We start from the raw sequence: 569,429 nt of genomic DNA on the forward strand, positions 1-569,429 counted from the left end.
CAACTGAAAATTGGGGAGATGCAAATCAGCATGTTGCCTAGCGAAGATCAGTATGCTTAGGGAAGTTCTCTGTCTTTTGCCCATCTGCCCAAATTTTGAAACTATTGAATTTAACATGGAGGGGGGGGGGAAAGAACTTGGAACCCTAATGAGCAACATTTCCAAGAACAATAGGAGTCTAAGCAAATGTTTCCTTTTAATAGTAGCTATTCTTCCAAGCCAAGAAATAGAATAAGGAGCTCATACAGCAAGATTCTGCTAAACTTACTTTTGGGAGGGTGGCAGGTTTGCAAAATTCAGCGAGTATAATCTATCCAAATTACTTGGCCCACAAATCCCCAGATATTTAACAGAAACCTCTTAGTATTTTAAACAAAATGGAAATAGCCAACTTTAATTACCAAAATTGTCATCTTGGCCATATAATCTTATAACCCAAGACTGCCAAACCTCACAATTGTCTGCAATATAGTTTCTAAGGAATTAACTAGGTCCCTTACGTAAAGTAAGATGTCATCTGCAAAAAGCACCATCTTAGCTCAGATCTACCTTTAGTAACAATTTCCTTAATATTTGCATACACTGATTTTAGTAGCCGACGGCTCCAGTGGCAATACAAAATGCAAAGAAGAAAGAGGGTAACCTTGCCTTGTTCATCTCCCCAGTGTGAACAGCTCTGACAGCTGTCCAGCCTGACGAGCTTTTGGTACTCAATGTATGCATCTAAAATTAATACCCAAACCCACATTTTTCAAAGATTATTATTTATTTGACTTGATTAATTGCCATTTCTTACCATGGTAAATCAAGGTAATTTACAATAAAAATGAGAGAAAGCATAAAACTAAAATAACTAAAGGTAACAAAAAATATTAATCATAAAACCATGAAATATACAAAACATAGTAATGGTAGATATATAAATACATTATATAAACTAATTGACATAAAGCTAAAGAGAAATTATAAAAGAATGTAAAATGGTAAAGCAAAAAAAAACAAATTAAAATTTAATAGAGACCCTTTGAACAACTGTCCAAATAAAAAACTTTTGAATAATTTCCTACATTTTAAGAACTCATTCTTAAGCCATAGGCTTAAAGGATGAGTGTTCCAGATACTAGGAGCTAAATACATAAAATAACTTTCTCTAATTGATTCTAACTGGATTTCTTTGAGTGAAGGAACTAGAAGTAATTCTTGATAAATAGAGCGAAGAGTTTTGTTGGGGCGATATGTCTTAATGAGATTTGCAAGATAGGTGTGCCATGCCTATAGCCTTTATATGTTAGGCAGGCAATTGTAAAAGTAACGTGAGCAGAAATTTGCAACCAGTGAAGATCTATGAGGAGTGGCGTAAAATAATCCTATTTCTTTTTACTGAAAATAACTGTGTTTTGAACAACCTGAAGTTTGCGCAAAGCAGAATTGGTGAGACCGTGAAATAGTACAGGTCCGTAGTCATTTACTGAAGACTAAAGCATGTACAGTGGTTTTATGATCGTTAGAATCAAGAAAAGGACATAATTATGAATAAAATTAAGATAAAAATAGGAGGATTGAATCAAATAAGTGATGTGAATTTTAAATCTCTGTCCAGCAAAACACCTAAAATTGTGGAAGCTTCCTTGACCGGGATTTAAGTTCCATCCATAACTGGAGAAGGTGGTCGTTCTGATTGGCTTTTACCCAAAAATCACCCAGATTCAGACTTGCTCGGATTAACTTTGAGCTTGAGGTTTTTCAACCAGTGAGTAATTTCCGTGAGACAATTATTAAAGGCAGCTAATGGGGCGGGGGTTTTTACATCGATGGAGGCAGCCACCTGAATATCATCAGCATATGAATATATAAAAACCTAGGCTTTGAATTAAAGCACCAAGTGGAGCAAGAAAAAGATTGAAGATTGTAGGTGATAACTCTGCACTTAAGAGGTCTAGGACTAGAAGTATCATTGTTCCATACAGTCTGGTACGATCTTTTGTCTAGGAATGACTTAAACCAACTTAATGCTTGATCTCTGATTCCTATATCCGATAGCTAGGGACCTTCATTAAAAAAAATAAAATTCCTGGGAATTTATTGGTGTTTATTATGACGAGAACAGAAACAGGACAGAATCAGTGGAAAAATGACTCATTTTTCTGATAAAACATCGGCGTTTATTGTTGTTGAGCAAAGCTAGGACAATAAAACAATATTAAACAGATTCTGTCACTCACCCATTCAGCAGCATCTCCCCACCAACCATATGCCTCCCTTTCCCTCTCCCTCTTCCCCTAAGAATCTCCCTCCCCCACTGCAACAGCACATTCCCCATTCCTCCTTACTAGTGGTGGCCCCAGGCTTCTCTCACCTTCCGCCACAACACTGAGGCTCCCATGCTCTGCAACGCTGCACTTCTGCTTTTCTGAAGGGCCAGGGAGCCTGCTGGGAAGTGCTGCTGGTGGCGTGGCTCGCTTCAAATGCTGCATTGGCAGCCCCAAGCATCAGGCACTTTGGCTGCCTGGGGGGAAGAGGAGGCGGGACTTGAAATGCCACCTTATCGGCACTGGAGGGCGAATGCTTTTGCTGGTGAGGATGGGACTTGAAATGCTGCAGGTGCTTTGACCTATACTGGCTTCCAGTTGCTGGAGGCCTTGAGGCACTGCATCTGCAACTCCGGAGCTGCTCTCTTACAAACCTAAAATTAGGGTGCAAATCGGTTTAAATCGTGTCACTTTTGGAAAAATCCAGGAATTTATGGGTGAAAATCGATTTAAACTGAAAACAAAGGACTCTACATATAGCCAATTTAGAAGTAATTAATGGTCTACTTTGTCAAAAGCAACACTCGTGTCTAGAAAGGCTATGAGTACTGATTTCCCTTTAATTAAATTAAGAGTAATATCAGATTGCAAGGCAGTCGGTGCAGTTTCAGTACTGAAACCTTTATGGTATCCAGATTGTTTCGGGTGTAAAACAAAGGTTTTGTCCAAAAAAGTAGAGCGTTGACAATGGACGATTTTCTCAATAATTTTACTGAGTGTTGGGAGATTGGAAATTGGCCTATAATTAAATGGGAGGGCAGGGTTTAAGTTTATTTTTTAGCACAGGCTGGATTTTGACTGATGGAGGGAAGGTATCCAGTTTCAAGGCTCCTATTGATGATATTCAATAATGGTGGAAGAAGATTTAAGAATGGGATTGAGAATGAAACTGAGTAGAATTGGATTAAATGTAGTAGAAGAGACTTATATAAGAGTTTTGGAAAATTAACTACAAGCTTGCTTGTGTAATTAAAAGAAGATAGTTTGCTGGTAGGAATAAAGGAATCATCAGATTACGATAGAGTGACAAGAGTGGAAGATAAGTGAGAAGCAGTCAGTTACAAACTCTGATCCTATAGATGCGACTTTATTGTCAAGTGCTATAGCAAAATCTTTGGCTTTCAGGGAATGAGAATGGCGGTCTATTTTATACTGAGCTGAAATTTCAGAAATTAAATGGAACAATTTTCTTGGTCTATTTGCTGCTTTGTGAAGAATATTTGTATAGTGTTTGAACTTAGTAATTTTGATGGCATGTAGATAGTGTTTAATATTGCACTTAAGCTTGCTTTCAATGTCAGATGTTTTAAGCTTTCTCCATTTTCTTTCTAGATGTTGAATATGTGAAATAGATGAGCCCCTTTTCAACACGTTGCAACACTCTCTCTGCGTCCTGGCCTTATGTATTATGTCTATAGGTCTCTCCATTCTGAAGTCAGTCTGAGCCAGATAAATCAATTGAGGCCTATTTTCCAGAATCTTTGCAAGTATTTAAACATCACAATTCAACAATGATATTGGTCCATTGAAAGAACAATTCTTTCACTCTTTCCCTTCCTGCGATTTGTGCAAGTAATTTTTCACTGAAATTATGTGTATTTGTGTATCAGGCCCAGATTTAGGCTGAAGTAACTGCCTAGCATGCCAAAGTCCAGGCTGTAAAGGAATGCCATTATACCATGGAGGAGCCTGCTCCCACCATCCACTTCACAGGTGGGCTGCTATGGCCCTCTACGTCTTTGGACTCTTTCCCAACTCCAATTTTCTGAGCTCCAGGGTCTCCCACCCTCCACTCTTTCAACCCTGCCTAAGGGCATACAACAAATCTGGCCCTGACGTGTATGCATATGTATGGAAGTGCTACCCCCTTCCTGCTGATGGCCCCAAGAACGCCTCTCTCTGGTGTGTACTGGCCCTCCATCTGCTCCTTTACACACAGAGAGGCTGATGAGCCCAATCAGCCAGCTCGAACACTGAATTCAGAAATGCCCTCTGCACATTACCAAAAATGGGGGAAGATGGTGTTGAATTCCATAGAGCAGTGGTACAGCTCCATCAAGCTTCCAAAAGGAAGAGGTAAGGGTCAACCCCCATGAACCCTTAGCAAGGCTTCAACCATCCTTAGACTGGAAAATCAAGCAAACAAGGGGCAACATTTGCTGCATTATTTATTCATTATAATTTTAGTTCTTGCAGAACTGCTGTAACTGTCTCCAGGTACCCTGCCTGGTGGAGTCACTGAGCTGCCTGTGACTCTCATCAGGTCCCCCACTCATTGCAGTCTCTGAGTTGCCTTTGACTCTCACTAGAGCTCCTGCCTGTTACAGACTCACTGAGCTTCACCTCCTAAACTATCCCCTCCCCCTGCATCGCAGCTGCTGTGATCAGGCAGGGAACAAAGGTTTTCTATAGAAAGGAGCAGGATCATTGATGGGGAGGGGTGGAGTTATGGGTTGTGGAAGGGTATGGAAAGGTTTAGGATCGGGACAGAGATGGGCTTTATAGGGTGGATGTAGGTTGTGCAGGGGAATTTTGTGGTGCTGGATTGGGGAGGAGGCTTTTGTCAAAGTGGTAAGAAATTTGCCGTATGAAATCAGAAAAGGTTTTTGTGGAAAGGCTCCTACCAGAGCATGCACAGAGAGCAAAACTAGTAAAGAAGAGCAACGAAAGGGAACATACCCTGTGCTGTTCCTATGCTCCCAAGTTGTCATTTGGAGCAGAGTGTTTGCAAAGTACACTATGCTGTTCATATGCTCCTGATTTGTACATTGGAACAGGATTAATAGAGAGGTGAAATGTGCTGTTCATATACTCCCGATTAGCAGATTGAATTGTATGAATTTATCTTCCACTTTTTGTGACACATCAAGCCACATTACTTTCAGGTACCGTAGGTATTTCCCTGTCCCCAGAGGGCTCACAATCTAAGTTTGTACCTGAGGCAATGGAGGGGGAAGTGACTTGCCCAAGGCCACGAGGAGCAGCAGCAGGATTTGAACCCTGGTTTCCCTGGTTCTCAATCCACTGCTCCAACCATTAGGCCAGTCCTCCACATACTTGCCAGTCTCCCTACCCCCATCAGGCTAGTGTGCTCTAAAAGATAATGAACTAGAGCTCTACTGATCCCCTGAAGAAAGGCTGCATGCCCTTCGATAAGGATGTGCTGCTGTCTGTAATGACTAGATAGAGTAGAGTTGTCTTCAGTGTACAGTTCTGTAGTGGTGTACCTTTATCTTCTTCCTCATACAGTGCGCTTGCTGTGTAGACAAGAAGTACAATTTCTGGGACTGAGGAATTAGCTTGATCATTTTCCAGAAGATGTGCAAACGTCTTGATTACAGAAGTCTAGAATACCTTTAAAACATAGAACATAAACTGAGGAAAAGGTTGAACCTTTTCAAGAATTAAGTTGCATCCCTACCCAACATTTACAAGGGAAAGGGTTTGTGAGTGCTGAAATGGTCTAGCTAGAGGTAAGCTGTGGCCTTCCACTTGCCGTGGCCATTGATGAACTTAAGAATTCAGAAGCTGATGTCCTACTCCACTCAGGTACCAGTGACCTGGCGAGAAATGGAGTTGATATACTACAAGAGGAATGCAGACTTTTCAGAGGTGCTAGCAAAGTCCACAGCATTTTCAGAGGCACTATCTGTTCATGATAATGGGGTGGAAAGGCTACATCATATTACTTCAGTACATGGGTCAAAATGTAGTGTAAACAGGGTTTTTAGGCCTATTAGTAGAGGCTATACAAGGAGCAATAAAGAGCAGAGGCATACATCTGTCCATGGAGTACAGAGGAGGAAGACAAAAAAAAGATGATCTTGGATAATCTTTGGCTGGCAGCTGGGGTGTATCCTTAACAGTGGGGATAGACTAAATGGACAGACTGGATGGACCAGATCATCTTTTTCTGCTGTCATCCACTGTGTTAAGGTGCAGAGGGTAGGGTTAAGTTGTGATACAGGAGGCCAGTACGTGGGAGCTAATGCCTCACCCATGCAAAATGCCCTCTTCATAACTATCAGGGTAGGGACTGCTACAGCAGAAGACTGCTTTATTGATGGGTCCTGCTGCTTCTTCAGGTTACCTGCATGCGTGCAGTTAAACACAGACTCAGCTAGCTGATAAAATGGCTCCCCAAGAAGCATCCGGTAGCTCAAGTGATTGGTATGAACAAGACAGTTTGTGGCATCTTTAAATAGTAAATCTGCTTCTCCATCCATATGTGACTGAAACAACTGGAACTTTGAGTCTGGCTTCAAGCCAAATGTTTCCTGAAAAAAAAGAAGAAAGCAATACTGAGCTGAGAATAAAGAAGAAAGCACCGTGCTGTGTGAAGAAGAGAGCAGCACTGGGCTGTGTGGAGGGCGGTGTGCTGAGTGTGAAGAAGAGAGCAGCACCATGCTGAGTGGGAAGAAGAGAGCAGCACCGTACTGAGTGTGAAGAAGAGAGCAGCACTGGGCTGTGTGGAGAGCGATGTGCTGAGTGTGAAGAAGGGAGCAGCACCGTGCTGAGTGTGAAGAAGAGAGCAGCACTGGGCTGTGTGGAGAGCGATGTCCTGAGTGCGAAGAAGAGAGCAGCACCGTGCTGAGTGCGAAGAAGAGAGCAGCACTGGGCTGTGTGGAGAGTGCTGCGCTGAGTGTGAAGAAGAGAGCAGCACTGGGCTGTGTGGAGAGCGTGTGCTGAGTGTGAAGAAGAGAACATCACCGTGCTGAGTGTGATGAAGAGAGCAGCGCTGTGCTGAGTGTGAAGAAGAGAGCAGCACTGGGCTGTGTGAAGAGCGTGTGCTGAGTGAAGAAGAGAGCAGCACTGGGCTGTGTGGAGAGCGTGTGCTGAGTGAAAAAGAGAGCAGCACTGGGCTGTGTGCAGAGCGTGTGCTGAGTGAAAAAGAGAGCAGCACCGTGCTGAGTGTGAAGAAGAGAGCAGCACTGGGCTGTCTGCAGAGCGGTGTGCTGAGTGTGAAGAAGGGAGCAGCACCGTGCTGAGTGTGAAGAAGAGAGCAGCACTGGGCTGTGTGGAGAGCGGTGTTCTGAGTGACGAAGAGAGCAACTACGCGCTGAGTGTGAAGAAGAGAGCAGCACTGGGCTGTGTGAAGAAGGGAGCAGCACCGTGCTGAGTGTGAAGAAGAGAGCAGCACTGCGCTGAGTGTGAAGAGGAGAGCAGCACTGGGCTGTGTGGAGAGCATGTGCTGAGTGTGAAGAAGAGAGCATCACCGTGCTGAGTGTGATGAAGAGAGCAGCGCTGTGCTGAGTGTGAAGAAGAGAGCAGCACTGGGCTGTGTGGAGAGCGGTGCTGAGTGAAAGAGAGAGCAGCACCGTGCTGAGTGTGAAGAAGAGAGCAGCACTGTGCTGTGTGCAGAGCGTGTGCTGAGTGAAAAAGAGAGCAGCACCGTGCTGAGTGTGAAGAAGAGAGCAGCACTGGGCTGTGTGCAGAGCGGTGTGCTGAGTGCGAAGAAGGGAGCAGCACCGTGCTGAGTGTGAAGAAGAGAGCAGCACTGGGCTGTGTGGAGAGCGGTGTGCTGAGTGTGAAGAAGAGAGCAGCGCCGCGCTGATTGTGAAGAAGAGAGCAGCACTGGGCTGTGTGCAGAGCGGTGTGCTGAGTGTGAAGAAGGGAGCAGCACCGTGCTGAGTGTGAAGAGGAGAGCAGCACTGGGCTGTGTGGAGAGCATGTGCTGAGTGTGAAGAAGAGAGCCGCGCTGAGTGTGAAGAAGAGAGCAGCACTGGGCTGTGTGGAGAGCGGTGTGCTGAGTGTGAAGAAGAGAGCAGCACTGGGCTGTGTGGAGAGCGGTGTGCTGAGTGTGAAGAAGGGAGCAGCACCGTGCTGGGTGTGAAGAAAAAAGCACCATGCTGAGCATGAAGAAGAGAGCGATGCCATACTAAATATGAAGAAGAGAGCAGCGCCATGCAGTGTGAAGAAGAGAGCGATGCCATGCTAAATGTGAAGAAGAGAGCAGTGGCATGCTGCGTGTGAAGAAGAAAACGGTGCCGTGCTAAATGTGAAGAAGAGAGCAGCGCCGTGCAGTGTGAAGAAGAAAACGGTGCCGTGCTAAATATGAAGAAGAGAGCAGTGGCATGCTGCATGTGAATAAGAGAGCGGCACCGTGCTGAATGTGAATAAGAGAGCAGCGCCATGCAGCGTGAAGAAGAAAACGGTGCCGTGCTAAATGTTAAGAAAAGAGCAATGGCATGCTGCATGTGAATAAGAGAGCGGCACCGTGCTGAATGTGAATAAGAGAGCAACGCCATGCAGTGTGAAGAAGAAAACGATGCTGTGCTGAATGTGAAGAAGAGAGCAGTGGTATGCTGCATGTGAAGAAGAGAGCAACGCCGTGCTAAATGTGAAGAAGAAAACGGTGCCATGCTGTGTGAAGAAGAGAGCAGTGCCGTGCTGAATGTGAATAAGAGAGCGGCGCCGAGCTGAATGTGAATAAGAGAGCAGGGCTATGCTGAGTATGATTGCTGAGTATGATTGCGGTTACTACCCCAAACCAAATGTGCCTGATACTTCACTTTCGATGCATATCCAGCATGGCTCTCTGCTTCAACGGCAGGGGAGAAGAAAAACTGATACTTCAAGCATATCCAGCATAGCTCCCTGCTTCAACGGCAGGGGAGAAGAAAAACAACCAATAAGGGCTGTATAACATAGTCTGAGTAAAACAAATAAGCATGGGTGTAGCTTGCTTATTGCGGTGGTTACTACCCCTACTACCCCTAACTAATCAAGCTTGATATTTCACTTGGATGCAGCTCCATCACTGCTTTCTACATTAATGGTGGGGGTGGAAGGGAAATAGAACCAAGAGCTAAGAGAAACATAAGTATGAGAGAAAAAAGTGTGTGAAGCTTGCTGGGCAGAGTGGATGGGCCGTTTGGTCTTCTTCTGCCGTCATTTCTATGTTTCTATGTTTCTATGATTGTGCAAGGAAGGGGCTTTCACTTTGCCTCCTGCACTGTGCTCACCTGAGATTTACTGAGGAAGTCATATATTCTGGATGCGATAACTGGCCTCGTCATGACCACATTTGGGGGAATGGGCCCCAAATTACAGTTCAGCCAGTCTGTGACTTGAGCACGACTTCCATCTGGACACAGCAGCTCAAAATCAGAAGCACTGTACCCAATAGCCCAGTCCAGACTCTCTAGCTCTGCAAAAGAGAATGGAGTTTTGTGAATCCCTGAAGGAGAAGCATTAGAGCAGGGCGTGACTGGGAATCTCTGCAGGGGAATCATTAGAACAGGAGGTGACTGGGAGTCCCTGTGAGGGAAACAGAGCAAGGGGTGACTGGGAATCTCTGCGGAGTTGATGGAAATCCCTGTGATGGAAAAAGAGCAGGGGGTGACTGGAAATCCCTGTGAGGGAAACAGAGCAGGGGGTGACTGGGAATCACTGCAGAGAAACCATTAGGGCAGGGAGTGACAGGGAATCCCTGTGAGGGAAACAGAGCAGGGGGTGACTGGGAATCTGCAGGGGAACCATTAGAGCAGGGAGTGACAGGGAATCCCTGTGAGAGAAACAGAGCAGGGGGTGACTAGGAATCTCTGCAGAGGAACCATTAGAGCAGGGGGTGACTGGGAATTCCTGCAAAGGAATCATTAGAGGGGGGGAGGGTTGACTGAATTGCTGAGATGTACCATTGGAGCAGCTTGTGTTTGTGAATTGCTTTAGGGGGATTCATTAGAGCAGGGGGTGTATGATAATCCCAAATGGGATTAATAAGAAGCCCTGTAGGGATCCATTATAGCAGGGGTGACTGAGAATCTTGTGGGGATCAATTTTAGCAGGAGGTGACCAGGCATTCCTGTGGGGATCCATTAAAGCAGGAGGCATATGGGAATCTATAGGGATCCATTTGAGCAGGGGGTGTAGAGAATCCCAAGGATCCATTAAAGCAGGGGGTGAGCAGGAATCCCCATGGGGATCCTTTAAAGCAGGGGCCATATGGGGAATCCCTGTGGGGATCCATCAGAGCAGGGGTCATTTTATCCCAAATACAGCTTCTGCACAATCTCAACTTTCTTAAATCTGACTGATTTTTCTTCTTCCCTGTGTTTTTCTATTCCCAGAATGAGAAAACCACTCTAAGCTGTGTCTGTGGCTCTCCTTTACGGAGGGTTGGCACTGCTGGCACCTGGCAGATTGCCTTAACCAAGGGCCGAGAATGACTAAGGAATAAAGCTGCAGGGAGAGATCAGCAGAAGGACACAGTTCAGAGTTTCATCCTGCGGGTTGAGGGAAGGAAACCATTTTTGTGATGGTTGTCACTGGTGCTGGAACAGGAAAGCACTTTTCCTTTCGTTACTCTAAAAAAATGTTTTAGTGATAGGAGAGAACAGTGCAGAGAGATGCAGGAGGCCCAGACCCAATTGTCCAGTGCGACACAGAAAAGTTCTCAGCGGTTTGCTACTCTGCAGAAATTCAGAGAAACAGAATGAACAGGGACTGCTGGCAGGCTTCCCTACTCCTGATGTTGTCTAGCAGAGAAGAATGTTCCAGAAAGGCTACGTCTCCCACGCTCTTTCCATCAGAATCTCCAACCAAACACCTGCAAAAGGAAACAGAAGCTGTGACTGCCAGGGCTGCGACTGAGCTGCGCATCACAGGCTTACAGGAGCAGGTAAAGAGCAGTCAGCTAGCCACAGAGCCTGGAAGGCGAGCGCCTCCTACCCAAGTCACTTTCTCTGCTCTTCCTTTTTGGTTCTCTACCCTCCTGGGTTCATGAGGATATCGGGTTCCCCCTTTAATCCACCACCCAGCCCCATCCTACCAAACATCCAGCCCTCCTGGGTCTTGTGCTCCAATCAAATCCAGAGCCCTTTCAGCTAACTTGTGAAACAAGATGAAAAACGCCTTTAAACTGAGGAGAAGGTTTAAACATTTAGGACGCAAAAGTCTCAAAACTGTGGGGGCAGGAGCAAAGTCCGCAGGAAACCTGAGCTGCAGAGTTTGCCCAAGGCAGAAGCACTTACAGGAAGCTGCATGGCCAGAACTAGGAATGTGGCTGCCTCCCTCGGACTGGGAATGCCTCCACAGTGATGTGGGGAAAACACCTCTGCTTTTAGCCACTGACAGGATGGGCAGCTTGCAAAGAGCTACAAATGGATTTCTCAGTTCAGACTAACTCTGACATAGTGAGTACTTTGATCCCCCCCAAAAATATGTATAGGGTGATAATACATTAAATACAGTAGGTCAGATCAATAAAAAGGCATCACCTTATATTTATATGTATTATATTCGTTAACCTTTATTTCTGTGCATTCAAGTGGGCTAACATGGCAGTCATACTCCCCACTGAGAGTACTGCTGGTCTTTACACTCCTATCAGGAGTACTGCAGATTCTTACACAGACTACTGCTGGTCCTTACAGCCCCTTACACTCCTCTCCCCACCAGAAGTATTGCCAGTCCTTATACTCCCCTCTTAAATGGGGATGCTGCCAGTCCTTACACACGCCCCAATGGGTGTACTGTCGGTCCTTTATGCACCCCTCTCACCAGGAGTACTGCTGGTCCTTACACACGCCCCAGTGGGGATACTGCCAGTCCTTACACACGCCCCAATGGGTGTACTGTCGGTCCTTTATGCACCCCTCTCACCAGGAGTACTGCTGGTCCTTACACACCCCTCTCACCAGGAGTACTGCCAGTCCTTACACACGCCCCAGTGGGGATACTGCCAGTCCTCCTTACACACCCCTCTCACCAGGAGTACTGCTGGTCCTTACAGCCCCTTACACTCCTCTCCCCACCAGAAGTATTGCCAGTCCTTATACTCCCCTCTTAAATGGAGTACTGCCAGTCCTCCTTACACACCCCTCTCACCAGGAATACTGCTGGTCCTTATACAGCCTCCCCAATGGGTGTACTGTCGGTCCTTTATGCACCCCTCTCACCAGGGGTACTGCTGGTCCTTACACACCCCTCTCACCAGGAGTAGTACTGGTTCTTACACACCCTCCCAATGGAGGGTACTGCCAGTCCTTATATACCCCTCTCACCAGAAATACTGCTGTCCTCACACACCCTACCCAATGGGGGTACTGCCAGTCCTTACACAAGTCCCTCACAAGGAGTATTACCAATCCTTACACTTCTCTCCCTACTCGACGTACTGCTGGTCCTTATTCTCCCTTCTCACCTGGAGTATTGCCGTTCCTTACACTCCCTCCCCACCAAAAATGCTGTCTGTACTTCTACTCCTCTCCCACGTTGGTTCTTATCCTCCCCACTCACCAGGAGAACTGGCGGCCCCTTACATTCCCTTCCCACTGGAAACATTGCTGGTCCTTACTCTCCTCTCTCATCAGGAGTACTACTGGTCCTTACACTCCCTCCCCATCAGAAACACTGCCTGTCCTTATACTCCTCTCCCATCAGGAGTACCTCTGGCCCTTATACTCCCTCCCCATCAGAAACACTGCCGGTCCTTATACTCCTCTCCCATCAGGAGTACTTCTGGTCCTTATACTCCTCTCTCACCAGGAGTACTTCTGGTCCTTATACTCCCTCCCCATCAGAAACATTGCCTGTCCTTATACTCCTCTCTCACCAGCAGTACTTCTGGTCCTTATACACCCACCCCATCAGAAACATTGCTGGTCCTTACTTTCCTCTCTCACCAGGAGTACTTCTGGTCCTTATACACCCGCCCCATCAGAAACATTGCCTGTCCTTATACTCATCTCTCACCAGCAGTACTTCTGGTCCTTATACTCCCTTCCCATTGGAAACATTGCTGGTCCTTATACTCCTCTCCCACCTACTTCTGATCCTTATACACCCGCCCCATCAGAAACATTGCCTGTCCTTATACTCCTCTCTCACCAGCAGTACTTCTGGTCCTTATACACCCACCTCATCAGAAACATTGCTGGTCCTTACTCTCCTCTCTCACCAGGAGTACTTCTGGTCCTTATACACCCGCCCCATCAGAAACATTGCATGTCCTTATACTCCTCTCTCACCAGCAGTACTTCTGGTCCTTATACTCCCTTCCCATTGGAAACATTGCTGGTCCTTATACTCCTCTCCCACCTACTTCTGATCCTTATACTCCCTCCCCATCAGAAACATTGCCATGCCTTATACTCCTCTCTCACCAGCAGTACTTCTGGTCCTTATACTCCCTCCCCATTAGAAACATTAACGGTTCTTATACTCCTCTCTCACCAGGAGTACTTCTGGTCCTTATACACCCGCCCCATCAGAAACATTGCATGTCCTTATACTCCTCTCTCACCAGCAGTACTTCTGGTCCTTATACTCCCTTCCCATTGGAAACATTGCTGGTCCTTATACTCCTCTCTCACCAGCAGTACTTCTGGTCCTTATACACCCACCTCATCAGAAACATTGCTGGTCCTTACTCTCCTCTCTCACCAGGAGTACTTCTGGTCCTTATACACCCGCCCCATCAGAAACATTGCATGTCCTTATACTCCTCTCTCACCAGCAGTACTTCTGGTCCTTATACTCCCTTCCCATTGGAAACATTGCTGGTCCTTATACTCCTCTCCCACCTACTTCTGATCCTTATACTCCCTCCCCATCAGAAACATTGCCATGCCTTATACTCCTCTCTCACCAGGAGTACTTCTGGTCTTTATACTCCCTCCCCATTAGAAACATTAACGGTTCTTATACTCCTCTCTCATCAGGAGTACTTCTGGTCTTTATACTCCCTCCCCATTGGAAACATTGCCGGTCCTTATACTCCTCTCCCACCAGCAGTACGTCTGGTCCTTATACTCCCTCCCCATCAGAAACACTGCCGGTCCTTATACTCCTCTCTCACCAGCAGTACGCCTGGTCTTTATACTCCCTCCCCATTAGAAACATTAACGGTCCTTATACTCCTCTCCCACCAGCAGTACCTCTGGTCCTTATACTCCCTCCCCATCAGAAACATTGCCATGCCTTATACTCCTCTCTCACCAGCTGTACGTCTGGTCTTTATACTCCCTCCCCATTAGAAACATTAACGGTTCTTATACTCCTCTCTCATCAGGAGTACTTCTGGTCCTTATACTCCCTCCCCATTGGAAACATTGCTGGTCCTTATACTCCTCTCCCACCTACTTCTGATCCTTATACACCCGCCCCATCAGAAACATTGCCTGTCCTTATACTCCTCTCTCACCAGCAGTACTTCTGGTCCTTATACTCCCTTCCCATTGGAAACATTGCTGGTCCTTATACTCCTCTCCCACCTACTTCTGATCCTTATACACCCGCCCCATCAGAAACATTGCTGGTCCTTACTCTCCTCTCTCACCAGGAGTACTTCTGGTCCTTATACACCCGCCCCATCAGAAACATTGCCTGTCCTTATACTCCTCTCTCACCAGCAGTACTTCTGGTCTTTATACTCCCTCCCCATTGGAAACATTGCCGGTCCTTATACTCCTCTCCCACCAGCAGTACGTCTGGTCCTTATACTCCCTCCCCATCAGAAACACTGCCGGTCCTTATACTCCTCTCTCACCAGCAGTACTTCTGGTCCTTATACTCCCTCCCCATCAGAAACACTGCCGGTCCTTATACTCCTCTCCCACCAGCAGTACGTCTGGTCCTTATACTCCCTCCCCATCAGAAACACTGCCGGTCCTTATACTCCTCTCTCACCAGCAGTACGTCTGGTCTTTATACTCCCTCCCCATTAGAAACATTAACGGTCCTTATACTCCTCTCCCACCAGCAGTACCTCTGGTCCTTATACTCCCTCCCCATCAGAAACATTGCCATGCCTTATACTCCTCTCTCACCAGCAGTACTTCTGGTCTTTTTTACTCCCTCCCCATTGGAAACATTGCCATGCCTTATACTCCTCTCTCACCAGCAGTACGTCTGGTCTTTATACTCCCTCCCCATTAGAAACATTAACGGTTCTTATACTCCTCCCTCACCAGGAGTACTTCTGGTCTTTATACTCCCTCTCCATTGGAAACATTGCCGATCCTTATACTCCTCTCTCACCAGGAGTACTTCTGGTCCTTATACTCCCTCCCCATCTGAAACATTGCCGGTCCTTATACTCCTCTCTCACCAGGAGTACTTCTGGTCCTTATACTCCCTCCCCATTGGAAACATTGCCATGCCTTATACTCCTCTCTCACCAGCAGTACGTCTGGTCTTTATACTCCCTCCCCATTAGAAACATTAACGGTTCTTATACTCCTCCCTCACCAGGAGTACTTCTGGTCTTTATACTCCCTCTCCATTGGAAACATTGCCGATCCTTATACTCCTCTCTCACCAGGAGTACTTCTGGTCCTTATACTCCCTCCCCATCTGAAACATTGCCGGTCCTTATACTCCTCTCTCACCAGGAGTACTTCTGGCCCTTTCCTGCTTTTCCTGATCATAGCTCATACGCTCCAAATTTACAGTATTTAAAGGCCCGGCATTCTGCTCCAGTCTTACTTAACCCTAAACTGGAAGTCTGTGTAATGCAAACGTACTGATTGTCTGCAGCAGAGCCAAAAGTGTCCTTCAAGAAACTGAGCTACTTCGAAATAGCTCGTTTTGGATTTTTGGGATCACATAGCTCAGAGGATGCTGTAGGGGGCAAGTTCTGGTCTTTTAATTCTGTCTCATAATAGTGAGATATTTTATAAATCATTGGAGGATAAGTTTCTCTTATGATGTCATTCAGGAAAATGCTCTCCTATTCTACTGGTATTTAATGATAGTGAATTAAACATTCAGTTTTAAAATTACTGGAGTGTAAGCTCTGCATATCTATAATTTGCTGTTTGGTTTTGTTCAAATAAAAAGACAGAAACAGAGCTTGTCCCTTACAAAGGGAAGATTTCCTGCTGTGTTTCATAGCTAATAAGGCCCTGGTTATTCCGGGCACACCTGCCTTTATGGCACTGTGCTGCTTATGAATTTGTCGCTCTGAGAGATGTTTAGTGAGAAGTATAATCCTGCTGGAGACTCACCGAAGGGCACCCAGATTTCCATAGTAGCGCTCATCATGGTTAGCGACACAGCGGCTGCTACCTTTGCCTCCAGCTTCCTCTCTCCCTAGACACACCTTACACAGATTCCCTTCTGCTCCAGGCATGCATCCTTTCCAGAAGTAACGCTGGTAGACTGCAGGGCAAAAAGAGGGAATTGACGCGATCCTCAGGTGCACTCTGGCAGCACCAGCCTTACCCGGGCCCAGGGAAGGTGTCTCATAATAACCTTACCTGGGCATGCAAAAGGAAGCCCATGCCAACCGTATTCAGGACAAAGAGAGGAGAGCCTGTGGCTACCATTGTCCAGGAAAAAAAAAAAAGGGAACCCAAGCCATCCTTCTGTGAGCCAAGGGAAGGGAGCCCACTCCAGCCTTAGCTGGGCATAGAGATGTCAAACGTAGCCAGACAAAAAGGACACCTATGCCAGCAGTGATTAGCTGGGAAAGCTGGAATGTATAGCAGTAATTGGCTGGTGAAGAAAAGCAAAGAACAGTGATTGGCTGATGAGGTAGAATTGGACAAAAATAATTGGCTGTGAGGCAGTAATAGACAATGCTGACTGGCAGGGCAATCCTTAAAGGTATGTGGGGGGGGGGGGGGGGAGCAATAGGGATGACTACCCTGGACCCTGCACTTTGGCAACTTTGGGGGTGGCACCATGCACCTCAGCATTCTAGGGCCCTGCTGCAGTTGATTTGCTCCCGGCGCTGCACTTTCCTAAGGTCAGTCCTGCTGACTGGATGGCGCATGGACAGCATTGGGCCGGTGTCCTTACCTGCGTTAATATCACAGTTTAAACTGCCATTTTCCAGCTCCCCTCCGATGTACTTGGACAGCAGAAGCCAGCCTGCAGGGCTGTAGAGGTGGCCATGGCAGGAGCGCCGCCCCCCAAGGTTATGAATGTTCACATTCTTGGTTAGTTTTTTTGTCACAGCCACTGCATACATAGGTGGGAGCCCTGCATAACCAAAGTAACAAACCATTAAAAAGGGACATTCACACGCTCTGGAGACAGTTTCTGGTGACCCACTTGTTAGCCTAGAGCCAGGAAGTGACTGGGATTGAACAGGGAGTTCTGCGGTACAGGCACTCGGGGGACAGTTAAATCCATGCCTGCTTCTGTAGTGACAGATTGCAGGTGCAGGAGTAGCATTAGATGTGTCCGTGCTGTGCAGGCTAATGTACGTGAGAGGTAAAGTGACTGTCCACTTCTCCCAGCTCAACTCAAACAGGCCGACCCCACTGCAAGCATTGAAACTCTGGGAAATAAAAACTAGAACTCCATGAGCCTTTCTGGACTGACCTGTGTGAGGTGATGGGTGAGAGCAGGGCTGTGTGTGTGTGGGGGGGGGTCCTTGACAAGAGGCAAGTGCAAAGATATAAGATGAGGTCTTGCAGGAGAGCAGAGGTTTTTGTGCCAGTTTTTATAAAGGTTCTCCTACCCCTGCACTGTGGTATATTGGGGGTGCCCTCCAAGATTCTACTGTACCTTCCTCTGAGACATGGAGCAGCTTCCCCACTCCCGCTGCCGTTCCACTGTCAAGAGTGCAATCGCCACCTGTCAAACATGAGCAAAGCATCAAGTGCCTGAATGCTGTGTGCTCCTGTGCTTATTCATTGCTCACCAGAGCCTCTGTGTCCCGCACCATGAATCGTGCAGACTCGTGATTCAAAAAAGGAGGATTGTAGATGGATCCTGAACACTAATACAGTCATTCCCACCCCAGAGCTAGAGCAGCTCCCAACCAAGTCACCCAATGACATTGGAAGATCTCGCAGCTCCAGTGGCCATGTGCTGGAAATGCCTTCACCCACTTCCACCTCTTTTATGCCAAACAAGCCAACCCTTCATCAATCAGTACGTTTATTTATTTATTTATTTATTTAAAAACTTTTCTATACCGTCGTTCAGTGATGCACCATCACAACGGTTTACATTTAGGCACGAAATAGGTTTGATAGTTTTCTAAGTTATCCAAGTGGTGCCAATATTTTACGGTTACATTGTTCAATAATATACTCTAATTGAAAAGTGGGTTGGAGATGCTATTTACGATTGCCGTGCTAAACGTATATGTGCATACTGTTTTTAAATTAATATATAATTATGAGTAAAATAACAAAAAATAATAATAAAGACAAACAACTCTGCTTTTATAGGTGATTTTCAGCTGAATGTATTTGTTGTTTCTTCAGCGACCTTACTGTGGAATGCTTTTTTGAAGAGCCAAGTTTTTAAGCTTTTTTTGAAGAGTTTTAAATCTTTCATTAGTCTTAGCTCAAGTGGTAATGTGTTCCATAATAATGGTCCTGCCAATGATAGTGCTCTCTCTCTAACCTGGGTCAACTTTGCTGTTTTTACTGAGGGTATGGTTAGTAGTGCTTTATTGGCAGACCTGAGATTCCTTTGAGGGACATGTAATTGAAGTGCGGTGTTTAGCCAGTAGGCATTTTCGTCATTTATTAGTTTATGAATTGTACATAGCGTTTTGAATTGCACTCTTTGTTCTATTGGGAGCCAGTGTAAGTCGGCCAGTGTTTGGGTGATATGATCTCTTCTGCCTTTCCCAGTAAGTATTCTGGCAGCCGAGTTCTGTAGTATTTGCAGTGGTCTGATTGTGGTATATGGCAATCCAAGAAAAAGTGTGTTACAGTAGTCCGTGCTAGCAAATATTAGTGCTTGTAGTACTGTATGAAAGTGTTCTTGAGTTAATAAGGGTTTTAGCCTTCTAAGGACCATTAGTTTGGCGTAGCCTTCTCTTGTTTTTACCGCTATGTGTTGCTTAAGGCTGAGTTCTGTGTCTATAATCACTCCTAGGTTTCTAGCTTTATCAGTTAGCTCCACTGATTTATTATTATTAAGTTTAATGGGGTTTTGAATTCTTACAATGTTTTTTCGTTGAAGGTGTATGAATTCTGTTTTTTCTATGTTTATTACTAGTTCCATTTGGTTTAATAGTTGTTTTATTATGTCAAGGTTTCTACTGGTGTCTGCTTCTTTTGTCTATCAGTGCTGATTACATCAAGTAGCACTATAGAAGTGTTAAGTAGTAGTAGATGGTAGATACTTGTTGAAGTATCTACCATCTACAGTTCGTTTGGCTCTCCATCTAATCCCTTCCTGTTTCAGTTTTCCTCTCTTGTTCCCTGTACTAACTATGTCTCTGATCTGGCTGAGAATTATCTTTCTTTTTTTTTTTCATGTATTCAAATTTATTAACTGCTTCCCTAGTCTTTTCAGTAAAAACTACCCAAAGCAATATGCTGTATATATGCAAAACCATAAAAGTGCATAATATTGTACAGGTACACGCATGCAAAATCAATATTGTACAGGTACATGCATCAAAGACATACAACATTGGAAGTACCAGACCCACTTCTTACCATAGCCTCAAAACAGCTCCAATCACCATGCAAGCCACAGATAACAAACCAAAGAGCCATACCACTTCCACTCGTCCCATCCAAACTTTCCAACTCCCCAGACCCAGCTGAAAATAAAGAACGGGAGAGAGACATGCCAACATAGCACCCACTCATCCCCTATCCCAAACATGAAACTAACAATCAAGTCCAATATAAGGATGTGGTTAGTGCAGTTAGTGTAGCTGGGTTTAAAAAAGGTTTGGATAAGTTCTTGGAGGAGAAGTCCATTACCTGCTATTAATCAAGTTGTGTTAGGGAATAGCCACTGCTATTACTAGCATCAGTAGCGTGGGATAGACTTAGTTTTTGGGTTCTTGCCAGGTTCTTGTAGCCTGGATTGGCCACTGTTGGAGACAGGATGCTGGGCTTGATGGACCCTTGGTCTGACCCAATATGGCAATTTCTTATGTTCTTACTTTGTTAAGTTAGGGGGTGGGGAGATGGGCACTGCTTGGCCTGCTAGTTTCTTTATCTTGTGAATAAGCGAGGGATCAGTTGCTTCTTGGCTTGCTTCTTTTCTTTTTAATTGCAGGTTGGCAGGGAGGGGGGGATAGGAGTGTTATTGACCTGCTACATTTTTTGGGTAACTTTATCAAAGCTATTTGGATGAGCAGAGTTAAATGGATAACTTTGTGTAGGTAGCGCTGAATATCTGAACAAAGTGAAACTGCACCCTGAGAATGCTCCTAGCGCTGCCTCTAGGTAAGTGGCTACTTTTGGGCAGCCAACAACTTTTCTGGGAAGCAGGGGGAAATACTCAGATCTCTGGTTTTGTCCAGGTGCTATACACTTCAGACACCGAAGAACCTCTGCACTGCCTTAGTCATCTTCCTGCCTCTGGACTTTTGAGTCATTTCTCTATTTGTAGTGTTTCTCTGGTTACCCCATCAAGCTGATGCCACAAGATATAAAATGTGTCTGCATGTTACTGGGTTAGGTTTATTTACACATGGGGTGGGCAGATTTGAAAACTGATTTCTGGGAGTAAAATGCTTCTTACTGATATGAATTGGCTCTGTGAGAACGGCTTGGAATCGTCTTCCTGAACTGGTGCGTCATGCTCCCTCTCTTGCCGGGTTTAAAATCCATCTAAAGACCCACATTTTTCAAATTGCTTTTAAATCTTGGGCTTGATTGTTTGCTTTTAGCCTCATCAACTAATTTTCTTTTTATTTTCTTTTTTAACCAATGTCTTACTGTATGAAATGCCCCAAGTCTCTTGTCCTGTATGTTTGTCTTATTAGCTTGTAAGCTCTATTGAGCAAGGACTGACTTTTGTGTGTTTGTGCAGTGCTGCGTATGTCATGTAGTGCTATAGAAATGTTAAGTAGTAGTAGTAGTAATTCAGATAAAACAACAGGCAGTGCCAGTTTTACTTTCAGTGCCAGGAAGTATTCCCAATGCCTAGGCTGCATTTTCAAATTTCCCTTTGCATATTTCCTCATGCAAATATCATGGTGTGTATTGGTGCAAACCCAGTAAGTGAAAAGTATCCATAGCAGTGCACAAATGCAAGCAATTTTGATTATTGTCCCCGTGCTAACACTTTAATATTCACTGATGTTTAAAGAACTCACCCCAGTATTCAGCTGCCACAGGAACCAAGCCACAGAATCCTGCAATGTAGACATGTGTAGCATCCAGGGACACAACATCAGCCTCATTACGCTGTAAAGCAACAACATTCCTCACTTCAGAAAGCAGATGCCACCACTGGAGAGTCTACACACACTTTCATATTGCTTAAGACATTGTTTTTCACTAGCTTCTCAACTATTTTTAAGGTCATGAACATCTCCCTTCCACTGGTGTCTTCCATATTCCACTCCTCAACTCAACAAAATCTAACAGCAGACCCTGTTGACTACTCTGGAAGAAAATAACAGAAAAAAAGGAAGCAAATCTGCCACTGAACCCTTCTTAAGGATTACCTTGATCATCTCAATGCAGTCAGACTGTGAAGCCGCCTGGACACAGACCAAGGGATCTGACTTGATATTCAGGGCCCACTCTTCACACTTGTGCACTTCTGCAACACTGATGCAGCACCAGCGCACGATGCTGTTATCCAGTGAGCTCCCTGTGACCCCAGACATGAAAAAAAATATTCAATCCTTGAAACACAAAACGTCTCTAAAGCAGGAGGAAGAAGGGCCAGGGTTCAAAGCATTTCAAGTTTAATTAATTCCTCATCTTCCTCCTCTCCCTCTCTCTCCTACTCATGCACTTAAGAAACAGAGGAAGGTGACAGCAGAAAAAGACCATATGGTCCATCCCCCCCAAATAATTCAGCTTACAGTTCCAATCATTCCTTAGAGATCCCCTGTGTTTATCCCAGGCTTTCTGGAGTTCAGATACTGGTTTTGTCTCCACCACCTCCACTGGGAGGCCATTGCATGCATCCACCACCCTCTCTGTAAAGAAATATTTCTTAAGATTACTCCTGAGTCTACCCACTTTCATCCTCATCCCATGACCCCGCATTCTAGAGACTCCTTTCCTTCTAAAGAGGCTCCCCTCCTGTGCATGGAAACCTTTGAGATATATGAATGGCTCTATCATATCTCCCCATCCTACATTTTCTCTAGGGTATACAAGCAGGGACTTTTACAGTGGTTCTCGGCTAGTAATGGGCTATGAAGAGGAAGAGGGAATGTTGGAGGCTTATAGTAAAACAATCTTCCTGTTTGCTATATGACTTTATAAACAGTGTTTTCTGTGGTCCTCTCCATTCCCTGTAGAGGGGTATGGCCACCACTGTCTCTAGCCTCACAGGGTACTTCCTCCCTTATGCTTTGAGTTATTCCTAGGATGTGTTCTGTCCTTCATCATCATCCTTGGCTTATTCCAGGATATGCTCAGTCCCTCCCCTTCACACCTTGGGTTATTCATAGGATGTGATTTGTCCCTCCTCCTCATTCTTGGGTTCTCCTAGGATGTTTACTGTCCCTCCTCCTCCATTGGGTTACTCCTAGGATGTGCACTGTCCCTCCTCCTCACACCTTGGATTCTCCCTAGGATGTACCCTGTCCCTCCTCCTTACACCTTGGGTTACTTCTAGGATGTGAACTGTCCCTCCTCCTCTCGCCTTGGGTTATTCCTAGGATGTGCACTGTCCCTTCTCCATTGAGTTATTCCTAGGATATGCCTTCTCTCTCCTCCTCTCATCTTGGATTATTCCTAGGATGTGCCTTGTCCCTCCTCCTCACGCCTTGGGTTTTTCCTAGGATGTGCTCTGTCCCTCACCCTCACACCTTGGATTCTCCCTAGAAAGTGCTCTGTCCCTCCTCCTCTCGCCTTCGATTATTCCTAGGATGTGCCTTGTCCCTCCTCCTCACACCTTGGGTTAATCCTAAGATGTGCATTATCCCTTCTCCTCTTGCCTTAGGTTATTCCTAGGATGTGCATTATCCCTTCTCCTCTTGCCTTAGGTTATTCCTAGGATGTGCTCTGTCCCTCACCCTCACACCTTGGATTCTCCCTAGGATGTGCACTATTCCTCCTCCTATCATCTTGGGTTATTCCTTTGATGTGCACTGTCCCGCTTCCATTGGGTTATTCCTTTGATCCTTTGATGTGCACTGTCCCTCCTCCTCACGCCTTGGGTTATTCCTAGGATGTGCTCTGTCCCTCACCGTCACACCTTGGATTCTCCCTAGGATGTGCTTTGTCCCTCCTCCTCTCGCCTTGGGTTATTCCTAGGATGTGCACTGTCCTTCCTCCATTGGGTTATTCCTAGGATGTGCCTTGTCCCTCCTCCTCACGCCTTGGGTTATTCCTATGATTTGCACTATCCCTCCTCCTCTCGCCTTGGGTTATTCCTAGGATGTGCTCTGTCCTTCCTCCTCTCGCCTTGGGTTATTCCTCCTACATTGGGTTATTCCTTGGATATGCCTTGTCCCTCCTCTCACCTTGGATTATGCCTAGGATGTGCCTTCTTCCTCCTCCTCACACCTTGGGTTACTCCTAGGATGTGCACTGTCCCTCCTCCTCCATTGGGTTACTCCTAGGATGTGCACTGTCCCTTCTCCATTGAGTTATTCCTAGGATATGCCTTCTCTCTCCTCCTCTCATCTTGGATTATTCCTAGGATGTGCCTTGTCCCTCCTCCTCACACCTTGGGTTATTTCCAGGATGTGCTCTGTCCCTCACCCTCACACCTTGGATTCTCCCTAGAAAGTGCTCTGTCCCTCCTCCTCTCGCCTTCGATTATTCCTAGGATGTGCCTTGTCCCTCCTCCTCACACCTTGGGTTAATCCTAAGATGTGCATTATCCCTTCTCCTCTTGCCTTAGGTTATTCCTAGGATGTGCTCTGTCCCTCACCCTCACACCTTGGATTCTCCCTAGGATGTGCACTATTCCTCCTCCTATCATCTTGGGTTATTCCTTTGATGTGCACTGTCCCTCTTCCATTGGGTTATTCCTTTGATCCTTTGATGTGCACTGTCCCTCCTCCTCACACCTTGGGTTATTCCTAGGATGTGCACTGTACCTCCTCCTCACGCCTTGGGTTATTCCTAGGATGTGCTCTGTCCCTCACCGTCACACCTTGGATTCTCCCTAGGATGTGCTTTGTCCCTCCTCCTCTCGCCTTGGGTTATTCCTAGGATGTGCACTGTCCTTCCTCCATTGGGTTATTCCTAGGATGTGCCTTGTCCCTCCTCCTCACGCCTTGGGTTATTCCTATGATTTGCACTATCCCTCCTCCTCTCGCCTTGGGTTATTCCTAGGATGTGCTCTGTCCTTCCTCCTCTCGCCTTGGGTTATTCCTCCTCCATTGGGTTATTCCTTGGATATGCCTTGTCCCTCCTCTTACCTTGGATTATGCCTAGGATGTGCCTTCTTCCTCCTCCTCACACCTTGGGTTATTCCTAGGATGTGCACTGTACCTCCTCCTCACGCCTTGGGTTATTCCTAGGATGTGCTCTGTCCCTCACCGTCACACCTTGGATTCTCCCTAGGATGTGCTTTGTCCCTCCTCCTCTCGCTTTGGGTTATTCCTAGGATGTGCTCTGTCCTTCCTCCATTGGGTTATTCCTAGGATGTGCCTTGTCCCTCCTCCTCATGCCTTGGGTTATTTCTAGGATGTGCACTATCCCTACTCCTTACGCCTTGGGTTATTCCTAGGACGTGCTCTGTCCCTCACTCTTACACCCTGGATTCTCCATAGGATGTGCCCTATCCCTCCTCCTCATGCTTTGGGTTATTCCTAGGATATGCACTGTCCCTCACCCTCACAACTTGGATTCTCCCTAGGATGTGCACCATCCCTCCTCCTCTCGCCTTGGATTATTCCTTTGATGTGCATTGTCCCTCTTCCATTGGGTTATTCCTAGGATGTTCCTTGTCCCTCCTCTTCTCGCCTTGGGTTATTCCTTTGATGTGCACTGTCCTCCTCCACTGGGTTATTCCTAGGATGTGCACAGTCCCTCCTCCATTGGGTTATTCCTAGGATATGCCTTGTCCCTCCAACTCTCGCCTTGTATTATTCCTAGGATGTGCCTTGTCCCTCCTCCTCACACCTTGGGTTATTCCTAGGATGTTCACTGTACCTCCTCCTCACACCTTGGATTCTCCCTAGGATGTGCTCTGTCCCTCACCCTCACACCTTGGATTCTCCCTAGGATGTGCTTTGTCCCTCCTCCTCATGCCTTGGGTTATTCCTAGGATGTGCTCTATCCCTCCTCCTCACACCTTGGATTCTCCCTAGGATGTGCTCTGTCCCTCACCCTCACACCTTGGATTCTCCCTAGGATGTGCTTTGTCCCTCCTCCTCTCGCCTTGGGTTATTCCTTTGATCTGCACTGTCCCTCCTCCATTGGGTTATTCCTAGGATATGCCTTGTCCCTCCTCTCACCTTGGGTTATTCCTTTGATCCTCACCCTCACAACTTGGATTCTTCCTAGGATGTGCTCTGTCCCTCCTTCTCACGCCTTGGGTTATTCCTAGGATGTGCTCTGTCCCTCACCGTCACACCTTGGATTCTCCCTAGGATGTGCCTTGTCCCTCTTTCTCATGCCTTTGGTTATTCCTAGGATGTGCTCTATCCCTCCTCCTCACACCTTGGATTCTCCCTAGGATGTTCTCTGTCCCTCACCCTTACACCTTGGATTCTCTCTAGGATGTGCACTATCCCTCCTCCTCTCGCCTTGGGGTTATTCCTTTGATGTGCACTGTCCCTCCTCCTCACATCTTGGGTTATTCCTAGGATAGCCCTCACACCTTGGATTCTCCCTAGGATGTGCCTTGTCCCTCCTCCTCACGCCTTGGGTTATTCCTAGGATGTGCTCTGTCCCTCACCATCACACCTTGGATTCTCCCTAGGATGTGCCTTGTCCCTCTTTCTCATGCCTTTGGTTATTCCTAGGATGTGCTCTATCCCTCCTCCTCACACCTTGGATTCTCCCTAGGATGTGCTCTGTCCCTCACCCTTACACCTTGGATTCTCTCTAGGATGTGCACTATCCCTCTTCCTCTCGCCTTGGGGTTATTCCTTTGATGTTCACTGTCCCTCCTCCTCACATCTTGGGTTATTCCTAGGATAGCCCTCACACCTTGGATTCTCCCTAGGATGTGCCTTGTCCCTCCTCCTCACGCCTTGGGTTATTCCTAGGATGTGCACTGTCTCCTCCTCACACCTTGGATTCTCCCTAGGATGTCCCCTGTCCTTCCTCCTCATGCTTTGGGTTATTCCTAGGATTGTGTTCTTGACTTTACCCTCATGCCCAAGTCCCTTTATGAGGGCAACATAATCCCGGCCCAGGATTTCTGTGATGTCAGCTTCTTCCTCCACAAACTGCAGGCTCTGGGTGGCATCCCGGAACAGCAAGTTCTGCCCTCTGAATGGTGCCGAGCTGAAGAGGCTGAAACGGACTCTGGCTTTCCCTTTGTGGCCAAACAGGTTCTGGAAATGGCACAGATGGTTTCACAGTAATATTCAATGTCCTCTTCTATAATTATATGACAAACCAGTCTTCAAAATACAGCTTATGTACATGCCCTTCTTTTGCGAGGTTATCACACACTGAAAGAGTATCCAATGACAGCACTGCTTTCTTCCTATGGATACGCAGCAGGGGACCAACCTCACTTTCCCAGATACAAATTCATACAAGTTTTCCCATTGTAACCCTGGGTCATACACAGAATATCTCCCCAATGCCCACTCCTTCTCTGGCTTCTCACCCAAACCGAATGCACAGGAGATGAAGCCAAATCATAAGGAGACAAGAGCTCCAAAGTGCTGGGGCCACCCCTGGTCAAACCTGGCAGATTGAAGGAATGTCCTTTTAAGACAAACGAAGTGCCCCGATAGGATTATAAACCCTTACAATGGAAGCATTGAGGACTTATCTGTGGCCAGGAGCCAGAACCAGGAATTTGTTTTGCTGTCAGAAAATATCCTGCCGATCTAAGTTAAAGAACAAGGAATTTAGGATTTGAAACTTCATGTAACAAAAGGAGAGAGAATATTTGTTCCTCTGACCCTGCGAGACAGGACTTGCTGTTGATTGTCATAAGTCTGAGCTGGTATCTGTGTCTGTGCAGTGCTCTTTGCTTGGGAATGTATTCTCAAAGGACTCAGTTTTCAAAGTAATAGCTGAAGGGGTTTTATGGGCTGGGGTTGTTGATTAATTGATTTAATTTGTAATCTGAAATAGAAGATGATTTATTTGTAAATTGTAAGCTGCTTTGATATAAACTGCAAAGCATCATATATAGATGCTGTTAAGTAAATAACTAGAGCCCTGATGAATGCGTGAAACAGCATATGAAAGTCAGGGACCCGAGCACGTAAAACATGTGGGTAACTCACACACTGAGGAGAGACTTCCTGGGGGCGAAGTTGAGACCTGCGCCCAGGGGTTTTCATTTTAAAAAGTCTGCGTGTAATTGCCCTGCACAGGTTGCACCCTGCTTGGAACAGATGTGACTATATGTGAGGAAATTTGTGTGCCGTGGTACCCAGACGACTGGATTACTATAATGCACTGTACAAAGGTCTAACAAATAATACAAAACTCGGCAGCATGACTGACAGATACAAACCACCAGACCAGTCCCCTACAGAACCAAAAGGAAAACCTGTACATTGATTTCCAAGGCTCTACTTGCGAAAAGAGGCTGTCTTGTGTCTTCTATATGCCCTCCAGACTAGGTTCCTCACTGGAACCTCTGTAACAACTCCATAATCAAAAGAACAGATACAGCATCCCATGCTTCTCAGGAACAGCCCTTGATTTATTTAATAGTTACCTGAAAAATATTTTAAATTACTCAGAAAATTCATTGCCTGTTATCTCTAAGATTTATTACATCCAGCAATTCCAGGAGGGAAAAAATTTGGAAGATAAAGATAATTTAAATCTAACAGATTTTCTAGAGAAATCGTTTGAATCAAAAATTGATACTAGGGCTACATTGCTAGTTCAATTTCTCTCTATTATAGAAAGAGATACTGTTTTGAAAAAGCATTTTAAATATCAGAAAAGTGAATTTTATGGATACCCCTTAAGAATTTTTCCTGACGTGGTACGCACTACGCAGATGAGACGGAAAACGTTTATCGATATGCGAAAGGAAGTGTTGGAAAAAGGTGCACAATTTAATTTAAAGTATCCCTGCAGATGTTTCATTAAACATAGAGAGGCTAGATATGTCTTCAACTTTCCAGAACAGCTTCGAACGTATTTAGATACTCATTCATGATTATTCATGAAAGGTTCAAAGTGGGGGAATATATTTAAAGTGTGGGAACAACAATGGTGTTAAGTGACTTCACTTTTAATAGTTTCTATATAGTGCTCCATATGTATACTTAACTTTAAATTGTTCTCTAATTTCAAATATAAATTTCCTGTATAGGATAATATTTAATACCTTTTAGTATAAGGAAGTAATTCCTTATATGGATTAGACGATTGTGAGATTATTCTATTGTTTCTTTTTCTGTTTGTAAAAATTGAAATGCAATTAAAAATAAAATTAAAAAAAAAAAAAGTTTAGTCCTTACCGTGCACTTTCTTTTGAGCAGAATTGTTAACCTGCTACTGATCTCTGATTGTACGCTGCCATTCTAATATGTTGTACCCTGGCCTTGGCTGAGTTTCTTATTCAAAAAGGCCGGTAATAAATCCAGATGAAGGAATGACTACTCGAGAATTGTCAAAGCAAACGTCTGCACATAAATTTGCCCTGAACTTGCTCAGTAAAGTATGCATGCACGATGTGGGCAGACTTTACTGCTATGCAGGAGTTATAACATGAGCCTTCCCTGGGTTTTGTGAAGAGCTTGTGATACCAAAGAACAAATTACCTGAGTCACAGTGAGGAATTTCCTGGCAATCTTGTAGAAGCTGTGTCTACTAATGACTGCCTTGCCAGGTCCACGGCCCAGGTTACAGCTGCTGTAGGCCGTCAAATTCGCTGTAGAGCCATCGGGACACAGTAACTCATACTGCGCTCGTTCTGCATCTAAAGCCAAAAAGATCAAAAGCTGCATGTGTAGGAGAAGGCAGAGGGTATGCTCCAGCTCTGATCTACATTCCTTTTACAACAGAAAGAATTTCCCATTCTGTGCCTATGGAAGTAATCTTCATTGAATAAGGCTTCCAGTTTGGGGGTCTTCCTCAGTAGAGACTCCTTGGGCTGCAAGTGCATGATATTCACTTCATCAGTGCACTGGGTGGAGAGAAGCCCACAAACCATACGGAAATCGGAGCTGCTCCACCAAGGAGTGTTGGCAAGGGAAGTCACAAGTCTATCATCAGGCTGGGACAAGCAAACGAGGAGCTGGAGGACCTTCTGATTTATAAATCACATTGGCCATAGTTGTGACAGTTTAACAGTATATTCTTGGGCGTTACGCTTATTGAACTAACTCTGGGCTCAGATACTGCAGATTTTATTGCCTCTGCTTATCTCAGGTTTCAGAATTTTATAATTCTTGGTGACCTCAATGCCCATTTAGGTAACACTTCAAATTGTAAATTCAGTGAGGTCCGTATTCAAATACCATTTAGACGGATAACTCAAACGTTATCCGTCTAAATGACAAAATTGGCATATTCAGCCATATATCTGGCTAAATTATAGCTGGATAAGTAGTTACAGGGGCATTCCAGGGAGGTTATCTGAATATCACATATATCTGGCTCTATGGTGAAACTGCACCTTGAATACTGTGTACAATTCTGCTCGCAGCATCTCAAAGATGATATAGTTGCGATGGAGAAGGTTCAGAGAAAGGTGATGAAAATGATAAAGGGGATGGAACAGCTCCTCTATGAGGAAAGGCTGAAGAGGTTAAGGCTGTTCAGCTTGGAGAAGAGACGACTGAGGGGGGATATGATAGAGGTCTTTAAGATCATGAGAGGTCTAGAATGGGTAGATGTGAATCAGTTATTTACCCTTTCGGATAATAGAAGGACTAGGGGGCACTCCATGAAGTTAGCATGTTGCACATTTAAAACTAATCAGATAAAATTATTTTTCACTCAATGCACAATTGAGCTCTGGAATTTGTTGCCAGAGGATGTGGTTAGTGCAGTTAGTGTAGCTGGGTTCAAAAAAGGTTTGGATAAGTTCTTGAAGTCCATTAACGGCTATTAATCAAGCTGACTTAGGGAATAGCAACTGCTATTACTGGCATCAGTAGCATGGGATCTTCTTAGTGTTTGGATAATTGCCAGGTTCTTGTGACCTGGTTTGGCCTCTGTTGGAAACAGGATGCTGGGCTTGATGGACCCTTGGTCTGACCCAGTATGGCAATTTCTTATGTTCTTAAGGGCCTGATTTATTAAGGTTTTTCTCCCACTCTGTGTCTATGGGAAAAATGCTTAGTAAATGAGGCCATAAGTTAGTTGATTAACTTTAGACTTGTTTCCAAGCAGATCTAAAGTTATCCAGCCTTTTCTGGCCAGATAATTTGCCTCTTATCTGGATATTTTTAAAAGATATAGCACTTTTGATTAAAAAAAAAAAAAAGAACTGAAAGAACATTTGGCCCAGTTTGCTCTCTCCCCTTACCTAATATTAAAGTTGCCGTATTGGGCCTTGCATCCCCCACCCCTTATCTCAGAAATACAAAAATGTCCTGGGATCGCTGCCCTCCCTGCCCTTCCCAGACTACAATCTATCACTGAGGCCAGGCTCTTCCCCCACCCCCATGTAGCCGGATAACTTTAAGCAAGTATATTCAGCAGGATGTTTATCCTGCTGAATATACAGGACGGGTTAGTCAGCGAACCTTAGTCGAATAACTTGACCACTGAATAGCCTACTGAATATTGGCCTCAATTCATTTTTTGCTGTCCTTACTGCTTTACGGTTTTCTCAGCTATTAACTGTTCCCACCCACTGTGCAGGACACATTTTGAATTTTGGATTTGTTACTGACTCTTGAGTTACAACAGGGCAGGTCTTTGACACTAAGGTTGAACCAGTCCTATGGTCTGATCATTCTTTAGCAAGGCCGGTGGAAGCACTAAGGAGAACTGGGCAGCCGCCTAGGGTGCCACAGGTTTGGGGGCGGCCCAGCAGCCACCTACTGCTTCCATCAGACCTGCTCAGAATTGTGAAAAAACTTTATCCTGATTCCTGACACTGGTGGCAGCTGCAGGACCTAGGCGACTGGACCTCCTTCTTCTAGCCCTGGAGGACCAGAAGAGGAAATGTGTTGTGGGCCCATGCGGGCAGGAAGAAGGATGCCCAATCATTGCAGCTGGAAGAAGCGGCCGGAAGAAAAAACTGAGCAGGTCAATTGCAGCATAGGCCAAGTCACGCAGCTGAAGAGAGGCAGGATCAGCCTTACCACACGGCAGAAGAAAGGCAGGATTGGCCAGGCCACACAGCAGAAGAGAGGCAGCATCAGTTGGGCTGCGTGGCAGAAGAGAAACAGGATTGCTGGACCATGCGACGGAAGAAAGACCGGATTGTCCAGGCTGTGCAGCAGAAGAAAGTCAGGATCGGCCGGGCCATGCAGCAGAAGAAAGGCAGGATCAGCCGGGCCGCGTGGCTGAAGAGAGTCAAGCTTATTCAGGCTGTGCGGCAGAAGAAAGGCCGGATTGCCCAGGCCGTGCGGCTGAAGAAAAGCAGGATTGGCCAGGCCACGTGGCAGAAGAAAGGCAGGATTGGCCAGGCTGCGCGGCTGAAGAGAGGCAGAATCTTTGCTCAACAAGGAAGTCAGTGGAGACCTCCTGATGCCATGGAAGTCCAAGAAGAAAGCTGCTGCTACTGCCTACACCTAGGAGGGAAAGTAAAAAAAACAGTGTATGTGTGTGTGAGAGCATATGAAAAGAGAGAGCATGTGTGAGAGCATGTGGGAGAAAAAGAGTAAGTGTTTGTGTAACAGAGCATGTGAGGAAGAGAGAGCATGTAGGGAGAGAGAGCATTTGTGTGGGGTGAAAGCCTGTGGGGGAGAGAGAGCATTTATGTGTGTGAGCATGAGGGAGAGAAAGAACATGTGTGTGTGAGAGCATCGAGAGCAAGTATATGTGTGTGAGAGAACATATGGGGGAGAGATAGCATGTGTATGTGAAATCATAGAGAGAAGAGAGCATGTGTGTATATATGTTTGTGTGTCTGAGAGAGAGAGAGAGTATGTGGGGGAGAGAATGTGTGTATGAATGTGTGTGAGTAAGCGAGTATGCATGTGTTGGAGCGAGTGTATGTGAGAGAGAGGAGAAAGTCTGTGCATTGTAGCCTCTACCTCCTCCTTCTAATCAATGACAAGCTCAGACTGAAAATCAAAATTTCCCAGGTATGGAGAGCAGGAGACTTTTCATCTTTATTTTTAATTATTGGGTGGTGTTTGGTGTGTCTGCTGCTTTGAAATATTTTATTGGTGTTTGGAAAAACTTTTAAAATGTGCATGAGTCTTTCATTATTGGATAATCTATTCATCAGTTGTTTTGAAATTATTTTATTAGTATGATTTTACAATTATGATTAATGATTTATATATCTTGATTTTATTGTTTGATGTTTCATGAAGAATGGTGACATTTTTGTTTTTCCATTCTTGCACTGTATAGAGTCTGGCATGTTATGTTTTACAGTTCAGTTTTTGTCTGCACATTTCTATTTATACTTTATGGTGGCTTTATTCTGTATTTGGTGAGAGTCTGTGCTCTGCATGCGAGAGTGAGGTGAAGAAACATTCTGTTAGCATGTGGTTTCTCTGCAGGGATCTATAGGAGCTTTGCCTGTTCTGTTTTCCTGATAGGAGGTGTATTGATATTTTAGAATCTGGTGTAATATGTGCAGTATTCCTTTTCATAAGTAGGGTTGTTACTGTTTGAGTGTTGATACGGAAGGACCACGCCCACATGAAACATGTTACAATAGGTCTAATGCCATATGAATTCCAAGTGCACTGTTTTCTTGTTGGCATCACAACAGTGCATGTAACTATCACAACATTGTGTATTTTACTGAATATGTTAAGCCACGGGTGCCAAATCCAGTCCTGGAGGGCCGAAAACTGTCTGGTTCTCTGGATTTCCACGATTAAGAATCAATCTGTTTGCTTTCAACAGAGGCAGTCCATGCAAACAGATCGCATGCATATTCACTATGGAAATCCTAAACACCATGTCATTTTTCATGTAAAATCTGTTATTATAAATGCATAATTTAAAATTGTGTGGAGAGGGGGTGCCAGGCTGTTAGGATTGCCTAGGGCGCCAAATACCCTTGCACCGGCCCTGTTCTTTAGAAAACTTTTAGCTATCATCTTTTTTCACTAACTGTCCAGCTCACCATATTGATGGGTCCAGTTAGTGTCTCTGGGGCTCTGTTAATTTGGTTACATTTGAGGCTGATTTGGTTGTTGGCAGAAACTTTGCTGACCTTCCATTCTGTGGACGCATTTGTCAAATCATTCACTAATACGCTCACTTAGCCAGTGGCACCCATGCGTGAAGAGAAATCTTGCTGTCATCTCACTAGAGTTTAATGGTTTGCTCAAGACTTGTGTTATAAGAAAAGGTGAAGCAGAGAGTGGGATGCAAATGGTGCAAATTCAGATCTCTGATTTATAAGGATGAGTTCCATCAAGCCTGCAATGCATGCAGATCTGCCTTTGGGAAATCTAAAATAAATTACAATCTTCTTTTCAACATCCCTGGGGGTTATATGAAATCGTTAGAAGCCTTGTGCAGTGTGCGAAAAGTCAAGGGCAAGTTTTAAATATTGATTGTGAACAAAGCAATTTGCAACATTTTGCTCTAAGAAGGTGGACCAAGCTTCACAACGCTCACTCCAATATGGATATGTCTATAGCTATGATCCCCACATTGGGAACATTTATTTATTTTTATTTATTTAACTTTTTTATATACCAACATTCAAGACGGTGGTCCCATCATGCTGGTTCACAAGAAACAGGGGTGTAATTATAATAAACTTTACCATTTAAACAATAGTGCAGAAAAGCAGTTACAAATAACAAGGAAAACAATAACTTGGAATGAGAAGGGAAATGAAGATCAGATAGTTATATATAAGTATAAATAACATTGTAAGAGGTGGCTATTAACGCTAATGCTAGCGGAGCGTGTTGAAAGAAGGAAGTTAGATGGAATTGGAGTTAGGAAAGGCTAACTTCCAACTTTGGAAATGTTCCAACACTTTTGGAACATTTCCAAAAGTGTTGCTTACATTGAAATAGAAGGAATTTTGAGAAAGCTTACATTGTCTTTTTCTTCCCTTGATGCTTGCCCATTTTGGGTTCTTTGTGGATTGAAATCTCACTTTTTGGATATTTTTACAAGGTTTGTGAACCTTTCCTTATTAGTAGGGTCCGTTCTCTTAAACGGTCTTTTGCATGTGGTCTAGCTACCGACCAATCTATGCTCTCCCCACATTAGCAAAATTGCTTGAAAAAATTTGTCTTGTTGCAATTTACTGGAAGATAATAACATTGTAAATACAAGAGAACTGTTTACATGAGCTCCTTCCTTGAAACAAGTCTCTACCATCATAGTGGCAACACACAAGGGAAGTGCAAACCCTGTAGACAGCCGTACCTGTGGCATTCACTATCGTTATGTGATCGAGAAATGCAACTTCTCCAACACCACTTTTCAAACACCTGTAAAGAAATGATTAGACTGTCAGCCTACACAGGACACACAGTCCTTCCTCTCTACTGCACACTCCTCCCCAACCTCAATCCCCCATTTTTCCACACTCCCCCAACCTTATCTCTTCCATCATCACCACATTCCCATCCCCCCATCATCACCACACACCCAACCCCTTCCCTTCCATCATTACCATTCTCCCCAACCCTATCCCTTTCATCATCACCACACTCCTCCAAACCTATCCCTCCATCATCCCCACTTTCTCCCAACAATTCTGCCCCATCCCATCATCTTCGCATGCACAACACCCTAACATTGTCCATAATGTCAGAGTTAAGTTTGATTGGGAGCTCATTGTGAGGGTAATTTTTAGCAGTCCACAGAGGGCTGGCTACTATGCACCCACAGACTTTAGCCCAAATTTTCAAAGCTGACTTATAAGCGTAAGTCAGCTTTGCGAATTAGCGAGTATATGTGGAACCCAGCACTATATACACGCACACATTTACACCTGATTACTCCGGATACTCCGGTAAGTGTAAATGTGTGTGTAAAAATTTCTGTGCATAAATACTATTCCTACCCCAGTTCCACCCACCCAGAATGCCTCTTTCTAGTGCATGTAAAAGTATGCGTGGAATAGCTTCCACGCGTACTTTTACATATGCAAAAAAATCCTCTCCCTCCCGGGCTCATTTATGTGCATAAAACCGTGTTTTCTGAGTGCAAATGCCTTAGAAAATCAGGTCCTGTCTATTTATCTTACTATAGAATCAGGCTTGACGTGGAGTTTTGTGTGGGCTCAGGACAAGCATTACCTGAATGCTCCCTCGGAGTCTGAGAAGGGCTCATTGTAGTTGCTCTCACAGAAGTAATTTTTGTCCCTGACGTAGGACTTCTGCCCTTGGCAGAGGGCACAGAGTTGTGGAGCTGTCACACCAACTCCTGGGATACAGCTTGCATTGAAAAACTCGCTGAGAGCTGTGAACAGGCAAAAGTATCAGGAGCACCAGCATTTGGGTTAGCAAGAGCACTGCATAAGATTCAGCGGCAGAAACCCGAGGGAAAGCAGTCTGATATCTGAGAAAGGAGTACAGCACAGAGAAGCCTTCGGGAGTGACGGGGTCTGAAAAGAAAGGAACAGCAGAGAAAAGCTGTCCCATGTCAGAACATCTGCCTCCATCTATGAGCAACAAACAGAGCCGGTGCAAGAATATTTGGCAGCCTAGGCAAACCTTCAATTATTCACCCCCCAACTTAATTACTGGCAGCAGTGGCTCCGGCACAGCACTTCCTTCTCTGGTAGTATTGGCTCTGGTACAGCGCCCCTCTGCTGTCAGGATTTTACTGCCCCCAAAATCTTGGTGCTCTAGGTGACCGCCTGGTTTGCCTAATGGAAGCACCAGCCCTGGCAACAAAGAATGAGTAAAACAACTGCAGCTCTTTACTCATCGGTTTTAAAAGCCTTCACTTAAACCACAACAAAATGCAAACGCAAGAGAAATGGGAAGCCCGGATCCCTGACAGGACCGAGCATCATGTCATTCTCTCACTTCCTGCTCAGATTCAGGCCAGACAATGCCAACTGTTCAGTACTGTCAGCACTTCAGCTCCTGAAAAAGATGCCAGGTGGCCTCAGGTTGCACTCTGTAGCCTTGCATTACCTTTGGTCAGAGACTGCTCCTCATTCCAGTAGATGTAGTTCTTGGACAGCAAGAAACCCAGGGGAATATTCCAGCCTGATGTCCACTTGGCACCACTGTGACAGCTCCGCACTCCTCTCAGCCTCTGGATATTGAGGCTTCCTCGCTTAACCACTGCCACGGAAAACACACAGCTGCCTGCAAAGACAGCAAGACAGCCACAGTTTCCTTTTCTGTTGCAGAGTCAGAACCTCTCTTCTTCAGGACATAGGAAGCAACTGATCCAGGAGCCGTAATAGCAGAGGGATCATCGTGGAACATAATGAAAACAAAGAGAAGGTGTAGAACGTTTATAGTGGTGTATTCAGGCTCTGGGAAAATGGTTTCCTATTATTTTCCCACTGTAATCTTTTTTTTTGCTGAAATGTTGCAACAATCCTCTCCAGCTCTCTCTTTCCATGAAAGACTGGGGCGGAGTGAGGAAGGGGCCTGATGGAGGAAGATTCAGCTCCTGCTCCTCTGTCTTCCTAGGTGTAAAGAAATGAAACCTGATTCCCCTGAACACTGATGGGGCCAAAAAGACTACCCAAGTTGATTCTGTGCTTTCAGGCCCGTCTCTGAGGCTTCTACCTGGGCCTGCTTCCATTTGTCTGCAGAACTTCAGTTTGGCCTTGGATGCAGGGGACAGTGAGTGAGCTGGCAGGGATAAAGACCCAAGAACATGAGACACTGATTGAGCTCATTATTATGAAGCCACAGGAATAAGTCTGGAGTGCAGCAACTAAAAATAAATAAATAAATAAATCTTTGTTTTATGTTATCACTAGACTTTGGTGAAAGATATGGAAAAATACTCTAATACTTCTGCGAGCTTGTAAGTGCTAGGTGGCACAGCAAACAAGATAATTTTTCCAATCAATTTCAGATCAATGCAGTAATGGCACTGGACATGGGTGCAGCCAACATGCTAATGTGTAAGCATGTATAGGAACTTAGAATAATGAGCAGATAATATGTAAATCTGTGATCCAGCTCCTTCACGGAAAAGATTTTCGGTTTGCGTTACCTGCTTGTTCTCTCTTGCTGCATTTTACAATTACAACTCCTTATCACATTTCCTGTAACATATTGCCATAATTGACAAGTTCCTGATAATACAGAACACTAATATGAGAAAAAAGGGCAATATTTGAAAAGCTATGTACACTAATGCTCATAGTATGGGGAATAAAGTCCCAGATCTAGAAGCAGTCAGGGAAGAAGCTGATTAGATATAGTAGTAGCTGGCACAGAGACCTGGTACATAGAAAACCATGACTGGGTTATAGTTATACCTGGCTACAATCAATTCAGGAAGGTCCACATAGGAAGGAAAGGAGGAAGTGTGGCATTACATATAAAGAACAGTATTAAAGCAACAGCATTGCTGGGCTTATGAGGTAAGGAGGAGGCACTGTGAGTTAATCTGGAAAAAGGGAATGGAACATCTATTTATATTGGTGCAATATACAGACAGACCTCATCGCAGCTAGAGGAGATAGATAGAGATTTAATGGAGGATATTCACAGCATTGCTGTAAAAGGGGAGGTGCTGCTGCTAAGGGATTTCAATCTTCCAGATGTTTATTGGGCCTTCCCAACTGCAGTATCTTCTAGGAACAGGGAGATCCTGTTCTGTCAACTGGTAATGGAATCCGCACGGGAGAGGACATTACTGGACCTGGTTATTCTGTAAGCATATATGATGTGCAAAGGTCTCCCTAAGGATATTTATTTTGGTACTAGATAGGATCTTGTAACATGGGAAATAGAAAAAGTGAATTTTCAAGCACTGAATATGTTAAGCCACAGGTGCCAAATCCAGTCCTGGAGGGCCGAAAACTGTCTGGTTCTCTGGATTTCCACGATTAAGAATCAATCTGTTTGCTTTCAACAGAGGCAGTCCATGCAAACAGATCGCATGCATATTCACTATGGAAATCCTAAACACCAGTCTGGTTTGTGGCCCTTGAGGACCAGAAATGGGGACTCCTGTGCTAAGCATTAGGGAGAAGAGAATTGGATCTGTGGTCAAAGGCAAAGCAGTCTGGTGTATGGGACATATGGGGATTAGACCTCCAGTCATGGAATATACTATCCCTGGGACAGATGGATTTGAACTCCATTGGGAGATCATAAGACTTCAAGTACAACTAGGGCCATCCTTAGATTGGGTGTGAATGGGGTAACTGACCCTCTTTGTGACTCATTCTCCGTTGCCTCAGGTCAGTCCTCTGGAGACATGGAAACACCTCCTGTTCCTGAATGTAAGTTGCCTTGAGCTGCCAATGAAAAGGTGTGAGCTATAATAAAATATGCCTTGCTCTTTACTTGTTCTTCCTCTCTTCATGCCAGTCTGTCACTCTGTGACAGGGTGAAACAATAAAAGAGGTGGCTGAAGTAGAAAGGAGCTCAGCTACGAGAGGTGCTTCTATTGCCCAGCAGTAGAGTCCTTGGGTCGTAGTTTCACTGCAGAGCACAATAAGGTGTGGAAACTTGAGCAACCCAAGAAAGAAGCTAAGGAGTAGTGAGAAGACTGCCGCCTACCTTCATGGGAGATCTCCTTTGCCACCACGGCCAGGCCGTACAACTTTACAGCTGTATAAACATCACCAGCATCCAAGGACACGATGTCTGCTTTGTTTGCCTGAAAACATCACAAGAGGTAGCAGAGTTATGCCAACTTCCAAATCTATAGATGGCCCACAGAAGGCTGGCGCTGCAGGCACCTCATGACCTCGTTTCCAAGATGCTGCTCTAGAATGTGCCTGTGGCATGAACAGGGCTTGTAGAGGAGGGTCCTGGGGTGTCTAGTGGAGACCTGATTAGCATCAATTAGAGACAGTTAGCAGATGCTTAGAATTGTTTTGAAGAGGGTGTTAAGGTATAAACATCTCACCACAACTGAAAATGAATACCAGCACATCTTTTATTCATTAATTATTTTATTTACTTATATTCTGCCTATCAGGTTCTCCAAAGCGAATTATATTCAGGCACTAGAGGTTTTGGGAGAACCCTTCTTCCCAGCAGGACACTTACCGGGCTAGTCTTTAAAGATTGTTTAGCTATAATTACTCAAGGTCAGGTACTGTGGTTATTAATGAGACCTTGTTAATGGAGTAACTTAATATGTCTTTGGAGAGTTCTCCTCTCTTCCTGGGGTCAGTGAAGAAGCAGTGCGGTTACACCAGGTCAGCTCAGCCTAAGGCTGCCCTCATGTGTCATTACAGCTTAGTAAAGAGAGGAGGGGATGAGACTTTGCAACTGAAAGGGCCTATATAGGATGATGAGGTAGAAAGCCGATGTCCATATTAAGCTCTTTTGTATTTGTTTCATCATCCTGATTTCAAATGTTTTCCAGTCTTGTGTACTCAAAGTTCCCTTTCAATTCCCTGCTGAAAGGCCATTAAGGGAAAGGGAAGTGCCCACACAAGACGGGATAAGAGAGGAGGGCGCCCTCTCCCCCTCCACTCCTACAGCTCTTCTTCTCCTTGGGTTTGCTTCCCCCCCATAACTTTGCCCCCTTGGGGGAGGGGCTGTGGGATGGAAAAAGTGGAATGGGAGACAGAGAGAGGGTGTAGTTTGGGGAGGTTCTAGTGGGGCATAAGAAACAGGGGTGGAGAGGAGGCCCCCTCTTTGTCTCTTCTCTGCTGTGAAAACTCACCCACCCATTAGGATGGAAGCATGTCGGTGTAATGTGGAGCGTGCTGTATCAGTTTGTTGCAGCTTGGGTGGAGGAAGTGTAGTAACTGAGCCAATAGTGCAGTGGGGTATTGAGAGGAAGCAGTGGAACTCACCATGTGGGACCACTAGAGCTGCTTGTGGGCCAGGTGGATTCCTATTGTGGGCTGGCGGTGAGGGGAAGAAGGAGAAGCAGTAAGAGGTGTTCAGAAATGCTAGCTGGCCTATGGGGGTATGGTGGACAACACCCTGGAAGCCATGGGAGTTGGCTAGTGAGCTAATGAGCCACAGCCTGAAGCAGATGTCCCAACTGGCTCCATGACTGGCTACGGTGGTATGCCCTAGCTGATCCATGGCTGGCCAGGAGGAATAGTTCATGTTTAACATTAGATTATCTCGGGTTCAACTCAGTTGTCACATTGTAAACATTGTACTAAAGCTGCAGCCCTGTCTTTTCCACTTAAAATTGTGTCAGTTCAATAAAGTGTTGTATTGTAATTCTGGGGTTTGGGTAGGGGAATCATGGGGAGGGAGAATTCCCGATTGCTTCTGTTATGGTCTTCTTTTGAGATGTTCTCTCTTACTGAGCTGTCATTCTGTTTTTTGATGTAAAGCTTTATGTTATGGCTATGAAAATTGCTTCTTGTCCTTAATTTTCTACTTGTTTTGCCAATGTAGCATCCTTCCTAACAAGTTTTTGCATAGGATCACATACACAACATTCAGAGAGAAGAAGTCCAAGGTCCTAGGGGTCTTTTACTACAACTGATATCACTTTAGCTGCACAATGTTGAAAGTAGCTAAAACACAAAATTACAGTGGAAGAGGGTTATTTAAGAAGAGGCACACTGGGTCACATCAATGGTGCATGGAGCCCAGCATCCTGTGCATAAGAACATAAGAAGTGCTGTGCTGGGTCAGACCAATGGTGCATGGAGCCCTGCATCCTATACATAAGAACATAAGAAGTGCCGCGCTGGGTCAGACCAATGGTGCCTCGAGCCCTGCATCCTGTACCTAAGAACATAAGAAGTGCCGCGCTGGGTCAGACCAATGGTGCATGGAGCCCAGCATCCTGTGCATAAGAACATAAGAAATACCACGCTGGGTCAGACCAGTGGTGCATGGAGCCCAGCATCCTGTACATAAGAACATAAGAAGTGCCGTGCTGGATCAAACCAATGGTGGATGGAGCCCAGCATCCTGTACATAAGAACATAAGAAATACCACGCTGGGTCAGACCAATGGTGCATGGAGCCCAGCATCCTGTGCATAAGAACATAAGAAATACCACGCTGGGTCAGACCAGTGGTGCATGGAGCCCAGCATCCTGTGCATAAGAACATAAGAAGTGCCGTGCTGGGTCAGACCAATGGTGCATGGAGCCCAGCATCCTGAACATAAGATGTGCCGTGCTAGATCAAACCAATGGTGGATGGAGCCCAGCATCCTGTGCATGAGAACATAAGAAATACCACGCTGGGTCAGACCAGTGGTGCATGGAGCCCAGCATCCTGTGCATAAGAACATAAGAAGTGCCATGCTGGGTCAGATCAATGGTGCATGGAGCCCAGTATCCTGTACATAAGAACATAAGCAGTTCCGTGCTGGGTCAGATCAAAGGTGCATGGAGCCCAGCATCCTGTACATAAGAACATAAGCAGTGCCGTGCTGGGTTACACCAATGGTGCATGAAGCTCAGCATCCTGTGCAAAGAACATAAGAAGGGCCATACTGGGTCAGAACAATGGTGCATGGTGTTGCGACCATCGGTCTTCGACAGCTTTGCCCCGCCTACCTCTCACTACTTGCAGCTCCTCCCGCTCACCTCGGACTACTGGCTGCCATGGTGTCTGTTTGCTGTCCTCTCCAGCGTCCCCGGACCGGCTTTGGTGCTGCCTCCCACCATGCTCCTCCAAGGAACCTTAGGGCGCACGCGTGCATGCCGCCCTCATTTTTATTTCCACGTTGGCGCGAACCTCAGGGGCGTCCCCCTGAGATGACGTCACGCTGCCCGGATATTTAAGTCTACGGTATTTGCTAGCTCATTGAGTTAGCAACGGAAGCCTTATGGATGGGATTCGCTCTCCGTACCGAAGCTGCTCTGCCACTCCAGTGTTATCTGGAACTCTTACACCCTTCGGGGTTACTAACGGGGTACCCGCTCCTCGGGGGCCTCTTCTGCTTCTTTCAGGTGCTATCAGGAAACCGGTACTCACTCCTCGAGGGCCCATGTTCCCTGAGTCACTGCCTGCATCTTTAAATTCTTCTACTTGGAAGACTTCACTAACAGTTTCCATCTGTGAGTACAACTACCATCTATTCCACAGTACTGCTTCATTGGAACCAGGTACTCGCTCCTCGAGGGCCTGCCCTCTGTTCCGGTGCCAGACCTCTCATCTAGTGGAATCTTTGTTACTGCTACGTGAGTACAATACAACTGAGTCTCTCTGTTCTAAGGGATCAGGTACTCGTTCCTCGAGGGACTGCTCTCCCTGCTTCGGAGCTTCTCCTAATTCTACCTGGGACTCTGAATGCTTCTTATCGTGTACTCATAACTCTCAGTCTCTTTCCACTACAGCACTGCCTAGCAGAGGATTTGCTGTTCCAGCGTTCTGTGAGAGACCTGCCCAGCAGGGCTCAACATTTACTACTCACTACTGCCACCTCTGGTGGTATCCAAAACTGTTTAATAAAAGATTCAAATCTGTGTTTGTGTTTTCAGAGTCTAGCCTGACACTGTGGTCCTTCACGAGACTGCCCCCCGTGGGCGTGATCCGCATGCCACAGTGTCCAAGGATCCACCCAAACATCAATAACCATATCACATGGATCCCAGCATCCTGTACATAAGAACATAAAAAGTGTCACACTGGGTCAGACCAATGGTGCATCGAGCCTAGCATCCGGTACATAAGAACATAAGAAGTGCCGTGCTGGGTCAGACCAATGGTGCATGGAGCCCAGCATCCTGTACATAAGAACATAAGAAGTGCCGCGCTGGATCAGATCAATGGTGCATGGAGCCTTGCATCCTGTTCATAAGAACATAAGAAGTGCCGTGCTGGGTCAGACCAATGGTGCATGGAGCCCAGCATCCTGTGCATAAGAACATAAGAAGTGCCGTGCTGGGTCAGATCAATGGTGCATGGAGCCCAGCATCCAGTACATAAGGACATAAGAAGTGCCGTGCTGGGTCAGACCAATGGTGCATGGAGCCCTGCATCCTGTACATAAGAACATAAGAAGTGCCGTGCTGGGTCAGACCAATGATGCATTGAGCCCAGCATCCTGTACATAAGAACATAAGAAGTGCCGTGCTGGGTCAGACCAATGGTGCATGGAGCCCAGCATCCTGTACATAAGAACATAAGAAGTGCCGCGCTGGGTCAGACCAATGGTGCATGGAGCCCTGCATCCTGTCCATAAGAACATAAGAAGTGCCGTGCTGGGTCAGACCAATGGTGCATGGAGCCCTGCATCCTGTGCATGAGAACATAAGAAGTGCCGTGCTGGGTCAGACCAATGGTGCACGGAGCCCAGCATCCTGTACATAGAACATAAGAAGTGCCACGCTGGGTCAGATCAATGGTGCACGGAGCCCAGCATCCTGTACATAAGAACATAAGAAGTGCCGTGATGGGTCAGATCAATGGTGCATGGAGCCCTGCATCCTGTACATAAGAACATAAGAAGTGCTGTGCTAGGTCAGACCAATGGTGCATGGAGCCCTGCATCCTGTACATAAGAACATAAGAAGTGCTGTGCTAGGTCAGACCAATGGTGCATGGAGCCCTGCATCCTGTACATAAAAACATAAGAAATGCTGCGCTGGGTCAGATCAATGGTGCAATGAGCCCAGCATCCTGTGCATAAGAACATAAGAAGTGCCGTGCTGGGTCAGACCAATGGTGCATGGAGCCCTGCATCCTGTGCATAAGAACATAAGAAGTGCAGTGCTGGGTCAGACCAATGGTTAGAGTAACACACTCATCAGTTTTCTTTCTTCAGAACAAACTCTGTTTACCCCCAAACTCTGCCGTCTATCTGTTATGATGTAAATGTATTCTTCAACTGAATAATATTAAATATATTTTCTTTGAGCCTTCTCAGTTACGCTTCTTTTTGGATTCCAAGAAATCTCCTTAGAGCTTTTACTTGTTACTGTTGTGGTGCTGCTGATCTTCCCTTTTTGAGATTTATTTTTTCTTTTTTCAGTGTTTTATTCAAGCTTGGAACTTTTTTTGGATCTCATTTTTAGGGGACTTTAAAGCTGTATATTGTAGTTATTTTTTTCTTGTGATTTACTTTTATTAGTTTCTGTGATACATCTTTTTTTTCTGTAACAAGATATTCTTTCTTTTGCAGTAATCAAAATAAAAAAAAACCAAAAAAAAACACGAGGGAAGAAAACAATCATGCAGGCTATCTAGGTTGGCCATCTGCTGAACTGCTCAGCTCTACAATCCCTACCATTCTCTGAGAGATCCCCTGTGCTTATCCCATGCTTTCTTGAATTCAGAATCTGTTCTTGTCGCCACCACCTCCACTGGGAGGTCGTTCTATGCATAAACCACGCGCTCTCTAAAGAATCTAACCACTCATTCCAGAGCCTCCTTTCCATTGAAAGAGACCCACCTCCTGTGCAATGATACCTCCCTTATCTTGCCTTTCCTATAGGGTGAACGTGTTTTCACTTTTAAGTCTATCCCCATATGCTTTACAACAAAGACCACTCATCATTTTAGAAGCCACCCTCTGGACTGACTTCATCCAGTTTATATCCTTTTGAAGGTGCAGTCTCCAGAATTGTACACAATATTCCAACCAGAGACTTATTCAGCGCAATATCACTTCCTTTTTTCTGCTGACCATTCCTTTCCCTAAGCACCAAATCATCTTTCTGGCATTTCCCGTCACCTTAGCCACTAGTTTGAGCACCTTGAGATCATCAGATATGATCTCCCATGCTACATTTTATGGTTATAGGAAACCATTTTACTATAGAAGTCTGATGTAAGCAGTCTAATATAGGTGGAATATAGAAATCTTCCTGGTACAGGAACTAGCAGGCTAAGGTTGTCTGCACCATCCCTTAAGCACACACAGCTATTTGGAATCCAATAACTTGAATGCTCCAGTCCTTAATAAAAAAAAATGCAGATAGTGAATCAGTAATGCGGAGTGCTTACAAGCTCAGGACTGTGCACCCAGAAAGGATGCCATGGGCCAGAGCTATGGGAGTGATGATGCCTTCCTCGCACCCCAGAGACTGCAGGGGCTCACCTTAATCTTACTGATGCAGTCCTGGGTGCTGTGAGCACGAACACAGGATACCCTGGAGAAGGACCCAAGGGCCGAAAGGAGAGCCCTGGACAGATCCGAACATTTCCTTTGTTCCAGCTCAGACAGGGTGCACCACCGGACCTTCTTCCCTTTAAGAAGCAAATTGTTCAGAGTTTTACAGGCTACCGTTCAGATGGGGGCATAAAAGGACACTTAGCAACACTGTTTACTTCTTTTAAACCCTATGCCCCTCAAAGACTCTGCCCACTTCTCATGTGCAGACACAGCCATTTCTGACTAAATGCGAGCCTGAATATGACTTGGGCCCACTCGCTCCCATGCACAGCTGGGGCGTGAGATCAAATTCAGTGGTGTGTGTCAGCCCTGCGAAGCTGCACAGTCAGGCAAAGCAAGCAGCTCCCACACTGAATCCTGCCCACAGAGCCTTACCTGAAGCAAGCAGGGGAAAGCAGATAAAGAGGAGCAGGGAGGTGAAGAGGTCCATGGAACCGAGGTCCAGAAAACATCCCAGAAGGACTGCGAGCTCTGCTTGCTGCTGAGCACTGCTGCAGTGGGTGGAACGGGGACCAGTTAGAAGGCAAGTCTGGACAGAGGATGCCCCCTGGCCCTTTCATGAGAAGCCCCAGCACTTGTTGGGAAGCTGTGAAGTCATGGAAAAGGCGAGTCAGGCAAATCATTTCCCGAGTTCCAGGCTGCACTGCCAAGCTGCTGCAACTTGGAGCCAAGTTTTCTTTTTTCCTTTACTTTCTGACTGCAAGGTGCCACCTGGCTCAGGATAAAAACCAGGCTCCTGCATAGGTTGGAAGGGGGAAGCTGCTGAGCAGAAAGGCTCCAGACTGCCTCCTGCAGAACCCTGTCCGTTTAGAAATCCTCTGAATAATTGCCTTCATCACAAATTAGGGGTGGCTGTTCAGTCCATCAGCAGTCGGAGTGCATGGCACTATTCTAGCTTATTCCTGCCCTGCTGGTTGCCTGAATTTTAAATTATTACAATTTAAAAAATTGGAGTGTTTTGTGTGTGTAAAGTTCCCTGAGTACCTCTATAACTGAACGTAGAGCTTTCACCACTGGGAATGGTACGGCATGACTTGGCTTCGATTTACTATTTCCCCCACCCTGCAAACACCTAAGTGGCTCTTGAGGCCCTGAGGAATGCAGCCAGACTTGTTCAGTGTGGATACTTCCACCGCAAGACAGGGTCCCCAAACTTTTAAAGAAAAGGGCCACATAGGGCACTTCAAATCAGAGAGGGGGGCATCCTCCTCAGAGTTTGCTAAGCAAAGGGTGGGGAGGGAGAGAAGTCCTTGAGGTTTTTTGCTGAGAACTGTTTGGAGGGGGGATTCCCAGGGATGTAGAACTGTGGCAGATGGAGTGTCAGTAATAATATTTCTAGATGTCTCCAAAGTTGGCATGAAAGGGTGGAGGGTGGATGGATGTCAGGATAGGCTGTTGGTGTACGGTTGCGCTCTTTCTCATTCATTTCCTCCCACCCCCACCACATGCACTCTTGCTCCATTTCTGCTTCCTTCTCCTTTGGCATCATTTTCCTTCGTCCTTCCTCCCTTTTTCTCTCTCTTGCCACATGCCAGATTTCTGTTATGAGCAAAACAATCCCCTCTGGAGATTCCAGTCCAGGGAGAGACACTGAGGCTTGGTATCTGGATTATAATAAGGAGCATTTCTGTGCTCTGCGCCTCCAAAGCCTGTATCCTTAGGGGATGATGTCCATGCCCCTCTCTCACAGCTCCAAAGACACAGTAGCATGGTTGGAAGCTCCAGCAACAAATATTCTTACTTGACTTTTCCTGGCAGCCCCATAGAACCCATGGCTCAATATTACCACTGCCTTCCTCCACAGCAGCACCTTCCTCCACAGCAGCAGCCGAGAACCTTGCAAGACTGGAAGATTGGGCATCCAAATGGCAGATGAAATTTAATGTGGACAAGTGCAAGGTGTTGCACATAGGGAAAAATAACCCTTGCTGTAGTTACACGATGTTAGGTTCCATGTTAGGAGCTACCACCCAGGAAAAAGATCTAGGCATCATAGTGGATAATACTTTAAAATCGTCGGCTCAGTGTGCTGCAGCAGTCAAAAAAGCAAATAGAATGTTGGGAATTATTAGGAAGGGAATGGTTAATAGAACGGAAAATGTCATAATGCCTCTGTATCGCTCCATGGTGAGACCGCACCTTGAATACTGTGTACAATTCTGGTCGCCGCATCTCAAAAAAGATATAGTTGCGATGGAGAAGGTACAGAGAAGGGCAACCAAAATGATAAAGGGGATGGAACAGCTCCCCTATGAGGAAAGGCTGAAGAGGTTAGGGCTGTTCAGCTTGGAGAAGAGACGGCTGAGGGGAGATATGATAGAGGTCTTTAAGATCATGAGAGGTCTTGAATGAGTAGATGTGACTCGGTTATTTACACTTTCGAATAATAGAAGGACTAGGGGGCATTCCATGAAGTTAGCAAGTAACACATTTAAGACTAATCGGAGAAAATTCTTTTTCACTCAATGCACAATAAAGCTCTGGAATTTGTTGCCAGAGGATGTGGTTAGTGCAGTTAGTGTAGCTGGGTTCAAAAAAGGTTTGGATAAGTTCTTGGAGGAGAAGTCCATTAATGGCTATTAATCAATTATACTTAGGGAATAGGCACTGCTATTAATTGCATCAGTTCATCAACCAACCTCTTCCCTTCAATAATAATTCTATAACATATACCAATACAAGGGATGCTTGTGTCCTGGTATTACTTATGTACGGTGGCTATTGTTCAAGGACAGCCAATTTTATGGGTGTCCTTCTTTTTAGCCCCGTCTATTAATCTTTATTATCCAAAATTCAATGTAGATTTTCTATTTTGTCTTTTACTTTTTTATCTAAAAAGATCCCCTTATCTCCCCGTTTTATGAGGCGACCCGCTACTTGTTTGTCAATACTTATCAGGACATCCGTCTCAATTGCTTCTCGCGGGGATCACGTCTGCCTGCCCGACATGGGCCATGTTTCGGCACTCTTGTGCCTGCTTCAGGGGCTACGGGGGGGGTTGTGCTGCGTCCTAGACAGGTACTCGATATCTGTTAGTTCTCCAGTGTCATGTTGATAATGTTCCTACTCGTGGACGGCAGCACAACCCCCCCCGTAGCCCCTGAAGCAGGCACAAGAGTGCCGAAACATGGCCCATGTCGGGCAGGCAGACGCGATCCCCGCGAGAAGCAATTGAGACGGATGTCCTGATAAGTATTGACAAACAAGTAGCGGGTCGCCTCATAAAACGGGGAGATAAGGGGATCTTTTTAGATAAAAAAGTAAAAGACAAAATAGAAAATCTACATTGAATTTTGGATAATAAAGATTAATAGACGGGGCTAAAAAGAAGGACACCCATAAAATTGGCTGTCCTTGAACAATAGCCACCGTACATAAGTAATACCAGGACACAAGCATCCCTTGTATTGGTATATGTTATAGAATTAATTGCATCAGTAGCATGGGTAATTGCCAGGTTCTTGTGGCCTGGTTTTTGGCCTCTGTTGGAAACAGGATGCTGGGCTTGATGGACCCTTGGTCTGTCCCAGCATGGCAATTTCTTATGTTCTTATGGCTGTGCTGAGCATGTCTCCCTGTCTGTGGCGCTAACACCAGCAATGCCTAACACAGAAATCAGAAGAAGCCTTGCAGTGTCATGCTCCGCACATGCCACTGTGAGATGTTGCTACTTGAAGTCAGATCAGAGCTGGCAGGAATGGTAGAATGTATTCCCACCATTGTCAATGCAGCGCCAGTGCTAGAAGAGACGGTAGATAGCTGATAACTCCAGCTATTAGAATTCAGCTTTAGAGAAGCCTGGGGCGGGGCTTTGTGAACATAATGTGCTGCAAATTAACAGGCTCTTGGACGCGTGTTTTCCCTTACCCCTTATTCAGTAAAGGGAGGAAAACGCGCGTCCAACCCGTGGCACCTAATAGCGCCCTCAACATGCCCTATTAGGTATGCCCTATTAGGTATGCGTGCCGGGTACAGAAAGTAAAATATTCAGCCAAGCCGCACATTTTACTTTCAGAAATTAGCGCTGACCCAAAGGTCGGCACTAATTTCTTCTGGCGCCGGGAAAGTGCAAAGAAAAGCAGTAAAAACTGCTTTTCTGTGCACCCTCCGACTTAATATCATGGTGATATTAAGTCGGAGGTCCAGAAAAGTAAAAAAATAAATAAATTTGAATTCGGCCCGCGGCTGTCGGGCCGAAAACCGGACGCTCAATTTTGCCGGCGTCCGGTTTCCGAGCCCGTGGCTGTCAGCGGGCTCGAGAACCGACGCCGGCAAAATTGAGCGTCGGCTGTCAAACCCGCTGACAGCCGCCGCTCCTGTCAAAAAGGAGGTGCTAAGGACGCGCTAGTGTCCCTAGCGCCTCCTTTCCCTTGTTTTTACCGCGTCACCTAATTTAAATACAGAATCGCGCGCACCGGGAGAGCGGGCATTCGTCCGCTCTCCCGCGGACTTTACTGCAGATTTTTTTTTACTTTTTTTTTTTTTTTTAAAAGGTTTGGTTCCTCCGAATTAATATCACTAGGATATTAAGACGGAGAGTGTACAGAAAAGTTTCAGTATCCCGGGGTCTAACTAATAGCCTCATCAACATGTATTCGCATGTAATAAGCGCTATTAGTTTTCAGAGGGGGGGGGCTTGGCCGCATGTTTTTGACGCGCTAAACCCTTTACTGTATAAAGGTAATAGACACACGTTGAAATTGTGCGGCCAACTGCAGGTTTATTTATTTATTTAAAAACTTTTCTATACCGTCATTAAGTTAAGTACCATCATAATGGTTTACAGGAAGGCACCAATATTAATATTGGAAAACAGATAAGATCTATCACTAAACAAGTGCCAAGACTATAGGGTAACATACCTCGTTTATAATTACTCATAATTGTGAGTGTTATGTTCTATCATATCCATTCTTTATTGTCTCATATTTTAAATTGTGAGCAAACATATTTAAAAATTTTAAAAATAAAGGTGGAATATATACCCGTGTAGGTTGGGGTAGAGTGCATGAGTGTTCTGCAGATCGTTTTTTGTTTTCTCTCTTTGTCACTGTATACTACTCTCCTTTCTCATTGTTGTAGGCTTGTTTAAATAACCATGTTTTCAAGTGTTTTCTGAAGGCTTTGATGTCTGTTTGTAAGCGGATCTCGACCGGCATGGTATTCCATAGCATAGGACCTGCTAAGGAAATGGTTAAATGGTGCGCTCGGCCAAGCGCGCCTTACTGTATCGGCTTGACAGTTTGCAGTATTCTAGCAGTGGCATCATTAAAGCTCCTACAACAAAAATAATATCCACATTAGATAACAGATACTTGAGACCCCGCATTGTTCGCACTTTAAAAAGCCGGTACGGGTCATTTGTCTGATCTGCTTCTTAAATGAAATTCCAATGCACTCATTCTATTGTGATGTAATTATGTTTGAGTCCTAATGATGTAGTACTGATCATCGTATAACTGTAAAGGAGGTATATTTTATCACGATCACTCGCCTCAAGACTTGCCACCAATCAGTAACCAGATCTGCAGCAGAATTCACAGATTAGGAGGAAGTGACAGAAACCAGGATATAAGGATTTTTTAGAATGGCTTGGAACTTGACTGAGAACAAAACAGTAAATAAAACGAGAAAGCAGTGTGTAGCAATAATCTCTAGGACTGTCCTTTCAAAAACGTTCAAGGTCCAAGACAACGACTCATTCTACAGCAATTTAAGCGAAACTTTGGCTCAAAGCCACAACTTCCAAGGCTCCTCTGAAATTGCAGTGCAATGAGTCGTTGCCTTGGCCCTTGTATACTGAAGGGAGGCGGCTGGGGACGCCTAGGCCCGGGAGTAAGGGACGAGATGCAAACCTTTCTCCAGCCGGGATTTTCATCGCCCCGCCCCCTCCCTCCTCTTCCGGAAGTCGCCGGCACAGTCCTATGAGGTCAATGTATGGCGCATGAGGGAGGGAGGATGGCGGCGCTCGGGCGGTGAGTGAGGGCTGTGCACAAGGGGAAGTTCCTGTGAGCGCTATGTTAAAGTGAGACATGGACGGGGCGGGGGGTGTGCGAGTGTGAGAGACACGGACAGGGTGGGAGGTTGCGAGTGGGAGAGACTTGGACGGGGTGGGAGGTTGCGAGTGGGAGAGACTTGGACGGGGTGGGAGGTTGCGAGTGTGGGGGACAGGGTTAAAGGGGGTGTGAGGGACACGGACAGTGTTAAGGGGTGCGAGTGTGGGGGACAGGGTTAAAGGGGGTGTGAGGGACACGGACAGGGTTAAGGGGTGCGAGTGTGGGGGCAGGGTTAAGGGGAGTGTGAGGGACACGGACAGGGTTAAGGGGTGCGAGTGTGGGGGACACTGCAGGGTTAAGGGGGGGTGTCTATGTGTGAGGGACACGGACAGGGTTAAGGGGGTGTGAGGGTGGGGACAGGGTTAAGGGGGTGCGAGTGTGGGGACATGGACAGGGTTAAGGGGGGGTCTATGTGTGAGAGACAGGGTTAAGAGGGGGGGTCCATGTGTGAGGGACAGGGTTAAGAGGGGGGGGTCCATGTGTGAGAGACAGGGTTAAGAGGGGGGGGTCCATGTGTGAGGGACAGGGTTAAGAGGGGGGGTCCATGTGTGAGGGACAGGGTTAAGAGGGGGGGGTCTATGTGTGAGAGACAGGGTTAAGAGGGGGGGGGTCCATGTGTGAGGGACAGGGTTAAGAGGGGGGGGGTCCATGTGTGAGGGGCAGGGTTGGGGGGGGCCATGTGTGAGGGACATGGACGGCGCTAAGGGGATGCGGGTGCGAGAAGCACGGACGTGGCCAAGGGGGTCTTTGTGAGAGACACAGACGGGGCAAAGGGGGGAGGGTGCGAGACATGGACGGGGTAAGGGTGTATGTGAATGAGAGACAGATAGGGGTGAGGAAGTGGGTGTGGGTTGGATGGGATGAGGTGGGTGTGAGACAGAAATATAGATGTCTGTGTGATATAGACAGGATACATATTAGTGTGTGGTTTTTTTTTTTTTTCTAGTTCATGTGCCAATGAGTGAGAGATGCAGAAGTGGGGAGGGGGAAAAGGTATATATTTATTTTGACAGATGGGTGTGTGTGCCAGTTTACATGGGCTGAGTTTTATGCACATTTTTACATATTTTTTTTGTTACGATTATTACAGTTTTGTCTATTATCAGAGAATTTCTCTGCGACAGATCCATCTATCTTTCAAGTATCAGCCTAGCAGGAGGTGTCATGCCAGTAAGTATATGTGTACCTTGTATTTCAAATGCTTGACTTCTGGTCTGATTCTACTTTCTAATGAACAAAAAAGAAAGTGAGAAATAGACAAAATTACTCTCTCTTATATCTTGGAACACATAGCCTTCCCTCTTTACAAAATAAAGCTTTGCATACAAATCACATCTCTTGGGGGGCAATTTGCTAAGCCGCGGTAAAGGTATAATGCGTGAAAAACAGTAAAACGGCCACAGTATCTTACCAGGGAGGGGAAAAATATGGCTTGATAAATGACTCCTTTTGACTGTTGTTGATGCACAGTTGGGTCTCTCAATGGAAAGGGGACTTTAGAATGAGGGGTCATTGGTAGACCAAGGAGACATTTTAAGGAAGTATTTCTTTATAGAGAGAGTGGTGGATGCATGGAACAGCCTTTCAGTGGAAATGGTGGAGACAAGGACAGGATTTGAATTAAAAAATGTATTAAACAAGCACAGGGGATGTGTGAGGGATTGGTTGGGATTGTAAAGCTGAGTAGTTGTGTGCTTGGGCAGACTAGATAGGCCATATGGTCATGTTTCTATGTATGTGTGACAATGCTATCATTCTGCAAAAGCGCACACACAAAAAATTGATTTGTTTTTGTATTGATGTGGCTTTTATGAGTGTTTTTATTTGTATACAGCTTCGATCTGGGGAGTATGTGGTATGGTATATAAGCTATCTTTAAATAAATAAAACATGATTATACTATCATCTGTGTTATTCAACATAATAATTACAACCATTTAAAAAAAATATTAAAGAAATGGGAGACATTTGCTGTACAATCCAAATTCAGATGCCATTGGTGTTATGGCAAAAGCAGAGCCGGTGCTTCCATTAGGAAAACTAGGCAGTTGTCTATCTAGAGCACCAAAATTTTGGGGTTGGCAAAATCTCACTAGCATGAAGCCAAGAAGGGTGATGTGCCATAACTAATACCATCAAAGAAGGGAGAGATGTGCTGGATCCACTGCTGCTGGTAGAAGGGACTGTACTGGAGGGATGTTGGGGTATGTGTGTGTGTGCATGACCAAAGGTTTGCCTAAGGTATCAAATACTCTGGATAAAAAAATGCCTGCTTGCGGGGACTCCTTAACTGTCTATCTCTGCTAATGCTGCTCTGTCCGGATCAAATATCTCAGGATACAGGGGCTTAATATGTTTGTTTACTTTTGGATGGTTTCTGACACTACTTCCTACTGGCCTTCTGGAAACATATTTGTTGGACCCTCTCCTTGTCCTGGCTTCTGATTTTCTTTTCTTTGTCCTGGCTAGGGAGGTGACGGGAAGAAGCTTCCTTTCAGGCTAAACCCTGAATTGCCACCTCTGAGTCAACAGGAGATGATATTCAAAGAGAGAAGTTCTGCAAACAGAATGTTAGAAATTATTAGGAGGGGAATGGCAAATAAAATGGTGGATGTCATAATGCCTCAGTATCGCGCCATGGTGAGACCGCACTTTGAATACTGTGTGCAATTCTGGTGCAGAGAAAGGTGACCAAAATGAAAAGGGGCACGGAACTACTGTCCTGTGAGGAAAGGCTAAAGAAATTAGGCTGTTCAGTTTGGAGAAGAGACTGAGATGGGATATGATAGAATTCTACAAAATCATGAAAGGACTTGAACAGGATAATGTAAATCGGTTATTTACTCTCTGATAATAGAATGACTGGGGGTATTCCATGAAGTTAGTAAGTAGCTCATTTAAAACAAATTGAAAAAAATTATTTTTCACTCAGCGCATAGTTAATTCATTGCCAGAGGATTTGGTTATGGTAGTTAGTGTAACTGGGTTTAAAAAAAGTTTGGATAAGTTCCTAGAGGAAAAATCCATAAACTGCTATTAATCAATAAGGCGAAGTAGCTTGAGATCTATTTAATATTTGGGTACATGCCAGATACTTGTGACTTGGATTGGCCACTATTAGAAACGGGATGCTGGGTTTGATGGGCTCTTGGTCTGACCCAGTATGGCATGTTCTTATGTTAGCGTTCGGTCAGGTCAGTCCCAACGAGTGGGTTATGCACCTCTGCCTCTGTCTCCAGCAGTTGGTGGACATGTGTTTTCCTTTGGGGGATTGCCTGTGAGTGTAAAAAAAAAAAAAAGTTAAAAATGAGGTACTGGAAAGACAAGATGTCTTTGTAGCACCGCTTACCTCCTGAAGTGATACCGTGCAGTCCCTCTCTCAATAGAGTGCCTTTAGTCTAGAAGCCTTGACTGGCATGGACCTATATTCGAAAAACGGTTGCAGGCTTGAGAGAGAGGCTCGGTGGTGAAGGCTCTAGCCCTCTTCCCCTCCCCTGTAGCTGGGACCCACTCCTGCTCTCAGCCAGGAAGAGTTGAACTCAGGTAAACATTTTTTATTTATAAAAAGGAAGAAAGCAGGAGAAGGGTCCGTTTCCTTGGCATTTGGCTGTCCCACTCACGTCTCTGGGGAGTTCTGTGAGATGAGGAAATAGTGCAGGCCTTGCAGGTTGAGCAGCTGTATGGCTAGGTCCCGCTCCCAGGCTTCTCCCATTTTGGTGCACGGTAGGCCGCGGGATAGTTTTGCATGTTTTTTGTTGCAGTTTGTTGGTGCGCGCTTGCCGGTCCGGTGTGTGCCTATTCTCGTTTGTGCGTCTACTTTGGGCATTCTTGCTTCTGGACACATGTCTTGTGCATCTAGCTTAGGCATCAGTACTGGGCCCCAGTTGGACGAGCGCCTAGGTGTGTGTGCTTGGGCACATTTTTGTGCGTCCATTTTGGATGTGGCTTATACGAGCGGGTAATCTGGGCGCGAGCCTTGTTGGTCTACACGCTTATAGCATGGCACCTGTGGCGAAGAAACCTAAGCGCCTATCTATTTGTGCTGCATGCCATATCAGAGCCATTCAACTGCAGCTTTCTTTCAGCCTATGTTAGCGCTGCCTGGATGCTTGGGGAGATTTAGCTCCTTTTTCTGATTTTGCCGGTGATGGTCCATCCTCAGCCCGAGGGGAGTTGGGACTGAGGGAGACAAGGCAGGGGTGTCACCTCCCTTGATTGATCCAAGGGTCGATTTCCCAGAGGACACTGGCACTTGGGATGTCAAATTCTGGCCTGTGATCTTTGAGGAGGACCATGTATTCCAACTGCTCCCCCCATCTGTCTCCATGATCAAGCGCCATGGAACAGTGCGGTCTGACAGAGCTCGCATGCAGGTGGATCATGATGATACCGATGATAATGGGGGTGGCTCTCCTGGTGAGGAAGGGGACTTTCTTCCATATTTGGAGCCATATAGAACTCTTCTCTGTTTCACAGAGAAGAGTTGGGTTTGATCTCTGACCTTGAAGATGTAGCTGGATCTGACTCCTTGGGGATGCAGAAGAGGAGTCGTATTTTGTTCAGCCTGCAAAAGGCTTCTTGTTTCTTTCCTCTCCTGGATGCATTTCAGGAGTTGATTGGTCTGGAATGGTGTTGCGACCGTCGCTGCTTGACGTCCTCACTCCGCCCTCTTTACCTCTGTGGCGACTCCCTCCGGGTCTGATGGACGGCTGGCTGCCGCGCATCTCCATGCCGTCTCCCTCTGGTGTCCCCGGACCGGCTTGACGTTGCAGAGCCGCCATGTTGCCTGATGACCTAGGAGGCGCGCCCGCGCTCTGATTGAAGTACCCGCAAGGACGCGAACCTCAGGGGCGTCCCTCTGAGATGACGTCATCTGCTTCCAATATTTAAAGGTCTCTAATTCACTATCTAACTGAGTTAGCAAGGGGATTGCTTTGGCTTTACTCCCAAGCTACTCTGCCTCCTCGGACTTACCAGAGGTACCCGCTCCTCGGGGGCCCATGTTCCTGGACACTCTGAAGATTCTCTACTGCCTGGAAGCTATCACTGCTACAAACAATTGTGAGTTACCATCACTCTCTCAGAGCTTTCCCTGGAACCAGGTACTCGCTCCTCGAGGGCCTAAACCTTTCCAGCTCCTGAGCTTCCTTGAGACCTTATGTGAGTTTTGTCATCTAATTCAGTTCATGAACCTTGTCTACTCTGCCTACTCACTTTCTACAGTTTCTCAACAGCTCAGCCATCCTGGATTGCGGTTCCAGTGCCTGAGGGACTACAGCCCTGTCTGGCATATTAGCTCACTACTGCCACCTCTGGTGGTTTCCAAAACCTGTTTAATAAAAGAACTAATGTGTGACTGTCTCCATACTCAAGCCTAGCCGGTGGTCCCTCTCTGGATATCCTCCCGGGGGCGTGGTCATCTTCCACCGGCCCAGGGATTCACCACTACTATCTCAGATTCATAACAGATTGCTAACTCCCAGCATAGCGGAATATTACAGAATCTGAGACTCTACAAGATAGCTGACTCCTACTTCTTAGGAGCCATTCATTCAGATTGCTCCTCCCATCTAATGCCCAGCTTTCTTAACAGATATAACAGATTGCTAACTCCTCATGGAGAACCCTAGCAGATTCATAACAGATTGCTAAGTACATTGTGAGAAAACCGGGTCCCTCGATTTGCCAGAGGATAAGAAACCCAATGCCCGATCTTTTCGTGTGATTGGCTGCTCTCGAGACTACCGGTGTTTTGGGCCTTATAGGGGAGGTTCTTCCCAAAGATCCCATCTCTTCCGCAGGTCTCAGTCTTTTTGCCCCTGAGGACCTCTAAAGAATGCAAGCTCCAGAGGTGGAGCCCCTCAGTTTTCCTCTGAAGGTCACCTAGGACCTTATCCCATACTCTATCATAATTCGTGGTAGAAAGACTATCCAGATTAGTACCAATCTTCACCCCATATATATTTTACCTCCATAGTTACAATTTTAGAGGGGAATTTCTTCTTGATTACAGCAACTTGCTCTGGCGGAAGAGTGATACTCAGAAATTCAGATTTATCCGCATTTAGCTGATATCCAGAGACCCTGCCAAATCTCACCAACTCTTCCATAGGGAAAGACAGGGATGTATCAGGGAATGGACCCTTAAACAGGACATCATCTGCAAACATGAAAAGTTTGTATTCATGATCCCCTGCCTATAAACCTTGTATTTCCTTAACACTGCGTATTTTAGTAGCTAAAGGCTCCAAGTATAAAGCAAAAAGTAGCGGAGAAAGTGGACATCCCTGCTTCATACCTCTGCCTATCGGAAATACCTCTGAATATCCCCCATTAACCTTTATACTAGCACTAGGGTTACTATACAACTTCCGGACCCAAGTAGAAAAGTTCCCCCCAAACCAAATTTCTCTAGTACAGAAAACAAGTAATCCCAATGAACTATATCAAACACCTTTTCAGCATCTGCCACAAAGCCAGCGGGGTCTGTGACTCCCGAGCCCACCATATAAGTCTCACCACCCTCCTCATGTTATCGGCTGCGAGACTACCCGGAATAAATCTGGTTTGATCTGGATGTATCAGGAAACCCGCTATTCCACCTAGATGTTTAGCCAAAATTTTTGCCAAAATGTTTAGGTCAAGATTTATAAGAGAAATAGGCCTATAGGATCCGCACAGAGTCTCATCCCTTCCCAGCTTTGCCAACACCATAATGCCAGCTCTATTGGCATCAGCTGCAATGCTTCCACTTGTTAATAGGTCACTAAAAGCCGTCAACAGCCTAACTACTACCAGAGCCAATTGCTTATAAAACCCTGCCGAAAACCCGTCCAACCCTTAAGATCTGCCCATTTTCAACTCCTTAATCGCCTGAGCAACTTCCAATTCAGATATTTCCCTATTTAATCTTTCCTGTTGTATGGGATCTGCTTTAGGCACAACTATATCTCCTAAGAGATTCATCTATAGTGGACTTGCTAATATCTGTACCGGAAAGGTATAACTCCTTATAAAATTGGGAAAACCGGGCCCTAATACATCAGATACCATCTTTCCCTCCCTATTTTTGATTTTTAAAATCTGGTTTTGTGTTGCCCTAACCTTAAGCTTCCTTGCTAATAATCGATTGGCTTTATTATCTCCTTCAAAATACTCTTGCTTCACCCTATCTAATTGAAATGCAATCTTCCGCACATCTAGATCCCATAGTTCAGCTCTCAGCTGCCCCAGCTTCTTCCCCAACGTATCATCCACACATCTTTTATGACGCAACTCCATTTTACCTATCTGAGTTAACAACTATACTCGTTTCTTTTTACCCTTTCTTTTAGAAATGAAGCCCTAGCAATCAATTTACCTCTGGAAACTGCCTTAAAACAGTCCCACAGAGTCCCTGTGGACACTTCCCCATTTTCAGAGAGAATCATGCTCATCTCATCCCTCAAAGACTTAACTAAAATCATTATCATCAAATAAACTCTCATTTAGCCGCCAGCATCCGTCCCCTGACAGGCCCCCCTGCCCCTGCAAGGTCGTCTACACAGCCACGTCAGACCACATTATGGGATCAGTCTCAGATTTCCTTACCCTATTCACCAGGGATTTATCCACCAAGAAAAAGTCAATCCAAGAATAAACCTTATGGGCCATCGCGAAAAAAGTATAATTCCATTCAGAGGGATGGAAGAGGCGCCAAATATCCACCAACTCCCAATCAGCCATTAATACCTTCAAACCTTTCCAATTCACTCTTGAAGCCCCCCCCCCACTCCCCCCATTATTATTTAAAACTGGGTACATAGTAATATTAAAATTCCCTCCTATAAGAATACGACCTTCTGCCCATTGCTGCAAAATGTTTGAGAATCCCTCAAAAACTTCCCCTGACCAGAATTAGGGCCATACACATTCCCTACGGTATAAATGACATTCCCCAACCTAAATTTAATTATAAGATACCTCCCTTCCACATCCCTCAGAACTGAGAGCACATCTACCATCACATTCTGGAGAGCAGAATACCCACCCCATACTACTTATTTAGTTTTGTAGCCAAAGCAAAACATTGGAGTGGAAAATGATGCGAAACCATCAGCATTTTGTGCCTCTTCCATAAGTGAGTTTCCTGGCATAGCAATGCATCTACTTTCATATTAATAGCATCATTTAAAAGCCGCTTCCTCTTGATGTAAGTATTTAACCCTTTAACGTTCCATGACAAAATTTTTAATTCCCCCACTAACAATTATATATATAACTCTCCAAACCCGGTCACAACCCTTGGACATTATGGTAAGTCACCCCACCCCCAAAATCCACTGAATATTTTATACTCCAAGCTATTCTGCCTCCCAGATTGCCATCCCAGTGCCACCCATATCCCCTTTCCTCCTCCCTACACCTTCCTCCCTCCCTCCCTCCCTCCCTCCCTCCCTCCCCCTCCAAAGCACTCGCACCTCCTACTTGAGGAATGACAACATTGAACCTCCCCTGACCACTCTTTAACCCTCCCTACTGACCCAGCTCATAAGGTAACTTAAATACTCTCTTCCCCTATGAAAACCTTGCATAAGGAAACCAATAAAACCATTAAGTAAAGAACCTGAATAAAATCGAACAGCAGGTCCTAAAGTCCAAAAACACAGGCTTCACTAAGTCTGCCAGGATAGCTGACTTGCTCTACAATATCCCAGCACTGCACTCAAGTTGCTGCCTCTCTCTCGAAGAAGACGATCCACCGGAATGTACTTCTCAGGTGCTTTCCCCTAGATTGGGCCCTCTGCCAGTCAAGGTGGAAGAAGTACTCTCACTAGGATCCACAGACCTCACTAATCTAGCTGCTTTAAGTATTTTCTTCGCTTCATCCACTGATTTAACCCGGGAGGTTACCCCATTGATGGAAAATTGTAGTCCAAAAGGGTACAACCACTAGTATCGATGATTCCCAGTCCTGCTATTTCCTAATCGTGAGAGGCGAGAGATCTTGGAAAACTTCTACTTTGTGTCCATGCCACTGAATATCTTTCATCTTCCTCGCTTGGGCCATCACCTTCTCTTTCACAACATAGTCATGGAAGCACACCACGATATCCCGGGGCATATTCCCTCGGGGTGAGCCAAAGTCTTGTGTGCTCTATCAAGCACCAGTTTAGGGATCTCCTCCCTCCCCTTGATGTTGTGTAGAATCAGGTCACAAATATCAGAAATCACCTTAACACAGTCCGAATAAGCAGCTTCCTCAGGGATACCCCTGAACCTCAGGTTCCCTGTTCTTGACCTATTTTCTAGAACTTCCACCCAGTCTTTTAAGAAGGTGTTGTCTTTCTGTAATTGCTTCACTTCCTGCTGAATGTGCTCACAAGCTCCCTCTTGATCCTCAATCTGATTCTCATCGACATCTACTCTATTTCCCAGCTCTGCACATTCACGCCGCAGCTCTCCCATGATCGATTTTAATTTCCTGCTTCAGGGAGCTCATGTCTGCTCTCAACTCTCCAAACCACAGCTGAAAATCATCTCTGGAGAGAGGCAGGTCGACTTTCCGTTGATTAATATCCGAAGCAGCACTCCCCTCCATAGGGCCTGATTCACAGCCGCCATGTTCCCCGTCCTCCTCCATGGCTGGGTCCTCTGATTTGTTCGCTGCCACTCCTTCGAAGGAGAAGTGTTTTAAGTCAACCAAAATTTTTTTTTTTTCCTCCCAGACATCACTGCCCCTGCCCAATACTCACAATATGTTCCCAGCTGGAATCTGCACCCCAATGCTAACATTGCGGGGAAGATTATAAAATCAGGGTCTGGAGCACGGTCTCTAAGTGGCCATTTGGCAGCGTGATGTCACTTTCTGCCCCTGTGAAACTGTGTTTGTCTGACTGTGTGGTTTTATCTACAAGTCCTTGGGTTGATTGCTGTTCTCTTAGAAGTGGTTTCCTGGGTGAGGGCATATATGCGCACTCTTCAGCGAGTGTTGCTTTCCTGATGGAGTCCACAGTTGTGGAACTATGTGGTGAGGCTGCTCCTTCTGTTAGAGGTGAGATCCTAGTTGGTTTGGTAGTTACATCTCAATAAGAGAATTTCCCTGACAACGCCAGATTGGTTGGTACTCATGACATATGCGAGCCTCAGGAATTGGTGGTGCAAGGGTGCTGGAATGTAGCAGAGTGGCAGTGGAAATCAACAGACTGGACGCATGAGCAGTTCAGTTAGTGTGCCTGCGGTTCGCTGAGCGGCTACAGGCTCTGGCGATTTGAATGATGTCTGACAGTGCGATGACAGTGGCTTATATCAATCATCGGGGTGGAACCACAGGTGTCTGAGGATATAGATGTGCTCATGGTATGGGTGGAGCAGCATCTCCTAAGCATATCCGCCTCTTACATAGCTGGTAAGAACGATATTGGATCCCATTTCCTTAGTAGGAGAAACTTGGACCCAGGAGAATGGGAGCTGACGGATGAGGCCTTTCAGCTCCTGGTGAAACACTGGGGCCTACTGGATCTAGACCTGTTGGCAACCTTCAATAATGCAAAGATTCCATGCTTCTTCAGTCACAGATGAGACCCAAAAGCAATGGACATCAATGCTCTTGTTCAGGAGTGGCTACACAGCACTCTTCGGTATGCGTTTCTGCCCTGGCCTCTGATAAGCAGGCTGGTCCAGAAGATTGCAAGACAAACCAACTCCGTCCTTCTAATGACTTTGGATTGGGCTTGAAGGCCATGGTGTACTGATCTCCAGATTCTGGTGGGCACTTCTTTCAAGCTATCATCTCGGATAGATCAGGGGCCCATTCTGCACAAAGATCTGGGTCGATTCTCTCATGGTTTGGCCATCAAAAGGGCTCAGTTGTTAAAGTGGGGTTTTTATGCCTGCAGTAATTTCCACTCTTCTTTGGGCCGGAAATTTTCTACTTCTCTAGCCTATGTGAAGAGTTTGGAGAATCTGAGATGTGTGCCTAAGTCTGAGACTAACATGGCGACTATGACTGACCCAGAATCCTCTGCTGCCTTGGCCTGCTTGCAGTTCTGGCCATGGGAACCTTAAATGCCCTATTGACCCTAATTTGGAGAAATTCCAGGAGACATCTGGACAGCAGCCAGAGCTGTCCAAAACTTGTGATGGAGAGTCATGGGCTCACAAAAAAGCAGAAGGAAAAGATTAGAATCTCACAGGCTAATGTTTTAATTATGGTGGCGCCAGTGAAACCAGAGTCTTGGAAACCTCCCTGAGCGTGAAAACCTGACAGGAAAAAGGACTAACAGAAGATTAATGTAAACATCAGGCAAGTGAGCCCCGATTTGGGAGGAGGGTCAGGAGAACTTAGGTTTAAGTCATCTTGTTTTGAGATAAGAACTGTGTACGTGATACTCCCATAGGTTCATGCAACTTAGGTATTATTGTATGTTTTGCCTGTAAAAAGCAGCACTCACTGACATACAGAGAGAGACAAGAGTAGTGCTTCTCCTGAGCATCTAGACGGAGAGAACTGCTGTGACTCTGTACCTCCCAAGGGTACCTGCATTGCTTACTGATATGCAATAAAAAATTGATATTTGTTTCTACTAAATTTGGTTTAGTATCCTTGTGTCCTTGGAGAAGAGCCTTAAGCGTGTTTGGCGCTTGACAAGTCTTTGTTGCCTGGTGTTCTGAACGATGTACTCAACCACTCAAGGTCGCTACTCCTATGATTTTGGAATTTTTACATGATGGCTTGCTTAAGGTTTGGCCCATAACACCTTGAAGGTTCAAGTTATAGCCCTGGCTCATTATAGGGGGAGAATCAATGGAGAGCCTTTGTCTTCCCATCCGGACATTTCCCATTTCCTGCAGGGAGTTAAGCGTCTTCGCCCCCTGTTCTGGCTTCTGGTGCCTCTGTGGGACCTTATCTTGGTCCTTAGGTTTTTGGCAGGTCCGATTTTTCGACTGCTGCATACTCTTTCCTTGCGGCTGCTTACCTTGAAGACAGTTTTTCTCGTAACAATCTGTTTGGCACATTGGGTCTTTGAGCTGCAGGCTTCTTCCTGCCATGAGCCTTTTCCTTGTATGACTCAGGGTGTGATTCAACTTCGGACTGTGCCCTCCATTTTTGCCCACACTGGTTTCATAGTTTCATCTGAATCAGTCCGTTTCTCTACCTGCCTTGGACAGGGACAGAGATGAAGCTTGAGTACCACCTTTTGCATTCCTTGGACATCAAGTGTCATTTACTGCAGTACCTGGAGATGAGTAAGGCTGTTAGGAAGTCCATGGCAGAGGTAAGCAGGGAGCACCAGCGACATAGGCAACGATTGCCCGCTGGATTACGGAAGTCAATTCGGTAGTCTATGTGGCTGCTAAGGTTGCCTTACCAAAAAAAGATTACACCCGTGTTCCATGAGGGCTCACTTGGTATTGTGAGCGGAAATTCATTTGTTGTCCCTGCTGAAATTGTCAGAGTGCTGACATGATCATTTTTGTACACTTTTCTAAGCACTGCGGCTTGGATGTTAGAGCTAGGGAGGATGCCGCTTTTGCATAGGACCGCTGGCAGCCTCCTGCCCTCTTCAAGATTAGCTTTGGTACATCCCACTCGTTAGGATTGACCTGTCCAAATTCTAAGGAAGGAGAAATTACTACTTACCTGTTAATTTCCTTTCCTTTAGTAAAGGCAGGTTAATCCCAGATACGCACTAGGCTGCTGATGTTTAAATTTGTGGTTAGCCTTTCTTCGGACAGTCTGTGCATAGTATGATTCCTGCTCTTTGTTGAAAACTGGTAAGTGGCTTCTCTATCCCTTAGTTTGCTAGATATGTTTCTTCTTTTGGCTGAGCTCAGTGTTCCTGTTGATTGAGAAACATGAATGGTTGGCTGTTGATGATAATATTAAAGTATAATCAGGTTTGTCCACAGTTTGGCTTTTCCAGAGAATAATGGCAGACTGATGTTGGGACAGGTCTATATAGCCGTGACATCAGCTTTTGCTCCTTCTCCATCTGCTGGTAGAGGTGTATAACCCACTCGTTGAAATTGACCTGCCCTCACTAAAGGAAATTACAGGTAAGTAGTAATTTCTCCTTTCCTGAACCGTGAGGGTCAGGTGGCATGGTGTTGGGGAGGAGGGGGCCACCCATATTATACAGATTCTCAGCTGACAGCCAAGAGGAATCCATTTCCATTCACAGCTTAGCCAGAAAGACTGCAGTGCCCTGGAGATTCTCAGTGCCCTGGAGCCCCTGCCTGACCCCGGGACACTACTGACTCTTCTTGAGAGGGTTGGGCTAAACTCTAGAACTACCTTGAGGGAACACTTTGTTTAAAGAAGAAAGTGTGTCCAGAGGGCAGATTTGAAACTGCCCTTGATTACTTTTCACCTGCAGACTTTGCACCAGTTTTCATAGGGAAAGTCACATCATGGCTCTGTACCTGCTATTTCTGTGGGTAAAGGGACCCGTGCACCTGCAAACCCCTCCTCCAGAATAAAGCATGCTGGTACCCAAGAAATCTGCTGAAAAATAAATGTAAATATTTAAAGTAAACCAGAATTGTTATTTACAGGAGGATACTAATTAGATGAAATGCTTCTGAGGAATTTAGGGGGGCATATCAGGAAATAGGTGTGAATTTCAGATTTGTAGATTGCTTATAATTGATTGAAAAGTTCAGGGGGTTTATTTTGGTGTCACATGATAGAATATATCTGCCTTGTGTGAGGAAACATTTTATGATAAGAGGCTGGTAGAGGAGGAGTGGGGTGTGTCAGTCAGCCTGGTAGTCTGATTGGTTGAGCATCCTTGCTAGTTCTGGTGTTGCCTATACAGCTGTACCTCCCCACAACAGGGGAATTTCCACACTCTTTGTTTTTGTGTCCTGGGGTCAATAAAAGAGACAGGACTTTCAGCATGTTTATACAGCCTGTGATGAAGAGGGTTTTTTTTTTCCCTTACATTCGCTTTTGTTAACATCTGTGTAGGCAGGAGCTGGCCAGTTGCCACTCAGGTTATTCTCATTCAGTACAGTGTTTAAAGGATACAGTGTGTGAAACTTCACTCTTCTCATGTTACAGATATAGTTTTCTTGGCTTCTATTACTGTATAAAGAGTCTTTTTAATTTTGTAAACTGAAAAAGTCAGCAAAGCTGCAATACTTCATCTCAGCTTTTAGCCAGAGGATGCCATCTTTACCCTGCCTCATGTTTAGGGTCATGCGCCTGCTGTCATCTCATCTATGAGTACTGACCAGAAACTGAATGTGACCACCGGCCAGGGGACAGGTCCCGAATCATGTGGACAATCTCTCTCAATGTTAGTTTGTTCTCAAGTGGCAGGTTCATAGCTCTGTTTTATTGCCGTACACCCTTAGGAACCTTTTTCCAAAAGATCAATGGATATAGGGTCTGTTTAAGAACAAACCTGTAGTAATTGAGACATGGGCTCTCTTAAAGAAACATACAGCAGATAAGCATTGCAAAGCCCATCTAGACTGCTCAACTTACCTCCTTTTGTATGGAGCAGTAAAAGGTTATACTGTAAGGATGGTCTACATTTGTCCTTGGCCTGAAGGAAGATGCTAAGTGAGAAATTGAGCATACATTATTAGGAATTTAAACTAGAGGGCGAGGCTGGCAGGAGGTGGCCAAAGAATTTGCATGTCACCCCCAAGCAATACAAGAATTGGGAGGAGAAAACAACAAGATCAATAAAATCAATCAGATCAAAATAGCAGAAATTTCTGAAGAGGGAATTTCTGAAGATATGTAATGATATTTAACAAGGAATGTGATGATATGTATGTTCAAATTAATATATGAAATTGTGAATGGTAATATAAATATATTGATGGTAGTATATGTTGTATCAATAATATAGAACAAATTGCAATTGGGGGAGGGAGTATATTTTAAGGTATCCCATACAGGGATGTGTTGTATGAATGAATGAATGAGATAGTTTTAGGGGGATAATTTAATGGGTAATGTATTAGTGTGATTATGTACATATAACAAGTGTCCAGATTGTGTTATGATTAAATGTTGGAAAGGGGTACATTTTTGGTGAAGTTTTATAAACATGATATGATATTAAACTATTTATAAGCAGTAAATATTTGTAAGAAGTGAAAGTCATATTATTTAATAATTATAACAAAAAGGATCCCTTATTTTGTGATTGCTAGGATTAAGTGTAAGGGTGATTGAGAGCCTCCATAGTTGTTACCATAAACGGCTAAACCCTGAGGTGCCACCTACAGTCCATCAGTATTTTTCTGTCTCCAGCAGATGGTGGAGGTGCAAAACCTACAATCTAGACTTACTTAGTTCTGTAAAAAAAAAAAAAAAAAAAAAAGACAGGATTTTAGATTGTTCTTTTTTTTTTTTTTTTTTTTAAATCTATCTACTGATCTTTATTTAGTGCTGAAGAGGACAGATCTAAATTCTCCACAGCCTTCTGAGCCTCCCAGAGGGTTGGCAGGTCCGAAGGGGACTATCCCCCCTGGTATTTGAGGCACTCGGAGCGAGGGGTTGAGAACCCTCTTGTCCCCTCCGCCCCCCCCCCCCCAAGGTTCTGGGGTGATACCGGGGAGCCCGGCTCACTCACCCTTGGAGACAGAGGACCCAGGAAGACGTTATCGGGCTGCGCTGGGGGCAGGCTTTTTCACTCAGTCAGCGTGCCTGATAATTTGGTGCGGCCGTTTCGTTTTTTCTCATGCTGTGGCAAAGCGTGTGGAGACAGCCTCTGTTCCGCCTGCCTTCCCGGGGGGAGGGGGAGGGAACATTGGTTGCCGCCGGCAGCAGCGTTTCTAAGCCACACCGCGAGCCAGGAAAGCTCGGGTGGCTGCAGCAGGGCTCCTCAGACCTGTTCTCGCTCAGTGCGGGAACGGAGGCCATCTTGCAGACGTTTCATGTGGCTGAGCTAGCTGCCCTGGGGGAGGGGAATTTCCCCCTCCGTTGTCACCGCATTTTCAGGCTCCTGAGGGAGGCAAGCGAGCACAAGAGATCGCTGACGAGGAGGGACAGAGCTCTGAGGGGGATTCTGACTCCTCCTCTTCCTCATTTTCTATGATTTTATTATGCTCCTACATAAGGTCTTTAAAGCCCACAAAGCTGCTAAGAGGGAGGCAGGAGCTGCCTCACTGGTCTCTGGGGCGCGAGATCCTAAACGGCCTCTGTTTTCAGAGAAAGGGGGTTCCTCGGTCCCTCCGTGGTTCCGCCCGTCCGGCAGGCGACGAGTCATCAACGGATTCTGACGTGGACAACACGAATTTGGGCGACAGGCCCCCACTGGGGGCTGATCCTGATGACGACTTGGATCACATCAAGCTTCCAGGCATGGAGGGAGATGACCCTAAGGTGGTCCGTCTCTTTAGAAGAGATGAGTTGGACCCGCTCATTCCAGCTGTTTTGGAAGAATTAGGTATTGAAGTACCTAAGGAAGATTCCCGTTTTGGCAGTATTGACCCAGTCATGGTGGGTCTCCGGGGGCTGACAAAATCTTTTCCCTTTCATTTGTCCACCAATTTACTGTTCCGTGAACGGGGACACTCCAGAATTGGGACTCAAGATCAGCAAGGCAATGGATAGGCTGTATCCCCACCCGGAGGAGGCATTGGACCTGTTGAAAGTGCCTAAGGTGGACGCGGTGGTGTCTGCAGTAACCAAAAAGACCACCATTCCAGTGACAGGAGTAACGGCACTTTGAGATCTTCAGGACCATAAGCTTGAGGTGCAACTTTAGCGCATTTTTTAAGTTTCTGCGCTGGGGGTCTGGGCTGCTATGTGCAGCAGCTTTTCTTTGCATGCAGGGCTTCATTGGGTCCAACATCTGCAGAATATTACCTCTCTTTCTCAGGAGCAGGCTGCTCAGGCAGGTCACCTGGAAGCCGCGGTCTATGGTGGCAGCTGTCTCAGCCCGCCGCTTACTCTGGTTGAGGAACTGGTCGGCCGACGTATCCTCTAAAGCTCAGTTGGGTTCCTTACCCTTTAAGGACAAGTTACTGTTCGGAAAGGAGTTGGAAGATATGATCCAATCCTTGGGTGAAAACAAGGTCCACTGCTTGCCAGAGGATAAGCCTAGACCGAGGGGTGCCTTCCCTTCCCAGTCTCGTTTCTGAGGGAATCGTAGGTTCCGAGCATTTCGTTAGTTGGGTTCCTCCTCCAGACAGTCTACAGGCTGGCAGAAATCTTGGTCTCAGTCCTTTTGTGGCCATAGATTCAGAAGATCCGGGGCCCCTCAATCTGCAGGAGGAGTTAAATCCTCTCAGTGAAATGCGGCTGGTCCATTCCTCTGTTCCGCTTGTGGGAGGCAGACTGTCTCAGTTTTACGAGGAATGGGCCAAGTTAACGTCAGATCAGTGGATCCTCACAGTGATAAGACAAGGCTATGCTTTAGATTTTGCTCGGCGCCTTCGGGATCGCTTCCTAATCTCCCCTTGCTCGTACGAGGAGAAACGTCAGGTGATCAGGGACACTGTAAGTCACCTTATCGATCTGGGAGCGATAGTGCCAGTTCCCCCCTGAGGGATGGCGAAAGGGCCGTTACTCCATTTACTTTGTGGTTCAAAAAAAAGACTGTACCTACTGGCCTATCCTAGACCTGAAGCGGGTCAACAGATGCCTTTGCGTCCCACGCTTTCGCATGGAGACTCTGTGGTCGGTCATCGCCTCGGTTCACAAGGGTGAGTTCCTAGCGTCCCTCGATCTCACCAAAGCGTACTTACACATCAGCATCCACCCGGACCACCAGAAGTTCCTGCGGTTCTTCGTGCTGGGTGATCATTTTCAATATTGCGCTCTTCCCTCATGCCTGGCTACGGCAGGCCAAAATCATGATTGTAGTGGCGGCGCACCTGAGACGAGAAGGGCTTCTTGTGCATCCTGCAAAACCGCAAATAAATAAATAAATATCCCTATCTGGACGACTGACTGATTCGGGCAAAGTCGGAGGATCTCTGTCACTCGGCGGTGAGCAAGGTGCTTCAGCTACTACAGTCTCTCGGTTGGGTAGTCAACCCTACCAAGAGCCACCTGACTCCTCGCAGTCTTTGGAATTCGTGGGAGCTTTGTTCGACACACGGTGGGGAAGAGTCTTTCTCACTGAGGACCGCATTGTCAAACTGCAAGGACAGATTTGAGATTTGTTGTCCAAAAATCCTCCATGAGAATGGGATTACTTGAGGGTCCTTAGTTCCATGGCCTCCACTCTAGAGTTAGTGCCATGGGCTTTTGCGCATATGAGACCTCTGCAGTCAGCGTTGTTTTCCCATTGGAGTCCCGTTTCCAAATAGTTTCACCTTCTTCCTCTTACGGATTCTGCTCGGTCCAGTCTCGACTGGTGGCTCCTCTCTGACAACTTGAACCGGGGTATGCCCCTGGAAATGCCCGTTTGGACAGTAGTGACCACGGATGCCAGCCTCTCCGGCTGGGGGGGGGGGAGTTTAAGACAAATCGGTGCAGGGCCTCTGGTCCATGGAAGAATCCACTGGTCAATCAATCGTCTGGAGACCAGAGCAGTGAGGTTGGCGTTGCAAGCCTTTCTGCCGCTTCTGCGGTGGAAATCGGTCAGAGTCTTATCGGACAATGCAACAACGGTGGCTTATATCAATCGCCAAGGAGAACCCAAGAGCCAACCGGTGGTGCTGGAAGCTCAGCTCCTGATTCATTGGGCAGAACAGCATCTCATCAGCATTGCAGCCTTTCACATTGCAGGGGTCGACAACGTTCAAGCAGACTTTCTCAGTAGCCACCGTCTTGATCCCAGAGAGTGGGAACTCTCCGCAGAAGCTTTCCAGACGATATGTGACGTGTGGTCCAGACCGAGCATGGATCTCATGGCCACGTTCTGAAATGCCAAGGCTCCTCGTTTCTTCAGTCAACGCCGAGAGACGGGGGCGGAAGGAGTGGATGCCCTGGTTCTTCCTTGGCCGATGGAAGTCCTGCTGTACATGTTTCTGCCCTGGCCACTGATCGGAAGAATGCTTCGAAGAATAGAGATGCATCCGGGGGAAGTGATACTAATTGCACCAGAGTGGCCGAGGCGTCCCTGGTTTTCGGATCTAGTCAACCTAGTGGTGGATGGTCCACTGCGGTTCAGAGAGTTGCCGAATCTTCTGCATCAGGGGCCCGTTTGTTTGGATGAGGCGGATCGCTTATGTCTCACGGCATGGCTTTTAAGAGGCAACACTTGAAGAGCAAAGGTTATTCAGATGCGGTGATAACCACTCTTTTGCAGTCGCGAAAGGCTTCTACCTCGCTAGCTTATGTTAGTTTGGGGAATATTTGAGGCTTGGTGCATTCAACACAGCATAGATCTCACTCAGGCGGTGGTGTTGGATATTCTGTCCTTACAGGCGAGCCTCGCTAAGGGATTGTCCTGCAACTCGCTACAGGTGCAGGTAGCGGCTCTTGGATGTTTCCATGGCAAGTTACGAGGAGTTTCCTTGGCTGCTTATCCTGACATGGCGTGTTTTCTTAAAGGGGCGTATCATCTGCATCCTCCGATTAAAAGGTCTTTTCCATCGTGGAATTTGAACTTGGTTCTTAAAGCTCTGTGTAATGTGCCGTTCGAGCCCATGAAAAGGGCTACTTTGAAGGATCTTACTTTAAAGGTGTCATTTCTCGTGGCCATTTCTTCAACTCACAGAGTGTCGGAGCTTCAGGCATTATTTTGCAGGGAGCCCTTTTTGAGGATTACAGAATCGGGAGTTTCCTTATGTACAGCTCCTTCCTTTCTTCCAAAAGTGGTATCTTCTTTCCACTTGAATCAGTCTGTGGAACTTCCATCCTTCTCTGGTTTGGATCCTTCTGATCCCCACTCCACTGATTTACGGAGATTAGACGTCCGGGCCCTGTTGCGTTATTTGGAGGTCACAAATAGTTTTCGCATGTCAGACCACTTATTTGTGCTCTGGAGTGGTCCCAAGAGAGATCATGAAGCATCTAAGGCTACTATAGCCCGTTGGTTAAAAGAGGCCATTGGATTGGCATACCTCCTTCGGGGTTGTCCCCTCCCAGAGGGTCTCCGAGCACATTCTACATGTTCACAGGCAGCCTCGTGGGCTGAGTGCCATCAGATTTCACCGCAGGAAATTTGTAGAGTGGCCACTTGGAAATCTCTGCACACCTTTGCTCGTCATTACCTGTTGGATGTGCGAGCTCCAGACTCTGGGAGCTTTGGTGAAGGAGTGATCCGAATGGGACTCTCAAGGTCCCACCCTGGGTAGGAGAGTTCTGGTACATCTCAGGAGTCTGGACTGATCCGGGTATGTACAGGGAAAGGAAAATTAGTTCTTACCTGATAATTTTCGTTCCTGTAGTACCACGGATCAGTCCACAGTCCCGCCCTTCTCAGCATAGGGATAATGGAGAGTCCGCTCGGTCAGCTCTTGGTTACTTTGCTCTGCAGATAAGTGATTAGATTAACTGAACTTATTGATGTTTTCCAATCTTATTACGGGCTCTGCTACAGTTTGGGTTAGCCTGGTTTCTATGGGTTTCAACCCCAGTTATAGCAGATAGTTAAGTAGGGTTTTGAATCATTCTGCTTGGATACATTAAAATACTGACGGACTGTAGGTGGCACCTCAGGGTTTAGGACAGAGTCTGCCAAAACGTCTCTGTCTCCATCTGCTGGAGGGAAGGCAAAACCCAGGAGTCTGGACTGATCCGTGGTACTACAGGAACGAAAAAGATCAGGTAAGAACTAATTTTCCTATCTGCAGGCCTTAATGGTGGAAGCGGACTTGGACATAGTTGCTGTTACAGGGACTTGGTTCACGGAGTCTCGTGATTGGGATATGGCCATCTCTGGCTATAACTTGATAAGGAAGGACAGAGAGAACAGAAAAGGGGGCGGAGTAGTTCTTTATGTAAAAAACAAAATCCAAGCAACAGTATTACAAGGGAAGTAGGGTAGGGAAGAAGCATTATGGATAGTCCTAAAAAATAAAAAATAGTGCTTCCATTTTTACTGGTGTAGTCTACATGCCTCCAACTCAAACAGAAGAACTAGACAGAGATCTGGTCAAAGACATCCAAAAGGTGGGGAAAAGGGAGAAGTGTTGCTTGTTGGAGATTTAAATCTGCCAGATGTAGACTGGAGAATCCCTTCTGTGGAATCTCGTGGACCACATCCCAGCTTTTACTGGGTTATTTTAGTTCTTCCTTCATATCCACTATTTTTGTGTTATACGGTTTTTAATATGGTGCTTTCCTTTTCCTTTTTTCTATTCCAGATACAAGGAAGCTTCATGCTGCATCGGCCGGTGTTATGGTTCGCTGGCGTCCCCTCTACGTTCTGGTGGCATCTGGTGGGGGATACACTGGATACAAGCAGTATGAGAACTATAAAGGCCAGCAAAATGAAAGGCTGGGCATAGAAATGCCCCCCAAGCTTGCAAAACCTCTGGAGGTAGGACTTCAGTGAGGCCAGTGAAGGACATGTAAGAAACTGCTGTAATAAAGTAACAGAAGTGCTGGAAGCTCTCTCTCCCACCAACCTAATAGGAAATGGAGTAAGATCTCCTGAGCTTGCTGAATTCCTGGAGATTTAGAGAAGTTTTTCTGTAAATTATTTTCATTAGAATCCATTTTGATTGCCTAACCTATGCTCTTGTTTTTTTTTTTTTTTCCTCAAGAAGCGGCTGACTGGCTGGCTGGAGCGCGGGGGTCAGGAGGGGGCTGGCTTACTGGGTGGAGTATAGAGATCAGGAGAGACTGGGTAGAGCACAGGGGACAGGAGGTGACTGCTGGGTGGCGTGCGGGCGTCAGGAGGTGACTGCTGGGTGGCTTGCGGGGGTCAGGAGGTGGCCTGGCTGGAGCGCGGGGGTCAGGAGGTGGCCTGCTGGCTGGAGCGTGGGGGTCAGGAGGGGGATGGCTTACTGGGTGGAGTATAGAGATCAGGAGGAGACTGGGTAGAGCACAGGGAACAGGAGGTGACTGCTGGGTGGCGTGCGGGGGTCAGGAGGAGACTGGCTACCTGGAGTGTGGGGTCAGGAGGTGGCTAGGCAGAGTGTGGGGGTCATGAGGAGAATGGGTGGAGCACAGGGGATAGGAGGTGGCTGCTGGGTGGAGCACAGGGGACAGGAGGTGGCTGCTGGGTGGAGCACAGGGGACAGGAGAGGGCTGACTTACTGGGTGGAGTATAGAGATCAGGAGGAGACTGGGTAGAGCACAGGGAACAGGAGGTGACTGCAGGGTGGCGTGCGGGGGTCAGGAGGAGACTGCTGGGTGGCGTGCGGGCGTCAGGAGGAGACTGGCTGCCTGGAGTGTGGGGTCAGGAGGTGGCTATGCAGAGTGTGGGGGTCATGAGGAGAATGGATGGAGCACGGGGGACAGGAGGTGGCTGCTGGGTGGAGCACAAGGGTCAGGAGGAGACTGGCTGGAGCATGGGGGATAGGAAGTGGCTGCTGGATGGAGCACAAGGGTCAGGAGGATGCTGGCTGGGTGGAGCATGGGGTCAGGAACTGGCTGGCTGGCTGGACTGTAGGGGTCAGGAGGTGGCTAGGCGGAGCATAGTGGTCATGAGGAGAATGGGTAGAGCAGGCGGGACTGGAGGTGGTTGCTGGCTGGCTGGGTAGGATGCAGGGGTCAGGAGGAGGCAAGCTGTCCTGTCCTTCCTGCTCAGTGAAGTACATAAGCTTGCACAAGTATAAGAACAACTTTATTTACTATTGATTTTTTATGTATGTGGAATTTTTTACTCAATTAAGAGGGGATAAAGTGGGTCTGCTGCCAGTTTGAAGCAGATAAAAGCTGAAAAGGCTCAGAGTTTACAGACAAGTGTTGCTTCATCAGAAGTGAGCGAGGGTTGTCCAGTTGCAATACCAATGAGAGGGTAAGCGGTCTCTACAGGAGAGCCTGCCTGGCATCACCATGAAGAAATAGCTTTTTCTTTGTGTTTTTATTTAAAACAATGGTATAGAATTGCCTCTCTTTCTGGTAGTGTGTGAATGCTTTTCAGGATGGAGGGTGTTTCCTTGTCTCCAGGATGTGAGTTTCTGGGAATCACCCGTAGTGCTTAAGGACCTTGATTAGCAGCATAAAGTGTAATGTAATTTTCTTCTTATTAAAGCCTGCTCATTTCTGGGCTTTCAGTCTCTGCTCATGTGGGGCTCAGGTAATCATCAGCCTTCTTGTGACACTTGTAGGTTTTTTCCAGGCTTTTTCCATTCCTTGTGCAGTTATCAGTCCCAGTGAAGGTCTTTGGCTGGGAGACATTGACCAGCACTCGTGAGAGCTGGTAGAAATGGGCTCTAGGGCTGACCTACTGATGTACAATGGCTAGGTCTCCCTAGTTTAAGCACAAGAGTTGGTAATGGAGCTCTTATGTACTTGCTAAAAGCTGTGCTGCTGTCCTGTCTGATTTCTTTCTTCTCTCACCTCTAAGAGGATGACGAGCCGAAGAATACAAATCTGGAAGACGAGGTGCTTTTGTTTGTCTCAGACTTGCAGGCAAAGTTGTTTCAGAAGGAAGTCTGAGAGGTGATACTAAATGAGGCTGGAAGATTTGGAGGGCAATAGTTGAATTTCATTATTTGTACGCTGGCTTTCCATGTTGTTCAATACAAAAAGCAGTTGTTATAAGACAATACAAACCATAAACCCAACTAAAACTGATGACAGCCAACTGGTTTGATAGCCCAGGCTCTGTGTCTGCTGGGGATATGGAAGCAGCATTCAAAGGCCCTGGGGAGTAGAAATTCTGGTGATCTTTCAAGTCTGACACCCAGTGGCCAGATTTGTTGGGTTATGGAAGGAGCCCTGGTGCAGGGCCCCTGGTCCAGGACTTTCGCTACAATTCCTGGACTGGGCACGTTATTAATGTAGGTGTGCCTTGGGCTTGAATAAGTTGGGAAATAGTGAGAGTGTTTGGGGCTGATTTTGTTGCAGGTTGTTACTGACATCTGTAGTACTGCATCCTTACTCCTTCAGCCTCTGCTGAAAGATTTGAGTTGTTTTGGATCCTGCTCTTGGCTGTGTTGTGTGACTATCTAGACATCCTCTAGTTCACCATAAGAACATCATACCATACTAGGTCAGGCCAAAGGTTCATCAAGCCCAATATCCTGTTTCCAACAGTGGCCAATCCACGTGCAAGTACCTGGCAGGATTCCCAAGTTCAATAGATTCCTTGCTATTCATCTCTGGGATAAGCAGTGGATTTCTCCAAGTCCATCTTAATAATGATTTATGGACTTTTCTTCCAAGAACTCGTCTAAACCTTTTTTAAATGCAGCTTCACTAACAGCTTTCACCACATCCTTTGACAATGAATTCCAGAGTTTAATTATGTGTTGAGTAAAAACATATTTCCTCCTATTTGTATTAAATGTATTACCTAGAAACTTCATTGAATGTACTTTTTGAAAGAGTAAACAACCAATTCACATTTACCATTCCACTTCACTCCTTATTTTATAGGCCTCCCTCTATATCTCCCCTCAGCTGTCTCTTCTCCAAGCTGAAGGGTCCTAACTTCTTTAGGCTCCTCATAGGAGAATAGTTTCATCCCCTTTATCATTTTGGTTGTCCTTTTCTAATTCTGCTATATATTTGTTGAGATGCAGTGACCAGAATTGCACACAATACTCAAGAGGCGGTTACAATCATGGAGAGATACAGAGGCATTATATTCTCTGTTTTATTCTCCATTATTTTCCTAATAATCCCTAGCATTCTATTTGCTTTCTTGGCCACTGAAATATACTGAGTAGAGGATTTAACCGTATTATCCACGATGACACCTAGATCCTTTTTCTGAATGACTCCGAATGTGGAACCTTGCATGGTGTAGCTATAATTTGGGTTACTCTTCCCTAAGTGCATCACTTTGCCCTTGTCCATATTAAATGTCATCTGCCATTTGGATGCCCAGTCTCCTAGTCTTGCAAGGTCCTCTTACACTATCCTCTTGTGATTTATTAATTTTGTATCATCAGCAAATGTGATGACCTCATTCCCATCTCTAGGTCAATTATGAATGTTAAAAATCAGCAGTCCTAGTATAGATCCCTGGGGCACTCCACTTTTCACCTTTCTCAATTGAGAAAATTAAATATTTAGCTCTGCTCTCTTAACCAGTTCTCAATCCACAATAGAACATTGCCTCTTATCCCATGACTTTTTAATTTCCGGAAGAGTTTCTCATGAGTTACTTTGTCAAACACTTTCTGAAAATCCAGATAACCCTTATCTACATGTTTATTCATGCCTTCAAAATAATGTAGCAGATGGGTGAGGCAATACTACCCTTGGCTAAATCTATGCTGACTTTGTCCCATTAAACTATGTCTGTCTATGTGTTCAGTAATTTAGAATACTTTCAAACATTTTTCCTGGGATTGAGGTCAGGCTTACTGGCCTGTAGTTTCCTGGATCATCCCAGGAACCCTTTTTAAAAACTGGAGAGTGGGCAATGTAATGCCAATCTTCAGGTACTATAGCTGATTTTAATGAGTTTATAAATTACTAATAGGTCTCCAATTTAATTTCTCATTTTTTTAGCACTCTAGGGATTATACCCTCTGGTCCAGGTGATTTGCTATTCTTTTGTTTGTCAATTTCCCCTATTACACCTTCCAGTACACTGAGATTTATGTGTTCTACAGAATAATCACCTTTGAATATCATTTCTGGCATGGGTATATCTCTTACATCTTCCTCAGTAAAGACCAAAGCAAAAGAATTTATATAAGCTCTCTGCTATGGCTTTGACCTCCTTTAATGCCCCTTTTACTCCTTGATTTTTTAATGGTCCAACTGACTCCCTTGCAGGTTTTTTTTGCCTTTGAAAGTACTTGTTGGTCAGTCTTATCGTATCCTCACACTACACACAGGCCGATACAGAAAAACGTGCGGGAGAGCGGGCAAGTGCAGGCCACTCTCCTGAGCGCGCGATTCAGGAGGGTGGCCTATGCAAATTAGGGCCCGCGGTAAAAGGAGGTGCTAGGGACACTAGTGCGTCCCTACCGCCTCCTTTTTGACAGGAGCGGTGGCTGTCAGCGGGTTTGACAGCTGATGCTCAATTTTGCCGGCGTCTGTATTCAAACCTGCTGACAGCCACGGGTTCGGAAAATGGATGCCGGCATAATTGAGCGTCCGTCTTCCAACCCGCGGGCCACGGGCCGATTTTTTTAATTTTAACTTTTTTTTTACTTTTGGAGCCTCCGACTTAATATCGATATGATATTAAGTCAGATGGTGCACAGAAAAGCAGTTTTTACTGCTTTTCTGTACACTTCCCCGGTGCTGGCCGAAATTAATGCCAGCCTTTGGGCAGGCGTTAAATTCTGAAAGTAAAATGTGCGACTTGGCTGCACATTTTACTTTCTGTATCCCGCGGGAATAACTAATAGGGCCATCAACATGCATTTACATGTTGCGGGCACTATTAGTGTCCGGGGGGTTGGATGCACATTTTTGACGCGCTATTACCCCTTACTGAATAAGGTGTAAAGCTAGCGCGTCAAACGTGCATCCAAACTTGGGCTAACAGTGCGCTCCAGTGCAGCGCACTGTTAGCCTGACAGTTTGGATACAGTGCCAGTGCCAGTGATCAGTGTGATTTTTAGGGGCATTGGTAAAAGTGAAATATCCTTTTGCTAGTTTATAAAAAGATATAATTAATTCTGCCAGAATCAACTGATAGAATATCAGCATTGTTTTATTTAAATGATGATGTCCATGGTACCTTGCTGGACACAGGTGGTGTGTGTGTTTGTTTGATTAATGGTGTTTGTGAGCTGTATTCCTGATGTGGGCGGCTGCTTGCTGTTTTCCAGCCTTTCTGGCCTTTTAAGATGAAAAAAATCAATGATGCTAGATTCAACGCTATAGCTTGTCTCAGTAATCGCCTGAAATCCAACTTCCTGCCTGATTCTTTCCTCTCGCAAAGATCTCTTTATACCACAACCTTCCAGAATGTAGTAAAATCTAATGCAGAAAGGGATTGAATTAGCTTGAGCAGGGTAGCTTCTAGCCACAATTGTCAAGGACAGTTTAGCTCCTTTGTAATTGCATTGATGGTTGGTGTTAGGTTCGTACGTTTTTAACTACCGATAATTTAGCCCCTATGTATGTTGTGGCCAATGCCCTTGCACAAAATTTCCATTAAAAAAAATCTTAGGGAGTTTCATCACCCAAATGCGGCTGCTTTAGGTGGATGAGGCGGAACGAGGGGAAGTCAAGAGGCTGAGGAGGATTTGCGGTAGAGAGGAACCGAGAGACGGCTTTGCAGAATGGAGGGAGGAGGAGCCCGGCTGGGACGGATTTGCAGCAGGTAGAGGAGGCGGGGTGGGTCGTGTCCTGGGCTGGGGCCGGATCTGCGGGTTGGAGAGGAGGAGGCGTGGCCGGGATTGCAGCAGGGGAAAGGAGGCGTGTCCCAGGCTGGAGGCGGGTTTGCAGCAGGGAAAGGAGGCGTGGCCCAGGCTGAAGGCGGGTTTGCAGCAGAACGGAGGCGTGGCCCAGGCGGGTTTGCAGCAGGGATAGAAGGCGTGACCGGGCAGGGGGCGGGTTTGCGGCAGAGCGAGAGGCGGCTCCGGAGCCGGATGACGTTGGGCCCGGCCGGGCTGGAGTGGACTATTCGCGGGGACATGGTGCGGTACCGCAGTCCGCTTCTGCCCCCGCCACATACGAGCACCCGCTTCAGTCTCCGCGGTGTGAGGTTGCGAGTTCGCCGGAGTCGCGGCCGGCCCGAGGATGCTGCCGAGCCGGCTCGATCTGTGCCGAAAGCCCGCTTCAGGTATCCGACTGTGAGCTCGTCTGTTGCCCGCCTCCGTGCTGCAAAGCTCCGGGGCTCGTGCAGTCAGTCTCCGGTGGAAGGTGTGAGCGGCCTGCGGTGCGGGGAAGGGGGAGGTGCCTGGGTTGCACAGATCTACAGCACGGGAAGGGAGTGCTATAAAGATTGTCAGCTGTCATTGAGTCACCCATGAAAAGGAAGTGCCCAGGCTGGCAAGGTCTGGGCTAAGTAAAACGGGCCACGCATTTTCCGGTAAAGAATAAATTGAGCAAGAGTCTAATATGGGTTTTTAAAGAGGAGACTGAAAAAGTGGAGAGAAATGGGTAAATGCAATCGTTGTTCTTTCAAAAAGTGCAGACTAGGAGACATTCAATAGGAAAAAATATATTTTTTTACTCATTGCATAATTAAGGTCTGGAATTCATTGCTGAAGGATGTGATGAATGCTGTTCATGTCCTGGGTTTAAAAAAGATATGGATAAGTTCTTGGAAGAAAAAAAACAAAACCATTAAGGTAGACATGGGGAAATTCACTACTTGTCCCTAGGATAAGCAGCATGAATTATATCGATCTTTTGAGATCCTGCCAGGTACTTGTGACCTGGATTGGCCACTGTTGGAAACGGGATACTGTGCAGGACTGGGGTGTCTGTGGGATGCAGAGAAGGCTGATACCATTGTGTGTGATTCTGCAGGTTGCAGTTTCCACAGCTGGCATTGCGACGGAGGTTGGGCCAGCTGAACTGTATGTCTAGGCCCACCCTGAAACTCCGTTCTTGGCCTTTGACAATCCTCTATTACCTTCTGCCCTTCGCTGCTCTTAAACCATTGGCTAGAGTAGGATGGAGGCCAACAAGCAGGGTAAGTATTTTTCTGGGCTTTGTATGTTATTTTTGTGCTGATAGTGTAAATGCACCACTGCTACTGAGAATGGTAATTCATCATTCAGGTACTGCAACAGAAAATCAGGCATAATGGTAAAGGAGAAAAACACAAGAACAGCATTACTACTACAAATGATAGTACCAAATGATTATTCTGTGCTACATATGAAGAGACAAAAGATACAGAAATAGTCCAAATTGGCTTGGATGCCACAGACCTGGTTAAAAAGAACTTGCAAATGCTCCTTGATATGTTGGCTGTAATTATTACACCCTATGAACCGCAGAAAGAAGCTCTCTTTGGCACAATGCAAGTATAAAGACAAGCATTAGCAGTAGATCTGATTGATGGAGATTTTTATCAAAAGTTTATGAGCGATGTTTGTTCCTATCATGGTGTGTGCAAAACCCATTTGGAGAGATTGTACAAGTGGTTCAGTATTGAGGTATGGGAGGAAGAAAGAACCTGGGGGAAGGGAGTTTTTTTTATTGTGGTGTGGGAGCTCTGGATTCTGGAGAAGAGGATGGTGCAGGGGATTTTGAAATGAAGTGGGAGAGGAGAGCGGAGGTGGGTGTTAGGCTCCATTTTACTGGTATACCTGAAGACTAGCAGAGAACTTTGGATATTATCATTGCAGTCATTAGGCTCCATATTGCCTTTCTTGTCTTATTTTCAAAGCTAAAATGTGATTTTACAGAGAAGATCAGTCAGGAAATCATCTGAAGAAAGTTGCAGCTAGTGCTTCACCTTGAATGGTTTGCTGAGCTATAAGTGCACAATCACGTTGACATACTTTTTTTTTTTTTCTCAACCACTGTATAAATACAGTAGTTATAAACTAGAAAAACCTGCAACTTTGTGGTGGGAGAGAAGGCTACAAGTTGAGATACAGGTGTCATCTGTCTTTTTGTCTTTTCAAGGTTTCCTTATACAAATCTGTCCCGACACGACTCCTGTCACGGGCCTGGGGCCGACTCAACCAAGTGGAGCTGCCAACATGGCTCCGGAAGCCAGTCTACAGTCTGTACATCTGGACATTTGGTGTCAATATGAAGGAAGCTGCTGTTGAAGATCTTCACCAGTATCGAAACTTGAGCGAGTTCTTCCGGAGAAAACTGAAACCGCAGGCACGGCCAGTCTGTGATTCACACAACATGGTTAGCACAGGGAGGTGGGAGTGGGGGTGGCAATGCACTGTGTGAGGAAGGAGGACTTGTCCGTGCATCATATGGCGTGGGGCATGGACCGGACAGCTGAGAGGAGGTGCCCTTCGTGGTGGGATTGGTGATCTGTTTATGCTCTGTGCTTCAGATTAGCCCCTCCGATGGAAAGATCCTGCATTTTGGCCGAGTGAGAAACTGTGAGGTGGAGCAGGTGAAAGGTGTGACATACTCGCTGGAGAGCTTCCTGGGACCACAGAGGACTGACAGCAAGTGTAAGCCATTCAGGACTCTCCAGCTTTCTTGAACGTTTGGTGGTTGGAATGGAATGAGTGCTGAATTTGTCCTGTATCCCCAGTGCTGCTCTGGTTTTGTAGGGGCGTGCTGGACCAGAAACAGCTGCAGTTGGATGCAGAAAGAGTGCAAAGTTTGGGGAGGGAGTGGTGAGAGAATGGGGTGGGAGGGGAGAGGAATCTGGCCACTATGGGCAGCAGCCTTCCCCCAACAGCTCCCAAGAGTGAGATAATGATGCAACAAAAAACAGATTTATTTCTACCAAGTGCTTATGACTTGAACTGGCCATATTGGAGACAGGATGCTAGGCTTGATGGATTTTGGTCTGACCCAGCATGGCACTTGATTTATCCAAATTTGATTACTCGGGAGACCATCAAGGCAAGGTACAGTCTTAAAAATCACAACTTACTGACTGATGAGAGGGGATTTGGGGATAAAAAAAATATTTTTTTTTTCGTATGTACCATATATGTAGCCTACATGGGCTAATTAAGTTGTAAAAACCTTCAATAAAACCTTTAAATTAAAAAACAAAATCACAACTTACAATATCCTTATGCTAAATCAGTAAAAAAAAAAACTAGTTGTTCTTAAGTGTATGGTGGCTGGGATCATAGGTTGAGGGAGGACGGAGAGTCCGGACCATGTGCACAAGAATGGGGACTGGGAGTGGGGGGAAGACCAGAATTCTGCCATTTATGTGGTATTTTTGTGTCAAAGTTGTTAACTATTTCCATCTTTTTATTTGCAGGCTCATTGAGAAATTCCTTCCAAGAGCAATTGGTCAGCCAGGAGGGGAATGAGCTCTATCACTGTGTCATCTACCTGGCACCAGGGGACTACCACTGCTTCCACTCGCCCACCGACTGGAGCGTGCACCACAGGCGTCACTTCCCAGGTAATCCACTGCTGCAAATTTACCTTTTCTCGAACGCCCTCAGAGGAGTCGAAGCTCTTACTAAAGGCGTTTCCCCCATGGGTTGAAATTGTGAGCTGAAATGTGAGTCACGGTTTCTTAATGTACAGGCTAAAAAAATGTTTAACTCGCGATGCAGTAAGCTAATGTTGTGGTGATGCGTCGGGAGTTCAAACAGTGCTCTGACTGGAGAACGTGCACACAGACCCGAGCTCGGCACAGGCTGAATGCATATTTTAAACTCATAGGGAGGGGTGGGAGGAAGTCTCAGCTGTGTTTTATGTGCACATACAATTTGATTCCAGCACAGAAAGCATGTTTATGTGCAGATTTGTCTGTGCAAAGCAGGTTTTCTGCACATAAATCCTGTTTACAGGTCCTGGTGTCAGAACTTCAGCTTCTGCCCATAGACTGACACAACAACTGGAAACCTTGCTCCACCTCTGACCAGGAGTAAAATTTCCAGCGCTAAGAAAACTGAATTAAGCCAGTTCACCTCTGTGCATTGGGGGGGCGGGGTAATAGTTAATGCCTTCATGCAAGGGCACTAAGCAAGATGCATAGTACATTCATAAGATCATAGAAAAATATGTTCCCTGTACGTACCTGGATCAGTCCAGACCGTGGGTTATGTCCCCAATCCAGCAGATGGAGTCAGACCAAGCTTTGAGGGGGCGTCACCATATATACCACTACCCCCTCTGCAGGAGTTCAGTATCTTCTGACTCCAGCAGATGCGAGTAGGGTAACCTGGGGTTCCCCCATTGGAATAGGTTTTCTCTGTGCCTTTTTACCCTGTTTAATTTCTCTTTGGCCTCTGCCTATTGTTTTTCTTTGGATCAAGTTTTGTAGTTAAAAAAAAAAAAAAAAGTTGTCGATTTGTGGGGAGGTGTTTTTTTTTGCATCTTTGCTTACCCTCTGTGTCTTTCCTCTTATCTGGACTTCGATTTGGCCGGGGTAAGTTTGTTTTTTGGTCTGTGCCTTTCCTTTGCAGCTCCCCAACCTCCGGTGCATCGCGGATGCCCGTGGAGCCGGCCTCTCCGCGCTGATTTCTCTGCCGGCGGCCATCTTGCAGCTCCTCGGGGGCTGCTGTGGCAGGCAGGGAGGACTTCTTTGGCGGGTTGTGAGGCCAGGAGGGCCCCCCCGCGGCATTTTGGTTTTCCTCCGGCGGGTAGTGCAGGCCGACCTCGGCCCCCCCGCGGCGCCGTCTCTCTCCCTCTCTCCCGCGGCCCCCCCGAGGCTTAATTAATTAATTAATTATTATTCTCTTCGCTGCCGTTTCTCCCTGCCACGCGATCCCGATGCCGCGGCCGTCTCGCTGCTCGGCCTGCGGCGAGCCGGGGTCTCGCATTTCTCGGGAGGGCATCTGCGCTCGGTGCCTTCCCGGGGGGGAAGGCACCTCGCAGTCCCTCGCCGATTTTGCCTTCCTTCCTAGTTTGCCCGGGCAGCGTGGGCCGGCCCCTCCCCCATTCCTGGCGGGAATGGCGGCCATCTTACACACCCAGCGCCCTGAGGGGACTCAGGGAGCGCTGGAGGATAGGGAGGCTGTTGCGGTTTCTCCCCCGACCCTGGTACCGGAACCGGGTCTGCAGGGACAGGGTACCACGGCCTCTCCTCCGTCCGGAGCCCCCTCGGGCAGACCGGGCTTTTCTCCAGAATTTATTCTGCTTATGCACACGGCATATTTGCAGGGGCTGGACACGCCGGCGGAACCTCCCCCGGCTAAGGTACCCCGCACGTCGACTTCTGCGCCGGCCCCCCCCGTCTTGACGGGAGTGGGGGCCCCCAACCCCCCCGTTCGGGTCCGGCCTCCCCCAGGACCGGTGGGAGTGGCAACCGGACCAGCGGCTCCTGACCCTGATGTTACGGACTTGGGCCTAGCGGACTCCACGCCGGAGGGGGAAGATCCGCGCACGCTGCGTCTCTTCCAGAGGGAAGAACTGGATGACCTGATCCCGCTGATTATTCAGGAGTTGGACCTGGACCCTCCACCGGACCCGCCCGCGCCGGTGGTAGCGCCCCGCGGTTGTCACCTCGTCGAAGAAGGGGGGATCCGGTCCTGGCGGCTCTTCGTCCGAGGGCCCGGGCTTTTCCCAACCACGAATCTTTCCTCCAGCTTCTCACTAGGGAGTGGGACACCCCGGAGGCTTCCCTGAAGGTCGGACGTACCATGGAAAAGCTGTATTCTCTGCCTGAAGATTTCCTGGATCTCATAAAGGTGCCAAAGGTGGACTCCGCGGTGTCGGCAGTCACGAAGAGGACGACGATCCCAGTGACGGGAGGAGCGGCCCTGAGGGACACGCAGGATCGCAAGTTGGAAGTTTTCCTTAAAAGGGTCTCTGAGGTCTCCGCGCTGGGGATGCGAGCAGCGATGTGCAGTTCCCTTGCCCAGTGGGCAAGCCTTCTCTGGGTACAACAACTTCTCACGTCCCAGGCCCTGCCTCCCGAGGAGGCCGCCCAGGCGGATAGGCTGGAGGCGGCGGTGGCGTACGGGGCGGATGCCTCGTACGACCTGTTCAGGGTGCTGGCACGATCCATGGCTTCGGTTGTGGCGGCCAGATGTTTGCTGTGGCTTCGCAATTGGGCGGCGGATACGTCCTCCAAGTCGAGTCTGGGTTCCCTGCCTTTCAGGGGTAAGTTCCTCTTCGGGGAGGATTTGGATCAGATCATCAAGTCCCTGGGGGAAAATGCGGTGCATCGGCTGCCAGAGGACAGATATCGATCTTCTAGGGCGTTTTCGTCATCTCGGACCAGAGCCAGGGCACAACGCCGCTACAGGTACTACAGACCGACGGCCTCCAGATCCTCCGCCCCCAGGTCTCAGCCCTGGTCGCGCTCCTTTCGCGGGCGCCGGCCCGCGCGCCCCACCCCCGGGGCGGGTCACCCCTCTCAAGTCCTCGCAGTGATGTCAGGCTCGCCCACTCCGCCGTCCCCAGGATTGGGGGCTGGCTGGCGTGGTTCTACCAGGAGTGGGCGCAAATTACATCAGACCAGTGGGTCTTGGACACCATAGAACGCGGCTACGCATTGGAGTTTGTCCGCGCTCCGCAGGGAAGGTTCATCTTCTCCCCCTGCGGATCGGGACCCAAGCGCAGGGCGGTGCAGCGGACGCTGGACAGGCTTCAGGAGATCGGCGCTATTGCGCCCGTGCCCTCAGGAGAGGTGGGCTCGGGCCATTATTCCATTTACTTCGTGGTGCCGAAGAAGGACGGCTCCTACCGGCCCATCCTGGACTTAAAGGAGGTCAACAGGTCCCTCCGGGTGGTCCGGTTCCGCATGGAAACGCGGCGGTCGGTGATCGCGGCGGTACATCGGGGGGAGTTTCTCGCCTCCCTGGATCTGACGGAAGCCTACCTGCACATCCCCATCCGCCAGGAGCATCATCGTCTTCTCCGGTTCAAGATCCTGGACCAGCATTTCCAATTCATAGCCCTCCCGTTCGGGTTGGCGATGGCTCCGCGCACTTTCACCAAGATCATGGTGGTGGTGGCGGCTGCCCTGCGGAAGGAGGGCGTCCTAGTTCATCCTTATCTGGACGATTGGCTCGTTCGAGCAAAATCTTTCCACCACGGGCAGGCAGCGGTAGCCCGGGTGGTACAGTTCCTGCAGTCCCTGGGATGGGTGGTGAATTTCTCCAAGAGCTCCCTCATGCCCTCGCAGCGTTTGGATTTTTTGGGGGCGACCTTCGACACCCGTCTGGGCAAGGTTTTTCTATGTCCGGACAAGGCGCACTCCTTGCGGGATCACATACGGCGGTTCTCTGCGTTACCAGATCCCACCTCCTGGGACTACCTGCAGCTCCTGGGGGTGATGGGCTCCACCATCGACATGGTCCCTTGGGCGTTTGCGCACCTCCGGCCCCTACAGAGGGCTCTCCTCTCTCGTTGGAAACCGCTCTCGCAGGACTACCAGGTGATTCTCCCGCTGCCGCAGTCGGCCAGGAACAGCCTGAGCTGGTGGATGGATCCAGCGAGTCTGGCTCGCGGCGTGTCCCTCGATCTGCCGGATTGGGTGGTGGTCACCACCGATGCCAGTCTCGTCAGCTGGGGAGCAGTGTGCGACCACAGCGCCACGCAGGGGACATGGTCCGAGGAGGAGTCGAAGTGGTCCATCAATCGCCTGGAGACCAGAGCGTTCAGACTAGCTCAGCGACACTTCCTGCCCCTTCTTCGGAACCGGGAGGTCAGGGTCTTGTCGGACAACGCGACCACCGTGGCCTATATCAACCGACAAGGCGGCACTCGCAGCCCGCAGGTCGCGCTCGAAGCAGCGATGTTAATGCAGTGGGCAGAGCAACATCTGGTCCGCCTAGCGGCCTCGCACATCGCAGGAGTAGACAACGTCCAGGCAGATTTCCTCAGTCGCCAACTACTGGATCCCGGAGAATGGGCCCTATCCGACGAGGCGATGCAGCTGCTTGTCCATCGGTGGGGGACCCCCCACCTGGATCTGATGGCGTCCGCGCAAAACACCAAGGCTCCCCAGTTCTTCAGTCGCCGCAGGGAGCGAGGCGCGGAGGGAGTCTATACCCTAGTGCTCCCGTGGCCGTCCCACTGGTGGGCACAATACTCCGCCGTATAGAGGCTCATCAGGGGACTGTGATCTTCGTCGCGCCAGAATGGCCCAGGCGTCCCTGGTTTGCAGACCTGCTACAGCTGGTTATCGACGGACCCATCCGGCTGAGACATCTTCCCCACCTCTTGCACCAAGGTCCGGTACTTTTCGATCAGGCAGAACTCTTCTGTCTTGCGGCCTGGCTTTTGAAAGGCGCCGCCTCCGGCGCCGGGGCTACCAGGAGGCGGTAGTGTCAACGCTGTTGCGCTCATGGAAGACGTCAACGTCGGTGGCCTACGTTCGAGTCTGGAAGGTGTTCGAGTCCTGGTGTTCCAGCCAAAACACGGGACCCACCACGGCTTCTGTTCCTCAGATCCTGCAGTTTCTACAAGCGGGGGTGGACAAGGGGCTCGCCTATAATTCCCTGCGGGTTCAGGTGGCCGCCCTTGGCTCGCTCTTGCGCGACGGGGGCTCTCTGCTACAGCACCCGGACATTGTGCGTTTTCTCAAGGGTGTTAAACATTTGCGGCCTCCGTTGCGACATCCTTGTCCCTCCTGGAGTCTCAACCTCGTCCTTCGCTCCCTGTCGGGACCTCCGTTCGAGCCCCTGCGGAGTGCAACGCTTAAGGATCTCACCCTTAAGACAGTGTTTCTGGTGGCAATCTGTTCCGCTCGCCGCATATCGGAACTGCAGGCTCTTTCGTGTAGAGAGCCTTATCTACGTTTCTCCGACTCTGGAGTTTCCATCCGAACCGTTCCATCATTTCTCCCGAAGGTTGTGTCTGCGTTTTATGTGAATCAAACGGTGGAACTGCCGTCCTTTTCTTCGTCTGAGCCGAAGTCTCTCCGTCTCTTGGACGTCAAGCGCACTCTGCGTCTCTATCTGGAGGCTACGAATGATTTCCGGACGTCTGACCATCTCTTCGTGCTTTGGTCCGGCCCTAAGAAGGGGGCCCAGGCCTCGAAGACGACCATTGCCAGATGGCTGAAGGCTGGCATTGCAGCTTCCTATATTGGGATGGGGCGGACTCCCCCACCCGGCATTGTCGCGCACTCTACATGTTCTCAGGCGGCCTCCTGGGCGCGGAGGCTCGCTCGGTTTCTTCTCAGGAAATCTGTAGAGCAGCCACTTGGAAATCGTTACATACGTTCTCGAGGCACTATCGCCTACATCTCGCCTCTCCAGTCTCTGGGCATTTTGGCGAGCAGGTTCTCCGAGCAGGCCTCGCAGGACCCCACCCGATTTAGGGAAGCTTGGGTACATCCCACGGTCTGGACTGATCCAGGTACGTACAGGGAAAAGAAAATTATTACTTACCTGCTAATTTTCGTTCCTGTAGTACCATGGATCAGTCCAGACGCCCACCGCGTCTGGGTTTTCTCATCCTGCTCGGATCTTCTCTGGGTCTGTCCTTCATGACTCTTTCAGGTTCTACTGTTTTTCGCAGCTCCCTACAGGTTGTCTAGCTGCGTTCAATGTTCCCTACCCGTTGGTAGGGTACTTGCAGTTGGCGTTCGTTATTATAGTTGCATGGCTTCTTGTTGCCGGTTATTTGTAAACTTGATCCAAGAAGGGGTTCTGTTTTCTACTCGGGCTTTGATATACTCGATACTGAACTCCTGCAGAGGGGGTAGTGGTATATATGGTGACGCCCCCTCAAAGCTTGGTCTGACTCCATCTGCTGGATTGGGGACATAACCCACGGTCTGGACTGATCCATGGTACTACAGGAACGAAAATTAGCAGGTAAGTAATAATTTTCTTTTCTAGTACACATACATGCCTGCCAGCAGTCTATAGAAGTTAAAAACCTTCTTGATGTTATAATCACGAAACATACCGTACCGGTATTCCTCCTTGCCTCCCTACATCCCCCTATGAGAAAATTGTAAGATTCATAAGAGACTTCTGTAAAAAAAAATAGCCAAAAAATAATAAGGTGGCACAGATTATGATAGAATGAAGAGCAGCTCACATATGCCAGCTAGGATTACATAAATTAACTTAACACTTCAGTGTGCAGCTGTTCTCCATATCACTCTTCCCTGTACGTACCTGGATCAGTCCAGACTCCTGGGTTTTGCCTCCCCTCCAGCAGATGGAGACAGAGAAGTTTTAACAGACTCTGCCCTAATCCCCAAGGTGCCACCTATAGTCTGTCAGTATTTCTGTCTTCAGATCATTTGGAGTCCACCATAGCGTACGGGGCAGATGCCTTGTATGACCTGTTCAGGGTATTGGCAAGGACAATGGTTTCCGTAGTCGCGGCAAGACGTCTCCTGTGGCTCCGTAACTGGGCGGCAGATGCCTCTTCCAAGTCAAGCCTGGGCTCTCTCCCCTTCAAGGGCAAGTTCCTCTTCAGCGAGGATCTAGACCAGATCATCAAGTCCCTGGGGGAGAACGCGGTCCACCGCTTGCCTGAGGACAGACAGCGTACCTCCCGGTCTTTTACCGCTTCTCGGACACGGGCCAGAGCCCAGCGTCGCTACCGGAGTTACAGGCAGACGGGACCACGGACACCCTCTTCCAGATCCCAGTCCTGGCCCTGGTCCTTTTGTGGGCGAGACCCGCTCGTGAGGGGTCGGGGCAGGGGAACCCCCCCAAGTCCACTCAATGATGCCAGGTTCGCCCATGCCTCCACCCCCAGGATCGGGGGTCGACTCTCGCACTTCTACGAGGAGTGGGTTCGCATCACCTCAGACCAGTGGGTCCTGGATACCCTAAGGAATGGCTACGCCTTGGAGTTTGTCCGCCCCCCGAGGGACAGGTTCCTCTTTTTCCCCTGTGGGTCGGACCTCAAGAGATGGGTGGTACAGCAGACTCTGGACCGGTTGCAGAATATAGGGGCCATTTCTCCCGTCCCCTTCAGCGAGCTGGGCTCGGGCCATTATTCCATCTACTTCGTCGTGCTCAAAAAGGACGGCTCCTACCGCCCCATTCTGAACCTGAAGGAGGTCAACAAGTCTCTACGGGTCCTCCGGTTCCACATGGAGACACTACGTTCAGTCATCGCGGCAGTGCATCATGGGGAGTTCCTGGCCTCTCTGGATTTGACTGAGGCCTATCTCCACATACCCATTCTCCCAGCTCACCAGCGGTTCCTCCGTTTCAAGATCCTGGGTCAACACTCAGTTCCAGGCTCTCCCCTTCGGGTTGGCGACCGCTCCTCGAACATTCACGAAGATCATGGTGGTAGTGGCGGCAGCCCTGAGGAGAGAGGGCATCCTCGTCCACCCCTATTTAGACGACTGGCTGATACTGGCGAAGTAGTTTGTCCACGGACATCAGCAGTCGCCAGGGTGGTTCACCTGCTTTGCTCCCTGGGCTGGGTCGTGAATTTCGCAAAGAGCTCCCTCGTTCCTTCCTAGCACTTGGACTTCTTGGGAGCATGCTTAGATACGCGTCAGGGCAAGGTCTTCTTGCGCCCGGACAAGGCCCAATCCTTACGGGAACACATACGACGGTTTACTGCATTACCAGCACCCACCTCCTGGGACTATCTCCAGCTTCTGGGCATGATGGCCTCCACCATCAACCTCGTACCCTGGGCTTTCGCGCATCTCCGTCCCCTTCAGGCGGCTCTCCTTTCCCGCTGGAAACCAGTCTCGCAGGATTATCAGCTGGTGCTCCCTCTCCCGATGGTTGCCAAGGACAGTCTGCGTTGGTGGTTGGATCCGAGGCATCTAGCCCGAGGCGTCTCCCTCAAGGTCCCCAATTGGGTGGTGGTCACTACCGATGCCAGTCTCTCCGGGTGGGGGGCCGTATGTGAACGAAGCTCGGCGCAGGGGGACGTGGACGAAGTTTCAAGCGTCATGGCTGATCAATCGCCTGGAAACCAGAGCAGTGCGTCTGGCGCTACTACATTTCCTTCCGTTGGTGCGGAATCGAGAGGTAAGGATACTCTCGGACAACGCACCACCGTTGCGTATATCAATTGCCAGGGAGGCATGAGGAGTCGGCACGTATCACTCGAGACGGCGCGTCTGATGGAGTGGGCAGAGATTCATATAGCACGCCTCGCGGCTTCTCACATTGCGGGGGTAGACAACATTCAGGCGGACTACTTGAGTCGACAACAACTAGATCCAGGAGAATGGTCCCTCTTCGGAGCGGGGCGGATTCCCCCTCGCGGCTTCATAGCTCATTCTATTTGTTCACAAGCAGCCTCCTGGGCAGAGGCTGCTTCCTCTCAGGAAATCTGTCGTGCGGCAACCTGGAAATCGCTGCACACTTTCACGAGACATTATCGTCTACACCTGGCGTAGACAGCCTCTGGACACTTTGGCGACCAGGTTCTCCGAGCAGGACTTTCAGGGACCCACCCGGAGTAGGGAAGCTTGGGTACATCCCACCGTCTGGACTGATCCTGGTACGTACAGGGAAAAGAAAATTTATTCCTTACCCTGCTAATTTTCGTTCCTGTAGTACCAAGGATCAGTCCAGACGCCCACCTCTATTGGGTTCTTGGCTTTTCTGTGCTCAGATTGCTACTTTCTCTCTGAAGAATGCTGTGTCTCTTTCGTCTTTCACGTCTGTGTTCACAGCTCCCTACAAGTTGGCAGTTCTTGCCGTGAGTTGACTTACATGTTGAACTTTTGTTTAATACCTGTTACGGTTAAATATACTTGATCCAGGCTGCTTCTTCAGTGTTCTGTTGTTGGGCTTTGATATACTTTATACTGAGCTCCTGCAGAGGGTGCACTGGTTTATATGCCAACACCCTTCGAAGTCTGTTCTGACTCCATCTGCTGGACGGGGGACATAACCCACCGTCTGGACTGATCCTTGGTACTACAGGAACGAAAATTAGCAGGTAAGGAATAATTTTCTTTTCCTCTGGTAAATCCATGGGGCTCTGTGTAGGCAGTCTGCATTCAGAGTTACTGTCACTATGCACAGGAGATGAGACCTTTGTATCTGTCATTGGCTTGCGGAGGAATCATTCTATCAGATTGGAATTAACTACACTGCTGCCTATGAAGATATGCAGCCGGGCATTTACTCAGTTCTCCTCCTGAGGTCCAAAATCTCTGACAGGTTTCCGCATATTGGTGACTTCTCCTTTTGTCTCCTCCAGGTTCCCTGATGTCTGTGAATCCTGGTGTTGCTCGATGGATTAAGGAACTTTTCTGTTACAATGAGCGTGTAGTGCTGACAGGAGGGTGGAAGCATGGCTTTTTTTCTCTGACAGCAGTAGGAGCTACAAACGTTGGCTCTATCCGCATTTACTTTGACAGAGTGAGTATAGTATTGTAGTAATGACAGTACATGGGTTGCTGCACTTTAACATTAGGACCTTATCTTTTGCCCTTGGACAGATACCAGTGAGAGAAAGTAAGACCCGGCTTTCTGTCTTCTACTGACACATCAGGGGGTCTGAAACTTGGGAGCAGCAGTGCCACTTATCAAGGCTTGAATCCTTGTTTCTGCCCATTCACACGTCTTTCACATACATTCATAATTCAGTCAACTTAAAAATATTTCAGGTGGGGAACGTATCTTGCATCTATTTACCTCCTGCTTGGATCAGAAATGGATGCAGCTCTTAAAGAGTGTCTGTTTATTTATTATTTATTTAACAGCTTTTCTATACCGACATTAAAGTACATATCATATCGGTTTACATAAAACAAAAGGTGGAAAGTACAATTAACAGGGGGTGGGGGGGGAGGACAACTGATAGAGGTCCGAAACAGCGGAGCCTGAACAAAATAAATGAGAGAAGAGGATAGAGATAACAAGATTAACAAATTATAATTAAATTTACAAGGGGCTGAAAAGGATTACAAGGTCTACAAGAGGTTTTATACTGCATTACAAAGAATTGGGCAGGGTTGAGGAAGTTATTGATTTAAGTGGGCTAGAGGAGGGCAGGAGGGGAAAAAGAGGTGACTGAAAAGTTAATCCGGAAAGGCTTTTGGCTTGGTGGAAAAGCCAGGTTTTTAACAGTTTGCGGAATTTAAACGGGCATTGCTCCTGACGGATGTCGGGAGGAAGGGAGTTCCACAGAGTGGGGCCCGCAATGGATAGGGCTCGGGTCCTGGTTGCTGAGTGACGGGCTTTCTTAAGTGAGGGGACTTGTAGGGTGCATTTGAGGTGTGTTCTAGTGGGACGGGCAGATAGGGCTGGTTGAAGTGGTTCAGTGAGCCAGAGGGAGTTATGCGTGTGGATAGCTTTATGTATAATGGGGAGGGTCTTGAACATGATATGGGAGGAGATGGGGAGCCAGTGTAGGTCTCTGTGTAAGGGGGATATGTGGTCTGATTTGCGTGCATTACTGATTATCCTTGCAGTAGCATTTTGGAGTATCTGGAGAGGTCCGATGGTGGAGAAGGGGGGAGGCCAAGGTACAGTGAATTGCAGTAGTCTAACTTAGATGTACGGGTAGCTTGGATAACAGTTTTTAGATCATGGGTGTGGAGTAGGGGCTTGAGCTTTTAAATAGCAATAGGTGAGCAAGCTCGAAGGGCCTGGGATAGAAGCACGTTTTCTTTTAAAGTAGTTGATGCTGTCCTGGGATCACACAAAATATAGCAGATATCATACATTGACACTGATCCTTATCCTCTTATGTACATTTCCAAGCTTATTTTTTTTTTTTCTTTTATTTTTATTCAACTTTACAAGCTTATTTAATTGAGTTTAGGATGTTAAAACTGTCCATTTTCATTAAAGATACTCCTGGGGTACAGCTAAGTGCTGATATCAGCCACAAAGGGGATGCATTGCCTTGGATTTGTAGAGTATTCTTCCTAACTGTAATTGCAGAGAAATCTGGGCACATATATTGGACAGACAGTAACACACAGAAGGAGGGTGAATTAGCAGTTCTCTTCTGTTGAAGTTGCTTTTAAATGAGGTCCTCGTAACTGAACTTGGCAGGAGGGCCTTTCTGAGGGTCAGAAGGTTAAAGTGTTTGGGAATTCAGTTGCTGATGTCTCTCTTTCTTATATGCACATTTCAGGATCTGCAGACAAACAGTCCCCGATACCGGAAAGGCTCTCACAATGATGTCAGCTACGTCACTAGCAGTAATCAAGAAGGAATCGTGCTGAGGAAGGGGGAGCAGCTGGGGGAGTTTAACTTGGGCTCAACCATTGTTCTCATCTTTGAGGCACCAAAGGACTTTGCCTTTAACGTGAAGGCGGGACAGAAAATCCACTTTGGGGAAGCAATGGGCTCCCTATAACAAGCAACTGCTGTCGGAATCTGATACTAAAATATTATAACTGCACCAAGGAAGGGAAATCTATTTGCCTCAGGATCTTCCTGATGACACACGTGGCATCCATGCTTTGTGGAAGGTGTGGGGCATCATCTGGACGAAGCTTGGGTGCAGCAGATCTGAGAGATGCAGTCTGCAGCCGTCAGTCCTTTACTACGCAGCTGACTGGAAAACTCTGTTTAGCATGTTGGCCTAACACACTTGTTTTATTACTGTCTCACCTTGGCCCCTGCGTTTATTATAGTGACTGAGGTTTCCAGCTCCCTGGTGGAACTGATATTTTGGTACCAGCACGTTCACGGTGTAGGACATGCCATGCAGCTAGCCCTGACCTATTAGCTTTATTTAAAACAAGTCTACTGTGCAGCTGTTTAAATAGACCGATATTTATATATTCCTTATTTTCATTGGTAAGAAGACAACATACAAGCAAAATGTTGCACTTGGATAATTTAGTGCAGCTGGAGCTCTAACTATGAAGCAGAAGATTTGTGTATGTGAGCAGGTCATAACTACTACAGGGTTTCCCAAACATGTCCTGGGGACCCCCACACCAAGTCTATTTGCAGGATCTCCCAAGCAAATATGCAGGAGATAAATTAGCATATTCTGAGTTTCAAGTGTATGCAGACTTCTCATGTATATTCATTTTCCTAGTGTGTCACCAGATGGACTCAGGACCAATGGGTTATGCTCCCTTGCTAGCAGATAGAGACAGTCAGATTTCAAAGCTGATGCCATACTAGATACACCCTTGCAGTGACCTCAGCCCTTCAGTATTTCTCCGACTCCAACAGATGTGGATGTGCTTTCCTTTTGGGGATTGCTGTAGCTTTTGGAAGAAGAAATTTTACTTTTAAATTGGAGAGTGTCCCTTGCCCATGAGGGGTCAATCCAAGGGCTCCCAATGCTTTCAATCCTACAGAAACTCGACATTTCAGAGGTCTCTGTCCTTTGGGAGGTTTAAGTCCTTTTGGAGCCGACAGCCCAAGAGAGGGGCAGGTTCTGGTTTGTCCCAAACCCCCCAATGAAATCTTGCCAGCCCACCCTCAGAACGAGGAGATAGGAGTCAACTGTCCCTCTTCTACCAACAGTGGGTCAAGATCACTTTAGAGATATGGGTACTGGAGGTCATACGAGAAGGGTATGTGCTGGAATTTCACAGTACTCCTCAAGACATATTCATGATATCTCTTTGCCACTCCCAGCACAAGAAGCAGGCAGTGGAGACTACCCTGATAAGGCTCCTCAGGATGAGGACTATAACCCCAATACCTGTGCCCCAGGAAAGTACAGGGTGGTGTTCCATCTATTTCATCGTACCCAAGAAGGAAGGTTCATCCCTTCCTGGATCTCAAGAGTGACAACAGACATCTGTGAGTGATTTATTTCCATATGGAAACCCTATGCTCCATGATAATGGGAAAATACATATGATATCAGCCTCCCACCTCGCAGGAAAAGACAATATAACAGCAGACTTTCTAAGCAGAGAGAGTCTGGATTCAGGAGAGTGGCGTTGTTGGCCAAAGCCTTTCAGCTGGGGTCTCCCATCCATCGACCTGCTGGCCGCATCTCACAACACGAAGGTTCTCTGATTCTTCAGTTGCAGAAGAAATCAGTGGTCCCTGGGGATCGACGCTCCCATTCAGACCTGGCTGGAAGAGGAGTTGCTATATGCCTTCCCTCCATGGCCCTTGTTGGGCAGAGTCATTCGCAGAATCAAGCACCACAGGGGATTAGTCCTACTAGTAGCTCCAGATTGGCCCAGGCGTCTGTGGTATGTGGACATGTGGAGACTCCTGGTGGAGACCCCCTGTACTTCCCACTGCACAGGGACCTGCTACAGCAGGGACCGGTCCTTCACAAGGATCTGACTTGATTCTGTCTTATGGTCTGGCCCTTGAGAGGGCTCGCCTGCTGAAACGAGGAAATTTTGCGGCAGTAATTTCTACCCTACTCCGCGCATGGAAGTTGTCTACATTTCTAGCGAGTGTGCGGGTCTGGAGAATATTTGAAGCCTGGTGCGAGGATTGCAGGGTTTCCTCTTGGACTGTCAAATTCCCACTAATTCTGGAATTTTTGCAGGATGGCTTGAATAAAGGTTTGACCCTAAACCCCTTGAAAGGGTCCAGGTAGCGGCGCTCTCCTGTTTCAGGGGCGAGGTGCGCAGAACCTGCCTGTCAGCTCATCTGGACGTGGCCTGTTTTTCTAAAAGGGGTGAAGCACCACCAGCCATCCCTATGGTGGCAGGTTCCCTTGTGGAAATTTAACCTAGTATTGGAGTTTTTTTGCAGGGCCCTCCTTTCAGCTGCTGCGCAGTCTTTCCTTGCATTTTATTAACTTTGAAAATGGTATTCCTTGTGGCTATATACGCGGCACGTTGAACTGTAGGCCTTGTCGTGTCAGGAACTGTTCCTCAGGATGACTCCAGGAGTGTTACAACTTCATACTGTTCCATCCTTCTTGCCCAAGGTAGTCTTGGAGTTTCATTTGAATCAGTCCATTTCTTTACTATCCCTAGATAAGCACAAGGACATGGAAGAATACCGCCACCTCTGTCATTTGAATGCAGTAGGCTTTTGGTGCAGTATCTGGAAGTTTCAGAACAGGTCTGAAAGACAGACCGCCTGTTTGTTCTTCACAGTGGAAGGAAGCAGGGCAAATCAGCTTCACGGGCTACAATAGCTTGCTGGATTAAGGAGGTAGTCACGGGAGCCTATGTGGAGGCAGGAAAGCCACTACCTTTTCAGGTTAAAGCGCATTCCACTAGGGCTCAGGTGGTCTCATGGGCGGAAGCTAGACTGCTGTCTCCTGTCAACATCTGCTGAGCGGTGACGAGGTCCTCCTTGTACACCTTCTCCAGGTTCCTTCGCCTGGGTGTTCAGACCCGAGAAGACGCGGCCTTTGTAAGGGCAGTGTTATCTGGACCGCAGCCAGCTTCCCACCTCGATCAGGAATAGCTTTTGTACATCCCTTTGGTCCTGAGTCCATCTGGCTACATGCTAGGAAATGGAAGCATTATTTACCAGATAATTTTGTTTTCCTTATTGTAGACAGATGGACTCAGCATCCCGCCCATGGCTGCCAAGGATTCGCCTGTGAAGCGAATATCTATTCCAAGAGATTACGGGTAAGCTGTGATTATAGATCATGGCATCTATAATCTTACGGGGGGGTTCATTGGTTGGTTGAGTACTGTTACGGTTATCTGTTTTTAATCAAGTTTTTTCAATAGAATGTCCGCTGTGGCTTTTGAAGAGAATACTGTAGGGGGTGTATGTAGGGTGATGTCAGCTTTGAAATCTGACTCTGTCTCCATCTGCTGGCAGGGGAGCATAACCCATTGGTCCTGAGTCCATCTGTCTACACTAAAGAAAACGAAATTATCAGGTAAGTAATTTCTCCAAAATGGATCTCCTGAAAATGTGACTGGCTGTGGGGTCCCCAGGCCAGATAGTGGAAATCCACTTCTCCATCTCTGATCATCCTTAGCTACCTTTTTCTGTGCACCCACCCAGTCTCCCAATTCATGCTGCCACAGATTTTTTTTTTATATTTAGTCTTATAAGAAAAACCTGTAAGATTCTCTGTGGTTGGCTCCTACCAGTAAGGTTTTTGTTCTATGATCTGCTCTGCTGAAAGTCTGTGCCATGTATCCATAAGTGAAAGTGTAATTTTCCTACATTCCTTTTGGGCTTCATCAGATGACCCCTTGCACGTGAGCTTTTCGTGCTATGGAAAATGCTTCCTTCTAGTAGATAGCTGAAGATTAGTATCGTACATCCTTTCTGCTAGCCAAGTACACCTTTAGCTCCTTTACATATTGCATCTGGCTCACAGTCCAGTCCCTAGCCCACCTCTGAATTGCTTCCAGCTTCCTTTACTGATTGAGAATCATATTCAATTCTAGAAGCCACAATGTGGGGCCCTACTAGAGAGTGGTATAGAGGTAACATTACTTCCACCTATTTGATTTCCAACTGCTTTGTCATAATGCCTGGCACCCCTAAGGTTCTCCTGGGGCAATTCAACACCAAAAAAATTAAAAATCCTGCAAAAATCTGCATAATCTATTTGTTAAAATAACATTAGTCTTTTGAGTAGTAAATTTTTTCTATATCAATTTTAAATTTATTTTGCAAAGATGCAGTATTTTTAATTGTTAGTGTAGAATTTTCCTAGTAGCATAAGTAGAGCTGCAGGTTTTGGGGGATTTTATATTGCCAATTCAGGAGGAGGTCTGACCTGCAGCCTGTACCAGTCCTTGTGGCAACCCAGTGCTGTTTGTTGCTATAATTAGCAGCAGTTGCAAGAAGTTGGGCTCTGTGGCTTGCCAGATTAATTTAATTTCATTTAACAAATTGCTTAACTGCCTTTAGCACATGAGCCCAAGATGGAGTACATGCAAATCAATCATAAAATCAAAACTCAGTATCCTCTATAAAAAAAAATAAAATTACATACAACAGATATAAAGACCAAATCAACACAACTTTGCTCTTTATAATTTTTTTTTTTTTTTTAGTTATCAAAACAATACCACATTAGAATAATTCAATCAGAATATGACTGTGTGGGCTGTTGCGAGCCACATCCCTGCCTTTAAATCATATCAGGTCAGTCAGATCCACTACAATCAATCCCTCTCAGAAGTTGAACATTCAGCCCTCACAGTATTAAAATTAATTGAGCTACCAGTATGACTTGGCTCTCTCATCCCATGAAGGTGGTTCTGGTGCAAATTAAATTGAAATCTCCAAGTATCAGAATCTCCAAGAAATCTCCTAAATCATAAAGCAGTAGGCCATGCCCCTCCCCACTGAGCCTGTCCCCTGCAGCCAGCCTTTCTTACACACCCACCCAGCTCGCTGATTTCCTCCACATTCTATAAGAAAATGTCAGATTTGTCAAGGGAGGGAAACTGCACCACTCTCCAACAAAGAATTTGCATTGAATTCTCCTACGCTGGTTCTTCTGTTGGTAACGGTTACTGCTGCCTCCTTCCTGAAGTATTTGGCTCTTGAATTTGGTCCTAGTTTCCTTATAAAACTGAAGGAAGTGAAGCTTATGCAATCACACTGTCTCCCCAGTAATAACTTTACCATTTCATACCCCATTCTCATGGCAGCTGGGAGGGGGTGTAATGAGGATGCTTGATAGAGGTTTATTTATGTATTTCATAGCTTGTCCCATAGTAAGTTTTTGGGTTTTGCATCTGAGCCACACTAAATTTTTACATAATCCCAGTTGGGATTTACAAATATCATGAAGGGGAAATCTGTATTTCACAAATATGTGCACACAATTATGCCTCCTAATAACTTTTGGTTTTCTCTGTGATCAATATCAACTTTTCAGGACATGGGGGAGTAGCCATGAGGATTCTAATGATATATTTTGGATCTGTGTATTCCACAAATACACATGCAATAGTTACTCCACTACCTTTTTTGTGTTTACATGCAATCCATAACAATGAGGAGTGTTTCACTGATCACTATATTCCATGAATATATGTACACTGTGACCATACTTCCTGAGATTTGGCACTTAGATAGGATCCATACACATTTTCAGGAACTGTGAGGGGAGGGGGGGGGGTCTGTGAGAATCATGACAACAGATTCTTTTGTGTTGGGGGGGAGATGGGGACGTATGTATTCTGTGAATACATTCATGTGATTATGCCACCTTATAACTTTCTTGTTTTCTGTCTAAACCACACCAAATTTTTGGGATATGGTAAGGAGTCTGAGAATCATGAGTTTTGTGGTTTTTGAGGAGAATCTATGAATACAATTGCTCAGTTATGCTACTTGGTTTTGGGTTTTGCATCTGATCCATGGGGAAATGTATTCTTATCTGATAATTTCCTTTCATCAAAGCCAGCTAGACTAGTCCATATGCATGGGTTTGTGACCAGCAGCTGGAGCCAGAGGCTGACTTCACTCCTTATAGAGTCCAGTGTTGACCTCAGCCTGTCGTCATATCCTGTCAAAGCAAAGAAATTCACTAACTCTCCCTCACCAATGCAGGGGCCTTCCACAATAATAGTTTGATTAACTAGAGCTGTAGCACACAAACTTCATAATAGAAATAGGGTAATTTCATTGCTTTTTTTTTTTATCCTTTCTAGAGGGGTAACTTTACCAATATTCCTTGAAATCTACAATAGTGGAAAATACCATTTTTGGTAGAAGAGGGAGGGTCCTGGACTGGGCTGGCTAGACTCAAGGAAAGGAAATTATTAGATAAGAAATTTCTTTTCTTTCTTCCAAACCATTCTAGATGTATGGGATGTACCAAAGCCACTTCTGAACGGGGTGGGATCCTACCAAACCTACACTCAAGATCTCTGATCCCATTCAGTTAACCTGTAATGTCTTGAAAAAAAAAAAAAAAAGTAAGGGAGACCAGGTTGCTGCTTTACAAATTTCCACCATTGAAACCTCTGCCTATAAAGTTGCTTGAGCTCTCAAGGAATGGGCCTTCAGAGGAAGCCCCTTCTGTATGTAAGCAGCTCCAGATACCATCTTTATCAATAGGCTGATACCGTAGAAGTAGCTTCACCTCCCCTTATCCCTCCATACAGAACACGCTCTATTCCTGTTATGTACAATGGCAAAATGTGTTTTTTTTTAATAAACTTTTTTTTATTTCTGTGAGTGCACAAGTCAAACAATCAAAATCCATACAATCAAATAGATTGACATCTTCTGTAACAAAACTAGATATAACAAATATGACTACCTCACCATTTTTCACATTTTGTTAATTTTCTAACTCTTCTCTAACTCTCACTGCATATTTTATCACTCAACTCAATCATACTCAAATACCCATACTCATACATACACCACTCGTAGCTGCAACCTTACTGTGACTCCTTACAAAATCTTCTTCATATGATTCCACAAATTAAAATATGCTGTTTCAATGGTGTTTGACAACCTTGTAAATCTTTGTTTGTATAATTGGAGCATAACATGATAGCATTCCAAGCTTCATATACTGGTGGCTCCTCTGTATTCCAGCCATACAGAATAATTTTTTTTGCAACACAAGGGCCACACTTAGAAATGTTGTGCTTCCTGCAGATAATTGTTTGTCTGTATCAAAACCATGCAAATAGATCATATAACCTGTCCAAAATATTTCTTTTCTCAATACTTGTTCTCATGTAAAGGAAAATTGGTTCTTACCAGCTAATTTTCATTCCTGTAATACCACAGATCAGTCCAGACAAGTGGGTTTTGCATCCCTACCAGCAGATGGAGGGCGAGAACTAAAAACTTTGAGACACTGCTACATAACAGAGTGCCACCTGCAGTCCCCTCAGTATTAACCTGTATCCAAGCCACCTATACAGTAACAACTACTTAATACCTCCATAAATGAGTGCAAATGCTGGAGCCTCCAATCAGAAAAACCACAAAGCAACCCAAGGGGCTACCCACACAAGCTAGCAAACTTCTTTAGGTTCTGTATATATATATATACACACATTCTGACAGTTCTTTCCAGTAAGCATGCCAGAACACAGACTTGCTGTATGTAATGGTCTTGAGAACATTTAAGGGGCTGGGTGTCTGGCCTGATCTGAGGTACTTCAGGAACAAAAATTATCAGGTAACAACAGATTTTTCCTTTCCTGTTTTTACCCCAGATCAGTCTAGAGAAGTGGGATGTACCAAAGCACCCCTATACTGGGTGGGCCTGCAAAAGACCCCCTCTCAGCACACTTTTGCCAAAAGTTGGCTCCCCTGGAGCCTGAACATCTAAAAGGTAATGGCAAGAGAAAGTGTGAAGAGAAGACCGCTCTATAAATCTCCTGTGGCAACACTAACTGACGCATGGCCCATGACGCTGTTTGTGCTCTAGTAGAGTGCGCATGAAACGCCTCTGGAATTCTTCTCCCCTTGCAAAGCTAAGCCGAAACAAGCGCTTCCTTCAGCCCACACACTATTGTGCCCTTGCATCCATTTCTAGCACCTCTAAGCAATCCCAACAAATGATCCGACTGCCAAAAACTGTGTCCTTTGCCTCCGGTGACTTAGGGAAGGCAGGAGCTCCACAGTCTGATTCAGGTGAAACAAAGATACCACCTTAGATAGGAATGAGGGTACTGTGCGCATAGACATCTTTTTGTCCGAAATCTTCAGAAATAGTTCGCTACAGGACAAAGAATGCAGCTCTGAGATCCTTTTGAACGAACAAATCATCTCCAAAAATACCACCTTCAACTTGAGGTCCTTTAATGTCTCCTTCCTCAATGGATCAAAGCGGAGGCCCACAAAGCACCCACAAGACCAAGTTTAAACTCCACGCTGAACCCAATCTATGTACCAGTGGCTGCAGATGCTTGATGCACTTAAAAAAAAAAGCTCACAACAGCCGGCTGTGTGGTCAGCGACTCTATCCCTGGAGTATACCTCTGAGACACCCCAAGGCCAGCACCTGAACCCACAATGAATTGTAAACTAAGCCCTTGAAAATAACGGGCTTTTCCCTGTATGGACCCGGATCAATCCAGACTCCTGGGTTTTTCCTCCCCTCCAGCAGATGGAGACAGATACATTTTAACGGACTCTGTCCTATACTCCTGAGGTGCTATCTAGAGTCTGTCAGTATTTCTCTGTCTCCAGCAGATGGTGGAGGTGCAAATCCCTTAAGTCTGGTTTAACTAGTAATCGCTGTAGAATTAATTTGGTTATTAGGTCTTGGTTGGAATTAGGGGCTTATTTTTGATTGGCTTAACATTTAAAAAAAAAAAAAAAGCAAGAACAGGACAAAAGGCTCAGAAGCCTTTAAACCTCCCAGGTGGTTGTCAGATCCTGGTGGGACCATCTCCCCTGATAATAGAGGCTACAGAGCAGAGGGTTGAGGACCCAATTACCTGCAGCAGTTGAGAGTGATACCGGGGAGCCCGGTTCACATCCTCAGTGGGGGAGATACATAGCTTCAGATTAAAAAAAAAATGTTTTATTCTGTCAGCTGGCCCAGTGTCCTCTCTTTGTCTCCCCCCCCCCCCCTAATTCGCTGATGTTGCGCAGCAGTCCACTTCTCTCCTGCTGTGCTCCCGGGTTATTTTTAGGCTCTTCACAATGCTGCATGGTGCGGCCTGCTCTCTCGTGTGGAAGTGAGTGCGCCTCTCCAGAGCCGGGTTATGCTCTGACTGCCTCTCGGTAGGGGAGGGATCATCAGGGTAGGCAGCGACAAAAACTTGCTCTCAAAAGTCAAGTCACGAGACAAATGTGATCTGCCCAATCCAAGAAAATAGGACCTTGCCTTAATAGCCCCTGCAAATTAGCCAATTTCAGGGACCCATTAATTGTGTGCTGAATCAGATCCATGAACTATGGACAATGCAGCTCTCTGGCACCCCAGTACCGCCTGGTCCGCATGCCTCTCGATCTGCCTAAACACTCAACCTATTAATGGTCACGGAGGGAATACATACAGCAGTATCCTTGTCAGGCATGGAAAAACCCAAACATCTATGCCCTTGGCAGCAACTTATTGTCTGTGGCTGAAGAAACTTGCTGTCTTGGCATTGCTAATTGACTCCATCAGATCCAAACAGGGACTGCCCAACAAGACTGAATAAGGCCAAAGGCCTCCTTTGACAGCTCTCATTCCCTGTACGTACCAGGATCAGTCCAGGACACCTGGGTTGTGACTCCGCACCAGTAGATGGTTGTGACTCCGCACCAGTAGATGGAGACAGACTAAAACTTGTGGGCGGAGCATATATGCCCCTGTGCCAGTCACAGCCCCTCAGTCTTACTCTGTCTCCAGTAGGTGGTGCAGGTCAGGTCACAGCTCCTTCCTTCCTGCCCTGGTTCTGGTACTTTTTCTTGGTTTTAGGCCAGTTTAGTGTTGTTAATTGGGATTTTGATTTGGCTAAATTTGATTTTGCTAAATTGTCCCTGAGGTCCCGTCCGCCCTGTCTCCCAGGGGGGTTGTGAGGTCCTGAGGGGACTACCCCCCCCTGGTTGAGGCCGCTGCTAGGGTCGAGGACCCGGCTTTCCCAGTAGCAGCGTCAGGGGTGACACCGGGGAGCCCGGTTCACTCACCCCTGCTGGACTAGGGCTCCAGGACCGTGGACAGCGACAAGCGTTGTTTTGTAAAAAAAAAAAAAAAAAAAAAAAAAATTGTTTTACTTTTGTTTTCGGTTCTCTCTGGCTTCAGCTCTCTGCTGCTTTGCGTCGCCGCTCCGTGGGGTCTCCGGGGGGGGCGCCGCTGGCAGGGGGGAGGCCGGGGGGGCCGCCAGGGGGGCCCGTTTCGCTAAATTTAATTTTTTCCTCCCGGTGCGCTCTTCGCCGCGGCTCGTCGGCATGCCTCGTGGCTCGGCCTGTCGGGCCTGCGGCTCGGCGCGCGCGCGGCTTTGCCGCGGTGCTCTGTGTGCGGCCTGCTTCCCGGGTGGAGAGCGGTCATCCGGGGCGCCTCGGGGGGCTCGATCCCGCAGCGCACGATCGCCGCCGCGCAGGGGGGGGCTCGGCAGAGCGGCCCCAAGACTTTTTCCCGCTGAGCGCGGGAGTGGCGGCCATTTTGGCCTCGGACCGTGAATGGCGCGGGAAACGGCAGGAGCCTCGGGCCTGCCTCCCGCGCTTTCTCCTCAGCGGGTTGATACAGGGGGGTCCCCTCGGGGGTCCCTTGGTCCCCGGGGGTTTTCAGAGGAGGATTCTTCAGCCTCGGGGTCCCTTTCGGAGGATTTTGCGCTGTCGTTGCGCAAAGTCCTAAAGTGTACGTGCAGTAAGCGCGGCCGGGGGGGACCCCGCAAGGCCCCCCCCCAGGGAAGACATCATGCAATCCTAAGGGCGCTGCGGAGGGGTCCCGGGGCCCTTCCCGAAGTACGCGGCTTCCTCGTGGCGTCCCACAGGAAGCCGATTCCGATTCCCCCCTGCGGTGGACTCTGATTCCCCTGAGAAGCCCCTGAAAGGGGCCGACGGAGTGGGGACGCACGAGTCCGCTCAGCCAGGCGCCGGAAAGGGATCCCAAGCAGTGGAAAATGATGATCCCAAGGTGGTCCGGCTCTTCCGCAGGGAGGACCTGCCACCCTTAATTCCGGCCATTCTCCAGGAGCGGGGAATAGAAGCTCCTCCGGTGGTAGTCCGTCAGGAGGCAAACATGGATCCGGTCCTGTTAGGTCTCTCGGCTCCGGCAGTGGTTTTTTTTTTTTTTTCTCCTCGACGAATATTCTGTTCCGGGAATGGGACACCCCGGAGTTAGGTTTGAAGGTCAGTCAGGCCATGGACAAGCTTTACCCGCTTCCGGAGGATGCGCTGGACCTGCTCATATTCCCCAAGGTGGACTCAGCGGTCTCCGCGGTAACAAAGAGATCTACCAATTCCGGTCACGGACGCGGCAGCTCTCAGGGACCTTCCGGACAGGAAGCTGGAAGTGCAGCTCAAGAGGATTTCGAGGTTTCCGCGCTGGGAGTGCAGGCCATCTGCACGAATTCGCCATGCGGGCCAGTCTGCGCTGGGCCCAGGTTCTTCAAGCCAATGCGGATTTTCCGCAGACGAGGCAGCGCAGGCAGATCGTTTGGAAGCTGCAATAGCATATGGCGTGGATGCGCTGCACGATTGGCTGCTCACGTCGGTTAGGTCCATGGTAGCGGCTGTCTCGGCACGCCGACTTTTGTGGTTGCGCAACTGGGCGGCGGATGGTTCTTCCAAGGCTCATTTCGGGGCACTACCATTCAAGGGACTTTGCTATTTGGCAAGGAATTGGACGAGTTCACGAGTTCCCTGGGGGGGGAAAAACAGGGCCTTCTAGCTTCCCGAGGATAGATCCTGGGCGAGGTCCTCGTTTTCGGCCAGTTCTCTTTAGCGGGGTCCCAGGAGGTCGCGTCCTCAAAGGTCGTCCGGGCGCTCGTATAGGTCTTCCTCCTCCCGTACTCCGCAGTGGCAGCAACAGTCCTTTCGAGGTAGGCGCTTCGGTAGACAAGGAGGTGCCTGGCAATCACGGCGCCCAAGTCTTCGCAATGAAAGGGGGTCGGCCCATCTCTCGCCGCAGCCTCGGCACGCCGTTTCCAACGGCGGGGTACGGTTGATGTCATTTCCGAGAGATGGCCCGGTGTAACGGCAGACCAGTGAGTCCTCACGGTCATAGGACGCGGCTACGCGTTGGATGTTGCTCACACCCCAGCGGACAAGTTCGCCTTGCAAGGCTCCCGAGAAGAAGGCGGCGGTGCTCGACACCATCCAATGCTTAGCAGGCTTGGGAGCTATTTCTTCAGTCCCGGTCAGCCAACACGACAAGGGCCGTTGCTCCATCTACTTCATCGTCCCAAGGAAGGACGGCACGTCCAGACCCATTCTGGATCTCAAGGGGTGAACCGATGCCTTCGGATTCCTCACTTCACAATGGAGGCGATTCGTTTAGTCATCGCCGCGGTAAGGCCCGGCGAGTTTCTAGCCTCCCTGGAGGTCGGAGCTACATCTTCTCACGGAGGCATATCTTCACATAGGCATTCATCCATCGTTCCAACGCTTCCTCAGGTCTGCGTTCTAGGGCGGCATTACCAGTTCCGGGCTCGCGATGGCCCCACGTACAGTCTCGAAGATGATGGTCGTGGTGGCGGCGCAGCTGCGCCGAGAAGGTCTCTGCGCCGAGAAGGTCTCCTGGTCCACTCTTACCTGGACGATTGGTTGATTCGGGCAAAGTCCGAGGATCAGTGTCGGATGGCGGTAGCCAGGGCCCTCCACCTTCTGCAGTCCCTAGGATGGGTGGTCAACTATAGCAAGAGTCATCTGACACCCACGCGGACCTTGGAATATCTGGGAGCTATTTTCGACACGAAGAAGGGCAAGGTGTTCCTGTCACACGAATGGAGATGCAAACTGCAAGCTCAAGTACGTCGCTTATTGTCTCTCCGCTAACCGCGGGTCTGCGACTACCTTACGGTCCTAGGGTCTATGGCTTCAACGCTGGCACTGGTTCCCTGGGCATTCGCTCATCTGCGTCCATTACAGTCATCCTTACTATCCCGCTGGAAGCCGGTCTCTGAGGAGTTCCATCTACCGCTTCCACTCAAGGGACACGCGAGCTCCAGCCTGCTCTGCCTGGGGAGCTCGGTCCAAGGCCTATGGTCCGTGTCGCAAGCCCAGTGGTCTATCAATCGCCTAGAGACCAGAGCGGTCCGTCTGGCCCTGCAAGCTTTTCTGCCATTGCTGCGGGGGAAGGCAGTTCGAGTGTTGTCGGACAATGCGACCATAGTGGCATACGTCAAACGCCAGGGCGGACCAAGGAGCCCCCAGGTGGTGGAGGAGGCTCAGCGCTTGATGGCCTGGTCGTAGCTACATCTCAGCAACATAGCAGCAACTCACATTGCGGCAGTCGACAACGTGCAGGCGGATTTTCTCAGCCGTCATCGTCTGGATCCCGGAGTGTGGGAGTTGGGGGACGAAGCTTTCTGCTCATTTGCAAAACGTGGGGGGTGCCCCACATAGATCTGATGGCCACGTGGCACAACGCGAAGGCCCCGCGATTTTACAATCGATGTCGAGAACGGGGGGCAGAAGGCGTCGATGAGTTGGTGCCTCCCTGGCCGACGGATGTGCTGCTCTACGTGTTTCCCCCGTGGCCGATGATCGGCATGATTCTACGGCGCATAGAATTGCACCCGGCCGAGGTAGTCTTGGTGGCACCGGAGTGGCCGCGCCGGCCGTGGTTTGCAGACCTCGTCCAGCTGGCGGTAACGGCGCCCCTTCGGTTTCACGGTATGGCGGGCCTGCTCCATCAGGGCCCCGTCTGGCATATGTCCGTGTCTGGGTGGTCTTTGAGGACTGGTGCGTGCAGCGTGGGGTGGTCCCCACTTCGGCTTCCGTCTCCGACATTCTGGCGTTCCTCCAGGCTGGTCTGGCCAAAGGGCCTGGCGTGCAGTTCCCTTCGGGTTCAAGTGGCAGCGCTCGGTTGTTTGCAGGGTGCAAGTGGCAGCGCTCGGTTGTTTGCGGGGTATGGTCCGTGGTACGTCCCTAGCGCTCCACCCGGACTTTGCTCGCTTCCTCCGGGGTGCCAAACGCCTTCGTCCTCCCTTGCGTCTTCCTTGTCCGGCTTGGGACCTCAACTGGGTTCTTGTCCGGCTTGGAACCTCATCTGGGTTCTCTCCTCCCTATGCACGGCGCATATTGAGTTTTGAAACGCGCGACTCTTAAGGATCTCACTCTTCAGACGGCGTTCTTGGTAGCGATCGCCTCGGCGCGGCGGGTTTCCGAGTTGCAGGCCCGGTCCTGTAGTGAACCCCTTTTTGCGTATTTCCGATTCCGGAGTTTCTTTGCGCACAGTTCCTTCCTTCCTACCGAAAGTGGTGTCGTCTTGTCGTATGATTCAATCGGTGAACCTGCCCGCTTTGGCGGCCGGGGAGTTCTCTGTTCCAGAAGCGAGAGAATTGCGGACGCTTGACGTGCGGAGGTCCCTCCTCCGATATCTGGAGGTCAGTAATCCGTTTCGGGTCACAGATCATCTGTTTGTCCTGTTCTCTGGTCCTAAGTAAGGGGCCGCAGCGTCTCGCACAACGATCGCCCGGTGGCTTAAGGAGGCCATTGCTTCAGCGGTGGCTTAAGGAGGCCATTGCTTCGGCGTACTGGGTGCGGGGAAAACCGCTTCCCGTGGGCCGGAGGCGCAGGCGGCACCTTGAGCGGAGGCTTCTCCGGTATTGCCTCAAGAGATTTGCAGGGCGGCTACCTGGAAGTCGTTGTATACCTTTATCAGGCAGTTCGGGGGATGTCCGGGCTACCGATCCCGGAGGAGTTGGAGAGAGGGTACTCCGAGCGGGACTCTCTGCTTCCCACCCTCGGTAATTTAGCTCTGGTACATCCCAGGTGTCCTGGACTGATCCTGGTACGTACAGGGAAAGGAAAATTAGTTTCTTACCTGATAATTTTCGTTCCTGTAGTACCAAGGATCAGTCCAGGATCCCGCCCGCAGTGCTGCGCTGAAGTAATGGAGAGTCCGCTCTTTGTTTTGAATTCTTCTGTTCCGCTTGTTTAACTCTCTTGGTTGGAGAGTCTGTTTCCAGGAGGGGTGTTTTCCCCGTTCTATTAGCGGTTTCTAGCTAGTTTAGTTCTCTGGTTGTGTTCTACTTTGACATTACGTATGACTGAGGGGCTGTGACTGGCACAGGGGCATATATGCTCCGCCCACAAGTTTTAGTCTGTCTCCATCTACTGGTGCGGAGTCACAACCATCTACTGGTGCGGAGTCACAACCCAGGTGTCCTGGACTGATCCTTGGTACTACAGGAACGAAAATTATCAGGTAAGAAACTAATTTTCCTTTCTGGGTCCAATTGTTGCCTGCTGAAATAGTCCACTTGCACACTGTCCACTCCTGCAACATGTGAAGTGGCTATACCCGGCAAATGTTGCTCGGTCCAGGCAAAAAGGTCCTGGGTTCCTTGGCAACTGCATAACTCTTTGTTCCCCCTTGCCAAGTAATACAAGCCACTGTTGTTGCATTGTCTTAAAATAATGACCATGTGGCTTCGGACTTGTGGAAGGAATTCCACCACTGCCCTGCACACTCCTCTTATTTCCAAGCATTTGATAGAACAGGATGCTTTCACTGGTGATCACAGTCCCTACCATCTGCTGGAGACCGAGAAGTACTGAGGGACTGCAGATGGCACTTTGTTATGTAGCAGTGCCTCAAAGTTTTTAATTCTCTGTCTCCATCTGCTGGTAGGGATGCAAAACCCACTTGTCTGGACTGATCTGGGGTACAAACAGGAATGGTTGATTTAATGCAGTTGTTTATTTCAATGCTGTTTTACTGGGCTTTCTGGGAACAAGTTTTCATTTTTGTTTGCAATGTTACCTTCCTGCTTGCTTGTTGTGGGAATTTTGATTCAAGGTTCTTAGTGTTGATACAATTGATATCTTGGCTTGAGTCTAGGTCAATATTGAGGGGACTGCAGCTGGCACACTGGCTTAGCAGTGTTAGTGCTGTCTCCATCTGCTGGCAGGGAGACAAAACCCAGGAGTCTGGACTGATCTGTGGTATTCCAGGAACAAAAATTAGCAGGTAAGAACCAATTTTCTTCTCCTATACTTCCTTCTGAAAGGGTAACATAGAATCCTAGCTCTGAGAGGATTTTCTGTACCTACTGTTCTTTTGGTGGACTATTATTTCTCAGCACTTGAGCTGTATCCGCTAAGTAAAGGAGGCTCGGATTTCAATCCCAGTCAAGTTAATTTTACAGAAGAGAATTATTTTTGCATTGTTTTCTCATTTAATTTTGGATCACAAGTAATTGCACAGCAGCTGTGAGGCAATTATGTACTTTAAGCAAACCGCTTTACTGTTATCCAAATTTAACATTTTAAAAATACAAAATGGCTTTAATTATCCTTTCCCTTTGCTCATTTTAACATCTAGCTGGGCTCTGAGCTGACTGCAGTTCTGGAAATGTAGACTGTTTTCAGATATTTTCACATTTACTCCAAGCAAACATCTGAAAATAACTCTCAACATTTCTTCCAGAGAAAAATGCAGGACTCAAGACTGCCTCAGGCAGATTTACCATTGCTGTAAATTCAATGCGCAGGTCGACTAACCATGGTCACTTTAATAAGACACAAAAACAGAACTGCTATTATTTTACAATTCAATATAGTAACTATGGCTGGGAAAATATTAGCTTTGAGGTCACCCTCCTTAAGCACCTGAGGCTCACTAAGCATTTCATACCCTGGGAATGGATCAGTACAGTTTTCTTCTCAGCCATGTATAGGAGGATCTTAGCAGACTATGCCAGAAAGAAGATACCCACATCTACTTGTGCAGTAAGGGAACAGAGAAGAGCTCCTCAGAATTCAGGGCCATTCTGGCTTTGGCAGCTGGTTTGCATGGTAGGGTATTTTGCTCTGCAACAGTAAGTGCTCATTTGTATTTACCCACTATAAGTACAGAACTCTAATCAGAGCAGACTCTGCTTTTTCACTGGTGCCTGAAAGAGCATTCCATGCAGGACAAACCCTGTTGCCCTTCTCTGGGTGCTGAATGGACTTTTGTATGCTTCTTGAACCTTTCCACTGGAAACATGGCACATTCTCAGCAGAAATGCTTATGAGAGTATGATTCCTGCCGCATACCTAATCTGTTTGGAGAAGCCAATGAAAAATTTCCACTGTATCAGTCACACAGTATTTTTGTATATTAAAGAATGCCTAGACCTGGTGAAATATTCATTTAATTGCTGAAAATTTGAAATAAAATCTCACAAAATACTATCATATTAGCTACTGTTTTCTCTTTGAAATAAAGATTCAAATGCAGACAAGAGAACAGGGGAAACCATGAAGAAAGGAAGTGCTGGAGTAGACCAGACAAGCCATGACCCAGTTAAAGGAGCAGTTGCTTAGGGAGTTGTCCAAGGTGTAGTTTTGTAAAGTGACAGAGGGCGCTGGCTAGTACCTGCACTGCAGTAGCATCCAGATTCTGAATGAGGAGCTTTTGAAAGTACATTTCTAAGACCCAGTTCATTCTGGCAACTAGTGGTGTAGGAGAGACTACTGGAAATTACAGATCTAGGACAGCACGGATCTCCTGGACACGATTAAGGCCATATTGCACTTGGAGCCTCTCTTCTGCCATCCTTTCGGTTGCTTGCTCAATTTGCAACTCCAGCTGTAAGATGCAGGTAGAAGTATAGAATGAGTGCAAAGAGAGACTACACCACTACCATACACACACAAAACAGCAAACGATCAAGGCTCTTCCTTTTTCCAGGCAGCCCCTACTCCAGCCTCTTTACCTGCTGTAAGTACTCCTCCACGTGTTGAACGTCTGCCGAGTCCTTTAGGCTGAAGGCTCCAGTACTGACCTCCAACCACCTGTGTAGAACTCCCGCCTGCCTGCGCCATGTCCTGCAATAACAGAAGGGATCCGAAAATGACTTGTTTCTCTGTCCTCCCTGGCCCTTGGAAGATAGAGGATGTACAGAGAAAGCAGTAGATTGATAATAGATAAAACAAAACCCTTTTCATCTCTTTTTATGGATTTCTTTAGCAAACCTTTGTTAGACTTGCTGAAAACTGCGGTCATCTGTATCTGCACTTGTGTACGCTTGTAAAGGAACACAAGACATGTCTTTGGAAATCATCCCATCCCCATAGCTCTAGAACAGTCGATTGTGCCTCAAGGTCAATTCCCTCTCTTGACCAGTGGTTTCTGAAATCAATGTCCTCTGCTATGACTGCAGATGCCAGATAAGCAGGTTTGCATCTGAAAGCCTTGCTTGTGACTGCTATGGATGGGGCTAAGAACATGCCATACTGGGTCAGACCAAGGGTCCATCAAGCCCAGCATCCTGTTTCCAAAAGTGGCCAATCCAGGCCATAAGAACCTGGCAAGGTCCCAAAAACTAAGTCTATTCCATGTTACCGTTGCTAGTAATAGCAGTGGCTATTTTCTAAGTCAACTCAATTAATAGCAAGAACTTATCCAATCCTTTTTTAAACATAGCTATACTAACTGAACTAACCACATCCTCTAGCAACAAATTCCAGAGTTTAATTGTGCGTTGAGTGAAACTTTCTCCGATAAGTTTTAAATGTGCCACAAGCTAACTTCATGGAGTGCCCCCTAGTCCTTCTATTATCTGAAAGAGTAAAGAACCGATTCACATCTACCCGTTCTAGACCTCTCATGATTTTAAACACCTCTATCATATCCCCCCTCAGCCGTCTCTGAAAAGTCCTGACCTCTTTAGTCTTTCCTCATAGGCAGCATAACTACACCTCCCACTCAGGGCTCTAAAATGGGTCCAGAGTAGGATAAAAGTCAGTGACAGAGCACCAAGAGAATGGCTTAAAATTCCCCCACCTGAGATACCAGGTGAGCCCCTACTCTGGAACAGGCATGTCTGTGTTCCCTGCTGGTCAGGGCTGGGTGGGTCCTGGGGATAATAAATCAGGAACTCTTCAATTTCTTTTGTGCAGGTGCTGATGACATGAAGGATGGGGTAACAATGTCTGTGCTCCTTCCCTGTACGTACCCAGATCAGTCCATACCTGAGGCTTTGTTTATTGTCCTGATAATGTTGCATTTTATAGCGGATTTGTTCCAACTCCAGATGTAATTCTTTCTGCAGCCCTAATTCTTCCTGAAAATCGTTTTTGCTTTCTTCACATTTATCTGAAAGGCAAATGCAAGAAAAGAAAAAAATCACCTGCTGTCTACACAATTTGAGACAAAGCCTAATTCTGCTAAGGTAATAGTGAAAATGCTGAGCAGGAGTAAAAACAAGCACAAAACTGCAGATAATGCTCACTCCGAGGATGAATACATCCAAGCCCCACGGTAGAGATATCAGCATGAGAGCACCAAGAAAGAAAAGGTGACAAGAACGCCCCCTTCCTTTTATGTACCCAGATCAGTCCAGACTCTTGGGTTTTGCCTCCCAGCCAGTAGATGGAGACAGAGAAATTGTCACTGACACTATACATAACCCAGTGTGCCATCTGCAGTCTCTCAGTATTCCTCTATCTCCAGCAGATGGTACATGGTGTAAAACCTGCAGTCTAGAGAGAAGAAAAAAAAAAAAGAGAGAACAAGGAACTAGTTAGAGGAATTTGTGCAGCAGCAGGGTTCTGTGGGAGGCTGCTACCTTAGCAGCTCGGGGAGCTCAGTGATGGGGTTTTTCAGCAACTTTTCTACCTGTGGTAGAGACCAGGCGTTGGCTCCTTGGCGCTGAGGGAGTGGTGGTGCTGTGGGTGTGGGGAGGAACATAGTTTGTGTGTGGCAAAAGTGGCACGGTGTTTGGGAGGGGTCTGCGTTGAGCATGACTGCTCTGATAGAACAAGCCTCACGGGTTGATGGGGTCTAGCTCTGAGGTTTTCCCTATCAGTGAGGAAACAGCCATTTTCGATTGAGGTGGCAAGAGAATCCCCTCCTCAACTAATCGCTGGCGGTTCCCTGACCCGTGGAATTGCAGAGAGGCACTTAAACAGAGGAGCCATCTCTGGTTCTGGAAGAGATCTTCAGCTGGTTTTAATTTGCTTATGTGCAAAGCTTGTTTAGCAGAAAAAGCAGCAGGGAATACTGGCTCTCAGTCCCAATATCCATGGATTATTGGCCAGGCAAGGGGTCTGAGCTGTTGAGAAGCTCTTCAGTCCTTTGATGATTTCCAGTGACAGATGTTAACGGATCCAGGCCTAAATGCATTGCAGGCAGGCTTTGCTTAGCAGTGCGGTAGGCCGCAGCAGCAGTTCTTTTCCCGCATGCATAGGTGTGTGTGCATTTTTGTTGCGTGGTGGTTGCATGCACAGGGACCTGTGTGCATAAGGCTGCAGCCTACATTTCAGTGCATACGTCTGCGACTCAATCTTGAGGATGTATTTGCTCAGGTACTTGTGTACGTAAGGCCGCAACCTAGACTGAAGCATATATTTGCACGGGTACTTGTGTGCTTAAGACTGGAACCTAAACTTGAGCATGTAATTTGTGCATGTACTTGTGTGCACATGACCAAGACTTAATCCTGAGTGTGTATTTGCGCGAGGTTGTGCATATATGCCAGGGTGGCATTGGTGTACGTGCAGGAGGCCGTCTAGAGCTGAAGTTCAGGAGAGCTAGGCGCCAGGGACGAACAGTTCCAAGCAACTTGCTATCTGTGAGGCTTGCCGTCTGATATCAAAGTGATTTGATACTACAGCTTTTGCCCATGTTGGGACATTCCCTCGGCATATGGTGTCTCTGGAGGGGAGTGGAGTGGGAGGCGAGGCACCTGTCAGTTCTCCTCCTCCCTTGTTCCCAAGGGCAGAAGCTTCCCCGAGAGAGACAGGTTGGAGAGACCGAATTTGGACCTATAGGCTCCAGTATAGATCCATCCTCCTCCTGGGTGGAATGTTTCCAGGTCCTGAGGACCTTTCTGCAGGGGTGCCTAGCGAAGGTGAAGCAACCTACTATTTAGGGATCATGTGCTCGGGCCTCCCATTTGTCAGTCATGGTGGGCAAATGCCGAAGGGAGGCTGTCCCTGGTAATGTTTAAGAAGATATGGATCATGAGACACTGGAGGATTCCAATTGAGAATTGGCTCTCTCACCTCTAAAAGAAGAAATTGCATATGATTGAGAGCCACTTTGGACTCTGTTCAGATTTTTTTCTTTTTTCGCAGAGATGTCTTGCTGAGTTTGTTTGCTCAGACCCTGAACATGTCGGCGTGGCCCAAATCTGTTGGTTCAGAGCCTGAACACACTTAGTGGGGCCGGAGTTAAATTTTAAATTAAGCGTCATGTTTCTCCCCCCCCCCCCCCCCCATATCTAATTCAAGAGATACTGGATTTAAAGAAGGTAAATGTGGCTCTCAAGGTTACCCATTTCCGCATGGAAGTTCCAAGGTCCAACTCTGAAGTTCATCATAGTGGTGGAACACAAGGGAGATTTCTTGGCATTTCTGCACATAGCCATCAGACCAGAACACCAGAGATTTCTAAAGTTCATGGTCTTAAGGAAATATTTTCAGTTTTGAGCCCTTCCCTTCTGCTGGCGATGGCTCCACGGACCTTCACCAAGGTGGTGATGGTGGCGGCGGCCACACTGTAAAAAGAGGGTGTGTTGGTGTATCCGTATCTGGACAACCGGTTCATTCATGCAAAATCAGTACAAAAGGTACCAATGCGCTTGAAGTCTCTAGGATGGGTGGTGAATCTAGCAATGAGCCATTTCATCCTCTTTCAAACCTGAGTATCTGGGAGCTCAGTTCAACACGCTGGCGGAGAGAGATTGCTGAAATTGTAGAGTCAGATTAGGCTTCTGCTAGAGCTTTTGGTGCCCAGGGTCTGGGACTATTTACAGGTCCTGGGCATTGGGCATTCGTGCATATGCGGCCTCTGCAGGGAGCTCTTCTCTTCTGCTGGAATCTGTTATTGGAAGAGTTTCATCATCTTCTATTAGAGGGGGAAGCCAAGGACAGTCTTTTGTGATGGGTTACTCACACCAATCTAGAGTGTATTGCAGAACTGGAGGTTCTGAATTGTGTAATAGTCACCACCGATGCAAGCCTCTCCGGATGGAGGGCAGTGTGGCAAGATCAGTCAGCACATGGCCAGTGGTCAAAACAGGAGGCCTGATGTTCTATCAATCAGTTAGAGACAAGAGTAGTGCATTTCGCGTTGCTTGCCTATCTTCCAAGGTTACGTGGACATCCAGTAAGTACTAATCCTATCAGACAATTCAATGATGTTGGCCTACATCAACCGTCATGGCGGAACCAGGAATCAGGCAATGGCTTGAGAGGCCCGGGAGTTGATTCTCTGGGCAGGGCAGCACTTGGAGTGGCTGGCAGCATCTCACGTTGCCAGAGTGAACAATGTTAAGGCAGATTTTCTCAGTCGGAGAAAGTTATACCCCGGAGAATGGGAGCTGTTGGAGGCAACTATGTGTCTCATTCATGGAAGATGGGGTATCCCAACTAGAGAGAACACCAAAACATTGCGGTTTTACAGCTGCTGAACAGAACACAGTACGGAAGGTGCTGGTGTGGATTCGAGAGATTCTTCTTTGTCTTCCCTCCAAGGCTTCTGCTGGACAAGGGATTATGATGGATAGAGAAATATCAAGGCAACATGATCTTGGTAGTTCCAGAGTGGCCACCTTAACCTTGCATCCCAGATCTGATCAACATGGCCATAGACGGACCCCTGAGGTTTGGACATCGGTAGACTCTTTTGCACCAGGGCCCAATATTTTTGGGTTAGGCAGCGCACTTCTGTCTCGCAGTTTCGCTTCTGAGAGACGACTGAGATAGAAAGGATATTCCAAAGCAGTTATTTCAACCTTATTGCAGGGCTAGGCGACCTTCTACATCCTTAAAGTATGTGTGAATTTCGAGGATCTTCGAGTCCTGGTCTGCTGTTGACGAAGTGCAGCCTCAGCCTGTTCAGGCTATGGTATCGCATATTTTGACTTTTCTCTTGTAAGCTTCTGGTCAAGGGACTGGCCTTTAACTCTGAGAGTCCAGATAGCAATATTGGGTTGTTTACAGGGTAAGCTGCAAGGGTATCCACACATCTGGATTTATATGGTTCCTTCAAGGAGCTAAGAACTTGTGTCCTTGGGTGCAGAACATATCTTGGAATCTGAATCTAGTCCTTAGAGGAATATGGGAGGCTCGATTTGAACTACTAGAGACTGCTACGTTAAGGAATTGACTCTTAAAGTGGCTTTCTTGGTGGCTATTTCTTCAGCCAGGAGAATTTTGGAGCTTGAGGTATTGTCGTGTAGAGATCCCTTCCTACTAGTGTCTGATTAGGGGGTATCTTTATGCATGGTACCTTCTTTTCTGCCTGAGGTAGTCTCTGCTTTACATAAGAACATAAGAAATTGCCATGCTGGATCAGACCAAGGGTCCATCAAGCCCAGCATCCTGTTTCCAACAGAGGCCAAACCAGGCCACAAGAACCCGGCAATTACCCAAACACTAAGAAGATCCCATGCTACTGATGCAATTAATAGTAGTGGCTATTCCCTAAGTAAACTTGATTAATAGCCATTAATGGACTTCTCCTCCAAGAACTTATCCAATCCTTTTTTAAACACAGCTATACTAACTGCACTAACCACAAATTCCAGAGCTTTATTGTGCTTTGAGTGAAAAAGAATTTTATCTGATTAGTCTTAAATGTGCTACTTGCTAACTTCATGGAATGCCCCCTAGTCCCCTAATTGAACTACACTGGCTACCCATTGAACAGAGAATACAATACAAATCACTATGTACCATACATAAATTAATCCATGTCGAAAAGACAGAATGGCTAAACACTGCACTGAAAGTACACATCCCCAACAGGAACCTGAGATCCGCAAACAAGGCATTACTAACTATTCCCTCCGTTAAAACTGCAAGACTAACTCAAGTAAGGGATAGAGCACTATCATTAGCAGGGCCTACATTATGGAACACCATGCCATCAGAAATCAGACTGCAAAAAGACATCAAACTATTCAAAAAGAGCCTAAAAAGATGGCTATTTAAACAAGCATACCACAAAGAGAAGGGAGAATAGAATCCAAAGAATTGCAGAAAGCAATGAGTCTGTGCTTTGACACAACAACACCTACTCATTATGAGTGTTTTTTACTTTTAAGCAGTTACAGATAACATGTAGATTATTAATAATTTTGAACCGACCTGATAAACCTAAACACACAACCTCACCTAGCATCTTATAGCTATTATGAAACTTTGTACCGTACCTTTCAGGCACCTGTCTAGATGTTAAAATAAAGCTACATTTTTAAGTGCCTTATTGTTAACTGTTGTGACGGCTTCTAGCTTAACGACGGTATAGAAAAGAGTTTAAATAAATAAAAAATAAATACCCAAGTTCTGACTGCAAGTTTCACAGAATGGAAGGAGAAATTCCTTCACAAATCCTCTAAGTTAGAATTTTTTTTTTTTTTTAAATAATCCCTCCCAAGATAGAAAATTAGTAAGAAAATCTATGAAGAAAAAGGGAAATCGCAGGTGTGACCTTCCTCTGCTGGAGTCAGAGTAATAATACTGAAGGGATGCAGAGGGCGCTCTAACCTATAAGGGGCCGTCCTTACAATTTTGCTCTGACTCCATCTGCTGGAAGGGGGAACACAACCCACTGTCTGGACTGATCCGGGTACGTACAGGGAAAATGAAATTATCAGTTAAGTAATTTCTTCATTTCCTAGCGTGTAGCCAGATGGACTCAGGACCAATGGGATGTACAAAAGCTACTCCTGAATGGGGTGGGAGACTGCCCGCGGTTCAGTTAGCACTGCCTTCACAAAGGCTGCGTCCTCTCGGGTCTGGACGTCCAGGCAATAAGGTATGCAAGGAAGACGACGTCACTGCTCAGCAGATGTTGATAGGAGACAGTAGCTTAGCTTCCGCCCAGGATACGGCCTGGGCCCTAGTGGAATGAGCTTTAACCTGAAGGGGTAAATGCTTCCCTGCCTCTACGTAAGCTCCCTTGATTACTTCCTTGATCTGGCGAGCTAAAGTAGATCGCAAAGCTGCCTCGCCTTGTTTCCTTCCACCATGAAGAACAAACAAGCAGTCCGTCTTGTGCACCGGTTCTGAAAGTTCCAAATACTGTACTGAAAACCTAGTGATGTTTAAGTGACGTAGGAGGTGGTAGTCTTCCATGTCTTTGCGTCTATCTAGGACGGTAAGGAAATGGACTGATTCAGGTGAAACTCCAAGACTTCCTTTGACAAGAAGGAAGGATCGATGCAAAGCTGTAATGTTCCTGGAGTCAAGTGGAGGAACAGCGCCCGACACGACAGCTGCTGTAGTTCAGAGATGCAACGAGCTGAACACATTGCCACCAAGAATACAGTCTTCAGCGTTAACAAGCGTAGAGACAGACTGCGCAGCGGCCGGAAGAAAGGCCCTGCTAAAATGTCCAATACTAGATTGAGGTTATATAGGGGAACCGGCTGCTTTAAGGGTGGTGGGAGGTGTTTAACCCCTTTTAGGAAACGGGCCAAGTCTGGAGGTGTCGACAGGCGGGCTCTGTTCACCTCGCCTCTGAAACAGGAGAGAGCTGGTACCTGCACCTTCAAGGAGTTGAGGGACAGGCCGTCCTGTAAAAATTCCAGAATCATAGGGATCTCAGTCATCCAAAGGGGCACCTACATTCCTCGCACCAGGCCTCAAATATTCTCCAGATCCGCACCTACGCCGAGAACTTCCGCGTGCGAAGCAAGGTGGCAATTACTGCCGCTGAATATCCACACGTCGTCAGACAGGCCCTCTCAAGGGCCAGACCGTAGGACGCAGTCTTACGAGTTGGGTCCTCATGAAGTATCAGACCTTGTTGGAGAAGGTCCCTGTCCGGAGGGAGGCATAGGGGACTCTCTGCCAGAAGCCTCTGCATGTCTGCATACCATGGGTGTCTGGGCCAATCCAGGGCCACCAGAAGGACTAATCCTCTGTGGCGATTGATCCTGCGAATGACCTTGCCTAGCAGAGGCCACAGAGGGAAGGTGTACAGTAAATCCTCCTCTGGCCAGGTCTGGATAAGGGCATCGATCCCTTGAGAGTGCTGATCTCTTCTGCGACTGAAGAATCGGGGGACCTTCGCATTGTGAGATGTGGCCAGTAGGTTGATGGATGGGAGGCCCCAGCGATCTACCAGGAGCTGGAAGACTCTAGTCGACAATGCCCATTCTCCGATGAGGATACCAAGATCCAAGTCATATGCTCCTGAACAACTGTTGGCTTTCCCCAACAATCTAATTTAAAAGCCACTGTGGCAGACATGATGCTGTGCTCGATGGATATATAAGGGTAGCTGTTGGGTTAGTTTGTGGATCTGTTTAATTGAATGTCTGAATGTCCTCTGAACTCTCTAAAAGAAAGGATAGCTCTATGCTTGCCTACAGCCGGGTAATAACTTGCTTTTTCTAGGGATTCAGTTGCATTTTTCTACCCAACCAATAATAGAAGTTGGATAGATCAATCTATTGATTTGATTATCCAAACTCGGAATGGACAAGCTTAGGAGGCACTTGCAGTATTCTGCATATCATGCCCAGAGCAGGTGATATCAAAGCCTGCAGCCGCCAGAGCGGCCTTGTGAAGGGGAGGGATCTGGACCACCAGATTTACACCCCACAGGCGCACAGGTCAAACACACAAAGATCCCAGACCCCCGGCTCGCCTATCTCAACCGGTCAGGGTAGGACCCCTTAGGATTCCAAAAATCAAAAAAGACCCCCGGAGGAAGGCTCAAAAACAACTGCCCAAACCATAGAACTGCAGGTATAGCACCATCTACCATCGGCTGGAGACAAGAGAAATATTGAGGAACTGCTGGTGGCACTAGGGATCATGAAGCAGTGTCAGTGAAACTTTGTCCATCTCCATTTGCTGGAAGGGATGCATAAACCCAGGAGTCTGGACTGATCCGGGTACGTACAGGAAACATAGGTTTTTCAACCCGTGTCCCAGTACTGCACATCAAGATGTATGCCGGGTCCCAGTACTGCACATCAAGATGTATGCCTTTCTCTAGGAAACAGAACTTTGTGGCTAATTGTTCAGCTAATTGCTCTCACATTCCAAGTCCCCGCTATAGCAAAATGGGGAAAATATTATTGATCTCATCCCATGCCGACAACGTCTGTTGAGGCAAGCTGGATGGAAACTCTGCTAGATGACTTGATTTTTATCATCCCTAGAGGAAGGTGAATCAGCCCTATGCTTCATTCCTCTTATTTACCCTCTCCTTCTGGCAGAAGAGCAGCATAAGAGCAGCATTTCCACTGAGGACTTCACTCTGAAAACGCAGGGCTCCCAGGGCTAGCACAACTTGTCAACACCACACATTCAGACTTCAGAGCGAAGCCCGCAGAAGTAAGAAGTGCTGCTCTCCTGCCAGCAGGAAGGTGGGGAGAAAGGCTTATGCCGGAATGGAAGGGGTGTCCGCATAGCTCACCTCCTAACATGTCAGCTCTATTTATAATCTAAGAGGATTTACTGTTTGGTGCACTGAGATTTCTCAAAGCTTACTCAGCTTCTGCTAGATCCAGGTGAATGTTTCAAAGCTTTAACTGAACTTGCAGATGGTTAAATGCTTCTGCCCGGCTTCACTACAGGTTAGCAAAGATTTTTCCATGCTTTAGTAATGTCCTGGGAGTTGCATGAAACCAAAAGGTGTTATGTCACAGTAATATGGTGGCTTGCTGTTCTGATCAGGAATTTTTAATGGTAAACTAAGGTTAGAAGGAACTGCTGCTGCCAGCTTTAACACACACACACACACACACACACACACACACACACAGCTGTAGCTTTCTGAATAGAATCACAGGAGCAATCATAGGTCTCTTTACCTTGGAACCTTTTTTCCTTGTCTTGAGAGTCTGTAAGACAGACTGAGCACAAACCCTCCTGGGATTTGACTGTACCCTACAAGAGCAACAGAATAAGTCATAGAAGAACTATAGTCTAGATTAACATATTAATGCCCCACTGTGGGTCCTAAGGTACTTTCCACCACAATAAATCCATGGGTAGCCATGGTAACCTGCTAGAATATATGGAAACCCCAACATACAGTAGTGCATATAAAGCAGCAACACCTTCTAAACACATCCAACATATTTGTAAACATGGGTCTGGTCATCTCCTATATTTTTCTCACGCATACATTTTTTAAATTTTGATGGATTTTTATTCTCTTATTCAGTCTACCAGGGTTTATATTATATTTTTGGAGGAATTTTGAGACACCTTGGCTGAGTTGTAGGGATAAGGTGATACTTCCTGTACAAGGGATTACCACCATCGCCCTTAAGGCCAAATGACACATTCAGATGAAACAGCAAAACAAATCCGCTATTAGTAGAAGAGGATCTGAAGGAGGAGAGAACACAATAGAGGCAATTAATGAAGGACAAAATTAGAGGTTGCTGTAAGCTTTGTCACTGTAGCATCTTACTGTGTCTGAAGCCCTTCCCTGCAGCATCATGAAAGATGATGAAGATAGGAGCTCTAAGCACGGCCCTGGCTGACCACTGGCCTGGGGCACAGCACCAAGAATGCTTCCATCCTCTCCCGGTGTGCAGAAAGGAAATCCGTGAGTCTGTGCATGGATTGGGTCTTCAGCACAGGGCTTCTCAGAAGCCAGTCCTGGACAGTTTGTTGCTGAGGTCTGTGTTTGAGAAGTTTCCATAACAGCTGTTTGCAGAAGATTGTCAGCTTTTCTGGGTACCACTGGAACTTTCAATCTGAATAAATGAGAAACATGAAGAGAAGCTTTGAAAATCAGATACTCGTTATCCTAAAAGCTACTAAAAAATGTATTCATCTGAATCCCTCAAAAGAAGGGCACTTTCTCCCCTCTCTCCCTCTCTAAGACTGGAACCCTGCCTGATTACCTTCCGAAAAAAACTCAAGACTTGGCTTTTCCTCCAAGCCTTCCCTTAAGCCTAACATTGCAACAGTACTTTCATTTAGCCCAATAGACTAAATGATCGACCCAGCCACTGTATATTCATACGTTCTCTTTCTCCAGTTTCTTTCCTGTCTTTTATTTCCTGGCTACTCTAGCCCCCAAGTTCATTCTCCCTGTTATTTGTAACTGCGCTTCGGCCTTCCTGTTATATGGTAATGTTTTTCAGTTCAGTTAATCCCTAAGTTTGATGTAAACCGGCCTGATATGAAGCTTGTCATGAAGTTCGGTATAGAAAAATGATTGATAAATAAATAAGTAAGTAAGTAAGGGCAACTGCTTCAGTAAAAGACAATTACTACAAAACTTGGCTCATGTTTTCACAGACCACTGCAAAAATAAAAGCTTGCCACAGTTCTATGGATCCTGTTAAACAGAAAAGATAAGACTAAGGAGAAAACCTCTGGATAATTCCTGTCACCAGAGATTTTCTTACTTCACTGCACTTTCACATGCTCTTCCCATCATTCGGCACTTTCTCCCCTCTCTCCAAAATCATAAGGCCTTACACTTCAATCTAGCAAGAAGGGTGATGTCTGGGTCCTATTGGGAAAGAATGCTGCATTTATTCCTGACAAATCAGAGCAAGTAATGCAGCACGTTGATTGCAATAAGAAAGAAGCTGCCAAGCTCTACCAAAAGGAATCTTGGAGCTTGTGGTCTTGGTTTGGTACAAAACCTCCTCGGAATGGATGTGCTTGTACTAAAAGGGGTCTGAGTTTCTGCAGTAAAGATACGATTTTTCTGACTGACATGTTGTTTCCAACTTGCCACCTCTCACCTCCCAAACGTGTTACTGCTTCATCCACCCCAGTGTGAAGCCCTATGCCCCCATATTTGCTCTGCTCTCCCCTGGAGATTTGCTCTGCCCTTCCACCCAGGCTAATGTCTTTTCCTTTCTTCAGGAGAGGGTTAGACCTACCCACTAACAGCTGTGTTCAGAAGATCCTCTCTTTCTAGAGACTCCATCAAGAATTTGGGTCTTCGTGGCTGGAGTTTCATATGGCGTACTGCAAGCCTGGAAAGGAGAAATGAGAATCCACAGTTTCTGACTGGTGCAACATTTCATATGAGTTCCTGTCTGTTATGGTTAGGATTAAATCACACTGATTTATGTAAATTAGTTTGTCTTGCAGGCAGTACTGCTTACTGTCTAGGACAGCAAGATGAGCAGCTGAAGCAAACTTCTGTCAACAATACTCTACTTCTCTACAAATAAAGCTAATATAAAGTGCCTGCAAACTTTACATTTGTTATATTACTATTTTACATTGGCAGTGCATTACATGTTCTATAAGGAAACTGTATAAATTACAACACATGGGTAATTTACAGGTATTGTTCATACATAATTAATTATACAATATATACCTGTTTCTATTTTCAACCGTGTTTATTCTTTTATTACAAACATATAATTAAAAAACATTTATATGATTTATATTCACACATACCACATTCATCCAACAGTAACAATACAATACAAAAATGCTTATTGCACATATCCCTATAATCTTAAAATACAATGTTCATTACATTTTTATTTACTACTCTGATGGTAGTTTTTTTTTTCTTCAAAGAAACGAGCAGAGGAATGGGAGCCTTTCTGCTAAAACACCTGAGGCAGGCGCGAAAAGGGGGAGTGACTGGTCCACCAGTATCACCCCTTTAAGCCAGGCAAGTGGTCACTGGGAAGAGGGGTCCCAGGCTGAGTACTCAAGGGGAAAATCCCCCCTGGGACCCTGTAAGAGCTGTGAGATAGAGCTGTCTCACATAGTTTGATTTCCTTCAAATTCTTTTTTTTTTTTACATATAGAAATTAATCAATACTTACTGGATCCTGGAAACAATCAGAAAGAGAAAGAAAGAAATCACCACAGTGTGGAAAACAGAGAAAGCTAGGGAACCGCAGGTTCAACTGCCTGCCTCTGCTGGGAGACAGAGAAATACTAAAGGGACGCAGGGTGAGCACTATCCTGATATAGGATACCTTTTCAGTTTTTCTCTGTCTCCCTCTGCTGGACAGGAGGCTCAACCCACTGTCTGGACTGATCCGGGTATGTACAGGGAAATCTTTTTTTTTTTTTTTTCTACACTTACCTGGGCTCATTGCTTACTGGCTAAGTACAGAGAGTTTCTCCAGCTGTAGAAGGAGAGGGTTTTGGCTGTCACTGCCTCGCTCGGCTTCCTGCATCCGCTGCCTTTCAGCTGCTTCAGCAGCAAAGTCCATGCCGGAAACTGGCTACTGGACCAAAGCACACCTCTGAGGGATCTCGGAAATTGCCTCAGGAATTTTCAACTGGGAAGGAACCTTTAGGTATCACTGCAGGAGAGCGGCGCTCAATTTTTTTCTCCAATTTAAATGTCAAATTTCTCCTTCCAAAAAGTACAGCAATCCCCATAGGGAAAGGTATGTCCACCATCTACTGGAGATGAAGAATATTGGAGGGCTGAGGTCAGGGCAGGGAAATATGTACTGTGACTACAGCTTTACTCCATCTCCATCTGCTGGCAGGGGAACATAACCCATTGGTCCCGAGTCCAACTGGCTACACGCTAGGAAAGCTTGGAAATTTCCTTTAAGTATTAGCTCAAACATAAAATGCCTGCATGCTGCTATTCTAAATAGAGAGATGGGAGAGAAGAGAAAAGCAGCATACATACAGATCAGATAGCAGAGAGTCCTCAGCATCCAGTCGCTCCGCAGCCCTCTCCTCTACTGGCATCTGGAAAGTCACTCGTTTCCTCAGGAGGGACCGTGGCTCCCTTTCTTGTTTCCTGCAGAGAGCTTTCTCTTTCCAGAGCATAGCGCAACGATTCACAGTTTGATGAAGACTGCATGCCACCTGCCAGTCACAAAACAGGGGATTATTCAGTGAGAAAGAGGAAAGAGTATTAACAAATCTCCCAAAAAAGCAAGCGGCATTCCCTCGCCCTGCTGCAGCAGCACCTGCCTTCCCAGGACTCACATACACAGTGTAGATTATGTTTGTATATAGTGCCAATCTCGTGGCTTCCCAGGACTTTTGCATACACAGTATGGATTACGTCTGTACACAGAGCCACACTTGTACCTTTCAAGACTCTCCCATTCACAGTGTAGATTACATCTGTATACAGTGCCACTCTTGTGCATTCCCAGGACTCTCACATACACAGTGTGGATTACGTCTGTATATAGTGCTACTCTCATGCCCTCCCAGGACTCACATACACAGTAGGGATTACATCTGTATATAGTGCAACTCTCGTGCCTTCCCACAATTCTCACATACAGATCAGATAGCAGAGAGTCCCCAGCATCCAGTTGCTCCGCAGCCTGGAGTGGAGGAGTAGCTAGTGGTTAGAGCAGCGGGCTATGAACCAGGAGACCAGGGCTCACTGTTGCTCCTTGTGACCTTGGGCAAGTCACTTTACCCTCCATTGCCTCAGGTACAAACTTAGATTGTAAGCCCTCTGGGGATAGGGAAATACCTTTCAATACCTGAATGTAATCCACTTTGAAGCGCTGAAAAAAGTGAGAAAAGCGGAATATAAATCTAAATAAATTAAAAAATTAAAATTAAAAATAAAATCCTCTCCCGATAAATCTCTAGCTTACAGTCCTGCGCATCCTTTATAGCTGCCAAACCTGCAACTAGAATGGTCGACTTGTTAGTGACCGCCGAGACCGAAGCATGCACCTTCAGCAATACCAGTAGCTGCAGGATATCCTCCTTGAGGGGATAAAATTTTGCTTTGGCTCTAGCCACCTTTGGGCTCGCCTCAGGGAAGTCCCCTTTTCTGGTTCACCAGCTTCTTGATCCTTTTAGGGAGAGGAAAGGCTTTCAGTGGGCCCCAAAGTCCAGTCAACACCTGATCCACCCCTTCATCGCCAGACTGCTCCTGGACCACCTTAATATCCAGTCTCTTTCGAACATGGGAAATAAGGGGCCTCAACTCCTCCTTATGGAACAGATGAACCACTCGCAGGTCATCTCCCTCAGTTATTGGGACCTCTTTGGGATCAGCCCTGATTGACATCCACCATGAGATCTGCTGGGTCATCCTGATCCACCCCGGACCAACCCCAAGACCATTTTCCAGGTCATCCAGGTCCAAATCAGCTGAGCTGCCAGGCCCCTCAGGATGGTCCAAGCCCAGCTGGCGAAGGAGGTCCCCTGACCCCCAGCCTCTTTGCAGCAGGACGAGATGGCTTACAGCAATGCCCTTTTCCAGCCAGTGCTTTTCCTGGTTAAAAAGGCCTTATGCAGAAGCAAGACAAATTCTGAGGAAAACTCCACATCATCTTCTCCCCTGTTCGACCCAAAACTCACATCTCCTCCCCCCCCTCCACGCCCAACAGGATCACTGGAGACAAGGGGAGGGGAGTCCCTGGGCTCCAGGAAGTCCTTCATCTTCTAAGCTGTAGCCCTTCTCCTGCATGATAGTTGTTTAGGCCCACAGTAGTGACCCTGACAGGGCCTTGGGAACCTGTGGCTCTCCTACCAGCCTCGTTCCCGTCCCTGGAGGGCCTGTCCCCTCCAGATACGAATCATGGCATAGCGCCGCTGCATTCAGCTGTCCCCGAGGCAGGCTGCCGGCCCGACAAGCTTTTCTGCACTGGGAAACCGCCGTCGGTGCCATCTTCTCTCCACGCAGACAGGCCAGCTGCAGAGGAACAGAAGCCGCCTGATCATGGCATGCAGGAGAAGAGGGGAACACTGCTCAACGCAGCCTCTAGCTCCCAGAGCAGCCCAAAGCTTTCCGACGCTGGGAAATCGCTGTCAGAGCCATCTTGTCTCCATGTGGCCGGGCCTGCTGTAGAAGAACAGAAGCCATGTGATCGCAGCTTGCAGGAGAGGAGGGGAACCCGGCCCAATGCAGCCTCCGGCTCCTCTGAGCAGCCTGAAGCTGCGAACAGAGGAGCTACACTGATCCCTTCCCCAGCCTGGGCCTGCCCTGATGATCAAATCAGAAACAGCTCAAACAGTTGCTGCTGAAAGAAAAATTAACACTTTTTTTTTTTCTTTAAAGAAATAGCAGCCACAGCAAAGTAAGAAATTCAAGCAAAAAAAAAAAAAAGGAATAGTTCCCTGCTGCTGGCAACACCTCTGGGAAGGAGCCTTCAGGGGTAAAAGGGAACCAGGACCCCTGGATCAGCTGCCGGCTAAAGCGGATCTGGGATTACCAACCCCCCTGCTCCTCCGGCTCAACCTGAAGGATGGCCCATGAAGGAACCTAACACCTCAGGGAGCGAATTCTAACTTCTCTTCTTCTGCCCTTCTTTCTTTCTTTTTTCTTAACTGCAGGTTTGCACCTCTACCATCTACTGGAGACAGAGAAATACTGAGAGACTGCAGGTAGCACTCTTGGTTATGTAGCAGTACCTCAAAGTTTTTAGTTCTCTGTCTCCATCTGCTGGTAGGGATGCAAAACCCACGTGGCTGGACTGATCTGGGATACAAACAGGAATATACAGATACAGACCTGCAGCTGCATCACAGATTCCAGCCAAGAGCAAAATTACCTTCATCTGGTGCTGAGCTGTAAGCTGCTTCCGAAAATGTTTCATGCCAGTCGCATATCTCAGGATTCGTGTCACTCCGTCTCTCTGCAAATCTGTCCGATATGCATCCAAGGCATGGGTAAGCCGTGCTTTCTTCCTCCTGTGTTCCAGTACATACCCAACCCATGAATCAAACACCTACGGTAAAGCAAGAGAGAGGACAAGTACAGCAGAGAGGAGAGAACCAATTCAAGCAAGAGACTCTGTCAGGGAGCCACAATGTATGTAGGCTGCTACTTCAAAGTAAACCATACTTAAGAGAAGATGTGGAGAGCTTTTCTACTTTGACCTTGTGGAAATGACCTCACCTGTATCAGACTGAGGCGCCTTCCCCAGATATGGGCCTGATCAGTTTGTGTGTGGGTGTTAACATGTCCACGGACAGATTTAATCAGCACACAAGTGCTTTTTTACACTAAAATTGAAAAATGCTTAACACAGCAGTGATTCAGAGAACAGGGGTTGGAAGCGCATGAAAGATGTCGATCTTCAAACAGCTTTAAGCAGGGCAGAATGTAGCAAATCTCAGGCAGGCAGTGCATGGGACAGGCCGCAAACACCCAAATGCATCCACATACACAGCTTCCTGCCAGCAGACTCATTTCATGGGAAGCTATGTGACACGCATGGGACTTTAAAGAAACAAAGAAATCCTTTATAAAGCTTCTTGGTGTAATCCAGGATTATTCGATTCTCTATTTTTTCCCATTTCTCCTTTTCTGTTTTATTTTACTTTTCATTCATTTCTTCTACCTCACTATTACCTGTCTGTCACCTATTTCCCCTCTAATTCTCTTCTTCTGTTTAGTAAGAGCCAGGTAGCTGGGTTAGAGTGGGCTAGGCAGGATTAGCAGTGGTTGAAACGGAGGCCAGAGAGAAAGGAAAATTAGTTCTTACCTGTTAATTTTCGTTCCTGTAGTACCACGGATCAGTCCAGACCGTGGATTGAGCCTCCTGTCCAGCAGATGGAGACAGACCAAAACTGAAAGGATATCCTATATTAGGACAGAGCCTACTCTGCAGCCCTTCAGTATAACCATTGTCAAAGCAAAAAAAAACAACAATAACAGGATCAAGCAAGTAACTATAAAACTCAATTGAGCAACGCAACAACTTTTCAAGGAACTCTGTAGAGAGAAACGCTCTTGCATATACTTGGTCCCCAACAACCAAAGCTTCAGTGTAAACGTCTGGTGTTCTGGAGAAGAATAAAGTACAGACTTCTGAAAATCTGCAATAAAAGAAGCTTCAAGTGGACAACATGAAAGAATAAACAGGGAAGGACATCTGGACTGATCCGTGGTACGGTGAACACAAAGGAATAGATGCCTGAATCTTTTTTCAACGCTTTATTGGTGCAGAGACGTGTCAAACAAAATTCACCCGACTCAGGCCGAGTTTCACAGCTTTACAGCCGCTGCCTCAGGGGCTCCACTACTTCAATCAATGATGTGTTTCCTCCAATCAATTGTGCCAGTATGCCAGCAGTGAGCAGAGACTGCGGTTTACTATGCTGGAATGCGGTTTGAATCTTCATACATAAGTTGTTTTTGCACTGCTGGCATACTGGCACAATTGATTGGAGGAAACACATCATTGATTGAAGTAGTGGAGCCCCTGAGGCAGCAGCTGTAAAGCTGCGAAACTCGGCCTGAGTCGGGCAAATTTTGTTTGACACGTCTCTGCACCAATAAAGCGTTGAAAAAAGATTCAGGCATCTATTCCTTTGTGTTCACCTGACGGTATCATAGATCGCCTACCTCTTTGTTTTCCTGATCTGTGGTGCTACAGGAACAAAAATTAACAGGTAAGAACTAATTTTCCTTTCCCTGTATGTACCTGGATCAGTCCAGACTGTGGGTTGTACCAAAGCTTCCCTAAACCGGGTGGGACCGAGACAGCCCCGCTCGAAGCACTTGCCTACCAAAAGAACCAAAGACTGGTGCCTGCACATCCAGGCGGTAGTGTCGAGCAAATGTATGCAGGGACGTCCAGGTAGCAGCCCTGCAGATTTTCTTGTGGAGAAACTGATTGATTCTCCGCCCAGGAAGTAGCTTGAGAACGCAGCGAATGAGCCTTGAGGCCCTCAGTAACCGCCCGACCTTGACAAAGATAGGCCGAGGAAATTGCCTCTTTTAACCACAGAGCAATGGTAGCCTTAGAGGCCGGTTTGCCCTGATTCGGACCACTCCAGAGGACAAAGAGATGATCAGATACCCGAAAGTCGTTGGTAATCTGGAGGTACCGGAGTAAGACACGTTTAACATCAAGTCAGCGAAGGTCACCCCCAGCGGTCCCCGCAACCTCTTCTGGAGAGAACGCTGGGAGCTCCACCGACTGGTTGACATGGAAGATGGAAACGACCTTCGGCAAGAAAGAAGGCACCGTTTTGAGAGAGACTCCGGAATCGGAAAACCGCAAAAAGGGTTCCTGATAGGACAACGCTTGGATCTCCGAAACTCGTCGAGCGGAACAGATAGATATGAGAAAAAACGCCTTGAGCGTAAGATCTTTCACTGTAGCCCAGCGGAGGGGCTCGAATGGAGCAGTACAGAGAGCCCGAAGGATGAGATTAAGACTCCACGACGGACAAGTGGAGCAAATGGGCGGCCTCAGGTGCTTGACGCCTTTCAAGAACCGAATCACATCCGGGTGAGCCGCCAAGGGATGACCGTCGACTCTATCGAGAAGGACTCCGAGAGCGGACACTTGTACGCGCAACGAACTGAAGGAGAGACCTTTGGAGAGACCCTTCTGGAGGAAAGAAAGTACCACTGAAATCGGAGCGGAGCGCACCGAAACACCCAATTCTGCACAGACGGACTCAAAAACTTTCCAAATGCGTACATAAGTCAGTGAAGTGGACTGCTTGCGAGCCCACGTAAGAGTGGAGATAACTTCCTCCTTATGGCCCTTATGCCTCAGATGTCGCCGTTCAAAAGCCAGGCCGCTAGACAAAAGCGATCAGCCTGGTCGAAAAATACGGGCCCCTGCCAAAGCAGGCGAGGAAGATGGCCGAGCCGAAGAGGCCCGTCCGTTGCCAGGTTGATGAGGTCTGCGAACCGCGGTCTGCGAGGCCATTTGGGTGCTACCAGAACCACTGGCCCTTGATGGAGTTCTATTCTTTGGAGAACTTTTCCCACCAGAGGCCACGGAGGGAACACAGAGAGAAGGACGCCTGCGGGCCAGGGGAGAGCTAGAGCATCCAAGCCCTTCGAACAGCGGCTGAAGAACCTGTTCGCCTTGGCATTGCGCAAGGTCGCCATGAGGTCCAGGTGAGGGGGACCCCCACCTGTCGACGATCAGATCCATGGCTTTGTCCGAGAGTTCCCACTCTCCTGGGTCGAGAGACTGGCGACTGAGGAAAATCGGCCTGTACATTCTCCTTGCCCGCTATATGGGAGGCCGCCAGGCAATCCAGATGGCGCTCCGCCCAGGCAAAGAGACAGCTGGCTTCTAGAGCCACCAGGTGACTGCGAGTGCCCCCCTGGCGGTTGATATAAACCACCGTGGTGGAGTTGTCGGATAGTACCCTCACTGCTTTGCCGCAGATTAAGGGTAAAAACACTTAAAGCGCCAGACACACCGCCCGGGCCTCCAGCCGATTGATGTGTCACTCAGCCTGAACCGGCGACCAAATCCCCTGCATGGTCTGGGACTGGCAGACTGCTCCCCAGCCGGAGAGACTGGCATCCGTGGCCACTACCAGCCACCGTGGAGTCTGAAGAGGCATTCCCCGGAGAAGATGAGGGAGCGAAAGCCACCACTGCAAGGCGGCGATGGTAGAGACCGAAAGCGGGAGAACCGTGTGAAACTGCTCTGACACCAGCTGTCAACGGGATAGCAAAGCTCTCTGTAACGGACGCATATGCGCAAAAGCCCAGGGGACTAGGTCGATGGTGGAGGCCACTGAGCCCAGAACTTGGAGGTAGTCCCACGCTGTTGGGAGAGGGAGCGAGAGAAGGTTCCGCACCTGATCGATTAGTTTGAGGGCTCGAGCACGAAGCAGGGACACCTTGCCGATCCGAGTATTGAAGCGGGCCCCCAAAAATTCCAACACTTGGGAAGGCTGGAGATTGCTTTTGGGAAAATTGACTATCCATCCCAGGGAGGAGAGGAGAGCTAGAACCAGATCCACCGCCTGTCGGCAATGACTCTCCGACTTGGCCCTCATGAGCCAGTCATCCAGATAGGGGTGGACTAGGACTCCTTCGCGGCGGAGGGCAGCCACCACCATGACCTTGGGGAAGGTGCGTGGTGCGGTGGCGAGGCCGAAGGGCAACGCCCGAAACTGAAAGTCCCGGTTGAGGATGTGGAAGCGAAGATACTTCTGGTAATCGCAATGAATTGGAATGTGGAAGTAGGCCTCTGTCAGATCGAGAGAGGCGAGGAACTTGCCGGGATGAACCGCCACAATGACTGCTCTCAGGGTCTCCATGCGAAAATGTGGGATCCTGAGGGCCCGATTGACCCTCTTGAGGTCCAAGATCGGACGAAAAGCACCGTCCCTTTTTGGGTACCACGAAGTAAATAGAATACTGAATGGCGCCGAGTTCCTGCGGCGAAACTGGGACAATGGCGCCCAGACTCTGGAGTTTGGAAAGTGTCTGGTCCACCACCTCCCGTTTGAGACGGCTGCAAGGAGAGACAACGAAGAGGTCCAGCAGGACTTGAGCAAATTCTAAGGCGTAACTGTCTCAGACAGACAATCTCGAGAAACCACTGATCCAACGTGATTTTGACCCACTCCTCGAAGAATAGGGAGACGAACCCCCAGATAGAGGACCAAGGAATGGGTCGACCGAATTTGATTGTGAAGCGGGCTTGGAGGTGGCACGCTGAGAGGCTCCCTCGCGGAAGGGCCTGCGCCCGTGAAAAGGCTTGGACCAAAATTGAGACCGGGAAGAATAACCTCTAGAGGAGCCACCACGTCCACGAGGCGTACATCTCCGTTGACCCCGGAAACAAGGACGGGAGGCGTAAACGACCTAGATTGTTTCGGACGGTCCTCAGGCAGCTTATGAACCTTGTTTTCCCCCAAAGAGTTAATAAGCTGTTCAAGGTCCTCTCCAAAAAGCAACTTGCCTTTGAAAGGCAGCGTGCCCAAGCGCGCCTTAGATGACGGGTCCGCTGACCAATTGCGCAACCAGAGGAGCCTTCTGGCAGATACCGCCGAGACCATCGCTTTTGCCTGGACATGGAGGAGGTCGTACAGCGCATCTGCCCTGTATGCGATGACGCCTTCCAACCGTTCAGCCTGCTCTGCCTCTGCAGACTGGAGGTCCTGGGTGCCGAGCAGTTGTTGAACCCACCTAAGACCTGCCCGCTGCATGAGACTGCTGCAGATCGTCGCCCGGACCCCCAAAGCTAGAACCTCGAAGATACGTTTTAAATGAGCTTCGAGCTTACGATCTTGTACATCCTTTAGGGCCGTGGCCCCCACTACTGGAATAGTAGTGTGTTTGGTGACCACAGAGAAGGGCTGCAGGGTAGGCTCTGTCCTGTTATAGGATATCCTTTCAGTTTTGGTCTGTCTCCATCTGCTGGACAGGAGGCTCAACCCACGGTCTGGGCTGATCCAGGTACGTACAGGGAAAGTATGTTGGCAGTAGTGGCTGAATAAGGGGAAAGGGCAGGGAGAGTTGCAGATGCAACAAACAGCATGAGAAGGGATGCAACAATAGGGGTTGTCTGCTGCAAGTCCTCAGCAAAGATGTAATCCTCTCTTCTATGTATGTCATGCTACCTGATGTATCTTCTCTGCCTCAGGACTCAAGTACCCTAGCAGAAGAACAAGCAATAAATAAATACATTCTATGAATGGCAGCAACCTGGAGGCCTGCTTCTAGTTTCTCTTTTCATATCGCAGGGTGGGCTCCCACGTTTAATGAGCCTAACTTTCTCTCTGTACCTTTCCCTGCAGGGAGAGGGACCAATGCCACAGTGCTCGCACAGTCTGTTCCTCTTCACGCTTCTTCTCAATCAGCTGGCAATAAAATAAGAGATCTAGAGTTACACGATATAAGACTCCCAGCCTAGCATGAAACCCAATGCTTCTCCCCATCAAGGCACTCATACACTACACGTTAAAGAATTTAATCACAATGACTGGTTGTACTATTGCATCACTCATTATTATGTTGTAAACGTGCCTTGGGCACAGCCAAAATGGAAAGGCAGTTTTAAATAAAAGATGATGATATCATCAGTACTGAGAACTGACATACCTACCCCCACCCACCTCTGCCAAAGGAAAATTAGTTCTTATCTGTTAATTTTTGTTCCTGGAATACCACAGATCAATCCAGACTCCTGGTTTTTGCCTCCCTTCCAGCAGATGGAGACAAATTTCATTAACACTGGCATATAACCTGGTGTGCCACCTGCAGTCCCTCAATATTGACCTGTACCCAAGCCAAGATTCATTCCATAAGAATCCTAATGAAATAGAAAACAACCTCCCACAGTGAACAGGAGAAAAGGCGGAACCCCTCGCTGGAATTTTCTTAGCAACTCCAAACCAGGAAAACAAACCTGAAATCCTGAGCAGCTCTGCAGCCTATACACAATAGATATACGACAGAAATACGAGCGGACTCTCCCACTCAAGCAGGATGGGACGACTCTGGACCCATCCATGGTATTCCAGGAACGAAAATTAGCAGGTAAGAACCAATTTTCGTTTCCAGTTCATACCCAGATCAGTCCAGACTCCTGAGATGTATGTACCCAAGCTTCCCTAATTAGGGTGGGATTGCGAGAGTCCTGCTCGAAGAACACTCTCACTGAAGACCATGGCTTCTAGGGCCTGGACATCCAAACAATGTGAAAGTGTGCAACGATTTTCAAGTAGATGTGGTGACACCTGCTGGCACTCCACCCAAGAAGGCGCCTGAGCCTGAACTGAGTCCTCAATCCCACTGGGATAGGACGCCCCTTAGGTGAGCTTATTGACTCCTTCAACCACCTAGCTATCATGGGCTTTGAGGCCTGTTCCTACTTAGGTCCACTCCAGAGCACAAAGAGATGGGTCAGACACCCTAAAGCTATTAGTAAACTTGAGGTAACGCAAAAAAGTTCGCTTCACATCCAGATATTTCAGTTCCCTAGTGAGCGGAGTTGACGTGTCCAAATCTGGGAACGCCGGAAGCTCTACTGACTGACTCAGATGGAACGCTGACGCAACCTTAGGGAGAAAGGAGGGCACCATCCGTAAGGAGATCCCGGAATCCTAGATTTTCAAAAAAAGGCTCCCTTCACGACTAAGTTGGAGCTCCAAAATTCTTCTGGCTGAACAAATCGCTACCAGAAAAACCACCTTCAAATTAAGGTCCTTCACAGTTGTCCTCCTTAGAGGCTCAAAAGAAGCTACACACATTCCTTTCAGAACTATGTTAAGATTCCATGAGGAACATATTTTCCGCACTGGAGGACGCAAATGTTTTGCCCCCCTACTCCCCCGAAGGAAGCGAACCACATCCAGGTGCACAGCCAAAGTCATTCCATGTATCTTGTCATGAAGGCAGCCCAAAGCTGCAACCTGCACTTGGAGAGAGTTAAAAGCCAAGCCCTTCACCAAACATTAAGCATAAAAGCCAAGATGTGAGCTACCGAGGCCTGAGTAGGTCTTACTCCCTGACCCGTACACCAGGACTCGGACTCTCCAGATCCTCACATAGACAAGGAAGTGGAAGTTTTCCTAGCTTGCAATAAAGTGGAAATGACATCCTCCAGATATCCTGTCTCCCTTAAACACCTCCTCTCAAAAGCCAAGCCGTGAGACAAAAGCGACCTGTCCGATCTAAAAATATTGGACTCTGCCGAATAAGGCTCAGCAAGTGAGCAAGCCACAATGGACAGTCTACCACCAGGTTGATTAGGTCGACAAACCACGGCCACTGTGGCCTCTCTGGTGTTACCAGGATCACCTCTCCGGGGTGACTTTCTATCCATCTTATTAACTTTTCCCACCAGCGGCCAAGGGGGAACACGTAAAGAAGAATCCACCGGGGCCAAGGCAGGACTGAGGCATTGACTCCTTCTGCCCTGTGATCTTTTCTGCGACTGAAGAAGAGAGGTGCCTTGGCGTTCTTTTGAGACGCCATCAAGACCAGTTGGGGAACATCCCACCTGCGACACAGCAGAGTCATCGCCTCCTCTGACAACTTCAGGGTCCAGCTTCTGGCGACTGAGAAAATCCGCTTGTCCACCCCGGCTATGTGAAACACTGCTAACAATGCTAGGTGCTGCTCTGCCCAAAGAAACCGCTTCTGAGCCTCCTGGGCCACCACCCGACTCCTGGTTCCCCCTCATTGGTTGATATAAGTCACAGTGGTTGCATTGTTCAGCAAGATGCATACCGGGTGACCCTGCAACAGAGGCAGAAAGGCAAGCAATGCAAAATGCACCACCTTCATCTCCAAATGATTGATAGACCAGGACACCTCTTCCTTGGACCATTGCCCCGGGCTGACTGACTCTGGTACACTACCTCCCAGCCAGAAAGACTGGCATTGGTGGTAACTACTACCCTGTTTGGAACCTCTAAGTCCACTCCACGTTGTAGATGATCCCAACCAAGCCACCATGAAAGACTGGACCTGGCAGCGGAAGATGAAACTGTTCCGACAAAGGATCCCAGTGGGAAAGAAGAGACCTCTTGAGAAGTCTCATGTGCGCAAAGGCCCAAGGAACCAGATCCAACATTGAGGCCATAGATCTCAATAACTGAGGAAGTCCCAGACCCTGGGCACCCCCATATCCAACAGCCTGTGCACTTGCTTCTGCAACTTCAGAATGTGACCTTCGGTAAGAAAACATTTTCCTTACCTGGTGTCGAAGCACACTCCCAGAAACTCCAGAACATGGGACGGAGTGAAATGACTTTTCACCAGATTCACCACCCAGCCTAGGGACCTCAACTGCTGCAAGGGGAATGGAACAACTCCCCTATGAGGAAAGACTAAAGAGGTTAGGACTTTTCAGCTTGGAGAAGAGACGACTGAGGGGGGATATGATAGAGGTGTTTAAAATCATGAGAGGTCTAGAACGGGTAGATGTAAATTGGTTATTTACTCTTTCGGATAGTAGAAAGACTAGGGGGCACTCCATGAAGTTAGCATGTGGCACATTTAAAACTAAATCGGAGAAAGTTCTTTTTACTCAACGCACAATTAAACTCTGGAATTTGTTGCCAGAGGATGTGGTTAGTGCAGTTAGTATAGCTGTGTTTAAAAAAGGATTGGATAAGTTCTTGGAGAAGTCCATTACCTGCTATTAAGTTCACTTAGAGAATAGCCACTGCCATTAGCAATGGTTACATGGAATAGACTTAGTTTTTGGGTACTTGCCAGGTTCTTATGGCCTGGATTGGCCACTGTTGGAAACAGGATGCTGGGCTTGATGGACCCTTGGTCTGACCCAGTATGGCATTTTCTTATGTTCTTAAGTCTTGAGACACCCCTTGACTGCACAGGGCTTCCAACTTCGCCCAAATGAGCCAGTCCAGATATGAACTAAAATTCCCTTTTTCCTGAATGCTGCTACCACAACCACCATCACCTTGGTAAACGTACGTGCCAGACTGAAAGGCAGGGCACAAAACTGAAAATGCCTTCCAAAGATCATGAACCGCAGGAACCGTTGGTGATCTGGGCAGATTGCTATGTGCAAGTACAGTTTGGTCAAGTCCAGTGAAGCCAAAAACTCTTTTTTCGCACTGCTGCAGTGAGCAAATGCAGAGTTTCCATGCAAAAACGTGGAATCCTGAGGGCCACATTCACCTTCTTCAAATCCAAAATTGGATGGAGTATCCTTCCTTTTTACCATGACGAAATATATGGAATACCTCCCCGTTCATTGTTCTCCCATAGGCATGAGAACTATGGCCCCCAACTTTTGTAACTGATCTAGGGTGTCCTGGACCACCTTCCTCTTGCTGAGTGATGTGCAAGGGGAAATCATGAACAAGTCTTGCAGAGGAAGAGAGAATTCTAACGAGTAACCGTGTCTTATCACGCTGAGGACCCACTGATTTGTTATGACCTTGGCCCACACCTCGTAAAACAGTCAGACATCCTTCAATGGGAGGAATAGAGGAGTGGACCTACCTCACTTCATGGTAAGGACTTAGCTATGCCAGAACCCTGGCTGAGACCCTCTCTGCCTGATTTTCTGCCCCCTCGAAAGGAGTGGTTCCAGGATTGTTGCCTGCCGGCTCCTTGTCTCTGGGTTTTTGCCAAGGGCCTACTCTGACGAAACCTTCTATTCGGCCGGAAACAAGACCACCTGGCAAAGGAACTCTTGCTCCCTTTTGGCTTATCTTCTGGGAGCCTATGTCCTTTGGTCGCACCGAGACGCTTCACAAGCTCCTCCAAGTTCTCTCCAAACAGAAGCTTTCCCTTGAAAGGTAACGCTCCTAAGCGTGACTTAGACCAAATATCCGCTGACCAATTCCTCAACTAATGGAGAAGCCTGGCCGAGACCGCAGATATCATAATTCTGAAAGAAGCTAACTTAAGAACATGCCATGCTGGGTCAGACCAAGGGTCCATCAAGCACAGCATCCTATTTCCAACAGTGGCTAATCCAGGCCATAAGAATCTGGCAAGTACCCAAAGACTAAGTCTATTCCATGCTACTGTTGCTAGTAATAGCAGTGGCTATTTTCTAAGTTAACTTAATTAATAGTAGGTAATGGACTTCTCTTCCAAGAACTTATCCAATCCTTTTTTAAACACAGCTACACTAACTGCACTAACCACATCCTCTGGCAACAAATTCCAGAGTTTAATTGGGTGTTGAGTGAAAAAGAACTTTCTCCGATTAGTTTTAAATGTGCCACATGCTAACTTCGTTCTGATGAGCTTATACAAGGCATCCGAAACATAAGCTGCTGCCGCCTCCAGGCAGTCTGCCTGCTTAGCCTTAGATGCCGATAGTGTTTTTGTAGCTTGCAATTACTGAACCCATCGTAAGCTGGCCCTCTGCATAAAGCTACTGCACATAGCAGCACGTATGCCAAGCGCAGAATGGAGAAATTACATACCTGATAATTTAGTTTTCCTTAATGTAGACAAATGGACTCAAGACCAATGGGTTTATGCTCCCCTGCCAGCAGATGAAGATGGAGTCTGGTTTCAAAGCTGATGTCACCCTAGATACACCCCTGCAGTGATCTCAGCCCTTCAGTATTCTCTTCAAAAGCCACCGTGGACATACTATCGAAAAAAGCTTGATTAAAAACGAATAATCATAACTGTACTTAACCAAACCCCAGTAAGATTATAGATGCCCTGGATCTAGGGACTGGATGACAGCTTACCCGTAATCTCTTGGAATTGATATCCACTCCATGGACAAATCCTTGGCACCGTTCTTGGGGGAGGGTCCTTTAGGTATCACCGCAGGAAAGCGGGGCTCAATCTTTTCTCCAATTTAAAGGTAGAATTTCTTCTTCCAAAAAGTACCATGATCCCTATAGGGAAAGCATGTCCACATCTGCTGGAGACGGAGACTGCAGGGGTATATCTAAGGTGACATCAGCTTTGAAACCTGACTCAGTCTCTATCTGCTGGCAGGGGAGCATAAACCCATTGGTCCTGAGTCCATCTGGCAACACGCTAGGAAAACCTCAAATATCTTCTTGAAATGAATTTCCATCTTCCTGTCCTGCATATTCTTCAGCACCGCTGAACCAGCCACAGGGATGGTCTTCTTAGTGACCGCAGACACTGACGCATCCACCTTTGGAAGCGCCAATAGCTCAAGCGTAACCGCAGGCAAATGATACAACTTCGCCATCTCCTAGCCTACCTTCAGGCCCGTCTCTGGAGTGTCCCCACTCCCTGACCACCAGCTTTTTCACTGATTTGTGAAAAGGGAAGGCTTTCGTTGGGCCTTTCAGGCCATCCATGACCGGGTCCACTCCTTGATCAGACTCTTCCTAAGGAACCTTGATTCCCAGTTCTTCCAGAATATGAGTGATTAAGGGCAACAACCCTTACGGAAAAGACGTACCACTTTTGGGTCATCTCTTTCAGCAACTGGCAGCTGGTTCAGCCCGCCATCTGTATCTGGTACATCTGGGCTATTATCAGGAGCAACTGGATCAGGAGAGCAGTTACCTGTGGAATCCCATCCACTGAATACTCAGAGCCTACATCTGGACTGCCAAGACCTGCCCTCAGTCCGAGGACCCTGTGAGCCCGCCGAGGAACCTGACCCTTAGAGCTTCTAGGTCTTTTGCCAGCATGTGGACCAAGGAGCCCCTGAGCACAGTCAGACTGCTAACCAGCTGCCTTTCTTGCTAAATATGCCTCATGCATAAGCAACACAAACTCTGAAGAAAACATTGCGGGATCCTCCGAGCTATCCCTGGAAGAATCGGGCTCCCTCCTATTAGCAGAGCCTTGCACTACCAGAGACAATGGGGTAGGAAGATCCTCAAACCGTGGAAACAGCCCTGAAATGCCTTCAGCCCCATCAAACATGGCTGCCTTTCCTGCACCCAGCGGGGGAGGGTGTGCTGATTTCAAAGGCGCTCCTGTGCCTGCCTTTTGCTTAGGCTGCCGCTCTGGTGCGGCTTCTGTTGGCCTCGCCCTCTCCACCAGAGAGGCAGCGGGAGCAAAGCCCGAAGCAAGAAAGCCTTGCACGCACATCATCGCATGAGCAGCAAGCACTGCTGTGTACCATCTCAGGAAAACAAAAGTGCCATGCTGCACCAGCAAAAGGAGACCTGACCGCATGGCAAACAAGCACTGCCGCGCCTCAAGGCTGACAAGCTCTGCTGCCCGAGAACGCCTGTTCCAGCAGCTACTGAGCAGTTCAAGATCCACCCCGCAGCCTCCCTGGCTGCTATAACACTGTCTGCTCTACATTTTTTTTAAAAATAAATTTGAATAAAATACTAAGCAGGTAAAACACAAAGGGTTCTTCCCTGTGGCAGAAGACTCCAACTGCTCTCCTGGGGGGTGGGGGAAACTGGCTCCACCGGATATACACCCCTGGCGGTTAAAGATCAAGCAAGGCAAGGGTTCCTGACCCCCTGCTCGTCCTCCTCAGCACCAGGAGGGATAGCCCCACCAGGGACTAGCAACCTCCTGAGAGGAATACCTTAAAGTATCTTCTGAATCCCTTTTTCCTTTTTATTTATTTATTTTTTGGACTGCAGGGATTGCACCTCTACCATCTGCTGGATACAGAGAAATACTGAGGGACTGCAGGTGGCACACAAGGTTATGTGGCAGTGTCAGTGAAACTTTCTCTGTCTCCTTCTGCTGGAAGGGAGGCAAAAACCAGGAGTCTGCACTGATCCGGGTATGAACAGGAATGCCCCTTACTCCTGCCCAGGAGTATCCTCTGCTATTCCAATACAAACCCACCCCTACCCATACACAATGCTCCTTACACTCTTGCCTTGCGACACCCCCAGCTATTCCAAAAATGTTAGTCGCACAATACCTGTGCCCTCCACCAGGAGAAACAAGAATGCCAAAGTCTGACAGTCCTCAGCCAGTCTCCCTGATGTTGCAGTAACTGGGACAAAAATAGTAAAACATCTTTTAGAAACCTGGGAACTAGAAAAAGACTCAAGCACACAAGGGAATCACACAGCATGGGTAATGCATCATGGACAAGGATTAAGGTTCCTGTGGAGTCCAGGGTACAGCTCTGATCACCTCTGTATTGGAATCGGTGTAAAGAAATCAGCAGACCCGGGAAAGGCTGGGGACATTCAGTACAAAATGAAAGGGGGGATGAAGGTGCGATATAGCGGCAGAACATAAGCAGGGGACATACACTGATGCATGCCAGGAGTGCTGTGCATAAACAGAGCTCTTACAACAAAAGGATCAAGCACAAGGATCTTTGCAGATGGGGCTCTGGAACAGTTTACCATTCAATTTAAAGTTAATTACACTTAAAAACAGTAAGTTTCCTGCTACAGGAATGTTTAAGTGGCAGTATGGTTAGAAACCCCTTGAGATATTGAAACAGTGGAGTAGCATCAATGTTCCCCAAGCACTGTAACTGATGGATAGTTCAGATTTTCCCCCCTTTCAAACATCGGGCCAAGCTTACTAAATTCCAAGTTCTTCTATTTAATAGACAAACTTGGAAAGTCTGGGTTATCCCACAAAGGTGATAATGGGGAAGAGACTGACAAGACCTAATCTTAGTAAGTTCACAAACAATATACCCGTGTTTACAATTAAATATTTTCAATTTTATTCCTTAACAATTTGTTAAAATACATAAAACATACCCTATTACATCCAAACCATTCATACCTCATTCATTCATTCATCTAAACATCATACAATGTTAAAATTCAATAATACAGACTTGTTACACTTTAACTTCCAACATACAAAAATATTGCAACAAACCCTAATTACAATGTAAACATTCTCTTCATTTACTAAGTATCCCTACTCCAATCACATTTAACAAAGATTCCCTTTCATCTAATGGACCTTATTAAATGTTATTAATGAATTCCCTTTAAGCTGCCTTTAAATTAATATTTCATGTTAAATTAAACAATATTCCACTGCCTTTAAGTTAATTCTTGTTAAATTTAAACAGTGTCCCTTCTTGTTAAATTTAAACAATGGGACATTGTATTAAATTTAATAAGGGTCATTGTTTAAATTTAACAAGAAGGGACACTGTTTAAATTTAACAAGAATTAACTTAAAGGCAGTGGAATATTGTTTAATTTAACATGAAATATTGATTTAAAGGCAGCTTAAAGGGAATTCATTAATAACATTTAATAAGGTCCATTAGATGAAAGGGAATCTTTGTTAAATGTGATTGGAGTAGGGATACTTAGTAAATGAAGAGAATGTTTACATTGTAATTAGGGTTTGTTGCAATATTTTTGTATGTTGGAAGTTAAAGTGTAACAAGTTTGTATTGTTGAATTTTAACATTGTATGATGTTTAGATGAATGAATGAATGAGGTATGAATGGTTTGGATGTAATAGGGTATGTTTTATGTATTTTAACAAATTGTTAAGGAATAAAATTGAAAATATTTAATTGTAAACACGGGTATATTGTTTGTGAACTTACTAGTGATAATACCTGTGGTAAACCCAGGATAGCTTTAACAGTATATATAAGACCTAATCTTAGTCAATATCTTATTCCAAGGGCCTAAAATAGGGCACCAGACTACAAGCAACAAATGAATGGTATCCCCATATCCCCTACACCTCACAGGGTCATGCGCTCCCCCTTCCCCATGCTGAAAGCTGTTCTACCATTCAGTTATGCAAGGATTGAACTTACAGCTCACTGCTTTCATATTTCAGACACAGCTGCACCATGGGCTTCCTTCACTAGATAAAACAGGGGATGAGGCCTGTCATTTTCTCCCCTACTCACATAAATGCCGCTCTGGGTCAGACCAATGGTCCATCAAGCCCAGCATCCTGTCTCCAACAGGCAATCTAGGCTATTTGGAAGTACCCAGCAGAAAGCAAATGTTGCTTACCTGATGTAACAGGTGTTCTCACAGGACAGCAGGATGTTAGTCCTCACAAATGGGTGACATCGAGGATGGAGCCCCACCACGGAAAACTTCTGTCAAAGTTTAAACAGAACTTTGACTGGCCCCTACTGGGCATGCCCAGCAAGGCACTGACCCTGCAGCCAGCAGGGGTCTCCCTTCAGTCTGATTTGCAAAGCTACAGGCAGTGCCTAGAAAGTAAGAATAAAACGAACCCAACACCGCGGGGAGGCGGGCGGGTTTCGTGAGGACTAACATCCTGCTGTCCTGTGAGAACACCTGTTACATCAGGTAAGCAACATTTGCTTTCTCACAGGACAAGCAGGATGGTTGTCCTCACAAATGGGTGAGTACCGAGCTGAGGATGTCCCGACTTGCACCAAATGTACCCAACGGTGTGCAGCAGGCACAATAAGTGAGGAGAAATTTGGGAAAGGGCATCCGCACCCAACCGGGTAGGTGGAAGGGTGTTGGTACATCAGGTTGGAAAAAGGTTACGCAAGACAGACTGGCCGAAGATGGAGTCCTGTCTTCCAGCCTTGTCCAAACAATAATGGGCTGCAAAGGTATGGAGAGAACTCCAGGTTGCAGCTTTGCAGATGTCAGGAAGCGGCACCGATCGAAGGTGTGCCACTGACGTCGCCATGGCCCTCACAGAGTGTGCTTTAACACGGTCTTGAAAAGGAATGCCAGCTTGCTCATAGCAAAAAGAAATGCAGTCCGCCAACCAGGAAGAAAGAGCCTGCTTACCCACAGGTTGTCCCAACTTATTAGGATGGAAAGAGACGAATAATTGAGTGCTCTTCCTATGGGAAACTGTACGGTCTAGGTAAAAAGCTAGAGCTCGTTTACAGTCTAGGGTATGCAGGGTCTGCTCTCCAGAGTTGGAGTGGGGCCTGGGAAAAAAGATAGGTAGTATGATGGATTGATTGATATGAAACTCAGAAACTACCTTAGGTAAAAATTTAGGGTGAGTGCGGAGTACCGCGCGGTCCTGCAGGAGCTTAGTGTAAGGCGGATAGGTAACTAGGGCCTGTAATTCACTAACCCTGCGAGCTGAAGTAATAGCCAAAAGGAATAACACTTTCCAAGTGAGATATTTAAAGTCACAGGAGTGCAGAGGTTCGAAAGGAGGTTTCATAAGACGACCAAGAACCAGGTTAAGGTCCCAGGATGGGGCCGGAGGACACAAGGGCGGCTTTAGATGGAGCAAGCCCTTAAGAAAGCGTGTTACTAGGGGTTGTACTGAAATAGGATTACCCCCAATACCCTTATGGAAGGCGGCTACCGCACTGACATGCATTCTGATAGAAGAGGTTTTAAGACCTGATTCAGAGAGATGCCATAAATAGTCCAAGAATTTGGAGATTGGACAGGAAAGGGGATCAAGGGACTGAGAAGTGCACCATGATGTGTACCTTTTCCATTTGTATGAGTAAGACTTTCTTGTGGAAGGCTTTCGTGAAGCTATCAGGACCCGAGAAACGGAATCTGAAAGGTTGAAGGACTAACCTTTCAACATCCATGCCGTCAGGGACAAGACTTGGAGGTTGGGATGGAGGAGGCATCCGTCGTTTTGAGTGAGCAGATGCGGGTCCTTTCCCAGAGGAATGTGCCTGCGGATGGAGAGATCCTGGAGTATTGGAAACCATACTTGGCGTGGCCAGTAAGGTGCTATCAGGATCATGGTTCCTCCGTCCTGGCGTAGCTTCACGAGAGTCTTTGACACAAGAGGGAGTGGAGGGAATGCATAGAGCAGACCGGTTGTCCACTTGAGGGAGATTGCATCCCTCGGCCGAGAGTGCTGGCTCCGAATGAGAGAGCAGTAATCGTCCACTTTGTGGTTCTGAGGGGACGCAAAGAGGTCTATGCGGGGAGAACCCCACTTGTGAAACAGAGAGGTCGCTACCAGAGGATCGAGTGACCACTCGTGTGGTTGGAAGACACGGCTCAGCTGGTCTGCCAATACATTGTCTACTCCCGGCAGGTAAGTGGCCCTGAGGTACATGGAGTGGGAGAGGGCTTCCGCCCAGATCTGCGCAGCTTCCTGACACAGAAGGAAGGAGCCTGTGCCTCCCTGCTTGTTTATGTACCACATGGCCACTTGGTTGTCCATCTGGATTAAGATTATCTGATGAAAGAGATGATCTTTGAAAGTGCGGAGCGCATAGCGGATTGCTCGAAGTTCCAGGAAATTGATCTGGTGTTCGGCTTCCTCTTTGGACCATAACCCTTGGGTTTGGAAGTCGTCCACATGGGCTCCCCAACCGATGTGAGAAGCGTCGGTGGTTAGGATTACTTGCGGATCCGGTGGAAGAAAGGGTAAGCCCTGAAGGAGGTTGACCTGAGTCGTCCACCAGGTTAAGGATAGGCGCAGCGCTTGTGTGACTGTGACTATGGAGGACAGAGGCTGAAAAGCTTGAATCCATTGGTGTCGTAGAGTCCATTGTGTTACTCTCATGGCTAGTCGGGTCATGGGAGTGACTTGAACCAAGGATGCCATGTGCCCTAGGAGAATGAGGAACTGGCGAGCCGTGGCAGTGTTCTGAGACTGGAGCTGGCGAGCCAGGGACATTAGGGTGTGGACCCTCTGAAGAGGAAGGTAAGCCTTTGCCTGTAAGGTGTCCAAGTCTGCCCCAATGAAGGATAAGGTTTGAGACGGGACTAAGCAAGATTTCTCGTAATTGACAAGAAACCCTAAGGAAAGGAGTGTTTGAATTGTCAATTTTAGGGAGGATTGAGCTATCTGTTGGGTGGAGGCCCTGATTAGCCAATCGTCCAGGTAGGGGTAGACATGGACACCTTCCTTCCTTAGGAATGCTGCTACCACTACGAGACATTTGGTAAAGACTCGTGGGGCAGAAGCCAGACCGAAAGGTAGGACACGGTATTGATAATGGTCGTGGCCTACTAGAAACCGCAGATATTTGCGATGGGATTGTGTGATCGCAATGTGGGTATAAGCGTCCTTGAGGTCGAGAGAGCACAGCCAATCCCCTCTTTGTAGCAGAGGGAGCAGCGCGCCTAGGGTTACCATTTTGAACTTCTCTTTTTGAAGGTATTTGTTGAGGGCTCGAAGGTCCAAAATGGGACGTAGTCCCCCTGATTTCTTTGGTATTAGGAAGTATCTGGAATAGAATCCCTTGCCTCGTTGAGAGGGAGGAACGAGTTCTATAGCATTTGATTGCAGAAGAAGGGATACTTCCTGTTGTAATTGAGCCAAATGGGTGGATAGACTCCACGCTTGAAGAGGCGGGGAGTCTGCCGGAAGAGTTATGAAGTTGAGGTGGTAACCCTGTGCGATAATTGTTAGCACCCACTGATCTGAGGTGATCTGCAACCAAGGTTGTAGAAAATGGTACAGTCGACCTCCTACAGGGATGTCCGGAAGAGGGGTTTGGCATGTGTTCCCTACAGGGGAGTCAAAGGCCAGCCGCAGGCCCAGGAGGAGGGGCTACAGTAGGCCTTTGTTTCCTAGGCTGACGCGGCTGAGGCCTAGTAGAGGATCGAGCTGGACGAGGCCTGGCCGATGGAGGGTAATAACGGCGTGGTCGAAAGAATGACTTCTTAGAGTCTTTCTTTTGCGGTTGCTTGGAGGTCAGCTCAGGTGGGACAGATGAGAGTTGTTTCAACGTCTCATGGTGGTCTTTTAACTCCGCCACAATCTGCTGAATTTGCTCTCCAAACAAATTATCGCCTAAGCAGGGTAAATCAGCAAGACGATCCTGAACCTCTGGGCGAAGGTTGGATGATTTTAACCAAGCCCAACGTCTGGCTGAGATGGCTGTGGCTGAAACTTTTGTGGAAGCATCGAATATGTCGTAGGCAGTCCTAATCTCGTGCTTCCCTGCCTCAAATCCCTTGTGAAGAAGGGCTTGAAGCTGCGGTTGGTATTGGTCTGGCAACGTGTCAGCATAGTCTTGCATCTGCTTAAGGATGGCTCTGTTGTACTGAGTCATGTAAAGTTGATATGAAGCTATGCGTGAAATCAACATAGCTCCATGATAGACTTTCCGTCCAACACTATCTAGGAACTTGTTGTCCCTGGTAGGTGGGGTAGAAGAGTGTGGCTTAAGACGCTTGGCCTTCTTCTGCGCGGACTCAACCACAACAGAGCGATGATCCAGTTGAGGTTTTTGGAAACCTGGTGCTGACTGGACAAGGTAGGTGGAGTCAGCTTTTTTGTTAACTGGGGACACTGATGAAGGAGATTCCCAGTTTTTCTTGAGCAGATCCAAAAACACCTGGTGTATAGGGATGGAAGCGATGATTTTTGGAGCATCCAGAAATTGAAGGAGTTCCATCATCTGGTGTCTGTCATCAGCTTCAGATTGTAGTTGAAAAGGTACAACTTCTGACATCTCTTTCACAAAATTAATGAAAGATAGATCCTCAGGAGGAGATCTTTTTCTACTCTCTGTAGGAGATGGTGGCGAAGGCAAATCTGTGTCAGAAGATGTATCATCATCATCACCCCAGGTATCGTAGGGATCAAGTGGGGCTTGTAGCCCTGATGGACCTGGCTGAGGCTCTGAAGGCATCGATGGAAACCGAGGTGGAATCGGTGCCGTAGGTGGAACCAGAAATGGCATCGATGGCTTCGGTGCTGCCGATGGAATCGGTGCCTGGCGTGGAATGGATGGAACCGAAGGATATATCGGTGGAGATATACCAGAAGGCACCGATGGAACCACCCCGGAAGGGGGAATCCGGAACGGTGTTTCTCCTGCCAATGAAAATCCAGTCGGAGACGGTGGTGTTGTCGATGGTACTGGAATCACCGATGGAAGGGCCGTCATGAGTGCCTCCATGCGGCTCAGTAGCGGTGCTAGCGCTTGTATCAACGGCTCGGTGGTCGGTTCCCTCCTCGGTGGCGAAGCCGGTGCCGGTGTCGGTGTCGGGGGCGGCACTGGTACCGGTGCCGGAGACGGTGCCGATGGAGGTTGCAAATTCTTCATCGCTTTCTCGATGGCCTCCTGGACCAGCCGGTCCAGTTCTGCCCGGAGACCAGGGGTAACCATACCCGGCTCGACGGGAGAGGGAGGCTGAGGCAGGGCCGGAGGGACCACCGTAACCGGTGGGATCACGGCCCCCGCACCCCGGGAGGGTGAGGGTTTCCTCGATGCCGGCGAACGAGACGTGGAGGGTGTCCGGTCTGTTCGCGGCTTCTTTGTCGGTGGCTCGGCTTGAGCAGAGGTCGATGGCTGTGGATCCTCGACAGGCCGAGACTTGTGCCGTCGATGGCGGTGCTTTTCCTTCCGATCCCCTCGCCCATCCGGGGAAGGGACGGGAGTCGACGGCCGAGAAGCGATCGATGGCGGACGGTCACCGGAGGGTTGACGATGATGGTACAACTTCGACGGTGCCGGTTCCGATGACGTCGATGCTATCAATGGCGTTGGGGTGGGTGCATGGAAGAGGAGCCCCATCTTCTCCATCCTGGCTTTGCGACCCTTGGGTGTCATTAAGGCACATTTGCTGCAAGTCAGGACATCATGCTCACTACCCAAACACATTACACAAACCCTGTGGGGGTCTGTGATGGACATAGTCCGGGTACAATCCGGACAACGGCGGAACCCCGTTGCCATGGCCTGAAGCCAAAATTTAGGCTGGGGATCGGTAAGTGCCAACAGGCCTCAAGGGCCAAAATCGACGGTAGTCGATGGAAAAAGGCAAAAAACTTACCGGGTTCCGTAAGATGACTAAAAAATTTGTCGAAGGGAGACCCCTGAGGGGCAAATTTTCTTAGGAAATTAACTTCCAAATTCCTGTCAGGAACGTGGTTAGAGAGCTCCTTTCACCGCGTGGCAACTGCTGCGCGGAAAAAAGAAGACTGAAGGGAGACCCCTGCTGGCTGCAGGGTCAGTGCCTTGCTGGGCATGCCCAGTAGGGGCCAGTCAAAGTTCTGTTTAAACTTTGACAGAAGTTTTCCGTGGTGGGGCTCCATCCTCGATGTCACCCATTTGTGAGGACAACCATCCTGCTTGTCCTGTGAGAACCTAATAGATGGATCCATTCCCTGTTGTTCACTCCCAGAAGTCTACTTGATTAATAATCGTTAATGGACCTAGCTTGCAGAAAGTTGCCCCTCCTACCAGTTTCCTCAGGTGCTTCAGATGATATGCTTTCCACTTTATGAGACACTTCCTGACCAGCATCTTCCCATGATGCTGTGCAGCAGTTTCCAGCTTGATTTTCTCCAGTTTGGATCTCCTGCTGGATTCTCTCCATTGGAGAAAGGCAGCTTGCAAATGCCCTGAACAGGAAAAATTTAAAGCAAAGAACAAAAAAGAAGTTATCAGCATGGCTCTCAAAGACTGGCCATATAGGGTTAGACCCCTTCAAAGCAGGAATCATCTGCCAATGTAACAAGAGAGATACTTGTAAAAACATATCATGTGCACCTGATACAGGTCAAGTTTTCAACTGCTGAAGCTCTGTAAGGAAAGCTGTTTGGGGTTGCCATCCCACCCCCATGTCAGCCTAATATGCTGATCTGGTCCAGGATTTCTGCCATTGTACGCATGGATTTGTTCTTCTAATTTTCCCCATTCTTTTCATAAGAAAGATAAGACCTGCAACTCCATGTATGCGATGGAGCAAAACCACAACTGGAAAAGCCAATTAGGCTGACCTGGCAACTGAGGCTGCAAGCAGAACCAGATCTGCCACCTGCTCTCAGCTAATGAAGTGAAAGCGAGAGCTGCTACCTGCCCTTCTCCTTTAAACTCCTGTTTCCCAGAAAGGAGAAAAGCCTTTCTATTTTATGTTGCTGTAAATTACTTCTCTGCTGAGAAAAGCTATGTTCTGTTTGTTTTTTCAAGTATCTGCTGTCAGTAAGCCTCTTTTGTTTGCTTGGTGACTAAACTGAAAAAAAAAAAGATTGCATATGCTTGAGAGCCTGAGGGAGGGGGGGGGGGGGCTGCTGATTCTTCACAGCACTACTCACAGCACTAGGGTTCTGTATGTACCTACCAGGGGAGTTGTACAATTCACCACATTTTGTACGCCATAGTCTTCCATCTCACCTCTGGCCAGATGCTGCTTGGCTTCTCTCACAGCTGCTGCCTCCTGCTGTCGGCAATGAACGAGCACAGCTACTGTCTGACTCCACTGCAGCAAAACCTAGTGAGATCCATTACACAAAAACCTAGTGAGATCCATTACACAAAAAAAACCACGCACAAAACCTAGTGAGATCCATTACACAAAAAAAAAATCAACAGTGCTGGAAACCATAGTGAAAGCAGAAGCAAGCATGTGCTCATAACTGCTACCGGTCCAAACAAATTCAAAAGGAGCATCTCTACAATAACTGTGTCCCACTACAGCCAGCACTCCTTCACCACTCCCTGCTGGGAGAGGATGGAACTTCCCCACAGCCAATGCTCTTGTACAATTCCCAATAGCACCTCCTGCTGAGAGACTGGGACTACAGGAGCTGGGAGCTCCCCCACAGACAGTGCTCCTGAATCATGCCTCATCAACATCTGTTGGAAGAGGCTGGGAGCATAACATTTTGCTTTTTTACACCATTTCTTGCAGGAATCCTACTAGAAATATTTAAGAAAGAGATTCTGTCCTCCATATAGGTATTGCTGTTTTTGACCGTTACATGTTACACAATATCCCATACAATGACATATATGCGCTACCTTTGAGAGAATTACATTCCTGTAGTGATGTGCTGCTTGTGCTTCTTTCATAGCTGCTTCTGCCATGACAGCTGCATTTTCCCTCCAGGTGCAGAACACACCTCTGAACACAAAGAAGCATACAGGCTTAATAACTATTCACTGCCACAATAGTGGAATGAGTATGTGGGAGGCAGAATAGTGGATAGCAACAACAGCAGTATATATGAACGGCGAACTTACCGCAGAATCATTTCTTTCTGCTGCTTCTCCTTTCGGGCAATGCAGTCCAGAATTGACTGTATATTACTCTGGTATTGCTAGAAAGAATGCCGGGTGAGAAGACTGCGTCAAACAAAGGAAAATTGGGTTCTTACCTGCTAATTTTCATTCCTGTAGTACCAAGGATCAGTCCAGACCGCTGGGTTGTGTCTCCCCTCCAGCAGATGGAGTCAGAGAAAAAACTGAAAAGGCACCCCCTCTTACCCTGGTGTGCCACCTGCGATCCTTCAGTATAATCCATACCATAGCAGAATGAAACATATCATAACCTCAAAATAAGAACCAATGGCTATATCAAACTACCTAATGAAAGAAACTGCATAACTTCTGGAACTTATGTACATGGAGGGAGTACTTCCATATGCAACGTAAATGCTGTCCACTTGAGAATAGTCTGCAGAATAAAAAACGATAGCGAACGGACTCTCCAGATTCCATGGGTGGGTGTTTGGACTGATTCTTGGTACTACAGGAACGAAAATTAGCAGGTAAGAACCCAATTTTCCTTTCCCTGTACGTACCAGGATCAGTCCAGACCGCTGGGATGCACCCAAGCTACCCTAAATGGGTGGGACCTGGAGAGTCCCGCTCGAAGAACACTACTGCCAAAACAGTCGCCATCCGGAGCACGGACGTCCAAACGGTAATGCTTAGCAAAAGTGTATAAAGATTTCCAAGTAGCCGCTCTGCAAATTTCCTGTGGTGAAACAAACTGACTCTCCGCCCAAGACGCCGCCTGAGATCGAATTAAATGCGCTTTTAAACCTTCCGGTACTGCGCGCCCAAGACATATATATGTCAAAGTTATGGCTTTAGTTGCCTTATGTCCTTTCTTAGGACCACTCCATAAGATGAACAGATGATCAGAAACGAAAAGCATTGGTTACCTCCAGATAGCGAAGCAGAATCCACCACACATCTAATCTTCACAAGTCGCAAGTCTGAGGCGAATTCTGATTCAAATCCGTGAAGGTAGACAACTCCACTGACTGATTGAAATGAAATTCCGACATGATCTTCGGTAGAAAGGAGGGCACCGTCCTAAGGGATACCCCTGAATCCGAAATCTGGAGAAAAGGTTCCCTACATGACAACGCTTGAAGCTCAGAGATGCGCTGTGCCGAAGTGATAGCCACCAGGAAAATCGTCTTAAGTGTCAAGTCTTTCAAGGTGACCCATTTCAAAGGCTCAAATGGAAGACCGCACAAGCCACAGAGAACCAGATTCAAACTCCAAGAACTGGACGAACCGGAGGGTTCAAATGTTTAGCACCTCTCAGGAAACGTGTTACATCTGGATGAGCCGCCAGGGATGTCCCGTCAATCTTCCCCCGCAAACATCCCAGGGCCGCTACTTGAACCCTGAGATTACTGCATGCCAAGCCTTTCTTCAGACCTTCTTGTAAGAACGCCAGAATATAGAAAATTGAGGCGTGCCGCGGGGACACATTCAACCCACTACACCAGGAATCGAAAACCTTCCAGACTAACATAGGTGAGCGAGGTAGACATTTTTTCCCACTTGCAGGAATGTGGAAATAACGGAATCCATATAACCTTTCTTCCTCAACTGCCGCCTCTCATAAGCCAAGCCGCTAGACAAAAGCGATCCACACGATCGAAAAATACTGGACCTTGCCAAAGAAGATTCGGTAGATGACTGAGCCGAAGAGGACCGTCCACCGCTAAGTTGATCAGATTTGCAAACCTCGGCCGCTGTGGCCACTCCAGAGCCACGAGAACGACTGAGCCTCTATCCTTCGCAAGACCTTGCCCACCAATGGCCAGGGAGGAAAGGCGTACAGCAGAATGTCACGAGGCCATGGCAGGACCAAAGCGTCGACACCTTCCGCCCATGTTCCCTCCTGCGACTGAAGAACCGAGCCACCTTCGCATTTCTCTGAGTCGCCATCAAGTCCAGCCGAGGAACACTCCACCGACGAGTCATAAGATGTATCGCCTCCTTGGAAAGTTACCACTCTCCGGAATCGAGATACTGGTGGCTGAGAAAATCCACCTGAACGTTGTTGACCCCGGCTATGTGGGAAACTGCCAGCCGGACCAGATGGCGCTCCGCCCAGAGCATTTGCAGATCGGCTTCCAATGCCACTGGATGACTTCTGGTTCCCCTCTGACGACTGATGTAAGCCACCGTTGTCGCATTGTCAGACAATACTTGCACTGATCGACGGCTCACCAGGGGAAGGAAACTGCGCAACGCCAGACGTACTGCCCTGGTTTTCAAGCAATTTATGGACCATTTCGCCTGCTGCCCTATCCAATGGCCCTGTGCTGCCCTCGATTGGCAAACCGCACCCCAGCCAGAAAGGCTGGCGTCTGTTGTCACGACCACCCACTGGGGCTCCTCCAGGTCCATCCTGCGCTGCACGTGGGCCGGAATCAACCACAAACGGAGAATGGACCTGGCAGATTCCAAGAGCGGCAATCGGATTTGGAACTCTTCCGAATTTGGGTCCCAACAAGAAAGTAATGCCCTCTGCCAGGGTCTCATATGAGCAAAGGCCCAAGGGACTAATTCTAGAGTAGACACCATAGAACCAAGCACCTGCAAGTAATCCCAAACCCGGGGTAGCGGTAGAGACAACAGCCACCGGATCTGCGCCGTTAACTTGTCGATTCGCTCCTATGTGAGAAAGGCCTTACCAACCGATGTGTCAAACTGAGCACCCAAGAAGTTCAGCACCTGGGACGGGACTAATTGGCGCTTGGCAAAATTGATAACCCAACCAAGGGATTGGAGCTGGGCCACTACTGATTGAACGGCTGCCCTGCAAAGCTCCTCCGACTTTGTGTGGATGAGCCAATCATGAAGATAGGGATGAACCTAAATCCCCTCCTGCCTGAGGGCCGCAGCTACTACCACCAGTACTTTGGTGAAGAAGCGGGGAGCTCTCGCCAATCCGAACGGGAGTGCCTGAAACTGATAACGCTTGCCCAGAATCATGAACCGGAGAAACCACCGATACTGTTCGCAGATCCCTATGTGAAGATAAGCTTCCGTCAGGTCTAAAGAAGCCAAATATTCGCCGGAGTGGACGGCCGCAATGACTGAGCGGAGAGTTTCCATGCGAAAACGGGATACCCGAAGCACTTTGTTCACCTTCTTCAGATCCAAGATCGGGTGGAAGGAGCCTTACTTCTTGGGAACCACGAAATATATGGAGTATCTGCCGGTCTTGCATTCCTCCAGCGGAACCGGGACAATGGTTCCCAGTGCTTTCAACCGGCCCAGGGTTTGAAGCACCGCTGCCCGTTTTGCGCGGACCCCGCAGGTCGACATCAAGAACAGATCCCGAAACGGGCGTGCAAAATCCAAAGCATAGCCGTGTTCGATGATGCTTAGAACCCACTGGTCCGACGTAATCTTGACCCACTCCTTGAAGAACAGAGACAGGCGTCCGCCTATCACCAGAAGATCCCTGAGGACCACTGTCATGGAGAGGCGAAAGGAATGAGACCAAGCCTGACACCTCCTCGTCGGCTGATGTGGAGTGAAGGCTGGAGCCCTGGTCTGCCGAAATTTGCGCTGTCCCCGGTACCGAGGGCATGCTGACCCAAAGGACCTGGAGGCTTTAGGCTTGTCCTCCGGTAACTTGTACACCTTATTGTCCCCAAGGGATTTGATAAGGGTTTCCAGATCATCTCTGAACAAGAATTTCCCTTTAAAGGGGAGATTGCCTAGCTGGGCCTTGGAGGAAACATCGGCCGACCAGTTGCGGAGCCACAGAAGCCTTCTAAGAACATAAGAACATAAGAAAATGCCATACTGGGTCAGACCAAGGGTCCATCAAGCCCAGCATCCTGTCTCCAACAGTGGCCAATCCAGGCCATAAGAACCTGGCAAGTACCCAAAAACTAAGTCCATTCCATGTAACCACTGCTAGCAGAGACCACCGAAGCCATAGTGTGCAAAGACGCCCAAAGATCATACAAGGCATCCGCGGTGTAAGCCACAGCTGCCTCCATGCGACCTGCCTGCTCCGCTTCCTCTGGAGGCAACTCCTGTATGGTGAGCAACTGCTGCACCCAATGAAGAGTTGCCCTTTCATGAAGCTACTGCAGACCACCGCCCTAAATCAAAGCGCCGAGACCTCAAAAATCTGCTTGAGAAGGACCTCCAGCTTCCTATCCTGAAGATCTTTAAGAGTGGCAGCCCCTGCTACCGGAATGGTCGTCCGCTTAGTGATGGATGAAACAGCCACGTCCACTTTAGGGATCTTAAAGACAGCCAAGGACTCGTCTGGCAGTGGGCAGAACTTCTCCATGGCTCGCCCCACCCAAAAGCTGGCCTCGGGAGCCTCCCATTCTCGGGTCACTAGTTCCAGTAGCATCGGATGAAAAGGAAAAGCTTTAGGAGGGGCCCGAAGCCCTGAGAGAACAGGGTCCCCTTAGTAGCCTCCAAGCTCGGCTGCGGCGCCTCAATACTGAGCTCTGTCAGAACATGAGGGATTAAATGATCAAGCTCCTCCCTCCAAAACAACCTGAGGACCCTCGGGTCATCCCCCTCAACTGAGGTGAGCTCATCAACATCCCCGCCAATATCCACGAGGAGAGGGTCCAGCGAAGGGGGATCCAGTGGATCAGAAGCCAAGGTCCCAGAGGGATCCAAAACCGCACGGTCTGTCCTCCCTCTGGAAGAATCGGAACCCCCAGAAAGCCTTGCCACCTTCACAGGCGGAGGCTCCTCAGCCTGCAACTTAGCCTCAGCCTCCAAAAAGGCCTTGTGCATAAAAAGCACAAATTTGGATGAAAAGGAACGCTGCCCCTTTAAGGCCCCTCCCCCCCCCCCCCATGGGAGGGTCAGAGCTTGGAGGGGAGGCAGGCACTAGGAGCAGCTGTCTAACAGGGCTCAAATTCAGCGGGGAGAGAGGAGGAGGGATCTCCCCTCCCCCTGCATCCAGCCCTCCACTGGAGCGTGGTGGAGGCAAAATGGCTGCCGTTCCAGCGCTAGACGGGGCTGATGCAGGCAGAGGCTGGCAGAGGCGCAAATTCCTCCTTGTGCCCCGGGAGCGCGCCGAAAACGACCTGCTGCTGCTCCCCGACGGTCCCTCCCCCTCCCGGGAGGCACTGTGTACAAAGCCATCGTGGGAGAGCTGCGCCACCGGCTCCCCACATGCTGAACATGGCGAACCCAAGCACAAGGCCAAAAAAAGAGGCAAAAATCGCCCTTCCGGAGCCCCGGAAAACCTGTGCACATGGTAGCAAACAAGTTTTTTTGGGGGTTTACCAAGGCAGCAGCCTCGGGAGGACTGACCTTTCACCTCCAGAAAGAAAACTAACTACTTTTGTTCTTTTTTTTGTTTTTTTAAATAGCTTGATTTAGCCACTGGTAGAAAGCAAACTCCTCCAGGTCTTACTATTTCTGGCTTGCTTTGCTTTCCTTAGGTTTTTTTGTTGTTTTTTTTTAAATGGTTCAGAACCACAGGTTCTGTCACCCTCATCTGCTGGAGTCAGAGAAATACTGAAGGATCGCAGGTTGCACACCAGGTTAGAGGGGGTGCCTTTCAGTTTTTTCTCTGACTCCATCTGCTGGAAGGGAGACACAACCCAGCGGTCTGGACTAATCCTGGTACATACAGGGAATAAGTAAGTATATAATTCTAACCCCATTCTCATTGCAAGCACTACATTTTCACCATGCTTTCAGTACAAATACATACATACACCAAGCACTGCACTTTTACCCCACTCTCAGCACAGTAAGCACTGCACTTTTACCCCACTCTCAACATGCATGCACACACAGTAAGTACTGTACTTTTACCCTGCTCTCAGCATGAGCACATAGTGCAAGCACTGCACTTTCACCCTACTTTCCATGCGTGTGTGAGTATGTATACCCACACACTAAAAGCACAGTACACCCGCTCATTGTGAAGCATGGTAGGGTGGGGGAGGTCTAACTAAGTTAATCAGCAAAACTTTAAGTGAAAGGACACCTACCTTCCAAGCAGCCAGCACCTTGCATAGTAACCAGTGCCGATAGTGCATGTCAGCTAGCAATACTCTCTTCCTTTTCTCACGTCGACGCTCTATTAACTGCAACACAAAGGGAAGACAAGCATCAATGAAAAAAAGGATAAGATGGGAGAGAAGCGAGAGAGGCACAAGAAAGATAAAGAGTGCAATGACTGGATAGCTCTTCAGAGGAGGAGGAGGTGGTTTGCCAGCATTGGAGAAATTACTTACCTGATAATTTCGTTTTCCTTAGTGTAGACAGATGGACTCAGGACCAATGGGTATAGGGTACTCCTGAACTGCTAGCAGGAGTACACTATACCCATTGGTCCTGAGTCCATCTGCTACACGCTAGGAAACCTCAGTTAAGGGCTGTGTACACTGTGTGATCAGGAAACTGCTTTGTTCTGCTGGGCAAGTGAGAAACCTGGGCAACTCACCTCTCTCCAACTGATCCAGGCATGTTGCAAGCAATGGAAATCCTGAAAGTGCAGCGCGCTCACTTCCTGGGCCCTTCTACAACAGAAGAGAAGACATTTGGCATGCTGCAGCAGATTCCCTTCCACTACACAGTCATTCAAAGGCTGAAAGGAAGGCAGGCATGGCTTACTTAATGAACATTTATCATGGAAAACTGGGATTTTAGAAACAATGGAGTCTGTACTGAGCCAGTAAGCAGCCAGCAAAGTTAGCCAGATAAAATTATTCGGCTAACATTTCTGCTAACTGCGCTCTCATATAACTTGCCTAATCGACTCCACTGTGTAAATTGTATACAATTCTTACCATGTAAGCAATTACTCTCTGCTTACATGCACTGCTCTCCAGTTAGAAACTGTTAATCTATCCCTTTTTTCTAACAACCTTGTTCCACACTCCCTGTTGTAATATAACTTTCGCTTATCTGGTTTACCCCCTAGTTTATTGTAAACCGGTACGATAAGACCTGGTCTTGAGCATCGGTATATTAAAAGAATTTAAATAAATATATAAATAAATAACATGGTTGTGATATTCAGCAGTTTTTTCAAAGTTAGCTGAATAAGTTTATCGTATAAGTTTATCTGGTTAACTATAGGACTATTCTCATGCAGTCCTAAAGTTGGTCAGTTAATCCGGACAATGCTGAAAATTAAGAGATACCTGGATAATTTAACTCTACCTGAAATACCCCATAATGCCTCAGATTTATCTGGGTATGCTTTACCTGGATAGGTCCTCAGTGGAATATACTCTGTTCCTGCTCATACCCCAGATCAGTCCAGACAATGGAAAAATTACTTACCTGATAATTTTCTTTTCCTTAGTGTAAACAGATGGACTCAGGACCAGTGGGTTATGTTCCCCTGCCAGGAGACGGAGACAGAGTCAGGTTTCAAAGCTGATGTCACCCTAGATACACCCCTGCAGTGACCTCAGCTCTTCAGGATTCTCTTCAAAAGCCACTGTGGTCAAACTATTGAAAAAACTTGATTAAAAACAGATAACGGTAACTGTTCTCAACCAAACATATACACTGAATCCCAATAAGATTATAGATGCCCTGATCTAGGGACTGGATGACGGCTTACCTATAATCTCTTTGAATCGATATTTACTCCACGGGCGAATCCTTGGCACTGTTTTTGGGCAGCTGTGGGCGGGATGCTGAGTCCATCTGTTTTCACTAAGGAAAACAAAATTATCAGGTAATTTCTCCATTTCCTAGCGTGTAGCAGACAGACTCAGGACCAATGGTTAACACCACCTTTGCAAAGGCTGCATCTTCTCAAGCCTGAATGTCCAAGTGACAGAATCTTGAGAAGGCGTGCAAGGAGGACCACATCACCACTTGGCAGATCGACAGAAGACAGCAGTCTAGCTTCCGCCTATGAGACCGCCTAAGCCTTAGTGGAATGAGCTTTAACCTGAAAGGTAATGTCTTTCCTGCCTCCACATAGGCTCCCGTGACCCACCTCCTTAATCCAGTGAGCTATGGTAGTCCGCGAATCTGGTTCGCCCTGTTTCCTTCCACCGTGAAGGACAAACAGGCGATCCTTCTTTCGTACCGGTTCTGAAATTTCCAGATACCGCACCAAAAGCCTGCTGACATTCAAATGACGGAGGAGGCAGTATTCTTCCACGTCCTTGTGCTTATCTAGGGATGGTAATGAAATGGAATGATTCAAATGAAACTCTGAGACTAACTTGGGCAAGAAGAATGGAATGGTATGAAGATGTATTGCTCCTGGAATCATCTGGAGGAACAGTTCCCGACATGACAAGGCCTGTAGTTCAGAGATGCGATGTGCCGAGCATATGGCCACCAGAATTAGTGGTATTTTGACCACCCGAGGGGAAACAACGCATTCCTCGCACCAGGCCTCAAATACTCTCCAGAGCCGCACATAGGCTAGGGACGTACAGAACTTCCACGCATGGAATAGGTGGCAACTACTTCTGCCGAATATCCTCGCTTCATCAGGCAAGACCTCTCAAAGTTTAGAATCGAGTCGAATCTTTGTGAAGGATCGGTCCCTACTGCAGCAGGTTCCCGTGCAGTGGGAGGCACAGAGGGGTCTCCATCAGGAGCCTCCGCATACCACGGACACCTGGGTCACGGACCCCTGGGCCAATCTGGAGCTCAATTCAGCGAATGACCCTGCCCAGCATGGGCCACGGAGGGAAGGCGTTTAGAAACTCTTCTTTCAGCCAGGTCTGAAAGAGAGTGTCTATCCCCAGGGACCACTGATCTCTTCTGCAACTGAAGAATCATGGAACCTTGTGAGATGCGGACAGCAGGTCGATGGAAAGGAGACCCCAGCAATCTACTACCAGCTGAAAGACTTTGGCCGACAACGCCCATTCTCCTGGATCCAGACTCTCCCTGCTTAGAAAGTCTGATCTGACGTTGTCTTTTCCTGCGATGTGGGAGGCTGAGATCATCTGTAAATGTATTTCCACCCATTTCATAATTAGGTCTATCTCTTGTGACATTTGCTAGTGGTTGATGGAGAGTACCATTGTTGCATTGTCCAACACTATGCGGACCGCTTGACCCTGGAGTATGTGGCTGAATTGTACACACACCAATCTGACTGCCTGGGCTTCCAGGTGGTTTATGTTCCAGAGGGCATCTTCACTGGTTCAATGTCCCTGGGCCGTCAGTTCCTTACAGTGAGCTTCCCAGCCTTGGAGGCTCGCGCCTGTCGTGAGGACCAGCCAGTTTGGAGAGGACAGGGGTACACCCCTGCCCAGATGAACCTCCTGCAGTCACCACTCGAGCCGAGAGCATATTTTCCATCATTAAGTGGAAGCGAATCAAATAGTCTTGAGACTGCGAGTTCCAATGTGACAGCAGAGAGCGTTGAAGCAGTCGCATGTATGCCCGTGCCCATAGCACTACTTCCAGGATTCCGCCATCAAACCAAGAACTTGAAGATAGCTCCACATGTTGGGCATATCGAGCTCATCAAACCGACGCACTTGGATCATCAACTTCCTTCTCCGCATAGTCAGAAGGAAGACCTTGCTCTGCTTGGTGTCAAATCGGCTTCCTAGATATTCCATAGACTGGGAGGATTTGAGACTGCTTTTGTCCAGGTTTACGACTCAACGGAGTTCCTGAAGCAAGGTCACCCTGTTGGTCACCTGGAGACTCTCTTTCATGGACTTTGCCCAGATCAACCAGTCATCCAAGTATAGGTGCACCAGGATTCCCTCTTTTCTCAATACAGCCGTTTCGAGCACCATAATCTTGGAAAATGTTCTGGGGTGGTGGCCAGGCCAAAGGGCAGCACCCAAAACTGATAATGGCAACCCAGTACTGCAAAGCGTGGGAGAAGTTAATGTTCTTGACGGAATGGAATATGTAGGTAGGCCACGTATAGGTCCAGGGAGGTTAAGAACTCTCCTGATTGTACGGCCATTATCACGGAGTGTCGGATTTCCATGCAGAAATGAATTACTCGCAGTTGTCTGTTGACACTCTAGAGGTCCAGGATGAGGCAAAAAGAACCTTGCTTCTTGGGTACAATGAAATAGATGGTATAACACCCCATATTTTCCTGGGGTGCAGGTACTGGGATTATAGCCCTCATTCTGAGGAGTCTTAACAGGGTAGTCTCCACTGCCTGTTTCTTGTGCTCTGAGTGGCAAGGAGATATCATGAATATGTCTCGGAGTGCTGCGAAATTCCACACTTACCCTTCTTGTATGACCTCCAGCACCCATTTGTCCAAAGTGATCTCGACCCACATTTTGTAGAAGAGGGACAGTCGACCCCCTATTTTCTCATTCCGAGGGTGGGTCAGCAAAATTTCATCAGGAGGTTCGGGACAAACCTGAACCCGAACCTGTCCATCTCTTGGGCTGTTGGCTCCAAAGGGACTGAGACCTCCTAAATGACCGAGACCTCTGAAATGTTGTGTTTCTGTAGGGGCGAAAGCGTTGGGAGTCCTTGGATCAACCCTTCATGGGCGAGGGGAGCTGTAACTGCTTTCTCTTATCTTCTGGTAGCCGGGGAACTGGAGATTTGCCCCATTTATTGGCCAGCTTTTCCAATTCACTTCAGAAGAGAAGTAATCTTTTAAAGGGCATCTTTGTGAGATTTGCCTTGGAAGTTGTGTCTGCTGATCAATTCCGCAGCCATAACTGTCTTCTTGCCGCCACCACTGAAGCCACTCCTCTGGCCAAGGTACGGACTAGGACTGAGCCTGTGTCAGCTCAAAAGGTGGTGGCGGGTTCCATAACCACTCTGGAATTCGCCCCCAAGTCATCCACCTCCCAAGAGAGGAGCGGGCACAAACGAGCTACCAGTGCACAAGAAGCAGCAATCTGTAAGGTTATTGCTATTGCGTCAAAGGCCTGTTTAAGGATGGATTCCATCCGTCTATCGTATGCATCCTTTAAGGCCACTCCTTCTGTCTCCACTGGGATAGTTGTTTTCTTAGCGACGGCACACACCAGTGCATCTACTTTAGGGAAACACAAATATTCTCTCGCTGCCGGATCTAGTGGGTAGAGCTTCTAATGCTCGTCCACCTTTAAAACTTGCTTCTGGGGCATCCCATTCCAGGTCAATTAACTCTTGGATGGCTTCCAGTACTGGAAAGTAACAAGAGGCTTTCCATAGAGAAATCAGAATGGGATTGTTCTTTGGTTCCGTCAGAGTCCACCCTAGGAACTCCCAGCATCTTCAGGTCTGGGAAACTAGGGCCAGCAATTCGTCTCTATGGAAAAAACCAGGGGGAATTTCCCCCATCTTCCACGGAATCTGTATCCTCCTCTTCATCCGTGGCATCCGGGTCCCTGCCAGATACACCCTTTATGAGGTGAGGCATGCCTCGAGGTCTGCCGAGAGGACTGGGAGAGGGAGGGTTTATCGGCTGAGGTTCTGTCTGGAAAGGGGTAAGTGAGGTAGCAGACTTTAGGAAGGCTTGAAGACCTTGAAAAAATTCCACCCAAGAGAAGGCAGACAGATCCATGCCGAGTCCAGGAGGTACTGGGTTAGGTACCGCCGAATTGCTCTTCCCATGGATGACCCAGTCCCAGGCATACTCAGGTCTGGGATACTTCCAGATAAGGCTGTGACTGACCCATCCTCTGAATAGGAGGAGACGGGCTTAGCAAAGTCTGGGGAGGCCAAATCTTCCTGGGCTTCGTCACAGTGCGGACATAAGCAAGAATCCAGGTCAGACTGTGCAGCCCTAATATAACAAGCAGTGCAAAGAGAAATGCGCTTATGTTTCTTTGCTGCTGGAGCCATTGGCTACGGTAACTGCGTGTTCAGTCGGCTCATGTTTAAAATTTTATGTACACGTATTTCGGGCGCCTATGCAGGCTGAGGCGAGGCACCCGGACAGCCCATGCACCTGGCTTTACTTGTATTCTGTGCCTAAGTTGTGCGCGTATCTATGCGTGCGCAGGGCCGACACGCACTGCGCTCACCGACGCTCTATAGTGGGCAATACAACATGCACAAAGATGCGCACAAGATGGCGCAGCCATGGTCTACCATGCGGTGTACCGACCAAGCCTAAAGTGGGGCTTAGCCCACGGGAGGCTGCTCAACCTGCTCGGAAGCCCACTTCCTCTTACCCCCAATGGGATCGGGAACGACATCGGTTTGGCGCACCAAGCAAGAAGACCAAGGGAAGTCTTACTGAAACTCCTCCAAAACGTCTCTGAATCAGGCTTACCAGCTGAGTACAGAGATGGTCTCCAGCTGCGGGGGGAGAGGGCTTTGGCCCTCACTGCTGCACTCAGCTTCCTGCACCTGCTGCCTTTCAGCTGCTTAAGCAGCAAAGTCCATGCCGGGAACTGGCTACAGGACCAAGGCCACCTCTGAGGGATCTCGGAAATCACCTCAGGAATTCTCAACTGGGGGGAGGGACCTTTAGGTATCACCGCAGGAGAGCGGGGCTCAATCTTTTCTCCAATTTAAAAGTAGAGTTTTTTTCTTCCAAAAAGTACAGCAATCCCCATACGGAAAGCATGTCCACTCTCTGCTGGAGACAGAGAAATACTGAAGGGCTGAGGTCACTGCAGGGGTGTAAGTAGGGTGACATCTGCTTTGAAACTTGACCCCGTCTCAGTCTGCTGGCAGGGGAGCATAACCCATTGGTCCTGAGTCCATCTGGCTACATGCTAGGAAATAATACTGAAAATTAGAGATACCTGGTTAGTTTAACTCTACCCGAAATGCCCCCTTAATGTCTCAGATTTATCTGAGTATGCTTTACCTGGCTAAGTCCTCAGTGGAATATACTCTGTTCCTGCTCATACCCCAGATCAGTCCAGAAAAGTGGGTTTTGCATCTCTACCAGCAAATGGAGGCAGAGAATAAAAACATTTCAGGCACTGCTATATAACAGAGAGTACTACCTGCAGTCCCTCAGTATTTATCTGTCTCCAGCAGATGGTAGAGGTGCAAACCTGCATCTGAAATAAAAAAAAAAAAAAAGAAGAAGAAGAAATAAAGTCAGCTTTAGAAGAGGTGCTCCCTGAGGTGTTGGGCACCTTAGTGGGCCATCCCTCAGGTAGAGCCGGGCGGGCGGGAGATTGGTAATCCTTGTCTGGCCTCTGCCTGCAGCATACAGAGGGAATGACAGCCAGTAGTCTGGCTCCCTCTCTCCTTCCATGGTCTCCTCTCCAGTGCCTTCATCCAGATTCAGGGAAGTATGCCTCTTTAGTGAGGGTTATCTCCTGAAAGGGAGCTGTGCCTTTAAATTGTTTAAAAAAAAAAAATTCTAGGTAGGCTTATCAGCTTGCAAGGACTGACAGGTGGTATGTGTTTGGCTTCAGTGGGAACGGATAGCGTTCTGGGGAGAAAGAGTGACAGGCCCTCGTCAGCCCCGGGATCCAAGGCAGTTCAAGGAAGGTGGTTCGCGCTGGTGGCAAAACTCCAGTAATCACACATCTCTGCGGGCCTGTTTAACCGTGCGGCACTGCAATCAGGCCACGTGCACAGGGATAATGGCACCGGCTTCTCTCCACAGGGGATCCTCCAGGGCACGTGGCTTGTGGCGCGGCCAGCTTAATTCCGCCACAATTTGAACAGACTGTGCCTTGGGATGGGGGAATCTCCGCCAAGGCGAACAGCAAGAGAAGAGTCACCAGGTTGGCAGGGCCCGCTGCAGAGTCCCTAGGGGGATCGGAGATGCAGCTAATTCAGTTGAGGCACATAGTAAGAAGCAGGAGGCTTCTGGAGGGCCCAGAGACTCCTCCCTCATCTATCTCTGATGGTGCAATCTGTAGCAGAGGACCAGGAACCGAGGGGGGTGAAGGGTGGGAAGTCTGATGGCAGCGTTCAGGCAGAGGATTCTGTGGAGATGGAAAATTTCTCAGCGGATTTTGTTCTGCTCCTTCACAAAGCCTATTTGGCAATGAAGGGGGAAGGAGGAAGCGGTCCCAGGACCAGCAGCCGCAATACCCCTCTACAAGAGTGAAGAAAGCCTCAGAAGGGGGGATCTTGGGCGTTCGACAGTGCAGGACAAGGACAATTCCATTGATCTGCAGGAGAATCCAGCAGATGATCTGGGGGATCATGGTCCCGTGGATGGTAGTCCACCTGGGGATCTGGATGTGGACAAGGATGCCCAGGATCCAGATGAAGTGCTGGTGGCGGAAGGAAATGATCTGAGGGATGTCCAATTGTTCATGAAGAAGTAGTTGCGGCCCTCTTATTCCGCAGGTCCTGGAGGAATTGGGAATTAAGGTCACTCTAGAGGAGTTGGATAATAAAAGGGTGCACCCAGTTCTAGATGGACTGCGTGGTCCTTCTAGGGCTTTTTCAGTGCCCAAAAAGGTGAAGAAGTTAGTAAATCAGGAGTGGGATTAGGTCGGTAGGGAGATGCAAAGATATACCCATTTATGAAAGAGACCATGGATCTGTTGATTCTTAAGTGGATGCTTCGGTCTTGGCAATGACCAAGATGATGACTATTCCAGTGGCGGGGGGTGGGCCGCACTGAGGGATGCACGGGACCATGAACTAGAGATCAGTTAAAAGGGATATCTGAGGTCTACCCCTTGAGTCTGCGAGTGGCTATCTGTGGTAGCCTGATTCAAAGGGCCTGTTTATGCTCTGTAGAGAAGGCGCAGAGGAAGGATTCCTCCCAGACAGCCAATTCCACACAAGCAGCCCAGTTGGAGGACGGGGTAGCCTACATGGCGGACATGCTATATGATCTGGTTCACACGTCAGCCAGAAGTATGGTCTCAGCGGTTATGGATCGCTAGCTATTGTGGTTGTGAAACTGGTCAGCAGTCCAAGATCCAACTTTGTAATCTTCCCTTTAAGGGGAAGCTCTTGGGTGAAAATCTCAACCAGCTGATGAAGCAGCTGGGGGAGTTGATGGATAAGAGGTTGCCGGAAGACAAGAAGAGCAGCAAGAAGAATGTTCCTCCCCATCCCTGTTTTTGGAATACGAGGAGGTTTAGCTCCGGCAAGAGTTCTTCAGTCTCTGGACAAAAGCAAACCTCGGGAAGGCAGCAGTCCTTTCAGGGTGCCCGCAGACCCTCCAAGGACTCTTCCAGTCAGGGGACCAGGGAGGAAAGTCCTCACAATGAGGCCAGAGGGTCCACTCTTCCATAGAGGCTGTAGGGAGAAGATTATCCCACTTTTACTGGGAGTGGACCAAGATCACTTTGGATCAATGGGTCCTGGAGGTGATAAAGCATGGTTATGCTTTAGAATATTTGCGCCCAAACAGAGAAGCGTTCCTGGAGTTTCATTGCTCGTCTCGGTTGCAAAGGATGGATGCTATTGTTCCAGTTCCGCCAACAGAGTAGGGACTGGGGAGGTACTCTATTTTGTGGTTCCCAAGAAGGAAGGCACCTTTCGCCCTATTCTGGATCTTCAGAAGGTCAATTTTTCGTTGCAGGTTCCGTGTTTCGCATGAAAACATTGCGGATGGTGATAGCAGTGGGCCACAGGGGAGGGAGTTTCTGGCATCACTGGACCTGACAGAAGCCTACCTGCATATTCCCATATGAGTGGAACATCAGACGTTTCTGAGGTTCATGGTGTTAGGGCAGCACTTCCAGTTCTGAGCTCTCCCTTTCAGGCTGGTGACAGTGCCACAGGCATTCACGAAGGTGATGGTGGTGGTGGTGGCGGCGGCCCTCAGAAGGGAGGGGATTCTAGTTCATCCTTACCTGGATGACTGCCTCATTTGGGCAAATTCGGAGGAGGAATGCTGTCAGCTGATTTGATGAGTCATGGAAAGGTTGCAATTGCTGGGTTAGGTGATAAATCTGGCTAAGTATCATGTAGTGCCCACCCAGTCTTTGGAATACCTGGGTGTGCGATTCAACACCCGGATTGGCCAGGTGTTCCTGACTTAAGACAAGATTGTCTTAAGTCACCTCCAACTCCCAGTTATTTATTTCCCTGTTTTATTGTAACTGTCACTCTCCTTACAATACTCTTGTTACAATTGTTTGAGTTATCTCTTATCTTGCACACTTTGTTAAATGTAAACCGGTTTGATGTGATCCATGTCATGAAAGCCGGTATAGTAAAAATAATAAATAAATAAAATAAATAAATAAAGATTGTGAAGTTGCAGGCGCAAGTGACTTGCATATTACACCTTGCAGTGCCCAGGGTCTGGGATTATTTGCAGGTGCTGGGTTCCATGGCATCCAAGCTAGATTTGGTGCTGTGGACGTTTGTTCACATGCATCCGCTGCAGAGGGTGCTTTTATCCTGTTGGGATTAGTTGTTGGATATCATTTTCCCTTACCTCTGCAGAAGGAAACCAGATCCAGTCTCTTGTGGTGGCTCTCACACCATAACTTGGAAAAGGGAGTGGATCTGGGTGGTGGTATCCATTGAAGCCAGCTTCAAACGATGGGAGGAAGGTCTGTCAGGGACGGATGGCACAAGGTCTGTGGGCGCCAGCGGAAATGTCCTGGCCTATCAATTGCCTGGAAACGAGAGCAGTGCGCAGAGCATTATTGTCGCTCCTTCCTCAGATTTTTAGGAAGATGGTAAGGATTTTCTTGGACAATGCGACAACAGTGGTGTACATGAATTGTCAGGAAGGGATGAAGAGTTGTGCTATAGTGCTGGAGTCTCGGAAGCTGTTTGCCTGAGCAGGGCAGAATCTGGAAGGAATTGCAGCATTGCATGGTGCAGGAGACGACAATATACAGGGATATTTCCTCAGCAGGAAGCAGTTAGACCTGGGGAAATGGGAGTACTCCTCAGAGGCCTTCGACCTCATTTGCGCCAGGAGGAGCAATCTGCAGCTGGATCTGATGGCGTAGCAAGGCAAAGTCAAGGCGGCTCGGTTCTTCAGTCGCAGGTGAGAGGTTGGGTCCGAGGGGATGGATGCTCTGGTTCTTCCTTGGCCAAAAGGGATCCTGCTCTACGTGTTTCCTCCCTGTCCTTGCATTGCATAGAAGGTCACATAGGGAAGGTGTTTCTGGTGGCTCTGCAGTGGCCACACCATCCGTGGCTCACAGATTTCGTACACCTCACAATAGATGGCTCTCTCAAGTTGGCTCATCTACAAGGGTTGATTCAGCAAGGACCCATCTTTTCGTATCAGGCGGATCACTTTTTTTGTGGCTTGGCTTTTGAGAAGCAACGCTTGCAGCTGAAAGGGTATTCTGAGCCGGTTATTGCCACCTTGCTGCAGGCTAAGAGGCCTGCTACTTCACTAGCATATTCCAGGGTGTGGAAAGTATTTGAGTCCTGGTGTTTGGAGGAGGGTCTGGATCTGTTACGAGTAGACCTTCCTCACATCTTGGTCTTTTTGCAACTGGGTTTGTCAAAGGGGCTGGCCTATAATTCGCTTCGGGTTCAGGTGGCAGCCTTGGGATGTCTTAAAGGCAGGTTGCAAGTGAGGTCTTTGGCCTCTCATCCAGATGTTGCTCCCTTTCTGAAGGGATTCAAGTATTTGCGGCCTCCACTTCTGAAGTTGTGTCCAGAATGGAACCTTAACTTGGTTCTACTGGTGCTGTGTGGTCCTCTGTTTGAGCCTTTATGGGGTACATCAGTGAAGGATCGCACCTTGAAGATTGTTTTTCTGGTGGCAATTTGTTCAGCCACATGGCTTTTGAAGTTTCAGGCTGTGTCATGTAGAGATCCTTTCGTGAGGATTGCAGACGATAGTATGATGAGGCGTACGGTTCTCTTCTTTTTACCGAAGGTAGTTTCCTCTTTCCATGTGAACCAGATGGTGGAGCTTCCTATTTTTCCAAATTGGTCATGGGAGACGCTGCCAGTAAAAGAGTTTTGTTTATTGGATGTTCATCGGATTCTATTGCAGTATCTTAAGATCATGAACAGTTTTCCTCACTTGGATCATCTCTTTGCTCTGTTCAATGGAGAAAAGAAAGGATGTTGGGCGTCTAAAGCCACGATTTCTTGCTGACTAAAGGAGACAATTTTTTTTTGCCTATCTTTGTAAAGGACATGTAGTCCCAGTAGCGTTACAAGCACATTCTACTAGGATGCAAGCAGGCTCCTGAGCGGAGTGTCAGTTGGTGTCGCCTCAGGAGATCTGTAGAACTGCAACATGGTCTATGCTCCACACTTTCACCAGACATTACTGACTGGATGTTCGGGTGGGGGAGGACGCGATGTTTGGCAAAAGTGTCTTGCGAGTGGGTCTTTCGGGGTCCCAACCGGTGTACAAAAGAATATAAGGCTTGCATACTGGGTCAGACCAAAGGTCCATCTACTCAGTATCCTGTTTCTAACAGCGGCCAAGCCAAGTCACAAGTACCTGGCAGGATCCCAAGGGGTAGACAGATTCCGAGCTGCTTATCCTAAGAATAAGCAGTGAATAGTTAATGGATTAATGGACTTTTCCTCCAGGAACTTGTCCAAATGTTTTTTAAACAAAGCTATACAATTAGCTTTCACCACAACCTCTGGCAATGAATTCCAGAGCTTCATTATGCATTGAGTAAAAAAATATTTTCTCTTAGCTTTAAACATATTACCCATTAACTTCATTGTGTGTCCCCTGGTCTTTGTATTTTTTGAAAGCATAAACAACTGATTAACGTTTACTCATTCCATTCCATTCAATTTATAGACCTCTATCATATCTCCCCTCAGCCATCTCTTCCCCAAGCTGAAGAGTCCTAACCTCTTTAGCCTTTCTTCACAGGGGAACTGTTCTATCCCCTTTATCATCTTAGTCGTCCTTCTTTGTACCTTTTCTAATTCTGCTATTCCTTTCTTGAGATGTGGTGACCAGAACTAAACAATACTCAAGATGAGGTTGCACCATGAAGCAATACAGAGGTATTATGATATTCTCCATTCCTTTCCTAATAATCCCTAGCATTCTATTTGCTTTCTTGGCTGCTGCTGCACTGAGCAGAAGATTTCACGTATTTTCAATGATGACACCTAGATCCTTTTCCCGAATGGTGATTCCTAATGTGGAATCTTGCATTTTGTAGCTATAATTTGGGTTACTCTTTCCTAAATGCATCACTTTGCACTTGTCAACATTAAATTTCATTTGCCATTTGATGCCCAGTTTCCCAGTTTTGCAATGTCCTCTTGCAATTTCTCATAATCCTCTTGTGATTTGACAATTTTGAATAATTTTGTGTCACTGGCAAATTTGATCAGCTCACTTGTTGTTTCTATTTCCAGGTCATTTATAAATATATTAAAAAGCAGCGGTCCCAGAACAGATCCTTGAGGCACTGCACTATTCACCTTTTTCCATTGGGAAAATTTACCATTTAGCCCTGCTCTCTGTTTTCTATCTTTTACCCACTTGGCAGTCCACATAGGACACTATGCCCTCAAAAACATGTAGCAAATTTGTAAGGCTAAATCCATGTTGGCTTTGTCCCATTAAAGTATGCTTATCAGTCTTCAAGTACCATGGATAATATTGATAGTTTACAAATTTCCAAAAGCAGGTCTGCAATTCATTTCTCAGTTCTTTCAGCACTCTGGGATGTATACCATCTGGTTCAGGCGATTTGCTACTCTTTAGTTTATCAATTTGCCCTAGTAGGGGAGCTTGGGTATATCCAGCTTGTCTTGACTGATCTGGAGTGTGAACAGGAAAGGAAAATTGGTTCTTACCTGCTAATTTTTGTTCCTGGAATATCACAGACCAGTCTAGAGGCCTGTCCCTTTAGTTCCGAAAGACTGTTGTAGCTGCGATTAGAAACTAATTCAGAGCTTTCTGCATGTATATATGTTGAGCCAATGGAGCTAGTCTGTTCAGGTGTGAAGGCTTCAGTTCAAGGTGCTCCAACACTGTTTGCTCTAGAAAGGAAAGTCTGATTGAGTTGGAGACTTTTTATCCTCTACATTGGCTTGGGTACAGATCAATACTGAGGGACTGCAGGTGGCTCTCTCTGTTATGTACTAGTTCCTGAAAAGTTTTTATTCTCTGCCTCCATTTTCTGGTAGGGATGCGAAACTCACTTGTCTGGACTGATCTGTGGTATTCCAAGACTGAAAATTAGCAAGTAAGAACTAATTTTCCTATAAGTCAGACATGTTGAGAGAGGCGGGAAATTCAAAAACAAAGTTAGCCAGAAAAAGCCCTTTGAATATGGCCCGAAATGTAATCTTTGTAAAGATTTTTTAATATGGTGCTGATAGTGTTACTGCAGGCACATTTCAGCAGCACATCCCACAACTAATCATATGAGAAGAGCTGGCAGGAAGGAGAGTGCTTGTACATGGGAGTCACTCCTGATTCTATTGACACCTCAGCCCATGACACCACCAGAACTGTGGAAAAATGCATCACTTGTGTTTCTCCTTCACCTCAGGAGCTAATGGCCAATGCAATGTTGGGACTGAAGACTGCAGAAACTAAGTTTTGATGAAAGAAGTTTTAAGAAAAATATACATATTTTAGATATGTTCTCAAGGGTTGGTGATGTCAGCCATAGTGATTGTGATCCTGCTTCCACACCAAAAGCAGAAGAGACAGTGGTCTTGGAAATGAATCCACCAACATGGGATTTCTCCTATCACCAGACAGTTCCCAGCTCATTGCCGTGACCCTTACTCTTTCTTTGTCTCCTGAACGTTCTTCCTCCATAGGCAAAGCGCCTTGTGCAGTCTTTGGTGGCAGCTGTGTGCTTTTGCCAAGGCTTCTTTTGCTTGTTCTTCTAGCCGCCTTGCCATTTGCTCTCGCCAGATATGCCAGAAACCTTCCAACAGTCGCCAGTCATGGTGAAGAACAGCCTATGTGAGGAAAGCAGGACACAGTCACCTGACAGCGAGAGAAGCCCCCCCAACAGCAAGAGAGACAGCCTTACCATTCTATGTGCCAAGCAGATCTCTCGCCGCTTCTCCATCCTCTGCCTCCAAGTGCAGAACAACCATCTCTGTGCTACGTCCCTGAGAGGAGCAGATTAATCAATTGTTAAAATAAGCAAGAACCACTGCACACAGGGAAGAAATGAGACATATGGCTCCCACCTCAGGAGAAATTTTAGCCAAGCCATCCCTCCTTTCTAGGAGAAAGCTCAAGTATTCACTGTCCCCACAGTACAGATCCTCCAAGTCACTTGCCCCAGCCCTCAGTTTACTAAACTCTGAGAAAGTTGGTAGTACCTGAAGAAATTCAATGCTGTTCTAGCCATCGCCTTTCTCTGCTGCTGCTCCACACAAAACTGCTTCCAGGCCAAGAACCTTCGAGGGACTGTAATTTTCTCGTAGTGACTATCAGCTTTCTGATACTCCGCCTAAAACCCACAGGCAACAGATTATCCTCCTCACCACATCAGTTCTTCTAGTGCATCTCAAGACGAGTCACTGTATCTTCTCAAATTAATTCCTGAGACACAGAGAATGTACTCAGAACCTGGTGCTAGACAGAACTGTTTACCATGGAGGAGCCTAATTCTTCCATTAAAAACAAATTAAGTAGCACACCTACCCTCACACTCAGCATGCACAAAGGAAAATTGGTTGTTACCTGCTAATTTTCGCTCCTGGCATACCACAGATCAGTCCAGACTCCTGGGTTTTGCCTCCCCGCCAGCAGATAAAGATAGAGAAGTTTCACTGACACTGCCATATAACCCAGTGTGCCACCTGCAGTCCCTCAGTATTGACCTGTACCCAAGCCAAGGAGAAATTACTACTCACCTGATAATTTCCTTTCCCTTAGTGAAGGGCAGGTAAATCCCAATGAGTGGGTTATTCACCTTTGCCAGCAGATGGAGACGGCGCAAAAGCTCACATCATGGCCATATAGTCCTGCCCTGACAGCCTGCCATTATTCTCTGGAAAAGTCAAACTGTTGACAAAACTGATTATACTTGAACATTATTAGCAACAGGTAACCAATCATGTTTCTCAACCAACAGGAACACCGAGCTCAATCAAAAGAAGGAACATATCTAGCAAACTAAGGGCTAGAGAAGCCACTTGCCGGTTATCAAAGAAGAGCAGGAATCATATTCTTCTTAGCTCACCCTAAGGCAGCTAACCACAAATTTAAACTCTGGCAGTTGACGACAGGTCTGAGATTGACCTACCCTTCACTAAAAGAAAGGAAATCATCAGCTAACTAGTAATTTCTCCTTCCTTAGCATTCAGGTAGGTCAGTCCCAACGAGTGGGATGTACCAAAGCTAATCTCAAAAAGGGCAGAAGGCTGCCAGCAGTCCAGTCAAAACCACCCATGCAAAAGCGGTATCCTCCCTAGCCCTAACATCCAAGCAGTAATCCTTGGAGAAGGTGTGCAAAGATGGATCATGTCAACGCTCAGCAAATTTCAGCAAACGAAGTTCCGCCTACAATACCACCTGAGCCCTCGTGGAATGCGGCCTAATCTGTTTTGGTAAGGCCACCTCAGCAGCCACATAGGCTGCCGTAATGACCTCCTTAACCCAACAGGCTATTGTTGCCCGTGTTGCTGATGCTTCCTGCTTACCTCCACCATGGAGCACAAACAGGCGATCAGACTTCCGAACAGTCTTAGACATCTCCATGTACCACAATAAATGACACTTCCAAGTCCAAGGAATGCAAAAGGCAGTGCTCAGCTTCATCTCTGTCCATGTCCAAGTCAGACAGAGAAATGGAATGATTTAAATGAAAGTCTGAAACCACTTTGGACAAAAAAAGAGGGCACACTCTGAAGTTGAACTGCACCCAGAGTCATACGAAGAAAAGGCTCACAGCAGGAAAGAGCCTGCAGTTCAGAGAGCCAACGTGCCAAACATAGTTTTTCTGGTAACAATCTTCAAGGTAAGCAGCCTCAAGGAAAGAGAACACAGTAGTCGAAAGGTTGTACCAGCCAAAAACTCAAGGACCAAGTTAAGGACCCACAAAGGCACCGGAATCTGCAATGGTGGCAAAGATGCTTAATCCTCTGCAGAAAACAGGACACATCCAGATGGGAAGACAAAGGTTCCTCCATTGACTCTTCCTCTATAATAAGCCAGGGCTGCAGCTTGAACAGCAAGCTGTTAAGGCCAAACCCTTAAGCAAGCAGTCTTGAAAAAATTCCAAAATCAAAGGAATATCCACCTTAAGTGGTTGAGTACCTCGCTCAGAGCTTCAGGCCTCAAAGACCCTCCAAACCATAACATAGACTAGAGATGTAGAAAATTTCCAGGCCCAAAGAAGAGTGGAAATTACTGCAGGCGAAAAACATCGCTTCAAAACTAAGCCCTCTCAATGGCCAAACCGTAAGACAGAATCAACCCAGATCCTTGTGTAGAATGGAGCCCTGACGTAATATATGTGGTTAGTGCAGTTAGTATAGCTGGGTTTAAAAAAGGTTTGGATAAGTTCTTGGAGAAGTCCATTAACTGCTTTTAATCAAGCTGACATAGGGAATAGTCACTGCTATTACTGGCATCAGTAGTATGGGATCTACTTAGTGTTTGGGTACTTGCCAGGTACTTGTATCATGGATTGGCCACTGTTAGAAACAGAATGCTAGGTTTGATGGACCCTTGGTCTGATCCAGTATGGCAATTTCTTATGTTCTTATATCCATTCGAGATGGTAGCCTGAGGGGACTGCCCACCAGAAGTCTCTGGAGATCTGTCTTCAAGCCCAATCTAGAGCCACTAAAAGGATGATGTTGGTTTGACTTGCAATCTTCTTGATCAGACTGCCTATCAGAGGCCAGGGCGGAAACACATACAGAAGGGTGCCACGTGGCCACTCCAGAACAAAAATGTTTATGCCCATCACTTCTGGGTCCTGCCTGCGACAGAAGAAGATTGGACCTTAGCGTTGATGAAGGACGCCACCAGGTCTAGATCCGGTAGGCCCCAGTGGTCCACTAGGAGCAGAAAGGCATCTTCCGCCAGCTCCCATTCTCCTGGGTCCAAGTTTCTGCTGCTGAGGAAATCGGCTCTGATATTGTCCTCTCTTACAATGTAAAAGAAAATTATTACTTACCTGCTAATTTTCGTTCCTGTAGTACCATGGATCAGTCCAGACCGTGGGTTATGTCCCCATTCCAGCAGATGGAGTCAGCCAAAGCTTTGAGGGGGCGTCACCATAAGTACTACTACCCCCTCTGCAGGAGTTCAGTATCTTCTGACTCCAGCAGATGCGAGTAGGGGAATCTGGGCTTGCTCCCGATTACCTGTAACCATTGTTCCCTTGATTGGGTTTTTTTTTTTTTTCTTCTCTGTCTATTATATTTAGTTGTTTTGGATCAAGTTTGTTCTTTACGCATCTGCTGGAGTCAGAAGATACTGAACTCCTGCAGAGGGGGTAGTAGTACTTATGGTGACGCCCCCTCAAAGCTTTGGCTGACTCCATCTGCTGGAATGGGGACATAACCCACGGTCTGGACTGATCCAGGTACGTACAGGGAAGAGGCGGATATGCTTAGGAGATGCTGCTCTATCCATACCATGTGTGCATCTATCTCCTCCGACACCCGTCGACTCTTGGTTCCACCATGATGATTGATGTAAGCCACCGTTGTGGTACTGTAGACATTATCCAGACTGCCCGAGCTGCTTGGAGAACCGAAAGCACGCCAACTGAACCGCTCATGCCTCTAATCTGTTGATGTTCCACTGCCATTCTGTTGCATTCCAGCATCTTTGCACCACCAACTCCTAAGTATCAGCCTCCCAGCCCTGGAGGCTCGCATCTGTCCTGAGTACCAACCAATCCAGCGTTATCAGGGAAATTCCCTTCCTGAGATGGTCCACGTGTAACCACCAGTTCAACTAGGATCTCACCTCTAACGCAAGGAGCAGCTTCACCGTATAGTTCTACAACTGCGGACTCCAATGGGAGAATAAGGCACACTGAAGAGGGTGCATGTGTACCCTCGCCCAGGGAACCACTTCTAAAGCGGCAGCCATCAACCCCAGGACCTGTAGATAAGACCACATAGTCAGACGAACAGAGATCTGCAGGGATCGAACTTGTAGCATCAACATACGGATCTGAGAATCCGGCAGAAACACTTCCTGCCTTGTATCAAAATGAACCCAGAGATACTCCAGGATCTGAAGTGGCTGCAAATTGCTCTTGGCCAGATTCACCATCCAGCCTAGTTCCTGAGCAAGGAAACCACCCTGCAGGAAGCGAGAATTTTCTCTTCCAATGTCCTGGTTCGAATCAACAGTCGACCAGACAGGGGTGAACTAGAATGCCCTCCTTGTGAAGGGCCACCACTACCACTACCATGACCTTGGGAAAAGGTCCAGGTGCTGTGGCTAGTCCAAAAGACAAGGCCCGATACTGGTAATGATGATCCAGGATGGCAAATCGGAGGAACTGCTGATGTTCCTGTCGGATGGGAATATGCAGATACGCCTCCATCAGATCCAGAGACGTGAGGTGCTCCCCTGCTTGAACTGCCATTATGATAGAGTGAACAGTTTTCATCCTGAAACGCATGACTTGTAGATGTTGGTTGACGCCCCTGAGATCCAGTATGGGTCGAAACAACCCTTCCTTCTTGGGCACGACAAAATAAATGGAATACTGGCCCATATTTTGCTGCGATTCGGGAAAGGGAATCACGGCTTTCTGATTCAACAGCCGTTGTAATGTCGCTTCCACTTCTACCCTTTTCTGAGTGGAGGTGCATGGAGAGACCATGAAGGCATTTGAAGGAATGTGAAGAAATTCTACAGCATACCCATCCTGAATCACTTTGAGAACCCACTGAAGTAATCTGGACCTATCTGTGATAAAACCAGGATAGACTACCACCTATCTCCTGCACCACCAGGTGAACCCGCAAAGTTTCACTGGGAAGACAGAAGGGCATCCACCTCTGGACCCTGCACCCTTCCAATGACTTTAGGGGCGAAAGGACAGAGACCAGCAGAAGGCTGAAAACGCCGGTAGTCTCGAGAGCTGCCACTTGCCTGAAAAGTCCAGGAAACTGGCTTCTTATCCTCTGGCAAACGAGGGACCTTGGCCTCTCCCTGTTTACTTGCATTTTTTACAATTCACTGCCAAACAAAAAAGCGAGCCTTTGAAGGGCAGCTTAGTCAGATTAGACTTTGAAATAATATCTACAGACCTCAGCTGCCTCCTGGCCTCAATAACTGAAGCAGCTCCTCTGGCGGCTGTGCATACACGCCCGCATCAGCCAAGGTGGCAGCCCCTGGTTCTACCATAAGTCCCAGATCGGACTCAGTTCCACCAGATTCTTGACAAAGATGCAACATAGCCCGAGCTACCAAGGCTCAACATGCTGGCCTCCGGCCTATGCACCCAAAGAGGACGCACCCCGGCCTGTGCATCCAAGTCAAACGTACTACCCGGCCGCAGAGAGATTCCTTCTCGCCAAGATAAGCTCCGACCCCAACCTGTGTGTCCAAGCTATCTGGGCTGAGTGAGGTTTTCCCCAAAATGGTTCACAGTAGCAAGAACCAGACCGCGACCTTTATCACAGCCAATGCCTCAAGTCTACCCACAGCCCTAGCCACGTCCTGCCTGTGCGTCCATGCTTCCCAGACTGAGCAGGATTTCCCAGAAACAGCTTGCGGTGGTAAGAACCGGAGCCCAGTTTTCCCACCAGCCGATGACTGAAGCCTCAAGTTTCTCCCTCTGATCCTAGCTGTGTTGTTCTCCTCCTCAGCTGCCTTCTTTCTTCTTTTTTTAAACAAGAAGAAATAAAGCAGGACTACTTCCCTGATCTGTCATCGGTTGTTGGAGGAGGAGAGCGTGCGGTCTCCATGGGAAAAACAAGGGACCCAGACCACTGGCTTTCAGTCTTCTCACTGTCCACGGGCCAGAACAAAAACAGGGTCACCAACCCCTCTGCTCATCCTCCTCTACTGAGGGGATGGTCCTCCAAGGCAAATGTCTCCTTTGATTTCTTGGTTTTTTTTCTTTTATAAATCTCCAGACTGCAGGTTTTGCACCTCTACCATCTGGTGGCGACAGAGAAATATTGAGGGTCTGCAAGTGGCACACTATCTTATGTAGTTCAGGGTCAGTAAAGCTTTTCTTCTCTGTCTCCATCTGCTGGTTGTGAGGCAAAACCCATGGAGTGATCTGGGGTATGAACAGGACAGATGGCCTTATTCTACTATGGCAGTCGCAGAGCAAGGTATAAATTATAGGGGCATACCTGCCGGTATCTCCTCCACTGAACATACAAACACCAGGTCCTGAGAGATTTATGCAGCAACACTGCCCTGAAAACCAAGTAACCAACAAGCATTAGTCCATAACACAGACCCTACACCTACACCCCCAGTATTTAGAGCAGCTCAAAGCAAGATTTACCCCCTTCCCATAGGGCTCTAGATTTGTATGCAATACCTATGGTGAGTCCGTGCCAGAAGAGTCACTGTCTGTTGCTTCTCTTCCTCCCGCTGCTCCATGCGGCTCTTCCAGCAATACCAGAATCTCTTCAGTAGCTGCAGGAGTAGGCAGAGGGATCTCAGGAATGGGTGGATGTGCACAGCAAGAGAGGAGGTGCCACCTCTCCCCCAAAACTCAGCCAGAAGAGGGCCCTAAGCACAAGGGGCTCTCGGTCATCTTCCTGACCTTCATACAAGCAGCTTGATACCTGTCCATACCCCAAATAATGTTGGCTCTAATTTTCTCCTGGTGCGCAGTATTGTGTATGGTGACATGAATCCTGTTCTGAATCTTTAATAGAACAGTTTTTACACAGCAGTATAAAAGCTAACTAAATATTTTGCCAATCTCTGCTTTCTTCTGGTGCTTCCCCCTGCATTTTCTGCAATATGCTCAGGCTGTAAATCGGCATGTGCACGTACCTCTATGGGATCAATATGTTGAACTTACTGCACAGATTTCCACACGGACAGCTTGGACTTAATGCTGATTCTAGAAGACTATCAGATACATCCCAAACTAAAACCCTTTGGGGGACATTAATGGGGGTTTGTCTAACTGCTGGCCACAATTAGCCAACCTCAGTTACTAAAAGAACTGTCAGGTAAAAGGCCGCAGAGAAGGAAGATGTCTATGACACCTGCTGCAAATGCTGTTATGATTAGAGAGTCCTCTCTAGATGTCTTTGGGAACTATGATTATTATTGCTTCTAAGGACTATGCAGATGTTTATACTCAAAAAATGCTTACAGCCGATCCTATGAGAACTGTTAGTTAAGATCAGATGAGAAACTGGGAGTTGCAGGTCATGGGAGACAAATACCAAATAGCACCAAGGTTTGAGAAGCAGATGTGCTGAACTGTGATGAGAACAATGAGAGGGAGGGGGACTCACTCCTGCTCGAAGCAGTGTTAGAAAAGTCATATAAAAATGAGCACAGCTGTAAGAATATCAGCATCATTGTTACTTGTCAGACTTTTGGAGCTGAGAGCGCAGACAGATTTCTTAGGCCCAATTCAACTTTCATTAGGAACGTAATATTTGCTATCTTTATATGTATCTTTTAATACTTTTCTAGTAGTTATTGTTTGCAATCAACTCTCTAATGCTTACTGTTATTTATCTTTTGGTATTATCATTTTGCTTAGCAAGTGCTTAGATAAACTTACACCAATACCTGGATCCTGGTGTACTGACTCACTGTATGTGTGCATTGGAGAAGCCCCGAGATCTAGAAGCCCCTCAGTATCGCCCTCTTTCCTGAGAATTAGCCCTGAGGTAGGCCTGTGAGCGTACAAGCCACACCCCTCGGTGTGCGCGTGTGTTTGTGTAAGGGGGTGTGTGCGCGTGTGCGTGTCCTCAACCTAGAACAGATATTCAGTAACAAAATCCAAGAGTAAAAACCAAAAAGGGCAAATTTTACACGCACATCAACCTTACAGTTTTAGAGTTGTAAAAAAAAAAAATCACAAAATTTGAGAGCCAATGTAAAAGGGTTTGCTTTTAGTATTAAACGATTTCAATGATTATGATAGTAAAAACAAGAGGTGGTAAAGATGGCGAAATTTGATGATAACCTCTCATACATTAATATTCCCTTAAATAGGCAATGCAAAAGCAGGGGGTACCCACCATAACCTCATGCTGCCGATAAGCCAAATTTCTTCTCATCTGCTTGACATGGACACCTCTAACATTCTTCTGGAAGGCGCTGAGCCCACGGTTCTGTGAACACAGATACAGACAGTATAGGACCCAGCACTGCCAATATAAAGGAGGAGAGAGGAATCCATACAACATTCATACTGGGATTCAGCCAGACATCCACAAGGCACATTAAGTCCAGCCAGCTGGGCTCACCAAAGCACTGCAGTGAGACTGATGCAGAAGAGATGGGTGAAAGGAGAAATCTGTTAGGAAATGCACTTACCAGAAGGTGGCACCTATAGTACCCATCGGCCAGCCGCTGCAGTCTCACCTCTTCGGTGTGCATCACCATGTCTATCACCCATTAAAGAAAACATCAGTAAACCACCTCACACTGTTCCCATCACTGAGTCTGTATCCCCTGCAAGTGTCTCTCAAAGCTTCCTGCCAGATTTTCCATGCTGCTCATCAATAGAAGACAAAGGATACACTGCTTCCAGTGAAGGAATGCTCTCCGCTGGGCAGACCTTGCTGCCAGTGTCTTCATGTGTTGCTGGTGAGCATGTATGCTTCTTCCACGTTCCCAAGCCAAATGCCAGTCTGAGAAATATCGCCGGATAAGAGAGCGGTGGAGTGCAAGCTGTGCTAGCTCTACAGAGACACACAGGAGACAAAAAGCAGCAGGTTTCTTTCCTTCCCTCGCATAGCGTCACACTAAGCCTGCCAACCTAACATGGAAGGCTACAGACAGTACATGTCAGCAGAGGAAGAGTGCACAGGAAAGCCCAGCACAATTCTGTGCCACAGAACTTACTCTTCTGATGTTGTTTTGCCCTGCGATGCTCCATGTACTGCTGCCAGCACTGCAATGCAAGCCGCAGCTTCCAGTGCTGCTCACACTGTATTGCCAAGAATAGCTTCCGCTGCTCCTCCTGCCTTTGCAGGTACTGTCTATTCCACTGCAACCAGGCCTGGAAACAGAGCACGAGAGAAAGGGAGAAACGTGAGGCTGGAGACACTGTGCCACATGCTACAGAAGCCCCACACATCTCTCCATGCCCAGAAACTAACCCTGTGTTGCAAGCTCACAGCCCAGTGCTGTAAAGCCAAGACATCCATCTGACGAAAAGCCAAACAATGCTGGAGTAGACACATCCACGCTCTCCATGAACCTCTGCAAAATAAAAACCACAGACACCGCATGCTTCAAAGCTTGCAGCAGGAGGCACTCATATCCACAGTGCATCTGGGAAGGAAAAGGAGTTTATCGGTCATAAAAGAAGTCAAGTCAGAACCGTTTTCATCTGGAAAACAAGGAATGAACTGAATTGCAGGTTCTGGGATGGGCTCCAGCTCCACGCCATCCTGGCCCACCAAAAGAGCCATGAGTAAAAAGAAGAGCCCCCATCTCTGAGCTATTCTGTTGCAGATACAAAAAAGATTCTTAGTTCTGAACAATCCTATAGCCACCAACAGCTGTAGGATCCATGAAGGGCCGAAGCTCTGAGCCATCCTGATCCACCATAAGCTATAGGTATGAGGAATGTCCCTATCACCAAGCTATCTGACCAACCAGAGCTGCAGACAGACCCTAGCTCCAAGTAATCCTACCCCTTCCCAAAAGCTTCAGGAGCCAGTTGGGCCCTAGCTTTGAACCTGCTACACCCACCAAGAGTTGACAGTGCAAGGAAGGGCCTTATCTCCATGCCAAAATGTCCTATACAAGGAGAAGAGAACAAATGTAGTAATTACTTACCTGATAATTTTGTTTTCCTTAGTGTAGACAGATGGACCTAGGACCAGTGGGTTTATGATCCCCTTCCAGCAAACGGAGACAAAGAAAGCTGATGTCACAGTATATATAACCCTGCAGTGACCCCAGCCTGCCAGTATTCTCTTCAAAAGCAACTGTGGACAGACTAGCAAAAAACTTGATTAAAAACAGATAAGCAGAACTGTACTCAACCAACCATAAACACTGAACTCACATAAGATTCAAGGTTCCCCAAGCTAGGGTTTGGATGAACACTTACCAGTAATCCCTTTGGGATCCATAGCCTTGCAGGACTGTTGACACAAGCATTCGGCAGCTGAGGGCGGGAAGCTGAGTCCATCTGTCTAGACTCTACACTAAGGAAAACGAAATTAACAGGTAAGTAATTGAAGACAAATGGACTCAAGACCAGTGGGATGTACCAAAGCTACTCCCCAACAGGGTGGGAGGCTGCCCACTGTCCAGTCAACACTGCATGTGCAAAGGCTGCATCCTCTCGGACATGCACATCCAAATGATAAAACCCGGAAAAAGTATGTAAGGAAGACCACGTCGCAGCTTGGCAGATATTGACGGGAGACAACAGACTAACCTCTACCCATGACACTGCCTGAGCCCTAGTGGAATGAGCCATAACCTGAGTAGGCAACAACTTTCCAGCATCCACATACGCGACCGTGACCGCCTCCTTAATCCAATGAGCTATGGTAGCCCGCGAAGCCAGAGCGACCTACTTCCTCCTGCCATGGGGAACAAACAGGTGATCTAGATACGGCACAACAAGACTCTTAACATTCGAAGAGCACAAAAGGCGAAACTCCTCCACATCCCTGAACTTATCCAGGGATGGCAAGGAGATGGACTTAATCAAATGAAAGCCTGAGAATACCTTGGGCATGAAGGATAGAACAATACACAGCTGTAATGCCCCCGGAGTCACCTGAAGGAATGGCTCTTGGCAAGACAAGGCCTGCAACTCAGAAATCCGACGCACAAAACATATAGCCACCAGGAACAGTGTCTTCAAAGTCAACAACCATAAGGAAAGGCTATGCAGTGGTCAGAACGTAGGACCCGCCAAAAAGTCCAGCACCAAATTAAAACGCCACAACAGAATCAGTAACCTCAAGGGAGGCCTAATGTGCTTCACTCCCTTCAAAAAATGGGCCACATCAGGATGCGACGACAAGGAAACAACATTCATCAGGTCTCTGAAACAGGCAAGAGCTACAACCTGCACCTTCAAGGAATTAAGGATAAGGCTTTATTCAAATCATCCTGTAAAAAATCCAAAATCAGAGGGATCATAACTGAACAAGGAAAAACATCCTGCTCATCACACTAGAACTCAAAAAGCCTCTAAACCTGCACATAAGTCAAGGAAGTGGAGAACTTGCGAGCACAGAGTAAAGTAGCAATTCATCATAGAAAAATAAACCATGCTTTAACAGGCAAGCCCTCTCAAGGGCCAAACCGTAAGACAGAATAGAGTCGGATCCTCAAGAAGAACCGGTCCCTGCTGAAGCAGATCCATGTGCGGTGGAAGTCAAAGGGGGGCTTCCACCAGGAGTCATCGCAAATCCACATCCCATGGATGCCTGGGCCAGTCTGGTGCCACCAGGAGTGTTAGCCCCCTATGGCCTTCAATCTTGCAAAATATCCTGCCCAGCAGGATATTTTGTCTTCTGGCCAGACCTGTTCAACAATGTTTATTCCCAGGGACCACAGATCTCTCCTGTGACTGTAGAAGTGAGGAACCTTCACAATTCGAGAAGTCGCCAACAGGTCTAGGAACGGAAGGCCCCAGCGATCCACAATCAGCTGAAAAGCCTCGGCTGACAGCACCCACTCTCCTGGGTCCAGACTCTCCCTGCTGAAGAAGTCTGCTCTTACATTGTTTTTTCCTGCAATATGAGAGACCGAGATCATCTGCAAATGACCTTCCATCCATTCCATCAGCTGGTCTATTTCAAGTGACACTTGCTGGCTCTTGGTTCCTCCCTGGTGATTGATATAGGCCACCATCAAGCGAACCGCTTTATTCTGCATCCTGTGGATGAACTGAAAGCATGCCAGCTGTACCGCCTGGGCCTACAGGGGATTGATGTTCCAGCGGGACTCTTCAGCATTCCAGCACCCCTGAGCCATTAACTCCAGGCAGTAGGCCCCCCAACCATGGAGACACGCATCAGTCTTGAGTACCAACCAGGCCAGAGAGGACAAGGGAACTCCCTTTCTCAAATGATCCTCCTGCAACCACCACTTGTGGTAAGAGATTTCCATTGGCAAGTGGAGCTGAACAGCATAATCCCGAGACTGCTGGTTCCAACGAAATAGCAGAAAGCCCTGAAGAGGACGCATATGCACCCTTGCCCACGGCACCACTTCCAGGGTAGCTGTCATCAAGCCAAGTACCTGCAGATAGGATCACACCGTCGGGATGTGGGATGGTTAAAGATTGCTCTTGGTCAAGTTCACCACCCAACTGAGTTACTGCAATAAGGAGATCATCTTGTGTGTCACCAGGCAGCTCTCTTTCTGAGACTTGGCTCGAATCAGCCAGTCGTCCAAATATGGGTGCACCAGAATGCCTTCTTTTCGCAAAGCCGCTGCTACCACCCCCATAATCTTGGAAAATGTTCTGGAAGCGGTGGCTAGACCAAAAGGCAGTGCTCGAAACTGATAATGGCCCCCCAACACCGCAAAGCGTAGAAGCGTTGGTGTTCCAATCGGATGGGAATATGAAGGTAAGCCTCTGACAGATCCAAGGTCGTCAGAAATTCCCCTGACTGCTCCGCCATTATTCCAGAGCGTAAGGTTTCCATTCGGAAATGAGTCATCTTCAAGTGACGTTGACCCTCTTGAGATCCAAGATGGGACAAAAGGAGCCCTCCTTCTTGGGCACAACAAAATTAATTGAATATCGCCCCACACTTTGAGACATGGGCACTGGAACCACAGCCCTCAGTCTGAGTAGCCTTTGAAGTGAGAACTCCACTGCTTGCTTCTTCTGCAGGGAGTGGCAAGAGGACACCATGAACATGCCCCAAGCAATGCTGCAAAATTCCAGTGCATGCCCTTTGCCTATCACCTCCAGGACCCACTGGTTCAACGTGATCTTGACCCACCTCCGATAAAAGAGAAATACGTTCCCCAATTTTCTGTTCCGGAAGGTGGGTCAGCAAACCTTTATTGGGCAGCTCGGGAAGGTCCACCACCAGAGTCTACTCCTCTCTTGGGCTGTCGGGGACGAAAGGATTGAGACCTACCAAAACGCAGAGTTGGTTGAAAGGTCATCCCTCTGAAGGGACGAAAATCCCTGGAACCCCGGAAATGACTCCTCTTACCAAAGGGGCGCTGCAACTGTTTCTTACTCTCCAGCAACCATGGCACCGAGAAGCGACCCACTTACTAGCCAGTTTTTCCCCCAAACAAGAGCGAGCTTTTAAAGGGCATCTTGGTAAGACTGGCTTTGGAAGTTGTGTCAGCCGATCAATTTTGCAACCAGAGTTGATGCCTGGCAGCTATCACCGAAGCCACTCCTCTGGCCGAGGTCCGGATCAAATCACAGCCGGTGTCTGCTAAAAAGGCGGCAGCAGGCTCCATAACTGCTCTGGAATTCCCTCTAGACTCAACAACCTCCTGAGAGAGAAGCATACAAGATCTTGTCACTAGGGTGCAACAGGATGCAATAAGAAAATTATTATTTACCTGCTAATTTTCGTTCCTGTAGTACCATGGATCAGTCCAGACAGTGGGTTATGTCCCCAATCCAGCAGATGGAGTCAGCACAAGCTTTGAGGGGGCGTATCCATATATACTACTACCCCCTCTGCAGGAGTTCAGTATCGAGTATATCAAAGCCCGAGTAGAAACCCCCGAAGGATCAAGTTTGTGGAAACAGATAATGAAAACAATTGTAACCGCAACAAGTAACTGCAAACATCCTACCAACTTGTAGGGAGCTGTGAAAAACAGTGAAAAGAAACGACTGTGAAGACACAGAACACTGCGAGCAAGAAGCAGCGCAGAGCTGAGCAGGATCAAGAACCCAAACGCGGTGGGCGTCTGGACTGATCCATGGTACTACAGGAACGAAAATTAGCAGGTAAATAATAATTTTCTTTTCCCTGTACGTACCTGGATCAGTCCAGACAGTGGGATGTACCCAAGCATCCCTAAATCGGGTGGGGTCCTGCGAGGCCTGCTCGGAGAACCTGCTCGCCAAAGTGTCCAGAGACCGAAGAGGCGAGGTGCAGACGATAGTGCCTCGAGAACGTGTGTAACGATTTCCAGGTGGCTGCCCTACAAATTTCCTGCGAGGATACCGAGCGAACCTCCGCCCAGGAAGCCGCCTGAGAACGTGTAGAATGCGCTACGATTCCGGGTGGGGGAGTCCGACCCGCCCCAATGTAGGAAGCAGCAATGCCGGCCTTCAGCCATCTGGCAATGGTAGTCTTCGAGGCCTGAGACCCCTTCTTAGGACCGGCCCAGAGTACGAAGAGATGGTCAGAGGTCCGGAACTCATTTGTAGCCTCCAGATAGAGGCGCAGAGTGCGCTTGACATTCAAGAGACGGAGAGACTTCGGCTCTGAGGAAGAGAAGGACGGCAACTCCACCGTCTGGTTCACATGGAATGCAGAAACCACCTTCGGAAGGAAGGAGGGAACGGTGCGAAGTGAAACTCCAGAGTCGGAGAAACGGAGATAGGACTCTCTACACGACAGAGCCTGCAGCTCTGAGATGCGTCGAGCGGAACAGATGGCCACAAGAAAAACAGTCTTGAGAGTGAGATCCTTTATCGCTGCGCAGCGGCTCGAACGGTGGTCCCGACAGGGAGCGAAGCACAAGGTTAAGACTCCAGGAGGGACAAGGGTCCCGTAACGGAGGACGCATATGCTTGACACCCTTGAGAAAACGAGCAACGTCAGGATACTGTAGAAGAGAGCCCCCATCGCTCAACAGCGAACCAAGGGCGGCCACCTGAACCCGTAGTGAATTATAGGCGAGCCCTTTTTCCACCCCCGCCTGTAGAAACTGAAGGATCTGAGGTACAGAAGCCTTAGCGGGTCTCGTGGCCTGGCTGGTACACCACAGCTCGAACACCTTCCAGACTCGAACATAGGCCGCTGATGTCGATGTCTTTCGTGCCCGCAATAGCGTGGATACTACCGCCTCCAGGTAGCCCCGACGCCGGAGGCGGCGCCTCTCAAAAGCCAGGCTGCAAGACAGAAGAATTCTGCCTGCTCGAAAAATACCGGGCCCTGATGTAGGAGCTGGGGGAGGTGCCCCAGCCTGATTGGCCCGTCGATCACCAGCTGTAGCAGGTCCGCAAACCAGGGTCGCCTGGGCCATTCTGGGGTGACGAAAACCACGGTCCCCTGATGGCTTTCTATTCTGCGGAGCATCCTGCCCACCAGGGGCCATGGTGGAAAAGAAAGATATGGCGGCCACGGGAGGACCAGGGCATCCACTCCCTCCGCGCTCTCTCCGGCGACTGAAGAAGCGTGGAGCCTTGGCGTTGAGAGCGGACGCCATCAGATCCAAGTGGGGGGCCCCCCACCGATGGACGAGAAGTTGCATTGCTTTGTCGGAGAGAGACCACTCTCCGGGTCCAGCAGTTGACGACTGAGGAAGTCCGCCTGGACGTTGTCCACACCGGCGACGTGCGAGGCCGCTAGCCGGACGAGATGACGCTCCGCCCATTGCATCAGCAGCGCCGCCTCGAGCGCGACCTGCGGGCTGCGCGTGCCTCCTTGTCGGTTGATGTAGACCACGGTGGTAGCGTTGTCCGATAGGATTCTGACTTCTCGGTTCCGAAGAAGCGGGAGGAAATGTCGCAGAGCTAGCCGGACCGCTCTGGTTTCCAGACGGTTGATTGACCACTTCGCCTCCACCGTGGACCACGTCCCCTGCGTGGCGCTTCGATCGCAGACTGCACCCCAGCCTGCTAGACTGGCATAGGTGGTCACCACCACCCAATTTGGCAGATCGAGGGACATGCCACGGGCCAGGTTCGGCGGATCCAACCACCAGCCCAGACTGTCCCTGGCATTCTGTGGGAGCGGGAGAATCATCTGATAGTCCTGCAATACTGGTTTCCAACGGGAGAAGAGCGCCCACTGTAAGGTCCTGAGGTGCGCGAAAGCCCAAGGTACTAGGTCGATGGTGGACCCCATCACTCCCAGGAGTTGCAGGTAGTCCCAGGAGGTGGGCTCTGGTAACGCAGAGAACCGTCGTGTGTGATCCCGCAAGGATTGAGCTTTGTCCTGGCGCAGAAAAACTTTGCCCAGTAGGGTGTCGAAAGTTGCCCCCAAAAAAAACCCAAGCGTTGCGAGGGCATGAGGGAGCTCTTGGAGAAGTTCACTACCCATCCCAGGGAATGTAGAAACCGTACTACTCGAGTCACCGCTGAGCGTCCATGATCGAATGACTTCGCCCGGAGGAGCCAATCGTCCAGATAAGGATGAACCAGGATGCCCTTCTTCCGGAGAGCTGCCGCCACGACTACCATGATCTTGGTGAAGGTGTGCAGCGCCGGCGCCAATCCAAACGCGAGAGCCGTGAACTGAAAATGCTGGTCCAGAATTTTGAAACGAAGGAAACTGTGGTGGTCCGGGCGGATGGGAATGTGCAGGTAGGCCTCCGTTAAGTCCAGGGAGGCGAGGAACTCCCCCCGATGCACCGCCGCAATCACTGACCGGAGCGTTTCCATGCGGAACCGAACGACTCGAAGGGATTTGTTGACTTCCTTGAGGACTAGGATAGGCCGGAAGGAACCGTCCTTCTTTGGTACGACGAAATAGATGGAATAGTGGCCCGAGCCCACCTCTCCGAAGGGCACGGGCGCAGTAGCGCCTATCTCCCGGAGTCTGTCCAGAGTCAGCTGCACCGCTCCTCTCTTGAGGTCCGAGCCACAGGGGGAAAAGATGAACCTTCCCTGCGGGGGGCGGACAAATTCCAATGCGTAGCCGTGTTTTATGGTATCCAGGACCCACTGGTCCGAGGTGATCCGTGCCCACTCCGCTTAGAAATACGTTAGTCGGTCCCCAATCCTGGGGACAGGGGAGTGGGCGAGACTGGCATCATTGTGAAGACTTGGTATAGGGGTTCCCGGTTCCGGGAGTAGTGCGTGCGGGCCGATGCCCGCGGAAGGCGCGCAACCAGGGCTGAGACCTGGGGGCGGATGGCCGGGAGCCCGTCTGTCTGTAGCCCCTGTAGCGCCGTTGCGCTCTGGCTCTGGTCCGAGAAGAAGAAAACGCTCTGGATGGTCGAAACCTATCCTCCGGCAGCCGATGAACAGCGTTCTCCCCCAGGGACTTGATGATCTGGTCCAAATCCTCCCCGAAGAGGAACTTGCCCCTGAAGGGAAGAGAGCCCAGACTGGACTTAGAGGACGTATCAGACGCCCAATTGCGTAGCCACAGTAGTCGTCGTGCTGCCACTACCGAAACCATGGATCTTGTGAGGACCCGAAAAAGGTCGTACGAGGCGTCCGCCCCATACGCCACTGCGGCTTCTAGCCAATCTGCCTGGGCAGCCTCATCGGACGGCAGGTTCTGAGACGTGAGGAGTTGTTGCACCCAAAGGAGACTAGCCCGCTGGGCAAGCGAACTGCACATCACCGCCCGCATACCCAGAGCGGAGACCTCGAATACCCGCTTAAGGAAAACTTCCAACTTACGATCCTGTGTGTCCCGCAACGCCGCACCTCCCGTCACTGGGATAGTCGTCCTCTTCGTGACCGCCGACACTGCGGAGTCCACCTTTGGGACCTTGATGAGGTCCAGAAAATCTTCGGGGAGCGGGTACAGCTTTTCCATAGCCCGGCTGCTCTTCAGGGAGGCCTCCGGGGTGTCCCATTCCCTGGTGAGAAGTTGTAAAAACGAGTCATGAATGGGAAAAGCCCGAGCCCTCGGCCGGAGTGCCGCCAGGACAGGATCTCCCTTCCTTGAAGAAGTGATGACAGCGGGAGCTACTGGGGCAGGCGGGTCTGGTGGCGGATCCAAATCTAATTCTTGGATGATCTGCGGGATGAGGTCGTCCAGCTCTTCCCTCTGGAAGAGGCGTAGGGTACGCGGATCATCCCCCTCCTGTGTGCCGTCCCCTTGTCCCCCGTCCGGGAGGTCAAGTCCATGTCCCGCTGGGTCTGGCACCGCCCCCACTGCCGCGGGCGTGGATCGGACCCGGGTAGGAAGGCGGGAGGCCCCCACTCCCGGAGGGTCGGGGGGGGCCGGCGTCGAGGGCGACATCCGAGGGATCTTAGGAGGGGGGGGGGGTCCCACAGGTGCTTCCAGCCCCTGCAGATAAGCGGTATGCATGAGCAAGATAAACTCCGGAGAGAACCCCGGCCTGCTCGGGTGCGCTTCGGGGGCGGCGTGGTTCCTGCTCCCTGGCTCTGGGTGCTTGGTTCCTGCACCAAAATCGGGGGAACACCCCCGCTGGTAGAGTCCTCCAGGGATCCGTTCTCCCTCGTGGCCTCCAGGGATCCGTTCCCCCTCGTGGCCTGCGCCTCAGGGCGCTCAGAATGTAAAATGGCCGCCGTTCCCGCCAAAAATGGCGGAGTGGCCGGCCCGCACTGCCCGGGCAAAAAAGAGAAATCAGTCAGGGACTGTGAGGTACCTTCCCCCCCGGGAAGGCATCGTGCACAGATGCCCTCCCGGGAAATCCGGGACCCCGGGTCTCCGCAGGCCGCACAGCGGGACGGCCGCGGCATCGGGATCGCTGCAGGAGAAAAGAAAAAGCCACGGGGGGGGGGGGGGCCACGCGCACAAAGGCGCCGCTGCGGGGGGGCCCAGTCGGCCCGCACTGCCCGCTGTCTGAAAATAGAGGAGGGTGCCGCGGGGGGGCCTTCCTGGCCACACGACCCGCCCCAGACATCTTTCCCTAAATGGCTCAGCAGCCCATGAGGAGCTGTAAAATGGCCGCGGGTGAGGGAGTAAAGAGCGAAGAGGCCGGCTCCACCGGCTTTCGCGGGCACCGGGGGCTGAGCTGTAAAGGAAAAAACTACAAAGGAAAAACAAACTTACCCCTGGCTGCAACGAGAAATAAACAGCAAGGCCGCAGAGAAGAGACAAGGAAGAGAAGCCACTCCCCAGAAGTTGAAAGAACTCTGCCTTTTTTTTTTTTTTTTTAAACTTAATACAAACTTGATACAAACTTGATCCACAGAAAAAGACAACAACAAGCCATAATCAAGCAAGAAAGTGAAGGAAAAGGAGGGGAAGCCTGATTCCCCTACTCGCATCTGCTGGAGTCAGAAGATACTGAACTCCTGCAGAGGGGGTAGTAGTATATATGGATACGCCCCCTCAAAGCTTGTGCTGACTCCATCTGCTGGATTGGGGACATAACCCACTGTCTGGACTGATCCAGGTACGTACAGGGAACTGTAAATTCATCACCACTGCCTCAAAGGCTTGTTTAAGGATAACCTCAATCTTTCTATCATGTACATCCTTCAAGGCCGCTCCTCCTCTACGAGGATAGTCGTCCACTTAGACACGGCATATACCAGAGCATCCACTTTGGGAAAACACAAATGCTCTCTCAAGCTGGATCCAGGGGGTACAGGCCTTCCAATGTCTGACCCCCTTTAAAATTTGCCTCTGGGGCATCCCATTCCAGATCAATCAATTCCTCGATGGCATCCATCACCGGGAAAAAACCAAGATGCTTTACATAAGGAAACCAAAATGAGATTCTTTGGCTGCTCTATCATAGCATCCAAACCAGGAACACCCAGCTGTTTCAAGGTCTGGAAAATCAGGGCCAGCAGTTCATCTCCATGACATAACCGCAACATGGTTCGATACGGTTCCAGGCCTGGAGGAATTTCTCCATCTTCCAGGGAATCAGGATCACCCTCATCATCAGTGCCATCCGGATTCCTGTCGGGAACACCCACAGGGAGCTGAGGCAAGCCCTGATACTTAAGCATAGGACTGGAAGAGGAAGGAGCCACCAGTTCTGGGTCCGATCAGACAGAAATGGGGGACGCGGAGGACTGCGCCTGAAGAAAGGCTTGTAAGCCTTGAAAGAATTCCACCCAAGAAAAAGCAGCCGGGTCCAGACCAAGCCCAGAAGGAACTAAAGCTGGTCCCACAAAACTGCCCTCGCCAGTGGAGGAGCCAGTCAAGGGAGAACCAAAATCTGGCATCTCCCCAGTCAAGGCTGTGACCAACCCATCATCAGAATGGGAAGAGCCAAGCTTAGCAAAATCCAAGGAAGACAACTCTCCCTGAGCGTCTGAGCAGTGCTGACACAGATTAGAAGCCAGGACAGGCTGAAAAGCCCTAATACGACAAGCAACACAAATAGAGAGACGCTTAGTCTTTTTGCTTACCAGCGCCATCGTTGTGGTAAACATGCGTCGGAATGGCTCGCGCTCAAAAATGAAATGCGCCCAAAAAATAAGTGCCTAGAAGAAAGTGCGGCAAGGCACAAGCACAACTCATGAGCCAAGTTAAGCGCGTAAAAATGTTTGTGTGCATAAAAAGCGCAACCAAAAACAGAGTACAGAATGCGCCTGCAGAGCAGACACACTGACGGCCTATAGAGGACAGCAGAACATGCACAAAAGCACACAAAAACGGCTGTCGCAGCGTGCAAGAAAAAATCCTAAGTGCAAGGCCTAGCCCACCGAGGGCTGCTCAACCCACCAGGCTGCCCAGTTCTCCAACCCCAACGGAAGTGGGAACAAATGCCGGCATGGTGTGCCGAGAACAGAGACTGGACAAAGTCCTGAAACCCCTCTTCTTTGATTCAGGTAAAACATCTTCTTTTTTTTTTAAAAACCTTACCTGAGCTCAGCGCTTACCGGGTGAGTACAGAGACTGTCTCCAGCTGCAGGGGGAGAGGACATCTTCCGTCACTGCCACGCTCGGCCTCCTGCATCTGCTGCCTTTCAGCTGAACTAGCAGGTACGTCCATGCCGGGAAACCCAGCTACTGGACCAATGCACACCTCTAAGGGACCATGGAAATCACCTCAGGAATTCTCAACTGGAGAAGGGACCTTTAGGTATCACCACAGGAGAGCAGGGCTTTTGTTTCCTGAATTTAGAATGTCAAATTTCTCCTTTTAAAAAGCTCAAAGCAATCCCCATAGGGAGATGAACATCCATCATCTGCTGGAGATGGAGAATACTGGCAGGCTGGGGTCATTGCAGGGTTATATATACCTCGACATCAGCTTGCTCCGTCGCCATCTGCTGGCAGGGGAGCATAAACCCACTGGTCCCGAGTCCATCTGTCTACATGCTAAGAAACACCATTTAATTTCTTGACTACAATGAATTTAAATGTACCTTAAGAACAAGAAAAGAAAGTTTCAATACTTATGCTTACCGCAAAACTCTCTGCTCTCTGAACTCTAGTGCTCGAGATTGCATCCGGAGTTTGGTTCTGCGAACATCAATGTAAATCAGCCAGCGTCGCCATGCCAACCTCATCAGCTGCTTCTCCACTAAGAGCACCACCATTAAAGAAAAAAGGAAAATTGGTTCTTACCTACTAGTTTTCATTCCTGTAGTACCACAGATCAGTCCAGACTCCTGGGTTTTGCCTGCCTGCCAGCAAATGGAAACAGAGAAAGTTTTACTGACACTGCTACTTAACCATGTGTGCCACCTGCAGTTCCTCAGTATTAATCTATACCCAAGCAAATCTAAAAAATTTCATATTTCTCCAAAAACTATCAAAATGTCCAAAACTTTCAAAACTCTCAAAATATGAAAATATCCTCTGCTATAAAAAAAGCAGAATGAGCGGACAACTCTCCCCCTCAACAGAATGGGCGGGTTCTGGACTGATCTGTGGTTCTACAGGAACGGAAATTAGCAGGTAAGAACCAATTTTAATTTCCCTGTACATACCCAGATCAGTCCAGACTCCTGGGATGTACCAAAGCTCAATACTCAGGGTGGGACCTGAAGAGTCTCGCTCGCAAAACTCTTTCGCCAAAGGATGGGGAACACGTATCTCGCACATCTAGACGATTGTGCCTTGCAAAAGTATGTACTGACTTCCAAGTCACTACCCTGCAAATCTCCTGTGGAGAAACAAGCTGAGCCTCCGCCCATGAGGCCACCTGAGAACACGTAGAACGAGAACGCAATCCCTCTGGAACCGGACGACCACGAATAATGCAAATGGAACCAATAGCCTCCTTAAGCCAACTAGCAATAGTAGCCGCAGCAGCTTTGAAGCCTCTCTTCAGACCACTTCACAGAACAAAGAGGTGATCGGACCTCCTGAAGTCATTTGTTACCTTGAGATATCTCAACAAAGCTCTTCGCACATCTAACAACTGGAGCTCCCTCGCATAAGAAGCGGATGTGTCCACTGTAGGAAAGGCTGGAAGCTCCACTGACTGATTCACGTGAAATGCAGATACCACTTTCGGCAAAAAAAGAAGATACTGTCCTCAATGAGACCCCCAAATTCAAAATCTGAATGAATGGGTCACAAGACAGAGCCTGCAACTCAGAAATCCTCCTAGCCAAATATATGGCCACCAGAAAAACAACCCTAAGAGTCAAGCCCTTCAGCATTGCCCTCTGGAGTGGTTAAAAGGAGCCTCACACAAACCTCTGAACACAAGATTAAGATTCCAGGATGGACAAAACCGCCAAAGCGGAGGACGCAATTCCTTTGTCCTTCTAAGGAACCAAATAACGTCCGGATGTGCAGAAACAGAGGAACCATCTATCTTGCCATGAAGACAACCCAGAGCTGCCACCTGAACTTTAAGCAAGCTGAGAGACAAGCCTTTGGCGAAACCTGCTTGCAGAAAAGACAAAATGTCAGGGACTGAAGACCTAAGAGGGCGAACGCTTTTAGTGAAGCACCAGGACTCAAAAACCTTCCAAACCCGTATGTAGGAAATATTCGTAGACTTTCTTCTGGCCTGCAACAGCAAAGTAATGACAGCCTCTGGATAACCCCTACATCTCAAACATTACCTCTCAAAAGCCATGCCTCTAGACAAAAGTGAGCAGCCTGGTCTGAAAATATGGGTTCCTGACAAAGAAGACCCACCAGATGACCGAAGCGAAGTGGCTCGTCCACAGCCAAGTTGATCAGATCTGCGAACCACAGAGACTGTGGCCATTCCGGTGCCACCAAGACCGCTTCTCTCTGATGCTTTTCTATATGATGCAACACCTTGCCCAAAAGCAGCCAGGGAGGAAAGACAAAGTAGAACCCCGTGGCCAAGGTAGTACTAGACCATAGATGCCCTCGGCCCTGTGCTCTCGTCTCTGACTGAAAAATCAAAAGGCCTTGGCATTCAGACGCGTCGCCATTTAGTCCAGTGGGGGAAGCCCCACCACTCATGAATGAGCTGCATTGCAGACTCCGGCAACTTCCACTTGCCTGGATCTAACACCGTCCGACTCAAGTAATCTGCTTGAACATTTTCGACCCCAGCTAAGTGGGATGCCATTATTCTCTCCAGGTGCTGCTCTGCCCAAATAAGTAACTCTTGTGCCTCACGGGCTACTGCTCAGCTCTTGGTTCCGCCTTATCGATTGATATAAGCCACCGTTCGTTGCATTATCCGAGAGAACCCTCACTGATAGTCCTCTCACTAACAGCAGAAATTCCTGCAAGGCTAAGCAGACCAATCTGGTATTTAGTCGGTTGATAGACCATGCAGACTCTTTTGCAGACCAGCCACCCTGAGCTGACTGATGCTGATAAACTGCTCCCCAACCAGACATCGGTAGTAACTGCCACCCAATCTGAGACTTTGAGGTCCACACCCCGAATGAGATTGGAAGTTAGAAGCCACCAGGAAAGGCTCTCCCATGCAACGTCCTCGAGTGGCAACGGAAGTTGAAACTCCTCCGAGACCAGGTTCCACAGAGCCAAAAGCACTCTCTACAACAGACTCATATGAGCAAACGCCCACGGCACTAAATCCAGGGTCGAAGCCATAGAGCCCAGAACTTGCAAATAATCCCATACCTTGGGTATTCGTAACTGCAACTACTGCCGAATCTGCCCCTGCAACTTCAGCACAGGCTTCTCTGAGAGATTCACTTTGCTGACTAGGGTGTTGAACTGAGCCCCCAGATACTCCAAGAACTGCGTCGGCAACAGGCGACTCTTCGCCACATTCACCACCCATGCAAGCAATTGCAGGACACCGAGAACCTTATGAACATTCTGGCGACAAAGAATCTCCGGCTTCGCCCTTATAAGCCAGCTGTCCAGATACAGACGCACCAAAATCCCTTCCTTCCGGAGAGCCACTGCCACTACCACTATCACCTTGTTGAAGATGTGTGGTGCTGTGGCCAATCTGAAAGGAAAGGCCTGAAACTGAAAATGTTGCCCCAGAATCATGAAGCACAGAAAATGCTGTGAGTTGATGAATGGGGATGTGCAGATAGGCCTCCGTTAGATCCAGAGATACCCAGAAACTCTCCTTTGCAAACCGCCGCTATCACTGACCTTAGGGTTTCCATTCGGAAACGCGGAACCTTGAGTGATGCATTTACTTTCTTTAAATCTAAAATTGGCCGAAAAGTCCCCTCCTTCTTTGGGACCACAAAGTAAATGGAATTATCTTCCCCTGCAAACTTCTTCGTGGGGAAATGGAATCACCGCCCCCAGGCGTCACAGATGGTCCACCTCTCTCAAACCGTTACTTATTTGTCCAAGGAGCTGCTCGGGGAAACTAGAAACAATCATGGATGGGACAAGCAAAATCTAAAGTGTAGCCATCCTTTACCATGCTGAGAATCCACTAGTCCTGAGTAATTCTGGCCCACTCCTCGTAAAACCACGTCGGGAGACCTCCCATAACAGGAACAAAAGAGTAGACCAACCTTGCCTCATTGTGAGGACTTAAACCCGGATGCACTCCCCCTGGCGGCACCTCGGAATGGCCTTCAGGCACCCTGAAAGGATTGACCCCAGGACTGCCCCCAAAGAGAAATCTGCCTTTGGGGGCCTGGCGTAGCTCTTGACGGACGAGTCCTAGCTACCCAAAAACAGGAATGCACCTGAAAAAAACTCTTGCCCTTAGGCTTATCCTCTGGCAACCTGAGCACCTTATTATCAACTGCTCAAGGTCCTCACCAAATAAGAGTCAACCCTGGAAAGGCAGCGAGCCTAACTGAGCCTTGGAGGAGACATCCGCTGTCCAGTTACGCAGCTAGAGAAACCTTCTGGTGGAAACCGCAAACACCATAATCCAAGATGAGGTATGAACCAAATCATACAGAGCATCCGCTCCATAAGCAACTGCCGCCTCAACCCGCTCAGCCCGGTCTGCATCCCCGCTTTCTTGCATCTGCTGCACGTCCTTCAACGCCGTGGACCCTACCACAGGGATAGTTGACCTCTTAGTAACTGCCGAAACAGCAGCATAGACTTTAGGGAGAGCAAAACGTTCCATCGTCTGTTCAGGCAATGGATAAAGCTTCACCATGGCCCTTCCCACTTTTAACTCTGAATCGGGAGTTCCCCATTGTGCTTCCACCATCTTCTTTACCGACTTGTGATACGGGAAGGCCATTGGGGGACCCCACATCCCAAGCAGGACCGGATCCGCCCCCTCCAAATCAGAGTCCTCCTGGGGGATTTTAACTCCTAGAACCTGAAAAGCCAGAGGCAGCAAGGCATCAAGCTCTTCCTTTCTAAAAAGGTATGCTACCTTTGGGTCATTCTCCGTCAGGGACCGGGACTACTGGATCATTCCCTTGACCCGCACCTCTGGCCACCGGATTTACCAGAACATCCTGGTCAGGAGCCTCTCCCCTACCTCCATGGAAGCCTCACCAGACTCATCGGGCTCATCCCCCCCGGGCCAGAACCTGAGGGGGGGACCCTAGCAACCTCTGGACAGGGGAAATCCGATTTCTTCCAGAACGACCCTGTTTTGAACCAACCATTAGCCCCTCCATTGGCTGGACTGGCAGGGACTGCGAATCCCTAGCTGCACAAGCTGCCTGCTGCTTGGCCAAGTAAGCATCATGCAGCAGCAGCAGCACAAAGTCTGTTGAGAATGGCCTTAATGTTCCAGACCCCGCAGGAAAGGAGCTAGAGACTGGCAGCATGGGGCTCCCTTCCTCCTCAAAGTTCCCCTGATCGCGTCCAGAGACAGAACGCGCTGGAGACAAGCATGGGGGAGCATCCCCCTCCCCCCTGATGGCGCGGAAATGTCCGAAAGTGAATCCAAGATAGCCACCGTTCCCATGCTGATCAGGAAAGGATCAGTACCCCAACCAGAGCCCTGGAGCAGAGCCGAAACGTAAGCAGAGGACCTCCGACGCTGTTTTGCAGCTGTAGGGCGATTGGACGAGCCCTCCCCGCCATCTGAACACCCAGTGCAAAGCGCAAGCCAACTAAGCCCCAACCGCATCGAACCATATGTGTGGCATGCAGAGCTGTGACCTATCATGAACAGGGAGAAGCTGCCTGAAACACAAGTGGGAGAAAATAAACCTACTTTAGCCACCAAACACTGAGCAGAGCCATGCTACTGCCTTCAGTTCTTTTTATAATTCACTTTTATTTTTTCAAAATTCTCTATCTGAAACACAAAGCCTACAAAAAAAGAATAGACTGCCTCAGACTAAAAGCATACCTGGAACCTGCAGCCGCCTGAGAGGCCTTGAGAAGGGGAGGGATCTGGACCCCCAGATTTACGGCGCATGGGCCGAGCAGACATAAGGATCACCAACCCCCGACTTGCCTGCCTCAACTAGACAGGGAAGGATCCACCAAGATTCAAAAATCCCTGGGAGGAAGGCTCAAAAAGAAAGAAATTGCCCATATCTACCATCTGCTGGAGACAGAGAAATACTGAGGAACTGCAGGTGGCACATGTGGTTAAGAGGCATTGTCAATAAAACTTTCTCTGTCTCCATCTGTTGGCAGGGAGGCAAAACCCAGGAATCTGAACTGATCAGGGTACGTACAGAGAGTAAGAGTTTGGTTGACACTTCTTAATCCTGTGCCAAGTTTGTTTGTGTTGAGTTGTATCTGGTGGGAAGGACTCAGATTGCAACAGCCCTAATACATGGAGTCTCAGGCTGCTGCTGCTAAAAGCAAGGTAGTAGCATCAAATGACTGCATAAGAGTCAACATCACAAAAAAATCCCAAATGCCAGGAAAGATTCACCCTCACAGCTACAGGCATAAGATGCCAGCCTCTCTCTCTCTCTGGTACCCTGCAGGGCACTCACCCCTCACAGATACAAGCATAAGACGGGCAGCCTCTCTTTCTCTGGTACCCTGCAGGGCACTCACCCCTCACAGAGACAAGCATAAGACAGGCAGCCTCTCTCTCTTTCTCTGCTACACTGCAGGGCACTCACCCCTCATAGATACAAGCATAAGACAGGCAGCCTCTCTCTGGTACACTCACACAGAAACAGTATTGCTAATTGAAATGTCAGTTCTCAGCAACTGTTCCATATAATGTATGGTGAGAGAGAGAGAAGATCCTAAAGTAGCAAGTGATGCAAACAGAGACCAAGAAAACATGGCAGAAATACAGAAATAGTCCCAATTGTACTGCGTTGCCACAGGCCTGATTTAAAAAAAGGTCCAAGCTCACATCAATATATTGCCTCTACATATGACACTCTCTGAACTCCAAACGAAAGCTCTCTCTGGCACAGTGCAAATATAGTGACAAGCGCTAGTAGTAAACAGAGACAAAGATCGCATCCAACATGCCCTGGCTTATAATTGAGCTTCATTCTTGTCATGGTAGGAACAAAAACAAACCCATTCGGAGGCCCTGCCCCAATTCATTCACACAGAGATTGAAAGATCTTTCCTTCTAGTTCTGTTCTTGCCCTCACCATAACATGCTGCTGCCTGGTAGGCGATTCTCTTCTGGCACTTCCATGACATGTAAGTCCTCCATGCCTTGAATGTTAAGTTGTACAGAAAATATCTGAGTAACAAAAGAAAAATTGTAGTCATTCATGTTACATGGAAATGCTAGCATGCTCAGCTGATACTTCACTGCTTCTCCACAGTGGTAGTATCATATAAAGGAAGGAGTGGAAGCTCCCTTGGGAGTGTGAAGTCCGTATCATATAAAGGAAGGGGCGGAAGCTCCCATGGGACAGTGAAGTCCGTATCACATAAAGGAAGGGGCGGAAGCTCCCTTGAGAATGTGAAGTCCGTATCATATAAAGGAAGGGGCGGAAGCTCCCATGGGACAGTGAAGTCCGTATCATATAAAGGATGGGGCGGAAGCTCCCATGGGTCAGTGAAGTCCGTATCACATAAAGGAAGGGGCGGAAGCTCCCATAGGACAGTGAAGTCCGTATCACATAAAGGAAGGGGCGGAAGCTCCCGTGGGACAGTGAAGTCCGTATCACATAAAGGAAGGGGCGGAAGCTCCCGTGGGACAGTGAAGTCCGTATCACATAAAGGAAGGGGCGGAAGCTCCCGTGGGACAGTGAAGTCCGTATCACATAAAGGAAGGGGCGGAAGCTCCCGTGGGACAGTGAAGTCCGTATCACATAAAGGAAGGGGCGGAAGCTCCCGTGGGACAGTGAAGTCCGTATCACATAAAAGAAGGGGCGGAAGCTCCCGTGGGACAGTGAAGTCCGTATCACATAAAGGAAGGGGCGGAAGCTCCCGTGGGACAGTGAAGTCCGTATCACATAAAGGAAGGGGCGGAAGCTCCCGTGGGACAGTGAAGTCCGTATCACATAAAGGAAGGGGCGGAAGCTCCCGTGGGACAGTGAAGTCCGTATCGTATAAAGGAAAGGGCGGAAGCTCCCGTGGGACAGTGAAGTCCGTATCGTATAAAGGAAAGGGCGGAAGCTCCCGTGGGACAGTGAAGTCCGTATCGTATAAAGGAAAGGGCGGAAGCTCCCATGGGACAGTGAAGTCCGTATCACATAAAGGAAGGGGCGGAAGCTCCCATGGGACAGTGAAGTCCGTATCACATAAAGGAAGGGGCGGAAGCTCCCATGGGACAGTGAAGTCCGTATCACATAAAGGAAGGGGCGGAAGCTCCCATGGGACAGTGAAGTCCGTATCATATAAAGGATGGGGCGGAAGCTCCCATGGGACAGTGAGGTTTGTGTACCATCTAAAGGAAGGATGGGATATAATATGGTCCATACCGTCTATGAAAGGATATTTTCTTGTGGAGCAGTGAAGTCTGCATTACCCAAAAGATCAGAGAGGGCTTTTGCTTGCAGGACAATGAGTTGTGCAGTGTATTGCTGAGATTCTTACTGTTGAGTCACAGATCCCAACAGAGTGAAGAACTGCTAGAGATCCTGTCAATAGCTGCCTTTCCTTTCCTGCCTAGAACCCCACCAAAGACAAAACAACTGACCTGTAATGACAATCTGCACGGATGCTGAGTTTCCATTCTTTATGCAAGATCCACCATTGCTCCTTCCACTCACCAAATGTTAGGCGGAGAAGTTTTTGTTGGTAGTAATTTCTGGAGAAAGGAGGAGGAGTTTTGATTTGGATGTGTTTTTGAAAAGATATTTTCTATATAATAATATTTGTTTTTTTGAAAATGACACAAGAACAAAGTCAAGGTGACTGATTTTAAAAAGGGTTTGGATAAGTCCCTGGACAAAAAGTCCATAAACGTTAGTAGCCAGGAAGATTCAGGAAAGCCACCGCTTATCTCTGGGAGTCAGCAACAATGCTGAATAGCCCAGATGAATTTAAATAACGAGCACATAGATTTGAATGACTTCAAACAGCTTGTATCATCTGCTAATAAGCAGGTTGGAAATGCAAAATTTCAATTATAAATACAAAAAATACATACTTTAAAATGTCTATATGCAAATGCAAGAAGTCTGAAAATAAGATTGAAAAGTTTGTGTTCTTGTATAATGTCATACATTCTAAGATAATAAGCATCAGTGGAAGGAGGATAACCAATGGATACTGTGATACAAGGGTATAAATTATATCAACACTAACAGCAGATCGAATAGGTGGAGAGCAGGCATTATGTAAAAGATGGCAAAGAGTCAAGCATGATAAAAAAAAAAATGCACTGCTGAATCCTTAAGACAGAAATTCCATGCATGAGAAGTAAGAGTATAGCAGTGGGTGTATACTATCATCCACCAAGCCAAGATTAAAGAAACAGTGAAATACTAGCAGAAATTATTAGGCTAATAAAATTGGCAACAATAGGAAATTTCAATTACACTATTATTGAATGGGTCAGTGCCACATCAGGACATGCTAGACAGATGTAAGTTTCTGGATGCCATAAATCACTGCTTCATGGAGCAGCTGGTCCAAGAACTGACACGAGAGGGAGCTAATTTAGATTTAGTCCTGAGTGGAATGCATAATTCTGGTACAAGGAGTTACTCAGCAATAGTGATCATAATGCAGTCATGTTTGACAATCACTGGAGGGAGGACATTAAGTAAAATTACTGCACAAGCACATAACTTCAAAAAGGGAGTATATAATATAATGAGAAAACTAATTAGAAAAAAACTAAACAGCTATTCCCAAAAGTAAAAGTTGTATAAGGCATGGACATTATTTAAAATACCAGTTTCATAGCCCAAATAAAATGTATTCCACGATTTAAAAAAAAAAGATGAAAGGAAGATGAAACAACTGTCAGCATGGTTTAATACTGAGGTGGAGGAGTCAGTGAAAGCCAAAAAGCCATCTTTTAAAAAAACAGAAAAGAAATTAAAATGAGTAAAACAGACAAGAGCATAAGCAGTGGCAAGTGAGATGTATAAGAGGAGCAAGACAAGCCAAGAGAATTTGATCAGAAGCTTGCCAAAGAGGCAAAAACAAATAAAAACATTTCTATATATAAATTATTGGATAGTGAAGAAGTGTATACAGCTGCCCATATCCATGCATGGGAAGCAGACCTGGGAATTCCCTGGGATAAGGAACGGTGGGGATAGATGCTTCCAAGGCTTGGGGAGGCATACAATGTCCACCACGATGATTGAGAATGAGAATAAATTGCTATTCCGGTGGTATTTATGCCCTGAAAAATTGGTGAAATGGTATCCTACGCTCTCTAATACATGCTGGAGATGTGGCTGTTGCATAGGTACTTTCTTCGATATATGGTGGTCCTGCCCGAAGATACATACATACTGGGTACAAATCCAGGGGCTGGCTAAGGAAATTTTGGGGGAGGAGCTACCCTTTATCCCAGACATATGGCTTTTAGGGACATGGGATGATGATCTCCAAGCTTCTTATAAGAGACTGGTGCAGAATATGGCTATAGCGGCTAGGATGGTAGTGGCTATCTGGTGGAAAAGATGGGATGTCCCTGCCAGACATCTCGTGGTGAACAAATTATTAGGCATCAAGGCCATGGAAAAAATTACGGCACATCGCCGGGATTCATTGGCTATGTTTGGCAAGGTATGGGATCCTTTCGAAAAGTGGGTACAGGTCCGTTTAAAATAAACTGTCATACAGGTTTGGGGGAAGTCAGGGATTAAGGGAACCAACATTTGTGAATGCAAGATGTTCAGCAGATAATCATACAAAATCTGCACAGATAACAGTTGGTTAAGGTTCTTTGTTATGTTTATTATCTCTTGTACTCTTTCAGATTCTTTCTGATGTCTACAATATATAGTTTGTATACTGTGGGGGGAGGGAAGGGGGGATAAGGGGCGGGGGAAGGATAAACAGGAAAGCATTGGATAGTGTGGATGTCTCCAGGGAGAATCGGCTGTATGAAGAAATTCATGGCTTGTATTATATCATGCATCATCCAAATAAAAATGTTAAATACAAAAAAACCCCAAACATTTCTAAATACATTGGAAGCAAAATGTCTTTACTGGAGTCAGTAAGGTCACTGAATGATGGAGGGGGAGAACAAGACAATGGCAGAAAAACTGAATGAATGAACTCTTTACCGAGGATGTGGGGAAGATTTTTTGATGATGATGATGATGCTGAGCAAGTCAAGAAAATCTCTGTGACAACTAAAGATGTAATAGATCAAACTGACAAACTAAAGAGTAAACATGTCACCAAGACCAGATGATATCTATCCCAGACTTGAAAGAACTCAAACATAAAACTGCAAACAGATTACAGATTATTAGTAACAGATCATTTCAACAGCCTCAGTTCCTGAAGACTGGAGGGTGATCAATGTAGCACCAATTTTCAAAAAGGGCTCCAGGAATAATCTAGGAAATTATAAACTGGTCAGCCTAATGTCAGTGCTGGGCAAAATGGTAGAAGTTATTTGTAAAAACAAAATAACTGACCATATAAACAGACATGGCATGGGGAACAGTCAACATGGTTTTTTGCCAATCTATTATATATTTTGGAAGGTGTAAACAAATGAAAAATGTGAGCCAGTTGATATAGTTATAGGAAAATTAGTTCTTATTGTATTAATTTGTTGTGGGTTTATGTAAGTCTAAAAAAAAAAAAAACCAAACAAAAACCCAATCTCTATATTTAATTAGATACTGCTTGTCACTAAAATTTCTCTCTTTATTTGGAAATAGCTGCCACTAAAATCTCTCTCTTTTGTCTAGATATTGATATTGGTGCATAAATTTGCTGTGGGGTTCATTTAAAGCAAAAGAAAAAGATTCCAGAAAGTGTCTTGCTGTAATTTGTTTGCAGGCGGGAAACTCTGAGCCTAGCAGGGGTCTAATCAAGTCCTTAGTCTGCTGTGATCAGCCAGGAGACAGGAAGAACTAAAGCTTCTTGTGACCAGCTAAGTAAAAAGTTTAACTTAGCAAACCAATCTGGGGAAGGGTCTTTTGAAACTCAACTGCAGATACAGGGTCCTGAGAACAACCTTGACCAAGTGTTAACTATCTCTCTTTTACCAACGGTGGGTCAAGATCACTTCGGACAAATGGGTACTGGAAGTCATACAAGAAGGATATGCGCTGGAATTCCACAGCACTCCTCGTCTCCTTGCCATTCCGAGCACAAGAAGCAGGCAGTGGAGATTACACTTCTAAGTTTCCTCAGGATGAGGGCTGTGATCCCAGTACCTACGTCCCAGAAAAATACGAGGCATTATTCCATTTATTTTGTCATACGCAAGAAGGACGGTTCTTTTTGCCCCATCCTGAATCTTGAGGATCAACTGTCACCTGTGAGTGACTCAGTTTTGCATGGAGACCTTATGCATCCAGATAATGGCCGTACAATCAGGAGAGTTCCTACCTCCATGGACCTATCCAAGGCCTACCTACATATTCCACTCCGACAAGAACACCATGTCCTACATTTTGCAATACTGGATTGACATCATCAGTTTCAGGGGCTACCCTTCGGACTAGCCACCGCCCCCAAAACATTTTCCAAGATTATGGTGATTGTGGTGGCAGCATTGAGGAAAGATGGGAACTGATGCACCCATACTTGGACAATTGGCTGATCCGGGCCAAGTCCGTAGAAGAGAGCCTCCTGGTGACCAACAGGGTGTTCTCCTTGTTTCAGGAACTCTGTTGGTAGTAATCCTGGCCAAGAGCAGCCTCAAGCCTTCCAAGTCCTTGGAGTATATGGGAGTCCAATTTGACACCAGGCACAGGGCAAGGTCTTTCTTCTGACCGCGTGGATACAGAAGTTGATGTACCAGGTACATCATTTCATGAACATGGTTCGCCCAACGGTGTGAAGCTATCTCCAAGTCCTCGGTTTGATGATGGCAACCCTGGAAGAAGTGCCATAGTCGAGGGCACACATGCATCCACTTCAATGCTCTCTGCTATCACATTGGAACCCATAGTCTCAAGACCTTGTGGTTCATCTCCACTTACCGATGAAAGTCTGTTCTCACCTCCAGTGGTGGTTGCAGAAATCTCATCTGAGCAGGGGCGTGTCCCTGTCCTCCCCAAACTAGCTGGTTCTCACGACAGATGCAAGTCTCCGAGGCTGGAGAGCTCAGTGTCGGGAGCTGACGGCCCAGGGACGATGGACGGAAGAAGAGACCTTCTGGAAAATCAATCACCTGGAAGCCCGGGCAGTCAGACTGGCGTGTTTACAGTTCAGCCATAGCCTCCAGGGTCAGGCGGTCCGCGTGATGTCGGTCATCACAACGACGGTAGTCTACATCAACCGCCAGGTAGGAACCAAGAGCCAGCAGGTGTCACAGGAGATAGACCACCTGATGGAGTGGGCTGAAGTACATCTACAGATGATCTCAGCCTCCCACATTGCAGGAAAAGACAATGTCAGAGCAGACTTTCTAAGCAGGGAGAGTCTGGATCCAGGAGAGTGGGGGTTGTCTACCAAAGCGTTTCAACTGATAGTAGATCGCTGGGGCCTCCCGTCAATCGACCTGCTGGCCGCATCTCAATTCTATTGCTGGACCCCAACTATTGGGAGCAGATTGGAAGCAGACATTAAAAACTATTTAAAAAGGGCATTAAAACATAGCTATTCAAACAAGCCTTCCAAGAGTTGTTAACTTAATGATTTTAGACTACTGATTTTATACCAAGTTAATGTATATTTTGATTTTATTATCTCTGCTCTTACTATACTGCCTCTCTAACTGTTTAAATGTTATAATTATTTAATTTATTATTTTAGTTTACTATTTTATTTATATTATGAAACTATGTATTTACTTCCTTTTTTCTTTTTGGAAATGCAAGTATTTTTAAATATTTGTTAGCTACTGTAAACTGATTTGATAGGCTCGCATGAAAAATCGGTTTATAATAAATAAATAAATAAATAGATAAATAAATAAATTCTTCAGATGCAGAAGAGATCTGTTGTCCCTAGGAATTGACACTTTCGTCCAGATCTGGCCAGAAGATGAGCTGCTACCTCCATGGCCCCTACTGGGCAGGGTCATCCGCAAAACTGAACACCACAGGGGACTAATCCTACTAGTAGCTCCAGATTGGCCCAGGCATCTATGGTATGTGGTCATGTGGAGTGTTGCGTCCATCGGTGCTAGACAGTGCCTCTGTCCGAGTGGACAGTTCGGCGCTTCGGTGCTACGTCGATGTCTGAGCACGCCGGCAGCCGCGTCTATGCGTCGGCGCCCCCTGAATGCGTCGGCGCCAGCATCAATGGCTCGGCGCTCCGGGGCCTGTGTCGACACTTCAGCACTGCATCGATGTCCTGGCTCACTGTTGCCTGCATGGATTCATTGGTGCTTCGGTACCCGCATCGACACCGTGGTGCGCCGGCACCCATGTCGGTGCATCCGTGCCTATCGGCGCCCGTGTCCACGGGCGGGATTTTGGCCCTTGTTCTGCGGCATGGGCGTGGAAGTCAGCATGCTGGATTTTGAAGTCAGGATGCCGGCATAGATATGCCCTAGCTTCTGTTAGTCAGCCGACTATGATTTTCCTATGCCCCTCCCCCGGCCTCTACTCGGAGCCAGCCCTATGAATGGGGGGGGGGGGGTTAACCAAGGAGGTTTGCTGAGGTATGCATCGTCTGAGAGGGGGGAGGAGGTGCCCTGAGATGTTAGAAACTATCTCGTAAGGGCAGACTGATGAGAAATTTTTTTTTTTAATTTCTTGCCTGTGGTGATTTGGCGCTCTTTTCTGCCGGTGAGTTGATCGGCTATAAGCGCGCCCCTCCCCCTTCTCTACTCGGTATCCGCCCGGTGGAATGATGGGGTTAACCGAGGAGACGAAGTAAGAGCAGCAAGTCGGCTGGGAGGGGAGGGGGTGCCCCAAGATGTTAAACAGTCTCGTGAGGGCAGGTCTTCTTTTTTTTTTTTTCTCCTGTTAAAGTCCTTATATATATATATCTATATCTATATAGATATAGATATATATATATATATATATATATAGATAGATTTTCTTTTGTTTTTTTGTTAAGTATAGTGAGGAGAAGTAGAGAGCTCCACGCACAGTGTTGCGCGGAAAAAATTAGACTGAGGAGCCTGAGGTGATCCTGTCAGGATACAGGTCGGAGGGAGTGCCTGGCTAAAAGTCTTTGCCAGATTTTGAGAGCTCCGCCACCTAGTGGCACGGAGGACGTACCCATACAGCATGGCTAATTCAGCTGCTTATCTACATGAAAAAATATATTCTTCTTTTGAGAATATTTCTCTGACCGAGTGTATGTATGAGCGATTCTGGTTTCAACTGAGCTCAATAAATGCATTAACTCTTAGGAGCTCTACTATGTTAAGTTATGTGACATGATGTTTCTAATGCCAGGAGAATAACGTTTAATGGGTAATCCGTTAATGATGTCTCTCCCCTTAGAAATATCTATCGGATCCAAGACTGAGACAAGTGGGGCTCAATTTTCTCCAATTTAGAATGTAGAATTTCCCCTTCCAAAAAGTACAACAATCACCATAGGGAGAGGTACGTCAACCATCTGCTGGAGACGGAGAATACTGAAGGGCTGAGATCACGGAAGAGGTAGTTACAGTATATATACCCCTTCCCTGATCTCAGCCCTTCAGTATTCTCCAATGTTACATTAGCTTTAAAGCCTTACGCCGTCTCCATCTGCTGACAGGGGAGCATAACCCATTGGTCCTGAGTCCATCTGGCTACACGCGAGGAAAATAGCTTTACCCAAAAAAACAACAGTGTAATACTTCCCTGGGTAGGCTGGAATACAGAGCTGCATAAAGGAAAGTGATCTGGACCACCAGATTTACACCCCTCTGAAGTAAGGACCGAGCCTACTAAAGGGTCACCAACTCCCAGCTCGTCCGCCTCAACCAAAGGGGATGGTCCCACTCAGACCTAACAATCCCCTGGGAGCAAGGTGCTCTCTCAATCTAAATAATTTTTCTCTGACTGGTGAACTGCATGTTTTGCACCATCTACCTTATGCTGGAGACAGAGAAGCACTGAGGAACTGCAGGTGACATCCAGGGTTATGAAGCAGTGTCAGTAAAACGTTATCTGTCTCCATCTGCTGGCAGGGATGCAAAACCCAGGAGTCTGGACTGAACTGGGTACGTACAGGGAATTGAAATTTCAGAAGGCATTTAAAGACCCTCATGAGTGTCCTATTACAGACTGGTAACTGGATAAAAGACTGGTAACTGGATAAAAGACAGGAAACAGAGGATAGAATTAATGGTCAGTTTTCCAAATGGAGAAAGGTCATTCGTAGATTACCACAGGGATCTCTACTGTGACCTATGCCATTTAATCATTCATAAATGATCTGGAAAAGGAGCAACAAGTGAAGTAATCAAATTTGCAGATGACAAAGTTGTTCAAAGTTGTTAAAACAGCAGCAGATAGTGGGGAACTGCAGAAGGAGCATGCTAGCAAAGAGATTAGACAACTGAAATTTAATGTGAAAAAGTGCACAGTGATGCACATCAGGAAAAATAATCCCAACTCCAGGTGCACAATGTGGGGTTCAGTACAGGGAGTCTCTACATCCGTTTACTATTGTTTGAACTCATCAGTACCTTACTGTCCTTCACTTCAGCTCATCTAATGTGTTTGGATGTTTTTAAAGTTTTTGAGTGCTGGTGGGTTTCTGATTTCAGTCTCCTGCTCCAAAAGCAATTTCTGTATACCACCATAAAGCAGTACAAAGCCTTTCATTTCATAGAAGGAATGGAAAGCCAATAATCTGAGTCAAAATGTAAATAATAAAGTGAGGGGGCCCACAAAGAAATCTAACACCTTTAGGAGCACCAGTCTTCACAAACTGTATAAAATCTTTTTTTTTGTAATAAACTCCAGATTGCAGGTGTGCACCTCTATCATCTGCTGGAGACAGAGAAATACTGAGGCACTGCAGGTGGCGCTCTCGGTTATGTAGCAGTGCCTGAGAAGTTTTTGTTCTGTGCCTCCATCTGCTGGTTGGGATGCAAAAAGGAAAATTAGTTTCTTACCTGATAATTTTCGTTCCTGTAGTACCAAGGATCAGTCCAGGACACCTGGGTTGTGACTCCGCACCAGTAGATGGAGACAGACTAAAACTTGTGGGCGGAGCATATATGCCCCTGTGCCAGTCACAGCCCCTCAGTCATACGTAATGTCAAAGTAGAACACAACCAGAGAACTAAACTAGCTAGAAACCGCTAATAGAACGGGGAAAACACCCCTCCAGGAAACAGACTCTCCAACCGAGAGAGTTAAACAAGCGGAACAAAATAATTCAGAACAAAGAGCTGACTCGCCATTACTTCAGCGTAGCACTGCGGGCGGGATCCTGGACTGATCCTTGGTACTACAGGAACGAAAATTATCAGGTAAGAAACTAATTTTCCTTTCCCTGTACGTACCAGGATCAGTCCAGGACACCTGGGATGTACCAGAGCTAAATTACCGAGGGTGGGAAGCAGAGAGTCCCGCTCGGAGTACCCTCTCTCCAAATCCCCCGGGATCGGTAGCCCGGACATCCAACCGGTACTGCCTGATAAAGGTATGCAACGACTTCCAGGTAGCCGCCCTGCAAATCTCTTGAGGCGATACCGGAGAAGCCTCCGCTCAAGATGCCGCCTGCGCACGAGTCGAGTGAGCCCTCAGGCCCACGGGAAGCGGTTTTCCCCGCACCCAGTACGCCGAACCAATGGCCTCCTTAAGCCACCGGGCGATCGTTGTGCGAGACGCTGCGGCCCCTTTCTTAGGACCAGAGAACAGGACAAACAGATGATCTGTGACCCGAAAGGAGTACTGACCTCCAGATATCGGAGGAGGGACCTCCGCACGTCAAGCTTCCGCAATTCTCTCGCTTCCGGAACAGAGAACTCCCCGCCCGCCAAAGCGGGCAGTTCCACCGATTGATTCATATGAAAAGACGACACCACTTTCAGTAGGAAGGAAGGAACTGTGCGCAAAGAAACTCCGGAATCGGAAATACGCAACAGGGGTTCACTACAGGACCGGGCCTGCAACTTGGAAACACGCCGTGCTGAGGCGATCGCTACCAAGAACACCGTCTTAAGAGTGAGATCCTTAAGAGTCGCGCGTTTCAAAAGCTCAATAGGCGCCGTGCATAGGGAGGAGAGAACCCAGTTGAGGTTCCAAGCCGGACAAGGAAGACGCAAGGGAGGACGAAGGCGTTTGGCACCCCGGAGGAAGCGAGCAATGTCCGGGTGGAGCGCTAGGGACGTACCACGGACCGTACCCCGCAAACAACCGAGCGCTGCCACTTGAACCCGAAGGGAACTGCACGCCAGGCCTTTGGCCAGACCAGCCTGGAGGAACGCCAGAATGTCGGAGACGGAAGCCGAAGTGGAGACCACCCCACGCTGCACGCACCAGTCCTCAAAGACCACCCAGACACGGACATATGCCAGACGGGGCCCTGAAGGAGCAGGCCCGCCATTCCGTGAAACCGAAGGGGCGCCGTTACCGCCAGCTGGGCGAGGTCTGCGAACCACGGCCGGCACGGCCACTCCGGTGCCACCAAGACTACCTTGGCCGGGTGCAATTCTATGCGCCGTAGAATCATGCCGATCATCGGCCACGGGGGAAACACGTAGAGCAGCACATCCGTCGGCCAGGGAAGCACCAACGCATCGACGCCTTCTGCCCCCCGTTCTCGACATTGACTGTAAAATCGCGGGCCTTCGCGTTGTGCCACGTGGCCATCAGATCCATGTGGGGCACCCCCCACGTTTTGCAAATGAGCAGAAAAGCTTCGTCCCCCAACTCCCACTCTCCGGGATCCAGACGATGAAGGCTGAGAAAATCCGCCTGCACGTTGTCGACTCCCGCAATGTGAGACGCTGCTATGTTGCTGAGATGTAGCTCCGACCAGGCCATCAAGCGCTGAGCCTCCTCCGCCACCTGGGGGCTCCTTGTCCCGCCCTGGCGGTTGATGTATGCCACTGTGATCGCATTGTCCGACAACACTCGAACTGCCTTCCCCCGCCGCAACGGCAGGAAGGCTTGCAGGGCCAGACGGACCGCTCTGGTCTCTAGGCGATTGATAGACCACTGGGCCTTGGACCGAGCTCCCCAGGCAGACCGCTCCCCAACTGAAGAGGCTGGCATCTGTGGTCACCACTGTCCAGTTGGGCACCTGAAGAGAGACCCCAGATGACAGATGCTTGGGATCCAGCCACCAGGACACCTGGGATGTACCAGCAGGCTGGACCTCGCGTGTCCCTTGAGTGGAAGCGGTAGATGGAATTCCTCCGAGACCGGCTTCCAGCGGGATAGTAAGGATGACTGTAATGGACGCAGATGAGCGAATGCCCAGGGAACCAGTGCCAGCGTTGAAGCCATAGACCCTAGGACCGTAAGGTAGTCGCAGACCCGCGGTTGGCGGAGAGACAATAAGCGACGTACTTGAGCTTGCAGTTTGCACCTCCGTTCGTGTGACAGGAACACCTTGCCCTGCTTCGTGTCGAAAAGAGCTCCCAGATATTCCAAGGTCCGCGTGGGTGTCAGATGACTCTTGCTGTAGTTGACCACCCATCCTAGGGACTGCAGAAGGTGGAGGGCCCTGGCTACCGCCATCCGACACTGATCCTCGGACTTTGCCCGAATCAACCAATCGTCCAGGTAAGGATGGACCAGGAGACCTTCTCGGCGCAGCTGCGCCGCCACCACGACCATCACCTTCGAGAATGTACGTGGGGCCGTCGCGAGCCCGAACGGGAGCGCTCGGAACTGGTAATGCCGCCCTAGGACGCAGAACCTGAGGAAGCGTTGGAACGATGGATGAATGCCTATGTGAAGATATGCCTCCGTGAGATCCAGGGAGGCTAGGAACTCGCCGGGCCTTACCGCAGCGATGACTGAACGAATCGCCTCCATTTTGAAGTGAGGAATCCGAAGGCATCGGTTCACCCCTTGAGATCCAGAATGGGTCTGGACGTGCCGTCTTTCCTTGGGACGATGAAGTAGATGGAATAACGGCCCTTGCCGTGTTGGCTGACCGGGACTGGGGAAATAGCTCCCAAGCCTTCTAAGCGTTGGATGGTGTCGAGCACCGCCGCCTTCTTCTCGGGAGCTTTGCAAGGCGAGACAAGGAACTTGTCCGCTGGGGTGTGAGCAAAATCTAACGCGTAGCCGAGTCCTATGACCGTGAGGACCCACTGGTCCGACGTTACACCGGCCCATCTCTCGTAAAACGACATCAACCGTGCCCCGCCGTTGGGAACGGCGTGCCGAGGCTGCGGCGAGAGATGGGCCGACCCCCTTTCATTGCGAAGACTTGGGCGCCGTGATTGCCAGAGCACCTCCTTGTCTACCGAAGCGCCTACCTCGAAAGGACTGTTGCTGCCACTGCGGAGTACGGGAGGAGGAAGACCTATACGAGCACCCGGACGACCTTTGAGGACGCGACCTCCTGGGACCCCGAAAACGAGATCTGGCCGAAAACGAGGACCTCGCCCAGGATCTATCCTCGGGAAGCTAGAAGGCCCTGTTTTCCCCCAGGGAAATCATTAACTCGTCCAATTCCTCGCCAAACAGCAAATTCCCTTGAATGGTAGTGCCCCGAAATGAGCCTTGGAAGAACCATCCGCCGCCCAGTTGCGCAACCACAAAAGTCGGCGTGCCGAGACAGCCGCTTCCATGGACCTAGCCGACGTGAGCAGCCAATCGTGCAGCGCATCCGCGCCATATGCTATTGCAGCTTCCAAACGATCTGCCTGCGCTACCTCGTCTGCGGATAAATCCGCATTGGCTTGAAGAACCTGGGCCCAGCGCAGACTGGCCCGCATAGCGAAATTCGTGCAGATGGCGGCCTGCACTCCCAGCGCGGAAACCTCGAAGTCTTCTTGAGCTGCACTTCCAGCTTCCTGTCCTGAAGGTCCTTGAGAGCTGCCGCGTCCATGACCGGAATGGTAGATCTCTTTGTTACCGCGGAGACCGCTGAGTCCACCTTGGGGAATATGAGAAGGTCCAGCGCATCCTCCGGAAGCGGGTAAAGCTTGTCCATGGCCTTACTGACCTTCAAACCTAACTCCGGGGTGTCCCATTCCCGGGACAGAATATTCGTCGAGGAGAAATGAAACGGGAAAGCCACTGCCGGACCCGAGAGACCTAACAGGACCGGATCCATGTTTGCTTCCTGACGGACTACCACCGGAGGAGCTTCTATTCCCAGCTCCTGGAGAATGGCCGGAATTAAGGGTGGCAGTTCCTCCCTGCGGAAGAGCCGGACCACCTTGGGATCATCACCTTCCACTGCTTGGGATCCCTTTCCGGCGCCTGGCTGAGCGGATTCGTCCGTCCCATCTCCGTCGGCCCCTTTCAGGGGCTTCTCAGGGGAATCAGAGTCCACCCCAGGGGGGGAAGCGGAATCGGCTTCCTGTGGGACGCCACGAGGAAGCCGCATACTTCGGGAAGGGCCCTGGGACCCCTCCGCAGCGCCCTTAGGATTGCATGACGTCTTCCCTGGGGGGGGCCTTGCAGGGTCCCCCCCCGGTCGCGCTTACTGCGCTTACACTCTAGGACTTTGCGCAACAACAGCGCCAAATCCTCCGAAAAGGACCCCGAGGCTGAAGAATCATTCTCTGAAACCCCCGGGGAACAAGGGTCCCCCGAGGGGACCCCCCCTGTGTCAACCCGCTGAGGAGAAAACGCGGGAGGCAGGCCCGAGGTTCCTGCCGTTTCCCGCGCCATTTCACGGTCCGAGGCCAAAATGGCCGCCACTCCTGCGCTCAGCGGGAAAAAAGTCTTGGGGCCGCTCTGCCGAGCCCCGCCCCTGCGCGGCAGCGATCGTGCGCTGCGGGATCGAGCCCCCTGAGGCGCCCCGGATGACCCCTCTCCGCCCGGGAAGCAGGCCGCACACAGACCACCGCGGGAAAGCCGCGCGCGCGCCGAGCCGCAGGCCCTACAGGCCGAGCCACGAGGCATGCCGACGAGCCGCGGCGAAGAGCGCAACGGGAGAAAAATTAAATTTAGCGAAACCGGCCCCCCTGGCCTCCCCCCTGCCAGCGGCGCCCCCCCCGGAGACCCCACGGAGCGGCGACACAAAGCAGCAGAGAGCTGAAGCCAGAGAGAACCGAAAACAAAAGTAAAACTTTTTTTTTTTTTTTTTTTTTTTAAACAAACAACGCTTGTCGCTGTCCACGGTCCTGGAGCCCTAGTCCAGCAGGGGTGAGTGAACCGGGCTCCCCGGTGTCACCCCTGACGCTGCTACTGGGAAAGCCGGGTCCTCGACCCTAGCAGCGGCCTCAACCAGGGGGGGGTAGTCCCCTCAGGACCTCACAACCCCCCTGGGAGACAGGGCGGACGGGACCTCAGGGACAATTTAACAAAAATCAACAATCCCAATTAAAAACACTAAACTGGCCTAAAACCAAGAAAAAGAAAAGAACCGACCCTGACGGAGTACCAGAACCAGGGCAGGAAGGAGCTGTGACCGGACCTGCACCATCTACTGGAGACAGAGTAAGACTGAGGGGCTGTGACTGGCACAGGGGCATATATGCTCCGCCCACAAGTTTTAGTCTGTCTCCATCTACTGGTGCGGAGTCACAACCCAGGTGTCCTGGACTGATCCTGGTACGTACAGGGAAAGTGAGATTTTCTAATATTTAATGAGTCCTAGTTACTTGTAAATAAACAGCATGGAGAGAAGTGAAGAGCTAAGGCCCTCTCACCTCACGGTACAAGGGGAGGATGCCAAAAGCCAGAGCTCTCCTATCTCACAGTGCAAGAGAGGGAGAGGAAGGAGTTGGGGGTATTAATTACCTTGCTTTGTGTGGAAGGATGTGGCCAAAGGTCCTGTTTATCCACAGATAGAGGAACTTCCTTGCTAGGTGTCTGTAAGATAAAAAGGAGGTTACTTTCCTGTTCTGCACTTCACAAACTAACAACTGCTTGTCTCCATTGCTAAAGTCAAGCTGAGAGACACAATTTTGATACTCCTGACCAGTCCATTCCCCAAAGATGTGTAGTCTCAGCAGCAGGTATCTGCTGATACATTTTTACAAACCTTGGGGAAACAGGTTCTGTAAGAGCACTGGGAAAATAGCTGACGGACATCAAAGGCTAAGACAGCACCTCACACTGCCTTCATTAACAAGTCTCATTTTGGCAACCAGAAGCCCCTGTGGGGTACAGTGCTAGAGACATTGCCAACTAGCTTAAATATAAGGGAGTTAAACACAAATGTTTTCAAGAAAAATGAAATTGATAATTATATATACGAATGCACTTCTAATAGAGCTCTAGGAACTTCCTGAAAGTAACATAGTAGAGGAGGACAGAAAAATACCATCGTTTGTCCAGTCTGCTCAGTTATTCCTGCCCATCCTCCAAGGATATATCCCAGCTGATAGGGAAACATATGATGGTCTTAGAAAAGGAATGATATCCTACAGGCAATTTTTGTCAGCTTCTGCCATTGTACTCTACTCCTGAGGTAGCTGAGCACGCAAGATCCCTTTTAGATTACAGGATCATTCCCCAATGGGGAACTAGATCTATATTTGCTGGGTCTCACCTGATACGCAGCTCTTTCAACCTTCCTCCTCTGTTCCATGTGTAGTTCACCCCATAGTACCGAGTTGGATGATGGTGCGCTGAGTGCAAAACTCCTGAAGTTTGGGCTTTAAAGGTATGCAGCTTCTGAACTGCTCCTGTCCTAAGTAGCTTTAACCTTTAAAAATAATCAAATGCACACAAAATGTTACTTGAATATTTCTAAGTGTTGTAGAACATTATCTAGCAGCACAGTCACTTATATACACACACACATAGTTTGTGAAGTTCAAAGACAACCAGAGGTCCATGCAGTCCAACTATCTTCTAATTACTAGTTAGTTATTGCTCTATGGCCCAAATTTATTAAAGGCTTTTCTCCCATAGAGTCTATGAAAAAAATCCTTAGTAAATAGGACATCTAGCACAATCCAGGGGAAGGGGACATACACTGTGCATTTGTAGCTGGTGCGGAAGCACAATTTGAAAAAAAAAAAAATTTGCTTTCTGACTGAAAGATGGGAGATTTATTTAAATCCCTGTATCAGCACTTTTTCATAGAGTCTATTTTCATCACCTACAACAAAAGAACCTAAGATTTGCCATACTAGGTTAAATCAAAGGTCCATCAAGCCCAGTATAGGAAAATTGGTTCTTACCTGCTAATTTTCTTTCCTGTAATATCACAGATCAGTCCAGACAAGTGCATAGTTTGCCTTTGCACTTGTTAACCCTGAAAATGATGTTCCTAGCGGCGATATGCTTGGCTCGTCGCATCTCTCAACTACAGGCATTGTCGAGTCGGGAACCGTTCCTCCAGGAGGGTTACAACTTCATACCGTTCCATCCTTCTTGCCCAAGGTAGTCTCAGATTTTCATCTGAATCAGTCCATTTCGTTGCCATCCCTAGATAGACACAAGGACACGGAAGAATACCGCCTCCCTCGCCATTTAAACGTCAGTAAGCTTTTGGTGCGATATCTGGAAGTTTCAGAACCGGTCCGCAAGACGGACCGCTTGTTTATTCTTCAAGGTGGAAGGAGACAGGGCGAACCAGCTTTGCAGGCTATCATAGCTTGCTGGATCAAGAAGGTGGTCACGGGAGCCTATGAGGAGGCAGGAAAGCCATTACCCTTTCAGGAAAGCCATTATCCTTTCAGGTTAAAGCTCATTCCACCAGGATGAAGCTAAACTGCTGTCTCCCATCGACATCTGCCGAGCCGCGATGTGGTCCTCTTTACACACTTTCTCCAGGTTCTATCGCCTGGACGTTCAGGGCCGAGAGGACACAACCTTTGCAAGGGTGGCGCTAACTGGATCATGGGCAGCCTCTTGCCCCGATTGGGAGTAGCTTTTGTACATCCCATTGGTCCTGAGTTCTGAGTCCATCTGGCTACAAGCTAGGAAATGGAGAAATTACTTACCTGATAATTTTGTTTTCCTTAGTGAAGACAGATGCACTCAGCATCCCACCCACGGCTGCTCAAGAATAGCGCCAAGTATCGCCCATGAAATGAATATCGATTCCAAGAGATTACGGGTAAATCATCGCCTAATCCCTAGATCAAGACATCTATAATCTTGCTGGGATTCAGCGTTTATGTTTGGTAGAGTACAGTTACAGTTATCCATCTTTAATCAAGTTTTTCAACAGTATGTCCACAATGGCTTTTGAAGAGAGGTCACTGCAGGGGTGTATCTAGGGTGACATCAGCTTTGAAACCTGAGACTGTCTCCATCGGCTGGTAGGGGAGCACATAACCCATTGGTCCTGAGTCCATCTGTCTACACTAAGGAAAACAAAATTATCAGGTAAGTAATTTCTCCACTATCTTTCTTGAGATGTGGTGACCAAAATTGCACAAAAAGCAGTGATCCCAGAACAGATCCCTGGGGCACTCCACAACTGACCTTTCTCCATTGAGAAAATGTACCATTTAGCCCTACTCTCTCTTTTCTCAATCCACACTGTCCCCTATCTCATGACTTTTTAATTTCCTGAGAAGTCTCTCATGAGGGACTTTGTCAAATGCTTTCGGGCAATCTAGATACACTATAATCCAGAGTGGCCAGTCCTCAAGAGCCACAAAGAGGATATCCTGAAAACCTGGCCTGTTTGTGGCTCTCAAGGACCAGAATCAGTCACCCCTGCACTATAATCAACAGGCTCACCTTTATTCACTTATTTATTTACACCCTCGAAAAAATGATTGATTCCTTGCAGGCAAAAGGGTAGAAACTAAAATTTACTAATCTGTACTTTCCTGAATCACCCTTTGATCCCTTTTTAAAAACTGGTGTTACATTGGCAAGCAAAGCCAAAATCTACAGACAATTTATAGAGATCAATGAATGAAAAACAGTGTGAAATTACTACTTACCTGATAATTTCCTTTTCTTTAGGACAGTTAGATGAATCTAGAACAAATGGATTATGCACCTCTACCAGCAGATAGAGATGGAACAAACTGACATCACAGAATTGAAATAATAAAATGTATTAAAGGAATCTCTTTAATACAAAAAACAAATGGTGGTTTCAATCATGAGGCCCTAGGAAGCAACACTGCCTGTTACACGATAACAAACAAATTGTATTTCTTTGTCACACTAGTGATCAAAGGAGGGATTGTAAACTAGGTCTTCAAAATTAAATAAGAATTCTCAGCTGAGAATGCAAATGTCTGCAAATGCTTTCACCTTGTAATCTTAAACCCAAAGGTGTTTATAGTAACATCCTGGAAAGAAACCGTATTAAGCACAGCAAGTTATATGTGTAGTTAAGTCAGAACTCTCTGAATAGCATATGACTTTCTTATGCACATAAGAAAGTAAAATAAAGCTTTTAATTAAGGGGAACATACTGTTTCTGTTGGTTGTTGTTATGTCCTCGGTATAACTTTTTCACAACAGTATATATACCCCTGCAGTGACATCAGTCTGCCAGTATTCTCTTCAAAAGCAACTGTGGACAAACTAGCAAAACTTGATTAAAAACAGATAAACATTTCAATACTCGGCCAACAGGCAACACTGAGCTCAGACAAGAATGTATTAACACTAGTCTAGGGACTAGACTAATACTTACCAGTAACCCCTGTAACACATGGTCACACAGGAGGACCACATTGCAATCATTCAGCAGCCAAGGGAGGGAAGCTGGAGTCATCTGACTGTCCTAAAGAAAAGGAAATTGTTAGATAAGTAGTAATTTCTCATTTCTTAGCATCCAGTCAGATGAATCCAGGACAAGTGGGATGTATCCAAGCTACTCCCGAATAGGGCGAAAGGCTGCCCGCAGTCCAGTCAAAACTGCCCGTGCAAAGGCTGCATCCTCCCGGGCCTGCACATCCAGATGACAATACCTGGAAAAAGTGTGTAACGAGGACCATGTTGCAGCTCGGCAAATGTCGATGGAAGACAACAATATCACTTCTGCCCATGACACTGCCTGAGCCCTAGTGGAAGGTGCCCTGAACTGACTAGGTAACTGCTTCCCAGCATCAACATATGCAGCCGTGAATACCTCCTTAATCCAGCGAGTTATGATAGCCTGCAAGGCCGGCTTTCCATGCCTAGTACTGCCGTGAAGGACAAACAGGTTATCAGTCTTCTGTAAAGGCTTAGTGACCTCCAAATACCTGACAATATGTCTCTTGACATCCAAGGATCACAACAGACGATACACCTCTACATCTTTCTCTCTGTCCAGACGGCAGGGAGATGGACTGATTCAAGTGAAAGTCAGTGACCACCTTTGGTTAAAAAGAAGTAACAGTATGCAGCTGTATCGCCCCTGGATTCATCCAGGACGAGGCCTGCAGTTCAGAAACCCTACTAGCAGAACAAATTGCCACAAGAAAAACTGTTTTCAAGGTTAGAAACCGCAAGGACAGGTTGCACAGCAGTCTAAACATGGGGCCGCCAAGAAATCCAACACCAAATTAAGACTTCATAAGTGCACCGGAAACTGCAAAGGAGGACAAAGATGTTTCACTCCATTCAGGAAACGGGCCACATCAGGATGAGCCGACAAGGAACCTCCATTCACCTGCGAAAGATGCTAATTTTACCTTTAAGAAATTGAGAGCCAAGCCTTTAATCAAGCTATCCTGCAAAGATTCCAAAATGAGCGGGGATTTGGCCGAACAAGGAAGAGTACCTGAATCTTCACACCAGGCCGCAAACACTCGCTAAACCCACAAACAGGCCAAGAAGGTTGAGAACTTTCTAGTTCTAAGCAAGGTGGAAAACACTGCTGCCGAGTATCCATGTTTTAGCAAGCGAGCCCCTTCAAGGGCCATACTGGAAGACAAAATCGAGTCGGATATTCGTGAAGTGCCGGTCCTTGCCACAACAGGTTCTCCGTCGAAGAGGCATGTCCACTAGGAATTGCCCCAGATCTGCATACCACACAGTGTCCTAGGTCAATCTGGAGCAACCAAGAGCACCATCTCTCTGTGGTGTTTTGTTTTTTAATCAATCTGCCCAACATAAGCCATGGAGGAAAGGCATACAGCAACTTTCTTCAGGCCATTTCTGCACTAGGCCTTCGATCCCCAATGACTTAGGATCTCTCCTGCGACTGAAGAATTGTGGAACTTTTGCATTTTGAGAAGTCACCAACAGGACTAGGAACGGGAGACCCCAGCGATCCAGAATAAGCTGAAATGCCTTGTCCAACAATACCCATTCTCCAGACTCTCCCTGATGAGAAAGTCTGCTCTTACTTTTCCTGCTCTGTGTGAGGCTGAGATCACCTGGAGATGCACTTCTGCCACACTCGTTGGCTCCTCCCTGCTGATTGATGTAAGCCACAGTTGTTGCATTGTCAGACATTATCCGGACCGATTGACCTTGGAGCCTGTCGCTGAACTGTGCATTCCAGCGTCATTAGCTCCCGACAGTGAGTTTCCCAACCAAGGAGGCTCACATCTGTTGTCATTACTAGCTAGTCCGGTTGTGCTAGGGAAACTCTCCTCCTTAGATAATCCGCCAGCCACCACCACTGCAGTTGGGAGGTGGCAACTGAGACAGCAGGGAGCGCTGAAGAGGATGCATATGCACTCTCGCCCATGGCATCACTTCCAGGGTTGCCACCATTAGACCAAGTACTTGCGAGTAGGACTATATGGTCAGACGCAGAGTGTTCATCAACAGATGAAGCTGTGCCAGCAATTTCTGAATGTATGCTTCCGGCAGGAGAACTTTGCCCTGCTTCATGTTGAACCGAACCCCAAGGTATTCCAAAGACTGAGCGAACTGAAGATTGCTCTTGGCTAGGTTCACAATCCAGCTGAGCTCCAGCATCAGGGAAATCACCTTGCGAGTCACCAGGCAGTTCTCTTCCTGCGACCAGGCTTACATCAGTCAGACATCCAATTATTGGTATACTAGGATCCCATCCTCTCTCAACTTTGCTGCAACTACTACCTTAGAAAAGGTCTTGGGAGCAGTGGCCAGACCAAAGGGAAGTGCTTGAAATTGAAAATGGCATCCCAGAACTGTGAACTGCAGGAAGCGTTGATGTTCTAGTCAGATGAGAATGTGGAGATACGCCTCTGACAGGTCCAAAGATGTCAGAAATTCCCCCAACTGCCCAGCCATTATCACCGAGCGTAAGGTTTCCATGCGAAAATGCTTCACTCACAGGTGACGGTTGACATCTTTGAGATCCAGGATGGGACAAAAGGAGTCCTCTTTCTTGGGCACGACGAAGTAAATGGAATATCACCCCGTATTTTCTTGTGACGTGGGCACAGGAACCATAGCCCTCAGTCTGAGGATCTTTGCCAATACACCCTCCCCACTGCCATTGTCTTTTGCGGGGAGTGGTAGGAAGACTCCATGAACACATCCCGAGGAACACTGAGAAACTCCATCATATAGCCTCTTGTATCACCTCCAGGACCCATTGAGACAATGTGATTTCGATCCACCTCTGATTAAAGAGAGAGAGACATCCCCTAACTCCTGTGCCCAGGGGGGGTGGGGGGGTGGGAAGTTTGGCAAACCCTCAATGGGAGGCTCAGGAGGTTCCATTACCCAAGCCTGCGTCCTTTCTAGGTTGTCTGGGATGAAAGGACTGAGACTTATCGAAGGGTTGAGTCCTCTGAAAGGTCGCTCCTCCATAGGGTCAAAAACACTCAGATCCTCTAGCACAACCTCTCATGGTAAGCAGCGTGGCGTCTGTTTCTTATCCTCTAGCAAATGAGGAACTGGTGATTCACCCCACTTACTGGACAGTTTCTCCAACTCGCTCCCAAATAAAAGTGAGCCTTTAAAAGGCAATTTGGTGAGGTTAGTCTTGGAGGTCACATTGGCCAACCAATCTCTCGGCCATAACTGACGCCTGGCAGCTACTACCACAGTCTGGCTGAAGTATGGACCAAATCACAGCCTGCATGTGCTGAGAAGGCAGCAGCTGGTTCCATAAATGCCATGGAATTCACCCCAGAGTCGACCTCCTGGGAGAGAAGCAATCAAGACTGAGCCACCAAGGAACAACAAGCAGCAGGAATCTGCATGGTCATTGCTACTGCGTCAACTGCTTGCTTAAGGATAATTTCAATCCTTCTATCATGATCATCCTTCAAGGCTACTGCTCATTCCATGGGAATAATGTTCCACTTGGAGACTGCACACAGAAGTGCATCTACTTTCGGAAAATGCTCTCTTACCACTGGACCCAGGGGTACAGGCCTTCCAAAATATGACCCCTTTAAAACTAGCCTCTGGGGTGCCTCACTCAAGATCAATCAATTCTTGAATGGCCTCCATCACTGCTTTATGCAAGGAAACCAAAATGGGATTTCTGTTTGGCTCAGTCACAGAATATGCCCCAGGAATCCCAAGCATTTTTAAGGACTGGGAAAACAGAGCTGGAAGTTCTTCTCTATTAAAGAACAGTCACATACTCCTATATGGTTCTAGTCCAGGAGGAATTTAACCATCCTCAAAAGAGTCGGGATTGGCATCTGGATCTCTATTGGACAGCACCGCCGCCACTCTGGGGTACTCTAGCGCTTAAGAACAGGTCCAGGCAAGGTTCCTACTTGCGACTTTACCCTGGGAGCATTAGACAGGGCTGAGGACTGAGCCTGAAGAAAAGACTGTAATCCCTGGAAAATTCTACCAGGACATAGATGAAGCGCACTCACTGAGCCACCGTCCCCTGCTGACGAATCAGTTAGGGGAGTTCCAAAATCAGGCACCCACCAGAATCGTCTTTACCCAGACCTACATCCGGTTGGGAAGGACCAGGCTTAGTGAAATCAGAGGAAGATAAATCTCCCTGAGCCTTGAAACAGAGCTGGCACAAGTCAGCAGGCACTCCTGCTGAGATGCCCAAATATGACATGCAGTACTAAGAGAAAGGGGCTTAGGTTTCTTAGATATAGGTGCTATTAGGCCGGTAGTGTGCTGATCGGCAAGCGGAGGCATGCATCTAGCTTTCTTTTTTTTTTTTTATAGACATCCAAAAATTCTAGGCATCCACCTTAGACATCCTAATACCTAGGCATCCCAATACCTAGGCATCCCTAGGATAGGTGCCGTAAAAACATAAGCGCACAGCAATGCTTAACTTGTGCGCACAGGTAAGCGGACAGCCAATTAAGGCGCCACTTAACTTGGACGCACAGACTACTAGGCCCGCCTAAACATCCAAAAACTGGACGCACAACTTGGATGCATAACTAGACGCGCACACCGAGCTGACAAACCTGTAGATGGCAGCCTAAAGAAAGCGCACAAAATGCCACTGAGACCTACCACGTGTCACGCAGTGAAGAAACCCAAGAGAGGGGCTAGCCTACAGAGGCTGCTCGATCCGCCAGCCTGCCCATGTCCTGTGACCTCCCATGCAGAGGGATGAACATTGCAACATCGCACAGAGACCGGGGGAAGGAGAAAGCCCTACACAAAAAAAACCCTCCTTCTAAGTACAGAGACTGTCTCCGGCTGCGGAGGGAGAGGACATGTGATGTCACTGCCGCGCTTGACTTCATGCACCCACTGCCTTTCAGCTGTTTAAACAGCTACGTCCACGCCAGTTGAAAACCAGCTACCAGACCAAGGCACTCATCTGAGGGACCATGGAAATCACCTCAGGAATTCTCAACTGGGGGAGGGACCATTTAGTATCACCGCAAGAGAGTGGGGCAAATTAATTTTCCTTATTTCTCCTTTTCAAATTGAAGCAATCCCCAGTGGGGAGATGCACGTCCACCATCTGCTGGAAACAGAGAATACTGGAAGGCTGATGTCATTGCAGGGGTATATATGCTGTCAGTTTGCGCCGTCTCCATCTGCTGGTAGAGGTGCATAACCCACTTGTTCTGGATTCATTTGACTGGATGCTAAGAAACTCTAAATATCTGCCCCAATATTATCCTTTCCATAGTAAGAGATTACTGTGTTGGGAGAGAAATCCAGCAGCACAAGGACAGCGCCCTTAAGAGTGATTCCAGCACCACATTTCCAAGGCCACTCCATGAACAGGAGAGCATAGAACATACCTGTCATACTTATCTGAAAGACAAGGGGGACGGTGTTTGCTGTGAGGGCGCTCTTTAATATCTAACAGCTCCTCCTAAAGAGAAAGGAAACAGTGAAATATTAGTATTCTGAACCTAATTCTGAGAGCTGGTGCAGCCACATTTTAATAAAAATCACAGACAGTGCAGCCAAGTTAACAACCTGATTTCACTCTCAGTTAGAAAACAGGATGAGCATACACTCACTACCAGTGACATCCCGACTCCTCACTCCAGGCTTCCTGTGTGATCGCATGTGCATTAGCAACCCAGATACTTACTCCAGAATATTCTGGCAATAGTAGTTCCCTGTACGTACCCAGATCAGTCCAGACTCCTGGGTTTTGCCTCCCTGCTAGCAGATGGAGACAGAGAAAGTTTTGCTGATGCTGCCATCTAACCTCGTGTGCCACCTGCAGCTCCTCGGTATTTCTCTGTCTCCATCAGATGGTGGATGGGGCAAACCTGCAGCTCTGCTGTGGAGTTAGGAGGTTTTTCCTTTTGAGCCTTCCTCCCAGGGGTATTTTGGATCATGGTGGGTCCTTGCCTGTCTGGTAGAGGTGGACAAGTGGGAGATTGGTAACACCTTTTGTAGGCTCGGTCCTTGCGCCCGTGGGATGTAAATCTGGTGGTCCAGATCCCTCCCCCTTCACAAGGCTGCTACAGCAGCTGCAGGCTCGGGGACTAGCCAATTCGGAGGAGACAGGCTTACATCCTTGCTCAGGTGAACTTCATGTACCCACCACTGGAGCCGAGAAAATACTTCCATTGGTAGGTGGAAGCAAATCGAGTAGTTTTGAGACAAACTCATCTAGCAATTTTTGCTCTCTACCTGGGAGAACTGATGTATGTAATCTGGGCTTTTTGGCCCGTTGCATAGCTGATTCCACGACTATTGACGAGTGTAGCAGTTGTGGTACTGAGTAAAAAGGAGACTGCCGCATTCGGAATTTCAAATCAGTTTTCCTAGCCACGGGAGTGATGGAAAATGGAATCTCCCACAACTTCTCAAGAACGGAGTCTAAGACCTTGTGCGGAGGCAAGGAAGTAGGCTCAGCTGGAGCATCGAAAATCTTGAGCAGATCTAACGTAGCCGCTCGGGAGTCAGAGGTCCTTTGTATTTCGAGATTTAACACAGATCCCACTTTCTCTAGAAATTTGGGGTACAAGAGATCCTCCGGTGGGGAGTATGGTTCGGAAGGATCCTCTGGAGGATCAGATGGGTATCCCGTTGAAGTATGAGGAGAGGATTGTGGCGAATCCGGGTCTCCCAGAGAAGATGGGTTTTGTGGGGCTGGTGTTGGGTCCACATGCAGCGGTGACCGGTGACCTGTAGGTGTTGGGGTAACCTTCTCCGGGGAAGCTGGAGAGGATTCTTGTGGAAAGTCACTACCATTGTCCGATGGGGAATGTGGTAATTGAAAAGTTGATTGCATCACTTCAAAAAAAACCCCGATAGTGCCAAGGACAGGTGAGAGAATGCTTCCTTCGTTTGAGGTGGCACCTGTGGTTTCCCTTTTTTCTCCAACCCTTGAGGAGGCAAAGCTGCCTTCAGGATAAGTGCATCTGCACCTTGCGATGGATGTTCCTGCGGATGTAAGTCTTGGGTATCTTCTCTTAACCAGTGGTTCTTGCAAAATGTCTTCAGAACATCTGCAACGTGATACCGAAGAAAGATCTGAGAACACCCCCAATGCGAACGATGATTCAGAAGAAGTGTGTGAATAAATTTTAATATAGTCATCCTCCAAATGATGTGTATTAGTAAAGGGGGATTGACCGTAACTGGAAGGGTCTGGAGACGTATCTCGTCCCGTTGCACTGGAAGCACGAGAGAATTTGTGGGAGCTGTGTCAATCCTGACTAGGAAAATGAGATTCGTGCCGCCGAGAATCCGGTCGTTGTCCTTCCCAGACCTTTTGCGGCACTTCCAACGGTCTGTGTGTCGCTTTGTGTGTTTTGTGAGTCGACTGCAGTGGGTCCTGCACTGATATAGCCCCGCTATGTGATCTGGGCCCCTCTTTAGACGCCCAACGCACCTTGCATCGATCAGGACAACTCATGCGTCGATTTTGATGTTCCATGCGTCATCTTTGATGCTTCGTGCACCTTTTTTGACGGCCCATGCGTCTCTGTTGACGCTTTTTGCTTCTCTGCCGACGATCCATGCGACACTTTCGATGTCAACGCCCCCGAGGTGGACTTCGGCACTCTATGAGGCTTCCTCGACGCCTCTCGCGCCCTTTTTTCCACCGCCTGCGTCATTCCCGACGCAGTACTCGGCCTCTCTGTGGTATCCTGTGTCCTGGCAGCGTGATTTGTGCGTCCTCCAATGACTGCTGCATCGCCCCAGGCGCTTCTTGTACTCCCCATGCGTCTTACACCTCATCCAGTGCTTTTTCTGGCGCTTTATTTGCTCCAGCCGACATCAAATTCGGCGGAGGCTGGGGGAACTCTGCTCGGGAGGTAGATGACGCAGGTTTTCGGCGATGCATCCCTTCTACCATGCCCCGTGCCAGGATTGTGATGGCTCCATTGAGGCTGCCCGTCTTACCTTCAGGGCCTTGATCTTCCTAGGCCCCGGCGAAGAATGGGCTTCCAAGGGGGGAGCACACTGTCCTCCTGCTGCGATCTGGAGCTGCTGGATCTTTGCCGCTCTCTGCCTTCTAGACCGAGGGGAGATACGGCCGCAGTGGGGACAAGAGGCCTGGGCATGCTCGGCACCTAGGCACAGATAACAAAAAATCATGTCCATTGGTTATGGACATGATTGTACCCCATGAACAGGGCTTGAAGCCCAACGGCCTTGGACCTAACTTTTTTGACATTTTGAGAAAAAATATTTGTTCACTGAGAACTCCTAAGCCCCACGTGCGATCCCACGTGCGAAAAGAACAGATTGAGAAAAACCTGTTCTGCTGCGCGGGAAGGCACGCGCAGGCACACAGAGCAAAGCTCTGTATTCTACTACATAAGCTCCGCCTACCGGGCCTGATGGACAGATCCCATGACAGCATGGCTAATTCAGCCCTGCTATCAATGGGAAAACTAAATGGGGAATGCACTCAGTTCATTTCCTTCTGATGTTTCTCTTTCCCATTTGTGTGAAAAGTGGTTCAGTAATAATAAAATTAGGTGATCAAGGATTTTAAAAAGATGTGAAGCAAAGGCATCCACAAAACTGTCATGTTCAAGGTGCAGCTGCACTAGAACACATGCATGGATGTCAAGAAGGATGATGCTGGAAAACAACTGAATGCAAACAGCTATCAATGCAAAAAGGTAATGAAAATCATGCATAGCAGCATTAATTTTTGGCACTTAATTAATTTTGTTACATTAGCGCCAGTGATCCAATACAACCCCTTTACAAAAGGGTAAGCCATAGGAGCAGTGTTGACCTTTAAAGTTGATCTTTTACGAACTATATTGTGCCCTCTGACACACAATTACTACATCATCACTCAAAAGCTCTCACGATCAGTAGGCAACTAGTGCAACTCCTGAAATTTAACAATCCTGCTCCTTGAGTGGCAACAATTAAAATGAAGGCACTCTCTGACCCAACACCATGCATCTTAAGGTATAGTTTCATCATAAGCAAGTGATGCCCAGTTCAGAGATAAAACGTATACCTACTTTTGAGTAGCGACGAGGGACTTTGGCCGCTGACGTCCTTCTGCAGCGCAAGTTCAGATCCTTGGACGCCTTCGCAGGTCTTTTCTGCTCCATCGCTAATGGAGCTTTAGTATACTTTATCACCTGCAAAAGAGGGTGTTGAGAAGAAGAGGGGCTGTCAGCAAGGGTCAAGGAGTGGGGTAGAGGAGGCACCAGAGCAAAAGGCAAAAAACCAGGCCTCCTGGGGGGGGGGGGGGGGGGGGGGGAGAAATCAGGCCCAGAGCCAGAAATTAAAGATTGGGTCAGTAGGACCGAGGGGAGGTGGACAAGAGAGTGGAGCACAGGAGGAGACAAGGGAGGAAAGAAGTAGAGACACTGGAGCATGAGAAGGAGGAGCAAGGGAGAGAGCCCAGGCCATCAGTGCAGGGGAAGGGGTGACAGACAAAAATCCCAGAGCATGGGGAGAAAACAAGGCCAGGCCGCTCCGGGACTCCTGCAGCGCAACTCAACGGCCCCAGTTCACCTCCCGCTTAATCCCTGTCCCGCCTGCCTCCACATACTGTAAGTGTTATTAGTTGTAGTGGCAAAGGTTACGGAAATACATCCCTGCGTCACCGGTCACGTGCCAGCTTGGGACACGGGGGAGGGCAGGGCATAGAAAGCATGGAGCGTTTTTTATGGTTTTTCAGTCACTCCTCATGGCTCTTTTGTTGAGTTATTTCTGTTGAGATTTGTGCAATCCTCTAGGTTTTCCCATCCAGCTAATGACTCCAAAGTACTCCCCCATTTTAAAAAAGTTATTTTTTCTGAAATGTCGACCCTTGTCTTGGAATGAACTTTCAGCTCCTGTGCTCTAATTATATCAGCACTTAGCTGGTTTGTTAAAATATTTTGTTGGAATTAGGTTGGGCGGTTATTGATGACCATCTTTGGCTCAGTTTGTACAAGCTATGGGTTTGGAAATTAATATTTTAGGGTGTTTAGGAGGGGATTCCTTAATGATTTTGTTTACATATTCTGTTTATTATCCTTAGGATGGAAATGGTTTGATTATGTTAATTTTGATGTTTATGATATTTATACAGCTAATATAGTGTTCTTTTGTTGTTAAACACTAATACAGTGAGCTAAGTGCTGATATAAATAGAGCACAGGAGATGAAGTTTCATTCAAAGGGAAGTATTTCAAGGAGTCATTAGCTGGATGGGAAAATCTAGAGGACCACACAAATTCCAACAGAAATAACTTATCAAAAGAGCCATGAGTACCCACTGCTCGAAGAGATAACTAAATATAAAGTGAAATCGTTTGAGGTGAGAACTGAGTAGCACATGCCATCCAGTGTCCATTGGTCCACAAACTCTTCTACTGAACCAGTAGGCATTATGAGGTAGTGCTCTTTTCAAAGATAGGAGAATATCATTGCCATGAACAGGACCTGCAGTGCAGCAGGTTTTCCCAGCCAACTTCTGCCTGGTTGATGATGGCCTTTTTAGAGCTAGGAGGATACTGACTCCATGATCCTGGAACTGTTCAGTCAGGGCCGTTGGAAGAGGTAGGCAACCATCTGGGGTGCTAACATGCCATACTGCCACTGTGGCTGCAGCAGCTCTCCTGAGTCTTATTAAGTACATCATCAGAGGGGCCAACCCACTGCATCATCCGATGAGGCCTTGGCACCCATCCTGGACTGTCCAACAAGTCAGTAGGCCCGGGAATGAGTCTGTATGCAGGACCCTTGGCCAAGGTGCATCCAAAAATAAAGGGAAGGGCGAAAGGCAATCAGAAAAAAAAAGGGTCTTCAATACAGAAAATAAGGAATTTAGGACCACATTTACTAAACATTTTTCTCAGACACAGAATGCGAGAAGAACCTTAGTAAATCAGGCCCTTAGATCTGTACAGACCTGAAAAACACAAAGAACACCTTGAGAAATGAATAGGAGAGTGAGGAGTCTGTAAGGAGAGCTACTACCTCACTATGCCTGAAAAGCATGGCTGTTTACCCAACAGACTGACACCCTCAGTAATCTGAGTTTATATGTTTATTTATTTTATTTAGTGTTTTTTTATACCAGCATTCATGATAGGAATCACATCATGCCGGTTTACAATAAACAGGGTGTGCAATATACAGCGAACAAAGAATTATAACGAGTGCATGGTTAGAAAATCGCAGTTACATTAAAACAGGGAGGTGCACAACTGGGAGTAGAGAGGAGAGAAGAAGAAGGAGATTAACTGAAATCAAAAAATATTTACAATGATGCAAAATTAATTACAGTGAAGTGGACTTGATGTAGTGAAGGAGATTGTTACTAAAGAGTTTGTAATGTCTTATGGTAAGTGGCTGTAATGTGAGGATCAGTCTGTGTCTGGATTGGCTTTTTTGAAGAGCCATGTTTTCAGCCTTTTCCTGAACGTCGGAAGGCATGGTTCCTGTCGCAGGTCAGATGGGATGGAGTTCCATAGAGGAGGTCCTGCTTTTGAGAATGCTCTGACTTTGAGGGATTTGTGTTGGAAGATTTTGGCGTGTGGAACATGAAGTGACTCTTTGTAAGACTCTCTGATGGGTCTGGAGGAGGTATGTTTTTTGAAAGGTATTTGTAGATTGAGTAGATTGCTGCCTCTCTCGCTATGTTTAAATACTTTCTAAAGACCTACTTTTTTGAAGCTGCTTTTAAATCTTAGGCCTGATTGTCTCCTTTTAGCCTCATTAGCTAACTTTCTTTGTTTTTTTAACCAGAAATGCCTCAAGTCCCTTGTACTGTATAATTGTCTATTACAGTGCTTCTCAACATTTTTTCTGTCAGGACACATCTGACAGATGATGCTCACATGCAAGACACAATGTAAGCATATATTCTGCAAACCCCCAAACCCCAACAATGGGTGCAGAGCAGAACTATGATAGTTCCCTGTGCAACTCACCATATAAAAAAGATACTCCGAATCTGGTGTCATTTTAGTAACAGCAACTCAAACTCCCTCTACTACCAGGTGCAACAGCCCTACCTATCAAAAAGCAGTAGTGCATCACCAATACATGTCCTATGGAGAAAATACAACAAATAAGACTGATGCAAATGCCTACATGCTAGTAAAATACCTCACCTCTGTCACAACACAGAATCAACAGTTAGTATGCAGTAAATGTGGTCACACCAGAAAGCATATGCATAAACCAAGAGGTGTGAAGCCAGAGAACTTAAGCTGCTCCAAATGACCATAAATACAGTTTTTACCTTCAAAGTGTAGTATTTATTTCAGGTGTGAGAACAAATTTACAAGAAGATACAGTCCCACGACATGGCCCTGCTGCCCCTTACATAGAATATTTTCAGGATATTATAAAGTCCTTTGATGCCACTGTTTCCTGAAATTTACCAAGATAGTGTTCGTCTTCATTTTAAATTCACTACCATGCTTCTGGATGCTTCACTGTATACCTTACATTGTATATTTTGAACTTAAATACCTCTTGCACCTCTAATTGATATCAACACGTTTGGAAATTTCTCCCTCCTGGGCCCCTCGCGACACAGCCCCTATGGTGAAACACAGCCAAGAAGTGGGGTCTGCATCTTCTTGTAAATGTGTTCTGATGTCTGATATAAACACCAAGCTTTGAAGATTAAAATTGGATTTATTTATGGTTATTTGGAGGTCTTCAACCACCTTTTCCCCATCCCCATAGGGCAAAGACAGCACCAGAAGCATCATTTCCAGGCCCAGCAGAGGAAAGATAAAAGTTTGTGTCTCATCAGGTCTAGAAGCTGGCAATGTCTCACTCTGATCTAGGTGAAGGAGGAAAGAGACTCCCACTGGGCCAGAAAGAGAAGGAAGTGAGAGTAGCCTCCTGTCAGGCCTAATAAACGAGATGTCAACCAGCTCTCACCAGGGTTGATGAGAGTGCAGCCTCCTGCTGGCCCTGCGACACATCTTCCAGAATCTCAGGACACACCGGTTGAGAACCACTGGTCATTAGATTATAAACCTATTGAACAGGGTCTGTCTTTTTTATGTATTTGTACAGCGATGCATATGTCATGTAGCGCTATGGAAATGGTAAATAGTAGTAGTATCTATTTCCCTGATGGGCACTGGCTAATCACAAAAATATTAGAAAAAGAACTATGTAAAGACCTTAATGCAATGCCTTTAATGATATCCCTCATTTTTTACCTAATCTACTTCTGGATAATGCACCTCACTGTAACCCACCTCGATAATGTAATGCCTCTAATGTAGTACTCCTAATTTTGACCTAATCTTCTTTACTCTACTGTGCATCACTATAAAGTGCTCCTCTCCCTTTTTAAAATCTAATCCACCACACTGAAAAGCTTGACCAGCCACAAAAGATGGAACAGAAGTAAATTAAAGTGCAGGGCATTATCTTCCTCTGAATCAGCTTAGCCTCTCCAGATATCATTTGCTTACTTGAATTCTGACCTAGAGAAGACAATAAGATAGGCAAAAAATGCATAATGTTTGTTCAATCCCACTGCCGCTTCCTGTGACTTTGGGCAAGGAAATCCCTTCCCCCTCCATAGCCTCAGGTACGAACAGACTGTGAGCCCTCTGGGGACAGGGAAATACCCGCGTTGCCTAACTGCAACCCGCTTTGAAATTCCTGAAAAGCAGACCATAAAATAAATAAATGTATAAGTCTAGCTTTTGGTTAACCTTCATTTCTGTACCTTTACTACCAGTATCAGGCGAGGAACACAAAGACTTGATGATGGGAGCCGAACTTTTGGAATCTCGTATCGGTTGCCCTTTATTTACACGTAACCAAGAAGAGTAAGACGACAACCAAATACGATTGCGCACGTAAACGACCTGATGAGCTCACGCCCGTGTCTCGGTCCGGCACGTGATCAGTGACGCAGGGACGCGCTTTCATAACTTTTGACCCTACAGCTGCGAGCGCTTCCGGTGCGTGGAGGCGGGAGTGGCAGGGGTTATTAGAGGGGAGGGGGCAGGAAGGGCCCGGAGACGGTGGCTGGAGAGAAAGGGAGGGACGCGCTCACAGGCGGGCCGCGAGCCGTGGCCTGACGTGAGAGCCGGAAGCGAGCCGGGGCCGGTGAGTTGTGCTGCCCCGGCTTCTCGTCCCTTGCCTCTTTCCCGCCTTGGTGGCCTGTTCTATCGGCCTTGCAATCTCCCCTTATGCCGGGGGTCTTGTCTGTCACCTCCGCCTTCTTCTCCTCTCCCCGCTGCGACGCCCGGTTTCTCGCCCCTGCCCTCGTGGTCTGGTGTGTCTACTTTTTTCCTCGTTTGTCTCTCCCCTGTGCTCCACTTTCTCTTCCTCCTTCTCACCCCCCCCCCCCCTTTTACGGTCCTACTGACCCAATCTTTGGTTTCTGGTTCGGAGACCGAATTCTCCCTTCCTCAGGAGGCCTGTTTTTTTTTTTCCTTTTGCTCTGGTGTTTCCCACCCCCACCCCTTGTCCCTTGTTGACAGCCCCCTTTCCCCTCCACTGACCTCTTTTGCAGGTGATAATCTAAAGCCCCGTTAGCGATGGAGCGGAAAGGGCCTGTGGAGGCGTCCAAGGATCTGAGCTTGCTCTGTAGAAGGACGCTAGCGGCCAAGGTCCCTCGTCGTTACTCTAAAGTAAGTGTAGATTTTAACTCTGAACCGGGCATCTCTTAGTTATTTTGAAACTGTACCTAAAGATGCATGGTGTTGGGTGAGAGAGTCTTCATTTTAACTGTTACTTAAGTAGGATTGTTAAATTCCAGGAGTTGCACTAGTTTCCTAGTGATTTTGAGAGCTTTGCCATGGTTTAAAGTGATGTAGTAATTGTATGTCAGAGGGCACAATAAAGTTTGAAAAAGATAATCAGCTTTAAAGGTCAACACTGCTCCTATGGCTTACACCATTGTAGAGGGGTCGTATTGGATCACTGGTACTTAAGTAACAAAATGAATTAAGTGCCAAAAATTAATGCAATATGTGATTTTCATTACCTTTTTGCTTTAATAACTGTTTGCATTCAGTTGATTTCCAGCATCATCCTTCCTGACATCCATGTATGTATTCTAGTGTAGTGGCACCTGGAATATGACAGTTCTGTGGATTCTCTTACTCTGCATCTCTGTAAACTCCTTGTTCACCTAGTTTTATTATTACTGAAATACTTTTCACACAAATGGAAAGGAGAAACATGAAATGGATTGAGTGAATTTCCCATCTAGTTTATTTACTAAAAACTATATTTAATCTCATCACTGTCATATGGGGGGTGATATACTTACTGTCCTGGAGAAACCTGTGGATAGCTTCTGATGAGGGGTAAAACTCATTAGCATAATAGTTCTCACTATCTGCTTATGTTAAGTTCATTAAGGTGACCCCCTCCATTGCTACAAAACCATGGTCATTTTTGGGTCAATAATAACACAGCTAAATGTATGTATGCAGGAGGATAGAGATGTAATGTTGAAATTCCTGCACTTGCTGTTGGTGTGAATGTTTACACCTTTTTTTTTTTTTTTTTTTTTAAAAGCAGGTGTACATGTTTGTGGGTATGAAATAACTGAGCTGAGCACGCAGCCTGCATTTTCAAAGGGAAACTCCCTGAGATGTTTCCCTTTAAAAATCTGCATGTAGTTCCAAGGGTATAAAATATCTATGGGACTGCAATCACCATAGCAAGTTTTGAAATTGACTTTTAGACTTGCAGCTCTGGGGCACCCTGATTCTTACTGATGTAAGTTCAGATGCATTTTTGTTTGGGTCATCTGATGTGATATCCACCATTGTTGCAACCATGCTTTGCCTTTGGATTAAGCCTTCCTTATGAAGGGCTTAATCTATAAGGAGGGCTTCTTGTTCTGACTTCTTGCTTTCATTTTTCTTTGTATTTTCTGGGAATATTACATGTGGGTACCAATGAAACAGGAAAATGCAGGAGGGAGGTTCTGCAGACTTAAATTCCTAGGTAGGAAATTGAAATTCAAGATCTCCCAGTTTGCATTCTCAGAATTGCTCCTTGTTCCACATGCAGGATCCCAGAGGCAGGCTGAGTTCTGGAGTAGTGATGAATGGATGACATAATGGTGCAAAGAAGAGAGCTTTAGACTTATTAGGAACTGGGAGACATTTGGGGAAAGGGGGAAGCCTGTTCCAACGGGATGGGCTTCTCCCTAACCAAAGTGGAACCAGGTTGCTGAAGCCATATTTTTTAGAGCAGCTTTTAAATTAGACTATGGGAGAAAGCAGACAACCCAAGGATACTTGCAAAATTGGGAAGTTAGAATATCTCTGTAAAGAGGCTGCTGTTAAGACCAAAATAGCCCAGACAGATGTAGGTAAAAAGCCCACAGAAGTTAACATTATACTACCGTTCTCATTTGCTAATAATTAGGTTGTAAATAGAAATACAAACACAAACATACTTTAAAATGTCTGTATGTGAATACTAGAAATCTGAATAGTAAGATTGGTGAGTTATAATGTATGGCATTAAACGAAGATATAGATTTTATAGGCATTTCAGGGATGTGGAAGGAGGATAACCAAAGGAATGCTGTGTTAACAATGTATAAATTTAAATCAACATGATGGTGCAGATTGAATTGGAGGGATGGTACTATATGTAAAAGCAGTGTCATATATTCTGAAAGTCCTGCAGAAAACAAAATTCACTATGGAATCATTATGGATAAAAATTCCCTGTGTGACAGGAGAGAGTATAGCAGTGGGTGTATACTACGAGCACCTGTGAAATGAAAAAAAGCAAACACATTTGGCAACAAGTAACAGGAGATTTCAATTGGTCAATGTCCCATTGGAATATGCTAGAGAGGTTAAGTTTCTAGATGTCATAAATAACTGCTTCATAGAGCAGCTGATCCGAGAACCAACAAGAGGGGCAGCTATTTTAGATTTAATCCTCTTTGGAATGCATGTCCTGGTGTAAGGGGCACTGTGGTGGGGCTGCTAAACAGAAATAATGCATTCAAATTTGATATAATTGCTAGAGGGAGGTCTTTAAGTAAAACTACTTCAGTAGCATACTATTTGAAAAAGGGAAACTGATAGAGGAAAGTTAGGAAAAAAACCTAAAAGGAGCAGTTACAAAGGTTAACAATTTGCATAAGGCATGGATATTTAAAAATATTATTTTGGAGGACCTGATAAAATGTATTCCATGCATTTAAAAAGGTTGAAGGAAGACCAAATCATTGCTGGCATGTTTTAATGGTTAGGTGAAGGACGTAGTTAACGCTAAAAAAGGGCATTGTTCAAAAAAGGGAAAGTAAACCCATTTAATTGGTAGAGCATAAGCACTGGCAAGTTAGATGTAAAACAATATAGTATGGTGGTTCTTAAATTCTCTATTGACCTTTGCCAGTGAGGTGAAACATTTTTTAAATACACTTGAAGCAAAAAGCCTGTGAGTTGGATTGCCAGATGACTGAGGAGCAACAGGAATGCTCAGGGAAGACAAGGAAATAGCAGAAAAAATGAATTAATTCTTTGCCTCGCTCTTTACTGAGGAAGAAGTTGGCAACGTACTCGCATCTGAAATATTCTTTACAGATGGTAGATAAAAGTCCAGTAAAATATATGGTGTAGATAGAGAAACCAAAACAATTTATTTAGAAAATCTTCTAGCCCACACTTACAGCAAGCTGACAAAGGTGGTTTCCAACACAGCACAATTTGTTAAAACAAAAATAACCTTTTCTAATTAAGTTGTTCAAATAACCATGCCTTACTTTTCTTTCTAAAAGTAGGTTGGGGCAAACTATCTATTGGTGCTGAGTTCCAATACTCTGGCCCAAATACCGAAAACATCCTCTTTCTGGACTTTTTTTTAAATTCATCTTTATTAGGTCAAGGAATACAGAGAAATACAGCAAGTAAAGAAGTCCAACAACTGAACAACGTTAAGACATTGATCTGATTTTTCAACATAATCCCCAGTCCATTAAAATTGGACTAAATTGGTCACCCTCATTCACTCATACTTAACACACACAACCAAAAACCTTTAGAGTTTCACTCCCACGGAGTAGCGCATGCAATATGATGAAACACCAAGTGCACCAAATAAACCCAGGCCCAGATTTCGAGTCAGGATTTCAAAAGCACTTTATCCTAAAGGGCAAAATAACCCTTAAAGACTCTATATGACACATGATCAACTACCTCCCTTTTTTAGCAAGGAGAATGGCAACAGTGAGAGAGAACCTCCCCCCCCCCCCCCCCCCCCGAGGTATTTGGCATCCCTTGTCCCAAAAACAAAAAGACTGAAAGTCCCGATTAAGTTATTGAGCATCCCAATAGCTTGACTAGGTAATCCATAACCTGGCCTCAAAAAGACTGAAGTTTAAAACAACTTGTAAACATATGGCAAAAATCCCCAGGGGCTGTTTTGCACTTCAGAGAAATAGAATCCCATAATGTCATCTCGACACCCTGCACGTGAGTGAGATAAGTCTTATGTAGGACTTTAAACTGGAATTCTCTCATAGTGACAGCAAGCTAGTGTCCAGAAATCACCAGGAAGGAGCCAGGATAGATCTGAATCAACAGCAGTGCCTAAATCCCTACTCCATTTTCCAGCTAATCTGAGCATATGGGGAGTAGGTAAAACAGCAGAAAGATGTCTCGACCATATGGCAATTTTGTTAAATTTAGGCAAGGTCTCAAACTCTCCTCCTAATCTGTGGGTATAATAGAGGAGATATTGCTCTTAGAAATACTAAGGGAATAATGTCAAGCTTGCAGATAAGCAAAAAAAATGTTGCTTTGGCAAATCCCAGTCCTCCCGCAACTGCACGAAAGAGTACAAATAAGAGGAATCTGAGTCAACCAAGTAGGCTAAACTACGAATCCCTTATGAAGCCTATCCTCGAAATATAGGGCTGCTTAGTCCAAGTGTAAAATCTGGGTTATCAGTTAGTCAGGGTGAGACAGACCCACTACGAGTTGTCATCCCTCACCACCAGAACCAGTCTTTGTATAGGGTTGTGAGCCAAAAAGCAGAAAATCATAAAGATGCAAATTACTCTGTTTTAGATGGACTAGATTGGGCAGCTCCCTATTCTCTAATCTATCATTAATCCCTCCACATCAAATTTAGGTCCCTGGGGTGCCCACTCCTGCAGATGACACAGGAGACAGGCCACGTTATAAAGGTGTAGATTTGGAAGGGCCACCCCACCAAACTTCTGGTCTAATCGCAAAACATCAAAACTCAACCAAACTCCCTTGTTACATCAAACAAAAGAGCTCACTGTAGAGCGGAAAGACTGGATAGTTGAGGCCTTAAGCCATTGGGGAGCATTTGCATAGGATAAAGAACCATGGGATGAACAGCCATCTTAAGCAGGGCACATCGACCCATTAAAGAAAGAGGCAGAGCTTTCCACCATGCCAACAAGGCCTGAACAGACTGCAGAGTGGACTCAATATTCAGAGCATAAATCTTCTACAGTACATGCCACATAACTACCCAAGTATCTAAAGTGGGGACCTGCCCAGGTAAATGGGAAAAGGGCCCTGCCTACCCAATTGCTAAGTGGGAGATAGCGGAAATGCCACTGATTTCCCATAATTAATCCGGAACCTCGATTAATAACCTTGATTAGTCCCTAGGCTTTCATTTGGATTCCCCACAAAAAGAAGCATGTCATTTGCAAAAAGACTAAGCTTAACTATTTTGCTCTTAATCCATATTTCCTGAAAAGTGTCGAGGGTGCGAAGCTTAGCCACTAATGGTTCTAAAGCAAGGACAAATAGTAAAAGGCAGCCTTACCTAGTACCCATGCCCAGCAAGAAGGTCTCCAATAGCGTCCCATTTACCACTAGCTGGGCCTGTGGTGACTGGTATAACAACTTAACCCAAGATTTCATCATTTCCCCAAAGTTGAACAGACTTAAAATCTGAAACAAGTAAGGCCACTCTACATGGACGAAAGCTTTTTCTGCATGTAAGCTAATGAGAAGGCCTTTGAGATTACTGGGTGATGAGGGAAGCAAGACCATTAAGGTTTTAAAAGAGTGGAGTTAGAAAGCTGCCCCTTCTCTTTTTTTTTTCTTTTTTTTTTAACCTTCCTCACTCAAGTGACCATGAACAATTGTCCTGACAAGTGCAAAATTCCATCTGATCACGGAGGATGTAATAGACCAAATTGACAAAAGAGTAACAAATCACTGGGTCCAGATGGTATCCACCCTAGAGTTCTATAAGAACTCAAATATGAAATTGCAAACCTGTTACTAGTAATCTGTAACCTATCACTTAAAACACCCATGATATCTGAGGACTAGGTGTACAAGGTTGTCAATATTTAAAAAGGGCTCTGGGGTGATCTAGGAAATGATAAACCAGTGAGCCTGATGTCTATGCTAGGCAAAATCATAAGACATTCTTAAAAACAAAATAAATTGCTATAGACACATGGCTTAATGGGGTGGAGTCTACATGGTTTTAGGAAAGAGAAGTCTCTTTACCAATCTTAGATTTGATTTTATTTTATTGTAAGGGTTAAATAAACATTTAAATGAAGCTGAGCCAGTTGATACTACCTTAGTTTTGAGAAGGTATTTGATTAAAGTCCCTCATGAGAGCCTCCATAGGCAATTACAAAGTCATGGGATAGGAGGCAATGTCCTACTGTGGCTTGGGAACCAGTTAAAACAGGAAATAGAGGGTAGAAGTAAATGGTCAATTTTCCTAATGGAGAAATGTCATCAGTGGATTATCACAGGACTACTACTAGGACCTGTGCTACTTAACCTTCATAAATGATCTGGAAAAGGGAATGACAAGTGATAACATTTGCAGATGACACGAATTAATTCAAAGTTGTTAAAACAGCAGTGTCTTGTGAGGAACTGCAGAAGGATCTTGTGAGACAGAGAATTTGAATGGCAGATAAAATTTATTGTGGAAAAGTGCAAAGTGATGCAGATAGGGAAAAAGAATGCAAACTACAGGTACTCAGTGTTGGGTTCTGTATTAAGAAAAGTCTGTCATTGTGAACAATAAATTAAAATCCTCAAATCAGTGTGGTGGTGGTGGTCAAAAAAAGCAAACAGAATGCTAGGAATGACCTGAAAAAGAATGAGGAATAAAATGGGAAAATATCATATCCTTTAGGTTCATAGCGAGACTGCGCCTTGTACTGTGTGCAATTTTGGTCGCCCCATATCAAAAAAGCTAAAGGGCAATTAGAAAAGATGCAGCGGAAGGAGACAAAAATGATAAAGGGGGAAAGAACATCCTATGATGAGGCTACACAGGTTAGGGATCTTCAGCTTGGATAAGAGATGACTGAGAGGGTACATGAGAGAAGTTTATAAAACCATGAGTGGGGTGGAACAGGTAAATGGGAGATGGTTTTAAATAATAAAGATACACTTCATGAAATTAACAACCAGCAGATTTAAAACAACTCCTGGAAAGCACTTTTACATTAGTGCACAGTCAAGCTGTGGAATCTGTTGCCAGAGAACATGGTCAAGGTGAATGGCAAAGCAGGGTTTAAGAAATTTTTTAGATAAGTTCTTGGAGGAAAAGTCCACAATTCATTTTTAGGCAGGGAGATTAAGGAAAGCTGTTGCTATCCCTGGGAAAGAGTGACAGGAAATAGATCTCCCCCATGTGATCTGCCAGATACTTCCAACCTGAAGTGGCCATTGTAAGAGACTAGATGCTGGGCTCAATGGACCTTGCTGTGTTCCAGCAAGGGTTTGAATTGGTGTATTTTGTGCAATTGAATTTTGGGCTTCAGTTGCTGAAAGATTTCCTAATTGGAGAAGAGAAATGAAGTATAGTCAAGTCATGTGTGAAGAACTTCTCTTACAGTTGTTCATTCTGTCTCAGAATGAGACATCTTAAGATGGGAGTACCTCATAGTCTCTGCTCTTAGTGGTAAGCCTTGGAAAGCTCTGCTATGGACACTTTCTTTTGCTATTTTATAGTAAGAACAGTGCTTTCCGAGAACCTAAGCCTTACTCATTTGAAGTGAGCCCTAAACATTTTATGCACGAGTCTATACAGTCTTTCCAGAAACAAATAGGTGAAGAATTTGAGAGATGATCTTTGCTCTGTTCACAACTTCATCTTGTTTCTCTTTAAACTAAAGTCTCCAGCAAAGCAGGACCAATGTTGATAGCTATGACTCGGGCATGTTCTACATTAAGAACATAGCATGCCATACTGAGACAGACCAAGGGTCCATCAAGCCTTGCATCCTGTTTCCAACAGTGGCCAATCCAGGCCATAAGAACATTTACAAGATGTTGAGTGGAATCTCTCCCTGATGGGTTCAGGCTATCTGCCTTAGTTGCATTTTGGTTCTATGGCTGCTTGTTCATGTATAATCTGCAGATAGATGAAAAGATGTTCATATCTTATTGGAATACTTACCTACTTATGTAGCACAACTCTTAGAAATGTGGATTAAAGTTTTATAGTGTACCACTGTTTCCAGGCCCCACTTTGTAAAAACAGTACTCCTGTAGTACATGGATGTCTGTACTGATACTCTAAACATCAGAATTACTTTTCAGATTACTTCCCTGCCATAACAGCTTGTATCATAGCTTAAAACCACCTTTGCATCAAAATGAGTACATCGATCTGTAGATGTTGATCCAAAACCCTGTAGGTAACTGGTACTGTCTGCAGCAATGCTGTAGCCTGGCTCTAGTATTAAATGAATTCTTGTTACTGTTTTTGGCCAGCATGCTATGTACATATAGCAGGGCTCATGAAAATGTGCATGCCTAGTGCTGACCTGGGCAGATGGGGAAGAGAGGGGGGACGCTGGCCCAAAAATCCACTGCTGTCACTTTGCAGCAGAGCCCAGGCCAATGTGCTGCAGGCCAGAGCTTCTGAACTAGTGTATTGGGGTGGAAATTGTGGGGATATTACCTGGGAAAGAGGGGAGAGAAGCAAAATAGAGAAGGAAAGGAAGGAGTAAAAGAAACGAGCAAAAAGATAAAGGAAGACCACCTCTGGCTCCTAAATGTGGTGTCTGGCACTGAAGTATTGGTTATCCTGATTTCCACACCCCCCCCCCCCCCCAAATCCCTGCATATAGAATTGCTGGTGGGAAATAAGCAAACCATGTAAAATGCTCAGGGTTTGAACACTTTAACCTGCAGAAATGAAGTGGCAGAATGTGAACATTTGTGTTTGCCCTATTCATTTTCAGCTTCCTGGTAAGTCATCTAAGGCAGAGGTTCCCTGTCCTGGAGGACCCCCAGGCAGTCAGGTTTTCAGGATATCCACAGAGTATGCATGGGAAGTTAGCATGCTCTGCCTCCATAGCATGCACATTTCATCTCATGCATATTCATTGTGGATATCCTGAAAACTCAACTGGCTGGGGGTCCTCCAGGACAGGTTTGGGAACCTCTGATCTAAGGGATGCTTAGTTCTCCTTTCTGAATGGAATACAATTGGAATCTGTAATATGTACATGCAACCTGCATCTTTCCTAGTCGGTGTTCTGAATGTTGCATTTGTGTGTTGCTGACATCTGCTATTGCTAGAATATTCTGGAGAAAGCATCTGGATTGCTAATGCACATGTGTTCATACAGGAAGTCTGAAGTGAGAGGAGTCTGGCTCTCACTGGTAGTGAGTGTGTGCTCATCCTATTATCCAAGAGTGAAATCAGGTTGTTAACTTGGCTGCACTGTCCATGATTTTTATAAAAATGTGGCTGCACCAGCTCTCAGAATTAGGTTCAGAATACTAATGCTTCACTGTTTCCTTTCTCTTTAGGAGGAGCTGTTAGATATTAAAGAGCGCCCTCATTGCAAACACCGTCCCCCTTGTCTTTCAGATAAGTATGACAGGTATGTTCTATTCTCTCCTGTTCATGGAGTGGCCTTGGAAATGTGGGGCTGGAATCACTCTTATGGGCGCTGTCCTTGTGCTGCTGGATTTCTCTCCCAGCACGGTAATCTTACTATGCATAAGAAACTATTGGGGCAGGTAACTTAGAGAGATCAATGTAGATCTCTATATATCTGTAAGTTTTGGTCTTGTTTGCAGTGAAAGATTCTTGGCCTGTACTAGCAGAAACTATTTTACTTTACTGCTCTGTCACAGTATGGTGCTGTTTGGGCACTTCATTTCTACATCTGAATTGATTTATTGCCCCCCCGCCCCCTTTTCAATCTTGTCCTAAATTATTTGACTTTTTAAACAGCTTGCAGTGAAGAGTAAAAGTTAGCTTGAATATATTTGCATGGAGCCAAATATGACCCATGCTCACTCTCCTGGCAGGTTAAAATGCTAAGTTGTGCAAGTGAGGAGTGTGGTGTAACAAGATATTGAATGGGCTGGGGGATGAAGGCTTGCTTTTTAAGTCACTAATCACAGTAAAGCTGTCTGCATTGACTTGGTAACCCTTCTACATTATTACATAGTTAACGACAGAAAAATGCCCATCCGGTCTGCTCAGTTATTCTATCCACATAGCTAAGGGTTGTAGCTAGCTAGTGACTGCTTGCAAGATCTCTCTATGCAGGGCAGTCTTTTATTTTATTTTCTTTGTCTTGGATAAAAGAGCTTACAAAATTGTTACAGGGAACGAAGGGGCACTCACCTTTTTCTATACTTAACAAAGAAGCTCTAATCTAAATAAGTCCCCCTAGATTGTTTCCTGTTCTTACCCCAGATCAGTCCAGAGAAGTGGGTTTTGCATCCCTGCCAGCAGATGGAGGCAGAGAACTATAAAAACTTTGTGAGCCTGCCAGGGGAGAGGATGGTGTGGAGTTTTCCTCGGAATTTGTCTTGCTTATGGACAAGGCCTTTTTAACCAGGAAAAGCACTGTCTATAAAAGGGCATTTGTCAGCCATCTCATCCTGCTGCAAAGAGGCTGGGGGGGACCTCCTTCACTGGCTGGGCCTGGCAGCTCAGATGATTCGGACCTGGATGACTCAGAAGATGGTCTTGAGGCTGGTGTGGGGGTGGATCAGGATGACCCAGCAGATCTCACGGTGTATGTTGATTAGGACGTGGATAAGGACATGGCTGATCCAAAAAGAGGTCCTGATTACGGAGGGAGATAACCTGCAGGTGGTTCGTCTGTTTTGTAAAGAAGAGTTGAGGCCCCTTATTTCTCAAGTTCAGAAGGAACTACGTATTAAGGTGATCCAGGAGGAGTCTGACAATGAAAGGGATGGATCCAGTATTGGTTGGACTCCAGGGTCCACAGAAAGCCTTTCCTCTTCCTAAAAGGATCAAGAAATTGGTGAATCAAGAATGGGACTTCCCAGAGACGAGCCACAGGAAAGTTGTATCCCCTCACGGAGGATATTCTGCAGCTGCTCATGGTGCATGCTTCGGTCTCAGCAGTCACTAACAAGATAACCATTCTGGTTGCGTGTTTGGCAGCATTAAAGCAGGAGAGGATGTTTGAAGTCTCGGCATGATGTCTGTGAACAACGATCTGTGGAAGTCTGATGCAGAGGGCCTGTTTATACTGGGTCCAGAAGTCTCAGGATAAGACTTCAGCAGATGCTGGTGTTAATAGCCAGGCAACTCAGGTAGAGGCTGGGATTACATATGAGGCTAACGCACTTTGCCTTGAGCAGAACTTCGGCCAGGAATATGGTTGCGGCGGTCTCCATGTGACATCTGCTGTGGTTACAGAATTGTTCAGCTATGTGGTCAAAGTCTCAGCTCTGCAGTCTTCCCTGTAAAGGAAGGAAAATTGTTGTTTGAAGAGGACCTGAAACAATTGATGAAGGCTTTGGGGGAGTCTAAAGGGAATAAGCTGCTGGAGGATAAGATGAGTCAGGAATTCTTTTCCGCCTCGCTCTAGGTTTCGGGAGGTACGGCAGGTTTTGTCCCATTAAGGATTCTGCACTGTCTTTTGGGGCAGAACCAGGGATCTGGTAGGCAGCAGTCCTTTTGAGGCACCCATAGACTTCCCTGAGAGGGCTCCAACCAGGAGGCCGGCAGTGGTGACTTCTTCCCTCCCCCCCCCCCCCCCCCCCCCCCCCCCCCCAAATGAAGCCAGGCTGGTCCACTCTTGAGATGGCAGTGGAAGGCAGTCTTATCACAGTTTTACAAAGAGGAGACCAGGATTACCTCAGACCAATAGGTCTTAGAGGTAATAAGGGACAGCTATGGTTTTAGAATTTTTTTTTTTTGCCCCATCACGGAAACTTTCATGATATCTCTTTGCAGTGCCCGAGGCAAGCAAGTGGTAACTCAGGACATGTCACCTTCGGTTGCTGGCATAGTACCAGTGGCGGCCAGGGAGCGCAGTTGCAGGAGGTACTCCATTTACTGCATCTTGCCAAAAAAAGAAAGAAGCTTTTCATCCCATCCTCCATCTGCAAAAGATGAAATTTGATACTGCTAGTTCCCCATTTTTTCCCATATGGAAATGTTGTGGACAGTGAAAGAAGCAGTTCGGCATGTGGGCCTCGCTGGACTTAATGGAAGCCTATCTGCACTTTCCCGTTCAGGAAGAACATCAAAGTTTCTTTGTGTTATGGTGCTGAGGTAACTTTTCCAGTTTTGGGTTCTCCCGTTTGGTTTGGTGACTGCATCTCTCACGTGCACAAAGGAGGTGATGGTGGTGGCAGTGGCTCTCTGCAGGAAGGGGATCCTAGTTCATACTTATCTGGACATCTGGCTTATCTGAGGGAAATCGAAGGCAGTATGCCAGCAGTCAGTGCGCACGGTGATGTATAGGTTGCGGTCCTTGAGCTGGGTGGTGAAATTGGCGAAGTCACCTGAACTACCCAGATGCGGGAATACTTGGTGGGCGGAGTTCAACACTCAGCTCGGCAGAGTGTTCCTCACCTCTGAGAGGATTTGGAAGTTCAATCCCACCTGATACCAGTGCCCAGGTCTTGGGATTATCTTCAGGTTCTGGGTTCAATGGCATCTGTTGAATTTGGTGCCATGTGCTTCTGTCCACATACACCCTCTACAGGGGGCTTTGCTGTCATGCTGGAATCAGTTGTCAGAGGAGTTTTATTGGCCTTTACTGCTGCATGGTACTTCAGGTCCTGTTTCTTGTGGTGGCTGTGTTGGCCCAGTTTGGAGAAAGGGATGGGCCTGGAGGTTCTAGACTGGATTATAGAGATCACAGATGCCAACATCGAGGGTTTGGGGGGGGGGCGGCGGCGGCGGCAATCTGTCAAGAACGGATGGCCAGTGGAAGCATCCTGGTCTATCAATTGCTTGGAAACAAGAGCAGAGTGCAGGACATTGGAATTCCTTCCACAAGTCCAAAACCAATTGGCCATTTTTGGACAATGCAACAACGGTGGCTTATATCAATCAGCAAGAGGGAACAAGGAGTTGTGCGGTTGCCCAAAGAGCCCAGGACACTTTTGCTTGAGTGGAGTGACATTTGCAGGGGATAGCTGCTTCACATGTTGTGGGAGTGGACAATGTGCAAGCGGAGTATCTCAGCAGTCAATAGTTGGACCCGGGAGAATGGGAGCTGTTGCAGGAGGCTTTCAGCTTTATCCAGTCTTGTTGGAGCAGTCCCTGTCTAGATCTGATGGTGTCGAACAACGCCAAGGCAGCAAGTTTCTTCAGCTGTAGATGATAGGTCGCAGCCGAGGGCAAAGATGCTCAGGGTCTTCTATGACCGCCAAGGATCCTGCTGTATGTGTTCCCTCTGTGTTTAGGCGCATCAAGCGGCATCTGGGTCAGGTGGTACTGGTGATGCTAGAGAGGCTGCATCATTTGTGGTTTGTGGATCTGGTCCCTGAGTGGCTCATTTGCAGGCATTGTTAAGGCAAGGTCCTATCTTCTTGGATCGAACGGATCACTTTTGTCTTGCAACTTGATTTTTGAGAGCAGGTGCTTGCGACAAGATACTGAGCCCATGATTTTCAAGGGTTTAGTTTACAATTCCTTGAAGGTTCAGGTGGCAGCCTTGGGGTGTCTCCAGAGGTATACTCCAGGAAAAGGTCATTGGCCTCATATCTAGATATGATTTGAAGGGGGTTGAGCAGCTGCCAGTGCATAGATTGGGTCTGGTGTGGAATTTAAACTTGATTTTGCGGATGCTTTTTGGGCCTCCATTTTGAGCAATTGAAGGCGTCCAAGGACCTCACGCTGAAGGTGGTATTTTTGGTGGAGATTCCTTCATTCAAAAGGATCTAGGAGCTGCAGGCTTTGTCATGTAGGGAATCATTTCTGAAGGTTTTGATCTATGGGGTGACTTTGTGCACGTTACTATCTAAGGTGCTATCTTTGTTTCACCTGAATCAGACTGTGGAGCTCCTGCCCTCCTGAATTGGTCTGCTGAGTCGCCAGCGGCAAAGGTCACAAACAGTTTTCAGTGGTCTGTTCATTTGCTTGTATTTTATTTTTATTTAAGAGTTTTTATATACCGTCATTAAGTTATTCACCAGCATAACGGTTTACAATAGGGCACCTATATAAAAAAATGGGTCGTACGTTACATAGGTGGTGCCATTAGTATTCTGTAACAAAAAGGCATTTATTTGTGGGGATTGAGTGTTTCATAGCAATGTGACCTGAAGGTTGCCTACAGTTAAAGGTTGAACTAATTCAGTAAGGAGCATTAAATTAGGCATTCGGTGCTTTATGCAGCATATCCTTGCTTAATTGCCTGCATCAATTTTCTATCTTGAAGGCTTGTATGAAAAGCCAGGTTTTGAGTTGTGTTTTGAAAAGTTTGATTGCTCTGGAGTCTGAGATCAAGGGGCATGGAGTTCCGTAATATGGGACCGGCTAGGGACAAAGCTCGCTCCCTCACTTGGGTAAGTCTTGCTGTTTTCACAGAAGGAATGGGAAGGAGTGCTCTGTTTGCTGACCTTAAATTTCTGTGTGGGACATGTACTCTAAGTGCTGTGTTCAGCCATTCTGCTTTATCGTCATGGATAAGTTTGTGTATTAAGCACAGTGCTTTGAACTGTATTCTTTGTTCTATGGGAAGCCAATGTAGGGTGGCGAGTGTGCCTGTTATGTGATCTTTTGTTTTTTCCAGTGAGAACTCTAGCAGCAGCATTTTGTAAAATCTGTAGAGGTCTTACTGTAGTGTTGGGTAGGCCTAGTAGCAAGGCATTACAATAGTCTGTGCTGGTGAAAATCAGAGATTGCAGTACAGTACGAAAGTTTGGTAAGGATAGTAATGGTTTCAGTTTTCATAGTATCATGAGTTTAGCATATCCTTCCTTAACCTTTAATGATATGTGTTTGAGGTTTAGTTCATTGTCAATTATTACTCCGAGATTGCGAACTTTCTTTGCTAAGTCAATTTGTTGGTGGTTCTTGAGAAATATTGGGGTTTGTGTAATATTCATGCTTTTCCTTTCTAAGTATATAAATTCAGTTTTATCAATGTTAATTATGAGCTCCATTTGGTTTAACAGTTTTATTATGTCCAGATACATCATGGCTAGGCCTATTGTTTTTTCAATAGTTTCATCAATTGGTAGGATTAACTGGATGTCGTCAGCATAGATGTAATGTATGATTCCAAGTCCAGCGAGGAGATGGCATAGGGGCAGAAGATATATGTTAAACAGAGTAGCAGATAGTGCTGACCCTTGTGGGACTCCTGTTTTCAATGTAATCTTGTCGGATAGTGTGTTTTTTAATTTGAACTTGAAAAGTTCTGTTATCTAGATATGATCTGAACCATTTGTTTTGTCTTGTAGACCTATTTCTTCAAGCCTTTTGATTAGTATTATGTGATTCACTGTCAAAAGCTGCTGATAAATCTAGTAATATCAGAATATATTGTTTTCCGTTATCGAACCCTCTTAGTATATTATCTGTTAGGGCGAGTAGGAGTGTTTCAGTACTATACTGCTTACGGAAACCGTGCTGGGACGAGTAAAGGATATTATCTAAGTGCTCAGATAACTGTGTTTGTACTGTTTTTTTTCGATTAATTTGGGCATTAGAGGTAAGTTTGACACTGGTCTGTAGTTTGCTAGTATTTGGGGGTCCATGTTTTTCTCTTTGATTATTGGTTTGATGATTGCTCCTTTCAGTGTGTCTGGTACGTATCCTTCTTCTAGGGAGTAGTTTATAATTTTTGTAAAGGTTGGAGCGGTGATTTCAGTAAGCTTTTTGATTTCCACTATGGGTAATGAATCTATTTGGTGTGGGGCGAGATTTAGTTTTTTGATCATGTTTTCAACCTGGTTGTTGGTTATTTCGTTAAATTCGGACCATGGTGTCACGTCTTTTTTACACATTTTAATCTCTTGTTTGGGTGTCTTAGGTATTTTGTTTCTCAGTCTCAATTTTATCATTGAAGAATCTAGCTATTTCATTGCATCTGTATTGTTGGGAGGTGCCAGGAATTGGATGCAAGGCCTCCATGGGCATGGTAGTGCGTTGGCTGAAGGATGCTATTGTTTCGACCTACCTTTTTGTAAGGGGAGAAGAATTCCAGAGGGGCTGCATCCGCACACTAGTAAGAGTGCAGGCAGCGTTGTGGGCCAAGTGTCAGCGTCTCCACAGGAGATTTGTAGAGCTGTGACACTTTATCTTACCATTACAGTTTAGATGTTCAAGCTCCAAGAGAGCCTGCCTTTGGCGACAGTGTGTTAAAAGGGGATCTTTCGTGGGCCTGCCCAGTGTAGAGGTGCTTTGATATATCCCACTTGTCTGAACTGATCTGGGTACGAACAAGAGAGGAAACTTTGGTTCTTACCTGCTAATTTCTGTTCTTGAAGTAACAAAGATCAGTCCAGAAATCCAGCCCCTTAATGTTCTCAAGTCTGTGTTCTGGCATGCTTACTGGAAAGAGCTGTCAATGTATATATACGGAACCTAAAGAAGTTTGCTAGCTTGTGTGGTTATCCCCTTGGGTTGATTTGTGGTTTTTCTGTTTGGGGGTGCTCCAACCTTTGGGTTTGGTGTTCACCCTCATTTGGGGAATTGAATTGTTACTCCATAGTTGGTTTGGGTACAGGTCAATACTAAGAGACTGCTGGTGGCGCACTCATATATGAAGCAGTGCCTCAGTTTTGTTCTCTGCCTCTATCTGCTGGTAAGGATGCAAACCCTACTTGTTTGGACTGATCTCTGTGGTACTTCAGGAACAGAAATTAGCAGGTAAGTACCAATTTTTTTTTTCATATTTATTGCCTGAATGTGTTTGCATTTTTGTTTCACTTGTAAAGGAGAACATTTAAAATGTCCTTTTTCTGGAAGAGAGGTCTTGTGACTTGTGAACCTTACATTGGTGAAACTTGTTAGGTGGCTTGGTCATGCTTCAGATTGTCTGAAGTGTTAGGCCAGAAGTTTTCATAAGATTTTAATACTTATTCTCCTGCAGATTTTTTTATTTTTTTGCCATTTGTGGTACCTTTTTATGGAACCAATATAAGAATCATCAAAAGATGTAGATAAGCCTCCCTCCTGCAGTCTACGGCAGCTCTTCATTCCAGGGATAGAGGAGTTGGGACTGTGTGTATAGCAGAGCAGGGAACTCTGTTGCTGAAGTTCTGCTTCTACCAGCTGGTGGTGTCTCAGACTTGTTGCTTTGGATTTATTTAGCTCTCTAATCCTTTCTGATAACTGACTTTAATGAATCTTGTGGTACTGAAGCCAAATGTCTTGTGACTGTTGCACAGTGATGGTGTCTGGGATCCTGAGAAGTGGCATGCATCCTTGTACCCCACCTCTGGGAGAAGTTCTCCAATAGAAGGACTAAAAAAAGATTCAGATTCAGACCGTACTTCTCTGAAGCGCAGGATAGCAGGCAAGTAATTTAGTGTGCTGGCCGCTCTTTATTCACAGGCCATGCTCCTTGGGTGGCAGTGTCTGTGCTGAGAGCTTGTGCTGTTGAAATAGGAAAGCTTCTAGAATTGGTGCCATCTGTTTCTTAAATTTTGCACTATTATTCCTTGATAACTGAAAGATGTGTGTGAAGTGTATTTCAGAAATAGATCTGTGCATGGATTGTTCATGATCTGTCCATGATCTTTTCATGCAGTCTCCTTATTGTGCCAGCATATTTTATTCCCTCGATGCAGTTCAGTCACACACGATTGATATTCTGCAGGTACCACCATGGAGTGCAATTCCTAGAGCTTTCTAGGAAATTAGCTCTCTACTGAGCATCCATGGCAGCTCCCATGCATCTGTGTTGTGGATTTTGGATGCATTTTTCTGAATGACTGCTGCTTTGCTGTTTAAAACAAAGCATTTTTAACTTTTTCCATAGGTCAGTTTTTGTTTTGCTTGTAGTTTTCAATTAAGCATATTGATGTCATCTTTAACTTTTTTTTTTTTCATTGCTCCTCAGTCTTTCCACAGCTTTTAGCAGGCTCCTGGTCAACCCACTTCTGTTCAGTTCTCTTGTTTTTGGAGGGGAAAGCAGAATTCTTTCTTTTTTTTTCTTTTTTTTTTTTTGCATCTGGCTTTCCAGTGATGGCAGAAAAGATAGCCAATCACTTCAAAATTGTTCTATACTGCAAAAAGTCATTGCCGATCTTGGTAGAATCTGCTGTAAATGGCTGCCAGACACAGCATCTGCTTGAGATGCCAGTAAAAAGACTTAACTCTGATACTCATGCCACAAGCAGATCAACGTTTTAGGATATCGACAATGAATATGCATGAGAGACTTGAATACAGTGGAGGCAGTGCATTTTCTGTGTGGATATCTGAAAAGCTGACCTGCTTGTGGGTACCAAAGGACTGCAATTGCCTCCCCCTGGTTTTTGCCATGACCAAATAGTCTAATTCCATAGAACCATAAGCTGTGGCATTTGAGTGAGGCAAGGAGTTGCCAAAGGAAACATGGATTCCTTTTGAAGATGAAGATTGCTGCAGATCCTAATCTCGCAGCTTATGCTGAGCTGCAGACTGAGTGCTTCTGACCCCTGAAGTAGCTTCACTTGGAAGAATGCTCTGCCTTGCTTCTTGAAAAGTTGCCTGTCTCCAGAGTTCCAGCTCAACACCCTTCAAGATATCTTTCAGATGGTCAGCCCTCCTGCTAAGGTTTATAAACTTACACTCAGCTGTCATTGAGGATCTTCAGAAGCAGGTAGCAAAGGCAGTAGCTCTGTATAGGAAGCATGCCAAGCAGCCAACTGCGATCAGCTCAACTCTACTTAGTGTCAAGTCTTTCACCTACTGTACTTCCCCCTACTGTGTCAAACATCTAGGTTGTGTTTTTTATACCAAGTCGAAGCAAAACGATTTTAAAGGGAAGCTTCTCTAGCCATTCAGCAGTGATCAGCTTGGACGCATTTAGCACCAAAACGTGGATTCATGCATTAGCACATTCACACGTCCCCATACCCTGAATGTGCCTGGGGATCTCCATATGGATTAATGTTTTCCCGATAAGGAACCCTTCTGTAAGCTCCCCCTTGGACCCTTCTCCACTAGAAGATTGTATTGTACAAATAATGGCTAAGGCCATTCAGACTGAGATGCAGGTTGAAACAATCCAGGATGGTACTTTTTGGCCAGCTCAAGCACCTGGATGTCCCACAGGTGTTGGTGTTGTACTCACTTTTCAGGGCTTACAGAAGATGCGGGGAATTCCGTGCACTGTAGTCATAGTTGGCAAGAAGGTGAACATCAAATATTGGGCTCAGGCAGATAAGATTCAGCAAGTCCCAGTTGCTGCACCAGTCAGCAGGGTCAGGTCCTAGACTGTTTCAGGAAAAGGTATTATCACAATGCCATGTCCCTGTCTTATAGTGAATTACATGGTCCATTTCTTACGCACAATTTTGGAGAATATGCTAGGGGGTTCACTTACCACCTCTCTCAAGAGACTTGGTGACTTCCATTTGCTCAAGATGTGTGTGAGAGAAGCAATCCATCTGCTTGGTATATAATGCTAGTGAAGACTACATTGAGCGACTCTGCTATAGTTATAGATGGATGCATACTCTCAGGGCAGTGGGCCTACAGGACAGACAGATATTCTTTGCACAGAAGGGAATCATTTTGGAGAGCTACACAATGCAAGGTTCCACGCTGGGAGTTATCCCTGGGAAAAGGATGAAGGCATCATTGTAGATATGTTGAAATCCTCTGCTCAGTGTGTGGCAGTGGCCAAGAAAGCAAATAGAATGCTAGGAATTATTAGGAAAGGAGTGGAGAATAAAACGGAGAATATGTCTCTCACTCCATGGTGCCTTTGCAGTGTGAGTTGTGTGCAGTTCTTTTCACCATATCTCATAAAAGACATAGCAGAATGAGAAGTTACTTAGGGTGACCAAAATGATAAAGGGGATGGAGCAATTTCCCTATTGAGAAAAGGTTAAAGAAGTTAGGACTTATCAGCTTGGAGAAGTCTGCTGAGGGGAGATATGATAGAGTTCTAAAATGAGTGTAAATGTTAATCAGTTTTACTCTTTCAAAAAGTACAAAGACTAGGGACCACAAAATGAAGTTACTAGGTGATACATGTAAAACATTTTTTTACTCAGTTCAGTACTCAAATTCATTGCTGGGGCTGTGGTAAAAGCTGTTAGTGTAGCTGGGTTTAAGTTTGGACAAGCTTCTGGAAGATAAGTCTATAAACCATTATTAAGGTGGGCTTGGGGAAATCCACTGCTTATCCCTAGAATGAGCAACATGGAATCTGACAGTTTGGGTTCCTGCCAGGTAGTTGTGACCTAGATTGGCCACGGAAACAGGATACTGGGCTTGATGGACCTTTTGTTCTGACCCAATATGGAAATCTTATGTTATCATACCACACTTTAGATCCTTTTCTCTCCTCTATCCAAGTTGCTGAGCAAGCTGCCTCTTTTAGGAGGTATCTGTCAAGAATCTAAGAAGCACGTTTACTAAGTGAAAGTACTTAGAGTTTTGACCCCTCCCAGTGCTGAGGCTTCAGGCCTAGTTACCACAAAGGTAGAAACTTTAAGCCCTATTATGCTACCTAGTCAAATCAGGGATTTGTTTTTTTTAAATGGAATATATTCAGTCCAAGTTTCCTAAAGATGTCCTTTTGGGAGAGAAATTAAGATTTCCTGTACATACCCGGATCAGTCCAAACCATGGGTTATGCCTCCCTTCCAGCAGGTGGTGAAAGAGAAAAACTTGAAAGGTTACCCTCACTTCCTGCATCCCTTCAGTATTTCTCTGTCTCCAGCAGATGAAGGTGGTGCAAACCCTGCAGTCTTGCCCTGTGTCTGGGGTTAGGCTATCCCTTAAAGTTAACTAAAATTGAACTAGCTATTAAGTAGTGAATCAAGCAAGTTTAAAAAAAAAAAAAAAAAGGAAGAAGTTCTTGTGCAGCAGGGAGTATTTCCCTATCCTCCCAGAAGGTTGTGAGATCCTGTGGATTCATCCTCTCTGGGTAGCAGGTATTGGAGCAGGGCTTAGTGACCCCACAGGGCTCCAGCAAGGGTAAGCAGCCCGGGAAGAGATTACTGGTGGTCCAGACCCTTTCTTACCGTGTGGTGTTCTGAGCACTTGTGTAAAAAAACAAAAAAAAAATCGAAACTTTTCAAAAATTATTTTTAGTCTGCTGCAATCCAGGACCAAAGGCCGAATTTCATCATGTTTTTCACATTTTTTGAGCCGTTCCTCCCCACCACCACAATGCCACAGCCATCTTAGTGTGTAGCATGTGGAGAATATCGGCTCTGTGAGTTCAGTGCTGATCCTTTTTCCCTCGGTGTAGGTCGGCAGCCGTTTTAAACACTTTTGCTACAGCTCAGAAAAGTGCTGGGGAGAGGGGGAGTTTCCTCCTGTGTTATCTACAGTCCCTGCAGGTCCTTATATTTTGGATCAGGACCAGTATGATTTACAGGAGGATCCTGTTTTCCCTGGAGGACAGGATGTTTATTTTGGTTCTTTTTCTTTAGATTTTTGTCCTTCTTATGCATAAAGCCTTTTTGGCTTCCAGATCTCTGCAAGGTGCTCCCTTGCCGATGAGACCTGTGAAGAGCTCCCCCCACCCCCCTCCCCAAGATAGCCAAGCACATGGATGTTCCTGCGTCTCTATGGGTCGCGAAGTTGAAATGTGTTGTGGCTTCAGGTGTCATGGCTGCTCCAGGCAGTGCGGCAACAGGTGCAGGAATTTCTCCTTTCCCTCCCACTGGTGGGGGATTGGATGAGGAGCAAGGAAAACAAAACCCCTTAGAGGGGGATGAACCTAAGGTGGCCCGGCTGTTTCGGAGGGAGGAATTAGAGCCCCTCATTCCGGCAGTTCTATCTGAGCTGGGGGTCGAGCTTCCCCTACAAGCTCTGCTGCAGGATTTGGTGGATCCAGTTATAGCGGGATTGTGTACTCTGGCCCAGGTTTTTCCTGTTCATGCCATGATTCAGCAGCTGGTGACCAGGGAGTGGGAGGCTCCAGATGCTGGTCTGTGTCGTGTTATAGATAATCTGTATCCATTATCAGATGACTGTGGTGCTCCTCCGATCCCCTAAAGTTGACGCGGTTTCGGCTGTGGTCAAACGACCACCATTCCTGTGGCAGGCTCGATGGCCCTCAAGGATCTCCAGGATTGCAAGCTGGAAGTCCTGCTTAAGCGTTTTTTTTTTTATGTCTCTGCCCTGGGTGTCCAAGCAGCAGTGTGTAGCAGTTACATGCTGCGAGTGAGCCTGCACTGGGTTCAGCAGCTGCTGATGTCTAGAGATCTTCCTCCAGGAGAGTCTGAACAGGCACAACATTTGGAAGCTGCAGTGGCATATGGGGCAGATGCTCTATATGACCTCATCTCGCACCATGTCGTCTGCAGTGTCGGCAAGGCGTTTTTGGTTGGTTTTTTTTGTTTCATCCAAGGCTCAGCTGGGAGCTATCCCGTCTAAAGATGTTTTTTGTTTTGGTTTTTTTTATTCGGGGATGATTTGGAGCAGTTGATCAAGTCCCTGGGGGAGAACAATGTTCACAAGTTGCCTGAGGACAGACCGAAGCCCTCTAAAGGTTTTCAGTCATCCCATTCTCATTTTCAGGGGCAGCAGATTTCAGCAAAACAAGCAGCAAGCGGCCGGACAGCAACAGCCGTTTGCCAGAAGCCAAGCCTGGTCCTCGTCCTTCCATGGATGCAGAGGTGGTTCCTCCCCCACTCCCACCTCCAAGCCTACACAATGAAATGCGGTCGGCCCATCCCACGGGTTGGGGGTCGCCTGTCACGGTTTTACGAGGCATGAGCCACAATTACTTCGGATCAGTGGTTGCCAAGCATAATAGAACGAGGCTACACTTTGGAATTTGCTCGCCCTCTCAGAGTTCTTCTTCATCATATCTCCATGTGGTCCCCAGGCCAAACAGATTTTTTGACAAACTCTAGAAAGTCTACTGGCCCTCGGAGCTGTGAAGCCCATGACTCCAGATGACAGGGTGGTACTCCATTTACTTTGTAGTTCCAAAGAAAGAGGGCTCCTTCCGGCCAATTTTGGACCTCAAGGGGGTTAACAAGTCTCTCAAGGTGTCCCACTTTCACATGGAATCTCTGCGTTCATTCATCACTGTGGTGTGCAAGGGCAAATTTCTAGCCTCTAGATCTGTTGGAGGCCTATTTGCACATTCCCATACACGAGGATCACCAAAAGTTCCTTTGCTTCATGGAGCTGGGAATGCATTACCAATTCTGTGCTCTACCCTTTGACGTCGCAACCACTCCTTGCACATTCACCAAAGTCATGGTGGTGGTGGCAGCCTTTCTCCGGAGGCAAGGCCTGCTCATTCATCCCTACCTGGACGATTGGCTGATCAGAGCAAAATCAAGAGTTTGCTGTGGAAGTGATACACCAGTTGACAACTCTCTTGGAATCCTTCGGATGGGTGATCAATGAGTCCAAGAGCAACCTCGTCCCCTCCCAGACGTTGGAATTTCTGGGAGCCCGGTTCGACACTGCAGTCGGGAAGGTCTTTCTCCCAACAGATCGACTGAACAAACTGATGGGGCAAGTTCGTTGATTGTTGGCTCTTCCACTGCCCCAGGCGTGGGACTACCTTCAAGTTCTCAGCTCTGTGGCATCCACTCTTGAGGTGGTACCTTGGGCTTTTGCTCATGAGACCATTACAAAGCTACCATTCGCAGATCATGCCAGATCCAGTCTTGGGTGGTGGTGCTGCCCACACAACCTGTCACAAGGGGTAAATCTGGAAGTTCCGAACTAGATAGTGGTGACCATGGATGCCAGTATCTCTGGCTGGGGAGCTGTTTGCCAGTCTGTCAGTACAGGGTGGATGGTCCCCCGGAGGAGTCCAGATGGTCATTCAACCGCTTGGAGACCAGAGCGGTTCGCTTAGCCCTACAACACTTCCACATTTATGCCATCAGGCGGTTCGTGTCCTCTCTCAATGCGACAACGGTGGCCTATATCATTCATCAAGGAGGCACCAGAGCTCAAGCTGTAGCCGAGGAAGCAGAATTGCTTATGGCTCGGGCGGAGCAAAATCTTGCAACAATAGTGGCCTGTCACATAGCTGGGAAGGACAACACTCAAGTGGACTTTCTAAATCGCAGACGCATAGATCCTGGAAAGTGGGAACTCCCGGATCGGGCAATGGATCTCATTTCTTGCCGACGGGGGACTCCTCATATGGACTTTATGGCAACACGGGACAATGCCAAGGTTCCTCGCTTCTTCAGTCGCAGGAGAGATCACTGCGCCAGAGGGGGGGTTGACGCACTAGTGCTTCCCTGGCCAACCTCAATTCTCCTGTACGTGTTCCCTCCTTGGCCACTGGGCAAGGTGATTCGCAGGATAGAGGCTCACCCAGGGAGGGTAATCCTAGTAGCTCTGGAGTGGCCCCGATCTCCATGGTTCACAGATCTCATCAATCTAACCGTGGATGGACCTCTGCGACTTGGACATCTTCAGCATATTCTCCATCAAGGTCCTATATATTTTGACCAGGTAGCTTGCTTTTGTCTAGCGGCCTGGCTTTTGAGAGGAAGAGATTGAGAAAGAGAGGGTATTCTGAGGCAGTTATCACTACATTGCTATAAGCCAGAAAGATGTCTACCTCTTTCTTATAGTAGAGTGTGGAGAGTTTTTGAGACCTGGTGTTGGGGGCAAGGAATCCTTCCCAGACACACTACAATTGCTCAGATGTTGAGTTTTTGCAAGATGGTTTGGCCAAGGGCTTGTCGTTTAATTCCCTTCGGGTACAGGTGGCGGCCCTTGGCAATCTGGTTGGTAGCTCGGTGGCGTCCCATCCTGATGTAAGTTTCCTCAGAGGAGTAAGATTTGAAACCCCCTGTCCAGCCAATATGTCAGTTGTGGAATCTTAATTTGGTTCTTCGCAGATTGTGTGACTGCCATTTGAGCCCCTTAAGTCAGTAACATTGAAGGACCTCACTCTGAAGACAGTGTTTTTGGTGGCCATATGCTCAGCTCGCAGAATTTGAGTTGCAAGTGCTTTCCTGTAGGGAACCCTTTTTTGAGAATCTCTGAATCAGGGGTTTCTCTTAGAATGGTGCCATCGTTCTTGCCCAAGGTAGTGTCTTTTTTTTCATTTAAGCCAGAGAGTTGAGCTTCCAGCCTTTTCCAGATTTAGCAAACGATGCCCAGCACGCACGTGAGCTTCGTAGGCTGAGCTTTGTAGGCTGGATGTTAAGACGTGCTTTGCTATGTTATTTGGAAGTCACATTCTTTCAGACTCTCAGATCATTTGTTTGTCCTTTGGAGTGGTCCCAGAAGAGGTCAGAAAGCTTCTAAGACAACAATTGCTCGATGAGAAACTATTTCGTATGCATACATTTGTAAAGGAAGGCTTGAAGGCCCATTTTATTCGTTCTCAAGCAGCTTCTTGGGCCAAATGCCAGTTGGTATCGCTTCAGATCTGCAGAGCCACTACTTGGACAACGCTCCATACATTTGCTCACCATTACCACTTGGGCGTTCAAGCACCCGGAGATTTTGGCAGGGGCGTGCTGCACGCGGGACTCGCGAGATCCCACCTGGTTTAAGGAAGCTTTGGTACATCCCATGGTTTGGACTGATCCGGGTACCTATAGGGAAAAGAAAGTTTGGTTCTTACCCGATTTTCATTCCTAGAGTACCACAGATCAGTCCAAACGCCCGGCCCATAGACTAGGAGTGGGTAGCAGGGGAAATTTTGCAGTCTGCGCGCATGTTACGGTTGTTATTGCAGCATAATAAACATGAAAACTATCTTCCTTATGTCATGTTTACAGTTCTGTTCTTGCTTGATTCATTGCTAGTCCTTTTCTGCTTTGATATTCTAAATACTGAAGGGATGCAGGAGGTACACCGGGTTAAGTGAGGATGCCTTAAGTTTTTCTCTGTCTCCACCTGCTGGAAGGGAGGCATAACCCATGGTTTGGACTGCTCCGTGGTACTACAGGAACGAAAATTATCAGGTAAGAACCAATTTTCTTTCCTTCATGAGCTGTTGGCCCACTAATCTCTGCCTGGGCCCTTAGCATATTCTACAACTCTCTAATTATTCAATTAAATTGCTTGCCAAGGAGAATATTGACTCTACAAACTTGCTGAGGTTAGAAATTTCCTCCTTAGTGGCCATACTGTTCATCCTTTACCAGGAGACTAGTGTTGAATGCCTTCTCCATTAAATGGGGAAAGGGACTTCTCTATGCATATCCTCAGATATCTCTAGTACAGGGCTTCACAAACCTTTCCTGGGGACCCCACAATCAGTCAGGCTTTCAGGATATCCACAATGAATATGCATGAGATACATTTGCATATCTTGGAGACTCAGTATATGCAAATATATCTCATGCATATTCATTGTGGATATCCTGAAAGCCTGACTGGCTGTGGAGTCCCCAGGGCAGGTTTGGGAAGCCCTGCTCTAGTGGCAAAAACATGATTCCTGTTCGTACCCTGGATCAGTCCAGGCAAGCAGGTTTATGCATTTCTACCAGCAGATGGAGGTAGAGTGAATTTTTGAGGTACTGCTACTTAGAGATGTGAAACGGAATTGGTTCCAATTCTGGTTCCGATTCACATCGTGGGGTTTTTTTTGTCCGGCCCGATCGCGGTTTTGTTTATCGGCTGCGCCCGAGCCGATAAACAAAAAACCCACCCCGACCCTTTAAAACTAATCCCTTAGCTCCCCCCTCCCCTAAAAACTTTTTAAAGGTACCTGGTGGTCCAGTGGGGGTCCCGGGAGCGATCTCCCTCTCCCGGGCCGTAGGCTGCCACTAATCAAAATGGCGCCGATGGCCCTTTGCCCTTACCATGTGACAGGGTATCTGTGCCATTGGTATCCGTTGCTATTTTTTGCTTATTTTTTCTTTTACTCTTATTTTCATTTTCTGAATTGTAGGCACCTGAGTGACCTGGCTGCCTCCCAGAATTATTCCTGCCCTGTTTGAGTCTCTATGACGTGATCTGTAGCTCTGGTTCCATCTCCATAAATTTTTTTTTTTTTTAATCTAGATCCAAGGGAACGAGTGAAGGAGGATGAACTGGATGTGGTTCTAAGTCCCCAGAGGCGCAGCTTTGGAGGAGGCTGCCATGTGACAGCAGCTGTCAGCTCGCGCAGTGCAGGGAGCCCACTGGAGAACAAAGAGAATGAGAGCCTCAGAGGAACTGGGCGTAGAATTGGTAGCGGGAGAATCATCTCAGCCAGGGGCTTTGAGCGGGATGTTCGTGGCGGTGAGAAGGACTCCAGAGACCATAAAGAAGGCAGAGAGCGCGAGAGAGACTATAAAGACAAGCGTTTCAGAGTAAGTGCGGTATAGGACTGGAACAGATGAGATGAAGTGAGTGGCTTTGGACTCTAGTCCTTTGAGGCAAGCAGCTTCAGATTTTAGCTATAGGGGGCAAGGGAGGAAACTATTGGTATAGTGATGGTTATGCACATTGTGTAGGTGTGAAATCTTTTGGGCTGGAGATGGATAGACAGATGAGCAGACTGTTAAGCTGTTGAGGGAGGAGGTGGGATGAAGTGGTCATGATGTAATTTGATAATTTAGGGAACACAGATGTTTTGATGTGTTGCTGCAGTAAGGAAGATTTTAATGTGAACAAATGACCTGTAGGCCTCTGCTGTGAAATAAGAAATGAAGTCCAGCAATTTCTGAGTTCTTTGCCTGAATCTTAACCCACTTGTTTTCCCATTCATTGTAAACCGATGTGATATGCAAATGAATGTCAGTATATAAAAGTTCTAAATAAAATTAAAATAAACCTCTGTTTTTCCAGAAAACATTGTAGACTAACACATCTCCTCTGCATCTTCCTTTTTACCAGAGGGAGTATGGGGATAGCAAGCGTGTGTTTGGTGAGCGTCGGCGCAACGATTCCTATACAGAAGAAGAGCCAGAGTGGTTCTCTGCTGGTCCTACGAGCCAGTCGGAAACCATTGAGCTCACTGGCTTTGATGATAAATACTTGAGGAGGATCAGAAAGGCCGGAAACGGACAAGACGCCGCACTACCTCGCTTAAAGAAGGTGAGGGGGGGGGGGTTTATGGGTCTTCTCTGGAGAACGCTTGCATTGTGCTGGTACTGCTCCATTTATACAGCATAGGTTGAATCCACTTGACCCTTGACTACACATGGTCAGTATATAGTACTACTAAGAGGTAGCATATGAATGCTGGATTATGTGCAGTTGGCTTTAATTGTACCTGTATAGAGAACCAAGAAGCCCCATCTTTGTGGTGGAGTTGGGAGTTCTTTGATGCTGCTTGTCAACTTAGGAAGCTTGATGTCTTCTGATCAGCAGAAGACTTTTACTCCTGGGGGAATTCTGCATACTTTACATTGGTCAAAATAACACAATATACATGACAGTCTTTAATTTAAAATGCAATGCAGAATTTCCTTAGAAGTTCATAAAGTCTCTCTTCCACCCTCTCTCCCTGACTTCACTTTAACTTCTCAGGCCCCAACTCCTCCGCCTGCCACACTCTTCCATCCCCTTCTAGGCTCAACTCCTTTCACTCTTATCTCCACTCCAAGAGTTTGACCCCTCTTTCTGAACTGTCCCTCACAAGGGATCCTTTCTTGTCCTTCCCTCTCACGCATGCACATACCCCACCCTCATAAGGCTCCCTTTCTCTCACCCCCTCCCTTCACACAGGCTCTTTTTTTACACACATTCTCAGGTAGGCTCTCTCACACAAACACCTTCACATACACACACCAGCTCCCAATCTCTCACACATACACACTCCTTCATAATCTCCTCACATGGGCTCTCTTTCTCTCACCAGGGCCTCTTCCATCCTCTTTGTGAGTGGGATGGCCTGCCATATTCTGTGCAGGAGGGGAATTCTGCACTCTGCAGTAGTGCAGAAGTCCCTTGGGATTAAACTGAGCGTTGTCTGTGCCCTGAAAAGAAGGGAAGGGTTTAGGCTTGTGACAAGTTACCCTTGTATAGTACATATTGCCTAATATGGATGCTTGGTGTCATAATACATCTGTAGTGAGCTGCTCTAAGCCTCTGCTTTTTCCAGAGGGAAGAGGTCCTGGGCCCCTTTCAGTGCAGTGACCATGGCCAATCATTAAGGGTCTGAAAGACAAGTGGAAGAAGGGAAAGTAGTGATGTAAATGAGTTAATTTAATCATAAGTGCAAAGAGAGAGCAATCTCTTGCAGGGCCCAAGCTATGGAACACACTCCCGGCAGAATTAAGGCTTGAAACCAAACTCAGACTTTAGAAAAATGCTCAAAACATGGCTTTTTTTTTTTTTTTTATCAAGCCTTTAATGAAGGCATAGGCTAAGCAAACTTGGCATTATAGGTTTTATGCTTTCTAGATACACCTAAACTGTGATATTCCATTGTAGATAATTTTTAATTTTTTCTGTTTTATATGTATTTTAATCTGTTTATCTTAACATTGTAATAATGATAGAAGTTAATGTTAGCATACTGAGTCTTATGTTTAATTCTTATTTGTATTGAATTTTATTATGTTTATATACTTTTTTTTGTTTAAATGTAAATGCTGTAAACCGATGTGACTTGTTTTCCAAACACCAGTATAGAAAAATCTAAAATTAAAATCCAGGCAGTGGCTTGCTGTCAACTAGGTTGGAGGCCACGGATTTGGGGCAATAGATCTGCTGTCTGAACACACTTGTTTTCAGACTTGGCAACTGTTGCTTTAGTTCTGCCCTAAGTATTCTAGGAAAATGTGAATAGAAACATAGAAATGATGGTAGAAAAGGATCAAATGATCCACCCAGTCTGCCCAGCAAGCTTATGCCAGTATCTGCTGCACTGTGCAGGTTACCCTCGGGCTCATCAGTTTCCCAGACCAAAAGTCAGGGCACTCTGATACTGTTGGAATTCAATTTCCATTAACCATTGCCATGGAAGCCGAGAACAATGATGGAGCTGCACCAAAAGTATCAGGCCTAGTGATTTAAGGGTAGTAAAAGTAGCAGCTGCAAGTTACCCATGTTTGTTCCCCAAACCATAAGTCGGGGCCCTTGTTGGATTCATATGGCAACAAATTCCCTTTTTCCCTCTGCCATTGAAGGAGAGAGCAATGATGGAGTTGCATTAACAGTATCAAGATTTAAGGATAGCAACTGCCACACCAGCAAGTTACCCCCATGCACATTTTTTTCTTTATTTCCATCCTCTAGCCTTTAGGGATCCACAGTGTTTATCCCATGCCCCTTTGAATTCCTTCACTGTTCATCTTCTCTACCTCCTCCGGAAGAGCATTCCAGGCATCCATCCACCCCCTCTGTGAAGAAATATTTCCTGACGTTGGTTCTGAGTCATTGTCCCTGGAGTTTCATTTCATGACCTCCAGTTCTATTGATTTCTTTCCAACGGAAAAGGTTTGTGCATCATTCAAACCTTTCAGGTATCTAAAGCTACTTTATTTTATATCTTATGTTCTAAAGGGTATTATGCATCATGAATATTCATTTTTATGGAAATCCATGCTGAACTAGCTCATGGAAGATGCAGAATGGATACAAAATTCTGTATGAGTTCTCTGCTGGCTGCAAATTAAAAAAAAACAAAAAACCAAAAACCTTAAGAATTGTCTGGAGAAAGCGATTAGCAAAGCAATACTAGGTGAATGAGAACATTTGAACTCTTGGAGTGATAAATTGCTCTTTTCCTAGCGTTTAGCCAGATGGACTCAGGACCAATGGGTTATGCTCCCCTGCCAGCAGATGGAGACTGAGTCAGATTTCAAAGCTGATTTTGCCCTCTCAACTTGACAGAGGTGTATCTGCACATAGCCATCAGGCCAGAGCATCAGATATTGCTGAGGTTCATGGTCCTAGGGGAAAATTTTCAGTTTCAAGTCATTCCCTTCTGTTGGCAACAGCTCCACATAACTTCACCAAGGTAGTGGTGGGAGCCACATTGCAAAAGGACGGTGTGTTGGTGCATCTGTACAACTGGCTCATTCGTGTGAAATCAGAGGACCTCTATCGACAATTGGTACAAAAGGTACCGATTTTGTGCTTGAAGTCTCTAGGATGGAAACATCAAGCAACAAGCCATTTAGTCCTCTTTCAAACTCTAGAGTATCTGAGAGCTCAGTTCGGCACACTGGCGGAGAGTGTTTCACATGCAGAGAGTACATAAACTCTAGAGTCAGACTAGGCTTCTGCTAGAGCTTTCGGTGCCCAGGGTATGGGACTATTTACAGGTCCTATGGCAGCAAAATTGGAATTAATGCATTGGGCATTCTTGCAAATGCAGCCTCTGTAAGGGGGCTCTCCTCTCCCACTGGATTCTGTTACTGGAAGTTTCATCTTCCTCCTCCATTAGAGGGGAAAACCAGGGACAGTCTTTCGTGGTGGCTTACTTGCACCAGTCTAGAGCATAGTGTAGAATTGGAAGTTTCAGATTGAGGGGGGGTAATCTTCACTGAAGTAAGCCTCTCCGGATGGAGGGTGTTGTATCAAGATCAGTCTGCGCAGGGCCAGTGGTCGGAACAGGAGGCTTCAGAAAAGAGCAGTGCGTTTAGTATTGCTTGCTTGTCTGCCACAGTTACACTGCCATCCAGTATGGATCCTATTGGACAATGAGTTGATGGTGGCCTACATCAACTGTTAAGGCAGAATCAAGAAATCAGGCAATAGCTCAAGAAGCCTAGGGGTTGATTCTCTGAGCAGAACAGCACTTGGAGCAGCTAGCGATGTCTCATTTGCCAGGGTGGACAAGGTTCAGGGGGATTTTCTCAGTCTGAGAAAGTTAGACCCTGGAGAATGGAAGCTGTCTGAGGCAGCAATGTGCCTCATTCACAGAAGATAGGGGTATCACCATATGGACTTAAAGGTGACCAAAGAACACCAAGGTGTCATAGTTTTACAGCTGCTGAAAAGAACACTACAGAAAGAATCAATGATCTGATTCTGCCGTGGACTCGGGATTCTCCTTTGTCTTCCTCCTTTGGCCTCTGGTGGACAAGGGGTTATGGAGGATAGAGAAACATCTGGGTGATGTGATCCTGATAGCACCTAAGTGTTCACATCAACTATGGTTCCCAGATCTGATCAAAATGGCAATAGACAGGCCACTGAGGTTTGAGACATCTGTCAACTTTTTTCCACTAAAGCCCAATATTTTTTGGGTCGGGCGGCTCACTTTTCTCACAGCTTTGCTTCTGAGAGATGACTGAAATGGAGGGGATATTCCAAAGCAATTATTTCCATCTTATTGCAGGCTTGGCGACCTTCTACATCCTTGGTGTATGTGCGAATTTGGAGGTTCTTCAGGTCCTTGTCTGCTCTTCACTGAGTACATCCTCAGCCATTTCAGGCTATGTTGCATATTTTGGCTCTTCCACAGGAACATTCTGGTCAACTGACTGGCCCTTAACCTTGAAAGTCAAGGTAGCGACATTGGGTTGTCTCCAGGTTAAGGTGCAATATCTGTACATCTGGATGTTATACAATTCCTGTGGGGAGCTAAGAACTTGCATACCTGGGTGCAGAACACTTGTCAGTCTTAGCATCTGAATCTAGTCCTTAGAGGATTGTGAGGCTCAGTTTAAACCACTAAAGAGGGTTACGGTTAAGGACTTGACTCTTAAAGTGGTTTTCTTGGTGGATGTTTGTTCAGCCAGGAGAATTTCGGAGATACAGGCACTGTTGATATCCCTTCCTACAGGTGTTGGATTTGGGGATATCTTTATGCACAATGCCTTCACTTCTGCCTAAGGTAGTCTCTGCATTCCACCTTAGTCACAGTGGAACTTCAGCTTGTCCAGATTTGGATTCCTCTATGCCTCATGTGGGGGAGCTTAGACTCTTAGATGGGAGGTGTGCATTATTGAAGTATCTAAAGGTCACTAATGACTTCCATAGATTGGATCACTTATTTGTACTGTGGACTAATCCAGTGAACAGAGGTAAAGCATCTAAGGCTACAACAGCGTGGTGGCTGAAGGAAGCGATAGGGTCATCTTATATTTCTAAAGGGTGCACTCCATGTGACTCAGCCCAGGAGGTCGCCTGAGAGCACAACAGGTGTCTCCACATGAAATGTGCACAGCGGTTATTTGGAAATCGTTGTATACTTTTTGTTAGGCATTATCGCTTGGATGACAGGCTTCCAGCTTCCATGTGCTTTGAGTGTGTTCTACAATCGGAACTCTCCAGGTCCCACCCAAGTTAAGGGGAGAGTAGGTACAGGGAAAGGAAAACTGGTTCTTACTACTAATTTTCATTCTTGTAGTACCACAGATCAGTCTAGAGACCTGCCCATTTGCATGAGGGTGGGGGTTGGAGAGTCAGCCACTCATACTGCTGCTTTGTATATAGTGTGGCTGAGTTGGAGGTTTTCAATGCAGATTGCTTATGTTAAATGTGGGAAATGAGTTTCCATTGTCTTTTTGGGCAACTTCACTTCCCTTTGGCTCATTGTAGGGAAGAATTTGCTTAAAAGTTTATGGTTTGCTGTCATCTTGGCTTGGGTATAGGTCAACACTGAGGAATTGCAGATGGCACACTGGGTTTATTTAAACATTTTATATATACTTCTTTCATATAATATGGAATTAATCAACAGGTCTTGCCGATTTTTAAGTAGCTAGTGTTTATGTAAGTGATTATCTAGATTTAAAATATATTCCTATACATATTAACTTACTAAAGATCTAATATTTAAGATGGGTAAAACATGATGATCCCACTCACATGATATTCTGAACATTAAGATTTTATGTTCATTCATTGTTTTATTCCTCCTACTTCCATTAATATTTCTAGTCTATCTTTTTATTCTTTACATTCTGATGTGTTTAATTTAGGCTATATAGATTTTTGAATAGCCATGTTTTTAGTTCACATTTAAATCTCTTCCTGTTTGGTGGTATTGTAACATCTCTGGTACAGAATTCCAGAGTTTTGGGCCTGCTATGGAAAACACTATCTCTTGAGTTAGATGTGTATTCCGTGTGGTGGTGACAGTCAGTCCTTTATTTTTGTATCTTAGTGATCCCAGAGGTGTATATGGTTGTAATGTCATGCCAGTCATACTGTTACTAGAATGAATGAATGGTTTTGAATATTATCGTTAATACTTCATAATATATTTGTGAATGTACAGGCAACCAGTGTAGTGAGATCATGATGGTGTAATGTGATCAGATTTTCTGGTACATAAGAAATTGCCATGCTGGGTCAGACCAAGGGTCCACCAAGCCCAGCATTCTGTTGCCAACAGAGACCAAACAAGGCCACAAGAACCTGGCAATTACCCAAACACTAAGAAGATCCCATGCTACTGATGCAGTTAATAGCAGTAGCTATTCCCTAAGTAAACTTGATTAATAGCAGTTAATGGACTTCTCCTCCTCCGAGAATTTATCCAAACCTTTTTTGAACCCAGCTACACTAACTGCACTAACCACATCCTCTGGCAACAAATTTCAGAGCTTTATTGTGCGTTGAGTGAGAGAATTTTCTCAGATTATATACTTTATATAACTGTTTTTTGTTCAGCACATGATACTTACTTTGTTCTCTATACCTTTCATCACTCCCCTGTTTATTGTAAACCGGCATGATGTGACACTCTCACGAATGCCGGTATAGAAAAAACTAAAATAAATAAATAGATTAGTCTTAAATGTGCTACTTGCTAACTTCATGGAATGCCCCCTAGTCCTCCTCTTATTCGAAAGTGTAAATAACAGATTCACATCTACTCGTTCAAGACCTCTATTATATCCCCCCTCGGCAGTCTCTTCTCCAAGCTGAAAAGCCCTAACCTCTTCAGCCTTTCTTCATAGGAGAACTGTTCAATCCCCTTTATCATTTTGGTTGCCCTACTCTGTACCTTTTCCATCGCAATTATATTTTTTTTGAGATGCGATGACCAGAATTGTACACGGTATTCAAGGTGCAGTCTCACCATGAGCAATAGAGGCATTATGACATTTTCTGTTTTAACCATTCCCTTCCTAATAATTCCTAATATTGCTTGCTTTTTTGACTGCTGCAGCACACTGAGCTGACTATTTTAAAGTATCATCCACCCATGCCTAGATCTTTTTCCTGGGTGGTAGCTCCTAATATGGAACCTAACATGTAACTACAGCAAGGGTTATTTTTCCCTATATGCAACACCTTGCACTTGTCCACATTACATTTCATCTGCTATTTGGATGCCCAATCTTCCAGTCGTGCAAGGTCCTCCTGTAATGTATCACAGTCTGCTTGTGATATAACTACTCTGAATAATTTTGTATCATCTGCAAATTTAATAACCTCACTTGTCATATTCCTTTCTAGATCATTTATTATATATATATATATAGAATAAATCATGCATGCATACATACGCACCGGTCCTAGTACAGATCCCTGAGGTACTCCACTGTTTACCCTTTTCCACTGAGAAAATTGACCATTTAATCCTACTGTTTCCTGTCTTTTAACCAGTTTGTAATCCATGAAAGGACATTGCCTCCTATCCCATGACTTTTTTTTAGTTTTTAGAAGCCTCTCGTGAGGGACTTTGTCAAACGCCTTCTGAAAATCCAAATATACCACATCTACCAGTTCACCTTTATCCACATGTTTATTAACCCCTTCAAAAAAATGAAGCAGATTTGTTAGGCAAGATTTCCCTTGGGTAAATCTGTTGACTGTGTTCCATTAAACCAAGTCTTTCTATATGCTCTACAATTTTGATCTTTTGAATAGTTTCCACTATTTTTCCTGGCACTGAAGTCAGGCTCACTGGTCTGTAGTTACCCAAATCACCCCTGGAGCCCCTTTTAAATATTGGGGTTACATTGGCCACCCTTCAGTCTTCAGGTGCAATGGATGATTTTAATGATAGGTATCAAACTTTAACTAATGGATCAGAAATTTCATTTTTGAGTTCCTTCAGTACCCTAGGATGCATACCATCTGTTCCAGGTGATTTGCTACTCTTGTAGTAGGCCAGATTGACAAACTAACCTTCCATGTTCACAGTGATTTGGTTCAGTTCATCTGACTCATCACCCCCTGAAAACATCACCAGAACTGGTATCGCCCCCAACATCCTCATTAGTAAACACAGAAGCAAAGAATTCATTTAATCTTTCTGTTAAACATTGACATAAAACATCAACTTGTTTTGCACTTTCTAATGGCTGCATCTTTGGCCATGGCTTCATGGGACATGCCTTACTGCAAGGGCGCTTAAGTAACTGGAGGAGTTAGGGAGAAAGCAGTAGCAAAGAGATGTTTAATGCTATTTTAAAATCTTTTATTTGTCTGGAGCCATATGTGTTGTGGTAAAGAATTCCAGTGTGTAGGTCCAGCAAGTGAAAATGTCGTCCAACGGGAGAAAACAGTCTAGCTGAATGTAGGGAAGGAATTTCCAGTAGGAATTTGGAGACTGATCGAGAGCTAGTTGGTATATAGATTTTGAGTACTGTATATCCATGACAAGCTGACTTGGTATAATAAATTATGGACTAGCAGTACCTGTTTCATATTGAATGCAATATTCAGTTGGAAGCCAATGTAAGGCTGGAAGAGTTGGAGTAATGTTTGTGTCTGTGTTAGTAAGTAGCCGTGCAGCAGAATTTTGTATCGGTTGGCGAGGTTTAATGGTAGCATAACGGAAGCCGGTATATAAAGCATCGTAATAATCGTGAGGTTAAGATTAGACAAGTATGGTTTAAATTTTTTTGTGCATCTAGTAGTGGTTTTAGATGAAGCAATAGATGTAGTTTGTAAAATGAAGACTGGATGACATCCATGTAGACCTATGTAAAGCTAACATGGAGTAAAGATAAACCCAAAGATAACTAACAGTATTAGTAACAGGAATACCCTCCTCAAATTGTGAGGAGGGAATGAGAGAAGGGTAGAACATCCCAGGGTCATAATCTGTTTTGCTGAACTTGAATTTATTATAGTTGAGACAGACTCTGACAGAGGAAAGACAGAAATGAACTAAGTTGTTGACCAGGATGATGTGATTGGGAAGAGGATCGGGAATTGTCAGCATAGATATGGTAAGATAGATCAAAGAAGAGATGAGAGGAGCCAGGTATTGAACTGTATAGCAGATAGAGCCAAACCATGAGAAATACCTATTCAGATGGAAAACCATGAAGTATCATTTGCTATTCTCACCTGCTGAATTCTGCCCGCGAGGTAGGATGTGATCCATGATTAGTAATTTCAGGAACCGTCCTATGTCAGATGAGTGAAATATGTTGTGATTCAGTGTGTTAAAGCTGAGCTGATATCCAGAAGAATCATTAAGGAGGAAGTCCCAGAATCAAAGCCCCTATAAATGTCAGTAGTAGTTAGTAATAAGGTATGTTTCATTCCTCTTCCTACCCAGATCAGTCCAGACTCATGGGTTTTGCCTCCCTTCCAGCAGATGAAGTTTTGCTAACACTGCCACATAACCTAGTGTGCCACCTGCAGACTCTCTCTATATTTGTCTTCAGCAGATGTTAGAGGTGCAAAACCTGCAGTCTGGAAATTTAGGTTTTAGCTTTAAAAAAAGATTGTTTGGAGGCTTCCTCCCAGGAGGTTGGCAGGTCCTGGTGGGACCATCCTCTTTGGCAGCTAATTGCACTCAGTCAGGGCAGACTGGAATCATGGTTTGTGGCAGGAAGTGTAACACGTGCAGTGATGTGCATGGCTGTCCTGTGCCAACCTCTGTTCCCACTGCCTTTCTGGGGGAGAAGGCAGCTCGGTAACGACTGAGACTGTATTGGGAAAGCCTCAAGGACCTAGAGGGCTATCCTGTGCATCAGGTGAGACCACGGGCCCCTTCCTGGTTAGTGCAGGAACAGCGGTCAATTTGTCTTCACTCATGGCTGCTTCAGAAACTGTGAGGAGGGAGGGAATTCCATCGGCCACTGTCCCTGGCTGATCGCACCCCCATGGAGAGCTGGGGAGCTCGGGGGGGGGGGGGGGGGCCACAGTTGGATGAGGATGAAGACATCCTGGGGGAGGATTCGGATGATTCTGCAGCTTTCTCATTGGAGTTTGTGCTTTTGATGCATAAAGCATATCTAGCCAGGGGGGGAGGGGGTGGCGTGTTTCTAGGTAGGAGAGGCCCTTGGATCCACAGCTCAGGAAAAGGTCCAGGGTTTCGTGGGCTAACAGTGCCACAAGGGTGTTCAGTGAGTCCTTGGTTTGTCCAAATGGTCAAACACTGCAGACGAGGTCTCAGAGGGTTTGGAGGAGGAGGATCCTTCGCTGGAAGGATAGGCTCTGGAAGAGGAGCTAGGACGAGCCCTGACTTAGAAGAGGGAGCGATCTGAAGATGGTGGTTTATGGTGGGTGGGGGGGGGGGTTTCCCCCCCACAGGGAAGAGCTGGGGATAAAGGTTCTGCAAGAAGAATCTGGTCATGGATGGTTCAAGAGGTCCAGTGAAATCTTTCCCTTTCCATAAATCAGTTAAGCTAGTGGTCAGGGTGTGGGATACCCCAGAGACCAGTCTGAAGGTTTGGTAGGGCAATGGGTAAGTTCTATATCATTGCCAGAGGGGATACTTGAGCTCTTGAGACTTCTAAAAGTGGATGCCTCACTGTCTGCAGTCACTAAGACAATCATTCCAGTGGCTGGTTCTGCAGGACGGGAAGCTGAAAGTTCATCCCAAACATTTTTGAGGTGTCTGCTTTAGGCATATGTGCCTTGGTGTGCAGCAGTTTTGTTGCAGGCTGAAAAAGCGATATCTGCATTAGATGTGAAGCAGGCAGAGTGGATAGAGGCTGTTATGGCCTATGGGGTGGATGCATTATATGACCTCATCTGAACAACTTTTCAGAACTGTCAACAGTCTCAGCTAGACTCCTTTTGGTTGTGAAACTGGTTGGCAGATGTTTGGTTTAAGCCTCAGAAATGTTGCCTTTTAAAAGGAAATTGCTCTTTGGGAGAACGTAGAGTAGCTAATGAAACATCTGGGAGAATATAAAGGGCATAGATTGACTGAGGATAAGCCAAAAGGGGGAAACGGATCTTTTCCTATGCATTCTCAGTTTCGGGTTAATGGGCACTTTCAGCAGGAGCCCAGAGACTAGGCACCGGGAGACAGTAGTCCTGGAAACCAGTCCTTTTGCGGTTGAAAGCCGAAAAGAGATGGTTCCAGCCAGGGTGCTGGTAGAGCCAAATCCATCCAATGAATGGAGGCTGGTCCGCCCCTCTTTTCTGGCTATACGGGGTCCTTTTGAATCTTTTTTGAGAAGTGGGCCAAGATTATGACAAACCAGTGGGTCTTAAGCATAAGACATTTATATGTTAGAATTTATTCATCTGCTAAAGGATTTGTTCATGGTCTCCCTTTGTGCTTCTGTGGCCAAAAGGTCCAGGAGACCCCTAACAGTTTGTAGATGCTGGGGGCCATTGTTCCCTTCCCTGTAAGGGAGTGAGGGACAGGAAGGAATTCAATTTGTTCTGCTCAATTTTGGACTTAGAGGAAAAGATGGCTGTCAAAAGTTCCTCATTTTCAGATGGAGACCCTGCACTCTGTCATTGCTATGGTGCACAAAGGAGAGTTCTTGACTTCCCTGAATTTGGCCAAAGTGTACTTACACATAGCAATCCGACTGGATCACCAGAGGTTCCTGCAGTTCATGATCCTCGGACACTTTTTCCAATTTTGTGCCCTTCCATTCAGGTTGGCAACTGCTTTGAGGAACTTCACTAAGGTGATGGTCGTGGTGGTGGCAGCGGCTCTCAGGAAGGATGACATTCTAGTTTGCCCATATCTGGTCGATTGTCTCATTTGAATGAAGTCAGAGGACCTTTGCAGGCAGGCAGTGGCTTTGGTGCGACAGTGGTTGAGATCCTTGGGTTGGATGGTAAATCTGTCAGTCATGTTACCCCTACTCGAGTGTTGGAGTTCCTGGGGGCATGCTTTGGGATTAGGAAAGCGTTTCTCACTGCAGAGTCGCAGTTTATTAGAGTAATGCCCAGGGTCTGGGATTACCTGCAGGTTCTCTGTTGTATGGTTTCCACTTTGGAGCTGGTTCCTTGGGTATTTGCTCATATGCTGCCTCTGCAGAGGCCTTTGCTGCCTGGTGGAATCTGTTGTCAGAGCAACTTCAATCTTCCACTACCTCTTATGGAGCTAGCCAGGTCCAGTCTGTCATGGTGGCTTGGTCGGGACCAGTTAAGTCGCATAGTGGACTTGGAGGTTCCAAATTGGATAGTAAGAACATAAGAAATTGCCATGCTGAGTCAGACCAAGGGTCTAACAAGCCCATCATCCTGTTTCCAACAGAAGCCAGGCCAGAAGAACCTGGCAAGTAACCAAACTCCAAGAAGATCCCATGCTATTGATGCCAGTAAAGCAGAGACCATTCCCTAAGTCAATTTGATTAATAGCAGCTAATGGACTTCTCCTCCAAGAACTTATCCAAACCTTCTTTTTTTTAAACGCAACTGCACCAACCACATCCTCTGGTAACAAATTCCAGAGCCTGATTGTTCATTGAGTGAGAGAATTTTCTCCAATTAATCTTAAATGCGCTACTTGCCAACTTCATGGGGTGCCCTCTAGTCCTTCTATTATCTAAAAGTGTACATAACATAAGAAATTACCATGCTGGGTCAGACCAAGGGTCCATCAAGTCCAGCATCCTGTTTCCAACAGAGGCCAAAAACCAGGCCACAAGAACCTGGCAATTACCCAAACACTAAGAAGAACCCATGCTACTGATGCAATTAATAGCAGTGGCTATTCCCTAAGTATAATTGATTAATAGCCATTAATGGACTTCTCCTCCAAGAACTTATCCAAACCTTTTTTGAACCCAGCTACACTAACTGCACTAACTACCTTCTCTGGCAACAAATTCCAGAGCTTTATTGTGCGTTGAGTGAAAGAATTTTCTCCGATTAGTCTTAAATGTGTTACTTGCTAACTTCATGGAATGCCCCCTAGTCCTTCTATTATTCGAAAGTGTAAATAAGTCACATCTACTCGTTCAAGACCTCTCATGATCTTAAAGACCTCTATCATATCCCCCCTCAGCCGTCTCTTCTCCAAGCTGAACAGCCCTAACCTCTTCAGATTCACATCTGCTCGTTCAAGACCTCTATCATATCCCCCCTCAGCAGTCTCTTCTCCAAGCTGAACAGTTACCACTGATGGCAGTCTCTCCGGATGGGGAGCTATTTGCCAGACTATCAGCACAAGGCCAGTAGTCGACGGAAGAGGCATTGTGGTCTCTTGATCGGTTACACAAGTGTGGTGTGGTTCATTTTGTGGGCCTTTCTGCCTCTCTTGCGCAATTGTCTGTCTGATAAGATACTTAACTGGCCAATGCGACTGTGGCTTACATCAACCGGCAGGGTGGTACCAGAAGTCGGGTGGTGACTCAAGCAGCCCAGGAGCTGCTACTTTGGGCAGAGTAGTATCTGGCATCATTGGTGGCATTTCACATAGCCAGGATAGACAATATGAAGGTGGATTTTTCTCAGCTGGCAAAATCTGGATCCCAGAGTGGGAGCAGTCGGAGGAAGCAAAGCATCTTATCCGTTGGAGATGGGGCATGCCCTACATGGACTTGATAGTGTCTCAGCAAAATGCCAAGACATTATGCTTCAGTCACAGAAGGTAGCATGGAGCAGAAGGGGTTGATGTCTTGTTGCTTCCATGGTCTTGGGATATTCTCCTGTATGTGTTTACACCCTGGCTGCTGGTGGCAAAGTGTTGTGGTGAGTAGAGATTCATCTGGGAGAGGTGATTCTAGTGGTGCTGGAGTGGCCGCAGCAACCATGGTTTGCAGATCTGGTCAATCTAGTGGTGGACAGCCCATTGTGGCTTGACAATCTACCAAAACTTCTCAAAGTGCTAACCTTTGTGCTCCTTTGTAACATAATTTTGTTTATGATTTATTTGTAAAGGTAATCTTTATCAATGTTTTAGCTTTATACATTTTTTAAGTAATTCATTATAGATGTTCTATGTATTAGACTAAGGAATTCCATTTCCTGCTTATACTGTTTCACTGTAAACCGGTTTGATTTGCATTTGATGCAAGAAAATCAGTATATAAAAATAAATAAATAAATTTTCAGATCCAGGCAGCTTGCTTCGATCTTGTGGCTTGGTTTTTGAGAGGAAGCGTTTAAAGTGGAAAGAGTATTTTGAGGATGACATTTCTACTCTGCTGCTGGCTAGGAAGCCTTCCACGTCCTTAGCATATGTGAGGATCTGGAGTTTTTGAATCTCTGCGCTCAGAGCAGCATTGGTAAATCTACTCGAGTGTCTGTGGCACACATTTTAACCTTCTTGCAGCAAGGATTAGTGAAGGGTTTGGCCTTTTAACTCCCTCAGAATACAGGTGGTGGCATTGGGCTGTCTTCGAGGCAAGGTGCAGAGAGCAGCCTTAGCTGCACATCCTGATGTAGTGCATTTTTCTCTGGGAGGTGAGGCATTTGCATCCTATGGTGCAGAAGTTGTCGTCCTGCAGCCTTAACTTGGTTCTTAAAGGAATGTGTACTGTTCGTTTCAGCCTCTTAGAAGGGAAACTATGAAACATTTCACCTTTAAAGGTTTTTCTGGTGGTAATCTGTTCCACCTGAAGGATTTCAGAGCTTAAGGCTTTGTCATGTAGGGATCCTGTTTTGAGGATTTCAGATTCCGGCATCTTTTGTGTACGTTTCCTTCTTTCCTTCTGAAGTTGGTGTCTGCATTCCACTTGAGTCAATCGGCAGAACTTCCGGCCTTTTCAAACCTGGATGCAGCATCACCACACGTGAGAGTTGAGGCTCTTGGATGTAAAGCAGGCATTGCGGTATCTTAAGATCACTAATAGTTTCTAGGTGTCTGATCATCTCTTTGTGCTATGGAGAGGTGAAAGGATATAAAGCTTCAAAATCCACCATAATGCGGTGGTTGAAGGAAGCAATAGGTTCAGCAGACATCTGTCAAGGATGTTGTATTCCTGAGGCTTTAAGGGCTTACTCTACTCTGTCACAAGTGGAGTCTTGGGCCGAATGTCAGCAGGAATCACCATGAAATTTTTAGGATGGCTACTTGGAAGTCATTGCACACTTTGACCAGGCATTATCATTCGGATGTCAGGCTCTGGAGGCCCTGGGCAAAGTGTGCTTCGAGCAGAACTCTCGCAGTCCCACCCTGTTTAGGGAAGCTTGGGTACATCCCAGGAGTCTGGACTGATCTGGGTATGAACAGGAAAGGAAATTTTGGTTTTTACCTGCTAATTTTCCTGGATCAGTCCAGAGTCCTGCCCATTTGTTGTGGGGAAAATAGTGGATTCTTATTGTAAGTTGGCTGAAGAACTGCACAGGTTTAGTTTACATTTGTCCTGTTATTAATGTTGGAAAACGTTTATTTCTCCCCCCCCCCCCCCCCCCCAATTGCAATATTCCACTTTCTTCTACTAGTTCAGGGGTGTGTGATTATGTAGTTTGGTATCTTGGCTTGGATGCAGTTCAATGCTGAGGGATTGAAGGTGGCACTGTCAGCAAAACTGTCTCCATCTGCTGGAAGGGAGGCAAAACCCAGGAATCTGGACTGATCTGTGATACTAAATAAAAATTAGCAGGTAAGAACCAATTTTCCTATCTTTTGTGAAATAGCTACATTTTGCTATATTTGAGAGTCTATGAATCTAGTATAGATAATTGCAGAGATCTTCAGTTCAGATGGCTTTCTGCTATTGAGTCTCAGCTCACAGTAAGGATTGTTTTTGTCAGCTAGTGACTGTGAAGCATGGTGCATTTGTCAGGCCTTTAATATTTCTGAGACGGAGTGAGGCTAATTGCTTGAGGGCAGTATTGATGTTATAGTTCCAGACATCTATAGCATTGTCTGGTATCTGCTGGGAGAGCTGACATGGTTGGAGTTGGTGCTTGCATTTCAAAGTGGGGAGGAGAGGGGAGGTTTAATTTTTTTTTTTTTTTTTCTCTCCAAGGATGCAGTGGAATTCTCTTGCCCTCAAGGGAATGCCATTATGAAATGCATTTCAAAGTACGGTCTTCTGAAAGCCTTGCATTCTTCAGGCAGTGGATGAGAAGAACCAGAAGAATTGTACAGACCAGACCCTACTGCCCGGTAGCTGTCTAGGAGCACCAAAGTGAAAGGGGTGGCACTTTCTTCTAAGTGACTCTCACCCTGAGCAGCATCATATCTGCCCCTTTAAAGTTGCAGGAGTAGGCCACTGTTTGGTGCATTATAGAATTCCTACCAACCCCCTGACCCTCTTTAAGGCTGAGGTGGCACTTAAGAGGGCTAGTCTGTGGAGGGGAAGGCACCCATTTCACAGTGGCATTCCCTTGAGGGAAAATTCCTCTGCATTCTTGGAGAGACTACCCCTCTCCCCTCCCCCGGGCACAGAAGAGGTAAATCTGGCTTGGTCCTTGATGGTTTTCTTTTTTGTGCTCCCCAGGGTTTGAATGCAATGGTGGAGTAGCAGAAGAAGCAGAGGTTGATGTGACTCATGAGACTACAGCAGATCAGGAAGTTCCCCGGGATGTGGAACTGCCACAGCCAGCTCCAGGGGAGTTTGACTTCAACGAGTTCTTTAACCTTGATAAGAGCGTACCAGGCTTAGCATTGGTGAGTAATGGGGTCGCACAGGGGTGTGGCAGGAGTCAGGGAAACAGCAGCAGGGGTTGGGGAGCCCAAGCAGGTCTCCAAATCTAGTAAATCAAATTAAACAGCCTGCGCAAGCAAACAATTACAAGGACTTGCTGGGGGAGTTTACATTTCCTCTTTAAGTCTCTGGGAAATGATTGGCATCTGCTGCTAAAGATCAGTGGCGTGTTGAGCTGTTTCCCTGCTTCTCATTGGGTTAATGTGGTGTTTGTATGTGGGGCTATATGGTCCTAATGAGAGGACTGCCACTATTTCTGCTTTCGGTGCCTTGCTCTTTAGGCTGCTGTGTAACTATTTCACAATTCACTGTAATGGTGCAGCTATCCACACCTTTGCTCTCCTCTCATCTTCCTTTTTTCAGTAGTCACCTATGCAGGAGATATTTCATGTTGTGGTGGTTGATACAACTACCACTTGTAGCATCTGAGTTTGTACCTTGTGGTTCTATGATACAAGTGTGCGTGTGTTGCAAAGATCCTTCTGATGATGTCCTGGCTCATCTTGTGACCAATTTCCAGCCTGCTGATCTGCCAACTTCTCCCCCACCATAATGAAGTGAACATTTAAATTCAAGTGCAGCTAAAAGTACTATTTCTGCTTACAACATATTATATATTCTTGAGTGGTAAAGTTGTAAATTGAGGTTGTGCAATGCTGGCAAGGTCTGACTTATCTGGCTTCTCTTCATGGTTATTGTAGAGCAGTTGGTCTGTTTTGGGTACACTGTAGTTCTGGCATCTTGATGAAAGAAATGGGGAAGTGAGGCCTAACTGGGGCAGTAGAGACCATAGTTCATGTCCTTCTACTTCTGGGAATAAAAGATCAATGGCCACTGCATGACTGTGCCTATGCTGGTGTCTTCTGCTGTTGCTAGTGAGATGTCTCTTCTTTGTCATGAACTGCTGAACTGGTTGAGCCCTCCCTCGTGCTGTGGTGCTTTGCAAGGCCACTTACGCTTTTAGTGTCTTAAGTGTTGCGTATTCAAACAAGTATTCTAACGCCAATAGGAAAATTGATCTAAAACCAGAGTACCTTCTGTTGCATATTCACCAGCATAAAAATTAGCTTGGCTGAAATATCACAGTGTAATTGGTATAGTAGACCGACTCTTTTTTTTTTTTTTTTTTTTTTTTTTTTTTTTTTTTTTTAAATCTTCTCTGCATTTATAGATTTCTTGTTGCTAATGCTAACACACTTCCCATTAGAGGAGCTCACCAGTAGACTGGAGTATCTGCAGCAAGGGGCCCAGAGTTCTAGGGCACTAAGATTGTCAACCTAACTTGTGGCTTAGCCAGTTAAAATAAAATACTGCTTTAAAGAGTTGGTGCCACTTTATTCTCCTGGACAGTAAGAGCTCTCCTCAAACATATAAATCTTATTTTGACTTTGTGGCAAATTTTAATATTAAAGCATCTTTGTGGGAGCAAGAACTTTTCTTGCGAGTGGGAAAATTTTGTAAACAGCAGAGCAGCATGGGAATCCATTGTAGATTAAAATGCATAAAATCATTAGACTGCAGTAGTCAAAGTGAAACCTGTGATCCCTACTGCAAAGTTAGAAACATTCACAGATGAACTGAAATTCATCAAATAGCTGTAGTCTATTTGCTGTTGAATGATTGCATAGAGTCTGAAGGAGAGGTTGTGGTGCAGTTTCTAGTGAAGATAACTATGTAGCTACCCTGCACCCTGAGGTCTGAATCCTTCATGTCAGATTTGCAGCATCCAAGGAATGTTTACACATCAGACAGGTAAGGGTCCTGGTTTTTTTTGTTTTTGTCTTTGTATTGACCTCATGTGCACATGCCATACTGCTGTTGGCCTGCAATTTGACTTACCCACTTCCTGCCCCCCTCTCTCTGGTTTAGATGATAGAAGATGTGCTTGGGGAGGGGTCTGTCTCTGCTAGCAGATTCAGCAGATGGTTCTCCAATCCTAGTCGGTCGGGGAGTCGCAGCAGCAGTCTGAGGTCCACGCCACATGAAGAATTGGAGAGACTGGCAGGTGAGACTACTGGGATACACTCCTCTTGCTGTTACTTATTTCTTTTTTGGGTGTTTTGGACTGCATTCCCTCTATTGAATGTAAGAAGGGAAGAGGACTGGCCACTAGGACTGGGCAACGGTGCTCTAGAGCATGGGCATTCCTGCTTGGAATTGATGAAAACATGGTTGTCAGATAATGAATTGGTATTGAATTCCCAGGAAATGGAAATTTGTTTCTGGGAAATTAGATCTCCTGTTGAAATGGATGGGGTGGAGTTTTTTTTTTTCCCCAAAGGTGAGTCCAATTGGATTCAGCATAGAATTTAGAAAAACATGTCTCTGAGGAAATGTTTGAGAATTAAATTGCTTAAACAATTCAGGCCATTTCTGGATGTGATAATTGAGATCTGTAGTCTTCACCTTAGTTGATTCTTATATCACTTATTGCAGTGCTTTATTTTTGGGACTGCCTGATGAAACTAGCTGAAAACTGCAGATTATCTAGAATATGGTGGCTCGTGTAATAACCAGATGTACCAGGAAAACCCCTGCAGAACCACTATTGGATTTGCATTGGTTACCAGTGAGATCTAGGTGTAAGTTTAAGAACTTGATCCTGGCTTTTAAAACTTTGAAAGGAATAGGGTCACAGCAGCTGAAGAATTCTTAGTTGGTATATAGACCTAGTAGATGTCTAAGGTCCCTGAAAGGTTAGATTCATGAGGTTAAAATGTTTCAACATTCTTGTTTAAAGGCAAGATCATTTTCTGGAACAATCCCCCCATCTTTGGAACAACTTCTCACTTGAGTATGAGAGAAGGTAGATCTTTTAAAACTTAGGAAAGCTTTAAAAACTAGTTTGAGTGAAATTGTTCAGTAATTAGGTGTTTAGCAGAGGAACTGAAGGAAAAATTGTCCAGAAGGTCTGATATTGTATTTTGTTGTGAAATTTTTTATTCTTATGTTTTGAATTTGTTGAAAATCGCTTAGGAAGATATTTTCTGTTGGGCGATTTAAATGATTTTTAAATAAATTCCTTGGTAGGAATTGCCATTTACCTTTAAGTTGCTGTGATAGGAGCAAAGTAATACTATTCTGCCCTTTCCTTGGAGAATTGTACGGGGACATGAGGCAGTAGTAGAATGTAATGGGAGAGCATGTTTGTGGCATCACTTTCAGTACTAATGAAGTTGTCACTTTTCTTGTTACAGGTCTGGAGCCACGAATTCCATCCCCAGCCCATAATGCTGCAAATTACTTTGCTCCCATTCAGTTTGAAGATGGTGCAGAAAACAAAGTGGATATCTTAGAGATGCTCCATAAAGCCAAAGTTGATCTGAAACCTCTTCTTTCAAGTCTGACAGCCAACAAAGAAAAGCTTCGGGAGAGCAGTAAGGGCTGTGTAGGGAGAGTAATGCTGGTAATTGAGGTGGGGAGAAGGGAATACCAAGCTGTAGTCCCATCAGAGGCAAATTACTCTATCTTGGACCCTTGGCATTTGTACTGTGCCTTAAAAGGAGAGGGGAGCAGCCCAGTGGTACAGTGATTGGCGCTTCCGTACAAAGAAGCAGGGTTCACTTCCCAGGACAGGCTGGCTAGGAATGTTGTGTAGAGAGCATTCACAGCTCCTGAGGGAGGTGGAGGAGTCCTGTTATCACACAATGCTGACAGAGTGGCTGCACTTGAGTCTAAGTTCCTGAAGGAATCCTGGTGTGGCTCCTGGCTGAGAATTTGTTGTATTGGCTGAACTGAGCAAATTAGATGAGGTGAAGAAGGCAGGTGAAACCGTTTCTTGCTAAAGCAGGTGGTAGCAATGTTACTGGGGCTGCTGTGTGGGTTGCTATCCTGAGGTTACCTAGCTGCAAAAAGGGTAGAATGTAATCGGCACTTCCTATTCAGACAAAAAGCCGCAAACACCTCCATATTCTTCTCCCCAGCTTGTAAGCAAGGACAGAGATAATTCAGAGCATTTTTCAGAAAAGTCAGATTGATTTAACTATACTCCTCAGCCTATCCTCTACAGCACTGGAATCAGTCTATAAGTCGTCTTGCAGACTAGTCCCTCTCTGTCCTTCAGCTGCAGTGCAGGCACTGCATAAGACCTGATATGAAACTCATAGGGTCTACCTCTCAAAACTGAATTCAAAAAGATAACTGGAGAAAATGCAAAGTGCCTGGAGTTTTTGTTGTGTAGTGTAGTGTAGTACCTCTGACCTAAAGACAAACTTACAAATCTTGTATCACTTTGGCCATGCAATCTAGGAAGCTTTCTTTTATTTGCCAGGCAGAGTACCTAGAACTGGCCACATCTGGCAAGCCCCCACCCTCAATCCTGTATGATTAGCAATGGCTATATATGTGGATGCTAGTTGTAACTGTGCTTCACACTTTACAGCGCACACAGGTGTGGTCCTTTCAGTGGAAGAAGTTGAGGCTGGACTTAAAGGCCTGAAAGTGGAACAAGAAGGGAAAATTGCCACCCCTTTCATGGTAGATCAGCTGGAGGAGGCTTTGACTATGGTTGATACCAGGCTGCCCAAGAAAGATGGCGATATGTCTGCCTTCAACAAGCTAGTCAGCAGTATGAAGGCAAGTGGGACACTGCCTTGCCAACCTAAGGCCAATGTAAGTACTACATGGCTGGTGCTTCCAGAGAGAAATGTATCCTGACCTCTGAACCCTGCCATGGCACTAGATGTATATACCTACACTTAAATCTGCTCCTGGTACTGAATAAATAAGGTCTGTGTGTCGGAAAATGGCGCAAAACAGGGAAGCCAGGGTTCAAATCCTGCTTCTCGCTGAAGCTCCTTGTGACCTTGGGTAAGTCATGTCACCTCAGTTGTCTCAAGTACAGACTTATTATAAGCCCTCTTGGGCAGGGACCTGCCTACTGAGTCTCAATGTATCTTGCTTTGAGCACAGGTTTGGGAAAATGAAAAGTTAATTCAGATCAACTCCAAACCATTTGGGTTGCAGGATATTATCCCAGGACAAGCAGGATAATAGTCCTCACATATGGGTGAAGACATCAATGGAGCCCTATCACGAGAAAACTAAGTTTCTAGAAACTTTTGACTGGCATCCTGAGCCCACTGAGCATGCCATGATATTCTCAGCCACAGGGGTCTCCCTTCAGTCTTTGTTTTTCATGCTGTTTTCAGCATCGCAGAGCAGGAACCCTGTGTGAAATTCTTCACACAATTTCTGACTAAAAATCAGATTAAAATTTCATTTTTTCTATCCCACATCGGGGTCTCTCTTTACCACTGGCCAGCGAGTACAACATCCCTTCCGACTCTTTTCGAGTTTCCACAACTTTTAGTCACATATCCATTGGCTGTCGTTGTGATCATGGCTACAGGCTTTAAAAAATGCCCCAAATGTAATTGCACGATGTCAATTATGGATCCACACCTTGAGTGTGTTCTCTGTTTGGGTCAGTCCCATGATGTTTCATCCTGCCCAAAATGTACAGAAATGACCGCCAAAGGTCGGAAAGCACGGCAAGAAAAAATGGAACATTTGTTCCACAACGTCCACTCAGTCATCTCCGGCCGGAGCTTCGAAAAGGATAATCCTTTAAAAAAAAAAAAAAAAAAAAAGTCTGGAGGGTTCAGGGGACCAGTCGTCACTGACCCCCATCCGCAGCATCGATAAAGTCTGCATCGGGCCTTGAAAAAGCCACGGAGCACCGATCTAAACATGGCCATCGACATGCTTCGATTCCGGAATCTCTACTATCCCCAGAGAAGTCGACAGCCAAGCGGCTTAGACTACAAGATACACAGGGGCATTCTCCATCCATCGAGGTGCTGGACATCGAGCCTCCACAGGGCCCTGTGGTAAGGCCGATGACACACCACATATAGCTGCTCTGCCTGCATCAGCTATTACGGAGGAACTGAGAGGGTTCATCTGCCAGGCAGTACGTGAAGCACTTCAGGAACATTGACCATCAATGCCGATGCTCTCGCCGAAGCAATGTCGATGCTGGTGCCTCCACCGATGCTGGGGCAATCCCCGAGGATAAGATAAGCACCAATGCCCATCCCATCTGCATTTCCAATGCCAGTACCCACGCCTGGGGCTCCAGGACAACCAGAATTCTCAATATTTCAAATGCTAATGGATAGACTCGATGCTCTAGTCGGTGCCATCCCACCGCACCCTCTTCCTACTAAGCCTGTAGGACTAGGAGACATTTCTGGACAAGGCCCTCTGTCAGAAAGCTCTGTTAAGCTGATATTTAGCAATCTGTAGTTATTTAGAATAGTTGTGGGTGGATCCTTGGACCAGTGGCAGGTGACCACGCCCTCGGGGGAAATCCCAAGAGGATCAGGCTTAGTGTAGGAGACACACACACTAGTTTATTTTATTAGACAATATAGTAAACCACCAGAGGTGGCAGTAGTGAGCTGGAAGCGCCCGGCTCGGCTGTAGTCCCTCAAGTATTGGAACAGCGATCCCAGGGTGGCTGAGCTGTAGAGAAACTAAGACAATGAGTAGGCAGTATATGCAGAGTTCTGGAACAAGTTCTTGATGGTAACACTCACACAATAGTCTCTTAAGGCAGCCCAGGAGTTGGTATGCATTAGGCCCTCGAGGAGCAAATACCTGTACCCAGGGAAAGCTCTGAGAGAGACTGAAACTCAGTTATAAGCAGCAATGACTTCTTAGCAGAAGTGGTATTCGGGAGCAAGTCCAGGACGTGGGCCCTCGAGGAGAGAGTACAGTTTCCGGACTGTGACCTGCAAAGAAAGAGAAAGCGAGACCCCCGAGGAACGGGTACCTCTAGTGAAGTCCGATGAGGCAGACTAGCTAGGGTTGTGGAGAGCAAATCCCATCCGCAGCGACCAGGAGGAAGCTAGGTATCCAATTCCTTGCTAACTCGCCTTGTTAGCGAAAACTGAGACCTTAAATATCTGGAGCTGGTGACATCATCTCAGGGGGACGCCCCTGAGGTTCACGCCAACGCTGGTACATCAGTCGGGCCATGCGCACACGCCCTTAGGTATCTGGTCAACATGGCAGTTTGCAGCGTCGAGCTGGTCTGGGAATGCCAGAGGAGGACAGCATGGAGACACTGCAGCAGCTAGCCTTCCATCAACCTCTAAGGGAGTCGCCAATGAGGTAAGGTGAGCGGAGCAGAGACATCTGGCAGCGACACACAACAACCTCAACCAGGACCTTCAGGACTCTTCAGACCAGTGGTTCCATCACTTCCACTGGGGTCTTCCCCCTACTTCTCCTTCCAAACAAGTGCCATGCGACTCATGGGAGGAGAAAAATAGATTCTTCATCAGAAAGCTTCATGTCTGAGCAATCTCCTCCTGAAGGAAGGAAAAAGTCTCCACCAGAAGACTTGTCCTTCATGACTTTCATTAAAGATATGACAGACACAATCCCTTTCAAATTAGTGTCAAGGAAAATACAAGGCAGCAGACTTTGGAAGTCCTACAATTCGTGGATCCACCCAAAGAAGTCTTGGCCATTCCTATCCATGAAGTACTCATGGAATTACAACACAGACTTTGGGAACATCCATGTTCTGTTCCACCAATTAATAAGAGTGGACACTACATATCTTGTCCAACATGTTCCTGGTTACCAAATGTCAGTTACCACATCAATCTGTAGTAATTGTCGGCTCAGAAAAAATCTAAGAGAGTACAACCTCATTCCTCTGCTCTACCAGGGAAGGATCGATTCCTCGACTCTCTAGGGAGAAAGGTATTCCAAGGAGCTATGCTTAACTCCAGGATAGCATCTTACCAACTCTATATGACGCAATACCAGAGGAATCTATGGAAGCAAATGCAGGAACTCAAGGATTCCCTACCTCGACAGTACCAGGATGCAGCTCAAACAATTTTTCATAAAGGACTAGAACCTGGAAATCATGAAGTCCATGCAGCTTATGATAGCTTTGAAACATCCTCAAGAGTTGCTGCTTCAGGAGTCAGTGCACGCCACTGGGCCTGGCTAAAAGCCTCTGACCTCAGGCCTGAGGTCCAGGATAAGCTGGTGGACTTGCCATGCATGGGCAACAACCTGTTTGGGTCAAAGGTACAGGATGCAGTGGCCCAACTTAAACACACAGACATTGTGCCAACTATCGGACCCACAAGGCTCTTCCTTGTCAGCGCCCCGCCATCCACCAAGAAAAGCCAGAAAACCATTCAGCAGGCCGAGACGGTATTATCCACCAGCATCCAGGGGTAGATCTTCTTGTCCACAGCAAAGATCTCAACCCAGACAGCCTAGAACCACATCCCACCCCAAGCTTGCCAGTAGGAGGTAGTTTCCTTCTTTTACAATCATTGGTTCCAGTTAACAGACCAATGGGTACTCTCAATATCATGAGGTTACCAACTCAATTTCTTCTCTCTTCCAAGAGACTCTCCTGCAAGGCCTATCTCGCTAAACGAAAATCACATCATTCATCTGCAAGCAGAATTATCCACCCTTCTGAGAGCCAGAGCCATAGAACTGGTGCCCCGGACTTAGCAGAGTAGAAGATTCTACTCCTGTTATTTCCTCATTCCAAAGAAAACAGGAGGCCTACGTCCCATCCTAGACCTCAGAAATCTCAACAAATTTCTAAGGAAAGAAAAGTTCAGGATGGTTTCTCTAGGCACCATTCTTCCCCTTCTTCAAACAGGAGATTGGCTTTGTTCTCTGGATCTACAAGACGCTTATGCTCACATTTCAATATTCCCTCCTCGCAAGTATCTGCGTTTCCTGGTGGGTCGACGGCATTTCCAATGCAGGGTACTACCATTCAGGCTTGCCTCAGCACCCAGAGTGTTCACAAAATGCCTTGCAGTAGTAGCAGCACACTTACACAAAAAGTGTACACGTTTTTCCCATACCTGGACAACGGCTCATCAGCAACAAGGAGCTCTTGTTTCTCTCATACGGACAATCACTCTGCTGCACTCAATGGGGTTTCTCATCAATTACCAAAAGTTCCATCTTATACAGTCTCACCTGCTACAATTCATTGTACCTGAATTGAACACCATCCTATCAAGAGCTTTCCTACCCGATAATCGGGCAGAAACTCTCCTTGTTAGCAAACTCGCTACATTTGCAGAAACAAGCGACAGCTCATCAGTTTCTCACTTTACTAGGTCACATGGCCTCCACAGTTCGTCATTCCTATGGCCAGACTAGCCATGAGAATAACCCAATGGACATTAAAGTCACAATGGATACAAGCCATTCAACCACTATCCGCTCCAATTCAAGTAACCCACCAGCTACGTTCATTTCTCCTTTGGGCAAACAGGGACAACTTGCACAAGGGCCTACCCTTCCAACAACCAGTCCCACAGATAACTAACTACAGATGCATCCACCTTAGGTTGGGGAGCTCACATAGACAATCTCCAAACCCAGGGTACCTGGACAAAACTCAAAGCAACATTTCAAATCATTTTCCTGGAACTTCGAGCTATATGTTATGCTCTACATGCGTTCGAGGACTGCCTTTCACACAAGACTGTTCTAATTCAAACAGACAATACAGTAGCCATGTGGTACCTGAACAAACAGGGAGGTAGGGCCTCGTATCTCCTTTGTCAAGAAGCAGCACAGATTTGGGACTGAGCCCTGACACATTCCATGTTTCTCTGGGCCCCTTATCTAGCAGGCATCCACAACATAGTTGCAGATCGCCTCAGTCGTCAGTTCCAGCCTCACGAATGGTCCCTGGATCCCTTAGTAGCGACCAGGATATTTCAACATTGGGGACAACCAACAATAGACCTCTTTGCATCACACCTGAATCACAAAGTGGACAGGTTCTGCTCTCTACACAAACACCAGCCAGCCAAGGACACCTTTGCTTGCCCTTGGAACTCAGGCCTTCTATACACGTATCCTCCGATACCGCTAATAACCAAAACTCTAGTGAAGCTACAGCAGGACAAGGGGGTCCATGGTACTCATAGCCCCACATTGGCCTTGACAAATATGGTTTCCCATACTTCTCAACCTCTCGATCGCAGAGCCAATTCGCCTGGGTGTAGCTCCCACTCTCATAACTCAAGACCAGGGCAGGTTGCACCATCCCAACCTTCAATCCCTATCTGACAGCCTGGATGTTGAAAGCTTGATCTTACAACTCCTCAATCTTTCAACTAATGTCTCTCAAGTGCTTATAGCTTCACGAAAACCTTCCACACAAAGGAACTATTCTTCGAAATGGAAAAGATTTACTTTGTGGTGCACGCCAAAGGACATTGACCCGTTCTCCTGCCCCACACCTTTTGCTAGACTATTTGTCATCTTTCAGACTCTGGTCTCCAGACCTCATCTGTAAGAGTACATTTAAGTGCAATCTCTGCTTACCATAAGATGGGAGATGCACCAATATCCATACAACCTCTTGTCAGTAGATATATGAGAAGTTTAACTCGCCTTAAACCACCAATACGGCCATCGGTCACAGAATGGGACCTCAATCTGGTGTTAACAAGGCTCATGCATTCTCCTTTTGAACCCATGAATTCCTGCGATGTTAAATTTCTCACATGGAAGACTAGCTTCTTCATAGCCATTACATCTGCTAGAAGGGTTAGTGAGTTACAAGCACTTGTCATGTACTCACCCTATACAAAATTCCTACATGAGTGATTCTCCGTACATATCCAAAATTCCTCCCTAAGGTAGTTACGGAATTCCACTTGAACCAATCCATAGTTTTGCCCACGTTCTTCCCAAGGCCTCACTCACCAAGGTGAAAGGACTTTACATACCTTGGACTGTAAACGTGCGCTAGCATACTACTTAGACCACACTGCAGTCCACAGGAAATCCACTCAACTCTGTTTCTTTTGATCCAAACAAACCAGGTAATCCAGTGGGCAAACACACTCTCTCCAACTGGCTAGCAGATTATATAGAGTTCTGTTATGAAAAAGCAGGCCTTCCTCTCCAAGGGTGAGTAAAGGCACATTCAGTAAGAGAAATGTCAACCTCAGTAGCACACTATCGTTCAGTGCCAGTTATCGACATATGTAAAGCTGCAACATGGAGTTCTCTTCACACCTTTGCAGCTCATTACTGTTTGGACAAAGGACGACAAGATTCAGTCTACAGACAATCTGTCTTAAAGAACTTGTTTCCAGTATAATCCCAACTCCTTCTACATCCAACCTGCTTCACTACAAAATGACTCTGCCTCTAGCTTGCTAATCACCCATATGTGAGGACTATCATCCTGCTTGTCTGGGGATAAAACAAAATTGCTTACCTTGTAATAGGTGTTATCCCAGGACAGCAGGATGTAGTCCTCATGAAACCCGCCCACCACCCCGCGAAGTTGGGTCCAATACAGTTTGTTTTTGCTAACGCTTATTGCTACATACGAGACTGAAGGGAGACCCTGTGGCTGAGAATATCATGGCATGCTGGGCAATGCTCAGGCTGCCAATCAAGTTTCTAGAAACTTTGACAGTTTTCAGTGATAGGGCTCCATTGATGTCACCCATATGTGAGGACTACATCCTGCTGTCCTGGGATAACATCTATTACAAGGTAAGCAATTTCACTTTCACCCACATCTTCAGAAGAGCAGTTGGAAAGGCCTGGTATCTACCTGTAATGGTGGGACCTTGGTTACAATGAGCAGCTATTCTCCTATGCGGATTTGTTGCATGGCTGGAACAGATTTTATAAAGTAGGGGAGTGACTGTTTTGTTTGTGATTTGATTTGGGCAGTGGTGGATTATGAAAAGTTAATGTAGTGCTTCAGATGCCACTGGGTGAAGAATAAACAAATCATAGCAATAGTCAGAAGATGAAGTACCTGAGAACTTTTTCCTTGTGTGTACATAAGTTTTCAAATAGATGGCCACATTGGTCCTGTGTGTAGTGGTCCCTTTATTGTGCGATTTGCAATGATATATTCCTATGTTAGCTTACAAATAGATTTTATACCATCCTTCTAGAATGATCAGGGTGGCTTACCTAGGTAGAAAACAGTGTGAATAACTAAAAACAACTCAATAAAACAATAACAGACAATAGATATGTCTACAGATATTTCTCACAGGACAAGCAGGATGATAGTCTTCACATATGGGTGACATCACAGGATGGAGCCCAATCACGGAACACTTTTGTCAAAGTTTCTAGAACTTTCACTGGCACCTACTGGACATGTGCACACACAAACACGAAACAATCGTATCACTGGTCAATAATTCATATAAATCAATCTAGCCAAGTATATGTTGGCCCCTCACTCTAAGGGTCTGTCAAAACATACAGACTCCTAAATAGGTATGGGGCCACCTTGCTTTAATTATAAATCATTTTTTAAAAATTTTTTGAAATTTTTTGCCTTTTTTCTAAAATGTCAAGCAGACTAAACAAAGCTCAGCATTCAATCACCGCTTTTTATAGCACGAGGGTTTCAAAAGATACGAGAGGAACCGTCAATACTCATCTGTTCCCATATTTTGGTTGGTCTCCCTCTCCCCTTGACAGACCCTTAGAGTGAGGGGCCTACATATACTTGGCTAGATTGATTTATATGAATTATTGACCAGTGATACGATTGTTTCATGTTTGTGTGTGCACAAGTAAGGTACACTGGAATACAGTGGTGAACGGGTGGAAGTTTGTGATGATAACCTACTGGACATGCCCAGCATGGCCACTAAACCTGCAGCCAGCAGGGGTCCCCCTTCAGTCCTCTTTTCTGCACAGCAGTAGCCATGCAGGTTAAGGAGCTCCACAGAGATTCCTGACAATTTTCCTCACGGAATTACTAAAAACTTTCATACCCCACAGGGGTCCCTCCTTCAAATTTTTGACTCTGTGGTACTCAGGTAAGTTTCAACCTGTTTTTGGTTGATTCCCATTGAGTTTGGCCCTCGCGGCCTACTGGCCGTCGACCGTACAACGGCTAAATTTTTCAAAGGCCATGGCGTCAGGGTTCCATTGGTGCCCGGACTGTACTCGCACCATGTCTATAACAGACCCGCATAAAGTCTGTGTAATGTGTCTTGGGTGCGAGCATGATGTCCTGACTTGCACCAAATGTGCCTTAATGACACCAAAAGGTCTCAAGGCCAAAATGAGAAAATGGAACTTCTCTTCCGTTCCCAAACTCCGACACAGTCTTTTGCATTGACATCATCTGAACCGGCACTGTTCACTTCGCGCCAGTATTGATCACCAGCCGGTGACCATCCAGCATCGACGACTTCTCGGCCTACAACTACCTCTACTTCCCCTCAGGACCGAGGGGATCGTAGAGAAAAACATCAGCATCAACACCGGAAGTCTCGGATCATCCGACCTCACCCTCATCTGAGCCGCCATCGAAGAAAGAAACCCGTTCTAAGAAAGGGCACAGACCCTTTCCGCGACAGGTCACCGAGGACAACTTTCACCCAGACGGGTATCGGGAGCCGCAACTAAGCCTTTAACGGTGGTCACTACCAGCTATGCCTCTGCCTCCTTCTTCCCTTCCGAAACCGGGGCTGCTTGTCTCCAGGTCTCCATGAAGAACTGGACCGGATGGTTTCAGGAGGCCATCGATAAGGCGATGCAGATTCCAAGGATCCCCCAGTACCAAATCGTGCCGGTCGCAGAAACAGACCATCGATCCATTCCGGCAGCATGGCACCACTGCTCGAAGATGGAAGCGCTCATAGCCCACTTTTCTACTGATGGCTCCAGTGCCTTCCCTGCTACCCTGTCATCGGGAGGGGAAAACACCATTCCGCATTACCCCATCGAGAGTCCTTCCGATGCCCTCAACCATCGATGCCCCTCGATGCCTTCCATTGGTGGCCTCCAGGACCTTCCTGTCTGCCTTCAGATCCTAGACCAGGACATTCAGGAATACAATGCTTCCATCCTTCTCGGGTTCCTACAGGGACAGGTGCTGATCCCTATAACACCTGGACTGACGATTCATCTCAAGACACTGATTTACCATCGCTACATTCTCCTACTGAAAGTAGGAAGCATTCTCCAGAGGACTTGTCCTTCATAAATTTTGTGAAGGAAATGTGCTGAATTGGTTTCCCTTCCAATTAGAGTGAGCAAGATGATGGAGCTGTTACAATTCCTGGATGCTCCCAAGGAAATAACCTCCATCCCTATTCACCAGGTTCTTTTGGATCTCCTCAAAAAAACTGGGAACACCCTGGTTCTGTTGCTCAGTCCAACAGAAAAGCTGATACCACTTATTGGTCCAGTCAGCCCAAGGATACCAGAAACCTCAGCTGGATCACCAATCTGTGGTTGTTAGAATCTGCCCAAAAGAGGGCAAAAAGATCAAACCCCACTCTTAGTTTCCCCCCAGGTAAGGAACAGAAATTCCTGGATTGCCATTGGCTGGCGTGTCTTCCAGGTATCAATGCTTATCTCTACCAGCTGTTATATAACCAGTACAACAGGGTCTTATTCAAGCAGGTATAGGACTTTGGCAGAGTCCTGCCTCAGCAATTCCAGGACAACGCTTCAAACCCTGGTACACCAGGGTTTTGAGGCAGGGAAGCATTTATTTTTATTATTTTATTATTTTCTATACCGGCTTTCACGACCAGAGGTTGCATCAAGTCTGTTACATTTAACAAGTCGTGCATTGAACATAGGAACTAGAGGTATTGAACTGGTGCGGAAAGTAATAGTTACAGTGAACAAGGGAGTTAACAACTAGGATAGGAGAAAAAGAGAATAGGGACAGGAATATTTACATAGTAAAACGCATGAAATAAGATCCTCATATCTTCGACACTGCTTCCAGGGTATCTGCAACTTCTATTTCGGCAAGAGATGGGCCTGCTTAAGTCTTAGGACTTGCGCCCTGAAGTACAGGACAGATTGTCTCCTATGCAGGGCAGATCAGATATCTGTTTGGCGAACAGATACAGTGGCAGAACTCAAGGACCAATTATGAGAACCCTTCGCCAAGCTCTCTGATGCCCTCTGAGTATTCTTTCCCTTCAAACAGCCTTTCAGGAAGAATACTAAAGTCATTCTTCCCAGCCAAAGAAGTCCTATCCACCACTGTCTAGAACTCGTTCTATGAGACTTTTCCAAAAGGTCCAGTCTAGTGAACCGCGCAGGAAACAAAAGCCGCAGGCAGCTCCTCAGCCAGGCCCTGCTTCTGGCTTTTGACTCCTGCATAGAGCAGCAGCCAGTTTCCACTGCCCTCAGATACCAGTGGGAGGTCGATTGTGCCATTTCAACAGGTGGCACACAATCATTTCAGACCAGTGGGTCCTTGCCATAATCTCTCAAGGTTATCCCCTGAACTTTCTCTCCATCCCACCAGACTCTCCCCACCTCTACCCGACATTGAACATCCGACCACTCACTTCTCCTGGAGCAGGAGGTCTCCCTCCTCCTCCAGTCAGAGCAATAGAGCCAGTGCCCTGCTGCCACACGGCCTAGGATTCTAGTCCTGGTACTTTCTAATCCCCAAAAAAACAGGCAGCATTTGTCCAATTCCTGGACCTACGTGCCCTCAACAAGTACACCTCCACCAAGAAAAGTTCAAGATGGTAACCTTGGGTTCCCTCCTTCCTTCGCTGCAAAAAGGAGACTGGCTCTGCTCTCTCGATATCAAAGACACGTACACACCATTGCGATAACTCCATCTCAATCGCAGGTTCCTGAGATTTCTGGTAGAACCCCAAGCACTATAGTACAGAGTGGCTACCATTCGGCCTGGCATCTGCACCACAAGTCTTCACCCAAGTGCCTCATAGTAGTAGCAGCCTTCCTCAGGACTCAAGGTGTTCACGTCTACCCCTATCTAGACCACTTTGGTTGATCAGGGCTACCACTCAGAAGATGCTCTGTCATCCCTACATCTTACTTTACACACTGATTTCGCTAGGATTTCTCGGTCAACTACATGAAATCCTGCCTAGTCCCATCTCAAACTTTATCATTCATAGGAGTAGACTTGGACACCTTGCAGGCAAAAGGCATTTCTGCCTTGACAGCCGAGCTCTCACTCGCATTCTCCCTCGCACACCAGCTACCAGTCTCAGCACCAGACGACTGCACGCCGCGTCCTCAGTACAGGTTACCCCAAAGGCCCGCTTGGCCATGAGTCATGCAGTGGACTCTAAGGTCACAATGGACTCAATCCGTCAAACTCTATCTAATCACTGTCCACATCACCGACTCACTTCGTCAGTCTCTAGCCTGGTGGCAAAATCAGATCAATCTCCTCCTTCCAGGCTCCAGATCCTCAAATAATTCTCACCACCGATGCTTCCAACCTCGGCTGGGGAGCCCATGTTGCCGACTTGCTGACACAAGGAGCTTGGTCTCCAGAGGAAGCCAAACACCAAATCCAATTTCCTGGAACTGCAAGCAATCAGATATGCTCTCAAGGTATTTCAGGATCACCTTTCAACGAGGGTCATCCTGATTCAGACTGACAACCAGGTGGCCATGTGGTACATCAACACACAGGGAGGGATGGGCTCCTATCTAGTGTTTCAGGAGGCTGTGCAGATATGGGCGGAGGCCCTCTCCCATTCTATGTACCTCAGGGCCACCTACTTGCCGGGAATGGACAATGTGTTGGCGGACAAGCTGAGTCGTGCCTTTCAACCACACGTGTGGTCCCTCAACCCTACTGTAGCGGACTCAGTATTCCAACGTTGGGGGTTACCCTCACATAGACCTCTTTGCATCACCTCAGAACCGCAAAGTAGTGAACTTTTGTGCTCTCACTCACAGCCAACACTCAGCCAAGAGATGCAGTCTCCCTCTCAAGGGCAACTGGTCTCTATATGCATTCCTCCACTTCCAATTCTCTCGAAGACTCTCATGAAGTTACGTCAGGACAAGGGACACACGATCCTGATAGCACCTCAATGGCCTCGCCAAGTGCGGTTTCCAATTCTTCAGGACCTCTCCATTCGCAGGCACATTCCCTTGGGAAAGGACCTGCTTCTGATCACTCAGAACGACTGGTGCGTACGCCACCCAATCTTCAGCTTGTCTCTGACGGCCTGGATGTTGAAAAGTTAATTCTTCAGCCACTTAACCTTTCGGAGCCAGTTTCCCGTGTCCTGATTGCTTCATGGAAGCCTTCCATGAGAAAATCTTATCTTTACAAATGGAAACGGTTTAAATCATGGTGGTGTTCTCAATCCCTTGATCCCTTTACCTGTTCCACCACGAAGTTTCTAGACTATCTCTGGCACTTGTCAGAATCAGGTCTAAAAACCTCCTCCATCAGAATGCATGTCAGTGCGGTAGCTGCCTTCCATAGAGGTGTTGGATGTTCCTATTTCAGTACAACCCCTCGTAACATGTTTTCTGAAGGGCTTGCTTCACCTCAAGCCTCCACTGCGCCCTCTGGCCCCTTCTTGGGACCTCAATCTGGTTTTGGATTGGCTCATGAAACCACCATTCGAGCCTCTCAAATCCTGTGATCTTCGCTATCTCACATGGAAAGTGATTTTTCTTCTGGCAATCACATCTGTTCAGTTAGTGAGTTACAGGCCCTAGTTACCTATCCGCCTTACACTAAACTTCTGCAGGACCGGGCAGTACTCCGCACTCACCCTACGTTCTTACTTAAGCAAGTATTGGAGTTTCACATTAATCAATCCATTATACTACCTACCTACCTTTCCCAGGCCCCACTCCAATCCAGGAGAACAGGCTCTGCATACCCTTGACTGTAAACGTGCTCTAGCATTCTATCTAGACCGTACAGCTGCTCACAGGAAAAGCAATCAATTGTTTCTCTTTCCATTCCATCAAACTGGGGCAGCCTGTGGGTAAGCAGACTCTCTCCTCCTGGTTAGCGGACTGCATATCCTTTTGCTATCAGCAAGCAGGCATTCCATTTCAAGAGCGTATTAAAGCGCACTCTGTGAGGGCCATGGCAACTTCAGTAGCACACCTGTGCTCGGTGCCGCTTCCTGACATATGCAGGGCTGCTACCTGGAGTTCTCTCCATACCTTTACAGCCCATTATTGCTTAGACAAGGCCAGAAGATAAGATTCCATCTTCGGCCAGTCTGTCTTGCGCAACCTTTTTACAACTTGATGTACCAACACCCTTCCGCCTGCCCGTTAAGGTTCAGGATGCCCTCTACCAAATTCCACCCCAGTCCTTGTGCCTGTTGCACATCTTGGGTACATTTGGTGCATTTCTCTGACATCCTTAGCTCAGTACTCTCTCATATGTGAGGACTACCATCCTGCTGTCCTGTGAGAAAGCCAAATGTTGCTTACCTGTAATAGGTGTTCTCACAGGACAGCAGGATATTAGTCCTCACGAAACCCACCCGCCACCCCGCGATGTTGGTATCATAACGTTTTCTTTTATTTTTCGGCACTTCCTGTAGCTTTAAATAAGACTGAAGGGGACTCCTGCTGGCTGCAGGTTTTAGTGCCATGCTGGGCCATGCCCAGTAGGCTGCCAGTCAAAGTTCTAGAAACTTTGACAAGTGTTCCGTGATTGGGCTCCATCCTTTGTCACCCATATGTGAGGACTAACATCCTGCTGTCCTGTGTGAACACCTGTTACAGGTAAGCAACATTTGCTATTTCAGTACTTCCCATCTTGAAACTGAGATCATAGCAGGTCTTCTGAGATGTTTGCTTCAAGTCTTTTCACATATACTTCGTAGGCTGATTAAAAAACAAAACAGGTTTTTAGATCTTTTAACTGTTTTAATGTCTGATGATAGAGATTCAGGCATAAAGTTCCATATTCTGGGCCCAGCAATAGAGAAGGCACGTTCACACTTCGCCTGTGTGATCATTATATAGCAAGGGTATGTCCAGCAATTGTTATTGCTGGATCTGTGGACTCTGGGGGACATAAAAATGTAGGTTTGCTCCTATCCAGTCTGGGATAGTGCTATAAACAAACTTACGAATTAAAATTTTATGAGTACAGAATTTTACAGGCAGCCAATGTAAAGACATTAAAGCTGGAGTAATGTGATCAGATGAGTTACTCCTGTTTCGAATTCATGCTGCCTGCATTTTTTATATCTGAGGTGATCTTATCGGTCTACAAGCCAGTACCTAGGCAGAGTGAATTACAATAGTCCGTGTTTCAGAGTTTTTATAATACTGTGTGGAAATCATGATCTAAAGTTTTTTCAATTCATCTTTATTGGGTCAAAAAACAAAACAGACACGAGTAAACTGGTAACAGCTATGAGATGAATACAAGAAAAGTGCCACAACATTTGTGGTAATCAGAATACAATGACCCAAAGTTTTCAAAATAACCCCTTCCAAAACAGAGGTATCAACCTATGAAAACAAACAATCCCAACTCATTCACTCCTATATTCACAAGCCCATTGAGAACAGCACACATTGACAACCAAACAAGTCTAGCAAGAAAAGAGGAGAAAAAAAAGGCAATTAGAAAATTATATAGTCCTGAAGCACTTTGTGCCAAAAGAGAATCTTTCAAGGTTCTAAATGACTTGAAAGATGCTAGCTCCCTTCTCCGAAAAGATTCCATATATGCAGTATGGGACATCAGTACTTTCCATTGTGTAAAAGAGGGTGCCTCATCCGACTTCCAGTTAGCAAGGATGGCCAAGAGGATAGCTACTGTAAGAAATTTTCTACCCCACTGCGGAATGAGGTCCTGCTTATCCCACAAGCATAAGAAAAAGGACTTCCCCGACCAAGTGATGGGGCAACAGAGTAACTTGTCCTGATAGATGGTAACACTGCTCCAAAAGGGCTGTAATTTGGAACAACCAGTAAACATGTGAGAGACCCTGGGGCCATTTTGCATTTTAAACAGGTATCTGAATCCCACAGTTTCATTAGAACACACCAGACCCTGGTAATACAGGCTCTATGTAAAAGCTTGAACTGAATTTCCTGCATGGAAGCGGCAGGATAGTGCTGATATATCAATTTAAAGTCACAGGACAATAAGTGCAATGAAATCTGTGTCCAAATCCACACTCCATTTAGCAGTGAGGTGGGCCAAATGTGGAGCAGGCAGATCAGAAAGGAGCTGTCTACCCCAGACTGTGAATTTATTGAAAAAAAAAATGCCTCAATCTCCCACTCCTTCCGTAAATTATAATTGTTCGCAGGAATAAAGGCAGTTAAATTCAGATTTCGTCAAGTGAGCCAAACAGTGTATCCCTTTGCACACTCACTCCAGAAATAGGAGTGCAAACCAAATAGTCTGAATTACCCACAAGATGCAAAAAAGGTGAGACAGCTACATTCCGACCCATTATCCCCCCCTCATCCATCTCCAAACTTTGCACATTGCAGTGAGCCAGAATCCGGAAACCCTCAAGGAGCACATTCTGCCAAAGCTGTGATGAACCAAGTTGATCAGAGAATATGGTACAGTCCAATCAGCCAATAGGCCCTCTAGATCAAACTTTGGCCGATATGATACCCATTCTTGTATATAGCAGAGCAAGCGTGCTACATTGTAAATTCGTAAGTCAGGGAGGGCAACTCCACCCCGCTCTTATATTTACTGCAGAATATCGTAGCTCACTCGAGCTGGGTGATTGCACCATATAAAGGACCCCACCATAGATCTAAAAGCTTGTATGGTAGAGGGTTTTAGCCAGAGGGATAACGTTTGTAGTGGGTATAAAAGTTTGGGAAGAATAACCATTTTAACTAAAGCAAAGACAGAGGGAGAGAGGGCTCTCCACTTCTGTAATAAAGCCTTGATATTCAGAGCAGAGTCTATTTTAAAATAGTTTCCTAGCGTGTAGCCAGATGGACTCAGGACCAATGGGTATTGTGCTCTCCTGATAGCAAATGGGAGACTGAGTCAGATTTCAAAGCTGACGTCAGCCTACATATACCTGTGCAGCATGCTTAGCTCTTCAGTATTTCTCAGTCTCCCATAGCAGATGCGGACACTATCCAAAAGAGAATAGTGTAATGCTTACAAAAAAGAAAAGAAAATTTACCTTTAAGAAGAGAGCCCCGCTTCTCCTGCAGTGAAACCTAACTGTCCCTCCCCTAGTCAACTTTCCTGAGGTCAATTCGATATCCCTCAGCGGTGAGCCTTAGTCTGCCGGCCGATTCCTGGCATGGACTTTGCCCCAGGGTGACTGAAAGGCAGCGGGTGCAGATTCGAGTGTGGCAGTGAAGGTATTTCCCTCTCCCCCTGCAGCTGGAGACCACCCGGCATGTGACCAGTAAGCACAGAGACCAGGTAAGGTAGAAACCTTTTCTTCTAAGTCTCCGGTTTCCAATGCTAGAATAGCCATACCAACATTCCTCAGAGGTTTAAATCAGGTTGAGCAGCCTTCCTCTGGCTAGGCCCCAATCTGGTCAAGGGTCCACACATGTGGAGACGCTCCGGAGGTTGCCATCTTGTTGCCGGGGTCGTCTGCACCATCTTCCCCCCTCGCTGTCGGTACACGCAGAGCAGGCCCAAGGCACCTAACTTGAGCGCGTCCGTAGGGATTCATGCTTAACTGCGCGCATATCTGGGTTGTGTGTACAGCGGCATGCACAACCGCGCGCATAACTGTGCCATGTGCACAAAATCCGCCACCTGCAAGCATAACTTGTGCGTACGTACTGCGCATAACTTCTGCACTCCCGACACTCACAACTAAGAATATCCGCGCGCATAACTCTCGCACGGACAAATTTTTAAGCCCTACACGCGCACAAACAATGGCACCTCCACCAAGAAGGCCAAGGGGATCCTTCCTTTGCCCAGCCTGCCACTTGAGAGCTGCACAGCCTGAATTAGAATCCTTGCTGTGCCAGCAGTCCAAACAGAACCAGGGAGAGCCCAATCAAGACCTCCCATAGCCAGGAGTGGGATCTGGAACCACTGATGGCACCCCAGACCTAACTATGTCCAACTCTGCGCTCCCACAGGGAAGTTCCTCCAGGGTTACCACTACAATCCTTCCTGGCATCAACATGGACCCAGGAACCTTCTCCTGGGTAGAATATTTTTTCAAAGGGCTGCAAACCTTTGTCCAGGCGCAACCAGCCCCAGCTGTCCACTTGCCTCAAACTCTGCCAGAAGCACTTCCCAGCACCTCCCGAGGATCTAGAGACATGCCTCTCCTATCCAAGATCATCCCGGATGGGGAGCCAGACCTCTCTGAGGAGGAAACAGACTCCCTGGAAGAAGGGAAATCTCCCCCCCCCCCCCCCCCCCCCCCCCCAGGGATGGAGCCATACCAGCCCATGCTCAGATTCTTCCACAAAGATGAATTACCAGCCCTCGTGTCCCAAGCTATGAAGACACTGGGTCTCCCAGGCACAGACCCTACATTGGAACCTAAAAAGAATTCCATGTTGTGGTGTACCTCCGTAAAGCCTCATGCTATTTTCCTATGTTGGAGCCCATCAAGGAACTGATTGACCTGGAATGGAATGCTTCAGAGGCCAGTTTTAAAGGGGGATGGGCACTATACCCTATACCTGCTGGAACCCACGGCCAAGGAACTTCTACACTTCCCTAAAGTGGATGCTATGATCTGTGGTGTCTCAAAACGCACCACAATCCCTGTGGAGGGAGGAGCAGCACTGAAGGACGCCCAAGACAGAAGGCTGGAAGCCATCCTTAAGCAGTCCTTTGTCTCAGCAATGACACTACAAATTGCCTGCAGTCGTCTTCCTCACAGATGTTACCGCTGACCTCATTGCACACATCATCCAGGGGTGTCGCCCCACAGTGGCGTCCAGAAGACAATTATGGTTCCAAAACTGGTTGGCTGACGTGACTTCAAAGGCGTATCTCACAAAAATGCCTTTTTAAAGGATCTCTCCTGTTCAGAAGCAAACTGGAAAAGTTAGCCAACAAATGGGGTGAATCCCCAGTACCCTGATTACCTGAAGACAGGAACAAAAGAACATATCAGCACTGCTCTACCCTTGGTTCTTTGGGGGGGGGGGGGGGGAGGATTGCAGCGTTTTAAACCTTACAGGAACACAGTCCCAAGCACCTCGTACTTCAGAAAGGTTTCAGTCCTTTCGGAACAAGCACATTTAAAAGATGTGCAAGCTCAGGGGTAGGCTCCAGCCATGCCCCACAATGAGAAAATGCAGCCCCATCCACAGGAAGAAGACAGGGCAGACTTACCCTCTTCTACCAAAGATGGTTTGAAGTAACATCGGACAAGTGGGTCCTAACTATCATTCAAGAGGGGTACACTCTGAAATTCCAAAGTATCCCCCCAGACAAATTTATGAGATCACCGTGCCACTCCCACTCCGAGACTGGCAGTGGAAACCACGCTAGCAAGACTACTCAGCCTGAAGGCAATAACTCCAGTACCTACGTCTCACAAAATACTGGTCACTATTCCATCTATTTTATTGTTCCCAAAAAAGAAGGAACATTCCGACCCATCCTAGACCTCAAGGCCATCAACAGTTACCTGGAAACACATGGAAACCCTACGTTCTGTTATAATGGCAGTGCAACCGGGAGAATTCTTAACCTCCCTGGACCTAGTTGAAGCCTACTTTCACATCCTGGTCCATCAGGACCATCAGTGCTTCCTGCACTTTGTGATACTGGGCAATCATTACCAATTTCAAACACTGCCCTTCGGACTAGCCACTGCTCCCAGAACCTTCACCAAAATTATGGTGGTAGTAGCGGCTGCACTGAGGAAAAGAGTTTTGGTACATCTTACTTGGACGATTGGCTGATCAGAGCAAAGTCTCCTGAGGAGTCTCCACGCAACCACGAGTCAAGAACTTACTATAAGAACTCGGGTGGGTTGTGAACACAGCCTTCCCAGTCACTAGTATACCTGGGAGTCCGGTTAGATACCAAGCTGGAAAAGGTCTACCTTCCCATCCAAGGAGAACGAAACTGGGTCAATTGCGAAACCTGTTAACTCTGTTTGCCCCAAGGTATGGGACTACCTTAAAGTCCTCGGCCTCATGACCTCAACTCTGGAAGTTGACTGGGTAATCAAGGAAGAGCACTCTGTCATCTACTTGGACTTCCATAAAGTTTTTGATACGGTTCCACACAGGAGACTGGTGGGTGCCAAGGTGGTGACCTGGGTTGCAAACTGGTTGACGGACAGAAGACAAGGTGAGATGGTAAATGGAACTCTCTGACGAGAGTGGTGTTGAGCGGAGTGCTGCAAGGGTCTGTGTTGGGACCAGTCCTGTTCAATATCTTTGTGAGCGACATTGCAGACTGGATAGAAGGTCAGGTTTGTCTTTTTGCGGATGACACTAAGATCTGCAACAGAGTGGACACGCCGGAAGGAGTGGAGAGAATGAGACTGGATTTAAGGAAACTGGATGAGTGGTCTAAGATATGGCAGCTGAGATTCAATGCTAAGAAGTGCAGAGTCATGCATGAGGGGTGTGGAAATCCAAAAACTGTATTCAATGGGGGGGAGAAGGGCTGATGTGCACGGGGCAGGAGCGAAAGACCTTGGGGTGATTGTTTCGCCAACTTTAGATCATTAGACACTATGTGACAAGGCAATAGCTAAAGCCAGAAGAATGCTGAGCTGCATAGAGAGAGGAATATAGAGTAAGAAAAGGGAAGTGATTATCCCCTTGTACAGGTCCTTGGTGAGGCCACACCTAGAGTACTGTGTTCAGTTCTGGAGACCCTATCTCGGAAGGGACAGACAGGATGGAGGCGGTCCAGAGAAGGGTGACCAAAAAAGTGGAGGGTCTTCATCAAATGACTTATGAGGAGAGATTGAAGAATCTAAATATGTACACCCTGGAGGAAAGGAGGAGCAGGGGTGATATGATACAGACTTTCAGATACTTGAAAGGTTTTAATGATCCAAAGACAACAACAAACCTTTTCTGTTGCAAAAATAAAAATCAGCAGAACCAGGGATCACAATTTAAAACTCCAGGGAGGAAGACTCAGAACCAATGTCAGGAAGTATTTTTTCACAGAGAGGGGTGGTGGATGCCTGGAACGCCCTTCCGGAGGAAGTGGTGAAGACCAAAACTGAAGGATTTCAAAGGGGCGTGGGATAAATACTATAGATCCATAAAGTCTAGAGGATGTGAATGAAGAGGCATGAGGGTGGCTTGTGGGAATGACTGCTACTACCTGGAGATAAATATCCTTATTTAATAAACATACACATGGTTAATGAGACTCCAACATTGCTCTATGCTTCAACAGCAAGAGGAAATGTGGAAAAAAGGATTTGCATCCACATAACAGCAGGGGAGTAGCTTGCTTGTTACGGTGGTTTCTACCCCAAGCCAAAAATGCCTGGTACTTCACTTTCAATGCATATCCAGCATAGCTCTAGGCTTCAATGGCAGGGGTGATGAAGAAAAGAGGATTTATATTCAGACATCTACCAACAAGGACTGAATTGCACAGGCTGGGTAAACAAGCGTGGGAGTAGTTTGCTTATTACGGCAGTTACTACCCCAAACCAATTAGCTGGATACTTCACTTAGATGCAGCTCCAGCACTTCAATCTACAATGGCGGGGGTGGAAGGGAAATAGAACCAAAAAAATTATTTAAAGGGACAAGCATAACAGAAAAGTATGAAAACAAAAAAGGGTGAAAGCTTGCTGGGCAGACTGGATGGACTGTTTTGGTCATCTTCTGCCGTCATTTCTATGTTCCGTAGGCAAGGGCCCATATGTGACCACTACAACACTCCCTATTGTCACGATGGAACCCAGTGTCTCAGAACTACTCAATTCGCCTCCAGCTACAGACATAGTTTCTGCATCAGCTTCAATGGTGGCTACAAGAAGAATACCGAAGCAGAGGCGTAAACCTATCCGCACCGAAGTGGATCTTGCTTACCACCGACGCGAGTCTGAGGGTGGGGAGCCCACTGTCAGGAACTAACAGCCCAGGGACAATGGATCATAAACTGCCTGGAAGCTTGAGCAGTCAGACTAGCCTGCCTGCGATTCAGCCACAGACTCGGAGGCGAGTCTGTCAGTCAAGTCGGACAATGCCACAACCGTGGCCTACAGGAGCCAGCAGGTGTCTCTGGAAATAGAACCTCTCCTGGAGTGGGCAGAAACAAACCTGCGAGGGATTGTGGGAAAAGACAACATCTCAGCGGATTATCTCAGCATAGAGAGCTTAGACCCGGGGGAATGGTCGCTGGCGGACACAGCCTTCCAGATGATAGTGAATCGGTGGGGTCCCCCAGCCATGGATCTCCTAGCAACTCATCACAATGCCCAAGTCCCCAGCTTCTTCAGCCACAGACGAGAACCACAGTCTCAAGGAATCAATGCTCTTGTCCAGAACTGGCCAGAGGAAAACATCCTGTAAACCTTCCCACCTTGGCTGCTACTGGGCAGGGTCATTCACAAGTGTGTACCACAGAGGACTAGTCCTACTAGTTGCCCCGGATTGGCCAAGAAGGTCATGGTACGCGGACATGCAAAGACAATTGGCGGGAAATCCTCTGCGTATACCGCCATGCAAGGACCGATCTCCCACGAAGACCCGGCTCAATTCTCTTACAATATGGCCCTTGAGAGGATTAATCTAAAGAAGCGTGGCTACTCAAAAGCCGTGATTGACACCCTGCTCAGAGCACACAAGTTCTCCACATCTGTCTTGCATACGGATCTGGAGAGTACTTGAAGCCTGGTGTGAAGACCGCACCCTCCTTCTGAGGACAGCCAAGATTCCCATGATCCTAGAATTCCTACAGGACGGCGTGCAGAAGGGGTTGTCTCTCAACTCCCTCAAGGTTCAAGTCGCTGCACTGGCCTGTTTCAGGTTCGAAGCGGACGGCATCAGACCATCAACTCATCCTGATGTGTCTCGCTTCCTGAAAGGAGTTAAACAACTCCAGCCACCTCTAAAGTGGCCGGTGCCTCTATGGAACCTCAACCTAGTACTAGATTTCCTAGCAGGGGGGAGTCCTTCAGACCAACAAGCAGCCTGTCCCTATGCCTCTTGACCTTAGACTGCCTTCTTGATCGCAATATGCTCAGCTCTGCGTATCTCCGAACTTCAAGCATTATCCTGTCGAACCGTTCCTCAGGTTCACACCAGGCACCATACAGCTGCGTACGGTACCAACCTTCCTTCCAAAAGTGGTTTCCAAGTTCCATATGAACCAGACCATATCCTTACCAACACCAGATGAACACAGATTCAGAAGACTCACACCGCCTCCGCCACCTGAATGTCGGCAGAATCCTAGTCCTAAACCTCGATCGGAATCCTTGCGCAAAACTGATCACCTGTTCATTCTTCACAGCGGAAAGAAACAAGGGGAAGTGGCATCGCAGGCAACCATAGCCCGCTGGATCAAAGAAGTCATTAATGCTGCCTACATAGAGGCAGGAAAACCACTCTACAGGTCGAGGCACATTTTACAAGGGCCCAGGCAATCTCCTAAGCTGAAACCTGGCTACTTTCGCAAGCCGAGATCTGTCGGGCGGCGACATGGTCCTCCCTACACACCACCTTCAGATTCTACCACCTGGATGTCCAAGTCAGTAAGGATACAGCTTTCACAAGGGCAGCACTAAGTGGGCCATGGGCAGCCTCTCACCCGGTAGAGTAGCTTTTGTACATCCCATTGGTCCTGAGTCCATCTGGCTACACGCTAGGAAATGAAGAAATTACTTGCCTGATAATTTCGTTTTCCTTAGTGTAAACAGATGGACTCGGCATCCCGCCCACGGCTGCTCCAGAAATAGAGAACCTCTGATATCAATCTAGAGACTACTGGTAAGCCTTGGCCTACCTTTATGTTAAGACACCCGCAGTTACCTAGGTGTCTGTGTTTATTGTTTCAGTGCAATGGCGGTCTCCAGTGCCAAAATGTTTTTATATATAACCAAGAGCTGTTTGTGGCTGGTTATACAGCAGTTTAACTCAAGATAAAAATGAATCACCGAAATTAAAGCCCTCTAAGATCCAACAAGTTAGGGCATTTCCACGCGATCAAAAGCCTTCTCGGCATTGAGACTAACCAGGAGGTTGTTATAGTCTGCAGTGTTAGGAAAAAGGGCTGCCAGCAGAGATTTTCCCTTGATAAACCCAGTTTGGTCCGAAACTACAATTTCATGGATGATAGAATTAATCTGTGCTAAAATAGCTGCTAAAAGTTTAATATCTTGGTTGAGAAGAGAAATGGGTCTGTAAGATGAAGTAAGAGTGATATCCTTTCCAGGCTTTTGGGGAGGAGTACGATTTGTTACAAGATTTTGGCTGGTCTCAAATTCACCCCAGTCCTGTGCTGCATGAAATCTCTCAGGTGTAAGGGTAAGATCATCCAGTAATTTATAAAACTCTGGCCCAAGGCCTTCCAGCCCAGGCGTTTTTAAAAGTTTGTGGTTAGTACTGCGAATTTTTGACTTTTTTTTTTTTAATAGGCATCATGAGAAATATTCTCCATTTTATCGCGGATTTCGTCCACAGAGGACTGGATCTGCTGAAGCAGATCCGAGAAGGCAGCAGAGAACATGGGTCAGCTCCTTGATCGCAGTTTCAGAAAGGCCCTCTTCTCCAGGGCCTTCCATCATCTGCCGAAACGCTCGGGCCCGGCTCTCTTCGCGCGGCTTGTCATCCTGGCCAAGCGAGAAGGAGTAAATAAGAAAAAGCACACGCACTGGGCAGCACCCTGTTGTAATAAGTTAAAAGGATCGCGGGTAGACTTAAACGGGGGAACCTGGCCGGGCCCTAGGGAGCTTGAGAGAAGAGTGTACTCACGCTGCTGCTACCATGGATACACCCCTCACTGCAAAGTTTCTTAAAGCTTTTTTTTGTGTTTTGTTTTGAACAAAATGTGTCATCACTGTCAAGTTTGACCCCCTTCTCTCCCCCCCCCTCCCCCAAGTCATGAACCAGATTTTCCATGGAGATTCAGTTTGAATTGAATTCAGATAGCGGCATTTGGTTTTGTGCTTCTGCTTAGCATCATTTCTATCTTGTTTAAATGCAATACTGGTCATAAGAAATTAATTTTTGAATGGAAAGCATATATATTAAGCAATTTCAGTGTGTTCTATGGAACAGATAGTTGGTATGAAAAACTGTACATTGGTGTACATGTGGCAGTTTAGCCCTGGTCCTGATAGCAATTTGCATAACGGTGATAGTTAAATAGTGTGGATGATTGCCATCCTATTTAAAAAGCATAAGAAAGCTAATGTATCTAGTCCTTCAGCATTGTGAAGGGACATTGAAGACCAGGTAAGAGTTGTACACCTCTGATAGGTCTGGTACTCTCCCTGCCCAGTAGTGATTAGTAGGAGATGCTGTAGATTCCTGTGGCACCAAGTGTGTGTGTTTTTGGGATCCTGATGATCTGAGAGTAGAAGTGGGATCTTGGCTTTCTTTTGCAGTCTAGTATTTTCTGCCTTTCAGGAAGATAGGAGAAATTAGCTGGCTTATCGTTGTGACTTCCTGCTCATGTGGGTGGTTGGCCTCTGCTTTTGCCTCAAGTGCTTATAAATGCTGTTCCTGGCTTGGGTACAGGTCAATACTGAGGGGGACTGCAGGTGGCACTCTCAATTATGTAGCAGTGCCTGAAAAGGTTTTTATTTTCTGCCTCAAACTGCTGGCAGGGATGCAAAACCCACTTGTCTGGACTGATCTGTGGTATTCCAAGAACGAAAATTAGCAGGTAAGAACCGGTTTTCCTATAGCTGCGCACATTGCATCAATATAGTGTTTTGATACAGGTGAAGACGATAGCTAAGGCCGGTAGAATGCTGGGCTGCACAGAGGGAATAACCAATGAGGAAAAGGTGGCAATGCCCTTGTACAGGTCCTTGGTGAGACCCAACCTAGAATATTGTGTTCCATTTTTGGAGCTTGTACCTCAAAAAGATAGTGACAGGATGGAACTGGTCCAGAGAAAGGCAACCAAAATAGAGTAGTCTTCATATTGGAAGACTTTATAAGAAGAGGCTTAAAGATCTGAATACGTACACCTTGGAGAAGAGGAGGTGCAGGATGAGATAATACAGCCCTTCAGAAATTTCAAAGGTTTTAATGATGCACAAACTTCAAACCTTTTTTTGTTGGAAAGGAAACTAGAACTAGGGGTCACAAAATGAAACTCTGGGTGGACAACTCAGAACCAGTATCAGGAAATATTTCTTCATAGAGAGGGTGGTGGATGCCTAGATTACCCTCCCAGAAGAGGAGCAAGGATGAAAACAGTAAATGAAATCAAAAGAATGTGCTAAGCACTGCAGATTTCTAGAGGCTAGATTTGGAAATGAAGAAAGGGATGCATGGGGGTAACCTGCACAGAGCTGTAATTGCTACCATAAGAAACTTGCTGGGCAGACTGGATGGACCATTTGGTCATTATCTGCTGTCATTACTATAATAGGTGGTTTTATATTTTGTGACAGATAAGATTTACATCACAGCAGTAGTTGTACTTGTATTTGTAAGTTGGTAAACTCAAGTTCCTCTTCCTAATTGTCTTGACCAGACCAGTCCAGATGCATGGGGGTTTTTCTCCCCTACCAGCAGATGGAGACTGAGAATTAAAGCTTTGCAGCGACAGCCTAATAAGAATCTGTGCCACCTGCAGGTCTTCAATATTTCTGTCTCCAGCAGTTAGTGGAGTGCCAAACCTGCGGTCCTGGTTTTGGTGGATGTTGAGGTGGTATGGTGATTTGGATCCCTCCTCCCTCTCGGATTGTGAGAGGGCAAGCATGCTAACAATTGCTATAACTTGGTATGAAAAGGTATCATTTGTAGAAAAATGGTAGTGGTGATACCTCTACAGATTTCCAGGACCTTGAAAACTGTTCAGGTCTGGAGACCTCATATCTACAAAAGAACACTGAAATGGAAGCAGTTCAGAGGAGGGCCATCAAAATAGTGTAGGGACTGCCAAAGAAGAAACGGGTGGCAGAGGAGCTACAGTACAAATATTTAGCAGGTTTTTAGTAACATTCCAGAAGGAAGTTCAAGGACCAGGGTTCAACTTATGAATCTGATGAGAGAGAAGCTCAAAAAGAATGAATACTTTTCACTACCAGTTGAGGCTTCTGTCACAGGTTATAGGAGTCTGTGTAGAGGCAGAATGCAGGCATGCATGAGATACACTCAAGGGACCTTAGCAGCAATAGGTGAAGACCACAGGTCAAGTAATACCTGTGTCAGCACAGTAGGCTGGAACAAATAGACTGAGTCAACCAAATTGTCTTCTCTGCCAACCTCTTCTGTGCTGCTTTCCTTTTAGATGACTTCTCATGCCTGTATATATTGCTTTCTCTTGTAATGGCAGTCTGTTGCACTTACATAATTATGAAATGCCCTTTAGGTGTCAAGACAACCCACAGCAATGCAGCTGCTGCTAGCACATTTTGTATCTCAGTGGCTGTTTTGTCTTGAAAATAAAGCTGCTACTTGCCCTTTTTTCACCTGTCCTGTCTTTTCTTAAGAGTATATTTACCTATGTGGTCATCTCACAGTTATGGTTATTGTTGAGCTGTGATTTAGCAATAATCTGAACTGCAGTCTTCAATGTTCTCACCCACCCTGGTGTCTTCTAGGTCAATGATTTTGTTAAACTATGATCATTTCCTCGCATAACATTCCAATTTGTTCTGTTTCCCTCTACCGAACAAGGAATTGCACCAATTTTCCACCATCACTGCCTGACCATTCCTTTTGCTATTTCCAATCCCGTCTTTTTTCCTTGCCATTTTTAATGAACCTAGTTTAAAATACTCACTAGACTGAGCCTGGGTCAAAATACTGGTGGTATTCTTGAAATGTTTGTTCCAACTCTACTTGGACTACACTAATATCTCTCCATGATCCAAGAAGCTAAAATGCGCTCATCAGCACAATCCATTCATCTCTAGGATGGATGTCCTTTTCCTATGCCTTTACCTTGACTGGAAGGATAGATAATTCCACCTGTTTCTCTGCTCCTTTTACCATGGTGGTTCTTGATTCTTTTCTCCTTGTTAACATAGCTGACTTTGATTTTGCTGCGGCTTCATTGCTTCTTTTTTGTCCATAGTTTTTCTATTACAGATCTCCCCCCACTCCTGACAACACTACTTTATCACTCCCAGGCCATGTAAATCCCCTTTCCTGTTCATACCCAGATCAGTCCAGACAAGTGGGATTCACATCCCTACCTGCAGATGCTACATATCTTAGTGCCACCTGCAATCCCTCAATATTTCTCTGTCTCCAGCAGGTAATAAAGGTGCAAACCTACAGTCTGTCAAGGGAAAGCTGTCTTTACATCTTTTATTCTTGTATACATGTGCAGTGAAACACAATCAGCTTTAAGACTACTCCCCATTTTACTTTGATCCTGGCACCTTTAAAGTTTGTGTTTGATTTTTGGTTGTCTAAAGATTCTGGGTCACATGAATCCCAAGGAGGTCTTGGATGGTTTACTGTAGGCAGCAGCTATTTCTCTTGATGAAATAGAGGAGAGTTGTTAGACATTTAGTAGGTCTTTTCCCCTCCCTTAGTCATTTCACGGATAACATAACACGGCTTGTTTTGGATCTGCTTTTTGTATATTCATTTTTTTTTTTTCTGTTCATGATCAGATTTTTTTTCCTATGTTTTCTCTACACTTATTTCAAATAAGTGGCTAGACAACCAGGAACAAGGGCTGGTAGTTAAAGGGCACATGAATATCCCTACAGTACTGGAATATAATCTGCTTTGAAGTGTCAAAAGGTGGATTATGAACAGACTCCTATGCCACTGCCATCTGAGACCAGCCAGGTGTGCTGCACATTTAAGTCCACGATGGCCCACTCACAATGCTTATTGTCCATTTCTGTTCCCCCCCCCCCCCCCCCCCCCCCCCCCCCCCCCAACGCTGTTTCTAAAATGTTTCATTTCATTAGTAACCAGGAATGGATGTCTATGCAAGATTAGGCAAGCTTTTAATTGCTTTCAGTACAACTTAAGCCTCCTTAAGTGGCTCTACCCCCCCCCCCCCCCCCCCTCCAATCAAATATTGCAGTTCAAACTATTTGGTTTGACACTGTGCTATAGTGTGGGAAACTACAAATCTATGTAAGGCTATTGGGAGCATTTTTGCATAGTCTAAATCAGGGGTGAGTAATACCAGGCCTTGAGGGATGCAAATCAGTGGGGTTTTCAGGATACCCCTAATGAATATACATGAGAGATTTGAGTACAACTGAGGCAGAGTGCATGTAAATCTCTCATGCATATTCATTAGGGATATCCTGACAACCCCAATGGCTTTGTGGCCCTTGAGGCCCAGAATTGCCCACCCGTGCTTTATTATTTTTTTTTTTATTTAAAAACTTTTCTATACCATCGTTCAGTGATGCACCATCACAACGGTTCACATTTAGGCACAAAATAGGTTTGGTTTGCTTTCTAAGTTATCCATGGGGTGCCAATATTTTACAGTTACATAGTTCATAATATACTCTAAATGAGAAGTGTGTTTGAGATACTGTTTATATGATTCTGTGGTAATCATATGTGATAACTGTTTTAATTTAAAATTTAATTTTGATTAAAGCAATAAAATAACATTCTGCTTTTTATAGGTGACTTTCCGCTTTAGGTATTTGTTATTTAGCGACCTCACTGTGAAATGCTTTTTTGAATAGCCAAGTTTTTAAGCTCTTTTTGAAGTTTTAGTTCTTTCATAAGTCTAAGCTCAAGTGATGATGTGTTCCATAATAACGGTCCTGCCAAGGATAGCGCTCTCTCTAACTTGAGTCAATTTTGCTGTTTTGACTGATGGAATGGTTAGTAGTGCTTTATTGGCTGATCTGAGGTTTCTTTGAGGGACATGTAATCGTAGGGCAGTGTTTAGCCAGTCAGCATTTTCGTCGTTTATTAGTTTATGAACTGTGCAAAGTGTTTTGAATTGGACTCTTTGTTCAATTGGGAGCCAGTGCAAATCAGCAAGTGTTTGGGTGATGTGATCTCTTCTTCCTTTTCCAGTTAGTATTCTTGCAGCCGAATTCTGTAGTATTTGTAGTGGCCTGATTGTGGTGTATGGTAAACCTAGGAAAAGTGTGTTGCAGTAGTCCGTGCTAGCAAATATTAGTGCCTGTAGTACTGTGCGAAAGTGATCTTGAGTTAATAAGGGTTTTAGTCTTCTAAGGATCATTAGTTTGGCATAGCCCTCTTACTTTTATTGATATGTGTTGCTTAAGGCTGAGTTCGGTGTCAATTACTCCTAGGTTTCTAGCCTTATTGGTTAGCTCGATTGACTTGTCATTTTTAATTTTGATGGGATTTTGGATTTTTGCAATGTTTTTTCGTTCAAGGTGTATGCTTCAAACTAGTCTGGACTCTTCAGCATACAGAGGAGGTGACAGAAGGAAATGATGAAAGTTTACAAAATCTTGAGTGGGAGGGGACATTTATTCTTTCCAGTGGTGCCAAGACTAAGCAACACTCCATGGAACTAACAGGCAACAAATTTTAAAACAAATTGGAGAAAGCAAAGCAGGGTTTAAAAAGGGTAGGGACAACTTTAGGAGAAAAAATGCATAGACAGTTATTGGCCAGGTAGATTGGTAAGCCACTGCTTAGATCGGGACATGAGCAGCAGGGAATGGGTTTACCATGTACCTCTTATAGCCCGGATTGGCAGTGTGAGATGAGATTCTGGACTCAATACCTCTTTTGTTCTGACCCAGCCTGGCACTGTAATTTAGAGCCATGACTAGCTGCCCGTGAAGTGTGCAATTAAACTCTATGCGTTCAAACATAATGCCTAGACAGCCTCAAGTGCAACCTGTGTATGGAAGCAGCCTATGGTAGTTCAATTGGGGATCATTTTTTGGATTATTTTTTTTTGTAGTACAATTAAGGGTTAAACCTGTAAATATTCTGCATCGGCTGTTCACGGTCTTACCCAATTTGGAATTGGCCACAGACTAAACACTTATGTATTCTGAAAAGTATATTAATATCACCAAGGACACTGTTAAAAATGTGTTTACACCGATGCTGCTTTACTGGAAAAAACTTCTTAATATTGCATCTCAGAGAAATTTTGGATGAATAAGTACAAACTGACAGGTTTTTTCCAAGTTACTGGTATAAGCACAGTGAAGAAATAAAGGTATTCAAGTTGTAATAAGTGAGCAGTAAATTGAGATGTTGTGGAATGTATGAAGTACAATTGCGTTGGGGGAAGGTCAAGGGGCAGTATGACACTGGAGTCCTGAGCCCCTTGTAAGGGAGTACAGCTGGCAACGAGCATGCCAGGAACACAAGGCACATTGAGGGGTTTATCTGTGGAAGCTTGCATGTTCTGGATTGTAAGTTCAGTTGGTTAGGGCTGCCTCTCTAACCTTTACAGGAATAAAAGAGCAGTTTCTCTGTTCCTTGCAACTAAGCCTGACTAGAGAAGACCCAGCAGTTATAATATAGGAGGTAAACTTGTTACTGATAGAAGCAACATCCAAACAGGAGAAGCTTTAGTGGTATTGTGCAGCACCTGCTTGGGTAATTGGGGTGGGGGGTATTATATAAGGTAAAACTTAATTTAGAGTGACTCATTTTTTCAGCTCGAGTTTAAAGGCAGAAAATAGAGATGGTACCCAAAGTTGTGGCAGCTTCTACTTCGGTTGAATGTATGCAGCAGCTAAAAATCCATTTTCTTGGTGGATGAGCAGGACAATGCGGCCACACAACTGCATAATGTTATCCAGTGGAGGCAAGAGAAAAGCTCAAGAAGGCTTTTTGAGCATGCGAAAGACTTTCTGTGCAGCTGCCACTACACAAGTTTTTTTACCAGTCTGCTTGTGGGAAAAGTTCACTTTTTACTATCTCCAAGATACTTATTGAATTTTATTTTTTTCATGTCTTAAATTTTTCATGTCTTCCCTTTTTTGCAGTTCTTAAACTTGTTTAAAAAAAAAAAATTTCATCTCAAATTGATTTGTCTTGCCTCAGTCCTCTTCAGTGGCAGACAGCAATCTGGGCTTTAAAGGATAACCTTTACCAATCAATGCAATCACTGTGTTCGTCTCTAGGTCCAATGCATGAGGTAGAAAACTGCACTGCCTGGCCCAAATGTCCCCTGGGCAAGATGATTTAGAAGCCTCACAGTAAAGCATTACATTCGCCTCAAACTTCCAATTGGACTAAAAGGAAACCATCAAAATCCCAAAAAAAGCCAGGATCCTCTCATAGTAAGCACTGAGATTTAGAAGTCCTCGGCACAGGCTCCATTCCTGCATCCAGGACCAGCCCTGCTGACAGTCTGCTTGGTGCAGAGACTTTACTTGTGCCAGCCACAAGTAAAGCTATCACCTTCTTGTTGGTGTCAACGTTGTCTTAGTGCTGAGACTCTGATTATTAGTGCTGTACTGATTTGAAAAATAAGTTTCTGAATATACACCGGGCAAATGTTCAGTTCCAAATCTAGTTCTATTGGATTTCCCCCTGCCATCACATGCACTCATCTTTGTGTAATTAACTGCTGAGGACATTTTTAGCATACATAAACTCACATAATCTAAGGACTTTTCGAAGGACAAAAAAGATGTTACACTATTTCAGTTACATGTTTGTCTTTTTGTACTTGGTACACTTTTTTTTATAGAATTTAAATGGCAATGGTTTTCAAAACTTCCTTTTTTTTTTTTTTTTTTTTTTTTTTTATAATTTGAAGTATAAATGCAGGTTTGGCACAATTGCTGCAGAATCTCAAAATCTCCCACAGGAAACCAAGGGCTCTGCCTGTAGTGTTCACCTTGCAGGAGTCATCGCAATCCTATCCATGCTATTCTAATGCTGATGAGACTTACAATGGATCCCTCTCCAAAGCTCCCAAAAGTACATTTATTTCTTTATAAAAATGTATAGCCCGCTGATCTGCAAATCTCAGTGGAGGATGTTGGTCCTTCTTTTGTCCAAAAATGGCAAAAGCAATTCCATTTATTTTACAGGAGGCGTCAGAACTGAGGAAATATGTTTTGGGGTTTTTTTTGGTGTCCTAAAATATATCCAAACCCCAAAATGTATAATTATTCTGAACTGGAAGAGCATTGCAGGAACTCCAAACCAAGATGTGGTAGACACCATTTTCTATACTGCCAATAACCAGGAAACTAAATCTCAAATACAAAATTCAACTTGGGTTCTGGTCATCAAAAGGTACAACTCCTTCATGAGTCAGTAGTAGTGGAATCAAAACAACAAAAAAAGGCATTCCATTATCCCTTCTGGGAAAAGATACCAAGTTATTAGACCGCATGACAAAGAAGGATTTCCCATCAGCTACATTACCCTCCAGAATAGCTGCTCAACTACATATGTAGTCCTTGCAAAAGCTGTAAGACCTGATCTAGTTTCTCCCTTCAGAGGCTATGGATATGTACTTCAAGAAGCAGATGAATGTGGGAAATGCCTAATTAGATCAGCTTGTGGTGCATCTTCTAGGATATCTGTAATAGCCATGGAAGCCAGAAGATTAGCATGGTTCCAGGCTTCAAACCTTCTTAAATATATTCATGAAAAGCTCGCTGATGCTCCATGCACAGGGATTCTCTTTGGAGAGAGTAAAAAGAGCAGAACATGGATCTTCAATGAGATCCAGTCTTTTCCTATCATCAGCTACAAGTAAGTAGCTGAATACCAGTAATCTGAGTCATTGTGGCTAGTATTTCAAAATCCTGGCCCAATGTTTGATGGCAGTGGTTTAGAAAAAAAAAAGCAAATACTGTTAAGTATTAGGAAAGAAATGGAGAATGTATTGCCTCAGTATTGATCAATGGTGCCACTACATCTTGAGTATTATGTGCCATTCTGGTTGCCCCATCTCAAAGGTAAAGCAGAAGTAGAAAAGTTAGAGGGCAACAAAAATGATAGTGGATGGAATGGCTCCCCAATGGGAAGGCTAGAGGACCCATGATGGAGATCTGCAGAATCATGAGTGGGGTGAAACTCAAAAGAAACTAAAGCAAGGGAAGAGTTTTATGAAGCTAATAGCACATTTTAAAGCAAATCTGAGTCTTCCCTACCACCCACTCACAGTACAATCAAACTGTGGTATTTGATGCCAGAGGATGTAGTAAAAGCAGCATGTGCTGCGGCAGTCAAAAAAGCAAACAATGTTGGGAATTATTAGAAAGGGAATGGTGAACAAAACGGAAAATGTCATAATGCCTCTGTATCTCTCCATGGTGAGACCGCAACTTGAATACGATGTACAATTCTGGTTGCCACATCTCAAAGATATAATTGTGATGGAGAAGGTACAGAGAAGGGCTAACAAAATAAGGGGAATGGAACAGCTCCCCTATGAGGAAAGACTAAAGAGGTTAGGACTTTTCAGCTTGGAGAAGAGACGGCTGGGGGGGGATATGATGGAGATGTTTAAAATCATGAGGTCTAGAACGGGTAGATGTGAATAGGTTGCTCTTTCGGTTAATAGAAAGACTAGGGGGCACGCCATGAGGTTAGCATGGGGCACATTTGGAACTAGTCGGAGAAGGTTCTTTTTCACTCAATGCACAATTAAACTCTGGAATTTGTTGCCAGAGGATGTCGTTAGTGCAGTTAGTGTGGCTGTGTTTAAGGAAGGATTGGATGAGTTCTTGGAGGAGAAGTCCATTACCTGCTATTAGGTTCACCTAGAGCAGAGCTTTCCAAAGTGTGTGTCGGGACACATTAGTGTGTCGCCTGTAGTGTGGAGGTGTGTCGCCCGGTCCACAGGGCCGGCGGAAGCAGGGAACTATAGCAGGAAGATCGGCGGGCAGTGGTGGAGCTTACATCACCACGGCCCGAAGAAAAGGGTCACGTTCACTCCTCCTCCTTCCTGCCTGTGCAGCCCTGGAAGAAAAACGTTGCCGGAGCCGCGTGGGCAGGAAGGAGGAGGAGCATCTGCTGCGTACAGAAGAAGAGCAGCATTAATGGGCCGTTGCGGATCCCATGTCGCGACGGCCCGAGAAGAGGAGGAAACCCGATAGCAGGGCCGCTGCAGATCCCATGTCACGGCCAGGGAAGATCAGGGCTTCTGAAGAGCCCATCCTTCGGCAACCCATGCAGAGGGACAGCATGTGCCAGTGAGAGCCTGTGCTTGAGCAAGAGAGCATGTAGGAGTGAGAGAGCCTGTGTGTGTGAGTGAGACAGCATGTGCACGAGAGAGACAGTATGTATGTATGTATGAGAGGCATGTGAGAGTGAGAGCTGTGGATGTGTGAGATTGCATGTGAGTGAGAGCCTGTGTGTGTGAGAATGTGTGAGATAGCGTGTGAGAATGAGAACCTGATTGTGTGTTTGAGGGAAGACAAATGGAGAGAAAAGAAATAGAAAAAAAGACCCTGTAAAAGGAATTGGCAAAAAAACAAGAAAGGAAAGGTGGAAAAAAAAGCCTGTGACCAACCGATTAGAAAACTAAGATCAGACAGCAAAGGTAAAAAAAAAAATTACTTTTTAGTGATTGGCACATGTAATCTTTGGGAATGTGCAAGAGTAGCACTTTCTCTATGCCGATCTCACAATGTACGAGATCAGCATGGAGGAAGCCTGCAAATATTTATTATGAGATAGGTTGTGTTGTGAAACATTTTATTTATGTATATATTTAAGGAAACATACATAAATTGTTGAAATACATTTTGTTCGTTTAACCTTTAACTTCTGGTTTGCTGGTAGACTGAATTACTGTGTCACGAAATTATGTTTGTCTAAAAAGTGTGTCACCAACATGAAAAGTTTGGAAAGCTCTGACCTAGAGAATAGCCACTGCCATTAGCAACGGTAACATGGAATAGACTTAGTTTTAGGGTACTTGCCAGGTTCTTTTGGCCTGGATTGCCCACTGTTGGAAACAGGATGCTGGGCTTGATGGACCCTTGGTCTGACCCAGTATGGCATATTCTTAGGTTCTTGTGTTCTTAGCTGGTTGAAAGAGGGTTTAGCCATGTAGACTTGGGAAGCCACTACTTATCCCTTAATATGAGCAAGAAGGATTGGGTCTCTTTGAGATCCTGCCAGGTACTTGTGACAGAGGATGCTGGGCTTGATGGACCTTTTTAGTTTGACCCAGTGTGGCATTTTATATTCACATGATATGGTGCGAGACCATAGGTGCAGTGAGCTGCAGATGTTTTAAGGCAGCTCTTAAGTTCCACCATTCTAATTAATTTTTAAATTTAGTTTTCTCCATAAAAGTTAGGACACCATATTAATAGAACAGCAATCTGTATGTATAGAAAATCTACTCAGAGTAGCTGAGAGAACATGCATATTCATTAGGGGTATCCTGAAAACTCCACTGATTTGCATCCCTCAAGGCCTGGTATTGCTCACCCCTGGTTTAGACTATATTCCCAATAGCCTTACATAGATTTGTAGCTTCCCACACTATAGCACAGTGTCAAACCAAGGAAAGCAACCAATGCCTTCCTCCAGTAAATGGGAGGAGGGGAGTCCACAAAAACAAAGTCCAAATGCACCACAAAATTTGCTAATTTTTCAACCCTGCAGAGCTCACCTCTGTAATCTTGGCACTATCGAATGACATCGCCTGCTTGTGTAGCTGATTTGGCCTGCTGTCTATGGAGAACACATGTTACAGGTGAGCAGCTTTAAAGAAAAGCAAAGTTGCAGTTTGATCTTTTGGGATTAAAGAGGTAAAAGAGCTGCTATCCTGGACATCAGGCACATCATAAAGAGCAAGGTTCATATGTTTGCATTTCCAATCGCTTACACTCCTAAGAACCAAGGGAAATTGCAATGTCCTGATTTGTGCTGCTATAAGCATTCTGGGTAATGTGATCTTCAAGGCATTTGTTCTTTTCTCTTCTCTTCACTTCTGCTTTTTGCTTTATGGCACTGCTGTTCAATACTCAAAGCCAAGTCTGATTTCCCCTACCTGGTAAACATTAGACAGATTGTACTTTCTATAGTTTGATCTTTTTGTTGGGCGAAAGGAAGAGAAAGTGGCTGAGCAATTGAGCTGGAGGTGCCTCAGTAATGGGGATTGGGCTCTCTCTTCTGCCCAGCTTTCTTCCTGCCCCGTCCTCGGGAGGTGCTGTGGTGACAGGATAGAACATCTCTGCTCACATAAACTCTGGATGTGGTGCTATCTCTTGCACACTTGGTGACTTTTACTCTGGTGCTGGTGATAGCTTCTGCAGATGTGCAAAGAGGTCATGAAATAACATTTTTCCCTTTTTCAGCAAAACCTAGAAAGCCACTTGTCTTCTCCTGATGTCCTTGGGTCATCTCTACAGAAGAATATTCTACAGGTATATCTTGCTGCGCTTCCCTCTTGGGGGAGGGAGGTGGTTGATTTAAGGAATAGTCCCTATTGTCCAAAGCATTTGTGAAGCCTGGTTTGTAGGTTTAAATCCTACTTTAACTGACTCTAACAGCCATCCTTGTGAAACAGATAACATGTATTGGCTGTAATTAGAAAATAGTTTAAGCTACCCCCTCTTGAAAGTGACAAGTGGGTAACTGACTTACTCTTCAGTGCATCTAAAGGAGATGTAGGGCTGAGCTCTTGTGCACCATTGGTGACGGGGTTGTCTGTTTCTGGCAGTGCTGAAGAGAAATAGGAAGTAAATGTGTGGTGGTGCTGGCCAGGGTGAGATTCACTGGCCTGTTACAGCTTTTATTTTTATAAACAAATTTCAGCTAATTTTTAATCTTATTGTGCAGATGGGCAATAATTATTATGAGACAGCCAAATGTTTAAGATCCCCTTTTTAATATGTACTGTTACATAAATTAAAAGACCTGAGGCCCATGGAATTGGCTCTCTTCTGATTACCTACCTGTCTTTTCTATAGTAATTTGAAGGCCTGATCAACACTAACCCATTTTTCCTGACCTCAAATCTAACGCTTGGGCCCTAGATCAGCATTTTCCCCAGAATAATTATACCCAGCAAATTTTCTCTTCTAAAATAACATTTATTTACATTTTTGTACTTGCCAATATCAATCTCAAATGGAACAATCTGCATTGGCAATAATATGGATAATCTGTAGCACATCACCTCTAGGACCAGGCAACTGCCACTACAAAACTTACCTGATTGCCAGTCTTCTTCCTGTCCCCTTATCACAGTCCTCCTGAATTTTGTCAGTGTCTTACTCACAACCAACTTTGTTGCTATGCAAAGCATCTATTTTCTTCTTTAAAGACATTTCCTGAGCCTCTTTCAACTTCATATCATGACCTTTCCCATTGGTTGGTTTTTCTATTGAAAACAATTCTGGATTTTACTTAAAGGTAATAACTTTGAATATTCTGTTATCCTTCTGGGATTTTGTCTCACACTTTATATGCTGGTTCCATCACTATGCCATGTCTTTGCCTCCTTTATTGTTCTAACTTAACCAAAAAAGCATCACCTGCCATTTCCTGTTCTTTTATTTTTCGTCTTCCTGCAATTATGTAGTTTTTCCTTAAACTATTCTGGGACACTGCAATTGTGCTACCCAGTAATACATGTTATACTCTGGCATTGTTTCTAGAAACCTAGAAAATGATAGATGAGCACAAGGCCCATTCTTCATCTGGGCAAGCCAGTCCACACCAGTGGGCTGTGCACTCCAACTAGCAGGTGGAGATAGAAAACGACTGCAAACATCAACCAGCCACTATTTCTGAGTCTTCAGCAGGTGGTGGACATTCATCCTTGCTTTTGAGTACTTTGGCCTGCCAGGATGGAACAGGCTGTTCTGACCTCCTGTAGAGAGCATTTGCTCCCTCCCTCAGTTGAGTGTCTGATATCTCAAGACAAGAGTGAGGTGAAGGCTGGTGCCCTAGCAGTCTTCCCGACAGAGGGAGAGTACAGTAGGTTAAGGGAACCTTGGGCTTAGCCCTGTTTGTGTCTCCTCTGTTTTGTCATCCTGCCTGCTTGCTCCCTACCCTGGTTTTCTCTGGTGTTTGGCTGCAGCATGGCAAATAGTTTATTTAAAAAAAAAAAAGCCACGGCAGAGGCAGCAGCAACAATCACACACCAAGGAGGGGCAGGAGTAAGGGGCCAAGTTGCATGCAGGGGCTGAAATGCTAGTTTTGGAGCTGGCCGAGTGCAGCAGCAGGTGCTATTTTGAGCTTGCAGCCCTGCTGCTGAGGCGTGCACATGGGGAGAGATGGTGTCAGAGCAATGCGAGAAAAAGCTGTGCATCTGTTCTGCCTGTCATATGCTGGTAATTAGCCCCAGGAGATCGCTAAGAATTTGCCAGAAATGCATGGAGGCTCAAGGAGATGGCCCTGCAGGGACTTCAGGAGCTCAAAATTCACAAGAGGGAAGTGTGCCAACAGTTCCTCCCAATGGGGGGGGGGGGGGGGTGAGGAGTCTTCCCCACCACCTCTCCTGCCAATTTCTGCAGGGGTGAGCTCAGAAGGGGCTTTCCCCACTCAAGCAATGGATCTTTCCACCATGTGATGGGTGGAATTTTTTTAAAGGCCTGCAGGCTTTTTGTAAAGGACAGGAAGGGTGCCAGGTAGAATCTCGGGAGCGTCCACATCGGTGGTCTCACTCCTCAATCGCAGAAGCCATCAAAGGAGGTCTCATCACTTTGCAGATGGGTAAATCTGAAAAGGGGACAGCGTGCTGGGGAGAAGGTGAGGACACAGATCCTTTGAGAGATTCCTGGGAAGAGTCAAGATCCTCTATGGGGATCCAGATGTATTTTTGGAAGGGGGGGGAATTCCTCCAGATGCAGAGCCGCACGGACCATGCTTTGGCTTTTTCACAGACAAGATGTCTGGTTTGATTTTACAGACCCTGAAGGCCCTTGGCAAGACCTCCTCACAACCTGCAGTGGCTCAGAATCACAAACTAATCACAGAATTCTCCTTTGGAAAGGCATCTTGGTTTTTAATCTCTGCACAAGGCTGTTCAGGAATTGATCGATTTTTGGAATGGAGTTCTCCTGACCCTAACTTTAAAGGAGGTTGCTCATTAGTGGGTTTGTACACTATGGATCCTAAAGCTAGGGAGCAGTTCAGATTTCCTAAGGTGGATGTCTTAGTCTGCATAGTGACAAAACATACTACCATTCCGGTGAAAGGAGGTGCAGCCTTAAAGAATGCCCAGGATCTGGAAGATCAAGGTGACCTTGAAACAAGCTTTTGAGGCAATGGCCAGGCATCTCTAAATCTCCGCTTGCTGTTGTATATTTATTTATTTATTTAACAGTTTTTTTTATACCGACCTTCATAGTAAATTACCATATCGGATCGGTTTACAGTTTAACAAAGGGAAAAACAACAAGAGTAACAAATTCACGTAAATGAAAGATAACAATAAGTAGGAATAAGTCAAAAATTACAATCAACAAGGGGAGAGAACTTGGAAGCTTGCAACAAGCTGGAAGGAAGATAGGCCGGTAAAAGAAATTTTACCATAGAAAGTACAAGTTAAAAACTTAAAGACGGTGTTTTAACCTTAATGTCTCAGAGTCCATTTATTCCTTCATTGAAAAATGGAGTGCCAGACCGAGTAGCAATGAAGGCCAACTATTGATTGTCTGGTTCAGGGAAGGCTTGTTGAAAGAGCCAGGTCTTAAGTCCTTTTCTGAAAGTTAAAAGGCATGGCTCCAGTCTGAGGTTTGATGGGATACTGTATAGTGGCCAGGGCCAGATTATAATTAGCCCAGGAGGATTTGGGTGAGAGTGGCCCATACCTCGAGCCGGGAGCTGCATTCTTGGCAGATTAAGGATATGATTTGGCACGTACAGCTGCTCAGGGGTAGCTTCAATGATTGCATCCTGAAGACTACTCTGAAATAGTATCAGCAGACCAGTTCTGCAGCAAAGTCCAATCTCACCAAGTTGCTCTTCAAGGGATGCTTATTTGGGGAGGAATTGGGGACTATGGCAGACCAATGGGGAGAGAGTCCAAGTTTCCTCAGTTATCAGAGGACAAGAAATCTGCTCTCCACATTTTGTCAGCAAAGGGGTGATTTCAGATTACTTGACTCTAACCACTCCAACAACTTTTGCACAATTCTTTCTGGCTTAGATTATTGCAATTCGCTATATCTAGGCCTACCTCAATCTACTATCTGACCACTTCAGCTTCTGCAAAACTTCTTTTCAACAGCAAGCCCTATGATCATATATCACCAATACTTCATCAATTGCATTGGTTGCCTGTTAAATGGCACATCCAATAGAAAACTTTGACAATTATTCATAGCCTGACTTACAATAATTCCACCTGGTTATCTGCAGCATTTCACGTTTACACTCCTTGCAAAAACCTCAAATCCAAAAACAAGCTCCTTTTGCAAATTCAGTCCCCTAAAACAGAGCTCGCTTTCTGGTTTTAGTTATTCTCAGTTGCAAACCCTATTCATTGGAATACACTACCTCCTGACTTAAGACTAACTGCCAACAAAAAATTTCAAAACAGCTCTCAAACATCTTTTCTTACAAGCCTTCCCAGATTTTTGTCATGATTATCCTTCCTCTCCCCTCCCTCATCTCCTATATTATATTATACCGTTGAAGTATTTTTGCTATCTCAATCTTTCTTCAAATTATTATTTTTTTATTTTAATATTTGAACTTATTTAGTTTCTTATGCATTGAATTACATTATGTATGTTTTTCTATTTATAACCCACCTGAACTTTGGAGGGTGCGGGAAATAAATTAATTTTAAATAAATATATACTCAGCGTTTTCATTCGTCCAGAAGTTCGAGTAATCTGAGGTCCTGCTCATTTGCAAGTCTGTCCTTTCAAGCAAAGAAGCCAGGTAAAGATAGTGTTCTGGCTCCTGAGCTCCTCCATCCTCCCAGTGAAGTTATGGGGGTCCATCCTCCGATTCTGGAGATAGGCAGCTGCTCATCTCGATTTTATCTGAGGTGGGCCCACATCACTTCCGACCAGTGGGTCTTGGAGGTGGTACATGACTGGTACACTTTGGAGCTTATTCATTCTCTCACACTTTTATGGTTTCACCTTGCCATTCCACAGAAAAATGGGCAGCAGTTCAGGCTATATTGCAGAGGCTGCTTGCTCTAAAGGCCATTGTTCCAGAGGGTTAGGAAGGTATAGGCTGTTACGTTTACTTCGTGGTTCCCAAAAAGGTCTCCTATTGACCTATTCTAGATCTAAAGGGAGTCAATCGAGCCCTTCAGGGATACCCATTTTCAAATGGATACCTTAAGGTATGTTGTCATGGCGCTACAGAGGGGAGAGCTTTACTTCTCCAGATCTCTTGGAGGCTTACCTACTCATTCCAATTCACAAACTGCATCAGCATTACTTGTGCTTTATGGTCTTAGACCACCATTACCAGTTTCAGGCACTGCTTTTCAGCTTGGCTACGGCACCCAGGACCTTTTCCAAGGTGATGGTGGTGGTGGCTACAGCTCTCTGCAAGGTGGGAATTCTAGTTCATCCATATTTATACTGGCTAATCTGAACCAAGTTGGATGCAGAGAGCCGGGTGGTATCGAGCAAGGTGGTGGTTGCTGCGGCACATGGGATGGGTAGTGAATCTTGTCAAGAGCATCATGCAGCTTTCTCAGATTCTGGAGTGTCTGGGTGTCCAGTTTGATACGGCTCAGGTCAAGGTTCGAGTCTTGCATTCAGAAGATCTGGGGGCAGAGATCAGTGATCTCACCATTTGTATGGTCGTACCTACAGCCACTAGGATGAATGGCTGCGACGATAGAGGTAGTTCCTTGTGCATGCACACACATGCGTCCTCTGCAGAGGTCCCTTTTGGCCTGCTGGAATCACTCAGGAGAACAATGTGCCGTTGATCTTTCCGCCAGAGGTGAGATGACGGTTGTCCTAGTGGTTATCCTGGGAACATCTGGAGAAAGGAATGGAGTTGGAGACTCTCTACTGGTGGTTGGTCACTACAGATTTGAGGAGCTCACTATATCAGGAGCTAGTGGCACAAGGGGCAGTGGCTTCCATCTTAGTCCATCAACCAGCTGGAAGCCTGAGCAATTCGACGGCTCGTGGAACAATGGGGGTTGGTCCTTTCTGGATCTGGTGGCCCAGATTGACCTCATAGGCCGTGGTATGCGGATCTCTGTCTTATGGTGGAAGATTCATGGCAGATCCTCTGCTTGAGAGGGGGGGGTGCTCCTACGGTATGTTCTGTGTTTCACAGCAGTCTGGTTTGCTTTTTCTTACCGTTTTTAGCTTTGAGAGGGCTCAACTGTTGAATCGGGGGTATGTGGGTCCAGTGGTGAAAACTCTTGCGAGCATGTAAATGTTCTATCTCCTTCGCCTATATCTGGTCTGGCAGGTCTTTGAACATTTGGTATCAGGACCATTCTTGTCTTCCTTCTTCAGCATCTAATCTTTTTGATCCTGGAGTTCTTACAGGAAGGTCTGAGTAAAGGTTTAACCTTGAACACACTCAAAATACAGGTGATAACATAGCATGTTGGTGACGCATACAGAGGAGGCCCCTCTCTTCGCTTCTAGATATGTCTAGGTTTCTGAGGGATATGAAGCACCTTAGACCCTACCCCCCCTCTTGTATTTCCCAGTGCCTTTGTGGGATTTGAATCTGGTGTTCTCCTTTTTAGCAGGTCTGACCTTTTGTCCTCTGCAGAGTATTTCCTTGCGGTTGTTGAATCTGAAGACTGTGTTTCTGGTTGCCATTTGTTCGGCAAGGTGGATTTCGGAATTGCAAGCCTGGTCATGTAGAGAACCCTTCTTGGTTATCACGCCAGATACAGTTCAGTTAATGAAGTACCTGCTTTTCTTCCTAAGATGGCTTTGGATTTCAATTTGAATCAGTCTGTTTTTCTATCATCCTTGAGTAGGGATTTGGATGAACAGGAATTCAGAAAATTGTGGCCTTTGGATGTGCAGCAGCATTTATTATTACCTGGCGGTTACAAATGTCTTTCGTAAATTGGATTAGCTCTTTCTCTTATGCCATGGAGGGGGTGGTGGCCTCTTGTGTCATGGTGGCTCAGTGGATTAAGGAAATAGTGATGGCAGCATATGGGGATGCAGGAAAACCTATTCCAAAGCAGATAAGGGTGCATTCAACCCAGGCGCAGCCGGTTTCCTGGGTGGAATTGCATTTTGCTTCCTCTGGCAGAGATCTGTAGAGCGGTGACATGGTCTTCCTTGTGTACATTTGCCAGATACTATCAGATTTGGCCAAGCAGGAGGATTTGTCCTTTGCTAGGGCAGTGCTGCTTGGGCCTCAGTCTCCCACCCTTCTAGGGAGGAGCTTTGGTACATCCCACTGGTGTGGACTGGCATGCCCAGATGAAAAGGAAGTTGAAATTACTTCTTACTTGAATTGCCTTTCCTCAAAGTAGGGTAGGCCAGTCCACTATCTCACCCTAGGCTGCCTTGAGACAGGTGACTTTCTTCTATTGGGTGAGATCCTTATTTAAGGAACATATTGTATGGGGAGGATCTCAGATGTGCATGAACTTGTGCTGTACTTGGTAAGTGATTTTTGTTTTTCATATTTGTTTAGTTTTTTTTTTCCTATGAGACTATTGTTGGTGGTGCTGAGTCCAGTGTTTCTATTTAAAAAAAAAAAATAAAAAAAAATTATTGAATTTATGGAAGAACGTTCTATTTCAAATAGTGATTATTGATAGGATGCAATACCATTTTGGTGGTTTAGTGTCCACAGTTCACTTTTGAGAAAAATGCTGGCTGATATCTGTGATTGATATGAGAGATGTCCACAATCTTTCTCAGTCTTCACCTGCTGGTTGGAGTGCACAGCCCACTGATGTGGACTGGCTTGCCCTGCTTCGAGGAAAGGAAACTTTCAGGTAGGAAGTAATTCCACCTTCCCAGTGTAGTACTGCAGAACTTACCTGACCCCCCAGGCTTAGGCTTGACCACCTCCTCCAAGGATCCTCTGGACTTAGCCCATGCTTGCTTGATTTCTGTTACTGTTTTGGCCTCTCTAGCAAGATCTGTCTTAAGGATGTCTTGGACTCTAATAGGCATTTAATTAGAGACATGTTTAGAGGGAAATTTAAAAGTCAAATGCCTACCAGGAAGATGGAAGAGACTTTGTATTTTATAAGAGTAGGGAAAAAAAATCTGAAGCTGATGTCATGCTCTATTTGGGGACCGACCTGGCAAGGAATTGAGTTGGTATGGTACAGAGTTCAGAAATTTAGGGGAGGAAGCTTAGGCACCTAGCAAAGACAATAGCATTTTCTGTATATTCTTTCATAAGAGGCTGTCATATTGGTTACTTCAATACATGGCTCAAAGTCTATTGTAAAGAGGGTTTTTGTTATATTGGAACAATAAAGAGCTATACTGTGCTGATTGCTTACATCTGTTGGTGGAAGGAAAGAAGACCTTGGGTAAAAAATTCACTTGACATTGACAGATGTTTAAACTAGAGGAAGGGCAGATGGAAGCTGATTGTCTTGGGCTGTTGCCCCCTCTTCACCTGCCTATCTAAAGGAACAAATGAAACTAGTGGTGCCTTATGCAATTTCATGGTTTGCGCATCCAGTAGCATCCAGCCTGATACGTGCTCCCCTTATCTACCCCATTAGCTTAAGGGTAGGATTCTCACTTTTTCCTACCCTTGACCAATGGGGTAAATAAGAGGAGCACATATCAGTACAAACCATGCAATTGCACAAGTCTGCAAAGAGGGAGACAGCCTGTTGGGCCACCACAGTTGAACGGAAGGCTGAGTAAGAAGGTCTGTGGGACCGCAGGTAAAGCACAGTTAAAGAAAAGGAGCGTGAGCATGGGTGAGTATATGCGTGTTTTGTATATGAGAAGTTTTTTGCATTCACTAATCCACCATATTCTTGGGGCATCGGGAAATCAAAAGTTCCTAAGTGGCTGTCTGTACTTTTTGAAATATTTATTGGTGTTTTGGAACCACTTAAATATTTTTATAAGCTTTTAATTATTGGATGTTCTGTTCATCAGCTGTTTTGAAATCAAATTTTTTCCATTGTTGCACTGTGTACAGTCTGGCTTGTTGCAGTTGTCAGTTCAGTTTTTGTCTGCATGTTTTGTTTATATTTGAGGATCTATCTGTTTTGCATAAGTGACAGAGGTGAGTTATTCTGCTAGCATGTAACTTCTGTGTAGAGGTCTATAGCAGCCTGACTTGTTCTATTTTCCTAATAGGCATTCTGGTGTGTTAGGGCGTAGCATAATATTGGTAGTGTTTCTTCATATGAGGGTTGTTACTGTTTCAGTGCTGGCAGTTAGTGGGATTTTTTTTGTATGGGAGGTTTACTATATTGCAATTCAGTTTACTTATGGCTTTCTGAGGACCAATCCTGCATCTGGTGCACTTTACAATAGGTCTAGTACCATATGAGCTCCAAGTGTGCCTTGCAGGGTTTCGTCACTGGCACCACAGCAGTGCATGTAAAACATACACATTGTGATTTACCTCAGACTGAATGCTCTTTTCATGTAAAACTTGTTATAAATGCCCAATTTTTAATTGTGTGTGGTGAGAGGATAGGGCACAAGGTTGGGTGGGTGGAGAGTCCATTTTAAGGTTTAGCTTACTAGCATGAGCTTGGGCTGCTTTTGGCAGGAAGGGGGGCCTGGGTCAGACAAACTGAGAATGGGGGGTGCAAGGCCTAGAGAGATTATGCTGATGAGGAAGGGAGGCAAATTCGGCTCTAGACTAGCATTTTGAGACACTGCATCCCACCCCCCACATTCTCCCTAAATTATGCCTATGTGAAACAGTGTGAAAAGGAGTGTTTTTGTGTGTAAGTTATTGGAAAAACAAAAATTGTGTGGAGTAGGGGGGAAACCCTCAAACATCAACAAGGAGGCAGCACAGGGCAGTACAAAGGCTAGTCCCAGCCCTGGCAGGCATACAGACTGTAAACAGGCTATAAGCACACGTGCTCCATGATAGCAGAGGCAGACCTGGATATTGTTGCTATTGGATAATGAATCCCATGAATGGGCTACAGCCATCCCGTGCTATTTCCTTAGGAAGGATAAGGAAGGCAAAAGAGTGGGAGGAGTAGCTTTTGTGCTTTTTTTGAGGGGTGGAGAAAGGAGGTAGCACTCGGCCATATTGAAAAGAGAAGTGGTGCGTCACCCCCACCAGCACCACCTACAGACTTCTGACATGAGTGGAAAAACTAAGCAGATCTTTTAGAAACTAACCTAAGGGTGGGAGCAAAGGGGGAGATAGTGTTTGGGTGGGTGGTGTGGATTGGTGTATCAGAAGCAGAGAGATCCTAGACTGCATTCACAGGGCTGTTCTCACACAAGGAAGGGATGGTACTGGATCTGGTACTGAATGGAGGAAAAAATATATATATATTGCCTTGGCCAGGTTCAAAGCAGTAAACAAAACCATGTCTGGATGGGTGTCCACCTGAGCAACAGCAACAAAGTAGCACAAAGCTTAATTCAGAAATATCAGCTTTGCTAAAATGGGGAAGCATCTTAAGTAAGAGGTGGCAGATGTGAAGAACAATGGCGAAACTTAAAGGACCTGCAGAGAGCAACAAATCTTGAGTAAAGACCAATGTGTTTCAGGAGTTGGCTGAAGAAATAAGGATGAAAAGAAAGGAACCCAGAGAAGAATATCTGGTAAAGCTGGAATGAGGCAGGGAAAGTAATCAGGGTGGTAAAGCCAGAAGTGGAAGTAAAGAGCAGCAGGCAGGATTTTGTAAGAGGAGACGAGGAGCAAGGGAAAAGCAGACCTACTAAAAGAAGGGCTTGGAGGACTGCTGATTCTTGGCACCATTTACAGAAAAGGGATTATTCAGAACTAGCAAAAAAGCCATGGAGTTGCATGGGCCACATCTTGGATGTTAAAGGATCTTGGGTTCAACTGGTTCCGCTGAGAGACTTGTTGGTGGCACTGGAGAAGGTTGAACTTTTATTTTTACTGATTTTATATATGGTATATATTTCTTAAATAAGTGGTAATGGACAAACTGAAGAGTAGCAAATCACCTGGAACTTATGGTATACATCTCAGGATTCTGAAAGAACTAAAAAATGAAATTTCAGACCTATTATAAGTAATTTGTAACCTATCATCTGTTGCACTTGAAGACTGGAAGGTGGCCAATGAAATCCAATATATAAAAAGGGCTCAGAGGTGATCTGGGAAACAATAGACGGGTGAGCCTGAATTTAGTGCCGGGAAAGATTGTGGAAACTGTTAGAATAAAATCAGAACATATAGATAGAATTGATCTAACCGGAGTGTTATGTATTGTATACAGGAACTTCCGGTATATAAAAACCTAAAAATAAATAAATAAATCTAATGGGACACAATTGGCATGGTTTTACCAAAGGGAAGTCTTGCCTCACAAACCTACCTTTTTTTTTTTTTTTTTTTTTTAAGGGGTGAATAAGCATGTGGATAAAGGTGAACCAGTAGATGTAGTGTATTTGGATTTTCAGAAGGCATTTGATAAAGTCCCTCATGAGGTGTCTAAGAAAACTAAAGTCATGGGATAGGAGATGTCCTTTTGTGGATTATAAACTGCTTAAGACAGGAAACTGTAGAATTAAATGGTCTGTTTTCACAGTGGAAAAAGGTAAATAGTGCCTCAGGGATCTGTACTTGGACCAGTGCTTTTTAATATATTTATAAATAATCTGGAAAGACATATGATGACTGAGGTGATCAAATTTGCACATGACACAATTATTCAGAGGATCAAATCACAAGCAGATTATGATAAAATTGCAGGAGGACTTTGAGATTGGAAGATTAGGTGTCCAGATGGCAGATAAAATTTTATGTGGACAATTGCAAGGTGATGCATATAGGGAAAAATAATCCTTGCTGTAGTTACATGTTAGGTTCCATATTAGTACCACACAGGAAATATCTAGGCACCATAGTGGATAATACACTGAAATTGTCTGCTCAGTTGTACTGTGACATTCAAAAAAGCAAACAGTGTTAGGAATTATTAGGAAGGGAATGGCAAATGAAACAGTGGATGTTATATAATGCCTCTGTATCACTCCATGGTGAGACCACATCTTGAATTCTGTATGCAATTCTGGTTAAGAACATAAGAAATTGCCATGCTGGGTCAGAGCAAGGGTCCATCAAGCCCAGCATTCTGTTTGCAACAGAGGCCGAACCTGGCAATTACCCAATCCCTAAGAAGATCCCATGCTGCTGATGCAATTAATAGCAGTGGCTATTCCCCAAGTCAACTTGATTAATAGCTGTTAATGGACTTCTCCAAACCTTTTTTGAACCCAGCTACACTAACTGCACTAACATCCTCTGGCAACAAATTCCAGAGCTTTATTGTGCGTTGAGTGAGAATTTTCTCAGATTAGTCTTAAATATGCTACTTGCTAACTTCATGGAATGCCCCCTAGTCCTTCTATTATTCAAAAGTGTAAATAACCGAGTCACATCTACTCGTTCAAGACCTCTCATGATCTTAAAGACCTCTATCATATCCCCCCCCTCAGCCGTCTCTTCTCCAAGCTGAACAGCCCTAACCTCTTCAGCCTTTCCTCATAGGGGAGCTGTTCCATCCCCTTTATCATTTTGGTTGCCCTTCTCTGTACCTTCTCCATCGCAACTATATCTTTTTTGAGATGCGGCGACCAGAATTGTACACAGTATTCAAGGTGCGGTCTCACCATGGAGTGATAGAGGCATTATATTTTCAGTTTAACCATTCCCTTCCTAATAATTCCTAACATTCTGTTTGCTTTTTTGACTGCTGCAGCACACTGAGCCGACAGTTTTAAAGTATTATCCACTATGATGCCTAGATCTTTTTCCTGGGTGGTAGCTCCTAATATGGAACCTAACATTGTGTAACTACAGCAAGGGTTATTTTTCCCTATATGCAACACCTTGCACATGTCCACATTAAATTTCATCTGCCATTTGGATGACCAATCTTCCAGTCTTGCAAGGTCCTCCTGTAATGTATCACAGTCTGTTCGTGATTTAACTACTCTGCATCTCAAAGGTATAATTGCACTGGAGAAATTAGAGAAGGGCAACCAAAATGATAAAGGGCATGGAAAGGTTAAAGAAGTTAGGGCTGTTCAGCTTGGAGAAGAGATGGTTGAGAAGGAATGTGATGGAGGTCTACCAAATTATGAAAAGACTTGACCAGGTAAACGTGAATCTGTTATTTACATTCAGATAATAGACTAGGGGGCATTCCATGAAGTTAGCAAGTGGCACATTTAAAACAAATCAATGTTCTCAACACAATTAAGCTCTAGTATTCATTGCCAGAGGATGTGGTTAAGGCAGTTGTAGTTTGGTTTAGATACTTTCCTGAAGAAGTTAATAAACTATTAAGAAATAGCCGCCATTTGTTACCAGCATTTGTACTTTTATCTATTTATTGTTGGGGTACTTGCCAAGTATTTGACTTGGATTGGCCACTGTTGGAAACAGAATACTGGGCTTGATAAACCCTTGTTCCCTGTATGTACCCGGATCAGCCCAGACTCCTAGGTTTCACCTCCCCTCCAGCAGGCGGAGACAGACCAATTTCTGTGGACTGTCATATACCCCTGAGGTGCCACCTAGAGTCTGTCAGTATTCTTCTGTCTCCAGCAGGTGGAAGTGGTGCTTCCCTGGAGTCTGGTATTTGGTCAGGCTTAGGAGTTAGGTCCTGATGGTTAGCGAGGGGTCAGGTTTTTTGATCTTTTAGCTAGTTTCCCCTTTAGCCTCCCAGGGGGTTGTCAGGTCCTGGTGGGACCATCCCCCCCTGGTATTTGAGGCTCAGGAGCAGAGGGTTGAGGACCCTGTATCTGCCCACTGAAGGTGGTCCCGGAGGTCTTGGGCTTCCATCTTCAGTTAACCCCTGCACAGTTAGAGAGAGAAATCTTTAATTATATATCGTGCCTTTAAATTCTCCTGCTCTGCTAGCCTTGTGTGCTCTCCACGGGTGTTAGTTTCAGACAGCAGACAGCTCCGATTGGGTAGGCCTTTGTTTTTTCGCCATTCCTCTCTCCGGCTGGGCTAAATTTAGAGCACTGCTCATGCCGCGTGGTGCGGCCTGTGCTGCGTGCGGCAGCGCGCGCAGCTTTCCCATGCTGGTATTTGCACGAAGTGTTTAAGTGGTGGAGAGGGATCGTCGGGGGTCTCAGCCCCAGCAAAATTGGCAGGGGGTGGGTTGTGACTGCGTCGGGGGGCCAGTGCCTCTGTTTTGAATAGGCAGGCCCCGGATCAGTTCCTGCTCAGCACAGGAACTGAGGCCATTTTAAGGACCATGAGGGAGCAGGAGAAGGCTGCTATGGGGGAGGGGCTTTTGCCTCCCCCGTTGTCTGCTCGGCTAGGTGCACCCAGGGAGGGTGGTTTTATGGGGCTGCAGGGGGCGATGAAGGGGACGACTCAGGGGCTTCATCATTCACCTCGGATTTTGTGCTTTTAATGCATAAAGCTTTTAAGGCTCGCAAGGCTGGGAAATTGCAGGGGACCCGCAGGCTCAGGTGCCGAAGCACAGTGGAGCGCCCAAGGAGAAGCATCCTCTTCACTCCGTAGTCAGTCCGAGGGACAGCGCATCTTCGGATCTGTCAGATCAGGAGGGGTCTCCGGCCGGCTCCTGATCAGGGTACAGATGGGGATCCAGATGCCCAGGCTCTGCCAACGAAGCAAATGGGCTCCCTTCCGGTGGAGGGGGATGACCCCAAGGTGGTTCGTTTGTTTCGAAGGGATGAACTGGGGCCCCTAATTCCATTCATCCTCGACGAGCTGGGAATTGAAGTCCCTCAGGAGGATTCCAGGTTTGGGCCTAATATGGATCTGGTGATGCTGGGTTTCAGAGGACCAGCGAGATCGTTCCCATTCCACTTGTCTGTCTCACCTTCTTTTTAAGGAGTGGGACACTCCTGATCTGGGGTTGAAGGTTAGTAGAGCCATGGATAAGTTGTATCCACTCCCAGAGAACACGCTGGATCTTCTCAGGGTGCCTAAGGTAGACACTGCTGTCTCAGCAGTGACGACGAGGTCGACTATTCCGGTGGCGGGTGCCACAGCCTTGAAGGACTTGCAGGACCACAAGTTGGAGGTACATCTCAAGAAACTTTTCAAGGTATCAGCTCTCTGGGTACAGGCTGCGATCTGCAGCAGCTTCGCTCAGCAGGCCAGTCTCTGCTGGGTCCATTTACAAGCGTCCATGGAGCTTACTGATGCCCAGTCACAACAGGCTAAGAGGTTGGAGGCTGCTGTGGCTTATAGTGTGGACGCACTGTATGACCTTTTACAGTCCTCAGGGAGGACGATGGTCTCAGCACATCGACTCCTATGGTTGCGGAATTGGTCAGCGGACGTATCCTCCAAGGCGCATTTGGGTTCTCTGCCCTTCAAGCGAAGATGGCTGTTTGGACAGCAGTTGGAAGATATGATCAAGTCGCTGGGGGAGAACAAGGTACATAAGCTGCCAGAGGACAGGCCTCGGACAAGAGGCTTGTTTCCGCAGAGTGAGATTTCGGGGGAATTGACATTTTTGTTCCTCTCGATCCACTGGCTCCTTGTTTCGTCAGGGACAAAGCCGTCCGTATACGGGCACCCAGTCCTTTCGGGGCTGGCGGCCCTTCAGAGAAGGAGGCCCTAAGCCCTCATAATGAACTGCGGCGAGTCCACTCCTTGGTTCCAAAGATCGGGGGCAGCTACGCTTTGGATTTTGCACGGTCTATCCAAGACCGCTTCATGGTGTCCCCATGCACATACTGTCAAGATGCACGCGGTACGAGAGACCCTGCAGCGTTTGCAGGCTCTCGGCGCCATAGTTCCGGTTCCTACCGGAGAGCGCAGGCGTTACTCCATCTATTTCATTGTGCCGAAAAAGGAAGGAACCTTTCGCCCCATTCTCGATTTGAAACAGGTCAATCGGGCATTGAAGGTGCCTCATTTTTGGATGGAAACTCTACGCTCCATGATAGCATCTGTACCCAAGGGAGAGTATCTGGCATCGCTGGACCTGACGGAAGCTTATCTGCACATCCCCCATCCATCTGGATCACCAGAAATTCCTATGATTCGCGATCCTCAGTCAACACTTCCAGTTTTGTGCTCTCCCGTTCGGCCTCGCGACAGCACCCAGGGTTTTCACCAAGGTGATGGCGGTGGCAACGGCCCTTCAGCACAAGGGCATACTGGTTCATCCCTATCTGGACGACTGCCCGATTCGGGCGAAATCGGAAGCTTTGTGCGAGGCCGCGGTCCAGCGAGTCCTTCAGAGATTGACTTCCTTAGGCTGGGTGGTCAATCCCAACAAGTCATCTGACTCCTTCCCAGTCTTTTGAGTTCCTGGGGGCCAGGTTCAATATGGTCTTGGACAAGGTTTTTCCTACAGAAGAGAGAGGCTTTCCAAGTTGGTTTCCCAGGTGGATTTATTCAGATCCATGCCACGGCCCAGCACCTGAGATTATTTGCAGGTTCTGGGGTTGTTGGCTTCCACACTCGGGCTAGTCCCGTGGGTCTTTGCTCATGTGTCCTCTTAGTCTACGTTGCTTTCCCATTGGAGTCCATTCTCCCAGCAATTCCAGCTTCACTTACCACTGACGGATTTGGCGCACTCCAGTCTACTTTGGTGGATGTTTCCGGACCACTTGTGCCGGGGAGTGGTCTTGGAGATTCCCACGTGGGTTGTGGTCACTACCGATGCCAGCCTCTCCAGCTGGGAAGCAGTGTGTCGGGGATCGGTGGTGCAGGGCCAATGGACAAAGACGGAATCCTCCTGGTCCATCAGTCGTTTGGAGACCAGAGCAGTTCGGCTGGTGTTACAGGCCCTTCTCCCCTTGGTGGAAGGGCAGTCGATGAGGATACTATCCGACAATGCCACAGCGGTAGCTTACATCAATAGTTAAGGAGGAACCAGGAGCTGTCCAGTGGCGACGGAGGCACGGCTGCTGATCACCTGGGCGGAACAGCACCTTTACAAGATTGCAGCCTTCCACATCGCCGGGGTGGACAATGTGCAGGCAGACTTTCTCAGTCGACACCAGTTGGATCCGGGAGAGTGGGAGCTCTCAGAAAAGGCCTTTCGTCTTCTGTGCAAGCATTGGACCCAGCCCTCCATGGACCTCATGGCGACATACCGAAATGCCAAAGCCCCTCTCTTCTTCATTCGGCGTCGAGAACTGGGAGCGGAGGGAGTAGATGCTCTGGTTCTGCCTTGGCCAAGGGACGTTCTGTTGTACGCCTTTCCACCGTGGCCGTTAGTCAGAAAAGTGTTGTGCCGAATTGAGGTTCACCCAGGCACAGTAATTCTGGTGGCTCTGGAATGGCCACGGCATCCGTGGTTTGCGGATCTTCTGACTCTAGCCGTCGACTGTCTGCAGTTTCCACCGTCCCAGACTCTTCTGCGTCAGGGGCCCGTCTTTTTCGGAGAGGTGGATCGCTTCTGTCTAATGGCATGGCTTTTGAAAGGCAAAGGTTGAGTAAGAGGGGTTACTCACCAGCAGTTATCGCCATGCTCTTGCACCCCCATAAAACCTCCTCCTCCAGAGCCTACGTTAGTTTGGGGAGTGTTTGAGTCCTGGTGTTTGGAGCAAAGCATTCGTCCTTACAAGGCCTCAGTCCTGGAAGTTCCGGATTTTCTTCAGGCGGGTTTGTCCAAGGGTCTAGCCTTTAATTCCCTGAGAGTACAGGTAGCAGCGTTAAGTTGTTTTCGAGGTAAGGTGCAGGGGGTGGCACTAGCTTCTCATCCCGATGTGGCTAGGTTCTTGAGAGGGGTTAAACACTTGCGCCCTCCAGTTCGACATCCCTGCCCTTCCTGGAAACTTAATTTGGTTCTGCGTGCCCTTTGCATGGCCCCCTTTGAGCCCTTGAAGCGGGCGACCCTGAAGGACCTCACTTTGAAAATTGTTTCTTATTGCTATTGTATTGGCTAGGCATATTTCAGAGCTCCAGGCATTGTCTTGCAGAGCCTTTTTTAAGGATTTCAGAAGCAGGTGTTTCATTACGCATGGTTCCCTCCTTTTTTTTTTCCTCCCAAAGGTGGTCTCTGCTTTTCATTTAAATCAGTCGGTGGAGCTCCCTTCCTTCACGGGTCTAGATTCCTCTACGCCAGAGATTTGAAGAAGCTAGATGTGAAGCACGTGTTGCACTACCTGGAGGTAACTAACAGTTTTAGTCTTTCGGACCATCTGTTCATCTTGAGGAGTGGACCCAGAAAGGGTCAGAAAGCTTCTAAGGCAACTCGCCAGTTAGCTGAAGGAAGCTATTGTGTCGGCATACCTTGTACAGTGCCGACCGATTCTAGTTGGGCTTAAGGCTCATTCTACACGCTCGCAATCAACTTCGTGGGCTGAATGCCAACAGATGGCACATCGATTTGTAGGGTGGCTACCTGGAGGTCTACTCATACTTTCACAAGACATTACAGACTTGACATCCGGGCTCCTGAACCTGGGGCATTCGGAGCTAGTGTTCTCCGAGCGGGACTCTCGCAGTCCCATCCTGGTTAGGGAAGCTTGGGTACATCCCAGGAGTCTGGGCTGATCCGGGTACATACAGGGAAAGGAAAATTGGTTCTTACCTGCTAATTTTCGTTCCTGTAGTACCATGGATCCCCCCTGTTTAGGGTCAGAATTGTTGGGCATAGTTTGAGTTTTCAGTTACATGTTTTTTCGTTTCCTCTACTCTTCGAGTGAGGTTGTTCAGAGAAGGTTATAAGTCTTTATTATTATTCTGCTTGGGTACAGTGGAATACTGACAGACTCTAGGTGGCACCTCAGGGGTATATGACAGAGTCCACAGAAATTGGACTTTCTCTGCCTGCTGAAGGGGAAGTAAAACCCAGGAGTCTGAACTGATCCGTGGTACTACTGGAACGAAAATTAGCTGGTAAGAACCAATTTTCCTGTCTCACCTAGTATGGCATATCATATGTTCTTATGGAGGAGGTTAGAAACTACAGAATGTGGGAAAATGAGTGGAGACGGACAAGACAGTGAACTATCTACAATCCAATGAATTGCAGGCTGAGTTTACCAGAGGGAGATAAGAACATAAATTGCCATACTGGGTCAGACCAAGATTCCATCAAGCCCAGCATCCTGTTTCAACAGTGACAAATCCAGACTGCAAGAACCCATACACTAAGTAGATCCCATGTTACTGATGCCATGAATAGTAGTGGCTATTCTCTAATGGGTAGATTTTGTAAGGTGTCCAGGTGTGCGCGCTTCCTGGCATGCGCATATGGACGCGCCAATTTTATAAGGTGTGTGCCAGATTTTATAAGCTGCACGCAAAGGGGGGGGGGGGTAAAGTTTGGCAAATTCATGCAGTGACACATCCCAGCCTTCCCCTCTCTTCCCCAACCCCCTAAATCCTACAGATTCCTTTTTTTTTTTTTTTTTGTTCAATACTTACTTCAGGGCCCAACCCTGAAGTAAGTTGTGCGCACCGGTAGGGAACAACAATGAATGGCACTGCCCCTTGAAAGAGGCCTGACTTTTGTATGTGTAACGGGGGGGTTACGCGCGCGGCCGGGCCCCTTCTAAAATACGTGCACAAGGCCCAGCCACATGCATAACCCCTGTTTTCCCCGCGCACAGGGAATTAAAAATCAGGCAATTTGATTAATAGCAGTTAATGAACTTCTCCAAACTTTTTTTAAACCCAGTTGCACTAACTGCACTAACCACATCTTCTGGCAATGAATTCCAGAGCTTAATTGTGCATTGAATGAAAATTTTCTGATTAGTTTTAAATGTGCCACTTGCTAACTTCATGGAGTTGCCCTCCTAGTCCTTCTATTATCTGAAAAAGTAAATAACCGATTCACATTTACCCATTCTAGACCTCTCGTGATTTTAAAGACCTCTATCATATCCCCCCCCCCCCCCCCCCGTCTCTTCTCCAAGCTGAACAGCCCTAACCTCTTTAGCCTTTCCTCATAGGGGAGCAGTTCCATCCCCTTTATCATTTTGGTCGCCCTTCTCTGTACCTTCTTCATCACAACTATATCTTTTTGAGATGTAGTGACCAGAACTGCACACAGTATTCAAGGTGCGGTCTAACCATGGAGAGATATAGAGGCATTATGACATTTTCAGTTTTATTCACCATTCCCTTTCTAATTCCTAATATTATTTGCATTTTTCTTTTAATTGCTGCAGCACACTGAGCCAATTATTACAATGTATTATCCACTATGACACCTAGATCTTTCCTGGATGGTAGTTCAAAAGAATCTGATTTCTTTGGGTGACCAGGAGTTAGGTCAACGGCATGCGCTGGATGTAGTGTATTTGAATTTCAGCAAAGCTTTTAATATTGTCCCACATAAGTGGTTGTTAATTAAACTGAGAAGCCTTGGGGTGACTTCCAAGTTGGTCATCTTTATTTAGAAACTGGTTAACTTAAGATGTATAAATCGTATGCAAAAATCAAACCACTTTCAGAGGTTTCTAGAACAAGTTGTCTCAGTACGAAGCTTTGAGGCAGATTCAGGAGCAGCATCAAAAATTTCTTTACAAAAGGATTCCCACTGAAGATGCCACCTCTGACTGCCTGAGCTACTGCTCCTGTAGTCTGTTTTTAGTCTGACAGTTTGATGTCCTCTGCAATTGGGGCATCCTCCAGATCAGTATATTAAGCAGTCACAGCACAAACCTCTTTGTTACTGCCATCCAATCCGGATGACCTGCTGGAGCCGTCCTTTTTAACAGGTTCTTTAACCTTTGTGAGCGGGTATGTCTATGCCTCATTTTGTAACTTGGCAGTCAGGATTTCATGTGGTGCTGTAGCAAAATGGCTATACTGGTGACATTCTCAAACCCTGTAAGGCTGTTTTTTCAAGACAGACTACTGCTTTTAATCGCATCTATTCTCCCTGGTCTTCATTTATCTGGCTCAGGCAGCTAAATGATCATAAAAAGGCGGTACATGTCGGTCGCCAGTCCTGAAGAACCGGCCTGTGTTACTGATAGTACGGACTATGCAAAATTTGTATTTCCCAAAGTACTTTTGGCTGAATTACTTCTAACCCTGATTCCTTGTTAATGTTTTACTTGGACAAATTCTTTTGTGATGGGGGAAGTGCTGAAATATTAATTATAGTGAGAAATGTCACCCAAGGACAGACATAACTGCAATTGAGATGAAGATGTGTACCTTCACCAGTGCTCTAAGAAACAGTTGAGTGCACCCAGGGGAGCATGCTCCATGCAGTGTGGTGCCTGCATGTGCACACAGTGGCTTTTAGAGCTGTAGAGTAGCCTGGTTTGTTTTACTTTAGAGTTGCTTTCATTTTATATTGGTTTTCTTCTCATTTATGCTTGGTCATCAATATTTCCTGCTGTAGGAGCTCCTGGGTCCTCCTCTGACCAGAGCAGTCTCATCCAACGTTCTGAGTGGGCTGATGGGTGCGCTGGATCCTGCAACATCTCTGCGGAGGCAGAGGACGCCATCTCCCCCCATCTCCCAAGCGTTTCCAGCTCGTGCTTCCTCTGCAGATTACCTGCGCCCTCGAATACCTTCACCAATCGGTAACGTTTGCTCTAACTTCTCTATCGATAACATAGCACCCTCTGTGTCCGCAATACCTTTCAGCTTGCAGGATCCCCCATATGCTCTTTACATATCTGTAGAGCAGGAAATTACTTGTCCAGGGCTAAAACACTGTAGGCCTTCCTGTCCTATATCCTACTGTCCTTTCTGTTTGCAACATAAGGTTGCACAGTATCAGTGGTGGTGGCCTGTGACCTTCATCTAGCTGTCTCTCTTGTCTGAGGTCCCTCTGGATGGAGAGCATTTTCTTTCCAGAATAAAGGTCTGTGAAGAGACTTAGGTACAGCAGGTGCTCTCCTCTTCTACAGTGCAGTCGCTTATGGGTAGCCAGAATCTGCACAAGGCCTTTATGCATTAATCTTAAGTGCTGTAACAACCTCTGGCTCAGGCTGAGTATAGTCAAAGGATGGCCATTCTCAACAACACTCAGAACCTGACATAGGAAGCTGTGGTGTTGGAAGCAATAGCTTTAGTGGGATCGTGGCCTCTGCATCCCTGTGATGCAGCTTCCAAAACCTCTGCCTATGAGCTTTCTTTACAGCAACTCTTTAAAATTGTGGTGGAGAACACTCCCAGGAAAACAGCAGTGCCATCTTTGCTGCATTCTAATTGTATTTGCTCACCTTTAGCTTTTCAAATGGGGGAAAATGTGTGAAAAAAATGCATATTGATTTTAAAAAAAACAAAAAACATGCATACACACCAGTAACTTTTTTTTTTTTTTTTTTTTTATTTCCATAGGTTTTGCATCTGGCTCTCAGCAGCACCTTCGGGATCATTTTCCTGGCATGCAGAAGCCAAGTCCTGTCACCTCACAGGTTATAAAGAGTCGTCTTATCCCAGTATAGAGTTTCACTCTTGGACCTCTGCAGGAGGGGCTGGGTCTGGCATATGTCCATAGTGTCTTCAGTCAGGGCACTGAGGGAATGGTGAGGGAATACCGACTCTGGGGATCTTGCTGCTCTTGCAGTCCCAGCTTTTACCAGCAGGAGGTGCCGTAAGAACTTCTGCAGGAATGCTGGTTATTTGGTGGATTTAAGCCTGGGGAATGGTGTTAGTAACTTTTTTTCTCCCTCCCCCTCCATAGATGAGTCCCCTTGAGGCTCAGCAAGCGGCACTAGATGGACTACTGCTGCCACATGACTTCTATCCTGCAGACATTGGCAGCATGCCAATAGAGCGAGGTCGAGAGAGCTATCTGAACAGGTGGGTCTGTATAATCTGTGGTTTCTGCCTTCAATGTCCCTTCTCTCTAGATCTCACAAGGAGAATAGTTAGTTTCCTTTTGTTAGAAACGTGTCAGTTACAGCAAATTGTAAAACGAAAGTTAAGACCGAAAAAGCGGAGTGAGTTTTCTGTTGCACATTACATAGGAATAAATCACAAATTTGATCTGATAAGATTTTCATATGTGGTAACAAGTCAGCAAATTAGCTATGCACAGAGAAGGGTGATGTATGCTTCCAGTCTTGCAGAGTCCTCCTGTAAAATTGCGGAAGGACTTGGAGACTAGAAAATTAGATGTCCAGATGGCAGATAAAATTTAATGTGAACAAGTGCAAGGTAATACATATAGGTAAAAATAATCCTAGCTGGTGTTACATGTTAGGTTCCATATTAGGAGCTACCACACAGGAAAGACATCTAGGCATCATAGTGGATAATACATTGAAATCTTTGGCTCAGTGTACTGTGATAGTCAAAAAAAAAGCAAACAGTGTTAGGAATTATTAGGAAGGGAATGGCAAAACTGTGGATATTATATAATGCCTCTGAATCTCTCCATGGTGAGACCACATCTTGAATACTGTGTGCAATTCTAGTTGCTGTATCTCAAAAAAGGTATAGTTGCACTGGAGAAATTGCAGAGAAGGGCAACCAAAATGATAAAGGGCATAGAATGGCTCCCCCTATGAGGAAAGGCTAACGAGGTTAGGGCTATCCAGCTTGGAGAAGAGATGGCTGAGGGGGAATATGATAGTCTACAAAATCAAGTACTTGACCAGGTAAATATAAGTTGGTTATTTACGCTCTCAAAAGGACTAAGGGGGGGGCACTTCATGAAGTTAGCAAGTAGCTCATTTTCCTAGCTTGTAGCCAAATGGATTCAAGACCAATGGGTTATGCTCCCCTGCCACCAGATGGAGTCTGAGTCAGGATGCAAAGCTGATATCACAGTACATATAACCCTGCAGTGACCTCAGCTCTCCAGTATTCTCCATCTCCAGCAGATGGTGGACGTACCTCTCCCTATGGGGATTGTTTACTTTTTGGAAGGAGAAACTCTACATTTTAAATTGGAGAAAATTGAGTCCAGATCTCCTGTGGTGATACCTAAAGGGCCCTCTCCCAGTTGAGAATTCCTGAGGTGATTTCAGAGATGATTTAGTCCAGTAGCTGGTTCCTGGCAAGGATTTTGCAGCTAAAAGGTAGTAGGTGCAGGAAAAAAGTGCGATGTTGACTGCCAAAGTCTTCTCCCCCTGCAGCCGGAGACAGTCTCTGAGCCAGGTAAGTTTAAAAAAAAAAAAAAAAATGTACCTTCTGTTCAGAGATGATTAGAGGGATTTTCAACAGGACCCCCCCCCCCCCCCAGTCTCCGTGCACAGCGCGCCATACCGATGTTCCTGCTCCCATTGGTGTAAGAGGAATTGGGCTTTCGAGTGGGTTGAGCAGCCCCCAGTGGGCTAGGCCCCACTATAGACTTGGACAGCACATTGTGTTGTAGGCCATGGCGGCGCCATCTTGAGTGTATTTCCTGTGCATGCTGTTTTGCCCTCCACAGGATGTCAGTGCACGTAAAGTTGGTCGCCTCCTTGCTTGCACAACTTTGAAAAGAGAGCATTAAGGAAGGTTGTGCACATGGACTATGCGTACGCCTTGCCGCTCCTAGATACTTGTAAATTGTGTGCATAAATTAAGCGTGAGCTGATTGAACGCACAGCCACCGCCACCAATGGCACTGGCAATCAAGAAACCGAAGTGCCTTGCTGTCTGCATTGCTTGTCTTATTAGGGCTTCACAGCCTGACCTGGACTCCAGCTTATGTCAGCACTGTGAGGGAAGCCCAAGGAAAGTTGGCCTCCTTGGACTTTGCTAAGCCAGGCTCCTCCCATTCAGTCTTGACTGGCACTACGCCACACCTAAATATACCCTTGATTGGGTCATCTGTGGGAGAGGGAAATTCAGCTAGGCCCACCCCAGTACCTCCTGGACTAGGTATGGATCAGGCTGCCTTCTCTTGGGTGGAATTTTTCCAGGGACTTACCTGCCTTCATACAGGTGCAGTCTGCTGCCTCTCATCCAGATGGAACCTCAGCCAGTGATCCCTCCCTCTCCCATTCCTACCGGCAAACCCAGAGGCATACCTCACCTTACCAAGGGTATCCCTGGTAGGGACCTGGATGGCATGGACGAAGGGGAGGACCCAGATTCCTAGGAAGATGAGGAAATTCCCCCTGGGATGGAACTGTATCTGACCACTTTACGGTTCTTTCACAGAGGCGGCGAATTGCCAGCCCTGGTTTCCCAGACCCTGAAGATGCTGGGAATTCCTAGGGTGGATTCTATGACTGAAACAAAGAAGAATCTCATTCTGATCTCCTTGTGGAAAGCTTCTTGCTACTTTCCCGTGATGGATGCCATCCAGGAGTTGATCTGGAATGGGATGACCCAGAAGCAAGTTTTAAAGGAGGTCGCATGTTGAAAGCTCTATATCCTCTGGACCCAGCAGTAAGAACATTTGTTTCCCTAAAGTGGATTCACTGGTCTGCAGTCTCTAAGCAAACAACCATCCCAGTAGAGGAAGGAGTGGCCTTAAAGGATGCACATGATAGATGGATTGAGTATCCTTAAACAAGCCTTTGACGCAGTAGCAATGACCTTACAGATTGCTTCTTGTTGCATTCTGCTGGCTCGTTCGTGTCCACTTCTCTCTCAAGAGGTGGGTGACTCTAGAGTTTATGGAACCCACTGCTGCCTTTTTAGCAGACAGGCTCTGATTTAATCCATACTTCAGCCAAAGGCGTGGCCTCAGTGGTAGCAGCTAGATGACAGCTGTGGCTGTGGAATTGGTCAGCTGACACAACCTCCAAAGCTAATCTTACAAAGATGCCCTTTAAAGGATCACTCCTATTTTGGGAGCAAGGTGGAAAAGCTGGCTAATAAATGGGGGCGAATCTCAATTTCCCCGGTTACCATAAGATGAGAGGAAGCAGTTACAGTGCCCCTCGCCTATGAGGGGTCGTTCCAGGGGTTCCCAGCATTTTTTATCCCTACAGAAATTTGACATTTGAGGTCTCGATCCTATGGGAGGTCTTTTTGTACCCAGCAGCCCAAGAGGGGCAGGTTTGGGTTCAAGCTCATACCAAACCTCCAATGAAATTTTACCAACCTAAAGTCATCTGTGTTTTGTTTTGTTTTGTTTTGGTTTTTTTTTTTTTTGTTTATACCAATGGTGGGTCGAGATCACTTCAGACAAATGGGTAACAGAGGTCATACAGAAGGATATGCACTGAATTCCACAGCACTCCTCGGGACTATTCATAATGTCTCCTTGCCACTGTGGAATAAGTGGAAATTATGCTTCAAAGGCTCCTCAGGACAAAGGCTATGATCCCAGTACCTACACACCAGAAAAATATGGGGCATTATTCCATTTATTTTGTCTTACCCAAGAAGGAAGTTTCCTTTCCTTTCATCCCATCCTGGACCTCAAAAGTGTCAACAGTCATATGCAAGTGACTCATTTTCACATGGAGACCTTATGCTCTGTGATAACAGCCATACAATAGTTCCTAACCTATCTGAGGCCAACCTACATATTCCAATCTGACAAGAACATAGTTTCCTACATTTTTCAGTACTGGGCTGACATCGATTTCGGGCACTACCCTTTTGGCTTAGCCACTGTCCCCAGAACATTTTCCAAGGTTATGGTGGTCGTGGCAACAGTGTTGTGGAAAGATGGTATCCTGTTGCACCCATGCTTGGATGATTGGCTGATCCAGGCCATGTCCATAGATGAGAGCATCATGGTGACCAACAATGTGATCTCTTTGCTATGAGAACTTAGTTGGGTAGTAAACCTTGCCAGTCCCTGGAATATCTGGGAATCCGGTTCAACACCAGGCAGGGCAAGGTTTTTCTTCCAACCACATGGATACAGAAGTTGACATACCAGGTGTCAGTTGGTGAACCCAGTACACCCGACAGTGTGGAGCTATCTCAAAGTCCTTGGTTTGGCAGCAACCCTGGAAGTAGTGCCGTGGGCAAGCTCGCACATGTGTCCACTTCAGCATGCTCTATCACGTTGAAACCCACAGTCCCAAGACCTATGCAGTTCGTCTCCATTTACCAATGGAAATTGGTTCTCTCCTCCAGTGATGGTTGCAGGAAGTTCATCTGAGCAGGGGCATGTCCCTGTCCTCCCCAACTGGCTGGTTCACATAACAGATGCAATTCATTGGCGCTGGGGAGCTCACTGTCAGGAGGTGACTGCCCAGGGATATTGGAAAGAAGAAGAGGCCCTCAAACATCAATTGCCTGGAAGCCCAAGCAGTCAGATTGATGTGTTTACAGTTCAGCCACAGACTCCAGGGTCAAGTGATCTGCATGATGTCAGCCAACGCAATGACAGTAGCCTACATCAACCGCCAGGGAGGAACTAAGTCAGCAGGTGTCACAGGAGATAGACCTTCTTAAGGAGTGGGTGGAAGTACATCTACAGACTATATCAGCCTCCCACATTGCAGGAAAAGACAATGTCAGAGCAGACTTTCTAAGCAGGGAGAGTCTGGACCCAGGAGAGTGGGGGTTTTCAACCAAGTTGTTTCAACTGATAGTAGATCGCTGGGGCCTCCCATCAGTTGACCTGATGGCCACATTTCACAGCAAAAAGGTCCCTCAAGTCTTCAATCGCAGGAAAGATCCAGGATCCCTGGTAATTGACACTGTTGGAGAAATGGAGAAATTACTTATCTGAATTTCGTTTTCCTTAGTGTAGACAGACTCAGCATCCCGACCTCTGCCCATGGAGTGGGCCTGTGAGCCAAAAGTGTTCATCCAGTCCCTAGATTAAGGTACTGATATTGTTACTGAAGTTCAGTGTTTATAGTTGGTTGAGTACAGTTATCCATTTTTAATAATTTTTTACCTATTTTAATCAATTCCTTTCACTAGTATGTCCACAGTGGCTTTTGAAGAGAATACTGAATGGTTGAGGTCTCTGCAGGAGTATATGTACTGTGACATTAGCTTTGCAACCTGCTGGCAGGGGAGCATAACCCATTGGTCCTGAGTCAATCTGTCTACACTAAGGAAAACAAAATTATCAGGTAAGTAATTTCTCCTTTTTAAAACAAATTAGAAAATGTTTTCATTCAGTGCATAATTAAGCTGTGGAATTCCTTGCCAGAGGATGTTATGGCAGTTAATGTAACTGGGTTTATAAAGGTTTTGATAAGTCTAGAGGGGAAGTCATAAACCATTAATCAATAAGGAATAGTAGCTTGGGATCTATTCAGTGTTCGGGTACTTGCCAGGTATTTGTGACTTAGATTGGACACAGGTTGCTGGGCTTGATGGTCCCTTGGTCTAACCCAGTGTGGCATATCTTGTATCCGGTGACGTCACAACAATTAATCTGATATTGATTGGAAATTGAAATCTTGCAGTTATTTAGACTCTGGTGCCATCTATTGCATGCAGGTTTTGCACAAATCCAAAAAGATTGTCCAGTATTTTTCCAGACCTTTTGCAGATATCTAGTCTTTAGCTGACACGATTTGTTACTTTATGCATCTGCTTGGTCTCAGGCTCACAGTAAGAGCTGAATCATTACTGCTAGTAAATTCTCCTTTCATCCTAACTCTACTTCCATCTCAAAATTCCATAGATACCTGGAACTTTCCTTTTGTTTTCAAAGGTGCAAAGTGATTTTTTTTTTTTTTTAACCAGCTGTATACGGGGAAAGATGGGCTTAAGAGACCCCAGTCTCTGTTCAAGTTGCATTTCTTTAATTGGGGCTAGTGACAGGTAATGTGCAGTAGTGCTGATGGTTAACTAGGAGGTGACAGTCATGAAATGGTTTGGTACCTTCAAAGTACAATATTTCATGGTTAAGTTCTCCGGAGAATTTACAACTTACCTCAAACCCTTCTGGCTCATTTTGACTTGTTCTTGGTCTTGCAGCGAATAGGACATTGTTAGCTTTGTGTTAACTGCACTTTGAGAGAGACAGGATATAACTTGCAGTAATCATCTACCAGGCATGTGTGTACTGGCCTTTACTGGCTGGTTGCAATATTCTGGAACAGAAGACTGAAGTGTTGGCTGGTGGAAGCAGGCCATGATTAACCTCTACTTTGGGTTTCTTCACAGGCCGCAGCTGCCACAAAGATTAAATAAATCACCAGGTGTTGCTCATAGAGTCAGTGCTGCCTCCCCATCCTCTACTGCTTCCATCACTAGTATGGTTAGTGTAATTTGTGATATATACATACGGTAATGTTTTTTGGTTTGTGTTTTGTTTTGTTTTTTTAAATTCAAATGGTTTCAGATGTCTTATGGCCATAAAGTACCTGTGAGGAGTAATGAAGCCTGTGCCTTTTGGGATTGTTGTGGGGCAATACTGTGTAAAGGGGGGAAGGATGGGAATGAGACTGAAAGGTTTTATATCTGTGTAGCTGGGCTTTTCGAGAGCATGGCTTTCAAAAAGCATTTTACCTGCCTGAATTCTGTCTAAAAATCACCCACTCTGCATGTAAAAGTGCTTGAACGGTTATCCATGTTGTAGTCAAGGCATGACCAAAAACATGTAGTCTGATATTAACTATGCATGTAGTTGGTTGAAAAGGGTTTTTTTGTTTGTTTTTTAGAGAAAAGCAGGTGCAAATCTCTAGGCACTTTCTTCTACATTTCTACAACATGCAGGCTGCAGGCAAACTAATATTACCCCAAATGTTTGTGTGCTGTTATTGGTTGGAAGGGGGAGAGCAGAGACTTGCTGATGTGAGAGGGGCAGGCCCTCTCTCTTCTGCTGGCATATATGGCATGATGCCCCTTCCCCTCCTCGGCTTTTGGGGTATGGGGACATCAATAGCTGCAGCTGGGAAAGGGCACTCATGACAGGAGTATGCTCATGACAGGAGTATCCAGTATGCTAGGGATCCACACCCCAGGTATGGATTGTACCCTTCATTTTGAGAAGCCTCCCCACTCAAGTAGAAAGGCAGTGAATTCAGGCAGAGCTGCTGTCTGTCCCCAGCATCTGTGAAATACGAGGAAGGAATTTCTTCCACCACCAGCAGGGTCTGTGACTTGCACTGGATGAAATTATTTGGAGGTGTTACTTACATTGTTGCTTTCTGTTTTGTAGCTCTCTCCCTCTTTCACGCCTACTTCTGTGATCCGCAAGATGTATGAGAGCAAGGAAAAGAGCAAACCAACCAATCAAAGTAAGGAGGAAGGTCAAAGGGCAAGTGATGGTGAGGCTTGTTTTGGTTGTCTTCATGTTGATGTGGGAAAATAGTCGTAGTAATTTATAGAGATAATATCTGAGCATGCTCCCTTGAAAGACCTGAATCTTTACACTTCAGAGGAACACATTTCTCTGGCCCCTTTGTAATGTCGTACTAGGGCCGGAAACCTAATGTCCCCTATTTCAGACCTGCAGTGTCAATTTTCTGGCAGTTGACTGGAGTGTAGAAAGGGGACAGGGGTTTGAGGGGTTATAGAGGCACTTAAATATGCGATGCCCTAGAGTTGGGAATGGAGGGTGACTTTACAGGCGATTGTGTGGGTGTAGGGGGTGTCTTTCTGGCCTAGGAGATGGATGGATAGATAATGTATTTGTGCTTTTCCTCACAGATGGTTTCTTGTCTTTTTCCTTGGGGGAAAATACAGACAGAGATTCATCGCCTACTGTCAGAACCAAATTCTTGTCCTCGCAGCACTCTGGTGGTTCCACTCCACTGTCTCAGCAGAACCGTTACACCAAAGAACAGGACTATAGAACCAAATCTGTGGGTAGGAAGACACCCACGATAGCATCTCCTGTACCAGGGGCTCCTTTTCTCCAGCCTGTGCACCAAGTTCCCCTGTTACCACATGTACCAATCATGAGACCCCACCAGCTACACCCTGGACTGGTGCAAAGGATGCTGGCACAGGGGCTCCATCCTCAGCATCTTCCACCTCTTCTGCAAGCAGGTAGCAGTCGTGCTAGTACTCTTACAACTCAAGGCGTTTGCACTTTGCATGTTTAAGTGCAATTGCTCTGTGCTTATTTAGGAGTTTGCTTTGATTCCCTCCCTTCCCCCCCACCCCCCCCCCCTCCTATAGTTTGCTGTATGTTCAGTATTGGATTTTATTGGATCAGCTTTAGGATGTTTGACTTGGCAAGACTGAGACCCCCCCTCCCCCCCACTACACCAGCTGTGTGGAGACAGGGTGCAACAATTCCAGCCCTTGTTGGTCCTTCCCCACTGCTCTACCTGCTACCCAAAGAGATCCCAGTAATCCTTCCTCAGAGGTTGATCATTGGAGACTAACAGAAGCCACATAGTTTGATAAGTGGAGCAGTTATTGTGACTGGTGGGAGTGAGCTCTGTCAGTAAAATGAAGCTGTAAGAATGGGCTTGTCCATCAGGAAAAACTGCAAGCAAACATTACATACTGTCACAAGAGCAAATGTATTGCACCGTACAGGATTTCTGTATTACTTGCCACTCCGTATGAAAGAACACTACCATTTTATTGCCAAATGGAGAGACCTAATGGTCTTGGAATAAAGCCACAGAAGAGCATTTGTATTACTCCTTCCAGGATCAGCTACTTTTACTGCAGGTGGAGATGTGAGCTGGGACGATACTTTGATTTGCGGTGCTCTGCAGGGTGTTTCCCTGGTATACCACACTGGTTTCTTCATTGAGATTGTATGCACATTTTCTTCTGAGATCTTTGCATCTATCCATTTGGTACTAAAACATGTTCATATTTCATAGTGGATATACAAAGGGAAGCACTGTAACCTTGTTGACCGTCTGAGATATGTAGCAAAACACTAGTTCCCTGTACGTACCTGGATCAGTCCAGGACAGCTGGGTTTTGCCTCCCCACCAGCAGATGGAGACAGAACAAGACCTTGTGGACTCTGTCCTATACCCCTGAGGTGCCACCTAGTGTCTGCCAGTATTCTTCTGTCTCCAGCAGATGGTGGAGGTGCAAAGCCTAGTGTCTCTTAGAGGTGCTAAGTTAGGGGTAGTTTCTGCTTCTCGTAGCTTAGTGCTGGTGTTTTTTTTTGTCAGGGGAACTTTGTTAGGGTTCCTTTAAATTTTAAAAAAAAAAGGAAGAAGGAAAGTCAGCAAAAGCAGCATCTAGCCTCCCAGGGGGTTGTCAGGTCCTGGTGGGACCATCCCCCCTCCCCCCCCCGGTACTCAAGACTGTAGAGTAGAGGGTTGAGGACCCTACAACTCCTGTGGCAAAGGGTGATGCTGGGGGTCTCGGCTCTCACCCTCAGCCAGCCTGACTTCGTCAAGGTAAAAAAAAACATAAAAAATTTAAAAAGGTTTAGGAAACTTGCCTTGGGTGTGAGGATCCTCCAGCCAGGTGTTCGCTCCGTTTTGGACGCAAATTCACCACTTTTTCGGCCCGTTCGACCAGGAAATTGGTCCGATCGCCACAGTTCTTTTTACGGGGAGCCTAAAAATTGAGCCCGGGGATATGCCGCGTGGTGCGGCCTACTCTGCCTGTGGCAGTGTGCACACGCGGATTTCCCGTGCTGGAGTCTGTACGGCCTGTCTCTCTGGTGGGGAGGGCCCATCGCAAGATTTTCATAACAGGGCTCCTAAGGAAAGCTCCAAGCCGCGCCAGGAGCCTAGGAGGCCCGATCATGGGGGGAAGAACTCTGATCCTTTCCGGCTGAGTGCTGGATCGAAGGCTTTATTAAAAACTTTTCAGGACTAGGAACGAGCAGCACTGGAGGTTCTGGGAGAGGGGTCCTCTCCTCCGCTTTTCCCTGAGGCTGGCTGCTCCTGGTGGGGGCGCAGTTCCGGATGTCCATGAAGGGGATTTTTTGGAAGAGGACCAAGATCCGGAGTCCGAGGATTCTTCTTCGTTCTCCTCACAATTTGTCAAGATGCTGCACAAGTTCTTCAAGGCTCGCAAGTCGGAGAAGAGGGCGCGCTCCAAGTTGCCCCAGGAGTCTTCACGAAAACGCTCCAGGCCATCTGTGGGCAGGGGGATGCCCCCAAAGCGAAGCGCCCTCTCCTGTCTCGGTCCCAGCTGACTGAGTCTTCTCAGACAGACTCGTCTGATGATCCATCAGCTCCAGGGAGCGGGCAGGAGGAGGATCCGGATCTACACCCTCAGCTGTCCAAACCAGGGGGGTGTCCCAGCGGTGAAGGGCGATGATCCCAAAGTGGTGCGCCTGTTTCAAAGAGATCAGCTGGGACTGCTGATACCCATCATTCTGGGGGAGCTCACTATTGAAGTCCTGCCTGAGGATTCCAGGTTTGGGACTATGGACCCCGTCATGGTGGGTCTCCGAGGTCCAGCTCGTTCTTTTCCCTTTCGTTTGTCTGTCACGGATTTGTTATTCAAAGAGTGGGACAATACAGATCTTGGCTTGAAGGTCGGACGGGCGATGGACAAATTGTATCCGCTCCCGGAGGACGCTTTGGAACTCCTCAGACTTCCCAAGATCTATTCTGCGGTTGCCACAGTCACCAAAAGGACCACCATTCCGGTCACAGGGGGCACCGCATTGAAGGACCTGCAGGATCGTAAACTGGAACTGCAGCTGAAGAAGATCTTTGAGGTGTCAGCCCTCTGGGTCCGGGCAGCGATGTGTAGCAGCTTTGCCCAGAGGGCTTGTCTCCGCTGGGTTCAGGATTGGCAGGCTGAGTCAGACCTGTCCAGCGTGGCAGTGGTTTGAGCTAGTGGGCTGGAAGCAGCAGTGGCGTACAGCGCAGATCCCCCCCACTGTATGATCTCCTGAGGACGTCTGCTCGGACGATGGTTTCAGCGGTGTCCGTCCGCAGGTTCCTATGGCTCAGGCACTGGCGGCAGATACATCTTCTAAAGTGCAGCTGAGTTCCTTGCCATTCAAGGGGGAAACTCCTTTTTGGGCAACAGCTGGAGGACATGATCAAGTCTCTGGGTGAGAATAAGGTCCACAGGTTGCTGGAGGATAGACCTCTGTCCAAAAGTTCCTTTCCTCAGCAAACTCTATTCCGGGGGAATCGTCGTTTTCGGTCTTCCCGGTCCACTGGGTCGTTTTATCAGAGCGCGCCCTGCCATGCTTCTTGGAACCAGTCCTTTCAGGGCCATCGCCCAGCCAGAGACTGTGCTCCCCAGTCCCATTGGGGCTCCAAGACTGCACAATGAAGTGAGGCCGGTCCACCCTTCCATTCCAAGAATCAGGGGAAGATTAACTTGTTTCCAGGAGGCATGGGCCCAACTGACCTCCGATCAATGGGTCCTCGGCATAATAGAACATGGCTACGCCTTAGATTTTGCTCAGTCTGTCAAGGACCATTACATAGTGTCCCTTTGTGCTTACAGCCTAAAGCGCCGGGTGGTGCAAGTCACCCTGCAGCGCCTGCAAGATCTAGGGGCCATAGTTCCAGTGCCCGCAGAGCAGCTAAGGCGTAGGCGCTACTCAATCTACTTGGTGGTACCAAAAAAGGACGGGACATTTCGTCCCATCCTCGATTTTGAAGCGGGTAAATCACGCTCTGAGGATACCCGGTTTTCGGATGGAAACGCTTCGCTCTGTCATAGCGTCGGTGCACAAGGGGGAGTTCTTGGCATCGCTGGACCTGACAGAGGCGTACTTCCACATCCCCATACGTTCGGATCATCGGAGGTACCTGTGGTTTGCGGTCCTGGGGTGCCATTTTCAGTTCTGCGCCCTCCCATTCGGTCTCGCGACGGCGCCCAGGGTATTCATCAAGGTTGATGGTGGTGGTTGCGGCCGCCTTGCGACGGGAGGGGGTTCTGGTCCATCCCTACCTGGACTGGCTAATTCAAGCAAAGTCGGAAAGCCTCTGCAGAGTCGCGGTGACGCGTGTCCTCTGGATGTTGGACTCCTTAGGGATAGGTGGTCAACCCCAAGAAGTCATCTGGCCCCCTCTCAGACCTTGGAGTTCCTGGGGGCTCACTTCGATACTGCCTTAGGAAAGGTATTTCTGATGGAAGAAAGGATCTTAAAGCTCACGGCACAAGTGGCGGATTTCCAATCTCTCGCTCATCCCACAGCCTGGGATTATTTGTAGATCCTGAGCTCCATGGCCTCTACCATCGACCTCATGCCATGGGCGTTTGCACATATGCGTCCTCTTCAGTCAGCTTTGTTGTCCCACTGGAATCCTCGCTCACAGCTTTTCCACATTGGTCCTGCCCCTGTCGGGGGAGGTGAGTTCCAGTCTTCAGTGGTGGCTTTTACCGCACAACTTGTCAGGGGATGGACTTGGAGACTCCCTGTTGGATCCTAGTGACCACAGATGCCAGTCTCTCCAGGTGGGGAGCGGTTTGTTGAGATACTGTGGTCCAGGGTCAATGGACCAGGCAGGAAGCCTCCTGGTTGATCAATTGCTTGGAGACCAGAGTGGTTCGCTTAGCGCTCCAAGCCCTCCTCCCGCTGGTGGAGGGCAGATCGGTGAGGGTGCTCTCCGACAATGCGATGATGGTAGCCTACATCAATCGTCAGGGTGGCACCAGGAGCCGTCCAGTGGCGGCAGAAGCCCAGCTCTTGTTCCTCTGGGCGGAACAGCATCTTTACCGGATAGCGGCGTCTCACATTGCCGGTGTGGACAACGTCCAAGCGGATTTCCTCAGTCATCACCAACTGGATTCCGGGGAGTGGGAACTCTCTGCCTTTCATCTTCTGTGCAACCAGAGGTCCAGACCGGCCATGGATCTGATGGCAACGCACGGCAACACCAAGGCTCCTCGGTTCTTCAGCCGGCGACGAGAACTGGGGGCGGAAGGGGTGGACACCCTGGTCCTCCCCTGGCCCAAAGGCATTCTGTTGTATGTGTTTCCCCCCCCCCATGGCCATTGGTGGGAAAGGTCCTACACCGCATCGAGGGGCACGCCAGAAGAGTGATTCTCGTGGCCCCAGAGTAGAGTGGCTGAGGCGCCCATGGTTTGCGGACCTCCTGAATCTGGCAGTGGACGGTCCACTGAGGTTTCGTCCGTATCCAATGCTATTGCAGCAGGGGACAGTCTGTTTCACAGAGGCAGATCGCTTTTGTCTAGCAGCATGGCTTATGAAAGGTGCCAGTTGAGGAGTAAGGGTTACTCGGATGCGGTGGTGACCACGTTCTTACATTCCCGTAAAACTTTTACTACTTTGGCGTATGTTCGAGTTTGGGGAGTGTTTGAGTCCTGGTGTATCGACCACCATGTACAGCCCACCAGGGCATCTATTCCGGAAGTCCTAGATTTCTTACAGGCAGGCCTAGCCAAGAGTTTGGCATTCATTTCGCTGCGGGTGCAGGTGGCAGCTCTGGGCAGTTTTCGAGGGAAGGTGCAGGGGATTGCGCTAGCCTCTCATCCAGACGTGGTTCATTTCTTACGAGGCCCTAAGCATCTTCGTCCTCCGGTCCGGGGTCCTTGCCCATCGTGGAGGGGACAATGTGGAAAAGCTGCTGAGAGCACTTTGTTCTGCCCCTTTCGAGCCCTTGCGACGTGCGACCTTGAAGGATCTTACTTTGAAGGCGGTTTTTCTGGTGGTTGTTTCTTCCACAAGACAGGTATCCGAGCTACAGGCTTTAGCGTGCAGGGAGCCTTTCTTGAGGTTTTCCGAGGCAGGGGTCTCCTTGAGAACAGTTCCTTCCTTTCTCCCAAAGGTGGTATCCTCCTTTCATTTGAACCAGACTGTGGAGTTCCTGTCCTTCGTGGAGGTGGACTCTTCTTCTCCAGAGTCTAGAGATTTGCAGAAGTTGGACGTGAAGAGGGTTCTATTGCGCTACTTGGAAGTGACGAACTGTTTTCGGCTCTCGGATCACCTTTTCGTACTGTGTGTGGGCCCAGAAAAGGGCAGAAGGCTTCTAAGTCCACGATTGCACGTTGGTTGAAGGAGGCGATAGCCTCGGCTTACCTGGTACAGGGTCGGCTGATTCAGTCTGGTCTTAAGGCTCATTTCACTCTGTCGTAGTCAACTTCTTGGGCGGAGTGTCAGCAGGTGTCGCCACAGGAAATTTTGTAGGGCGGCTGCCTGGCAGTCTCCGCATACCTTTGCAAGGCATTATCCACTTGATGTCCAGGCTCCAGAGCCCGGTTCTTTTGGGGCCAGTGTGCTCCGAGCGGGACTCAGTGCCACCCTGGTTGAGAGAGCTTTGGTACATCCCAGCTGTCCTGGACTGATCCAGGGAAAGGAAAATTTTGGTTTTACCTACTAATTTTCGTTCCTGTAGTACCACGGATCAGCCCAGATGCCCCCCGGGGAGAAGATAGAGAGTCCATTCGGCTGGTGGCTGGTCAACCTCTCTGCAAGTTTTGACTGTCCCTCTTTAGGGCTCCGTTTCAACATGTTTTGTTCATGCGGTTTTTGCAGTGTTTCATATACTCTGCTCTTCAGGGGGAGGTAGTTTTTCTAGTTGGCAGTTCTGGTTTTTATATCTATTTCTGCTTGGGTACAGTATAATTCTGGCAGACACTAGGTGGCACCTCAGGGGTATAGGATAGTCCCCAAAGTCTTGTTCTGTCTCCATCTGCTGGTGGGGAGGCAAAACCCAGCTGTCCTGGACTGATCCGTGGTACTACAGGAATGAAAATTAGCAGGTAAGAACCAATTTTCCTTTCTTGCAAGGGCATATAAATGAATCTTTTGCTTCTCGTTTTAAAATGTTTTAACTATTAATGCATTCAAGATAAATATCCTGTAATGATGATTTATAGAACCCCAGAAAAACACAAAGGCCACATAAATGCAAATACCAAATCAGCCACCGTACTGAGACACACAAAGTCCATGATACTTGTCTTAGGGAATTCAAGAATGACAATTTCAAAGTTTTGTGTAACAGAGATGCATGAAATAGAACTAGAGAGTACCCTAATAAATTCTGCAAACCTCTATCAAGCAAGCCAGAAAAGACAGACTCCAGTTCTAGGATTCTTCAAAAAGCCTCCAATTGGAATAGCCTGGAAAAAAACCTAAGACTTATCTTTATGTAGTGTCGGAAAATGAATAGTGCTTTAATTTGAAGCACAGCTAGGCAGAAGCCCAAATTACTGTTTTCTAGCCTAAATAGACAGAGAGCTATATCTGGAAAGATGGAGATTTTTGGTTTCAAAAAAACGAATATAACACAACCTTCATATTTATAGACTGCCTTTCTCAAAGGCTCAAAGCCATTTTACAGCACAAGATATACCATACAGCAAAATAAATCATAAATCAATCACAGGCCTAGATGCAAACCCCACCCCCACTCATTAGTGGACAAGACAGACTGCATCATATCACACAGTTACAATATTAACTCTTCCACCCTAAATAACTCAATGTATAATTCCCCCAGCCCTGGGTTCCCTGCTCACATATCCTAATACTCCCAGTCATTCCCAAAGGGTGACCTGCTCCATGGTAGATCTTGACTGTCAGACTGTAATGACAACAGCAAGAGGGTGTGAAGAGACCTTTGGGATCCAATTTCAGAGACTAAAAAACATGACAAGCAGGGTGACCTTTCCCAAACCTCTCTTCTGCAGCACCTCAAGCTGCTGGGCCAAATAACAGAAAAGTCTGTTTTCTGTCTGAGTCCAGCCTATATACCACAGTCATTGGGTCAACCTCCTTGGGAATTTGTAAACTTTCTATCTGATATCTTTAAATATATCCACAGAATTTTTTGCCAGTAGAAAATTTAATCCAGCATAAATGCCAGCTTAAATTTTAAGACAATATTGCAAGTTTTCATCTGAGGCTCCTCTTATTTTCTCCTAGGACAAGCAAGATGGTAGTCTTCATACATGGGTGACACAAGATGGAGTCCAGCATGGAAAACTCAAGTCAAAGTTCCAGAAACTTTGACATAGGCACATTGAGCATGCCGAGAAGGCATAGGCACCAGTCACCTACTGCCATGTGTCTATCCATCTCAGGGATCCAAGTTAGATCTGGCCAACCCTCCTGCCTCCCAGTCAGTGTTGGTTTTAGCAGCTTTCAAAGAGGAGCTGGAGCAGAGGGTCCATCTGATGGTGGAACGAGTGCTGCAGGGCATTGGGCCTGTGGCACAGACTGTACAGATGTTTGCATTTTCCTTTCTGGAACTGCTGCTGGAATGGCTCGGTGCTCATCTGTGTGTAACCGACCCAGCTGGCATCTATTCCTGGGATGCCATCAATATCTGGTGGGGCACTGATGCTTCTCCAGACTGATACAGTGCTTGTTGCAGGTTCCTCTGAGGAAGAAGCTCCACAGAGGCCGGCAGGGGAGTCGGTAGCCCCCCTCACTGTCCAGCTTTGCCAGGATTGGTGCTAGTGCACATGCCTCTGGATGAAGGCCAAGCTCCTAGGACCCCATTCCCTGTGGACTACAGTGAGTATGAGGCTCCGTATGACCCTTGGATGACACTGCAGATTCCTTCACTGAGGACTGAGGGTCTCCCCTCAGCCTTCTCCTCCGGAGGAACAAAGTATCCACCAGAGAACTTAACTTTTGTAGGTTTTGAGCAGGTGATGGCAGAGGCCATCCCCTTTCAGTTGTTGATGGAGGAGGATGCCAAGCACAAGATGCTGGAAATCCTCCAGTTTATGGAGGCTCCTAAGGAGATTGTGTGGTCCCAGTGCAAGAGATCCTTAAGGATTTGCTGCTGAGTATCTGGAACACCTGCTCACAGTACTTCCCATGAACAGGAAGACAGATGGGGTCATCAGCTCTTGCACCAATCTGTGCTGGTTGAATCCACCCTTGAGGGCCAAGCACTCTTGGAGCCACGCCTCTGTGCCCCTGGGGAAGGATCACAGGGTGATGGGACGCTCCCTTTTTTTTTTAATTTATAATTTTTATTGCAATCCTTGAAAAAGATAACAAACCATGCATAACATCACCAAAGATTTACATCAACAAGTATCAAGGACAGCATTTAAAGTCTATGAACGAAATCCCCTCCCCCCACCCCTCCCCACGTACTGCAGTTCCAAACATTGGATTATATGAATTAATGTAAATATAGATATACCCAGGAGTTCACTCATGATAAACCACGAGAGGTGTGTGTGGAAGACATGAATGAAGAGAACCACCATTAATGCCCTGGGTTGCAAGCTGGAGGAGAGCTATATGTAGTGTGCCTGTCTCCAGGTTAAGTAAGGTGTCCAGAGTAGATGGAACTTGCCCAACCTATGGTGTTTGGCTGCTGTAATTTTGTACATTGGATGGATGCTCTTGAGAGGAAAGCATTCAGGGATCCTACCAGCTCTACATGAACCAATACTCGTGGAACCTCTTGAAGCAGGTGTAGGAGGTGGCTGAGCAGCTGCCTCAACAGCAGCAGGACATAAGGGCCTGGAGAGCAGAAAACATGAGGTTCGAACAACTTATGTTTTCGAAACAGCATAGTGTCTCTGCAGTGGTAATAGGTGCCCGCAGAATGGCATGGCTGCAGGCCTCTAAGCTTCGACCAGATCTACAGGAAAGACTCGCTGACTTGCCATGTACAGGGGAGAATCTCTTCGAAGATGAGGTGAGGAATGCGGTAGCCCAGTTGTGGGAACACCATGAGACTCAACTTTACGCCAGCACTTCAGACCCACCCTCCTCAGGAAGTCAGCAAGATGGGGTCAGAGGAAGTCTTTCTACTGCCAGAGGAAGTACTGTCCTCTGGCCCCTCGCTCCCATTCGCAGCAGAAGGCTCCAAAGCCCCAGCCAGTGCCCCAGTCAAATCCCGGGGCATGGTTTTGACTGGATCAAAGGGAGCATAAGCCTGCCACCTGTACCCAAGACACTGGATCCGGGCAGGCTGTGATTCTTAGTGGATCAGTGGCCCAGAATAACCTGTGGTTCTGTCTCTTGTCAGTCAAGGATACCAATTAAACCTATTGGGTGTCCTGCCAAATTGCCCTCCATGCCCATTTTGAGGGCCAATAGTGCATCAAGAGGTACTGATAAGGGAGCTCTTTACCCTCTTAACAGTTGGGCCAGTCTAACGTGTCTCACCAAGGCAAAGAGGGCAGGGATGCTACTCCCGGTACTTCCTGATTCCAATGAAAACAGGAGGATTCTGTCCCATCCTAGACCTGAGGGCCTTGAACACTTTTCTAAAGAGAAGTTCAGGATGGTTTCACTGGACACCTTGATTCCCCTCTTACAAAAATAGGCTGACTATGCTCCCTCTATTGAAGGATGTGTACATTCACATTGAGATTTTCCCAAGTCACAGGAACTATCTGATTTGTGGTGGGGAAAACAGCACTTCCAATACAGTGTTGCTTTCGAATAAGTGTCAGCCCCATGTCCCTTCACAAAATGTCTGGCCATAGTGGGGGTGCATGTTTTCCTTTCTCTGTACAATTGGTCAAGAGCACATCTCAGGCAGGAGCCACTTGGTCCATGCACTTGACCATTCGGGTGCTGGAGTCACTACGGTTTGTCATCTACCCAAAGTCCATCTCAGTCAGTCACTTCAATTGGACTTAATAGGAGCCCTGCTAGATATGGCTTAGGCAAAAGCCTTCCTGCCATGTTTGGGGTCTGTCATCTTGACATCCATAGTAGCAGTAATTCAGCAGAGCCAGCAAGGATCAGCTCAGCCCATGTTGAGGCTGTTGGGCCACAACCATCCATGTTACTCCCTTGGCATGTTTGCACATGAACAGAGCCCAATGGACCCTGAGGTCAGTGGCACTAGGCCACGTAGAGCCTCCAAGAACGCTTCAGACTTCCCCAGAGCTCATCATGCAAGACTGAGGCAGGTTGCAGCATCCTAACCTTCAGGCTGTGTCACTCATAGCCTGGATATTGAGGTTAATTGTGCAACTGCTCAATCTCTGAGGTCATGTATCAGGTCCTGGTGGTTCCAGAAAGCCACCTACTAGAAAGTCCTACAGACAAGAAGTGAAGAAAGTTTTCTGTGTGGTGTGAGCAGAAGGCCCTGGATCTGTTCTCCTGCTCCACACAAACTTCTTGATTACCTTCTACACCAGCTCCGTTAAGAGTTCATCTGAGTGCAGTTGGTGCATACCACCATGGTGTAGATGGTACGCCCATCTCTATACAGTATATAGTTGTACATTTCATGCTGGGCCTGCTTCAGCTGAAGCCTCCTGCTGTATCTTGGGACCTCAGTTGGTGCTAACTCAGCTGCCAAAAGCTCCTTTTGAGCCAATGCGTTCCTGTGACCTGAAGTACCTGACCGGAAAGTCATATTTTTGGTGGCAGTCATCTCAGCGCGCAAGGTCAGTGAACTCCAGGTGTTAGGTTTTTTTTTCATGACAGGGTGGTCTTGCAGTCACACCCTAAGTTCCTGCCTAAGGTGGTGACTGACTTCCATCTTAACCAGTCCATCATCCTGCTAACATTTTCCCAGGCCCCATTCCCACCAACCCCAAGATCCACTAATGTAGGTAATTCCACTAATACCAAATTCAACAACCCACATACGTAATTTACCTATTTTTCTTTCTTCTTTTCTTCCATATGCTTATAAGTCCCAAACCTGGATTACAAAAGTTTTTTTCCAATTATTCCTTCCAAACAAAAATTCTTTACTGCAAAAACATTATTAAAGAGGAAAGTGGTTGTTTTATAAACTTTTAAAGTTACCATCCAGGTTAACTTTATTCCTGTTTTTAATCACGAACAACCACCATCCCCCTATATTTTTTGCTATTTATTCAAAAACATTTTTGTAACTTTTTTCCTAAAAAATGTATTAATTTTTGTCAAAACTGAATTTTTGTCAGACAAATGGAACAGTCCACCACTATCAAAAAGAACTCTTCATTCTTCTTAAATTAAGATCTGAACAGTTCACTTCATTATACACGTTCTCCATCAAAAACCCCAAGTGTACTTAGCTTAACGCCATCCACATTAGTAGACGCTGAGGCACCAACCCACGGCAGCGTATTAGCCCAACATGGCCAGGTTTTGAAGAAATTCATCAGGGGAAAAATGCTTGCCCACCGCTCATCTCAGCTCAAAGATGTTATTCATAAATCTTGTTTGTTCCTTTGTTTCATAATTTCAAACCATCCGCTCCGCGTTACATGTATCCTTTTTCAAAAATGGCAAACCTACGCTCCCATCCGTAATGTCCTCATTTAAATGGACTACATCATGTGACACCATCCTGACATAATAGAGAACAGCCTTCCCTTTAAATCCAATTAAAGCAACGACAGCCAGTCAACCTGGTCGTTTAATCCAAAAGGGGCTTCTGTTTTTAGTTTGTGAAGCCACAATTGTTCTCTATAATGCAGCAAAGATGCCATGTCCGCAAAAGCAGATGTACTCTCTACTTTCTCAATCACAGTCCACCTTAAATCCAAAAAATGATGCTCTTATTCGATGCAGTGCCCAACCAATGGTGCTGTTCGTACCTTGTTATTGATTCTGGACCTATGTTCCATCAATCGCAGTTTCACAGCTCTTAGTCCGTCCTACATAAACTTTCGGACATCCGCAGATAATTGCATATATCACGTTGGATGGATTGTTACACAAACAATAAGTATGGCTCACCCTCGGTCCAGTGTTAGGCTCAACCCAGCAATCCCCTTCAGTGGCATTCTCACACACCATACAGGATCCACATTTCAAATGTCCTCCTTCTCGAGACATAGTAACTTTACTACTCACACTAGCCTTCACCACCTTATCTCTTATGTTTGGACCACGAGTAGTTGCAAACATGGGCATCTCCATAAACGCATTATGTAGACCCAACACAAGCCAATGTTTTTTAACAGAAGCAATTATGGCAGGAGCTGAAGAACATACGCCAATCGATCCTGTTCTTTCCGGGTTCGATATTGTAAAAGCTGTGCCTGGTCGCTGAATTTCGCTCTTATACGCCTGCCGAATCACTTTTGAGGGGTACCCACGATTCTTAAACCTCTCCATCAATACCCCCACTTGAACCTCAAACTCCTCTTTTGAGGAACAAATGCATTTGATCCTAAAGAATTGGGAGACAGGTAACCCTCTTTTAAATGAAGAAGCATGATGGCTACGATAGTGCAGGAGATTATTTTTGTTTGTCAGTTTCCTATTTACAGTCATTGTAATTTGTTCTTGAATTTTTACCAAAACATCCAAATAGGCAATGCAGGACTCACTATATTGGTGTGTGAAGCACAAATTCTCATCCAAAGAATTTATCCATACCATAGTTATCCAAAGACTCTTTTGAAGATTGCAAACTATAAACACGTCGTCTATGTAGCGAAACCATTTGATGATCTTTGACCACCATCTCCTGTTTTAATGTAAACCGGTATGATTTGTATATTATACAAGAATATCAGTATATAAAAATTAAAAATAAATAAAAATATATATATTTCTCCTCTAAATTGGACACACATAGATTTGCTACTGACGGTGCAAGTGATGACCCCATTGGTATTCCATGGCTTTGATGAAAATAATCTTCCTTAAAACAAAAATAGTTGTTAAACACCAACTCTGTTAAGGCAGTCAAATTCACATGGTCCCTGATGATGAAGTGCTTCCCTCATAATGTCCAATGCTGCCTGCTGGGGGATACAAGTATATAGCGAAGCTATATCCATAGTTATTAGTAGAACTGGACCACCCCCCAAGTCTATTTCAGTCAAATTATTCAAAAAAATGGATAGTGTCTTTGAGATATGAAGCTTTTTGTTTAACTATCGGTTGTAAAAACTGATCAACAAAAATCGCAGGTGGCTCTAATGCCGTCCCTCGCAACGACACTATAGGACGAATAGGAGGCTTCTTCAAATCTTTGTGTATTTTAGGAAGTCCATAGATCAAAGGAATTTTTGGATGGTTAACAGTCAAAAAGATCCTCTCTGTCCGTCAAACCTTTTGTAGATTCCACTAACTCCTTGACCTTGTCCCTTAAAATGACATTGGATCATTTTGTATCTTACTATACGCCATAGGATTATTCAGATGGTTCAACATAACATGTTCATACGTAGTCCTGTCTTGAACAACGATTTGCCCACTCTTTCTCCCCCCTTTGTCCCACTAAGGCAAATGAGCACCACACAGTTTGGACTGCAAGCGAGCCTTAGCCTTCTACCTGGAGCGGACAGAAGCCCATAGACAGTCCACCCAACTTTTTATTCCTTTTGATAGGAATAGGTTGGGAGTTGCCATTGCCAAACAGACATTATCCACTTGGCTAGCAGATTGCATCTCCTGTTAATGCCCAGGCGGGACTGCATCTTGAGGGTCATATTAAGGCTCATTATCAGAGCCATGGCAGCATCTGTGGCCCACTTGCGAGCAATTACTTTGGAGGAGATCTGCAAGGCTGCGATGTGGAGTTCTCTCCACACATTCACATTTATTTAAAAGTGGTTTATATACTGCTTTTACAAGAAGTATCAGTCAAAACATCTCATTACTGTCTGGAATAAGGATGGCAGATCTGACAGTAGGTTCAGCCAGTCTGTCCTCAAATCTCTTCAAGGTATAGAACTAAACTCTCCCTATCTAGGGCCCATTGTTTGGGTTCAGACTGTCTCCCCTCTCTGTTACCAACAGTACTGGGGTAGTTGTGCCCGTTGACACCTCTTTGGTGCCTGTTGGTCCCCTTTTGTGTTGGGGAGCAGCCTGTAGCTAGGGATTAACACGTGTGAGGACTACCATCCTGCTTGTCTTAGGAGAAAGCAGCATTTCTTACCTGTAACAGGTATTCTCCTAGGATAGCAAGATGCTACTCCTTGTGAAACCTGCCTGCCACCCTGCAGAGTTGGGTTTCTCCTTTTATTTTCATTCTTATATAATTCTGTTTTATAAGACTGAAGAGGAACCCTTTGTAGATGCATGGTATAGGGCCTTCTGGGCATGCTCAGTGTACCTAGTCAAAGTTCCATAAACTTTGACATAAGTTTTCTGTGCCCGGCTCCAACCGATGTCACCCATGTGTGAGGATTAACATCCTGTTGTCCTAGGAGAATATCCATTACAGGTAGGAAACTCTGCTTTCTCCATGGACGAGCAAGCTAAAGTCAGCTGCATAGGCTGAGGATATCATCTGAGGGCACAGAGATGGAAATGCCATCTCAAAATGTCTTTCTGAGCATTAGCGGGCCTTCCCGTGCAGCTGCCTGCTACACAAGTCTCCTCACTCCCTTTAACTGCTCATGGAACGAACACTTTGTTTCTACAGCCATTCATCAAAACTTTGTATTTTTTTTTCTTTTTCATGAGTGTCTCCAAAACCCCCCATAAGAACATAGAAATTGCCATGCTGGGCCAGACCAAGGTCCATTGAGTTCTAGCATCCTGTCTCTGACTGTGGCCAATCCAGATCACAAGTAGATCTAATTCCTGTTTCTTCCTGGGATAGCAATACCTTTCTTTAGTCTCTCTGGCTAATAATGTCTTGTGGCCTTTTCCTCCAGGAACTTGTCCAAGCCTCTTGTAAACCCTACTGTGCTAATTGCCCTGATCATGTCCACTGGCAAGCAATTCCATAGCTTGACTGTGCTGAGTATAAAAGTACCAGCAGATGGAGACAGAAGAAAAGCTTTACAGTACTGCAGGTATATAAGTTATTGTGCCACTTGCTAAGTCTCAGTATTCTTTCTCCAGCAAAGGTGCAAAACCTGCAATTGGACTGAAAGGTGTTATAACACCCAGGGGTGTTAGGTCCTGGATTGGGACCACCTCTCTGGGTCCTCCTGACAAGACTTCTGGTATGAAAGTATTTTGTTCGTTCTAACGGGGGTGGGGGGGGGAGGTGTTTTGAGTTTGGGTTTTGGTTTGGGTTTGTTTTTTTTGTCGCCATATATTTACCCTTTTGGAAAAAAAAAATAGACTAAGACATATGCAACAAAGTTGCTAGTTAATATAAGACAAATGGCGCACTTTTTCTTTTTAAACACAAACTTTGGAAGCTCTGGAATTCAATATCAGAGGATGTGGTGAAAGCTGTTGGTATACTGCATTTAAAAAACGTTTGGACAGGTTCTTGGAAGAAAAGTCCTTAAACCATTATTAAGGTGGACTTGGGGAAATTCACTGTTTCTCCCAGGGATAAGCAGCATGGAATCTATCGACCTTGTGACCTAGGTTGGCCACTCTTGGAAACAGGATACTGGGCTTGATTGATCTTTGGTCTGACCCAGTATAGCATATCTTATGTTCTTAATTTCACTGATATCTGGGACAATCCAGAAACTGAGCATGGAAGTGGGAACACATGATTTTGATAGCCCCTCGATCTTGTCAAATTGTTTTCCGGCTGCAATATCTAGCTGTTTATCAGTTACTAAGTGAGATTATTCCCATCCCTGGTCACACAGTGCAGCACGAATCTATGCAGCTATTGAGAGGTTGTGGCTGCTTCAAGGAAGTTCTCTACCAAAAAATCTTAATCTTTAATGAAGATTTATTAACTGGTGGTCATGTTTTAGTCAGGGCACCTTTAAATATCCTGTCTTCTGTTACTAAACCTATCTAACTCAGGTTGAAAACCAACTCTGTCAGAGTTCAACTTAGCATTATAGCAGCATACAATGACTGCAATGGGGCACCTACTGTATTTCCCATCAGAGCTCATGAATCTGAAATGTCCAATAAAAGATCCGCCTACTGCCTGATCTAAATGTAGTTCTTGCTTATTTGATGAAACTTCAGTTTGAGCCACTGGCAACAGCAGATCTAAAATGTCTTTCTGGGAATCTTATTTTTGATAGTACTTACCTTTGCCCGAAGAGTAAGCAAATTGCAAACTTAGAATGGGGAAAAAGCTTTAGTAAATGAGGTCCTAAGGGAAAAAAGCTTAGTAAATGAACCCCTATGTCTAAGTTTCATACTCTTACTATACTCAAATTGTTCACAATAGAGTAATTTTGAAAACTCATCCCAAATTTTTACCAAGAGTGGTTTCTCAGTGTCATTGAAATCAATCCATTGTATTGCTACCCGTCTTTCAGAGACCTAGCACCCAGAAAGGTGAACAGGGTCATCCTGCACAAGACTACAGAAGTGCTGCTTTCAATTCTACAGAAAGTCCTCCTAATCTGTCTGCTTTACCAGTCAAGCAAGAGGTGTCAAAGGATATCTGCTTGCTTCACTTTCTGTTCTGTTCATACCCCACATCAGTTCAGATGCATGGGTTTTTCATCCCTACCAGCTGATGGAGATAGAAAAGCTTTACTAATGCTGTGCTACATAAGAGCATGCCACCTGCAGTCCCTCAGCATTTTAGTACCCGGCAGATGGTAGAAGTACAAATCGGAGAGAGCGGATGACGTCACCGCGCGGGTCGGACGGCTGATCCCGGGCTGCTCCCCGACCGCTCCTAGCATCAGCCTTCATCGGCGCCCGGAGGCCTCGGTTTTTGCCCTAAAACGAGGATTTGCCTCAGCAAGTGCTGCTATGGCAGCTGGCAAGAAAAAAATAGATTTAAAAAAATTTTCTTTCGCCGCGGGTGCGGCCGAGCTGGACACGGGCAGCGTGGCCAAAATGGCGGACGGGCCAGGAATCTCTCCCGAGGCGGAGGGGGAGGTGACCCCAAGGTCCCCAGAGCGGGGAGACAACGAAATGCCCTCCCGATCCGAGTTTACAGCGTGGTTTGGGGCGCTGCGAGCCGATATGGCACAGAATAAGAAGGACATGGAGGCAATCATGTCAAGCCTAAAAACGGAGGTAGCAGAGATCGGACACCGAGTGGAGACCTTGGAGGAGGGCCTAGAGGAGCAACAGACTTACAGCCACACTCTCGGTGAGGACCAGCAGAAGCTCATCGATGCCCAGGACGTATTATCCAGGCAAGTGGAAGACTTGGAAAATAGATTAAGAAGATCTAATCTACGATTTAGGGGCATTCCAGAGACCCCTGATAATAGAGACTGTATAAAGGTGGTTCAGGACATTTGTAAGATTCTGCTTCATCCCGAGACGGCTCCAGCGGAGGAGACATCTATTGCTTTAGATAGAGCACACAGATCCCTGGGGACTCCCAGAGATAACCAGGCCAGGGATGTCATTGCTTGCTTTCACAGTTTCCAGGTGAAAGAGCAGGTGATGACGGCTGCCAGGGCTCAAGGCTCCCTGCAATGGCAGGGGCACCAGATTGAAATTTTTCAAGATTTGTCCTTCACCACCATTCAAAAGAGGAGAGAGTTCCGGGCTGTGGTGCAGGTCCTGCGTGATCAGAACCTTCGATACCGATGGCTGTTTCCCTTTGGACTGAGCTTTTCTATTAATGGTATCTCCTCCAGGGTTCAAAAGGTGGCAGAGGCCGAGGATATTCTGCGCACGGCAGGCCTCCTGACGGAGGCACGGAGACCGGCGAGGACTGGTACACTGGAGACACCACTCAGGAGAGACTTTCCAAAGTGGCAGCGGGTGCCCAAGGGTGGTAAAAGGCTTCGAAGGAACTCTGAGGACTCTAATGCCTCCAAGGGGCCAGGATGAGGGGCGGGACTTCCGAGGAGGGACACCTCCTCGCGGACTCTAGCTTTGTGCGGGGCCTGTGTCACGCCTGGATCCACAAAGGCTGAGGTTTATTGCCAGGTTCAATTGTTTTCTACGTTTTAGGTTGATGGGGCAACCGTTGTTTCTCTGTGTTTATTCCTGTGCGAGCGGAAGGGGGGATGGAGCTTGCTCGGTGATGGCATCGCTCTCCATGCTTCAAGCCCACGTATTGAGTGGGCGCATAAGGGGTGGGGTGGGGTGGGGGGGAACTGTTCGAGCCTTAGATGTTTTCTTCCTTGCATTGCATTCGGGGGAGGGGGGTAGATTACAGCTCCTTGGCTGGGTATGGTTGGGGGGGGGGGGGGTGGTCAGTGTTTACCTGTAGGGAGGTGGAAGAGATTTTTTCTATTATGTATTTTTTAGATGGATAGTCTAAAATTAATCTCTGTGAACACGAAAGGTTTGAATTCGCCTATGAAAAGGAAAACCTTTATTCAGGATATGAAAAGGTTACATGCTGATATCGTGTTTTGTCAGGAAACGCACCTGCTCAAGCGGTATGACAAGCTGTTGGCTGCTAGGGACTACCCTCATTTCTATCATTCAGCGGCAACTAAAGGGGATAAATATTGTGGGACTGGTATCCTGTTTTCCCAGCATGTTACCCCAGAGGTGGGCACGATCTTAAGGGACGTAGAGGGCCGCTATATTATGCTGAAGGTGAAGCTATACAACACACAATACACGCTGGTTAATGTTTACGCACCCACAGGTGACCAGGGAGCTTTCTATGGGAAATTATCCAAGTTATTGGGAGACTGGGCGGAGGGGCACTTAATTGTTGGTGGGGACTTCAATCTCACTAGAAACCCTTACCTTGACAACACGGGCTCTAGTCCGGGAGGGAGACGTAAGGAGAGACAAGCCCTCAAACATCTGATTGATGATAGGGGCCTTACAGATATCTGGCGACTATTAAACCCCACGGCTAGAAATTACTCCTTTTTCTCACACCCGCACCATTCCTACTCTAGGATTGATTATTTCCTCCTTGACAAAGCATTGGTCAGCCAAGTCATGGACGCTGATATTGGTAGTATCACCTGGTCTGACCATGCCCCGGTGTGGATCTCGCTGCGGCGGTGTGGGGGGGACCAGGGGACGCGATTCTGGCGGCTCAACGAAAGTTTACTGGATGATAAGGCCTTTGTTGAAAAGATTAATGAGGCCATACGGGACTTTCTGGCTATTAATGATAATGGGGAGGTGGCCCCCGGTACACTATGGGAGAGCTTGAAGGCCTTTCTACGAGGCTTATTTATTTCTAGGGCGGTCTATGTTAAAAGAGACAGTGCTAAGCAACGCCTCCAGCTTCTAGAATCTATCGCACACTTAGAGCTCCGTCATAAACGGACTATGGAGACCCACATTGCACAACAGCTGCGGGAGGAACGTAGGGCTCTTCATGCATTAGAGATGGGAAGGGTAGCGCACCAGTTAGAGCTTCTCAAACAACAACATTTTGAATATGGCAATAAAGCGAGCAAGCAACTTGCACGGAAATTAAGGGAAAAGGAGGCAGCCACTCATATTACAAAAATCCGAACCTCGGATGGGCAATACATTCACTCGCAAGGGGAAATAGGCCAGAGATTTAATGCGTTTTATCAAGACCTGTATGACTCTGACCCAACTATCTTAGACCCTGAGATAGCTAATTACCTGGAGCGTGTTCACCTGCCCGCCCTGGAAGAGGCGGACAGACAGAGGCTAGACAAGGAGGTGTCACAAATGGAAGCTCTTCAGATTATTAAAGAGCTCAAACTGGGCAAGTCCCCGGGATTGGATGGGTATTCTGGGAAGTTCTACAAGGTATTCGGGGCCCTATTGGCTCCACCCCTTATCAACATGTTTAATGACTTGAAGGATACTGGCAGAATCTCCCAACAAGCCAACACTGCGGGAATTACTATCTTGGCTAAACCCGGGAGGGATCACACCCTATGCGGATCTTATAGGCCGATATCTCTTATTAATCTAGATCTCAAGATACTGGCAAAAATTATGGCCAGACGGCTGGGGAGTGTGGCCCATCTGCTGGTAGCTCCAGATCAGTCAGGGTTTATTCCAGGGAGGTTGGCTTCCGATAATGTACGGCGGGTTGTTGAATTGATTGAACTTGTCCAGAACCATGATATCCCGGCCACTCTTTTATCCGTGGATGCTGAGAAGGCCTTCGATAGAGTACACTGGCCTTTTTTATTTAAAGTAATGACCAAAATGGGGCTGGGAACGAACTTTCAGTCATGGGTTCATAAATTGTATGACCACCCCCAGGCCCGCATTAAGATCAATGGAGCATACTCCTCTCCTTTTGAGGTCAGGCGGGGCACGAGGCAGGGTTGCCCCCTGTCCCCCCCTGTTGTTTGCCTTGACATTGGAACCTCTGGCGGAGACTGTTCGAGGTTCGCAGTCCATTACTGGCATCTCCGTGGGAGGGGCTGAATACAAAGTCTCCTTGTTTGCGGATGATCTCCTTTTCACGGTCACCAATCCTGACTCCTCATTATCCGCTTTGGCACAGGAAATTAGATTGTTCGGGAGGGTGTCTGGCTTCAAGATGAATGAGGACAAATCTGAGTTGCTTAATATTTCTATGCCCGATTTAGTGTACTCAAGGATGGCTGCACATTTACCCTTTAAGTCGGCACAAAAGTGGATAAAATACTTGGGGGTCAAGATTTGCCCGGATCTGCGGCAATTATTTGACCTAAATTACACCCCGCTTGTCACTTCCATTCAGTCTATCCTGGATAGATGGGACAGAATGAATCTCTCTTGGGTGGGGCGCATTGCGGCGGTCAAAATGACGATTCTCCCTAAATTTTGCTATTTATTCCAGACCTTGCCCGCTAAAGTCCCTCTTAAAGCTCTGACTCTTTGGCAACGAAAGCTCTTTCGATTTGTCTGGAAGAGAAGGCCTCCACGGGTGGCTAGGTCAGTTCTATATAAGTCTAAATTACAGGGGGGTCTTAATTTCCCTAATCTGTTATGGTACTACGTAGCTAATTTATTAGCTGTGATTATCAATTGGCACTGTCACAGTCAGATCAAGCCCTGGATAGTAATAGAGAAGGCGATTGCAGGGTCTCCTCCCTTGACTACCAGGGTTTGGGCCCCACACACTCCGACAGGGGACGGACTAACAACTTTCTCCCGGGTGGTGCTGGACACTTGGAAGTCTTGGAAAAGGCGGCTTGTAGGTGATCTGGTGATGTACCAACATACATCGTTCTTGCATAATCCATTGTTCCCCCCGGGGCTGGACGCAGCATTCATTCGACGTTGGCAGCACAAGGGTCTCTCCACTTTGGGGCAACTTTGGAAGGGTGGTCTACTCATACCTTTCCCCGATTTACAGGCTCAGTTTCATTTAGATCAATCAGACCATTATACCTACCTGCAGCTTTCCCATCTTTTTTCCACTTACAGGCTATCTCAGCTGTTCTCTCAGGAACAGCCACTTTTTCTCACATTCTGTAGGAACGCCGATCAGGTTAAGAGACATGTCTCTCGGGTTTACGCTCTTTTAAATAGGGGCACGGGTGTGGCTGACACGCATCTAGTTCACTGGAACTCTGATCTGGGTGGTATTATGACTGAGAAGATCTGGGAAACGTGTTATCAGCGCATATCTAGGTGTTCTATTTCAGCCACTTTGAAGGAAAATGGCTATAAACTTCTCTATAGATGGTACCGCACGCCGGATAGATTACACAGGATGTCCTTGCGCCCGAATGCTAACTGCTGGCGGTTGTGCGGCAATATAGGCACCTTTTTTCATATGTGGTGGGAATGTCCTAGCGTTGCCCAGACTTGGGCTTACATCCAGGATTATATTCAGCATACCTTAAATCTCAAAATTCCTCTAACTCCCCAGCTTTGTTTATTACAGGTGGACTCCGGAGAGGGCAGCAGCTGGGAGAGAGATTTGGTGACGCAGGTGGCTTTAGCTACCAGATGTGAAATAGCGCTCTGGTGGAAAAAGGTTGAGACCCCTGCATTACGTGATATCCTGAACAGATTAGATAAAGTGTATCTTATGTGTCAGCTGACCGCTACTAGGCATGATCAGCTCCCTAAATTCCAGAAAGTGTGGGCTCCATACATAAAGGGGATCCTCAAGGACTGAAGCTCCGGAAGCCTTCTTATTGTAGTTATAGAGGTTTTCGATATCACTGACACCATTTTCGGGGAGACGTACTCTCCTCTCTCTCTGACAATTTACTTATTCAACCATGTTTCACTTCTAGGTTTACCTTCTCCCTGGTGCAAGGCTTGGAAAGGTTTTAGGCGGGGTGGGAGGGGGGGAGGGAAGGGGGAGGGTAAGGGGGGGCGGTGGTTCTGAGGGGAAATAACCAAGAAGCATCCATTTAGTGTTCTCAAAGTTTTTATTTTCAATTTGTTACCACTTAGTTTGTACATTATAGTGTTGAGAGGGAATATGCTGTTGTTGTAACATGCTCATATTGTGCCACCCAGCGCTGCGGCGGTGCGGCACTGGTTGGAGACTGTCTTTGAAGACACATATTGTCCTGTACTAGTGGCGTTGAGTAATGTATGTTATCATGTCCATTGCTATCCTCTGTATTTGGGAAGCATTTCCCACTTATGTAAACAATTTGGTACTAATAAAAATATAAATTACAAAAAAAAAAAAAGAAGTACAAATCCCAAGAAAGACATAGAGGACCCTGCTCCCAGGGTGTTAGGTTCCATGGCAGACCATACTCCAGGTAGAGCAGGGCAAGCAGGGGGTTGGTAACCCTATTTTTTGCCTTAAGCCAGTGACTCTTGGGGAGACTGAAAGTCAGTGCTCTGAGATACTTATCCCATAATATGGGGGGGGGAACAGCAGTATTATAGCCTCTACCTATGTTGACAAAGGCATCAGTCATCCTGCTCTGCAGCAGGGTAGAAAGCACAGGGTAAGTACAAGATCTTTCTCATACCACAGGTCATTGAAATTGGGGAGCCAAAAACAGAGTTCAAATGAGAGGGCCTGTACCTATTGAGTACTTTGCTTTATGGATGACATAGGTTAGATCTGGGAGAAGAGAGAGATTGTCTGAAGGATGCTTTGTGAGTGTTTTAATCTTCAAAACACCCTTGTACATTTATTTGCTGTCTTAACTTTTTCATTTAAAAAAAACCAAAATACTTTAATAGAAATTTTTTTTAATCCATAACAATGTGAAAAACCACTGTATCTGGGAGTTTCAAAGCTAATGAAAGAAATAGACATTTTATGCATATAACTGCTCAATTTCCAGATTAATGAGACTGTATCTTAATTACTAATGTAACAAATGAAATTAAGAGGGCATAATCCAGGGATGGCCAACGCCAGTCCTCGAGAGCCCCAAACAGGTCTGGTCTTCAGGATATCAACACTGAGTATGCAGGAGATCTGCATGCATCCCTCATCCTATGTATTCTATATATCTTGAAATCCAGACCTGCTTGTGGCTCTTAAAGATTGGAATCTGCCAACTCTGACTTAAATAGCATCTCTTTTCTGCTGAGAATCTTCTGAAGAAACATGGGCGGTATGCACAAAATGCAGCATCTTCAAAAACGATTCAGAGCTTGCTGGAAATAGAACTGAAACTTCAAGCCCAAGGCTTCGATACTCCTGTCAATGCAAACTAAATTTTTCTTATGCTGTGCAGAGTTGGCTCTTGCCAAGTCTGGAAAAATGACATTCTTGCAAAGACTTAAGATTTTTTACTTAATGTAAAAATACCAGCAGAGTAGAAGTAGTACAAGGAGTCCCAGAATAATCTTGGTCAATATGCTGCACTTCATAGTAGTTTTGCTATTAAAGCTGAAATGGTTTTCCCTAGTTAGAGCCAAGTAACTATCTTCCGCACTCTCCAGTAAACAAATTACTTATATATTGTTAGAGGGAATCTTGTTAATGCAGCTTTACATCAGTTCTTTTGCTTTTCTTAACAAAACTAGAAACTGCTTTGCAAGCTTTCAACTGGCTTATTAGTTTTGACATATTCTTTGCAAGCATTCCATTAAAGTAGAGTTTGTATTCTGCAATCAGCTAAACCCTCATGTCTCTCCAGCCCCTGTATAGCAACAAAACAGTCTGAAAAGGTTTCTCTTGGAGAGGGTGGGTTGAGCATCTAACAAACTTGAGTCCCCCTACTTTGAGGTCAAACTCTGGAAAAATTGGGCTTTGAACTGGCTGCAGATTTAGTCATCAAAGCAGAGCAGTAGTGACCAATGACTGAAAAAAGCAAATGAGCAGTGTCCGCACAAGCTGGTGCCCCCAGAGCTATAGTTGTTTGGTAAAAGAGCCACTAACAAGGAATTCAAGGACCAGTATTGCATCCTTGGTAACTTCTACACTATGCCGCATTAGAGAAACAGGGAAATATGAAAACTTCATAGGCCCAAAGATAAACACTGTGACTGCCTCAATGCAAAGAGCCCTACAAATACCTTTCCATTCTGAATCAGCTGTCAGGGCTGCCACCTGTGTGCTACAAGAGAGAAATCCTTTACTCTGACAGCCCACTTCAGCAGTGCTTAAGGGTCCCCCAAAAGCCTCTGCACTCTGACTGCTGGCTCATTAGATCCACGAAATCTCCAAACTCATTCCTCTCCAAGGCAATACGACGGAACTTGTGGCAAGGAGCTCAGTAAACTCGTCCTGCTTGGCAGCGTCTTGGATTCCTCTGTATTTTCTTTACAGATATTGCATATACTGTGTGAATTTTATAGTTCTAGTCTTGTATTGGACTGAAGTAAGACAACTTGTCTTTCTAACGGGACTTTATTGGCTCTTATCTGCATGGCCTATTCAACTATACAAAATTTGTATAAACAGGATACTTGCAAGGAAGTGAAGGTGAAGATGATGGTCAGATGGGTTCGGTGATAAGTAGCAGGCAGGATAAATGGGTATTTATCTCCTGTATTTTGTGCATGGATTTAATGAATGGTTCTAGCCCAAGCCCTCCTTTTAGAGGACAATCTTTAAGAAGGCATTTGATAAATTTGTCATGAGAGCACCAATGCCTTATTGTGGAGTGGTTACTAGTTTAAGGCTAGCAAACAGAGTAGGGCTAAATGGTCAGTTTCTCCACTGGAGAGAGGTGAATAGTGGATGCCCAAGGGACCTGTATTGGGACCTATATTTAACTTATTAATTAATGATACTGAAAAGGGAGCAGTGGTCAGATTTGAACATGACACCAAATTATTTCAAGCAGTTAAAATGCACATAGACAAATTGCAGAAGGACCTTGCCAAACTGGGGAACAGGGTGTCTAAATGACACATGAAACTTTAATGTGTACATGGGGGAGGAAATAATCCAAACTATAGGTACACAATGCAGGCCTCCAAATTAGGAGTTACCAGAGCAGCTTTAGGATGTGGCAGTGAGGCTTATGCAATAAGAAAGGGGAGACTTGAGCCTGTGGAGGCAGAAAAGTTGATGCTTGCTCTTTGTTTCTTAGGCATGCTTCCTCCTGGATTAGATTTATCACATGTGCAGGGAATGTCTCCTTCCATCCTTTATCCATTGCCTTCAAGAGGACATCCTCTCTTTAATCCTCGTCCAGCGAACCCTCTGCAGTTGGCAGTGATGCAGCAGCATTTGCAGCGATCAGGTGAGAAGAGCCATCCTTAGTGGGTTTGGTTGCTTCGTGGCAAGCAGGTCTTTGTTTTAGTAGGATCCAGATGTGGTGAACAGGAGAGGTCAATGATGCTTTGGGGAATGAGTAGAGATTGTGCCTCCCAAGGGAGGTGTGAAGGATATGATCTGTCACATGTTTCAGTCACTCCTAGATTGTCATTTGTTAAACTTTGTGGTGGTGAGAGGCCTCATGCCCAATCCCTCTCTCGACCATTGCTTGCTAATAGTAGCTGTCAATGTGGGGGTGGTGTGAGTATTCCCTTCCCTGTTTTTGAGGGAAGGGTTGGGAAAGAATCCTCAGATTGTACACTGTCTGCCAGCATTGTCCATGTTCTCTCTTGTTTCATGGCTAATTTCTTCCCTCAGCTTCTGGGACACAAGGACTTACTAACGTACCACCCCGTTCTGGGCTACAGCTAGAACATCTCCCTGGCCAGAGAAGCACTTCCCCTGTGGACCTTGCCAAATGGTTGGATCGGATGTCCTGCAGCAACCCTTACCTTCGATGCCAGCCAAAGTCATCAGTGTGGATGAACTGGAATTCCGGCAGTAAGCTTCCTGGGAGGGTGCAGGGCCACCCAAGAGCAACTTCTGGGTTTATCCACTTTGAGTTTTTTTCCCCAGTATGGACACCCAGTGACGCAGGGCATCAGAGGCTGAAGGGAGACTGATATTAGCCATCCCATACTGACCTCTCGATGCAGTGACCTGGGTGAAATCTGAAGAGGTTGGAGATGAGATGGGTGTCTGGAACCCTGGAAATGTAAAGATTTTTGTTTTGTAAAATATGAGTAAAGGAAGTGCTGAAGTTCCTTTAGAGCCAGCTGCTAAGGGCTCTTGCACACAGAATGAAATGTATAGACTCCTCTGTACAGAACAGATGTATAAATGTAAATATCTCTAGGATAGGTTTCTTTTTCCCCTATACAGCTGTACAGAAAGGGGTGGAGATGTGCGCTTTTGTGATTTATTCAGTTTTGGGGCCCCTCCTTTTGGACAGGTGAAACTGGCTGTGAGATTTTATTTTGATTTTGTCTGAATAATGCAGAGTGAGTGGACAGGGGAAGCTGCTTTTATTTTCCCTTTTTAGCTTTGATGCTCTTGCTTGATTTCTGGTACAAGCTGCAGGGTGGCTGGCAGTGCCAAGCCGTGACTTGCCAGCTCCCTCGTTATCAGGTGTGCAGGCAGCGGATGGCTCCTTAGGGTTGGGTCGAAGTGATTCTGGGGAGTTTAAGTCTCCTTTTTTTTTTTTTCCCTCCCCCTTTTCTGCTGGGTTTGGAGTTTTTTTGCTATTTTTCCTTATCCGTCCCAACTGGACACATGGAACTCTGGAAAACACCTTTGCGAAGGACTGAATGCTTTTTTTTTTCTGTACTGTGTGGTTTGAGTTGCGAATTCTGCTTTTCTTAACTCTTCTCCCCCCACCCCCCTTTTATTCCTGTTTTAATGAAGGCTCCGCTCCCCTAATCTTCCTCTGCTTGTGCATCTGTTCTTTTCTCTTGCTCAGATTCATTGAGGTAAATGTCTTTTGAGTTTCAGAAATTGTGCTGGTTATTTTTTTTAAACTGTGTGGGATGGGGGAAAGAAGCAGAACTAGTTCAAATAAAAGCATCACTCATTACTGGCACTGGTTGCTTCTTTCTGTATGAAAGGCTTCATCCTGCCTCGGGCTGGAGACTTGCATAGTGTGGCTTCCTGTAGGTAATCCTAGGAGGGTGCCTCTGTGTGGCCCTGGTTCCCCAGCAGCCAAAAGAATTGGCCTGTGCAGTAGAAGTGGTGCCTTCCCCCCCCCCCCCCCCCAAAAAAAAGTGTGTTCAGCTGTGGCCCATGACCCTGGAAATATTGGCAACAACCAAATTATACCAGGAGTGCCTAATATGAGGCCACATTAGATTGTCATGATCAATGCAGAAGGAATTAAGTGTTGGTGAATTAAATACTCCTTCAGCTGTTGCACTAACTATTATATTTAACAACCAAATCATGACTTGGTAAACTTGAATTACTTGGCAGAGTCTGTTAAACAATCTACCTCACAGCTATATGTGCAACACACAGCCCTGTGTTTACATATTTTTTGGAAAGCTAGTCAGGAATGACTGAATAGCTGCTGTGCTGAGCCTTGTCAGTCTCATGTAGAGGCTGAGCTCATACTTAAGTGTCATAGGCAGATAATGTTGTATGGCTACTCAGATGGCTTAAACGAGTTTGTACAGGGAGTACATTAGACTCAAGTGTCCATCATTTTTTTTTTTTAGTTTAAAATGTAAAATTTCCTAGCATGTAGCAGATGGACTCAGGACCAATGGGTATAGTGTACTCCTGACAGCAGTTGGAGACGGATCAGATTTCAATCTGACGTCCGCACTACTTATATCCCTGCAGTATTTCTCCATCTCCATAGCAGTTTGGGACTCTACACAAGCTTGCACAGCATTAGAAAAGCCAAAGAAGAAGAAAAATTCCAAAATCTTACCTCTACAAGACGAGCCCCGCTCTCCTCCAGTGATACCTAAGGGTCCCTCCTCCCAGTCAAGAATTCCTGAGGTGATTTCTGAGATCCCTCCAAGGTAAGTCTCAGTCCGGCAGCCGGTTCCCGACATGGACTTGGCCCCCAGGAGGGAGCGGCTGAGAGGCAACAGGTGCAAGACCGAGTGTGGCAGTGAAGGTAATGCCCTCTCACCCTGAAAAATATCCCATTGAAAAAGGAGACCAAAAGATGGAACAGTTAAGAGCAAAAGTGCTGTGCTGCCTCAGAGCAGTGGTTCATTGAGCCCAACATCCTGTCCTCAGCAGGTCCTGATGGGGAAAGTCCATTCCAGGTTGCTTGTTCCCAAAAGTAGGAGAGATTCAGGTGTTCCTATCTGGCTGCTAATCTTTTTGTTAAATTCTGCAGTACTGTTAACCCCTTAATCATTTTTAATGCCCTTCTCTGCATCATTTCTAGTTCTCACTAAGATGTGGGTATAATTGCATCATGTAACAATACAGCATTATATTCCCAGTTTTGTTCTATTGCTCTGTCTGAGGCCTAGTTAGAAGCTTTATTATTTTCTTCTATAAGCTGCTCCTGGTCTGTCCCAGCCTGACATGAATATCTACTCTGGCTGTTCCTGGGCCTCCTGCTGCCCCAATTAAGGTCAGGGTTGGGGCTTTGGGGGGCGTTCTGCCTCTCTTAATCCTTGCTCATCGTGTTAAGAGATTGAGCAGCTCAATGTTTGATTACAAATTCACACTAGGAGAAAAATCCTGAGGATCCAGAATCCTAATTGTGGAATGGGTATGAAAAAAATCCAGTAACCTTTCATTAAAGATGAGAAATTAGACTTCTGCCTTGGAGTTTACTAAGTAAGACCTGTGCTGGGTCTCTAGGCTGGAGCATTAGTAAAATGTCTTTGAAAATCTTGGGGAAAGATTTTAGAAAAATATGAAAACTATTAGTCTAGGGTTATCCTTTCCTGCTACCCATCATTTTTTGTCTTGTATGTAACACAATGGATATAGCTCCAGATTTTCATATCCTCTCCCAAGTCCTCATACTATGATCTGTAAATAAGTGACATTATGGGGTTTTTTCTGTCCCTTTTAAACTGTCATTTTGATATTTTATCTTTCTACAAAAATAGAAGCCAATAGAACACTTGAACACTTACCTCTTCTAGTTGGGCTGCAAAAAAAAGCCCAGCTTTGGTTAAAATGTATTCTCCAAAGACAAGCAGGATGGTAGTCCTCACACATGGGTGATAATGCAGGGTCCCTCTTCAGTCTCTTCTTTTCTGCAGAGCTGTTGCCTTGCTGTCGCAGAACTCGCACTTCTTTGTTAGTTTTTTGCTATTGCTGAGTTTTTTTCTCTTTCCATGCATCGCATAGGGTCCCTCACTCCTTCAGGTCCTTTTTCTGCAATCTGGTAAGTCTGTGATTGATCACAGATGGCTCACGTCCCTGGTGTCCACTGACCATCGACCGCATGCCCATACTTTTTGCTATGGCATTGACTGGTGCCCCCGGACTATGTCCCCCACAAGTTCTGTGTCCTCTGCCTACAGGCATCCCACGATGTCTGCGGTTGTGATCTCTATGCCCAGATGACCCCCAAGGGTCATCTGGGCATAGATAAAATGATAAAATGAAGAAAATGATAAAATGAAGAAATTTATTCAGGTCTAATCTGTCTTCAGCCTCAGGGACCTCCACCCTGCTCAGAAAGGAGATCCTAGTCTAGACTCCATCGGGATCACCCCCTCCCATGTTCCCCAGCCCAGACCACAATCTGTCATCCCATTCCCGGTCAGGTTCCAGGCAAGGACCACGTGACCATCGAGAGTTTGAAGAAACAGTCAATCTGCTTCATCTTCTAAGCCAGACCATGGGAAGGCATTGATGTCTGTGCCTCCCCCCAAGCAAAACCAGGGCAGAGGAATAGATTCCCTCTGACCCTGCCAATGCCTCCAGGTGGCCTCCACAGACACCGGTGGAGGGCAAAGTGCCCCTCTGTGCTCCAAGGGACGTCCCGATTCCACCTTCTCAAGCAGTCTTATCCTTGGCTGCCTTTGAGGAGGAGTTAGAGAGGCACGTGCAGTTGGTAGTCAGCTGGGCCCTGCAGGGCATCAAACCTCTGGTTCCACTGGGACCGCAAGCCTTCCACGCTGGTGCTTGTGCCATTATTGCAACAGCTGGATATGCTGCTTGGTGTCATACAAACACAGCTGGCACTGATGCCCCAGGCCCCTTCATGGCCTAGGGGAGCATGGTGACCACTGCCACTGAGCTCCATCCTGGTGAGTGACTCCTCAGAGGAGGAAGGGCTATCAGGTTTGGTACTATCTCGGGAGCATTTACCACTCCGGCATCCTCAACTCCCTCGGAGCCATTGGGTCAATGCCATTGGTGTCCACGGTTCCCCCGCTTCCTCTGGTACCATTGAATCTGTTTGCGATCCTGCAACCTCAAGGCTTTCAGCTCCTCCCTCTATGCCTTCGAGGCCCACACCCTGGATGCAGTTGGGTCTTTGACCCCCCTGTGTCTCTGGAAGGATGCAGTGAAGGGGTGGCCCCTATGACCCCTGGGCAGGGGAGGCTTCCATTTCCTCTACTGAGGAATCTGAGGATCTACCTTCGAACCCTCTCCTCTGGAAGAACGATGAAAATCTCTCCTGGAGGATCTCTTCATGGGGTTTGTCAAGGCCTTTCCAGCTCTTATTTGAGCAGGACACTAGGCACAAATGCTTGAGATTTTGCAGTGCATAAATGCACTGAAGGAGGTGGTGGCAATACCTGTCCATGACACATTCAAGGACTTGGTGGCCTGCCTTTGGGAGCACCTGATCTTGGTGCCTCCGGTGAATTGCAAGACTGCAGTTTACCTAGTCCAACCTACTACTGGTTTTGATTATCAGTTCCCTCACCAATCGGTGGTGGTGGAATCAGCCCTGAAGTAGGCAGAGAGGATTCGCAACCATGCCTCAGCCCCTCCGGGATGGGAGCATAGAGCCCTGATGCCCTGGGCTGCCATGTGTTTCGGGGCACGATGGTAACTGTCTGAATTGCTTATCAATTATACATGGGTCAGTACTCCTGAAATCTGTGGAAACAGGCCCTGGAGTTCAGTGAACACCTGCCACAGCAATTCCAGGAGGATTTCCAAAAATTGTGCAGTAGGGCCTTGAATGTGACAAACACGAAGTGTGCTCAGCTGATGACGTCTTTGAAACAGCCATGAGATCCGCTGCAGCAGGCATCTGGGGCTTGGCACACAGTATGACTGCGTTCCTCAGATTTATGTCCTGAAATTCAGGCCACCTGGCTGATTTGCCATGTATGGGGGACAATCCGTTTGGAGACAGCATTAAGGAGGCGGTGGTACAGTTGAAGGACTATCCGGAGACCCTTCAGCAACTGTCAGCCAGTACCTCTGACACCCAGGCACCCAAGAAAGCCCCACAACAATACCTAAAGAGGCCTTTTTATCGGCCATGCACATACATACTACCCATCCACATCGTGGGCCAGGGCTCAACGGCCTATTCCCAGAGTGAGGCCTTGATCATCCTGGACATCTACAGTTCTACTGCAGAACCCTGCCATGGGTTTTGACTGGCAGCCAGGTACTATGAGCCAGCCTTTTCCACAGGACATCCTTGTCCTGGTTTGGGGTCAACTCCAGCTGTTTGCAGGTTGATGGACTTCAATCACATCATACCTTTTGGGTCCTATCCATTCTGCATCAAGGTTACAGGTTGCATTGCCAGCGACTTCCACCCTGTTCGCCTCCGTGTCCCCAGTGGAGAGCAACAGGGGATTTGAAGATAATTCGGACAGAGCTTTCTGCCCTTGTACTGGCTCAAGTGATCAAACCTGTTCTGCCCAGCCAGCAGGGAGAAGGGTTCTAGTCCAGGTATCTTTTAATCTCCAAGAAAACAAGTGGCCTCCAGCCCATTCTGGACCTGAGAGCCTTGAACCATTTTTTATTTATTTATTTTGTGAAGGAAAAGTTAAAAATGGTTTTGCTGTGCACCCTGATACCCCTTCTCAAAGCAGGAGATTCTCTGCTCCCTCAATCTAAAAGACATTGTATGCCTATATCCCCATCTTTCAGGGGGTTCAGCAGTATCCTCTATTCCTAGCCGATTGTGTCCATGCCATGTGTCTTTACCAAATGCCTGGTGGTTTTTGGGGCCCATTGTTGGGATTCTCATTTTCCTGTACCTAGACGATTGGCTTATCAAGAGCAACTCTCAGCAAGGGGCACAGGATGCCATGCACATGACAATCCAAATTTTGGAGATCCTGGGATTTCTGATCAACTATCCAAAATCCCACCTCCAGCCATCCCTATGCCTGGACTTCATCGGGGCTCAACTGGACACTGTCCAGGCAAAGGCTTTTCTGCCTCAGGACAGGGCAGAGATCCTTGTGGCTCTTTCTCGAGAGATCTGACTGCCCCCATGGCTCTATGATGCTGATTGCCCCATCTGTTGGGCTACATGGCAGTGACAGTTCATGTCACCCCCTTTGCTTGACTGCACAGAGTACAGTGGATATTGTTCTCAGTGGTGTCAGGCCACTCACGACCTTTTGTGCTTGCGTTCTAATCATGACACCACTCCAACAGTGGTGGGCAATCCCCTCAATCCTGGAGCAGGGATCCTGCTCTTGGAGCCCTCATCACAGACGCATCACACACAAGGTGGGGGCTCTGTATCGGGACTCCATACCCAGGAGCTTTGGTCGACACAGGAGTCACAGCTTCGGATCAACCTCTTGGAGCTGCAAGTGATTTGGTACCCCCTACAAAGTGTTCCAAGCACATCTCCTGAACAAGGTGGTCCTTCTTCAGACCAACAATCGGGTAGCCATATGGTCCCTGAACAAACTGGGGGGGAACAGGATCCTTCACCCTCTGTCAGGAGGCAGTCCACATTTGGTCGTGGGGCATCAAAAACAGAATCACCCTCAGGGCAGTGCACCTTCTGGCCTCACGAATGGTCCCTCAGTCAAGAGGTAGCGAAACAGGTCTTTTGCTCTTGGGGGGACCTCAGACACAGATCTTTTGTGCCTCCTTGGAGAACAGGAAGGTGGACTGCTTTTGCTCCCTAGGCTGGAGGAGCAGCTGATCGATGGTGGATGCTTTTTTGACTCACTGGGGTGCTGGGCTGCTGTATGTTTACCCTCTTCCTCTCATTTCAAATGCTTCAGCAGGATCAGGGCTCCATGATCCTGATTGCCCCCTTTTTGGCCCTGTCAGGTCTGGTTTTCGACCCTAAGGGACCTGGCTTCACGTCCCCACCCTGATATGTTTGGGGATAGCTCTGGACCTAATCGCCCAGCACGGGGGCAGGCTCTGTCACGCCAATCTCAAAGCCCTGGCTCTCACGACATGTTGACCGGGTGCCTGTGCAAGCCCTTGGCCTTTCGGAAGGGCTTTTGCGTGTTCTGGAGTCCAGAAAACCCTTCACCAGGAAATCTTACAATCTGAAGTGAAAGAGGTTTTCAACTTGCTGCGAAGGATGCAGTCTGGATCCCTTCTCTTGCTCCCCACCAGCACTCTTAGACTACCAGTTGTTCCTCTCTGAATCTAGCCTGCAGACCACATCAATGCAAGTTCACCCGAGTGCCATTTGGTGCATATCGGGGTACAGATGGTGCCATGTTCTCTTTTTCATCCACTTGTGGGGTGATTTGAGGGGCTAATTACAAATAAAGCCCCCCTCTCACCCTCCACCATTTTCCTGGGATCTCACTGTCGTCCTGTCATGACTCCTGAAATCTGTTTGAACCACTGCAATCTCGTGGCCTGAAGTACCTTTCCTGGAAAGTTATCTTCTTGGTCAGTGTTACATCAGCTCACAGGTTAGGTGAACTGCAAGCTCTGGTGTCATAACCATCGTATACAAACTTTGTCACAAGGTGGTCCTGTGGATGCACCCCAACTTCCTTACCAAGGTGGTTTCAGAGTTCCATCGCAACCAGTGCAGTGAATTGGTTTCTTTTTTCCCCCCAAGGTCTCATGCTTGCCAGAGTGAGTAAGCTCTACACGCCCTAGATGGCAAGAGGGTGCTAGCCTTTTACTTGGAACAGACAGCACCTCACTACCTCTCCATTTAACTTTTTGTCTCCTTCGACAGAAACAGATTAGGGGTCGCTGTCTCTAAGCAGACCTTATCCCATTGGCTTGCGGACTTCATTGCTTTCTGCTATGCACAAGTAGACTTGATGGCCATGTCCATCTCAGTGCCTCACTTGCATGCAGTTCCCATTCACAAGATTTGCAGAGTGGTGACCTGGAATTCCCTCCACACGTTCACCTCACATTATTGCCTGGACAAGGATGGCCAGTAGGACAGTTTTGGGCAGTCTGTCCTCCGTAATATCTTCCAGCTATGAAAATCCAACTCTTCCTCCGTGTGCCCTGTACTTGGGTGACGCTCTGCTCCTCTGATTACTGCAGCACTAGTTGTTGTGCATTTTGACACCTGTTCCTTACTGCATATGGTGGGAGCAGCCTGGAGCTACTTAATTGCCCATGTGTGAGGACTACCCTCCTGCTTGTCCTAGGAGAAAGCAGAGTTGCTTACCTGTAATAGGTGTCCTCCAAGGACAGCAGGATGTTGGTCCTCATGAACTCTACCTGCCACCTGTTGGTTTATTTATTTTCACGGACTCTAAGACTCAAGAGGGACCCCCCCCCCCCCCCCCCCGCCACCTGGCTGTGTGGTTAGCGGCATGCTGGGCATGCTTAGTCTGCTAGTCAAAGCTTTCTAGCAACTTTGACAAAAGTTTTTCCAGGCTGGGCTCCATCGGATGATGTCACCCAACTGTGAGAACTACCATCCTGCTGTCCTTGGAGAATACCTATTACAGGCAAGCAACTCTGCTTTCTTGTTTAATGGCTCCAGAAACAGTGCAGTCTCTTTACACAGTCCAGGACGTTCCCTACTGGCCTAACAGTTTTGTAGCTTTGAAATAATCACAATGTAAATATGACCTCTCTGTCCTGCTGCTCTGGAAGCAGGCCTTGCATATAGAGTAGGTGGAAGTTTTGAAATATCAACAAATTGACATCATCAGCACTTTGTCTAGCATCCTAAGTCACTTTTGCTCTTACTACTACTTATCATTTTTTAAAGTACTACTAGAGAGAGGCAGTGCTATACAGATACACAGAGATGGTTGCTGCATTGTAGAGCCAAACTTCATGATCTATTTGTCTAGGATTTAAAAACTGTCTCAAAAGGTGAGTTTTTAGACTGGACTTGAATATAGCTGGAGAGGGAGCCTGATGATGCAAAGGCTCATGAAGTTTATTCCCTATGTCTAGCACCATGCAGCTCTTCCTTGTCTTTCTTTGCAACTTGCCAAAAGTGTTCAATCTCAGCTATAAGTGATGTGAGAGATGTTTGAGGCATGGTGAACTTTTTCCTAATCAGTTTTGAAACAGGCCAGACCCATACTGGATATCCTCTGGGCTAGAGGGGATATGTACAGTCTTATGGTGGTAAACTAAATCATTATCTCCTATAGAAGATGATAGGTGGTGGTGCCAAATAAGTAAAAGCTGCATCAGCAACTTACCCCCATGGTTTTATTTCCTAACCTGTAAAAGTGGGAGCCTTCATTTGTTGCTGTCTAAATCCAATTCCCCTTTTCCCACTGCCGTTCAACTAGAGAGCACTGATGCAGTTGCATTAAATGTATCAAGACTTATTTGGTAAGGGTAGCAACTGCCACATCAGCAAGTTACCCCCATGCACTCTTTATTTCCATCCTCTAGCCTTTAAGTAGCCTCAGTATTTATCCCCTGCCCCTTTGAATTCCTTCTGTTTTTTTGTCTTCACCATCACTTCCTCTGGAAGGGCATTCACCACCCTCTCCCTAGGAAAGAACACCTATACCACTCCCTCTCCCAGCTACTAATCTCAGGGTGAGCAAAATGCTGAAGCGCCCACGGATGCAGACTGGGGCAAAGGGTGGTGAGGAATGGTGAAGAGTAGCTGCTATTCTTACAGTTCTATTCCACAGAACACTAGTTGGTACTATGGCCAAGGGCAATGCAGTTAGTTTGAGGTAGACCAACTCCAACTCCATCTGCATCTGTCAGCACTTACCAAATTTTCCTTAGGTAATTTGAGTGTAAGTTTTTAGATTTGTAAAGGAATTATTCTATATAACCTAACACTATTTATATCTAGCCTTTGGTGTGTCTATGCATTTACATGTGTTAGAATAGCTGCAATGTGGGAAAAAATTGTGCAAGCAGGATCTGTGTCTATCCAGCTGCCTGTAGCCAAAGTACCTTGTCAAAAACAGGATGGAAATTCACCAAATTGGGCAGTTGCGATTTAAAATTGTGACTAGCTTGGATGAGTTTGAAAACCAGAAGCCTTAGAGCAGTATAATTCAGAAAACTGAGCCTCACCCCACTGAAGCACCATTGCTTCCTATGGGAAACTGCTCCACAACTGTAAAATAGTGACTGCTGTTTCATTTCAGAAGCCCCTACCCTTCACCTTTTATGGTACTGGGGCAGAGTGGGAGCTTAAGTGAAGCAGCTAGAAATTGTGCTCTAAAAGACAGTTACAAACTTACCTCCATACTCTGCCAGAAAGCCAAACTCCTACCCATTTCCATACCCTCATCTGCATTTACAACTGCCTCCATCCACACCCACCATTCATTGGCCACTGCATTCCCCCCCCCCCCCCCCCCCCCAACCCACATCCTCCTAAATTCCATACAGCCACCCATTCCATATACATTCCACCCCCTTCTACATCCCTGCCCCATCTTTCTGCACAAATGCACACCATTCCTCTTGCCCCCCCCCCCCCCTCCATACAATCATCCACATAACTAATACTAAGCTCTACGTTCTACAAATCTACAGTGGAAAATATTCCCATAGCCTTGCCTCTACCTGCTTTCCCTATTTTATGTTTGTCTTGTTAGGGTGTCCTTTTTTTTTCTGTTTGATCTTTTCTTCTTTCTTACCCTGAGCAGTGGATAACTTCTTTCCTCTTACCTACCTTCTTTTCCCCCTTCCTATGCTTGCTTTCTCTTACTCTCCTCCCCATCAAGGCAGGTTCTCCTCTCTCTTATACCTCCCCTCCCCCCTTTTCCCATCCTTTCTCCTAGTCCCTCTGTGTAACTCCTCTTGCCAATCTCTTTCCCTTCTCCCCTGTCTTTGCTCTCCGCTGCTGCTTACTCCCTTTCCCTAACTTTTGATCTTTCCCTTCTCTACTCTCCTCCTCCTTATTCTCTGTTGCTCTTTCTCATCTCTTCTCTTAATGTCTGTTACTAGTAGGTGGTGCCCCTTTAAATACCTCTTGCTGTCCAGCTTATTCTCCATAACCACACTTAGCTGCTTTCCCTGGCAACTGCATTGTCCAAACCTCACTCTGGCCCATGCAGCTTACCACAAGCCTATATCCTCACCCCCTGCAATCTCATCAAAAATTGTCAAATCCCTCTGCTGCTGCTATCCAATCATTAAACCCTCTGTTTGAACAACAGTGAAAATATAGCCAGCCTCAATGACTGCAGCTGAAAAACTGTCATATGCCTACTTCAAAACAAATGAAGCATTAAACCCAACACTGCTGAAGAGGAAAAAGTGGAGGGACCTAAACAGGACAACTCTATCCCTCAGCCTCTAAGGCTGCAGTCTAGATATTATACTAGACTTCCACCTAACCTGTCAAATCTGCCTTTTGCTAGCACCACCCTGCCATGGCCCTGCCTTCCCAATTGCTGTTGGAGCCTTTCTAAGCACCATTGGACTATTGTAACTCATGCTGTGTTGGAATCTCTAGCCCCCTATTCTGTTAGCTACAGTCCAGCTTGAATGCTGCAGCCTGCTCGGTAATGAATAAATAGGTTTGAACATACACCAGTTCTGAAAACCCTTCACTAGCTCCGAATACACTAACATACCCAAGTTCAAAAGGGTAGTGCTGGCCTATAACACCCTCAACGGCCAATCTCCAACCTACCTTTGCAGCCATCTCCTAAGATGAATGTGCCTTACTCGAAGCTACCCCTAGCAGGAAGAGAACCTTTGTAGGATATACCCCCAATTCACATCAGATTTGAACCAGCAAGCTGCTGCAAGCCTGGTTCTTTAAAGCAGCATTCAACCCCAATTAATAAGCTTGAGCCCCACCATTACTTAGGTGCATCATTTGAGTATGGTATGATGTCATATTATCCCAATTACACCATGTAGGGGTTGAAGGAAATTAGAATCAAAAAAGTTACCAATAAGGGCCCTGAACTCAGCAGTTGGAGTAACAGATAAGTATGAGAAAATATGTGTGAAAGCTTAGTGGGCAGACTGGATGAGCCTATTGGTCTTCTGCCATAATTTCTATGTTTCATTTCTATATGTACACAATGTATCTACGGTGCCCCATTCTACCGTAGCATAATTAGAGCTCTTATTGGAAAAGCGATGATGAAAACTGCAGCAGGTAGCTGAGGGAAGCTTCCTTCTAGCTGCTGCCACGGCACACTTGGGCCTGCCTGATGCCGGAGCAAAAGGGCTAGCTGGAGGGACCAGAGATCCTGGGGCTGTAAAGCCAGAGATTTCCCAGATATGGCTATCTGTCATCCTCTGTCCCTACAATAGTAGGATGTGATTTAACAAACATTCTGTAGTCAAGAAAATGTGACAAAAGGGATAAATCACTACTTGCTTGTTATCTAATTATAATAATTTGATTTTAGCTCCATTTATGTTTTATTGTACCCCTGCTTGGTTAATGCAATTTACAGGCAGTATATAAAGTTGTAATAATCTAAGGCTGTTCAATATAAAATGACTTTGCAATCTGTAAAACTTCTTAGATGGACATTTTCTTATCCTGTTTCTATTCTATAGTGGGTACTGCCTCTTGAATAGGAAGTTACTTAACATGTCCTCTGCAGATCCCTTCTGTCCTACATAACCTAAGCAGCTGCTGTAGTAGATAGGTGGTTTCCCTGGGAATGAACTGTGAAGTAATGAGGCAGATGCCCAAGAAAAGCTTGCAGTGGTGACTGTCAAAAGTTCCTAGTTTAGTCTCTTATGAGTGAATGGCCACTGGCCGGGCTGGCTCCTGCTGCAGCCTGCCTACAGTGCTTCTCAGTTTTCAGCACTTTTGTGACTAAATACCTAATTAAACAGCATGCTAAAATATAGAGGTGGGTTCTGGTAGAAATAAAACTGTTCTATTTGCTGTGAGTAGCCCTTTTCCCACCCAAAGAGTTTGTGTGTGTTTTTTGGGGGGTTTTGTTTTTTTTGTTTGTTTCTAATTCTCTTTGTTACCCTTCTATGAACCTGTCTAGGACAGCACGCTCTAGGCAAGATGTAAGCATGCCATTGACTTGTGTAATGGCAGGAGGTTTTCTGGCTATTTACAATCATTCTCCTAGCCTTTTGGACCAGACTTGTCCACTGCAATGTTAATTTTAAAGAACTCTACACAGTGGCTCTAAGCGCTCTCCTCACAAGTGAAACAGAAGTTCATTACTGTCCAGGAGCCATTTGGACTGTTTTCAAGTGTGCATTACTTTTATACCTTTCTATGCTGTAACTAATCTCCCACTTCCTTTCCATTGTTCGGGGTTTGGTTTTTTTTTTAAGATCCTTTATAGCTCTTCACTGTGAATTTAGGTGCGATAACCCAGAATCATTTTCTAGAACCTGCAGTTCTGGATTATTTATGAATTTATTGAAGAGCATGATTGCATCTCTCAATAAAAAGAACAAGATTGGCAGGACCCATGCTTCCAGTCCTCTTCTCCTGGAGCCTTAGCCCAAGGGGCTAGGGGCTGAGCACAGCATTGTGAACCAGCCCTCACTGATGACCTTTGGCCTGAGGGGGTTTGCACCTGTGGGAGAGGACGGGCTTAGGATTCAACACTTAATTACTGGGGATATGTTATACATCTCTCTCCCTCACAGAGCAGCAATGATGATCCCTGAAGCTACCTACGAGATGCCCGTCATCAGCCAGCCCAAGATTCTTCTTTTCTAGGGGATTGTGGCTTATAATACTGCCATTAACTACAGCTTTCTTGATAATTTTTCTAGTCACAAGTGCCATGTAAATTCTTAAGAGGCCAAGCAGGATTGTGGATATCCTGAAAACCAGACTGGCTGGTGAGCCCCCAAGATAGGGTTGGGGACCACAGGTATAGGATATGCTCAGTATGCCTAGTCAAAGTTCTAGAAACTTTGACATACGTTTTGCACTCAGGCTCCAACTGATGATGTCAGCCGTGTGTGAGGACTACAATCCTGCTTGGCCTCTAAGAATTTACATGGCACTTGTGACTAGAAAAATATCCACATGCATATAATGTCATTGTGGATATCCTGAAAACCAGACTGGCTGGTGAGCCCCCAGCACAGGGTTGGGGACCACTGCCCTATACCACACGTCCACTGGGGTTTCCTCTGAGTCTTCAGTCTTTCCCCCCCCCCCCCCCCGCCCACTTATGGTTTGCGCTCTAAAAACTTGGCTTTTTTGCCTTGTGGAAATGTTTTTTTGTGTTGGGGGGGGGGGGGTTTATAATCCTTTTTCTTCAGTGTGTGGCTTGGTCTCTCTCAGTGCCTCCCCATACTATCCCCAGTCTGGGTTTTTCCCACCTCCATAGTTTCATCCTTTGACTCTTGTTTGACCCTGTCATGCCCATGTCTCGTTTTCGCTGATGCTCCCAGTGCCCAAGGACTATGTTGCTCACTGATCCTCATGAGGTATGCATCCTCTGCCTGGAGGCAACATGTGATGGCCAGGATTGGTGCCTATGTGCCCAGATGATCCTGAAGGGACAGCTGCTTCGACTTGACAAGATACATCAGTTCTTCAGGTCGAAGTCCAAGGCACCAAATGGCCATGGAGCCACATCAATGGATGCCATGCCATGCCATTAACAGTAGTGGCACCATCAGTTCTACTGAGGGTGCTAGTGAATAGGGGTGCTGGAGATGAACAACCATCTATCTCCTCCTAGATCATCTTCAAGCTCGGCCCTGGGAAGGAATGGATTAAGCAGCAAGGGAAGCCTAAGACACATCGGCACTGGTCCTCATTGACGCATAGGGATGTACCAGCTTTTACTAAGCTGCCCCCCCCCTCAAGCGACCCCATGGTGAGGTGCACCCATCCTCCATCAATGCCTAGAGTCTGTAACTGTCTCCACCAGTCCTAGTACCAGTCACCACTCTCCCTTGTGGGTCAGAGGACAATCTAGCCACCCTCTTCCTCCCAGTTGGTGTTTGCATCGGTAACATTCAAGGAGGAGCTGGTGCCTCACGACCAGCTGGTAGTGGAGCAGGTGCTGCAGGGCTTCGGTCCTGTAGCACCAGAGCTGGTGCTGCCTGTCTTCGTACTGCTTCTGGAGAAGTTTAGTGTGCTCATTGATCCATTACTGACCCTAGCTGGCATCAGTCTCTGAGGGAGACAGTGAGGCTTCCCCCTACTGATATGGTGGACATCACCGATTCCTCTGAAGTGGAAGCTCTGCCAAGGCCCATGGAGACGCCAAAACCTATAATCTCTCATCCAGTCATCAGTGCTTGCATCTCTGGCCATAGGCCAATCTCCTAGGGCCCCATCCCCTGTGGCATACAGTGAAGATGAGGGTCATGCTGACACCAAGGGCAATGATCAAACTGAGTCCTCCTCCAAGGACTTGGATGGTCTCCTTTCAGACCCTTCTCCAGAAGAGGGAAGGAAGTCTCCACCTGAGGACTTAACCTTTGCCATGTCGGGAGGGGGATGGCAGAGGCCATCCCATTCCAGCTTTTGATAGAGAAGGATGCCAAGCAAAGCATGCTTGAGATTCTTCAGTAGGTGCAGCCTGCTGAGGAGACTGTAGTCAGCCAGGTGCACGAGTTGTTTCTGGGGGTTTGAGAATAACCCCCTCCCAGTGCTTCCAGTTAAAAAGGTGGACAGGATTCACCTTGTCTAGAAGGCTGCTGGGTTCGATAAACGTCAGCTGCCTTACCAGTCGGTGGTAGCCAAATCTGCCCTCAAAAGGACAAAGCACTCGTGGACCTATTCCTTGGTGCCCCTGGCAAAGGACCACAGAGGGATGGACACTCTTGGGATGAAGGTGTTCCAATGCTTATTACCTGCAGCACTACCTACCAGCTCTATATGAGCCCAATACTCATGGGACATCTGGAAACAAGTGCGGGAGGTGGCTGAGCAGCAGCAAGACACCCTCATGTCACTGGTGCACAAGGATCTGGCATGAGGGAATCACGAGGTCTGTGCGACCTACAATGTTCTTGAGCCAGCAGCGAGGGTCGCTGCAATGGGAATCAGTGGCCGCAGAATGGAATAGCTGCAGACCTCTGATCAGCAATCATCACTACAACTTACTATTCCTCTCGATCTCCACACTTCATCAAGGCCAATCAGATCCGCTTACAAAGACTCCCTCCAGGTGCCCCCTAGCAAATCCTCTATACACAACTCCATTAAAAAACGAGCACTTTCCACGGCCGGACCGCATCACTGGAACTCACTCCCCCCTGATCTACACCAGGAAAAATGCCAGTTCTCCTTCAGAAAAAAACTGAAAACCTGGCTATTCACTCAAGCATACCGCTGAAGATTCCTTCTTCTTCCAGCACCGTCCATCTCCCCTCTCCCTAGTACCTCCCTTCCTTGTCATCCCCCCCAGACCTCCCAGTCTCACCCTCAATCCCCCTCACCATGGAACTGTTCGGCCAGAATCTGTTCATACAATTATCTTATTATGCCAGTAACTAATCATTCAATTAACTTTTGATATCTGAACCACTAAATGAATGTACATGCTTTATTATCTAATCAACTGCTCTCTACTCATTGCTTTTTACTGTTTAATCTATCCCTCATTTTCTAATTACCAAGTTCTTCATTCCCTGTTTTATTGTAACTTTTTACGCCTGCTGTGTTAATTGGTTCTCCCCTTGTTCATTGTAAACCAGTTCGATAAGACTTGTCTTGAGCATCAGTATATTAAAAAGAACATTTGTTTTTATATTGTTATTTATATTTGTTATTTATATTTGCTGTTCTATTTAAACCTGTTATCTATATTTGTTATTTGACAACTTGTTTTAATGTAACGCCATAACCGCGATTGTTCTGTTTCAATGGAAACCGATATGATTTGATATTTTTTTCAAAAATGTCGGTATATAAAAACTCTAAATAAATAACTAACTTAAATAAATAAATACTGATCTCAGGTACAGGAATGATTTGCTGACGAGCCATGTATGAGAGAAAATCTCTTTGGAGACAGGGTGAGGGACGCTGTGGCCCAACTCCAGGACCATCATGAAACCCTCCAATAACACTGCCAGTATTCCAGACCCACCTTCCTCAGCCAGGAGCCTGCCTTGTCGACACTGTGGCCATCCCAGGCAGCAGAGAGCTCCCACACCCCACCTGGCTGCTCAGTCAAACTCTGGAACAGGATTTTGACTGGGCCACAAGGAACATAAGCTACTTGCCCGTAGCTGGGGCAATGGATCCTTCAGCCAGGGGCAGGCTGTGGTTCTTTGCGAACCAGTGGCCCACTAAACTCAGACTACTGCTTTTTATCCATTGTCGATCAGGTTACTAATTAAATCCATTAGGTGTCCTGCCAAATTACCCTCCATGCCCATATTGGAGGCTGGTAGCACATCAGTAGGTACTACTAATGGAGCTCTCCTCCCTCTTAATGGCCAGAACAGTCAAGCCCAGATCACCATGACAAAGAGGGTAGGAATTCTAGGCCAGGTACTTCCTGCTTCCAAAAAGAACAGGAGAACTCCATCCCATCCTAGAGCAGAGGGCCTTGAACAAGTTTCTTAAAAAAAAAAAAAAAAAAGAGAGAGAGAAAAGAAAAGTTGAAGATGGTTTCCCTAGGGACCATGATTTCCCCCCCACCCTTTCAGAAAGGGGATTGACTATGTGCCCTCACCCTAAAGGATGCATACACCCATATCAAGATCAGCCCAGGTCACAGGAAATATTTCAGAGTTGTGGTTGGAAAACATCACTGCCCATACCAGCTGGTGCCATTTTGGGCTCATATCCAGCCCAGGGCTCTTCACAAAATATTTGACCATGATGGCAGTGCACCTCAGTGACCTGGGAGTGCATGTTTTCCTATATCTAGATGAGGGGCTGATCAATAGCAGTTCTCAGGCAGGGGCTGCCAGGTCCATGCGCTTAACCATTTGGGTGTTGGAGTCAATAAGTATTGTTCTCAAATACCCAAAGTCCCAGCACAGTCCCTCATCTCAATTGGTCTTCATTGGATCCCTGCTGGACAGGGCTTAGGTTAAGGCCTTTCTGCTGCACCAGAGGGCCACTGGCTTGGCGACCATACAGCAGAGGCTAATGGACCATGACATTGCCTCCGTTGACCACTGGTCTTGCACCAACTGAGACACAGCTTCCCAGCCGGAGTCTGGCAGTGGTAGGCACTGCCATTCATTGTGGTACCTCCAGGTCCACTCCACAGCATAAAGGGTTTCAACCAAGCCATCACAAAAAACTGGACCTGGCTGACTGTAAGCAGTAATGGAAGATGAAACTGCTCTGACTTTGCTCATATGAGCCAGTTGTTTAGATCTGGATGAACCTGCATCCCCTCCTTTCTGAGGGCTGCCACCACCATCACCTTGATAAAGGACCGCAGGGCTGTTGCTAGCCCAACCAGGAGAATGTAAAATTGAAAATGCCTCCCAAGAATCCTAAACTGCAGATAACACTGATGGTACAGGCGGATCCCTATGGGTAGGTACACTTCCATTACATCTAAGGAAGTCAAAAACTCCCCACTTTGTACCACTACTGCCAGACCTCAGAGTCTCCATCCAGAACCAGGGTACTTTGAGAGCTACGTTCACCTTCTTTAAATCCAAAATTGGATGAAAAGTTCCTTCCTTTTTTGGTACCACAAAATAAATGGAGTAACATCCGGTCCCTTGCTCCTTCTGGGGGATGGGAACAATAGCTCCCAGCATTCTCAGTCTTTGGCTGGTCTGCTGAACGATAAGTTTCTTTACTGTCGAAGCACAGGATGCATACACCCATATCTTAGCAGCTGAGCAAATTCTAAAGCATAGCCTTGTCCTATCACACTTAGAACCCACTGGTCTGATGTGAATTTGACCCACTCCTCAAAAAAAAAAAGTCAACCAACACTCAATGAGTGGGACTGAGGAGTGGGCTGGCCGCACTTCATTACACAGACTTAGCTCAACCATCCCCTTGGCCAGAGGCCTCACGGTTCACTCTGCATCCACGAAAGGACTGGAACCAGGACAGTCTCTGGCCTGCTCTGAGGGAAACACCTTTGCCCTTGAAAGCGAGAGCGAACCAGTAGAAATCCTTTGGTAGCTTGTGCACCTTATCTCCCAGATGCTTTATCAGCTGCTCTAAGTCTTCTCAAAAACAAAGCTTGCCCTTAAAAGGCAACACCCCAAGCTGAGCCTTCGATGCAACAGCCACTGACCAGTTTTGTAACAATAGCAGCCTCCTCTCGCTGAGACTACAGACACCATTGTTCTAGAAGTTCCAACAAGATAATATAAAGCATCGGCCCCATAAGCAACTGCTGCCTCCAAGCGTTCTGCCTGCTTAAATCCCTGGCACTTTATAACTGCTGCACCCATCTCAAGCTAGCCTGAAGCATAAACCTGCTGCATCTTGCAGCGTGGATGCCAAGAGCAGAAACCTCAAAAATCTTGATGTGCACCTCGAACTTCCTATCCTGAAAATCTTTCAGAGCTGCTGCGCCAGCAACTGAAATAGTGGACCTCTTTGTAATAGACAACACGGAAGCATCTACCTGTGGTCCCCTCAAGAGCTCCAAAGTATCTTCGGGCAAAGGATAAACCTTATCTTTGGCACTGCTGACCTTAAGGCCAGGCTCCGGCATGTCCCACTCGCTGACCACCCTATGAAAAGGAAAGTCCTGGTCCGGCTCCTCCTGCAGAACTGCTATCCCAAATTCCACCAAGACATACAGGATCATAGGACCTAGCTCATCCGTTAGAAACAGATATCATCCCCCTCCATGGAAGAAACCTTCCTAGGTTCCTCCTCTGGATCCTGACCACTCTTGGGCAGGTTAGCATCTTGAGGATCATCCCCTGCAGGCAATCCCTGGTCAGACTCCTCTGAGGAAAAATCAACATGGCCCTCTTCACCTCTTATCTTTCAGATCCTTGAAGCCCCCAGAGCCTCCAAACTCCTTGGCACTTTTCTGGGTGGGCCCTCAGAAGGCCTGCATGTGGGAGACCAGCACCCCTTGGCCCTCTGGGCCAGAAATGCTTCAGGCATTAAAAGGACAAACTCTGGAGAAAAGGGAGACAGACCATACAAATTCCCCCCCAAGGTCCCCCAGGCCTCATCAGGGATAGATTTGGCTGGTGACAGTGCTGGCAAGAGATCTCCTCCCCTTGCCACCCTCTCCTCAGCAACCGCAAGAGTTTTCAAAATGGCCACCGTTCCCGCATCTAGTGGGAACAACTCTGCCACTTCCTCCAAGGCCTGCACTGCTTTGACGATGCCGCCACAGTTCCCCGTGAGGTACCCTCCCCACTGGAGAGGCAATGAGAGCATTGGCTGGCCTTGGAGAGCCACGAGCAGTGCTCTTCACAGGTGCAGCATCAGCTTGCACGTGGCATGGCCCCGACCATGCACTACACACCGAGACAGGAGCAGGAGAGCCGCAAGACTGATTTTCTTCAGCCAGCCTTCCTCAGTCTGGGCCAGTGACAGAGAGCCAGAAGAAAAGGAAGCACCGTTTCCTTTTTCTACTTTTTTATAGAATTTACTGAAGAAAAAAAAAAAAAACAAAGCTTACTTCCCTGCAAGAAGAGGGGCAAAGGCATCCATCGATCCTTCAGAAGGGGAAGGAACTGGACCACCAGCTTTCACCTTTGGCATGTGAGAGAGCAATTTAGGGTCCTCGACCACTGTTCATCCAATCCTACGACCAGGACGGATGCCCCCACCAGGACCTGCCAACCTCCTGGGAAGAAAAACCTCAAGACATCCAAAAATCTTTTTTTTTTTTTTTTAAATTTGGGAACTGTACAGCAGGTTTTGCCCTACCTCCATCTGCTGGAGATAGAGAAATACTGAGAGACTGCAGGTGCTACTGGGTTAAGAGGCGGTATCTGTGAAACTCTCTCTCCATGTGCTGGAAGGAAGGCAAAACCCAGGAGTCTGGACTGATCTGGGTACAGACAGGGAAACACTAATCTAGCACTTTAGAAATGCCACAAGCATGCACAGGAGTCCTTTTTTTCAGGTAAAATCTTATGCGATGTAAACACAAACCAAGTGTCTCCAAGTTTACTAACTGTGGCATAAAACAATAAGCTTGAACAAGATACCTGGCAGCCTCCATATGCCACCACTCTCAAATGAATGAGTTGCAAACTGAATAGAGCTTCTGGCACCTGCTCTAGTAACTGTCAGTATGATAAAAACAATCACACATGAGGGCACTTATAGATTAAGAATTTTCAAACCATCCACTCATTTCAGTAGATAATGCTAAATTTGATTTATTTCCCCATAGTCTCCATGCAATCCTTTATTGAAAGAGAAGAGCAGCAGTGGTTCACACCAGTCTGGCTCCCAGCCACTCTGAGTCCAGAATCCACCAGCAGTAGTTATTTCTTCACTATCTGAATGACATCTTCATCCTCCATCACATGATCTTTTCCAACTTTCTGTGGATTGTGTTTTACAGAGGAGCCCCAGACCAATGCACTGCAAGGAAAGGAGAAGAATGAGAAATGCCAACAGATTATACACCAGTGTGCCATCTGCCATCAAGGGCCTACCCCTCTTCCCTATGGCACTAGGCCCTCCAGAGTCGAGATGACCACCATTTCTCCCTACCACACTATCCATCTGTAACAGGCATATGCTCCACTAGAGTGCTATGCTAACCCTACGCAAGATGCACTATTCCTTCCCTATACCACTACTGTGACTATAGCCATGGGTCCGTTGTGTCTCACTACAGAAATATGTCAAAGGGAGCCACTGTGAGGCCTCTCACAAGCTTCTGTACTCACTACTTAAACTCTTTCATAAGGCTCTTGTGGATCTTGGTGCAGAAATCCTCCACCGTGGTCTTGGAGTCTGGCAGCACCACTGGTGCAGTGTAGTCTGGCAGTTGCCCTTTGGGTTTGGTGTAACTGCAACAAAGAGGACACATGTGCTGCATCTTCCTTAGATTTCCTGATGCACCTCCTATCCTAGAGCTGCTTTTTTTTTTTAAAGCAGCATGCAGGGAAATACTTACATTCGCACCAGCCGCAGATAATCCCAAATCTTCTCCAACAGATCATCAAAGTTCCAACGGTGATGGGCAGAGATAGGAACACAGTGTGGCACTTTGTAAATAATGTCCAGTTCCTCCAGAGAGATCTGGTCTATCTTATTCAGCACATAAATACAGGGGATATAGACTCTGTAAAGGTACCAAGAGACCAAGAATCAATACAGGTTATTATGCATCAGAAACATCCGAGTCCTACAGATGCCCAATGGAATAAGTTGCACTGTAAGAGATGAGAAAATGAGATAATACATGCCAGAATGCTAAAGCTGCTCACCTGAAGCAGGTGTTCCCTGAAGATAGCCACAAAAGAGGGCAACATCCTGACAGCACGGGGACGGAAAAGCTCTCTCAGCTTAGAAAAAAAAAAGAAGCAAGTCTGCTCACCGTAAACGGTATTTTCCGTAGATAGCAGGATGAATTAGTCCTGCTATTTGGGAATCCCAAGCCCAAATGAAAAAACTTTAGTCTAAGGAGGACTGACTAACCTAAAGTTTGTTATACATGCAGATATGCAGAAGTGAAATGTTTTTTTTTCTGCCCCGTAGACATGTCTTTTTGATTAAGCACACGTCATAACACTGCTTTTCCCAGACCACTGTCTAAAGCTGTAAGCTGGTCAAGGCAATAATGAGCGGTAAAAGTGTGAATTGATGACAAGTAGCTGCTTTGCAGATGTCCTCTATGGGAACATTTCGGAGATGTGCCACGGAAGATGCTGTGGCTCGCACCTGATGAGCAGTGACTGAACTGGACAAGGGTACATTTGCTGAAAAGTGACAGAATTGAATACAGTTTGAGAGCCAGTTGGATATTGTCCATTTGGAGACTGCTACACCTATCGAATTAGGGTTGAACGAGATGAATAGTTGTGAGGCTTGCCGATGGGGCTGAGTTATTTGTTTATAGTACGCTAAAGCTCTTTTATAGTCTAAGGAATGGAGCAGAGATTCTCTTCTATTCCTGTGTGGTTTGGGAAAGAAGACAGGTAGAGAAATATTGTGATTAATATGAAAAGCTGAAACCACTTTAGGTAGAAATTTAGGGTGAGTTCTGAGAACTACTTTGTCATGATAAAATTGCAAGTAGGAAGAGAAGAAGTGAACTAATGCTTGTAGCTCTCTCTCTTCGGGCAGAGGCGATTGCTATGAGGAAAAACCACTTTCCAAATGAGATATTTGAAATGTACAGAATGTAATGGTTCAAAGGGAAGCTTCATTAGAACTGATTAGGACCACATTTAAAGCCCACAGAACTGGAAACCAAAAGGTAAGAAGCTATTGAAGAGTCTTTGACCCTCTCGTGGTAAGCAGCAATAGCACTTAGGTGAACTCTAATTGACTATGCTGCTAGCCCCAACTTGGAAAGATGTAGTAAGTGAGGATGTCAATGGGTGTGGAAGAGAAAGGGCTAACTGAGTGATCCCACTCAGCATACCTTTCCATTTGAAGGAATAGATACGTCTGGTTGATGGTTTTCTCACAGCTATGATAATTTTTTGAATATCTGCTAAAAGAGTTATTCCCTGGAAAATCTCACGTTCAACATCCAAGCCGTCAGGTGGAGGGAGGATTGTAGAGGATGAAGGAGACACCCCCTTCCTGAGTCAAGAGATCTGGGTCTTGACAGAGATCTAACGGATCACTCTCTGTCTTGTCCACACAGGCGCTATGAGTTATCATATAAGCCTTGTCCCGTATCATTTTCTGAATGGTTCTTGAAATGAGAGGTATTGGAGGAAACGCATAAAGGAGACCTCTCGACCACGACATTAGGAAGGCGTCCTGTACCCTTCTGAGACTGCTTGTGTGTACGGAGCAAAACTGAAGTACTTTTCGGTTTCGTTCTGTAGTAAAAAGATCTATCCAAGGGCAGCCCCCACCGTTTGGTACTGATGGGCTGAGCGACCATTCATGGAGATGAAATATTCTGCTGAGACAGTCAGCTAGCATGTTTACTAGCCCCGGTAAGTATGTGGCTCTCAAGGTTATTGAGGGTTCATTCCCAGATCCATACTGCTGCTCTGCAGAGAATTTATGATGCTGAACGGCCCTGCTTGTTCATGTAAAACATGGCAATCTGATTGTCTGCATGAATCATGAGGGTATGACCTCGTAGCAAATGTATAAAGGTCATTAAGGCATTATCTCATGGCTCTGAGTTCCAGATTTATCTGGAAAGCTAGTTCGTCTTTTGACCACTGACCCCGAGTCTTGTAATGGAGTAGATGCACTCCCCAACCTTGCGTAGAAGTGTCTGTGGTGAGTATTAGGGTGTGAGCCAGATCTCGAAGAGGTGATCCTACGGTTAGGACTTTTGGGTTCAACCACCAACAAAATGTCCTTCATGGAGTCTGATATGGTTATCTTGAGGGACATTACAGATATTTGGTCCACTGTGATTTCAATCCCCATTGGAGATGGCGCATGTGCAGGCGAGTGTGAGATACTACATGGATGGCTGTGACCCAATAATACCGGTACTTGGTGGGAAGTGATCCTTTTGCTGAGGAGCAATTCTGTGCAGAAATGATGAAGTTGATCAATTCTCTCTTGGAGTAGGAAGGTCTGAGACTGGACCGAATCTATTCTGGCCCCTATAAATTGTAAAATCTGAGTTGGTTTGAGTACAGACTTCTTATAGTTGATGAGGAATCCCAGAGACTCCAGACAGGAGACTGTAGATTCCAGATGTTGATGCATGGACATTTGGTTGGGGAAACTATCAACCAATCATCCAGATAGGGAAAGAGGCGGATCCCTTGACGCCTGAGATAAGCCACAGCCAGACACTTGGTAAAACTCTGGGAGCCAAGGATAGACCAAAATGTAGAACTTTGTATTGGTAGTGCCTGGAATTCACTTGGAAGCATAAGAACCGCCAGCAGGAGGGGTGTATTGGAATGTGGATGTAGGTATCTTTAAGATCCAACGAGCACATCCAGACATTCTCCTGAATGAATGGAAGTACCAGTTTGAGGGAAGTCATCTTGAATTTTTCCTTCTGAAGATACTTGTTTAGGGAGTGTAAATCCAAAATTGGATGGAGACCCCTGAGCATTTGGGAATGAGGACGTATTGGGAGTAGTATCCTGCATTGATTTGGTGTTTGGGCACCAACTGAATGGCCCTTTGCTGGAGTAGGACATGGATCTCCTGTTCCAGAAGAGGTGACAGAGTTCCTCAAATGGGTTGTATGGTGTGGAAGAGGAGGTTGGGAGAGAAAATTCAGATGATAATCCTTGCAGACAATTTGAAAGAATCCATTGATCTGAAGTCATGTGGTTCCATTGCGAGGCAAAAGATGTTATTCTGCCCCCTGCTGGAATGAGGGGACTCCCCCCATCTTGATCAAAACTGAATCTAGTAGCTTATGTGATAGTAGAGCCATTGGTTCAGCTGGTACATCTAGAATTTTTAGTATCCCAAACACTTCCTCTTGAGAGTCAGGAATACTATGAACCTCCACTCCTAGTACGTTGCCCAGTTTTTCTACTAATTTTGAATAGGCGAGATCCTCCGGAGGAAAGGAATGGTCTGGAGGCTCCTCTGGTAGGTCAGAGGGAATTCCAGTTGAACAGTCTTGGGAATGATCCGGTGAAAAGCCTTGAACACTGACTAGAGGAGGATGTTGAACTATATCAGATTGTTCCTCCAGAACTGGACACAGATGCTCCCTAGGAGAAGTGGTTGATGGAGCTGCATTTCCCCCTGCACCTGGAAGATGCAGAGGAGAAAATTGTTGATGCAACGTTGAAAAAAATATTTTTTATGATAGAGGAGATCTGGTCCATGGCCTGTGGAGTTTTAGCAGATTTTGAATGGTACTGCTCGTCAAGGGTACATCTACCCTGAGGATGCACCTTAGCAGATAAAATCTCTATAGGTATGTACAGCTTCCAGGATCCTCGCTCCCGATCAGGTGGTCTAACATTTGGTGAAGGCTCTTCCTGAAGTATGGGTCACTGTTGGTGTAAGTGGGTAGTCCCGAACACACTGAGTGGCTATCTGGCGACGAAATAGATTGAGAACGATACAGGGAGAGGCAAGACTCAGGGAGGTTGAGATAGAATATCCTGGAAGGGATCTTGGATTAGAGACCTGTGCTTATGTCGATTTGATTCAACTCTGTCAGTTGAGTGTTTGATTTTTTTTTGTGACACATGCGTCAATGAATGTTTTGTGTGCGTTGATTCTGTGTTGCATTTAACATGGCTAGTCAGCTTCAATGGGCAGTGCTTGGTGGGAAGTGGAACATATTGTTCTGTTGACTTGTGCGTCAAGGCCCGCTTCCTTTCCCATGCTTTTTTCAACATCTTTGATGCATCTTGCACATTAGACTGACATCAATCTTCCCATGGTGCAGTCTATGCATCCCCTTCGGGTCATTTCAGATTTGGAGTTGATTTGGATTTTTTAGGTGCTGTAGTGACCTCAACCCCTAAACAAATTGTTTCTTACCCCTTGGTTCCTCCAAAGAAGCCCTTCTGGCCACCTCATGAGATGACTTATGCCCTGGGGATGAGTGGATGGAGCATCTCAGTGAGGGTGCATAACTACCTGAGGGCAACGAGGCACCTTCCCACTCCCCTAGGCTAGCAATCTTTGCCACTCTCTGGCTCCTTGGAAGACATGCAGCCGCAATCTTTACATTTTGCCTGGTCATGATCTGGACCTAGGCAAATGTAACAATAGTTATAGTTGTCAGTAACTGACATTGTATCCACACTGACAATATTTAAAGCCTGGTTTCTTGGGTGCGCAACATTATAGCATTGAAAAGTGCTGTTTGGGGAATTGCTAACGCGATGAATAAAGAAGAAAAATGGAAGAAATAGAAGAAAAACTTGAAGAGACGCGCAGAGAAGAATACACATCCATGCCCGAGCGCAGAAAAAAAACAAACTGAAGAGATGGGGCTCATGCTTTGCACGGGAAGTGCTGCATAGGCGCAATAGTTTGAAAACTTGAAGAATTGAATGTCCATGAGAGTGCCGGTTACGTCACCCAAAAAGCAGGGCTAGTTCAGCCTGCTCAATGGAAAATTAAGGTTTTTTCCAAGAATGCACAGGCCTTCCTCTGCAGCTGCCCACCACCCAAGTCTCCTTAGTTTTTACAGGAAGCTATTCTTCAACCCTAAAAATGTGGGAGGGATTGTGTGGCTGATTTATCTTCCTGTCTACAGAGAACACCTGTTACATTTGAACTCCTTTGCTTTCTACACAACTGGGGATCTGTATTAATTTGCTTAATTTTTTACTTTAACTGTATCAGTGCCAGAGGCTGGAGAGATGAAGGAATTCATTAAATAAGCTCCTCAGAACTGCCTAGCCAAAACTGCTGTCTTAATGGGAAGCATTCTTTCTAGGCAGTAATGGTATGGCTTGAAGCCCAGGTGGCAGCCTTGCAGATAAGGTCTATGGAGAAAGAACAAAGATCTAATAAGAAAGCTGCTGTAGCCCCAACTTAATAGGAAAATTATGTTTCTTACCTGATAATTTTCGTTCCTGTAGTACCAAGGATCAGTCCAGACTGCTGGGTTATGCCTCCCCTCCAGCAGATGGAGTCAGAGAGAAAACTGAAAGCACCTCCCAGATATACTGGTGTGCCACCTGCTATCCTTCAGTATAAAGTATAACAAAGCAGAAGATAGGCAAAACCAAATCCTCCGCCAACTTAGCCACCAATGAAAAACATGGCAACTGTCTAGATGAAGTAGTAAAACTCTCCACTGCCAAAAACCTGGCAAACATCAACGTAACATCAAAAAGGCACCACCCTCTAAAAGCAAAGAAAAAGGGATAGGTACCTACCTTGTTGAAACATCGAAAAGCTATGTATAAAAGCTATGTATAGAAACTGGTTATTGGAGCGGACTCTCCTGACACTCAACATCGGGCGGGCGTCTGGACTGATCCTTGGTACTACAGGAACGAAAATTATCAGGTAAGAAACATAATTTTCCTTTCCCTGTACGTACCAGGATCAGTCCAGACTGCTGGGATGTACCCAAGCCGCCTTAATTGGGGTGGGACCCAGAGAGACCCGCTCGAATGACACTGCTGCCAACAGAATCAGCTGATGCTCCCCTAACATCAATCCGATAATGACGAGCGAAGGTATGCAACGACTTTCACGTGGCTGCTCTGCAAATCTCCTGGCTAGAAACTAAAAGACTTTCTGCCCAGGAAGTTGCTTGAGAACGCAGTGAGTGTGCCTTAAGCCCCTCAGGAACAGACTTACCACAGCCAATGTACGTGGATGCGATCGAACTTTTCAACCAACGAGCAATAGTTGCTTTCGATGCCTGTAGGCCCTTCTTGGGCCCCTGCCATATGACAAACAAAGGATCCGACCATCTGAATGCATTAGTGACCTCCAAATATCGCATGATCACTCGCCGCACCTCTAGACGCTTCAAATCGGAACCGTGCAAAGACTTTAGGTCCGACGCCGAGAAGGAAGGCAATTCCACCGTCTGATGAACATGAAAAGCCGATACCACCTTCGGCAAGAACGAAGGAACCGTACGCAGAGACACGCCGGCATCTGAAATACGCAAGAACGGTTCCCTACAAGAAGGTGCCTGAAGCTCCGACACCCGACGGGCTGACGCAATGGCCACTAGGAACACGGTCTTGAGCGTGAGAGGGGCCGAGTTGAGACCTTTGAGCACCAAATTCAAATTCCAAGAAGGAGAAGGGGGTCTAAACGGGGGACGCAAGTTCCGAATGCCACGCAAAAAACAAGCTACATCCGGGTAGCACGCGAGAGAGAATCCGTCTACCTTACCCCTCAAACACCCCAGGGCCGCTACCTGAACCCTCAGAGAGCTGTACGCCAAACCCCTTGTCAAGCCCGCCTGCAGGAACGTAAGGATACTCCTTACCGAGGCCCGGCGCGGTGGAACTTTAGCTGCCGCGCACCAGGCGTCAAACACTTTCCACACTCTGGCGTAGGCTAGCGTGGTGGAGGGCCTTCTCGCCCGCAGTAGGGTGGAAATGACAGGCTCTGAATATCCTTTCCTCCTCAACTGCTTCCTTTCATAAGCCAAGCCGCCAGACAGAAGCGGTCCGCCCGCTCGAAAAATACGGGTCCCTGGCGAAGCAGGCCCTGAAGATGACCCAACCTTAAGGGTCCGTCCCGCGCCAGGTTGACTAGATCCGCGAACCACGGTCTTCTAGGCCACTCCGGGGCCAAAAGAATCACTGGCCCGCGATGGGATTCTATGCGTCTTAACACTTTGCCTATTAGAGGCCACGGGGGAAACCCATAGAGGAGGATGTGACGAGGCCATGGAAGCACCAGGGCATCTACCCCCTCCGAACCGTGTTCTCGCCTGAAGAAACGCGCTGCCTGTGCATTTTGCCGAGTCGCCATCAGGTCCAGACACGGCATTCCCCATCGCCGGGTGATGAGACTCATTGCCTCGGCCGAGAGCTTCCACTCTCCGGGATCCAAGTATTGACGACTTAGATAATCCGCTTGTACGTTGTCGATGCCCGCCCTGTGGGTGGCCGCTATGCGGGAGAGATGACATTCCGCCCAGGACATTAACAACGACGCTTCGTCCGCTACCGGCCGACTTCTCGTGCCGCCTTGGCGATTTATATACGCTACTGTGGATGCGTTGTCTGACAGAACTCACACTGCCCGCCCTTGTACCAACGGGAGAAGTTGGCGCAAGGCGAGATGTACCGCCCTGGCAATAAATTGTCTGGGATTAACCACCCAGCTAAGCTGGAACGAGCCGGCTCCAGCAGCGGCAATTGGGTGCCGTAATCTCCTGATTTCTGATTTCTGGCCCCAACGGGAGAGGAGAGCGCGCTGTAAAGGACGTATATGAGAAAATGCCCACAGCACCACCATCTCCACAGTAGACACCATATGACCAATGACTTGTAAATAATCCCAGGCCGTGGGCAACGGGAGATCTAGTAAGGCCTGCACCTGAAACATCAGGTTCTCTAGTCTCCGCTGAGTGAGGAATACCTTGCCTTCCAAGGTATCGAAACGCGCCCCCAAAAATTCCAACTGTTGACTCGGGACCAACTGGCTGTTCGCAAAGTGGACCACCCAACCTAGCGATTGAAGTTGCTGCACCACCGACTGGACTGCCCGCTTGCACGCCTCCTGCGACGTCGCCCGGATTAGCCAATCGTCCAAATAGGGATGCACCAGAATTCCGTGGCGTCGCAGATAAGCTGCGACTACTATGAGAACCTTGGTGAATACCCTCGGGGCTGTTGTTAGCCCAAACGGAAGGGCGCAAAAACTGGAAGTGCTCCCCCAATACTGTGAATCTTAGGTACCTCTGGTGACGTTCCCTGATCCCGATATGAAGATACGCCTCGGCTAGATCCAAAGAAGCCAAAAATGCTCCCTTGTGGACGGCCGCAATAACAGATCTGAGCATCTCCATACGAAATCGGGGAACGCGCAAGGCCACGTTCACTCTTTTCAAATCCAAAATTGGGCGAAACGTACCTTCCTTCTTTGGGACCACGAAGTAAATGGAATACCTGTCTGTTCTGGTCTCCTCCGGAGGAACAGGCAATATTGCTCCGAGAGCCCGTAACCTGTGTACCGTGTGGGCGATAATCTGCCTCTTTTCCTGAGACCCGCAGGGGGAGATCATAAAAAGATCCCGGAGGGGACGAGCAAACTCCAACTCGGAGCCGTAGCGAACGACATCGAGGACCCACTAATCCGATGTGACCTTGACCCATTCCTCCCAAAACAGAGACAACCGACCTCCGATGCAGGGAAGGGAGGAATGGGCCTGCACGCCTTCATTGCGAAGGCTTTCCGGCGGGTAAGTTCTGCGAGGATCCCAGACGCTGTGGACGTCTGCCTCGAAAGGAAGGAGACCAAGGCTGAGACCTGGGGACCTGCTGTTTCTGCGGGAAAGGGCCCCCCCTTCCCATGCGAAACCAGCGTTGGCCCCGAAATCGGGACCGTACATTTCCAAAAGAATGAAAAGAACGGGGCTTGTCCTCCGGTAACTTGTACACCTTGTTGTCCCCCAAGTCTTTGATGAGCGGATCCAGCTCCTCACCAAACAATAATTTTCCCTTGAAAGGAAAGGAGGCAAGGCGCGATTTTGACGGGGCATCCGCCGACCAACGCCTAAGCCACAGCAAACGCCGAGCAGCGACCGCCGATGACATGCTGCGGGCCGAGGTTCTCAACAAATCATACAAGGCATCCGCCGTGTAAACAACCGCCGCTTCCACACAGTTGGCTTGCTCAGCCTCGGCTGGTGGGAGCTCCCCATGTGGTAAGCAATTGTTGAACCCAGCGGAGAGTAGCGCGCTGAACCATACTGCTACATGCCGCTGCATGGACCCCTAAGGCTGCTATCACAAAAATGCGCTTTAACAGAACCTCTAACTTTTGGTCTTGGAGATCCTTCAAGGCTACCCCTCCCGTGACAGGAATGGTAGTATGCTGAAACACAGCAGTCACTGCCGAATCCACGGAAGGGACCTTAAAAATATCCAAAGAATCCGCTGACAGGGGATACAACTTATTCATTGCCCTGCTTACGCGCAGGGATGCCTCCGGCACCTCACATTCTTTGGACACGATCTGTAAGACCTTGGCATGTAAAGGAAAGTCTGCGGGGGGGGCCCTTAGACCTGCCATAGCTATGTCCCCTGTGGAAGTGTCAGTGTCCTGCTGCGGCGCTGGGATTTCTAACTCCTTCAAAACATGAAGGATTAAAAAGTTAAGTTCATCTTTGCCAAAGAGGCGCAGCATCTGGGGGTCATCGCCTTTGAGCGCTCCCTGAGCGTCAGAGACCTCTGTCCCTGTGCCATCCGGAGACCATGTGCCATCCGGAGACCCCTGGGTAAAATCCGGAGCTCCCGGACCTCCCTTTCCCCCTAGGGAATAAATTCTAGCAGCATCCGAACCCCCCCACTTTGTCCTGAGAACCAGACCGTCCTTGCTCAGGGGAAACTCTGGGGACCGTAGGGGGAAGGGGTTCCTCCGGCTCCCAGCCTGCCTCCGCGTCTAAAAACGCCTGATGCATTAACAAGACAAATTTGGAAGAAAAAAAAGGCACTTTCCTTTTGTTGGAGCCCCCCGCGGGCTGGTCCCGAGGGGGAGGGGCTCGAGGCGCCTCCAAATCTGACTCACGGCACGGGCTTAGGGCAGGAGGAGAGTTAAAAGAAAAATCCTCCTCCTCCGATGCCGAATCAGCAGGCTGCCGCGTGGTCAAAATGGCCGCCGGCTCCCTAACAGTGGGAGGCGGGGCTAAGGACCGCGCAGCTGCCAGCCTGCTTAATCGCTCCGAGGAAGGACGAGAAGCCGTGCTGCGGGCTGCGCTCGGCCCCCGGGAGGGTCCCTCGCCCCCGGGAATGCAGTGGGAGCAGGGACCCTCCCTGGAGAGTCGCGCCCCCGCCTTGCCACAGGCCGTGCAGGCCGAAGATCGGAGCATCCTGAAGCTGCAGAAAAGGGCGCCCAAAAGTAAGTAGCTGGGTCTGGGAGCAGTAAATTCGCGCCAAAAAAGCTGTCGCTGCGACTGGCAAATTCGCTGGGTGAAGAAACCTCACCCCCTCCGGAGTCCCCGGTCAGCGCGGCAGGCTAGGGCTACAACGGACCGCAGCCTGTTTCCAACAGGGCTTACGGGTCCTTAATCTTTAATTCTAAATTTAATTAACTTTTTTTTTTTTTTTTTTACAAATAAACAAGGCCCTCTTCAGGTTAAAACACCTGGCATAAAGCAGAGATAGATGGGGGAGGGTGACCGGACCACCGGTAGTCTTTCCCCCGGACCAAAAGGGACACAACACCGGGAAAAAGAATGAGAGCAATGCTCTCACAGCCTGCCTCTATGCTGCAGTGAATAACACGCTGCGCTGAACCAGAAAAAGGGACAATAAACGAAATAAACTAAAACTCTTTTTTTTTTTTTTTTTTTTTTTAAACTAGTTAGAGAACCAACTAATTGATCTAGACAGTATAACTAACAAGTAATAATTAGTAAATGACACCTGAAAGATTTTTTGTCAGGATAGACAGGACCGCAGGTTATGTCTCTCAATCTGCTGGAGTCAGAGGAAATACTGAAGGATAGCAGGTGGCACACCAGTATATCTGGGAGGTGCTTTCAGTTTTCTCTCTGACTCCATCTGCTGGAGGGGAGGCATAACCCGGCAGTCTGGACTGATCCTGGTACGTACAGGGAATGGCTTTTCACCTTTGGAGATATTGTCCTGATCGACTAGAACAGTAAGAGATGCAATCATAGCGTTAGGTCAAAAGAGTTCTTTGTAACTGAAATGCCTTCTTTTACGGGATTAAACAAGATTACTTTCTATAAGATTTAGTTCTTTCCAAACAGAATAATGAAGCCCTCCTGCAGGCCAATATGTATAAAGTCTGTTCACTCTTCTTGCCATGCAATCTTGGAAAAAAGATTAGCAAGACAATGGGTTGATGTAAATGAAACTGAGAAGCCACTTTTGGCAGAAATTTAGGATGAGTTTTCATTAACTACGCCACTGTGGAAAACAATCAAGAATAGGGAGCATGTGAGACTAAGGCTTGCAATCCTCACTCTCTGGTCAGAGGTAGCTGCTATCTAAAACAAAGAAAATAATTTCAGTTCTCCTATGGCCATAGGCTTGGATGGGCTTCTCATGAGTTGACAGAACCACATCTGGATGCCAAGGTGCAGGGGGAACTTTAATTGGAGGTTTACAATGGTTGGACCTTTCAAGAATCCGGTAACTGTAGGCTATTAGGAGTTGGTTTTCAATCCTGAATCAGCTAACTAAGAGGGAGACAGGACACTTAAAGGAGGTCTAGTAAAGATGTAAACATTAGATAGTAAACCATTTCCATATGAAGTTGTAAAGTCTTCTTGTAGAGTATTTTCTGGAAGCCAGAAGTATTTTACACACTTCAAAAGGCAACTGAAAAAGACACATGCTGACTTTCAACATCCATGCTGTCCAAGTAAAAGACTGAAAGTTAAGATGGAGATTCCTGTTGCATTGTATAATTAGGGAAGGGCATATGGGCAATGTTACTGGAGGTCAAACAGCTAGGCATTGTAGCCACAGAAACCAAACTTGACGAGACCATATCATAATCATTTGACCACTTTCACTTCTCAACTTTTGAATTGTCTTGTTTGAGTGGAATTTGGGGAAATACATTAGAAGAAAATGACTGAGAAAGATAAGAACACATTCTTCCTGTTAACTGGATGATAGATACTATAGGGGTGATCCTCAGATGTTGCCCTCCTCCTAGAGAAAGGAAACAGATTGTAACTGAGTAAAACAGCATGTCTCCAGGGCCAAGAGCTCAATATCTGAGGCTGCAGAGCTCAGGAGTCAAGGGCAGTATTTCAATCACTGCATGCGTGATTTCAGCATTCTGTTTGCCTACCTGTGCCCCTCAAGCCTTTGGGATAGACTACATCTGGCAGCAGTTATAGCACCATAGGAAGCAACAGCAGCTCCTGCAGTAGCACTCACCAGCTGAAAAATAAGATCTGCACCTCCCCAACTGAGTTTGTGATTGCTAATTGAGTTGTCCCAGCCTATTTGGAGAGCACAGCTAAGTCAACACATAGCAAAGAACAGCAGGCCTAACCCAGCCGTAAAGGAGGAGTAGTGCTACAATGATTTATTTTAAAATACAAATTTTGGCTGAAACACAGTCCCAAAGATTCCCAATGCAGAAAGAGGGAACCCCATGGAACGTAAAGGGTTGAATCTTGTTATAATTCCAGCTGTGCACAATTTTGGTATCAGTAAGATGTCAGAAAAAACAAACAAACAATCTTAGTAAACCTGCTGTGAAGATGTGAGTTTGCCTCCTTTAAGCCTCTTCTGACCATTTGTTCTAGAACTTCCTTTCTTCTCCTAATCACTAAAGCACTACTGCACACATGCAGCACTGTACAAATATGCCTAAGAGACAGATCCACAGGACAAACTATAGCTGGAGTGGATGGATAGATGTCACGTTTCAATGAATGCACAGAGTGCATCAGATTTAGGACATTGTAATATCTGCTTCACCCTGACTCCATACTGGCAGGAAACTGGTAGGGGGAAGGCTGCAGAAAGACAGATCAATCCCCAACCCTTCTCTACTGTAGGGCAGATGTTTCACCACTCACACAGTCAGCCCTGGGAAAAGCCTAAGGAAGATAAGAGACTTTCCACTCTACCCTGTATTGCTCTCTTTGGTTTCTGTGCCCCAAATTCATGATACTGCAATTTTTTTTGAATTACATCTAAATTGTGGCTCATTCCTTCACCCCTGGAGTGTCCCCGTCCCCCCCCCCCGGTTATCATCTTAGTGTCACCTGCACAAAGACAAACCTTTTCCAGAAGCTCCTCTGTGCTCAGTCATCTCCTAGGCTCTCCGCTTCCTCATTTCACCACCACCCTCAGCTGCCCAATCAACCAGTCTCTACCCCCAGAAGGCCACCATCGGATCCACTACTAGAATGCCCACATCCCTGTTAATGAACCCTGAGCTCTCCCCTCTGTAGGCCATCACTTTACCTGTTCCCCTCCACTACGTCGATGAGATCATCAGCAGTGCAGTCACTGCGCAGCGTGACATCAGCATTGTGAATCTTATATTCTGCCAGGATACTCTTTACCGTCTCTGTATCCAGTTCACTCTGTGTACACTGAGATAGGAGAAAATTAAATCCTACAACACACACTGCCCCCCCTCCCCCAACAATGAGCCCACTCCTCTCCCTGCATGTGCAGCAGGGACAAGGTATAGAGCCTGCCCCTCTCCCTGCACGTACACAGCAGGGATGAAGCATAGAGCTCGCCCCACTCCCTGCATGTACAGCAGCAATAAGGTGCACAGTCCACCCATCTCCCTGCACTCACAGTTGCAGTGAGGTTGATGCCTCCTTTCTCCTTCTTCTTGAACCCAATGTTTGGGGGCTGCTTGTTCAACCGGATCCCAAAACCTTCCAACTCATTCTCTATAATCCTTTTGTGCCCCAAGGGCTTTAACACATCCAAAACAATCAGGATCAGGTTACAAGTGCGAGCCACTGCACCAAAGACAAAAGACAAATTAATAGCACAGCTCACATGTTCCCCCGGGCCTATTAATGCAGGTTGGAGGAAGAATTCTCTACACAACTTTGAAATTCCAATGTACTTAAGGACAATCTCAGCCATTAATAAAACAAAACCAGGAAGCTAGTGCTCTCTCTCTCTCAGCTGAAGTACTGAAGATTAGACTGTGGCCAAACCCCCGGTGCCAAAGTGGGAAGGAAAGCATATGGAGCAGTCTTGTCTTGGAGAGACATAAAAGATGAATGTATGGTACAGTTCCTTTCCAAAGAAAGCTAAAGAACAGTGTCTGGTGCTGAGCTTTCCTGGAAAATGGGAAGGAGGTGCCTGATAGGAAAACTGGTTCTTATCTGCTAATTTTCTACCCTTGAGTCCCACAGACCAGTCCAGAATATTGAATTTTTCTCCCCACCAGCAGATAGAGATGAAAAGCTTTACTGTACTATTGGTACTTAAGTTACTGTGCCACCTGCAGTCACTCAGAATAACCTGTAACCAAGCTAAAAGACTTAACCCCCTTACTTTCGAGCAGGGGAAGAAAAAACTATCAGTAAACACCTAAGATAAACTGGAAACTCCCTTCTACTGGAGGATTTGAACATCAAGAACATTCTGAGTATATTTACACACACAGAAGAGTGGTCTTGAGAAGACCCAGGGCATATTCTGGCTGGTCTGTGGGACTCAAGAAAAGAAAATTAAACAGGTAAGAACCAATTTTCCCTTCCTTATCGTCTCCCAGACCAGTTCAAACAATTGGGATGTATTCAAGCTTCCCTAAACCTGGCGGGAACCTGAACGACCCACTTGCAACACACTGCACATCCAATCCATAATGCTTGTAAAAATCACTGCCCTGCAAATCTGCAGCGATACAAACTGACTGCCCAAGACACTGCTTGTGCTAGAGTAGAATGCGCTCTAAGACCTACACGAACATGTAGACCCTTGCAAATGTAAGCCTATGCTACTGCCTCCTTAATCCATCTTGCAATAAAAGCTTTCAATGTTTCTCTCCTTTTATTTTGACCATTAAACAGCACAAAAAGATGGTCCAACTTCCAAAAGGCACTCGTAACCGTTAGATATCTTAGAAAGATACTACACACATCCAAAACAAAGTTCCCTAGAGTGTGCAGAAGAAGAATCTGCCTTCCGCAACAAAGGCAATTCATCAAGACTTATCAAATGAAAAGGAGAAACCACCTTGGGCAAAAAGGATGACAGCATATAAAAAGAAACCGCCTCTTTCGAGATCTGGAGAAAAGGATACCTACACTACGAAGTCTAATTCCAAAATATGTCTCACTGAACAGATAGCAAAGAAAACAAGACAGACCAGTTGCCTTAGGGAAGAATTATTTATTCACATAATTATCTTGATAAAAGAGCCCAATTCTGGCCAAGTTTTGCACAAGGCTGCTTCACTGAACAGACAGCCACCAAAAATACTTTCAGCGTAAGATTCTTCAAAGATGACCTTCTGATCAGTTCAAAAAGGGACTTATACAAAGCTGTCAGCACCAAATTAAGATTCCACAGTGGAACCACCCACCAAACCAGTGGATGTAGATGTTGAACTCCCACAAGAATGCGATGCTCCGTGAAGAATTATGTACCTTTCCCCATAAGAGGAAAACACTGCAACCCGCACTCAGAGTTCAAGGCTAACCCCTTTTACAAACCTTTCTGCAAAAATGCCCAAATCATCAGATTTGACGCCTGAAGCAGGAAGACACTGACTCCAGACACCAGGATGTGAACACCTTAAAGACACATACATACAATATAGTAGTAAAAGTCTTTCTGGCCTGCAGCAGTCATAATGACTTTTGGATATCCCTTCACAAGCCAGGTCACGAGATAAAAAGTGATCTGCCTGCTTTAAGAAGATGGAGCCCTGACATAACCAACTGATCATAGACATGACTGGGCCTTAAGGGTCTCTCTACTGCTAGATTCACCAAATCTGCAAACTATGGTCGATGGGGGCCATCAGAATGAATCTTCCCCAACATCTTTCTATTCACCTGACTATTCTTCCTATCAGAGACCACAGAGGAAAGACAAAACAGAAGCTCAAGGCCATGAGCAAGACAAAGCATCCAGACCTTCCGAACCCAGCTCTGTCAACTGAACAACCTTGGGGCATTGGAATTTTGCCTCATTGCCATCAAATCCAACTAAGGAATCCCCCATGTGGCCCTGATGAGAGCAAACACTTACTCCATCAATTCCCACACTCGGGGTCCAGAAGATGCCTGCTTAGAAAATACACCTGCACATTTCCTAATCCCAATAAATGGAGAACCTTCCCAGACCTCTTTCCTCCTCTGGCACCAGGACCATCATATCCAGAAGAAAGAAATGCTCTAGCATGGACTGCATTGCCACCTTCTTCATTTTTGAACCACAGACACCAAGAAGGCCTCGCCCATTGGGTGAGCAAATTCTAAGGCATACCTGTCTCTTACATTGGAAAGAATCAATTGAGCCATTATCTTGGTCTACTTCTTGTAGAAGCCGGTGACCTGACCCCTTATGCACACACACGGGGAATGGACCAAGAGATCTTCGAGAGCTTTTAAGTGCACCTGAAACGTGATCGGAAGCCTCCACAGAACTTCTGCAGTTCTCTCAAAAGGACTGCGACTTGAATGTAAAGCAGCGCTGCAAAGAACCACCTTTTCCTAACACCTGTCCTCCCTAAACTTTTGCCTACTGGGGAAAGTTTTTCAGACATCCTTAGGTTTATCCTCTAGTAAACTATGGATTTGACTCCCCAAATCTTACCTAAAAAGCAGTTTGCCCTGAAAGGGGAGATATCCAAGCTGAGACTTGGACCATACATCCACAGCCCAGTTACACAGCCAGAGCAGCCTTCTAGCTGAAACCGCCAGCGTCCAAAGTAAATCATACAAGGAATCCTCTTTAAAAGCTAGTCCTGCCTCAAGCTGTTCCACCTTAGACAGATTCTCCTTGGACTCTGCACTAGAATCTGCTGCACTCAGCACAAACAGGCTCAAGCCATGAAACTACTGCACATCACAGCCCATAGCACCCTGGCAGAAACCTCAAAGACATTCTTGAGGTGGAGTTCCATCTTCCGATCTTAAGAGCTCACAATCCTCAACAGGGATAGTGGTCCTCTTTGTAGCTGCAGATAGTAACATATCCACTTTAGGCAACTTAAAAAGATCCAAAGCATCCTCAGGCAGAGGATATAGCTTAGCCATGACCCTACCAACCTTCCATAATTGGATCCTCTCCTTGTCTTTTAACCCCAGCTCCGCCAGGAGCTGAGCAATTCTTCTCTTTTAAAAAGATGAACCACTCTAGGATCATCTCACTCAGCTGCCAGAAGTTCTCCCTCTTCCAAGGGCTCTTGATCCATGCCTTCATCCCCAGGGGCATCCTACAAGGGACATCTGGGAGATCTGCCCCACTGTCCTCCCATTGACACATGCAACCCAAAATCCAGTCACAGATCAGGTTCAACTTGCCTGTTTGAGGCAGAACGGTACCACAGCCCTCGCTCATCTTCCCTACTTCAGGACAAGGTCCAAGTACCTAAAAGGCCTCTGATCCCCTGCTCAACCCTACTCTACCAGAGGGATGGTCTAAAGACAGGACCTAGCATCTCTGGAAGCAACACATTTTGTCTCCAAGTCTGACTGCAGGTTAGACACCTCTACCATCTGCAGGAGACAGAGAATACTGAGAGAATGCAAGTGGCATAATAACTTAAGTTCCAACAGTACAGTAAAGATTTTCTTAGAACATAATTGCCAAACTGGGTCAAACCAAGGATCCATCAAGCCCAGTGGCCAATCCAAGTGACAAGTACCTGGCAAGTACTCAAACATTAAATAAATCTCAAGCTACTATTGCTTATTAATTAATAGCAGTTTATGTCTTCATCTGCTGATAGGGGAGATAAACACAATCACGTGGACTGGTCTGGGGAATGATAAAGTAACACTGTTTTCTCAGCCAAGAATGGGAAGGTGCCTGACACAGTGCTTTCTTTACCACTAGTATTAGACTGCAAAGGGGGAAGGAAAGGGGACAGGCTGGATGGGTCCGATTCTCCTTGACTGATGTCATATTCTATGAAAGTGGTAGAACCAAGGTTGGAAGATTGCAGCATTGCAAACATCTCCCCTTTCACTCCCTGGAGAGGTGACAAGGATATACATAGAAGGACATATGTAAAGTGGATCAAGAATTGAGGATGTTTTAGTTTCATTTTACGAGTATGTATTTTGATTAGATTTTAACTTGGTGGGTTTGTATAAGGGAGTGTTTAAAGTTATTATTATGCATGTAAATCGCCTTGAGTTGTCCATATATAAGGTAAGTTAAAAATATCCATAAATAAATAAAAGAAACAAGACCAAATACTATAGCACCTGGAAGTCCTCGCCTAAAGCCTACATACCTGCTATGACCTGCCGACCTCGTCCTTTCCCATCCTTTGCTCCTTCAATTATTCCTGGGAGATCCAGCAGCTGCAGGCATGGAGACAAAGGTGGGCAGGAAAAACATCAGAAACAGGCAGCTGCCTATATAGCACAAATGACAAACTACAATCCTTGAGGACCATAAACAGGCCTGACTTTCTAAACATTCATGAGAGATTTCCATATACTTACTTGATCCAAGAAACAGGCTCCTTTGGAATAGGCTGGTTATCCTGCAGATCAGAGCTGGCTACAGCACTTCAGGACCTAAGCTCATCATCCCTGCCACAGACATGAACTGTATAACGTTGAGCAGCATGTAGGTAGGCCAGAGAGTTTGTCATCATGTTCTAAGTTTCTAAAAGGACTGTAATGCTAAAACATTATCCCTATGGAGGTGCCAAAGAGTGACAGTATCAGAATTCATGGGAAAAGCATAGAGGATGTCTGAGGGCTAGGAAGGGACTATAAAGCTGAACAGGAGATGTGGATGGATAGACTGGATGGGCTGTATGGTCTTTGTCTGCTGTCATGTTCTATATAGTGGGTACAAGGAACTGGAGAATGTTCCTCCCCTTCAGAAGAAGGGGAAAGGAATCTGTCCATTCAGGACCCTCCAATTATATTAGATACATTTCAGGGACAGTGGGGATCGAACCTGTGGCCACAGGTATTCAAGGCCAGGGGAGCCTGCAGTGGAGCCATAGGGACTCTGACTAACCAAGAATCCTGTAGAAATTATTAAGCTAAGCAAAGTTAGGGAGACCTACCTCCAGAAGCTCCCTACTGGACCAGCAATTGAGGGCTGCATATAAGAAGCCCTAACCTGATACACCTTTGGTTTCAAAACAGTCGCACAGTTCGTGCCCTGATATTCCTATTGTTTGGCTTATTTACTGCATGTTCCTATTCTGGTTTTTGGCTCTGGTCCTGCTCCATTTCTGGTTTCCAGCTTCCACCTGAGTCCTGGCAGCTACCTGCACCCAAGAGCCCAACCTGCGGGGAATGGCGGCTGGTTCAGGCAGAAGACATCAGCAGACAACCAGGCCCTCTCTAAGGTGTGCCCCTGTCCAGGCATGGTGCCTCCTCTCCAACCTCAGCAGAGCAGGCCTTGACTGCAAGCACCCACATGAAATATCCTATTTAACTACTGACATTCTGTAAATATACATCTCATTAGATCAATAAACCAAAATATGATTACCTTAAAAAAAACAAAAAACACACATCTAAAAAGTTTCATATCCAACAAGTGTAATTATTCACAGGTTTTATTATGTTGAAGAAATACTGACTGCATGGACAGCTATGGCTCCTGATCCATGCCACACCAGTCAGGCTGTCATAACATAAGTAGTGCCCTGGCTGGGCCAGACCAATGTCCAGCGAGTCTCTGAAAGTAACCAGTCTGGGTTGCAAGTAGCCGGTAGATGCCATAAAGTTACTTGCTCCCTGGGATAGCCATGGCTTTCTTTAGTCTACCTGACTAAAGGAAAATTGGTTCTTGCCTGCTAATTTTCATTCCTGTAGTACCACAAATCAGTCCAGACTCCTGGGTTTTGCCTCCCTGCCAGCAGATGGAGACAGAGAAAGTTTCACTGACACTGTACATAATCCAGTGTGCCACCTGCAGTCCCTCAGTACTGACCTGTACCCAAGCCGAGATGACAGCAACAACCATAAATTTCTAAGCAAATTCCCTCCCTTCCAACAAGCCGAAAGAAGGTGAAGTTGGCCAAAAAGTCAATGGAAAACATTTCTCAAATTTAACAAAAGCGATCAGCATTGAAAACCTTCAATAACTCTGAACTATATACAAAGTAACAGTACGAGCAACGGACTCCCCCCCCCACCACCAAGTAAATGGGCGAGGCTCTGGACTGATTTGTGGTACTACAGGAATGAAAATTAGCAGGTAAGAACCAATTTTCCTTTCCCTGTATGAACCCAGATCAGCCCAGACTCCTGGGATGTACCTAAACTCCCCTTAACTCAGGTGGGACCTGGAGAGTTTTGCTCATAGAACACTCTTGCCAAAGAACATAGAAGCCAGGGCCCTGACATCCAAGCAATAATTCCTAGCAAAAATGTATGACTTCCCAGTAGCCGTCCAGCAAATTTCATGCAGAGACTGTTGTGATTCAGCCCAGGAAGTTGCCTGAGAGTATGCCCCTAAATTCCCCCCCCCCCCCCCCCCCCCCCAACAGTGAGCGCTCTTTAGAAATGTAAGTCAACTTGATCAATTCTTTCAGCCACCTCACAACTGTAGCTTTAGACTCCTTCACAGTACAAAGAGGTGATCCCATCTACAGAAATCATAAGTAATCTTTAGATACCTAAATAATGCATGCCTCCCATCTAAAAGCCTAAGCTCCCCCGCGTGAAGCATAGAGGAATCCAAATCTGGAAGCTTCACTGTCTAACTAAGATGGAGTGCTGAGACTCTCTCAGGCAGAAAGGAAGGGACCATGCATAAAGATACTCCCGAATCTGACATCTGTAGGAAGTGAACTAGACATGACAGCGCCTAGAGCTCTGAAATTCTCCTGGCTGCACAAGTAGCCACCAAGAAAATCACTTTAAGAGTCAAGTCCTCAACCGTAGTTCTCTTTAGTGGTTCAAACTGAGCCTCACACAATCCTCGAAGGACTAGATTCAGATTCCCAGCAGACAAATGTTCCACACCTGAAGACGCAAGTTCTTAGCTTTCCGAAGGAACCATATAACATCCAGATGTACAGAAAGAGGATACCCTTGCACGTTACTCTGGAGACAACCCAATGTTGCTACCTGGACTCTGTAGAACAGCCAAAATATGCGACACCATAGCCTGAACAGGCAGAGGCTGCACTCCGTCAATAGCAGACCAGGACTCGAAGATCCTCCAAATTTGCATACATGTAAAGGATGTAGAAGGTTGCCTAGCCTGCAATAAGGTGGAAATAACTGCTTCGGAATATCCCCTCCATCTCAGTCATCTCCTTTCAGGAGCGAAGCCTCGAGATAGAAGTGAGCCGCCTGACCTGGAAATATTGGATCCTGGTGGAAAAGTTGACTGATGTCCGAACCTCAGGGGCTCATCTATGGCCATGTTGATCAGATCTGGGAAGCATGGTCGATGTGGCCACACTGCAGCTACCAGGATCACATTGCCCGGATGTTTCTCTATCTGCCATAATCCCTTTTCCACCAGAGGCCATGGAGGGAAAACAAAGAAGAATCTCTCAAGTCCACGGCAGCACCAGAGCTCCAATTCCTTCCGTACCGTGTTCTGTTTAGCGGCTGTAAAACCACAAAGCCTTGATGTTCTCTTTAGTTGGAATACCCCCATGTTCCATGAATGAGACATCGCTGCCTCCAACTCCTCCATTCCCCGGGATCAAACTTTCTCCATTTGAGAAAATCTGCCTGAACGTTGTTCGCTTCAGCGATGTGAGACACTGCTAGCCGCTCCAAGTGCTACTCTACCCAGAGAATCATCTCCTGGGCCTCTCGAGCCACTGCCTGATTCTTGGTTCCACCTTGATGGCTGATGTTTTTTTGTTGTTTTGTCTGATAGGGTCCATACTGGATGACTGCATAACCTTTGCAGACAGGCAAGGAACACAAAATGTACTTCTATCGTCTCTGATTGATAGACCATGATGCCTCCTGTTTCGACCACTGGCCTTGCGCCAACTGATTTGCCAGACCGCCATCCATCCGGAGAGGCTTGCATCAGTGGTGACTATTACCCAAGTCGGAACCTCCAATTCTGCACCACATTAGAGACTGGTGCAAGTAAGCCCATGAAAGACTGTCCCTGGCTTCCCCCTCTAACAGAAGAGGAAGATGAAAGTCTTCTAATAATAGATTCCAGCGGGAGAGAAAAGCCCCCTGCAGAGGCCACGTATGTGCAAATGCCCAATGCATTAATTCCAATGTTGATGCCATAGAACCCAGGACCTGTAAACAGTCCTAGACCCTGGGCACCGAAAGCTCTAGCAGAAGCCTAATCTGACTCTACGATTTCAGCACTCTCCTCCATGAAAAACACTCTCTCCACCAGCATGTTTAACTGAGCTCCCAGATAATCCAGAGTTTGAAAGAGGACTAAATGGCACATTGCTAGATTCACTACCCATCCTAGAGACTTCAAGTGCATCGGTACCTCTTGTACTGATTGGCAACAAAGGTCCAAGCAAGGCTCAATCAATTTACATTGCCACTAGACATGTAAATAAGTACCTATATTCCCACAATTCCTCCAGCATAAATTACTCACAGAAGGATACATACGATGTAACTTGGCCAGAGTTAGATGCCAGCAAAACAACATTTTGTAACAATTTTCTTGAAAACTGGTAGAAATGGAGCATGTGCTAGCGTAGGAATATATAGAATACCAATCCTCTGTACTCAAAGTATCGCCCAAATCCAACTCCCAAGTAAATATGGGAATTTATCAGCCATACGGCTGTTAAGAATGTCAAACCTTAGAAACTAAACCTTTTATCTTGTCCACTTGATCACAAAAGTTTTCAAACAATGATTTGCCCTGTCTTAAGGCTGAAGCCTTGTGTTGTACGATTAGGAAGTGACATTTTAGCATATTCTAGAAAGTTCAGTTTTGCATAACATCACCTCGAAGTAATAAAATGATCAACTCGTGTTATTCCTCGTTCTTTCCATTCCTCAAATGCTTTAAGAGGTATACATATGGGAAAGGCCGAATTAATGAAAAGGAAAAGTAAGAGGTGTTACCCACAAGCTTGAGTTTCCAGTGAAACCACTCGCAAAGTTATAGGGAAGCATTGCAGAGGCGGCCAAGTGGAACGGGGTTGCCACAGGAGTCCTGAAAGGGGCATAGTCCCTACCATTTTCTGTTCCACTAAGATCCATTGCATTACCACAAAGGCCCTATGGAAGTCAATAAGCACTCTTAAGTTATGATGCTGCAAAATGCCACAATAAACTGGAGATTCCCAAACCACCCCTTTTTTAGGCTGGTATAAAATTAACCAGGCTACCCAAGGTGGTCTCTTTCTATATGAAATCGAAAATCTTCTTCTGCCACAAACACAGGAGGGCAGGAGACAGATAGATAGGGATAACTTTAAACAAATAAAGAAATCTGGGCAATACATTCATTTTATTAATGGCTATTCGACCTAGCCAGGAAAAATGTTCCCGATTCCACATCTCTACACACTACTCATAGTAATGGGTTATAATTCAAAATGAAGGTCATCTACATCAGGTCCAATATGAATGCCCAGGTATTTCAGAGAAAATTTAGCCCATCAAAATGGAAATTGGCGACTGAGGCACATCTAAATTAACATTCAAAAGTTTAATTTAATCAACGCTAACTTTGAAGCTTGAAAGGGCGTTAAAACAGCACAATTCATCCATAACCCTCAACAATGAAAGGAATGGGTCAGTGATGGTGAAAAGAATACCATCAGCAAATAAAGATATTTTAAACTGTAGATCACCTACACTAACTCCCCTAATCTGGTCTGAAAGTCTGACGCTGGTAGTAAAGGGCTCTAAAAAGAGAGGAAATAACAGGGGAGACAATGGGCACTCCTGCCGTGTTCCACGGCCTATTGCAAAACAATCCCCATATCCATCATTTACCCTTACCCAGACTTCTGGAGAGAGTTATATAGTTTCTCAATCCATCATAAAAAGAAAAAGGGACAAACTTAATTTTCTGTAAAGTTTTGAACAAAACGGACTAGTGCACTATGTCAAATGCTTTCTCCGCATTAATGGACAGCAAGGCAGTCAAAACATTTTCCTTACATACCCACCATGACAGATCAACAATTTTACGAACATTATCTGCTGCCATTCGGTTAGGAATGAAGCCTATTTGATCATAGTGCACAAGTTGAGATGGCATCTTATTTAGATGTTCCACTAAAACTTTAGCTAGTATTTTGAGGTCCAAATTAAGGAGATTGGACTATAAGATCCACACAGGGTGGGATACCTCCCAGACTTCGCAATAACAGAGATTCCAGCTACATTAGAATTTACTGCAAGAGAACCCCTGTCCCATAGACTTGAATCAGTCAGAGGAGTAACTAAAACACATGCAAATAGTTTATAATAGCCACTAGACAAGCCAGCCAGTCCAGGTGATTTTCCCACTTTTAAGGTTTTAATAACTTGTAAGATCTTAGGCGTGCTAACTGGGCTATCAAGAAAGCTCTGTTCATGTATAAATAAGACAGGGGAATACGATGGACGCGAGGTATGTATCTATATCAGTATCAGCAATAGAGATGTCTGTACTATAAAGGGCTTTATAGAACTGTGTGAAGCAGTTCCAAATTTCTGCCGTTTTAGTAACCATGTCCCCTTGTGTAGTTTTGACTTTAGCAATAGAATTCTAGATATACATGTTTTTTAGGCGCCTTGCTAAATATCTTATGGCTTTGTTTCCACCTTCAAAATACTCCTGTTTAGTTAATTCAAGTTTATGAACTAAAGTGGCATCGTCTAGAGCATGAAGCTCTAAACAGGCAGAGGATAATTTGCGAAATACAGTTTTGAATTGCGTCCGCATGTGCTCTCGTGATAGCTGAGAAGTCTCTGTTAAGAGCCCAGAGTGTTTCTTTTTCCTTTTCGCAATATGTAGCATAACAGATTAAGAGACCTCTCACTATGGCTTTAGAACACTCCCAAATCATGGACTGAGATGTGGATGTATGGGCATGTAATTGAAAATACTCCTGATCTGCTTACCTAGAGTATTGGTAAACAAGGTTTTGGGGTTGTTTTTTTTAAACAGACTTTCATTAAGGCACCAAAATTGTTGGCCACAATCCAAATCTGCAAAAGAGACATCGAACCAGAGAGGTGCATGGCCGGACCAGGTAATGCTCCTTATAATGACCCCTGTCACCCGATTTTGCAATAGTTTATCAATAAGAAAATAGTCAATATGGGAGTATGACCCATGGGAAAAGGAGAAAAAGTAAAGACTTGGGAATTAGGATATCTTTGTCTCCAAAGATCAACTAGGCCTCATTGAGATATCAGAGGACAAAGCCTTTCCTTGCCCCTTGTAAGGAAGTGGATGTCTGATGTGAATTATCTAGAAATGGACATTTGGGAAGACTGAAGTCCCCACCTAGGATTAGAAAAACTTCCACATGAGAAAGCAATATTTCATCCAACCCTTTTAAGAAGAAAATCTGGTCCAAATTAGGTGAATATAAATGAACTAAAATTAATGTGTCTCTGGCTACTTTAAGTTTTAACAAAGAAACCTACCACCCAGATCTGGGAACTGAAAAAGTTACTAATAAGTAAAAATGTTAGAGAGCAAGATGGCGACCCCTGAACATTTAGACCCCACAGTACTAGCTGCAAAGAACTGATGTGGATAATCTTTTTGGAAAAGGAGACGTTCATACCTTTTCTGTAAATGGGTCTCTTGTAAAAATGCCATAGTTGCTTTAGGATACGCGAGTTCTGCAAATAAAAGCTGACGTTCCATAAGCGAATTAAGGCCCTTTACATTCAGGGTTAAAATTCTGGTCGCCATTATATATTACATAAACCAGATCTCAGGACCTTTTATGCTGTGCTCTGGTGGTATATTTATTTATTTATTTATTTATTTAAAATTTTTATATACCGACATTCATCAAGGATATCATATCGGTTCACACTGTAACGCAAAAACAAACGCACGGCATGGCGCTTTACATTGAACAGATGTATAGGTGGAGGGTGCAGAATGATCTGACAAATGCTACACTTAAATAAGAAAAGAAAGAAAATATAAATTCCTCCCCCCCCCCCCCCCCCCAAGTAGTATTCATAACTAACTCTGTATTTGATCCGCCCAACCTCCCTGGCAGATCCACCTACTCCTGGGGGACATAAGTGGCAAATCAAGATGGGAATGAAACCAAACCCCCTGATCACCCAACAAGAATATCATGTAAAAATGAGAACCAGTAATAAATTCCAACATATAAGCTGTGAAAATACAAAAAAAAAGCATTGCAACTCAAACAATGCATCCTTAGCTGTTTGCTAAGTCTCTAGCTAATAGCATTTAAACTCAGAAGTTGTCCAACCAAAAAAAGAAAATCTTCAGCACTCATCAACCCTGGTCAGACATAGCCGAGTGAGAGTTCTCTGATTGCTTGCACAGCCTCCTGCCTCCTTTTCCAATGCATTGCCATCTCAGGTAGTTATCCATCTTTGACACACAGCCGCCATTTCAGAAGCAGAGAAGCTGAAAAAAAATGTTTGCTTGCTTGAAAGCATCCACCACTTCTGTAACGGATTTCACTCAGTATGTGGTGCCTTTAACCATAAAGAGCAGGCAAAAGGGAAAAGTCCATCTGTATCTGAGATATGCATCTCGCAGCGTTTGAGTGACTTCGCGTAACTCGTAGCATTTACGGAGAGTGGAAGGTGTCAAATCATGAAAAACAAAAATGGAGTGACCTTTCCAAACCAACTTGGATTGTTTCCACGCCATCTCAAAAATAAGAGTCTTTTGAGCAAAACTACATAAACATAAAACAATGTCTCTGGTCCTGTTATTTTTTAGGGCTAAGTGCCCTATGGGTTCTTTCAATTTTTACCAAGGGTGGAGTGCTGTCACTGGGCATGGATGGAGTTCCTTGAAGTGTAAGCAAGTAGGTGCAAATATTCTTCGCAACAGTCATCGCATCTATATATGCATCCGATTCAGGGATCCCCCATATCCTCAAATTGCAGCGTCTTGAACAATTTCAAGATCTAGTTTTTCTGCCAGCGCCTCGATTTCTTTTTGTATAAGCTTCTGCCATGCTAAATTATTAATGGCGTCAGCATGGCCTTCAACCCGAACATAGATTTCATCCACGCAGGAGCACAGTGCTGCTAAATCCTCCCTCACCTTGGAGATCAATGCAAGAAGATCTTTCTTATGCTGTTTTAAATCTGCTCATATCGCCAGGAACTAATTCATCCCTGTCGGTGAGATCATAGGCAGGAAGGAGAGCAGATGCTGCTTTGTCCATAGTCGAGTCTTCAGAGATTTCCACTGTCGGTGTGCCATTGGACCCAGAGTGTTCAGCGGCCTGCCGGCTAAACGAAAACTGCTTTAGATCTGCAGTTTTTTTGCTTGATGCCATTCGCAGAACATAGCCAGCAATAAGATAGCTAATGGTAGCAAAAATGCAAATTCCCTGTACGTACCAGGATCAGTCCAGACTGCTGGGTTATGCCTCCCCTCCAGCAGATGGAGTCAGAGAGAAAACTGAAAGCACCTAGATATACTGGTGTGCCACCTGCTATCCTTCAGTATTTCCTCTGACTCCAGCAGATTGAGAGACATAACCTGCAGTCCTGTCTATCCTGACAAAAAATCTTTTCAGGTGTCATTTATTGATTTATTACTTTATACTGTCTAGATCAATTAGTTAGTTCTCTAACTAGTTTAAAAAAAAAAAAACTGTTTTAGTTTATTGTTCTTTCCCTGGTTCAGCGCAGCGTGTTATTCCCTGCAGCATAGAGGCAGGCTGTGAGAGCGTTGCTCTCATTAGTTTCCCGGTGTTGTGTCCCTTTTGGTCCGGGGGAAAGTCTACCGGTGGTCCGGTCACCCTCCCCCATCTATCTCTGCTTTATTCCAGGTTTTCTAACCTGAAGAGGGCTTTTCTTTATTTGTAAAAAAAAAATATATATATTAATTAAATTTAGAATTAAATATTGAGGACCCATAAGTCCTGTTGGGAACAGGCTGCGGTCCGTTTGTAGCCCTAGCCTGCCGCGCTGACCGGGGACTCCGGAGGGGGTGAGGTTTCTTCACCCGGCGATTTGCAAGTCGCGGCGACAGCTTCTATTTTGGCGCGAATTTACTGCTCCCAGACCCAGCTACTCACTTTTGGGCACCCTTTTCTGATTGCAGCCTCAGGATGCCCCGATCTTCGGCCCGCACGGCCTGTGGCAAGGCGGGGGCGCGACTCTCCAGGGAGGGTCTCTGCTCCCACTGCATTCCCGGGAGCGAGGGACCCTCCCGGGGGCCGAGCGCAGCCCGCAGCACGGCTTCTCGACCTTCCTCGGAGCGATTAGGCAGGCTGGCAGCCGCGCGGTCCTTAACCCCGCCTCCCACTGTTAGGGAGCCAGCGGCCATTTTGACCACGCGGCAACCTGCTGATCGGCATCGGAGGAGGATGATTTTTCTCTTAACTCTCCTCCTGCCCTGAGCCCGTGCCGTGAGTCGGACTTGGAGGCTCCTCGAGCCCCTCCCCCTCGGGACCAGCCCGCGGGGGGCTCCAACAAAAGGAAAGTACCTTTTTCTTCCAAATTTGTCCTGTTAATGCATCAGGCGTTTTTGGACGCAGAGGCAGGTTGGGAGCCGGATGAACCCCCTCCCCCTAAGGTCCCCAGAGTTTCCCCTGAGCAAGGCCGGTCTAGGTCTCAGGACAAAGCGGGGGGTTCGGATGCTGCTAGAATTTATTCCCTAGGGGGAAAGGGAGGTCCGGGAGCTCCAGATTCCACCCAGGGGTCTCCGGATGGCGCAGGGTCTCCGGATGGCACAGGGACAGAGGTCTCTGACGCTCAGGGAGCGCTCGAAGGCGATGACCCCCAGATTCTGCACCTGTTTGGCAAAGACGAACTTAACTTTTTAATCCTTCATGTTTTGAAGGAGTTAGAAATCCCAGCGCCGCAGCAGGACACTGACACTTCCACAGGGGACATAGCTATGGCAGGTCTAAGGGCCCCCCCCCCGCAGACTTTTCTTTTACATGCCAAGGTCTTACAGATCGTATCCAAGGAATGGGAAGTGCCGGAGGCATCCCTGCGCGTAAGCAGGGCAATGAATAAGTTGTATCCCCTGCCAGCGGATTCTTTGGATATTTTTAAGGTCCCTTCCGTGGATTCGGCAGTGACTGCTGTGGTTAAGCATACTACCATTCCTGTCACGGGAGGGGTAGCCTTGAAGGATCTCCAAGACCGAAAGTTAGAGGTTCTGTTAAAGCGCATTTTTTAGATAGCGGCCTTAGGGGTCCGAGCAGCGGCATGTAGCAGTATGGTTCAGCGCGCTACTCTCCACTGGGTTCAACAATTGCTTACCACACAGGAGCTCCCACCAGCCGAGGCTGAGCAGGCCAACTGTGTGGAAGCGGCGGTTGCTTACACGGCGGATGTCTTGTATGATTTGTTGAGAACCTCGGCCCGCACCATGTCATCGGCGGTCGCTGCTCGGCGTTTGCTGTGGCTTAGGCGTTGGTCGGCGGATGCCTCGTCAAAATCGCGCCTCGCCTCTTTTCCCTTCAAGGGAAAATTATTGTTTGGGGGAGAACAAAGTGTATAAGTTACCGGAGGACAAGCCCCGTTCATTTCATTCTTTTGGAAATGTACGGTCCCGATTTCGGGGCCAATGCCGGTTTCGCATGGGAAGGGGGGCCCCTTTCCCGTAGAAACAGCAGGTCCCCAGGTCTCAGCCTTGGTCTCCTTCCTTTCGAGGCAGACGTCCACAGCGTCTGGGATCCTCACAGAACTTGCCCGCCGGAAAGCCTTCGCAATGAAGGCGCGCAGGCCCATTCCTCCCTTCCCCGCATCGGAGGTCGGTTGTCCCTGATTTGGGAGGAATGGGTCAAGGTCACATCGGATCAGTGGGTCCTCGACGTCGTTCGTTACGGCTACGAGTTGGAGTTTGCTTGGCCCCTCCGGGATCTTTTTATGATCTCCCCCTGCGGTCCTCAGGAAAAGAGGCAGATTATCGCCCACACGGTACACAGGTTACGGACTCTGGGAGCAATATTGCCTGTTCCTCTGGAGGAGACCAGAACAGGCAGGTATTCCATTTACTTCGTAGTCCCAAAGAAGGAAGGTACGTTTTGCCCAATTTTGGATTTGAAAAGAGTGAACAAGGCCTTGCGCGTTCCCCGATTTTGTATGGAGACGCTCAGATCTGTTATTGCGGCCGTCCACAAGGGAGAATTTTTGGCTTCTTTGGATCTAGCCGAGGCGTATCTTCATATCGGGATCAGGGAACGTCACCAGAGGTACCTAAGATTCACGGTATTGGGGGAGCACTTCCAGTTTTGCGCCCTTCCGTTTGGGCTAGCAACAGCCCCGAGGGTATTTACCAAGGTTCTCGTAGTAGTCGCAGCCTATCTGCGACGCCAAGGAATTCTGGTGCATCCCTATTTGGACGATTGGCTAATCCGGGCGAAGTCGGAAGAGGCGTGCAAGCGGGCAGTCCAGTCGGTTGTGCAGCAACTTCAATCGCTAGGTTGGGTAGTCAACTTTGCGAAGAGCCAGTTGGTCCCGAGTCAACAGTTGGAATTTTTGGGGGCGCGTTTCAATACCTTGGAAGGCAAGGTATTCCTCACTCAGCAGAGACTAGAGAACCTGATGTTTCAGATGCAGTCCTTACTAGATCTCCCGTTACCTACGGCCTGGGATTATTTACAAGTCATTGGACATATGGTTTCTACTCTGGAGATGGTGCCGTGGGCATTTGCGCATATGCGTCCTTTACAGCACGCTCTCCTCTCCCGTTGGGACCAGAAATCAGGAGATTACAGCACCCAATTGCCGCTGCTGGAGCCGGCTCGTTCCAGCTTGGCTTGGTGGTTAATCCCAGACAATTTATTGCAGGGGGTGGACCTAGAACCTTCCCCTTGGGTAGTAGTGACGACAGATGCCAGTTTGACAGGCTGGGGAGCGGTCTGTCAATCGCGAGCGGTACAAGGATCTTGGACCCCTCTTCAGACTGCTTGGTCCATCAACCGCCTGGAGACCAGGGCGGTACGTCTCGCCTTGCGCCAACTTCTCCCGTTGGTACAAGGTCGGGCAGTGCGAGCTCTAGACAACGCAACCACAGTAGCGTATATAAATCGCCAAGGCGGCACGAGAAGTCGGCCGGTAGCGGACGAAGCGTCGTGGTTAATGTCCTGGGCGGAACGACAATCAGGTGGAAATAGTGATCAGGGATGCAGAGCTTCTCATTCATGCATCCATCTTGCTTAGCCACTGAAGAGGAGCGCCCCTCCCCCTCCCCGGGCCGTTTTTCTTTTGTTGTGGTGGCAGGTCTCCCTGAAGGCCCCTTTACTGCCCAACACACAGCCAGTGCACAACCCAGCCTGGTTGAACCACAACCGAGACGACCCACAAGCATGGCAGACCGAGCCACGCACCATGGTACACATGGCCGCAACCATGGGGATCTCCTCAACTATAGCTGTCCACTGCACTCGCTCTGCAACTGAGTACAAGCGGCCTAAAAATACACTAGCCGCCCCAAGTAGGAAATCAGAAATCCTCCTCCTTTATTTTATTTTATTCTTTTTTTTTTTTTTTAACAATTTTACAGCCAACAACAAAATTAAAGGATACTTCCCTGGGTTAGGCTGGGACACAGAGCTGCAAGTGGGAACAGGCTGCTTCCAAGCTACTTCACAGTGCCTCAAGCTACCTCAGCAGCCTTGTGAAGGGGAGGTATCTGGATGACCAGATTTACACCCCACAGAGATAAGGACTGAGCATATAAAGGGTGACCAACACCCAGCTCATCTGCCTCAGACCAAGGGGGATGGTCCCACAGAGAAACACTGAGGGACTGCAGGTGGCATTCAGGATTATGTAGCAGTGTCAGTAAAACTTTCTCTGTCTCTGCTGGAAGGGATGCAAAACCCAGGAATCTGGACTGATCTGGGTACGTATAGGGAGATAAGCGGATTCATAATACTGGCATGGTGTTTATATATATGCCACACAGAAAGAAAGAACATGACAGATGATAAAAACCTATAGCCTATCCAGTCTGCCCATCCACACCTTCTGCTCCTTCATAGATCTCCTATGCTTGTCCCATGCTTTCTTGAATTCAGATACTATCCTTGTCTCCATTACTTACACACTAGGAATAGCCTAGTGGTTAGAGCAGTGGGCTACAAACCAGGAGACTAGGGTTCAGGTCACACTGTTGCTCCTTGTGACCTTGGGCAAGTCACTTTACCTTCCATTGCCTCAGGTACAAACTTAGATTGTAAGCCCTCTGGGGATAGGGAAACACATACAGTACCTGAATGTAAACCGATGTGATCTCTCAGATCGAATGTCTGTATATAAAAATAAAATAAATACATCCACTACCCTCTCTGTAAAATTATTTCCTTAGATTACTTCTGAGTCTACATCCTTTTACCCTCATCCCATGACACCTTGCTCCAGCACTTCCTTTGCATATATTCCTTAGAGGTATTTAAATGTCTCTATTCTAGCTCCTCTTTCCCTCAGGGGTATACATGTTTAATTCTTTAAATCTGTCCCCATATGCTTTATGATGAAGACCATTCACCATTTTAGCAGCCACCCTCCGGACCAATGGAGTATCTAGCATTCTGCCTCCAACAATAACACCAGAGTCACCAGATGAAAACAAGAGTTCATCTAAGTGCTCCCTGCAGATCTATAAAAGTGTGACACCACTTGGCCTTCATGTACTGTATGTGCTTATCTTCCATACTTCTTGAACATTACTATGCTGCTTACTGTGATGGAATATGGCAGCAGCTGATTTCACAATTTAACTTACCTGCTGACTAAAGAAATACTTTCTGGCATTCATCTTGAAACTGCTAGCTTACATTGGATGGCCCTGGTTCTAGTATTTCTGGACAGTATAAACAACCATTTACTCATGGTTTCTTCTTTTCAATTCATGATCTTGTACATCTCTATCATGTTCTACCTTAAATTTCTTTTTCCCAAGCCTGGTTACAATTTTGAAGAATTCTAATGGATTTGAGATATAGCTTGCCTTCCTATAATCCATGCTGGCTATTGTTAAATATACCATTTCCTTCTATGTGTTTTACAATTTTATTCTTAATAATTGCCTCCACCAACTTACCTGGGACTGATGTCAGGCTTCCAGGTCTATGATGTCCCAGCCCTCCCCCCCATTGGCCACCTTCTAATCCTCTGAAACAAAAGCCGTTGCCCGGGACAAATTGCAATCAGCATAAGTTTGTCTTCAATTGCTAATTTAAGTTCTTTTACAATTCGTCTGGATTCCATCCAGCCCTGGGGACTTGTTACTGTTTAGCCATCTGCATGGAGATGGACCTCTCTCTTCTCTAATCATTATTTCTATATACAGTGGAGCACCTTTTATCAAGAATGGTTGGGACAGAAGTAATTTGGATGACGGGAGTTCTCTTCTAGCTGCCCAATCCGACCGGCATGGCACTTTACTAACTCGCTGAAACTGTGAACCATGAAGAGGGATGAGCAGCAGGTTAGCAAAGTGTTGGGCCTACTGGCTGGCTTAGTTCAGCCAGAGCCACAGGAGGGGTGCCGGCTCTCCTCCATTTCAGATAAAAGAAACATTTCAAGATAATATCTCTCAAGATCAATGTAACACTTGCAAAGAGGTCCTAATGAGGATCAGATCTTAAAGGTGGAAGCAGCTTTCAACAGCTTTAGGCACCAATATTTATTTATTTATTTTTGGTTTTTTATATACCAATCTTCTTACATTGTATGCAAATCAAATCGGTTTACAGAGAACAATTAAACTTGCTTGGTAGCATTACATATAACGAAGAACTTTTAAGTAACAAATAAATATAAGAGAACATATAAGAACAATAAATAACATGGTATTAGAAAGTATTCCTATTATACAGATGCCTTGCAAGAGGCCGATGAAAAAACCTTAAATAATTAACTTACATGTGGATGTATCGAACGAAATTGTGCTAGGGTGCAAGGAGGATAAGTAAAGAGAGGACACGGGGGTGGAGGGAGGAAAGGGATAAACAGGGGGTCTAGAAAGATGGTGGGTTTAAAGGAGAGGGAAAGGAGGAGGAGTTTAATGGGAAGGGAAGTTTAAAGCTTTAAGGGGGTGGAGTTTAATGGGGAGGGGAGGGGTGGAGTTATACAATTAGAGCGAAGCAGAACATAATTGTGAGTTGAGAGGGGTTTGTTAGTAATCATGGAAATGCTTGGCTGAAAAGCCAAGTTTTCAGTTTTTTCTTGAATGACTGGTGGCAGGGGTCTTGTCTGAGGTCTGGTGGAAGTGAGTTCCAAAGAGAAGGACTTGCGGTGGAAAAAGCCCTATTCCTTAGCGGAGTTTTGGCTTGGGGGATGAACAGGGTGCCTTGGTAGGCTTTTCTGATTGGTCTTGTTGATTTAATTGTATGTAGCTGATGGGTAAGATCGATTGGAGCTAAATTGTTTAAGGATTTGTGTATGAGGGTCAGGACTTTGTAGAGGATTCTGTATTTAATCGGAAGCCAGTGGAGATTGTAGAGGATGGGCATGATGTGGTCTCTTAGAGTTGGTCAAGACCCTAGCTGCAGAGTTCTGTAACATCTGAAGAGGCTTGATGGTGGTAGCTGGTAGGCAGAGTAGCAACGCGTTACAGTAGTCAATTTTGGTTAGGATGATTGATTGCAGGACGAGGCGGAAATCGTGTGCGTGTAGTAAGGGTTTTAGCTTTTTCAGAACTTGTAATTTGAAAAAGCATTCTTTAGTTGTGTTACTTACAAATCTTTTGAGGTTCAGCTGATTGTCCAGAAGCACGCCTAAGTCTCTTACGTAGGATGTATTTTTGAGGTTGTCTAGCATGGATGTAAGTGTATTGGGAATAGAGAGGATGTTTTTTTGTGGTTGATCAATTATAATGGAGGAGATCTCTCTGGGGATGAAGTTGTCTTCCTGGGAGATGAGGTATTCTGTTTTGTCCTTGTTGATGACTAAATTGAGTTTGGTGAGATATCAAACTCAATTTGTTTTACTCTTGATATCTTATCAAGAGTAAAACAAAATTATTTCAGATTTAAATTAATTCTTCAGATCCTCATTTATAATATTGCTGCTGTAAAACTATGAATCTCCTGCCCTTTCATCCCAGTTTAAAAAGCCATCCCATCTCCCCTTCTTATACCATCCTGTAAAAAACACTTTAATAAAACAGCAGCTAATGCTTTCTGTGCCTCCCTTTCTCTCCTAATCCAGCTAAAGCTGTTTTATGTTCTGGCCAAAAAGCAACATAGGAAAACAAGCATCCTCTACCTGAATCTTGGCTCCCTTGTAGCGCACGACACCAGGCACTGTGGTCAGAGTGGTGAACTCATAGGCAGCCACCTCAGAGTATACCCCTGCCAGATTACTGAGCAGCGTGGACTTTCCCACTGACGGGAACCCCACAAAGCCGATCCGGGCATCTCCAGTCTTTGCAACATCAAAACCTAGAACAAAGCTCATGTCAGAACACCAGAGAACATACACTTTTTGCCTTTTGCTGGGGGTGGGGGGAAGAGAAGGTATGTAGAAACTGCACCCTGTGTCTGGTGCCTTGAGCATGTACACGGGCACCATCTTGTGTCAGGGGGGGGGAGCATGAGCATGCAGAGGAATGTGTTCTGTGTCCGGAAGGCTAGAGAGAATGTAACAAGCTAAGCTAACCAAAATAACATAATATGTCGGCATAAAAAGACCCAAGAGGTCCATCCAATCTGCTCAACAAGTTTTTTTTCTTTTACTGAGTAGTAACTAACTGCAGCTCTGTACAGGTTACCCCCACTTCGGTTACAGGTAACTGCTGCTTTAAGCACGTTACCCTCATGACCTCTGTTACGAGAACATTAAAGAGGGGAGCATGCAAAACAAAAAAGAAAAAAAAACCAAACATCTTGTATATGGGGCGAGGAGGATGAGAAAGCAGAACTTGATCCTCTGGCTGAAAAGGTGAGGATGTATAAGAGCCCTACCCCATTTCTGGGAGAAAGGAGAGATCATGAAGGAATACTACTATATAAATGGGAGGGGGAGAATGCATCCTCTCTTATGGCTAGGGGAGGGGAGAAAGTGTTCAAGCAGCACACCCTATATGTGTTTGTAGTCAAGGTATGCAAGAACTCAGCCCTGTGTTCAAGAAGGAGTGGGATACCACAGTCCCAAGAAACAACTTCAGTCACTGCTTACTCTTTCCTTCATCAGGAAGGAAATGCCCAGAATCAGGGAAAAAGAGGCAGCACTTACTTCCCTGTTTAACTAGGTTGGACTATGTTTAGATAGAGTTAATGCTGTTCTTTTATTTGTCATGATATAAGTGCTGCATTCGATACATCACTACAGAAATGTCCTTACTATGATTCAAATCTTTTCTTGAATAGCACACTTACAGTGTCAGTTAGCACTCTAAAATTTCTCCAGTTTCATTCCTACTTAGGTGTCCCTCAAGGATCCATTCTTTCACCTGTTCTCTACAATTTCTATTTTACTACCTTAATACAGCGTTTAGGTTTTTCAGTGTAATTGTATGCAGATGAGCTTCTGCACACACTATCTGATTTCAATGCTTGCTTAACTAAAGTTTCAGACTGGTTAAAATCTTTTAAGCTTAAAGTCAACCCTCAAAGGTCAGAAGCAATTTGGTTTACCCAAACAAATTCCCTGCTCCTCTCCCTACACCCACAATGGCAGGCTGTGATATCCCAGTAAAGAATATGGGGACTACCCTAGGTGTAACCTTTGATAGCCAACTCAAATTTTCTCATCACATTTCCAAGCTTCTGCAGACTTGTTACTTCTTCCTGAGGTTTAAATATCATCTTCACCCATTTCTTGATTGTGCTGATCTTAAAATCTTGACCCACTCTCTTGTTCTCTCTAGATTAGACTACTGTAATGCATTATTAAATGGTCTTTCTACTGTGCAAATCAAATGTATTCAAATGGTACTGAACACTGCCACTAAGGTTATCTTTGTTAAGTCCAAATTTGACCATGTTACCCCACCGGTTATGCTACATTAGCTCCCAGTATCCCTATGCATCCAATTTAAAACTGAATGCCTAACCTTTAAAGCATTGCATTGAGGCATACAAGTATTCTTGTATGCCGTCCCAAACTCCTGGAGGGTGTAGGTTATAAATTCTTTCAGATACAAATACTTGCATTCATTTTAAATTTTTTACAGCTAGTTTTACTTTGGTAGCATCTACATTAATTTGCTATATACATTGCTCTGTTTTACAAAAGTAATAAGTTGTGATTCATCAAGAAATAAGCATAAGCAAATGAACCTCATTCTCGGCACTGTGGACACTCTTCCAGTCCCTGCACAAGCCACAGCTTAAAACAGGAAGTAAGAAAAAGCCTCAACACTACCAAGCAAGGCATCACCTAAACCCTGACCACACAGCAAAATCCCAGGCCAGGCCTAAAGACCAGACAGAAAAACCCAGGGGCCAGGATCTCCCTGATTAAGAATTAAGAGTCTAGCTGGAGTCAATTTTCTAAAGACTCCCTTTATCGTGGTGTGATACAAATGGAGAAATTACTTACCTGATAATTTCTCCATTTCCTAACGTGTAGCAGATGGACTCAAGACCAATGGTATGTATAAAAGCTACTCCCAAACCGGGTGGGAGGCTGCCCGTGATCCACTTAGTACAGCCCTTGCGAATGCTGTACTAAGTGGTAAAACCTGGAAAAGGTGTGGATGGAGGACCAGCATCTTGGTTTCTGCCCAGAACACTGCCTGGACCCTAGTAGAATGGGCCTTGATTTGTAGAGGCGGCGGTTTGCCTGCCTCTACATAGGCCGCCTTGATGACTTCTTTGATCCAGCGGGCTATGGTTGCTCGTGAGGCCGCTTCCCCTTGCTTCTTCCCGCTGTGAAGGACAAAGAGGTGGTCCGTCTTTCGTACAGATTCCGACATTTCCGGTGGAGAAGGAGGACAGAGGATTCCTTTTAAGAAATACCTGCGAGGGTGAGGGTGGCCAGGCCCTGAGATTGAGGTGAGGCTAGCCGGCCAGACAACGCTGCAAACCCCGCCCACCCGTGACGTCATCGGGGCGGGACGCCGAGGCCCACAAAAACGGCCCAGCAGCGGCGCTTGTCCTAAGCCGCGCGGCTTAGTGCCGGATTGGAGAGGATTTGAAAAGTATCATTCTGTCTCCATAACTGTAAGTAATCCTCTATTACTCCATCTCCTCCAATAAGGAGTCAAGAAATTTTTTAGTGAAGTACCATTTGCGTGTTTTTGCTAGGTTCTGAGTAGTTTTGTCTTTACTAATGCCTCATTCCGTAAGGAAAAGAAGAGCCAAGGAGAGAACTGAACCTGCCAGTATCCCTGGTGTCCTAACTAGAGGACCTATGGACACCCATTTACAACATATATTTAGATCGGAAGTGGCACAGGTGGAGGAACCTCTTGAATTTACTCCAGAGGTCTCTCCATCGGACCTATCAACATCTTTATCCCCGATCCAAAGGGATCCACCAGTAAACCCAGCTACATCCAGAGCCCATGGGCTATGGAGGGAGGGCCCAACTGCGGAAGTCGCAGAAGTAGGGTCTTCACCAGCAGGCCCAAAGCCCTTTGATTTGTCTGAGATTGTAAGTCTGGCGCAAGTCCAAATAGGACAGACCACCTCAAGGAACTTGGCACAAGGAAGTTCATATCAGGATCCAATAAAGATGGACAATTCTGTTTATTTACCTAAAATAAGTGTCCCACAGATAAGTAAACCAGAAGTAGTTACACTGGATGTAATAATGGAAGCTATAGTGAGTTTGCAAAATTCTGTAGTAGCTCAAGTTAATCCTATTATAGAAAAAGTGAATAATTTACAGGTAAATATAAATAATATAGAGCTGAGAAAGGATAAAGAAATAAAAGATCTAGAGAAAATAAAAGGAGATTTAGATAATACAAAACTGGTTCAGGAAGCTATGATAAAAGAAAATCAAATATTGCAAACGAAATTGGAAAATTTAGAAAATGTTAATAGAAAGAGAAATCTTCGTTTTGTTAATTTTCCAATGTTACCACATATATCACCAAAAGAAGTGTTTAAGAAATATTTGCTTGATGTTTTTAAAGTACCAGAAAATACAATACCTCCTCTAGCTAAGATCTATTATATTCCAGTGTATAAAAAAAGGAGTGCAACAGGAAGAGCAGGAGGGAGCACAAGTTATGGATAAGTTGGAAACTAGTTTGGATGTATCCAAGATTTTGGAAACATCCGATAGTGAGATGGTACAGAGTGCCACATTATTAACCACTTTTGTTTTTGAAACTGATCGAGACTGGGTGTTTCGTTTATTTTTTAAACATAGTATGGAATTATTTTTTACTTTAGCCATAAGAGTCTACCCAGACTTTTCCAAGTCAACACAAAAGAGGAGGAAACAATTTCTTTCACTTAGAGCAAAGGTTCTCCAAATAGGGGCAACTTATTGTCTTAAGTATCCATGTAAATGTTGTATAGGATACAAGGGCAAGTCCTTTGTGTTCTATTCTCCTCCTCAATTATCAATCTTTTTGAGTGATAAAACACAAGTGGGGGATCCTGAGTTAGAAACTCCGTAGATGCCATATGTTCAATGAGCCCTATATTGTGTAAAATACGTTCTATGGTACATTATTGATATAAGATAAATTTCTTCGAATTCTTTTTATTTAAATTGTCTCCTTATAATTGAGGACTGTATAAATAGCATTGTGGAAGTTATAGCTCGATAACTATATCTGTATAGAATTTATGTTTTCTAACCAAATGCTTTGCCTAATCAAGATGGATCTTGTATTATTATATGTTAAAATTGAATAAATAAAAAATAAAAAAAAGATTCCGACATGTCCAGGTATCTGGCCAGGAGTCTGCCAATGTTGAGGTGGGGTAGACTTTTGGCCTCATCTGAAATCTTATGTTCATCTGGCGATGGTAGCGAGATGGTTTGGTTAAGGTGGAAGTGAGATACCACTTTGGGGAGGAATGAGGGAACCGTGCGTAACTGGATGGTTCCAGGGGTGAGCCTAAGAAACGGCTCACGAAAGGACAGTGCTTGCTGCTCGGATATACGACGGGCTGAACGGACTGCCAGGAGGAAGGCTGTTTTCAATGTTAATAGTCGGAGAGACAGGCAGCGGAGAGGTCTGAACGAGGCTCCTGCTAAGAAATCCAGGACCAGGTTGAGGCTCCAGAGAGGTACCGGCCACTTTAGGGGTGGTCGGATGTGCTTAACTCCTTTCAGGAAGCAGGAGACATCCAGGTGAGAGGCCATGCTGCCGCCCTCGTTCTTGGTGCCGTAGCATGACAATGCGGCCACCTGTACCTTGGAGTTGAGGAACAATCCCTTCTGTAGGCCGTTCTGTAGGAATTCCAAGCCCGCGGGAATTCTGACTGAGTGAGGTATGATGTCGTGGTCCTCGCACCAGGCTTCGAATATTCTCCAAACCCTTATGTATGTTAGAGATGTGGAGAACTTGCGTGCTCAGAGTAGGGTGTCGATTACAGCCCCCGAGTATCCGATCTTTCTCAGGCGAGCCTTCTCAATGGCCAGACCGTAAGAGAGAATAGAGCTCGGTCCTCGTGGAGGATCGGACCCTGTTGGAGCAGGTCTCTGTGTGGAGGTAGTGGCAGGGGGTTCCCCGGTCAGTAATCTTCACATGTCTGCGCACCATGGTCTTCTTGGCCAGTCCAGGGCCACAAGAAGTACTGGTCCCCTGTGTATACCTATCTTGTGAATGATCGCGCATAGTAGGGGCCACGGTGGGAAGGCATATAGCAGAGTCTCCTGTGGCCATGTCTGTACCAGGGTATCGATGCCCTGGGACTGAGGTTCCCGTCTGTGGCTGAAGTAACTGGGTACTTGGGCGTTGGACCGGTTTGCCAGGAGGTCCATGGTTGGTGTTCCCCAATGGTTCACTATCGGTTGGAACGCTGTGGTCGACAGCTTCCATTCTCCTGGGTCTAGACTTTCTCTGCTAAGGTAATCCGCCGTGATGTCTCTCGGCAATGTGGACGGCAGAGATCTCCTGGAGGTTCCCTTCCGCCCACGACATTAGGGGGTCTATTTCCAGAGACACCTGTTGGCTTCTGGTTCCTCCCTGACAGTTGACGTAGGCCACTGTTGTGGCGTAGTCCAACATTACCCTGACTACTTTGTCTCGGAGTCTGTGACCGAACCGTAGGCAGGCTAGTCTGACTGCCCGGGCTTCTAGGCGATTGATATTCCACCCTGACTCTTCTGCGTTCCACTGCCCTTGGGCGGTTAGCTCTTCGCAGTGTGCTCCCCATCCTCATAAGCTAGCGTCCATGGTGAGCAGGATCCAGGTCGGTGAGGATAGTCTCTTTCCCTGGCTCAGGTGGCCGTCTTGTAGCCACCACTGTAGCTGGGTTCAAACTTTGCCCGGGAGCGGTAGACGTACGGTGTAGTTCTGAGACAGTGAGCTCCATTGTGATAGGAGTAAGCGCCTCATATGAGCTCATGCCCATGGTACTACTTCCAGTGTGGGTGCCATGAGACCGAGGACTTGTAGGTAATCCCATGCTGTGGGGCGAGGTTCGCTCAGCAGGGTTCACAACTGGTTCATCAGTTTTAATCTCATCGGTGTCAGGATGACCTTGTCTTCCTTGGTGTCTAATCGGACTCCTAAGTATTCTAGAGTCTATGAGGGCTGCAGACAGCTCTTGTTTGTGTTGACCACCCAACCGAGGCTCTCCAGTAGAGTCTTGACTCTGTTGGTTGCCTGGCGACTTTCCTCTGGGGATTTCGCCCTGATCAGCCAATCGTCTAGGTAAGGGTGTACGAGGATTCCTTCCTTCCTCAGTGCTGCCGCTACCACCACTATGATCTTGGTGAACGTCTGGGGTGCTGTGGCTAACCCGAAGGATAATGCCCGGAACTGGTAGTGACGGTCCAGGATGTTGAAGCGAAGAAAGCACTGATGTTCTTGATGGATCGGAATATGTAGGTAGGCTTCCGACAGATCTAGGGATGTGAGGAACTCTACGCTCTGTAATAAGGGCAATACAACTGGGAGAGTTTCCATACGGAAGCGGGGAATCCTCAGATGACTGTTGACCGACTTGAGGTCCAGGATGGGCCTAAACGTTCCCTCTTTCTTGGGGACGATAAAATAAATGGAATAATGCCCAGTATTTATTTGTTGTGGAGGCACTGGGTTTACGGCCTCTAGGGCCAGTAATCTGGTCAGAGTAGCCTCCACTGCCACCCTCTTGGAGGGGTCGTGGCAGGGGGGATTCCACAAACTTGTCCTGAGGGGTTTGGAGGAAATCCAGGTAGTATCCCTCTCGAATGATGGTTAGGACCCACTTGTCCGAAGTTATCTCAACCCATCTTTGGTAGAATAGGGCATGTCTGCCCCCTATGGCTTCTTCCTTTAGACGGGTCGGCCGAATCTCATTGTGGGGTGCGATTGGGGCCCGAGCTGGTTCCCCTTTTGTTGTGCTTGTTCTGAAAGGACTGGTTCCTGCCTGTAGGACGAGGCGCTTGATAAGTGTTTCTGTATGGATTGAAGCGCTGTGAACTTCTGCCCCTGGAAAATGTAGTGGGTTTTTCTTATTCCTGTCCTCCGGTAGCCGAGGCAATGGGGACTCGCCCTATTTGTTAGCCAGTTTCTCTAGTTCGCTGCCGAACAGGAGGGATCCTTTGAAGGGCATCCTTGTGAGTCTCGTTTTGGAAGATGTGTCGGCCGACCAGCTTCGGAGCCAGAGTTGCCTCCTGGCTGCCACAGCTGATGACACTCCTCTGGCCGCTGTGCGCACCAGATCGGAAGCAGCATCCGCAAGGAATGATACTGCTGGTTCCATGGCTTCCCCAGGGGTGTTGCTCCTGGTCTGTGATAGGCAGGCATGAGTCACCACGGTGCAGCAGGCCGCTATTTGTAGGGACATAGCGGTGACGTCAAAGGACTGTTTAAGGATGGACTCCAGACGTCGGTCATGAGCATCTTTGAGTGCTGCACCTCCCTCCACTGGGATAGTAGTGCGCTTCGAGACCGCACAGACCATGGCATCCACTTTTGGGCATGTCAGAAGGTCTTTGGCCGCCGGGTCCAGAGGGTACATGGCTGCCATAGCCCGTCCCCCTTTGAATGTAGACTCTGGAGCACTCCATTCCAGGTCAATTAGCTGCTGGACGGCTTGTAACAGAGGGAAATGGCGGGAGGTCTGGCGAAGTCCCTCTAGCAGGGGATTCGCCTTAGGCTCCCCCGAAGCACTTGAGCCCGGGATAGCAAGCTCCTTCAGGCTGTGAGTGACCAGGTCTGGGAGCTCGTCCTTGGTGAAGAAGTGTCTCATGGTCCGGTGAGGCTCTGTCCCTGGGGGGAGCTCCCCCTCCTCCGAGATGTCAGTGTCCCCATAGGTGGGATTTCTGGGCGGTGGATTCATTTGTCTGGGCCTAGAGGGGCCTGGGGCGTAAAGGTCTTCTGGTGGAGGCTGTGGCTGTCTTGCCAGAGGCTCCGTCTGCATGTGAACGAAGGTGTGTAGGCCTTAGAAGAATCCCACCCATGAGACAGACGCTGGGTCCAAGCTAGGGGGCGCTGTGTCCCTGAGGGTCCCCGTTTGAGGGGGTGTCCCGCTGGAATTTGCTAGGTCCAGGGTACTCCTTGAGGAGCTAGTACTCGGTCCTGGGTGGGACTGGCCCTGGGCTGGGTCTCCCAGGGCCTCCTCGCACTGGACGCACAGGGCGTTGGCCTCTTCATGTTGTGCGGCTCTGATGTGGCATGCTGGGCAGAGGCCTTGAGCTCCGTTTCCGGTGGTACCATGGATATAGGCACGTAAATCTTTATGCACTCCAGTGCATCCACGGGTTGTGTGTGCGCGCAAGTCGCAGTTATGCGCCTGGCCCAGTAAGCGCGTGATACGCTCGTATCTTCTGCATGTAACTTTTTGCGCACATGTATTTCGTGTGCCTGGATCGAGACAGCGGACAGAGCGGCGAATAGGGCCAAAATGGCGACTGCCACCACATCAGAGGGTCTCCAGGTGGAGGACCCTTGAAATTAACCGGGGCCTGGCCCTGCTAGGGCGGATCAACCTGGTGGCACTGGTCTTGGCCAGTGACCTGTGCGACTCCTCGAACCTCGGAGACCAGAGTCTTTAAAGATTTCTACCTTACCTTGTCTTCGGCGCTTCCCGGTTTCGTTCCGGGCGGTCTCCGGCTGCGGGGGGAGAGGGCAAATACCTTCACCGCTGCACTCGAGGATGCACCCGCTGCCTCTCAGCTGCGCCTGAATTCGGGGGCTAGATCCCCGCCGAGGATCGGCCACCGGACTGAGGCAATCACCTCAGGAATTCTCAACTGGGGGAGGGACCCAAGGGTGTCACCGCAGGAGAGCAGGACTAGTCTGTAGAGGTAAGTTTTCTTCTAAATTTGGGTTTTCTCCGTTTAATTTGTTCTAACACTGTTAGAGCATGCAGGTAGTCCCTAACTGCTATGGAGACAGAAAATACTGAAGAACTGCACTTCCTGCAGGGGTATATGTACTAGGGCTGACGTCAGATTGAAATCTGATCCGTCTCCAACTGCTATCAGGAGTACACTATACCCATTGGTCCTGAGTCCATCTGCTACATGCTAGGAAAACCTGTCTTTTCAGGTCCTTTTCAAGATTCACAGTATAGCCTCCAAGTGCTGGGAGCTGTATTAACAGACTTAAGAAGTCAGCAGTAAAAAGGATACAGCTGAACCAGAGCCTCAAACTACAAGGATATGTTTCAAAAGACAAGATACAGTGGATTGGACCCCAGGGAGGATGATGTACCAGGACCCCAATTCTAAGATTCTTTGCAGCTTGTAATGCATTTGACTAGTCCAACATACTAAGAACACCAATATCATAGCCTGTACGAGCTTGTAGGAAGGAACCTGCATGGTCTTGAAAGCTTAATTTTAGATTATTCTTAAATAGATCCAATGAAAGCCATCACATGCTACAACAAATCCAGTGCCACTTCTGTGACATGTTGAAGGGAGAAAATTATAAGATTAGGAAGCCTCTACAAACCTTCCCCTGTTCCACTCCCACCACCTCCTTTTGGAGTGATAAGTTCTCTGCGTAACTTTGCCAAGCGAGCCTTCAGCAGCCCCAGGTGATGAGCAGTAGCCTTATTCTTTTGGGTTCGGGCCATCTGCAAAGCATCACAACAGAATAAACATGGAGAAAAGAACCTAGAAAGTCACAGCAGACATCAATGGGTACACCTCTGGGAGAGGATGGAAGCGCAATGCACTTCTGGCCCTAGAAGAATAAAACTGTTGCCCTACCCAGAGAGAAGCTCCAATCAGTTACTGGTCTGTCAAAGACGGCAAGAAGGAGCAGTTAATTATGTTTTATGTAGTGAGACAAACTATCATTAGATAATGTTCTGCTAAGTAGCATTATTTGTACCTGTGTTTGGAAAATTTGAACATAGGTTACAAAAAATTAAAATAAAATAAAGTTAATGGAAGAAAAAGCAAAAGGGAAACAAACAGTGCCCAATAATTCCCCCTCTCCCCTCATCATCCTGGTGTGACATCAGCACTGCAGACATCCCAAGTCCCCCAACTCACCCCGGGTGATATCACCTCCCCACTCAGAAGGTGACATCACTGCCCCACTCCACATCTCATCACTGTGTAACGTCGTTGCCCACCCAATTCATTCCTGATGCGACAACAGTTTCCCAGATATCTCCCCTCAATGTCCCCAATTTATCCTCAATATTAACGTCAGTGCCCCGGACACCCATCCCCTACTATCTCATCCCCGGTGTAATGTCAGTGCCCCAGGCTCCCCTCCCCCACTATCTCATGTCCGGTGTAATGTCAGTGCCCCAGTCACCCCATCTCATCCCCAGTGTAACGTCAATAGCTCCAAAACCCCCTAAACCCAATGTGAGCTCAGCAGCCTCCCGTACCTCGGCCTCTATCTCAGCAATTTTGGCCAGCGTGCCACTCATGGTGCCACCAGTGTCTGGCAGGAGACCGCCGGAAAACGGGGAAAAACAGGCAACAGGCAACAACGCACGAGCCCTAAAGTAGGCAACAAGGCGCAGGCGCACTAGCCTTATGGCGCGAGACGCTCTAGCCCACTCCGCATCTCTGTGGCATCTCCTGAGACTGGAGAACCGCTGTCGTTGCTCCCCCCCCCCCCCCCAGCACGCCTGACGTCATTTTAGTGTGGCGGGAGCGCGCAAAGGTTGCGCAGCTTCTGCCCGAATAGAAAAGGGCAAAATAGAAAAAAAATGGAATGGGCCAAGAAACAACTACTACAACTTAAGTACCAAACTCTGTCAGAGCTACTCAGCAGAACATTTTTATGAGAGGGCTTTGAAACCCGCACGAAACTGAGACCTGCGCCACTTATCGCCAGAGAAGCCATTATCCCAGACAACCCCCCCCCATTCCTACTGTAACATCGAAGATACATGTCAGATCCCAGAGTAACTGCATTCCTTGTTGCTGTCTCAGGGATAAGAAGATGCTTTCACAAATGTACCTGGCTAATAATATGTTACGGACTTTTCCTCCAGGAACTTTTCCAAACCCCTTTTACGCCCAGCTATGCTCGACACTTTAATCACGTCCTCCGGCAAGAAATTCCACATCTTGATTGTATACGGAATGAAAAAATACTTTCTCCGATTTGGTTTTAAGTCTGCCACCTTAGTTTCATGGGGCATCCCCTAATCTTGGTACAATTTGAAAGGTTATATAACCTTCCTGTTTTACCCATTCCATTTTTATAAACCTCTCATATCCCCTCTCAGTTGCCTCTTCTTCAAGCTAAAGAGTCCTACCTAACCTGTTTAATCTATTAGTGTAAGAAAACCAATCCAGCCCTTTTATTTTTTTTATCCTTATCTTTTTTTTTTTTTAGTTGAGGTGATCAGAATTGCAAATACTCAAAGTGTGGCCACATCATGGATTAATAAATACAGAGGCATAAAGATATTCTAGGTTTTATTTTCCATTTCACTCTGAATAATTCCTAACATTTTTTTTATTTATTTATTTATTTATTTATTTATTTATTTATTTATTTATTTATTTAGCATTTGTTTATATACCGAGGTACAGCTGACATAGCCTTCACTCCGGTTTACATTATAACAAACCAGTTACATTTAAATTCATAACAGTGTGACAGAGAATGAATCAGAACATTAACTTAAAAAGTCAATAAATACATTGAACAATACATTGAACAATAGTTATGAGTGTAAGCAGCACTTGAAGTAGACGGTTGAAACCGTTAAAGAGAAAAAAGGTTTCTGCAAGACAGGACGAAAGACAGAAGGAGGGGATTGCTGGCATAAAAAGGAACGTGAAGGTGGATATGAAAAAGATTATGTTCAGTTGTCATTGGGTGAGCAGCCATTGTAAGACTGTGAGAGTAGCCAATCTTTAAGATCTTTTTTAAAAGATTTAAAGTTTTCTTGCGAATTGAGGTGTTGCGGTAGTGCGTTCCATAATTTTGGGCCGACGATAGAGATGGCTCTATTTCTAGTGGAGGATAATTTGGCTTGAGGTAAAGAAGGGACATCCAGCTGAACTTTATATGTAGATCTTGTTGTACGTGAGGATTTGTGTAGATGTATAATATTGTCCAGGGCAGAGTAGTCAGCTTTGTGAATTGATTTGTGTAGGATTGTGAGTACTTTGTACTCTATTCTTTTTTTAACTGGTAGCCATTGTAAGTTGTAAAGTACTGGGGATATATGGTCGGATTTTCTTTTACCAGACAGGACTCTGGCAGCTGCGTTTTGGAGTAACTGCAGAAGTCTTAATGTTGAATTAGGGAGGCCTATCAGAAGGGAGTTGCAGTAGTCCAAACTGGAGAAGATGAGGGCTTGAAGAACGGTTCTGAAATCCTGGGGATGAAGCAGCGGTTTTAGGTGTTTGAGTATTTGAATTTTGTAAAAGCCTTCTCTTGTTTTTGTTGTGATGTGCTTTTTAAGATTTAGCTCATTATCTAGCCAGAAACCCAGGTCTTTAACATTGTCTTTGAGTTGAATTTGAATGTTGTCAAATTGGAAGGGTGGAGTGGAAGTTATACCAAAGTTTTTTCTTGTAATTAATATACATTCTGTTTTGCTCATATTTAAGCATAATTTTAGATTGTTCAGCAAATTTTGTATTGCTTTCAGGTGTGAGGCTGCTTTTGACATTGTTTCTTCTAAAGACGAAGTAATGGGAATGAGAAGTTGTATGTCATCAGCATACATGTAGAAAATGATGTTAAGGCTTGTTAAAAGATGGCATAAAGGAAGAAGGTAGATATTAAAGAGAATAGGTGATAAAGCCGACCCTTGAGGAACTCCAGTATCTAGAGGGATGGCCTCAGATGAAAAGTTGTTGTAGGAAACTTTGAAAAATCTGTTTTTAAGGAAAGAGGAAAACCAGTTGAGGGTTTATGACCTAAGTTGAGGATTCCCATGTATTGTCCACAGTGACTCCAAGATCCTTTTTTTATGGGCTGTGACTTCTAACATGGAGGCCAGCATTGTATACCTATATATATATATATATTTATTTATTTATTTTTTACACTATGTATCACTTAGTAGTTGTGCACATTACATTTTATCTGTCATTAGATGACCTTGAAGGTCTAGCAGATAGTAAAAAGCAGGCGACCCTTCCCAAGAGACTTGCCTGCTCACCTTAGCCTGTCGCTGGGGCCCCAACAGAGGAGCACACTTGCCTGCTGTTCCCCTTTTTGGCTAAATAAGCTTTATGCCTTAAGATAAAGTCCAAGGAAATTCCTGCCAAACCGCTGGAATCTTCCCTCATGAGCTCCCCAGCTTCATCTTGCCTCTGGGTCTACAGGGAAATCTTACTTGACCGGCGATAAAGAAGGTGGGGAATCCCTCCTTTTCCCCGATTCTGGCTGTTGGTTGCTGTGCAATGACAAAATGGCCACCGTTCTGCGTTTGTCAGCTGAGCTCTCTCGCCTGCTGCAGCAATGGGTGACAGTTTTATTCTGCGCTGCCTCAGCTTCTCCTGAGGCACACTCTAGGCACATACATCTCTCTCCACAAGCCTTGCAGCCCTTGCTGCCTCCCGTGGCCGCCGCTGTCTTTACCACATCCTCTGGCAATGAATTCCAGAGCTTAATTGTGTGAGTGAAAAAGAATTTTCTCTGATTTGTTTTAAATGTGCTACTTCCGTACTTTATGGTATCTCCCCTAGTTTTTGTATCATTTAAAAGAGTAAATAACTTTCATATTCACCCATTCTATCCCACTCATGATTTATAATATGATCTATCATATTCCCCCTCAGCCATCTCTTCTCCAAGCTGAACAGCCCTAACCTTTTTAGCCTTTCCTCATAGGGGAGCCGTTCCATCCCTTTTATCATTTTGGTCATCCTTCTCTGTACCTTTTCCAGTTCTGCTATATATTTTTTGAGATGCAGCAACCAGAAGTGTACACAGTACTCTTGGTACGGTCTCACCATGAAAAAATACTACTAATACCTAACATTTCTATAGCGCTACACAACACACATTGCGCTGTACAAACACACAAAAAAGCTTCTGCTCAATAGAGCTTTCAAGCTAATAAATCAAACACAGGATAAGAGACTTGGGGCATTTCATAAAGCAAGACAATAATTAAACAGAAAAGAGAGTTAGTTAATGAGGCTAAAAATAGACAATCAGGAATACGATTTAAAAGCAGCTTCAAAAAGGTGGGGCTTTGGATGGGATTTAAACATTGTCTAGGATGAATTAATCATCCTAGACAAAAAAAGCACCACCCTTATGAAACCACTCAAAACTGAAAACCCAAAAACAGTAATCGCACCTGTCACACATACTCGAAATCTAGGAATCACCATTGACAAGGAACTATCCTTCAAAACCCACATAACCAACAAGATAAAAGAAGGATATCACAAACTACTGACACTCAGACATCTCAAACCATTCTTTACTCAAGATGACTTCAGAACAGTTCTACTATGTTGGAGATGATGAGTAGTTACTCATCATCTCCAACATAGTCTACTACAACGCTCTACTCCTTGGACTACCTCTCACTACCATCCGTCCTTTCCAAATCCTACAGAACACAGCAGCCAGAATTCTGACTGGATCAAAAAAAGATGAACACATCACACCAATACTCATCTCATTACATTGGCTCCCAATAAAATACCAAATAGAATACAAAGTACTGACAACCCTGCATAAAATAATCATAGGACAACAAAATAACTGGCTTAACAAATACATCGTAACACACACTCCAAAATGAAACCTACGCTCAGTGAATAAAGGTCTCCTCAAAATCCCTCACGCAAGAACCACTCGACTAAACACAACGCGTGAGAGAGCCATATCCATCGCCAGCCCCACACTATGGAACTCAATACCAATGGGAATAAGAACTCAACCATGCATTAAAATTTTCAAAAAAGAATTGAAAACCTGGCTGTTCACCAGAGCCTACTCAAATTCACACAACCAACCAGCCTACCAAGTACACACGCAACCCAACAAGAAAAATGCTACTTCCCCAGATTACCAAGGAATTCTTAACAATGGATTACCCAAACAACCTCATACAGCATACATTACTTCATATAAAGATACTTTGGATTATTAAACCCCTACAATTAATGATCCAAATGTATATACATTATTAACCAAGCCTATATGTAACAACAGTATGTATGTAATATCTTTGCTGCATGTAATACCTTACTGTATATAATGAGCCTTACAAGTAATATCTATTATACATAATCAACTTACACTACATGATAAGTTACTGTGATGATGTTTATACAACCTGTTACATGACTCTGTAAACCGTTCTGATGGCGAAACCGAATGACGGTATACAAAACATGTTAAATAAATAAATAAATGACACACAAGTTCAGGAAGACTATTCCTGATACAAAGGTATTATAACATTCTCTGTTTTATTCTCCATGAGTTTCCTAATAATTTCTAACATTGTTTTTTGTTTTTTTTTAACATATTTTATTAGTTTCAACATCAAATATAAAGTTTATATTTATTTATTTATTTAGAGGTTTTTTCTAGACCGACATTCGGTTTACAAGGAACATGATATACAGCAAAGGTGCTTTACAGAGAACTGATGACAATACTGAAAATACTGAAAACAATGCTTTACAGAGAACTGATAACAATACTGAAAAACAATACTACATAACATTACTGATAACAATACTGCATAATGCAACAGTGCATAAAGGGGGGGGGGGAGAATACTAAAGTATTCTGAGGAAAAGCTGCTTAACAGAGAACTGTTAATAATACTGAAAGCAATACTACATAACAATACTGATGACAATACTACATAATGCAACAGTATATAAGGAATGATACAAATCAAAAAGAAAGAAAAATATAGGCAATTCCAATGCACTATTACAGACCACTGTAATGGGGGGAGACAATAATAGGCCTGAGGCTAAGCATACATATGCAATCCAAATAAAGTATCAAAGAAATTAAAACATCTGAACATATACTATGGCCCCAGAAGCACAAGGTGACCTGGGTGATAGCATTACCCCTAGCGTCCAGAAACTCCTGCAACTGAGTGGGATTAAAAAAAAAAAGATTTAACACTATTCAAAAAGATCAAACATTTGTTGTTGTTTTTTTTTAACTACTTGCTGCACACTGAGTCGAGGATTTAAAAGAATTGTTCATGATGACGCCCAGATCATTTTCTTGGATAAAGCAGGTCCTAGCTATAGGATCATTTTCTATCACACCAAGGTGATTTTTGTTTTATGTATATATTCTTCTTTTTCAGGTACTTCAAAGTAGATTACATTTCTCCTTCCAGGTGATCTTGCTTCTCCAAAGTAGCACAGGGACTACTAGACTGGAGGTGGGACCACTCTACTATGTTCCTGAATATCTCCTCTCTATATCTCTCTGTCTGCCTCAGCTCCTCCAGGTCTGCTACTCTAGTCTTCAGAGATCAGACTCCTTCTCTGAGCCAAGAGTTCTTTGCACTGGGTGCACACATATAGCCTCTTAGCAACAGGGACAAGGACATGGAATAAATAGACATCTAGCTTAGGAACCTAAAATTAGGCATTCCTATACCTGACCTAACTTTAGTGACCTCAGTTTATGGCAATTAAAGGTAAAGATAGGCACTTATAATCAGAAAATGTATTTAGGTGCCTATATGTTCAGCATGCTTTCAATATTGGGCTCATGGACCTTTGAAGCAGTTTATGGACCAGAAGTTGTAATATGGTCTCCCTCACAAGCTGCACTCCCCAGTCCTTATAAGATTGTTTGTTTTGCAACAGATCTGCTCTTAGACAGAATCTTCCCTTTCCTTCACAACGTTCTTCTTTTAATTGTGTTACTGTCACCTCTACTTTCCAGTGCCTTCTCTTCTTCATGATCTATGATAGCTTCTAAATACCATCTGTTCGCCACCCTGCATTAGCCATACTTCAGCAGGCTAAGGTGCACTGCAGAAAGTCCCGCAACCCATCCGATCTCATTTTCAGTGAATGCTCTTCTGCTTTCCCCTCTGCCCTTTTCATAGCAAAAGCTTGATATTATGCCAACCTCATTTCTCAGTTTCTGGATAACCCAGGACAACTTTTCAACATCTTTAATTCACTCTTATCATCACCCTCCTCCTCCAGTCTCTTGTTTTTATTCCCGCTTCTTTAGTATTATCCATTCATCTTTGTCACCTTTCCACTGTTTTGTCTCAAGCTGGTACCTCATCTGCTACCTCATTTAACTCATTTGCACTACCTTCAAAAGATGAGCTCAATCTGCTTCCTGCCTCTATGCCTCAGCCTATTTTGTCTATTGACCCTTTCTCCATTCCTTTCCTCCTAACATTTACTTGTTCCTTCTCTAGTTTCTATCACTAATCTGTCTCTTTCTTCATATTTATTCCCGTCTGCTTTCAAAATGGCATGCTAGGCTTAGTCTGAGAAACCTCTCTTGTCCTTGAAACAATTGCCCTCTCATTATTTATTTTCTATCCAAAGTCCTTGAGCTTGCTGAACACAGGATTCTCTCAGACCTTCTAACTTCTGTCCAGGCTCTTCATCCCTTTTAAACTGCTTTATTTCCAGCTCATTCTACTGAGTCTGCCCTTAATCATCGTCTGAGATCCTGTTTGGCTGACTCCTCCTCTGTACTTGTTTGTCTCAATCTCTCTGCAAAAAGCTCTTCTCTCAGAGTCTCTAATCAGGCCTTTTATTGGTTTGTTTCCTTCCTGATTCTTCAGCATTTGCCTTTTTTTATTTACCATCATGGCTTAGGCTATTTCATCTCCTCCGTGAGTACTCATATCATTCCTTCAAAGAATATGTAAATCTATTTTTCATTTTCTTCCTTATCTTTTATGCCTTCTTGTGCTCAATTTCCTGACTCTTCTCCACATCACCCTGGATGTGATTTCACTGTCTCTGGTTGAATTTGTCTAAAACTGATATAACCCCCCCCCCCCCCTTCCTCAGGGGTCATCTTCAAGGCTGCAGAGGTGGTGAGTGATGATGCTTCAGTTCCGGGCTCAGTCTCTGTCCACCAAGGATCACCAAATGGGGACCAAAAATCTTCTGGGAGGCCCAAGGGGAGACTTACAATAATAAATTCAAGGTCCACACTGTGACTTGGTTCCAAAACAAGAGTAAAGCCAAGGAAAATAGAGTAGAATTTCTGAAATCTTTCAAAAAAATATTGTCTCAAAATACACTCCAACAGTAATAAATAAATAAATAAATAAACACGAGTCACAGTCTCCAGGAGTTAAGCACTCCTTCCTTCAAAGTAGATATATATCAGCAAGTCACCTCTTCTTCTGCAATGAGCCCCATGGCTTAGGGTCCCTGCATCAGACAAGCACCCTTCAACAAAATACCTCTCCTGTAGACTATCCCAGTTGACAATATCTTTCTTTTTTCTTGGGAGAAATCTGCCTACACGTCAAGGACCTCACACCTGTCTTCTCCTCTCCAAACAAAACTCTCAGTGCTGCTTCTCTCCTCACATCAACCTCTTTGGGAGAATGCCACCTCTTCCCATCATTCAATATTAGCTAAAACCTTTGCAAATTCCCCTCCAACCCCACAACAGTGGCAGAACTCTCTGTCCTTTAGATAACTGTTGCGTTCATGCCTCTTCTTGCCCTCGCTTCACCCTCTCTTCCTTGGGAGCGACTCCCTTCGGCTCTGACGGACAGATGCAGCCGCGGCTTCTCCCTGCCTCTTGGTCCCGGTGTCCCCAGGCTGGCTTGACGCTACGGATCCGCCTTGATGCTACGGATCCGCCATATTCCTGATGACGTAAGGGCGCACGCGTGCACTCCAGACTTTGTACCAGCAAGGGCGCGAACCTCGGGGGTGTCCCCCTGTAGTGATGTCATCCATTTTCACTTTAAAAGGTCTTTGTTTGCTAACCTCTAACAAGTTAGCAAGGAACTCCAACAGGTCTTGCTTCGGCAGTCCACGATACTTGCAACAACGATCCGAGTCAGCGAGGGGAATCCTTTTCCACTGCTCGGCCTTTTCAAACTTACCAGGATTACTCGCTCCATGGGGGTTCTGCTCTCTCTTCTTGATTTCAGATTGCCAGAACACTCGGAAGACTCCTCATTCATGGAAGCGATCGCGGACGTGAACACAGTGAGTTCTATTACATAGGAATCGGTACCCACTCCAAGAGGGCCTACATTCCTATTGCTCTGAAGACTCCCTTCCGTCCAAGACATTATCGCAGGTACAGAGATCAAGAGTTACATTGGCAAGATTACAGATAGGAACTGGTACTCGCTCCACGAGGGCCCATGTTCCTAGAATCTTATACAGACTCTCTTCTACTCTAGAAGCCATTTCATATACAGCTATTGTAAGTTCTTATTACAGACTGTTTATAGGAACCAGTGCTAGCCTACGGCTCCTGTTCCTGAATGTACTGAAGACTCTCTGTGGCGTAGAGACCATTGCAGACATCTACTATTGTGAGTGTATCATCTTGAATCCAGTACACCCTGTCTACTCACTACTTCTAGTCTCTCTCTACAGCTCAGCAACCCAGAGATTATATTCCAGTATTAGAAGGACTTCAGCCCTGCCGGACACATCGACTCACTACTGCCACCACCCAGAGATTATATTCCAGTATTAGAAGGACTTCAGCCCTGCCGGACACATCGACTCACTACTGCCACCACTACTGCCACCACTACTGCCACCACCAATTCTGGTGGTCCAGCTTCCAGCCTAATAAAGAACTATTTGTGTTTATTTCATATTCTAGCTAGCCGGTGGTTCCTCTCAGGATCTCCTCCTGGGGGCGCTGACATCTGCCATCAGCCCAGGGATTCACCATTTCCTCCAAGTGGTCATTCCTTACACTACTGTCACTCTGTGGGAGCCAACCACTACCGACCACTAACACCGCTTACGGAAGTATTATATAGATAGCTAACTCCTCTTTCTATGGGACTCGAGGGTGGGTCTTGGTGCTGCAGCGCGCCCTGATTGATCTAACAACATAAGGAAGTTCCTGCCTCCACTTGCCTTGGCATGTGGTGCAGTACCTAAGGTGAAGAGACCTTGATCCAAAAGGATGTGGGTTCAAGTCCCACTCTTGGTGCTTCCAAGAATTGATTCCTTGTTTGTGGGTCCCAGCCCACACATCCCTGAATCCAAGAACACTCATTTCCAAGCTTGTGAGTCCCAGCTCCCACTTTAAGAATTCGAAGAACATCTATGATGACTGGAACAGGAATATCTCTGCCTTATTCAGCTGCTTGCCCTGGACCTTGGTTCTGTCCTTGTCTGGTCTTCTGTGTTCCTACTAATGGCTGGAGATGTGGCCCAGCAGGATGAAGATTGAGCACTGCTTTGGGTTGGCTTGTATGCTAGATTGTCTCTGTGCTTGTTCCAGTTTCTGTGTTTGTCTGTCTACCCAGGTAGTACCCTCAGACTGACTGGTACTAACCTTGGCTTGCTCCTGATCTGCCTGCCTACAACCTCAGCTAGTTCCTGTCTGCCTGCCTGAAGACCTCTGTTTGCCTTTGACTTCATCTGATCCTTGCCTTGTTGACTACTCCTTGGACTGACCTATGGACATTGACTTTTCACCTACCTGACCTCGTCTCCAGATTCTGGCTCTGTTCCTCACCTTATCATCACCAACTCTGTTCTGGTTCTCCCTGCTCCAGCTCAATCCTGACTGCGCTCCTTCTGTGTCTGTGGGCATGCTAGAGTTCCATACTCCCAGGAGACTCTGCGAGGCCCACCTAAGTCCAAGCGGCCCGGGTTCCTGGGGGGACCTCGGGCTTCCAGTGGTGAAGCTCTACCTAGCCTCTGTCTCCTCCAGTGCTCCACCCCCCTGGGGCCAGTTACCTCCTGTACCCTTTCAGGAGTCATTCCATCCTTGCCCCAGGACAAGAGTTCACTCCCGAGCGCAACACCTTCTGAGAACCAGGAGTCCCCCACATATGTTTAAATCCAGGTTCTAGTATTTCAGCCACCAGTTCTACTAATCAGACAATTTTCAACGCTATTTATGCTGTATTTAGGGGAGATTTAGGACATACTTAGAAAGGGGTTGGAAAATAAGAGATGTACATTTTATTTTCAAGTCTACAGGCATGATGCATATTTTCCTTTTAAAACTTGGTACAAAATTCACTGATTAAAAAGTACTTGTGGAATCAGTCCCAAAGTAGACAACCTGAAAATTCCACCCCCCTCCGTGTGTACCACCTGTCTACTATCTATGTAGATTTCAATATTCATTTATTTGTATTCTGCCTTTCATGCACTTCAAAGATTACATTCGGGTAAGGGCCTGATGTAATAAAGTGCATTCAGCACTGCACACAGTTTTACCCTCAGTTGTATACATATTTTTTGTGCACAAATGTTACTCCCAATGGAGCAAAGAGTTTTGCACCAAAAAATGTGCATGTAAAACATTCCACTTAGGACCCTCACATGGAATCCTTTGCCGATGAAGGCATTAACTGATACCCCCTCCCCCCATGCAGAGGTGTGCTGGCTTAACTCAGGTTTTCTTTGCGCTGGAAATTTTACTCCTGCTCAGAGGTGTAGTAAAGCTTCCAGTGCTTGTGTTAGTCTATTGGCTGAATCTGAAAATCCAACACCGGGACTTGTAATCAGGATTTATGTGCAGAAAACATGCTTTGCCCTCACAGAGCATGTTTCCTGCACATAAAAATATTAAGTCATTGCATCAACTCTTAGATTTGTAGAGGCAATGGAGGGTAAAGTGACTTGCGCAAGGTCACAAGGAGCAATAGTGGGATTTGAATTATGGCTTCCTTGGCTCACAGCCCACTAGTCGAACCAATAGTTTGTAAAGCATCCTATTGAAGAACACCTGATACATGCAGAAATAAACAGGATCCATGGATAAGGGGACAAGAGGTCTGGCTCATAATGAATGGGAAGAAAGGAACCAGACAATACGTGTTATCCACAGAAGGGCCGATGCAATGAAGTGCTCCCAGCCTAGCGCACAGGTTGACCCGCAGGCTATTAGCTATTACTGCCAATGCAAAAAATCACTGTTTGCTCGACGCCCACCTTTTAACACGGCAAATTTAACGCCAGCCCTGGAGCTGGCGATGTCTTGCCATGCATCAAGGACTCAACTAAAACCAAAAATACTGCTTTCTGTTGTTTTGCTTTGTCTGCAGCTGTTTTCACCATGTGCAGGTTTTGTTTCTATCATCTTGTCTATGACAATTTTTTTTTTTTAAAGGGATATAGTTATCTATATTCACTTGTACTGCTGCTTCTAATCCCTTGCCTCACCTAGAGGATACCCTTTTTTATTATTTTTTAGATTGGTCTGTGCAACTGCAACGTGAAGCATTACAATACACACGAGCCACAAAGGGAATGAGCTAGCTGACATCAAGAAGCGTAGCTCAGTCTTCTCTGGACGCAGCAGAATAAAATGGACACTCGTATTGAGTATCCATTTTCCTAACCCGCGCACAGCCACGTCTGAGTGCCCCATGCTTTGGGGCGCTAGGGACGCACAATTTCCCCTGGTGCATCCTTTTTAGCAGAGCTGCTCAATGCATCAGACGCACAGAAGAGGTGGTTGTGCGCGCATTAGGAAAACAGGCGCTCAATAAGAGCGCCCATTTTACCGCTCATCATATTGCATCGGCATGAGAAAGGAGAAATAAAATCTAGCTTTATTTGGTTACTCCATTTTATAAGCTATTTTTGTCCAACAGCAGCGAGCGTTTTCGATCTATTTTTGGCCAACAGCAGCGAGCGTTTTCGATCTATTTTTCAACCCGTGTGTCTGTGAGCACTGTCAGTTCTCATTGAATCGAGTGGGTCTTGTTTCAAGGCTCTTAGTCATGCAGTCGACTTGGTAGAACAGAGAATGAAAAGCGGCCTACTGATAATGATGCAGCAACGAACCCAGAAGCGTGAATAGCTGAAACATTGAAAACAGCCGACTTTTGTAAATAGTTCCACGACAGTCAAATGAATATAAAATCTATTAAGGACGAACTTTGGGAATTGAGGTCTAAAGTCATGGATTTCACTCATATGGTGGAAGATTCAGGCCTCACAAATGATGCAGCTGAAACGATTGATTACGGAGTTACAACAAAACAACAAGGAATAAACCAATAAATTAGAGGATCTGGAGAACAGATCTAGACGGTCCAATCTGCGATTCCAAGGAGCCCCTGAAGTGAAGAAATATAACAATGCCTCTGATGTGGTTCAAAATGCCTCTGATGTGGTTCAAAGAAAAATGCCAGTCCATCTTGCGAGCTAATAATGAGTGTGGTAATAATAGAGAATTGCCTAAAATGATTTTATGCAGAGCACATAGAGCTTTGGGGGTGGGGGGGGAGGATTCCCTGTAATGCTCTGAAAGACAACATGGTGTGCTTTTATAGTTACCTATTGAAGGAAAAGATTTTCCAGCTGTTGCACAAAATGGGATCCTTAAATTGGGATGGCAACAGTATATCGATCTACAACGATGGGTGAAGGAATTGTATAGGTGCCTAGAAGCCTGATTAAAAATCAATGGGAGTTATTCAAATAACTTTCCAGTTGGCAGAGAAACCTGACAAGGCTACATGTTCTCCCCGTTGTTGTTCGCATTTAGTGTAGAGCCTTTTGCAGAGAGGATTAGAGGTGTGGGTATACATGGAATCCAATTAGGTACAGGTCATTATAAAATGTTCTATATGCAGATGATATCATAATCACTTTCTGAACCAGAGTCTTCTTTGGCAGCAGTGGTTACTGAAATGAAGGAATTTGGGACAGTATTGTGCTTTAAAGTGAATATGAATAAATCGGAGATATTGAGAATACACCTCTCAGAAAAGGCTGCTCTTTGGTTAAAAGTCATAATTCCCTTTAAGTGGGCAAAGAGTCATATATGGTATCTTGGGGTCAATGTAAGTTCTGATCAAAATTAGCTTTTCCATCTTAAATTATAGACCACTCATTCAACATACTGAAAAGGATTTGGAAATCTAGGATAGACACGCCTGGTCATGGTTGGGGAGAACTGCAGCTATGAAAATGAATACCTTACCTAAATTATGCTATTTATTCCAGACACCTAGCTTGATGGACACTCTACCTGGGCAACAACAAGCTAGGTGGAGAGAACATTGTCCAAATCTCATCTTGGAGTGAGTTTCCTCACTCCGAAGGCCATCAAATCTTCACAAGAGACAACTGTTCTGTTCGTACATCTCATGTTGAATGTGAAAGTGGCCCCCAACCCCCTACACTCATACCTAATCCCCACCTCGAGTTACTAGGTGGGCCTCCCATAGGGATACAAATACCTGTCTAGGGAAGAGGCACTATAGCAAGGCTCTCTCTCTTACTGAAACAGGCTGTACAGAAACACTGTGATATATACTGACAATGTAGCCCAAATTGGGTTAATAGTGCAACTTGTGCTAAGAGTGTGTTGCATAGCTGTTATTGCAATTTGCAATACACATGCTTATTAGCATAAGGTAACACCCCTTTTTGGTATCGCATGCGATATTGGAAAATGAGGCCCATGGTTTGATGGGACACAGCCAACATGGATTTACCCAAGGAAAGTCTTGCCTCACAAATCTACATTTTTTGAAGGGGTGAATAAACATATGGACAAAGGTGAACCAGTAGATGTAGTGTATTTGGATTTTCAAAAGGCGTTCGACAAAGTCCCACAAGAGAGGCTTCTAAGAAAACTAAAAAGTCATGGCTTAGGAGGTGATGTCCTTTTGTGGATTGCAAGTTGGTTAAAAGACAGGAAACAGAGAGTAGGAATAAATGGTCAGTTTTCACAGTGGAAAAAGGTAAACAGTGGAGTGCCTCAGGGACCAGTACTTGGAGCAGTGCTTTTTAATATATTTATAAATGATCTGGAAAGGGGTATGGGTTAGGTGATCAGATTTGGGGATGACACAAAATTATGCAGAGTAGTTAAATCTCAAATGGATTGTGATGAATTGCAGGAGGAATTTACAAGACTGGAAGATTGGGCTTCCAAATGGCAAATGAAATTTAACGTGGACAAGTGCAAAGTGATGCATATAGGGAAAATTAACCCTTGCTGTAGTTACACAATGTTAGGTTCTCTCTTAGGAATTACTACCCAGGAAAGAGATCTAGGCGTCATAGTGGCTAATACATTAAAATCATGAGCCCAGTGTGCTGTGGTGATCAAAAAAGCAAACAGAATGTTAGGAATTATTAGGAAGGGAATGGCAAATAAAATGGAGGATGTCATAATGCCTCTGTATCACTCCATGGTGAGACCGCACCTTGAATACTGTGCAGTTCTAGTCACCCCATCTCAAAAAGGATATAGCTGCACTGGAGAAAGTGCAGAGAAGAGCGACCAAAACGATAAGGGGCATGGAACAGCTGCCCTATGAGGAAAGGCTAAAAAGGTTAGGTCTGTTCTGTTTGGAGAAGAGACGACTGAGGGGGCTATGACAGAAGTCTACAAAATCATGAAAGGACTTGAACAAGTTAATGTAAATCAGTTATTTACTCTTTTGCATAATAGAAGGACCAGGGGGCACTCCATAAAGTTAGCAAGTAACTCATTTAAAACAAATTGAAGAAAATTATTTTTCACTCAGTGCATAATTAAGCTCTGGAATTAATTGCCAGAGGATGCGGTTACAGCAGTTAGAGTAACTGGGTTTAAAAAAGGTTTGAATAAGTTCCTAGAGGATAAATCCATAAACTGCTATAACAGTAATTAATAAGCAGTAGTAGCTTGTGATCTATCTAATGTTTGGGTACTTGCCAGGTACTTGTGACTTGGCCACTATTGGAAACAGGATACTGGGCTTGATGGACCCTTGGTCTGACCCAGTATGGCATATTTTATGTTCTTATGTAAAATAGCTAAGAAATGCTTTATTGTTGGTATTTGACACCTCAAAGACTGCAAAAAATGTACCCCACGCTGGATGGGTCCCTTTGGCGTGTGGCCAGTTTGGCTCCTTCTGACACAAATGGTGGTCCTGTCCACTGGCTACTCAATTTTGGGAAGTGGTAACTGGGTTGTCCAAAGAGATTTTGCAGGGTGATATTTCAGGGAATTCTGGTTGTTGAATATGCCTGATCCCAATCTTTCTAATTCTCAGAACAGGCTTCTTCACCATGTAGCTTTAGCTGTTAGATGCACTTTAGCTTCTAGACAGAGAACAGATATAATGCCAGACAGGATCGCAGTATGTAAAAAATTGAATGTGATTCATTATATGGAAAAACTGACAGCTATTAGACATTATAATCTGTCCATAAATTTTCCCACATTTGGTCTCCCTTTGATCATTGGTTAGCTTCTCTCCTTGAAAACTACAAAGGTTCTAATTATTTTACAAATGATTGAGGTATTTTGCTTATTTGTCTTCATATAATAAAGGTCAGGCTGGTTATGCCTTTTGTATCACAATTATGTTTCAACTGCAGAAAGGTTGATACTAGGGATGGATGGGGGGAGGGGTAAGATTTAAGGGGAGGATATAGCTTAAAATTTCAATATAAGTACAGGATATTGTATGTCCTTAGTGGGATACCATTTTATATTGCTGTTGTTACTATTGTAACTTTTTTTGATGCAAATGCTGTAGATATGAAATGCCTTTGCCCTGTATTTTGACAGCTGTCAATAAAGAAATAATTTACAAAAAAAAAAAAATCAAGCTTTATTTGTTTCTAAGTAAAGAAGGGGAGTCCAGTTGTGCATTTTCCCACAGGGGTGGAGGCAGGAGTCTAGATATCCATGTTACCAGGCACAGATGAAACAAGGAGACATGCTGCACAAGTTACAAGGATGGAGCAGGGAGTCAGGCTGAATGGGTTACCAGAAAAGGATGAAGCAGGGACTCAAGTTGCACCAGTTATTAGACAAGGATGTAATATGAATTTTGCTGTAAGATTTTAGTACATTTGTTTAATTGTTTGTTTAGTCTAGTCATTGTATTTATTTTTATTATGTATGTATTTTCTTGTTACCCACTATGGATCAGCAGACTACAAATTTGTAAAATAAATAAATCAGGCTGCCCATGTTACCAGGAAAGAATGGAATGGGGAATCAGGCTGCACCAGGCATGAGGGACATCTTTAGGATATGATGAATAGGGGTAACCGCTCTGGGCCCTACATTGGGAGTCCTGCTCGGTCATGGTAGCTGTACCTCCAACATTATAAATTAAATGTTTTAGGGCCCTGTCTTGATTTGCCTTCAGCCCTGCCAGGAATGGGAGATGGTAGTCAGACTACCTTTTACAAGGCAGGGATGGGAGATATGGGGGGGAAATCAAGCTTCATGTGTTATGGTGTAGGGATGGAGGGGGAGGTCAGGCTGTATGTATTAATGGGTAGAAATGTGGAGAAGGGAGAAGGTGAGTCAGGTTGCCTGTGTTAGCAGGTAGGGATGGAGGTGGGGGTAGTCAGGTTGTGTGTGTTGCAGAGCAGGAATTGGGGGGCGGGAGTAAACTGTCTCTATTGCAAGTCAGGGATGGGGGGGTTGTCGCGCTCTGTGTCTTGCAGGACACGGAGGGAAGGAGGAAGCCGGCTTTTGAGGGAGGGGGAAAGCCAGGTTTACAAGATTACTGGGGAGGGAGGGGGGAGCCAGCCTTTGACGCTCAGGAGGGTTTTCCCGTGGAGCTACAGGGTGGGGGAGGGAGAACTGAGGAGGGGGAGGAGAGAGGCAGGGGAGCGCCAGGGGGAGGGGGAATAAGGAAGCGCTGAATAGGGGTGGGGGGAACATTAAATATAGAAAGAAAGTGAATGGAAAGTTGTGGGAGGCCGCTGGCCCAGATTCGTGCTGAGGCCTCAGCTCGGCGCGAACCTCTCCCGGTATTTTTCTTTTTCTTTTTTTTTGCGGGGGGGTGTTTTGGTATCGCCCCCCTCCTTCTCCTCCCCCCGGGGTGAAAGTGCAAGAGGAAGTGCAGCCGCTGCCATCTTTTCTTCTCTGCTCACACACACGTACGGGAGGGAGGGCGGCTGAGAGCCGCCGGCGGAGCGGCTTCCCCAGGCCTCCAATAGTGCAAGAAGCGCGAGCAATCTCTTTCCGCTCCCGGGCGCGGCCGCCGTTTCTTCTTCTCCTCGCGGGCCGAGTCCTCTGCCGCTTCGCGCTTTTCTCTCGCTCGCCCGTCTCCCGAGCGCGCGTGCGCGAGCTTCTCTCTCTCTCTCTCTCTCTGTGTCTCGCGCGGCGCGCCTCCTCCTCCTCCCCCTCCCTTAGCCATGGAGCGCGTGAGCGAGGGCGGCGCGTGCGGCCCCGCGTGCTACACGTATCAGGTGAGCCGGCACAGCGCTGAGTTGCTGCACAACCTGAACCAGCAGCGCAAGGATGGTGGCCGTTTCTGCGACGTTCTGCTGCGCGTGGGCGATGAGAGCTTTCCCGCCCACCGAGCTGTGCTGGCCGCCTGCAGCGACTACTTTCAGTCGGTGCTGGGCGGCGAGGGCGGGCCAGGCCGCGAGCTGGAGATGCACACCATCAGCTCCAAGGTGTTCGGCGACATCCTGGACTTCGCCTACACGTCGCGCATCGTGGTGCGGCTGGAAAGTTTCCCTGAGCTTATGACGGCGGCCAAGTTCCTACTCATGCGTTCTGTCATCGAGATCTGCCAGGAGGTCATCAAGCAGTCAAACGTGCCGCTGCTGCTACCCCCACCGCCACCGCCGCCCGTGCTGCTGCGCCCGCCCACCGCTGAGCTGGGCTTCCCTGCAGACCTAAGTGGCCTGCCCGAGGATGGAGCCGCGCTGCTGCCCGCGCCGCCCTCTCCGCAACTCCTCTCCGCCGCGGCGCTGGGCGGCAAGAGAGGCCGCGGCCGGCCCCGCAAGGCCAACTCTCTGGACTCGGTGCTGTTGGGCGCCGGCCGCGACCCGCCCCTGCTCCTGCCCTGCGGCCTTTGCGGGAAGGTCTTCGCGGATGCCGGCCGCCTCCGCCAACATGAGGCCCAGCACGGGGTGACCAGTCTGCAGCTCGGCTACGGGGATTTGCCGCCTGCCCCCGCCCTTGACGAGGCGCCCCGCAAGCGTAACCGCACCCGCAAGCAGGTGGCCTGCGAGCTCTGCGGCAAGATCTTCCGCGACGTCTATCATCTGAACCGCCACAAACTGTCGCACTCCGGCGAGAAGCCCTACTCCTGTCCGGTCTGCGGCCTCCGCTTCAAGCGCAAGGACCGCATGTCCTACCACGTTCGCTCGCACGACGGCTCGGTGGGCAAGCCCTACATGTGCCAGAGCTGCGGCAAAGGCTTCTCCAGGTGAGGGGGGAAGCCCCACATGTGCTAGACCTATAGCTAGGTCTTCATCAGGTGAGGCGGGGAGGGAGAAGGGGAAGCTCTACATAAACCAGAGCTGCTGTAAGAGCTTCTTCAGGTGAAAAGAATGAAATCCCTACATGTGCCAGAGCTATGCCAAAGGCTTCACTAGCAGGTCAATCCAGTAACAAGTGGTAGGAAGAGCTGCGTTAGTGCCCGGCGCACCCGCAGTTGCCGCACGCACAGTCCAGTTCACCTACCTCTCAATCCTGTATGTAAATAGCTTGCAAATGCAAGCTGCGTCTAAGAAGCGTCCGTGAAGTGTTAGGCCCGTGCAACCCATTTTACTGTATAGAGCGCTATACAGTAACCTGGGTGTGCAGGCCTAACGCTTCACGGACACGCTGGTATCTGTCATTTCAAATGACATTTGAAATGACAGGTACCAGGAAGTGGACGGTTCTCCGACGCTCGGGATTGTCAGCCCTCTCTCCCCTCCTCCCGAAGCAAGGCGCGAAAAGCAGCATTTCTCCAGGAGGAGGGGAGAGAGGACTGGCAGTGTAAAGCGACGAAGCGACTTACTTTTTTTGCAGCCCCCCCTCCGGAGACGGACATCGGCGAGGACGACCGTGGCTCCCCTGCTTTTAGCTGCCCGCGAAGATAGACGCATCGCACGGGCGAAAGCGGCCCCTGTGCGTGCAATGAGCCGCTGAAGACGTGATGTCACATGCCGTGACACCAAAAGTCGTGATGTCACGCCTTGAGTGGCCCAATTGCACGCACAGGGGCCGCTTTCGCTCGTGCGATGCGTCTATCTTCGCGGGCAGCTGGAGGCAGGGGAGCCGCGGTCGTCCTCGCCGATGTCTGTCTCCGGAGGGGGGCTGCAAAAAAAGTAAATCGCTTCGTCTCTTTACACTGCCAGTCCTCTCTCCTCTCGGAGCAAGGCTGCTTTTCGCGCCTTGCTTCTGGAGGAGGGGAGAGAGGACTGGCAATCCCGAGCGTTGGATTGCCTGTCCTCTCTCCCCTCTCTCTTGCAACTTTTTTTTTCGCTTTTCGCTTTTTTTCACTTTTGTTGCTTCGGGAGGAGGGGAGAGGACTGGGGCTGCCCTGGAGACCTGCGGCCAGGGCAGGTGAGCGGGGGCTGGGGGAAAGTTTGCCGCCTACCCTTACCCCTGCCTCTAATGCAGGGGTAAGGGTAGGCGGTAAGTTAGCAGGTTAAACACGCGGCAAAACGGCAGGGTAAAAAAGCGATAGTCGGGGTGCGCGTTACTGGATGGTAGGGAATAGCTAATTCGATTGTTTACATGTAATATACATGCCGCGTGCAGAAGGGGTTACCCGGGGATTTAAGGACGTGGTAAGAGTAGGTTAAAGGGGATTGTGGCTCGCAGGAAGGGCTAACGCGGCCGGAAAGTGAGTAGAAAGCGGGTTAGGAGCGGGGTAAACGCGGCTGCACTTTACTGGATTGACCTATAGATGAGGAAGGATAGGGGGCGGAAGCACTATCGGGCTAATACAGTAAAAACTGCGGGAGAGCCGGTGCTACAACGCCCGCCCAGGCCACTATCCTGGGCGTGCGATCGAGTATTTAAATGAGGGCCCAAGGTAGTAAGGAGGCGCTAGGGACACTAGTGCCTCCTTATTGACAGAAGCGATGGCTGTCAATGGGTTTGACAGCTGATGCTCAATTTTACTAGCATCTGTTCTCGAACTCGCTGACAGCCACGGGTTCAGAAAACGGACACCGGCTAAATTGAGCGTCCGTCTTCCGGGCCGCGGGCAGATTTTACTTTTTTTTTTTTTTTTTTTTTGGGACCTCTGACTTAATATCGCTATGATATTAAGTCGGAGGGTGTGCAGAAAAGCAGTTTTTTTTTTTTGCTTTTCTGTACACTTTCCCGGTGCCGGCCGAAATTAACTCCTGCCTTTGGGCAGGCTTTACTTTCTGTATCGCGCGGGAATAACTAATAGGCCCATCAACATGCATTTACATGTTGCGGGCACTATTAGTTTGGGGGGGGGGGGGTTGGCCACACGTTTTCCACACGCTATTACCCCTTACCGTATAAGGGGTCAAAATAGCGTGTCGAAAACGCGAGGCCAAACGGAGGCTAACAGTGCACTCGGCCGGACGCACCATACTGAATCTGCCCGTATATGAGCAGAGGTATGCCAAAGGCTTCACTAGCAGGCCGATTTAATAAAAGATGCAGGAGAGCTGGCGCTCCGAGTTGAGCGCCCGCTTTCCTGACGGTGATTCTAAATGTAAGTTAGGCCAGGTGCTAATAAGGAGGCGCTAGGGACAATAGCACGTCCTTAGTGCCCTATTAGTGGAAGTGGTGGCTGTCAGCGGGTCTGACAATCAAGGCTTAATTTTACTGGTGCCGGTTTTCAAACCCGCAGATAGTCATGGGTTTAGAAAACTGATGCCAGCAAAATTGAGTGTCTGTTTTCGAACCTGCCGACTGGTGGGAAGGTTTGTTTTTTTTTTTGTATTTTTGGTGCCTCTGGCTTAATATCGCAATGATAATAAGTCGGAGGGTTTACATAAAAAGTTTTTCTGCTTTTCTATACATTTTTCCTGGTGCTTTCTGAGTTAACGCCTGCACATTTTACTTTCAGTATTCTAGGTGAATAACTAATAGGCTCATCAACTATTAGTTTCGGGGGGGGTGTTTGGCAGCCGGTTTTCCACCCACTATTAAAGGGTAATAGGAGCGTGTCGAAAATAGGTGTTCAATGGTGCGCTCAGCTGAGCATACCGTACTGTAATGACCTGTAGGTGAGGGAAGATAGACAGCAAAAGCAGTATGTGAGCAGAGGTATGCCAAAGGTTTCAGCGCATGAAAGGAGAGGGGAAGCCCTTAATGTGCCAGAGCTCTGCCAAGGGCTGCTCCAGGAGTTTGGGGGTGGGGAGTTCTACATGAAAGAAAAGAAGTGCAGTTGCAAATCCCTATATGTGCCAAAACTGTAAGAAGGATTTTTTCCAGGTGAGTGGGGAGACAGGACTTGGGGGATGGTTGCTGGTAGCCTTGGGTACAGGGAAGGGAAGGGGATTGGATTTGTGGCACAAGGAGAGGGTTGCCGCTAAATCATATACCGCACACAGGCAGGGGAGTGCTGCACACAATTACCCTTAAGAATTTAAGAACACAAAATGTGGCAGAAAGATACAGTAATTGTTCCAAATGTATTGGATGCTACATGCTTAATTAAAAAGTTCAGAATACCTTTGTCTTGCCTGTATATATTATACTCTGTGAACTATAGAAAGAAGCTCTCTCTGGCACACTCAAATTTGAGAGATTGGTTGTGCCAGTTTACTCTGGTTTACCAGTGCAGTTCATTCCTGTCGTGGTACGTGCCAAACCCATTTGTAGACTGTAGTCCTAAAAGAAACTGGCGAAATATCATCAGAAAATGGCCATTTATATGTGCCCACTATGCTCTCACAGGTCTTACGCAATCTGTGGTCTTCTCCTTCCTCCCAGTGCAGTCCCTTTTTGCTTATCTCATTTATGCTTGATTTCTGCCACTCCTTTGGCTTTTATATGCTACACTTGAAGTCTGTATTAGGTGTTCCATGGTAACATAGTAATGAGCAGAAAAGGACCAGATAACCCAGCCAGTCTGCCTAGCAAGCTTCTTATGGCAGTAACTGCCACTTCCAATAGTTGCCCACCAAGCCTTATGAGAAGGTTAGTAAAATTTGCAATCAAAACCAAGCAACTGTCAAAACACATAACAAATTACTGCTAGCAACATTTTTACTGAGTGAGGAGCCTTGATAATTCAGACAATGCTGCTTGACGTTCTTTTGCTGGGACTTGGCTGTAGAAGTCACCCTTTGCTTTTTCCCTTATGTTTGCATGTTGGTTCCCCATCCTCAGTAAAAAAACATATTTTCTCATGATCCTTTTGAGCTTCCTTTCCTTCGGCGTCATATGATGACCCTTTGTCCTTGAGCTACTCATTCTGTGGAAAATGCTTTCTTCTGCTATTTTATTTGAATGTTGGTATCATCCCTTTCCCTCCTTTCTTCTGCTGAGAACATCTTTAGCTCTTTCTGTATCTGGCCTTGCACCACCTTGGTGATCTTCCTTTGAACTGTCTCCACCTTATCAATGTCCTTTTGTAGACATGGCCTTCAGCACTTGGTGGGGTCTCACTGGAGGCCTGTAGAGAAGCAATTTTACTTTACTTTTTCTACCGTGATATCTCTCGGTATACCCAAGTATGCTGATATTAAGATTGGGAAAAATGGTTAGAGGTAAGGCAGCTACACTCTAATCCAAGAAAATCAAAATCCTACATTTAGGATGCAGAAATACAAAGGGCCCAATACTTATTGGGGGTGAAAAACTAGAAAGGAAAGGAGACCTGAGGGTCATCTCCAATGATCGCAAGTTATCCAGTCAGTGTGATAAAGCAGTTGGGAGAATTAAGTCTTTTTACTATTTTATTTATTTATTTATTTATTTTTATTGAGAAACCAACAAATACAGTAAAGGTATACATTTAACAATGGCATGAGCACAATAATCAGCTTTTCAAAAATTAAACAGAGAATACAGCGCCCTCAAAGATAAGAAAACTGTATAAGTAAATCCTCCATTTAAGCTCTAGAATACTCTCACACCACATTCAACACTGAACCAGTCTTGTGATAATTAATCGTAATAAGGCCCACATGGTATAACGCTTAGCATTAACCTAGTGGTTTCCCAACTTTTCTCCCCCCCCCATTCTCCTTTCTCCGCTCTTTGATATCTTTTTACTATTTAATAATTTACACTCTATGAAGACTTGCAACAGATTAAAATATTTTAATCATCTTAATGGACATATTTTCCCTTCTAATCCTTTCCCCAGTATCACTTGTGTTAGTCTTAATCAGTATTAATGCTATATATCTTCTAAGCGGTGTGCATCCATAATCGTGTTTGAATGGGTGATTTCTCTGTAAACAATATAAATAACATAAATCACAAACTTCCAAAGAAAATCAAACACAAAATGTTCAAATCATGTTTATTAAACAAATGCTGAACTATAATTAAACATCGTAAACTTATAGCTGCCTTCGCTATCGTTGTTATCCTTAACCGAGTCCCTACCAAATCTTTCCCTTGTGGTTTTCTAATCAGGAGTAGCCAGGGTGCCACCTTTAACACACTTGTAACTATCTTTCAGTGTTTGTACTCCAGGCATTCACTCAGTGCCAAATGTACCAAGGATATTTGACACACAGTCCATTTGTTCACTAAGAAATGCTCAGAGAAAGAGAGAGGGTAGCCATGGGGTCAGGAATTAGAACCAGTTCATCCTCTACCTACCTACATGTTTTTCTTTTATATGCCATTTATTTTTCCAGAATACTTCTCTTCCGCCTTATAAATCTCCCACAGTGGCCAGAAGCTATTATAACCACCAGAATCCCAGTAAACACTGGGATTTTTTAATCAGGAGCTGCATAAATCCCTATCATGTTTTTTGATACATAAATGGCATTTCTCAATTGGACAGAAGAGGACTTGTCAACTGCATTCGAACTATAGCAACAGCAACTTCTTTTCATAAAATATAACCATGGAACACTCCAGCACCATTTTGAGAACTACAAAATAGTCAAAATACCATAGTAGATGAGGGCCATTAAAGAGTGAGTGGCCCATTCAGCTTGCCCAGCTGTTTGTGCATATAAAGGTACAGATATATCCCAGCTGTAGAATTTATCACTTTTTCTCATCTTCCTCTTTGGTTCTTTACCCATCTTGGGTAGATGAACATACATGAGCCTATACCTGAGCTGAAGGTGAGTTACAATGAGGTACAGTAGCTGTTTCTCTGCCCAAGAAGTCTTACAGTCTGAGCTATATTTACAGAGCTGCAGTGTTTTACTGCAGGGAATAATACCTTGGCACCATTCAATGGTGACTCCCACATGCAAGGGCTATTGTCTCTTTAAAGGGGCCTTGCCATAGCCTCTGAGTGGATCCCTGGAAGTCTAGTAACATTGTATCCCTGATGTGGCAAAAGTTTAAAAAAATTAAGTGGTACTGGCCTTGGCCCTAATCCCTAGTATAGTCCCAACTCTTTCTTTAGGTCCTCTGAAAATTTAAATTAAATCTCTGGTGGTCCAGCTGAGGCCGGAGTGGCACCATTTTGAAAATGGCACCAGCCAGGCTCAGGTATACATTTGCTCTATCACAAGATTGAGCAGATGTGCACCTGACACTGACCTGTAATTGATTGTAGCCTGTCAGTTACAGTTTGTTTAAAAACTTTCTATCCTGCACCCTCCAAGGTTGGGGTGGGTTACTTAGCAAACATACAAAGTTTAAGTAAGAGCAAACATAACTGAAAAATTGACAATAGCCATTGCTGCTGATTAGGATTTGAATGCAAGATTCAATGCTTGGAGAAAGACACTTATGTTTGGAAAGCCTGAATTAATAGCTTTTTATACTTTCTTGAATTCTTTGGGGCTCACTGTAGAGCGTATTTGTAGTGGAATGGAATTCTAGATAACTGTTGGTCCTGCGATGGAAAAAGCTCTTTCAAGTGTGATTGTGAGTCTGGTGTATTTTGCAGCTAGAATGACAAGAAATTGCTTAGCTGATCTGAGTTTTCTGGTTAGTGCATAAAAGTGTAACATTGAACTCATCCATGGACTATTAATGTGCAGCAGATTGTGGACTATTACTAGAATTTTGTAAGTTATTCACCATTTGACTGGTAAGCAGTGAAGAGTTTCAAGTATTGGTGTGATGTGTTCATGAAGTTTGGATGTTAGTGAGCAGTTTAGTTAAACATCCACTATTTCAGATACCTACACAAAACCAATATCCATCTTAGCCATATAGAAGCTGGTTATTTACAGTCAGGATGTCCAGCACCTGTGAGTTTATTTGAAGACAGAAAAGATGAACATATAACATCTCTGCAATATCTTCATCCAGCAGGACTATGCTACCAGGCCAGACTGAATCGGAGCATGCCATACAAGTACTCAGAATTCTGACTCAATGCGTAAAGAATACTTTACTTTGTTACAGTTTAATACCCAATATTATCGCCATTGTACTTACTATTACTGTGGATGAAATACTGAGACGTTGTATCCTGCAAACAGACTTTCTGTCTTGCTGAGAACAAATGGCCATCTAACCAAGCAACAGGATCAAGATGGACTTTACCTGAGATGAGAGAGAATGTAAAACTAGTGCTCATCTACACACAAGCTGCCATCTGTACAGGATACTCCAAATACATTGTAGCCTTTAACATTTACTGCCCAACTTTCTCTGAATACCAGCTTCTGTCGTGGATGCCAATCTTTCTACTGCCTCCTGAAGTTGTGTACAGAGCTAGAGAAATGTTAGTTAATAGTAGTAGTAGTAGTAGCCTCTCCTCTGTGCTTCCTTCAACCTTGCTGTTACATCTGAAAAAAAATAAGAATTGCCATGCTGGGTCAGACCAAGGCCCGTCAAGCCAGCATTCTGACTTGGTGGTCCATCGCAAAAAGTAGATCCAGTTTCTTGTTGCTCACTTGTGAGACTCCCAGCAGCAAATTCTGGGTTTCCCGGAGTCACCAAGTTAACTGTTAATGGACTTTTCATCCAGGAACTTGTCCAAACCCTTTTTAAATCCCACTCTTAGTAACTATGACCACATCCTCTGGCAATAAATTCCATCATTTAATTGTGCGTTGAGTGAAAAAAATACTTCCCCTCGGTTTGTTTTAAATCTTCCACCTGTTAGTTTCAAGGAGTGTCCTCTAGGCCTAGTATTTGAAACTGTAAATAACAGTTCCCTATTTCTTTTCTAACCCATTCATTACCTGGAAAACACATGTAATTCTTAAATTGATCCACCATAAGCATCACAGCCTGCAGAAATTTTTTTTAGCAAAAGTTTAAACTGTCCTTTTACTTTCCTTCCAGCTCTGACTATTGAGTCTCTCTAATTTAAGAGGATAATTTAAGTGATTTTTAGTACTATGTCCTTTGTGTATATTCTCTTTAAGTATCTGATAATCGTACTTTGTGTAATCAGAATTGAAAACAAATGAAGTCCTGTAACGTGCATTTTTTTTCTGTTAAAGCCAATACACATGCACGCTGACTTTTGCAGCTTGCTGGGCTGCTGCTCCATGTTCATATAATTTTTTATTATAACTTTTAGAATTGAAAGTCAAAGTGCACTGAACAGTTAACATTGACTTTCCTAGTAAAGAACTTGCAGTCATTCATCAAAATATTATGGTGTTAACACATGCGTAAACACCGTGCAATAGTTATGGTAACGCATGGCGTGAATGCAAATTTTTCAAAGGGGAGGGGCTTGGTTGGGATTCATAAAAATGAAGGGCATTATCTCACTGTGCGATAGCGTAGCACATGCTTTTAATGCCAGAAATAACTACACACTTTTTTCCTGGTGTTAAGCTGTGCAAAATGTCCAAAACGTCTGTTATGCAATTCGCGCTAAAGATTGCAAATTGCAATTTGGGAATTTTAGGGAGAGCAGTGGAGTAGAGAGAGCCTCTGGAGTGGCACACATAGTAGTCACCTATTTATACTGCTATAGGAGGGCCAGCTAGTAAATAGAGTTGATGTTTTGGTGGTGGTGTAGGGTTTTGGGGCCAGTTTTATATGCAGAGTGAGACGTACGAACAGCACAGTAAACCTCAGTGAAGATTTGACAATTTGGAATGAGGACAGGGACACAAAGATGAGATTTCTTCAATGTTCTCACACCCTAGCTTGATGGACTCTCAGGGTTCTATCAAGCTAAGGCAAGAGAATATTGAAGAAATCTCATAACTACACCTCTTTTTCTTATCACAGGTGTCATCCATGCGAAATTACAGCATTTTGATGAATCTAGGGGTATGAGGGTAGGGTTTGTGGACACAGACTTAGCCACATGTGATGCAGTATTGCCCTCCCTTAAAGGACACTGATCAGGATCTTATTACAAACTCCAGAGAAATGGATTTTCCAGAAAAGTTTTTCTCTTGCAAAATTTCCAATAGAAAATTTTTCTAATGTGCCTAAAACAAAGTGTATTACCGTGTAACAGATGTTCTCCGTAAACAGGACAAATTAGCCACACAACTGGCTGGCATCATCCAGTAGTGCTGAAATGAAAATCTTCTGAGCCCAGAAAAAAGTCTTTTTCGAGCACACACAGGCATTCTGCTGAACTGCTGTTATGTGAGTCTTTTCAGTCTTTATATTAAGCTAATATTCAGCTCTAGAGGGGAGGAGGGTGGGATTGTGTAGCCCATTTGTCTTCTTGTTTAAGGAGAACACTTGTTTACATGTAAGTACCCTTGCTTTGTCCTTGGACAAGTAGGACAATCACTCACACAAGTAGGGACTTCCAGTGTAAGGGCTGCATGTATTTGTTATACTTTCATATCAGCAGAGTGACATGCCACCCTTTGTTAAAAGCTTTTTTGAACTGTTTGGCCAAAACTGCTCTCTTAATGTGAAGCATTTTCTAGGCAGCAATGAGCAGTGAATGTGTGGTTGGAAGACTAGTTGGCAGGTTTGCAGATAGTCCATCTCTATTGAGCTTCTGTTGAAGATATGTTTCCATAGCCCTGACTTAAAGGGCTTTCACCTTAGTTTTGAAGTTGTTGGCCTCATTGCATTTCTTATTAATAATCAGAAATCCATGAAATTGAAACTCCCTTTTTAACTGGGTTAATGGAGATGAATAGTTAAAGACTTCCTCTAAGACTTTGTTCTGTCCAAATAAAACAGTAAAGCTCCTCTGCAGTTCAAGCTATGAAGAGCCTGTTTACCTGTGTTGCTATCTTGGGGAAAAATATTGGCCACACAATGGATTGATTTAAGTGAAATTAAGAGACCACATTTGGTAGAAATTTTGGATGATTTTTGAAACGATTCTTGAAAATCTGAGTACGTGGAAAGCATGAAACTAGTGCTTGCTTAGTTCTGCTGTGCCTAGAGATTCAAATGGCGATTTCATAAGTTCAGCATGAAGTATATTTGCAACCCAAGAAGCTGGGGAATCTCCAATTAGGGGTCAAAGACCCCTTAGGTCTTTTGTGAATCTTGCTGGGACTAGGTACTTTAGCACATTTAAAGTTATATACACACTGTAAAGACCTGGTTGTCACACATTAAATTAAAATTGAACATGACAAAAACAGAAATTTTTGCTTCTTTCTAGTATTGGTAATCAGTCTCATTAATTACCAGAATAGGTTGATATTGAGGGTCATAATATTTCAATTACCAGAAACAATTGTAATTTGGGAGTAATACTGGACACTCTCCTGTGACTGTATCTATCAGTGCATTCACATATCTCAGAAATGATTAAATCTGCATTTTATAGATCATAATTGCTCAAAAAACTCAAACAATTAGTGATTACTTGTGACTTTAGATCAGTTCTACAGCCTCTAATACTTACGAAACTTGATTACTGTAATGCGTTATACCTAGGCTTGCCACTATCTGTATTACATCCATTGCAATTAGTTCAAAATGCAGCAGCCTGCATTTTAACAGTCAACTATCATGACCATATTAATCGCACTTGACCTCCCTGCACTGGCTACCAGGATCTGTCTGAGTCCAATATAAAGTACTAACAATCTTGTACAAACTAATTCCTGATGTTTCAATGATCTGGACTTGTATTTAGTTGCAACTAAATAAACCTATAAGACATCTACTCTCAAGAGATAAAAATTTACTTAATGTATCAACTATGAAAGTAGCAGGACTTGATATTACAAGGAAAAGAGCTTTCTCCAGTGCAGGTACAATATTTTGGAATACCTTACCTGATTATTTGAGAATTTCCATGGAGATAAAAACCTTTAAACACAATTTTTAAAGACATTTTTATGTAAGAAAATATTTGGTCTTGAAGCTAAGCAAGCATTTTATAGCATACTTAAATCTTCCCCAGAACGTTAAAAGGTTCCAGAGTTTGACATTCATTAACACAAGTGCATCATAATTTGCTTTTTATAGCCAATATTTCCAACAGGCTAACTTGTTAACTATAATTTTTACTTTGCATCATATATTGTTTGTATTTTAATTATGTATGTAATATTCTGCAGCACTATAATTGCTACTGGTTTGGTAGTATATACAACTTTTAAAATAGGTGTTCTTCCTGGATTCTGGTGCTATGTGCCTAAAGTACATCTTGACCAAACTAGGTTTTAATCCTGATTCACAAATGCTTGAAAGGTATTGAAGCAGGAGAGGTATAGCACAGTAAAAAGGGTCCTGATTTAGACATGTGCCCCAGAAAGAAGCGTTTAATCATAAGATTTTCTTGATGCTAGCTAACTTTTCGGCCGATACAGTACAGTGCGCTCCGGAGCGCACTGTTAGCCTGCTATTGGACGCGCGCTTTCCCTTACCCCTTATTCAGAAAGGGGAGGAAAACGCGCGTTCAACCCGTGGCACCTAATAGCGTCCTCAACATGCAAATGCATGTTGATGGCCCTATTAGGTATGCAAGCGCGATTCAGAAAGCAAAATGTGCAGCCAAGCTGCACATTTTACTTTCAGAAATTAGCGCCGACATTTTCTTCCAGCACCGGGAAAGTGCACAGAAAAGCAGTGAAAACTGCTTTTCTGTGCACCCTCCGACTTAATATCATGGCGATATTAAGTCGGAGGTCCCGAAGAGTAAAAAAAAATAAAAAATTTGAATTTGGCCCGCGGCTGTCGGGCCGAAAACCGGAAGCTCAGTTTTGCCGGCGTCTGGTCTCCAAGCCCAAGGCTATCAGCGGGCTCGAGAACAGACGCCGGCAAAATTGAGTGTCGGCTGTCAAACCCGCTGACAGCCGCCGCTCCAGGGCAAAAGGAGGCGCTAGGGATGCGCTAGTGTCCCTAACGCCTCCTTTTCCCCATTTCTACTGCGCCACCTAATTTGAATACTGCATCGCGCGCACCGGTGGACTTTACTGAATCGACCTGTTTAATAGCCAGCTGCGTAGAAGAGAAAGCTGACTTTCAACATCCATGCTGTTAGAGCAAAAGACTGAAGGTGCAGATGCAGTAGATTTATGTTTTATTGCGGAACAGGGATAGGAGTATTTTTAACTTTATCAGCTGCTGAACAACTAAGTGTTGAAGCCACAGAAAACAGATTTGATGTGGATAAAAAGGGCTATCAAAATCTATGCCTTTATCTTCATTTTTGAATCATTTTGGCTGGGGGCAGGAACGCATAAAGATCTTGATTCCATGCTTTAGTTTAACTTCTTTTCTATACCACTTTTGCAGTATAAATAAGTGTTACATTTAAAATTATGCATGGATAATATACAGTACATAATAAAATGGAATAATATAATTACTCATTAAAGCAATAATTAGCTATACATAAAATCATGCAAATATAGGAAAGACTAAAGAAGTTAGGCCTGTTCAGTTTGGAGATGAGATGACTGAGGGGGGGATATGATAGAGGTCTGGAAAATCAAGAAAGAACTTGTACAGGTAATGTAAATGTTATTTACTCTCTCAGATAACAGAGGGACTAGGGGGCACTCCATGAAGTTAGCAAGTAGCTCATTTAAAACAAATCGAAAATTATTTTTCACTCAGCGCAGTTAAGCTCTGGAATTCATTGCCAGAGGATGTGGCTGGGTTTAAAAATGGTTTGGATAAGTTCCTAGAGGATAAATCCATAAACTGCTATTAATTAATAAGCAATAGTAGCATGAGATTATTTAATGTTTGGGTACTTGCCAGGTACTTGTGACTTGGATTGGCCACAGTTGTAAACAGGATGCTGGGCTTGATGGACCCTTGGTCTGATCCAGTGTGGCATATCTTATGTACTTATTTCCTAGCGTGTAGCAGATGGAATCAGGACCAATGGGTATAGTGTGCTCCTGATAGCAGTTGGAGACTGAGTCAGATTTCAATCTGACGTCAGCCCTAGTACATATACCCCTGCAGGAAACCCTGCTCTTCAGTATTTTCCTTCTCCATAGCAGTTCAGGACTCTATACACGTACGGCGTTAGAGTATTATAACCATAGAAATCTAAAACAAAGAAAAAATCTTACCTCTACAGATGAGCCCTGCTCTCCTGTGGTGATACCTATGGGTCCCTCCCCCAGTCGAGAATTCCTGAGGTGATTTCCGCGATCCCACAGAGGTAGGCCCCGGTCTGGCAACAGGTTTGCGGCATGGACTTAGCCCCCGGCAACGGGTGTGGCTGAGAGGCAGTGGTGCAACTTCGAGCACGGCGATGAAGGTACTTTTCCCTCTCCCCCCGCAGCTGGAGACCGCTCGGAACGAGACCGGGAAACACCGAGACAAGGTAAGGTAGAAAACTTCTTAAAAGTCTCTGGTCTCCGAGGCTCAAATAGCCGCACAGATTGCCAGCCGGCGTCAGTGCTACCGGGTTGATCAGCCCTATCCGGGCTAGATCCCGGTCCAATACGAGGGTCCTTCCACACAGAGACCCTCCAAGGTGGTCGCCATATTGCTTGCTTGGTCGCTGTCGCCATTTTCACTTGATCGCCACCCTGTCTGCCGATTTCGATCCGTGCGCACAGAGGTGAAGCCATGCACACAAATTCACTTGTGCGCACAGCGACGCACACAAGGGCGCCGGGAGCACAGCCACACGCTCAACTGTGCCGGGCGCACAATGGCGCGCTCATCCGACCTACATGCACAACTTCGGCACACCTGGAGCACATAACTCTGCCTCCCTTCGTACGCTTGAACGCACAAACCGGAGTTTTCAGCAACCCTACGCGCACAAACCATTGCACCACTGGACAAGAGGCTCAAGGCTCAGGGCCTCTGCCCAGCATGCCACATTAGAGCTGCGCAGCACGAAGAGGCCACAGCCCTGTGTCTACAGTACGAGGAGGCTCTGGTGAACCAGGCCAAGGTCCCCTACAGCCGGCACTGGGATCCGGATCCACCGACAGTACACCAGATCTGGCTACCCCCAGCGGGAGCCTCCCTCAAACGGGGCTCCCCGGGGACGTAGCGCCTCTCAATTTAGACCCAGCATCTTTCTCCTGGGTAGAATCCTTCAAAGGCCTACATATCTTTGTCCACATGCAACAGGCGCCCCCGATGACACAACCACAGCCTCCCCCAGAGGACCCTAACATCCCAGGACCCTGTAAACCCAGAGAAGTGCCCCGCCCGCCTCAAAGCCCCCAACATTGGGGACACAGACACCTCTGACGAGGATCAAGACTCCCTGGAGGAAGGGGAAATCCCTCCAAGAACAGAACCTTACCGAACCATGAGGCGGTTCTTCGCCAAAGACGAACTATCAGTCCTCGTGGCTCACAGCTTAAAAGAGCTCGCTATCCCAGGCACGAGTGCCACAGGGGAACTGAAGATGAACTCCCTTCTCGAGGGACTCCGTCAGGCCTCCCTCCCAGGACAGTCATCTGGAATCCATCCTCAAACAGTCATTTGATGTATCAGCTATGTCACTGCAGATCGCGTCCTGCTGTGCCGTGGTGACATGCGCCTGCTTATCAAAGACCAGGAACGCCACCACACCTGTCGAAGCATTAGAACCAGCAGTATTATTCCTCATGGATGCGACCTCAGACCTGGTGCGCACCGCAGCCAGAAATGTTTCGTCCGTTGTGGCAGCCAGAAGGCAACTCTGGCTCCGAAGCTGGTCAGCCGACGCGACATCCAAGACGAAACTCACGAGAATGCCTTTTAAGGGAACCCTCCTGTTTGGAAGCAAACTGGATAAGGTAGCCGACAAATGGGGCGAATCCCCAGTACCGCGGCTACTGGAGGACAAGAACAAGAGAAGCCAGCGCCCCTCCCCCCGAATATCTAAGGGCAGGGGATCACAGTGCTTCAAACCGTACAAAAGTACATACCAAGAATCTCACCCCGCAGGCAGGGGCCAGTCCTTTCGGAACAAACACAGCAAAAGGGGAACCGGTGCGGGTCCAGGCCCCAGCCGCACCCTGCAATGAAGATCAGCTGACCCATCCACAGGAAGAAGCTATAGGGGTCAGACTTGCCCTGTTCTACCAAAGATGGGTCGAGAGAACTTTGGACAAGTAGGTCCTAACAATCATTCAAGAGGGATATTATCTGGACTTCCACAACAGTCCTTCGGACAAATTTGTGAAATCTCCCTGCCACGACCCTTCCAAGAGGACGGCAGTGGAAAATTGCTCAACTTAAAGGCCATAACGCCAGTGCCCACACATCAACAAAATACTGGGCACTATTCCATCTATTTTATCATTCCCAAGAAAGAGACGACGTTCCGGCTCATCCTGGACCTAAAGTCCGTCAACCGCCACCTGAGGGTACCTCGCTTCTGCATGGAAACCCTATGCTCGGTCATAAGAGCGAAACAGCCGGAAGAATTTCTCACATCCCTGGATCTGTCAGAGGCCTGCTTGCACATCCCAGTCCATCAAGAGCATCAGCATTTTCTACGCTTTGCAATCCTGGACCACCCCTACCAGTTCCGGGCACTACCCTTCGGGCTAGCCACAGCACCCCGAACGTTCACCAAAATCATGGTTGTAGTGGCGGCGACACTGAAGAAAGAAGGAATCCTCATACTCCCATATCTGTACGATTGGCTGATCAGGGCAAAATCCCCAGAGGAAAGTCATCAGGCGACCACCAGAGTCATAGAAACATAGAAATGACGGCAGAAGAAGACCAAACGGCCCATCCAGTCTGCCCAGCAAGTTTCGCACTTTTTTTTTTTTATCTCATACTTATCTGTTACTCTTGGCTCTTAGTAACCTTTTGGTTCTATTTACCTTCCACCCCCACTATTAATGTAGAAAGCAGTGTTGGAACTGCATCTAAGTGGAATATCTAGCTTGCTTAGTTAGAGGTAGTAACCGCCACAATAAGCAAGCTACATCCATGCTTATTTGTTTACCCAGACTATGTAATTCAGTCCTTGTTGGTTGTTGTCTGTATATAGATCTGCTTTTCTTCATTCCCCCTGCCGTTGAAGCAGAGAGCTATGCTGGATATGCGTGAAGTATCAGACTTTCTCCCCTGCCATTGAAGCAGAGAGCTATGCTGGATATGCGTGAAGTATCAGACTTCCTGCCCTGCAGTTGAAGCAGAGAGCTATGCTGGATATGCGTGAAGTATCAGACTTTCTCCCCTGCCATTGAAGCAGAGAGCTATGCTGGATATGCGTGAAGTATCAGACTTTCTCCCCTGCCATTGAAGCAGAGAGCTAGGCTGGATATGCATTGAAAGTGAAGTATCAGGCTTATTTGGTTTGGGGTAGTAACCACCGTAACAAGCAAGCTTGTTACGGTGACTCCAATAGAGTCAAAACTCTATTGGAGAACCTCGGGTGCTGGTCAACACAAACAAGAGCTGTCTGCAGCCTTCCCAATCTCTGGAATACCTGGGAGTCCGGTTTGACACCAGACAAGACAAGGTCATTCTGACTCCTCCAAGGAGAACAAAACTGATGAACCAATTGAGAAACCTGTTAAGTAGTCTTCGCCCCAAGGTGTGGGACTACCTCCAAGTCCTCGGTCTCATGACATCCACACTGGAAGTGGTTCCATGGGCAAGAGCTCACATGCGACCCCTATAGCGTTCCCTTCTGTCACGATGGAATCCGATGTCCCAGAACTACTTCGTTCGCCTCCAGCTCCCAGAAGAAGTTCGAACCCAGCTACAGTGGTGGCTATAAGAAGACCATCTGAGCAAGGGAGTAAGGCTATCCCCGCCGACCTGGATCCTGCTCATCACGGATGCGAGCCTACGAGGGTGGGGAGCCCACTGCCAGGAACCGACCGCCCAAGGGCAATGGGACAAGGAAGAGTCGGGACGGAACATCAACCAACTGGAAGCACGGGCAGTCAGGCTAGCCTGCCTACGCTTCAGTCACAGACTCCGGGGTGAATCGGTCAGTCATGTCAGACAACGCCACAACAGTGGCCTACATCAACCGCCAGGGAGGAACCAGAAGCCAACAGGTGTCCCTGGAAATAGACCCCCTAATGACATGGGCAGAATCAAACCTACAAGAGATCTCAGCCGCCCACATTGCGGGAAAAGACAACGTCAATGCGGATTACCTCAGCAGAGAAAGTCTAGACCAAGGGGAATGGAGGCTGTCGAACACAGCCTTCCAGTTGATAGTAAACCGCTGGGGAACACCAGCCATGGACCGCCTGGCAACCCGGTCAAACGCCCAAGTTCCCAACTTCTTCAGGTGCAGATGGGAACCACAATCCCAAGGGATTGATGCCTTCATCCAGGCCTGTCCACAAGAAATCCTGCTATATGCCTTTCCTCTGTGACCACTACTTGGCGGGATCATCCGCAAGATAGAACACCACAGCGGACCAATACTTCTAGTGGCCCCGGACTGGCCAAGAAGGCCGTGGTACGCAGACATGCGAAGACTACTGAAAGGGAGTCTTCTCCCTCTACCTCCACACCGGGATCTGCTCCAACAAGGCCCGATCCTCCACGAAGACCCAACTCGATTTTCTCTTACGGTCTGGCCATTGAGAGGACACGTCTGAAGAAGAGCGGATACTCGGGGGCAGTGATTAACACTCTCAGAGCAAGCAAGTTTTCCACATCGCTAACCTACATACGAATATGGAGAATATACGAAGCCTGGTGTGAAGAATGCGACATCCTCCCACAGACAGTCAAAATTCCCACGATTCTGGAATTCCTGCAGAACGCTTACAGAAGAGGTTGTCTCAACTCCATCAAGGTGCAGTTGGCCTGCTACAGAGCCAAGGTGGGGGGTGGCAGCCTAGCCTCTCACCCGGACGTCTCCTGCTTCCTGAAAGGGGTCAAACAGATCCAACCACCTCTGAAGTGGCCAGTACCTTTATGGAATCTAGACATCCTAGCAGGAGCCTCCTTCAGACCCACCCGCGGTCTGTCCCCTCCCGACTACTAATATTGAAGACTGCATTTCTAGTGGCAGTCTGTTCGGCCCGTTGCATCTCCGAGCTTCAAGCACTGCCTGTCGAGATCCATACAGCTACGCACGGTCCCCTCCTTCCTCCCAAAAGTGGTTTCTTACTTCCATCTAAATCAAACAATCTCGCTGCCTTTGCCATCTTAACGTTGGCAGACTCCTAGTCCGATACCTGGAAAGGTCGGAATCCGTACAAAAGATGGACCACCTATTCGCCCTTCACAGCAGGAAGAAACAAGGGGAAGCGGCCTCACGGGCAACCTTAGCCCGCTGGATCAAAGAAGTTATCAAGGCAACCTACATAGAGGCAGGCAAGCCTCCACCTCTACAAGTCAAGGCCCATTCCACTAGCGCCCAGGCAGTGTCCTGGGCGGAAACCAAGATGCTGTCACCCACTGAGATCTGTCGGGCGGTGACATGGTCCTCCATTCACACCTTCTCTAGGTTCTGCCGCCTGGATGTTCAGGCTCGGGAGGACACAGCATTCGCAAGGGCAGTAATAAGTGGGCCACGGGCAGCCTCCCACCCGGTTCGGGAGTAGCTTTTGTACATCCCATTGGTCCTGAGTCCATCTGCTACACGCTAGGAATTCCTGTATGTATCCGGATCAGTCCAGACAGTGGGTTGAGCCTCCTTTCCAGCAGGTGGAGACAGACTAAAACTTGAATGCCCTATATCAGGACAGAGCCTATCCTCTACCCCTCCAGTATTCGTCTGTCTCCACTAGGTGCAGCATCTCCCCTTCGGTTCTCTGCTGTAGGCTAGTCAGCCTCTTCTTCTTTCTTTTTCGGCTCAAGCAAGTAGTTCTTTTGATTCCCGCTTGTTTTAGAAACAAAGGAAAAAATCTATGGAGGAAATTTTGCCTTTTAGTGCTTTTACTGTTTTTGTGTGGGAGACATCCATCTCCCAGCTCTTGCCCGGCTCAGGGGGGCTTTGCCCCTTTTGCAGGAGGGGGTTCCCTGCATAGTCCTGAGTCCGTGGACGCTTCCAGGTGTGGGGACCGATGCTCTCCGGGCCTCGTTCCCCCTCTGGCTGCCGAGAGGGTTTTTAACCCGCTGCTGCGCTCAGTAAAAAAAATAAAAAAAAAATAAAAGGTGTTTAAAAGTTTCAAACTTTTAATAAATTGCAGGTACTCACCTACTAACTCTAACGTATTTGCAGCAGTTGACCAGCTTTTTAATTTTTTTCTGGTCAGAGTAGGGCTAGAACCGGCAGCCAGAGAAGCAGAAGGCAGCAGGTTTCCCGCCTGCTCTCTCCTGCTGTGTAGGCTGTCAATCAAGCTTTTTTTTTTTTCAGCTTTTTTTTCTTTAGCCACAGCTTAGCTATGTCCCGGCTGGCAGCCTGCCTTTCTTGTGGGCTGCCCTCTTCGCGCTTTTCGTGGCAGGGCCTCTGCACTGCTTGCCTGCTGGGTGGGGAAGGTCCCTCCTCGGCAGGACAAGCAAATTTAGCCCGGGGCTCCACTCTTCCCGGCATGGCTAGGCCTTTCCCGGGTCAGCAGAGCCCGGGAACGGCCGCCATCTTGGATTTTTCATCGGGGCCGATTTCAGTGCTCCCTGGGGCTGGGGGGCCAGATTTTTTTTGATTTGGCCCCCGTGGGTACCCAGGAGGGGGGTCCTGACCTTCCCTCCCCCCCCCCCCCCCCCCCCCCGCCAAATCCAGGGTCCCTTTTTCAGCGGATTTCGTCCTCCTCATGCACAAATCTTATCTAGCTAGCCTGCATGAGCTAGACGAAAGCCCCCCCCCTTGCCCCCCTGCCAAAAATCCCTCGTTCAGTGCCGTTGACCACTGGACCGGCCGCGGAGCCCCAGGGACCAGTTCGGGTGCGGGTGGTCCCGGGGGTGCCCCCCGGTATCTCCCGTGTCCTCGGACCCTGCTGCTTCCTCGGATTCGACGGATGCCCCCCCCTAGAGGGGGATGACCCTAGAGCCCTCCGTCTTTTTCGTAAGGAGGAATTAGAGCCCCTCCCTTTTGTTTTGCAGGAGCTGGGTCTGGAGAGTCCCTCCGTGGATAATCTCATGGCCTCGCTCCCTAAGGATATGAACCCGGTTCTGGGAGGGCTCTGGGCTCCAGCCTTGGCCTTTCCCTTTCACCCCATGCTTAAGCTCCTTATCCTGCGGGAATGGGAGGCTCCTGAGGGTGTGCTTCGGGTGGGGCGTGCGATGGATAAGCTCTATCCCCTCCCGGAGGAGGGCTTGGAGCTGTTGCGATATCCATCAGTGGATTCTTATGTTTCTGCAGGAAATTCTGCAGGAAATCCTTCAAGGCCGTGGAAGGTTCCACGGCCTTGAAGGATTCACAAGATCGTAAGCTGGAGGCTCACCGGAAGCGCATCTTCGACGTTCTGGCCCTCGGGGTCCGGGCGTCTTGCTGTAGCAGTCTCATGATGCGAGCGGGCCTCCAGTGGGTCCAACAGGTACTCTGCGCCCGGGAGCTTCTGCCAGGTGAGGCAGAACAAGCCGAACTTCTGGAGGCAGTAACCACTTACGTATCGGACGCCCTCTACGATCTGGTCCGTGTCCAGGCGAAGGCGATGGTTTCGGCAGTGGCAGCCCGGAGGCTCCTTTTGGCTACGCCACTGGTCAGCTGATCAGTCCTCGAAGACCCGGCTGGGCACGCTGCCCTTCAAAGGTAAGATGCTCTTTGGCGAGGATCTCGATAAGCTTATGGACTCCTTGGCTGACAACAAGGTCCATAAGCTCCCAGAGGACCGCCCTAAGTCTTCCCGATCCTTCGCGGCCTCTTGCTCTCGCTTCAGGGGCCAGCATCGCTTTGCTTCTCGGGGGCGGGGCGGTTCTGCGAGGTGGTCTTCTCCTGCACAGTCCTGGTCGCAGTCCTTTCGTGGCAGACGGCCCTTTCACGAGGGCCAGCCCGTGCGTGCCACCGCTAAACCTGCCACGCAATGAAGTTCAGCCGACCCATTCCTCTGTTCCTTACCTCGGCAGACTCCTCTCCCTGTTCTTCGAGGAATAGGTCAAGATCACGTTGGATCAGTGGGTCCTCGACATTATCAGAGACGGGTACGCTTTCGACCTAGTCAGGGAACTTCCAGATCTCTTTCTTTTCTCTCCTTGCGGCCGGGCCAAGAGGGACGCGGTGGTCCAGACTCTGTCCAACCTTCTGGATCTGGGAGCGGTGGTCCCAGTCCCGGAAAGGGAAATTGGCGCCGGCCAGTATTCTATTTACTTCACCGTGCCCAAAAAGGACGGGTCCTTCCGCCCAATATTGGACCTCAAGAGGGTCAATCGGGCTCTCAAGATCCCCCACTTCTACATGGAAACCCTGCAGGCGGTCATTGCGGCGGTCCGCCCCAGAGAGTTCCTTGCTTCCCTTGATCTCACAGAAGCTTATTTTCATATTCCCATTCACCGCGACTATCAGAAGTATCTCCGATTCTACATTCTCAACCAGGACTTCCAGTTTCGAGCTCTCCCCTTCGGCCTCGCGACCGCTCCTCGCACCTTCACGAAGGTCATGGTAGTAGTAGCGGCGGCCTTGCGCCGGGAGGGGATTCTCGTCCATCCCTATCTGGACGATTGGCTTATCAGGGCCAAGTCTGAGACCTCTTGCCTGCGGGCAGTGGATCGCGTCTTGGAGCTCCTTGCCTCTCTCGGGTGGGTAGGGAACTTTTCCAAGAGCAAGCTTCAGCCCACCCAGGAGTTGGAATTTCTGGGAGCCCACTTCGACACCCAAGTAGGCAAGGTTTTCTTACCTCGGGCGCGAGCCCTCAAGCTGATCGATCAGGTCCAGACTTTGATTGCCCTACCTTCCCCTACAGCTTGGGATTATCTCCAAGTCCTGGGATCCATGGCTTCTACCATCGACCTTGTCCCCTAGGTTTTTGCTCATATGCATCCGTTACAGAAAGCTTTGCTGTCCCGTTGGCAGCCAGTGTCTGAGCAGTTCCACGTAGTCCTTCCGTTCTTGGATTCTACTTCCGACGAATTACAGTGGTGGCTGCCTCTTCCTCATCTTCTGCAAGGGATGCCTCTTCAGGCTCCACAGTGGACGATAGTGACCACTGACGCACTGTTGGGCTAGGGTGCGGTCTGCCTTTCTCAGTCCACCCAGGGAACATGGTTGCAGACTCAGTCGCGCTGGCACATCAATCGACTGGAAACTTTGGCGGTCCGCCTGGCTCTTCAGGAGCTCCTTCCCCTGATCCGCGGCAAGGCGGTACGAGTCCTGTCCGACAACTCCACCACAGTCGCCTACATCAATCGCCAAGGGGGCACTCGCAGTCCCCCCTGGTAGCCTTAGAAGCCAGCCTTCTCCTCGCTTGGGCGGAGCGTCACCTACAGTGCCTTGCGGCCTCTCACATAGCCGGAAAAGACAATGTTCAAGCCAACTTTTTGTTTATAATGCACTCCTGTTCGATGTAAACCAGCAAGATATGTTTTCATGATTGCCGGTATATAAAAACTCTAAATAAATAAATAAATAAAAACTTCCTCAGCCGGCAGTCACTCGATCCGGGAGAGTGGGAGCTCTCGGACGTGGCCATGGCTCTGATAGTGGACGGGTGGGGTCCTCCTCACCTCGACCTCTTGGCGACTCTGCGCAATGCCAAGGCCAATTTGTTCTTCAGCCGCTGGAGGGAGCACGGCGCAGAGGGCGTGGATGCTCTGGCTCTACCTTGGCCAGCGGACGTCCTTCTGTACGTGTTTCCCCCGTGGCCACGGTGGGGAAAGTTATAGGTTATAGGGAGGAGGTTATCTCCACCCTGCTGCGAGCCTGGAAGCAGTCGACTTCTCTGGCCTAGGTGCGCATCTGGAAAGTTTTTGAGTCCGCGTGTACGGGGGCGGGTGTCCCTGCGTGCTCCGCCTCTATTCCTTTGATTCTTTCTTTTCTTCAGAAGGGTCTCTCTAAGGGCCTCTCCTTCAGTTCTCTATTCATTCAAGTCTCTGCGCTCGGCTCTTTCCTGGGTCGGGTGGACGGTCATGCCTTAGCAGCTCACCCTGACGTGATTCGTTTCCTGAGGGGCGTTAGACATCTCCGCCCCCCCCCTCTTGGGCCACGTGTCCGAGGAGTCTCAACCTAGTCCTTCGTCTCTCTGTGCGGCTCCCTTCGAGCCTCTTCGCCACGCTACGCTCAAGGATCTTACTCTAAAGACTGTCTTTCTGGTCTCTCTTTCCTCTGCTCGCCGTATTTCCGAGCTTCAGGCACTGTCCTGTCGCGGGAGCCCTTCTTGCGTTTTTCGGATTCCGGGGTCTCTCTCAGGACGGTTCCTTCCTTCTTACCTAAGGTTGTCTCCGCTTTTCACGTCAACCAGTCGGTAGGTCGCGGGTACGGCTGGTGGCGACCTCCATCGGCTGGATGTCAAACTAATCTTGTTTCGTTATCTCCAGGTCACTAATGACTTCCGCGTATCGGACCATCTCTTCGTCCTTTGGAGTGGTCCCAACCGGGGCAAGCTTCTAAGACCATGATTGCGCGTTGGTTGAAAGAAGCCATTTCCTCGGCGTACCTTTGTCAAGGTCGTCTGCTTCCTGAGGGTCTGAAAGCCCATTCCCTGTGTTCTCAGGCTACTTCGTGAGTGGAGAGTCAGTTTGCTCCCCGCAGGAGATTTGCAGGGCTGCCACTTGGACGTCTCTTCACACTTTTGCTCGGCACTACCGTCTGGATGTACACGCACCGGTGTTCGGTTCCTTTGGGAGGCAAGTGCTTCGAGCGGGACTGTCTCGGTCCCACCCAGTTTAGGGAAGCTTTGGTACATCCCACTGTCTGGACTGATCCGGGTACGTACAGGAAAGGAAAATTAGTTCTTACCTGTTATTTTTCGTTCCTGTAGTACCACGGATCAGTCCAGACACCCTTCCCTGTCTGTCTTCTGTCCTCTCGAAGCTTGTTTTCTTGCAGGTCTGCAGATTTTCATATATTTCTTTGTGCAAGATTACTGAGCAATTACACTGGAAGCCTTGGTCGTTTTCTTATACCAAGTTGATGCAAGAGCGTATAGGTATACCATGTTTTTCTACATTATTCTATATTTGCTCCGTTGAGCTTTACAGTTACTTGCTTGATCCTATTCTTGGGTTTGTTGTTTTATGCTTTGACATACGTTATACTGAAGGGAGTAGAGGATAGGCTCTGTCCTGATATAGGGCATCCTTCAAGTTTTAGTCTGTCTCCACCTGCTGGAAAAGAGGCTCAACCCACTGTCTGGACTGATCCGTGGTACTACAGGAACAAAAATTAACAGGTAAGAACTCATTTTCCTATGGAGAAATTACCTGATAATTTCGTTTTCCTTAGTGTAGGCAGATGGACTCAGCATCCTGCCCACTGCTGCCGACAAACATGGAAACCTCGGGTGACAATCCTTGAGAGCAAGACAAACACGGGTAAGCCAAGCTTCCCTCTTAAGACACCCATACCTACCGGGTGTCGGCGTTTCTCGAATGAGTGCATTGGCGGTCTCCAGCTATAACCACATCAACCAGTTCAAGTTAATCGTGTTAACCAAGTTAATCTAGTTATTCAGTCACACATATATCCACAATTACTTTTCGAAGAGAATACTGAAGAGCTGCACTTCCTGCAGGAGTATATGTACTAGGGGCTGACGTCAGATTGAAATCTGACTCCTTCTCCAACTGCTATCAGGAGCACACTATACCCTTGGGTCCTGAGTCCATCTGAATACACTAAGGAAAACGAAATTATCAGGTAAGTAATTTCTCCAATTCTAAACAGCATTAATCCTCAACTCCTCTACATCGTGATTTAAAAGGCATCTTTGTTGGCATTTTGAAACAGTAAGTAGGAACTTGTTTTGAATGCGGCTGCAGAGAGATCTGTTTATAGAGTCTTTCCCCCCCCCCCCCCCCCCCCCCCCCCCCCCCCCGAGTTGAAATTGTTCATCTGCTATAGTTATTGGACTAAGCTAATTGTGTGGTTGTAGTTGGTGATATAATGTGTTGGCTGTCTGGCTTTGGTTTCCAGGAAGATGGGACAGTTAAGTATATTTTTTTGTAAAATTGCTCACTTCCATATTTTACAGATCTCTTAAATAATTGAATGAACCTGTTCCTCCATATTTGTTGATTTTGTTGATGTAGTTAATCACTAATTGGTTGTCTGAATTAATACATACTCCCTTTGAACCCGGGATTGAACACTAAAGATAGCTCTGAGCTCCAAATGGTTTATGTGGAGTGTGTTGGGGTTTTTTCCCCTTTGGAGACCAGTTTCCCAAAGAACAAAGGTTAAGATGGGCTCCTCATTGATTTGAGGCATCTGGTTTTCATGTTAGGATTTATTTGGAAGGGAATTAGAATAAAACAGAATATCATGTCTTTGTATCACTCTATGGTGCAACCGCATCTAGAGTACTGTGTGCAGTTCTGGTTGCCACATTTAAAAAAAAATATATAGCGGAACTGGATAAGGTTCAGAGAAAGATGACCAAAATGATGAGAATGGAATGATTCCCTTATGAGGAAAGGCTAAAGAGGGTGTTAAGGCTGTTTAGCATGGAGGAGAGATGGCTGAGGGGGAGATATGATAAAGGTGAATAAAATCAGTGTAGTATATATAAAACATCTAAATAAAGAATAAATGCAAATTAGTTTTGTCCCCCTAGACTTTTTTTTTTTTTTTTTTTTAAACAATCCACGAAGTTAGTAAGTAGCATGTTTAAAACAGAAAAAAAAATACATTTTTCAGTCCATGCATAATTAAGCTCTGGAATCCACTGTCAGAGGATGTGGTAAAGGAAGATAACATAGCTAGTTTTAAAAATGTTTGGACATTATTACCAGGTAGACTTGAGGAATGCCACGACTTATCCCTGGTCACAGGTACCATGGAACTTACTATTTGGGATCCTGCCAGATACTTGTGACTTGGATTGGCTATTGTTGAAACAGGGCACTAGGCTTGATAATCCCTTGGTCTGACCCAGTATGGCGATTTATATTCACTGTTTTTCTCTTTTTTTCCCTGCAAATAAGCAAGCTGAATTAGGCCTGCTGTCTGGGATGGCCGAGGTGGAGCTTCCCTTAGCTGACAGCTTTGCTGTGTGTGAGGCTGCGCATACTTTCCCACGGGCACCATCTTCCTTTGTCGTCTTCCACGCTGCGAGTCGCAAGCGGAGCTCCTCAACTCCTCTTGGATCGTTATTCTCTTCGGAGAACTTCACACTCTCTTCGCCCAGCATGCCTCTCAGGCCACCAGGATTCAAGTTTTGCTAATGCGGCAAAATCATGTCTGCGACAGATGGGCACAATTATGGCCATCTGCAGGGACTGCGGCCTCAATTTTATTTTATTTATTTTAAGACATTTCTATACCATCTTTTACAATATGAGATTGAGCAAAATGATTTACAATAATTAAAATAAATCACTTCATAAAATTAAAACTAAAATATGGAGTTAAAATATAATAAACTGGAAAATAAATATAAATAAAGCAAATCCAAATAAAATACCTAACAGTAGGAGAGAAATACAATATGTTGCGCCCTAAGCTTATATTTAATGACTTAGTATGTCCGCCCTCCCCCACCCAGAAGCAGCATGTTGCCAAGATAGCGTGCCTCGAAGACAGCTCTGGGTCCTGTGCCCCAGCATCTGAGTATCGGCCCACTCCTCCCTGGGACTCACATCGGACCACCCTAAGCCATTGAAGAGGGCCTCCTTCGTGGGACCCCTGGCGCAACCTTGGACGGGACAGTAAGAGGCCCGACACTCTGCACCCTCCCAGGACGCAAAAAGTGTCGGGAGTGGCGTCTGCGCCAACCGCAGACCATCAGTGCTCTCAGCTGAGGCATCGCACCGCAGAGATGCGTCGCCCAAACATGGACGCAAGTTGCACTCCACATATGCGTCTGAGTCAAAGCGTAGGAAGTACTCAAAGCACCTGTGAACCGACGTAGCAAACCGAAGCACAGAGATGCCTCAACACAATGGACTGCTCCGGTGGGCCCATCAATGCAAGCGTGGTGCCGCTTGACACAGGACCCTCTGTCCTGCCATAAGGAGGATTCCATTAAGATGTTGGCCCCAACGCTAGAGTCCCGAGGAGGCATCCTTCCGAAGCTGGACCTGGTCGTCTTGGATGAGGAATATGTCTCCGTCATGGGTTCCGGATCTTCTAGATCTTCCGGTCCCGTATACTCGGACTTGTCATCTGTGTCCAGGCATAGATGAGACTCACCACGCCTCCAGGAACCTCTCCAGAAATGCCACAAGCCTTCGGTGGAAAAACGCATCCCTGTTCGATCTCAGGGTCCTGACTCAAATATACTCCAGGCGGCTGTGCCACCCAGGTGCCCCAGTAGAGATGACCAAGGAACTCTCATCTCAAGTGATGTCCCAAATCTCGGGCATACTACCCAAGTTCCTCTCCTCAGTGGAGGACCAGCATAGGCCCACGCCTCGTACGCTTCTGCAGGACACCTCCCCTTGGGTTGACTCCCCTCCCTCGCTAAGAGGTAAAGGAAGCCCAGACCACAAATCCAACAGTTTGGACAAGGACCCATTTCCTTCCCCACCTTCGTCTCCTGGTTGCTTCAACAGGATACCCTTTGGACCCTCCAGAGGAACATCTGGAGCTGACCTCTATGCCACAAGACCTCTCCTCAAAATTTGTGGAGAAGGTAGGGGCCAAGCTGAGCATTGAGACTCAGAAAGTGCCAGCCCCTGAGTAGAAGTCTTAGAAATTCTTAAAATATTCGAAACACCTGCTGAGCCCACTGCTCTGCCGTTGCACGCAGTACTGGATGCAGTCGTGATTTGACCTGGAAGTCTCCTTTCTCCGGACTTGCCACCTCCAGAATGCATTCAGAACTTGAGGTCAGTCTATCGCCTTTCAACAGCATGCTCCAGTTGCCACTGGGTCACAGTGCAACCCTGATACCGGATGGGGGCTCACTGCTCCACCCGTTGCACTCCTACCTCCCCCTCACGGTGTGGAGATTAAAACGGCAGTGTTAACTCAATTGCGCCTGCCCGCTGAAGTCCAGGATGTTCTGATCTAGTCTCTGAAATCCTCTACTAGATGCAGCTATCGAGGGAAATCGTTCCGCTATGCTGCTTGGTGCGACATCAAACGCATCAACTCTTTCTCATGCTCCCCAGAGCGCCTGCTGGAATACCTTCACTCCCTGTTTGTTGGGTCTGGTGACTACGTCGGGGTGAGTTCATTTTAGCACATTCGCAACTTACCACCACCATCCCCTGGTCTCTCGCTTCATGTGGGGCATCCTTCAACCGCCGTGCCACAACCCGCCTGTCCCGTGGGACCTCAACGTCATTCTGGAGCAACTGATGCTACCACCCTTTGAATCCTTGGACTCAGCCCATCCAAGGTACCTCTCCTGGAAGGTGCTGTTCCTGGTCGCCCTCACCTCTGCACGGCAAGTCAGCGAGTTGCAAGTGCTAGTCCACTATTCTCCATACCTAGAGTTTCATCACGACAAGGTAACCCTGCGGGACCCATCCTTCTTTTCTCTAACAAAAGTAGTCTTGGCCTTCCACATCAACCAGACAATCACTGTCTACCTTCTGCCCGATGCCTCTTGGGAATGAGGGGGAGATCCAGCTGTATACATTGGACTGTAAGTGAGCCTTGGCGTATTATAAGCGGAGAAACCCTTGCAGCCGTTCATCTCCTTCAACCCGAATGCTCCTGGTCAGCCAGTTATCAAAAGAACCCAATCCACTTGGATTTCGCAGTGTATTCAGTTCTGTTATGCCAAGCTGTCAGACTCTTGCAGGATCGCCAAAAGCGCATCAAGTTCAGGTGCTCATCTGCGGGAGGTCTCAATCCAGGACATTTGCAAAGCGGTCACGTGGTCCTCCCTGCACTCGTTCATGGTGCACAACTGCATAGACTGTCAAGTGGTGACCGATGCAGTGGTGGACAGAGCTATGAAGTGAAGAGACTGTCCGCTGTCATGAACGAAAGTGAGCGCAGCCCTCCAGACTCTGACTTCTTGCAGCCCTCCGGTTTCTTCTTAGCTGGGGACTCCCAGACAGCATGGCTAATTCGGCCTGCTTATCTGCAGGGAAAAACGCAAGTTTGCTTAAATGTCTTCCATAGATAAGAAGATGAATTAGCCATGCTGGCCCGCCCCTCCCTGGACAGTCTCCACCTTGTGTTGTGCAAATCTGCTTTGGAAAAACTGAGAGGAAGATGGCGCCATGCGGGAAAGTATGCGCAGCCTCACACAGAGCAAAGCTGTGTCAGCTAAGGGAAGCTGTGACTCGGCCATCCTGGAAGACGTCCCAGACAGCATGGCTAATTCAACCTGCCATCTTCGGGAAACAATGTTTACAGTAAGCAAACTTGCATGGAGCATCTGCAAGCTATTCATGAATGTCCTTATTAAGACCTGATGCTCACAGCCAAGCTAGCCTTCTGGCTCCAGTGGCAATCGCAGAAGCCCTGCAGGAAGTATTGTAAGCTGATTGAATCACATTTGTTCTACATTCTTTTGCCTCTTTTAGTATTTGTTTAAAACGATCCATGGAGTCTGAAGGAAGCTTCTGGGTAATGTCCTGCAGCTTCTGTAAAGTTTTATACCATATATAGCTGATGGGCAGCCATTCTGGATGTTAACAAAGCCAATTGGAAAATCTTTTTTGCCATGTTGCCAATAATTTAGCATCCTTTATCCGGTGGGATGTAGCAATGAGTTTTAGTACACTGTGCTTTCTTCAGAGCTGATTCCACTTCTGTGGAAGCTGTGCTTTTGATGATCAGGACTAGGGCTGTACCTGGCATTTGAACTCTAACCTTCTTGCTACAGGTATTGTAGATAATGGTGTTTGCCACATTCTTGTTTAGAGTTCCAAAGAACTCTGGACTGCTTCTAGTTAATTTGGAGCTTGGATATATTTTAGCATACTAAATATCTTTTCTAGGTTTTGTCTCTTGTAAAGTAAATGGAATTACTTTAGTTGTTTGTTTTTTTAAGAAAAACTGGATGAGCATCCTTCATTGGAGGTGTACTCTGGGAGAGTTGAGGCAAGGGGTCCTATGGAAGACTGGTGGATTATTTACCATCGCAATAGTATGAAATAGAATCATATGATTTGTAATTCATCTTGAGAGTATTATAGGAGGTTCTCATGTTGTCTTATCCTTGGAGGTAGGTGAACCTTGAGATTTAAATTGTAGGTGAGATATAACAAACTGGTGTGATAATGGCAGAATAGTAAATTGAGATTCCGATTTATGGGTAGTGATCTTCAATATGGGAGGCTAATTGAGATGGAGGGAGGTAGAGAAGTTGGAATATTACTAAAATAATTTTTGACAGTCTAGCCACATGTTTCTCACAAAGGAATGGTGCTTCAGAAGGTTGAGGAGGACTCAAATATTCTGAATTTTATGGTGGTTGGAGACATTCTGGCACAGTTAGGGATATCATGCAATGGTCCTAATCCACCGGAGATGGCAGATGTAGGGATGCTAAGGGCATATAAAAACATTGAGGCTTTAAAAGATATCCAGGTTTATTGCCTGGCATTGTGGAAAAGAAAGTCAAATTTAATAAAATAATAATGGAAAAAAATAAATGGAGTAGTAGCACAAGAAAATTCAACGAAGGAGAACAAAAACATTTCATCAGGGTGAAGAGAGGCTGAGGAGACTCGTGGTGGCTGTGCAGGACCCCCTCCCCCCCCCCCCCCCCCCCCCCCCCCCCCCCCCCCCGCCTGTGCTCAGACTGTGTCCTTGTCATCAGAGAAGAGAGACTGAGACTTATGCAGTGGCTGCTCAAGAGTTCCACTGCGCATATTCAGAAAAACCTCAGGTTTTTTGAGAGCTTTTTGTCTCTGCACCATCAGATGTCACCAACTTGTGTGGCAGAGTTTTCTCTTGCTTGCCCATAGAGAAACATATGTGAGAATTTTAATATGCAAATTTGCCTGATAGCGTTAAAAGATTTGTGATCCAATGTGGCATGTTATGTAACCTATATATTTAGTGTTTAAAAAAACAAAAAAAAACCCGCCACAGTCAGTAATTTTCTGCACTGTCTCAGTTTTTCAAGTAGCTGAACTGAAATATTTGGGGGGGAAAACTTGAGAGACTCAAGGGTATATTTATTAAAACATTGATATGCATTGTTGGTAGATAAGCCGCAATGAGATGGATAGTGCACATTAATTCAATTTAGAAAATATATCCTTTAATGTTATACTGAAACATTCTAAACACCTGATATTGCATTGGTATCCATTCACTAATGATAAAATGCATTTCCTAGCATGTAGCCAGATGGACTCAGGACCAATGGGTTATATGCTCCCCTGCTAGTAGATGGAGTTGGAGTCAGATTTAAAAGATGACGTCCCTCTAGATATCCCCCTGCAGTGTCCTCAGCCCTTCAGTATATCTCCATTTCCTAGCAGATGTGGGTGTGCTTTCCCTATGGGAATCACTGTACCCTTTAAGAAGAAATTCAACTTTTAAATTGGAGACAGATTGAGCCCTTTTCTCCTGCGGTGATACCTAAAGGTCTCTCCCCCAGTTGAGAATTCCTAAAGTGATTTCTGAGATCCCTCAGAAGTGTGCCTTTGTCCAGTAGCCGGTTCCTGGCATGGACCTTGCTGCTGAAGCAGCGGAAAGGCAGTGGGTTCAGGAAGCTGAGCGCGGCGATGACAGCCAAAGCCCTCTGGCTGTGGGGAAGAGACCATCTCTGTACTCTGCCGGTAAGTGCCGAGCCCAGGCAAGGCAAATAAATAAGAGGATTCCTCCCAATTCAGAGATGGAGGGGTTGCGGTAAAACTTCCTCCAGTCTCCTTGCTCGGCACGCTGTACAGATGTCATTACTGATCCCATTGGGGTAAGAGGAAGTGGGCTTCCAAGTGGGTTGAGCGGCCCCTCCCGGTAGGCTAGGCCCTGCTTGAGGCTCGGTAGGCACACCGCGTGGTAGGCTGCGGTGACGCCATCTTGCTTGCATCTTGTATTGCCCACCATAGAGCATCAGTACCCATGGTGTGTGCCGGCTCTGTGCAGAGCGCCACACAGAATTTAGGTAAAGCTGAGCACATGGGTTGTCCATACGCTGCATCGTGGACCACTTAGGTATCCTATATCTGTGCGCACAAAATTTTAAGCATGAGCTGGCTGAATCGCAGTTAACATCCATAATGGCTCCAGCAGCAAGGAAACATAAGTGCCATTCTCTCTGCGCTGCTTGTCATATTAGGGTTACACAGTCTGACCTGGACTCTTACTTATGTCAGCACTATGAAGAGGCCTAGGGAGAGTTGGCTTATCCAGACTTTACTAAACCTGGCTCCTCCCAATCAGAGGATGGGTCAGCCACAACCTTAACACAAAGTACCCCGGATCGGAGTAAATCCGGGGCTGGGTTGTCCATGGGAGAGGGAAATTCAGTGTCTCCTACCCCAGTACTTCCTGGGCTAGGCATGGACCTGGCTGCCTTCTCTTGGGTGGAATTTTTTCAAGGCCTTCAAGCTTTCATACAGGTGCAGTCTCCTTCACTTGCCCCTGTCCGGTTACAACCCCAGCCAGACAGGCGGCCTTCTCCCAACCCTATCGACAGAACTCGAGATATATCTCACCTCACCAAAGGTATCCTTGGCAGGGACCCGGACAGCTCTGACGAAGACGGGGATCCAGATGGAAGATGGGAAATCCCACCGGGCTTAGAACCATATCGGATCATGTTACATTTTTTCCATAGAGATGAATTGCTGACCCTGGTTTCCCAGACCCTGAAGATGCTGGAAGTTCCTGGGGTGGACTTTTATGATGGAACCAAAGAAGAATCCCAATGGATCCGGCGGCAAGAGAAGGTCTACTCTTCCCTAAAGTGGATGCACTGGTCTGCGCCATCTTAAAACAAACTATCCCAGTGGAGGGAGGAGTGGCCTTGAAGGATGCGCATGATGGACTGAGTCCATACTTAAACAAGCCTTTGATACAATAGCAATGTCCTTACAGATGGCTTTTGTTGTGCCCTGGTAGCTTGCTTGTGCCTGCTTCTCTCTTGGGAGGTGGATGACTCGGGTGAATTCCAGAGAGATTATGGAACCCGCCGCCGCCTTTTTAGCTGATGCAGGCTCTGACCTCATCCGTACATCGGCCAGAGGATTGGCCTCAGTGGTATCGGCCAGAAGACAGCTATGGCTGCAAAATTGGTCAGCAGACGCAACCTCTAAAGCAAACCTCACAAAGATGTCCTTTAAAGGATCACTCCTTTTCAAAAACAAATTGGAAAAGCTGGCTAGTAAATGGGGTGAATCTCCAGTGCCGGCTACCAGAAGATGAGAGCAGTTATAGCGCCCCTCGCCCATGACGGGTCAATCCAGGGGCTCTCAACTTTTTGGCCCTACAGAAACTCAGCATTTCAGAGGTCTCTGTCCTTTGGGAAGTCTCGGTCCCAAACCACCCAATGAAGTTTTGCTGACCCACCCTCGGAATGAGAAGATAGAGGGTCGACTGTCCCTCTTCTACCAGCGGTGGATCGATATCACTTCGAACAAATGGGTGCTGGATGTCATATGAGAAGGATACGCACTAGAACTTCGCAGCACTCCTTGGGTCATGTTCATGATGTCTCCTTGCCACTCCCAGCACAAAAAGCAGGCAGTGGAGTCTACCTTGGTAAGGCTCCTCAGGTAGAGGGCTATAATTCCAGTATCTGCGCCCCAGGAAAATACGGGGTGATATTCCATCTGTTTCATCGTACCCAAGAAGGAGGGTTCCATTTGCCCCATCCTGGATGTCAAGAGTGTCAACCAATATCTACGAGTAAACTCATTTCCGCATAGAAACTCTCCACTCCGTGATAATGGCAGTACAACCGGGAGAGTTCTTAACTTCCCCGGACCTTTCTGAGGCCTTCCTTCATATTCCAATGCAGCAAGAACATTGTTTCCTATGCTTTGCGGTATTAGGCTGCTGTTATGAGTTCCGGGCGCTGCCCTGCGGCCTGGCCACCACCCCCAGAACGTTTTCCATGATTAGGGTGATTGTAGCAGCTGCACTGAGAAAAGAGGGAATCCTGGTGCACCTGTACTTGAACAACTGGTTGATCAGGGCAAAGTCCATAGAAGAGAGTCTCTGGGTGACCAGCAGGGTGACCTCCCTGCTTCAGGAACTCGGGTTGTAAACCTGGACAAAAGCAGTCTCAAATCCTCCCAGATGTTGGAATATCTGGGAGTCTGGTTCGACACCAAGCAGGGCAAGGTCTTCCTCCCATCCACGCGGACAAGGAAGCTGATGACCCAAGTGCTTTGGTTGACGAACACGATACGCCCAATTGTGTGGAGCTGTCCTCTGTTTGATGGTATCAACCCTGGAGGTACAAATGCGACCACTTCAATGCTCCCTGCTGTAACGTTGGAACCCACTGTCTCAAGACTATTCAATTCACCTCCACCTACCAATGGAATTATGTTCTCAGCTCCAGTGGTGGCTGCAGGAAGCTCACTTGAGCAAGGTTGTAACTCTGTCCCCACCAAACTGGCTGCTCCTCACAACAGATGTGAGCCTCTGGGGGTGGGGAGCTCACTGTCAGGAACTGACTGCCCAGGAGCATTGGCCCAAGGAGGAGGCACTCTGGAACATAAACTGCCTGGAAGCTCAGGCAATCATATTGGTGTGTCTATAGTTCAGCCACATACTTCAGGGTCAAGCAGTCCGCGTAATGTGCAACAACTGTAGCCTACATCAATTTCCAGGGGGGAACGAAGAGCAGCAAGTGTCACAGGAGATGGGCAGAAATACATCTACAGAGGATCGCAGGAAAAGATGTCCAGAGCAGACTTTCTAAGCAGGGAGACTCTGGACCCAGGAGAATGGGAGTTGTCTGTCAAAGCCTTTCAGCTGGTGGTAGATCGCTGGGGCCTCCTATTGACCTGCTGGCCTCATCTCACAATACGAAAGTTTCACGATTCTTCAGTCACAGAAGAGATTAGTGGTCCCTGGGGATTGACGCTCTCGTTCAGACCTGGCCGTAAGAGGAATTGCTGTACGCCTTCCCTCTGTGGCCCCTACTGTGCCAGGATCATTCGCACAATCAAGTGCCACAGGGGATTAGTTCTACTATGTATTTATTTATTTACGGATTTTTTATATGCCGGGGCATGTAAGTAACATCACCTCGGTTTACATTCAAACATTAATTCAGCATAGCGCTTTACAATATAACATAATAACTGAAAGAATACAAAACCATGTATAACTTTGTATTAAGAGAATAAATATCAATAATGAGTGTCTGTGGAAATAAACTAGAAAGAATAGAATAGGACTCAGTTCATTAATAGTAGGCTTTTTTGAATAACCAGGTTTTTAGGTTTTGTTTAAATTTTTTGTGGTAAAGTTCCTGGCGTAATTCAGAGGGGCATGGTGTTCCATATTGTGGATCCAGCAATGATGAATGAACGATCTTTCGTAGTAGAAAGATTGGTCAGATTAGGCGCGGGGATCTTCAGTTTAGCTAAATGCTGGAATCTGGTTGGGCGGATTGATGTTTTGAATTGTAGGTGATACTAGTAGCTCCAGATTGGCCCAGGCATCCAAAGTATGCGGAGACTCCTGGTGGAGACCCCCTGTACTTCCCACCGCACAGGGACCTGCTTCAGCAGGGACCGGTTCTTCACAAGTATCTGACTTAATTCTGTCTTACGGTTTGGCCCTTGAGAGGGGTCGCCTGATGAAGCATGGATATTCTGCGGCAGTAGTTGCTTTCTTACTCCATGCATGGAAGTTCTCTATGTTCTTAGCGTATGTGCGGGTCTGGAGAGTATTTGAGACCTGGTGTAAGGATTGCAGTGTTTCCCCTCGGACGGTCAAAATCCCACTAATTCTGGTACTTTTACATGATGGCTTGTTTAAAGGTTTGACCCTTAACTCCTTGAAGGTCCAGGTAGAGACGCTCTCCTTTCAGGGGCAAGGTAAAGGAACCTGCCTGATGGCTCATCCGGACATGGTCCGTTTAACAAAAGGGGTAGAGCACTTCAGCCATCCCCTATGGTGGTCTGTTCCTTTGTGGATTCTTAAAACTAGTATTAGAGTTTTTGGCAGGGCCCTCCTTTCAGCTGCTGCACAGTATTTCCTTGCGCTTGTTAACCCTGAAAACTTTGTTCCTGGTGGCTATATGCTCAGCTTGTCGCATCTCTGAACTACAGGCATTGCCCTGTCGGGAACTGTTCCTCCGGATGACTCCTGGAGCGCTACAACTTCATGCTGTTCTATCCTTCTTGCCCAAGGTAGTTTTGAAGTTTCATTTGAATCAGTCCATTTCGTTGCCATCCCTAGATAGGCAAGGACGCAGAAGAATACCGCCTCCTCCATCATTTAAACGTTAGTAGGCTTTTGGTGCAGTATCTGGAAGTTTCAGAACCAGTCCCCAAGACGGACCGCTTGTTTGTTGTTCACGGTGGGAGGAGACAGAGCGAACCAGTTTCGTGGGTTACCATAGCTTGCTGGATCAAGGAGGTGGTCACGGGAGCCTATGTTGGTGCAGGAACGCCATTCAAGTTAAAGCTCATTCCACTAGGGCTCAGGCTGTCTCTTGGGTGGAAGCTAGACTGCAGTCTCCCTCGACATCTGCCGAGCGGCGATGTGGTCCTCCTTACACATCTTCTCCAGATTCTAATGCCTAGACGTTGAGGCCCGAGAGGACTCAGTCTTTGTAAGGGCAGTGTTAACAGGACAGTGGGCAGCCTCCCACTCCGATCAAGAGTAGCTTTTGTACATCTCATTTGTCCTGAGTCCATCTGGCTACACTCTAAGAAATAGAGAAATTACTTACCTGATAATCTCGTTTTCCTTAGTGTAGACAGATGGACTCTGCATCCTGCCCACAGCTACCCAAGAACGGTGCCAAAGAATCGCCTGCGAAATGAATATAGATTCCAAGAGATTATGGGTAAACCGTCGCCCAATCCCTAGGTTAGGGCATCTATAATCTTGCTGGGATTCAGTGTTTGTTTTGAGTACAGTTATCTGTTTTTTAGTCTAGTTGGTTTTAAATCAGGTTTTAATCAAGTTTTTCAATAGTATGTCCACAATGGTTTTTGAAGAGAATATTGCAGGGGTGTATCTAGGGTGATATCAGCTTTGAAACCTTACTCAGTCTCCATCTGCTAGCAGGGGAGCATGTAATCCATTGGTCCTGAGTCCATCTGTCTATACTAAGGAAAACAAAATTATCAGGTAAATAATTTCTCCATTAGTATCAAATAACTTTTAGAAATAGAAAAATAAAGCCTGGGAAAACTTTCCACCCCACTTCTCTGCTGAACTTCCAGCAGGATGAATTCTGGGATATTCCTAGAAAGGTAGATGACTTTCTTGTGCATGCCATGAACTGGGACTTCTGAAACACTTTTTCAACTAGGTTTGTGACAGTGCCTCTTCTCATGGATCTGCCTTAGGAGATCTTGGATCTCTTCCTCAACTTTCTCCTCCTTTTCTTCTGCCCTTCCTGATGCTGATGTGATGACTTGATAAAATGGGGGAGAATGCTGTTCCACCTGAGTGCAGGATCCTAGAGCTTCCTGGGTTGCAGTCAACTCTGCTTGTTGACTTTCTCTTTTGCTATTTGTTTTTCAGACCAGACCATTTGAATGGGCACATCAAACAGGTGCATACATCGGAGAGACCCCACAAATGTCAGGTAGGTGGTGGTAGGCATTAGTAAGTGGGGGTCTAATTAACCAAGGTGGGATACTATTTACCAAGCATTCACTGTTTGAGGAATGGGGAGTGTGTTGTGTTTTGGAATATGTGCGCATGAGTATGTATATGTGTGTGGTAGATCAGTTTTGGCCTGGATAAATGAGGACTGAAAACCCATATGTTATAGAAATGAGCGATGTTGGGGTTATGAGCAAAACCCTCTGACCAACCTAGGTTGTTACTGAGTCATCTCCTCCACAGACTTGCAACGCATCCTTTGCCACCCGGGACCGGTTACGTTCACACCTAGCCTGCCATGAAGACAAGGTGCCATGTCAAGTATGTGGGAAGTACCTGCGGGCTGCATACATGGCAGATCATCTTAAGAAGCACAGTGAAGGGCCCAGCAACTTCTGCACTATCTGCAACCGAGGTACTGAGCCGGGCTGGAGGTACTGAGCTGGGGCCTGAGACAAAAGTATGGGGTTAGGAGGAGCAGCTGTGTTGTAAAGGTCTGCAAAAACTGTTAATCTCTTCCTCATAGAAAAGACCAAAGACCATTATTGGAGCCTGTCCCTGGATATCTGCATATGTTCTCTTGTTGTAAGAGACAGATTGGAAAAGTGAAGTAGGCTTTGTGTTTATAGAAAAACCCTTTTCTGCTTTGTTTGGTGTCATGCTGGGTTTGTGAGCAGAGAGTCCCCACCCTGCCGTGGTTGACATCCTGTCTCCATGTGTGCTAGAAAAGGTTTTTGCTGCAGTGGAGGAGGAGGTGTCCTTACTTTACCAATCTTACTGGGATTTTTGAGAATAAGACTTGCCAGACTCTGACACAAATCCCTCTCACCCAGCCTCCTGCCCTGGATAACAGCAAGCAGCAGGTTCTCAGAGAAAGTGGATAGAAACAGGATGGGTGTAGCAGGGCCCTTCCTCATTCTAGCAGTCATGGTTTACAGACTGCGCTGAAGTCAGGGTGACATTGCTGGTTTATATTAGCATGATTAGGTAAATTTAATGGAAGACCAATTTTTCTTCTTCTAGTTGGATTTTTTTTGTCTTTGGACATTCTGTGACTGCTTTATATGAAGTACACTCTTCTGTTTGTTTTAAGCCTGCCACCTGATATTAAGCAGATATCCCTTATTCTTATAGTATGAGACCATAAATTAATTCCCTTTACTTTCTCCACATTTTTCTTGATTGTATACATCTGTATCATATCTCCTCTCCATCTGTTTTCCAAGCTGAAGTTGTTAGTTTCTCCTCATATGGATGTTGTTTTACATCTTTAAATTTTGTTACCCTCCTCTTTACCTTTCTCAGGTATATTTTGTTCCTGTAATGAGATGACTAGAACTGTACATACTGTAGATTTTTATAATGGCAGAATAATCAGGACTCAATTTTATTGTCGCTCTACTAGGGCTTTTTTTTTTTTTTGGTGGCTTACTGATACATCACTACCTTTACCAAGCCTTGATCTGCTGCTCCCTTCTCCCTCCCAAGCCACAATAGCCAGTAATTTTGCATTGTGCTGGCAAATGCTAGTAATTTCACAATATTTTGTGAATTATATTTGCGATAACCTCATCATCAGGGACCAGCGTTTTTCTGGTTTCTTTGGAATTAAGGATTTGCAAAGATTCCTTTAGCTTTCTTGACCACTGCTGTATCTTGGGCTTAACGATTTTAGATATCCACAGTGACTCAAAGATCTTTTCTGACTGGTAACAGCCAAATTAGAGCCGTATGGAAAAATGGAAACCCTGAAAAGACGTGTGTGATTTTGTTTTAAGCTTCACCCCACACTTGACTCCCTTACATAGAGCACTCTGGCTCCTCTGTGTATCAGCCAGTTATTATGCTGTAATAGCTGCCACACAGAACAATTATTTCTCTTGTTTTTGATTTATCTTTCAAACAAAAAATTACCATTTTTATTACGTAAAATTGCAGGATTTACACTTTCAAAAAAAACCTGATTTATTCATGTAAGCAAGAGGATGTGCCTTAACAGAGCATCCTAACAAATGGGATGTTTGATACAACGCCTTATGCTACCCCTACTACCTACTTGGGATTAACCCCGTGGACATTCGGCAAGTCCTGCCTGCAGCTGTACATGTGCCCCTCCCTACATGTCCCACCTGCCATCTGGGTTCCAAAATGCCTCTGAGCATGTCTCTGCCCTCAAGCTATCCCCTGGGTTTCTAGGGACAGCAAGAACCTACACAACCCTAGAACCCACAATTTCTAGACATGCAGCTACAAATCAAATACAACATTTCTGGGATCATCAATCAGTCACAGACAGAGCAAACAAACTAAATAATTTAACAAACACTGGGAAAAGTGAACAGAAAAAAAAGATTTCATTTGTAAACAATGAACAGGTAAAATAAGTATTTATACAGTTTATGCTAACTAGACAAGTTTCATTGTACTTACTCCGGTCAGACTGTCCTCACAAGGATGGGACAGGGCACAGATCTGAGTCCTCTGTACTCCCAGCTAAGACTGGAGAATTCTAGTCCCCACTAGATTCTGGTACTGTATCACTGATAGCCCGAGGCACTGGCAGCCCGAGGCACTGGCTTCCTGACCAGTAGTAATACAGATAGTTATATTTCATCACCTTCTGGAGACTGGGAGAGTATGCACTTTTGAGATATATAGCAGATATCCTGTATAATCCTTGCTGCTAGGAATGCAAAGCACAGCAGGAGTTAGGCTGCCTGTCAGTTCAAGGATTGCAAAAGAAAGGTGGTTTTACTGGGGAAATAGGTCTCAGTGCAAAACAAATCTCAAAAGGCACAAAGATCCCCATTTCACCACATTGGTATACAGATGCGAATTTTGGTTTGTCTTCCCATGTGCATTACTTTATTGCCCACTTGCTCCATTTTTTTTCTTTTTGAGATCCTTCAAGGTTCTTCACCATCAGCTTTGGTTGCAATTGTCCAGAATCATTCTATATAATTCAGACTTTTTACCATCTCACTGTTGACTACCTTTTCTAGCTTCTTTCTGAACATCACTGGTCCCAGCCCAGATCCTTGTGGGACACTAGTGTGTTTACCTCAACTGTGAAGAATGACCACTTAGTCCTTCCTTGCTTTCAACCAGTTTTTGTTCTACAGAAGGCCTTTCTGCTAATCTCATGACTGCTTGGTTTCATTAAAATATTTTGGTGAGGGACCCTTTCAGAAGGCTTTTGAAAATTCCCCTTATCCATTGCTTGATGCCCTGCTCAAAGAACAGAAGCTGTGTTGACCCCTTACTCAAGGAATTATATTTACCTTTGTGACTAACCACTGATTTTGTATCAGGTGACGCATCATTTTTGCCTGTCACCAAATTCTGTAAAACACTCATCAGCAGTCTTGCCTTATGTCCACTGAATCCAGCTTTCACTTCGACCTAATTTTTGGCAATCCACTTTTTCGTAATAAAGGTTGCTTCAACATCGGGTATTAAGTGTACTGCATTTCGTGAGGCACCCAATGTTGAAGCAACCTTTATTACGAAAAAGTGGATTGCCAAAAATTAGGCCGAAGTGAAAGCTGGATTCAATGGACATAAAGCAAGACTACTGATGAGTGTTACAGAATTTGGTGACAGTTGACTACAATTCTCAAAAAAGCCAAATAATTATTAAATTCTAGCAGCAAGCAGAAAGAAAGCTGTTCCCTGTATATACCTGGATCACTAGCAACAAGCAGAAAAAAAGCTGTTAATTTGCTCATTTTAAAGCCATTTTGCAAGCTAATTGTGGACACACAGACTATAAATTGTTTAATTCTGTTTTGAATGCTGATTTAAAATGGTATATTGCATGTTTCTATCAGATTTCTGGTTGCTGCTGTGACGAGGGAGGCAAAAGTTATGCAACATCGGTAGACTATCAGATTGCCCAAAACAGAAGTCAGATTTCCTGTTTGTACCCCAGATCAGTCCAGACAAGTGGGTTATGCATCCCTACCAGCAGATGGAAGCAGACAATTAAAAACTTTTAGGCGCTGCTACATAAGAGTGCCACCTGCAGTCCCTCAGAATTTCTTTGTGTCCAACAGATGACAGTTTGGAGTTTGATTAAAAAAAAAAAAAAAAAAGACAGAAGATTCCTGGAAGGCTCCCTGAGGTGTTAGGTTCCTTTGTGGGCCATCCCTTGGGTGGAGCTGGACATGGGGGGGGGGGGGGTTGGTGAGCCCTGAGCTATCTCAGTCCTGGTTCCCTCACCCCCTCTGAGTCCTCCCCGCTGTATCCAGAATCAGGGATGTAGCCCTTTTCTTTGTGCTTTCCTTGTTTGCTGGTTATTTCCTTTATTCGGTGTCTGCCTTTATAAAAAAAAAAAAAAAAAAAAGATAAGATGCTATGAAGGGAACTGCTCAGGTGCTGATCGGCTGAGCTGCCGGGAGGCAGGGCCGGGTGAGTGAAGGCAAAAACCTCCCGATTGCTGGGCTCACTTAGCATCTGGTATGCACCGCTGACGGGATTTGTTCAGCGGCAGGGGCTATTTCTAGGTTCAACCGCAATTCAGGACAGTACCTGCTTAGTGCCGGAAAAGTTGCTGCGGTGTGAGGAGTTCGATTGTACAACAGCGTTGTGTGGAGGGTTCCTCGGGAGAGCCTGGGACTTCCGTGGGGCCCAGTGGGGGGGGGGGGGGGGGTGGTCGGACCATGAGGTTGGCTGGGCTAGTGTTGCAGGCCTCGGGGGGGGGGGGGGGGGGGGCTGGAGGCACCAGCGGCCATTTTGAAAGCACATGGCAGGAGCTAAGAGGCTTCTTCAGAGCCTCGGGACTCCCCTCCCCTGCTTTTACCCATCGATTTAAGCCCTGCTGGTGGCAGAGAAGGGCCAGGGGGATGTTAGGCAGGATTGGACTTCTTCAGATTCGGAGCAGTTTTCGGTGGATCTTGTCCTGCTTCTTTGCAAGGCGTATCTGGCTGAGAAGGAGGCAAAATCCAGGTGGCCACTTTCCAGGAAACCCCTTGTGACTAAAAAGCTTCGGGGTGGAAAGCAGGTGGGCTCTGGAGAAATCCCGTGTCTCCTTGGGCTGGGACGGTCCACTGCTGAGGACAGGAACATGTCAGATGAGTCAGTGGCAGTATACTGCAATGGATCCGGACAAGGACCCATTGAGCTTCATCCAGGCAGGGTGATTCGGGTGGCTCCCGAGTGGCTGCGCCAGACATGGTTTGCGGACCTTCTTTGGCGGTGGACAGGTTCCGTTCGATGACCCATATTTTGTGACTGGGAGGATCACTTCTCTCTAGGGGCTTGGCTTCTGATAAGCGACCGCTCTGCTTGAAAAATTATTCGGAGCCTGTGAATGTGACTTTGCTTCAGGCAAGGTGGCCTTCCACAATTTTGGCTTTTGTTTGAGTGTGGAGAGTCTTTGAATCCTGGTGTTTACAGAATAAGGTGCAGCCTTTGAAAGTGGATGTTCCACAGATTCTAGCTAGGTTTTGGTTGGTTTTTTTCTTTTTTTTTTTGCAAAGCAGTTTCACTTATGGTTTGGCCAATAATTCCCTTTGGGCTCAGGTGGCAGCCTTAGGTTCCCTTTGAGGTAGGATTTAGGGAAGACTGGCGTCTCCCCCAGATGTGGTTTGTTTCCTCAAAGGGGCAAAACGTTTGCGTCCTCCAGTTCAGAAGATTTGTCCAGCATGGAATCTGAACTTAGCTCTTTTTTTGCCTAGGGTGGTTTCCTCCTTTTACCTTAACCAGGTGATTGAGTTACCGACCTTTCCGAATTTGTGTGCGGATGCTCCTATGGCAAGGGAGCTTTACTTGCTGGATGGGTGCAGAATTCTTTTGCGATATCTTAAGACCAATGCCTTTTGGAGATCTGATCATCTTTTTATCCCATGCTGAGGCGCTAAGAAGGGAAATAAGGTGTCTAAGGACACTATTGCATGATGGCTGAAAGACGATAGTTTTGGCTCACATCTGTAAGGGCCGGTTGGTGCCAGAGGGATTGAGAGTGCATTCCACTAGGGTGCAGGCAACTTCGTGGGTGGAGCATCAACTGTTTTCTCCGGAGGAGATTTGTCGTGCAATGACATGGTCTTCTCCTCACACTTTTACCCAAACATTACCGCCTGGGTGTGCAGGTGCCGGAGGAGGCGTCTTTTGGGGAAAGTGTGTTGCGTGCGGGTCTTTCGTATTCCCACCCAGAATAGAGGGGCTTGGGTACATCCCACTTGTCTAGACTGATCCGGGGTATTTCTGGATGTTGCTGAGCTGATATGGGATATATTCAGAGTAATGAGAAGTGTGCATAGTTTCAGATGTGTGTTCTGTCAGGTTAAAAGGGCCTAGCTTTTTTTTTCAGGAAGCTTCAACCTTTAAGTATCTGTTCGCCCCAGGTTTATTGGGGTTTAAGGTAGACATCTTGGCTTGGGTACAGGTCAGTACTGAGGGGACTGCAGGTGGTGCACTTGGTTATGTAGCAGTGCCTCAACGTTTTTGTTCTCTGCCTCCATCTGCTGGTAGAGATGCATAAACCCAGGTGTCTAGATTGATCTGTGGTACTTCAGGAACGAAAATTAGCAGGTAAGAACCAATTTTCCTTTCTTGGTCTGTGGTTCGTAGGTCTCCTTTGGCATTCTTTTTAAAGACCAATGTTATGTTAACAATTTTCTACTCCTCTGGCATTGAGGCCAATTTTTAGTGCTAAGTTACACACTCTGCAGTTTCATGTTTAAGTTCTGTAGAGCTGCTCTGCTCCATTCACTGCCATAGTAGGAATGTACCTTCCTGTTTCCTCACCATGGATCTCTTCAGAGGGTGGGAGATGTCCTGATGTTTGGTTTTCATTGGAGGAATTCTTGCCTGGCAGCTGGAAAATTGTTCTCAAGGTGGTCTGATTACTCTATAGCAGCGTGCAGGAAATCAAGCCCAGCTCCTGTTCTTCAGGATGACTGGAGATACTTTGGGGAGGGAGAAGTCCTGTCATGATAGAGCAATGGCCTGTTTTATTCCGGAGCAGACTGTGGTCTGTAACTGGTTGAGCTAGATCAAAGAGGGAGAAGGGTAAAAATGAGAGAATCCTTAAGTAGTTAATGGTGCTGTAACATCCATAGAGGCTGGTTCAGATTGACCCTAAGTTGAAAGGATGCTGAGGAAACTGCCAGAAAAAGATAAATTTAGACTAGAACAGAATCCTCCTACTTCAAGCATGCACAAGATTCTGGAACAGTGTTGATAGTTTTACACCTGTGGTGGGCTGGAGAGGTGGCTAATGTCCCCATGGTCTTTATGTAAGAGATGGTGCAGCCCTGAGCTCACATGTTTATTCAGCAAAGCAGTTTTTATGGGATAGCATTCCACTGGCGACTTGTCAGACAGTCAGAAAAGTAACAGAATGGGGTTATATATGATGGCATCCTACATTACCCCAAAGCACACTGAACCTGTTTTGTATTAAGGTGCTTTTGCAGATAAGGTGGTACAATCTTTGTAAGTGGGAGTGAGATATGGAAAGGGGCATTGAGTGATTAAGATCTTGTGGTGGTGGGATTGGAGCTTAGCTCTTTTATTTCACAGTTTCTGATGCAAATATGATGTGACCTAGTGCTGTATTTATAAGTGTAGTTAGTGACCACTAATGGTCTAGGGGTCTCATCTCCAGTCACCATGTCAGAATAACTGACTCACATTACTTAAGAGTTAGGACAATAGAAGAACACAAACTGAAGAAACAAATGGTTTTTGTGCATCAGGTGGTCGTCTTTCCTGTTTTGAAAGCCTCACCTTCAGGATCTTTGCATTTTTGCTTCAAGACTTTTGGGAGTTGTCATCTCCCAATCTGTTGTTCACTTATTCTTCCAAACAAACTGGTATATGTGAATTTCTTCACATTCATCGAATGCCATTACATTAGATTCAGTATCTTCTCACCATCATTACACCTTGCAGGTTATGTTTTCATTATTTGCTCTGTAAATACCCTTATGTATTGGAGTGGAGAAATAATTTAGTAGTCCGAGCACCGAGCTGAAAATCAGGATTACAGTGTTCAAATCCTGCTGATGCTCTTATGACCTTGAGTCACTTTACCCTCTGCCTCAAGTACAAACACATTGTAAGCCCTCTGGGACAGGGAAATATCTGCAGCACTTAAATGTAGCTCTCCTTGAGCTCGGGTTTGAAAATGCAAGTAATTAAAAACAAAATTTATTTAGCCAAGAAATGGCCACCTCATTAGCTGACTACTTGGTTTACTGTTTCTTTCTACAAGTACACAGTGACTTGGCTCTGAAACCCCAGTGATGAAGCATTGGCCTTTGGTGCCGACCTTGAACCTATTTAGCAGCAACCATTCTGTTCCTGTTAATTCAAAGCCAGTAAGTTAATGTGGGATTTGACACAATGAACTTGTTTGTAGTTTCCATTCCGAAGGGTATCTATAGATAGATCCTGGTCAGATTGTTTTGTAAAGATTGTGGGGAAAGGCAGATCTGGCAGTGCTGCAGGAGCATGGGCTATCGTGGCAGATAACTTGAAAGTTAATCTCCTCTACTTATGCTCCTTTCTTGCTGATTCCACAGACTCTCCTCGCTTCCCCACCACAATGAATCCTCTACTTATCTCCTTTCATGAATCCCTGTACCACTTTTAACTGCATTGGGAGGCTATTCTGTGTCTCCTTCACCCTTTTATATAAAGAAATACGTAGTCCTTACTACCCTCTTTCAACCTCCAATCAGAACCCCCATGTCCTAGAACTTCTATCCACAGAAAAGTTATTCATAAGATTTAGAAACTTTTATAAATTGATACCATTTATAGGGCCAACAAAAAATGTAGAACATGAGCTTTTGGAGACCTTGCAGGTCCCTCCTCCTCTAAGATTTACAGATTTAGGTCTTTGAATCTTATTTTGCTGGGCTTTTGGCGAAAACTATGCACTGTTGTAACCCTTCTCTGGATCACCTCCAATCCGTATTCTCCTAGAGGCATGACTACTAGAATTGGGACACTAGACTTCATTAGTATTATATGCAGATATATTGCATCCTTTTTCTACAAGTTACACCTTTTCCTGTGCACCGCAGCGTTTGTCTGTCTCTCATCACTGCGGCCGTGTGCTATTTTTCAACCTTGATCATTATATATCCTTCGCAGATACCTCACTTGCTTGCTGTACATCCATGCCATACTACCTGTCATGGATTTGTGCATTATAGATATGACTGTTTCCTTGTATTAAATCTTAGCTGGTAAAATTTTGATCATTTCTTGAGGTTTTAATCGCTCCTCTTTTTTTTCACTATTTTTAGTGTCTCAGTTCCATCATAGGAATTGATTTCATCTGCAGAAATCAAATCTTTCCCATCGTCCCCTCTGTAATATCACTTAGACATTGCAGACATGGAACTGAACAGTGAGCATCTTTTCAGCCAACAGACACAGTGGTGGTAAAGTCACTATCACTAAACCAGTCTCTGACCAGTTTACCAATTTATGACCTCCAGGCTGCCCAGTGAGAGATTATACTAAAATGTAATGTGGATCATGTCTAGGACTACCCTAGTCAGAGATTTGTTTGCCATGACATTTCCATGGTGATTCCATGTGGCCTCTGATCCTGGTGTAGCATGTGGCCAGTGGTGCATTTTCTATTCATGGTGCATTTCGACTGGCTCTCGGACGTCTGAAGGAGTGGTGTCTGAGGTCGGGCTGTCTGCCGGTGACAGGATCTCATCTCCTTTTATCTCATTTAGGTTTCTCCTCTGCATCCTACTTAAAGGTCCATGTTAAAACCCATCACAGCTCCCCGCTTCCCCAGGTCTCCAGGCATCCGGAGCCAGTCGTGAACGGGGGAGCAGCGTACCACTGCGTCAGGACATGTGGCATGAAAGGCAAGCAACTCCCAGCTCTGCTTCTCTGCAGTATGCTGTGGGGGAGGGGGGTACGAGGGAGCAGCCATTGCAGCACTTCACAAGTGTCTAATCCTGGTCCTTCCACATTCTACTGGCATTTGATATTTTGGTGCTTGACAGATCCTAATTCCTTCAGTTATAAACTGGAATATCACATTTGGCAGGGGGGAGGAAGGTATGCAGGAGCCCTGTCTTTAGGCAAGTCCACCTGCTGTGCAGGCAGAATTTGCAGTCATGAGGGCTAAATTCCTAATTGTGGATGTGCAAATTTATTCCTTTACTGAATAGACTGCAGCTAGTTTTTGTTAAATCAACCTTATTGATGCCAGCACAGATATTCTGAACACCAGGGCCCCTGAGGACTATAGATGAATGTCATAGATTTGGGAGAGGAAGGGCTTTGTCCCCCTTAACTCCACAGTGCTGTTGGTATGCAGGAAGGAGGGATGACCCTTGTATTGACAGACCACCACAGGAGAGGAGAAACCTTGTAGAGTGAGATTCTTGGTACTCTACCTCTAGCTGTCCACTATCTTCAGGTAAAAAAAAAAATTTCTGCTTGGCTGTGTGTCCAGGAAGAGTGGGTCAGTGTCCATGAAAGGATCCTTAAAGACTCAGATTCATCTCTCTATTATTCAGCTTTTAGGTAACTTAAAATCTGTTGTACCTTAGCAGCTTTCTGAGCATGACTTGCCCACCTTGCTATGGGATAAGCCTACCCCTCCGTGCCAAGCTTGTACTCGTGTTATGAAAATATTGCATCTTTCATTGTAAATGGGATGAAAAAAATCTGAGATTTGCTGAAGAGATGATTAAAGTCATAGCCCCAGTGATTATAAAGCTGTGGTTCCACCTAAACTCTGCAGGGCATGGGCCCTGGTGTTGTTGCAGCACCTTGGACTGTGACTCAAACAATGGCTGCACTCTCTATCAGAGATATACTCACCCTCCTTATGGGGTGGAGGGAGGGGAGAGTGGGCCGCTTTCTCTTCATTTGGTGGGGGGCGCTTGGGGTTAGGGATAAGTTAGCTTCTTTCTAGTGTGTTTATGTATTAAATTCTCATGCTTCTCACTGCTCATGACTGTGTATGTGGGTGCTGCCTGGAGCTTACAGGAGACTTTTTGGAAGAGAAGCTTAGTGTCTATATTGCTTATATTGCATTTTATTTCTTATATAATTTCACTGTCCTGTGGGGCCACTTGCTTTGTAGCTGTGCATGAGGGAGATAAATCATTTCATGGTAGTCTTGTGTATCCTTCCATCTAGTGCTTTGTGCATAGCAGTGTCTTGTTTTTAGAGTATATGTCAAGTATCCATGAAATTTGTGGGAGTTTCTCTGCTATTGTGTGCCATATGCATGAGGCAACAGCCTGGCACCTGCACCCATCTGGAGAGAATTGCTTTCCTCTTCAGAAGAGGTGGGGAGCTGGAGCCAAGGTACTCATAGAAGGGAGGTGTTGAGGTTCTGAGGGAGTGCTGTAAAAAAATATCTAAAATAGTTCTGTTCTTTGTGTTTAATGCAGACGGGCAGAAATGTACCCATCAGGACCAGATGGAGAGCTCAGATTCCTATGGGGAGCTCTCGGATGGTAGTGACCTGAAGACTCCTGAGAAGCAGAATGCCAGTGACTCTTTTCCAGTTTGTGACATGACTGTTGCCAAAACCAAGATGGAGACCGAAGTTGAGAAGAGGTATCCCTGTCCTGACTGTGGCAGCTTCTTCCGATCCAAGTCTTACCTGAACAAACACATGCAGAAAGTGCATGTGAGAGCAGTGGCTGGCCCCCTGGGGGACCTGGGACCTGCCCTGGGTTCACCCTTTTCTCCCCAACAGAACATGTCTCTCCTGGAGTCCTTTGGGTTTCAGATTGTGCAGTCAGCATTTGCATCATCCCTGGTGGATCCAGACGTGGAACAGCATGTGCTGGGTCCAGACGGGAAGTGAGACCAGCAATTTGTGGAACTGGAGGAGACTGCAGACACACAGAGAAGGGACTTGGAATTTGGATTTGGTGTTGACCTTTCTTTGGTCTAATTTTAAGTGTGGGCGGGGCGGTTTATATTTGTTCTTAGCAGCAGTTTCTTAGCCTGATGTTCTGGGCCAGGATTGCTGCTAGGATGCACCATAATGAAAAGCTGTTGCTGCTGTAGAAGCAGACCTGTATTTCCAAAGGTTTGATCTTTACAAGCCACCAGAGAAAGCCCATATCCATGCTTGCTGGCTCCCCCACCTCCCTGCATGAAAGGAGAGGGACTTGATGCAAGGCAGGCTGCCTCTGAAAGGAGGGAGAGGTTTATGAACTCAGAGGCAGCAAGGTCTCCTCTATAACAACTGCTGAGAAAATGTCCATCAGACGTCGCTCGTGGGTTCATCTGAATTTTTATTTGTTTTTGTCCTAATTTTCTACATGAAATCCTGCTGTCCAGCCTAGTTCATGCTTAGGCTCCTGTTCCATTGAGAAGCTTCTAATGGCAGCAAGACCTGGGAAGACCTGTAAGCCCAGGGCTAAAGTGTAGGACATTTTGGGGTATATTGTAACAACTGTAGCTTAACAGTTTTAAGTCTAGGGAGAAATAATTTTATAGACAAATATTTAAAAGATAGTGGTGTTTCCTTATTTTTTTTTTTTATTTCATGTCCTCTTCTTTCCCACATTGTTGCAATCTTGTCCCATAGTACTAGAGCAATGTTGGGGTCTCGGTGACTCAGCTCATGGTATGATGCTTCCTGGTGAGCAGTGCTAGGATGGCACAGTGCTTCCTGGTAAGTAGCATTGGGGTGTCAGTGACACGTAGCATTGTGCTTCCCACCTGAGTGATGCCAGAAGTTGCAGTTATGGTAAATTAAGGGTGCTGGAGAATCCGAGCTGATGTTGTGAGCTCTGGGCCTTCACAGATTTTAGTTCCAGATGTTCAGCTCTAGCACACTCTGCTCTTTCTCTTATGGTGGAGAGTTTCCTGTACAGGCATGATGGTTTTACCATTTTCAGAGGAAAGATGATCTAGAACAAGAGGTGACAGCATGAGACCCCATGTACACAGACTCAACCATCAATAAATTTGCTGTTCTTTGCCTCCCTTTGTAACTGTGCTCAGTGGTGTGGCGGATGCATAGAATACCCTTCCTGGGGAGGTGATGGAGGCAAAAACAGAATTCAATAAAGCCTGGAATAGGCACAGAACATGCTTAGGTGGAAAGGCACAAAGAGAGAGCTAGAGATCAGCTGGGGGGTCTAAGGCATGGCACCATGTATGAAATTGGGCAGACTGGATGGGCCGTGCATGCCTTTCCTGCATCATACTCTGCACAAATCTTGTTACTAAGGAGAAGTTGGACATAAATTAGCCTCTAAATAGCTGTGAGGATTTAAACCCTATTCTACTGGTATTTTATATGGTATTAATTCAGTCTGGTGCAGTGTGTCAGGAAGCTTATTCTGTATCTTTTCTTTTTGCAGCCAGTAAGGAGAGGAGTGAAAACCACAGAAATGGACTTTCTTCCCATATTTCATTTTTAAGGAATGTTGCACAGCAAAGCTTGAACTCCCAACCTGCCCCTGTAGCAGAGCTATGAGGGAGGTTTGGGTGGTTAAAGCATCTTTCCAGGCTCGCTACTGAGGGAGGGATCACTTGACCAAGTTAGGGGAGGGAGGAGTACCAGGCATAGTCCTGTAAGTTCCTGGGCTGGCCTCTGCCATTGAGCAGATAAGTGTCAGAGAACAGCACAGCTTATGTCTGCACTTTTGCCATGATCTGAATTGCCCAACTAAAAGCAAACAATTTGGCAAAGGGGAGGCTGCTGTACACATTCAATATGTTTCATGGTACAGACCTTCCCTCTGCCCCCTGCTGGTGGGTCTTGTTATCCATGTGCTGTGCAGGGGTTTGACTCACAGGCTCCAGCCTGCCCTGCTCTCCTGCCACATGTATCGGAGGCACCTTCTTTTACCAGATTTAGATATAATTTAATAAGTGAGCTGGAATCTCACTAAGAGAACCTCGATGCATGTATTATATGGATGGACAGACAGTGGATGCAGTAGGCACATTGGATTGAGGAAAGGCACCTGAAAAGAAAATGCTGAATATCTGCAGATTGGAAAATGGTAGCTTGATTAAAAATGGAGATGTGATTGCCTGTTTAAAAATAAAAATCCACAGTCCATAGCTTTATTAACCGGAGTGACTTTATATGCTAGGGTATTAGTGCTTTCACTGTATATAACTTTATATCCACTGTGAATGTGAAAGCCAGTCCTCTCGTTACTGCTGTGAGATGAATGTCAGGCCTTAGCTTAGATCAGTGCTTTGAAAAGCACTGTGATCGATGCTGCAGTGACAGGGCTTAGAGATTCACAAAAAAGAGCAATCTCCCAGAAACTGGGCTTGCACTCATTACTGATCAGGAAGAGATGGCTGAAGTACAGAATATGTGCTACAAAAAAATGGTCCTCCTGACACCAACTCTACTTCTTTTTAGGGCTTCCCTAGTGATGGTAGCTCTTGCTGCTTTGTCATTCTGGGCTCTGTACTCTGATTTGAAAGTCACTGCTCAGGTTGACTAGTCTAATAAATTGAGTTTCTAAGAAAAGATTCTATGATCTCCAAAACAATCTCAAAATCCTCTGTATAGGGGAGAGGGTATTGTATATAATATGGTGTATTCCTATTCAACCCCTCTCCCCCCCCCCCTCCCCCCTTTCTAGAGAAGCATGACATGGCCTTTTATATATAGAGTCCTGGAGAATCTAGTTATACCCTCTTTCCAGGGCAAGGGTAGAAAGGTCCTGTTGCCCCTCTGACATTTTTCACGCATTCGTCTCACTGATGGATGCCCTAGATGTAGAGACTGTGCCTTGTAGTGGCAGATGAGGAATAGGATAATGAAGTGCTAGGATCCCCTGCTTCTGTTTCCCTACCCCACCCATGTGTGTCCCCTTGTATAGAGTCTTGTTAGAAGTCCTGCGTGTAAGACACGATTCTATACAAAGCATTTTTCTATTTGTGGGTGTTTTGTATCTTCTATTGGAAACTAAAATCTCTGTATAACAGGTACAGAGTGTGGTTTTAAATAGTAATAAACTGAAATGGAATTAAACTCATGATTTTGGCAGTTTTTTTTTTTGGGCAGGGGTAACTCATCTAGACATGCTTTGTGAAGCTCCCAAAGATGCCATCATGCCCCATCTTTTCCCAGGTCAGTGCATCTGGGAGCTTCTTACTATTTATTGTTAATTCCCTGTATACCCCAGATTAGTCCAGACAACTAGGTTTTGCATCCCTACCAGCAGGTGGAGGCAGAGAAGTTTTTCAGACATTTCTACAAAACAGTGTGCCACCTGTAGTCCCTTATTATTTCTTTGTCTCCAGCAGGTGGTAGAGGTGTAAAACTGCAGTCTGGAGTTTAAAGAAGATAGCGATTTGGCTCCCTAAGGTACTAGGTTCCTTCGTGAGGCGAACGGGGTGTTGGAGATCCCTGGTTGTCTTGGCCTGATGCCATCAGAGGACTTGAAAAGGGGTCCTGGCTCTTAGTTCCTCTGGATCCCTTACATCTGTTCCTGGCTGCAACACTCGGAAGTATTCCTGCTGTTGTCTTGTTAGTCTAAGTATACTACCTTTTTTTGTAGAGTTTAAAAAAAAAAAAAGTGCAAGATTCTGCCAGCACGTGTGAGGTATTGCCTCTGCAGGAACAGGGGGGTGAGGAAGGAGGCCACAACTGCACACCTGAGCTCTGGGAGGGCTCAGCGAGGTTTGGTGCAAGCAGTACAACATGTCAGGCCACTTTAGCACAGCCGGTGTCCAGGAGGGCTCGAAGGGATTTTGTGCGATTGGTGCAGTGCGCATCAGGAGGCATCGTTCATCCACCTGGGGTCCAGGAGGACTCGGAGAAGCAGGGCACTGTCGGCGCAGCACGTGTGTGAGAGCAGCATGGCACTGGTCAAGGAGCGTGCAAAGTCTTACAGGGCCTGCAGGGAGAAGCGTTTGCACCTGAAGGCAGGCACACTCTCGATTGTGCCTCCATGGGCGAAGACAGCTCCTAAGGGGCAGCAGACAAGCATATTGCTTGTTTTTCAGGTGCTGGCTAGGAGGCTGCTAGAGACAAGGCAGCAGCCATCTTGCCTCCTCTTGGTGGGAGGTAGATGGAGTCAGGAGAAGACAGGGCCGGGCCTCTCCACCCCTGCTCTCACTGATGGTGCAGGAAGCTCCTGAGAACTGGGAGAGCGGGGAAGAGCCGGATGAGATTGCTGAGCTTAGTGATCCAGAGGAGATTTTAGCTGATTCTGTCCTCCTGCATAAGAGTTATTTAGCTAGGTGGGGATCAGGGATGAAGCGTCCATGCATTAAGCCCTTTGCACGCATAAGCACGCACACTCTTTAGTGCACAACTAGCTGCTTAGTTCTACGCACACCGAGGCAAGTTTGTGCGCGCTCGAGGCAGTAGCCAGCTAAACGCACAAGCTACAGAAGTTATAGCCCCAGCAGCTACTTACCATATTAGCTGCACAGTGTGACCTGGAATCCTGCCTGTGTCAGCACTGTGAGGAAGCCCAGGGAGGGCTGGACTCTCAGAACTTTTCCAAGTCCGGCCCATCTCAGTCGACAGGTCAGCCATGACCTTGTCTGGCAGCACCCCAAATCTGAGAAATTCCGGGTCTGCATCTTCCCCGAGAGAGGGCAATTCAGCAGCACCGTATCCCGGTCCCCCCTGAGCCAAATATGGACCTGGCGGCCTTCGCTTGGTTGGAATTTTTCCAGGGCCTCCAAGCCTTTGTTCAGGCACAATCAGCCCCTGCCCAGGCGGAGCCCCAGCTGGGAAGGCCTCACCCTCCCAGCAGGCTTCGGGACATGCCTTGCCTCACTAAGGGTATCCCTGACAGGGACCCAGACACCACAGACGACGGGGGCTCATTGGAGGATGGGGAAATCCCTCCAGGCCTGGAGCCATACTGGACCATGCTTCAATTTTTCCACAGAGATGAATTACTGGCCCTAGTCTCCCAGACCCTGAAAACTCTTTGGCTGTATATAGGAGCCAAAGAAGAACCCTATCCTGGTATCACTACAGAAAGCCTCTTGCTATTTCCTGATGCTGGAAGCCATCCAGGAATTGATTGACCTGGAATGGGACACCCTGGAGGCAACTTTTAAAGGAGGTTGGGCCTTGGAGGTCTTGTACCCTCTGGACCCAGCGGTCAAGGAATGTTTGCGTTTCCCAAAAGTGGACGCCCTGGTCTGCACAGTCTTGAAGCGAGCAACTATCCCTGTAGAGGGAGGAGCCTCAGTGGTGGCAGCCAGAAGACAGCTATGGTTGCGAAATTGGTCAACGGACACAACTTCTAAGGTGCCCTTTATGGGTTCCCTTCTATACGGACGTGAATTAGAGAAACTAGCCAGTAAGTGGGGTGAATCTCCAGTGCCCCAGCTACCGGAAGATAAGAAAGAGGTCACAGTCCCCTTCACTCATGAGGGGTCGCACCAGGGGCTCCCAGCGCTTCCGGCCCTAGAGAAACTCATCTATCCCACCAGAGCTCAGACAAGACAAAGGCTCAAGACATGGTTATTTAAACAGGCCTTTCCATAAACCCAGAGCCCCCCAGCTGTTACGAACAATCACTCAACAATTTGTAAATAATTGATACAGTTATCTAGTTACTGTCTGCTATATTTTCCTCTTCCCAGTTCCAGCACCCCTGTTCATTGTAACTTTTGTCTTCTCTATACCATGTTAATAGTTAAGTTGCGACCCTTGTTATTTGTAAACCGACATGATATGATCTGTATCATGAATGCCGGCATAAAAAAAGCACTAAATAAATAAATCTTGGCCCTCGGGAAGGTTTCAGTCCTTTTGGAACCAACAACCAAAAGAGGAACAGGTTCGGGCTCAGGTTCGACCTGAACTCCCCAATGAAGTTGGGCTGACCCATCCATGAGACGAGGAGATAGGGGGCCAACTATCCCTCTTCTATCAGAGGTGGGTTGAGATCACATCAGACAAATGGGTGCTGGATATCATATGAGAAGGTTATACTCTGGAATTTCTCAGTATTCCTCAGGACAGGTTCATGATGTCACCTTGCCACTTCAGCACAGGAAACTGGCAGTGGAATCCACACTGATAAGGCTCCTCGGTCTGAGGGCTATAACTCCAGTACCTACACCTCAAGTATTTGGGGCGTTATTTCATCATACCCAAGAAAGAGGGTTCTTTCTGACCCATCCTGAATCTCAAGAGTGTCAATAGTCACCTGTGGATAATTCACTTCCACATGGAAACTCTTCGCTCTGTCATAATGGCAGTGCAACCTGGAGAGTTCTTAACCTCCCTGGGCCTCTCTGAGGCTTACCTTCATATTCCAATCCATCGAGGCCACCAGCGTTTTCTGTGCTTTTCACTACTGGGCCGCCATTACCAGTTCTGGGTGTTGCCTTTCGGCCTGGCAACCGCCCCCAGAACATTCTCCAACATTATGGTGGTCATGGTGGCGACACTGAAGAAAGAAGGGATCCTGGTGCACCCTTACTTGGACGACTGGCTGATCCGGGCAAAGTCGTTGGATGAGAGCCTCCACATGGTCGGCTCTCCCCTACAGGAACTTGGTTGGGTCATGAACATAGACAAGAGCAGCCTCAAACCCTCCCTGTCCTTAGAGTACCTGGAGGCACGATTTAACACCAAGCAGGACAAGGTCTTCCTCCCTCCCTTGAGGAGAAGGAAACTGATGGACCAAGTGTGTAGGTTGATGAACACAATGCATCCCAGGGTGTGGGACTATCTCCAGGTCCTCGCCCTCATGGCATCAACCCTGGAAGTAGTACCGTGGGCAAGGGTGCACATGCAACCTCTCCAACACTCCCTACTGTCACAGTGGAACCCACTGTCTCAAGACTGCTTGATTCGCCCCCAATCTACCGATGGAAGTATGCTCTCGGCTCCAGTGGTGGCTACAGGAAGTTCACCTAAGCAAGGGTGTAAAAGACTCTCCCCACTGAGCTGGATTGTCCTCAGGACAGACGCGAGCCTCCGAGGGTGGGAAGCTCGCTGTCAGGAACTGACAACCCAGGGGCGATAGAACGAGGAAGAGGCGAACTGGAACATAACCCGCCTGGAGGCATGGGTGGTCAGATTAGCATGCCTGCAATTCAGCCACAGGCTCCAGGGGCAAGCAATCCACGTGATGTCGGACAGTGCAACAACGGTAGCCAACATCAGCCGCCAGGGAGGAACCAAGAACCACCAAATGTCTCTGGAAATAGACCTCCTTATGGAATGGGTGGTGTTAAACCTGCAAGGGATCTCTGCCTCGCACATCATGGGAAAAGACAACTTCAGAGCAAACTTTCTCAGCATGGAAAGCTTGGACGCGAGGGATTGGACATTGTCGACCAGAGCCTTCCAGCTCTTAGTAGATTGCTGTGGCCTCCCATCCTTTGACCTACTGGCTACATCTCACAATGCAAAGGTTCCTCGATTCTTCAGATGCAGACGAGATCAGCAGTCCCAAGGGATCGATGCCCTTGTTCAGACCTGCCAGAGGAGGACTTACTATACTCCTTCCCTCCGTGGCCTCTACTGGGCAAGATCATCCGCAAGATCGAACACCACAGAAGGACTAGTTCTTCTGTGGCCCCAAATTGGCCCAGGCGCCCGTGGTATGCAGACATGTGGAGGCTTCTCGTGGAGAGTCCCCTTTGCCTCCCCCCCACACAGGGATCTTCTCCAGCAAGGTCCAATTCTTCTCAAAGATCCAACTCTATTCTCTCTGATGGTTTGGCCCCTGAGAGGGCTCACCTGACGAAGTGCGGATATTTGGCGGACGTGATTGCCACATTGCTCCACACTGATGTTTTTAACATCCCTGGCATACATATGGATCTGGAGAATATTTGAGGCCTGGTGTGGGGAGCGCAGGTTGCCCCCGCAAACGGCCAAGATTACCATGATGGAATTTTTACAGGACAGCCTGAACAAAGGATTGTCCCTCAACTCACTGAAGGTCCAGGTGGCAAACGTCTCCTGCTTCAGGGCTGAGGTGAACGGAACCAGTCTGTTGGCGCATCCGGACTTGGCCCTTTTCCTAAAAGGGATTAAACATCTCTGACCACCCTTAAAGTTACCAGTCCCCCTATGGAACCTCAGTCTAGTATTGGACTTCTGGCAGGGCCTTCCTTCAGACCACTGTGCAGTCTGTCGCTAAGCCTATTAAAACTAAAGACTGTATTTTTGATGGCGATATGCTCGGCTTGTCACATTCCTGAGCTACAGGCGCTGCTTGTCGGGAACCATTCCTTCAATTTACTCCAGGAACAGTACAGCTTCACACAGTCTCCTTCTTACCAAAGGTAGTCTCGGAGTTTCGCCTGATCTAATCCATCTCCTTACTGTCCCCGGATAGACACAAGGACATGGAAAACTACCGCCTTCCATGCCATCTAACCGGCGGTAGACTTTTAGTGCGGTATCTGAAACGTTCAGAACCAGTGCGCAAGACTGATCGCATGTTTGTTCTTCATGGGAGAAAGAAACAGGGCGAAGCGGCTTTGCGAGCTACCATAGCTCACTGGATCAATGAAGTAATCAGGGCAGCTTACGTAGAGCAGGGAAGGCTTTACCTCTCCAGGTCAAAGCTCATTCTACCAGGGTCCAGGCAGTATCCTGGGTGGAAGATAAACTACTTTCTCCTGCCAACATCTGTCGAGCAGTGATGTGGTCATCCTTGCACACCTCCAGGTTCTACCACCTGGATGTCCAGGCCCGAGAGGACACAGCCTTTGTGAGGGTGGTGCTAACCGGACTGCAGGCAGCCTTTGCCCCATTTGGGAGTAGCTTTTGTACATCCCATTGGTCCTGAGTCCATCTGGCTACATGCTAGGAAATGGAGAAATTACTTACTTGATGATTTTGTTTTCCTTAGTGTAGACAGATGGACTCAGCATCCTGCCTACGGCTGCCCAGGAGCGGTGCCAAGGAATTCCCATGAGGCGAACCTAGATTCCATGTGATTACGAGTAAGCCGATGCACTAGCCCTACTTCAGGGCTCTATAGTATTAATGGGATTCAGCATTTTTTTGGTTGCGTACAGTTGTGGTCTCCAGTTTTTGATCAAGGTTTTTAATCAAGTTGTATCCAAATTTTAATCAAGTTCAATAATATGTGCATAATGGTTTTTTTGAAGAGAATACTGAAAGGCTGAGGTCACTGCAGGGGTATAGCTAGGGTGACGTCAGCTTTGAAACCTGATTCCATCTGCTAGCAGGGGAACATATAACCCAATGGTCCTAAGTCCATCTGTCAACACTAAGGAAAACGAAATTATCAGATAAGTCATTTTTCCAATTAAAATCATCCATTGTACCTGCAGACTTGGAGGGTGGCCAATGCAACCCCGATATTTAAAAAGGGCTCCGGGGGTGATCTGAGAAACTATAGACCGTCAGTGCTGGGAAAAATAGTGGAAACCTTTACTAGTGCTTTACTAGTGCTGGGTACCAGCTGGGTACCAGCTGGGTACCAGCTGGTACTAGTACTAGTGCTGGGTACCAGCTGGTACTAGTGCTGGGTACCAGCCTCCCAATGCAACCCCGATATTTAAAAAGGGCTCCGGGGGTGATCTGAGAAACTATAGACCGTCAGTGCTGGGAAAAATAGTGGAAACCTTTACTAGTGCTTTACTAGTGCTGGGTACCAGCTGGTACTAGTACTAGTGCTGGGTACCAGCTGGTACTAGTGCTGGGTACCAGCCTCCCAACATGTGGGAGGCTGGTACCCAGCCTCCCACATGTTGGTTTCTGGGGCGTTCTGCTAGTTCCCAGCCCCATATACCCAGCGCTGCACTTGGCCACTGCAATAAGGTGCGCTCAGCGGAATGCACAGGGGAGTAACTTGAAGACAGAAAATTTGTGTTTATTTGTAGGTAACCCTGTGCATTCCGCTGAGCGCACCTTATTGCAGTGGCCAAGTGCAGCGCTGGGTATATGGGGCTGGGAACTAGCAGAACGCCCCAGAAACCAACATGTGGGAGGCTGGGTACCAGCTATGGAGGCTATAGACGGAAGCCTCGCTCATTACTAGAAAGCTGGGTGACTGGATGGGAAGCCAACAAAAACAGACTTGGCTAAAGAGCACTTATCCTACAAGTGACAGCTGGGACGTGTGCTTAGCAGTGAAGCACTGGGTAGGCTGGCTGGCCCGCCCCATTGCTCTTTTATCTGCCATCAGCTGCTATGTTAGAACGGGAAACCGGGGCAGAAGCTAGGAGCCTTTCCCACACTTTTTGCAATGCCAGTGCTTGGTGCAACAGGCACAGCCCTAATTCAGAAGTAGCTGGGATTGCCGCCTCCCCACTACCCTCTGCTCTATTTATTTTTGCAGCAGTTGGGTACCGAAGACCAAAGTCCGTGAAGCACCTTCGATTTGCTGAGTGCTTTTTATGTCTGTGCTTGTCAAATGGGAAATGATAGGAAAGTGAAAGAGGGGTGGATCGAGCTCGCTCCCGAGTTGCAGACCCACGCAGAGCCCGCAGGGGGAGCTGTGGCCGCAGCCGGAAGGGAGGAGTGGAGGGGCTGCAGTGTCAGAAAGAGGCTGTTTACCAGCAGCAGAGAATAACAAGGGCAGCACTAGCGAGAAGCGATCAGGACAGGGGCTCCCAGCACAGGGTGCGTGAACTGGAGGATGAGGGCAGGCGTCTGGTGCCCGACGTTCCTGCTCTTGCTGGTTGCAGCTTTTGGCGTGCAGGGTGAAGGTGAGAAGGTTTGTGGGTCTGTTCAACGCTAAGGTATTTTCTATGTATAAAAATTATTCAAGTCTCAGTGCCAGAATGAGACGCCCATTCTGGGAAGGGGGAGGAATTCTGGGAGACCTCAGCGATCAAAGGATGGAGTATGAAGAGGAGCTGGCGTTGTGTGGGGAATTAGTGGATCAGAGGAGATCCGAGGTGATAATGCCCCTCCCTGCACAGGTCACTGGTGAGGCCTCACCTGGAATAACAATTCTGGGGCTCATAGTTCGAAAAGGATAGAGATAGGATAGAAGACTAGAGTAGTGCTTCTCAACCTAGTCTGCTGGTTGGGTTTTCAGGATATCCACAATGAACATACCCAAACCATGGAGGCACTGCATGCAGATTTATCTCATGTATATTCATTGTGGATATCCTGAAAACCTGGCTGGTTAGTTGTGGCCCTAGGAATGGGTTGAGGACAACTGGTCTAGAGAGAGGCAACCAAAATAGTGCATGATTTGCACCAAAAAAAAGATGAGACTTAAGGACCTAATATGTACACCCTAGAGGAGGGGGGGGGGGCGATACAGACTTTTAAATACCTGAAAGGTATTAATAATGCACAGGAATCAAACCTTTTTCTGATGGAAAGAAAATTGTAGAACAAGGGCTCATATGAAGCTCCAATGGGGTAGACTGAGAAACAATATCAGAAAATACTGTTCATAGAAAGGGTAATGAACGCCTAGAGGGTCCTCCTGGAAGTAGTGGTGAATACAAAAATAGTGATGGGTTTGAAAAGGGGATGGGACAAGCACAGAGGATCCTTACTGGCAAGACGGTGGATATGAAGTACTGGGATAACCTGCACCGAGCTGCAGTTACAACTTTGAACACCTGCTGGGCTGCCTGAATGGGCCATTTTGGTCTCTATCTGCCATCTTGTAATACATTACTATGTAATGGGGATCAGAATATGTAACATGCAGGGAAGCTGAGGTTGGATCTTGGATTTAATTACCTTTTCAAGACCAAGCTCAAGGTGAGATACAATCAGGTATAGTAGGTAGGTTTCTACTCCAGGGGCTTTATAATCTAAGCTTGCATCTGAGACAATGGAGGGCAAAGTGTCTGCCCAAGATCACAAGGAACATCAGTGGGAAAAGCAGGATTTGAACACTAACATCTCTGGTTCTCGGGCCACTGGCCTAGTCACTAGGCCACTCCTCTATTCCACTGTGGGGAAGCTGGGAGATCAGAGGATATAATATAGAACTGGAGTTGTGTAGGGATTTGGACAATCAAAGGATGTAACAGGGAGGAGAGCTGTGGTTGTGGGTGTTATTGAAGAATGAGATGGAATGAGAGGATGGAATATGGAGGAAAGTGGAGGTTATGATAGGGAATTAGGGGATGGAATATAGAGAATAGCTGAGGTTGTGTGTGGAGAGTTTGAGATCAGAGTTCTGAACCTGAAGAGGAGCTGGGACAATCTGAAGATAAGGTGGAGGGTGATAGTTGGTGAGGAGGATATGGAGTGAGAATGGCAGTATTGGGAGAAGGAGGACAGAGTTGGAGTAGTCTGGTATGAACATGCTGGAATATTTTGTACAGACAGGATTCTGGTTGTTGACCAAGTGCCAGAATAAAAGTCATGGCCATTGTACTCTTCTTTCTGCAGAATGTCTGAGAGGGAACGGGGCCCAGTACAGGGGCAGTCAGCAGATCACAGCCACTGGAGCTCAGTGCCTGAACTGGCTGCAAGCCTACATGGATCACCTGGCTCCCTTCCCAGCTGGTAAGGAGCAGGCAGGAAAACTGATTGACCTCACAGCACCCATGGCATGCAGCATTCTCTTTCCCCTATTCAAAACGTGAATTGTGGTTCATTTTGATTTGTCTTTTCTCCAAGTAACCGAAGATCACAGTTTCTGCAGAAATCCTGACAGTGATGTGCGTCCTTGGTGCTATGTGAGTGGAGAGGGAGGAGTCCCACAGAAACAGTACTGCACAATTCAGCCATGTGAAGGTAACCTAGTAGCTTGCACACACACTCATTCAGCTTTATGCTTGTTCTCACTGCTAAGCAGACAGTACATGAGACAAGTTTTCCTCAAAGACTTTTCTGTACTTTTCTCCATTCATTGTCCCTTCTATCCTGACATTTCCCAGTTCTTGTTCATGAGAAATAACCCTGTAATATGTTCCCTGTATGTACCCAGATCAGTTCAGACTTTTGGGTTTTGCCTTCCTTCCAGCAGATGGAGACAGATAAATTTTCACAGCTACCGGCACATAACCTGGTGTAGCACCTGCAGTCCCTCTGTATTTTTCTGTCTCCAGCAGATGGAGGAGGTGCAAAACCTGCAGTTCTGAACCTCAAAAAAAAAAAAAAAAAAAAAGGGGGGGTCCTTTCAATCTCTCCCGCAGTTCCACGGGCTGAGGTGCTTCCAGCAAAGCAGAGCTCCGGCTACTGGACAGAGGCAGGCCTTGGGGAGGTCACAGTCCTGGAATCAGTCCTTTCCTTTCGGGCCGTAGACCGGGCAGGAAGGCTCCAGCCAGGAGTCTGGCGGAGCCAAGCATTCGCAATGACGTGAGGCTGACCCACTCCTCCGACCTGGTGATAGGAGGTTGTCTTACTCAATTTTACGAGGAGTGGACCAAGATCACGTCGGACCAGTGGGTTCTAAGTGTGATAGAACAAGGTTAGGCTTTAGAGTTTGCTCGTCCACTAGGAACCTCTTTATGGTGCCTCCCTGTGCCTCGACGGAAAAGAAGCGGATCATGCTTCAGACTCTTGAGCATCTGCGTCTGCTTAGGGCCATAGTTCCTGTGCCTCCACAGGAGCAAGGAACAGGTCGTTACTTCATTTATTTACTGGTGCCCAAAAAGGACGGGGCATTCTGCCCAATTCTGGATTAAAGAAAGTGAATCCAGCTCTCAAAGTTCCTCAGTTTCGAATGGAAACTTTGCATTCTGTCATTGTGGTGGTACAAAGAGGAGAGTTCTTGGTATCCTTGGATCTGACAGACGCGTATCTGCATACCTGGATCCATCAGAGATTTCTCTGGTTCATGGTCCTAGGAGAGCATTTTCAATTTTGTGCCCTTCCATTCGGAATGGCGACTGGTCCCTGGACCTTCCCCAAGGTGATGGCGGTGGCTGGTGCACCCGTTTCTGGACGACTGGCTGATTCAAGCAAAGTTGCAAGACCTGTGCAGGTAAGCGGTGGAGGTAATGATGCGTCACTTGCAGACGTTGGGTTGGTTAGTGAACTTATCCAAGAGCCAGCTTCTCCCCTTGGAAGTCTTGAATTTTCTGGGGGTGCGTTTTAATACCCGAGTGGGCAGGTTTTTCTCATGGAGGAGCATATGCTCAAGTTACAGTCCCGGGTGTGGAGTGTCTTTCAGGCCCGTGTGCCCAGGGGCTGGGATTACTTGCGGGTACTCAGCTCCATGGCATCTACCTTGGAACTCGTTCCCTGAATGTTTGCTCATATGAGACCACTTCAGCAGGCGCTGCTATCCTGCTGGGATCCAGTGTTGGAGCAGTTTCATCTTCCCCTACTGCTTACCAACTCAGCAAGGTCCAGTCTGTCATGGTGGCTTTCTCGCCGCCATTTGTGCCATGGAGTGGGCTTGAAGGTTCCATAGTGGATGGTGGTGACTACCGATGCCAGTCTCTTTGGGGAGCAGTGTGCCAGTCCTAGTCAGTCCAAGTGCAATGGTCTTCAGAGGAAGCGTCGTGGTCCAACAATCTGCTCAAGATGAGAGCGGTGCAGTTAGCCTTCCAGGTGTTTTTACCCCTGTTGCACAACTGTCCAGTCAGGATCCTGTCTGACAATGCGACGGCGGTAGCCAAGGGGGAACTAAGAGTCGAGCAGTAGCTCAGGAAGTGGAGATGCTGTGTTAGGCAGAGCAGCAACCAGGGGTGGATTGTAGGAAAATATTGGCCCGGGGGATTTTTTTTTTTTTTCAAAACAGACCCACGGATTATATGTCTGACATCCTTGTGAGTTTTCTGTGCAGCACATGTTTCAACAACTCTCAAAAGCTTGGCAAGCCAACCCTTGAAGTCCATCATGTGACCTGGAACCAAAATATCTTTATCATAAATTTCACATTATTTTTTTTTCCTAAATAGCTAAGTAGAGCACACCCTAGACCAGGGAAGAGCAAACTGAACTTCAGTCCTCCTTCCATCCATTGAATTGGTTGGCCCCATACTTGTTTGGTTAAATCTTTCAGGTTTATTTATAGCCTGGATTTGTGGCCCGGTGTTGCCAACCAATCTGCTCTTGAACCAGTTGCCATGCAATGAGGCAATTACACTGCCAATCAGTAACGCTCACACTCACTGACTCGCTTACTGCCAGCCTTTCCCCAGCCTGCAGCACCCCTTTCTTTTCCCTTTCTCACCCTGTCTCTCCAGGAGACTCACTGGTTCCTCAGCCAGCTCAGAGCTGAGCCCAGCCACCTCAAACAGAACTCTCACTAACAATGCAAGGCATGTCTTTCTGGCTCACCCCTTCCCTTTCTATGACTGTTGGTCCCTTCACCAGTGCATTCCTGTTGACCGGGTGCTACAGAGTCTGCTACTTTTACAGTTATGGTTCTCCAGGCTCGCCTCTGCCTACCTACATAATTCATGCTGCTGGATTCTTCTGGAGTTAATAAAAGACATTTGGCTATGACTGAGACTGCACACATCACTGCTGCAGCTAAGACTGGGGACATCCACTGACCCAAAGCAGCATAGTTTTGAGAGAGAATCCTGCTTTCCCATATGAAGCCAGGGCCAGTGCATGAGTATAAGGCACCCTCCCTACACACAATTATAGATTGTTTAGCAGATTCTACATGAAAAAGACAGAGTACAGTGTTTTGAAGTAAAATGTATCATTTACAGCAGCATGTATATTATATTTTCATGCACTGCAGCACTGCCAACCAGAAAACCCTGCAAAAAAAATAAAATAAATAAAGACTCTTAGAGCCCATATGGTATTAGGCCTATTGTTATGCATGTTGGGTGTGGGCTTGGCCCTCAGAAAGTCTTGAGTAAACTGAATTACAATTACAATATAGCAAACCTTCCATACTAAAATAGCATTAACTGCCATCACAACAGTAACAACCGTACCTATGAAAAGGCAACTCTGAAAATATTACACCAGGCCCTAAAACACCAATATACCTCCTTTTAAGAAAACAGAAGCTAGGGATCTATAGCAATCTACACAGAAACTGTCGGTCACGTACAGAATACAGAAAGACCCTCACCAAACATAGAATAAAGAGACCTTAAAGTATATACGTTCATCTGGTAAAGCTTTATTGTCCATTCCTTCACCAAAACTTGCACACCTCAATTTCGTTCGAGACCGAGCATTGTCATTGGCGGGCCCAAAAATTTGGAACAGTTTACCTACTGAACTAAGATTGGAGTCTCAGCCTAACACGTTTAAGAAAAAGTTAAAAACGTGGCTATTTGAGCAGGCCTTTACTAACTAAGAGTCTTTCTACTTGCCCTTGCCTTTCCATCCCTTTTATAATTTTAGCATTAGTAAGAGATTTTCTGATAATAATATGTGGTAATGTTAGGTATTTTATTCTATTTTATAGAGTGTTATTATAGCGATTGTAAGATGTTTTCTAATGTTTATAATAATTTTTAACTGTTTTTGCTTTTAATATGTACACCAATATGATTTTTTTGAATACTGGTATATAAAAGTGAACTAAATAGAAATGAATTGGAAATCATAACAATCCATACTCTGTATGCAGCGCAACAGTAGAAAAACAGCCACCATTCCTCATACAGCATCAAACAATAAAATCAATCTTCCCTGTACGTACCTGGATCAGTCCAGACACCTGGGTTGTGACTCCGCACCAGCAGATGGAGACAGAGCAAGACCTGTCGGGCTCCGCTACATATAGCAAATAAAATATTTCAAAACAGCAAACACATCAAACACCTACTAATTAAAAACAATAAGGATAAAAAAATCCCCTGCTCTCCCCTAGGAACTTTTGATTCCAAACATCTTGAAATTGTTGAGGGTGATGTATACACACATTCTCTAACCCACAGTCACACGTATTGTCATAAGCTGACACACAATAAATCACATATAGATTCTCAGATGCTGACACACACATAATCAGTCACACGTACATTCTCACGTGCTCACTGACGCACATTCAGTCACACATTACCACATGCGCAGTCATACTCTCAATTGATCACACACATACTGAGACATGTAAGCAGTCACACATACACTATCACATGCTGATACACACACTGTCACACCTAGATGCTGACATACATACACTCTTATGCTCACTGATACACACACAAATGATCAGTCACACATATGCACTTACACAGGCTCTTGACTGCTGACACAATTGCCCAGTCATTCACGCACTCTCTCTTCTCCCTCCTCCGGAGTTTAAAAGCTGGTTAGGGGGGTCCGGGCAAAGCTCTGGGATAACGGTGTCTCTGTGGGCTGCCTGTTGTTGTGGGAATCACAGGTTGCAAGCCTCAGTACACTATTTAGTTTTTAGCTTTTGTTTTGTTTTGCCGGGGCCCGCAGCAGAGGTTGAGTTGGCAGAGGAGACTTGAGGCGCAGTTTCCTATTGTCTCTCGGCTATCTTGAATCCTCTCCCCCACTTTCAGCTGCCTCGCCTCCTGCCGAGAGTTAGAGCCTGGGAGGAGAGACAGCTGAAGGTGGGGAAGAGGATCTAGAAGCAAGAGGATAGGGAACTTGTGAAAAACGCGCAGACAGAAGCAGGGGACTAAGTGCCGCTGTAATTGCGTTTCTGACTGTCAGGTTTCTCATGAGGTAAGGGAGGCCTTGGTACCCACCGGGAATGCAGCGGAACGGGCCAAATATAATTATAGATAGCAGGAGGCTCCTATTATGCGATAAGCACTGGGAGCCTAATGTTGGTCACAACAGCTCCACGGGCATGAAGCCGCTGTGACCAACACCAACCACGTGATTGAGTGGACAGGCCCACCAAGGCATACCCAAAGCCCCGATAGGACAATCCGCCCCTGGCAGCATCTGTCTTTGATAGCAGCCTCCCACATTGCGGGGTCCGACAATGTGCAGGCCATCTTTCTCAGCCATCAGCAGTTAGATCCTGGAGAATGGGAGCTATCAGAAGAAGCGATGCATCTCATTACCTGTAGATGGGGTGTTCCTCATATGGATCTAATGGCGACTCAGCGAAATGCCAAGGCTTCTCGATTCTTCATTCGCAGGAGAGAGCGAGAAGCGGAAGAGGTCGATGTTCTGATTCTTCCTTGGCCAAGCAACATCCTGATATACGTATTTCCACCGTGGCCTCTGGTGGGCAAGGTAGAGAGGAGAATAGAGGTCCATCCAGGAAGGGTAATTCTCGTGGCTCCAGAGACCTTGGTTTGTGGATCTGGTCAATCTAGCGCTGGATGGCCCGCTAAGGCTGGGACATCTTCCAAACCTGCTATGTCAGGGTCTCTTATTTTTTGATCAGGCAGATTGTTTTTTTTTTAGCGGCTTGGCTTTTGAGAAGCAGCGATTAAGGAAGAAGGGATATCCTGAGGATGTTATTACTATTCTTTTGCAGGCTTGAAAATCTTCCACCTCCTTGGCATACGTATGTCAGGTTGTGGAGGATTTTCGAGTCTTGATGCACTGATCAAAGGATTGATCCGCAGCGATGGCGCAAACTCTGGCCTTTCTGCAGAAAAGGTTGACAAAATTTTTTTCTTTTAACTCCCTGAGAGTGCAGGTCTCGTCCCTGGATGGTTTTCAAGACAAAGTTCATGGAAATCCCCTGGCATTACATCCGGATGTGGTGCATTTCCTCAGAGGGGCAAAGCATTTACGGCCTCCTGCTCGTCCGTCTTGGAGCCTTAATTTGGTCCTAAAGGGCATGTGTGTGACACCTTTTGAGCTTCTTTAAAGGGCTACCATAAAAGATCTCACTTTGAATGTGTAGTATTCATGGTGGCTATTTGTTTAGACAGAAGGCTCTCTGAACTTCAAGCCTTGTCATGCAGGAATCCTTTCTTACGGAGCTCGAATTCGGGTGTATCGTTGAGGACGGTTCTGTCTTTTCTGCCAAAGATGGTTTCAGCATTCCGCTTAAGTCAATCAGTGGAACGTCCAGCTTCTCCATATCTGGAGCTTGGTACGCTTCATGCCAAAGACTTAAGGCATTTGGATGTCAGACGCACCTTGTTACAGTATCTACAAGTTACTAACAATTTTAGATTGTCGGATCACCTTTCTGTGCTGTGGAGTGGTGCAAAAAAGGGTCAGAAGGCTTCGAAGGCCACAATTGCACGTTGGTTGAAGGAGGCCATTGGTTCCACTTATATTTGTCGTGGTCGTCCTGTCTCTGAGGGTTAAGGGGTCATTCAACCCGGTCCCAGGCGGCCTCCTGGGCAGATTGTCAGCTGGTGTCCCTGCAAGAGATTTGCAGGATGGCAACTTGGAAATCTTTGCATACCTTTGCCAGACACTATAGATTGGATGTTCATACACCAGAAGTTGCTAGTCTCAGAGAGAGCGTCCTTCGAGCGGGACTCTCACAGTCCCACCCAGGTTAGAGAAGCCTTGGTACATGCCAGGAGTCTGGACTGATCTGGGTACGTACAGGGAAAAGAAAATTTGGTTCTTACCTGCTAATTTTCGTTCCTGTAGTACCACAGATCAGGCCAGAGTCCCGCCCAAAGGTGAGTGGTGAGTGTACTTTTTATTTAGGTGTTTTATATACCGTTGTTCCAAAAGAAGATCACAAAGATTTACAATATACATATTCATGGTCAGTGATCATGTTTAGAGAGTCCACTCAATCTGTCTTTTGTCCTTTGACTTTGTCTGAAGAATGGCACAAGTTTTTTTACATCTGTAAAAGTTTTCAAGATTGTTTATGGTTATATGTTGCTTGCTCTGCTCGTTCGAGGGTTATTGATTCTAAAATTTGTTGGAGGTGTTGCTGTATCAGCTTGGGTACATAGTAATACTGAGGGACTGCAGGTGCTACACAAGGTTATGTGCCGGTGGCTGTGAAAATTGGATTGATCTGTGGTACTACAGGAATGAAGATTAGCAGGTAAGAACCAATTGTTCCTATGCTATCACCCTCATGCTTCACAGTAGGGATGGGGTTCTCTAGGTGATATCCTGTGTTGGGTTTGCACCAAACTTAATGCTTGCATTCAGGCCAAAAAATTATATTTTAGTTTCATCAGACCACAGAACTTTTTGCCACAAGGCTACAGTAACCCCTGAAAGTTCCTTTGCCTATTCCAAGGTGGGCTTTCTTATTTAATGGCTTTCTTCTTGCCACATTACCATACAGGTCAGATTTGTGGAGTGCTCAGGATATCGTTGACACTTGCACACTTGGCCTTGAAAGCTTGTAGCTCTTTCAAAACTGCCATTGCCTCTTGCTTGCCTCCCTGATCAATCTTGTCCTTGCTCAGTCCTCCAGTTTGGAGGGACGGTCCTTATCAAAGCAGGGTCTTGGGGGCCATACATCTTCCATGTGTTAATAGCTTTTAATCATGCTCCAAAGGATATTCAAGGCCTTGGACATCTTTTAAACCATCCCTAGATCTGTGCCTTTCCACAACCTTGTCCTGGAGTTCTTTGGACATTTCCTTGGTGCTCTTGTGTTGGGTCTTTGCTTTGAAATGCACTCCCCAGCAGAGACAACAGCAGGAGCTGCTGAATTTATCCTGTTATCAAATGAATCAGTGTAATATAACACAGGGCAGGGGAAGCATGAGAAAGACAGTTTACTTGCAGGCCGATGTAATATGATCTTGTAAAAAATGTGCGTCCAAACTGGGCGCACGTTTTTTGAACGTGCGCACATCCACTTCTCCTAGGTACTCGATGTAATAGGCAAATGAACTGCTGCACTAAAAGGGACATACAATGAGTAATTTGTGCATCCCTAGCACTCTGCATCGGGCACCAAGAAGACATGGCTGTGCACCCATAATAGCCTGACCAGAGTTCTCTCCCCACCCCGGTAGGGCTGTTCCTGATTGGTCTTTTTCACTGACATTTGACAGTGAAAGGACCAATCCCCTTTCAGGACAGCCTTCTGAAAGGGGATTGGTCGTTTTACTGATATGACAGTGATTGGACCAATCCGCAGTAAGTGAAGGAGTGAATAAATTAATATTAAGTGCCTGACCCTTAATATTGATTTAACCCCTCCTTCACTTAATGCTGGCAGGGTTTCCAATTGAGTCAGACCTTGGGGATGTTGCTTTCTGTGATTCCCACTATGAGGATCCACAGAAAGCCGGCTTTTTTTTTTTTTCTTGAGCGCTGCTTGAATCTGCTTTCTGTGGTTCTTCCTACTTATTATCGCAAGATACTAATAGGAAGAATCACAGAGAGGATTTTTTGTGGGGTTTTTTCGGTGAGCCCTTGAGCAAGGCATGCTTTAACATTGGCTCCTGGGCAGGCCTAAAATTTGCCGCTTTAAAATGGATGCCTTGGCCGTGCAGCAATTTTTGGTATCGCTGGGTAATAGCTAATAGCCTCATCTCCATGGAATTTGTATGTGATGAGAGCTATTAGCTATGTGCTCGATTGGGTAGAGCTTACCCGGTGCTCTAGCCTGAGCGCACTATATCGTATCGGCCTGTTGGTGATTCATTACACCAGAGCTTTAAGAATTTAGGGTTGCTACAGAAGTATAAGGGATGGACACTTATCCCACCAATCTATTCTAATTTTGTTATTTCTACTTCATTTTCTAATGAATTCTGGAATATATTTTTCATTGACAGTTGGGGGTTTTAGGATGTGTGAATAAAAAGAACCAACACTTCAGGCAAAAGGAGAACATTTTGGAAGGGGATGTAGACTTTCTATAGCCACTGCATTAAGGAATCAGATCATCCAATTTGAAGGCAGAAAGGAGATTGAAGCAAATAGCTATTCATCCAGGCCAGCAAATAAAAATAATCACTATTCAAAGCTACAGGGTATATAGGGGGATTAATGAGCATAAAAGAAGACAGTTTGGACCTGGCTGCTCTGAACTAAAGAATTCATTAACTGCCTTTTTCCACTATGCAGGAGGTCATGTAGCCCTTATGGGGTCTCCAGTCTCTCTGGTGACCTTGGTTCTCTTAGGAAAAGGCTTGAAAATTGACCATGATTTAAAAACAGTCTAAAGGCAAGAACCCAAATCCCCCTGCCTCTAAAACACAGGGTTAAAAATGGCTTAATGAGGAAGAGCCAGCATGGATTTAGCAAAGAGAGGTTGTGCTTACTAGAGGAGAGAATAAGCATATGGCCAAAGGTGAGCCAGATGATATTTTCAGAAGGCATTTGATAAAGTCCCCCATGAGATACTCCTTAGAAAACTAAAAAAAATCATGCAGTAGGAAGCAAAATATTACTATGGATAGATAGGTTTCCTAAATGATCAGTTTTGCTAATGGAAAGAGGTAAATAGTTATGAAACTTGGGAATCTGTACTGGGACTGGCTTCATTAATGATTTGGAAAAGGGAGCAATGAGTAGAGTGTTCCGATCTGCAGATGACACAAACATATTTAAAATAGTTAAAGCACAAGTAGAATCTGAGGCACTGTAGAAGGACCTTGACAGACTCGAAAACTGGACATCTAAATAGCAAATTAAATTTAATGTGGATAAGTACAAAGTGATGCACATAAGAAAATAATCCCAGCTACACTTTCCTAGCATGTAGCCAGATGGACTCAGGACCAATCGGTTTATGCTCCCCTGCCAGCAGATGGAGACGGAGTCAGGTTTCAAAGCTGACATCACCAAGATACACCCCTGCAGTGACCTCCGCCCTCCAGTATATTTTCTCAGTCTCCCAGCAGATGTGGACTTGCTTTCCCTTTGGGGATCGCTGTACCTTTTGGAAGAAGAAATTCTACTTTTAAATTGTAGAAAAGATTGAGCGCTGCTCTCCTGTGGGGTACCTAAAAGTCCCTCCCCCAGTTGAGAATTCCTGAGGTGATTTCCAAGATCCCTCGGAAGTGTGCCTTGATCCGGTAGCTGGTTCCCGGCATGGACTTTGCTGCTGAAGCAGCTGAAAGGCAGCAGGCACAGGAAGCCAAGCATGTCGGTGGTGGCCAAAGCCCTCTCCCCCCCAACAGTGGGAGACTGTCTCTGTACTCAGCCAGTAAGCACTGAGCCCAGATAAATTAAAAAAAAAAAAAAAAAGATTTCCTTCCAATTCAGAGATGTTGGAGGGGTTTCGGTAAGACTTCCTCCGGTCTCCTTGCTCAAAAAACGTCATTCCCAATCCCGTTGGGGTAAGGGGAAGTAGGCTTCCGAGCGGGTTGAGTGGCCCCTTTGTGGGCTAGGCCCCGCTTTAGGCTTGGTCGGCACACTGCATGGTAGGCCGCAGCAGTGCCATCTTGCTCGCATTTTTTGTGCCTGTATTACCCACCATAGAGCTTCAGTACACGCAGTACATGTTGGTTCTGCGCACGTACTGTGCACATAACACCGCGGTCATAACTTACTAGGCGCAGAATACAAGTAAAGCTGGGCACACGGGCTATGCATGCGCATTGCTGCGGCCCTCGTAAGTGCCCGAAATCTGTGCGCATAAAATTTTAAGCGCGAGCCGTCTGAACACACAGTATCACCAATGGCTCTAGCAGCAAAGAAACATAAGACCTTTCTCTCAGGGCTGCTTATGTCAGCCCTGAGTGGCTGACCCATCCCTTTCAGAGGATGGGTCAGCCACAGCCTTTACTGGAAGTACCCCGGATCTGAGTAACCTTGGGACTGGGTCATCCATGGGAGAAGAAAATTTAGCAGCACCTACCTCAGTACCTCTTGGGCTAGGCATGGACCGGCCGCCTTCTCTTGGGTGGAATTCTTTCAAGACCTTCAAGCCTTCGTACAGGTGCAGTCTGCTACCTCACTTGCCCCTGTCCGGATGGAACCTCAGCCGGTAAATCCTTCCTCTCCCAGTCCTATCAGCAGACCTCCTAGGCATGCCTGGATTCACAAAGGTATCCCTGGCAGGGACCCGGACGGGCCGGACGAAGAAGAGGATCCAGATTCCTTGGAAGATGGGGAAATCCCCCTGGTTTAGAACTGTATTGGAACATGTTATGGTTTTTCCATAAAGATGAATTGCCGGCCCTGGTTTCCCAGACCCTGAATATGCTGGGAATTCCTGGGGCGGACTGTATGATAGAACCAAAGAAGAATCCCATTCTGATTTCCCTACGGAAAGCCTCTTGCTACTTTCCAGTACTGGAAGCCATCCGGGAGTTGACTGACCTGGAATGGGATGCCCCAGAAGCAGGTTTTAAAGGTGGAGGAGCGTTAGAAGCTCTATACCCCCTGGATCTGACAGCGAGAGAACATTTGCATTTCCCTAAAGTGGATGCGCTGGTCTGTGCCGTCTCTAAACAAACAACTATCCCAGTGGAGGAAGGAGCGCACGATAGGCGGATGGAGTCTATCCTTAAACAGGCCTTTGATGCAATAGCAATGACCTTACAGCTTGCTTCTTGTTGTGCCCTGGTAGCTCGATCGTGCCTGCTCCTATCTAGGGAGGTGAATGACTCGGGGGTGAATTCCAGAGCGATTAAGGAACCTTCCGCCGCCTTTTTAGCTGATGCGGGCTCGAACTTAGAGGAGTGATCTCAGTGATGGTGGCCAGAAGACAGCTATGGCTGTAGAATTGGTCAGAGACGCAACCTCCAAGGAATATCTCATAAAGATTCCCTTTAAAGGATCACTCCTCTTCGGAAGTGAATTGAAAAGCTGGCCAGTAAATGGGGTGAATCTCCTGTACCCCTGCTACCAGAAGATAAGAGAAAACAGTTATAGCACCCCTCGCCCATGAGGGATCAATCCAGGGGCTCTCAACACTTTCGCCCCTACAGAAACTTGACATTTCAGAGATCTCGGTCCTTGGGAGGTCTCAGTCCTTTCAGAGTCAGCAGCCCAACAGAGGATCAGGCTCAGGTTCAGGTTCATCCCCCAATGAAGTTTTGCTGACCCACCCTCGGAACAAGGAGATAGGGGGTAGAATGTCCCTCTTCTACCAACGGTGGGTCGAAATCACTTCGGACAAATGGGTACTGGAAGACATATAAAAAGGATATGCGCTGGAATTTCACAGCACTCCTCTGGACATATTCCTATAATCTCCTTGCCAATCGTAGCACAAGAAACAGGCAGTGGAGACTACCATGTTAAGGCTCCTCAGGATGAGGGCTATAATACCAGTACCTGCATCCCAGGAAAATACGAGGTGGTGTTCCATCTATTTCATTGTACCCAAGAAGGAAGGTTCCTTTCGTCCCATCCTAGACCTCAAGAGCGTCAACCGACATCTACGAGTGATTCATTTCCACATGAAAACCCTAGGCTCCATGATAATGGCCATACATTCAGGAGAGCTCTTAACCTCCCTGGTCCTATCCGAGGCCTATCTACATATTCCAATCCGGCAAGAACTTCAAAATTTCCTAAACTTTGCGGTACTGGGTTGCCATTATCAGTTCCAGGCACTGCCTTTTGGCCTGGCCACCACCCCAGAACATTTTCCAAGGTTATGGTGGTCGTAGAGGCAGTGTTGAGAAAAGAGGGAATCCTGGTGCACCAGTTCTTGGACAACTGGTTGATCCAGGCAAAGTCCATAGAAGATAGTCTTCAGGTGGCCAACAGTGTGATCTCCGTGCTTCAGGAACTCGGTTGGGTCATAAAACTGGACAAAAGCAGTCTTAAATCCTCCAAGTCCTTGGAATATCTGGGAGTTCGGTTTGACACCAGGCAGGGTAAGGTCTTCCTCCCGACCACGCGGATAAGGAAGTTGATGTCCCAAGTGTGTCTGTTGATGAACACGAGGTGCTTGACGTTGTGGAGCTACTTCAAGTCCTTGGTTTGATGGCGGCAACCCTGGAAATAGTGCCATGGGCAAGGGCACACATGCGACCACTTCAATGCTCCCTACTGTCACATTGAAACCCGCTGTCTCAATACTATTTGGTTCACCTCCACTTACTGTTGGAAGTATGCCCTTGGCTCAGTGGTGGCTGCAGGAAGCTCATCTGGGCAGAGGTGTATCCCTGTTCCCTCCAAACTGGCTGGTCCTCACAACAGACGTGAGCCTCCGGGGCTGGGGAACTCACTGTCAGGAACTGATGGCCCAGGGGCATTGGACCAAGGAAGAGGCCCTCTGGAACATAAACCTCCTGCAAGCATGGGCAGTCAGATTGACATGTCTACAATTCAGCCACATACTTCAGGGTCAAGCAGTCTGCATAATGTCTGGCAACACAACAACCAATAGTCTACATCAACCGCCAGGGTGGAACCAAAAGCCAGCAAGTGTCACAGGAGATAGATCTCCTTATGGAATGGGTGGAAATACATCTACAAATGATCTCAGCCTCCCACATTGCAGGAAAAGACAATGTCAGAGCAGACTTTCTAAGCAGGGAGAGTCTGGATCCAGGAGAGTGGGCATTGTCAGCCAAAGCCTTTCAGCCGGGGGTCTCCCATCCATCGACCTGCTGGCCACATCTCACAATGTAAAGGTTCCCCAATTCTTCAGTTGCAGAAGAGATCAGTTGACCCTGGGGATAGACACTCTCGTTCAGACTTGGCCGGAAGAGGAGCTGCTTATACGCCTTCCTCCGTGGCCCCTCCTGGGCGGGGTCATTCACAGAATCGAGTGCCACAAAAGATTAGTCCTACTAGTAGCTCCAGATCTGGGAACTACTAGGCCCAGGCATCTGTGGTATGCAGACATGCAGAGACTCCTGGTGGAGACCCCCTTGGTGCCTCCTATCGCGCAGGGACCGGTCCTTCACGAGGATGCGATTGGATTTTGTCTTATGGTCTGGCCCTTGAGAGGACTCGCCTGATGAAGTGAGAATATTCGATGGCAATAATTGCTACCTTACTCCGCGCACGGAAGTTCTCTACGACTCTTGCATATGTGCGAGTCTGGAGAGTATTTTGAGACCTGGTGCTAAGAATGCAGTGTTTCCCCTCAGATGGTCAAAATCCCACGAATTCTGGAATTTTTGCAGGACGGCTTGAATAAAGGTTTGAACCTTAACTCCTTGAAGGTCCCAGGTTTCGTTTCTCTCCCGTTTCAGGGGCGAGGTGAACAGAACCCGCCTGTCGGCTCATTCAGACATGGCCCATTTTCTGAAAGGGGTGAAGCACCTCTGGCCATCCGTACGGTGACCGGTTCCTATGTGGAATCTTAATTTAGTATTGGAGATTTTGGCAGGGCCTTCCTTTTCGCTGATGTGCAGTCTTTCCTTGCATTTATTATTCTTGAAAACTGTGTTCCTGGTGGCTATATTCTCGGTAAGTCACATCTCTTAACTATAGGCATTATCATGTCTGGAACCGTTCCTCCGGATGACTCCAGGAGCGTTACAGCTTCGTACCATTCCATTCTTCTTGTCCAAAGTAGTCTCGGAGTTTCATTTGAATCAGTCCATTTTGTTGCCATCCCTAGATAAGCAGAAGGACATGGAAGAATACCATCTCAGCCATTTGAATTTATTTATTTAAAAATGTTTATATACCGCTTTTACAACGTACGTCGGTCAAAACTGTTTACAAGCTGAGTAACATACATAGTTAAAATAACACAAAAACATGTCAGTAGGCTTTTGGTGCGGTATCTGGAAGTTTCAGAACTGGTCCGAAAGATGGCCTGCCTGTTTGTCCTTCACGGTGGAAGGAAGCAGGGCAAATCAGCTTCACGGGCTACCATAGCTTGCTGGATTAAGGAGGTAGTCACAGGAGCCTATGTGGAAGCAGGAGAGCCATTACCCTTTCAGGTTAAAGCTCATTTCACTAGGGCTCAGGCAGTCTCATGGGCGGAAGCTAGACTGCTGTCTCTTGTCGACATCTGCCAAGCGGCAACGTGGTCCTCCTTGCACACCTTCTCCAGGTTCTATTGCCTGGACTTTTAGGCCTGGGAGGACGCAGCTTTTGCAAGGGTGGTGTTAACCAGACTGTGGGCAGCCTCCAGCCCCGTATGGGAGTAGCTTTTGTACATCTGATTGGTCCTGAGTCCATCTGGCTACATGCTAGGAAATGGGGGTATTACTTACCTGATAATTTTGTTTTCCTTAGTGTAGACAGATGGACTCAGCCCATGGCTGCCCAAGAACGATGCCAAGGATTTGCCCGTGGAGTGGATATAGATTCCAAGAGATTACGTGTAAGCCGTCATCCAGTCCCTAGATCAGGGCATCTATAATCTTACTGGGGTTCAGTGTTTGTTTGGTTGAGTACAGTTACAATAATCAAGTTTTTTCGATAGTATGTCCACAGTGGCTTTTGAAGAGAATACTGAAGGGCTGAGGTCACTGCAGGGGTGTATCTAGGGTGACGTCAGCTTTTCAAGCTGACTCCGTCTCCATCTGCTGGCAGGGGAACATGACCCATTGGTCCTAAGTCCATCTGTCAACACTAAGGAAAACAATTATCAGGTAAGTAATTTCTCCAGTATAAATTGCTAGTTCTATAGGAATTATTTGAAAAGGGATGGAGAATAAAACTGAGAATATGCATCTTTGTGTGCTGTTCTGGTCACTCCATGCCAAAAAAAGGATAGAGTGGAACTATAAAAGGTACAGAGAAGGGTGACAAAATTGAGGATGGAATAGCTCCCCAGTGAAGAAAGGCTAAATAGATTAGGGCTCTTCAGCTTGGAGAAGAGATGACACAGAGTGGATATGATAGAGGTTTATACATTCATGGGAGGGTAGAACAGATAAATAGGGAATATTAATTAGATTTAAAAAGGCTCTGAGTATTTAATTTATTAGAAAAGGATATATTGCTTTTCCTTGTTTCAGAATTCCTAGGGGAGTTAATTACTAGTGTTAAAGTTTAGAACTTGAAAGGACAAGGCAGTTAAGGGGTTAGCAGCAGAGAGAAAGGGGGGGCGAGTGAGGGATGCAGGAAAGTGTTTCTCAGGAGGGTCTGGGCAAGTTGCTGGAAGAAAAGTCCATAAACAGTTACTGGCCAGGTAGACTTGGTGAAAGCTACCGCTTGTCCCTGGGAGTGGATAACAAGAAATGGATTTAGTCTATGGATCTGCCGGGTCCTTCCAAGAGGTTTAGACTGGTCACTATCACTGTCAGAGACAGAATGCTGAACTCAATAGACCTTTGGTGTAAGCCAGCATTTCTTTTGTTCTTAATTGTAGGCCTGTGGCTGGAGATCTTTTCAGTAGTGGAGGAGATCGTTGATATATATGAGACTACATCCTGATTTTACTTCTTGCTCCTGCCTGACGGTGTCTTGCGCTGATGGATGAATTATATAGATTTAATCGTAGTTTCCCCAATTCCAATTGCAGTAGTCCGAGGTTAAGGCTGGGGTGCCAGATAGAATCAAAAGTTCTTTTTGAAGTCAATAAAACATGTAGATATTTTTCCCAGGTGAGTGCATTTTCCATGCTTGTTAATCAGTGTCTCAAATAAAGGTGTGGTTTGGTGCTTCAGGAAGAATTCAGTCTAACGTTTTTGCAGACATTTGCTATTCATTAGGAATTATAATACAAAGAAGGGCAATCCTCTGGCTAATTATGCTGATGGAATGAATGGGAATAAACTGTAAGAAGTTTCTTAGGAGGAACTTAGATTTAAGGCTAAAGAAAAATATCCCCAGTAAATAGCACTTTTTTCCCCATAAATCTGCCCCACTGACACAGCACACCCTTGGTGGGTGGATTGCAGCCTAGGCTGCAGTTCGGATCTTTCCAAACCTGTCCTAGGGATTCCATAGTCAGTCGAGTTTTCAGGATATCCACAATGAATATGCATGAGATCATTATATGCAAATTTATTTCATGCATATCCATTGTGGATATTCTGAAAACCTGACTGGCTGTGGTATCCCCAGGGTAGGTTTGGGAAGCCCTGCTGTAGTTATTTCTCTCTCTCTCTGATAACAGCTTTTTCCTTGGTTTTCACAGTGCCTCCAGTGCCCACAGCGCAGTCAGAGAATCTCACACACACAGGCGAGGAAGAAAAGGAGGTGTTTGAACCAGCGGATTCTTTCCCGGCACGGAGCGAGTCTGCAGCAGTACAGCCAGTCATTGGGATCAACCAGAGAATGAGAGTCAACACAAAAGAGAAGAAGGATCTCGGGACCCTTGGTGAGAAGTTGGCTATTAAATCTACACCTTCATTCAGCACTCAGCTTTACTGCTGTCCTGTCTCCTCCTCTCACCATCCATCCACATGCACCCTGGCCTCCTACCCATCCCTTCCAGCCCCCATCCAAACTGATACCCTGGCTTCTACCTTCAAATACATAAAGTTCCAGCTTACTTCTCTGACAGCCTGCTCTCTATCTAAAACTCTTACCTCACACTGACACCCTGTCTCCTACCCTTATCCCTGACATTCACCTCCTAGCCCCTTCCACCCATGTTCACCTCCTGTCTCCTCTCCTACCCTCTTGTGTCCTGCACTTACTTTTGAGCCCCCTCTGTTCATCAGAGCTGGAAGGTGAACATATGGGTCCATCCAGTTTGCCCAACAGACTGGATGGGCCATTGGCCTTTTTCTGCTGACAATACTATGTTACTAATTTTGTTTTTATTTATTTATTAAATTTTCTATACCATCAATGCCAAAGGCTCAAGGTAGTGAACAAAAAAAATTCATAATTGTTACAAAGAAGGACAACAAAGCAAAGCATTAATACCGGTTATAGGTCACTCCATAGAGGCACCCAAAAGCTTGGACTTCCTATCACTGCTTTCTTGTTTTCAAGGGAAAATACCCTCACTCAGTCCTCTGCTTATGAGTGCTATAAATCCAGTCCTGGCCTGCACCCTACTCTCTACCTCAGCAATGCCAACACTCGCCTAAGCCTTGCCTTCAGACATCTCGCCCACTATACTGCTTCCCTCCCTAGCCACTACACTCTAGCCCCCATCCTCAGGTTCTACATCCATCATACTCCCATCTTCATCAACATGGGCTTATGGTTGCTGCAATTTTCTTTTCATGTGTCTCCACAGGGTATGTACTGGGGATTCTTATGATGGTTATTATAATCGCCATTGGGAGCGGCATTGTCATTGGATATATGTACAAAAGGTGAGTGAGCGGTTTCATAGGTCACTGGCATCATCTTAGAGTAGAAAAGGAGGTTAGGTTATTTGTTTTCTTAGTCGCATTTCTAGTATAAAATCAAAGCAATGTACAGCAAACCTTTATTACAAAAGACATTATATAGTAAAGAAAAGTTTACAATATCCATAAATCAAATAATAAATAAAATACAATAAAAATAACCAGGCCATTTCATTTGTTGTGTTCATAATATACTATGTAATTTATCTACATGATGCCTTATTTTTAGTAAGTTGAATATGGAGATCATTTTCTTAGGATTTTCTATATCACTTTCTATCCTCCCATTGGATCAGGTGGGAGCTGTGTGTACAGACTACATGACCACTCTGGCATTTGTAGTCACATGAAGTAACATGCCAAATACTGCCTCTTTTGTCATATTATACAAAGAGTGGTTGCAAAAGTTAATAGTTTGTATGAGGTGTGGACATGGTTTAAAAATACTGTCTTGGAAGCCCAGTTAAATGTATTCCATAGATTAATTTTGCTGACAGTCATTTGATCTTTTTTAAATGGTGAGGTGAAAGAGGCAGTTAAAATTAGAGTTCCTGGTAAAATTTTGAAATTGCTGCAGAGTAAAATATATGGATATATATGGAGTCAATGCTTATCCAGACTAGCTCTGGTTTGTTTATACCAAAGAAAGCAACGAGGGGGTTTAAGGCATATGGTCCTATTACATTGCTATACAACTTTGAGCCATTTATGCATGGCAGGGTGCCGGGGATAAACAGTTTGTTAAAACCTTGAAACTTATCCCGCCTGGTTTCCTCCCCAGAGATAGCCAGTGATGAAACAGACTTTCATTTTCAAAACATAACATTTATTAAGTAGCTTAGAGATCTTATAAGAGCTGGCAGGATAAGTTTCAGTAGTCAGTGCTGCTTAGCTCGTGTAGTGCTATAGAAATAAGTAGTAGTTGGAGCAGTTTTTTGTGGGGACAGTTCCTTGAATTTGTGTATTTGGTTGTCAAAACTGTCAGAATATGTTAATCTAGAAAAGTTTTTGCCCAATTGACACTTAAACTCTGGCTTAATTGTAGGTCTTTTTTGACTGGTAATAGAGATTATTCTCCATTTACCCCCATACAATTTAATAGAGATTTTGCACAGTATCTCTGGATCTATCTGTCAGCGATAGGCGAGTGTGGGACTATTATGTTTGGTGAATAAAGAACCATGTAGTTTTGAGTTTCTGATGGAGAAATATGGTCTCTTGAAGAAAAATAGGCTTGCGTATCTACAAATATGCCATTTTATTTTAACTAAATGTCAGGCGAGAAGACTTTAGGGGGTCCTCCAGAAGGGATGCAAGAAACTTTATCTAGGGAGAAAATGAGCGGGCTGCTGTGTCACAGGCCAGGAAAATGAGAGAGGGACCTATTATGACCTGGAAAATTTCACCCCATTTTGCTGAGACCAGGAGAAGGCAGGACAGACGGGCTGCTCACACCCATTAGAAGCCTCAAAGTGCACTGCCACATGTTTGGTGGAGGTGGGGGAAGACAGGGACTGATTGCAGCCCTGAAGAATAATTAACCCCACTGTTGCATTTTTGTGAGGATGTTGGGAAGAAGGGCCCGATTTGAGGCTCTCAGAAACTTTGCAGCCTCTGCTGCACATTGAAATTGCCCTCCCTACATGTTCAGTTTAGATCCGTTTTATACATTTTATGAATGATTCTGGAGTGCACATTTCTTTTGTTATGGCATACAAAAAGTTAGAGAAGTGCGTGGGGATCCGTGAAATGTTTTGAAGCTGCAAAGAGGTCCTTGTATCCTGAAAAGTTGGGAACCCCTGCTCAGGTTGCTACAGACTGGGGCAGCTGTTTCTTGGTGACAGCCAGTTAAAATGAGTATAAGGTACTATTTAGGTGATGTGATATGCTTGAACAAGAAAACAAGAGTGGCCAGGCCTTTGCCTGGCACATTTTCTCATAGATGGTGGGAGTGCTCCAGTGTGCAAGCTTATAATTTATTTTATTTATTTAGTGCTTTTTTTATACCGGCATTCATGATACAATCATCTCATGTCGGTTTACAAGGAACCGGGGTACAAAAACCTTAAAACATTAACATAACGAAGTGAGGCAAAAAGTTACAATGAAACAGGGGTAATGGAACTCGGGGAAGAAGACGACAAAGCAGAAAGTAACTCAATGACCATAATAATTATTTACAGTGTGCTGAATGTTCAGTAATGATAGCTATGGCGGATCGGTGAATTTAGGGAAAGGCTTGTTTAAATAACAAAGTCTTAAGCCTTTTTCTAAATGTCAACAGGCAGGGTTCTTGTCTGAGTTCAGGGGGAATAGCATTCCATATGGTTGGTCCCGCTGTGGAGAAGGCCCGTTCTCTGGTGGCTAGCTGATGGGTGGATTTGGTTGGGGGGGGCGTGTAGGGATCCTCTGTAGGCTTCTCTGATAGGTCTGGAAGAGGTGTGTAGTCTGAGTGGGAATTGAAAGTTAAGAGGGGCTTGGTTATGGATGGACATTCTTTCCAGTTCACGTGATGGAAACATTGTTTAATGTTCTTTTGGGTAATCAGGGGGGTTAGCTTCAGTTCCACTTGGGCTTTTACCACATGTCCCCAAGGAGTGGAAAGATCTGCCGAGGAGGTCAGTCGGATCACGTATTGGATGGTGGGAATTTTGTGGGGGCTACTATGTAGTTTTTTTATTCCTATATCTGCACATAAGTCATTGAGACAGTTTGAAGTTTTTTTTAAGAAGTTTTATTGTAAGAGTGACTGGAGTGCTTTAATGGGTTTCCAGGTCATGTGGTTTTGTATATTTTTTTCAATGACGACCCAGATTTTTTCTCTTAATGTTAAAGGCCTTAATATGTTTCTGAAACACCAGCTTTTATCTCATGAGTTAACTACTTATAAGGCCTCCATTGTATTCTTGCAGGAGAATAATTTATAGAAAAGGCATGAGCATCTCCTTTCTCTTAAGGATGATCCGCACAACACTGTAGGGGACACATGCTGGCATGGCCATTTTGATTTCAAATTTTTTTATGCACAAGGTGCATAAAATGAAAGTTTCTTTTGATAAAAATCAGGGTGGCCAGAGACATACTCGCCCTAGTTAACCTATATTCTCCTAATTCTGACCAATGCTCCTTCTGGAAAGCATTGGATGATATTTTACTTTCTCATGCGGAGAGGCTTTTACTCCTAGGAGGGGATTTTAATCTTACTAAAAATCCAATTTTAGATAATTCACAACAGTCTTCCTCGTCCTTACAAGGAGTGTGGAAAATCTTTTTCCTCACTAAAGACCCAGTGGAGTCTGGAGGCAGAAGTACCCTAAATCTCGTGTATATACCTTTTTCTCTTCACCCCATGGATCATAGTCCCGTATTGATTATTTTCTTATTGACAAGCTGTTGGGAGTTGGTATAGGCAATATTACCATGCACCTATCTGGTTGGATGTTCTTTTTCAGGATCTGGATTGTGGTCAATGTTTTTGGTGCCATAATGAGAGCTTGCTAAAAGATGACTCTTTCTCTAAATCTCTAAGCACGCAGCTACAAGAGCATTTCCATTTATGTGCCCATACTCCCACGTCACTGCAGGTGGTTTGGGATTGCTGTAGTGCGCGGGGCCTTTTAATTTCCTATGCTACGCACTGTAAAATAGATAAGAAATTCAAACAGTCTCAACGGTTAAAAGAGATTACACAGTTATCCCATGCGCAACTGGGAACCCACTCCAAATCCATATTTCAAAGACTGTCTGTAGCTTGATCAGAACTGCAGTCACTAGAGGGATGCTATGTTGATTCACAGAGGGGGAACAAGGCTGGCCGATATTTGGCAAGGCTTTTGAAAGCTCTCCATGTTCAGAATTCTATCACTAAAGTTAAGGCTGCACATGGGGATATAGTTACCAAATCTGCAGCTATACGGCACTGCTTTATATCATTTTACACAACTCTTTACAGTACAGATAAAGCCATAGCTGGCAATATAGATGCGTAGCTGAACTGCATCTCTTTCTCCTGAACAGCCACAATGCTTTTTGGGTAGCCCAGTTAGTACTCTTGAGGTATTGCAGGGTCATTAAGACTTTAAAGGTGTGTAAATCACCGGGGTTCTCTAGTGGTTATTACAAACGTTTTTCTCATATTTTAGTTACTCCTTTGACTGATATGTTTAATCTTATTAGGGAGGGAGATTCTTTTGCAGTCAATTCTAATGTGGTTGGCATTTCATTTAGGCCGTATAGCCATTATTAAATTGAATATTCTCCCTAGGTTTCTTTATTTGTTTTTAACCCTCCCTATATATCTGTCTGTGGCTATCTTGTGCTCTTGGCAGAAAAAGATTTTTTATTTTATTTGGAAAAAGCATTCACCCAGGGTTTCTCGGATGATTTTGTTTCAACCCAAGAAGCGGGATGGTTTAGGGGTTCCCAGTTTAATGTGGTACTATGTGGCATCCCAACTTCGAGCACTTCTCGATTTTCATAGATCATGGACTGTAAAGCAATGGGTTTTACTCAAGCGAGTGCTGATTGGTGTGATGCCTTTATCTGCCCTCCCATGGCAACCTTGCTCCACTTGCCTTACAAACGGCCTTATAGGTGTGGTTTCAGTGGAAATCTAAATTGGTTGGTACTAGCTGTTGCTTTTTAATAATGTGATTTTTCCCATGTGCTTACATTCAAAGGCATTTGATAACTGGAAGGGACATAGTGTCACACGATTGGACCATTTATTCACTCGCGGTGCTGTCAGGCTTCCCTGTGCCATAACTGCTAAATATCACATGGAGAGGGTGAACTTTTTAGAATCTGCTCAAATTCGGCATTTTTATTATGGCACAACAGAGTTTCTGCCTTGCGACAGAGTAAATCACTGTTTGAAATTATTACAGTCAGGTTGGTAAGAAAAAAGGGCTTAATATCCAAGGTTTGTCTCCTTAATGGGCGCATAACTGAAATTCTCGAATATGTGTGCATGGGAGCTGGATTTAGGAGAAACCTTGAGCACAGTGATTGGGATTCCATTCACTTTTGTGCTAGTAAATGCTCCATCTCTGCTATCCTCCAGGAGAATTGTTCCAAATGATTGTTTTTGCTGGCATTTGACTCCCGATAAGCTGCACCGCATGTATTCTGTGAGTGATCTCTGCTGGAGAAATTGTGGTTCTCAGGGCACTTGTGTACATATATGGTGGCACTGCAGAGTAATTTTTGTCCTTTTGGCAACAAATTACTGACATGACGTCTAACATGGTGGGTGTGGGGAATGTATATGATGCTCGCTATATCTTGCTTGGCTTACCGGTTGAGGGTGTTGCTAAATGTCAAAGGCGACTTTGCCGGCAAATGTTTAGTGCAGCTCGGTGTGAGATTGCTTTATTTTGGAAACACACTGAAGCACCCTCCTTCCAAGCTGTAACACTTTGCCTGTGTACCCATTATCTTTTGGCTTACTTAACAGCCCTCCATCATAATTGCCTAACACCTTTTAAGAAAATTTGGGATCCCTTTGTCAAATGGCGACAATCCCAGGGATCGGAGGTCTCATAATACATGTCTCTGTGATATTCTTTTTGCATTGTTCTTTTTATTTTTTTTTCTTATTTGCCAACTACTATAGGTATACCCAGTGACAATTTTTTACGATTGCTTTCCTCCCAGGAGGGTTTTGTATTCGGTTCTGCATTTAGTATTACGCAGTCATGGTGACTTTTTTTCAGTTTATCTATGTGATGATTACATGAACCATTTTCTGGGTATGTGCTCTACTGTTTATATATATATTTTGCTTGAAGGGTGGTGGGTGGGTTTGGGAATCATACTGAGCATTTTGGATGTTTCTTTGTGCCTTTTGTTATTGTATTGGTTATTTGATAACATCCAATACAAATTTCTAATTGAAAAAAAAAAAAAAGAGAGAGAGAGAGGGATCCTTGCCCACAGCTGCAAGTACAAAACCACCTAGGCTTTTCCAGCCAATACTAGACCACACTCCACCTATGGTGCCACATGTGGGATTGTTTATTCTGCTCCTCAATGAAACAATATATCCACATATTTCATGTGGATTTTTTCAAAGGCATTTGATAAAGTCCCCCATGAAAGACTGCTCAGGAAATTCAAAGTTATAGGATAGGAGGCAGTGTCCTGTTGTGGATTGGTAACTGGTTAAAGGTGGGACATAGAGGGTAAGTCCTAGTAGACAAAGGTCATTAGCACAGGGACCTGTGCTAGTTAAGCTATTCATAAATGTTCTGGAACAGGGAATGATGAGTGAGGTGAGTGACGAGCCGAGCATATCGCCACCAAGAATACAGTCTTCAGTGTTAACAGGTGTAGAGACAGAATACACAATGGCCGAAAGGAAGGTCCTGCTAAAAAGTCCAATACTAGATTGAGGTTCCATAGGGGGACCAGCCACTAAGGGTGGTCGGAGGTGTTTAACCCCTTTTAGGAAATGGGCCAAGCCTGGATCCGTCGACAGACTAATTCCGTTCACCTTGCCCCTGACACAGGAGAGAGCCGCCACCTGGACCTTCAAGGCGTTGAGGGACAACTCTTTGTTCAGACCCTCCTGTAAAAATTCCAGAATCATGGGGATCTTGGGCATCCACGGGGGCACCCTGCGTTCCTCGCACCAGGCCTCAAATATTCTTCAGATCCGCATGTATGGCGGGGACGTCGAACTTCCATTCGCAGAGCAAGGTGACGATTACTGCCACTGAATACCACACTTCATCAGGAGAGCCCTCTCAAGGGCCAGACCGTAAGACAAAACAGAGTTGAGTCCTTGTGAAGGATCAGATCTCGCTGGGAGCCCCTGGCCCAACCCCTCATGGGTGAGGGGCGCTGCGACCTCTTTTTTCATATCTTCCGGTAGCCTACGCATTGGAGATTCACCCCACTAACTGGCTAGCTTTTCCAATTCGCTTTCGAATAGGAGAGATCCCTTAAAGGGATATCCTGGGGAAGAATGCAACCCCAGGGGTGCTACCAGATAAGGTCGAGGCTGACCCATCCTCCGACTGGGAGGGGCTGGGCTTGGAGAAGTTCTGAGAGTCCAGCCATCCCTGGGCCTCCTCACAGTGCTGACACACAGGAAGGATTCTAGGTCAGACTGTGCAGCCCTAATATGGCAGGCAGCACAAAGGGAGTGCAGCTTGTGCTTCTTTGTTGCCTGAGCCATTGTACACCGTAGCTTATGTGTTCAGCCGGTTAGCGCCTGAGCTTGAGTGCGCACAAATCCACCTCGACACACACAAGTATGTGTCCGGTCGCACGCATGGTTATGCACACTGACGTGCACGCACGTTAGGCGCCCAACAAGGCTGGTTCGCGCTGCGCGTACTGACTGTCAATGGGGGGAAATGGCGCTGCAGCAAAACCGCGCGCAAGATGGTGCTGCTGTGGCCTGCCATTTGGAGTGCCCACCGAGCCTGAAGCGGGGCCTAGCCCATCGGGCCGCTCATCTTGCTTGGAAACCCCCTTCCCTTGCCCTAATGGGATCGGAAATTTCGCCTGTATGGCGCACCAAGCAAGGAAGATCAGAGGAAAGACTTTCTGAAGCCCTTCCACTTCTCTGAATCTGAGGAGTTCTTCTCTTACCTGTGCTCAGCGCTTACCGGCTGAGTACAGAGACTGTTTCAGACTGCCAGGGGAGAGGGCTTAGGCTGTCACCGCCACGCTCGGCTTCCTGCACCCGCTGCCTTTCTGCTGCTTCAGCAGCAAAGTCCACACCGGGGACCGGCTACCAGACCAAGGCCACCTCTGAGGGATCTCAGAAATCACCTCAGGAATTCTCAGCTGGGGGAGGGACCTTTAGGTATCATCACTGGAGAGCAGGGCTCGATCTTTCTCCAAATTTAAAGGTAAATTTTAATTTTGTTATTCAAACTAGTGTTGCAATCCCGCTAAACACCACTGCTGGTGTGGAGATAGCATCCACATCTGCTAGGAGACGGAGAGATAATGAATGGCTGAGGTCACTGCAGGAGTATTTCTAGGGTGACGTAAGCTTTGAAACCTGACTCAGTCTCCATCTGCTAGCAGGGGAGCACATAGCCTGAGTCCATCTGGCTACATGCTAGGAAATGGCACGTTTCAATACCTGAAAGGTATTAATGCCCCAGAAGTAAACATTTTTTAGTGAAAAACTGGTAGAACTAGGGGTCATGATATGAAGTCGAGAAAAACATCATGGAAAGAGTGATGAATGTCTGGAATACCCTCCAAGAAGAGGTGGTAGAAGCCAGAATAACAGCAAACTTTTTTTTTTTTTTTTAAATGGGATAAACAGAGAATCCTTATTTCCAAAAAGTGAAGGGATAGTAGAAGCATGACTAACTGGCTCCACAATTCAAGGAGGTAGACAAGAAGTAACCTGCATGACATGGAAGTTACACCCCTGACAGCAGTGGTATGACTGCAACAGGCTTCTAAGGCGGCACTGGAGTAATCTTTAATGAGCTTCGGGAACGGATGTTTTGGACAATGGCTTCTTAAGTTTTGGAAGCTGTGTGGCTTATTGAAAGGGGACCTGGTGTTGGATTTAGTGTTGGTCTTGTAGGAATACTGGAGGAAGAGGATAGAACAATTTCCTTTATGCTTACCAGGTTAAGGCTCTTCAGCTTGGAGGAGACTGAGCGAATATGATGGAGGTTTATAGAAGCATGAGTGGTGTGGAATGAGTAAGTAGGGAATGGCTATTTATGTTTTCAAATAATACTAGGATTAAGTGACACTCCATGAAATTATCTGGTAGCAGATTTAGAACAAATTTAACAATTTTTTTTTTCAGTAAGTACATAATTAAGCTGTGAAATTTGTTGCCAGAGGTGGTCAAGGTTACTAATATAGCTGGATTTAAAAAAAAGTTTGAACAAGTTTCTCAGGGACAGATCTGTTAATTATTAGTCTGACAGACTTAGGAGTTGCTGTCCCTTGACTCGACCTAGCTACCATGGGAACAGGATGCTAGGCTTTGAGGTCCACTGGTCTGATTCGGCAAGGCACTCATGTTCTTATGAATATAACAAGGCCTGAACTGAAGGTTGTAGAGACAAGTTCTTTACCAGATTCTGGGCCTGTTTGGGCCTGACATTGAGGACAGTTCAGTAAAAGAGGTTGAAAGTTCAAGTGAGAGACTGGGGTGATAGAAAAATTGTTCTTACCTGCTAATGTTCATTCCTGGTGCTGCAAGCTGAAGCCCTTATGCCCAGGGCTGCAGTCTGCAAAAATCTCGCCACCTTCCGATCCTGCACATCTTTTAAAGTGGCAGACCCTGCCACCGGAATGGTGGTTTTCTTGGTTACTGCTGACACTGAAGTGTCCACCTTCGGAGGTGTCAGAAGCTCCAGCAGCTCTGGTAATGGATACAGCTTCACCAGTGCTCTGCCAACCTTCAAGCTGGTCTCAAGGCTGTCCCCCCTCCCAAACCACCAATTTTTTCACAGACTTAAAGGGAAAAGCTTTGGCTGGGCCCCTCACTCTACCTTTGGGTCTACCCCTTCCTGGTCAGACTCTTCTTGCAGACCCTTGACTCTAAGCTCCTTAAAGCAAAGGCTACAGCTCTTCCTTGCAAAAAAGATGCAACACCTTATGGTCATCAGCTTCTGCCACCAGAATCTCCTCTGTCATCGCCCAGCTCCGATCCATTGGGCGCCAATCCTGTTGCTGGGGAATCCTCCGATTCATCGCTACATGGGCAAGGGGACAGACCCTGAATTCAAACGCTCGTCAACCGCTTCCTCTTTGCCAAGCTGGGCATCTTCACTGTCCAAGAACCATTGGTGGCCTAAGTCTGTAAGCGAGGGTTGCTATCTCCTGTTGTCTTCGTAGCGACATATGCTCTGGGCATCAGACAGACAAAATCTGTAGAAAATGCTTGTGAATCTTCTGAATCCTGGGCCAGAGTGTTGTCTTCTGTGTCAGGAGCATCCTACCCCTCCCTCTCGCCGGGTACTGTAGGTGATAACAGAGGCAGGGATTCCCCTGCTGCTGCTGAGAAATAATTCAAAAAGGCCACCGAACCCATGCTGATGGGAAAAGCCTCGGTGCTAGACTCAGACAGCGGTGGGGCTTGCTTACTCTTAGTCCCAGTGCTCGGCTCCCCTGACATGTTTTCCTCGCCAGAGATGCATCGGACGCAGAAGCTTTGAGACAGGAATGACCCCGCCTAGTGTCACCTCTGCACTGGGACCCCCAGAACATAGGAGAGGAACAGCTCTGCACCCCATGATCATCCCCAACAGAGTAGGCTGCCACGAAGCCAACCTGGGGCAAAGGTAGCGATCACCCAGTCTTTCAGTTTTGTTTTGTTTTTTTGTAATAAACTTTAATGCCACCAATAGCGCCGGTAGCAAGAAGAAAAATGGTTCCCTGCTTAGTCGGCCTGTTTTAAATGCAAAGTTGCTAGTGTTGACTAATGCTGCCTCATGGAACGTTAGGGAACTGGACCACCAGATAAATACCTTCACAGAATCTAGGACTGAGCCTCCAGCAAGGGTCACTAGTCCCCTGCTTGACCACCTCAAACCAGACGGAATGGCCCCCACCAGGACCTACTAAACTCCTGTGATGGAAATCTATACTTTTTTTTTTAATATACTCTAGATTGCAGGTTTTATGCCACTACCATCTGAGAAATACTGAGTCACTGCAGGTGCAACACTGGCTTATATGGCAGGGTCAGTGAAACTTTTTTTTCTCTGTCTCCATGTGCTGGCAGGGAGGCAAAGCCCAGCAGTCTGGATTGATCTGGAATATGAATACAAAGGAGTGGGTAGCTGTGGTGTTGCATATGGGAATTGTTTATGTTCATTTACTCAAACTGAAAGAATTGCAACTGTGTAGACTGACTGGATCACTTTGCTCTTTATCTGTTGTCCTTTAGTGTGTTACTGTTATAAATGGCCTAGTCATGTTGTGAGTGCTTAGGTTCACATCACAGTGGAGACTTCCTATTACTCAGTGCTTATTCGGAGCAGCCTGATAGTTTACCGGGTTGGGGGGTGAACCAATGAAATGCTTATTGCTGGCTGGAGCAGGTCATGACCTAAGATGACAGGACTACTTCTACCAACCCTAAATAAAAAATGCAGGTATCCACAATGTCACACTATTGTCGAACCCATATGAAACCACCTTGTGTAAAAAAAAAAAAAACTTTGAAATTTCTATTGTAAAGGAATAACGAGTTATCCTAAAAATTTTTAAGAGAGGACTACTCCTAGAGCATTTCTTGATCTGTCTAATTCTCCTTTTGCAGGGGCAAGGACTTGAAGCAGCAGCATGAGCAGCGGGAGCAAGACCGAGAGCTACAGCGCATTACACTGCCACTCTCTGCCTTCAGCAACCCCACCTGTGATATTGTGGATGAGAACACTGTGGTAGTGCACCCAGCCCAAACTCCTGTGGAAGAGACGCTACAAGAGGGTGACACACCCCTTATGGGCCAGGCTGGCACCCCAGGAGCTTGAGGACAGACTTGGGTCCTATATCAAGGCTTATAATTTTGTTTCCTTCTGCCAGCGCTGAGTTGCAGGAACAACCTGAGTGGCACCTCCTCTGCCTTTGTATTAAGGGATGGGCATGGACACTGCAGAACTATTTTCAGATTTTATTAGAAGCAGAGTGATGGACAGGCAAACATATGCCCTAATGATGCTGTGTATTTTGTAATTTTTAACAAATCTAGTCCCTGGTTATTTTTGTAGTTTGGCATGGCCACTGGTGGCAGGTGCGAAGATCCAGGTATCTTTCCTTTCCGTCTGCAAGATGACCTCCTCTTTCCACTATGAGTACTGGAAGTTGGGCGGATGTAAACAGAATAAGGAAGGGGGTAGGGAGTTTTATCAAAGCCACTCTGAATGTGCTAGAAGCTGTGCTCCAGTGACCCTTTTACCAGGCAAGTGATTTTAAAGTTAAACAGGGAATCCCCTCCAGTGGTGGACCTGCAGTGGTGGGTGGATCTCACTATACAGGCATTAGGCCAAGAAGCATATATGCACATATTAGGTTGTGAAGCCACCAATCTCATCCATACAGTAGGTGAACAACCAGAGACATGAATGCCTTCCACACACTTACTCACTGCTGGTGGAGGGAGTACACAACTGCCTTCTGCTTCAGGAGTGGTGGCAGCAGCTTCTCTGTTCCCTCAAGATCCTTATGAACTTTCCCCATACACACCACTGGCCCAGCATTATATGTGTGGGAAGGTAAACGCTGTCCCAAAATCAACATGTGTTGTAAGGGCATAATCGAGACAATTTCACCATCCTTAACGTACACTCGCTCTAATTGCTGGCCACCAAAAGTGTCTGTATGGCTACAGAACAGCAGCTGGCTCAGGAGCAGGAGCGAATGCTGGCTGAGCTTAAGCCCCGTCAAGACTCAGCTGCAGCAAGAGTGCGAAGGGAGGCAGCTGGGTAGGAGAGCAAGAAACCACACAACACCGGGCTTTTGCAGTCGGGCAGGGAAGCCTGGAATGTGCTACATCTGCTTGAGGCAGCACCACAGCTTAGAGAAGACAGCAAAGGGCAGTGCCGATGCTGCTACAGCTTTGTCTATTATTTTTAAAATGAGTTTGGCGTAAGCAAAGGGGGCTTGTCTTGACTATTCTTGACGTTGGGATTATCCCATAAATTTGGTGTCATTTCAAGGTCACTGCTGTCTTAAAAGCAGGCAAACCACCTGCTGAACCACTCCATTGCCCTTTTGTCCCCCATCTATCAGGTATTTAAGTGGCTTATCTTAAATTGGCTGTGCTTCCAAATAAGCTTTGCCAAGGTTCTCTCACTACCCAGACTGAGGACAGGTTTCAGCCCCAGATGAAGACAGGAGCTACCTTTCTAGATTTATCATTGGTGTAGAACAGTATTAATACCACCCCAGAAAAACCTCAACTTCCATCTCCACCGTGTCACTAAGGCCAGCTCAACATAAATGGTGAATAACAGGCTGCTATGGGCTTAGTGCTTTAACCTGAAGTTCATCGATGCTGCTGACGCTGCCTGAGTGCTACAGGAAACAAGTAAAATGCACACAATTGATTTGAACTTTCTGGAATGTTAGTTTTGGATGTGACAAGTTTGCCTCAACCAGGATAAGAGAGCTGTGTCAATGTTGCAGCTGAGAAAGAACAAATGTTATACTGCTCTGGCACATAGACCTGCAATGAATGGCATGGCCTGGCTAGAGATTAACTCATCCAGCCTGCTCCTAGCTTGTATTGTTCCTGCTGTTCATCCCAGTTCTGTTGTGCTCTGTAAGATGGGAAAAATCATGAAGTATTAACCTTGCCTTCATACTGACTTAGCAAAGCGCCCATGTGCTCTGGGGTGGCTAAGTGGCAGTCCTATGCACTGCGATGCAGATCATCTGTGTTTGACTGCAGGGTCAGCTCTAGGGATGTTCATAGCCACGGGCCCACAGGGTCCTGCATTGTTATGGCTGGATTGATAGTCCCCAGCTGTAGGGGTCCAGAAGGTGGCTTAGTGGATGGGGTCTGGCTAAGGGCTGCAACTGTGATTGGGCTAAATGAGTTGGGGTGGGGGGAAGAGATATAAAGGTTCACAGTGCCAGAGCCCAGCCTCGCTTCTACTCGAGTCAGAAGCAGAAACAGACAGACCAGACCCCAAAAAAGTAACCTACATCACCCATGCAGGGAAGGTATATCCAAATCCATTAGCCAAGAGTAAAGAAGCAGAGGATGCATGTAACTCAACAGATCTCTCTCTCATTACTGACCCTACAGCAGAGCCTTCCACCTTTGAAGACAATTGACAACTCCCTAGAAGGTTGAATGATGCAGCCACTTGCTCTAAAAGGGGAAGGTAACCCAAAATGCACCTGGAGCCATGAGTCTCAGCCCATGTAACACATTACAGCCACATGCCCATTGGGCACCTCCTTTCTCACCCTTGGCATCCTAGGCCACTGAATGGACTGATAGACTGGACATCCCCGTACAAGGCCACACTACATGCATGCAAGACTATAAACTTCTGTGCACCAGGCAGGGTAATTACACACATGTGCAGGTGTGGAAGGCAGGCCTAAGCACTGCAATCCAGTTATCTAGTAAAGTAACATATAGCCCAGCATTCTTTACTTCTGCAACATTAGAACAAATCAGTTTTTTATAGGTTAGTGTAAAATAGTGTTCCACATTTTTCTTTTTTGGCAAAAATGTTACTGCACCTGGTCCTTCTAGAGAAGAGAAGGAGCTATGCACCTGTTAAATAAAACAAAACAACTTTTGAAAAAGGGGCACAGACTATCATTCTACGTGGTTAAATCTGCATGAGCTATGAACAGACATGCATCGGTACAGTGAATTCTCTGTGTTAAGTAATGGGTTAATAATCCCCATTGGAAAGTGCTCTGCCTGAGGGAGGAGAGACTGTAGTAGGGTAGGAGCAGGGTGATGTCTTGGGTAGCAGCAGAAAACTGGCTGATGCAGGGGCAGGCTGTGTACAAAGTACCCCTAAAGCAAAATGGTTGTCAAAGGTCCATTACTGCTAGTGATGCAGTAGATGAGATGTGGTCCCCATTACTGCTACTGATGCAGTAGATGAGATTGGTCTGGAACTCGTCAGCCTTCATCCAGGGCCATGCATGAAATTATCCCTCCCATACAGCCAGGGTCATGGTGCAATATATAATACAGGGCTCAATGCAGGATAATGCATGCCAGAAACAAATTAACTTCACATTTTTCACTGAGTGATGTTCCTAAACCTTTTTAACGACCTGAGCAATTGTTTCAGTTCATGCTGCTATATATAGAACCTGTCAAAGTAAGAATAAAATTCGTGTGAAAGAAAAGATAACGTCCAGCTTTCTTTAAGTACAGCCACACCCACAACTCAATCAAAGGCAGCAAGGACAAGAGACCTGCTTCTTACCTACCTGTAAAATAGAGAGAGGAAGCTAAAACTGCACAAAGTAACAGGAATGTCTGAAAAACAAAGATCTGGAATTTCAAGGGAAGAGAACAAGCCCCCATGTTTCTTCCTCAACCAACTTAGATAAAATGGTGGAGCAGGGTTGCGGAGGGCTTAAAGGCCCAATCTCTGCGTTCGCAGGCTACCTCTTGGGCGGAGAGCCAGTTGGTCTCCCCACAAGAAATATGCAGAGCAGCTACTTGGAAATCTCTTCATACCTTTGCTCGTCATTATCACCTCTATGTGCAGGCGCCAGTCTTTGGCTCCTTCAGCAGACAGGTGCTTTGAGCTTATCTCGGTCCCACCCTACTTAAGGAAGCTTTGGTACATCCCACTGTCTGGACTGATCCGGGTACATACAGGGAAAGGAAAATTGGTTCTTACCTGCTAATTTTCGTTCCTGTAGTACCATGGAGCAGTTCAGACGCCTACCCTTACTGCATTCTGATTTTTTCCTTTGAAATGACCGCTCGAAGTTTTTTCATTCACAGGTTTTGGGAGTATCTACTAAGCTTATCAGAGCTATAAGGCACCGGAAGTATCTACTATCTATATATGAGCAGTTCCTTGCATTGTTTCAAATTTCCAGTTACAATTTGGATTCTATATGTTTTACTTGCTTGATCTTTCTCTGGTTAAAATTACAGTTTACATTTTTTCTGCTTTGATAACATTTATACTGAAGGAATGCAGGTGAGGCACTGTCCTGATATAGGATACCCTTTGAGTTTTTCTCTGTCACCATCTGCTGGAAAGGAGGCTCAACCCACTGTCTGGACTGATCTGTGGTACTACAGGAACGAAAATTAGCAGGTAAGAACCAATTTTCCTGTATCCTGAGAACCCAGCCAGTTTGTGGACCTTGAAGACTAGAGGTTTTTCACCCATGATAAATGATCACACGAGCACTGCTCACTAGTCACTTCACAGCAACAGCTGGAACTGCTGCTTCAAACCCTTTTCATGAGTTTTGTTGTTAGTCAATTTTATTTTTAATGTAAATATAAGACTTTAAATACTTGTGCAGGTCTTATATTTGATTACATTAGAAACCCTTACCATACACCCTAATATTTAATTATTAAATAATTGGATTCTTGCATTGACTAATGGTTAGTGGTTTTCCACTAATCTCCAAGCCACCCCTGAATCTAATTTTGAATATTTTGGTTATATTTCTAACCCAAAATATAGGGGATGGTTGGTTGTTTTGGAAGTTTTTTGGGTTTTTTTTTAAGAAATATATTTCAGCAAAAATATGGCTTTTACTCCTTTCACTAAACATCACACTGAAACATATAGGACACACTCACAAACCCCAGGCTGTATATTCACATCATGTATACATGTCTCTGTAAACATGTACAAGCCTGGAGAGGTGAACAAATATTTTGAAAACAGGTGCGAGGGAATTTTTCCTTTATCTTGGTCTTTGTGTAATTTCTTTGCTTTTACATTTCACTTTGCCCTCTTCCCCTCTCCCCATCCACTAACACAGGACTTAGGGCCAAGGAATAACTCTGGGTGCCACCCATAGCAGCAGATGCTGGACTTGAGCCAGGCCTCCACCATCATAGGTTAATGGGACAAAGCCAACATCGATTTAGTCATGGGAAGTCTTGCCTCACAAGTTTGCTACTTTTTTTTTTTTTAGGGCATAAACAAACAAAGGTGAGCCAATTGATAGTGTACCTGGATTTCCAGAAAGCATGTGACAAAATCCCTCCTTAGGAAATTAAAAAGTCAAGGGATAGGGGCAGTGTCTTATAGTGGACTGCCAACTAGTTAAAAGAGAAAACAGAGTAGGGCTAAAGGGTACATTTTCCCAATGGAAAAAAGTGAGTAGTAGAGTGCCTCAGGGATCTGTTTTAGGCCCACTGATTTTTCATATATTTATAAACAACCTGAAAATGGGAACAAGTAAGGTGATCAGATTTGCAGATGACACAAAATTATTCAAAGTTGTTAAACTGACAGAGGATTGTGAGAAATTGCAAGAGAACATTGCAAAACTGGGAGACTAGGAATGCAAATGGCAACTGAAATTTTATATGGACAAGTGCAACCCAACTTATAGCTACACACTGCAAGGTCCTACATTAGGAGTTACCATTCAGGAAAAGGATCCAGGTGTCATTGTTGATAATACTTGCAGTCTTCTGCTCAGTGTGCAGCAGCAGCCAAGAAAGCAAATAGCATGCTAGGGATTATTAGGAAAGGAATGGAGAATAAAACAGAGTATTATAATGCCTCTCTATCATTCGAAGGTGCAACTTCATGGTGAATATTGTGTGCAGTTCTGGTCACCACATCTCAAAAAAGAATTAGAAAAGGTATAGAGAAGGGTGACCAAAATGATAAAGGGAATGGAATGATTCCATATGAGGAAAGGCTAAAGAAGTTAGGACTCTACAGCTTGGAGCAGAGACTGCTGAGGAGAGATATAATAGAGGTCTATGAAATAATGAGTGAAGTGGAACAACTAAATATGAATTGATTACTCTTTCAAACCAGCGTCTTCTCTGCTCCCACCATGCAGCAGGCACTGAATTTTAAGCACCTGGTTTTTCTCCAGCTCCATGGTGAAATTATTTCTTACCTCATCATTTCTTTTCCTCAAAGCAGGGCAAGCCAGTCCATACCAGTGAGCTGTGCACTCCAACCAACAGGTGAAGACTAAGAACAACTTGCTGATATCCCCCTCATATTGCTCACAACAGCCAGCCGGCATTTTTCTTCAAAAGCCAACTGTGGACACTAAACTACCTAAACATTAATGCATCCTCCAATATTCACTATTCAAAATAGAACATTCTTCCATTCTATAATTATTCATTTATCTTTGTTTTTGTAAACATAATAGAAACAATGGAGTCCACTCCGCCAATAATAGTCTCATAGGAAAACTGTAAAACAAATATCGTAGAGTGAAATGCACCAGGTACAGCGCAAGTCTACATGCATCCACGATCCTCGCCATACAATATGGGCTGGATTTATGCGCGCACAGCCTCAGGACACACATAAGTCCCGGGGCTTCGTAAAAGGGGCGGGGAGGGGGCGTGGTCGAGGCCTCCGGAACAGCCCCCGGGTTGGGTGATGGCACGCCAGCAGCCTGCTGGCGCGCACAGATTTACGCCTGCTTTCAGCAGGCGTAAATCTGCCAACAAAGGTGTGGGGGGGGGGGTTTAGATAGGGCCAGAGGGGGTGGAAAGAAAGTTCCCTCCGAGGCCGCTCCAATTTCGGAGCAGCCTTGGAGGGAACAGGCAGCGCTCACCGGGCTCGGTGCGCGCAAGTTGCACAAATGTGCGCCCCCTTGCGCGTGCCGCGTATCTTATAAAATCCAGCGTACTTTTGTTCGCGCCTGGTGCGCGAACAAAAGTACGGGCTTGCGTAAATTTATAAAATCTACCCCGCTGTTTCTTAATAGGGATCTCACACAACAGAAGAAAGTCAACCACCTCAAGGCAGCCCAGGGCGGAATGATGGATTGACTTGCCCTACTTCAAGGAAAGGAAATTGTCAGGTAAGCAATAATTGCATCTTCCTTGTCATCTAGGCAAGACAGTCCACACCAGCTACTCCCCAGCAGGGCAGGAGGCTGCCCAAGGCCTATGCAGCACTGCCCTAGCAAGGGATAAATCCTCCCGTGCAGCCAAGTCTAACTGATAGTATCTGGCAAACGTATGCAAGAAAGACCACTTCGCCGCTCTACAAATCTCTGCGGAAGAATTCTGCCCAGGAAACCTCCAGCGCCCGGGTCGAATGCACTCTTATCTGCTTCAGAAGAGGTTTCCCGGCATCCACATAGGCCACTATCACCACTTCCTTAATCCACCAAGCCACTGTGGCACAAGAAGCCACCTCCCCCCCCCCCCCCCCCCTTTCACTCCTTGGTGAAGGAGAAATTAAACTTGTTTTACGAAAGACTTTGGTAACCTCCAGATAATGCAATCATCCAATGGCCACACTTTTCTAAATTCCTGTCCATCCAACTCCCTATTTAAAGATGGTTAGAAACACAGACTGATTTAAATGGAAATCTGAAACTACTTTTGGAAGAAAAGCAGGTATTGTATTTAACTGTACCTTATCCGGCCTAATAACCAAATCGGGTTCTCTATATGACAAGGTTTATAACTCCGAAATCTGCCTTGCTGACCAGAAACACTGTCTTTAGGAAATATCCCGCAGAGGATGAAAGGTCTGACCCGCCAAAAAAGAAGGAATCTGATTCAAATCCTACAAAGGCACAGGGAAATGCAAGGGGATCTAAGGTGCTTCATATCTCTCAGAAATCTAGATGGGTCTGGATGGGAAGAAAGGGGCCTCCCCTGTATGCGTACCAATAACATGCTATGGTATCCACTTGCACCTTGAGCATGTTCAAGGCCAAACCTTTACTCGGACCTTCCTGTAAAATGTCCTAGTTCAAAAGGAATAGATGCTGAAATGGGAAGACAAGAGTGGTCCTGACATCAATGTTCAAAGACCTACTAGACCCAGATATAGGCCAAAGAGGTGGAAAATATTTGCGCTTGTAAAAATTTGCACCACTGCATCTGACTACCCCTGGTTCAACAGAAGCCTTCTCAAGGGCCAAACCATAAGAAAAAACCAATCTGGATTGTTGTGAAATACCAGATCCTGCCGCAGAAGCCCCCCAATCAGAGGGAGCTCTCACGGATCCTCCACTAGCAGTCGACAAAGATCCACGTACTATGGTCTGTGCGGCCAATCCATGGCTACCAGGATTGGCCCGGATGCCGCACCTTCTTTATTATTAACCGACCTATCATAGGCCATGGCAGAAATGCATAGAGAAACTTTCCCCATGGCCAAGACTGAACAAACACATCCTCTTCTAATGCTAGATAATCCTGGGTCTGACTGTAAAAGTGATCCACTTTTGCATTCTTGCAGCTCACCATCCGATCCAGACAGGGCCAACCCCATTGCTCCACTATGATTCCTATTCTCCTGGAGCTAACTTGTGATGACAGATAGCCAACACACATGTTGTTGACCCCCTGCTATATGGAGAAGCCGACAATTCTAGCAAATGATGTTCTGCCCACAAAAAAAGGCGATCCATTTCCTGAGAGACTTGCCGACTTCAAGTCCCCCCTTGCTGATTTATGTAGGCCACCACTATTACGTTGTCCAACATTACTTTCACCACTTTTCCTTTCAACCAGGCCTCGAACTGCAGAAAGGCTAGCTGAATTGCTCAGGCTTCCAGCTGGTTGATGGACCAAGACACCTCCTCGGGAGCCCACTACCCCTGCACTACTAGCTCCTGACAGTGAGCTCCCCAACCACCAACCAGTCAGGAGTCTCAGACTCCATGCTTTTCTCCAGATGGTCCTGGTGTAACCACCAGAGAAACTCATCTCACTTCCAGCGGTAAGGTCAATGGCACATTGTACTCCCGAGACTGAGGATCCAGCGGGCTAGAAGGGACCTCTGCAGAGGATGCATATGTGCACAAGCCCTAGGAACCACCTCTATCATTGTGGCTACTGATCCCAGCGTCTGTAGGTACGACCATACCGACAGACTGCCGATCTCAGGAATCGGACCTGGCCCCAGATCTTCTGAATGCAGAACTAGAAGAATCACCTTGCCCTGAGCCGTATCGAACCGGACACCCAGATACTCCAGGACCTGAGAAAGCTACAGATTGCTCTTAGCCAAATTCACTACCCATCCCAGGTGCTGCAGCAACTGAACCACCCTGCTCGATTTATCAGACACTCCGCATCCGACTTGGCAGTCATCCATATACGGATGAACTAGAATTCCCTCCTTGTGGAGAGCCTCGGCCACCACCACCATCATCTTTGAAAAAGTCTTGGGCACCATGGCCAAACCAAAAGGCAACAGCTGAAACTCGTAATGGTGGCCTACAAATGCAAGTAACGCTGATGCTGTTTGAAAATTGGAATGTGTAGGCACACTTCTAAGAGGTCTGAAGAAGTAAGAAACTCTCCCCTCTGTACCACCATGACGACTCATCTTAAGGTTTCCATTCGAAAATAGGTAACCCGAAGGGCTAGTTGGCTCCTTTTATATCTAGAATAGGTTGATAGGAGCCCTTCTTCTTGGAGACCATGAAGTAAATGGAATAACAGCCTGTGCCTTACCGATCCTTTGAAACTGGAACCATGGCCTTCAGAGCAAGCAGTCTCTACAACGTAGCCTGAACCACTGCCTGCTTTTCTGTGGAATGGCAAGGGGAAACCAGAAAAGTGTCTGAGAGAAGATGGATCAGTTCAAAGGCATACTCGTCGCACACCATTTCCAAGACCACAGGTCGGAAGTGATGTGGGCCCATCTCTGATAAAATTGAGATAAGCAGCCGCCTATCTCCAGAACTGAAGGATGGACTCCCAAAACTTCATTGGGAGGATCAAGGAACTCTGGAGCCAGAGGTACAATCTTTACCTTGCTTCTTTGTTTGAAAGGACAGACCTGGCAAGCGAGCAGGACCTCAGATTACTCGAACTTCTGGACGAGCAAAAATGCAAAGTGCTCCGACATTGTCCCTTCACTGACAAAAACCAGGGAGTAGATTTCCTGTCCTCAGGTAACCGAGGAAATCTGGACTAGGGGGCACTCCCTGAAGTCAGCAAGTAGCACATTTAAAACTAATCGGAGAAAATTCTCTCTCACTCAATGCACAATTAAGCTCTGGAATTTGTTGCCAGATGATGTGGTTAGTGCAGTTAGTTTTAAAAAAAGGTTTGGATAAGTTAATGGAGGAGAAGTCCATTAACTGCTATTTATCAAGTTATCTTAGAGAATAGCCACTGCTATTACTGGCATCAGTAGCATGGAAACGTGGAAAAAGTTTTGCATTCACAAAAAAGCGGGGAGTAGCTTGCTTGTTACGGCGGTTACTACCCCAAACCAAATAAGCCTGATACTTCACTTTCAATGCATATCCAGCATAAGTCTCTGCTTCTACAGCAGGGGAGAAAGACTGATACTTCACACATATCCAGCATAGCTGTCTGCTTCAATGGCAGGGGAGAAAGTCAGATACTTTGCACATATCCAGCATAGCTCTCTGCTTCAACGGCAGGGGAGAAAGTCTGATACTTTACTTTCAATGCATATTCAGCATAACTCTCTGCTTCAACGGCAGGGGGAATGAAGAAAAGTGGATCTAGATACAGACAACAACCAACAAGGTCTGAATTATTTAGACTGGGTAAACAAATAAGCATGGGTGTAGCTTGCTTATTGCGGCGGTTACTACCCCAAACTAATTAAGCTAGATATTTCACTTAGAGGCAGTTCCAACACTGCTCTCTACATTAATGGTGGGGGTGGAAGGGAAATAGAATCAAAAGGTTACTAAGAGCCAAGAGTAACAGAAAAGTATGAGAAAAAAAAAGTGCAAAACTTGCTGGGCAGACTGGATGGGCCGTTTGGTCTTCTTCTGCCATCATTTCTATGTTTGGGTACTTACCAGGTACTTGTAGACTAGATTGACCACTGTTGGAAACAGGATGCTGGGCTTGATGGACCCTTGGTCTGACTCAGTATGGCAATTTATTTTGTACTTAATCCATCTTCTGCAATTCCTCTCCAAACAATAAGCACCCCTTAAAGGGCAACTTGGTAAGATTGGACTTCGAAATAGTATCTGCTGACCAGTTCCATCGCCAAAGTAGTTTTTGGGCTGCAATCACCAAAGCTACCTCCCGAGCAGCCGAGCATGCCAAATCATAACCTGCATCTGCCAAGAATGCACCTGGTATGGGCCATTCTCATCCAAAGCCTCCTGAGCTAATTGCAATCCGGCCCTGGCCACCATATAACAGCATATGGAGATTTGGAGATTCATAGCCACTGCCTCAAAGGCCTGTTTCAAAATCGCTTCAATTTTGCAATCCTGGGCATTTTTAAAGCTGCACCTCCTTCCACCAAAATGGTGGTATGTTTCGTCACTGTGCAGATCAGGGTGCCACCTTGGGAAACTGCAGCTGCTCCCTAGCTTTAAGGTCCATAGAGTACAAACCCACCAATGAGCGACCCCCTTTAAAATTAGCCTCAGGAGAACTCTATTCCAAACCGATGAATTTTGGAACAGCCTTATGTAGAGGAAAAAAAAAAAAGACAGGACACCTTTCGCAAATTAACCATCACAGGATTCTTCTTCAGATCCTGAGCCACTGCAGGCAAGGCCTCCTCACAGCCCAGAGCCTGTAAAATCAAACCTGACATCTCGATTCTGTGAAAGAGCTGAAGCATTGTCCTGTGTGGCTCTGCATCTGAAGGAAACTCCCACTCCTCCAAAAACAGAGGATCCTGACTTTTCCCAGGAGGCTCCTGAAGGAGACACGATCTCACCTTCTCCCCCAGCACACTGTCCCCTTCTCTGCTTTACCAGTCTGATGGGGGGGACGAAGAATCCTTTGACTGCTTCCTTGATCCTGAAAGGCGAGACCACTGATGTGGATGCTCCCGAGATTCCACCCAAGACCCTTCCTGCCCCTTACAAAAAGCCTGCAGGCCTTCAAAAAATTCTACCCATGGCATGGTGGATAGATCTATTCCCTGAGAAGATAAAGTCCCTTCCAAGCTCCCTCCCAAGGGAATTGGAAGGAGAGGTGGCGGGGAAGACTCCTCACCCCCCACTCCCATGGGAGGAGCTGTGGTCACACTTTCCTCCAATGGACTGGGGTCTCCTGAGGTCCCTGCAGGGACAAATTCTTGTCCAGAGACATCTCCTTAAACCTCCATCAGCTTCTGGCAAATGCTGAGTGATCTCCTAGGATTAATTAGTTGCATATGACAGGTAGAGCAGATGCACACCTTTTTCCCACACTGCTCTCTCGACTCCATCTCTCCCCCTTGCGCGCTTCAGTAGCAATCTGCAGTCCAAAGTGGTGCCTGTCATGTGTTTCCTGTACCACCGCAGCATTCAGACCAGCTCCATAACCATTACTCCAGCTCACACCGCAGCTTCTTAATCATGCCCCTCCCACATGCACAATCGCTGATGCTGCCTTTGCCAGCATGGGCTTTTTTTTTTTTTTTTTTTAACTTTATTCTTCACGCTGAAATGTGCAGCAGAATAACAGAGAAACCAGGGCAGGGAGCAGGCAAGGGAGAGAAGGACGTGACAGAAGGAGAGGAAGAGAGAATTAACAGGGCTGAGCCCAAGGTTGTCTTGCTCTACCAGCACTCTCCTCTCTGTCGGGAGGGCTAGAGCACCAGCCTTCACCTCACTCCCATCCTATATAGTCATACACTTAACTAAGGGAAGGAGAAAAAGCTATCACCACAGGAGGTCAGAA

General features: G+C 46.5%; 7 protein-coding genes across 16 annotated transcripts; 4 read left to right on the forward strand and 3 right to left on the reverse strand.

Annotated features, from left to right (window-relative positions):
• Positions 1 to 796: 796 nt before the first annotated feature.
• Positions 797 to 46,150, reverse strand: LOC115073299 (melanotransferrin-like). Its single transcript, XM_029571609.1, has 17 exons — positions 45,902 to 46,150; positions 45,452 to 45,600; positions 39,028 to 39,127; positions 36,463 to 36,639; positions 35,617 to 35,779; positions 34,739 to 34,803; positions 29,026 to 29,183; positions 26,427 to 26,613; positions 21,640 to 21,788; positions 21,286 to 21,376; positions 17,769 to 17,837; positions 17,055 to 17,237; positions 16,259 to 16,412; positions 10,775 to 10,857; positions 9,275 to 9,459; positions 6,400 to 6,586; positions 797 to 5,663 (listed from the first exon to the last, which is right to left on the reverse strand). The coding sequence occupies exons 1-17, from the start codon at positions 45,954 to 45,956 to the stop codon at positions 5,614 to 5,616; spliced, it is 2,205 nt and encodes a 734-aa protein (XP_029427469.1). The 5' UTR covers positions 45,957 to 46,150; the 3' UTR covers positions 797 to 5,613.
• Positions 46,151 to 51,366: 5,216 nt separating this feature from the next.
• PISD (phosphatidylserine decarboxylase) lies at positions 51,367 to 124,532 on the forward strand. Of its 6 annotated transcripts, none has more exons than XM_029571612.1 (8): positions 51,367 to 51,551; positions 52,673 to 52,752; positions 72,790 to 72,965; positions 81,098 to 81,334; positions 81,489 to 81,612; positions 82,386 to 82,532; positions 92,183 to 92,343; positions 94,070 to 95,905. In XM_029571612.1, exons 1-8 carry the CDS (start codon positions 51,544 to 51,546, stop codon positions 94,292 to 94,294), a joined length of 1,158 nt encoding a protein of 385 aa, XP_029427472.1. In that variant the 5' UTR covers positions 51,367 to 51,543; the 3' UTR covers positions 94,295 to 95,905. The 6 variants fall into 6 exon arrangements, with proteins under 6 accessions (XP_029427472.1, XP_029427471.1, XP_029427475.1 ...); XM_029571611.1 differs by having other exon boundaries at positions 51,367 to 51,501; XM_029571615.1 differs by lacking the exons at positions 51,367 to 51,551; positions 52,673 to 52,752 and adding an exon at positions 79,988 to 80,153 and having other exon boundaries at positions 72,845 to 72,965.
• Positions 111,513 to 234,245, reverse strand: SFI1 (SFI1 centrin binding protein). 3 transcript variants are annotated; one of them, XM_029571605.1, is made up of 34 exons: positions 234,073 to 234,245; positions 229,391 to 229,513; positions 225,734 to 225,807; positions 217,237 to 217,392; positions 216,483 to 216,554; positions 202,244 to 202,354; positions 200,742 to 200,836; positions 194,266 to 194,383; positions 182,215 to 182,317; positions 181,958 to 182,114; positions 181,633 to 181,794; positions 181,427 to 181,497; positions 181,129 to 181,221; positions 179,454 to 179,551; positions 179,260 to 179,326; positions 173,293 to 173,423; positions 172,995 to 173,076; positions 172,742 to 172,920; positions 158,687 to 158,762; positions 158,232 to 158,327; positions 152,230 to 152,306; positions 152,008 to 152,110; positions 151,381 to 151,477; positions 150,448 to 150,608; positions 142,290 to 142,364; positions 134,740 to 134,814; positions 128,790 to 128,966; positions 125,945 to 126,126; positions 124,203 to 124,298; positions 122,768 to 123,056; positions 122,160 to 122,235; positions 113,353 to 113,476; positions 112,095 to 112,206; positions 111,513 to 111,967 (listed from the first exon to the last, which is right to left on the reverse strand). In XM_029571605.1, exons 2-34 carry the CDS (start codon positions 229,481 to 229,483, stop codon positions 111,860 to 111,862), a joined length of 3,786 nt encoding a protein of 1,261 aa, XP_029427465.1. In that variant the 5' UTR covers positions 229,484 to 229,513; positions 234,073 to 234,245; the 3' UTR covers positions 111,513 to 111,859. The 3 variants fall into 3 exon arrangements, with proteins under 3 accessions (XP_029427465.1, XP_029427467.1, XP_029427468.1); XM_029571607.1 differs by lacking the exons at positions 225,734 to 225,807; positions 229,391 to 229,513; positions 234,073 to 234,245 and adding an exon at positions 217,874 to 218,360; XM_029571608.1 differs by lacking the exons at positions 194,266 to 194,383; positions 202,244 to 202,354; positions 216,483 to 216,554; ... (2 more) ...; positions 229,391 to 229,513; positions 234,073 to 234,245 and adding an exon at positions 194,428 to 194,486.
• An 81-nt stretch (positions 234,246 to 234,326) lies between these two features.
• Positions 234,327 to 378,496, forward strand: EIF4ENIF1 (eukaryotic translation initiation factor 4E nuclear import factor 1). The gene is given in 21 exon segments (XM_029619635.1): positions 234,327 to 234,458; positions 234,868 to 234,985; positions 244,127 to 244,200; positions 251,945 to 252,072; positions 261,675 to 261,964; positions 262,491 to 262,626; positions 262,629 to 262,691; positions 279,056 to 279,225; positions 281,132 to 281,267; positions 282,460 to 282,639; positions 283,644 to 283,873; positions 320,329 to 320,397; positions 341,358 to 341,541; positions 342,305 to 342,381; positions 342,651 to 342,769; positions 348,941 to 349,034; positions 349,938 to 350,046; positions 350,429 to 350,770; positions 376,697 to 376,849; positions 377,242 to 377,343; positions 377,346 to 378,496. Coding segments are annotated over 20 exon segments (2,832 nt in total). The 5' UTR covers positions 234,327 to 234,458; positions 234,868 to 234,892; the 3' UTR covers positions 377,429 to 378,496.
• A 20,406-nt stretch (positions 378,497 to 398,902) lies between these two features.
• On the reverse strand, positions 398,903 to 446,094 carry DRG1 (developmentally regulated GTP binding protein 1). The gene is made up of 9 exons (XM_029619230.1): positions 445,937 to 446,094; positions 445,042 to 445,165; positions 435,285 to 435,460; positions 418,229 to 418,298; positions 413,593 to 413,762; positions 413,248 to 413,378; positions 399,678 to 399,845; positions 399,448 to 399,570; positions 398,903 to 399,136 (listed from the first exon to the last, which is right to left on the reverse strand). The coding sequence occupies exons 1-9, from the start codon at positions 445,976 to 445,978 to the stop codon at positions 399,037 to 399,039; spliced, it is 1,104 nt and encodes a 367-aa protein (XP_029475090.1). The 5' UTR covers positions 445,979 to 446,094; the 3' UTR covers positions 398,903 to 399,036.
• A 17,374-nt stretch (positions 446,095 to 463,468) lies between these two features.
• On the forward strand, positions 463,469 to 517,386 carry PATZ1 (POZ/BTB and AT hook containing zinc finger 1). 2 transcript variants are annotated; one of them, XM_029619300.1, is made up of 5 exons: positions 463,469 to 464,824; positions 502,334 to 502,397; positions 502,661 to 502,832; positions 512,125 to 512,262; positions 513,808 to 517,386. In XM_029619300.1, the coding sequence occupies exons 1-5, from the start codon at positions 463,800 to 463,802 to the stop codon at positions 514,227 to 514,229; spliced, it is 1,821 nt and encodes a 606-aa protein (XP_029475160.1). In that variant the 5' UTR covers positions 463,469 to 463,799; the 3' UTR covers positions 514,230 to 517,386. The 2 variants fall into 2 exon arrangements, with proteins under 2 accessions (XP_029475160.1, XP_029475161.1); XM_029619301.1 differs by lacking the exon at positions 512,125 to 512,262 and having other exon boundaries at positions 463,470 to 464,824.
• A 7,451-nt stretch (positions 517,387 to 524,837) lies between these two features.
• Positions 524,838 to 559,999, forward strand: PIK3IP1 (phosphoinositide-3-kinase interacting protein 1). Of its 2 annotated transcripts, XM_029620112.1 has the most exons (6): positions 524,843 to 525,028; positions 526,689 to 526,805; positions 526,920 to 527,036; positions 544,006 to 544,188; positions 545,062 to 545,140; positions 556,437 to 559,999. In XM_029620112.1, the coding sequence occupies exons 1-6, from the start codon at positions 524,959 to 524,961 to the stop codon at positions 556,645 to 556,647; spliced, it is 777 nt and encodes a 258-aa protein (XP_029475972.1). In that variant the 5' UTR covers positions 524,843 to 524,958; the 3' UTR covers positions 556,648 to 559,999. The 2 variants fall into 2 exon arrangements, with proteins under 2 accessions (XP_029475973.1, XP_029475972.1); XM_029620113.1 differs by lacking the exon at positions 545,062 to 545,140 and having other exon boundaries at positions 524,838 to 525,028; positions 556,436 to 559,999.
• The last annotated feature ends 9,430 nt before the right edge of the window (positions 560,000 to 569,429 follow it).

The sequence above is a fragment of the Rhinatrema bivittatum genome, chromosome 11 (assembly GCF_901001135.1).
Source record: "Rhinatrema bivittatum chromosome 11, aRhiBiv1.1, whole genome shotgun sequence".
NCBI classification, from domain to species: Eukaryota; Metazoa; Chordata; class Amphibia; order Gymnophiona; family Rhinatrematidae; genus Rhinatrema; species Rhinatrema bivittatum.

Bases quoted from the DNA above. Each gene is read 5' to 3' on its own strand.
- LOC115073299 (XM_029571609.1), bottom strand. From the start codon at position 45,956: ATGGACCTCTTCACCTCCCTGCTCCTCTTTATCTGCTTTCCCCTGCTT. The intron at 45,601-45,901 runs GTAAGGCTCTGT...TGCTTCTTAAAG, and splicing joins CTTTCCCCTGCTTGCTTCAG to GGAAGAAGGTCCGGTGGTGC. The intron at 34,804-35,616 runs GTAATGCTTGTC...ATTTCTTTACAG, and splicing joins GACTCCGAGGGAGCATTCAG to GTGTTTGAAAAGTGGTGTTG.
- PISD (XM_029571610.1), top strand. From the start codon at position 79,102: ATGACGTTGGGCCCGGCCGGGCTGGAGTGGACTATTCGCGGGGACATG. The intron at 80,154-81,097 runs GTAAGTATTTTT...TGTCTTTTCAAG, and splicing joins GATGGAGGCCAACAAGCAGG to GTTTCCTTATACAAATCTGT. The intron at 82,533-92,182 runs GTAATCCACTGC...TGTCTCCTCCAG, and splicing joins CCACAGGCGTCACTTCCCAG to GTTCCCTGATGTCTGTGAAT.
- SFI1 (XM_029571605.1), bottom strand. From the start codon at position 229,483: ATGGAGCAGAAAAGACCTGCGAAGGCGTCCAAGGATCTGAACTTGCGC. The intron at 179,327-179,453 runs GTATTGCATACA...CTTGGTTTTCAG, and splicing joins CTGGCACGGACTCACCATAG to GGCAGTGTTGCTGCATAAAT. The intron at 158,763-172,741 runs GTAAGGGTCACG...CTTCTGTTGTAG, and splicing joins GTTCAGGAGACAAAGAAAGA to AAGGGCCCAGGAAGTGAGCG.
- DRG1 (XM_029619230.1), bottom strand. From the start codon at position 445,978: ATGAGTGGCACGCTGGCCAAAATTGCTGAGATAGAGGCCGAG. The intron at 445,166-445,936 runs GTACGGGAGGCT...GATGCTTTGCAG, and splicing joins TTGCTGAGATAGAGGCCGAG to ATGGCCCGAACCCAAAAGAA. The intron at 413,379-413,592 runs GTGAGTGCAGGG...CTCCTATCTCAG, and splicing joins GCATCAACCTCACTGCAACT to TGTACACAGAGTGAACTGGA.
- PATZ1 (XM_029619300.1), top strand. From the start codon at position 463,800: ATGGAGCGCGTGAGCGAGGGCGGCGCGTGCGGCCCCGCGTGCTACACG. The intron at 502,398-502,660 runs GTAGGTGGTGGT...TCTCCTCCACAG, and splicing joins AGAGACCCCACAAATGTCAG to ACTTGCAACGCATCCTTTGC. The intron at 502,833-512,124 runs GTACTGAGCCGG...TATCTCATTTAG, and splicing joins CTGCACTATCTGCAACCGAG to GTTTCTCCTCTGCATCCTAC.
- PIK3IP1 (XM_029620112.1), top strand. From the start codon at position 524,959: ATGAGGGCAGGCGTCTGGTGCCCGACGTTCCTGCTCTTGCTGGTTGCA. The intron at 525,029-526,688 runs GTGAGAAGGTTT...TTCTTTCTGCAG, and splicing joins TTTTGGCGTGCAGGGTGAAG to AATGTCTGAGAGGGAACGGG. The intron at 544,189-545,061 runs GTGAGAAGTTGG...GTGTCTCCACAG, and splicing joins GAAGGATCTCGGGACCCTTG to GGTATGTACTGGGGATTCTT.